This window comes from Coturnix japonica, chromosome 35, assembly GCF_054131305.1.
Source record: "Coturnix japonica strain WE chromosome 35, WE-NBRP24, whole genome shotgun sequence".
NCBI classification, from domain to species: domain Eukaryota; kingdom Metazoa; phylum Chordata; class Aves; order Galliformes; family Phasianidae; genus Coturnix; species Coturnix japonica.
In genome coordinates, this window is record NC_140697.1 from 3,920,927 (window position 1) to 4,473,790 (window position 552,864).

General features: G+C 41.1%; 16 protein-coding genes and 4 long non-coding RNA genes across 44 annotated transcripts; 11 read left to right on the forward strand and 9 right to left on the reverse strand.

Annotated features, from left to right (window-relative positions):
* Positions 1-9,025: 9,025 nt before the first annotated feature.
* LOC146755227 (myosin-binding protein C, slow-type-like) lies at positions 9,026-10,950 on the forward strand. Its single transcript, XM_085526255.1, has 2 exons — positions 9,026-9,194; positions 9,662-10,950. Exons 1-2 carry the CDS (start codon positions 9,157-9,159, stop codon positions 10,005-10,007), a joined length of 384 nt encoding a protein of 127 aa, XP_085382381.1. The 5' UTR covers positions 9,026-9,156; the 3' UTR covers positions 10,008-10,950.
* Positions 10,951-17,684: 6,734 nt separating this feature from the next.
* Positions 17,685-19,597, forward strand: LOC146755228 (uncharacterized). Its single transcript, XR_014938317.1, has 3 exons — positions 17,685-17,943; positions 18,154-18,408; positions 19,394-19,597. It is a non-coding gene; the product is annotated as an uncharacterized LOC146755228 (long non-coding RNA).
* A 1,617-nt stretch (positions 19,598-21,214) lies between these two features.
* Positions 21,215-359,761, forward strand: LOC146755229 (rho GTPase-activating protein 32-like). 22 transcript variants are annotated; one of them, XM_085526244.1, is made up of 10 exons: positions 21,215-21,482; positions 22,189-22,378; positions 25,187-25,293; positions 102,813-102,860; positions 205,392-205,433; positions 299,509-299,729; positions 352,718-356,190; positions 356,673-356,871; positions 357,558-357,703; positions 357,925-359,761. In XM_085526244.1, the coding sequence occupies exons 2-6, from the start codon at positions 22,261-22,263 to the stop codon at positions 299,548-299,550; spliced, it is 357 nt and encodes a 118-aa protein (XP_085382370.1). In that variant the 5' UTR covers positions 21,215-21,482; positions 22,189-22,260; the 3' UTR covers positions 299,551-299,729; positions 352,718-356,190; positions 356,673-356,871; positions 357,558-357,703; positions 357,925-359,761. The 22 variants fall into 22 exon arrangements, with proteins under 22 accessions (XP_085382370.1, XP_085382365.1, XP_085382369.1 ...); XM_085526239.1 differs by lacking the exon at positions 21,215-21,482 and having other exon boundaries at positions 21,585-22,378; positions 299,509-299,571; positions 299,659-299,729; XM_085526243.1 differs by lacking the exon at positions 21,215-21,482 and adding an exon at positions 21,585-22,062.
* LOC146755230 (uncharacterized) lies at positions 28,830-34,063 on the reverse strand. The gene is made up of 2 exons (XM_085526245.1): positions 29,840-34,063; positions 28,830-29,684 (listed from the first exon to the last, which is right to left on the reverse strand). Exon 2 carries the CDS (start codon positions 29,616-29,618, stop codon positions 28,947-28,949), a length of 672 nt encoding a protein of 223 aa, XP_085382371.1. The 5' UTR covers positions 29,619-29,684; positions 29,840-34,063; the 3' UTR covers positions 28,830-28,946.
* Positions 34,096-39,316, reverse strand: LOC146755231 (uncharacterized). Its single transcript, XM_085526251.1, has 2 exons — positions 35,106-39,316; positions 34,096-34,950 (listed from the first exon to the last, which is right to left on the reverse strand). The coding sequence occupies exon 2, from the start codon at positions 34,882-34,884 to the stop codon at positions 34,213-34,215; it is 672 nt and encodes a 223-aa protein (XP_085382377.1). The 5' UTR covers positions 34,885-34,950; positions 35,106-39,316; the 3' UTR covers positions 34,096-34,212.
* Positions 39,348-44,582, reverse strand: LOC146755232 (uncharacterized). The gene is made up of 2 exons (XM_085526247.1): positions 40,359-44,582; positions 39,348-40,203 (listed from the first exon to the last, which is right to left on the reverse strand). The coding sequence occupies exon 2, from the start codon at positions 40,135-40,137 to the stop codon at positions 39,466-39,468; it is 672 nt and encodes a 223-aa protein (XP_085382373.1). The 5' UTR covers positions 40,138-40,203; positions 40,359-44,582; the 3' UTR covers positions 39,348-39,465.
* Positions 44,606-49,848, reverse strand: LOC146755233 (uncharacterized). The gene is made up of 2 exons (XM_085526250.1): positions 45,625-49,848; positions 44,606-45,469 (listed from the first exon to the last, which is right to left on the reverse strand). Exon 2 carries the CDS (start codon positions 45,401-45,403, stop codon positions 44,732-44,734), a length of 672 nt encoding a protein of 223 aa, XP_085382376.1. The 5' UTR covers positions 45,404-45,469; positions 45,625-49,848; the 3' UTR covers positions 44,606-44,731.
* Positions 49,880-55,114, reverse strand: LOC146755234 (uncharacterized). Its single transcript, XM_085526249.1, has 2 exons — positions 50,891-55,114; positions 49,880-50,735 (listed from the first exon to the last, which is right to left on the reverse strand). The coding sequence occupies exon 2, from the start codon at positions 50,667-50,669 to the stop codon at positions 49,998-50,000; it is 672 nt and encodes a 223-aa protein (XP_085382375.1). The 5' UTR covers positions 50,670-50,735; positions 50,891-55,114; the 3' UTR covers positions 49,880-49,997.
* LOC146755235 (uncharacterized) lies at positions 55,147-60,380 on the reverse strand. The gene is made up of 2 exons (XM_085526246.1): positions 56,157-60,380; positions 55,147-56,001 (listed from the first exon to the last, which is right to left on the reverse strand). The coding sequence occupies exon 2, from the start codon at positions 55,933-55,935 to the stop codon at positions 55,264-55,266; it is 672 nt and encodes a 223-aa protein (XP_085382372.1). The 5' UTR covers positions 55,936-56,001; positions 56,157-60,380; the 3' UTR covers positions 55,147-55,263.
* On the reverse strand, positions 60,412-62,279 carry LOC146755236 (uncharacterized). The gene is made up of 2 exons (XM_085526252.1): positions 61,423-62,279; positions 60,412-61,267 (listed from the first exon to the last, which is right to left on the reverse strand). Exon 2 carries the CDS (start codon positions 61,199-61,201, stop codon positions 60,530-60,532), a length of 672 nt encoding a protein of 223 aa, XP_085382378.1. The 5' UTR covers positions 61,202-61,267; positions 61,423-62,279; the 3' UTR covers positions 60,412-60,529.
* Positions 359,762-382,962: 23,201 nt separating the features above from the next.
* Positions 382,963-392,731, forward strand: LOC107306897 (RFT1 glycolipid translocator homolog). Its single transcript, XM_085526256.1, is given in 14 exon segments — positions 382,963-383,452; positions 383,571-383,656; positions 383,766-383,882; positions 384,270-384,459; positions 385,085-385,160; positions 385,163-385,185; positions 385,630-385,764; positions 386,458-386,536; positions 386,807-386,857; positions 387,595-387,725; positions 388,848-388,992; positions 389,605-389,710; positions 390,785-391,034; positions 391,486-392,731. Coding segments are annotated over 14 exon segments (1,617 nt in total). The 5' UTR covers positions 382,963-383,389; the 3' UTR covers positions 391,651-392,731.
* Positions 392,732-393,477: 746 nt separating this feature from the next.
* On the reverse strand, positions 393,478-400,182 carry LOC146755237 (maestro heat-like repeat-containing protein family member 7). The gene is made up of 20 exons (XM_085526221.1): positions 399,505-400,182; positions 399,280-399,402; positions 398,989-399,068; positions 398,745-398,862; positions 398,543-398,629; positions 398,168-398,272; positions 397,855-398,035; positions 397,672-397,778; positions 397,302-397,451; positions 397,002-397,156; positions 396,752-396,899; positions 396,354-396,532; positions 396,133-396,270; positions 395,857-395,971; positions 395,576-395,713; positions 395,185-395,361; positions 394,724-394,879; positions 394,442-394,543; positions 394,245-394,353; positions 393,478-394,152 (listed from the first exon to the last, which is right to left on the reverse strand). The coding sequence occupies exons 1-20, from the start codon at positions 399,721-399,723 to the stop codon at positions 393,809-393,811; spliced, it is 2,931 nt and encodes a 976-aa protein (XP_085382347.1). The 5' UTR covers positions 399,724-400,182; the 3' UTR covers positions 393,478-393,808.
* A 17,616-nt stretch (positions 400,183-417,798) lies between these two features.
* On the reverse strand, positions 417,799-424,440 carry LOC146755238 (uncharacterized). Its single transcript, XR_014938316.1, has 4 exons — positions 423,972-424,440; positions 421,555-421,626; positions 420,960-421,114; positions 417,799-418,123 (listed from the first exon to the last, which is right to left on the reverse strand). It is a non-coding gene; the product is annotated as an uncharacterized LOC146755238 (long non-coding RNA).
* Positions 424,441-431,472: 7,032 nt separating this feature from the next.
* Positions 431,473-434,598, forward strand: LOC146755239 (uncharacterized). The gene is made up of 3 exons (XR_014938318.1): positions 431,473-431,797; positions 433,653-433,812; positions 434,437-434,598. It is a non-coding gene; the product is annotated as an uncharacterized LOC146755239 (long non-coding RNA).
* Positions 434,599-444,733: 10,135 nt separating this feature from the next.
* On the forward strand, positions 444,734-450,621 carry LOC146755240 (obscurin-like). The gene is made up of 6 exons (XM_085526290.1): positions 444,734-444,823; positions 445,802-446,068; positions 446,712-446,849; positions 447,615-447,881; positions 448,511-448,777; positions 450,534-450,621. Exons 2-6 carry the CDS (start codon positions 445,819-445,821, stop codon positions 450,545-450,547), a joined length of 936 nt encoding a protein of 311 aa, XP_085382416.1. The 5' UTR covers positions 444,734-444,823; positions 445,802-445,818; the 3' UTR covers positions 450,548-450,621.
* On the forward strand, positions 450,553-456,839 carry LOC146755241 (kinesin-like protein KIF20B). Its single transcript, XM_085526282.1, has 5 exons — positions 450,553-450,801; positions 451,297-451,358; positions 452,378-452,573; positions 455,024-456,227; positions 456,668-456,839. The coding sequence occupies exons 1-5, from the start codon at positions 450,609-450,611 to the stop codon at positions 456,837-456,839; spliced, it is 1,827 nt and encodes a 608-aa protein (XP_085382408.1). The 5' UTR covers positions 450,553-450,608.
* A 681-nt stretch (positions 456,840-457,520) lies between these two features.
* Positions 457,521-465,946, forward strand: LOC146755242 (kinesin-like protein KIF20B). Of its 3 annotated transcripts, XM_085526292.1 has the most exons (10): positions 457,525-458,115; positions 458,359-458,484; positions 458,748-458,887; positions 460,082-460,237; positions 461,169-461,345; positions 462,296-462,460; positions 463,095-463,214; positions 464,158-464,238; positions 464,966-465,089; positions 465,614-465,923. In XM_085526292.1, exons 1-9 carry the CDS (start codon positions 458,076-458,078, stop codon positions 464,996-464,998), a joined length of 1,038 nt encoding a protein of 345 aa, XP_085382418.1. In that variant the 5' UTR covers positions 457,525-458,075; the 3' UTR covers positions 464,999-465,089; positions 465,614-465,923. The 3 variants fall into 3 exon arrangements, with proteins under 3 accessions (XP_085382419.1, XP_085382418.1, XP_085382420.1); XM_085526293.1 differs by lacking the exon at positions 458,359-458,484 and having other exon boundaries at positions 457,521-458,115; positions 465,614-465,946; XM_085526294.1 differs by lacking the exon at positions 462,296-462,460 and having other exon boundaries at positions 457,527-458,115; positions 465,614-465,900.
* A 25,849-nt stretch (positions 465,947-491,795) lies between these two features.
* LOC146755243 (uncharacterized) lies at positions 491,796-509,906 on the forward strand. Of its 2 annotated transcripts, none has more exons than XR_014938329.1 (6): positions 491,796-492,661; positions 492,974-493,107; positions 494,098-494,257; positions 504,468-504,619; positions 506,811-506,890; positions 509,755-509,906. It is a non-coding gene; the product is annotated as an uncharacterized LOC146755243 (long non-coding RNA). The 2 variants fall into 2 exon arrangements; XR_014938330.1 differs by lacking the exon at positions 509,755-509,906 and adding an exon at positions 507,936-508,045.
* A 21,903-nt stretch (positions 509,907-531,809) lies between these two features.
* LOC146755244 (uncharacterized) lies at positions 531,810-535,711 on the forward strand. Its single transcript, XM_085526209.1, has 2 exons — positions 531,810-533,032; positions 533,449-535,711. The coding sequence occupies exons 1-2, from the start codon at positions 532,037-532,039 to the stop codon at positions 535,150-535,152; spliced, it is 2,700 nt and encodes an 899-aa protein (XP_085382335.1). The 5' UTR covers positions 531,810-532,036; the 3' UTR covers positions 535,153-535,711.
* Positions 535,712-546,521: 10,810 nt separating this feature from the next.
* Positions 546,522-548,366, forward strand: LOC146755245 (fibrous sheath-interacting protein 2-like). The gene is made up of 3 exons (XM_085526283.1): positions 546,522-547,369; positions 547,630-547,755; positions 548,082-548,366. Exons 1-3 carry the CDS (start codon positions 547,298-547,300, stop codon positions 548,364-548,366), a joined length of 483 nt encoding a protein of 160 aa, XP_085382409.1. The 5' UTR covers positions 546,522-547,297.
* Positions 548,367-552,864: the final 4,498 nt, after the last annotated feature.

The following is a 552,864-nucleotide window of genomic DNA, read 5'->3' on the forward strand; positions in this document are numbered from 1 at the left end:
TCCTCAGACCCAGTCCTGGCTGTGAAATCCCCCCTAACAACTGGTGAAGCTGTACCTGGAGGGGATGCCATGTTTACTATTGACCTTACAACAACGTGTTGCGGCACTTGGTACCTCAATGGTAAAGTCTTACAGGAAAGCGAGACCTGCATCATCAAGAGAACCCAAACTACTCACAGCCTAATGATAAAGAACGTCACCAAGAATGATGGTGGAGCAGAAGTGAAATTTGTTGCCAAAAATGTTGATGTCAGCAGCAAGATGAGAGTGAGAGGTATTTGCTTTGATCCTTCTCCTTTCCTCTTACAGTCAAAGCATAGTTGCTGTGATCTGATGATTAGAACTGGGGCTGCAGGCATTCACTGACTGTACCAAATACCTGAAATTGCATCCCATGGACTGACGTGAGTCCTGGTAATGAACTAAACATGATAGCACTGACTGTAGGGTAAGCCAATCTACCCAGCTGCTTGGTATCTGAACCAGATTGCTTCATGCCAGCTGATGAATGTCTGCAATTCACAGCTACTGGCCAGTGCATTCAGTCAGCAGGTTTACCACTGCATCACCATAGAGCAGTACTTTCAGCTCCAGGTTCAGACAGCCTTTCTGATTGCACTGGAATAGTTTAGAAGTAGGGGAGCAATCATTCCAATAATATCTCTATCAATCAGCTTTGCATGAGAAATAGAACAAATAAAGATTCATTATGGGAGGAGCTGTTTGTCATTGGGTGGAAACCTCTGCAGAAGCATGTTTAGAGCATTATTAATCAGTAGAAGGAGATGTTTGGTTGATTTTTACTTAGTAAATCCGGCAAGAAGACCAAATGAAATATCTTGAATTGCTCAGCACTGACCCAATGATGAGTGCAGGAACAGAAGGTGATACTTTTTCAGAGATCTTGTGGTAAATATTGACCACGTTAGCCTGATATAAATTGAAATAATGAGGCCTTTGCTCCTGACAGGTGCTGCAGTGAGATTTACCAATAAGAGCAAAGATGTAGAAAAGATCTCCGCTCGGCTGCGTGAGGAAGCCAAACTGCAGGCTGAGCTTTCAGACACAGGTGCTACTGTGGAGTGGATGAAGGATGGGAAAGAGCTCAAGGCCAGTGAAAAATAGGAACTGCACATTGTGGGGAAGAAACACACCCTGAAAATTCACAACGACTCAATGGATGATGCTGGAAGTTGTCAGTGCATCTGTGAGGGGGATAAAATGCTCTATCAGCTTTCACTGAAAGGTATGTGACAGTCTGGGCTGTCCTCCTCCTGCCCAGGGCCAGCAGACTGCATTCACCTGACTCCCCGACAGTCTAGCTGTTGTCAGACAGCATCTGGGGTGTTTTCAGTGGCTGTTTTGACTTGAACTGGACAATCTGCTTTGTAGAGCCATTTGATTTCTGTGTTCTGTGCTGTGATTCGTCCCTAAGATATAGAGGAAATCAAGGGAAAGATAGGAAAAAGAGCATCCCAGCCTTCCTGCTCTTCTCTCAGGGTGGCCACGAGAGATGATGTAAAATGCTCTTTTTTTAGCAGTGATCCAAAATGTGGAAGAGACCTGTGAAGAGTCACAGGGATGTTTACTTAGCTGTCATTCCATGGTGGGTTTTTTCTGACACAGATGGAGAGAGAAACTGAACTTTCCCACGCAGGTCTCTGTTTTGCTGCAGGGTGTAGGTCTGATCTCTGAGATCCACACGCTGGGCCTTGATTGCAATAAATGAGAGCCCTTTGTTTGCTCCAGTGGAAGACTTTCTATTTCTGCAGTACCCTCTGCAGATGACACAAATGCAAATGCACCTTCTTCCCAGCAACAATTGCCTTTTTTTTTTTTTACACTGAATATGAATGAGGCTCTTCATCATATTCTGCTGTCTTGTCACCCTTGTTGGTCCATGGAGAAACAACAAAGCCCTAGAGTAGTGTATGCACTTTGGCATTGGAGAGCTTACTTAATTGCTTCTTCTCAAAGAACAAACTCCAGAGAGGCATGGAGACAGCTCCCAACAGAATTGAATAATGGTACTAAATTTATGGAGAAAAGAACTTCCTGCCAAGGCTTGTCAGCTAGTCTTAATTTTGCTTTTCTTCTCTCTCTTTGACATGTTAGCATAATATTTCATACTGGCAGGTCTGCCCCCAGAATTAATTGAATTCGCTGATGGATGTTTCCATGTGCTTTGCACTGTAATGTGACTATCAAATGAGTAATCAATGCTGTTATTTTAATATATGTGTTGGCAAACTTTAAGACAAACAACTGCTGTTGGTAGCTTGGTTACTGCAGAATCAGCTTTCGTGTATCTCATAGATAGGGAAGAGACCCTTAAGAGTCAGCTAGTTGGACTCCCCCCGCAATGAACAGGGGCACCGCAGCTCCATCAGGTGCTCTGAGCCCTGTCCAACCTGACTTTGAACATCTTCAGGCTCACCAATCTTATACCCATGCCACACACTCGCAGTATTTCACCATTCAGCATGGCCACTTGTATCTTCTCTTGTTGTAAATCAGAGCGAGCTGGTAAATCATCTGCTGTGCGGGTCAGCTGTGTCTCTCCCATGGGCATCACGTGGCTGCTGGGAGGCTCTGAAGAGCTGCAGCCAGAGGTGTGTCACCCGCTGGGCCTCGTGCCCAAAGGAGCCCACAGGAAAGTGTTGTTGCAGTTTGTCATGCACTGCACTGCCATGAGACTTGACGTGCCAGACATCCTCTGACACGTGACCTCCTGCATCCAGGCAGGACATCTGAGATGTCTCCTTCAGCCTGACGTGGCTGCAGTTTCACACTGGTTTTACTAAGGAAGGAGAAGGCACGTGGATGAAACTCTTTTCCTGCCCTTCCTGGCATTAGCTCATAGTACAAGTAAAGCACTGTCAGGTCAAGCCTGGAGGAGTAATGCTTGTCACTGACATGTTCCTGTTCAGGGTGGAGCTGGAGGGTAGAATAACACAAGAAATTGTCATTGAAATTCAATATCTGTGAAATTCAGCTGGCTGCATTCACAGAACCTGGCGTTAAGATCTGTTTTCTGGTTTCTATCTTGAGCCTCTTTTCCATAACCCAGTCCTCATTTATGAACTGAAGCTCTACTGAAAGCCTTTCGCTGTGTATGCTCATGCTGCAGCGCAGCGCTTGTGACCTTTAACAGCACATTCACGTTCTTCTGATCACAGGATCCTTAAGGTTGATTAAGACCCTCTAGTCCGACTGCTCACCCATCACCACCATGATGCTCACCATCAGCTAGCTAAAAACTCAGCAGAGATGATAGATCAAGCACAACACTGGATTTGGGATGGCTAGAGATTCCTAAGATATTGAAGGATTGCTTGCAGGTGGTGTTGGCTCAGGTATTCACCCTGCATCCCACCTCCTGTTCTGTTTGGTTGAGAATCATGCATTCTGCAATTTCACTTTGTAATTCAAAGACCCTGGCTTTATCTGTTGAAAAACTGATCTAAAACAAGCCAAGAAGACTCCGTTGGAACTGGTTGATGCAGAAGAAAGGCATCCCCAAAGTACAAGTTGCACTGTTTGATGAACATTATTGGATGAGAGCTAAGCTAAGATTTAAAAAGTTCTGGGGCTGTCTCTGAGCATCAAATACAGAGGAAGCCTGCATGATTCCCTGAGAATGGATACCTCCTACTTTGGTGTAGGGTTAAGGGAACACTGGCAGTAACTCCTATCACAAAATGTCACATGGCTCAGACAAAATGCCATCAAGAGGGCTTAATTAGGAGCACCAAATGGTCACAAGATGGTTTAGGGCAGGGAAGTAATCTATCTATGTGATATTGGTTGGTGCTATTAGTTCTTAACAGCTTGACTCTAGAGGGACTGTTCTTCTTTGGTCACCTAGTTTTAAAAGAATACATGGCTCCTGTCTATTACAATTTTTAACGAATTATTTGTTCACTGATGCCATAAATGTGCCTGGCATAGCAATTGGCCTTGTTATATTCAGTGACTGAAAGCAACAGTTGTTGCTCTAAGAAATGCAATACTAAGCTAGGTCTGCCTGTAGCTGACAGCCATCAGCTTGCTCCTCAGGCAGGTTCTGTGTGGATGGAATGAAGGGCATGAAATACTGATGTGCTCATCAAATGCTGCTTGTTAGCTTAGAGATAAAGTGTTGAATAGGTTTGTTCATGTATTGCAAACACGTTACTTAGCTGCCTTCATTTTAGCTTCAGAAGAACATGTGCAGAATACAGAATTGATTAAAAGAAATAAGAAATGTCTGCATAGAACTTACTCTTTCCTTACACAGGAGAATCAAACAGACGTTTTTATGTGAGTACCCCCAGAGGTGAAACTCGATCACCCAAATGTAATGAGCAGAGACATTACAATCAGTTCTAACTGTATCTTCTTGCTGTGCTGAATAAGCCTGAGTCAGGATGTAAACCACTTTCTCTTTTTTTCTTCAGATGAAGCCATTAATTCTGTCCACAAGCCCAGTACGACTCCAGAAATATCAGTCAGTCCTTCTGAAGGCCTGGAGCTGGTGTGTGACGTATCAGCTGCAAGCGGAGCTGTCGTATGGAAGAAAGATCAAACAGAGGTGAAGCAGGACCAGAGGACAACCATCATCTCCCAGGGGACGCACTGCAAGCTTATGGTCAAAAATGTGACCCTGAAAGACTAAGGGAGCTACAGCTGTGAAACAAAAGATGACAAAGCAACATTCCAAGTGAAAGTCAGAGGTGAGAAAATGCTTGGAAACCCAGAGATAAAGGAATGCTTCATTTGGTGTGTCTTGCATTTGGAGGATCAACTGACAGCCTCTCTGGTGCAAAACACTTTGGCTATAGGACTTTCTTTGTCATCTAGTGTCATAGCTACACTTTTCTACATGTGCTTTTCCATCCAGGAATGAATTACTGCAACAAACCATAGGCAAGGAGGGTAACTTGTGCACCTCTTGTAGTCAGCTGGTGTCTGCAGGGTTACAGTGCAAGCGCACACCGGGCATGCAAGGAGTGAGAAAAGGGGAGGTGTTTGAAGAGATCTGGTTACAAAATTTGAATGACACAATTAGGTGGAAAATGCCAATAATCAGACTCATAAATGGCCTGGGTTGCAAAGGCCCACGGTGCTCATCCAGTTTCAGCCCCCTCCTATGTGCAGGGTTGCCAAGCAGCAGCCCAGGCTGCCCAGAACCACATCCAGCCTGGCCTTGAATGCCTGCAGGGATGGAGCATCCACAGTCTCCTTGGGCAACCTGTTCTAGAGGGCCGTTCCCTTCCGATTTTCTGGAAATGTAGAGAGACATCAGAAGAAAAAAAGATAATGGAGGAGGTTCAGCAGTGCATGCAGGTGTTCTAAATCTCATGTCCAAATCTGCTATCAGACTGCGAAATGTTTAGCTTTCTGATATGATATGATGTGATATGATAGGATATGATATGAAGTGATATGCCTATCATTTCCCAAAGCAAAATAGAGGGGAAAGTATTTTCCTGTCTTAATGAGGCATCACAATGCTCAATGTGAAGGGCAAGTATAGTGAAAACGGGGAGCTGGAGTAAGCTCTGCAGCAGACTACAGCAAAACGGTGTGACTGTTGTGATGTACCTGCAGAGAAAGAAGACGTGTTTACAAACAAGGACAAGGTACAAAAGGAGGTGAAGGCTGTACTGACTCAAAATGCCACGCTGAGCTGCGAGGTGGCCCAGGAGAAGACAGAGGTGAAGTGGTACAAGGAGGGGAAACTGATCACCTGGAGCAAGAAGTTCAAGGCTGAGTCAGAGGGCAAACAGCGTCGGCTGGTGGTGAGACAGGTGGAGAAGAAAGATGCAGGGGAGTACAGCTGCGAGGCTGCTGGCCAGAAACTCACCTTCAAGATTCATGTAACTGGTAGGAAACACATTTTGGTTGATATTCTTTGATTATTCCATAGTCTGGCTGTGGAAACGTCTGTGTGAACGTGTCCTCTTGATTCTGCCATGAAACTGTTTTGGGGAGGATGAAAATAAATGCTTACAAACATGCAGCTAAAATGATTATTTGTTTTTAACATTGTTTCATCCAGCTCTTCCCCTTGGACTACTTTTATAATGAGCTGTCCATAGATGTCCAACTGTGATTTGTACAATGTGCAACACTGCTCTGCCAGTTGATATTTCAACAGTAGTAGTTACAGATCTCTACTGTGGCTGCACTGAGAAGGTTTGGTTGTCGGTGTCCTAAGAACTTTTAGTCAGAGGCATTGCACTTGCCTTTGGTTTGTTGAATCCCACGTTGACGACCATTCGTTCCATGTTCTGTAAATGTAATGATCAGTCGTGAATCCATTGATACCTTTCTAATTGTACATTTCTCATTAGTCTGAGAGTTTAGCACGGAGGCAGATCTCTCAGTCCAACTGCAGTAGAGATTGCTCTGGTGTCAGTATATTTTGCACAAGATCTGGTAAATTTTAACTTAGACTCCAGATAGCCATGGGCACATCAGCTGCATTCTGAGTGACCATTAGTGAGCTGGCTGATGACGAGGGTTTGTCTTCTGTTTTATTTGTAGCTGCACTCTACAGGTTTTTGCTCATAAGTCATCTTGTTCTCTGTTAACTTTACAGTTCTCATCTTGTATTCTGAGCTGATTAGGACAGGGAATCTGTTTTCTCCTCTTCTTTCTTATGGCAGTGAACACATTGGAGCTTAATCCTGGTCAAGGTTTGGCATTTGATCAGCTATGTGGAGGAGCAACTGTACTGGGAGTCTACTGCCTTTCTGCTCACGCAGACCTGGTGTCCTTGCAGGGCATAGCTTGCGTTCTGTTCCCTTGTAAAGGTTGCAGTCTTTGCTCTCTCCGTCTTGGGGCATTCTGCTCCTTCAGTCCCTGGTGTGCAATATATCTCTGCTCCTGTAGTAGACAGTTTTGCTGCTGCCTGTGGTGTAGACTCTAAACTATCAGCTCTTACTTTTCCCACACCACGTGGATGTGATTCTGGGGCCTTTGGATCTGTTCCGTGAGTTGTGTCGCTCATGCTTTTGGCTCAGGAAACTGGCAGTTTCAGCAAAGAGTGGATTACAGAAAGGGTAGATTTGGGAGGTATCTGTCAGAGCAAATGAAACATGAACGTTGACAGAAAGACTATGGCAACAGCTGGAATCAACCAAGTTAATCCTCAGCAGCCAAAGCCAGCCCACATCTTATTGCAGAGGTGTAGGGAGAAAACCCAGAAATGTAGTGCTTTTACACTTGAATTTTGCTAGCTGAGGGCTATTATTAGCTGTTTGCCTCAGAAACCAAAGGTTTTCTGTTCTCTTTCAGACCGGATGAGCTCATGGCTGCACAGGGTAATGTAATACCTCCTCCTCTGCCATACGTGGAGAGTGCTTGCTTAGCTACCGTTTCTCATGTGTACCACCGTAACATGACGTGCAAGTCCAGCCCTCACTGCAAAATGATGTGGTGTGAAAGTCAGGAGGGATTATGAGTACTCTTGGAGTGGTTGGCTCTTTCACTACAGAAATCCTCATCTTACTAGCTTCTCCCAAAGTGCAATGGCTTTCTGAGTCTTAATTTGTCCTCTTACCATTGCACTCAGAAAGCTTTTCAGGGTTCCTCTACCCCAGGGTTCCACTGGTAGCACAGAACAATCCCATTTTAAGGACATGTTGAATGTTAGGTGCTCAGTGTTGAGCGTTACGGGATGCAGATTAGACCTTCTTTCTTAAAAGAAACAAGTGCTGCACACCTTGGAAACCTATAGAAAACTAGAGTAAAAAGGGCTGATTCTGCCATCTCATTATCTCAGTATTTGTGGTGCACGCTGAAATCCTTATTTGAAGTGGGCCAAAGCTCCATTGCATTTGTGAGAAGTTTTGCATCACCTGTTTGGTCTAGGCCATGTTTGTTGTCTTGCTAATAAGCAACCCTTCTGATCTTCATCAAATCATTTCGGTTGGAAAAGACCACAAAGATCCCCACATCCAGCCTCACCCCATCCCACCATGCACACTGCCCACGTCCCTCAGTGCCACATCTCCATGGTTATTGAACACTTTCAGAGATGGTGACAACACCACCTCCCTGCAAAGCTGTGCCACCACATCACCATTCCTCTTCAGAAGAAGTTTTTCTTAACATCCAACTTGAACCTCCCCTGAAAATCATCAGTCAGAACAGGGGCTGTTGAAGATGGGCGGAGAGAATGATGTTTCTACAGTCAATACAAGCAGGGAGATCAAATGTAGAGTGTATCAACTGCATTCTTGCATTGGCTTGCTGCCCTGCCCCCTCGCCTTCAGTGGACTGCAGTGCTGGTGGTAGAGCTGTGGTGTGAATCCTGGGATTGCACGTACTGCAGCGGTCAGCAGCACAGGAACTTGAGCTGAACTTACCATCCTGGGCAGCTGCTGCCACTCAGAATTCAGACAGCATGCAGAGGAGAAAGTCATGAAGGAAGGGAAAGGGATGGCAGCAGAAGGCTTCACAGAGTGACAGCGGGGAGGAAGGAGATAGGGGACAGGTCCTGGAAGGGTTTGCCATGACTGCTGGGGAGCAGGAGCCTTCCCGGTCACCTGAGCTGGGTATGCCTGAATATGCTTGCATGAATGATCTGAATGAGTGGTCTTCCATGTCTCCACTGCAAATAAAAGGCAATGTCAATCCCCCTCACAACTGCTAGTCCTGCATTCATGCTTGGAGCCTCTGTCTTGGTATCAGCATCAGGACCCTGGGATCTTTCCTGGGACCCAAACAAGCATAGGAAGCTTATTCAAAATTGCTCTGCTGTTAGAAGCTGGCTAGCACTAGAGAAGTCCATGATGTAAGTGCGTCAGAAATATTCTGCACTCTACAGCCTTTTGTAGGGCAAACCATGGAATAGAAATGGAAGCCCATTTATTTAGGGTTTATCTGTTCTTCCACACCTCAAATAGGAACTAGCATGAACGCTCTCAGCAACCAGTTGTTGGTAAAAGGAGAATCAGATAAAACAGTCATTAAAGTAATCAATAAGAGATTCTATGTATCAATTGATCCCACTTAGCAAAGTGATTAACTGAATCACCTTAACTGAAGTGTGTATGCCTAACTAATTACACTTGATATCTTTCTGATGCTAACTCCATTTGTTGACACAAAGGGTAAGGTGGGCTTTAAACACTTTCTTCTATATGTGTTAGGTATTAAGAGGAGATGACCTCAGCCAGTTCTCTGAAGAATCAGGGGTTGCTGTGAGTACAAAACCATGATTTATGCATAAAACTGAGCTACAAAATCTAATGTCGGCCAAATATTCACCATATCAAGGGCTATATCATTACCAAAGGGTAGAGTCAAAAGATGGTTTTCTGCTCTTAAATTTCTATGGTTTCCTGATTTTGAGGTCTTCATAACTGAGCTGTACTTGGCTGATATCCAGTGCAGAGTGGAGCAATATCAAAAAGACACACAGATGAAGATCTGTCATTGTCTTCATTAAAAGAAATCTGAAAATTAGGAGTCCTAGCTGATAGTAAAGACTACCCAGAGGGATGGGATGACCATAGGGACTGTGCTGAGGATGCATTATAATGTGTGATAAACACTGTGAAGCAGAGTTGCTCCAGGAAATGGTCCAATACAACATAGAAGCAACTTTTAATGTCTTCCAGTCACAAGTTGCTCATATCTAATGTATATTTTACCCAATGTTTTCCAGTTCAATTCCAGAAGCAGAGGATGCCTTTATCAACAAGCAGAAGGTGCAGAAGGAGGTGAAGGCTGCACCAACAGAAAATGCCACGCTGAGCTGCGAGGTGACCCAGGAGAAGACGGAGGTGAAGTGGTACAAGGAGGGGAAACTGATCACCTCGAGCAAGAAGTTCAGGGTGGAGTCAGAGGGCAAACAGCGTCGGCTGGTGGTGAGCCAGGTGGAGAAGAAAGATGCAGGGGAGTACAGCTGCGAGGCTGCTGGCCAGAAACTCACCTTCAAGATTCATGTCACAGATGAGAGAAATTGTTTCGACTGTATTGAACCCCCCAACAAAGAAGGAGGGGAATGTTAAGTGGTTTGACACATTTAACCCCAGCATTCAGTGATGTAGACGGTGCTTAAATTCTGTTTAATTCATATAGTTTTCTGTTTGCCTTCTGAAGCTATGAACGCAGAGGACTTGGGTAGCCTCAGCTTAAGACAGGCTGGAAATAATTTGGGAATTTCCCTGGGGATCTCAAGTAGATGCAATGATAGCAAAATGAGAAGTCAATAATTACAGGGGAAATTAAAGAATATTAAAGGTATCTTCATGGCACAAGCACACCCCTGCAAATGCTTCTTCCTAAATAGTCTCAGAGACAGCATTTGGTCACAATGCTAGACGGCAGCATTGGTGGTTTCTATTAAATTAAAGAAACCTGCAACTAAAAAGGTTTTCCCGTATTTTCTTTTGTTTTCTTCTCTATAGCAGGTACAAAAGAAATGCTTAAAAATAGAAAGGCTTCAAGCTGGTGCTTTTCTTTCCAGAAATGGAGGAAGACAGGCGTTCATTTATTAGGAGAGTCTGATAAGAAAGTGGAAAAAGGCTTTTTACCAGGGTCTATAGCAACATAACAAAGGGCAATGGTTTCAAAAGTGAAGAGGGTAGACTCAGTTTGGACATGAGAAAAGTTCTTTATGATGAGGGTGGTGATACACTGGAACAGATTGTCCAGTGAAGGTTGTGGGTGACTCATCATTGGAGTGTCCAAGGGCAGGCTGGATGGGGACCCTGGGCAGCCTCATTTAGTGAATGATGTCCCTGACCACGGCAAGAGGTTGGACTGGATGATCTTTAAAGCTTCCTTCTATACCCAAACCATTCTATGATTCCATAGGGGAAACCATTTTATTACTGCCTCTGAAAACTCAGGAGATATTAGAATTGTTTTCAGAAATAAGTAGGTGAGAAAAATACATTTCCTCACTATGACTTAATCACAAACAGAATTTAACCTTGACCCTCACCTGGCTTTTGCTGGCAAAGCAACTTACAGCTGTCAGCTTGTTTGGACAATTTAATGCCTGTCCCCTTGTATGAAACAGACTTTTCAATGACTGCGTATGCTGGTGTGCTGCTGGACAGTGGGGAAAGGGGTGTTTTTTAATTTTTGAAGATTTTGGAACATGATACTGGTGGAAATGAAAACAAGTTTAGGGCTATCTAAACTGTTTTGGTCTGGCAGGGAGGAAGTTCTTCACTGGCAATTGATATAGTTCAGATGTTGGCATTCAGTTCTGTATGGGAGATCACAATGTGAACCACTGATTGATCAGCTGAGGCAAGTGTGGGGTCAGCTGTGGGAGCACAGGTGAAAGTTATGTAGCTGTGCTCCCTGGAGGGGTGGAGTTCAACTCCACCTCCTCTGAGACCTCATTTAAGGGCTGACCCTCACTGAGGCAGCATCTCTTGGAGATCGCTTGCCAGGGAGGATTGTCTCAGCTCTGGTGAGTTCGCTTTTCCTTATATCTTCTGTATTTCTACCATTTTGCTTGTAATTGCTATCCTTGTTAGTACCAGCATAGTTACTGCCAATACAAGTTCATAGCACTGTCAGGAAATGTGAGTGGGAAAGCTGTCCTCAACGGTACAGTCCAAAGACTAATTTGGGCATTTGGGGAAGGCTGTGTAGAAAAGATTCATGTCTTAAATGTGCCCATTTGCCTTCAATTCCAGAAGCAGAAGATGCTTTTTTCAACAAGGAGAAGGTGCAGAAGGAGGTGAAGGCTGCACCAACCGAAAATGCCACACTGAGCTGCGAGGTGGCCCAGGAGAAGACGGAGGTGAAGTGGTACAAGGAGGGGAAACTGATCACCTCGAGCAAGAAGTTCAAGGCTGAGTCAGAGGGCAAACAGTGTTGGCTGGTGGTGAGCCAGGTGGAGAAGAAAGATGCAGGGGAGTACAGCTGTGAGGCTGCTGGCCAGAAACTCACCTTCAAGATTCATGTCACAGGTAAGACAGGTGTTGTCTGAAATACAGCAGAGAACAGTAAAGTAAAATCTAGTTTCTATTATACAGTGATCCAGTTGCAGTAGTCTGTGCTGAGGTTTTTCCCCTATACTTGATTGCCTGGGTTTGTAGCAAGTATTTGGATTTAGTATGGCACAAAGACCTGTTTCAGTCTGTCTGTAGAATAATAATTACTGATATATGTACAGTGGAAGCAATATTCAAGATATTATTCAAATCTCTCCTGTGCCTGAGATCCCAAACTGTAATTCTTGTTCACTGAAACATTTGACTAAGAAAAGTATGTGCAGTGAGGCTGGAGTGCATGTTCTACGTGCAGCCTTTCGTGGCAGGAGAAGCAGGAACTTCTCCTAGTAGTACACTGTCTTTTTACTATGCCTTTATGTTGGAGGCTGCATCTGGATAGGTGAGTCTGCTCCTCACAGTAAGAGACCTGGTAGAGCTGACTATTGCCAGAGCTCAAAGATAGATATCTGCAAATCACACACAAAGAACAAAGGACTGCGTTGGTGAGCATATTTCCTTTGTGCCTTTGACAGTCACAGTTGTGGCAATGGTAGAGGCCATGAGGAGTCTGTTCAGGAAGCCAGGAGTACTGTTCTGGGTCATGAAAAGGCAGCCAGTGGTTTGACTATCACATGTTTATGTGTTTTGATGTTTCACAGTGGGTCTTAAGTAAAAGGAACTCAGGTTTGGTTGCCTGCAGGACAGATGTTCTTTTGGGTTCAATATGTTTGCATAGTGACTTGCAACCATGGGACTGGTGTTCAAGGACCCTCTTGGTTCCTTCAGTTCCTAGGTTCTTTCTTGCCTAGATTTGACACTTAGTTTCAACAGAAGAGCTGATATTCTCTAGTGAAGGCTATTAGTTTGGGCACAAGTGGTAACCTAAACCTGTTCCAACCTGTACATACAAACCTACAAGATGGTCTCATTTCAGTCCTTCTGTTTTTCTTTTCTTCCCTCAGAGCCAAAACCTGTGTTTATAAACCAGGAGAAGGTGCAGAAAGAGGTGAGTGCTGCCCTGGCAGCAAGTGCTTCCCTCAGCTGTGAAGTAGCACAGGATCCAACTGGAGTAAAATGGTACAAGGATGGAAGACTGCTTGCCTCCTCCAGAAAGTTCAGAATGGAATCTGTGGGCAAAACACGGCATCTGGTTGTGGAGCAGCTGGAGAAGAAAGATGCTGGAGAATACATCTGCGAGGCTGCTGGCCAGAAGATGACCTTCGAGCTGGAAACAACTGGTGAGCATTCAGAAATTCTCAGCCAGGATTTTGTAGCCTTGTTTTGAACTGGGTTTTAGGGTGAAATCTCAGTTTTCTTTGCACCTGACAGTGTGAGAATTTGCTCTGGCCCTTTGTGTACCTCCCCGGTGCTCAGCTGTTCCTTCCCTTACTTGGGGATAACATCATTTATTCAAGGTGATGTCCAAACGGGCTTGTTAACAGTCCTCTGCAGTGCTTTAAGCTGTCATATGTCAGCCAGAATTTATGCGTGTTCTATAGCCATTCCTACATGTTGAAAACACTGCACTGTGCTTAAGTGTCAGCATATGTTCCAGTAAGTACAGTTCCATTAATTCTAGGGAATTGGGTGAATTAAGCATAGATCTGAAGGCTGCCTTTGCCCAGTGCAGAGATGGAAGGACTAATGTAGATTTGACTTGATATTTTCCCTTCTAGGATGGGAAGGAGCTCTGTCAAAGTAAAAAAGTGGGCATTACTTCCCAGGGAAATAAGAGAAGTCTCATTATTCACAGGCGGTGAACTCTCATTTTCTCTCTCAGTCTGCAACCAGGCTGGGTTGCTGTTTCAGTACTGGCTGTTTTATGCAGGAACTCTGCTCCTGAGGTTAATCCAAGTTGTATCCAGGCCCTTCAGAAGGAAAGGGAAGTAGCAGCACAGAAATATGGTCTGATTCTGACATAAATAAGTGCAGACCTAGAGAGTTAAAAGGGATTGTGTGATGTTCAAGGGACTTTGAAGCAAAGATGTCCCCTAGGTAAGATTTGTGGCTGACATTCCCCATACATTGTGGGCACACAAGCTAAGGAGAGACTAGTGATGAGCATGCAGAGAAGCCAATGGTTCAGACAGGTTTGTAGTGACACAACACTGTAGAGTTCTGTCTAGTTCTCCTTGGCATAGTTTGGAAAATAAAGATGAGGTGATGGTGGTAACCAATAGGGCTTCCTCAAGGTCAAGCCATGCCTGACAAACTTGGTGGCCTTTCATGATGGAGTAACAGCATCAGTGGATAATGGGAGAGCAACTGACATCATCTACATGGACCTGTGCAGAGCATTTGATCCTGTCCTGCATGACGTCCTGGTCACCGAACTGGAGAAAAATGGTTTTGATGGATGGACCAGTTGCAGGATAGGGAACTGTCTGGATGGTCACACTCAGAGAGCTGCAGTCAATAGCTCAGTGTCCAGATGGAGGGTGGTGTTGGGACCAGTGTTATTTAACATTTTTGTAGGCAACATGGAGAGTGGAATCAAATGAACCCTCAGCAAGTTTGCAGATGACACCAAGCTGAGCGGTGCTGTTGATGTGCTAGAGGGAAGGGATGCTACCCAGAGGGACCTGGACAGGCTGGAGAGGTGGGCCCTTGGCAGCCTCATGAACTTGAGTGTGGCCAAGTACAAGGCCCTGCACCTGGGTCAGGGCAATCCCAAGCACAGGCACAGGCTTAGAGGAGAATGATTTGAGAGAAGCCTCGACCCTGAGGAGAAGAGTTGGTGTGGAGGGAGGTGTCCCTGCCTATAGCAGGGGGACTGGAACTGAATGACCTTAAAGATTCAGTCAGTTCTATTGTTTTTCTACCCTTAATTTTGCTTGAAAGGTTTTAGAATAAATGAGATTCTGGTTTCCATGAAAACTGTTTGCAGGGAGCTCCATTGTAGCTAGTAAGTCTATCTTTAATTTCAAGGGCAATAATGCATTGACTGTGTTGAAGAGAGAAATGACTCAGGAATGGATGATGGTTTAGAATAAAACATAATCCTACTTATTTTCTATGCAAATATGTGTAAGGAAAAGATGCTGCACTCAGTTCTGGAAATACCCTGACAAATATGTCTCTAGTATTTCACAGCTGGAGATATCAAGATTGTTAAACCACTGGAAGATGTGGAAGTGAATGAATATGGGAGTGCATCTTTTGTCTGTGAGATTTCACATGATGAGGTTCAGACCCAGTGGTACAAAGATGACAACAAGCTGAAGGCTGATGACAACATTAGAATGCAGCAAGATGGTAGGGTGTAAGAGGGGGATCTTTCTCCTGAGTGGGGGGTGGGTTGGAGATCAAGCATATAAGACATCTGAAATGAAGTGAAGAGGGTTCAGAAGCGAGTTCCCCTTTTGTTTTGGGACTGAGGTTTAGGTGGAACAAGTGACAGGTGGGAAGCTTAGTGTGGGAAGTGTGATGCTATCCCACCATCCCACACTGCCAGGAGCAGGTAGGAAATGAGTGCAGTTATTTCCGTGGGGGTGAACAGGGCAGTCAGTTCACCTCTCCAAAGAGGTTTTGTCTGACAGTGAGTGTGATCCTTCTGTATCAGGTACTTTGAAGGTGACGACGGCCACATTCGGTCAGTCCTTGTAGAAGCCATGTTTAGATTACACTTTGGTGGGGATGTGGACATGGGGGAATGGGTGGTTTCATTGACATGAGAGAACAGGCAGTGATGCTGTGAAACCAGATGGATGATGCTCAGCCTGGCCATGTGCCTCAGAGCTCTTTGCTCAAGGAAGCCAAGTGTAGTTGTGGGTTTGCTCTCAAGAGCACAGTTTGGTAGGGATGAGTTGGTGGCTGGACTAGATGACCTTAGTGGTCTTTTCCAGCCTTAGTGACTCTGTGGTTCTCTGCTTCAGGAAAGAGCTACTTGCTGACTTACACACGTGTCCAAGTCAAGGATGCAGCAGAAATAAAATCTATAGCAGAAAAGGCAGAATCTCGTGAATCTTGTGCCCATCTTACAGTTAAAGGTAATTATGCTTCTGATGACGATTTTGATTAAATTATCTTGTTATAAACGAGCTAACATCCTTTGATTTAATGTCAAGGAAGTTAAACACCACCAGGGCCTTTCACAGAAATAAAGACTCCTACCTACCTACCTTTCTGCCCACAAAACATCCAGCTTCTCTTTTGGAATTTACTTTTGCAAAGTAAGATGGATTATTTTCTTAGGAGGTTGATTTTCTACGTTTAGACTTCAGATTTGTGTTTGAACGTTGAGGGATAAAAAACATAGCTTGACTTTTTCTTCATTTTCTCTGTTTGTTTGAAAAGAGCTCAGAGTTGTTTTTTTTTTTAATATATACAATGTTAGGGTATATATATGATGTTAAGTGTGGTAAAGAAAAGGGAGACATTTGAGTTAGCACACTACTCAAGAGTTCAGTCCCCAGCTTTGCCACTGTTACAATTATAAGGGCAAGAAAATCCTGGAAAATGAATTTCTCCTAAGTAGAGCCATTACATTTGAGCTACAGAGACCTTTACTAGGAGAAATCTTGTTGTTCAGAGCTAAGTTGCTGTATTTAACCAAAGTAATTATCAATGTCCGTGTTTCAGTGAACCTCTATTCCATTTCGTAATGCGAGGAGTTTGATATCGGGATGGGAAGGTCATGGTTTGATTTGGATGTTGGACTGGGAATCAGAAGATCTGGGCTCTTTTCAGGTTGTCAATCTTATTGTCTGACTTCTTAACAACATTCTTTTCTTTCTATTATTTTTTAATGATGTTTCAAGGCATTCTGAGCTGATAGGTGTAGTGTTCATGTGCAGTAATGCTGACGTGAGTAAGTGGGGTGATAATGTAAGGGTTTTTTACATTCCTTCTACATCTCTGCTTTCTCTTGTTCCATCCTTCTTAAAGAGCAATCCATTAATCTAGTAAAGGAGCTGTGTGATGAGGATGTGACTGAGCCTGAAAAAGCCAAATTTGAATGCGAGATATCCATTCCTTCTGTAAAACCTCCCAAGTGGTATCTACGTGGGGAAGTCTTACAGGCTGGCAGAAACTTGATTATGCAGCAAGAAGGCACCATCCACCAGCTTGCCATAGCGATAACCACCACTGATATGACAAGCACCATTCAGTTCTCAATTGGCAAATCCAAATCCACAGCCAATCTGCTTGTCAGAGGTAACATATCCAGGCTTTGAAAACACTGCACTGTGCAAAGATCTGTTTGAATAGTTGTGATGTGCTTACTATTCAGATCTACAGAGCTGAGGTTTTGTCCTTGGCTATACCAAAGAAGTCAAATCAGGTGAAATTAATTGTATTTCTGAACTAGACAAGGTTAAGTTTGGTAGCACCTAAATTTGATGCAGTTTGTCATTGATTTCATCTGAAAGAAACTTGCAGGCTTTTTATCTGCTGTTGTCCCCAGCATAAGAGTCTCCATTCACACCCTAAAGTACTTGTTATATTTTCAACTCACTCTTATTTGAATAAAAGCCTCAACAATTGGGAGCAATTTAATAAGCACAGAACAAGAGCTGGACCTTGCATTTGGTAGATAATATACAGTATTACTTTATAGAAATGTAGTCAATGGCATTCCCTTTAGACAATCGTTTGTTTTATCTTTAGAGTCGTTCAAAGAACCATTGTGAACATGACATTAATTGGAATGGAATACACGCAAGAGACTTTCCTCTTCTTCCAATTGTCCTCATCCTTTCTTCTCTTCCACCCCTGCTTTGCAGATTACCATATAGAAATCACCAGGAAGTTGGAGGACAAGACAGCTTTGGAACATCATTCTGTCATCCTGTCCTGTGACTTCAGGCCTTCTCCAAAGGTTGTGAAATGGTTCAAAGGCCACACACTCATCAAGCCCTCTGAGAAGTACAAGATCAAGAGGGATAAGCATTCAGCAGAGCTCAAGATTCTGAAGCTGAAGCCCGATGATGCTGGTGTGTACAAGTGCAAGGAATTGCAGAGACTGAGGCCACGCTGACAGCTGAAGGTATGAGCAGGGGGGGTGGTCTCTTACATGTCCTATTTCACCTCAGATTTCTCTTCTTGGGGTTGATTTCTGCCGTTCTCTCCTGCTAACTTTATAAATGTATAATCTTCACTGAGAAGATTACACAAAGATCATCTAGTCCAACCATTCTAACACATCCCAGTATGATTTATAGTAACAGTGGTAACAGTTCACCTTGTTTCCTCACAGCCCGCAATGTAGAAGTAACCTGCAGGATGTAGAAATTGAAGAGAGCTCTGCTGTCTTCTCCTGCGAGCTGTCCCATGATGACGAGGATGTGGAATGGTTCCTGAATGGCAGCCTCCTTTACACCAACAATTACAATGACATCAAGAACGTTGGCAATTGCTGCACACTGACAATGAAGCAGGTTAAGCCTGAGGATGCTGGCACAGTGACAGTGAAGTCAGACAAGGTGTCAGAAAGCGCACCTGAAGGTGAGAGGTGGGTCTGATCACAGCCCTCCTGGATGTAAGAGATGCTAAGGAGCTCCAGTTCATTCTTTTGTGCAGCAGTCCTGCTTCTAAAGCTGACCTCTCTGGGGTGACAAGTCATCAGAGGCTTTCTTCCAGGGGAAGGTTCCATTGCAGCAGATATCAACGAAGGAGGATGGTTTTGGTGTCCTGCCAAAGCATTCCATTGCTTTTTATCATCATTTTATTTAGCACAAGGAGAGTTACAAGAGCAGTTTCTTTTACTGCTTTAGTAACATGCAGTGTCAATGCTGTTGTCTCCAAGGATTTATGACTGCAGGGAGAGATCATTCAGTGTGTGTTTTGCCTCTGGGATGACTAATGACCAGGCTGTGAGCAACCTGATCTAGCTGTGAATGTCCCTTTTTATTGCAGGGGAGCTGGGCTAGATGGCCTTTAAGGGTCTCTTCCAATTCTAAGGGTACTGTGATTCTAATCTGCTCTCCCCAGCAATTAAGTTCTTTTACTCTATGCGCTCAGAGTTTGAAGGATTTCCTCTTTCTCCTTTCTTTTTCATTTGGTGGAAGTTTTTTCCCCAGTATAAACATCTGATGTGTGAAATAGAAGATAGATAAAAGGAGTCAATAAAACAGGAAAATCAAAAGTGTTCAGCATCTTATCCTCTTAATCCTGTGGCCTGCTGTATGAGCTGTGCTCCGTGTGAGGGCAATGCCAGCTCTCCAGCTTTAGAAGAGCTGCATCCCAATTACTTCATATGATATCAGTCCCACCCACCGGCAATGCAGGCTGTCCCTCCTGTTCCCTGTATTCTCCTACTGATTAGTTCAGAATTCCATAAAGTGCATTCAGTCAACAGACATGAAACCGCTTTAGGTTCTATATTGGTGTTGTCAGTACTGGTAAAGATTTATTTATCCCTCTTTAAAAATCTGAAAGCAACTGGAAATGTCTCAACTACTGTATCACATTGTTCTGTTTTGCCCTTTTAATTGCAGAGAAGCCTGCTGTCTTCATGAAGTCCTTGGATGATGTTTTTGGTGAGGAGCGGGGTGTGATTAAATTGGAATGCGAAGTCTCTAAAGAGAAGGTCAAACCAGTGTGGAAGAAGGACGGTGTTCTGCTCACTTCTGGCAACAAGTATGAGCTGGTACAGTCTGGGAAGACCCTATATCCCCTTATCCATGACTTTGAGAAGTCAGATGCAGGTTTCTATACCTGTGATATTGTCCGTGATGTTGCCAAATCAAAGGTCGGCGTTCAGGTTAAGTACTGTGGAAAGTAAAGGAGTGCTGAAAGCACATTCAGTGTGGTCACTATGTCTTACACCTATTCCCCCGTGAGCCTTAATAGTTTCTACAATAGAAGTGTATTACTGCAATTTAGCGCAGTGATGTCTGGAAAATTCCCATTGCTTTTGATGTGAATGTATCTCATTTTGCCATGAAAATCACCAAACACATCAAGAATGTCCTGGAAATATTTCCTTTCTAAACATCCCTAAAATGGAGAAATGGTTTGAACACCAGTAGGGGTAGGATGGTAACAAATTAGCTAATAGAAACATTTAATTTCTTGTCGTAGGCAAAACCCTTTTTCTCACGCAGCATCCTAGAGTTGTCCTCTCTGTTAGGTTGTTCCCTCTGTATCTCATTGAATCTTCATTGTGCTCCATGGACTGAGCTGCTCTAATTGTAGTTCTTCCAGAGCAAAGACAAGAGATTCATGTCTCTTTTTTTTTATAGCTTTCTGGTAATTCTGAGTGGAGAATGTCTTAGAGAATACATCAGTAAGGAATGCAGCCATGTTCTGCAAATCCTAAGTTAAAACACCAGCACTGCTACTCATGTCAGTCACAAATGCCTTTTCTCCATATAAACCTCATACTAACGTATCTCTTACCTTCCAGAGCTGAATAGTGGCATTACCAAACGGCTGAAAACCACTGAAATCCAGGAGGGAGAAGATTGTACTTTTGAATGCATTCTGTCCCATGAAAGCATTGATGAGTTCAACTGGACACTGAATGGAAGCAGAGTGAAAAATGGTGGGCAATTTAAAGCTTCTAACGTGAGTCGGAAATATACTCTCATTATCAAAAGTGTGACTCCTACTGACGCTGGGGAAGTCGTTTTTATTGCCCGTGGTCTAACCTCCAAAGCCTCTCTGTCTGTGAAAGGTAATGAGATGGGAGAGATTCTGGGGTCTGATTCCTTCAACTGTCTTCTGATAAGATTGTCGTGAGAGCTAACTCATAATATGGTTAAAGTGAATAGCAACCTTCTACTTAAACCTCGAAGCACTGAGAATTTCTCTTAAAAATAAGTAAAAGGACAAAACATTTTACACAAATGTGAGAACTACCCAAAGCACTGGGGTAGTGTTGGAAATGGGCATCTCACTACAGCTTGTTCCATTAACAGTAAATCAGGAATGATCTGTTGAGGGAACTGTGGGAGCAAATATCCTCTAAGTATAAGCTGAAGGGATGGCCTTCACATCATCTAGCTGTACAACAAATTCCTATCTAGAGCATGTGCATCTGAGAGCATCATCCGAGGCTCCCAGTGTGATGAGTGGAGAGAAGAGAGAGGCAGTTTTCAGACATGGTTCATCATCCTCAATTGGGTAGATTTAAGAGAGAATAAATGCTGCCTGGAATTCTATTGTCTGTACTTTGCAGATTACTGCTAGCTGTAGGATGGCGTCTGTTGCAAGTGCCTCTCTAACTTATCTCCAGCATGTAGATGCATGTATTTTGAGAGAGGCATCCTACCCTAAGTGTATGTTACTCAAAAAGCAATGTTTTCTTCCAGGAAAACCTACTGAGGTTTCAAAACAGCTGGAGGATAAGACAGCAGCAGCAGGGCAGGACATCAGCCTGAGCTGTGAGCTGTCAAAGCCGGATTTGAACATCAGGTGGTACAAGGATGGCAAAGCAATCAGAAAAAGCCAGAAGTACGACTTGCAGCAGGAGGGAAGGAACTGGGGCCATTCTGATCATCCATGACTCTACTGCCAAGGACAGTGGGGAGTACCCCTGTGAGACAGAGGACTCCATAACAAAGGCCAGGGTCACTGTGCAAGGTGAGTTGAAAAGCACACTGGGGATGGCATGTAGAGAAGTCGAGGTAAATATCTGCAGCCTGTGGGTGATGTTTTTCTCTTCTGTTTCCTTGAGCGGGATCAATTCTTAGTTTTCAGAAAATATGATGGATTAAAATCTTTTCCTTAAAATAATCTGGAAACCGAATGATTCTCCAGTGTGATGTGGATCTGGGCAGCCTGGTCTGGTGGTTGGTGGCCCCTTGACAGGGGGTTTAAAACTAGATACTCTTTGAGGTCCTTTCCTACTCAGGCCACTCTATGATTCTGTGATCATTCTATGGTTCTATGATCTTGGTTGTTAGTGAGCCAAGAAAAGATGGCAATCTGAATTAGTCTATATTGAATATGTGTAATCAAAACTATATGCAGTTTATCAGATGAGATCCTACCAGCGCATGTATAATGGTATTGAACTTTCCAGATATCTACTGGAATTATCAAACCTATGTAAATGGGTGGACTCTGTGGACTTCTTAGACTCTTTGCATCTCTATGTGATGTTCTAGAAGTGAGGGCAAAGGAGATTCAGGACACCTCTGTATGCTTGAGACTTGTTCGGGTAACAAATCCCTTTGTCCCACACCCTCATCCCCCTCTTTTCCTTCCAGAAAAACCTAATTACTTTATCAAGGAACTTTCAGATCTGAAAACTGAAGAAAGTGGAACTACAATTTTTTCATTTCAGTGCGAGAAATGCTCATACACCGTCATATGGAGGAAAGGCATAGCTGAGCTCAGGCCTGGCAGGAAATACGAGATGGCACAGAAAGGACGAGACCTGCAGCTGAGCATAAGAAATCTGGAGAAAAGTGACAGTGACGTGTACACCTGTGACATTGGTGATGCCCAGTCCAGAGCCAAGCTGGTTGTACAAGGTATGTGTGAGAGCCATATGACTGCGCATCCTGTTTCTCCACTCCCAAGACATTATCCTGGTAGAATTTGTACATTTATGGCAGGTCTTTGGGGCTGCAGCTGTCTGGCCTGAATAGCGGTTCACAAGCCATGCACAGAGCGAGCTGCATGGAAAGGGAAAGAACTACCAACTAGAGCAGTGCCATTGAGAACTTTATGTATCATTTAAAAACCAAAAATGCTGATGTACGGTGAGGCTGGTGACCCAGAAATCAGTGTGAACTTTCTATCTCTGACCTTTCTAAGTTAAAAATAGTTCTCTAAAGTTCTAGGCAAAAATTCCCTGATGCAGCATTCTGGGTAGTTGTCACGGTTTAAACAAAAATTTACCTGTGTTCGTGACAGGGGGGCCACAGGCAAGCGAGGTGCTAGAAGGAGCTGAACCTCAGTCCCAGCTACTTCAGAAGCAGCCCGAACCCCCTCATACACGGCTAAGATCTCCTTCTCAGTTTAAGCATAGCGCTCCTCAGACCCTTTATATGCTCGACTCCAAAATCCCAGGGGTCGGCCTTGGGTCTCTCCTGAAGCTCTTTGCCACAAACTCCAAGTGGGACCTTTTTCTCCAGCAGCAGTGTAGATTATGTTTTTCACATCCTGTCCCGTCCGTACTGGCCCCAAGGCCACGGCATGGGCTATCTCTTGTTTTACCTGCTCAAAAGCCTGCTGCTGCTTAGGACCCCATGAGAAATTATTCTTCTTCCACGTTACCTGATAGAGGGGGCTCACTATGTGGCTGTAGTTTGGGACATGCATTCTCCAAAAGCCCACTACTCCCAGGAAAGATTGGGTCTCTGTCTTGTTGGTGGGCGGAGACATAGCAGTGATTTTGTCAGTCACATCTGCTGGGATGTGTCGATGCCCATCTTGCCGTTTTACACCTAAAAACTGGATTTCCTGGGCAGGCCCCTTCACCTTGCTGCGCTTAATGGGAAAACCAGCTTGCAAAAGAATTTGGATTATCTGTTTTCCTTTCTTGAAAACCTCTGCTGCTGTATGGCCCCACACGACAATATCATCAATATACTGCATGTGTTCGGGAGCATTACCCTGTTCCAAGACAGCTTGGATCAACCGATGGAAATGGTTGGGCTGTGCTTCCACCCTTGAGGTAAACAGTTCCAGGTATACTGAACAGCTCTCCAGGTAAAAGCAAACTGTGACCTACATTTTGCAGCCAATGGGATGGAAAAGTAGGCATTAGCAATGTCAATGATGGCAAACCACCTTGCTTCTTTTGACTCCAGTTCATACTGGAGTTCTATCATGTCTGGTACAGCAGCACTCAATGGAGGTGTGAATTCATTCAGGCCACGGTAATCCAGCGTCAGCCTCCATTCTCCATTGGCTTTACGCACTGGCCATATGGGGCTGTTAAAAGGCGAGTGAGTTTTGCTAATCAATCCCTGATTCTCTAATTGGCGAATTAGCTTGTGAATGAGGAGCAATGAGTCCCTATTGGTGCGGAACTGCTGTCTTGTACCACTTTGGTGGCAATTGGTACCACTTGGTCTTTTACCTGGAGCAACCCCACAGCAGAAGGATCATCTGACAGACCAGGTAAAGCTGACAGCTGCTTAACACAGTTTGTGTTAACAGCAGCTATCCCAAAGGCCCATCGATAGCCCTTGGGATCCTTAAAATATCTCATCCTAAGGTCATCAATACCCAAAATACATGGAGCCTCTGGACCAGTCACAGTAGGGTGTTTTTGCCAGTTTTTACCATTGAGGCTTATTTCGGCCTCCAACATAGTCAATTCTTGGGAACCCCCAGTCACTCCATGGATCTATATTGGTTGTGTCCCTTGGTGACTTGAGGGCATTAGGGTGCATTGTGCGCCAGTGTCCACCAAGGCTTTATATTTCTGTGGTTGAGATGTGCCAGGCCACCTAATCCACACAACCCAGTATACTCTATTGTCCCTTTCCCCGCCCAGGCTGTAGTCAGGGCCCCTCTATTGGTTACCTCGATGGCTTGCAGCAACTGGAACTTCCCCCCTTTTGGGGCATGTAGCCCTGTCTTTCATGTCTCATGTCCAGTTCCACATGTTGTTTGAAGCACCATCTTAGAGGCAGCCTTTATTTCTCCAGCCCACCACTCTCTTGTACCACGAGAGCTCTCCTGCTTCTCGCTGTGATGTGAGACCAAATGGAAGGCCCTGCAGAAGTCTGGGTAGGTGATGTCAGTTGCTGTTCCTTTCCCCAACTGGTGCTGGGAAAAGCAGGGAATGGGACTGGGAGACATCCTGGCGGTGGGATCCTGCCTAAGCAGAACTGAATGGCTGTTCTGATCCATGTATTTTAACCTGAGTGAATCTGAAACTAATGAGGGAGGTGAGGGACCTGTGGGAAGAAAATGTATGTGCCGCAGTTTGTGGTGCAAGGTGTTCTAGGAGCTGCTGGTAACACTGCCCAGAAGTCTTCCTTTTTTGACGGGGAGAGGATTAACAAGGTTATTTTAATGAATCTATTTCCTTTCTGTTCATCTTTCATACTACCTCTCAAAAAACTGTCTGTGGATTCTGTCATAGTTTTGTGCTGTTGCTGTCAATATTCTACATCATAACATCATGTGCAGTATGAATCATTAATTGAGGGTATAAATAGTGGAATCATGTACAAAGGAAAAAGGGTTAAAGAGAAAGTAAATTTATGTGTGGATTCTATGCATTCTCAAGTAGTAGTTCTTGCTGAAGAGAATTCATGTGCACTCTGTGCTTTCATCTGCACAAAGGATCTTGTAATCATCTCTGTCTGTGTTTCTTTTAGAGCCAGAGATGGAGCAGAGAGGAACACAGACTTGGGTGGATCTTCATTCAGGAGCAGGGACACGTCATGCTCATCTGAGGTGTCTGGCTGACAGCAAGAGCAGAGAGGTAAGTTTCATAGGGTCGCGTGCCCATTTTATTTTTCATTCATGATGCATAGAGGCGTTCCCCAGACAAAGTGAGCATTTCTCAACTGGACTTTCTAGAAATGAGCTAGGCAGTGAAAATGGGTTTGAAGCATTCCTAAGAGCCCCGCAAGAGAATGCTGAGAGTTAATCTGGCACCCTCCTTTGGAAACGTCTGTTGTCTGTCAGCTCTTCAGCTGTGCCCTAACACCGCCCATTGCGCTGCCACACCAGGATAGAATTCCAAGCCCACACTGAGTCCTGGAATGTTGTGGTGCCGTGTTGGAATCAGATGTGACCACGTGGTCTTGGCTCCCCGCCTTGTGGGGGGTCATGGTGGACCAGGCTGTTGGCCGTTGGTGATGTCATAAGCGTCTGGAATGAGGGGAGGAGCGGTGTGTTCTGTGTTCCCTTGTGGATGAGCTAGTGGTCGGAGTGGTTGCTTGATTTGTTGTTCTTGTGCGTTTAGTGTCGTTAGTGCCATTAGTTAGTGCCATTAGTTAGTGCCATTAGTTAGTGCCGGCAGTTAGTGCCGGCAGTTAGTGCCGGCAGTTAGTGCCGGCAGTTAGTGCCGGCAGTTAGTGCCGGCAGTTAGTGCCGGCAGTTGGTGCCGGCAGTTGGTGCCGGCAGTTGGTGCCGGCAGTTGGTGCCGGCAGTTGGTGCCGGCAGTTGGTGCCGGCAGTTGGTGCCGGCAGTTGGTGCCGGCAGTTGGTGCCGGCAGTTGGTGCCGGCAGTTGGTGCCGGCAGTTGGTGCCGGCAGTTGGTGCCGGCAGTTGGTGCCGGCAGTTGGTGCCGGCAGTTGGTGCCGGCAGTTGGTGCCGGCAGTTGGTGCCGGCAGTTGGTGCCGGCAGTTGGTGCCGGCAGTTGGTGCCGGCAGTTGGTGCCGGCAGTTGGTGCCGGCAGTTGGTGCCGGCAGTTGGTGCCGGCAGTTGGTGCCGGCAGTTGGTGCCGGCAGTTGGTGCCGGCAGTTGGTGCCGGCAGTTGGTGCCGGCAGTTGGTGCCGGCAGTTGGTGCCGGCAGTTGGTGCCGGCAGTTGGTGCCGGCAGTTGGTGCCGGCAGTTGGTGCCGGCAGTTGGTGCCGGCAGTTGGTGCCGGCAGTTGGTGCCGGCAGTTGGTGCCGGCAGTTGGTGCCGGCAGTTGGTGCCGGCAGTTGGTGCCGGCAGTTGGTGCCGGCAGTTGGTGCCGGCAGTTGGTGCCGGCAGTTGGTGCCGGCAGTTGGTGCCGGCAGTTGGTGCCGGCAGTTGGTGCCGGCAGTTGGTGCCGGCAGTTGGTGCCGGCAGTTGGTGCCGGCAGTTGGTGCCGGCAGTTGGTGCCGGCAGTTGGTGCCGGCAGTTGGTGCCGGCAGTTGGTGCCGGCAGTTGGTGCCGGCAGTTGGTGCCGGCAGTTGGTGCCGGCAGTTGGTGCCGGCAGTTGGTGCCGGCAGTTGGTGCCGGCAGTTGGTGCCGGCAGTTGGTGCCGGCAGTTGGTGCCGGCAGTTGGTGCCGGCAGTTGGTGCCGGCAGTTGGTGCCGGCAGTTGGTGCCGGCAGTTGGTGCCGGCAGTTGGTGCCGGCAGTTGGTGCCGGCAGTTGGTGCCGGCAGTTGGTGCCGGCAGTTGGTGCCGGCAGTTGGTGCCGGCAGTTGGTGCCGGCAGTTGGTGCCGGCAGTTGGTGCCGGCAGTTGGTGTTGGCAGTTGGTGTTGGCAGTTGGTGCTGGCAGTTGGTGCCGGCAGTTGGTGTTGGCAGTTGGTGTTGGCAGTTGGTGTTGGCAGTTGGTGTTGGCAGTTGGTGTTGGCAGTTGGTGCCGGCAGCGTGATAAAGCCACCAGGGAGACAAGACTGCTGATAAAAAATACTCATCCCTCATTTCTCAATGCAATCTGCCATTGATCCATCATAATAACGTGGACAGCTTAATTTAAATTCAGACTTGAAAAACATCTCCACGTCTCTACTTCCTTTACGGTACAAATTAACAACACAATAGCGTAAATAAATCCTAAGCCCTACATATTCACTATGCCCAAATGTGACAGTGGAGGCTGAGGGTTCTTTTAAATTATTTTAGAAATTTAACAAATTTTATCAATATTTTAATAAAGCTGGTAACATGGATGGAAAGAAAGTAATAGCGTTACAACTTTGGTATTTCATTTTGGCATTTTAAAAGGAATCATTCCTTTTTTTCCTACTCAGAAATTTCCCTTTTAGTTTCCTGCATGAAGGAGAACTACAAGAATAAATTTGACTTGAGTTAGTATCAGATGTTTTATTTGATCTCTCAACATTACAGGCAGTAGACTATTTTTCTTTGAAGAGATTTTAAAGTTCTATTTTTTTTTGGAGGTAACAGCATTGATGTTTTCTTCTCCGTGTCTGCAGTGAGGAAGACATGAATCTATGGACTTTAATTGCAACAAGAGAAAAAATAGGTATTAGGAAGACTTGCTGTTAGTAAAACTACTTAATATTTAATTAGTTGGACTAGGAAGATTATGGGATTTCTGTCACTGGAAGCTTTTAGGAAAGTTTCAGATGTTTTCTTTACATGTTTTACATGTAAAGACATAATATAGAATTAATTTATCTTATCCCTGTATGTTCCTTTTACTTTAGTAGAAAGTCTCAAAAACTGAAGTTACTTCCCACTCAGCAGACCTATTTCTAGTATGTATTTTTCATGAAGATAGGTTAACCAAAGCTCTGATTCAGTTGTTTGATTATTATGCATAAGTGAGGGAGGGCAATGATTCAGTATTTCAAACATTTTCCCACCAAAAAATAGAATTCTCAATATAGTGGCCTACTACAAATTTCTGGTATGATTTTGGATCTTCTCTTGGGCCTAATTTTAATTTGAGATAGAGTGCAATAGGAGGCATGCATACGACAACCTTTCCCACTGTGTGGACCAAGGGAAGGCTAAGGATGTGGGGTATTTGGGAGGTTTAAACAAAGCTTTTGATATACAGACTGTCCAGCAGACAGCTTATACAAGCATGTGAACAACTGGCTGATGGGTTGAACTCAAAGACCCATCATATACATGGGGTTACCATCAAGCTGGTGGCCGGTCAACAGTGTGGTTCCCTGTGATTGAATTTTAGTGTATTTCAATGGCTGTGGGTTTCAGTGTGGGTGTCCAACCTTTTGGCTTTCCTGGGCTACACTGAGTGAAGAGAGAGGCCTTGAAGGGGTTGAAGGCTGGATGGGGAGCCTGGGCAGCCTGATCTGGTGGCTGGCTAACAGCCCGTGGCAGGGGGTAGGAAATGGGCTGTAAAGGATCTTAAAAAGCACCTAAGCTGCTCTATCATTCTGTGAACTTTGCGAGTCCCTCACAAATCAGGATATTTGGTGTTTTCTCTGTTTATGCTGCTGGCCACAGCAGTTCTCTGCATTGGAACTTGAGAGACACCATTCCAACACCAGTCCTATTGCTTCCTCACATGAGAGATGAGGGACAGGCACTGATCTCTGCTTACAGCAGCAGAACCCGAGGGAACGTTGCTGTAGAGCACTGAATAACTCTCGTGCCCCGAGTCCAGGAACAGCAGCCGCCATTTCGGGCAGCGCCCACGTGCTGCACGTTTTGCTCCGAGTAGAACCGAGGCAGAACAGCCGTGTAGTTCTCAATGTTATTTATTAACAACGATGGATGCTGCTAATGGTGCCGCGGGGGCGGCTTCTTTCGGGGTTGCGAAGTGCTCCAGGAGCTGCGGGCCCTCCTCTTCCTGGGGCGGCCGGACCTGCGGGCCAAGCCGTCCCTGCCCCGCTGGGCAGCGGTGGGGCTGCTGCTGCTGCTGCTGCAGGCCTGGGCTGAAGGTGCCGCTGCTGCCTCCCGTTGGGGGCTGCTGCTGCAGGCCTGGGCTGAAGGTGCCGCTGCTGCCTCCCGTTGGGGGCTGCTGCTGCAGGCCTGGGCTGAAGGTGCCGCTGCTGCCTCCCGTTGGGGCTCGTGCTCCTCCCCGGGGACGGGTGTAAGGCTGGGACCGGCGTCTGCATCCCTTGGAGCCGTGTGGGACGTGCCGGGGAGCTCCTCTTCTCCGTGCTCGGTGGGGCTGCCCGATGGAGCTGGGTGCGGGGCGGCCACGTCCCACAGGGAGGCTGTATCGTGGCTCTCTGCCTCGTACTCGGATGGCAGCGTGATGACACAGGGCAGAGAGCCATCTGCCCGCACTGCGAAGTGGATGGTACTCATGAGCCTCCTGCAGAGCGGGCAGGTGAATTTCCTCAAGGTCCACTGCAGGATGCAGCGGAGACAGAAGTGGTGCTCGCAGGGCACCACGTAGGTGTCAGGTCTTGCGTCTCGGCAGATGGCACAGAACTGCTCCTCCATGGCCACGTTCTGGGCTGGGCAGCAGGAGATGGAAATGTGCTCCCCTTCTGGAGTGAGTCCCAAATGCTGCAAGGAGATGCCATAGTCAGTTTGTGTCCTGGGGTAGGCAGCAGTTGTGGCCTGGTCCATCAGCCACCCCATTCCCTGCTGGCTGTAGATGCAGCCTTAGCAGCTCCCTGAACCCTGTGGCCACCCCAGGGATGTGACCCCCCATCTCTCACCTCCTCTGCCTCGACTGCGCTTTTTGGGACCCGGCTGCCTGATCCAGGCAGTGCCAGGGAAATACAGGGAATGTGGTGGGGTTGGGCACTGAGAACAGCTCCCAAAACCCCGCAGCACAAACCAAGAAAGCCTCGCTGGGTCTCTAGACCTCGCCAACGTGCTCAGCCAGACACCAGGAACAAGCTCGGCTGGGTCAGGCTCTGCTGCGCCCCAGTATGAGCAGTGCAGAGCTGTGAGGTCACAGTCCATTGCCCGGTGATGTCACACTCCATGACTTTATGGTGTCAAGACTCTTGCTTGGTCTTGTTCTGGGGAAGCCTGTTCAGCCTGAAAAGGCTAGAGACGAGTACTTTATCATGAGCAAAGTGATAGGACAAAGAGAATTGTTTTAGGTTGGATATCTGGAAGAACTTCTGAGCCTGGATACAGGCTGTCCAAGGCAGTTGTGGGTGCCCCATCTCTGGCAGTGCTCAAGGCTGGGCTGGGCGGAGCATGGAGTAGCCTGGCCCAATGGGAGGTGTCCCTGCCCATGCTGCCTTGCAACCTTAGATGAGCTGTAGGGTTCTTTCTGGACTGCTTTGTTAATATATGTTTAAGGAGTATTCACGTTTGTCCTGGTTTGCAAATTGAAAGTGAATTTTCTTGGTTTAGTATAGGTGTCATGAGAGTGATAAGCATTGTGAACATCCTCTTTGCTCTCTCTTTAAGCTTGCAGAGCTAGTGGCCAGTTTGCCATAGGATAGAATATGATGTGAGAGAAATCTGGAATCAAGTCTGCGAGGACAATGTTCTACCAACAGCTGTTGAAAATAAATATAACATCTGTCTTAATGTCAGAGAGGAGACAGAAACAAACCAAGTCCTGTAGTGCTCCAGATTCCTTCATGCGCTGACACAATTACCTGATGTGACTAAATTTAATCTTTCTAATGTGATTTTATTACTCAGTGGTAATCAGAAAGACAATAACTAAAATGCTCTTTTCTGCTTAGAAGTGACATCATTTTGAATCAAGCCGTGCTACTACTAAATAAGCTGAGTGAGAACTGAGTTTAGAGTGGGCAATGTCAAATCTGAAGTCAGTATGGGAACACTGCATAGTACACTGTAATACCTGTATTAAAGAAGTAGTTGCCAAGATAGTGATTACTTGCAGACATTTCATACTTCAACAGGTTTATGGAGAATTTAATATTTTCATATGCTTCAGTGTAAAGCCATCTGTCGCGGTGACAGAACAAAGTGCTGAGAACAAGACCAAACGTATGTTTGTGGAAGTGCTCTATGAAATGCTAACAAGAGAGACACGAGATACACTGCAGTATCTTATAACAAATGAGAGAGGGAATGAGAAAACGTAGCAGTCATATTCAATATTTACAATTACGATTCCTTTTCTAATTTCTCATTGTGATGAAGTGTTAAAAATGTCAATACAGATGGTGAAACAGGAAGCCTGAATAAAACACCTCTACCTATTGTAGTATTTTTCATTTCTGCTTTCTTTTCTGATAGTTTAAAGCTTGAATGTGGTGAGGGAAATGTATTTGTTATTCCTTATGTGGTTATTCATAGATCTGCTTCTGGACTTTTTAGAACAAATTAAACAGCCTCCAACACTCACAGGAGCTGAACTTTACAAGAACCTACTTCCCATCCCCCTGTTTGGGACAACTTTTTAGTGACGGCAGTATAAAAGAATGAATCACATTATAGTGTGTGAAGTTGGAAGGTGATATGGTGTGACTTTTAACATACCCCAAATATGGGGCACAGTGGGCTAGTGAGGAATACAAAGGGATTATAGAGTAAAAATGGTCCTGATATATCAAAAAGAAGGCAAGTGTTCAAGAAAAGTTACTTTGAATCTTTTGTCCGTGGTATGGCAACAAGCAAAATCCAGTTCTAAAGAATATATATGGTTGGATTTTTAGTTATAAGGTATAAAGAACATATTTTACAGGAATTCTGTTATCTCAGGTCTCCATTCTCTGTACAGCTCGAGTGACTGGGAGACAGGATTGAATGAGGTTCAGCCCTTGCATCAATCTGAATTTTCTAGGAAGTGCTTTTTATGTTTTAAAATGATAGACCACAAAAAGACACGTGCTGAAGGGTCATGGAGCAGGTTATGGTAGGATTCCCTCCCCCATTTGGGTATGATGCCTCAGCAGCCTTATGGGCCTGTCATGCAGTTTATTTTGTTCAAATTCCACATTGCCATGTGGGCAGACTTTTATCCTTTTTAGAAATATAATGTGCTATAATAATGCATTGATGTTCTTAATGAGGCTTATGAACTTGGAGGAGGTAAGAATACAAAAATAGTCCAGCAATACCTCTTGAGTCAGTAAATAGCAGAAGTATTTTAATATTGACAGTATTATGATGTATTAGTGTTGGCAGTTAGTGTTGGCAGTTAGTGTTGGCAGTTAGTGTTGGCAGTTAGTGTTGGCAGTTAGTGTTGGCAGTTAGTGTTGGCAGTTAGTGTTGGCAGCTAGTGTTGGCAGCTAGTGTTGGCAGTGTGATAAAGCCACCAGGGAGACAAGACTGCTGATAAAAAATACTCATCCCTCATTTCTCAATGCAATCTGCCATTGATCCATCATAATAACGTGGACAGCTTAATTTAAATTCAGACTTGAAAAACATCTCCACGTCTCTACTTCCTTTACGGTACAAATTAACAACACAATAGCCTAAATAAATCCTAAGCCCTACATATTCACTATGCCCAAATGTGACAGTGGAGGCTGAGGGTTCTTTTAAATTATTTTAGAAATTTAACAAATTTTATCAATATTTTAATAAAGCTGGTAACATGGATGGAAAGAAAGTAATAGCGTTACAACTTTGGTGTTTCATTTTGGCATTTTAAAAGGAATCATTCCTTTTTTTTCTACTCAGAAATTTCCCTTTTAGTTTCCTGCATGAAGGAGAACTACAAGAATAAATTTGACTTGAGTTAGTATCAGATGTTTTATTTGATCTCTCAACATTACAGGCAGTAGACTATTTTTCTTTGAAGAGATTTTAAAGTTCTATTTTTTTTTGGAGGTAACAGCATTGATGTTTTCTTCTCCGTGTCTGCAGTGAGGAAGACATGAATCTATGGACTTTAATTGCAACAAGAGAAAAAATAGGTATTAGGAAGACTTGCTGTTAGTAAAACTACTTAATATTTAATTAGTTGGACTAGGAAGATTATGGGATTTCTGTCACTGGAAGCTTTTAGGAAAGTTTCAGATGTTTTCTTTACATGTTTTACATGTAAAGACATAATATAGAATTAATTTATCTTATCCCTGTATGTTCCTTTTACTTTAGTAGAAAGTCTCAAAAACTGAAGTTACTTCCCACTCAGCAGACCTATTTCTAGTATGTATTTTTCATGAAGATAGGTTAACCAAAGCTCTGATTCAGTTGTTTGATTATTATGCATAAGTGAGGGAGGGCAATGATTCAGTATTTCAAACATTTTCCCACCAAAAAATAGAATTCTCAATATAGTGGCCTACTACAAATTTCTGGTATGATTTTGGATCTTCTCTTGGGCCTAATTTTAATTTGAGATAGAGTGCAATAGGAGGCATGCATACGACAACCTTTCCCACTGTGTGGACCAAGGGAAGGCTAAGGATGTGGGGTATTTGGGAGGTTTAAACAAAGCTTTTGATATACAGACTGTCCAGCAGACAGCTTATACAAGCATGTGAACAACTGGCTGATGGGTTGAACTCAAAGACCCATCATATACATGGGGTTACCATCAAGCTGGTGGCCGGTCAACAGTGTGGTTCCCTGTGATTGAATTTTAGTGTATTTCAATGGCTGTGGGTTTCAGTGTGGGTGTCCAACCTTTTGGCTTTCCTGGGCTACACTGAGTGAAGAGAGAGGCCTTGAAGGGGTTGAAGGCTGGATGGGGAGCCTGGGCAGCCTGATCTGGTGGCTGGCTAACAGCCCGTGGCAGGGGGTAGGAAATGGGCTGTAAAGGATCTTAAAAAGCACCTAAGCTGCTCTATCATTCTGTGAACTTTGCGAGTCCCTCACAAATCAGGATATTTGGTGTTTTCTCTGTTTATGCTGCTGGCCACAGCAGTTCTCTGCATTGGAACTTGAGAGACACCATTCCAACACCAGTCCTATTGCTTCCTCACATGAGAGATGAGGGACAGGCACTGATCTCTGCTTACAGCAGCAGAACCCGAGGGAACGTTGCTGTAGAGCACTGAATAACTCTCGTGCCCCGAGTCCAGGAACAGCAGCCGCCATTTCGGGCAGCGCCCACGTGCTGCACGTTTTGCTCCGAGTAGAACCGAGGCAGAACAGCCGTGTAGTTCTCAATGTTATTTATTAACAACGATGGATGCTGCTAATGGTGCCGCGGGGGCGGCTTCTTTCGGGGTTGCGAAGTGCTCCAGGAGCTGCGGGCCCTCCTCTTCCTGGGGCGGCCGGACCTGCGGGCCAAGCCGTCCCTGCCCCGCTGGGCAGCGGTGGGGCTGCTGCTGCTGCTGCTGCAGGCCTGGGCTGAAGGTGCCGCTGCTGCCTCCCGTTGGGGGCTGCTGCTGCAGGCCTGGGCTGAAGGTGCCGCTGCTGCCTCCCGTTGGGGGCTGCTGCTGCAGGCCTGGGCTGAAGGTGCCGCTGCTGCCTCCCGTTGGGGCTCGTGCTCCTCCCCGGGGACGGGTGTAAGGCTGGGACCGGCGTCTGCATCCCTTGGAGCCGTGTGGGACGTGCCGGGGAGCTCCTCTTCTCCGTGCTCGGTGGGGCTGCCCGATGGAGCTGGGTGCGGGGCGGCCACGTCCCACAGGGAGGCTGTATCGTGGCTCTCTGCCTCGTACTCGGATGGCAGCGTGATGACACAGGGCAGAGAGCCATCTGCCCGCACTGCGAAGTGGATGGTACTCATGAGCCTCCTGCAGAGCGGGCAGGTGAATTTCCTCAAGGTCCACTGCAGGATGCAGCGGAGACAGAAGTGGTGCTCGCAGGGCACCACGTAGGTGTCAGGTCTTGCGTCTCGGCAGATGGCACAGAACTGCTCCTCCATGGCCACGTTCTGGGCTGGGCAGCAGGAGATGGAAATGTGCTCCCCTTCTGGAGTGAGTCCCAAATGCTGCAAGGAGATGCCATAGTCAGTTTGTGTCCTGGGGTAGGCAGCAGTTGTGGCCTGGTCCATCAGCCACCCCATTCCCTGCTGGCTGTAGATGCAGCCTTAGCAGCTCCCTGAACCCTGTGGCCACCCCAGGGATGTGACCCCCCATCTCTCACCTCCTCTGCCTCGACTGCGCTTTTTGGGACCCGGCTGCCTGATCCAGGCAGTGCCAGGGAAATACAGGGAATGTGGTGGGGTTGGGCACTGAGAACAGCTCCCAAAACCCCGCAGCACAAACCAAGAAAGCCTCGCTGGGTCTCTAGACCTCGCCAACGTGCTCAGCCAGACACCAGGAACAAGCTCGGCTGGGTCAGGCTCTGCTGCGCCCCAGTATGAGCAGTGCAGAGCTGTGAGGTCACAGTCCATTGCCCGGTGATGTCACACTCCATGACTTTATGGTGTCAAGACTCTTGCTTGGTCTTGTTCTGGGGAAGCCTGTTCAGCCTGAAAAGGCTAGAGACGAGTACTTTATCATGAGCAAAGTGATAGGACAAAGAGAATTGTTTTAGGTTGGATATCTGGAAGAACTTCTGAGCCTGGATACAGGCTGTCCAAGGCAGTTGTGGGTGCCCCATCTCTGGCAGTGCTCAAGGCTGGGCTGGGCGGAGCATGGAGTAGCCTGGCCCAATGGGAGGTGTCCCTGCCCATGCTGCCTTGCAACCTTAGATGAGCTGTAGGGTTCTTTCTGGACTGCTTTGTTAATATATGTTTAAGGAGTATTCACGTTTGTCCTGGTTTGCAAATTGAAAGTGAATTTTCTTGGTTTAGTATAGGTGTCATGAGAGTGATAAGCATTGTGAACATCCTCTTTGCTCTCTCTTTAAGCTTGCAGAGCTAGTGGCCAGTTTGCCATAGGATAGAATATGATGTGAGAGAAATCTGGAATCAAGTCTGCGAGGACAATGTTCTACCAACAGCTGTTGAAAATAAATATAACATCTGTCTTAATGTCAGAGAGGAGACAGAAACAAACCAAGTCCTGTAGTGCTCCAGATTCCTTCATGCGCTGACACAATTACCTGATGTGACTAAATTTAATCTTTCTAATGTGATTTTATTACTCAGTGGTAATCAGAAAGACAATAACTAAAATGCTCTTTTCTGCTTAGAAGTGACATCATTTTGAATCAAGCCGTGCTACTACTAAATAAGCTGAGTGAGAACTGAGTTTAGAGTGGGCAATGTCAAATCTGAAGTCAGTATGGGAACACTGCATAGTACACTGTAATACCTGTATTAAAGAAGTAGTTGCCAAGATAGTGATTACTTGCAGACATTTCATACTTCAACAGGTTTATGGAGAATTTAATATTTTCATATGCTTCAGTGTAAAGCCATCTGTCGCGGTGACAGAACAAAGTGCTGAGAACAAGACCAAACGTATGTTTGTGGAAGTGCTCTATGAAATGCTAACAAGAGAGACACGAGATACACTGCAGTATCTTATAACAAATGAGAGAGGGAATGAGAAAACGTAGCAGTCATATTCAATATTTACAATTACGATTCCTTTTCTAATTTCTCATTGTGATGAAGTGTTAAAAATGTCAATACAGATGGTGAAACAGGAAGCCTGAATAAAACACCTCTACCTATTGTAGTATTTTTCATTTCTGCTTTCTTTTCTGATAGTTTAAAGCTTGAATGTGGTGAGGGAAATGTATTTGTTATTCCTTATGTGGTTATTCATAGATCTGCTTCTGGACTTTTTAGAACAAATTAAACAGCCTCCAACACTCACAGGAGCTGAACTTTACAAGAACCTACTTCCCATCCCCCTGTTTGGGACAACTTTTTAGTGACGGCAGTATAAAAGAATGAATCACATTATAGTGTGTGAAGTTGGAAGGTGATATGGTGTGACTTTTAACATACCCCAAATATGGGGCACAGTGGGCTAGTGAGGAATACAAAGGGATTATAGAGTAAAAATGGTCCTGATATATCAAAAAGAAGGCAAGTGTTCAAGAAAAGTTACTTTGAATCTTTTGTCCGTGGTATGGCAACAAGCAAAATCCAGTTCTAAAGAATATATATGGTTGGATTTTTAGTTATAAGGTATAAAGAACATATTTTACAGGAATTCTGTTATCTCAGGTCTCCATTCTCTGTACAGCTCGAGTGACTGGGAGACAGGATTGAATGAGGTTCAGCCCTTGCATCAATCTGAATTTTCTAGGAAGTGCTTTTTATGTTTTAAAATGATAGACCACAAAAAGACACGTGCTGAAGGGTCATGGAGCAGGTTATGGTAGGATTCCCTCCCCCATTTGGGTATGATGCCTCAGCAGCCTTATGGGCCTGTCATGCAGTTTATTTTGTTCAAATTCCACATTGCCATGTGGGCAGACTTTTATCCTTTTTAGAAATATAATGTGCTATAATAATGCATTGATGTTCTTAATGAGGCTTATGAACTTGGAGGAGGTAAGAATACAAAAATAGTCCAGCAATACCTCTTGAGTCAGTAAATAGCAGAAGTATTTTAATATTGACAGTATTATGATGTATTAGTGTTGGCAGTTAGTGTTGGCAGTTAGTGTTGGCAGTTAGTGTTGGCAGTTAGTGTTGGCAGTTAGTGTTGGCAGTTAGTGTTGGCAGCTAGTGTTGGCAGCTAGTGTTGGCAGTGTGATAAAGCCACCAGGGAGACAAGACTGCTGATAAAAAATACTCATCCCTCATTTCTCAATGCAATCTGCCATTGATCCATCATAATAACGTGGACAGCTTAATTTAAATTCAGACTTGAAAAACATCTCCACGTCTCTACTTCCTTTACGGTACAAATTAACAACACAATAGCCTAAATAAATCCTAAGCCCTACATATTCACTATGCCCAAATGTGACAGTGGAGGCTGAGGGTTCTTTTAAATTATTTTAGAAATTTAACAAATTTTATCAATATTTTAATAAAGCTGGTAACATGGATGGAAAGAAAGTAATAGCGTTACAACTTTGGTGTTTCATTTTGGCATTTTAAAAGGAATCATTCCTTTTTTTCCTACTCAGAAATTTCCCTTTTAGTTTCCTGCATGAAGGAGAACTACAAGAATAAATTTGACTTGAGTTAGTATCAGATGTTTTATTTGATCTCTCAACATTACAGGCAGTAGACTATTTTTCTTTGAAGAGATTTTAAAGTTCTATTTTTTTTTGGAGGTAACAGCATTGATGTTTTCTTCTCCGTGTCTGCAGTGAGGAAGACATGAATCTATGGACTTTAATTGCAACAAGAGAAAAAATAGGTATTAGGAAGACTTGCTGTTAGTAAAACTACTTAATATTTAATTAGTTGGACTAGGAAGATTATGGGATTTCTGTCACTGGAAGCTTTTAGGAAAGTTTCAGATGTTTTCTTTACATGTTTTACATGTAAAGACATAATATAGAATTAATTTATCTTATCCCTGTATGTTCCTTTTACTTTAGTAGAAAGTCTCAAAAACTGAAGTTACTTCCCACTCAGCAGACCTATTTCTAGTATGTATTTTTCATGAAGATAGGTTAACCAAAGCTCTGATTCAGTTGTTTGATTATTATGCATAAGTGAGGGAGGGCAATGATTCAGTATTTCAAACATTTTCCCACCAAAAAATAGAATTCTCAATATAGTGGCCTACTACAAATTTCTGGTATGATTTTGGATCTTCTCTTGGGCCTAATTTTAATTTGAGATAGAGTGCAATAGGAGGCATGCATACGACAACCTTTCCCACTGTGTGGACCAAGGGAAGGCTAAGGATGTGGGGTATTTGGGAGGTTTAAACAAAGCTTTTGATATACAGACTGTCCAGCAGACAGCTTATACAAGCATGTGAACAACTGGCTGATGGGTTGAACTCAAAGACCCATCATATACATGGGGTTACCATCAAGCTGGTGGCCGGTCAACAGTGTGGTTCCCTGTGATTGAATTTTAGTGTATTTCAATGGCTGTGGGTTTCAGTGTGGGTGTCCAACCTTTTGGCTTTCCTGGGCTACACTGAGTGAAGAGAGAGGCCTTGAAGGGGTTGAAGGCTGGATGGGGAGCCTGGGCAGCCTGATCTGGTGGCTGGCTAACAGCCCGTGGCAGGGGGTAGGAAATGGGCTGTAAAGGATCTTAAAAAGCACCTAAGCTGCTCTATCATTCTGTGAACTTTGCGAGTCCCTCACAAATCAGGATATTTGGTGTTTTCTCTGTTTATGCTGCTGGCCACAGCAGTTCTCTGCATTGGAACTTGAGAGACACCATTCCAACACCAGTCCTATTGCTTCCTCACATGAGAGATGAGGGACAGGCACTGATCTCTGCTTACAGCAGCAGAACCCGAGGGAACGTTGCTGTAGAGCACTGAATAACTCTCGTGCCCCGAGTCCAGGAACAGCAGCCGCCATTTCGGGCAGCGCCCACGTGCTGCACGTTTTGCTCCGAGTAGAACCGAGGCAGAACAGCCGTGTAGTTCTCAATGTTATTTATTAACAACGATGGATGCTGCTAATGGTGCCGCGGGGGCGGCTTCTTTCGGGGTTGCGAAGTGCTCCAGGAGCTGCGGGCCCTCCTCTTCCTGGGGCGGCCGGACCTGCGGGCCAAGCCGTCCCTGCCCCGCTGGGCAGCGGTGGGGCTGCTGCTGCTGCTGCTGCAGGCCTGGGCTGAAGGTGCCGCTGCTGCCTCCCGTTGGGGGCTGCTGCTGCAGGCCTGGGCTGAAGGTGCCGCTGCTGCCTCCCGTTGGGGGCTGCTGCTGCAGGCCTGGGCTGAAGGTGCCGCTGCTGCCTCCCGTTGGGGCTCGTGCTCCTCCCCGGGGACGGGTGTAAGGCTGGGACCGGCGTCTGCATCCCTTGGAGCCGTGTGGGACGTGCCGGGGAGCTCCTCTTCTCCGTGCTCGGTGGGGCTGCCCGATGGAGCTGGGTGCGGGGCGGCCACGTCCCACAGGGAGGCTGTATCGTGGCTCTCTGCCTCGTACTCGGATGGCAGCGTGATGACACAGGGCAGAGAGCCATCTGCCCGCACTGCGAAGTGGATGGTACTCATGAGCCTCCTGCAGAGCGGGCAGGTGAATTTCCTCAAGGTCCACTGCAGGATGCAGCGGAGACAGAAGTGGTGCTCGCAGGGCACCACGTAGGTGTCAGGTCTTGCGTCTCGGCAGATGGCACAGAACTGCTCCTCCATGGCCACGTTCTGGGCTGGGCAGCAGGAGATGGAAATGTGCTCCCCTTCTGGAGTGAGTCCCAAATGCTGCAAGGAGATGCCATAGTCAGTTTGTGTCCTGGGGTAGGCAGCAGTTGTGGCCTGGTCCATCAGCCACCCCATTCCCTGCTGGCTGTAGATGCAGCCTTAGCAGCTCCCTGAACCCTGTGGCCACCCCAGGGATGTGACCCCCCATCTCTCACCTCCTCTGCCTCGACTGCGCTTTTTGGGACCCGGCTGCCTGATCCAGGCAGTGCCAGGGAAATACAGGGAATGTGGTGGGGTTGGGCACTGAGAACAGCTCCCAAAACCCCGCAGCACAAACCAAGAAAGCCTCGCTGGGTCTCTAGACCTCGCCAACGTGCTCAGCCAGACACCAGGAACAAGCTCGGCTGGGTCAGGCTCTGCTGCGCCCCAGTATGAGCAGTGCAGAGCTGTGAGGTCACAGTCCATTGCCCGGTGATGTCACACTCCATGACTTTATGGTGTCAAGACTCTTGCTTGGTCTTGTTCTGGGGAAGCCTGTTCAGCCTGAAAAGGCTAGAGACGAGTACTTTATCATGAGCAAAGTGATAGGACAAAGAGAATTGTTTTAGGTTGGATATCTGGAAGAACTTCTGAGCCTGGATACAGGCTGTCCAAGGCAGTTGTGGGTGCCCCATCTCTGGCAGTGCTCAAGGCTGGGCTGGGCGGAGCATGGAGTAGCCTGGCCCAATGGGAGGTGTCCCTGCCCATGCTGCCTTGCAACCTTAGATGAGCTGTAGGGTTCTTTCTGGACTGCTTTGTTAATATATGTTTAAGGAGTATTCACGTTTGTCCTGGTTTGCAAATTGAAAGTGAATTTTCTTGGTTTAGTATAGGTGTCATGAGAGTGATAAGCATTGTGAACATCCTCTTTGCTCTCTCTTTAAGCTTGCAGAGCTAGTGGCCAGTTTGCCATAGGATAGAATATGATGTGAGAGAAATCTGGAATCAAGTCTGCGAGGACAATGTTCTACCAACAGCTGTTGAAAATAAATATAACATCTGTCTTAATGTCAGAGAGGAGACAGAAACAAACCAAGTCCTGTAGTGCTCCAGATTCCTTCATGCGCTGACACAATTACCTGATGTGACTAAATTTAATCTTTCTAATGTGATTTTATTACTCAGTGGTAATCAGAAAGACAATAACTAAAATGCTCTTTTCTGCTTAGAAGTGACATCATTTTGAATCAAGCCGTGCTACTACTAAATAAGCTGAGTGAGAACTGAGTTTAGAGTGGGCAATGTCAAATCTGAAGTCAGTATGGGAACACTGCATAGTACACTGTAATACCTGTATTAAAGAAGTAGTTGCCAAGATAGTGATTACTTGCAGACATTTCATACTTCAACAGGTTTATGGAGAATTTAATATTTTCATATGCTTCAGTGTAAAGCCATCTGTCGCGGTGACAGAACAAAGTGCTGAGAACAAGACCAAACGTATGTTTGTGGAAGTGCTCTATGAAATGCTAACAAGAGAGACACGAGATACACTGCAGTATCTTATAACAAATGAGAGAGGGAATGAGAAAACGTAGCAGTCATATTCAATATTTACAATTACGATTCCTTTTCTAATTTCTCATTGTGATGAAGTGTTAAAAATGTCAATACAGATGGTGAAACAGGAAGCCTGAATAAAACACCTCTACCTATTGTAGTATTTTTCATTTCTGCTTTCTTTTCTGATAGTTTAAAGCTTGAATGTGGTGAGGGAAATGTATTTGTTATTCCTTATGTGGTTATTCATAGATCTGCTTCTGGACTTTTTAGAACAAATTAAACAGCCTCCAACACTCACAGGAGCTGAACTTTACAAGAACCTACTTCCCATCCCCCTGTTTGGGACAACTTTTTAGTGACGGCAGTATAAAAGAATGAATCACATTATAGTGTGTGAAGTTGGAAGGTGATATGGTGTGACTTTTAACATACCCCAAATATGGGGCACAGTGGGCTAGTGAGGAATACAAAGGGATTATAGAGTAAAAATGGTCCTGATATATCAAAAAGAAGGCAAGTGTTCAAGAAAAGTTACTTTGAATCTTTTGTCCGTGGTATGGCAACAAGCAAAATCCAGTTCTAAAGAATATATATGGTTGGATTTTTAGTTATAAGGTATAAAGAACATATTTTACAGGAATTCTGTTATCTCAGGTCTCCATTCTCTGTACAGCTCGAGTGACTGGGAGACAGGATTGAATGAGGTTCAGCCCTTGCATCAATCTGAATTTTCTAGGAAGTGCTTTTTATGTTTTAAAATGATAGACCACAAAAAGACACGTGCTGAAGGGTCATGGAGCAGGTTATGGTAGGATTCCCTCCCCCATTTGGGTATGATGCCTCAGCAGCCTTATGGGCCTGTCATGCAGTTTATTTTGTTCAAATTCCACATTGCCATGTGGGCAGACTTTTATCCTTTTTAGAAATATAATGTGCTATAATAATGCATTGATGTTCTTAATGAGGCTTATGAACTTGGAGGAGGTAAGAATACAAAAATAGTCCAGCAATACCTCTTGAGTCAGTAAATAGCAGAAGTATTTTAATATTGACAGTATTATGATGTATTAGTGTTGGCAGTTAGTGTTGGCAGTTAGTGTTGGCAGTTAGTGTTGGCAGTTAGTGTTGGCAGTTAGTGTTGGCAGTTAGTGTTGGCAGTTAGTGTTGGCAGCTAGTGTTGGCAGCTAGTGTTGGCAGTGTGATAAAGCCACCAGGGAGACAAGACTGCTGATAAAAAATACTCATCCCTCATTTCTCAATGCAATCTGCCATTGATCCATCATAATAACGTGGACAGCTTAATTTAAATTCAGACTTGAAAAACATCTCCACGTCTCTACTTCCTTTACGGTACAAATTAACAACACAATAGCCTAAATAAATCCTAAGCCCTACATATTCACTATGCCCAAATGTGACAGTGGAGGCTGAGGGTTCTTTTAAATTATTTTAGAAATTTAACAAATTTTATCAATATTTTAATAAAGCTGGTAACATGGATGGAAAGAAAGTAATAGCGTTACAACTTTGGTGTTTCATTTTGGCATTTTAAAAGGAATCATTCCTTTTTTTCCTACTCAGAAATTTCCCTTTTAGTTTCCTGCATGAAGGAGAACTACAAGAATAAATTTGACTTGAGTTAGTATCAGATGTTTTATTTGATCTCTCAACATTACAGGCAGTAGACTATTTTTCTTTGAAGAGATTTTAAAGTTCTATTTTTTTTTGGAGGTAACAGCATTGATGTTTTCTTCTCCGTGTCTGCAGTGAGGAAGACATGAATCTATGGACTTTAATTGCAACAAGAGAAAAAATAGGTATTAGGAAGACTTGCTGTTAGTAAAACTACTTAATATTTAATTAGTTGGACTAGGAAGATTATGGGATTTCTGTCACTGGAAGCTTTTAGGAAAGTTTCAGATGTTTTCTTTACATGTTTTACATGTAAAGACATAATATAGAATTAATTTATCTTATCCCTGTATGTTCCTTTTACTTTAGTAGAAAGTCTCAAAAACTGAAGTTACTTCCCACTCAGCAGACCTATTTCTAGTATGTATTTTTCATGAAGATAGGTTAACCAAAGCTCTGATTCAGTTGTTTGATTATTATGCATAAGTGAGGGAGGGCAATGATTCAGTATTTCAAACATTTTCCCACCAAAAAATAGAATTCTCAATATAGTGGCCTACTACAAATTTCTGGTATGATTTTGGATCTTCTCTTGGGCCTAATTTTAATTTGAGATAGAGTGCAATAGGAGGCATGCATACGACAACCTTTCCCACTGTGTGGACCAAGGGAAGGCTAAGGATGTGGGGTATTTGGGAGGTTTAAACAAAGCTTTTGATATACAGACTGTCCAGCAGACAGCTTATACAAGCATGTGAACAACTGGCTGATGGGTTGAACTCAAAGACCCATCATATACATGGGGTTACCATCAAGCTGGTGGCCGGTCAACAGTGTGGTTCCCTGTGATTGAATTTTAGTGTATTTCAATGGCTGTGGGTTTCAGTGTGGGTGTCCAACCTTTTGGCTTTCCTGGGCTACACTGAGTGAAGAGAGAGGCCTTGAAGGGGTTGAAGGCTGGATGGGGAGCCTGGGCAGCCTGATCTGGTGGCTGGCTAACAGCCCGTGGCAGGGGGTAGGAAATGGGCTGTAAAGGATCTTAAAAAGCACCTAAGCTGCTCTATCATTCTGTGAACTTTGCGAGTCCCTCACAAATCAGGATATTTGGTGTTTTCTCTGTTTATGCTGCTGGCCACAGCAGTTCTCTGCATTGGAACTTGAGAGACACCATTCCAACACCAGTCCTATTGCTTCCTCACATGAGAGATGAGGGACAGGCACTGATCTCTGCTTACAGCAGCAGAACCCGAGGGAACGTTGCTGTAGAGCACTGAATAACTCTCGTGCCCCGAGTCCAGGAACAGCAGCCGCCATTTCGGGCAGCGCCCACGTGCTGCACGTTTTGCTCCGAGTAGAACCGAGGCAGAACAGCCGTGTAGTTCTCAATGTTATTTATTAACAACGATGGATGCTGCTAATGGTGCCGCGGGGGCGGCTTCTTTCGGGGTTGCGAAGTGCTCCAGGAGCTGCGGGCCCTCCTCTTCCTGGGGCGGCCGGACCTGCGGGCCAAGCCGTCCCTGCCCCGCTGGGCAGCGGTGGGGCTGCTGCTGCTGCTGCTGCAGGCCTGGGCTGAAGGTGCCGCTGCTGCCTCCCGTTGGGGGCTGCTGCTGCAGGCCTGGGCTGAAGGTGCCGCTGCTGCCTCCCGTTGGGGGCTGCTGCTGCAGGCCTGGGCTGAAGGTGCCGCTGCTGCCTCCCGTTGGGGCTCGTGCTCCTCCCCGGGGACAGGTGTAAGGCTGGGACCGGCGTCTGCATCCCTTGAAGCCGTGTGGGACGTGCCGGGGAGCTCCTCTTCTCCGTGCTCGGTGGGGCTGCCCGATGGAGCTGGGTGCGGGGCGGCCACGTCCCACAGGGAGGCTGTATCGTGGCTCTCTGCCTCGTACTCGGATGGCAGCGTGATGACACAGGGCAGAGAGCCATCTGCCCGCACTGCGAAGTGGATGGTACTCATGAGCCTCCTGCAGAGCGGGCAGGTGAATTTCCTCAAGGTCCACTGCAGGATGCAGCGGAGACAGAAGTGGTGCTCGCAGGGCACCACGTAGGTGTCAGGTCTTGCGTCTCGGCAGATGGCACAGAACTGCTCCTCCATGGCCACGTTCTGGGCTGGGCAGCAGGAGATGGAAATGTGCTCCCCTTCTGGAGTGAGTCCCAAATGCTGCAAGGAGATGCCATAGTCAGTTTGTGTCCTGGGGTAGGCAGCAGTTGTGGCCTGGTCCATCAGCCACCCCATTCCCTGCTGGCTGTAGATGCAGCCTTAGCAGCTCCCTGAACCCTGTGGCCACCCCAGGGATGTGACCCCCCATCTCTCACCTCCTCTGCCTCGACTGCGCTTTTTGGGACCCGGCTGCCTGATCCAGGCAGTGCCAGGGAAATACAGGGAATGTGGTGGGGTTGGGCACTGAGAACAGCTCCCAAAACCCCGCAGCACAAACCAAGAAAGCCTCGCTGGGTCTCTAGACCTCGCCAACGTGCTCAGCCAGACACCAGGAACAAGCTCGGCTGGGTCAGGCTCTGCTGCGCCCCAGTATGAGCAGTGCAGAGCTGTGAGGTCACAGTCCATTGCCCGGTGATGTCACACTCCATGACTTTATGGTGTCAAGACTCTTGCTTGGTCTTGTTCTGGGGAAGCCTGTTCAGCCTGAAAAGGCTAGAGACGAGTACTTTATCATGAGCAAAGTGATAGGACAAAGAGAATTGTTTTAGGTTGGATATCTGGAAGAACTTCTGAGCCTGGATACAGGCTGTCCAAGGCAGTTGTGGGTGCCCCATCTCTGGCAGTGCTCAAGGCTGGGCTGGGCGGAGCATGGAGTAGCCTGGCCCAATGGGAGGTGTCCCTGCCCATGCTGCCTTGCAACCTTAGATGAGCTGTAGGGTTCTTTCTGGACTGCTTTGTTAATATATGTTTAAGGAGTATTCACGTTTGTCCTGGTTTGCAAATTGAAAGTGAATTTTCTTGGTTTAGTATAGGTGTCATGAGAGTGATAAGCATTGTGAACATCCTCTTTGCTCTCTCTTTAAGCTTGCAGAGCTAGTGGCCAGTTTGCCATAGGATAGAATATGATGTGAGAGAAATCTGGAATCAAGTCTGCGAGGACAATGTTCTACCAACAGCTGTTGAAAATAAATATAACATCTGTCTTAATGTCAGAGAGGAGACAGAAACAAACCAAGTCCTGTAGTGCTCCAGATTCCTTCATGCGCTGACACAATTACCTGATGTGACTAAATTTAATCTTTCTAATGTGATTTTATTACTCAGTGGTAATCAGAAAGACAATAACTAAAATGCTCTTTTCTGCTTAGAAGTGACATCATTTTGAATCAAGCCGTGCTACTACTAAATAAGCTGAGTGAGAACTGAGTTTAGAGTGGGCAATGTCAAATCTGAAGTCAGTATGGGAACACTGCATAGTACACTGTAATACCTGTATTAAAGAAGTAGTTGCCAAGATAGTGATTACTTGCAGACATTTCATACTTCAACAGGTTTATGGAGAATTTAATATTTTCATATGCTTCAGTGTAAAGCCATCTGTCGCGGTGACAGAACAAAGTGCTGAGAACAAGACCAAACGTATGTTTGTGGAAGTGCTCTATGAAATGCTAACAAGAGAGACACGAGATACACTGCAGTATCTTATAACAAATGAGAGAGGGAATGAGAAAACGTAGCAGTCATATTCAATATTTACAATTACGATTCCTTTTCTAATTTCTCATTGTGATGAAGTGTTAAAAATGTCAATACAGATGGTGAAACAGGAAGCCTGAATAAAACACCTCTACCTATTGTAGTATTTTTCATTTCTGCTTTCTTTTCTGATAGTTTAAAGCTTGAATGTGGTGAGGGAAATGTATTTGTTATTCCTTATGTGGTTATTCATAGATCTGCTTCTGGACTTTTTAGAACAAATTAAACAGCCTCCAACACTCACAGGAGCTGAACTTTACAAGAACCTACTTCCCATCCCCCTGTTTGGGACAACTTTTTAGTGACGGCAGTATAAAAGAATGAATCACATTATAGTGTGTGAAGTTGGAAGGTGATATGGTGTGACTTTTAACATACCCCAAATATGGGGCACAGTGGGCTAGTGAGGAATACAAAGGGATTATAGAGTAAAAATGGTCCTGATATATCAAAAAGAAGGCAAGTGTTCAAGAAAAGTTACTTTGAATCTTTTGTCCGTGGTATGGCAACAAGCAAAATCCAGTTCTAAAGAATATATATGGTTGGATTTTTAGTTATAAGGTATAAAGAACATATTTTACAGGAATTCTGTTATCTCAGGTCTCCATTCTCTGTACAGCTCGAGTGACTGGGAGACAGGATTGAATGAGGTTCAGCCCTTGCATCAATCTGAATTTTCTAGGAAGTGCTTTTTATGTTTTAAAATGATAGACCACAAAAAGACACGTGCTGAAGGGTCATGGAGCAGGTTATGGTAGGATTCCCTCCCCCATTTGGGTATGATGCCTCAGCAGCCTTATGGGCCTGTCATGCAGTTTATTTTGTTCAAATTCCACATTGCCATGTGGGCAGACTTTTATCCTTTTTAGAAATATAATGTGCTATAATAATGCATTGATGTTCTTAATGAGGCTTATGAACTTGGAGGAGGTAAGAATACAAAAATAGTCCAGCAATACCTCTTGAGTCAGTAAATAGCAGAAGTATTTTAATATTGACAGTATTATGATGTATTAGTGTTGGCAGTTAGTGTTGGCAGTTAGTGTTGGCAGTTAGTGTTGGCAGTTAGTGTTGGCAGTTAGTGTTGGCAGTTAGTGTTGGCAGTTAGTGTTGGCAGCTAGTGTTGGCAGCTAGTGTTGGCAGTGTGATAAAGCCACCAGGGAGACAAGACTGCTGATAAAAAATACTCATCCCTCATTTCTCAATGCAATCTGCCATTGATCCATCATAATAACGTGGACAGCTTAATTTAAATTCAGACTTGAAAAACATCTCCACGTCTCTACTTCCTTTACGGTACAAATTAACAACACAATAGCCTAAATAAATCCTAAGCCCTACATATTCACTATGCCCAAATGTGACAGTGGAGGCTGAGGGTTCTTTTAAATTATTTTAGAAATTTAACAAATTTTATCAATATTTTAATAAAGCTGGTAACATGGATGGAAAGAAAGTAATAGCGTTACAACTTTGGTGTTTCATTTTGGCATTTTAAAAGGAATCATTCCTTTTTTTCCTACTCAGAAATTTCCCTTTTAGTTTCCTGCATGAAGGAGAACTACAAGAATAAATTTGACTTGAGTTAGTATCAGATGTTTTATTTGATCTCTCAACATTACAGGCAGTAGACTATTTTTCTTTGAAGAGATTTTAAAGTTCTATTTTTTTTTGGAGGTAACAGCATTGATGTTTTCTTCTCCGTGTCTGCAGTGAGGAAGACATGAATCTATGGACTTTAATTGCAACAAGAGAAAAAATAGGTATTAGGAAGACTTGCTGTTAGTAAAACTACTTAATATTTAATTAGTTGGACTAGGAAGATTATGGGATTTCTGTCACTGGAAGCTTTTAGGAAAGTTTCAGATGTTTTCTTTACATGTTTTACATGTAAAGACATAATATAGAATTAATTTATCTTATCCCTGTATGTTCCTTTTACTTTAGTAGAAAGTCTCAAAAACTGAAGTTACTTCCCACTCAGCAGACCTATTTCTAGTATGTATTTTTCATGAAGATAGGTTAACCAAAGCTCTGATTCAGTTGTTTGATTATTATGCATAAGTGAGGGAGGGCAATGATTCAGTATTTCAAACATTTTCCCACCAAAAAATAGAATTCTCAATATAGTGGCCTACTACAAATTTCTGGTATGATTTTGGATCTTCTCTTGGGCCTAATTTTAATTTGAGATAGAGTGCAATAGGAGGCATGCATACGACAACCTTTCCCACTGTGTGGACCAAGGGAAGGCTAAGGATGTGGGGTATTTGGGAGGTTTAAACAAAGCTTTTGATATACAGACTGTCCAGCAGACAGCTTATACAAGCATGTGAACAACTGGCTGATGGGTTGAACTCAAAGACCCATCATATACATGGGGTTACCATCAAGCTGGTGGCCGGTCAACAGTGTGGTTCCCTGTGATTGAATTTTAGTGTATTTCAATGGCTGTGGGTTTCAGTGTGGGTGTCCAACCTTTTGGCTTTCCTGGGCTACACTGAGTGAAGAGAGAGGCCTTGAAGGGGTTGAAGGCTGGATGGGGAGCCTGGGCAGCCTGATCTGGTGGCTGGCTAACAGCCCGTGGCAGGGGGTAGGAAATGGGCTGTAAAGGATCTTAAAAAGCACCTAAGCTGCTCTATCATTCTGTGAACTTTGCGAGTCCCTCACAAATCAGGATATTTGGTGTTTTCTCTGTTTATGCTGCTGGCCACAGCAGTTCTCTGCATTGGAACTTGAGAGACACCATTCCAACACCAGTCCTATTGCTTCCTCACATGAGAGATGAGGGACAGGCACTGATCTCTGCTTACAGCAGCAGAACCCGAGGGAACGTTGCTGTAGAGCACTGAATAACTCTCGTGCCCCGAGTCCAGGAACAGCAGCCGCCATTTCGGGCAGCGCCCACGTGCTGCACGTTTTGCTCCGAGTAGAACCGAGGCAGAACAGCCGTGTAGTTCTCAATGTTATTTATTAACAACGATGGATGCTGCTAATGGTGCCGCGGGGGCGGCTTCTTTCGGGGTTGCGAAGTGCTCCAGGAGCTGCGGGCCCTCCTCTTCCTGGGGCGGCCGGACCTGCGGGCCAAGCCGTCCCTGCCCCGCTGGGCAGCGGTGGGGCTGCTGCTGCTGCTGCTGCAGGCCTGGGCTGAAGGTGCCGCTGCTGCCTCCCGTTGGGGGCTGCTGCTGCAGGCCTGGGCTGAAGGTGCCGCTGCTGCCTCCCGTTGGGGGCTGCTGCTGCAGGCCTGGGCTGAAGGTGCCGCTGCTGCCTCCCGTTGGGGCTCGTGCTCCTCCCCGGGGACGGGTGTAAGGCTGGGACCGGCGTCTGCATCCCTTGGAGCCGTGTGGGACGTGCCGGGGAGCTCCTCTTCTCCGTGCTCGGTGGGGCTGCCCGATGGAGCTGGGTGCGGGGCGGCCACGTCCCACAGGGAGGCTGTATCGTGGCTCTCTGCCTCGTACTCGGATGGCAGCGTGATGACACAGGGCAGAGAGCCATCTGCCCGCACTGCGAAGTGGATGGTACTCATGAGCCTCCTGCAGAGCGGGCAGGTGAATTTCCTCAAGGTCCACTGCAGGATGCAGCGGAGACAGAAGTGGTGCTCGCAGGGCACCACGTAGGTGTCAGGTCTTGCGTCTCGGCAGATGGCACAGAACTGCTCCTCCATGGCCACGTTCTGGGCTGGGCAGCAGGAGATGGAAATGTGCTCCCCTTCTGGAGTGAGTCCCAAATGCTGCAAGGAGATGCCATAGTCAGTTTGTGTCCTGGGGTAGGCAGCAGTTGTGGCCTGGTCCATCAGCCACCCCATTCCCTGCTGGCTGTAGATGCAGCCTTAGCAGCTCCCTGAACCCTGTGGCCACCCCAGGGATGTGACCCCCCATCTCTCACCTCCTCTGCCTCGACTGCGCTTTTTGGGACCCGGCTGCCTGATCCAGGCAGTGCCAGGGAAATACAGGGAATGTGGTGGGGTTGGGCACTGAGAACAGCTCCCAAAACCCCGCAGCACAAACCAAGAAAGCCTCGCTGGGTCTCTAGACCTCGCCAACGTGCTCAGCCAGACACCAGGAACAAGCTCGGCTGGGTCAGGCTCTGCTGCGCCCCAGTATGAGCAGTGCAGAGCTGTGAGGTCACAGTCCATTGCCCGGTGATGTCACACTCCATGACTTTATGGTGTCAAGACTCTTGCTTGGTCTTGTTCTGGGGAAGCCTGTTCAGCCTGAAAAGGCTAGAGACGAGTACTTTATCATGAGCAAAGTGATAGGACAAAGAGAATTGTTTTAGGTTGGATATCTGGAAGAACTTCTGAGCCTGGATACAGGCTGTCCAAGGCAGTTGTGGGTGCCCCATCTCTGGCAGTGCTCAAGGCTGGGCTGGGCGGAGCATGGAGTAGCCTGGCCCAATGGGAGGTGTCCCTGCCCATGCTGCCTTGCAACCTTAGATGAGCTGTAGGGTTCTTTCTGGACTGCTTTGTTAATATATGTTTAAGGAGTATTCACGTTTGTCCTGGTTTGCAAATTGAAAGTGAATTTTCTTGGTTTAGTATAGGTGTCATGAGAGTGATAAGCATTGTGAACATCCTCTTTGCTCTCTCTTTAAGCTTGCAGAGCTAGTGGCCAGTTTGCCATAGGATAGAATATGATGTGAGAGAAATCTGGAATCAAGTCTGCGAGGACAATGTTCTACCAACAGCTGTTGAAAATAAATATAACATCTGTCTTAATGTCAGAGAGGAGACAGAAACAAACCAAGTCCTGTAGTGCTCCAGATTCCTTCATGCGCTGACACAATTACCTGATGTGACTAAATTTAATCTTTCTAATGTGATTTTATTACTCAGTGGTAATCAGAAAGACAATAACTAAAATGCTCTTTTCGGCTTAGAAGTGACATCATTTTGAATCAAGCCGTGCTACTACTAAATAAGCTGAGTGAGAACTGAGTTTAGAGTGGGCAATGTCAAATCTGAAGTCAGTATGGGAACACTGCATAGTACACTGTAATACCTGTATTAAAGAAGTAGTTGCCAAGATAGTGATTACTTGCAGACATTTCATACTTCAACAGGTTTATGGAGAATTTAATATTTTCATATGCTTCAGTGTAAAGCCATCTGTCGCGGTGACAGAACAAAGTGCTGAGAACAAGACCAAACGTATGTTTGTGGAAGTGCTCTATGAAATGCTAACAAGAGAGACACGAGATACACTGCAGTATCTTATAACAAATGAGAGAGGGAATGAGAAAACGTAGCAGTCATATTCAATATTTACAATTACGATTCCTTTTCTAATTTCTCATTGTGATGAAGTGTTAAAAATGTCAATACAGATGGTGAAACAGGAAGCCTGAATAAAACACCTCTACCTATTGTAGTATTTTTCATTTCTGCTTTCTTTTCTGATAGTTTAAAGCTTGAATGTGGTGAGGGAAATGTATTTGTTATTCCTTATGTGGTTATTCATAGATCTGCTTCTGGACTTTTTAGAACAAATTAAACAGCCTCCAACACTCACAGGAGCTGAACTTTACAAGAACCTACTTCCCATCCCCCTGTTTGGGACAACTTTTTAGTGACGGCAGTATAAAAGAATGAATCACATTATAGTGTGTGAAGTTGGAAGGTGATATGGTGTGACTTTTAACATACCCCAAATATGGGGCACAGTGGGCTAGTGAGGAATACAAAGGGATTATAGAGTAAAAATGGTCCTGATATATCAAAAAGAAGGCAAGTGTTCAAGAAAAGTTACTTTGAATCTTTTGTCCGTGGTATGGCAACAAGCAAAATCCAGTTCTAAAGAATATATATGGTTGGATTTTTAGTTATAAGGTATAAAGAACATATTTTACAGGAATTCTGTTATCTCAGGTCTCCATTCTCTGTACAGCTCGAGTGACTGGGAGACAGGATTGAATGAGGTTCAGCCCTTGCATCAATCTGAATTTTCTAGGAAGTGCTTTTTATGTTTTAAAATGATAGACCACAAAAAGACACGTGCTGAAGGGTCATGGAGCAGGTTATGGTAGGATTCCCTCCCCCATTTGGGTATGATGCCTCAGCAGCCTTATGGGCCTGTCATGCAGTTTATTTTGTTCAAATTCCACATTGCCATGTGGGCAGACTTTTATCCTTTTTAGAAATATAATGTGCTATAATAATGCATTGATGTTCTTAATGAGGCTTATGAACTTGGAGGAGGTAAGAATACAAAAATAGTCCAGCAATACCTCTTGAGTCAGTAAATAGCAGAAGTATTTTAATATTGACAGTATTATGATGTATTAGTGTTGGCAGTTAGTGTTGGCAGTTAGTGTTGGCAGTTAGTGTTGGCAGTTAGTGTTGGCAGTTAGTGTTGGCAGTTAGTGTTGGCAGTTAGTGTTGGCAGCTAGTGTTGGCAGCTAGTGTTGGCAGTGTGATAAAGCCACCAGGGAGACAAGACTGCTGATAAAAAATACTCATCCCTCATTTCTCAATGCAATCTGCCATTGATCCATCATAATAACGTGGACAGCTTAATTTAAATTCAGACTTGAAAAACATCTCCACGTCTCTACTTCCTTTACGGTACAAATTAACAACACAATAGCCTAAATAAATCCTAAGCCCTACATATTCACTATGCCCAAATGTGACAGTGGAGGCTGAGGGTTCTTTTAAATTATTTTAGAAATTTAACAAATTTTATCAATATTTTAATAAAGCTGGTAACATGGATGGAAAGAAAGTAATAGCGTTACAACTTTGGTGTTTCATTTTGGCATTTTAAAAGGAATCATTCCTTTTTTTCCTACTCAGAAATTTCCCTTTTAGTTTCCTGCATGAAGGAGAACTACAAGAATAAATTTGACTTGAGTTAGTATCAGATGTTTTATTTGATCTCTCAACATTACAGGCAGTAGACTATTTTTCTTTGAAGAGATTTTAAAGTTCTATTTTTTTTTGGAGGTAACAGCATTGATGTTTTCTTCTCCGTGTCTGCAGTGAGGAAGACATGAATCTATGGACTTTAATTGCAACAAGAGAAAAAATAGGTATTAGGAAGACTTGCTGTTAGTAAAACTACTTAATATTTAATTAGTTGGACTAGGAAGATTATGGGATTTCTGTCACTGGAAGCTTTTAGGAAAGTTTCAGATGTTTTCTTTACATGTTTTACATGTAAAGACATAATATAGAATTAATTTATCTTATCCCTGTATGTTCCTTTTACTTTAGTAGAAAGTCTCAAAAACTGAAGTTACTTCCCACTCAGCAGACCTATTTCTAGTATGTATTTTTCATGAAGATAGGTTAACCAAAGCTCTGATTCAGTTGTTTGATTATTATGCATAAGTGAGGGAGGGCAATGATTCAGTATTTCAAACATTTTCCCACCAAAAAATAGAATTCTCAATATAGTGGCCTACTACAAATTTCTGGTATGATTTTGGATCTTCTCTTGGGCCTAATTTTAATTTGAGATAGAGTGCAATAGGAGGCATGCATACGACAACCTTTCCCACTGTGTGGACCAAGGGAAGGCTAAGGATGTGGGGTATTTGGGAGGTTTAAACAAAGCTTTTGATATACAGACTGTCCAGCAGACAGCTTATACAAGCATGTGAACAACTGGCTGATGGGTTGAACTCAAAGACCCATCATATACATGGGGTTACCATCAAGCTGGTGGCCGGTCAACAGTGTGGTTCCCTGTGATTGAATTTTAGTGTATTTCAATGGCTGTGGGTTTCAGTGTGGGTGTCCAACCTTTTGGCTTTCCTGGGCTACACTGAGTGAAGAGAGAGGCCTTGAAGGGGTTGAAGGCTGGATGGGGAGCCTGGGCAGCCTGATCTGGTGGCTGGCTAACAGCCCGTGGCAGGGGGTAGGAAATGGGCTGTAAAGGATCTTAAAAAGCACCTAAGCTGCTCTATCATTCTGTGAACTTTGCGAGTCCCTCACAAATCAGGATATTTGGTGTTTTCTCTGTTTATGCTGCTGGCCACAGCAGTTCTCTGCATTGGAACTTGAGAGACACCATTCCAACACCAGTCCTATTGCTTCCTCACATGAGAGATGAGGGACAGGCACTGATCTCTGCTTACAGCAGCAGAACCCGAGGGAACGTTGCTGTAGAGCACTGAATAACTCTCGTGCCCCGAGTCCAGGAACAGCAGCCGCCATTTCGGGCAGCGCCCACGTGCTGCACGTTTTGCTCCGAGTAGAACCGAGGCAGAACAGCCGTGTAGTTCTCAATGTTATTTATTAACAACGATGGATGCTGCTAATGGTGCCGCGGGGGCGGCTTCTTTCGGGGTTGCGAAGTGCTCCAGGAGCTGCGGGCCCTCCTCTTCCTGGGGCGGCCGGACCTGCGGGCCAAGCCGTCCCTGCCCCGCTGGGCAGCGGTGGGGCTGCTGCTGCTGCTGCTGCAGGCCTGGGCTGAAGGTGCCGCTGCTGCCTCCCGTTGGGGGCTGCTGCTGCAGGCCTGGGCTGAAGGTGCCGCTGCTGCCTCCCGTTGGGGGCTGCTGCTGCAGGCCTGGGCTGAAGGTGCCGCTGCTGCCTCCCGTTGGGGCTCGTGCTCCTCCCCGGGGACGGGTGTAAGGCTGGGACCGGCGTCTGCATCCCTTGGAGCCGTGTGGGACGTGCCGGGGAGCTCCTCTTCTCCGTGCTCGGTGGGGCTGCCCGATGGAGCTGGGTGCGGGGCGGCCACGTCCCACAGGGAGGCTGTATCGTGGCTCTCTGCCTCGTACTCGGATGGCAGCGTGATGACACAGGGCAGAGAGCCATCTGCCCGCACTGCGAAGTGGATGGTACTCATGAGCCTCCTGCAGAGCGGGCAGGTGAATTTCCTCAAGGTCCACTGCAGGATGCAGCGGAGACAGAAGTGGTGCTCGCAGGGCACCACGTAGGTGTCAGGTCTTGCGTCTCGGCAGATGGCACAGAACTGCTCCTCCATGGCCACGTTCTGGGCTGGGCAGCAGGAGATGGAAATGTGCTCCCCTTCTGGAGTGAGTCCCAAATGCTGCAAGGAGATGCCATAGTCAGTTTGTGTCCTGGGGTAGGCAGCAGTTGTGGCCTGGTCCATCAGCCACCCCATTCCCTGCTGGCTGTAGATGCAGCCTTAGCAGCTCCCTGAACCCTGTGGCCACCCCAGGGATGTGACCCCCCATCTCTCACCTCCTCTGCCTCGACTGCGCTTTTTGGGACCCGGCTGCCTGATCCAGGCAGTGCCAGGGAAATACAGGGAATGTGGTGGGGTTGGGCACTGAGAACAGCTCCCAAAACCCCGCAGCACAAACCAAGAAAGCCTCGCTGGGTCTCTAGACCTCGCCAACGTGCTCAGCCAGACACCAGGAACAAGCTCGGCTGGGTCAGGCTCTGCTGCGCCCCAGTATGAGCAGTGCAGAGCTGTGAGGTCACAGTCCATTGCCCGGTGATGTCACACTCCATGACTTTATGGTGTCAAGACTCTTGCTTGGTCTTGTTCTGGGGAAGCCTGTTCAGCCTGAAAAGGCTAGAGACGAGTACTTTATCATGAGCAAAGTGATAGGACAAAGAGAATTGTTTTAGGTTGGATATCTGGAAGAACTTCTGAGCCTGGATACAGGCTGTCCAAGGCAGTTGTGGGTGCCCCATCTCTGGCAGTGCTCAAGGCTGGGCTGGGCGGAGCATGGAGTAGCCTGGCCCAATGGGAGGTGTCCCTGCCCATGCTGCCTTGCAACCTTAGATGAGCTGTAGGGTTCTTTCTGGACTGCTTTGTTAATATATGTTTAAGGAGTATTCACGTTTGTCCTGGTTTGCAAATTGAAAGTGAATTTTCTTGGTTTAGTATAGGTGTCATGAGAGTGATAAGCATTGTGAACATCCTCTTTGCTCTCTCTTTAAGCTTGCAGAGCTAGTGGCCAGTTTGCCATAGGATAGAATATGATGTGAGAGAAATCTGGAATCAAGTCTGCGAGGACAATGTTCTACCAACAGCTGTTGAAAATAAATATAACATCTGTCTTAATGTCAGAGAGGAGACAGAAACAAACCAAGTCCTGTAGTGCTCCAGATTCCTTCATGCGCTGACACAATTACCTGATGTGACTAAATTTAATCTTTCTAATGTGATTTTATTACTCAGTGGTAATCAGAAAGACAATAACTAAAATGCTCTTTTCTGCTTAGAAGTGACATCATTTTGAATCAAGCCGTGCTACTACTAAATAAGCTGAGTGAGAACTGAGTTTAGAGTGGGCAATGTCAAATCTGAAGTCAGTATGGGAACACTGCATAGTACACTGTAATACCTGTATTAAAGAAGTAGTTGCCAAGATAGTGATTACTTGCAGACATTTCATACTTCAACAGGTTTATGGAGAATTTAATATTTTCATATGCTTCAGTGTAAAGCCATCTGTCGCGGTGACAGAACAAAGTGCTGAGAACAAGACCAAACGTATGTTTGTGGAAGTGCTCTATGAAATGCTAACAAGAGAGACACGAGATACACTGCAGTATCTTATAACAAATGAGAGAGGGAATGAGAAAACGTAGCAGTCATATTCAATATTTACAATTACGATTCCTTTTCTAATTTCTCATTGTGATGAAGTGTTAAAAATGTCAATACAGATGGTGAAACAGGAAGCCTGAATAAAACACCTCTACCTATTGTAGTATTTTTCATTTCTGCTTTCTTTTCTGATAGTTTAAAGCTTGAATGTGGTGAGGGAAATGTATTTGTTATTCCTTATGTGGTTATTCATAGATCTGCTTCTGGACTTTTTAGAACAAATTAAACAGCCTCCAACACTCACAGGAGCTGAACTTTACAAGAACCTACTTCCCATCCCCCTGTTTGGGACAACTTTTTAGTGACGGCAGTATAAAAGAATGAATCACATTATAGTGTGTGAAGTTGGAAGGTGATATGGTGTGACTTTTAACATACCCCAAATATGGGGCACAGTGGGCTAGTGAGGAATACAAAGGGATTATAGAGTAAAAATGGTCCTGATATATCAAAAAGAAGGCAAGTGTTCAAGAAAAGTTACTTTGAATCTTTTGTCCGTGGTATGGCAACAAGCAAAATCCAGTTCTAAAGAATATATATGGTTGGATTTTTAGTTATAAGGTATAAAGAACATATTTTACAGGAATTCTGTTATCTCAGGTCTCCATTCTCTGTACAGCTCGAGTGACTGGGAGACAGGATTGAATGAGGTTCAGCCCTTGCATCAATCTGAATTTTCTAGGAAGTGCTTTTTATGTTTTAAAATGATAGACCACAAAAAGACACGTGCTGAAGGGTCATGGAGCAGGTTATGGTAGGATTCCCTCCCCCATTTGGGTATGATGCCTCAGCAGCCTTATGGGCCTGTCATGCAGTTTATTTTGTTCAAATTCCACATTGCCATGTGGGCAGACTTTTATCCTTTTTAGAAATATAATGTGCTATAATAATGCATTGATGTTCTTAATGAGGCTTATGAACTTGGAGGAGGTAAGAATACAAAAATAGTCCAGCAATACCTCTTGAGTCAGTAAATAGCAGAAGTATTTTAATATTGACAGTATTATGATGTATTAGTGTTGGCAGTTAGTGTTGGCAGTTAGTGTTGGCAGTTAGTGTTGGCAGTTAGTGTTGGCAGTTAGTGTTGGCAGTTAGTGTTGGCAGTTAGTGTTGGCAGCTAGTGTTGGCAGCTAGTGTTGGCAGTGTGATAAAGCCACCAGGGAGACAAGACTGCTGATAAAAAATACTCATCCCTCATTTCTCAATGCAATCTGCCATTGATCCATCATAATAACGTGGACAGCTTAATTTAAATTCAGACTTGAAAAACATCTCCACGTCTCTACTTCCTTTACGGTACAAATTAACAACACAATAGCCTAAATAAATCCTAAGCCCTACATATTCACTATGCCCAAATGTGACAGTGGAGGCTGAGGGTTCTTTTAAATTATTTTAGAAATTTAACAAATTTTATCAATATTTTAATAAAGCTGGTAACATGGATGGAAAGAAAGTAATAGCGTTACAACTTTGGTGTTTCATTTTGGCATTTTAAAAGGAATCATTCCTTTTTTTCCTACTCAGAAATTTCCCTTTTAGTTTCCTGCATGAAGGAGAACTACAAGAATAAATTTGACTTGAGTTAGTATCAGATGTTTTATTTGATCTCTCAACATTACAGGCAGTAGACTATTTTTCTTTGAAGAGATTTTAAAGTTCTATTTTTTTTTGGAGGTAACAGCATTGATGTTTTCTTCTCCGTGTCTGCAGTGAGGAAGACATGAATCTATGGACTTTAATTGCAACAAGAGAAAAAATAGGTATTAGGAAGACTTGCTGTTAGTAAAACTACTTAATATTTAATTAGTTGGACTAGGAAGATTATGGGATTTCTGTCACTGGAAGCTTTTAGGAAAGTTTCAGATGTTTTCTTTACATGTTTTACATGTAAAGACATAATATAGAATTAATTTATCTTATCCCTGTATGTTCCTTTTACTTTAGTAGAAAGTCTCAAAAACTGAAGTTACTTCCCACTCAGCAGACCTATTTCTAGTATGTATTTTTCATGAAGATAGGTTAACCAAAGCTCTGATTCAGTTGTTTGATTATTATGCATAAGTGAGGGAGGGCAATGATTCAGTATTTCAAACATTTTCCCACCAAAAAATAGAATTCTCAATATAGTGGCCTACTACAAATTTCTGGTATGATTTTGGATCTTCTCTTGGGCCTAATTTTAATTTGAGATAGAGTGCAATAGGAGGCATGCATACGACAACCTTTCCCACTGTGTGGACCAAGGGAAGGCTAAGGATGTGGGGTATTTGGGAGGTTTAAACAAAGCTTTTGATATACAGACTGTCCAGCAGACAGCTTATACAAGCATGTGAACAACTGGCTGATGGGTTGAACTCAAAGACCCATCATATACATGGGGTTACCATCAAGCTGGTGGCCGGTCAACAGTGTGGTTCCCTGTGATTGAATTTTAGTGTATTTCAATGGCTGTGGGTTTCAGTGTGGGTGTCCAACCTTTTGGCTTTCCTGGGCTACACTGAGTGAAGAGAGAGGCCTTGAAGGGGTTGAAGGCTGGATGGGGAGCCTGGGCAGCCTGATCTGGTGGCTGGCTAACAGCCCGTGGCAGGGGGTAGGAAATGGGCTGTAAAGGATCTTAAAAAGCACCTAAGCTGCTCTATCATTCTGTGAACTTTGCGAGTCCCTCACAAATCAGGATATTTGGTGTTTTCTCTGTTTATGCTGCTGGCCACAGCAGTTCTCTGCATTGGAACTTGAGAGACACCATTCCAACACCAGTCCTATTGCTTCCTCACATGAGAGATGAGGGACAGGCACTGATCTCTGCTTACAGCAGCAGAACCCGAGGGAACGTTGCTGTAGAGCACTGAATAACTCTCGTGCCCCGAGTCCAGGAACAGCAGCCGCCATTTCGGGCAGCGCCCACGTGCTGCACGTTTTGCTCCGAGTAGAACCGAGGCAGAACAGCCGTGTAGTTCTCAATGTTATTTATTAACAACGATGGATGCTGCTAATGGTGCCGCGGGGGCGGCTTCTTTCGGGGTTGCGAAGTGCTCCAGGAGCTGCGGGCCCTCCTCTTCCTGGGGCGGCCGGACCTGCGGGCCAAGCCGTCCCTGCCCCGCTGGGCAGCGGTGGGGCTGCTGCTGCTGCTGCTGCAGGCCTGGGCTGAAGGTGCCGCTGCTGCCTCCCGTTGGGGGCTGCTGCTGCAGGCCTGGGCTGAAGGTGCCGCTGCTGCCTCCCGTTGGGGGCTGCTGCTGCAGGCCTGGGCTGAAGGTGCCGCTGCTGCCTCCCGTTGGGGCTCGTGCTCCTCCCCGGGGACGGGTGTAAGGCTGGGACCGGCGTCTGCATCCCTTGGAGCCGTGTGGGACGTGCCGGGGAGCTCCTCTTCTCCGTGCTCGGTGGGGCTGCCCGATGGAGCTGGGTGCGGGGCGGCCACGTCCCACAGGGAGGCTGTATCGTGGCTCTCTGCCTCGTACTCGGATGGCAGCGTGATGACACAGGGCAGAGAGCCATCTGCCCGCACTGCGAAGTGGATGGTACTCATGAGCCTCCTGCAGAGCGGGCAGGTGAATTTCCTCAAGGTCCACTGCAGGATGCAGCGGAGACAGAAGTGGTGCTCGCAGGGCACCACGTAGGTGTCAGGTCTTGCGTCTCGGCAGATGGCACAGAACTGCTCCTCCATGGCCACGTTCTGGGCTGGGCAGCAGGAGATGGAAATGTGCTCCCCTTCTGGAGTGAGTCCCAAATGCTGCAAGGAGATGCCATAGTCAGTTTGTGTCCTGGGGTAGGCAGCAGTTGTGGCCTGGTCCATCAGCCACCCCATTCCCTGCTGGCTGTAGATGCAGCCTTAGCAGCTCCCTGAACCCTGTGGCCACCCCAGGGATGTGACCCCCCATCTCTCACCTCCTCTGCCTCGACTGCGCTTTTTGGGACCCGGCTGCCTGATCCAGGCAGTGCCAGGGAAATACAGGGAATGTGGTGGGGTTGGGCACTGAGAACAGCTCCCAAAACCCCGCAGCACAAACCAAGAAAGCCTCGCTGGGTCTCTAGACCTCGCCAACGTGCTCAGCCAGACACCAGGAACAAGCTCGGCTGGGTCAGGCTCTGCTGCGCCCCAGTATGAGCAGTGCAGAGCTGTGAGGTCACAGTCCATTGCCCGGTGATGTCACACTCCATGACTTTATGGTGTCAAGACTCTTGCTTGGTCTTGTTCTGGGGAAGCCTGTTCAGCCTGAAAAGGCTAGAGACGAGTACTTTATCATGAGCAAAGTGATAGGACAAAGAGAATTGTTTTAGGTTGGATATCTGGAAGAACTTCTGAGCCTGGATACAGGCTGTCCAAGGCAGTTGTGGGTGCCCCATCTCTGGCAGTGCTCAAGGCTGGGCTGGGCGGAGCATGGAGTAGCCTGGCCCAATGGGAGGTGTCCCTGCCCATGCTGCCTTGCAACCTTAGATGAGCTGTAGGGTTCTTTCTGGACTGCTTTGTTAATATATGTTTAAGGAGTATTCACGTTTGTCCTGGTTTGCAAATTGAAAGTGAATTTTCTTGGTTTAGTATAGGTGTCATGAGAGTGATAAGCATTGTGAACATCCTCTTTGCTCTCTCTTTAAGCTTGCAGAGCTAGTGGCCAGTTTGCCATAGGATAGAATATGATGTGAGAGAAATCTGGAATCAAGTCTGCGAGGACAATGTTCTACCAACAGCTGTTGAAAATAAATATAACATCTGTCTTAATGTCAGAGAGGAGACAGAAACAAACCAAGTCCTGTAGTGCTCCAGATTCCTTCATGCGCTGACACAATTACCTGATGTGACTAAATTTAATCTTTCTAATGTGATTTTATTACTCAGTGGTAATCAGAAAGACAATAACTAAAATGCTCTTTTCTGCTTAGAAGTGACATCATTTTGAATCAAGCCGTGCTACTACTAAATAAGCTGAGTGAGAACTGAGTTTATGGTGGGCAATGTCAAATCTGAAGTCAGTATGGGAACACTGCATAGTACACTGTAATACCTGTATTAAAGAAGTAGTTGCCAAGATAGTGATTACTTGCAGACATTTCATACTTCAACAGGTTTATGGAGAATTTAATATTTTCATATGCTTCAGTGTAAAGCCATCTGTCGCGATGACAGAACAAAGTGCTGAGAACAAGACCAAACGTATGTTTGTGGAAGTGCTCTATGAAATGCTAACAAGAGAGACACGAGATACACTGCAGTATCTTATAACAAATGAGAGAGGGAATGAGAAAACGTAGCAGTCATATTCAATATTTACAATTACGATTCCTTTTCTAATTTCTCATTGTGATGAAGTGTTAAAAATGTCAATACAGATGGTGAAACAGGAAGCCTGAATAAAACACCTCTACCTATTGTAGTATTTTTCATTTCTGCTTTCTTTTCTGATAGTTTAAAGCTTGAATGTGGTGAGGGAAATGTATTTGTTATTCCTTATGTGGTTATTCATAGATCTGCTTCTGGACTTTTTAGAACAAATTAAACAGCCTCCAACACTCACAGGAGCTGAACTTTACAAGAACCTACTTCCCATCCCCCTGTTTGGGACAACTTTTTAGTGACGGCAGTATAAAAGAATGAATCACATTATAGTGTGTGAAGTTGGAAGGTGATATGGTGTGACTTTTAACATACCCCAAATATGGGGCACAGTGGGCTAGTGAGGAATACAAAGGGATTATAGAGTAAAAATGGTCCTGATATATCAAAAAGAAGGCAAGTGTTCAAGAAAAGTTACTTTGAATCTTTTGTCCGTGGTATGGCAACAAGCAAAATCCAGTTCTAAAGAATATATATGGTTGGATTTTTAGTTATAAGGTATAAAGAACATATTTTACAGGAATTCTGTTATCTCAGGTCTCCATTCTCTGTACAGCTCGAGTGACTGGGAGACAGGATTGAATGAGGTTCAGCCCTTGCATCAATCTGAATTTTCTAGGAAGTGCTTTTTATGTTTTAAAATGATAGACCACAAAAAGACACGTGCTGAAGGGTCATGGAGCAGGTTATGGTAGGATTCCCTCCCCCATTTGGGTATGATGCCTCAGCAGCCTTATGGGCCTGTCATGCAGTTTATTTTGTTCAAATTCCACATTGCCATGTGGGCAGACTTTTATCCTTTTTAGAAATATAATGTGCTATAATAATGCATTGATGTTCTTAATGAGGCTTATGAACTTGGAGGAGGTAAGAATACAAAAATAGTCCAGCAATACCTCTTGAGTCAGTAAATAGCAGAAGTATTTTAATATTGACAGTATTATGATGTTTTTGCATTAACTGGTTGTGTTCAGATCATATTGTTTGGAGTCAGACAATCTGAAAGATGTCGAATCATCCAGCTAAGTTAATCACTGCTGTGATATCCTTGAAGGAACAAACAAAATGTGAAATTAACAGTACCTCACCATTCTATTTTTTTCAGTTCAGATAAATATGCCATTTTTCAAATTTGAATTTAACAACAGTGACATCTTGTGGTTAACTAAAGAACCCCGTATCTTTTTCAGTATTGCAAAGGAAATGATGGAAACCACACAAATTTATCCAAGAGCTTAAGTCATGTGATGTGAATTATCAACCATTTCTGAAAGCTTTGCCAGAAAAAGACAGAGAACCCCATGTGGAGAAATACAACACCTTAATCAGATTTGAGCTTATTTCTATACCTCTGTTGGTTTTTGCAGGATGGGGCATTGCGTGCCAGGTAATTCAGATGAAGATCTGTGCAGCTGTCCCAGAAGCACATCTAGAACATCCCATAAGTTCTGTCTTGACTCCATGTTGAGGAGATGAGTTTAATTCCTAAGGAAACAAGTTTTTTATATGAAAATATCACAATTCCATTTTGAACAGTCTTTAAATGTCTATGGATACTCAACTTCAATAACACACTGTGACAGTGATTTCTACCATTATATATATATTACCTATTGTGTTTGGAAAAATACTAACAGGTTGCAGAGGGAGCAGTGATGTCCCTCTGCTTTTCTGTTAATTTTCATTGCACGTTCTTTCACGGTAAAGAGAGTTGAACTTTCTAGTGCTCTCAACCATCTGTCGGTATTTATTTTGACTCTCCTTTTCCTTTAAAAAATAAGAAGCCTCAGTGTTATTTCTTTCTCAATAGACTATCCCGTCTACTTTTTTCCCTTCAGTTTTGATGAAAATGGTGAAAGGAGACCTGATATGCTGCCTAGTGTTAAATGATTGTGAAAGTTATTACATTCTTCCAGACAATTAAGTTAGATCAACATTAGCAAAATACACTTAAGGTATTGTTGCAGTTCCCAACTGTTACCAATATTGTTAGGGGAGCAAAAGATGGGAAGTTTTGTTCCAGGGAAGGATTGCTTTTATAGTAGCTTGTCATGTACTGCAGTTCCTGTGTTGTCTGTTGGTAATTAGAATTGCCAGTAGACCCTCCAGTTATTCCACAGGAAGTGCTACTGTTGAAGTATTTTAGTGTTTTTTCCCCTTGTAATAATGATTACTGCTGATGTTGTTATGATGCTCAGTGCAGCTGATGTGTACAATTTGCTATTGGAGAAACAATTTGAGATTTCCACCTCCCTCCCTCCCAAAGAGAAAAATGCCAAGCGCAGAGCTTAAAAACATGTCTTCAAGGAGTCTAAAGAGGAGCTTAGCTCTTTAGGATAGATTTAACTAACTTCTAATTCCTCTCCCTATTAAGTGCATTGAGAGGTGAAGGTTTCTTCTGTTTGCCATGGGCTATTAAATTCCTCATTGAGTTATTCTTTCACTTCCTTATGTTACTAGCCCATTCCTTCTGTTTTTTAAGCTGCTAGAAAGGTACACTTTATTAAGAACACTGTAGTAATGTTTAAAATTTTTTGCTGGCAAGAATAAAGCAAAGCTTCAAATACTGTTTACTACAGACGCACTTTTGATATTTACATGGAACATTCAAGGTTGGAAATGCTTCAGTGTTTATTATTAAGATTGTTGTTTTTTGGTATTGTAGAATAATTTGGTATTAAATGAAACACAAAAGCTATTTGACATGAAAAAGCATTTATCGTGCACTGGTTTATCTATTTCACAGTTTCTGTGGGGTGTCTTAAAGTGTGGCTTTACATCTGCATCTTTTACATACATAATTAATAGAGATATACAAGGAACTAGAAAGGAAAGGATGCTTTAAGTGAGATGGCTAAGCAGTTAAATGCTCATTGAATTGCAAACGGAGACCTTCTGGGGAGAAGGAAGGGTATTCATTTATAATAGGCGCAGGTAAAGAACTATTTTGGTGCAATTGTTTGTATTTTTCATCAGCTTCTCCCATGTGGGTCATGATTCCAGTACACAGTCTTGTAATCTCCTGCAGTGGCAATGATTCAACTTAAAAATCAATAGGGCATGAGGTGTTTCAAGTTCTCATTATTGTAATGTGTCAACATCACTTCAGTGACCCCAGAGCCCTATGTTGGCTGATTTGTTCTCTGATTTATTGTGCAATCTTGTAGGGCAGGCTATAATTTCTCTTGGAACCAGAAACTCTACATTTATGGTTGGTGTCCCGGTCTCCAGTCGTTAGGATGTTCGGAGATAATCAATATCTGTGTTTGCTACTAAGGGTGAATGAAGTTGTCAAGCAGTTAAATTACAGGGATTACAAACAAAAGAATATTGTTACAGCTTAGCAGACCAGGAAATGTTTTTATTTAAATTTTCATTCTCTATCAACACAACAGATGTTTTTTATAGCTTAGCACTGTCATAACTTATACACCCCTCTATGCCTATGATTTTCATATCTTAAATTTTATACTTTGAAGTAATTACCATACCACTTTGGTTTCATATTATCTGTGTTCTTTTATGAATCTTTTCATCTCCTGTGTACCTTCCCAAACCTAATAACTTGATCAACAGGAAAACATTTGAATTGCTGAAACTGAATAAAGTGATTGTGGCTTCAATGCATAACACTTAAAGCAGTGTTGCCGATTTGTTGGTTTTCTTCTTCCTCCCCTCCATCAAAATTTCAATGTTTTTTTACAGCGATCGACGTGTTGCAAGTGGTAATGTTGTATTCTCTATGGATCTATTCTGGGCAATATCATACCTATCAATATGTTTAGTACGTGCCTCAAAACTGAGGTAGCTGAGCACAACTGCAAGCTCTTAAGATTTTCAGTTCATTGACTTTTATGCTTCATGTGTTAATCGGAGCATAATGCAATGCTCTTGAAGTGTAATATATAACATTTCAAGAAGTGATGACCAATTATCTTCAGTTCTTCAGTTTTGATTACGTGGAGCTTTATCTCCTGAAGTTTCTTGAGATGTTTTGGTGGACTCTTATTGCAGTATTTAATAATAGAACTACAAGAAAACCTTCAAACAGTACGTGTTGTAGAACTAGTAATAATTACAGAACAAGAATGTAGAATTCCAGAAAATGAGCTTCATGTTTTTTCTTTCAAGCACATAATTGTGGTCCTTTGACCATTAGGAAGTTCTATGCCAAAGTGCATTTGGCAACAGCTTCCCATGTTTAACTTAGGGAACGTAAAAAGCCTGTAAGACGCATGGATGCACTTGAGCTCAAGCTGAAGTCCAGCTTTTGTGAAGGTAACTTCACATTATATTTTGAAGCAGAGCTTGAGATGATCATTTTTGTGACTCTTTCAAGGGTGCCTCTTCTGTGTTGAGTGCCTGAGCTTCCCTTTTCTGTGGGAGTCATTCATTGCATGGTTCTTCTCTTCCTGTATCCCAGGACAGGAAGACTTTTGACTCCTACTGGAGAAAGGAAAAGAAGGACATCCGATCTACACTTGTGTGTTAATTCTTGTATTTTTGGGAGCGGGTCTTATTTCATGAATCTCACCAACATTTAGTTTCCATAGAACTGTAGTGCTTCAAGGCCCGCAGCAGAAACGCTTGTGTTCTTCCATCTGTCCATTGCTCTTCGGATTCAGGAGGAATGCTAAAGCAGGTTAGCAGATTGTCAATTAAGTGAAAAATACCTGGCATCTGGAAATACACAAAGTAGGTAGAAGCACGCCATCTGTATATTTTATGCCTTTTGGAAAAGTGATGACTGGGAACTCTTTCTCCAGTATGCATATACTCACATTTAATATTTTCTTCTTTCTGTAATACTTACTTCAATAGAGCTTTCTGCTTAGCAGTTCAGAACTTACAGCTTACCTAATAAGAATCCATCAGGCAGCGTATAAATGTATGTGAGTCTTAAATTGAATCAATGTGAAATTAGGCAGTTTCTAAAAGTTATTTGAAACGTTATGAGCCATAACTCAAATCCAAGATCAGCAATTTTCATTGTTTTGTAGCAGCAATTTTGCAGCTAGATAAATAAATGTTATCTTATTGTGTGTGTGTTTTTGTGTTAGAAAGTTAATAATTCTCAAGAGTCTTTGGGTTTTGTCCTCCATTCTCTTACCCAAACCATCACTTTTAATTGTAGTGTCTGGAACTTGTTTCTTTCTAACTCATGCCAGGTAATCTGAAGGCACGCTACAGAAATCCTTAGTGCTTAAAAATCTCACTCGCAAAATTATGAACGTGTAGGTATTATTATTACTCAATAGGTTGTTACTCAGTCTCATTAAGGAGAGGTTGACTTATCAGTGAACATCAATGCATGCACAAATTCACCCTTACTTCTCAAAGACTGATAAATAGGTATGTTTGGTTACTGTAGAAAATTGGGTACACCAGATGCTTCCTGAAAATCAGCGGTTCTACATCACTGCAGAAAGTGGGATTTTTTTTTTTTATATCAAAGTATCTCATGCCATTTACAAAGAGAATCTATTTAAAGACTTTTCTGTGAAATTAAATTAATTGTCATGGGGTTGGTGAAGCTTTAAAAACTTAACATCTGTGGCCTTATACATCACAGAAAGATATGGGTCTTTTCTGCATGAAAATTTGACCTATATACAAGAATAAACTGGAATAATGCGGGGAAGGGAGACGAGGGAGAAGGTTGGCTGTAGCAAACCTTTCAAGCGTTTCACAAGCCATGAAAATCTGTGGAGCTGCTGCAAGGTAGATAACCTGTGCAAATTAATTTGTCTGCTGTGACTCCTATGATGTATAATTTGTTTAACATTGCAAGTGTCCCACATTCTGGAGGCAAGGACTTTTTTTTTTGAAGTATCTCAGCTGAGGGTCTCTTCTATCCCTTGAAATGCTTATGTACAAATTAAATATCATAAATACATGGAAAACTTGTTGGGAAGTTCTCTTCATTATGATTATTTTTTGAAAAATTTAATCCACAGAATAATTTCTAGTGTTTAAAGAAAAAAGCCTTTGTAGTTCATTGCCCAACATTCTTTTCCTTTTGCTGGGTATTTGTTCCACCCTCACCCAGTGACTTCCAGGATCTGCACAGTATCAGAGATTTGGTTATTTTTGTTCCTGAATACTCTCGAAAAGACAAATGTTGCATTGCTGTAGAGATCCCTGTCTGCTATTTTTCCACCTGCATGCCCCAGAGTGCACACCTGGTATGGCTTGCCCTGAGTGGATTCTGTGAGGGATAACCACACTGACTGCTGGAAGTCATGTGTGGAAAGGGCTTTGGCACTACTGAGTGCTGACAGCTGTTGCAGGACTGGTTGAGTACTGGTGCTTTTCGACTAATAATGGAACTGAGAGAATGAATAAGCATGCAGTATCCTTGTAATTGCGTGGCATAAGGAAATGGTTTTTGCCAGAGAATGAATTAGAAACTTTGGAATTATGCAATTACTGTGGTATGTATTCTTAGATAAAAGTGAAAAGCCACTTTATTTCTCCGTGCTTCCATTTTGCTCTGTGAATTGGGGATAATAATTGCCCTTTTTTTTTTAACTGTAAAGGCTACTCTCAGTACTTACTGCTCTGTCACATTCTTTCTGTAGGCTTAGTATGAAGTAAAGCTGCAGAGATAATAAAAAACACTTAAAATATGTTTTATGGCACACACGTAGCAGAGCAATCCTGTTTATCTTCAGGTTGTTTGTACAGTAGTTCAGATGGGTGGCTAAGAGTCTCTGTTTCCATGGTAGGCACAGTAGTTCTTTAATGATTTATGTGTGCCTTCTTGTGTTCTCTCTGAGGTACCTCTGTGCATTGCCTCAAGGCTTATAGTATTGAGCTCAATAACTGATAATTCAGAAGTTAAAGAGGTCTGGTGCCTAATGCTGTAGAATCAACGGGGAGGTTTTTGTTTGTTTTTGTTGTCTAGTTGGCTTTTTTACCTTTTTCAAAACTCGTGTTTTGGATTGACATAAATGAGGAAGATGTCATTAAAATAAGAGTTAAAAATACGTGCTTAGCTTCCACCTGCTTAGAGCTTGAGTCACTATTGCAACTGACCAACAGCTTGATAACACCCACACAAACCTCTTAGAATAATGATGCACTTCCTTGCATTGCCTTTTCATCTTAGGTTATTTAGCAAACTGAACTCCATAAGGAGCATTTTGCCCATATGGAAAGAGAATGGGGAATGATCACAGACTGAAGGAAACGTGGCATGTGAAGCTCCATCGTGTGAATTCGTTTCCATTCCAGGGCTGAAGGGAGCACCAGTGCAGAGGCAAAGGGACAGGATCCAGATTGACAGCTGACCACATTCTGCTTTCTCTCCTTCAGCGTATTTTGTGAGATTATTCCTTTAATTAATTGCAGAATCTCAAGATGGAAAAGCTTTTTTCCTTTTAAATGAGACTCATACAGTTTGAAACATTCCTTCATCCTGGTTTCTGGTATGCAGACAGCTCACAGAAAGTCAGGAGGGAACACAGCATCTACAGCATAGCTCATCCTCCTCCTCCTAAGGTGTAGGGACCTCACTGTTTGTAGGTCTGATTGAAGCAAGTAAAGCATAGCCTTTATTCAGACACTCTACTTGCCTTTAAATTTGCTGGAAAGAAAGCTGAATCTGCAGATAACTAATGGCAATGGAAACAGGAAACCAATTGCGTGAGGTAATTGGGTTACTTCTGTTTCTTTTGATGTCTGACACAGTAGAGCACAGTGGATTGATAGATTGCCAAGTGCACTGGTAACGTAAATGTAAGTGAGATGGCTGAAGACAGGCTTAGGCAGCCCATGCTCCAATTTTATTTTGCTTTTTGTCTGGATAATGTACTTCTGAATTAGAAACGCTACACAGCGGAAAACACAGTGAGAGGAGATGTCTTTTAATCACTACTTATTCAGTCATTTCAGTTCTATGCGCAGTGCCATACAAGTGGCATCATGTTAATTGTTTTTGCTACAAAATAAAGAAGTTTATTTCACGTTTGATTGCAAAGCAGACCATCTGAATCCAAGTATGTTTGATTAAAAGGTACAGTGCAGTTCTCTGAAATTCTGGACAACTTCATTAGTTTAATGGTGATAGTTTTTTATTTGTGAATTGCACTGAGGTGGGGTGAGACTTTGAATTGAAGGTGTTTCCACTAAATTTATGGAAGGCATCTAAATGAAACTGGATCCTGCTGGGATTCTGTCATCAGTTGCTGCAATTAGTTGGGGAAAACAGGGAGCAGTGTGGGATCTGTGAGTACTGATGCTGTTGCTTTTCAGTTGTCCAAGTAAAGGAGTTCCATATCAGAAAAAAAAAAGTCTGTTAAACATCGAGTGGCACAGTACTGTCAGCTGGGTGTGTTGTTTTCCTTGTGCACTGTTAGATGCCTGATGAATCCAGCCCCCATCGGGACCTGCAGCTATGCCTGCATCGTCCTTAAGCACCTTTTGGGGGGGTTGTGAAACTCACCATCTTCAAAGCCCTTTGAAAAGTGTTCTCTTAAAAGGATATTATGTGTGTGTAAAATACTGCTGTTCCTGCTGAAGCCTGGACAAACTGTAAACCTCTGTGGTTGCAGAAAATTACTGAGTGCTGCATAAGCTCTTCAAGTGCTGCTTTACCAAATCAAAGACACTGCGCTCAAGCACTATAAAAAAAAGAGAACTCCCATGGTGAGAGGCAGCTTGCTACAATGGCATTCAATTCAAGGTCATACATAAACGTCAGTCACGGGAGGAAAAAAGCCAAATTAAGTGTTTTTTAGCAGAGAAAATCTATTGAGATATAACATTAAGAATGTGAAGATACGGGTAAGGGAAACAGTAAAATCCATGTATCGGAATAGTTGTGTAAGCAGCATTATAGAAATGGGTATCGACACACTTTCATTTACATTTTGTCTATCACTAAATGCAAACAGCTTCTTTGCAAGATCTTGCTTTTGCATGGCTTTCCAGCACTCACCTTTGTTATTGCAGCTCTTATCCAGGCACTGCCCAGAAAGGGGTGGGTGGGTTGGGGGGTGGAAGTATAAATTAGATTCATGTATTTTCCATAAATTAGGTATAAATTGTGCAATGGACAGGAAGATTGTTGTCACTCTCAGTACTGATTTGGTGATGGGGAGGTGTTTGTTTTTTTTCTTTTCTGGGCATCCAGCATTCAGAATTAGTGACAGTTTGTATGTATGAGGTGTCCTCAGACTCACCAGCCTTTCTACCGTAGTACTCTGTGTGCATACCGATCCCATTCCTCTTGTTTTTCTTTTATTTCAGGACAGTCGATATGTTTTGAAATTGTAAATTTCCTTTTCCAGAATTGAGGTAATTTTGTCATTCCCATTGGATACCGAAGCCTGAGGAAAAGCTTTAAAATTTAATGTCTTTATATGATATTAAATAATAAATATCATTTTGAGATATTTTCAGCGTGGAGTGATGTTGACCAAGGAATATGCATAGCAAAATTGCTTCTTTTGTGATGTAAGATCTTGGTAAATTAATCAGGCATGTGCCAGTAAATAAATGCATGCCACTCTGAGCTCCTGTAGTTAAACAGGCATTAGAAAGTTGTGTGATCGGGATGTGCTGTTAGTCAGCATAGGATGGTTTTGTAGTTTCGAGTATGTTTTCATGTTGATCTTGGCTTCTTTCTGAACAGCCGCTCTTTGTCAGCTCTGTAGCCTGGAGTCAGCCAAGTCACCATGCTGAGCAAGGAGGTGGGAGCTGTGCTCTCTGAGGAGCTGAGCTCATGATTCAAGACCTTGACACGAGCTGACACTTAGGAGAAAATATACTATGTGACTCCTGTCCAGGTTCATCTCCTTTCACTATAAATATGTAACCTGGTGCTGTTCTGAGCCATTTTACTTTGCTGGTTTGTTTTGAAGAGTTTGCAGTTGAACCATGCTATCTTCTCTAGAAGCAGATGGAGATGCATGGATCCAGTGCTGCAGGCTCACACAGGTATGGGTAATGGGTATCCAGAAAGATACATGGGAGAGGATTGATCTCCCAGGTCCTTGGGTACTGCTTGCTGCTTGGGGATTATTCTTCTGCCCTCCCCTGAACACTTAAGTTCCTCTGGTTCATAGACATATGAATCCAATGAGGCAAAATTTAGACGGTTCTGATTATTCTCCTCTTTTGCTCGCGAGTTATCATAAATTATTAAATAATTGTTTGTGAAGATGCTTTCTTTAGTACATGAATCATGCACTATAAAAGTGGAATCTGGATGCATTACAAAGCCTAGCAGGGGGACATATGTCTCAGAGTGGGAATAGAAAATTTCCTTTTTGACAGGTTTTCTTGAAAACTAGCTTCACACTGGCATACAGATTTTTCCCAGCGAAGGGAATGCCAGAACTCTGTAGTCAGGGCTCCTGCTCATTTTGAGTGCTCCATAAATTGGCAGAGAAGGAGAGGTGTGTAGCCTGGGGGTGTGCAACTCCCGCTGGGCAGTGTGCTGCGTGGCAGTGCTGCAGGGTCAGGCTGAGAGTGAAGCTCATGGGCTTCACATCACTGCAATCCCACATTTGCAGTGTAAGCACAAATCTAAACTGGAGGTTCACCTTGGTAATGTTACTGTGGTTTTGCTGTAATATACTCTGTTCTGATCTATCTTACTTGTTGGCCAGGTACCTAAAACAAATGTCCCTGAGATAAGAACAGAGAATTTCATTTCTTGTTTTTTCTTAACTCCTGGCTATGTTTTGTTAGTCAGTTTTAAGCTTTTTAGTTATGTTGTATGTCTTCCATTGAATGAGCTCATAATTAACTTTTGCTGCTCCTGCACATCTTAATTCCCATCACAATAAGCACCTCTTCCTTTCTCTTCCACGCACTGTTCCTATCACCTCCAAGAGATAATAGAATTAAATTTTAATGTTAGCATTCAGTTTGCAATTGTGGAGCCTTGAAACATCACCTGCTCTGTGTGTAGAGAGGTTTGGTGCATCGTCTCACCTCTGTGCCGGGAAACATCATGGAGCAGATCCTTGTGGAAGCTATGCTAAGGCATATGGAAGACAAGGATGTCACACAGGAGAGCCACCGAGGCTTCACCAAGGGCAAGTCCTGCTTTATAAACCTGTGAGTGATGTCCCCCAAGGGTCATTGCTGGGGCTGATTGCCTTTAATATCTTTGTCAGTGACAATGACAGTGGAGTTGGGTGCACCCTCAGCAAGTTTGCTGATGACAACAAGCTGTGGGGTGCGGTCCAGATGGATTTATACAGGCTTGAGCAGTTGGCCCTGGTAAACATCCTGAAGTTCAAAAAATCCAAATGCATGGTCTTGCACCTGAATCAAGGCAGCATCCACCATTAATACAAGCTTGAGGATGGAAGTGCCGCCTTGCTGAAAAAGATGCATGTTTCTCATACATTCATGTTACCAACCAGGTCCTGTCTGAACAGTTACATCTCCCTTTCCAAGACCTCCTCTTAAAAAAACCCCGCACTTTGTTCTCTCAGCCTCTAGAAATGGGAATACATTGCTAATGTGCTCATCTACTGTTCTCCCCTGTTGCTTTTAACTTCCTATTTAATAAGACACAGGTTATCCCTCATAAATTCTGTATCATCAGTGTAATGTTGCTTTGATGATATATTACATGTTAAGTCAGCACGGGCGTGAAAATACAGTGCAAAGCTCAGGAGAAATTTTATTTTCCATTTTTACTTCAAGTGTTCTAAGTTTAATTATATTTAGCAATTGAGAAAGGCAGCTGATAATCTACAAACTTGCCATTCATTCAGGATCTCCAGGGTGCTTGAAAAATTCTTTTTATGTTCATAAATTGACAAGATTATTTGTTAACTCAGACTGATACTGCTCAGAATCATCTGCAAAATCAATAAATTACACTAGAAGTAGGTGTTTATATTGTCTAGTTGTAAATGTTTTTGATGTGGAAGATTAAAGATATAATTCAAATGATTTAATTTAATTGGGTCTCAAAATAATTTAACTGGTTGCCCCGATTTTCCACTCGTGTCCAGACAGGATCTCACCGCTGCCTTTATATGCTTGTTAAGAGTGTGGAACAATAAGGCTGACTTCCCACCCAGCCTGTAGCTGCTTTCTGATACCTTCCCTGTCTGTTTAAGGCATGGTTTAGCTGGACCAGTGATGCTTCACATCTGCACAGGGAGCCATTAACAGTTCCCTTGGTTGAGATGTTCTGGTTTTTGCCTCATTTCCCTCTCTGCCACTTTTTCAGAGAGTAGAAACTTCCTATCTGCTGCTGTTTGTCATCATGTTTGTATAGCTCTGAATCAGACGTAATGAGTAACTTACTTACACTTTGTGGTTTGGGTGACTCCTATGCATACTAGACACAGTGAGAATGGATCTTCTCATGTGAATTTCAACGGAAACAGAGTATTTGATCAAAAGACCATTAGTGTCCCAAAGGAGACAAACATCAGTTCTTCTGTTGTAGCCATCCTTGAACCACAAGCCAGGTTGGAACAAGAGCTGACCTGGGTGCCGTATGACCCAGCTCTGCACCTCTTTGTAAGGTCTCTGTAGAGGCCCTCATCTGATGGCCTGAATCTGATGACCATGAAATGTGCTTTCCTTTGGCCATAGGGATCCTGCAGCATGTGATTTCTCCTGCTCCCAAAGGTTAAGCTCTTGGTGCCCTCCTTGCAGTTAAGAGCCAGTTACTTTGGCAACTCTATCCTCAGATTTGCTTCTCTGGGGAGAGCCAGGAATGAATCTCTGAGGGAAATAGAAGATTCACTTCTGTGAGACTGCGTGTAGTAATGAGGACTTGTAATGCTATTGGTGTGATGCTGAAACACTAAAACTTAACCATATAGACTGGAAGGTCCTAGTAGGTATAATGACTTTGAAGCTCATTTCAAACCTGTGAAAATATTTAAGTAAACTTCATTTTCCTGAACGTTTTTCTGTATACGCTATCATTCTGGTGGCTGTCTACCTGCAGAGCAATCTAAATTGATGCTGTTATTGCTTTCCCTTACATGGAATAATGAGGGTTTCAACAGCAATAATAGCCCTGGGAGCAAAATGCTATGTGGCCACCTCCGGCCTCCTTTTTGAGACTGAATACCATAACTTCATATAGAATGTAGAATCAGAGAATGTCTTGGGCTTGCAGGGACCCTAAAGCCTGTCCAGTCAAACCAGACCAGGCTACCTGGTGCCCCATCCAGTGTGGCCCTGGGCAGGTAGAAAGCAGCTCATGTTGCAGCGCCCTCATAGTGTAGAATTTCTTCCCTATATCTAATCTAAATCTCTACTCTTCTAGTTCAAAGCCCATGCAAGAAGTCCCTCTCCAGCTTATTATTATATATAATCTGTAATCCTTTCTAAACATCTATTATCTTCTGCTTTATATATACTTAAATATGTATTTTTATATATGTATCTTCCTAAAGCTTTCTCACCTTTCTATTGTTCGTTTCTATAGTAACTCTTGCTGTCTCTTGCCTATCTTGATATTTCTACACTTTTTATCTCTTTTCTTGGTAGTCTGTATTTATTTCCATACTCCTTCCACACAAGTGAATTCCATCTCTTTCTTCCTTTCTTGTATTTTAGTTCTTTCTTCAGGTTGCTGTCTTTTTTGCAGTGTAGTACAGAAGAATCAAACCACCAGACTTTGTACTTTTTGAAGCAGAGGAGTTTGAACATGTAAAAACCCACAAAAGAAAGGCAGATCAGTAGTTCTGGTATTCTTCAAAATTGCTCTTTCATTTGACAGGAATAGAGAAACTCTGGGTGGGCAAACTGAATGCTGTAGTGTCTATGTAAGAATAATGAGGCCGTGAATGGAGGCAAGAAGTGTATCTCTAATGAATAGATGTGGCTAAGGCAGATATGTCCACTTAAAGGAATAAATGTGCTGTAAGTGAAGTCTGATGTCTGATAGTCACGCTGAAATTCTCATGCATCCAGGGGATCCTCAAAAGCCTGAGGTCTGGGCACCTGCTTTCTAGATGTGAAGTTCTAGTAGGAACTGGGTGAGCTGTGCTGAACCTGAGTATGCCAGCTGAAGTTTGGTATGTAGGCTTTTGTCTTAGAACCCATTTACTGCTCCTGTTCGGTTCTCCTGACCAGACTTTTAAGTGCTCCTATTGTTTTCACTAGAGGTGAGCAGATAGAGTGGCAGTATCTGGATGACATCCCTGAAAGAGTTGTCAGGACATGGTAAACTGAGGTGCATGCATGGAGTGCTGGCTCTACAGAGCGGTAAAATGGGCTTTACTGAAGGCTCACAAAAGATGTATTTGGCTAATATTAATCAATTAGGTATTGTAAATTTTGCTTAAATCTTGTTTTTCCTCCAGGCATTACACTGTCTATGTATTTCAGAGTCTTATGAAAACTCCCATGTACCTACTAGTGTAAATGTAATGGGTTTCATTCTTCACACTAATTGGTGAAGTTAGGGCAGGTAATTGTTTCTAACACAATGCATTACCAAGGCAGCAAGCCAGATGTGCATGGCTGGGGTGCCCTTCTTCAGGAATCTTAGCATTACATGGCTTCTATAGGTAGAAAAAATGAATAAGAATGGCATAGTCTGGCTCACTGTTCTGCATTCATTCCACCAATCCAGTGTTGTAAATATTGAAGTATTTAATTAGCAATAATGTAAGCTTCTGAGTTTGCTATTTTGTAAGAAATGTTAAACTGTTTGTGATCATTATTTAAGCGGAATGTCTGGAATTAATTTATTTAAACAGCTGAGCAACTCACATTAAAAAATAACAATAGATACAAAACAAATGTGTTTATTGCAAAATCTCATCGTTCATAATGAGATGACATGTTGGTTAGAATTGAAATGCCTTGTTAAGGAGATGATCTCCCAGATCTCTTATTTCACTGAATTCAGAGCACATTGTTGTATATAACACAGGACTACCAATGTGTGGTACTTTCCTTGAATCATTTAGGACAGTTACTTGCTTTATCTGCAGTACTGCACTGTTTTGTATCATCATCTCTTCAGATAGTTATTGCAACTCCTGCATGCACACACATAAAAAGATCTTTCTCCTTCCAAGCAAAAATTGTTAAATAAGGACTTTTTGTTGTTAAAGTGTATCTTTTCAGAGCAAGCAGATGTTGTTTGAATTACTTGGTCTGCCTGGGTCTGTGCTGGTGATGGTAAAGAGGTGAAAAGTGTTGAATGGAAATAACATAGTTCTCAATCTAAGCGAATGTGTGAAAATGAAAACACACTGTACCAGACATGTTATTTGTTAATAAAAAGTCAAAAAAAAAAAAGAAAAGTTGAAAGCAGTTGTGCTGTAAGAGGGAAATATATCAGCCTTCACTGCAGGTTGTATTTTCAGGCTGACTCATCCTTTATCATATCTTCTTTTAGATTTTAGTTGACAGAGTGCACTTAAATGCTTCTGTTGTGTGGTAGAAATTATTATATGAATACTGCAGTTTGCTCTTTCATTGACAAAAGATAAACATGAGAGGATCTTTTTTTTTCTCTCTTTTTTTTTTTTTTTAACAGATGATAATTATAAACTGTGCTTAATTTCTGATTCTCATGGACTGCTTTGTCGTTAATATGCTATGCAACTTTCAGTCGGATGGTAGAGATGTGCCGATGGTTGCAGATTGTTGTCAGTCAGTGCTGGAGATTGCACCCTGGCAGCCTTTATTGCTATGCATTGCCAGATATGGCAGCTCTGACATCTGGCTCGCTGGAAATTTTTTTATTGTAATGTCTGGTCTTAATTTCCAGCCTGTGTTCGGTTCTGAGTGTTGATAAAGCATTGATTCATCATCACTTAATGCATCTGCAAAGGCAGAATGCACTTTGAAAGCTCCACGTGCATTCATAACTGTCCTTTAATCTTTTGCTGTGTTGCAACCCGTGATGTGGACTCAATGTAGTTATGTGTGCCTTGCAGTCTGGTCACAAAACCCCATGGCTGGTGCAAGACACGGCCATATCCAGCTGAGCTCTTATTCTGTGGCAGCTTCCCTTCCTTTTCAGAACAGCTCTGATCACTGGTGATCACTGTGAGCACTAATTCTGAACTGGCCAGGGTGTCATCAAAAAAGAGACACATCAGAACAGTGACTTTTTCTTTCTTTTTTTTTTTTTTTTTAAACCAAGCAACAAAACACTACCTTTAATTTTTGTGAACTATAATAGATTTCAGTGTAGGTGGCTCTGTTACATTCCATACATGCTGTGTTTAAATATGATAGCTGGAAGATGGGGGGATGAAAATTTCCTGTGATGGTGATGAGATAAACAAAGGTCTGTGCTTGAATTAATGTTTCAATAAGATGCCTAAGCAACATATGTCTCAACCTGGCTACAGTCCTAAAGTGAGAGTAAAAGACTTTAATTACATGATTGATGGGTACTTCAGGAGAGAGCTGGAATCCACAACGACTGCAAGGTCGTGTGGGCTGCCTGGCAGAGGGGGAGGAAGCCAGGGTAGCAGAGAAATAAGTTCTGATCTTATACATGAAACTGTATGATAAACGTTGCAGTCCTTTTGTGGCTGTCGCTACATAAGCGTGGTAATGCACTCCTGAGAGCCCTTCCTTGATATTGCTCTCACATTCAGTTCTTTTCCTGCATTAGTCTTCACTTAGCCATGCAAAGAAGAAGATACAACACTTTCCAAAGTATTTTTTGTTTGCATCTTATGGCAGGTTATCAAATATTTGCTGTTAGGAAAAGAATTACACGACTGAGGTGAAATTACAGAAACTGGGTTAACTAATGACTACTTGTCCCAGTTCAAATTGTGTCCCAGATTTGAACGTGGCATTATGTAGTCAAACCAGATAAATTAATGAGCAGACTGCTTCATAGCTGGCTTTTAATCTCCCGTGAGATGATACCTTATGGAATGAATTTGATCTTCTGCAGTTTCATGTACTTCTTTGCTCTTAGAATTATTTTCTGTTTGCATTGGAGAAGGGCAGGACCAGGTAGGACTGTTTTTTTCCTTAGGGAATGTATTGTTTTTCCAAATAAATTTGGGCAATTCCAAATATTTTTTTATACTCATTGCAGTGTAATTTAGCTCAGTAAGTAGGACTGGAACTGTTGATTTCTGGGTCACCGTTTCAAAAATGCCTACATGCAAAAGTGACTTGTATTTTCTGCACATTGTCATTGCTGTCATTCTCAAATAAAGGCCAGGATAAAAATGGGCCAAGGAGCCAAGCTGCCCTCTCCCCCTTCAGCCTAATTCACTAAACTCAGGTGTGGGAGGCACTGTCAGTGTAGTGTTTATCTATTTTTCAATATCAGTCTCCATGGCATTTTACTTAAACAGTGTGTTTCTGATCTCAGGTAACAACTGCATAGCCCTGTGTCTGCAGAAGAGGTGCAGCGATCAATGCAATACAAAGTAATATACTTGGCATACTGTAAATGGAATAGGAAAAAGGAATTTGAGTGCAGTGAACAGAAGGGTGGCTTTTTCAACAGCTTTATGCTGCTCTTCGTGTTTGCTGTAGTTAAGAAAAAAAACGGTGTAGGAAATCACAACAGTAGTTTTGGGGAAAATGCTTAATTTGAAGATGAAATTTTATGCCAAGTATAACTGACATACAAACGTGATATCACGATGACTCACAGAAAAACCTCACTATGTTTGCTGAGGTTTATTGCTTGTAAAACATGGCTTTCTATTATCTCATTTACCACCGAAAGTGCTATTTGAGGTTCATTTTACTGCTGACAGACTAGTATGAGTTAATCTGCACTGCGAGCAGTGCGAATCATTCCACTATGTAGTAATTAAATAAAAGACAAGATGGTAGAATCAAAGGAAGGCACTGAGGCGACAGTGACCTACTTTACTGAATCAGAGGAACAGACAGAGGAAAAACTGCTCTAAGATCCAGGAACTAACCTTTTAAGTGCTGAAAATAGCAGATCTTGTGTAGGACCCTGAATCTCAAGCTTGTGACATTAGTACAGTAGACATGAAAGGCAGCGGATCACTATTAAAACAAGCTTAGAAATGATTTGATTTTGATGTATCTAAAAATGAGATGTCTTCAGAAATTTGCATCTGGAAAGCAATGGTGCTGTGTGTTGTGTTGGGGAAATTTTATTGTATGACTTCAGGCAAATTAAATACATGTTTGTACTTAGATATAGAAAGTCTTATTGAACAATGCATTGGACAGAATGCTACTGCCAGAAGCAGTTGTACAAGGTCTTACTGGCTCTTGCTCTCAGCAGCTCTGGCATCTGGCATGCCTTGCTTGTCAGTGTTAGAGCAGTTGTAGTCCTCTCTCTGTTTTCTTAAGCTCTTGAGTTTCATCCGTGAGCTCCTATTTATTATATATTTGAAAGTGAAATTCATTACATCACCATTATCATTTGTATCGGCAAGCTGTACGGTGCAGTTTACAACATGCTCCATGGAGATATTCTCCAGAATCATAATGACAGATGCCCAGTTCTGGAGGCTGTGCTTCTCGGAAACAGAAACTGACACAGTTTCTTTTGAAATACTCTTCCAGGGATGCTTCAAGGGAAGATCCAGCAGTTAACTCAGATATTCTCAGGCTGCCAGGTGCCTGCTGATGCTCTGGGGATTTATTGAGGGCTGTTCCAGCATGGCACACTGTAGTCTAAATGTTTATACCATTTTGATTTTCTCTTTATCAATAGCTGATATTGATGAGCTGATAAAGAGAACTGTTTTTCTTAAGAGGAAAGTAGGTATGATCTACATTGTGCTGGAGAGAAGTTGGTATCCCGAAGAGGTTTTCATTTCCTCTGGTGTTTTGGTATTTGAAAATAATGCCCAGTACACAGGACTAGGAAATGAACAGTGCTGAGAAATTCAAGAAGAAATGAAGTTTAGATACTGACTTGAAATGTTTCTTTTCCTCATTGCATTATTTACATTTGGTGGATTAATTCGAGGCAGTGTGATTTCCCATTATTTTAGACCCATAGGTGTCACAAGCAGCAAAAGATGTTATGTCTCTGATTTACTTCTGCCCACGTGGGTGTTTACCTTGCTTTGAGCAGTAGTGTGGACCGGAGACCTCAGTTGGTCTCTTCCCACTTCAGTTAATCTGTGGTTCGAGCATTTCTTTCTTGGGGCAGTTGCACAGCTGAAGGTGTTGCAGCATCCATTGTGTCCAGCTGTACAGACCGTAACACACCTTGCAACAAACACTGTCCTTCCTGTTAATTCAATCCAGAGAAGCGAGTCTTTTTTTAAGGAAACTTGCTTACCACGTTTTCTTCACCCTCTCAGCTGCTCCAATCTATTTAAGGAAAATTAAATCTCTTCAATCAATTTTAATTCCATAAGGTATTTAGAATAAGTACTAGAAAATTCAATTGTCTTCAATAACAATATTTATTTTGTTAGATCTTCAAGTAATTTGGCTTTTTTTTTTTTTTAAGGCAGCTTTAAGAAACATTTGTTTCATGTTATTCAGAGGACGACCTTCAGTACCAATAGCATTTTGTTCCAGCGCACTTCTCTTTTTTTGTGCCCTGATTAAATAATGAGTTGTAAATCAACAGAGTTAAATGGGATATGACTGCAAAAATTTCTGTTTAAATTGGAAATCTTTGCCGTGTTTTCTACAAGGACAACCTTTACTGATTGTGGATATTTTCTTGTTCCAAAAAGCCTTTTCAAAGATATTCCAAATATCTTTCTTGCCAGAGCAATAATCTATGCAAACAAACAGGCCTTGTGCAAACAAAGCTAAAAGTACATTTTATGATTTAACTGCTAAAGCGCTTCTTCCAAAAGACTTAGGGGAGTAAAATGAATAGAGGATTCCAGGCAGCACAACGTATGTTTTGCTTCATTGTGTTTGTAGCATAATAGGTTTTATAAAATTTAGAATTAATACTAAATAGCACTTTGGATATTCGATAGGACTGCAAGTACTATTTTTCTTCAGATGTATTGGAACATTTTTTCTTACTATTTAGATTTGCTAAAATTATCATATGCAGATGATTATGCAATGCCTGCCCATGTCCTACCCTAAGACAGTCGTAGCAGATGGTCACATGTGGCATTTCTGTAAATGTAACTATATCTGGTTTTTCCTGTAATTATTAACACTGTTTCATGTCTGAAGACTCAATTTGCATGTAATTAACTACTTGTAGACTCTTTCTGCACAGTTTCTGTATCGAAGAGGCAGTATTTCAACCTTCTGTTTTATTTGCAAGACAAATACCTTGCTAGTACAGTCTGAGTTATATGTCAGCACACTGCAAATTTACTCTGAAATGACAGATAACTTACCTTGTGCTAAATATAATGCTGTGTGAAGAAAATGGGTTCTATTTACTTAGTTGTGTGACTCTCTTCAAGTGTCACATTAGAAGCAAAAGGAGAGTATAGATACTAATCTGACTTTGTGCATTGAATCGGTAGTATGAGATGCATATGAAAAATGCAAAGGAAGTCAATTAGTTCATTAAATACTTGGATACATAGGTGGATAGATGGGTGCAGCCAGACTGAAATACAAATGACTTTAGTCTTTGGGGTAGTTTTGGAAGTTTTAGTAATTATTCTGTACACATGTACAGTGGAGGATTATGTTATCCTCCCTAATCCTTTGCTCTTTAAATTCTTGTTCTGTGTTGTTTCCGTAGCGTACTTCATTTAGAAGATTCTTGGATTCAAGCTGTTTTAACTTCTGCTGCTCTTCCATAAATATAGTGGTAAATTAGTAGGTGATGTATACTGTATTCAAACCAATTTGCAGCATTAGTGAACTCAACACAAAGATTAAATTTATTGTCATAGATAGTAAAGTCAGCAATGGGGTGTCTTTGTCTTTTTTGGTTTATTCTGTCTTCTGTCTTTGTTGGTTTATTGCTGAGATCTGTGCTGCAGTTTTGTCTGGTTATCGTAGTTGGTGATTTCTTATATTTTATTAGGCATAAAAATAAAAGTATGGCAGTGTTATTAGCTACAGAATAAAGCACTGTTATCACTCACTATTTTAAATTCAAGTACTGCATTGATTTTGCAGTGGGAAGGCACATAGGTGCAAAACAGAGGACACAATGAACAATCAACAGCAAAACACTGGATCAAGATTCTGTTGTTAAAGAGTTCCAGTAAGAAAAAGGAAATCAGAGTAGATGGTAAAACCAGAAAGCAAGAATTAATTAAAATAATATTGAGGTACATTCAGGTAGTGCACTCACCATTTGCTATGGGGCATTGCCCTATTCATCTCAGTACTTGTTTTACTTTTTATAAATTTAAGCCTAAAGCATGCACAGTAACATTGCAGTCCTTGACTCTTTGGCTGCCCTGAGCTCTAATTAAATTTATTCAGAAACTTGCACAAGTTTCATACTGATGTAGATTTTTATAATTCCATGTGTTTGCAGCATCTACTATCTGTGCATCCAGAAACACCAAGGGAGCTCTGCTCAAAGTAAATACCTAGTAGGAACCGGCAGTTCTCTGATGAATCTGCATGGTACTATTCTTCTGTCCTTCCAGATGAGAGAGAAAGTGTGGCACTGCATTCTGCTTCCCCACCTTGTCCTTCCTGTGTGCTTAAGGGTAAGGCTCAACTCAGAGTCGGGCTTTGCTGATAGACTGTGGTCCACGAAGATGCTGTTACTTGTAATGCTGCTGATTTGAATTCTTGTTCTTTTGGGTGCTCTCACTGCTTTAGGGCTTATTGCTGACTGAAGTTCTTTCCTCATGGTTTTGTATTTTCCCCCTTTTTTCTTCTTAGCTTCCATTAAATTAACATGGTGTTGCAGATGCCTTTTATCCTCATGTCAGAGTGTTTCAACCAGCAACAAAGATCACGTGCATCAAAATGATTTGATACACAAAAATCTCAGCCAAAATCTCTAAAGTTCTTATGAAGGGCTCAGATGTGAGTTCCTTCACAGAGGAGAGGCAGAAGTGGGAAAGCGGTGGGAGGTGCTGCAAGAGTCTCTGTTAATTTTCATCCAGGTTTAAACTGATCTTTTTCATAGAATCAAAGAATGGCTTGGGCTGGAAGGGTTGCCAAGGATCATGAAGTTCCAACCCCCCAGCCACAGGCAGGGCCACCAACCTCCAGACCTGGTAATAGAGCAGGCTGCCCAGGGCCCCATCCAACCTGGCCTTGAATACTTCCAGGGCAAAACTTAACTTCCAGTGGATTTGTTTGAAGTAAAAGTAATGTATGCTCTCTATTGAACAAGTAAGCAGGCAGTCATGCTAGCATCTCTAGGTTCACTTCCCTCTTCTGTCCTGCACTTAAACTTCTGATTAAGGTCATGTAGGGCACGTTGCCATCATGGGACCCTACACAGTGTGACCTGTGTGTGATGCTGAAAAATTTGCTAAGTTGTATTTAAGAATAACCTTCTGAGCAAAACATATCTAAACAGATATTGGGTAAAATAACTTCACCTGCGAAAAAGAACTGTAAATCTTTTCATGACCCTGTTCACTAAGGGAATTTGTTTATGGCATTACATTAAAAAAGGAACAGCAGAGAAAGCTATATAGATATTCAGTAGTAATTGAAGAGGGAGAATTGCATGGCTTGTGGGACTACAGAATACAGAATTTTGTACTTCCTTGTCATTCCTTTGAATTCAAATGCACTCATGGTTACCAGATGACCGCTCTTCAGTTGCAGGTATAAAATGAGTTGAGGTTTTCTCTCCAGCTGGTAATAGGCAGATGGCTACTAAGGGAAAAAAAAAAAGGAGTATCACAGCTGACAATACTGGGTACTTTCATTGACATTCTTAATGGAGTGGTCAGCAGTTAAATAGGTAATTGCTGTCCCCTTTTTGACCTTAGTTCAGTTATTTCTAAATAATTCAATGGTATGCTTTGTGCAGATAATAAAAAAATAGGAGAAAATATATTTTTTTCCCTTATTATTATTGAACATTACTTCAATGAGTGTAAAAATTAAGGGTATTTTTAAAATGATTGCTAAGTAGCCTAAATAACTTAATAGAAATTATATGTTGCTCCTTATTTTGTATGGCACCAAACAGCCCATCAGCAAGGGAAGCATTGGTAAGAAAGTATATTTAGTAAGTATTTTGGCAGAGGCTAGCATTAATTTTTCTCAGTTTTTCTCACGGGCTTTCTCTTGTTGACACTATTGAATAAGAAAGCTAATTTATTCTGAATGTGTAGGTGTTACTGAACATAACTGCTTTTGAAGAGAAGATGCAATGCATTTAAGATGTCTGGTTTTAAAGACTGTCATTCTTTGCTGTTTGTAGAAGTAAAAATGCTATGGCAAGTCTCTGTGAATAGTGCATGACTCGTTAAGTGGGAAGTTCTTCACTCGTGAAACTAAATCATCTCTCTTGTGCTTTCTCAGAGGTTTGTTTTGCTCATGTTCTGAGGGAAATTTATGGGAAGCTCTTGCTATCACATAATAAATGCAAAGGGAAAAGCAAACTGCATGATGATTCCTGAGACAGGGAGGCTGCCATTAAAATCTGAATAAATATGTATTCAGGTAGCTAGTGCTACTGAAGTAGCACAGCTATCGTGAAATAGAAAGACGGATTCTACAGTAGATATATATATAAATAAATGTGCACACACACATACATTTTCACTCCTAATTCCCAAAGTAAAGGATGTAGAAGTAGTTTATAATGGTGATGGGGGTGCGGGAGAGGCTCTGCATCACTATAGGTTCCACACTGATCTGCAAAACAGCGTTATGTCCTGCAACTGTCAAGTTTACTCTTGACCTTCTTGAAGGTGGACACCAATCATTTTCATGTAGATCACCATCAGGCAAAGAGAGAGCAGATATGTATTTTGAGCCAAATAGTTTGGCTGTTGGAAAGGATTCAGATTACTGTTTATAAAATACTTTGACTAATTGTACTGCAAATAGTGGTTGCCTTTGGCTGGAGGCATTATCAGCATAGTTAGATGGATACTGGAAGTTATGGAGCGGGGGGGAAAAAAAGTCTGTTGTTGAAATAGCTACAATTATTTAAGGATTAAAAAGAGAAATGAGATTTCTTTTTTATTTTTGCTATTGTGATCTTGCTCTGAAATTAAAATTCATTATGCTTTTTTTTTGCCTCTGACCTTAAACACCCTTCAGAGAAGCCACTCTGTGCATCTGTCACTCATCGTATAACCTCTATCAGTATTTCTGAATTATATGCAGCATTGGTAACAAATGTATTCATTTGTACATAATTATGAAAATCAATTTATAAACTCAACATAGAATATTAATTACCCTTAAGGTTAGCTACAAATTTCAGCACTAGGTGTTTTTGTTATTTTTATTTGGAATTTTTGATGAGAGACTTCAAATAAAAATGCTGATCGATATAATTATTGTTATTATTCCATCATAGTAACTAATGGAACCTAATAAAATAAATCTTGGCATGAAATAGCAATCTTAATGCTGATGAACGTGGCAAGCTTGCCCTCTCTCCACCTGGGCACAGCTAACACATGGCAGAACTGATTCTACCATGTGCTATATGTCTTATTAATTGCCATGCCTATTAATATGAACTGTAAAGCGTGCTTCTTTGTTCTGCTATTCCGGACAATAGTTAGTCTTGCGTATATAATGTATCAGGATTCAATATTTATTTCATTTATTTCTCTCCCCTTTTTTCACCCCACATCTTCCACTCAGCTCCTTTCTAGAAAGAAATCTCCTCTATTTGTGGAGTAGTGCTTCTCCCTTACTAAACTAAAATTTTAAATCCACTCTTGTGTGTAGGTCTTATTCTTGTGGAAAAAAATCATATCTATTTCAGAGGGTGCTTTAGCATCCAAACAGACAATAATTGAAATGATATTTTAAAAACAAGTATAGTGCTGTAGCAGAAATGCTGAGTCTTGGCTTGAAATAGTGATTGAGCACCTGGTGGGAAGGCAGGGCCAACCTAAGGGTGCATGCAGTGCATCTGATTGACTAGAAGGGCTGGAGCCAGGAGCCACCCCTTCCCAGACCTCATTTAAGTGTTGGCAGTGGAAGTGAGGGGATTTTGCTGGAGATCCCTGCCTGCCTGAGGTCATCTAAAGGTAAGCAGCTTCTTTCCTTATTTATGTGCCTAGGGCTGTTGTGTTTGTGCAAATCTTTACTTTTTGTAGCCTAGGACCTTGCTCGTTGCTGCTGTTGTGTTTTTGTTTGTGTTACAAGTGCATGTTTCTGAAATTTCCATCAGATCTTGGAAGAATTAGGTTTGAAATTCATGTTCCAAACTCATTCTGGTTTGAAGTGGTGTGTTCTGTCTCACTTCTGTGTTTGAATAAAAACAAACGCACAAATCTGAACTTTTTAAGCAACACAGCATGGTTTGTTGTGTCCAGTGGTGGCCTAAAGGCATGTTTTGTATCTCCAACAAAGAGCGTAATCTGATTTAAAGAAAATTATTTGAGAAATGTAGTAGTGCTACATTGATTTCTTCCTTGATTTATTTACGGTTTTAGCAATTCATGTTTAATAGCAGAAGAATGTATTTGCATGCCTTTGTACATCTTGAGTTGAAGCACCTCTCTAAATTGGAATGCCAGTATATTCCATGTTAGCCTGACGGAACAGAGTGTAAAGGATGTCTGAAAAACACATACTCTTGGAGAGAGAGCTTTCTAGACCACTATTTCATTTAGAACGGACCTTGATATTACTATGGTAACACATTTTTGTCATCTTACGTTGAAGAAATGATGGCAAAAAGTGACCTAGGATGTTGCTCTCGTAAGCCTATTCTTTTATGAGCACGTTGTGATAAATATTGAGCTTAGTTGTAGCCTGTAGATACGGTTAATTATTAAAATGTCTTAATGGTAGCTTGTTTAGATGTGTAAGCATCGCATTTATTGGTATGTGCACAAGTACACCAGTCCTGCTTCTTCACATAACTCCTGAGATGCCATCTTTTTCTTCATAGGGTGTGCTGGGCTGTCAGCTTTGTTACAAGATTGGTAGTACTAAAATAAATTGTAGTAAGGATGTGTTCAGTAAAAGTTGAGAATGAACTCCATCTCTGCAGCCTAGCTGAGATTTCAATAGATAAACTGCCCCGGGTAGTGCATAGAACAAAACAACTCCAACCTCTCAATTGTTTCTCTTAGCAGGGAGTGCCCCATGTTGGGCACAGCTGACTCTGTGCTGTAGAGCGGGCCATGCTGGAGTGCGTTGTGATCATGTTCTGCCCATGGCAGACCCTGTGCTGGAGCAGTTCACAAGGTGCTGCTGCTGGTGGGAAGGACCCAGGCTGGAGCAGGTAGCTCTGCTGTCTGCACATAACTGCGACCTTGCCTTAATCTGCATTGATTTTTGAAATGTTCTTTTCTGTAGTTTTGACGTTATTCACACCAGCGGGTTTGCATGGTTTCAAAATGCAGACAAAGAAAGTCTATCAGTAATTCATGAGGTGTAAGTCTTAATTACTGCAGTGAGCACTTAACTGACCTTTTCAGCTGTCCTTGTCTTTCTGCTTATCCATTGAGCTCTACGTTAAACTCCCTGACTTGAAAGTAAAACAGTTCTGTGACTTTTAAAAGAGCAGAGATCCTGAAGCAGGTCATGGCAGTGGCTGTTCTGGCACGTTCCTGAAAGTGATACTGAGGATGTGCTCGCAGTGTACGAAACCCAAACGTGAAGAAAATCACCTCACAAGAGAGCATCCGATGTAGGATTTCCTTCAGGGTGCTTTTTGAGTTTATCCTTTCAGTTCCCAAATAATTCTTCACGTTGTTTCAAATGACTGTAGGATTATCCGTATGTATTTCATCTTAGATTGTTCTTCTTCCTAGCATGGAATGGCTAGGTTGGAAATTAATATGAATATAAGTCATGATGGTCCAATTGGAAGTAAAACAGAGCCACAGCATTACAATATTGTTCATAATTATTTCTGTGTAGTGAGAATGGTCAGCATGGAAATATGGGAAGTTTTCAAAGGACTTTTTTGTATGAGTTAGTCCAATCATTGCTTTAGTCACGAATGATTTCCCCTTCCTTTTTGGAAGAATTTCCAAATAAGAACATATGGGAGGACATATGTTTATTATACAAAATATCAGATGCTATTTAAATTAAATTTGGTATGAGAGAGATTGATGTACTAAAAGGATGTGAGCAGGGGACCAACAAGATGCTTTGAAACTTGGAGCACAGTATTCTTTATGGGTATTAGAAAAACGTGTGCACAAAGAGGTTGCACAAACACTGGGCCCAGAGAGGCTGTGGAACTACTGTTCTTGGATATATTGGAGGGCTTGCATTGTTTTAAAGATAAGCAGATGGATGTTTGTCTCGACAGTAGGTTGTTTGTAACTTATTTGGAGGAAGAACGCCTTTATGGGAAACAGGTTATTTATTTCCATCTTTTTTTTTGAAGCTGATATGACTACAGAGAGATGCAGGATGCTGAGCTGAGTGGCTCAGTATTTTAAAGAACACATTTTGCTCAGACAGCTAATGAGCTGAACACAAGTCTGTGTTTTATGCTGAGTATTTTGTTTTAGTGCTGAATGTTAGGCTTCCTGTTTGTCATACAACTTTCTGAGTTTTCATCTTGAGTAACATTAGAAATCTATCTATATATTAGTGGATTCACTATCTAATGCTGTAAAGGGTCCCCACTCTTTCTCTCTTCTTCCTCTTGTGTTTTTTTTTCTTTCCTGGTACTGTTATGTAAATAAAGATTTATAAAGTGTAAGCTTAATAGCACTAAACACTTGTTATTTAATTGGTAGAGATTTGGGAGAAAGCCCAGACTAATTAACACCAATTCCTACTCTGCTGCCAGTTTTTAATGGATCTTATGACCAAATCTTTTGGAACTGAAGTTATATTGAAGGCATGTTGAAAATAGAAAGTAAAGTTGGATGTGGCTGCCTTGAGAAACCATCTGTTCCCAGTATAATGCTTGGTTTTTGTAAGTATCAAGAGATATATACAGTATAAACAGTTATTTCCTTTTTGAAGCATTAATAATAACTACAGAAACTCACTTGGAACTCTCTTTGCTTGTATCGATACACCTTTCATTTCAGCCTCCTTCCCTTTAAGTATGATTTTGATTGTTAGAGAAATGCATTTTTTGTGTTTTTATTTACCTGAAGACTTGAAAACGGAGGGGAACAACCAATTAGTGCATGAAACACAGTGGGCCATCCAGATACGGGGTGGGGGAAAGAAAATGTAGAATGTATTGTTTGTCATCAAGGTGCACGATGTGTGACTGGCCTTCTAATGGCTTTCAGGAATGTGCTTCACATAATTTGAGGCAAGCTTTCTTATCAGTATGTGTTGCAATTAATTTAATCTTGTTTCTGTTATTTCCACAGTATTTTTCAATTCAGTGAACCTCATTACATTTGCAAGTGCATTAAATTAGAGTCTGGATAGAAGAAGAGAGATGATTATCAGTTAATTTAATTATGTTTCTACACTTGCCTATTTAATGATATGTCTGCCATTGTTGTTGCAAGCTCTTACTGCAGTGGCACTATGCAGAACTTCCAATTCCACATGAAGTTTGTTAGCTGATAACTCCTGGTGAAGGCACGTGTTCAATAGTTTGGAAGCATCAGGAAGCATTTTAAGTTGAATGGCTACAGCACCAAATGGATTTACTATATTTGCTGTAATTTACAGCATTACAGTGTTTTCTGACCATGTATGTGTGGTAGTGTTTTTACAGTTTTACATCATTAATTTAATTACAAAATAGAACTTTTCATTCTTATTGTGACTGAAGAAACAAGCATGCCATTGCGTGTCTGCGTACACTTAAATGGTTTAGCCAAGCAGTGGTCTGTCAAAGGAAGATGGAGGGAGAAGAGAGAAGCAAAACCTTGCCACTTACTGTTTCTTTGTGTAAACTCTTCTGTTATGAATAAAATTGTAAGGTCATTTAGGGAGGCAAAAAACTGAATTCTGATCCTTTGCTTATGCTTGTCAGTGCTATTGCTTTAGGCTGAAACAACGTTTTCTTGAGGTATTTTTTGAGTCTACGCTTTCTTTCCTGAAGTTTTAATTCATATGTTTGATATTCCCAGATGTGTGGGATTTAGTCTGGCGTCTGGGAATCCTAAGGATAGCTACTGAGAGACCCCAGGCAATTCTGTGTCACATGTGGAGATATGTAACCAGACCAGCATCACGGATACGTATCAGTTGTATAGCTTGCTATGGGCAGGCCTTTGGTTGAGAATGCAGCATAAAAATACAAAATTTACTAAACTTATAGAACTGCTACTCCCCTGATTATTGGTATGTTGTAAGTGATATGGCTGGAAAACAGCCTAACCTCCATCTGCATACACATGCAGATTTATGATAGACCTGCAAATAATTGCTGTATTTCTGTTATGGTAAGAATTGGCCGTGTTGTTTATAAGTTATTATTGTACTACTTCTCATAACACGTAAAATTGTGTTGCCATTTAAGAAAAGTATGGCACATTTAGGGTATATTTGAAACTGACAGCTGTGTGTGTGCTTGGATTGGAGAATAAAACTGTGTAAACTCAAGGAAAGCAATTTACTTAATAAGCCCAGCCTGATGTTTCTAAAAATGTGAGTTTAAGTGATTGTTTTATTGGGTGCCCCAGGGGATTATTGCCATTACTTACTGTTGTTGTAGAACTTACCATCTGAATATTAATTTGAATATTGCTCACAGTAGCAAGAGTTGAATGTTACTTCACTTGGTTTTAGTAACTTTTTAATGGCCTCTAACTGGAGTGAGTTTAGCTGTCTAGCTCCATTTGTGAGGAAGTGTTTTGAGTATCTGCCATTGCCTGGGAGCCCCCTGAGCAGAGTCATTGCAATGATTCCCTTAGGCTAAACCATAATGGTAGGTGCCCTTATTCTGGCAAAATCATCAGTTAGAGACTGCAGGCAGGGATAAATCAAACCTTTTGTCCAAACACACGCACAAAGCAGGGGCTAATTAGCTAGTTTTGACTGTAATAAATGGCATCAGTTGCAGAGTCTAGTAATCAGGTGCTAAGGAGGAAGAACATATTCTCTGTAGCTATGAACAGCAACTCGGGGAATTAAATGGATGTAATAGATTGGTGAAATTTTTGATTCTCTATGGGATGTACTGGAGAATAAAATCTCTTATTAAATGAGGATAGACCTATTTGGTTTATCTGCATACTCCATTACAGTTATTCTGCATTTTCTGCATTTCCATAATTTCTTCCATTTCATTTTTCTTTGTGTTGTTTTGAACTAATCAAGACTTAGTAATTGGCTATTACTTATTTAGTATGCTTGGTGTACAGTGAGTGATTTCTACTCTCCTGCTTCTTTTCAATTGACTTCTCTGATTGTTGCTCCAAAATGATATTTTTGGAGGGAATGAAATTGAAAGATTAAATCCCTTAATATTCTGTGCTTGAAAAACACTGTGTTTGTCTTTTTGTCAGGTAGAACGCTTTCAAATCCCTCCTTGGTTGAAGCTGATGTGCTTGACATCTCATTATTTGACTCAGCTGTTTCAGTTTCACCTTCACCCAGCTAATTAAGTAACTCATTGAATGTATTATTCAGTATTTGATTCCCCTATCTGAGTCGGTGAGAGATGGAACCTAAAAAAAAAAATATCCCCTTGATAGGATTAGAGGGAGGATTGTTGCTCTGACATGGTGGACTAAAATGAGAATGAGCTAATGAAGTTGGCAATATATGAATCGCTTTCTGTCATTTTAGCAAGTGTTTGGCTGCTGGTGTAAGTATGGGGATTAGAGGTGCTTTAAACCGATCATTCCATAACTAACCAAGTAGTGACTTGTTAATTGTTTCAGGACATCTGCAGCGTGAAATAGGTTCTTCAGCTTTATTTATGATTTTGTTTCCTTCTTCAGCTGATGTCCTGTAGGGTGTTATATCTTCATGTGTCACATCTAGATATGGGCTTTAGCTATTTAGGGAACTTGGCTTTGTTCATCATTTTGGCTCTGTTAGCAATGTGCATTTTTTTCCAGTGCTTTTGGCAAATTGTGAATAATTTCTTTTTTCCTTGGATTCTAAACTTTAACAGAAGCGATTTGCAAATGAGCAAAAGCCAGTGTTGAGCTATAGGTTGTCTAATTGCATTCCTATTTACTAAGTTTGATTGCATTTATGGCTATTCCTTAAGATTAAAAGGGGCGTGTTATTAAATTAATCTGTGTTACTGTTGAGAATTTTCTTTTGCATTGTAGTATTATGCTAATATTTGAGTGTTTACGGTAAACCTGAATTAAACTGAACACTAAAGTCCTATCCACTTAAAATCTACATATTCCCCTTCATCAGTGTGATAAAAATACTTATTTACATTCATCATGTCACCAGGGAAGTCAAACCTAAGAACATGATCCGTTCTTTTGCTTTTGAATAATGTTCTCCAGTGTATGGTTTGAGTAGGGAAAGGATCTGAGTCTTTCTGTAACTTTCCATAGAAGTGGTAAAATTAATTTGCTGGCAATTATTCAAGTGTCTCACTCTTCTCCTCCCAGCACTGGGTTATCTTTTCAGCTTTGGTCAGAAATTCTTTATGTCTCTGAGAAGCCAATCCCAGCAATAATTCACTCTCAAATAATTCACAGCCTAAATGATGTTTTGAGTGAAAACTGTTGTTCTCCACCAAAAACTCAATGGAAGAGTCTGGCTTAATTGTTGTATAGAACATGCTATACTGTGTTTCAGAAAATCCCAGTTAAAAAACAATCACTAGAAAATTGTTTTCTGAATGGTGAATATTCTTCCTGTTGAAAAAATAAGTGATAGAATTTTGTTGCGAGTGCGCAGTACGTTCTCAGCAGTTTCATGACTAAAGAAAATGTAAACTTGCTAATGAATGTTGTTTGTGTATTTCATTTTAAGTTAAGGGATAGGTCTGAAAGCTAAATTCTGAATGTTACTGAGTGTGCACATGCTTTAAACCAGGGGTAGAAAACACTGGAGCTCAATGTCTTTGTTAAATGCATATTTGATTATTTTTTTAATATAAAATTCCGAAGCAAGTGTACGTTTTATCTGTTTACCTTCATCTGTTTTCTCTTGTAAGAGATACACTCTCCTGGATCTTGGTATGCCAAGGGAAAATAGTTGACCTTTAGTAAGAAGTGATAGCCTTGGAACAGATTTGACCTGCTTGCCTTGCTTTTGCAGTTAGAGTTTTGTTAGTCTTGGAGGTTATCGCTATCTGCAAAGAAAAATAATTGGAATGGGACGTCTTTAGATTGCAGTTCTGACAGGGTCCCTCTTTTATTACACTTCTTCTTGCTAATGAGAAGGTGTGTAAATATTTTATTAAGCAACTAAAAGATTGGAAATGTTGTCCTTAATGAGATATGAAGTAGAGTAACTTTGACTGTCAGTTTTTCAGTTATTTGAAACAGAGGAAAAATTTAAGTGTCTCATACTGACAAGAATTAATAATATTTATAATAGTGTCAGCAAGCTGAGCTTCTGTTCAACTATTTACTTGTACGAGAGGTCTTTTAAAGCTCTGCTTTTTACTTTCCAGGAAATAAGCTCAAATCTTACTGGTAGCAAAGCTTTTTTTTCTATTTTATTTTCATGAGAAAAATAATAGCTATAAGAGTTTAACCAAGTTCTGGTAAATTACATGCAAAAAGCTTAGCTAGGCTTCTGATGACTAACTTAGTATTGGATTTAATCAGATTTTTTTTATCAAAATAGTTTGTCTTAGTGCTAATGATTTATTTATTTATTAATATTTCCACAGTATATGAAGAATTGCTGAACTATGCTCTGTTTGTATGCAGAGATATTGTTGCTTTTAATTTGGATCAAATTACATTAAGGAAATCATGCTTTTATTTCACTTTGTCCTAATTTAAATAAGATCAATATAAAAAAGCATAGACAATATATAATAAAAATGTCATCTAACAGTATTGTAAGACAGAAGGTACTAATTGCACTAAATGGGCAGATAAATCACCTTAAGCTTATCAAATTGTTTTTTAGCTTTGTTCTGAACTGTGACCATTGACCTGAACATTCTGCCAAAACTGTGCTTTGTGGAAATCCTTATTTTAACTTCTTTTCAGTAACTTAACTGCTAGTTTTAGAACCTCAACATAATTTTCACCTAGCACTAAGTATGAGGTGATTATTTATATTAAATGCTCCTGAATATGAGTTATATTTTGAGAGCTTAGCATCCTGCAGGTAGTAAGAGCGGTGCGAGTCACACCAGTCTGTTTGCTAACACCAACTAACTTTCTTTTGTGACTTCTGTGCTGCTTTTTATATCCAAGTAACTTCCAAGAAGTGTTTGTTCTGTTTGTGTTCCGCACAACTGTGTTGAAAGCCGGAAATTATGCCCAAGGTGAATGTACTAATCTGAGTCTTCAAGGCCTCATCCTCTTTTCCAGTCTCATAGACAACTGGTAGGATGCGCTCACGCCTGGACCACATCACATTGCTAGCGGCTCTGAACGTACAGAAACCCCTTGTATGCAGCCTTGACGTGCTGATTGCTTTGGCTAGTGAGTTTCACATCAACAAATCACTTCTCTCCAAGGGGTAGTTATAAAAATATCACAGCACTTATCCAAGGCCTCACCACATTCTCCTGATTGCTGACATTTCCATGGAGGATGTGAACGTGGCGTTTTCTGAAGTAGATACAAAAAGTGCACCTTGAAACACTGAAATGTCAGTCAGAACTTCAATGTTCTAAATATGTATAGTCAGTAATAAGTGCACAACTTAAACTGCGTGATTGCTATAGGAAAGAAATGTGGCTTGGGACTTCTGGTTATTGGGATTTCTTGTTTTTTATTATTATTTTTAAGTTTCGGTACAAGGACTTGTTATTCAGTCTTTAAGGAAAAGCTGACAGCTCTTTTTGGGGCATAATGTAAAACTGAAGATTTTTAGAAGAAGAAATAGTGCTTCACAGAATGCTGTAGTTGAGAGCGTGGGAAAACTGACAGCTGGAATATCATGTTGAGAATGGGTACGGAAATTCTCAATGAATGTCTATGGGAAAGGAGTTTTGGAGGTGAATAAGATCTTATTTGAAACATTGGTTTTAGATATTATTTATGTTAGGGTAACTTTGATATGGTTACTGGGTTGTGCTTAAGAAACCCAGGATACTTTCCTAGTCAGATTTAGAGTAAAAAGTTTATTTTTTCTGTTTATATGGTCTTCCATACAAAGAAACTAAGCTGCTGGTCGGGAGCTCTCCCTGTACTGTTCCAGAGGAGTTCCCTTGGCATTCCAGATTGTTTTAAAAGCAGCAGTCAGTTGCTGATAAAGTAGTAGCTGTGAGTGACAACTGAGAACAGCTATTCTTGTGTTTGAGGATGCCAGATGGGAGTTATGTAGAGCGTGGTTAGTTGCAGCCTTCAGAGGAACAGGCACGTTTTGAAGCTGTGCCCCCAGGATTGCAGGTGTGAGGGCAGGATGGGATGATGGGTGCTTTGCCTGTTTGCTTGTGGTCTTCTGGAGTCTTTGTTAATTTTGACACTGGCTAAATTGCTCCTTTGAAGCTTTGTTTATAAATGACATTCTAAACGTTAGTGTTTTGATGTGACCATTACAGGCAGTATTTCCTTCAGTAGCTGTGTTACTGAATCTCAGTGCACGTACTGCATGCTGGATCTGCTTTTCTGAAGGTTATTTCAAGCTCCTGAGTATCAACCAGATGTTGGCTTTACTCTGTATCATTACACCATGACTAGAAGTGGATTTTTCCTGCCTGGTGTGGTTAACAAACTGCTAAAAATCATAAACTGTATGGAATAATTTAATAAATGATTTCATTTGATGATCATTATGTAGCCTTGCAGATTGTATCTTTTTCCTTGGATTAATAATCGTTGAGATCAGTAAGAGCACTGTAAATGGTGATCATTATCTCCTGCATTTTATTGCAAAATTGGCCACTGTTTTAGATTTGTTGCTTGATTATATTAAAAACAGTGCTGAAATCACACATTTAATTAGCTTCAGCAGTCAAAAATTCTCACGAGGTGAAAAAGAGGTTCGTATTTAGTGGGAATGGAAAGCCACAGAACCACAGCAGAAAGCTGATAGCAAAGCTTAGATTATTTCACTTTGAAGTTCTTCATTATCAATTCCTTTAATTAAATGTCTCTCCACTCATGACAGTAAAGCACTGTGAATTCCAAAGGGAAGCAACAGGATTTATTCCTGCTATTAACGTTGGTCATCCTGACAACCTTCTGCTCTGTTGTAGTAGAAATATTATTTTTACTGGGGGGTCTGATATACTTCTTTAATGAGTCAATAGGTTGTTCAAGAGGGATTTTCGAAGTGAAGCAGTGTTTTTAAAGGTAACCTTTGTATCTGTGAACTGTCACAAATCTTAAGAGAAAAGGCAACAGGAAGCAACAACCCAAAAACGTGTCTCCCTGTCTAATGTTATACTTGTGCACTAGTCTTAAAGACCACCAGCTATGCTTCAGTAGAAGGTACTGCCATACTTGGGTGATGTCCTGTCATTGCTGATCATGGCAGTGTTTTTCCTTGTGTTTCAGAAGCATTTATATAAGCATTTTAATCCAAAGGATGGTTAGGTGTTCTAATAGTCTTCCTCTGTTTGAAAACACCAAGCATGCCTACAGATGAAACCTCAGGAGCTTACTGCTGATCTTACTGAATGTGTTTTTAAGATACCACTCTGTGTTGGGTAACGATGGGTTAAAACATGGCTGTTTTAGAAAATGCTGCTCTTCATATCTGACAAAGGAACTTAACCATTTGATTTTTATTCTGCCAAAGAATCTGGGATGTGTTCTGTGCACGTTAATGCTGTGTGCTTTGTGTTGAAGTGTTGTAGTACTTTGCATTGATCACTGTAACAAAGTTAAAACTGCTCAGCAGTATCATAGGATCTCTCCTTTCTCGCTTGAATATAGTGGTGATATGATTTGATTTGGAACTATTATTAAAATTACAATTAACGATGCAGCACTGAAATTTTCCAATAGCTTTCAAAGCAAGGAGAGCTGCAAGCTTAATTAGTGTGTGGCTTTTATGAGAGATTGTTTGGAATTGATACCTTTGTATAAGTAAAAGCAGGAGCTGGTTAATTGGCCGGGAACCAACTAAGGAAACGCTAAGGAAAAACTCTGATTCTGTTCAGTATCAGTTTTGTTCGTTTATTTAGGCAGCATGATTTGTTGAGAGAAAAGCTTTTGCCTATTTAAGCTGCAAAATACAACAATCGCCAGTGACAGCTACCCCCAGTAAGATTCTTGTTTTGATAAAGAAAACAATATCTCATGGGTGTTTAGATTGCCGATCTGATGTACCGTATAAAGTACTGTTAGTTTAGGCACAGACTTTTTAAATTGATTTTACTTTTCCCACTTTGTAAAGAGCATTGGATTTCACAATTCAGTGAGTACCTGATCTCCACTGTTCATGTGTTTTATTGTAGTTATCTCTAATGGGTATCTGAACAGCAAAATAGGAAGCATGTATCACTTGTCTGTCTGTTTTATACTCCCATTTTGGTTTAAAGAAGAGCGGGACAGAGAGGAGTAGTTGCTAAAACTAAAGCTCTGTAGGGATGGTGTGGATTTATTTTTCCTCTGTGCTTCAGAATTCACTTTTGTTTTTTAAAAGAAAAATACAACCTCTCAGAATATTGGGATCATAAATTTTAAATAGATTTTGTGAGAAGTAATTCAAAAACATTAACAGATCAAATAAAAGTGTATTAAGCTAGTATATAAAGAAAGGGGGAGAAATGCATTTTTCTCCTATAATATGATTTTTCCCAGCTCTTTACTGTAAGGGAAGTGCCTGCAGTTACACTTACTTTGGGTTGAAAGTAATTCATCAAGGATGCTTTCTGAATTCAGGAACTATGCCATTTGTGCTCCATCAGAATTGGTTTTGATACATACAATTTGTTAGCACTTGAAGCTGCTGCACTGACTCTGTTTGACTTTGTTTTAGATGGTGCAGCTTGGATGCTATTCAGTATTTATGCACAGGAATCTTGATTAAACTGGATAAAAAAAAAAAGTATTTTCTTTAATGTTTGGGTTACCTGTGTATATATGCTTGTGTTGTTTGAAGGAACCACTTCTACTGTGTAAAACGTCACCTCTGTTATAACTAATTTCCATCTCTACAGCATTTTAGTGAATTGGAAAATAGTGTTAGGAAGCAAAGCCTGGATTTAATTTAGCTCTTGTTGGAAAGTGAAAGGTGTGTATAAATAAAAGCTGACCAATAAAGTAATAGCTGAGCAACCTGCTCAGTGCGGTAGATGTATTTTTCATGGAGTTGAGCACCATTTAAGAGGTTATTTGCTTCCACCTACTGACCGTTTGTGATATTACATACAGAAAACAGCGTAGTGCTTCGAATTCCCCCGTTCTTCATCTTTCATTCTGATGCAGGCCAGTGGAGCAGTGTGTGTATGCAGGAATTGTCTGCTGTCTGCATTCCATTCGTTTCAAATGGACAAGCAGTACACTAGCAATTGAAGTAACTCTTGAAGTTTCTTAGCTTGTGTAACTTGTTTCTGTTTTGTTTTGGTTATTGTGTGTTATACTGCTAAGAAAGTAGTGGAAAGAGGTAAGGATAGCAGGGAGACACCAAACTAAAAGAAAGAAGTATAATACAAACTATTCACAGCTATTGTTTGGGTTAGTATGGCTGGTGGTTGCTTGAGTGCATCCAGCTTTTTGCTGTTCAGAAAGTAAAACTATACATTTTACATGTGTAAAATAATTGTGTGATTGCCAGAGTAATGCAGATAATCTGTGCTGTCTAGGGCTTTTCTTTCACTTCTCTTCAGTAACACCTCTATTATGCGAACACAGGTTGAAGGTGCTGGATGTGATTTCCTAGGGCCTAACGTATTAAAGTTCAGCATCTGTGGAACATTAAAAATATAGTATCAGGGTGAAGGAAGGGAGCCTTCTCAGGAATGAAATAGATGTCACATCTGATGTATTTTGTACTGTGGCCTTCCAGTAGATTTTGCTGTTGACTTACATAAATCATTAGTTTACCTGCAAACTAGCACTGGAAGAAAAAACTCCTTCTCTGGGAAGCTGTAATACTCAGTACAAGCATATGTTTCATGTCTGTTAATTAGGAAGTATTCTAAAACTGATAAAGGTTGGAAAGAACTTTTTAAGGTTACCTTTCAGAGCTCCATACCAACAAAAAAGGCTGAGTGTAACTGCAGTTCTGCTGTTAAACATACGTGGCCCTTACGGTACTTTGACTCTTATGAGTCGTATTTCCCCTTAATAACTCTTGATATGCTGCATAAAGCCTTGGTTTGCTTCCTTCCTGCTACTCAAAGTAACAGACAAGATAATTAATTACCTTTTGTTGTGATGAATCAGTGCTCAATACCCAAGCTCTCAGAGTATTTATAATATTATAATTTAACTGGCAGTTATGCAGTGGCACCTAGTAAAATGTGAAGAATTTTGAGTACTACTTTCCACAAGTGCTACCTGAATCTTGGCTTATATTTTGAATGTAAAGAGTGTTTGAGATACTTGTTTGTAAATGAGGTGTAAAACTAACTAAAATAAGAGATTGCTTCTCTGGAGATAGTCTGGAGAAGTGACAGAGAATTGGATATGCCTCATGAAAATGTCTTTAATGTATCTTGCTGAGAATGAAAACAATTTTTCATGGAACCTTTATTCATTTTATTTCATTAAATGATTCCTTTTTAAATATTTTATGAATAAATGGCTAAGGTAAGAAGTCTTTGATATTGAAATAGCGTCAGTATATTTAAGATGAATAGACGTGGTGCTGAGGAAACACAGCTTCTTTATTTAATTTGCTTGCATTTTTAATGGGAGCTGCTATTGGCTGTCAGCCTTAAATCTGTAGTTTGAGATTTATGTAACAGGTGACTTCAAAATTTGATGAGAATGGTTCTAGGTTCGCTTTAAGGCTGGGGAAGCAACAAAAAGGGCCTTATCAACAGAAGTCTCTGAATTTGTAATATGTGAGAAAAATGAGCTTCAGGGTGTGCCACCATGGAAAAAGCAAAGTTAAATACAGTGAAAAAATATAATAGGTCACTAACCTTGTGTACAGTCTAATGATGTGGAATATATTCAGTTTATTCTGTTTTCAGGAGTGACTTGTACAAAGGGAAAAGATGAAGACATAAGTGCCTTTCAGGCAATCAACTGTGATAACAATTGTCTCTGTATATTTCCACAGATAAAAAGGACGTATTCTCTAGCAGGTTATATGTTCTCTACTGTTCAAAGCTCTGAGAGTTCAGTGAGAATCAAAATTCCAAAGGAATAAGAGTAAAATGTTTTGGATGTCATTAGATTCGATACTGCTCGATTCCTGAAGTAAACATAAGTACAAAATGTGTGCACATACATAAATATAAACATGTAGATGTACATATAAAACAGGTGCTTGAGTATTCTTGCATATTGCAGCGAGATTCAGACATAAGTGTCTTCAACACATCCAGTAGTCCATGGTTATAAATGTGGACTCGTAACACATTGTAGACTTCAGAATCCTCACCAGCACTTCTGACAACAGATAGAAGATAGCACATTTCCTCTTAAGCTGATAGTTACCTTTTAACTTATTTCCTTTTTAATACTGATGGTAAAGGAGAGAGTAAATGACTGTTTTATCAAGATGCATGTAGAAAAAGCTTGTAGTACAAAGATGATTTAATTTTATCTTGTGCACTGGCTATGGCATATAGAAATCAGTTTGTTTTTTTCTAGTGCATCAGTCCTACCTTTACGTTTACAACACAAATGTTTGCAATGAAGTTCATTAAATTTTCAAAATGCCATAGTACTGAATATATTATCCTTTAGGGTACTGGTTATTAATAGTTAATATACAGTAAAATATAATAGTCTGAGTTACCTGCTCATTGAACATGGATGCCTTTTCTTGAATCCTGAGTTCTTCCCATCATTGTGAATGTGTGTTGTAACAGTGTCTTCTCTCTTTGTCTTTTCAGGATACTAGAGCGGAGTGCAATTCCTCTGTAGAAACTGAGGACAGAAAAGTAAGTGGCTTGTTTTAATGTCATTTATGTTTGGCAGCTCCAGTAAGTTACTGTTTCATTGTTTTAACTGTGCCACAATGTGTAATATTCAAGTTCTGTGGTTCAACTTCCCAAAGTTATTCTCTTTCAATGGACTTCTTTTGGCTACTGCACCTTTCTATGAATATTCAGCAGCTCCTCTTAATTGCAACCCAATTATTCTTGCAGGAAATGAAAGAGACTTGATAAACCAATGTAATCTCATATGCACTTGAGTTGTCCATGGAAATTCAGATTGTATTAAATACTGTTGTACAATCTCATATAGTATGTTGTTGAAGTTATTGCAGGAGAGCACAAACTGTTTTTGTTATGTGATGAAGGTTCTGCAGAATTTCAATGATTTACAGCATTTTCAGGAACAAAGAGGAAATTATTGAGTTAGACAAAAACATCCTAAGAATTCAATTAAGATACTGAAATGTGAGTGTAATTAGCTTGCAAACGCAAGAACTTGCATAAAGAGTTGTCTGGTTGTCCTCCTCACTTCCTTAATTCGTTGGAGCGTATTGAAAGAACATAGATGTTGTAATTAACAATCCTTGTGTGGCGTGTCTCAGGTTTGGTCTCAAAACTGAAGCCTCTGTTGAGTTGAAATGGCAGCTTTTCGGTCCAGGGATATGGGTTACTAACGGCCTGTTCTGAGATAATCAAAGAAAAACATATCAGTTTTATTAAATAATAATGTGTTTTTATTGCTTACTGTATTGCACGTGTCTGTTGGTACTGTAAATAAGGGGCTTAGTGTAATTTGTAGAACCTGGAACATTGTAAATAATTATTTTTATCTATGTTGAAATCAAGACAAACTACTGCAATTAAGACATGCGTAATTAGCATCTCATAATTTGCACTTCCATAATGAAATATATTCCTAATGAACTGTATCATTAGTAATTAATGGGTAATTAGTAATTAATAAAGGGGGAGGGAGGGTAGGGGAACCGAGAGGAAAAAAGCAGTATTTCTCCCTGTCCTACCCTGCCTTTAAGGTCTGAACAGAACACGAGGGAATACTTTGTTTTGCTCTGCAATTGTTGCCTTGTCATCAAAGAAATTCACTCCAGTGCTGTGAAACCAGCATTCTCCTATGGGGTTATTTTCCTCGTACTGTCCTACCCTCCCTTTTTATTTTATTCTGAGATGGAGAACTGTTTGAGACACTGAAATCTGACTGGAAAGTTAACTTGCAATGGCTGTTCTGTGCTGGGTAATTTCGTTGCATCTGGATTTCACTGTGCTTGGGATGTTTTGTTCTTCATATTCGGTTTCTTCATTTTTGCTTGATTTCAGTGTACTCTTTTTAGTAATAGACTCATATTTGCTGTAATGTGCAATGACAGTCTCTTCAGTATTCCTTTCAGGAAAGTAAATGCTGACCATTAACTAGCAGCTATGTTATTAGCTTGGGTAACTGAAGGTCACCCAGGATATCTTGCTTCATTTTCTGTTCTTGAAGTAGCTCATGGAGAGAATGTTTTTGAGATGCATCTTGACTTAAAAATTTACCGGGTTTGAGCTCAGAGTGCAGAGGCTTTATGAGAGCAATAGACTTAATGGGTGTGCATTAGGTCAATAACATGATAGGTCAGTAAGTCAGAAAATTTCCCTGTAGCGACATAACGTTTCATCACTCTCTTGTTACTTTCTGTGGGATATGGTAGAGGCAGCACTGCCTTTCCTTATGTATTTTGAAGGAAAAAAAAAAAAAAAATTATTTTGGTTTTAGTACCATCTGTCAGAGGATTTTCAGGCACTTCACAAATTAAAAACACTTTTAAGGAAAGTACTTACATTTATATGGCTCAAGTTAAATATATGGAGATAGAATGATGAAGGGAAGACAGAGGGATGGCTGCAAAGTTGGTCTTACTAGTTGGAAAAGAACTACTTTAACATTGTTCTTTAAGTTAATGTGAGTGGAAATTAATAATGGTATCAAATAGAGCTTATGAGTTAGTCTGTCCATGATACTTAACTGCATACATTTAAGATATCACTATAATGCTGTTTCCTTTTGTTGTGAACCCTTCTTCTGTTTAGGACTTGTGGATCTACTTATTTTTTTTTACCTTTTGAGGACATTATGCAATCTGTATCATTTTGGAATGTTTGGGGTATATTTTTTCCCACCTTAAATGGAATTTTTTGTTGAGTATGGCTTGCAGACTCAAATGTATTGTATCAAGGTGTTCTATACAAGTGCCTTTATTATGTTAGGTGACTGTTCTATGAATTGTGCTTGGGTATAGATTCAGTCGAATCTTATGCAATGCTAATGGACCTCCTGGTGTCTGCTGGAGTGAACGAATAATTCCTATTTCTTCTGCCTCTTTAGCTGTGGGACAAATAAGAGTATTATTGAAGCATCATATGACAGGATAGAATGTAGAGGAAACAAGTGGGAATGATGCACGAGATAGAATAACGAGCTGTTCGGATAATGTCTACCTGTCACCGTATGCCAAAAGTTCCCACTGAGATCTCAGCTCTTAAGTTGGATTTGAATGACATTCCTGGAGTTGTTTTCATCACAGAGGTGGAATTTTTCAGAAAGGTGAAATAATCTCAGACTTATTTTCTTTTGCAGAAAAGCTGCTCGAAATCTGTGGCTCCCTTGGTAATATTTTTAATTCTAGATTTTGTGCTCTCCATATAACTACAAAATCAGACAGTGAGTTGAATCAGACCTGTATTCTGAATTCCATAGGTATAATTTTATGTTATTTTTATGTAAGAATGTATAATTCTTTATGTAACTCTTAATATATTTTTAGTGGTATCTTTAAAATCTAAGGATCCTCCATTTCCTTGTCTTAGTTTATGTTCTTTGCAAATAGAAACGTTAGTTATAGAAATATGGACAGCCGAAGCTTGCCTTAGAACCTAATGTGCAGTGTTGGTTGGCTTAATAAGTATAGGAAACACTGAAGAAAGGAAATAGTCAGAAATCCAGTCAATTTCCTGGCATGTAGATTGTCACAGTGCAAAGCCTTGTTGGAAGGTTCCACAGCATTTGAATGATCATAATGGCAGTCCTATTACTGCTCTCTTGTTCTTTCTGTCACTGACATGCAATTATGGAATTTCACAACTGAAGTGATGACAATTGCTTGTGTGTGTCTGTCTTTCCTTTTCATCCAACTGTATCGAGCAATCCGTAATTTGATAAAGTGGAATTGAAATGACAGACTTGATACAAGTGCCAAAACAATAATTTGACCTCCCACTGAAGTGTTAATGTGTTCAGCTTTATGACTTTTACTCATGCAGAATACACATAAGGAATGTGTATGGTATGTTTATTATGTTAGAATACCAGCTAAGGCAGATTGCTACTCAGCTGGCTGAAGCTGAGCCAACGGATGTTTCTATTTGAAAGGATATCTAAGAAAGGGCAAAAACTGTTGTATGGCAGCTGAGAGAGAGAGGAGTGAGAGAATATAAGAGAAACAACCCTGCACAGAGGTCAGTGAAAGAGCATCTTTCACTTGGGGGGAGGGAGGGAAGAGATACTTCAGCAGCTGGAGCAGTGATTTTGCCGTTGTGGTGAAAGCAGACTCTTGCAGCAGTGCACAGGGTGGTGTGTAATCCAGAGAGCTGTGGTCCTCCAGCCTGCCAGAACCGTTCCGTGGCTGCTGGTCACACCACATAGGGTGCCCTGCACCCTTAGCAAACCTGCTGTGTGCTCCCCAGGTTGGAGGGATGTGCTGTGTACTGTGTTGTACACTTTGAAACAAGTGTGGCTGGTTCATTAAGCGAGGTGGAATCTAGTTGTGATGACAGGAATGAAATAGGTCAGCATTTGATGGGTTACGGAACCAAAATAGGTTGCAGAGCAACTCCTAAGAGGACTTCAGATAATGAGGCCGCTGTGGGAAGCCACTTAGAGTGTTAGTGTTCACAGAGAATCAGTGAATCGATCCAATAGGGTATTTATTCTTGCATAACATCCCCAGATGGTAACGTTTTGAAAATATAGATAATACTTTTCTTCTGTTACGCATCAGGCTTGTTGATGTGCTTTTTTTATTAGACAAGTAATCTCGCAGATGTTGTTTCATTAAACTGAGGTACAGAGATACATTCCATTAATTTTCTATTCCCAAGTTCTAGGCAATGCGTTTTAATTTTCTTTCCTTAAAAATTGCAGGACAGCATTTCATGTATGAAGTGATACACAGATTGCACATTAACTGATTAAACTTAGCAGAACACCGCTAATGGAACACTTGCTAACTTGTCTTTTCAAGTTCTTTAAAAGATAAAATTAATAAATACGCAGCTTTTATTGTTAATTCAAAATATCAGGAAATGGTGCTTCTTAGAGAAAACAGAGGAGCCATAAAATAAGTTATTTTTCCTTATATCTGTATGCCTACATAGTCAGCCTGGGGTTTGTATTCTGAAATACGTGGGACTCAGAAATGTTAGTTTTCCATATTCAAACCTCAGTTTTTGGAAGTAAATGCACTTTAAAAGAAAGTATATTTTTAAAAGTATTAAACTTTTCCTTTTTTCCTGGCTGAAAACATATGGCTGGCCATCTGTGCTTAGCCATATAAGTGTTTCTACACTGCACTTTAATTTTCCTTGCGGTGAGAAGTAAGCCTCTGTTGACTACAGAAGTGTTAGGAAGGCATTACATTTTCATGACGTTTCCTCAGAGAGGCTTATGGGTGAGGTGGGAGTCTGGAGGTTAGATTTTTCTGCAGGTAAAATTTGGGGAACGGAGTTCTTTCGTAATTTAAGCCCTTGTAACAGAGGTCCTGTTGTAATAAGCACACAAACAGTGCTATTCAGGAGATTACAGTTGCTTTCTAATAATTTAATGGTGTACCTGATATGCTGTCAAACTGCTTCATTTCTAGTGGAAAACAAGAAATGTAGGGGAACTGGAATGAGTGAGACTAGTGAGAAAGCTATGCTTCCAAATGTGTACCTGCCAGTAATCTTTTGTTTGTGTGTACAGACAGAAAGAAATGCTGCATGTCTTGTGGAAAGGAGTCCATGACTCCTTCAACTTCTAATGTTTCAGCACTTTCTTGAGAAGCAGAGGGTGATTTTACAGAATATAAACGAAGAGGGAAAACTCAATTTCATTTGTTGAGTTTGGTCTTTTCCCGCTGTTTAGGTGTAAATTGTTTAGATGGCTTTCCAGGTGTACATGTGTGGCTAGATTATCAGTGGCAGATTGCTTTCATCATATTTGAGGGGGACAGAATGGGTCAGACTATTGTTTGCTAAATTAATATCTGGGAAGTAATCCAACCTGATTAATGGGATTGCTATGATTGAATGATAAAAGGAGAGATGGATGTAGAAGTCTTTTTTTATATCTGCTGTCTCTATTACCTTCCCAGTACCTGGAACGCATGCAATAATACACTTCTATTCAGTAATCCAATTCATTTCCCATTGATGCTAGTTAGTCATGTTTGTTGTTTTGTTTTTATAATATTGGATCTCATCCCAGGTAAATTATTTTGCTGTAGCAGTACATTGCTTTCTACAGCTGCCTAGACTTCTGGTGTTGGTTGGTTTATAGTTCAGTTACCTTAGAACTGACTTGTTCAATAATCGCAGCACAGTCTACTTTTCTCTGAACTCTGCGATTATGAGGCTTAGGTTTAAATGTACATCTCTGTTTGGAAATTAGGTTCTATGCACTTATATCATCTCTAAAATCTCGTTGATGAATTTTAGGGGGGAAAAGTAAACTTAATCCTTTTTTTCCTCATTTTTCTTAAACAGGTATGTTTTAGTGTCTGTATGTGATATATGATTGATAGACTTTATGGTTTATATCTAAACCATACCCTGTCCAGAAATGACTTATGTAATCATAGCAGTTTTGCACAATTCAGCTGAAAATTTCTTGCTGTTGATTGAGGTCAGAAAAATCCTGGGGTTCTGCAATTTATCCTAGGTGCTCGAATACTGAAATAGGACACCCAAGGCAGTACTGAAATAGCTGCTGTGGGAGAGGTGGTGATGGAATGCATGCCATATAACAGCTTCTGAAAGCATTCAGGGGTTATGTCTTAAAATACAGTCTAAGTATTGAAAGAAGAATTCTGATTTTCAAAGTATGAAAGCTCTGTTTTCTGCAAGCAGACTAACATACAGAAGTGCTTGTTTATATTTTTCTGGATAATGATGATATGAATCCTATTCAAGTTTCAACTCTCAAATTTAGATAAGTTGCTCAAAAGTATCGAGAACTGATAGAACATGGCAATTTATTACTATTATTAATATATATTTTGATGGATTGCCCGAAATCTAGTAAGGAACACTTGCATTTTCATGAAAATCTATTTCATCAAAGATTGTTTTGCCTGACTTCTGGGTGTCTGCAGGGATGGGGTACGCCCCCACCTCTGGGCAGCCTGTGCCAGTGCTTCCTTACCCTCCTCATTAATGAATAAATAAAAACACTGCTTTGAGATCAGTCTTGCCATGGAGTCTGAGAATTTGTTTCTGATATTCCACGTGATTTATTGTAAGTAAATAAAATCATGCCCTTAACAAGTCAGTTTTAAGGCTTACTCCTGATTACGCAGATAGTCTAGAGAACTGTAATTTCTTATATGATAGAGGTATCAGTCTGGGAAAAACTGGATTGATTTACTCTGTATAACTCACAAGGATACTGGAAATACTAAGGATTTTCATGTGCCTTCACATACGTGCAGTACTTGCTATGCCCATTGAAATAATTAAGATCAATTGAGTAAGGCTTCTCTACTTAAATTACTGCCTTGGGAATAGCTATGAGTCCTGTGGGACTTCATCTTATAGCACGGAATGAAAAGCATTCAATTTCATCTTAGGAAAGCAAGGCAGACAGAGGCCTGTGTTGGTTTATAGCCTCAGCTGAACCCAATGCAAATATTGGTTATTGCTACTATGTCTGAAGGTTATTGGGTCCAAAACTTTTAATATAGTTAATATAGGTAAAAATTGTATTTGAAATAAAGTGCCTTTTAGAAGATCTGCTTCTTCATAAGAATGTAAATACAAAGGCTCTCAAGGGATGTCAGCTTTTATTTTGGGGCTCTCCCTCTTGAAATGTGGCTTGCTTACCTTCTTCATTGGAAGCAAAGAGCAGTATATGCGGTGTATTACAGTCAAGCACAGATAATAAATATCCAGTCAGATCAGAACTAGGGGCAAGTTATTCTGTATGCTAATAGACTTAGTAACACCTATCAAAATACTCCCCTCTTTCACATCCAATTCTTGCCTTTTCAAAACTGGTTTGGAAAGCCTGGTGACACAATATTTGCTTTGTAAGAAGGTGTTCTTGTAAATATTAGTGTTCTTAACCTACCTTTTATTTTCATCTGTGTTTAAAACCTACTCAAATTTGATTATGTTTCAGAAGATCTCACTCATTAAGTTTGATCTTTCCTTTAAAAGAGTAGTTCTTGTATAAGGACTACAAATCTCTTCATATAATCTATTAAGAGTTGTGCATACTGCTAAGACTTGGTCAGTTTTAGCCTTAAAGATGACCAGTAGAATTTTGGCAGGTTCTGGATGAAATAGCTTACATAACCAGAAGGTGGCAGTGTAAGCTTAAAAAATAAGAATTAAGGCATTTACTTAGTAAATCAATTTTTAAAGGAGGGTTTTGTTTTGGTTTCTTGTTTTCCTCCACAGCAACCCAATTTCATAACAACTTCTAAATCATTATAAGCCTTGTTCATCCTTGACATAAGCCTGTATTTTTATTTTGTCCTGTTTTAGATCTGATGGAACTCCCCAGTAACTTTTGCTCCTGATTCCATGTATCGTATCCTGATTTGGTGCACTGTCACTTAATTTTTTTTTGTTAGCACTTTGCATAACAAAATTGCTAGCATTTTTTAAGTTACTTATCTCAAGCCAGTCTTTCACTTCATTTTAATGTGTCATATGTATAGTATCCGTATCATGCTGTCAACTGATGTTACTGTAATGTATTTACACTTGCAAAGGTGTTAGCCCTGCAGATGCTGAAAAGAAATGCCAGGACTGATGTAAGAAAGGATGAGTGTTTTCCTTTTCTGAGTGTGTTTATATAACATGAAACATAGAGGAAGTTGCTTCCTAATGGTTTCCTAAATAAACCAAAAAATCCTAAAAATTGCTACTGATTATAATACTGTACTAAATAAAAAATTACCAAAATTATAAACGTTAATGAAACCAGCTCAGTCGCTTTAAATGATGGTTTGGCAAATGAAAGATCCTTTATTCTTTCCCCTCTTGTTTTTCCTTGAGGTAATGGAAAATGAAAAATGTTCTGTAAATGTCAAAAACACGATAAAGAATGAATCCTTTGGGTGAGTTAATGAAACCTTTTTGCCTGGTGGCAAGTGGCAGACCCTCATCTCTACAATGACTGGCGCTAGGATTCTCTGAGCAGTAATATCTGAAGAGCTGTGCAGCAATTCCATCACTAATTTCTAGTTTACTTAAAGTCTCCTTGGCACCTCTCTTAAACAGAAAGGAAAAACAGTGGAATTGCTATAACATCTTCCCTGCAACTACTGCTATAGTTTTTTGTTGCTTCTTTCATGGAGATCTGCCATCTACTGTACACGTATCAAAAACAATAACATTGCATGGGTTGTGGAATCCATGTGTTCTCCATCACAATTTAATTACTAACTAAACTGTATGAACAACATACAATACTACGTATTTAATATTAGGTATTATAATACATAATTATAAGATAATATTGTATGTTGTTTGTGCAATTGAGTTACTAATTAAATTAGATATCTGAGATGCATAAAAAGGATTTTTTGTTTGCCTCTATGATTTCAGACTCTCAATCTGTGTTGATGCAGTTGCAGCGGTATGTAGCATATGTTAATGGTATAAATAACAAGAAATTGAATTGAAAAGTGAAAATGAAGTATGGAATATCCCTCAAAAGGAAAGTTAATAGATCATGCACATTACTCTTTTTCATTGTAAAACTGAAAATACTTACATTGAGAAGTATGTCTGCAGTGATGAAATGATTTTATTTTTTCCCTGAAATACTGGAGTACTTCAACAATATGTATGTGCATTCTACTGTTTTACATAGCAGATAATGGATTCAGGCCTTCTAACCAATGAAGAATGCTGAAGAAACAGCTGTTCCTTACAGTATTCTTTTGGTTATAAATACATTTGTCTTAGAGGCTTTCTGCAAAGTTTGCACAAAACAATGCTAGTTAATATGAGTAGAGATTATATGTTAATAGTGTGTGGTAAATGGTTCCAATGTAAGACCTATTAAAATCTGTTGAGATTTTGCAAACAGAAGTGGAATTAATCATACGTGTTTACAACAATTATCTGAATATCCTTACTTTCACTACAGCTTCCTGTGAATAGAATTCTTTATCTCAAAAAGCACCTCTAAGGTTAGTATTTGTTTATTTTAAATCTTGGCAGAGCACGTAGCGGGTTTTCTTGATAATTTACTTATATCTCTTTTAAGTAAAGTTTGGTTTGGACCTGGTTGTTTTTAAATTTGTTTCCTTCACGGCCTTATCATGAGATAGATGGCTTGGAGCTCATGAGTGGTCTTTTTAGTTATATATTTAGTGTGGTTGAAAGGGTGATGTTTGTTGAAGTGGCAAAATGTGAAACTGTCAGGAGAACAAAAAAATGATAAATGGAAGTTCAAAGAACACATTTTTAAATAAGTCAATTTGGTAATTAGAAGTTGGAATACCAGTAGGTTTTCACAGTAGGGAGGACAGCAGGGAAGGCAAAGAGTGCTAATTTTATTTTAATTAAGCTGTTCAGTTAATCAGAATCAGAGGATTCTGCTACTAAGTGGGAAAGGAGGAGCAGTATGATGTTACAGACTTGCTCTGTGTTTGACTCTGTCAAGTGGCATCCATTTTATTGTGGTTGCAGTTTGAAGTGTTTTCAAGTATTATTGAAGGAGATACTCAAATTGAGAGCATGTGTACAAGTAATAAAGTAGCTCACTTGATCTCTCTCCGGGCCTGTGGCTTTTGTCAGTCTCAGGGAGCTCTTAGGGCTAAGCTCTTTCTCATCTTAATGAGAAAGAGCAGTAGGTAGAACAACGGTCCTGCTTGTTGAGAGTAAATGTACGAAACATAGTTTTTAATTTTTATCATTACAACTCTGTGCTTAAACTAGAAACATGTGGCTTACATTATGACATGGTTCATATGGGACAACAGTCATCATGATTTGCTATCAGGATCTTCAAAGAGCAGCAGTTAGGTCCTCTTAAGTCACGGCTGTGAATAGTAATTACAGAGAGCTATTTGCTTTCTATGAATAAAGTGTTTCACCCATATAGAGATTACTTCAAAACCAAAATCTAGCTTAGTGTAGAAAGTAGCTTGTTTATGTAACTGTGGTTTAGCTATCACGCATAACGTGCTTTAACTCAAGCAGAAATGTTCAAGCAGGATAGTGTCCCCAGTGATATGCCCTTTCAGAACTTCTACCAGTATCCCGTACATAAAAAACCCTCTATCTTCCAGCACAGAACAAAATTACTGGCCCTGATTTTACCTTGGGTTTGCAGTGTGCCTCTGGTCTCCTGATCTGTGCCCTGACAAGCTTGCTTAAACTGCTCAGTTTAATAGTAAAGTCTATGTGTAGGTTTTTTTTATTGAACTTCTTAAGAAATATTATGTTCCCAACTGGGAGCTTACTGTTCTCTTCTAAAATTTTCTTAACGGCCTTGCCGAATAATGGGAATGATAAGAATAGTAAACCTATTGTCTGATAATTACCAACTGTAGTCTGACTACTCATTTGCATGTTCTGATTCCAGAGTTGCATTATATAACGTTAGCCTTTTCATAACGTCTCTGTTATAAAGAGATTTTACTTGATTCCATTAGCTAAGTTATCAAGAAGCTACTCCATGACAGATTTTGGATCCAGATGTTAATGATAGGTCGGGATATGCCAGGACACAACAAGGTTTCACATACCAAGCTGAGCTTGCAATTCTAGCATTCAAAGTTGTGTTAAATTGGGGTTGACTTCTTCTTCATCGTGCGTTCACTGATCACAAATGTCAGAACCCTGTTTTTGTGGATTCTGAATTATTCATTGAGAAATGAACAAGACAATAGTAAACATTCTTTACTAAGTTACTCTAAAATAACACGCATTTGAAGCATAAAATCTTGAACTTGTGTTTGTTAACAGTTGATGATTCGTTTCTGTGGGAGCCTTTTCCTGATGTTTCTGGACTTAGAGCTTTTTCCTCTGTGTTACTTCTCACAGTCACAAGGACCACTTATTCCTTTGCTTTCCTTAGCAATATGAGGTAGATGGGACATTAATATGTTTATGATTTCACTCCTTGTGAGAATGGTTTGTTCAGTTTTTTGTTTATGTGCAAGTGTACCTTTGCATCAGATAATTCTACATAGGTAATTCATTTCTATGATTTAAGATGTTGTTAATTGCCTTTCTGAAGGGAGTTTGAGCACTTTTTAACCAAACATCTGAACAATTAGCTATGACAATTCTGCCACTGTGCATTCACTTAATTTCCAATTAATCAAACATTCAATAAATCATTAGTATAATTACACCTGCTCAAATATTCCTACCCCAGCACATTAGCTACGCTCGGGCAGACTTCTTTGCCAGCTGTGCGAATGGGTTCATTTGTCTGACCCAGTTGGTTGCACGTCCTTGCTCCTTGTGAGCCTTGAGAAATGATAGGGCAGAAATTTTAATTATTTATAATACCACAAATTCTTTTGATTCTCTGTTCATACTTCTCACTCGGGTGCTCCTATAACAACTTAAACCAAGCATCAGTGGAGTGGTAAGACTGGTTAATTTCTGAAGCTTTTTAATTCATTTTTATGTCCCTTCAGTGTCACTTTTCTAATTATGTTGTCTCCCCAGGTAAGCAATAATTCCCTCATCACCATATATCTCAAGCACAAATTATTAAAATAGTATCATTTATGTCATATAAATGCATCTGAAACTATCCTAAAGGTACTTTATTGGTAGCTAGTAAAGTGATTCAGGAGACTAACATTTTAGGACTTTGTTTTGAAAGGCTGCACAAGTACTAAGCTACTGGCGTAGCTTCACAATATCAGTGCATTTATTTTTAGCATCTGAGTAAGACGTTCAAAATCCAACTCTGAGTATTAACTTAAATTTGAAATGTGTGTGAAACGTGTTTGTTATCTACTCCTTCCATATAAATGAGGCACCTGAAAAGTGGTGAATTGCCTCAGGATCTATCCCGAAAGTGGGTCTACTCAGTATTTATATCTTCTTGGTCTCTTCTTGTAAGCTTTATATTGTTCTTAATGTACAACTGAGTTGTTAGACTCAAAGGAAGCAGACTGGGCCGTGTAATCTTAGTCTCTGTAGTAACTTACATATACTAATTAGGCATTATTTTAATGCCTTAAACCTGTCAACTTTTATCATCTTTAGTAGTTGCTGGTAGACTGTATTAGCTCATGGGTTATCAAACCCTCTCAATCTCTTAGAGTAGTGAGTAGATTTGTGGATTAGTACTTCTTCATTCTGCATGGTGTGAGGTCTTAATACTGTTGCATGATATTATAAGTGCTGTTTACGTTTTCAGCTGTTGGTGAGTGTGTTACGTTCTACACCGTATAATGTACTATCAGAACAGGAATTTTCTATGCAGTGCTTAGAAGACCTCTTTATTTTGCATTAACAGTTGATTAAACTTAATAATACAGTGAGTATCACAATGAAGCAGGATAATTGCAAAGTACTTTGTCTTTTGAAGCCTGAAGCAGTTTCTGTGGTGATAACTTTGGAGGCTTATGAATGTTTTTATGTATTTTTCTCAGATTAATAAAATGTTTATTATTTTTCTGCCACATTTGAATAGTCTACGATTACATGACTTTTATGAGCAATCTAAATTAAAGACCCTAGTCATCAATACAGAGTGAATTACTTGACCAGGGTTTCATTTGTGCATTGTTTTTGTATGTCCAGATGGGCGTTTTGGTTTACCATATTCATCAGCAAGGAATCTCAGAGCATTGCAACATCTGTGTGAAGCTTGAGCACACATGCTCAATTATTTCCAAACTGCTATGAGCAGCTTAGTTTTATCTCTCTGAAATATATGATTATCTTTTTGTACTTTATTTGTAGAGGAAGAGGCAGTTTCACTTAGCACAAAATCTGTTGATTGCATGGCAGAATGTGGGAGGCGATGTTTACGCTGATGGTCTGGTTCTTATGACTTAAAATCATCTGTCATTTCAGCTGGATTTAAAAAAGCAGGAATGTTACAGGGCCGGCACTTCGAGAACTTCTCCAACAGTTGCACTAGTCATCGAGAACGTTATGACCAGAATGTAATAGATTCTTAAGCAAGGGCGTGAGCTGCATCACTTTGTGATGCACAAGGAAGAACATAAAGAAACTCAAGAAGAAAGCAGGATGTACTTTGCACTGGCAATAAATCAGTGGTGTTGGATATCACACAGAGTGGGGAAAGCAGGCTGATGCCATGTTGATATGTTAAGTAATCTAGAAAATTAATGGAAGCAGATTGGGTTGTAAGATTCAGCCCTGCTGTTGGACTGGCTTAGGTTTAGGTTTAACAGCTCCTGTTATTAGATGATTCTTTGTTGCACTTGGTTTCCCAATACCCTGATTTCTCAGCTTGCCCATTTATACATTCCTATACAGTGTTTTGTTGAATTGTTTTTATTATTATGATTTCAGTCCTTAGTCTGCTCTTTGCCAGCAAATATGGATTCTTATGCTACCTTTGTCTAACAGAAGATTGTAAATATAATCCCTATTTAAAGTGAGAAGCCTTGTATTGGTATTCTACAAAGCTCTTGTAACCTGTTTCCTTCCAATGTAAGCTTTGATGCTTTTTTTCCCCAAGTTAAATTTAGCATGGAATCATTTTATTTTATTTTTTAATGAAATCGTATATAGCTTCTGTAAGGAGCTATTGGCTTTTTTATTTGTAAGTTTGCGACTGTTCTGTGTCTTATAGTAGGTAAAGTATATTTCTAGTAAGGAATCGAATTAATTTTGAGTTTGTGCTCTCAAATTGTATGCTTGCATTCCTTAGTTTATTAGTCACTACTCAGAACTCATCTAGGAGTTCTGTAAAGCTCTGGCTACGGTGTTTGGTAATACCTATGCAGTTGAAATGTTCTATTTAGTACTATCATAATGTGTGATTTGTGTCTTTATTGAGAATGTGCCTATTGGTTTTACGTGCCTCGGGAACACAAAACAGCCCTACATCTGGCATAGAAACTGTCCCACAGAAGTAATTGCTGTTTAGTAGGTGGATGAGTTGTGAAATGCTTCCCAGAAGAACTTTTTTTCTTTAAAGCCATACAATTTCGTCATTTAAAATGTGTGCAGTTGCTGGTTCGTGATCCATGATGCACCACAAACAGTAATGGCTTATCTCTACTCAAGTACAAATTGCTGTTGGAAAATGCCTAACATGCTGTTTATATTTCAGTGCTGTAATTTATTGTTTTGCCTCCTCCTACTGATGTTAGTATGCTCTATAATGATTATTTTGTGGAAAAAGAAGTCACGGTTATATCTTCTTAATGCTATTGTTTGAGTTAGAGTGTGTTGATGGGGAAAATGTATTTCATATGGGCAGGTCTCTGAAATGAATTTTAGCCTAGGAATTTGGAATAGTAGGCTGTAAGACTGCGGGAGAAACTTAGCTATGTGGTATGGATTTTAAATAAGTAACAACTATATTGAGTAATACAATAGTTATGTGAAGTGCTAAATTGCTCAAGCCGAAGTTATTGAACTCAGGTACCTAAAGGTGTGTATTTGATTTTAATTTATTTGATATCCAGAGTTTGAGGTGACCATAATTGATAATGGAAATCAGTGATGACAGTTTATATGTAACAGCTGTTAAAAGTTAAAGTGCTTATGGATATTTTAGCATTTGCAAATAAATTAGAGCCGTCTGGTCTGGTGTGTGATGGGTTGTATTTAATTGCATTCACTGATGAAAAGTCAGAGCTTGATTCATAGTGTGACCGTTTCAGTGATACTCATCCCCTTGCCTCCTCTTCCCCCTCCTTCCATTTTCTCTATTTCCTGTCTTCTGAAGGTTATTTATTTAGGTTTTTCTCAGTGGAGCACAATTCCACGTTCCCACCTGTTGAAGTGTGTAGGTTGTCTCTTCCAAGGATATGCCAGTAAGCACATCTGAAAATGCATCTGATGAACCTCTCAAAAATCCATGCCTGATGTTGCAATCATTCTTGTCCACTGTTTTGGATGGTATATCAATTAGATTAAATATCTTGATTATTCAAAGAAGTTTACCTTAATGACCTGCAATTACTTTAATGGCCTTGAAATTCAAAAGGTAGGAAGGCACTATGTTTCTTTAAATGAACATTAAATATAAAATGTCTCTGACTGTTGTGAAAAGCCAATTTTATTGCTGTTTAAATTATTCAAAATCAATATTTTACTATTAGCTATAGTTAAGAAGTTTATGAAGACAGAAGCATCTAAAAGCTACCTTTTAAAACATTGAGTAATTGCATGTTGTTGTTAAAATAACAGGTTATTTACCATGTATCACTGCTTCAGAAAGTAACCTCTTTATTTCTTATAGAGTTGGTGTTGCAGCACACTGTATCTGTGTCTATTTCTCTCTAAATATACTGTACAAGTCACTGTCTTTGTAACCAGAGGATGTCTTGGATCAGCCTACACCATTGCAGCAGTGTTTCGTAATTGGGGGTTATTCCAAAATGGAAATTACTGCTAATACTCAAGTACACACTGCTTTAAATAAGTCCAAATTTTCATAACAATGGAGTATAATATAATTAAAAGGGAGGGTGTAAAACAGCATTATTATTTTTATCCTTCTTCACAGGAATTGCACTGTACTTTAAAGTATAAAATCTCCACAGAAATGAAAGAAAAATACCAACACTTTTTCTTACCAATGTAAAAAACAGGTGAATGTTTTAAGCTCTGTGTTAATCAGGCTTGTATGTGTTCCCTGAAGTTCAAGGCAATCATGCTTGCTGGCAGATTTTCAGTGAAGATGATATTGATTAGTTTTGACCATTCAGAAACCAAACCAAAGACATCCATTTTCCATTCTGCTCTGTAACAAATGAAATAATTTTAAGTTTTTGTAAGTTTACAATAAAAAAATGCAAGTCTTGAGCTTCAGTTCACACTGGGAAGTTCTTGAGATTTGAGGCATGAGATTTTCTGTGGATTTATGGTTTTTTTTTGTTTTGTTTGTTTTTGTTTTTTTTCCTTTGGCTGATTCAAGATAAATATACCTGATTTTGTTTACCCTCTGATTAGGTGAATGTGTAAGGTAACTTCAGTGAAATCAATAGGAGTTAGTTTTCATCTTACGCAAGATTAACACCACTGATTTTAATGGACTTGACTATTTTTAGGTCATGTTAAATGAGAACTGAATTGCCTTTATGAAGTTGGGAAATGAATGCAAGTTCATAAGAACTCCTCATTTTGAATTACATTTTGTTTTTAATAAGTATCTGCAAGTACTGTTCTCAACAGTGTTTTGAAGTAGCTGCAATAACTTTAGAATATGAGGTAACCCACTTGCAACTTGTTACTGATTTTGTATTCATAATAAAATATGAACATAAATAACAATTGAAATATTATAATGTACGCTTACTGCTTCAGATATGTCTGAAATATGCGTTGCATTTCAGTATCTCATTTAATTCTGCTCAACTGTCTTCACCATTCAGTAAGACAGAGTATTTTCTTACTATTTTATGTCATTTTTCAATGTTGGTATTCAGTGTTAAATATCAAACTAACTAAAGAAAGAAGCCCAAACTTTCTTCTTCTACAGAGATATTGATTCAGAGAAACTCCTGAGTTTTGTTGAGCCCACCTCTCTTCAGGACAGTGTGCTAGGGCTTTAATTAAGCTAGTTACGTGTAGGAAGGCTGAGGGAAAAAAAAATATATATATATATATATATATGTGTGTGTGTGTATATGTGTGTGTATATATATATGTGTGTATATGTGTGTGTATATATATGTGTATATATGTGTGTGTATATATATATGTATATATATGTGTGTGTGTATATATATGTGTATATATATATATATTTCCCCTGTTTAATTGTTAAAGATTTATTTTTTTAATTACTTTGTTAACTTGTTCAGCTAGTGGTGCATTTGTTGTGTTCTAAAAACAGTGTTGATGCTTAAATGGTGTTGGTATTTAAGCATATACATTCTATTTGAGCCTCTTGAATTCTTTGGAGTTTATTCTACACGTTTTGTCTCGCTCAGAGATAATGAACTTCGTTTCAACTGGAGTTGAGTTGCTGACCAGTTACTTCTTGTTTTAACTTCAAAATGACATTAATTTTTCAAACTCCTTGTGAATTTTCAATGCTTACCATGACCTATTGCTTCAAGTTTCATGAAAATAAAGCATTTCACTGTGTTCAAAATGTAACCTTTTTTATCTGCATATTTCTTGTAGGCTATGCTGGCTTATTTCCACTGCAATACATTAGAATGGGAAAGTATTAAAAAAATATTGATTTCTCATTTATAATTCTGAAGTGACATATTGAAATGAAATTTGGATGCCATCCAGCCCTCAGATAACATTGGCTTTATTGGATGAAGCGAGATGATCTCATTCTAATGAATATGCTAGTTCTACATGAAAAGTGCAGAGAAAATAAACTGGAGATTTGGTAGCTCAATACTGTTGACTGTTAAGGTTTCTAATTGTTTAAATATGCCACTTTATATATTTTACATTCAATGTACAGGAAAATAATCACTTTGGTTTCTCTCCCCTCTGTTTCCTTCTTTAAAAAGAAAAAAAAAAAATAATCAATTAAATATCCTGGTATGAATTTATTTGCAATTACTGTGTTTTAAATGTGTTAAACATGAATACACACATTATACGCACAGAGTTCTGATTTACGTCCCGCATCACTCTTGGTTAAAACAAAGCTTATTTAATCAGATGAAGTTGGAAACAAGGGATTTCAAACCCTTCATCCTAACCTCAAAGTGTTACCCTAAATCCGTGAGCCCCACCTACATCATTTCAGTACTGCACATATTCTATCTTTAGCACTTTCTGTAGCAGGGAACGATCTGAAAATAAAGCTATTTTGATTACTAAGTGTGTCCTGTACATGGAGTGATGGCTATGTTCATTGATTTTAGTCTTTATTAATCTATTTGGCTTTCTTTCCTTTCTACCAATCAATCTAATGGTCACTGAACTAGCAGACATGGTTTCCACATTGGCTTTTTTAAATATGCTGTGCATCTTCTTGTCCATTAGGCTTCTAAAACTACTGTGCTCTTTGTTTTGTTTTGTTTGGTTTTTTGTTGTTGTTGTTTTGTACGTGGAAGTTAATGGAGGAAAGCTGCCTGTCATCAGATTTATGCAGAGTTGAGAGTGAGTGAATGCTGCCATCACCTAAGTTGCTGTTTATTTCACAGTGATTGAGCTTCCTGAGCTTGAGGGATTTTTGCAGGGCTGGATTTTTGTGGTTGATAGGTTTTTGGTGATTTGTCATAAAATCATTCCAACTGAGCTGTTTACTGGTCTGAGTACTTAATTACTACAGTAGCAGAGAATGGCATAAGCTGTAATTTTGACTGAAAATCATGTAAAAATGTGAAGTAGTTGATACTTTTTGTTGAGCAGTGTCTGTGGCTTTCTTCTGCTTTTACCCCATCATGTAAAATGAGATAAAGGAGCATACAAATGCATGTTTCATAGATTAAATTGAACATTTGAGATGTTGGGAGAGGATAATGATGAAAGCCCATAACTTTGCTCCTCTTGCTCAACTGGCTTTTGGAAATATGTGAACCACTCAGAAATGTACAGTTGGAACTGGACACCTTAAGTTACAGTGAGGAACTTTGCTTCCTATTGCAACAGTGCTGACAACTTTTCAATTAGAAGTCTTAGCCACAGGGTTTTCCACAATGTTGAACGTAATTCTTGTGCTTGTCTAATATTCTGAATCACATCATTTACTATTTTGGCACCAGGCATTTAACACTTCATGTATGTATTGCATGGGAAGTGAGATGTAGTAGATATTCGATGGCTGTGTTCATTATCTCATTGTAATTGACAGAAGTTTTGTCAATGTTTGCCATTAACTAAATCTGTTGATCTCTGAAACGCTGGAACTTATTCAGATCTGGAATTCATGTAAGAATAACTTGGGTATTCTGTTTATTAACTCTGATTTGGCTGTACTAGGCTTCCTGACTTTGTAAGCCTTGGAGCTGGGTGAACATGACAAATCCTGCCCCGTATCACAAACGTTTGTAAATAGAATTCATCAAATACATTTTGATGCAGAAAAAACTCAGAGAGTCCCCTTCATAAAACAGATGGTGATAGCAACACCTTTAGATTTGGTCGTTCTGTGTGCAAAACACTGTCGAGATTTAGGATGATCTCCATGATAGATATGCAGAAAATAGCAAGCACTGAGATAGAAACCAAGGAGATTGGTATCTTGGATGCTCAGGCAGAGGCAGTGCACAACGGTTCTGAAGTCTTTGCTAGTTGTCTGGATGTTTTATATCAAGCAATTCATTTCAGTGGAAGGTGTTGAAAGCAGTGCCCCTATCAGGCATTGTGCTAAGTATCCCTAGATGACCAGCAGCTTTAGACAAATGCCTTCATTTCATTTTGTCACTCAGTTGCATGGTAAGCACCTTCGCAGTAGTAGCCAATATAATAAACAGCCATTCACCCACAAAGTTTGTGCGCTGTGTTCATGCATTTGTATACAAAATGGCATCTGGTCTTGTAGTCTTCCTACCAACATCCTTTCCTCTGCTCTGTTTTTGTTCCAGTGAAATTCTGAAGTGTTATAAATGAGGCAAGTTACAGAGAAATATTTCATGTGCAGCTCACCACATTTTAAAACAATCAAGGCATTTAAAGAGAGACAAATTCTAAGAGGTCTAGAGAATAACAAATCATAACATAACTTTGAAGTTGTAATGAGAATAAGTTGTACAGGAAGGTCTCTTTACAATTATTGTCATGAGGATGAAGTAACACAGTGCTAATGTTTCATGTACCCTGTGAAAGATGATAATAAACTGTACTCCTTTGACCTTATTAATGGTCTGTAATTTGACTTGTTTGCTATTTGCATTTTTTTCTTTGCTTACAGAATTTGTAACCTATGAAGATTAGGTGGAAGTGACAGTGAAACTAAACATAGCTGTATGCTAGAAAGGTCAATTACCGAGAATGATAATTCTGATACATCCTTCTCATGACAAAGACTGTAGCACAATGGCACTACATAAATCTCTTGCAGTAACAGAGGCTTTTCCAAAAATGAAAATGATAGTGTTGCTGTTTTAAGAACTGCAAATGAAAGTGCGCTTTTTTTCCTTGCAGTTCCTTGAATACTCAAATCGTGTTTACTTTTTGCTCCTTTAGAAGCAAATACATAGCATGCTCTTTTTATGTTCTTATTTTACCTTAGAAACAACAACTTTCAATATGGAAGGACTCCCTGCTAAGTGTTCAAAGTTGAAGGAGGCTGTATTTTACGCAGCGTAGAACATTTTCCAGTCCTACCTGCCAAGCATTTCCCGTGTAAGACTTTGGCTAAGTAATTAAATACGTTTTCAAGAATACCAAGGAACCAGCATTAAGGATCACAACGTATTGGTGTACTGCCTGATTCAGTGCTAAGTCTGATGAACATCTTAACTGTGTTCTTTGATTTCTACCTACTTGACAGAGCACTGAATCTGGCAGTGCACCAGTACTCTGTGATTCTGAGTACCTTGTGATTATTCATCAGTTTATTCCTGCAAAGTGAATAAAGTTGCCAGTTGCTCATGTTTCTGGTGCTTTATCACCCCTCATTTTGAGGCTTGACAGGATGGGAGGTGTCCTTGTTGCTGCTATTTCACTAGCTCAATGTAGGTGTTGCCACTGGGGACATAGAGCCCAAGAATGACTGGAGATACTTTAGGAAGTCATGTACTGTTGGAGTGCAGAGTGGTTAATGGACTCTTAAAATATTTTTACTAAACAGGCCAGCAATTCACTTTTGCTGAGTTATATGCTTTTCTGGTTACTATGGCATTGTAATTTGCTCTGTATTCCTTATAAATTCTTAATTTGGAATAGTGCAATGAGTTTTCAGTTATCTAAATATGAATTACAGTAATTTTCTAGGATGTCTTGCTTGGCAGCTATTATTATTTTCTACAGCATTCATATGACAAATTATATTGCCACATAAATTATACCATTAGTTTGCTATTAGTTTGTAATTAAAAATGGCTTAATCTGTACATACATTGAAGATCTTACAGATGGAAAAGAAAATAGATTCAGTAAGAGCCTGCTCTTCTCACATATAAATGGCTTTTGAATAAAGCAGAAGAGTAACAGGGTTGATAAATGAATTTAATACAAATGTTTATGGTTGTGATTACTTATTATTTGTAAATGGCCAAGCAACAGATGCAGCTCATAGTGCAGAAACACACTATTTCCAGTGTTCTACAAAGTTATGTTGGAATAGTGTGTGATTTTTATCTTGTATTCTTCAGAGAACACATCTGTAAATCAAAAGGAGTGTTAGGTCTACGTCAGATATTAAACAGTGCTGATTCCAGAAGGAGTTCACATCCCAATTTTAAGGCATTGTCTTTTGCTGCGTTTCAGTATTAGATTGGGCAACTGATAGTTCATCTAACGCATTTATTGTTAAGTCTTCCTTATGTGAGAGCCATACAGGTCCTAAGAAAATATCAAGGTAACGACGAATAGGAAGGAAACTGGAGGGAATGCAGTAGATACCCAAAGCCCACTGACATCCCTAAAACCAGTCCAGAAGGGACATTAACTGCTCGAGTAGAGATGTAAGGAAATTGTCTGTGAAGTTCAAATGTGGGTTTCAATCCAGTGCTTCTTGTTCTGTAAAGTCTGAGCAGTAACTTCTAAGAACAAGGGTAAAATCCAAGAATATTCTTTGTTTTGCATAATTAATATGTTTACCCATTTAATGAGTCCAGGAAATACACTGTCTCTGATTTTCTTTCGGAGAAAGTAGGCGAGCTTCATGCTGAAGTACATCTTAGGAAATGTTCCATTTACTTGACAAAGGGTCTGAGTGGAACCTTAAGGGAAATAGAGTATCTCTAGAGAGACGTGATCTTACAGCAAATCAGAGCCAGAGAAGTTTTCCTTTTGAGCTTTTTCAGTAGCTGATCAGACTTTCAAAGGATACAGTTTAAAATTTTGTTCACCAGATTTATTTGATTATGCACACATTATGGGAACATTTCCAGAGATAAAACGTTAGATGTCTTACTGACTGAATGTCAGAAATGCACGTTGTTTAATAGCTCTTTCTTAGACGGAGCTTTCTGTGAATAATCCATACTCACATACAGGCATGTTTTCCTTGAGCTCAACCATCCTGATCAGCAGAAGCTTTTCGAGTGACCACTCTAGAAATTCCCACTTCTGTAGATGTGCTTTTACCTGTCTGAAACATAAATGTCACCTTTTCCAGAGCAGACTCTCTTTGTTTCAAATTACTCCACTCTAGCGATAAACAAAATGAAGTGCAAATACTGCGTAACATATGTGATGGGAGAGGGACCTTTGTGGAGTGCTGTTCTGCAGTAATCTCTGCCTGCCAATGGGAGTCTGTCCGTCAGCCTGATACTCCATCATAACTCTTTGCCACGTCATGCTGTGCGTTGTTCAGAGTGCAGGATTCCCATAGCACATGCTGTAGTTAGCGGGATGTTCTTTAGAATGTAAGACCGAAAATAAGGTCTGGAAAGATCTCTTCAGACTGTGGTTGAGTTTTTAGTGTTTTTCTGCTTAAACTCGAGCTCTCTTGTAAGTAATGCAATGAAAATGGCAAAATCCACAGTCATTTGTTCATTCCATTTGAAAACCCTTAAATACTTTTTGGAGGCTTTAATTGTACAATGAGAGAGAAAGTTATCACCACCAGAATTTCTGTGGGCATATGTTCACCATATGTAACTGTTATTATAGCACAGAATCTCAGAAGGTTACAGCCTTATGGAAATTTTTGTCAGCTATGTGTTCAGAATTTTTTTGCTGCTCACATACAAATATTATGCTGACATCTGGCAGACAGTTTAGTAGTTATTTTAAATCAGTATACTTAAAGATTTTTTTCATAGGCACACAAAATCTGTGTTTTTAAACAGTATTTGATAGATAGGCAATGTTGTAGAAGTGGTGTCTGTGGATGTTGGATGTGATGGCAATTGGCCATTTAAGGTTTGGGAATGTCTTCTAAGCTACATTACTTTCTTTAGCACTGATTTGGATGATTATTATTTTCAAAAAGTGATTGGAAGCAAGTTTGGGTTGTACTGTGCAATCTAGTCCAGAGCTCCTTTCAGTAACACCGAACATTTGTAACTCTCTGATATCTATGTATATTCAAAAGAAGCTAAGCTTATGTCATGGTTGAAACTGATACTAAAGCTAGATGTATTGTGGTACTATATGTCAATGGGTGCCATATTTTCTGCATGAGGGAATTAGGTGATGCATGTTTGTTTCATCTGTACTTCTATGTCAGATACCATTTTTGTCAGTGTCCCTCTGGTGCTGTTTGCTGCATGGCAACAAAACGTAACAGGATATTGGTGGGAAGGTTCAACCTCTGCTGCCATCCCACCAACATCCACCTTTGATATTGTGGGCCAACATCATGTGATAGAGGAGGCATTAATTTCAGAGAAGTCTTTGTGATATAGATACTTAGTAGATGTACATTATGTGTTGCTTATGTTTCTTTCATACTCTGTTTATAAGTAAATCCTTTTATATTAGAAATTCATCTAACATGTAAATAGTAGGCTGCAGCTGTCTCTGGACGTCACTGAGGACACTGTTTTTCTTGTAATGAGGCTAACATTGGGGTATATGAATTAAAAATGTATTTCAGCTTGAGTCTCATGGAATAAGCCTGCAATCTGGGAAAGAAAAGTAAGCAGCTACAGGATTCTGAAAGCCTGTACAGTTAGTGTAGGGAATAAATAAAAGGAGCAGTACAAATGTTTTCATTGTGTTAGCCTTTGTTTGCTCTTTTGTAATCTGCTTTCTTGTATGGGATTGTAGACCTTGAATCTCTTTTTTGTATTCCTCTCATCTAGAAAGTAGAGTAGCATAATGGAAAATTCACAAGTTGTTCAGGAAAGAGAATTCCAGTTTCTTAAAGCTGTGAGCCTTGATGTTTTAATCTCATGCATTTTGATAGTGTTTGATATTCATAACCGATAGATTTGATACGTTTTTAGCAAGGAAGTTGAAGATGATGAGAAAACACAAGGGGAGCTTCACATTTCTCACCTTGTACTCAAACATTCTGGTTTAATTTTCACTTTTTGCAACAACACTGTTCCTTGCATTAAGGCTGACTGGGTCTTACATTGCCCTTTAGCTTTAATCCATTTCATGTATATACAAAGATTACCACAAAGCAACTACAACATCTGAACTGCCAAGTTAGCTTTCTAAAACTCTAATTTTAGCATTGATAGCAATAGAAGCGCTTGAGATTCAGGAGAGATCCACTTAAAACCAGTGTAAGTAAGTTTGTACTCATAACGTATGGGATAAATCTTGTCATTTCTACGTAAGTAAAATAACAGATTTGTCAAGATAGAAACAGAACTGCAAAATATGCATGTTCTAGTTGCATTGTGGAAGGAAAACCTCATAAGACAGCTTAAAAGAGAAGGCCAATAAAAAATTAAACTGAGACGGCAACTTGGAAACGCAATTCAAATTATTTTAATTTGTAGCATTATAAATATTTTATTTACAGTTCAGAGAACTATATTAATGTGAGATTGGAGTTCACAAGCTGTTTTTCAAGTGAAACTATTAGCTATCTGTTCTATCATAACAGTTTTCTTTCTATTGCACAAACCACTTTTGATTAATATATATATTAACTGCCATACAGGTATCATAGTTAAGATTGTGCTACATATCACTGTATTTACTCAGGTGTGAATGTGGGTTCTGACTCTTTATGAAGTATAAATTAGATCTGGAGATCATAGAATGGTGACATAAGTTAATGGTTTGGGAGGCAGTAGCTCAGATTAGATTTCTTGCATTAATGAGAGGAACAGAGAAATACACAGAATAGCCATCTCTTGTTTAATAATATCTTGCTTGCAGTGTGCATGTGTACAATGTGTATGTGGAGTTCTTAATGCAATGGGTGGTGTTGTTGAATTCAATTCCCTTCTAATAATCAATTGCATTTATACCTTATATACCTTTCCATATCTCATGTATAAAGGGGTGGCTGGCCTGCTGAATTATACTGCTTCCAGGTTACCTGATAGTTAGGAGTATCACTGATACAGTGAATGTTAGTGAAAACTTTTCCATGGTTTCTAAGGCAAGTTTAAATGCTACCATGCAAATCTTAGCATCTTGATTCCCTTTGAAAGACCTTTGCTGAGGAACTCATGATGTTCTGATGTGCTAACGTGTTGAATGTCTTTATAAATACTTGTGGAGACACCTGGTGTGTGGAAATATTATGGTTTAAAAGAGTAAATGCATGCATTTCTAGTTATGTGTGAGCTGCTCAGTACATTGTAGAAAGGATTTCACCACTTTTTAAGCTGTGGTTTCTGTTATTTAGGGGGTCCTGCTGTTTGCAATCTGTGTGTTTGTACATCTTATTGTTTAAAATGTAGCGCTGTTTAATAAGATGTAATTGGAAAGTGGGGCATAAAGAAAATAGATGGCCTTCTTTTAAAATTAATTCCTGTTGTATAAAATCCTGTTCATTAAAATTCCATTCCTACATATCAAATTAAGATGTCAACTAAGGATTAAAAATGTTTCTAAAAAGAAAATGCAAGCTGATTTTTTTTGGTGTGTTCTATTTGCTGCTGTTGTCTGCTAGTTCATATTTTGTCAGTTTAGTAATTCCAGGATATTTTGTGATGCTGAAGTTGTAGTGAAGATTTTGCATTTTAAAGCACAGCTTTCAGGATTGGCTCAGTGACAGACTGAATTGGGCTTTTTGTCCATGGGGTACGAATAAGCACAGGAACGCTGCTGAGGTGAGGAGCTGGCCCCAAACCTTGTGCTCCAGGGCAGTGCAGAGACAGGTAGCTTCTGAAAGAAGGTGGCTGGTGTATTCAGGCTGTCAGAAGAAGAAGATGTAGATACTTGTTAATTTAAAAAAAATAAATAAATTAAAAAGTCAAGTTTTAGTACCCTTCTATTGACAGTACTAATCAAGTGGCAGCCTGTGTTTTGTTTTGTTCAGTATGGCAATATGAATCTTGTGTTGATGGCAAGCTGCTATTGGCTTCATCAGAAGGAAATCTAAATTTCTGGTTTAAAAACTATGATTCTGAAACAAGACACTGTGCTGCTTGCTAGATCTGATCCATTGCTGAGCAGTTTATTTGCTGATGGGAAATGCTATATGTGGTAACATTGAATAGAGCAGGAAATAATTCTACTCAGAACAAAACCATACCAAAAAAGTGACCTGAAAATAATTAAGTATAGGAAAGTAGAATAATTGTTTCATGAGTAATAATGTTCATTTACAAACTATTACATTAAGCAAAATTTAAATTAGATTCTGTGGCTCATTATTAGAATTTGTGGATGGGAGAGGATGGTGTGTAAAAGTGCTGGTATTGGTAATGCTGCAGGGGATAATTTTAAAAGTAGGATACGAAGCATTTTCCTCTCTCCTGAGAAATAGGGTGGTGAAAAAAAAATCACACAGTGAAATAAGAATGGGAAAAGGAGATTGCTAAGAATGTCCTCTGATTTAATAACGTTCTTGAATTGCTTTGTTGACTAGCTAATGAAGCATGGTGCCAAATTTCAGTGCTGACATAAGTCAGTGTATAGCCAACTAACAGTTGCAATAACAGGGTTACAAGTCCAGGAAAGGAGGCCTGTTATGTAGTAAATATATTTCAAAAAAAGAAAGGGATAGATTGAGTTTTACGTTACTGCTGCATGCATTACATTGCTTTTACTGTCTAGGGAGGTCCGATACATTGTTTATTACATATACATGAACATGGGTTTCATCAAAATTAGATTATCAAAAATAACCTTTCTATTGCTGTGACAATACTTTTCTTCACAAACTAATACTCTGCAAAAATGTTTAAAATTGAATTATTCCCATTTTCTTACCTCAAATATTTCTAGTTGAAATTGCAATTTCATTCCTTAGCTTTACTCTCTTATACCCGGATTTCTTTGTGAAGACATCAGCATATCAATTCGATATATTTATCTTAATGGCCACATATGCTCATTTTTATAGTTGCTAATTATTTCAGAAACAACGGGTAAACATGTCACTAGAATTTGGAAAACAGATATACTTTAGATATCAGATATATATATATATATATATATATATATATATATATATATATATATATATACACACACACATGCATGAGATGCTCCAAAATTAGTGCCTCCTGTTTATTTCCACAGAGTTTAAAACGTATAAGGAAAACAATCACACTACTTGATAGAGCAAATTCTCAGCAGAAAGTGGTTGTAAGTCATGAACACAAACAAACTGAAGTTTGGCATATGATCTTGTATATCATAGCCTAACTTTAGAATGGTTTGCTTTTCTCTGTCTGTTTTAGTGTAGGGTTTGTTTTTGTTTTCTAACATTATGTGGATTCTTGATTTTCTTAAAAGAGATGAAAATATTAACAGTGGTTCAGTCTGGCAGCTAATATTGGTCAATATGAAAGCTGGAGGTAACCTCACAAATGGCTCTTGTCTTCCTTGGTGTACTGTCTCCTTTTGTTTGTAGCACTGTGGTTGTTGCAAGGGGTTTCTGATCTGTCTGCTAATGGACACATAAAGGTCAAACGTTTTTTGTTTTTAAAAAAGAGGAACTCTTTCTTGTGATCTGAACAGTTGAGCATTGGAACAGTTTGCCAAAGAGATTCTGTAGTCTCCAGCATTGAAGATGTTCAAGAATTATATGTATAAAACAATACGAGTAACCTGCTCTGATGTTGGGGCTTGACCCTGCTTTATAGAGGTTAGAGATCATCTGAGGTCTCTTCTAACCTGATTTGTCCTGTGGTCTGCGTTTTCTCCAGGCAGATCTTTTCAGCATATTGTATTTCTGTCTGTACCAAATCCCATTTTATCCTTTATCCATTCTTCTCACATAGCCCATTTCCTCCTTATCAGTCCATTCCTGCTGCCTGGAAAGGTTGTGCTCCCTGATCCATACACAGTCATCCTAGCCTAACCTGATCTCCACTACTGTCAACCTAAATACCTATTCTTACCATCTGTCTGAAAACTACTTCCAGTCTAATTCTTTCAATCTGCTTATCTCTTTCCTTGCATTACTGCACAGATCCCTTTGCACTCATTTTTTCCATTCTGACATGAGTTAGGGATCTCTCTGCATTTCAGTTTTCTGAAAGCCTTGTGCTCCTTCATCAAATATTCTGAAAGGAGCACACTTTGGAACGTCAAATGGAACTCCTGTCACAAGATTATCTTTTCTCAAACTTTTAACTTTCTAATCCAGTTTTATAGAGCAGGACACTTCAGTTAATCCCATGAAGTAGGTTAGTAAGAGAAACTTATTTTTATCAAACTTATGTTTTAAATCTTGGAGTTTAGCTTGTTTTCTGAACTTGAAACAAAGTATTGATTACCTGTATAATCAAAGAATGATTTTATCAGTTCCCATGCCTACTTTCACATTCAACTTTGCAAGTAAACAAAGCAAGTATTAGAAAGTAAAATGACTTTCCATGCTAGAATAAGAGTTATATTGATTGATGCTTATCAGAGTTGTCTGGTCTTTGTGTGGGATACAAGCCTTTCCCATGCACTTTTTGCTGCAGAGTAGCAATATGTGAGTAATGACTGTAGAAAGACTGGTGAGGTATTAGCACAGTCTTCTCAGGGAAGTGATGGAGTGACCATCGCTAGAGGTGTCCAGGAAACATGGAGAAGTGTCACTGAGGGATGTAGTTTATTGGGCATGGTGGGGGTGGGTTGATGGTTGTATTGGATGATCTCTGTGGTCTTTTCAAAGCTTAATGATTCTGTGATTCTATGGTTTTCAAATATTTACCATTTACAGATTTTTAAGTCAGCTACTACTTTAGAATGATTTGGTTTGTATTCATTTTCAAGTGTTTAACACAGTCTTAGATGTATTCTTCCCCAACACCTTCTCCACCCTAGGTGTATGTTCTGGATAGACAGAGTGGGGAACAGAAGCCTTGCTACCAGGCTCAGCAAGAGCTAAAACAGGTTTGTTGTCAACACTGTTCTGGTCACAAATCTAAACCATCAATGCACTGGATGCTGTGAAAAAAATTAACTTCAGCCAGACCCACTCACTGAACATGCCTGTGTTTGCTGAGGATGTAAGAACTCATGCAGTTCCCTGTTTCATGATGCTACTTCAAGTGGGAATATGGTTACTCAATGATGTGGCAGTGTTTGTTGGTCTTTGCTTAGGTTGGTAATATGGGAGCAATCATCAAAGCAGATCATTTCCTTAATCAACAAACTCATTTCAGAACTTGCTTTAGGGTTGACAGTCACAAGCAAAACTTGTCTGTGGTTTATTCAGTAATTACTGAGGTTATGATGTCAAGCATTAATGTTGCATTGCCAGCTGTGTTATTTTTCATTGTCTTTACTGAAATTTGTATTTGCGTGAAGGGTCACTTTGTGTTGTGGAAAGAATATAATTGAGCTTTTTCTAATACCAGACTTCCAATCATTATAGCAGCACTATGATTTTTATAGGGTAGAACTCTGCTTTTGTGTCATTGTCTGTGTGACTTAGCTAACGCAGTCAATCCTTTTCATTCATTAACTATTGGTTGTTTTGTAAGGGAGTTTCTGTTCTGTGATATATTTCACTTGAAGGAAATAATGTTTAAGCAGCAAGACGTTTACCTGAATCCACACTATCGGTTATTGCCCCTTTTGTGACAGTACAAAATTGCTTTATGCTTTATGACTTCTCAGCTTCTTGAATAATGCTATTTCTGTTTAATGCATGAACGTCAATCAAAAATGTGGACCATAAAGTACACTTAGGGTTAAACAGAGATTCCTGAGAGAATAGTAAAACATGCACATTTTTACATTTATGGACACTGAATCCAATCCATTTTTTAATGATATGGATTTTTTTTCTTTATTGAAGGATGGAACTGGCCATATATATTCTTGTCGTTAATCAATAATCTCTATTGTTTTTAATTTTATGTTATGAAAGTCTAGAAAGCACAGCTGACCTAGAGAGTACTGACTTGACTCAGGTAGATGGCAGCCAGGGGATGCTGATTTATTATGAAACCTGGGAAAGATCCAAGTGAATCTTCCTGCTCATTTTTATTTTCCCTATTGAGTGGCATCAGATTTTCAAGTAACAAATTCAATGTTTGTGTGTGAAAAGTGCTTGATCAGTTCTTTCCACAACAAAAAACATGAAACCTGAATGGATTATTGTGAAGTTTTGATTCCAATGCAGATTTTATTTGATTCTGCCATTTAAGGCTTTAGGAAATACTAATTGAGTGATGTAATGATTGACAAGATTTAGGAACTTTTACTGTAGAGAGCAGAATTCTTTTAAGATTTTGTCTAGCAAGATTTCTTGGATTGTGTTCCTGATTTTAAAGTTTACTGTTACTACACATTCCAATCTATTTGTCATCTGGGAAGGGAATTGCTGTAGCCTGTAGCTGTGGTTGTTCATTCCAATCACTGCTTAGAAAATGTTTGAAAACCTATTATCAGGAAATAGTAGTGGTTGCAGTACTAACAAAGTTGCAAAAGTTACTATAACTTCTCTGCTTGCAGTATAGCCTCTCTCCTGCTAAATCTGCATTCATGCAATTTGGCTGAGATTTCTGAAGGCCATTAATTTGCTTGCAAATGTTCGGCATTTTTAAATTAACCGGTGAGCTGAGCTGCCCATTAATCATAAGATGAAGAGCCACCACTCATAGTGACAATAAGGCTATGTGTCTTAGTCAAAAATTTTACACCAGTTGTAGCAGCTACAGTAAAATAATTTCAGAAGATAAAACACAGAGGGCTCTAACCTTATTAAAACATGTCAGTAAATAATAGTTGTTTCTTACTGGCTTAATTTCAGAAGTTTCTAAGATGTTTAGTTCCAACACCTGAGTGGACTATTGTAAATTATATATAACTGTTGTTACTTTGCTTAATAAAAATGTTAATAACTGTGCAAAACTGAGCTCATTTCAGTGCCATGATGTCATTTTATCATGGAAAACAGCATAATCGAGCAAGACAAAAAATCTAAGTGTGTTTAATATCAGGTTAAACTGCCTTTGGAATGAGAAGTATTGATCGGGTGCTGCTGCTGTTGTTGGAAATTTATCAATTTACCTTAAAAGGTATTATATCTGTATCTATAAATTATCTATAAATTCAGTTTGGGTCTTTTTGTTTGTTTCTTTTATCCTACAGCAGAATCTGTGACATAACGTTGACGCTAAAAATGAGCATTCAGTTCATTGTATGAATGAAACTGATTGTTTTATTATCCTTTTGGGTCTTGTGGCCAAGCATGTTTTCACATGTAAATGTTAAGAAAAAGCTTTTTGTCTCTCTTCCCATCATTTGCATGAGAATAATTACTTCAGTTTAGCTATGGCAAAAGTTATGTCCTATTCTTTCTTCAAGTTGCACCCTGTGGTCAGCAAATTATGGTCCTGTAAGCTGCATGTCTTTATCTGATGTCCTTTTAATTAACTTCACGATATCACAGTTATGGAAGTGTATCAGACGCTTGGACAAACTGAAGAGTACTTGTTATGTTAACAGTTTTAACTCCTTATGAACTCATCCCACAAGATCTGTATGTTGAAAAACCAAGCATTAACCCAATCTGTAAGAGGTGTGCGTTTTTGCCAGCAATGAACAAGAGCCTGCATGCCATGCTCATCAAAATCTTCACCAGCGGAGGTGGTTGCCTCTGTTCAAACCACCACCACCACCTTACTGTGCTCTCAGCCACTGTTTGGTCTCCATATACTTATTCACAAGTGTCAGTGAATGTCAGTGGATACCATTTGATCTACATGGAGGAATTCAGTAGGAAGTCAGCATGTCTGTAAGGCTGTGAAGGCTTCTTGACAAGCCACTTGCTAAGTAGTCTTTTCATGTAGATTTTATGTGATGGGTAATTTAAAATTTTCACAGAAATTATAAAACTTCCAACAGATTTTGTGTGCATTTCCCCTCAACCACACACAACAGAGCAGATTCTGCAAAGACAGAGACCATGCCATGCAGCCTGCGAGTTATTTTCCTGAGGACAACGTTTAATAACGTTGTGTATTAGAAATTTACTATGCTACAAGAATAGCTTTATGTGAAATCTTATGAATTTGGAATATTAATGTAAGATAAATGACTTTTAAATTGATTTCCAGAATGCAATTGATTGTGTTTGCCTGGGATGAATAAGAAGTTATCCACACTTATCTAAAACTTAGATATGCTGCTTCTGAGCAAGTCAGAGAATTATGTAGTATTTCTGATAAGGTGCAATGTATTACACAGTGCCTTAGATTATTTGACAAAAAGGAAAGCTGTGTTTTGGTAAAGCATGTCTTTAAACCATCCTGTATAGGTGAGGAAAAAGTTGGATTTTCAATTTATTAAAAGCAGAAGTATAACAAACTTTGTGCTTACATCTCTGGAACTGATTTCTCCTTGTGTCTAAAGAAGAAACTCGAGTACCACGAATAGAACTTTCTGAAAGAAGCGACATGGTTGGATCTGATTTGAAAAGAGCAATAGTAGGCATATGTCGTGTATCATTATAGGGGAGAACTGGTGACAGTATTATTCATTATGTGGTTTCAGAGTGTCCTAAATTGGTGTATAAAATTATTGGAAGTGGATGATTTCCCTAGATTACTGCTTAATAGTGACTAAAGGGCCCGCATTACTCATATTTGCAATGAAAACAGTGCCAAAAACAGCAGTAGTTGACTGGAATGAAATGTGGAGCCCTCAGGGTTTTAGCTTGAGATGCAGCTTAATTGTGTGTCTCTTGCTTAATACAAATGTCCCTGAGTCTCTGAGGCTGGTGTATTTTCAACACTTGCAAATTGATCCAGCATTTTCCAAAGTATTTACTGTGTTTTTTCTTGATTGCTTTCTAAACAAATTATTAGAATTACTTTGCAGAATAAAAATAGGTTTCCCTGTTTCTGACTGTTTATCATTATTGAATTCGGTGTTCTTTCAGCTTCCTATCAGCTTTTGTTTGCTTTCTTTATCTGCTTAATCTCCTAAAATGATGTGGTTAGAAGACAGTCTGAATTTTCATGAATGGAATATTCCTTTTGCCCTTCTTGAGAAGGTGTACAAATAATGTGTTTCTTATACTTGTAAATGAAATACAAATGTTGGGAATTACTTTTCAATGAATGTTTTAATGAAATTTTACTGAAGAATTTTAAGGAAGAGTTTAAACTATGGCATTTCTTAGACTTTAGAAGAAAATGTTACTTTTCCTTGAATAGTAACATTATTTTACATTTTACATATTTAACATTACCCTGTTAGTCCTAGGGTATGCACAGAGCATGCCTATAGAAGAACTAAACTAAACCGTATATTAAATGTGATTCAAATGGGACATATTTCTTATTGAGTGATTAGATGCCATTGATCAGTACAGTTGCACATCAGTGTCTCATCCCTGTAACTTTTTTCTACTGCTTTACATAGTCAAAAGATGTAATGCTTTACCCACTCTGCTTTCCATAGGCTTCATGCTGTCAATATCCCTATCTGTTAAACCCTTTGTCCCAAACTGTAAAGAATGCATGGGAATATTAATTGAAATTACTGTATTTATTTCTCTCTGAGGCAATGTATCTGTGTAATATACTACTATGTCTGATGGCTGCAGATCTTGGAATTCACATTCACGATAGCAGATACTTTGTGCTAAAGATAATAGGAGGCTGCTTTGCTAGAAGCATCATCTTTTATGTCTGTTTAGTTGTATGAAGGCAAAGCTTAAGGCATTTATATGACGCATATCAATATTCATAGTGACAAAACTTCTAAAATATTCAGGGAGTGAATGTTCACCTCTTCTGTGTTCATCTGGAAAGAAATGATGACATCTCCCATAACTGTGGGATATAAAACCAGATGGAACGGCATCTCTGCTTTTCTGTGGAAAACATCTTGGAAACTGGAAACAATCAGACAGTCAAGCCAGCAGTGCAGTGTGTGCAGGGAGGTGCTCAAAATAAAAGTCCATTTCTTATTCCTCTTCCCATATTATCTGTAACTCCAAAAGTAGCCGTAAAACTCCATTTTCTGTATTTCTGGAAAGAATACGTACTTTTCTTCTACTTTCCACTAAAACTATAGTTAGTCATTTTTTCAGGTTTGCAGTCTGTTTTGCCTGTGTCAATAATTGGCATGTGTAATCTCTCTGTCCTTACGCTAAATCACAGGATTCTTTTCCAAAGTGAGAGTGGAGTGGTGATGCGTAGCTGCCCACCTGTGTTAAGCCCCCACACTCTTAAGGTATCAAAACTATTTTTGCAGTGAACATTTATGTTGCTTTGCCCCTAAACCTGTAGCAGAATCACAGTAGCCACTGTGTTTATATTCAGCTCTGTCAAAACAACCAGTACAATGCACGGGCTTATTTATAGCAGAAATATTCAGGAGAGAATTGCTGCAAGTGAGGCAGTTCCGGATTCAGCTCCTCTGGCTTGCAGAAAACATTTCTTATATGCTTTTTTTTTTGGAAAGGAATAGTCAGTGGTATGTATGTTTCTAACTGTATTTTTGCCTGACTGTTCTCCAGTATCAAATACTTAAAATTCCGTGGCACTCTAAATCGGTAGCTCTATATTAATTAGTCCTACTTCCAAAGCTGTACTGATACCGTCAGCAATGCCTGCAAGAAATAAAGTGAATGAAGCAAAAAGATGCTCTGGCATCAAGCAAATTTTACTGGAGTTGATAATGTTGACTTAGTAGGAAAAAAATACTCTTGAGTTCTTGAATTACTAGAGAAATTGCGTGGTCTGTAGTACAAGGAAGGTTTACAATAGTATCTCTTACTCTTTGAAGTTCTCATTGAGTTATTTTGTCTTAGCAGGTAGGTTGAGTATAAACTAGTACAGTGTTCCTTCCTCTTCATTCAGTTTAGAACGATAGCTGCCATTTAGAGCAACATATCAATGTGGCATGAGCAAAGAAACCTATATATCATTGTGTAGTCTTAATATGCTTGAATTCCTTCCAAGTTGTACAGAGTGATCAATTGATTTATTTTAAAAATCATTCAAATTTTGGAGCTGTGAGCAAACCTGGTTAAAACACATTTAAATATTCAGATCTAATGAGAACTGGGTATTTTGCTATAGCATAGCAAATGGAACAAGAGGTGCAATCATTACAGCAAATAGAACAAAAGCTGCAATCATTACAGCTCTGAAATATTTTGTGCAAATCTATTGAGCCTTACTTTTTAATTCACTAATTCGATATTAGCATTCTATTTGATGTCATTCCTTGAGCACCTCCTATTTAAATTAACAGTACTGACATTGTAACCTAATAGGCTCATCTTTCACCCACACTTTAATTTCTCAGAAACGATTAAAAAATGAAACATTTATTATTTATCACTACATTATTTTGCATTTTCTCTGATCAGTAAGCAATACTCTATGGCAGTAATAAAATTTGGAAGATGACACTTGAGATTTTCACCGTCAGCACTTCCCAAGACTTAATATTTGCATAAATCTTTGTTTAAAGCTGAAAAAACTTTTAAATTTAATTTTAACTTTATTATTTTGCTTATCATAAGTATTAAATGGCTTCATTTACTTTCTGAACAAGCTATTAGAGGCTGCTGTGTATGAAACATAGGCAGAGTAGCCTAAAAATAGGAAATAAACTGTGACACAGTTGGAATTTCTTCATTGCCGTATGCAGTGTCTTATGTGACCTGTTTCCTATTCACTTGAATGGGACTGGGGTTTGGCCACATTATACCATAGGAATACATACAGAGTAGGTCTGCAGTATAGGGTGGGAGCGAGAGACAGACATCATGAATTTGTGCTAACACTTTTCCTGATATTTTCATTGCTTAGAGAATTAGGAGATACTGATGCAGTGAGATATCAGATTCAGAAATAAGCTTATTTTAAAGAATATATACTTAAAACTGTATGTATAAACTGTATATTTGTCTCTTCAGCCTTTACTTAAACCAACATATAATGTCGTTATTTTAGAATATATTATAAAACAAGAATTGTAATAATTATGGCTGCCATGATGACTGTAGGCTATACTCTTCAGCCCACGGATGTACTCAGTGCAAGGAATAATTATTTTCCAGTGGCTTTTTTTTAAGGGAGAGAAACTTTCAAAATGCCAAGCTCCTGTAGGTACCAGAACTTGTCTTGCCCCAAAGCACTTCTGACTACAGTCTCTTTAGAAGAGGGAGATGAAATTCTCTGTTGCCAGATCCACACTCTGTGTTGTTACATCAAGTGCTCCATTATTTCTTAAGCCCCGTCAGTGATTTCATAGTGTCCCTGTGCAAGCCTTTTTAATTTCTAGTGTAGAAGGATTTGCTGATTACTGGCAGTTCTTTGATCACTTCTTCAAACAACTGATTGTAATAATTATAATGTTCTTATTTAATGAGGCAGCACCCCTATAAGGGCTAAGCAAATATTATTTATGGCTCAAGTAATTCAGGTAGAGAAAAGTTTAAATCATCGTGAAGGACTGAAGGAAGAGCTCCAGTATTTCTGTCTCAGATTTCTTAGAAAGAAATATGAGTGTTTACATCCTATAAGATTTGCTCAGCAGATCTGATGCTACACAAAAGCATGGAACTTTTTGTACATAAATATGAGGACAGTGCATAGATCTTTGCTGTCATAATTTCAATTCTTATTTGAAAATGAACCTCCAAGAGTTACTGCATAGTATTTGTTCATATATTTTCAGTTTGTCACTTTTTATACTTTTCTGCCAAAACTTTCCTCCTTTCTGCACTCTCAAAAAAAGCTTATGCAAAGTTTCTGCTTAGAAACAAATGATTTTTCAAGGTCTTATTTGCATCCAGTAACTTGCATTGGACAGGAGTAGGACCTAAGGAAACCAACAACCCTTGCTACAATACAGCCTCTTTAACTGAAATACCTGTGCTGGCATGTAGCCCTAATAGTGACATAGTCATACGGGTAAGGATTGTTTGGCAAAGAACAGGTGACTGTTAAAAAGTAGGATAAGGTACATCAGAAAATGGTGTTTGTTGACATAACTTGTAACTCTGGGAAGACTGTTTGACCAGCGAAGTGCACAGTACTCTTCCTTTGGCAGCTTTCACACACGTCTGAATTAATTTATTGTGTAGTTTTGCAGAATTGCTCTTGCAAGCCTTAGTTCCCATATGTGATTGCCTTTGCAAATGTGGAGTTAAATTCAAGCTAACACTTAAGAGTAGGTTGGAGTATGGAAGAGTGGGCAAAGAAATACTGTAGGCACAATTAACGTTTAGAATGCTGAATAGAAATAAAACCTTCTTAAGATTAGCCAAATGAATATATTTGTTGGCTTTACATTTTATTCACCCCCAAAACTCTTTGAGGTTTCATAATGAGGAGCCTCTGAAACAATGCTGGGAAACTGTCACAAATAGTATCATAATGTTTGATATAAGTATACTCTTGAGGCACTGTATGCCAAGCAGCAAAAAATGAACAAACAAAAAGATAAAGTTTTCAAGCATCTCTTCCAAAAACAAGCAGGCTAATTATGTTAGCAAACTACATAGGGAGGTTGCCTTTTCTTTCCTTGGTCTCTGAAAACATTAGCATCCATGAAATTTTATTTTTTAGTTGTCAGTCCTCAGAGTCTCAGTGGATTCTTTCACAGATGATTCATGAGGGCAAAGGTCTTCAATAATTTCCACATCATACTGAGCGAGTCTCTGACTTATAGTGTGCCACTTCTTCCTTGCATATTACACCATGCAGATTTCCTTTGCACCAGGCAGTTCTCCCATATTACTGTTCTTCATTTCCCTTATATATTATCCTTATTTTCTCTTTCCATATTTTATCAAAACTTGGTACCTGGAGCGGGACGGTGCATTTCTTTCTTATGTCTGTCTGCCTTTAAATCAGAGGAGGATAACCAAATATGATTAGAATTTATACCAGGGACAGATTTTGTTCATTTCAAATCGGAGTGACCTGTGGGTAAGAGGATTTATTGAAAGGTAATGACATTAACTGCTAGTTCAAAACTGAACAGAGATAAAGGGTCAGTCAGTTCAGTGAGAGGGCAAACAATATTAAATGGATGGAGTAGGTTAAGAACATCACACTTGGATACCTGCTTTCCTCTTGAAATAAGGAAAAATACAGTAGCAACACTGGCCATATGTGTAATATATTCAAAACAGTTTGCTTTAAGTTAAAACAAATGGATGTGGGAAATCTTTCAAAAATATTATGGAGTGCTTTATAGCAAACAACTACATATAGAATTCATTTGGTTTTTTATGTGCAACAGAACAATACTGGAGATAATCAGTAAGAGAAGAAACCTGCAGATCTTTTAAGAAACTGTCTTTGAATATGTGCACCATTTTAAAACTAAAACTACAGTTGGCCAGGGGTAGCTGCTGCTTGGGGATTATCTGGGCATCAGTTGGTGAGTGGTGAGACCTCACGTGGCTGGTGGGGTGTCAGATGTTAAGTGGGGATCAGTTGGTGGGTGGCAAGTAATTGTGTTGTGGAGGTAGATAGTTACCATGATATGTTAATATGTTAACCAATAGTTACCATTGCATGTTTGTTTCCAGTCAAACAAACAAACAAAAAAGTAAACCTTTAAGAAAAGCTTCCTTTTTTTTTTTTTCCCCCCAAAATAGGCGATATTTTTTGTTTCACCAAAATTAAACTTTACCTAATAAATCACAATCTTGAAAGCGAACATACAGCCAGTGTTACAATTAGTGAAGCTATGTAAGATAACCCAGTTTTGTAGTGTCCTGTAACTTTCTTGGTGAAAGTGAATGTGGTTGTGCTCTTATTAAATCGGTACCGATGATAATCTTAATAATTTACTACTGTGAGGTGATGATAAGGCTGCATTTTTGAAAAGAAAAAAAATTAATTTTAGCTATACTTAAAATTGCTTGAAATATTTAGAATGCATTTCGTGAATCAGTAATTTGAAGAATCATAAAAATAATTACAATTGGGGAAGTGGTTAAAATAGATGTATTTTGCCTAGTTGTGTTAAGGAAACAGCAGTAATTCCCATTCTAATTATAAAAATATTAAATTTAGGTTGTGGCATACAGAATAGTAATTTAGGTAATCATGTGATGGAACTGAATTTCTTCTTGGTTACCGAAAGGCCTTTCTCTATTCTGTTGCAATTGGTAGTAATACAGACCTAATTTCAATGCTAAAATATGTATTCTGGCTGGACAGTGGTCTCTTTTTCCACTTTTCTTTATTCAGATACCAGTAACGTGAGGTGGTTTTGGACTTCAGAATGGAACCTTGCTTATATGAGTTATCATCAGTGGGACTCTATTTAGCAGTGGCATTGGCAAAGACTTGGAGGAACTGGTAGAGGCCATTGCTCATATCACCTCTACAAAGCTGACCAGAAACAAGGGAAGGTGAGCATTACATTATAAACACAACCTTACTTTCCATTTGATACATCAAGTTGATAATGGCTCGTAGGGGTAGACGTAGTTCAGAAGGGAAGTCATTCTGAGTATAGGGTTTCCAGTAGGATCAGCACATAAAAATCACCCATTTGATTTGCTTGGAACAGTTGTGAGGCGTTTATCTTTACAAGCTTTGTTTGCGTTATTGTCGTTGTCCATAGAATAGAAGAAATTTTTAAAAGCTGTTTTAAAAAAAAGTCTTGGTTTCTCTTTGACTGATGAGTTGTCCAAAGATAATAAGCTGGAGAAAGTAACCATATAGTTTATTGTGGTCTCTTTGTTTCAATAAAAAGGAAGGAAAGAAAAAAGGAAGAAAATGCATTTCCAGAAAGAGTTAAGCCATTTTTCTATTTACACGGTTTATTTCACAAGTGTCTGACTCATTGGGCATAACCAGCACAGTTAAATTACAAAATTACTATTTGGTTCTTTATTATTGACTACAATTCAAAGCTGCTTCAAGCCTTCCAAATTTAATCCCCCCAGTTCTTTGCCAAGAACATTACCTTTTATTTTCAGCATTAAACTGTATAAGATACCCCTTAGGCTACATGTGAGCTCACCCTCCATGATAGGAGCTAACAGAGTGTATCAATTGTTCATGATTTCCTATTCTCCTGTAAATTGGGAGAGGCGGGAGGAGCAGTGGGATGCGAATTCTGTATTGTCAGCAGTTCTGCAGGCTCTGGCTCAGGCAGTGCATGTCGAGGTAATTAATTCTGGAATGTTTTCAGCTCTTCATTCTGAGTTACCGTTTAGCAACCTGTCAAAACTGAACTAATAAGGCCATTGCGTGTATTTTGATATGGTTACTTTAACTGTAGGAATCCTACTTCTCTTTCCCCTTTTGGTTCAAATGATGTTAAGAAACTGCAACGAGACAGTTAACATAGAAGAAAAGGCTTTTTCACCAAGATGCGATACAACCTTTAGTGAAGATTTTGCTCTAGCCAATTAATTTGGTTTAAATACTCCAAGATTTATGAGTATATTTTGTGAGCTTAATCATCCTTGTGCTCCTCCTCCTATTCCAAAATGGAGAGTTTTCTCATGATTTTATTGCATTGCAAATGTAGAATGGTTATTTATATCTATAACTGCTTAATTGTAGTGTCTTTTATTTGTCGAAATTAGCTCTGAACTTAGGTATAAATTTAAACAAATGAAATCTCACATACATTTTGAAGCTCAAATGCATTTTGATAGATTTGGATTATAAATGATAGAGAATTAGCTTTCATAATGCTGAAAAATCTGTTTAATCAGAAGAAAATATTCTGAAGAAAATATTCTGAAATATATTTATTTCTTTTTATTCCTAAACAAACTACAGTCAAGTTCTACCCATAATATTTAGGAAGTAATGCCCGAAGTTGTCTAGAAGACAAGTATGGACTGCTTTTCAGATGTTCTCAGATACTGGCTTTAAGGGGAAGATCAGCATGAGGATACAATTACAGGCACAGCTGCACGTATATCAGTCTTTTCTGCCTTAGACAATGTATATAGTCTGTAGATAGAGTCTGTGTGAGCAGTATCTCACATACACAATACCGCATCTGAAAATTTCCTGGTTGCTCACTGAATGTTGAGGTGATGAAATCTGACCAATTTGCTTATACTTGCGTATAGAGAGGCCTCTGTTGTATGTGCGACATGTCAATCTGGCTTTTAAATGTAGTATAGTACGTAACAGGCATACACTGAGATAACCTATTCCAGCCTACAATTCTAATTCTACATGGATACATATGTATATATCACTAGTACAGTTTAACATGTGACTTCCTGTGTGCTGCGACTGACCACAAATGAAATAGCCTTATAAAAATGTAGATACAGATATAAAGGAAATGTTGATATTGAATACATTGTAAACACAACCCAAAACTTATGTAAAAGATCTTCTGGGGAATGTACTGCAAACATAAACCGTGTTGATCCAAATTTAGAGTCTAGCAGAACCCTTTTCTTAGGGATTTTTTGTTCTCCCTTTTATGAAACAGTCTTTTTCATGAGAAACAGAATGAAGCCATTTCTTTGTTCTCTAAATGACTTTCTGTCCTAGTGCTTAAGCCAGGAAACTTTCTTACACATTTATTTATTTTTTTCTGTAGGCCTTAATCCAGTTTGGTTTATCTAAGCCTTGCAGTGTTCCTCCCTCATCTTTTCTCTTCAGCTTTTCTACTATTTCTCTTCAGTCTATTAAACAAGCCTAAAACTGACTCCATCCCCAGATTCTAAGGCTGTGCTTTCAGGGTAGTTTATCAGCTTTACGATATATTAATTTAATGTGCAGCTATTGTTTGAAGTTGAAATAGCTGAAATAATCTGGCTTCTTTTTGCTAGTCTTATATGTTCCCGAAATCTATACTTATAGAACAGATATTGCAGAAGGGCATTATAATTCTGTTTGGAAAGAGCTAAACTTTTCTAATCTAAAGATTATCTAATCCATCATTTTTCTTTAAAGCTTAGTTCAATCCTTAATTATTCATACTGGTATATTTTTATCTGGTTTACACATTCTTTCTGTGATTTAGTTAATTGCGTGAGAGGAAGGCTATTAAAGGAAATAAACTTTTGAATAGTTATTCGGAGAGTTTAGCTGGAGGAACGAGGTTACACCAGGGATCGAATCCAGCTTAGAAAAAAATCTTTATTACAATCAGTGATGGAGAGAAATAGGAGAAGAATCCAATTTGACTTTCAAATCCCAGGTTGCGATTGAGCTGGAATTTGGAGCGAGCAACTTTTAAGTCGTAAACAAAGAGTGTTTGATAAGGAAATATTTGAGGGAAAATAAATGATACCCCAGGATACCATTTTTACAGAACCATTTCTTCGAGTTGAACCAAGTTGTGATAAAATCTGGTGTGAAATAATTTTATGGGATATGAATAATTTTAAATGCACATTTAGTAAGAGGATTCTTTTACTTCCATCAGTTTTCTGTAATATTTGGAGGTGGCCAGCAGGATTTTGCAATTTTAGATAAGCTTCCCTACTTTAAACGTCTTCTAAGCTAAGCAGAGTAAGCAGCTTGTAGTTCAGAATTTAGAATTATATTTAAGCATTGCTATTCAGAAAATCATACAGCTTTAACTCTGTATTTATATCCCAGTGAGATAAATAAAACTTAAGACTGTGTCAGGTTTTTACTAACAAAAGTACTCTACTCAGTTGGCTTCTTTACCTGGCTGAAGCCCTTCAGGCCTTCAAGTGCTCATTAGCTGCCTATTGATTCTGTTAAGAGACTGCAGTCTTCTGAGCTTATCCAAACAATGACAAAATCACACTGGACAGTTCCCTGCTCTGTCTTATCAGAGCTGGCTGCCTGAGCTATTGACAGAGCTGTTATTTGAAGAGAAATAAAGTAAATGCTAGGCTTGCATTTCTGAGCTGTGGTAGGGTTAAAAGTCACCTTTGTCGCAAGAACAGCTTCATTCAGCTTCATTCATCTAATTGCATTGTGGCTAGGGATCAGAGGTGACAGAGGTTCTCCTACAAACCTTTTGTATGTTGGTGTGTTTGTTGTTTTGAACTGTATCTTGATAATGTTTGAGTAAGATTAATACTTTAAGGACAGTATGCCGATGAGCCTGTGTCTTCTTTCTTTTCTCAGCTCTTCTAATTCTTAAGAGAAGATTAGTTATATTATTTGAAGTGTTTCTGAAATGCAGGTTTTGGAAGATAGTTTTCCATTACAGGGACCAATCATCACTCGAGCATTCTTAGACGTTGAGGGCACTTTTAGGTGGTGACAAAAAAAAAATAATCTAACTTAAATGTTGTTTAAATTCATTCTTTATCTTACTGGAGTAAGAGTGTGTGTGTGTGGGGGGGGGGGGGGAGAGGGAGGGGAACAAATTAAGTTAAGACAGGAATGTGTGAAGATGTCAGTGAACTCTGATCTGCTATTCCATCCCATTCTTGAGTTCTTGGATTAAGATCCTATGTGGCATTAACAATATGCAGGTATGAAATGAGGTTCACCTCAAATGCTTACACTCTGTTGAGTAAAACGCTGTTACACTTTATTCATTTATTTATTTATGTACCATAAGGCATCATTAAAGCATTTCTGGTAAATTAGCAAACAAAATAACGAAAACATTGTTACTTCCCTGACTAGAATCACACTTTGCTTCATCTACTTGAGAACTGTTTTTCTGACCCATGGAAATAATTTATTTATTGTAGTAATTCCATATTTGCTTATTATAGTCATTCTGTATATAAATATCGACTTCTGGCACAGAGGCTTTGAAAACAGTCAAATAATATTCCTGGTAATTCACATTTAGAAATGGTGTTTCAAGCTGTGAGCACAGCACTAACTTCTGTTTTATCAACATGAGAAAACCTCTTATCACATCAAATCAGAGCTTATCTCGTGCTAACAGATGGGGAAATCCTTGCCACACTTCTATGACAGGAATTTGCTACTGTATTATTATGTACTCAAAAAGTTATCTTCAAATATTAGTGGGGAGGATTATTTTTGTTCCTGATTTCACAGGGTGAGAGTTAGTGTTTTGTGTTAGGATAGCTGCTTTCATTATGCTTTTACAGTGAACAAGTGGGTTTGAGCACAGAATCTCAGAGGTTGTCGTTGTGCTTTTTTTCCCAGGAGTGTTAGAGCAAATTTATCATGTTTAATTCTTCCAGTGCTATCTTGTTGTTTGTTTCTTTGAGTAAAAAGAAAGTGCTTTGGGGATAAGAAGATCAGTTCATATGCTTGTTGAAGATACTGAACTTGGTGTTTTATTCTACATAACAATTTGCGTAGTGCTTCGAGTTAGGATGTACGTGTTTCTTCTCCTGTTGTTAGCTTTATGACTCTTCTATTGCATGGAAAGTCCATATTGGCACATCAGACAACTGAGTAGGTCTAACAGCATATAATTTTAAGATGCATGTATTGGGTTCTTAACTTGCGGACTGTGGGGGAGCGACCATGGGTGGAGGCCATTCCCTACCCAGCTGCTCTCTCATTCCTCTCCTCAGCAGGACAGGAAGAGAAAACAAGAGTAAAAAGAATATTTCATCTTGTTGCCTTGATTGCTCATGCTAGGAGTCTCAAATATAGAATGTTAAGGTGAATGTGTGAAAAGAAGTTATGAGAGCACGTATACTGATCTGGCTTAGAAGGGCTACTGCTTATTCATCACTGCACCTCCTAGGATTTATGATCGATGAGCTTCCTTTCAGTAAATTTCTAAATGCTTGTTGGAGAAAGTTAATAGAGTCTGTGGAAAATGGAGGCCTTGATCAAAAATGCGAAATGCTGAAATTAAACTCAGGAAGTTTTATGAATATACACGTAGCTGACACCAACCCCTATTTTTTCCTGATTGTTACCAAGTTCAGAGAGGGGTGAGAACAGGTCCAACTACCTCCTCTCAACTTTACAGCTTAGGTTAATTGCATTGTACTTCTAGAGGGGCTGTAATTGCTAGCTTGGGAAAGCTGCATGAGTTCTTTAAAATGCATATTTGTTAAATGACCTTTTTTTTTTCTTTTTTTTTTATTAATAGTAATTGCATAATCTAATATCTTGTATAATCAAAGAATGTTCATTATAGCCCTCTGTTATTATTGTTGTTCAGTTTTTATTCAGAGTAGTTATCTTATGGAATTTCACTGTGTTTTGGGGCAGGAGAGGGGCAAAATTGTAATATTATGAGGAATTGGTGTGAAATTACTCAAGCAGTACGTGGATTAGAAGTGGACACGCTTGTGATGGTTTAGTAGATGAAAGACATAAAAATAAAAAGCTTGTATAGGGTTTTGTATGCAATTTATGTTTTTAAGCGGTGAACTTAATGGAGCTTTTTCATAGAGTAAGAATCTTTTGCATCATTCTATCTTAGAAGATATTGAAGAGGACAGGCCCCTACTACTATCTTAGAGGCTTATAAGCATTTATATACCTCAACATTATTTTGGGGGGTTTTCCATTTAGATATTTAATTTTCTTGGAAAGTAATCTGTGCATTGTTCAAATCCAACATTTTCCCATAGCGTGGCAACAAGTAGGGAACTACAATGTAAATGAAACCAATACTCATGTTAAGAAATTGCTGCTATTTTCAGTTGTGAGTTTCCTGCATGTGTTTTTCAGCGTGGAACTCCTTCATAGGCAAATCATATTCCTTTTTTTTTGAGAGAGAAAGAGGGAGATAGCATCTTCAAAAGGAGCTAAACCTATTCCAGTCTCATCATTATAGAAACTCAAAGTAAAATAACTGAAAACTGTTTTGGTACCCAAGGCCCTGTGTTTATCATTTTCCTTATCATCCTTGATTACAGCACTTGTTCAAAATTAAATTTGAAACCAAATACCTGATGTTTTATGACATATCCCCTTGTCTGGTTATATGTTTAGAATCTCTGAGATGTATGGCTATGGATGGATTGTGTGGTGAGAAGGAATTGTTCTTGAGTCATGAGCTACACATTTATATAAATTAAAACAATGAGCTTTGTCAGTTCTGACAGTCATATTTTTACCTCCATGTAACAATAACAAGCTCAATAATTTTAAAAAGAAAGAAAAAGAAATGGTGTATTGTTATAGGAGTATTTTAACTGCAAATTTTAATTATTTGGTTCAGTAATGTTCAATAATTATTTCATCATAGAAAGCCCTCACAATTCTGTCCATTCAAAAACTAAATGGTTTAATTACCAGTGACTAATTTACAAGGCAACTTCAACATCTCATGACTCCTTGTCTGTCTGAGATTTACAGTCTCTAATAAAAAGCCCTGGCTAGGAGTTATGAATTAACAGCTCATTAAAATGAGAGCATATATTTAGTATTTTCACTTTCTGTCCTCTGCCTCAGTCCTGGCTCTCAGCCCTGTCTCCTCTCACCTGTTAAGGGAGACAGCGTGGTGATTTCAGAACACTTTTGTCATCTCAAATGAAAATGGTGTGTTGTACAAGTGTGTCAGGGTTTGGATTTGTTTTCTTCTGTAATGTTCTGGAATAGTTCATATTCTAAAACACATTCCATGCTGATAAAATGCACCTCAGCTTGATGCGCCTTGGAGGCTGAGGATGCTCCTTTTCCTGCCTGAATATAAGCCACTTCACTTTTGATCCTAGGAAGATGACTATTTTTTTTTCCCAGAGATCAGTTTTAATGTGTTTTCTTTCTTAAAATCATATGTCTTTTGGAGATGTACAATCTGCTTCTAGCTTCAGTTGTAGCTATTTGTGGAAGTATAAAATAATTTAGAAAGGGTTTAAAGTCAAATTTCTGACTGCTTTAAGATAGATCTTTATTTATTTATTACTTAAATGGTAATAGCAGGTCTGGTATTTGTGCTCTGTTCTGCTTTTAGTCTGATTTCTGTGTATTGATCACTGTCTGAGTGTGCAGGCTCAGGGATGGCAGTGAATGGCAGTAAGTGCAATGGCAGTAAGTAACAATGAAGGGGAGAGAGCTTATTGAAACAAAGTTTGGAAGAGAAAATATCTGTGACTACTAAGGCTTTCTGTTCTGATTTGCCTATTTCACCAACACTTGAAAGATGTTCACATAAACCCTCTCCAGAATGTGTACATCTATGAACACACACACACATTTGTGTGCACATCAGTTTCTGTTTTAAATCAAATGGGATGAAAGCTGCTTATTGATTTAAGTAAACATAATTAACTGACAGTCAGTGACCTATACATTCAAGATCAATATTAATAACACAGCAGATAAACTAGTCACTTACAGAACATTAATAAACACCTACGAGTTTCTAAACACCCTTCTGTAATCAATATCAGAAAATTCTGGCCTCTGCCCATTACAGTGTGTGTTCCTTGTTGCACACAGCAGCTGCTGACCCATGTGTGCTTCTTACATAGAGAAGTTTGAGAAGTTCACATTGACTCCCTTATTTCTCTACAATCTTTAATTATTCCTTTGCTTGCTGTTCATATGGTTGATGATAACCTTTCTTGGCAAAGAGTCTTAGATGCTTCTGTCTGAATTAATCCCATACAATGCGAACACATTCCCACCCAGTCCATGGGCTGTGCCGCAGCCACATAACATGCTCACACGGGCAGCTTGTCTGTACCTTAACTTATAATTATGGCTGAGTAAAGAGCAGCAGCATTAACTCGACCCACCATCTCTTACAGTTAATTTAAGGACGCTTGCACAGTTACACAAATCAACTGAAGAAATACTCGGAGACGTTTTTGTTGTTGTTGCTGTTATTTCTCAAATAGCTCTTTGCTTTTGACATTACCATGGGCAAGTGAGATCAGCGACAGTGCAGTGTTCAGTTTTCTTTGCTTTCAAAAGGAGGATTTGTGAGCCTGCTACCATTCAGTAAATTGCCATATTTATGTGAACATATCTGAAGTATCTGGAACAACAATAACAAAAATGTATTAGCTCTCTGTTCATGCTAATGGAAGATGACTTCTAACTTGCTTGTGTGCACTAAGAAAACATCAAATATCTTCATTCCTTCAAACTGACCAAAAGATGGATTTCAAACCCACAATGGCACTACAGTGCATCAAAAATGAAAATGAGATAAGGATTCATCATAGGTTGGAAAATGAGAAGGCTTTTAAACTATCAAGAACACAGTATGTGCTATTCTAATTTTTTTTTCCCACTTCAAGTTTCTGAAATATTTATTAAGGAATAATCTGTAGAATAATGAATATTGCTTTCCTATAGAAGTACAGAATGCATACTTTATTTCTGCTATAACATCTTATTAAATATGGATGTTGTGAATTTCTAGTACCGTTGGGGCCTACTAATGACTGCTCTGTCTTTTACCAAGTAGTTCAGTTAAGGTAAGAAACAAAACAAAACAAGGCCATTAGTTTAGTGATGGCTTCTGAAAACTGGGGGGAAAAGAAAAGCAAAACAAAAGCAGCTGCAGCTTTGCTGTGTGTTGTTAGTTTAAGAATGTTAGAATGCCTCATCTCTAGTAGGATAGTGAAGCATTTCTCTTCACATTCCACATTGTTTGTTGCTGGATAATACTGCAGTTCCAGTGCTCCATTAGTTGAAAAGAGAATACCAGACCACTTGGTTTTATCTGCAGCTTTGAACTGTTGAGAAAATGTTGAGGTCACTCAGTAACAGAACATAGCATAAATCTTTGTGCTGTTTGTCCTTGTATAATCTGGAGGCAGAGCCTGGCTGGAGAAGATTTGACAGTACAGTAAATGAGAAGTATAAAAAGTAAGCTTATTTGCTTGGCTTTTGTATATGAGAGATCAAACTGGATTATTTAATGGTGTTTTCTGACCTAAGCGATTGTGAACAAGTCCTTAAAATGATATTATAAATGGATTCTACTCTGTAGTGCAGGGACGTTATGCTATGAAGGCATGACCTGGAAATGAACTCAGACTTAATCCTTGTGGCTAATTTTGCTTTGTAACTGACATCAAATACACTGCTGCCCCCAGCTGTACCCCAACACACATATAAGTAGTTGAGTTTATCTTAAACTACAAACCAGGTTACAAGAAACTGTGACTTAGGGAGATTTTAAAATATTTGGTATATCTTCATTTAAAATGCTTAAATATGTGAGAGCTGCTCTGAATGTAATGCTTTCTGTGTTCTGATGTTGGCCCATGCCATCAGACAGATGTATGGGAGTAAGTTTGGAACCTTTCTGACCATGCAGATTTATACAAGCAGGGCATGCAGGTTCTTTTTCACTGCCAGTGACAGTGCATAAGTAATAGTGGTGACTGTGCTGAAAATTAGTGGTCTGTGGCTGAGAATTTGCTCTATCAGTAGTTATTGTGGTCTATGGATCTGCTGTAGTTTCCATGTAAATAAAGAGGAGGCGTTCCTTGGGAAGTGACCTGCAGGGAGGAGAGAGAAAAATAGTCTTTTCTATATTTAAGTTTACTGTGCTTATGGCTGCTGAATGGTTTGTCAGTTGAAGTGTCTCTCACTATTAGATGTTAGATCTTACGCTGAAATGTGCTTGTACGTCACTCTGATCCTTCACATTATTTCTTGTATTCATCTGTGAGAACTCATTGGTGTGAAATGAGGGTTTGCTGCAGCTATTTAAGCTACCCAGACATGATTCTGTTTTTGTTTGTTTCAAGCACTGACAGGATAAAAGCTAGTTTTTAATTTGGCTTTAAGTTGCCATAAAGCCTTAAAATAAAAATTAATGTCACATACATTCCTCTATATGACTCTATATGGCATATCGAACTCCCTGGATCCATCTTGAATCTTATACTGCTCCTTCTGTGTTTGCCTATAGGACAATTCTAAGTGTTTTTTCAAATTGTACCAGCCTGCCTTTTTAATATCCCCTATGAGAGGGACATAAATTAAAACCACAGCATACTCAGCTGTGTAGTGCTGCCAGGTTTTCAGTTATTTGACTAAACAGCATTGAGTTGTTGGTTTCCTCAGTACTGAATTTTATAAGGAATAATTTTTCAAATTATTATATTATATATATATAATATATATATATATTCTATATATTCTCTCTCTCTCTCTCTCTCTCTATATATATATATATATTATGTATATAGGAGAGTTTTTGAAGGAGGTTCCTAAGTTGCTGATAATTTCATTATCGAGAAAGTCACGTTTTACTGAATACAGTTGCTGTAATTTTGAGAAGTATGATTCATTTTCATTATAATGTTGTCAGCTACATTGCAGCACTGCTGTGTGAGGCTTTATGGGAAAGCAGTAACTTGACCAGGACACTATTGGAGAAGCAAAATGTAGTGCCTGTTTATATTATCTGTTTGTCAGAGATAGTTGCTTCTCTGACAGTTCAGGTCCTGCGTTCTGCAGGTTCTTAGTGTAAAATTAGTACTAGGGATGCCATCAGATAGCACAGTGTAATGGCAGCCAGGCTCCAGCAGCCATTTTGTATGGATGGACTTTTGTTCTGACTTGGCTCAGATAACCACCTCAGGCTTTGTGGATAAGTTAATGTGTGCAGATATACCCTAACTGTAGAGAAGTTTTCAGCATTATTTAATTGAGGTAGGCAGAATAGTTCTGGCATGCATTAAACTGGGTAGATATTGTGCTAACTGCGGCTCTGAGGCTGACTGGTTTTCTTGGGTAATCTTGTGTCATGTGATTTAATTAAAAAGGAAGTAAAACATTTTCTTAAGTTTCTTATTCAGATAAATACCACAATGCAGATTTATTTTTCATTGTTTTAAACAGGAATCCTAAGATGAAGTATAGTTGATGACTATTAATGATCTTAAGATCCTGCACTGTTTTATTTTGCCTGCAAACCGCCACACTTTTACCTTTCTTTATAGAAAACACAGGCTGGTAAATTCATCAAATTTGCTTAACAGATGGAATATCTTTAAAAAGTTAAACAAACCTTAAGCCAGACAGCTCGTATCTTTCCATTAGTCAAAATGCACCCTTTAAGTACTGCTGTGAAATGTGGAGTTGAATTCTAAGAGTAGTTACTCTGATTCCATGTTGAATTTGAACACAAACTAATGAGAGTTGTTAATTTTGTGAGGAGTTTCATCTAGATTAGTCTTTACCTTGAACTCCCACTTCCATATTCCCTAAGACAACAGAACGATAATTTGCTGTATAAACAATAACAATAGGGACTGAGTCTCTCTGGATACCCCCATCTGGCAGAGGAAATCTGGCTGTTAGCATATCAAAAGACTTGGCAAATTTCTTCAGTTTATATATAGACTTGACTTAGTAGATCTTTCTAAAACTTTCCATTATTAATAAAATTAAGAACTTTATAACTTTTATTGTATGCGGTATTTTTATATTTATTTTTATCATTGAGAAGAATGCATCTAGCCTCCGTTTATGAACCCCGTTATGAACGGGGTATTCAATTTTATAAGAAAACTTCCATTTCTCCAAATATGAAGTCACTGCTTTCTCCGTGAAGGTAAATGCCCTTCTGAGACTGGATATTGCTTTCTTGCTGTAGTTCTGGGGTCTCTTACGGAGTTTTTTGGTGGTGGTGTTGTTTGCTTTTTCACGTTGTTGTGTGTTGTATGAGTACATTATGAGTAGTAAAAAAATATATATATATAAATAAAAACAGAGAAAACATTATAGGGGAAGCCCTGGTCCATAGCGTTTTATTTTAGAGTAATTATTGAGATGGATGATAGAGGCTTTTCCAACCCAAATGATTCTGTGATTCCGTGAAAAGTCTCCAGTAGCCTTAAGTGCAAATTTCAGAGGTGTTCTGCAGATAATGATCTCAAAAAACTGTGATGACTTTGGGTTGTCCTTCATGAGTTGACCAAAGTTCTCTAAACTCTTAGAAGTGCAGCAAGTGCTGTCATCTTCTTTAGCTGGGATGAGGTAGTACAAATCTCAGTACTTCCTTTTCTTCTCAGTGCCAGTCATTAGTGCTTTCTTGCTGGGACTCTGTAACACAGGTATATTTCTCATGCTGCCTTGCTGGTTAAACAAGAACACGCTGTGGTCCTGAGTTTCCTGGGACCCATTTGGGACACTGTATCATGGTTACGACAGTGACTCACGTAATTTGTACCAGCCTATATTTAGATGTGAAAAATCTCATTGGCTTCAGCACATAACTTGCTTAGCACCTTTGTCAGAGCCTGCCTCTAGTCTGAGCCACAAAGGAGCTGCCTCTTTTGTTCAAGCATTTTTCCTTGTAGGTTTTGAATTTCTCTTCGACTCATTCACTGCAGGCATGTCTTTGTTGGAAATTCATCCCTTTATTTCTTTTGGGACTGTTCTGTTTAACTTTGTAAGCCAAGGAGTTCTAGCTGTGTCATGACAGTTTTGTAAACAGCTATTGCTTGGTATTAACGTGGTTTTCAGGTGGAAGAATGCTATTAACCCCTGCATTTTTCTCCTCGTGCCAAATTTTCCCCCTCTCTCTTTTACTTTTTAATTTCTGAGAAAGTGATGTGCACCTCTCTTTGTGAAATAGGCACCATTAGTAATCAGAACTCGATAGAACACAGCATTTGTCAGAAATCCCATTGCTTCCAAACTGGTGGTGTAAATGGATGCATTTTACATGAATATGATGATTTTAAAAGCTGTATCAGAGAAACTGGAATTATTTCCTCCCAGTAAATTGATCCTTAAATCCTTAAGAACTTCACAATTATTTCACTAATTGTCGTGTTTCTGTTATTAAATTGAAAAATGCCATTGGATTGCCAGGTATGTGTTGCATTGCTGTAACTGGAATACATCAGACTGTTTTGAATCAAAAGCATTTTTGGGAAATAAATCAAAGTATTTTCCTACTTCTGTTAGTTAGCATCATAAAGGAGGCTGAGAAAATGGGAGAATATCTGCACTGCTTATCCTCAGTGCTCCCAAAAGCCAGTATTGATTAAAAAATAATAGTAATAGTTAAAAGATAACAGTGTTTAAAAAGAGATTATAAGCCTTGTCAAAGAAATAAATCCAAGTCAAGCAGACTAAGTTGCATGACCAGCATGCATAACATAAACTATTAGAAAATGAATTTACTGTGGGAACTTTATTTTTCTTCCTTAGGAGATCACAAAAAATCGATGCTTAATTTGACAACTACTTTTTGTAGGACCTGATATTGTTCAACTTTACATTAGTATATGTTGGAAGTTCTATATCAGGGCTTGTGGTGGGGAATTGGTTAGTTGCTTTTTTATTCCTTGCTTTCCTGTCGCTGTTTCTCACACTGAACCCAGTAAAACAGAGAGGTGCTGCTTTGTTTTCCTAATGGTACTGTTTGGAGACACAATTGTCATTTGTGTGGATTACAGAATTTGCAGATTAAGATGTGTTCAAACTATAGTCAGAGGTGCTCAGTGCGTTTTATAGGCTTGTTGATGAACTGAGAGGGAGAAGTATTTATAAATTAAGCTCGTCTGAAATGGCTTGGCATATTCTTTTATATTTACACATTTAATTTATGTTTATGTACTTTCAGTTCCTGATTTATATGTACAGCTTTGGATTTATCTCTCAGGCCACTCTGTTCTGGTTTGGTTTATAAATCTTGGGATACGCTGTATGTTAAACTAAGATGTACCCGGATACTCAATACCCAAATCAGTGATTTGAACTTGGTGCTGATTGCTCCTAAACCAAGTCAGGACTGTTTTGTCTGCAACGTGCATCTCTCCACAATGCCTGAGAAATAAATTGCTCCAAATTCTTCAATACTGGGTATTCTTTCCATAGAAGCAACTTAGTTCACACCAGACTAGTGTTTGAATGAGTGTTTCAGGAAAGAGACTATGTTAAAGGAATTTAATATGACATCTGCAAAGCTTTATTTAGTTGGTTTAACATGTTTAGAAAGTCTCTTATATTTGTATTTTATTATTTTGCACATATAATGGAATGTTATTCCTGACGTGGACTTAAAAGCAGGAAGCATTTCAGCCACCTTTAAGAAGCAGCCATCTCAATTCTCTAATACGTAGAAATGCTACAAAACACTTGAGATAAGAGGTGCTGTTTACAGTTCGTTTTCAAGCAACCTAGTGTTAGAATATTATAATGACTCAGAAGCACACTGTGTGTCACCATACAGATGGATGCTTTACCTTTTGTGACTTTACACCTTCCTCTCATTACTAATTGTTATGTGGAAACTCCAGGGTCTCACTTTGCCCTGGGGAGAAGCTATAGGAGAGGAGGTGTGTATTCTTCAGTTACACAGGATGTATAAGCATCAGTGTAGCATTGGTCTTTTACTCAGCACAGCCATCTTCTGTTTTTTTTACAGATATTGCTGTAGAACCTTCAGTAGCTTTGGATTTAAAGATGACCGTGAGGGGCTTGGAAACTAATTTATGTGTGTGTGGGAGGGAGACGAGTCTATAGATGACTCTATAACAAACAAGACCTTCCTTTTTTACCCAGTGTCTTTCACCAAATGACCAGATTCAGCTGCCATTACAGCATGCAAATAAACCTGTATGTGAACCTGTTGCATGGAAAAAGGAAGCCATCTAGCAGATGGATTCCATCTAGTTCTGTAAAAGAGACAGAAATGGACATTTAGTCCATGACCCTTTTTTTTTTTGTTTTTTCTTTTTCCCATTTTGCTTTTTCCTTTTTTTATTTGAGACTATTTTTCTCAGTAAGTAAACGAATGTTTGAAGCACTCTAACAGATGTTTTCTTATTTTACTCAGGTGGGTTATTTATGATGCATTAGTCTTTTATGTCATTTAATTTTGGCAGCTACATTCTGGACTAATTAGTACACTAGAGGGATCTCTAAATAGGAAGTGTGCGGGCAAGCAGTGGTTAAGTATCTGATGCCATATTGCAGAGTCCATCATGACTGAAGTGTCGGGCTGTGGCACACTTACTGTCACTGCATGTGGCATAATTGTGTTTTTGAAGCACTGCACTGTTACTGCTCTGCAATTTTTCATTGTTTGACTTTATAAAGGAAGCACAAAAGACCTCTTAAGCTGTGGTGAATTACAATTTGGAATAATTTACCCTATCTTGACTGAGTTACTTGCATAATCTATTGTGCTTATGTCTTGCCTGAAATGACTGGAGGTGTGTAAGCAAATGTATGTTCATACACACGTGTGCATGCATTTAATGCACAACTGAGATTCTGACTTCTTCTCTAACAGCTGAAATTACATTTTCCATGATGTAAAAAGTAAGAAGTATAGAAGTAAGGATTGTGCAAAGAAATGTCAAATTCATGCTATTGGGAATGCAGTGAACTTGGGTGACCACCAGCCCATGGTAGGAGGTTGGAAGGAGATGATCTTTAAGGTCCTTTTTCAGCCTGAGCCATTTTGTGACCTGCAGTGTGTGGTCAACATGTGTTAACTGGCTGAGTGCTCACACAGGAGATAACTGGGTATTGTTCATGACAGAACTGGGTGCTACTGCATGAATGAATAGCATGTTTTTCTGTTACTGTGTGACTGTGCATGAACTAGTTTGGCATCCATGCAGAAATCTGTTGGACACTCATGTGTGAATTGGGCTGCGATTGAACACTCATGCATGAACTAATGGGGTCTTCATGAAGGAACTTTTGGGAAACTCAAACATAAACTGCATGGGCATTTGAATATCAGTTAATTAGATTCTCATGCATGATCGGTCTCCTTCATTATTTCTCCCTTTGTTTTATACACCTGCTAAATCATTTCCCACTTTCACAATTAATACTTAATTATCTGACTACTAAAGAGGAGACACTAAGTTACACTAAGTGTGGAAAAAGTCTTCAAACTAGTTCTGCAAATGGCAGGAATAAAGGCAGCTTGTGTGGCTGTTGCCTTGCTGGGAAAACTTGAAGCAATTTATTCCTATATAAACATGCTATGCCACCTATGTGTTTCATTTATGGTGAGTTTTCTTTCATTCATCTTCGAATATATATACATATGCAAAAAGCAAAAGCTATTCCTCAGTTACTTGTAACTATGAAAACTGAAATAAATATTGTGCAAGTCTTTTCTAATGGCAGTATTGTAAGAATGAATAAATAAATCCAATTGTATTCGAAGAGCAATGATAATTTTTCCAGTTACTTTAGCAACTGGAAATGTAGATTTTACCTTATGAAACTGCATACACTTCCCTAAACCTTACTAATGCTTTAGTAAGATTATTTCACAGCTGAGAATCTGTTTTCCCAATGTAAGTGATGTGAGAGGTGCAGCAAATAATGGTTGTAAATAAGACTGAGTTCCTCAAGGAACTCTGGGATGTCAGTTTGGGGGTTTGTCTCTATGTTTTTTGGGGTGTTTTTTTTGAGCACCTGTGTATACATAATAATGGTAGGAGCTGATTTTTACTTTACATGTGGCTGAATCTTAGTGAGAGAGAGAAAATAGGATTGTGAGTGTGCTTCAGCAGGTGGAGGCTTCCTGCTGCTGGGAGCATGGGGCTCTATGGCCGCTGCCAAGGACTGAGCTGACAGCTTCACTGCAGCCCATTGTGGCCTTGTCTCCCCAGGCACCTGAAGTTTCCATGAAGAATAGAAAGAAGTGCACATTTTCAGGCAAATTATTTCTCATACTTGGGGATTTAGTGTGGGTGTGACTGTTTCTCTTTTCCAGTCCTTTTCTGACAATTAACTCACTCATAATTATTTATAGAAGCATATCAAATTACCTTGACAGAGTATGAATAAGTGATACGGGTAAAAATCCGTAACAAAAAATAGTGCTACTTTTGAGAATATAAATTCTTATGTGACATTAAACAAATAATATTTCTCTATTTTGTAAACCAAGTTTCACTTAATTGCAAATGAGGTTTTTTTTCTAGAAGGCTTAAAAATGCAGGTGGGAGGGAGAAATGACTGCAAGGTGTCAGAATAGTTGAGTTTTGCCTTAAAAACCACAGTGCAGTCCACTTAACTCTTGTCACTTTCAGAGAATCTTTTAGCCTAGTTGCATAAGGAGTGCATGAAAAAATGTGGTACCAGTTCTTTTGGAGTATTCATTATTTATGAAATGCGGAGAAAATGGTTAGAAATTATTGTTTCAGGGGATTTCCTGTAGCTATTCTGTTTTGTTGAAAGGGTTTTTTTTTTTTTTTGTACTTGCTTAATTCAAAGATAAAAAGCAGAAGTTCTTTTTGTTCTGACCTACATTTTAAAATAAGTTACTGCAATCCTTTTTATATATAAATGTGTGTATACACACACACACACATCTGTATATGTATAAGAAAAGTTTATTGGTTGAAAATATCTCATGTTTGTTTAATGTTAGCTTAAGATATGTGCTTCAAACTTTTTCTTTGCTTTGGCAGTGTTTTCTTATTTCACCTTTATTGTTGTCACCGTGAACATGAAGTGTGTTGCAGAAGTTAATTCTGTAAATGGGCTGTTTGAGATACAATCTGTATGGTGTTGTAGTTTGGGTTACATTTATAGTTGTCTTTTTTGATCGCTGAAGTGATCGCTGTGACTGTGCCAAACATTTAAGAAGGTATAAATAGAGTCCAGGTTGAAAACAGAAGGCAAGCTTATAAAAAATGTTATTTTATACTAATTTATAGATTCAGTGAAGTATAGAGCAAAGCCTTGCTGGGATCCCTTTCTTTTTTTAAATGGTCTGAGCTATAAATCATAAACTGCAGTATTACAAAATCGTTAGATAATTATTTTAAACGGGGAGAGGAGGAGAGGTGGGAGGTGGTCTTTGTGTTTGTTATGACTCATTTTACTTTCTAAGATTATTTCTGGACTCTTTCCCCTCCTCGTCCCGAACTCCAAGAATTTATATTGAATTTATATTCCTGGCATGGATGACTTGTTGTCTTTTAAGAGTAGATGCTTTTCTTTTTTTGTTCTCCCCCACCCCATTTGAAGATTGAGGTTATTAATATTTCTATGACTGGGAAAAATCAATCTTGAACTTCAGAGATGACAGATGCTTTATGCTGGTGTTTGAACTATTGGAAATGTGTATAATGGTGACAGAGGTGTTCATATCCAGAAGGATGAGAAGAAAAGAGTAATGCTTTTCCTAAGGGAAGAGTTTCACATTGAAGGCCCTGCTCCAGTACTTTGCCCTGCGCTGCATTAACAGTGAACCTTTGCTCTTGCTCTGCGTTTTCCATCCAACTAATTTAAGAAGGAAAAAGAAAAGGAAAGTTTCCTCATCTGTACTAAATGGGATCCTTTCCTTTCTCATTTTAACTAAGAATGAAATAGGTAGAGGATAATCTCAAGAAGGTAAATGCAGTTTTTCCTTCATGGTTCTGAAACCAAAGTTGTGATTTGCAGATAACCATTTTGCTTGGTTTTGTTGGGAACAGCAAAGAAAGTTCCTCACTGTGTTTCCTTCACCAGGATATTAAGAATATTTAGTATTTGAATATTCAGTCTATACAGCAGATTGAAAATGATCCTGCTTGCCTGTGAAATAATCTGTTCCTATACTGTGTGTCCTCAGTGTTGCAAATGGTGACAGGATGATTGGTTTTCTCATTCTACATTATTCTTTTTTTTTTTTTTTTTTTTTTTTTGGCTGTGAATAATATGATCTCAAATGAGATCCTGAGTCAGCTGGATCTTTTAAGTGGATTTAAATAGACCTTCTCCTTAGAGAACTCCCTAAAGAAAGTTAAAAGCCTTTTATGTTTTTCAAATGACAGGTTCTATTAGAACTAAAATTAGAATGCTTTATTTTTTGAACTAAAGACTCGGAGTAAAATAAGTCATAAATAAAAGTATTTTCTTCTGCTCTCCTTAGTGGCAGGTCCTTGCTTTCAGACTTGGTTTCAGTTGGTGGCTTTCTAACACATAGCAAACTGTGTCTTGCTCCCTGTAAAGTTCTGTTTCTCTCCTCCTCACCGCATTTTTCTCTGTCTGAATGGCACCCTGCTGTCCCCTTGTGCCTCCTCATCCTGAGCTTGGGGAACCTTCTCCACAGTGTGTGAAGTGCCCAAAGGAGGGAGCGCTATTTCCACTATTGTAAGGGGTTTCCCCCTAACCCTGTGGCTTTTTCAAATAGCATAAATTGTCGTACCAATCTAACATACAGTGAAATTAAAATATTTATGACATGTTAAATCATTTATCCTTGTTTTATTAGCTCACAGGAGGTTCTGTTGTGTTCTAGATGATGAAGTCGTAATTGGCAAGGTTTCCTATTTTGATGTGGATAGAACTCACTAAATCTTCCCAGCTCTGGTTCACTGCAGTAAAGGATTTTTTCTTTTTGAAGTAACGATTACCTTGGATACATCATTTTCCTCTTCATTTCTATCATCTGCTCAACTTCAACTTTTGTTTAAGAATGCTTTCCTTACTCTGCTTTAAGAATGTGGGATCATTTTTAACTCTTAAACCTTTTCTACAAAATACTCCTGTATTTTCTGTGGCAGATTTATGTATTTTGCCAATGCTGGACTTCTCCATTGGGATGAAAATAGATCCCAAGTTCCCAAGTACAAGAAAAAAGAATTTGCTGTTGGTTTATAAATCTGTTGGAGTTATGATGTATTCTCAGGATTATTCCCTGTGAATTTTTGCTGCAGTTATTCAGCAGAACTCACTGAGATACTGGTACAGTAGGTTGTAAACTTTGAAGGCTTAATCTTGTCTTTTGGAAATGTTTATGATGCAACATAGGAATATTCAGATAAAAGTCTTGTTGTTGGGGCATCCCGGTAAGTTGGCAGAAGAATCCTTTCTGTTGCAAATGGTAACGGCTTAGTGCTGGATCTGATCTGTGACCGTAAAAGTCATGCTCTTAGATCACTGATAGGAAAAACAGATGTTAGACCCTCCCGATCAGTTTGCCATCTGTTGCTGCACAGCAGCGGGGGATGAGGGAGAGAAGTGCGAGCAGCAGCCCTGAGCAGGCAGGGTGCAGCAGGAGCACAGGAGGTGCTGCAGTGCTGAGGTTGTGTGCAGCTGCTGGGGAGGCCATGGGGAGCAGGTAGAAACATCCTGAAGGAAATGGGGCTATGGAGAGCCTGTGCTGGAGCAGAGTTTCTATCTGATGAACTGCAACACGTGGGCAGGACCCATGCTGGAACTGGAGGATGGTGGAAGGAGTAGCGGAGGAGCTGTTGTGGAGTGACCACAGCTCATGTTCTCCATCCCTTCTGCATGGCTTGGTCAGAGGAGTCAGAAGTGAAGGAGTGAATCTGAACCTAGAAAAAGATGAGAGGGAGGTGGAGGTGTTTTAAATTGATTTGCATTTCTTACTTTCTAAGTCTGTTTTAATTTCTCCCCTGGTCTTATTAAGGAGGGAAGTGAGTGACTGGGAAGTGCCGGGCTGCTGGCCAGAGTTAACCCACCACTGTGTGCTATTGAAGTAGTGAAGCCATGAACAGGAGAAGATACAGAAAACTGTAATCAGACTCTGTTGCTCATATATATCTGTCAAGGTATGTCTTTTTCTTTCAGAAGAAAAGAAGTTTTGCTAACCAGTACTTTTGTTTTCTTTTAAGACTTCTCTTTTTAAGTGGTGCAGGTGCTGAATTACTTGGTAAATCTCTAAAGATGTGTACGTTTATAGACACACACACATGCACACATATAGATACGTATGTGTATATACTTGTTTTAGTCCTATCCAATATAAATAAATCAGAAGTTGATCCGAAGTTATCTGTAGACTCTGAATGATCTTGGTTTTCTTCCAGCGGTTCTTTTTTGCTCATTGAGATATTAGTTAACATGACTGCAGGCAACAGGGTATACTTCACCATGGAGGCTTCACAGACTATCATTTGTTTCAGGTAGTTCAGATTCGAAGTATAGCACAAATGATCAATGTTTCAAGCTCTTCTTTATCATTAAAGTCATTTATACTTTAGAAGGAAAGTTTTCGCTCAGTAATTACTAATTTATTGCAAGGAGTCAATGTACTGGACTATTGATAACACATCTACTGCCTCTTGTAGCTCTGGAATTAGCAGAAAAATCTCAATATAAGCTTTTCACAGAAAGCTTGGTATTCTTCTCTCCTTTCCCTCTTCACTCAGTCTTACTTATTGTAGAGTTCATACACAAAGAACCCACACAACTATGTGTGTGTCAATCTTTCCAGTTAGATCAGTTGGACAGATGGCTACCTGGATTTTCTACCTGCAGTGAAGACTCTCTTTGTCTGAAGCTTTGTTTAGCAAATAGAAAAATAAAACAAAAGTAGTAGTACAGTAAAGCAGCAGTTATATGTTCCCAGAAATTGTTATACAACATATAAGCATTCCAGGATTTCTTTATGGAAGGGCATGAGATTTGTTGTAAGACATAAATATTAAGATGATTATTTATTTACTGTCTATTGATGAGTACTATTTTCTAAATACAGTATTTAATCAAAAGTCTTGCTGAAATGAGGCAGTAAAAATTAGATTTGTTGTGATGAAAGTTTACAGAATGTACAGCTTACATAGATTTATGATATAAATGTATAGGCATATAATTATGCCTTATCTTCTAACTCTAGTGATTCTGATTAGAATGTTTTTAATTACAGTTCTTACTAATTATTTATTACCTGACACAAATTATGGGCTCATGTGACTGAGTTATTGTGGGGGGAATTGCACACTGTTGTAGTTAATGCATATTATTATTTGTGTTAATTGTGAAATTAATTTGCAATTATTTTATCCTAAACAGAAATACACTGGAATGGGCAATACTCTGCTTTTATGTTCTAATAGACCACTTTTAGTTTAGGGCCCAACTGAGCTAATGCGTTTCAAACTTGCATTCTGTAGAGCGAGTGAGATAGCAGGGTAAGTATGAAAAATAGCTTTCCAAGAAAGATGTAGAAAATGAGGAATATATTGATACATTGAGCGTATTAGGTCCTAGTAATTTTACTTGATAAATATGCAGTTTAACAATGAAGTTCTATTTACATATATATGTTTGTCTACCTAGTAATGAAAACTTAATCTCAGTGATTCATTCCATGTGCAGAGGTTATAAAAATGATCTTTATTTTTTCATAGTTTCGTGCGGGTTGGACGAAATTATTATATTATTATATAAAATTATAAATTTATATTTTTTATATTTTTATATTTTTATAAAATATTTTTATTTTATTTTATTTATTATATTTTTATAAATTTTTATATTTTTATATTTATATATATATAATTTTATATATTTTATATATAAAATATTATATATTTTATATATAATTATATAAATTATATAAAATACAATTTATTTTTGTACCTTTCATCAAAAATTTTTCTATAGAGGAAGATATTTTTCTGTGTTCTCTATACTATATTTTTCCCTTTCAACCCTGTTGTTAACTCCACTGTTTTAGTGAGTGTTCAAATACTTAAGGTAGTAATTTGCTGTGCAAATGTATCATCTGACTCACATTGAGTTGTTTCCTGGTGTTGGTTCCCTTTGCTTCATGTACGCTTGCAAGTCAGACACAATTCAGCCAGACTGCCCCTCTGCTGCTGCCTGTCACACGGCAACAAAATATGATGGGATATTGGTGGGAAGGTTCAGCCTCTATTGTCATCCCACCAACATCTGCCTCTGATATTGTAGGCCAGCATCATAAAACAGGAGGCTGTTTGGAGCAGCCTTCATATTTTCTGAACTGTAATGAACTAAATCACGCTAAACAAAATAGAGAAATTAAGTGATGTTGAAACTGAACCAGTTTCAAATTGCTGGAGAGCACTGGAAAAGGAGAAGGAATAATAGTATGTATTTTCTGCACAGCTTCAGCATCAGCAGCTACTCTAGTTTGTGAATTAACTTTGTATTCAATATTTTGTCATGTACATTAGGTGTTACAGTGCATGAAATGAATACATAGTCACATACCAGTAGTTGCAGCTCCAAGTAATGATCGACAATAGTGCCTCTAGCTAGCTAACACTTTTTCCTATGAAATATTTTCTGCATGACCACATCACATGGCAGCAGGCAGCAATGGAATTTATGAACTAGCTGGAGCTATCAGGGCTAGTGAGAAAGCAATACGGAAAGATGCATGCTAAAATCTACAAAGAGAAGGGAAAGAGAAAAGGGAGGAAGTAAGCGAAGGAAAAATAGCTATCCTGGAAAAGCTGTCACTATTTCATTTAGTTATTTTTAAACCCAGCAGCCTTACATCAGTTTAAATTGATGCCATTACGTTTTTTAAATGTTCTGCTTTTCCTAAATATAACCTCCAGTTGAGGTTATATTCTTATTTCTTCTTATTTAGCTAAAAAAAAAACAAAAAAAACAAAAACAACAAAAAAAAAAAAAACAAAAAAAAACCCAAAAAAACCACACACTTAAAAACGAAGCAAACAAAGACCTCTTAGAAAAACAATATTCTGGCTTTATGTCAGTTCAGAAGCGAGGTTTGTTTGCAATGCTGGCAGGTAGGAACGTTCAGATACTTTTATCAGGTCAAGTGCTTTGCTCAAGTCAAGTCAAAAAAGATTGACTGAAGAGAATTCAACTTTTTCCTCACGTTTTAGTGACTTGAAATAAGTCTCTGCACAATGTTCTTTTTACCTCAACTGGAATACTGTGTATAGTGTTGTACTCATCAGAAGAATGATGAAATTGACAGCTGGACCAAGATCAACAAAGGGCCCTCAGGTTGGTCAGGGAAGGGCATACGCTGTGGGAAAGCTTTGAGACCCATAAGCAACAATCATAGAATCAATTACACAGATTGGAAAAGACCTCAAACATCATCAAGTCCAACCTCTGCCTAACCGTAGTACCCTAATGTCAGAGAATTCCTACACAATGTAGGGTATTATAACCTAAACTGATCTAAATCCTTTTGATTGGACCCTGTTCACTCCAGAGAAGTATTCACTGGAGTTAAACTTCAGCTCTAATATATCAGGTGAGTTTCTTACTCATCTGTGTATGGCTTGAATGCTTTCTGCCTCAAAAACTATTGATTTTTGCATAGAAAGTGAAAGGCTTTTAACATGGGATTAAACTGATGGTCAGAGCGTGGCTGAGGAGGAAGGAACAGACAATCTACATTGTTTGCATTTTGTTTGCTTTTTTTATTTGAGCTCTACTGCAAAGAATGTACTGGAATATTCAAAGAAAGATGCATAAGAAATAGTGCTAGATCAACATGCGGATGCTGACAATGTTATTTGCCAAAGACAGTCTTATTTGCAAATAATAGCCCTTCTGTAAATGACAGTTTCCCACGCTTGGCCTTTCTCCATTGTTTCCAAAAATTAGTAAAAGAAGCAGAGTTCAATGAAAACACAGATTTGAATAACTGAATCTAAATGCACTCAGAATAGCTAGAGAAGTATTAAAAATAAATCTTGATATATATTCAGGCCCATTATATTAATATGTGTGCCTTAGCCTTGGCTAAGTCAGCCAAGTGTTATAAAAGAAATTTCAAGTGGGTCACAACGTTGCTAGGTTATGTGAATCTGAGCTAACTTTGGCTCGTCTCTTTTTAATATACTTGATCCAAACAGAGATAATTAAAAGAAAAAAAAAGTGAAGCTCCCTAATACCATTTGATATCACATCTATACTTGTCATATAAATACAATGCCTGTCTCATTTTTATTCAAATAGCAATCAATCAAAATTGGCGTTTGACAGGATTTTGACTATTTCTTATAATAACTAATAGTTCTTTTTTAACGTTTCCCAGTGGAGGAAAAAAAAGTAAGTGTGGGGGAGGGGGACGGAGAGAAATAGAAATGCTGAAAATAATTTCCATTTTTACCCTTGAAATGACTAAGGAATTTTAAATATCTGTTAATTTTCATATAAAACCACAACCTGTCAAGGCCCGCTGTGGAGTCATACACATAGGCTCCATAGGAGCTACACATACAATGAGATCTCAGAATTTCGATGTTAAAAAACACAACCAAATCTGTTAATGGAGGATGCTGGGCATAGCAATCTGTTATCACAGTGTATAGCGTTGGTTGGGCACTCCTCAAGGCTGCTCTGGTGACTTGCAGTAAGGAAATGTAATTTTACATTGACCAACAAATTAGTATTGGTGGTAATGCTTTAACAGTAGTCGTAACCTGAAAAGCTTCTGTAATGAAACAGTGCATATTTTTCGTCTCACTAATAATGCCTGTATGCTTGAACAAAACAAAGTATGACACAGTTTTATAGTTAAGAAAGGGGTATTTAGAGTAACAAGAATTATTTTTTCCTAAAATGTTTGAAATAAAGCATGTATCATAATGCAGTTTAGAATTTAAACAGTTTTAAAATGTTAAAATTAATGCCTTCAGTGCTCACTACTGATTTTCTTATTGAGTTACTTGGTGAAGTTTCAATTGGATAATTCTAAGGCAAGATGTAGCTCTTCTGTTTTGTCATCTGTGACCTTTAAATTCTTGCACTCCATTAAATATTGAAGAGGTTAAAAGGTTTTTTAGAAGAGATAAATTCATTTTTGGTCAAAGTTAAGTGAGTCAGATATCATTGGCCCCATGGAACCCATAGCTTTGTTGGAGCCACTGCTGCACCCTCTCATAAGGTGAAGAATGCTGTCATATTTCTTGCATAACCAAAACCTCTCCCCATAATAACAGCACATTGGCATTGACTTAGGCACTTTATTCAAATACATGGTGTATAAGTGCTTCTGCACCTTGTAGGAGCAGAGATGGGGTATGCTGGAGTTCGTGGGACATGTCTGTCCTCTTCTGCTCATATGTAGAAAGAAGCAAAATATTCTTTCCCAGTTCACTTAAGAATCAAAGGCATCAATTCATTTAATAAGCTTACGGGAATATGTGACAATGGTAGCAAAAGAAAAGTTCATCAAACATACGAGCATGGATCGTAAACACGTCTCCTTTGCTGCTACCAAAAGCAGATATTTCACTAGAAGGAGTCTGTGGCATGGAAATGGTTAGAATGTATTTCAGGTTTCTGTAACTATTTTATTACTGGAAAAATCTTCCTTTTGACAACTGAATCACATGATAATCCCTTTTGTAAGCATAGAGATTTTTCTGAAACTTTGTGATGCTGTTTGAGTCTATCAGCATAAACTCTTTATACAGCAATCGTTTAGGTTTTAAGCCAGAATTATTTCTGGTTAATGCGTAAAAGGAGGGGAAAAAGCATTTTTAATGTAACATTTCTAAAATAGCCAAAGGTAGTAAGATAAAACAGTGTGCTATTAATGGTAATCGTGGAAATGTTTTTCACAGTACACTCTGCCAAATGTTTTTTGTTTCATTCAATAATGATGAATCTTTCTCGTATTATGGTATGGACTCTTTCTTTCTTTTGTTATAGATCTGCAAGAAACAAGATAATAAATCTAGTGTTAGCTCAGAAAGGAATACTGCCAGAAGTGGAAGAGTCTCATAATGAAATTGTGTTTGCAAATGATATTTCTCTGTGGTACTCAAAACCTTCTGCTGACTTCTCCTGTTTTGCTCTTATTCTGATCATGTTTATGTAAAGAGGCACCTTTAAAAATAAGAGCAATCATTAATTGCTACTTGTAATAAATCTTTTAGGAATAGACAAAGTTATTGATATACATTGCACTCAAAGGGCTTTTAATATTTTTGTGCACAAGTGATAATGGGTTGGAAAAACCAAGTTGAAAAGACTTATCACTAAACTGGTGATTAATCAAATGGCTCTGGTAATATGTCTTATATACGCTGTCTGTAATGTTCAGTTTATGACATCTTAAGATCTCAGTATCTGATTTATTCTTCCAGTAATCAGTGTTCTGGTCCTTTCATTTCTCTAATGTAGAGAAATGTCATTGTTTTTCCTGAATTACTGGTATTTTAAAATCATGCTTCTGTCAATCAAGGTAATATCAAGGATTTTTATTTTAGATAGTGATATAACTATAGAATTACCAGCGTGCATTGATGTTTGTATGTTACTGAAGTCTGAAGCAGAATGTATTTTGTATGAATTGGTACTTCTTAGGTATTTATAGTAGAAATGACATCAGAAATCATCATACGAGATTGCATCTGAACGTTAATGATTTTGAAGCCCAGAGAAGTTTTAGCGCTGGACTTCGTAGGACTGTGTTTTCATCTGTCATTTGTCAAATTAAAATTAGTGCTAAATCACTGGATTGAGAAACATGAAAATATCCACCAGACAACAACCAAAAGCCCAATCCAAAGCACTTGTACACATTTTCAGAGAAAAGGTGTACAAATGTGTGGATTATGGCTTTCAAATTTTGTTTTATAGTTTTAATCAATCAATAGAGGATCACTTAGTTTTAATTAGCCATTTGTGGAGTAGTAAATTCTGACACTGAGAAGTAGAGCTTGGGCATCCTGTGTGATATTTACAGTCCTTTTCACATGTGAGTGACTGTTGGCCTCTATGAAATCAAAGGTGTGAACTCTGGAAAGCTTGACTGATGGCCCTCAGTGCTCTGTGTGCAGTTGGGAAGTGAATGAAGTGGATGTGTGTGAAGCTGTGGTATGCACTGAATACGATCTGACTCTCATGAATTAACTGTAGTGTGTAAAACCAATTTGTTCTCATGCCACAGCTATACAGAAAGACTGAAGAAAGGTTTTGAGCTGAAATCATGGCACTTGTGTTCTTGGAACTTCATTGATAACAATATTGGTGTTGGATAAAGACAATATTTATCTTAGGAATATTTCTTAGCAAAGAAATTTGTAACATTTTTGTAATCATTACAAATGTGGGGATAAAGACAACTTAAATCTCTAAAATGATATAAATTTCAACAGGTAATTATTTGATTCTAACTTTTACTTGTCTCCATGCTTTTATTTTTTGCTGCACTCTGATATGCTTTTGCCACCGTCTCCCTCTGCTGTCCATACACCCTGGTTAATACACACAGCCCAGTGAAGCAGCATGCAAACTGTGGGTGGTTTGATAAAAGTAGAGATATCTGCGTGCATATCTATGTTCTTCTCAGTGTCTCTTACTTCCATGTGAGGGAGGTACTTGAAGAAATAGGTAAAGACTTAAAGCAAAACTTAAATGTTCTGTTGTTTTGAGGCATGCAGAAAGCATTGATAGGTAGGGTTTTTCTCTGTCAATAAGATTGTTAATGAGACGTTTTTGAGCTACAAATCAGTGCATACTCTAAAATGTAATCAATGCATTGGTTTCATTTCAGTTACTGAGTGGATATTAGACTGCATTGAGAATAGCAAAAAATAGGTGAAATTAGTGTCTTGGCTTACATGAGTGAAATGTGACTGTGATTTCTTAATGTTTCTTGTAGTTTTCTGGTTTGCCTTTTTATGTGTTTGTTTTTGTTTTAATAACTTGGTTTTAATGTAGTCAGAGGGAGGCGGTAGAGGTTTAGTTGGGGGATAATCTTTGGTATTAGTTTACAGAAAAAAATTATGTGAAAAAAAGGAAAAGTTAACTTAAATGTGAAGCTACAAAAGTAGTGCCACAGCATTTTTTCCAGAAAGCTTGGCACTCTTTGCTGAGTTTTGCACTATGCAGCCATTAGCAGGCTGGTCAATGCATTGCTTTATGAGGCAATTATTTCAGCATACTCTATTCAAAATACACATTAGAACTTAACCTTCTGAATCCTGAAGTAGCATTTTTATCACCCAACATTAGGAAAGAGTTGGAGTCAGCAATTTCCCCTTTCTTTTTATGATCTGATATCATTAATAAAGCATTGGGCTGGTAGCTTCTTGCAGCTTTCTGGGATAATTTGTGACACAAAAGGTGCCACTCTGACACTGTTGTCTGTTGACTTACTCAGTACCAAGGAAAACATAGGGATTGTTTAATAATAAAAATGAGTAAGGCCTCTTACAACAAATGTAGGACTCATACACAGTATATTAGGCCCTCTGCTTTTGGATATGCACAAGTAGAAATGGGAAGTTAATATGGAATTTCTAATTAGGGTCACATGCTAATGAACTCCCTCTTCATGTTAGTTTTATGCCGCTTCAGAAATTTTTTATCATATGCTTAAAAATTTATGGCTAGAAACATTAATGAAAATGAGGCGTGAATTGGAAATTGTGCTATTATGGAGATGAGTGTGGCAGTGGCTAGTCTGATTTCTAAGGAGGGATCCTTTTATTGCCTTTTTTTTTTTTTGAGGGATGAGGAATGATACAGGTAAAATTAATGGCTAGACATATTCTTTGCCCTGACTTGGCTGGCATTATTATATTTAAAGTTATAAAAGCTGGATTTAATAAAATTTTGAATTAATTATAAGAGGAATTTTAATCATAATTGGAAGAGTTCTTTAAGAATAAAACCTGTAAATCAGCAGAAGAGCTGAATTAGTATTGCAAAGGGCATATGTTCCTATACACATATACACATACATATATATATATATATATATAAAATTCACAGCTCTGAATTTCAATATTGACACACACACATGCACATACATATAGCGACACTGTTGTTTTATATAGACTTTGTTACTGAAGGCTGTCTCCTTTTCTTGTTATTTGACAGCACAATTGCTCTTAAATTCTGTGGATTAATGTTTAAATATAAATTTTCCAGAACTGGCATTTTTGTTTCAGGTATCTTGTAAAAATCAATTGGGCTTGCTGTTTAAAATGTCAAAACTCAACACGCTATCTGTTGTATCATTTCTTTCGGTCCCACTAAAATTATCATGCAATCTTCTATAAAATATATTGAAAACATCTGGTAGTCTGTCTAGTTGGAATTGCCTTTGGAAATAGTCTAGTAACTTTTGACAGCTTAACTTTACAAGGATATTGATTTCACAGTGGTTTTATCATGGAAAACTGATGAATGGTCAAAAGCTGAATGTGATGTAAAACTAGGTTTATAGTTTTTATATGAAAAGCGTGTAATAAAGTAGGTTTATAAAACATAGTAAGGTATGCCCTTGTGAAAACATTGGAGTTAAAATAGAATTTTGCAGCAGTTCTGTGTTGTGGATTACTTGGCCTGGGGACACTGAAAACATTTTAAGGCTTAGCAGTGATGGCCAAAGAAATGAAGGTACTTATTAAAAGCAATAGCATAGACTGCTTATAATTCTGTGATATTTGTGAAAAGATGAGCTTGAACAGGGCCCTGCTATGTAACTTTTTCCCTTTTGAAATAAGCTAATAATACCATACAGAAGCTAACATGGGGAAAAAACAACAAAAAACCTTATTCCAATAATGAGGAAAAATAGACAGCAGAAACACAAATAACCGAAGAGGCACATAACATGGGAAACAGGAACTGCAATTTGGATGGAGAAATATGTTTTCTATAGAACTGAAGAACTGGGTAGGAGGAATTACAAACAACATTGGCTGTCAGTATTGCACTGACTGCGATAAAAGAAAGTAAGGAAAATATAGGAAATAAAATTGATTTCTTTCTGGAGAACGTAATTACTTTACTGGTCAATTAAATATAAACACAATGGGAATGTGTTGAAGTAGAATCACTTGTGTTGTTCCTACAGAGCAATGCATGGTCTTGTGTGTAAAATCCCCTGGAGGTTTTTGAAGTACGTGTTAGTCTGGAGTCTGGTTAGGTCCTGTTCAATGGGGATAGGATGTAGGTAGGGTTCTTTTTGAATCTTAGTAAGAAAAGCCTGAAAACAAATAGCTTAATTAAATAGCTTTAATAAGATGGAGTAAAAACATACAGATAACTGGATTAATCTTACATCCCCTTCAGATGCTGGGAATCCCGTGTTCATACAGCGAAATATCTATTGTGGTCAAGATTTCTTGATGTGAAGGTAGGACTATCATGTAGAGCATCCAGACTTGAATGTAATGATCAAGGAATGATGTGGACATACTGGAGTCAAAGATCCACAGTGAAGCAGTCCTTGTCTTTTACTTCCTCTATGCCACTACATGATACAATACTACTCCTCTCTCACCTCACTTCCAGGCTGTCTTAAATTTCTCTTTGCTATGTCTTTTATAAGAGGTGCTCTGTACTGTAGTTAGTCTTGCTGCTTCTGTTTTGCATTCTTATTAGATGAGTTAGAGCAAATTGAGTGACTTGTTGAAGACTGTGCAGGAGCTCAAGTCTCCAGAGTTTCTGACTAGTGCTGTAATCATTCTTCTCTAAGAAGGTAACAGAAACCTTAAAATGGTTAAAATATATATTTTTAAAACAATAAAAAGAAAAGAAAGGCAGTTAAATTTTTAACAGATATAATTGTAAATGGAAAAGGAACAAAACATGCATTATCTTGTAATCTATTGTCTTCAGTTGCCATTTTTGTTTCATTGGATCACAGAGTCCCACACTGGATGAGACTGGCAGGGGTTTCTTAGTCCAACTCCTGCCCCAGCAAAGCCACCCAGAGCAGGGCTCAGCCCCATGGGCAGCTCCAAAGGGGAGACCCCTCAGCGTGTGGGCAGCCTGTGCAAGTGCTTGGGCACAGCACAGCAATGTTGCCTGACAGGCAGAAGAAACTGCTGTGATACAGGATGTGCCCAGTGCTGGGACCAGAGGAGCTGCTGAAAGGAAGCTGACTGTGTCCTTTTCATACCCTCCCTTCGGGTATTTATGGATGTTGGTGGAATTTCAGAAAGCCTTCTCTAGGATGAATAGCCTCAGCTCTCAGCCTCTACTCAGAGTAATGGCGCTGCAATCTGTTAATGATCTCTGGCCATACATTAGACTGCTTATAGTATATCTTTGTCTCTCTTGTACTGGGGAGCCTAGAAGCAGACAGAGTACTCCAGTGGTGGGCTCGGTTGAGAAGAGGGGAAAGATCACCTCTCACACTCTGCCTGATGGGGGTCAGGGTACCACTACTGTTCATTCCATGAAGGGCTTGTTACTGTATTGTGTTCAAGTTGGGGTGCACCACGGCCCCTCAGTCCTCTTCTGTCATACAGTTTTTTGGGTGTACAGGGTAAGGATAATGCCAGTTCATTTTCCCAGTCTGTTGTGGTTGTTCTTTATAGCATCCTGACCTACTGATATGTCAGCCTTCATGTAAGTTGGCCAAACTCCTCCCATTAATGGTCTGTGCTGTCTTCAGGCTTGCTGAGGATACACTCTGCCTCCATTTTCAAGACAAATACTTATTTTCAGCATTTTGGACTTATTTGAAACCTTGAATCATGTGATAACTGTAGTGAACGTGATGAAGTACGCTGAGCTGGGGCTTGTAATTGCAGGCAAGAAGCATTCTGTTAACCCTTCTCTGCACTGAGGGACCGTAGAAGAGCTGATCACCATTAAGAAATTTTAATTCACATTAAGTCTTTTGAGTTTCAGGATTCTTATATTCTAATCTAAGAGACAAACTGTAAACTTATTCCACTGCATTATATTAGAAACTCTAGCTCTTCTTTTAATTGCCAAAATATGGGTAGCATTCATTGATTTTTTTTCAGTCTCTTTTTGTAAGTGAACTTGATTTTTTACATTGTTTCTGCCTTTATATTCTCCAGTAGGAAATCACTGCACACCATTTTGACAAAATGCTTTTAAACTTTCAGAATCTGTGACACTTATGAATGCTGTAACATAAAAGCTAAAATAAGTTGGTATGAAAGCATTGCAACACATTGCTTGATGAGGTAACTTAATAGGTTTGCTACTAGCAAGCTTACTCTTAATGCCTCTCGCAAACTATGGCTTATTGTATCAAACTGCTGCCATAAAGAATAAGGAATTAAAAAGAATACATAAGATATTTTTAAAAAGAGAGAAAACTCAGAATACTTAAAAGCCTGTCTGAGGTTTATTTTGTGTGTTTTATTTTAGGTAGTAGCGTAAATAATTGCAAAGTTTTAAATTGTGTGTAAGTTTCTAACATAAAACTATAATAAAAAATTAGAGTATAACTTTAAAACATATTCATCAGCTATAAATGCAGTCATTAGGCAACTCATCTCCCTGCGTAACTGGTTCTATTTGACATTTTGCAGACTGCAGGATTATACTGAAGCAGGTTTCTGGATTTGTTGTTGTCTGCAGCCAAAAAATCAAGTAGGACAGTAGCCAATCCAGATCAGGTTATGTTTTGTGAGGATCAGCAGGAAAGCAAAGTGTGGGTTTGGTGACTGTTCAAAACCACTGCTCTCACTGTTACTTCTAGCTAAGATGAATGGGCTTTGCTCCTCGTTTTATTGCATTTTTCAGAGATGCAGGCATATTGCAGTTTTGATTCTGCAGCATGAGTCAACAGTGACTGATAAAAGTAGAAAACAAACCTCAAAACAGGCTAGTATTTTCTTTTAGTGTAAGTTAATTCTTTCTCATTTATTGTCCTAGCACGTGCTAGATCTGTAAGACATGGAAATTACCTTCTGCAAAGCACATGCTAACCAGGTTGCATCAGCAAGGAGAATGAAGCATTAGTAGTTTCAAGCTAGCATGTATACCATGTGGCACAGCCATGGTCATTGGGTCCATGGTCACTATAGCATAGTTTTGTCCCGAAGTCTTCCAGCTATAAAGTGAAAATATATATATTTAGTGAGTTTACTGCTTTTGAGTTGTTATGGTTTCCATTCGCTAGAAATTATGGATTAAAATGTGTTGGTTTGTGGTATCTGTTTTGCTTGTGTGTGTGGTGGTGGTGATTGTGTGTTTCTTGTTGTTACTGTCATTAAGTAGTTATATGTTTTACTTCATAGCTTTAAGATTGGATATCTGGAAAGTTTTGAAATAACTGAGTTTGAGCTGAATGTATGTGAAATAGAAACCATCTCTGGCCTAAAATTTGCATTTATTTGTTCTCTTCTTGCTGCCAGCACACACATACATGTGTACACAGATCTGAATAGATATAGTACTTATATAAAAATGCAGAGGAAGAAATAGTGAAATAGAACCACTTGTTGGCCAAACACATTATGCTTGACTGAAGCACACAAAGGATATTTTAAGTATATGCTGGGCTAGCCTCGCTACGAGCTTAAGGATTCCATAGACTGTATTGCCAGTTCTTTCCTAATTCAAAATCAAACTACTGTGCTGCACCAATAGATTTTTTTAGGCTCATGTTAAATAATGAATTTTCACAGTACATACCATAAAATGAATTGGCAGATTTTGTGAGTAATTGGACTGTAAATCTGAAATGAGGCGCTCCCTTCGTCACAGTTTCAGTTCTTCCCACCAACTGTTCAAATGCCTCAGGTGCCAGAATGGATTAGAAAACCCTGTGAGAAAGGATGGCAGTTCTGCTGATGATAGTGAAAATGCAACACTATTTTTTCTGCTTTTAACTGAACACTGTGAGCACAGTATGAAGCTTTACATTTTACAGTCCTAGTCTGGGTCATAGGAAGATTCTATTACAATGCATCAGTTACCTTTATGTTTATAATCAGACCTAATGCAATAAAGCTATATCCTGCAGGTTTTAACTCTGTTTTCAAGCATTTCTTTTTGTTATACCTTAAGATATAAAACATAACCGAGTGCTACACAGTGACAGAAAAAGAATTAAAGTGATAGTATGCCTTTAAAATTATATTTTCATGACGAAATGATACTAGCACAATTTTACAATAATGGAGTCATGTTTTAAAAAATCCTCCCTTTGTTAGTCATAAAATGAGTTTATGTTCCCAAAGACATTGTAGGAAACAGCTGTCGTTAAAGCCTAAGCGTGCAGCAGGAGACAATTGACAGTGGCTCTATTAATCATGTAATCCTAGGAATTAATGCTGTTAATATGCTTCAGTTAATAACAGAAGCTACCACTAGCATTGTTAGAGTTCTGACTTGCCCCTGAAGTTTAAGTGTACTGTGTTCTAACACACTTAAGGGTTTTGTTCTGAAGCAGCTCTGAGCAAACCAACTTTTGTCATAAACTTAATGCTAACACCAGGGAGAGGCTCCCCATGCTGGTTTTAATTTTCAAAGGCAGTGAAGAACACCTTTATTGGGAATCAGTGGATTATTCATAGAATAAGGCTGGAAGGGACCTGAACAATCTAGTTTCACTCCCTCCTCCTCCTTGCCATAGGCAAAGACACCTCCTACCAGCCTAGGCATCTCAGGGACTCATGCAGCCTAATCTTAGGCTCCTCCAGGGATGAGGCACCCACTGCTCTCTGGGCAGCCTGTTTCTGTCCCTCACCGCCTGCACAGCAGATTATTTCTTCCTTATGTTCAGTCTTTCCTCTTTCAGTTTAAAAACTGGTGTCTTTCAGGTGAAGGCTCTGATTGGCAGGATTATTTTTTTTTCCATAGATCAGGCAGAAATGATTTTTTTTTGTGGCTGAATTCTGGAATAGACATGTCAGCCAAGAAAAATTGCAGTGGCACAATTCACCTGAATTTTCCCAGAGCTGGTCACTGTTCCGTTTGGTTAGAGAACCCTTTTCCTCAGTAATAAATCTGGTGTGCATTCTGTTTATTCCTTGAGTTTCACGGCTTCTATTCTTTTAAGTGAGGGCAACAGGTAATGTTCGTGTGTGAGGAGATGACTTTGATTTATTGTTAGCACTCTAAATTAGGAAATACTTAGCAGCTCACATAGGAAGCACAGTAACAATAAAAGTGATGTTAAGATATTTCTCTTAAGAGAGTGAAACTAGATGGCATTATGCATTATATGTATTTTTTGCACATACTTTATATATAGATAGAGATGTATATTTGATTATCCACCTGCAGTTGAAAATAAAACTTGATAAAAACTGTTAGAGGGGAATTGTCATGCCAGTGTCATTGGCCCTTTAGGAAGCACATTACTTTTTGAGATGGCCTTCGGTGTCTTTGCTCTCAGCTTCTGCATGTATGTATAGGCAATCTGTTAATTCTCTGTCCCTCTTAAAAAATATGTTAAATGATGGCATTTTAACAGGTAATACCATACCGTGTGTCTCACTCAGTTGTGGAACACTGAAAAATGACTTCATTTTATTTACTGAAATATGTGCCTTTTATAAGCAGATACCACACATTGTTACATCTGTTCTCATTTGTTCTGAAAAATAAGATCTCATTATAAGCCCTTGCGTGTGAGCACACCAGGATTTAAGTATAATTTGAATATTAGTGATCTCTTTCCTTTAGACCATCCTAAAAGAGATGGTTTTACCTTATTTTGTGGGAAGCATTAAAGTTATCCAGTAATGCTGCCAGCCTTTTTACCTAATTTCCAAGGCAAAGCACTGATCAGACTTAAATTCAAACAAATAGATTTTATGTTGTCTAAGGTATATGGATGAAAAGTTAAACCGAATGTCTTTCAAGCAGAGAACTAACAATGATTAAGAGCTATGTTTTGTTGTTGTGTTGGTTTTTCTTTTTTGTTTTGTTTTGTTTTTTTTTCCCTCTTGTAGCTTTCAATTGATTGTGGGGCTTACGTGGTGCGATTGATTAAAATCAATAATTTAGAAACTTGATTTTTGGTTTAGAAACCGATGAAACAATACATTACAAAAAGGATAAGAGTTAGTATGATAACAAAATGATACAAACAACATTTAAAGCTTTTAGAATATGATATCTTTCTACTTTTTTTCCCCATCTTCTCAAAAATTTCTACATTGCAAGCAAATGAATTATCTTTGTGTTGTCACCTGTGGGGAGAACAGCTTAAATCATCTCAGGAGTTTAAGAGGAAAGAGGTAAGTCGGTCTGATGATGTAGAGAGGCAAGATTTAAAAAGATATCTGAAATTACCTCTGGTATTTTAACAATATTATCTCTGCAGCAGCAGTCTAAAGGGTTGTTAGTAGAGGAGAGCAAGGAAGGTGGGAGAAAATTTTGCTTGTATAAATGGTGTGGTGAAGAATGGGGTGGAAATTTAAGGTTTTGAATATGTAATAAAATCTTAAAATATTATACAAAAAAAAATGTTGATGTTTTCATAAGCATTCAAAGTGATAAATTTATGAGGGCCTGGAAGCTGACGGGCAATAGGAAAAAAAACTTGAACTTTGTTCTACTTTGTACTTGAAATAACTGTTAGATATCCATGCAGAGATTTGAGGAAGACAAGTTAAGATTTCATTCAAATTTCTATGGAGATGACCTTATGAGTCATGACAGATGATAAATGACCAAAGATGTGTAGGAAAAAGAGTGGGAAAGCAAGGACGGGCACCTCTTAGAGAACCTGGAAAAAAAGCTGATGGTAGACAAGAAGGAGACACAGATAATGTGAAAGGGTAATTACATGAGGAATTATGATCAGCTGTCTGGCTGATGTTATAGAAAGTGGTTTACTGATTAGATGAGTATGTGCATGAAGTATTAGCTTTTAGCCTTGGCTTGGAAAACATTCATTAGAAGGCATTGCCAACCACATTTTCTTAAACAGATGGATTGCATAGGAGAATAGAACTGGAACAGAAGAGGGGAACTCCAAGATGTGATTGTAAACACTGTATTCAGCAAATTAAAAAAGATTCAGAATATAGAAACACAGCAAGTAGAAAATTCTTGTCTTAGATCCTAGTCTTAAAATGGAAGAAATGTAGAGTGAGTGATTGTAGGCAGATATAAAGAGAGTTAATTTGTGTCAAAAGGTGGAAGGAGGGAATAAACTTACAGGATACAGCAGAGGCTTTAAGTCTCTAGCACAGGGAATATGTTTTATTGGAATAAAAAATAAATAGAGAAACATGGATCATCTTAAGTAGGGCTATTGTCCTAGTTGTCCTAAGCACCAAACCATTATTTTAAAGCCCTGGTGAGTACCTCTGTGAATTTCATTGTACTGCAAAGGCAACCAAGACTACGTAGACCTAGCCTGTGTATTTTGTTCGAGTCGCTACATGGACAGGTGCTGCATTAAACAAGAGTAAGAATTTATAGTTTATCTGTGTGTGGAAGGCCTTACATAAATATATGAAATATATGTGCAGTTTCAGGATGTTAGATAATGAATCTTTCATTAGGTTAAGACTGATCACAGGCTTTCCCAAACGTGAAGTTGATATATTATCTAGATTATATGGTTATTGGGGAAATAATACCACATACGATTGTTTGAGATGATCTCCTAGGTAAGAGAAAAAAGCGGCTTACTCTTTATTATTAGCCAAGATTTCTTATTAGTGTCTAGGAAAAAAAAAAAAAGCTCCTTAATAGTCTTTATAGAAATGGAAATTGTACATTCTCATTTACATAATACTATTAAACAGAATAAATACATATAGTAGCAGAAAATGTGTTGCCTTTAGTAGTTTGAGATGCATCATTCTCAGCTTCATACATAGTCGTTTTTAAGAGCAAAATTATTAATTTTCCTTGTGAAGCATTCTAGAGCAGTGTTGCTTTATATAATGCTAATCTTATTCCCATAGCTCCTTCATTTGCTTCTAATAATACTTACACAGTAATTTAGTCTGCAGGTGTAACCAAATCTGAGCCTTTAGGCTATCCTGATCACAGCTAGTATGTAATTATTATAAAGAGACAACTTTATTGTTATTCCTGATTATAGTTCGAAGAGGAGATAGTTGACTTAAAAGAAAGTGAGTTCACAGAAAACTTATTTCTCAACTTTTGCTGATTTGATCACATTTATGTTCATTCTTTTAAAATAATTTATCATTTCTCTCTAAATGAATGTTAAATTTGCAGACTACTTCTGTGATTTTCAGACAACATTGAATTTTTTCCTTCTATACTAATATAGTGTAGCACAGCGCACATCAATGATTAAAAGATAATAATTAGTGAAATTGCTCTCCATGTTATGACTGTTTTTTCCTTTTCTTTCTACATAGAATTTTAGGGTATATATGGTTGGAGTTTCTTTTGCTTTTGTTTGTTTGCTTATAATGAACAATTTTCATGCTAGTAGCATATTAAAATAAAAAGGTGTTGATATCATTAGTTGACCTGGATTTCAAAGACCACTCGATGAATGTTGTCATGAAAGACTACTGAAGAAACTATTCAGCTTTAGGTTAAAGTAGAAAGTCCTTGCACAGTCAAAATAATGCTGGAATAGGAAGGCTTGAGAATTTAATGGGAGAGAAATCTATCGCAGAATATTAAATGTGAAAATATGCATAGAAGTTTTAAGATCACAGACTACATTCAGGAAATAGCTATTCCTCCTTCCCCTAAAGGAAAATCAGAAAATCTAAAACTAGGAACAATTCAAAGGGATAATATGCTAAAGCTGAATTTGTCTTTAAGTGGAAGGTTTCTCTACTCAATTAATTATGAAATTACTACATGGAGAGAGGAGGAGAAAAAAAAAAAATAGGCAGATGGAATGAAGCTGTTGTCCTAATATTAAAAAAACCCAGACTAATTATTTTTGATCTGAAGCTATCTGCCTTAGTCATTTACCTAACCAGCCTGCAGTAACAGCCAAATGAATTAGTAGTAGCCTAATTATAGTCATTAAGCAGGTGTATCCAGTGGGGATTTTTTGTTGATTTTTTCTTTCTTCTCCTACTTGTGAAGCTTTATGGCATCCAGAAGTAAAATGAAAAAAAAAAAAAAAAAAAAAAAAAAGTAGGCAACAATTAGGTATATTGAGATAAGTACTACAAAAATGCATTTGGTCTAATTATCTGTTTCTACTGCCAAGTCAGCAGTTTCTGCAAACTTTTAAATAAACAGGAAAGCTTACTTCAACTTCAGGAAAATATGTAAGCAATTCCAAATTGTACTCTCACTCTAGGGAGAGTTTGAAAATATTCTGAGTAGTATTTGCTGGAGGATAACACTTTTATATTAATTTTCTAATTTCTGCGATGCTTAATTGTAGATCTTAGGGGCATGAGGTTAATGCAGCATGTTTCCATGGTGAAGATATGCGCTGTATTCCCTTTCTTTCGTGTTTTTGTTCTTGATTTGGGGTTAGTGTTGTTTTATTCATGGTTGTTTGATGTGTGGGATTTTTGTAGGTGAGAATTCTTTTTCCCCTTTCCTCCACATTCCTGGGTTGTTTATATATTAATGTAGTGTGTGCAAGTTGTATTCATGTCAGCTACAAAGGTTATTCTTTGAGAAAGTTCAGGTACAAGGCAAGTCAAGAAGGTGGTGTACCGTGCAACTTCATGAAGTTGTACAGTTTGTAGATAAATATCGTATGGTTATCAGTTCCCATAGAGGAAATGGTAATGAAGTCCACAATGCATTTCCTGGAAATAGCTTTAAATTAGTGAAATAGTCACTGCTGTAAATAGCAATGCTTCAGGCTTCCTTCTCCAATTAGAAAGGTGAGAGTCCATTTGAGTTAACCTTGTGAACTTGAAGGATTATTGGTTACAAAATGAATGGATATGTTTTCTCCAGTTTTTGTGCTGAAACTGTAATTGATGTTCTCAATTTAAAGTAGAAAGGAGCTTTAGTCAGAGTGAAGCACTGTTTTAAAGGAATGCGAATCACTTAAAATAATTGAAATTTGTTTTTTAGGAGTTCACTTGGCATCATTGCATCCAAAAATTATGAGCTGCTGCTACTTTTATTTTACTTCTTTATTTTTTCCAGTTTGAAAACATAGTGTGGTGTGCTATAAAAATTACCTGCCATAGTGTTTCTTCGCTTATCTGTAGTGCTGTCTGCTGAACGTCAGGTACACAAGCGAAAGCTGCCCTGGTGCTCATAGTGGGTGTTGACACAAGGTTGGGAACTTGCCCATTACATAGAAGATAAAGAATTTGCATAAAAGATCTCAAAATTCTGTGCTGTAACTTTAAAAGGCAGCTTGTAATTATTTTATATATGTTATAGTTGATCCTGCTACCCTAGAATAACATGCATTTATGTAATAAATTAACTTAATGAGATAATTTTGTGGAGTTCTCCACAAAGTTATGTTTCCACAATGTATCATATTGATGAAGTTGAGGAAGAATCTCTCAAATCCAACAAGGGTGGTTGACCCTTTGAGCTGCCAGGGCAACCACATTGTGACTTACATAAGGAGGTGCCAAATTCTACTATTGTACCCACCACAGTAGGAAAAGCAAGAAGTGCTTTTAGTGCTGTGGAAACGATGGAAAATGAGAAACAGTTGGAAAGAATGTAACCCCATGAATGATATTCAGATCGATAAGGCCTCACAGAGTGTCCAGGTGCCAAACTCTGCATTTATCCTATCTGTTTTAGCGTTTATGTCTGAAAGCAGTTACATACTCTGATGTATTTTGAAACAGATGATTGTAGGATCAGTAGGAATTGCAGGTGTGTATCTGAATGATTAGCTTTGTCTCAGTAAAAGTATGAGTGTTTGTTTTATTTAAAAAATATTCCTTTTTTGATACTTTGTATATACAAAGACTTATTTTTGGACTGTTTCCATTGAGAAAGTGTGATGCATTCCTCTTTGAGTATGTTAGTAATAAACAAAAGGGCAAAGAGAAGGAGTAGGAACCGCACCGTGAAGTTTTGGTCATGCTTCCAAAAGAAATGAGCTTAAATAGATGGTAAAGCATAATCTGAATTAAAACTTGTCACTGAGAAAAATGCTTGTCTTAAAAGTGAAGCAAAAGGCTTCCTGATTAGGTTTCTTATTTAAAAATTAAATACATATAATTGCATGCAGAATTTTCTTTGATTGATAGATTGTGATTTTGCAGTTCCAGCAAAATAACCTAATTAAGTGTTGGATGTTGTATTTTTTCTTATTTTCCTAGTCGACCTCATTAGTAATCTATTTTATGTGTGTATGTGCAGATTTTGGTTGTCATTACTGTTACAAATACAATTTTGATTAGTGACATATTGTGTGGTGTACATATTAATTGTTTCCCAATGCATTGCATCCTATGGATTTAAGAAACATTTAATACTCTTTTATTGGCATTAATGTTTCTTTCCAGTCCTAATTTCACTGTACATAGCAAGGCACAGAGGGTGTTGGAGCATGTGGAATGCTTGAGCTTTTGTTTGACTTTCTCTTTGCCTATTCTGACTCTTTGCAGTGATTTTCACTATTTAGCATTTGTGTGCATTAGGTAATATATTTAGCGTTTCCCAACTCAATCCAATTTATGTATGTTTGGCTGCAGACCAGACCTGTGGGCACACAGTATGGAGTTGTCATAAATCTGCCTATGCTGACTATAAGTGCTATACTGCTGCAGTTGATAGCATGCTTGCATGAACATTTCAGAATGCTTGCGGAGCAATACCGCCTATTCCCAGCAAATCTCCTAGGGACTAAATTAATGTATCTCATATTGTATTGATTGTAGCCAATAAGTGCCTAAATGATTTGATGCAAGGCAGAGAGATTATGAAGAGAAGAGGGAAGAGGCAGCTTGAAAGAAATATGCGGTTTAATTACAGGATGAATTTCACCAATCTACCTCCCCCTAGGAATTTAACAAATAGGCCTAAGTGCACTTAGCTGTTCTTGACATCTGTTGAAATGATATCTGCCCGTGATGAGGGAATCATGGGAGTTGGTCTGAGGGTATTGTCAGGATCAGTGAGCCACAAGGAACTGCATTTCTCTCTGCAAAATTAGAAGAAAAGCCTACATTAGCAGTTTTAGGTTAAGCTGTAATGATTATGGCTTCTGTAGCAGGCTTCCATTTTCTGATTTAATGACACTGGCACTGTGTTTTAGAAAGATGTTAAGTAAATATTAAAAATTACGTTAAAAAATAAGCAATGAAGTATAAGTTCAGGCTGTAATAAAAAAAAGAGATCATGGTGCTACCATTGGTGGAAACAACTGCTTTTGAGAGAAACACCCAGATTTATATGTTGTTTTATTACACTTTATACTATCTTTGGGAGAGACACCCAGGTTTATACCTTTGGTTTTTTTATGGCATTTTATTCTATGTTATGAAACTCAGAAACTCTCAGGTAAACAGTGGAGACTGCATATAAGATGGAACCAAAACTGAAGATTCACCTTAAATTCCATGGGAAAGCAAGGATAGTGAAGATTGATGTTGTGTGTTTGCTTGTCTTGATTACATCTATAATTCAGAAGGAAGTATAGATTACTTAGTGCTTTCTACTGCACTTTATAGTATTTATACTATACCTCTGCAAAGGAGAACTTGGCAATTCCTTTAAAGTCCTAAGAGACATAAGTTCCTCTGTATTATTTGAAAGCTGCATTTTCCAGTGCTTGGAGCCTTTATGTGTATCACCTCATAAATAACATGAGTTGTATCCTTTGAAAAGGTGATAAGCGTATTTTGGGGGTAGGAACAGAAGGTGAAATATGTATCACATTAGCTGAAGCTGCATGTACGCATGTTCTGATAATGCAAAGACATAGGGGGAAAAAAAAGCCCAGATTAGGCCTTTGGGGGTTATTTCTTTTTATATGTAAGGTACATTCTCTTGCCTATGGTATTCCTTTGGCAATTAGAAAGCAAATCTACTGTTCATTTGTTCTACTCTGAAGGACAAAGTAGAAATGATGTCTCTAGGAAAGTTTTTGTTTAGCTGTTCTGTGCAAGTATATGTGAAGAGATCCATACAGTACCAATGTATGTACATATCATATTATTTCTTTAAAGTAAAATTAATTAAGAAAGCTAGGAGGAGCTCTAGCAACTCTAGCCTATGTACTCTCATTGGGTGTTCAGGTAGCAACATCAGCTGCATCACAGCTCAGTGTGTGGCTTTGCTCAGAGTCAACTATGTCATTTGGTGAATATATAGAATAAAGCCATTATTTCACTCCTAAGGGCATGAAGGAAAGAAAGGGTGAGAAAATTGGAGATAGTGCAGTGATGGTAAATGGTACCCATTCTTTTAATAGCGGAGATATTTTCCCCCAGGATTGAACTTTGAATTTACATTACAAATTTCATTTTCAATCTTGCAGTTGTAGAACTGGGGATTGGCTCCCATTTCTTGTGAATCATGTCATGTAAATGAAAACAAAGGAATCTAAGATGAAACGTTCTTCTTTCCAAACACGCCAAAGTCATTGCTTGGCTTTATTTCTCTTTATTATCTTATTATTATCTTACATTTCTCTTTATTGTCTTATTTCCCAGTTTCCTGAAATCAAAAGGTAACATCGATTCCTATGCTTAGTGTAAATCTTTTGGCAATAGGATTAATTAGAATGTCAGTTTGTTTCCCCTTACAGTTATCCGTGCTTCATTCTCTTTAAAACTGTAATAAAAATAAGATTGGAATGTATGATTAATTATGTATTTTTTCACTTCTACCCATATATAAGCTATCTACTGCAACTTAGCATGTCTTAAAGCAACCTCGAAAAAACTGTGGTGCAGTATATGCTCATCTAGGCAAAAAATTTGAATTCATTCAAGTCTTGCACTTGTAATTAGGCATCTAAATATAATGGCCTGATTTTTTCAAAGATGTGAGAACATTCAAACACGGTGTCTTACTAAGTTTTGCTTTCCTCTGCATTTTTGAAAACCAGGCCATATACGTAGGTAGCCTAAATAGAGATTCATGAACTAATTTGAAACTTAAATAGACTAAATTACTGAGCCTGTTTCTCAATTCACATTACTCTTAAAGGAGAAAAACTGTGACTACTAGCAGGGAACTCTGTGTTATTGGTACTGATGTCAAAACACTAACATTTCTGTCTGTTTAAAAAGTATTTTTGGTAGTTGTATAATGGTCCAGTGTTATATTACCCAAGCTTAGAGGACAAGCTCTGTCCTTTACATTCTGAATTATAGAAGAAACAGAACAGAAGTGTTCAGGTAGAACACTTTCAGTGAAACTGGATGATGTTTTGGGTTATCTCAAATGGTTGCTCTCCTTTAAAGCCAGAGTGTTTAAGGAAACACTGCGTGTTGTGAATTAAATACATTGTATATTTAACAGACCATTTACACCTGCCAAGTCAAGTAGTGTGTTTCTTTCTCTTTTTAACAGGTGTATTTTAGTGGCTTAACAGAAACTTGATTCAGGGGTTGTTCTGCTTTCCTAACTGGAAAAAATGTAACTGGTTTGGTTATCAGTTCTTTGTATCTCTATATTTAGATTTCTCAAGGGAAAAAAAAAAAGTACAAAATCTGGTATGACTGTGAGAAAATGGGTGTAATTGTTATTACCAGTACCTTGCAGTTGTCACTCTACTGGCATTGGCAACTGGATGAGACTGAGTGATGAGAAAAAGCAATTATTCTTGGTTTAATGAGGGCATTCTGTGTGTAATGTGCAAATTAGTCCAAGAAGTCCAAACTCTAGTTTGAATGTATAGATAAGAATTCTTTTCCCTTTGACCAAATTTAGTTCATTTACTTTCTTATTTAAATTTGTTATAGTGATGCTGCTCATAATGTGTATTAGGCTAGGTTGCAGATGCTGATGCTACTGTACTGTTGGGTACATTTTCATGCAAAGCCTTTCAATTTCTTCTTCTTTTTTTGTTTTATTTTTCAATATCAAATGGACTATTTTTTGGTAGGCATTAAAAAAATACAGAAGTGTTGATACAGGTATATCTGGTAGCATCCAGAGAAAATGTATACATATATATGTATATATATATATGTGTGTGTGTGTATATATATATATATATATATATATATATATATATATATAAATAAAGAAAAAACCAGAGGCTGTAAAACATTGCATTTTGGCCTGTAGACTGTTTCATTAGAAAATATGGTAACTCAGTATTATTTCTTGTTGGGTTGTGTGTTAGCGAGCATGGTGTGGATTGTTGGTTGAACTAGGTGATCCTGGAGGTCATTTCCAACCTGAGTGATTCTCTGATTCTTTAGAGAAAATTTTCAAGTGAGGATGGTTATAGGTTTTACATAGGGTAACAGCAGGGAGGCATCAGGCAAATATTGCAAATCAGTATTTTTCCCAGCATCCCAACATTAAATTCTCCCTCTCATTTTGGGGAGAGACTTTCCTGCAAATTCTTCTACACTTTGGATGAAGAGTAACTTTTTGAAAATAATGAGTATTGCTGTGTTGGCAAACTCTTAAAAATAAACTTATTAACATGTTTCCATGTCTCGTGAATGTGCTGGCATGCCTGCACAAGAAATAGCTGTGGTCTTGTGAAACCACTATGTTTCTTTGGAAGCAAAGTGCTTTCAAGTGCAGCATTCAGCTGCCAGAGCAGTCAGTGCTGAGGCCATCAACAGTGTCATTTCAAAAAGAATTTGTTCCAATGATGAATTTAGCAACTCTTTTGCTCTCTCATTTTTTCTTGTTAGATGAGTAATTCATAAACACTTTGTGACTTAGGCAGCAGGGTGCGAGGAGAAGTATCTGAGAAACCAGAAAATCTCTAGCCAGAAAGACAAATCCTTAGGCACAGCTATAAAACATACAGATCAGTAGCACAGAGCCATAAGAATGTATTGACTGTGGCCCAAACTCATCAGAAGATTGATCAATCCAGCTGGCTTGCATTAATTGTGAAATAGAAGGAACGATGCAATCAATGATAGGCATGAAAGTGCAGCGGTAATGATGCCACATCTAGCTAATCCAATAATGGAGAACCTGATGTATAGCGTATTGGAATTCCACTGTTCAGGCCCTGTCACAATAAAGTATATCCTGCAATTATGGGGAAAAGTTAAGCAGGCAGAAGTTGAGCCAACCCAATCAGCCAGTGCCACGGTAGTTTTTCTGATTAAACTCTAAGGTTAGTGGCACTCGAACGCTGCAGCTTGTGTTCATTAATAAAATATCAACCTTTAATTAATGTGAAATTTTGTATTTGAATCAAAGGAAACTACGAAAACCTAGAAAATTAGGTATCATGCACATATATTAAATTTGAACATTAAAAAAAATAATAAATGAATTAAACTGATCTCTCAGTTACAAGGAGGAAAGACCCTATGCTGACCTGAAAGCTTCTGGTTTCCCATTCTGGAAATCAATAAGACTTGATGCAGGCTCAAAGACATGGTGGGAAAAATAATATACTTAACAGACCATTAGAGAGCTGAAATTTAGTCACCTTCTGTAGCTGCCTATGGGTACTAATTCTAGTGTGCTCAGTGTATTGTGTTGGCTGGAGGAAGAGTTATGTTTGTAGAAAATAGCAATCATGACCTGCAGCTGAAATTAGGAGTCATTGGTCATCTACCTAAATAAAAACTACCAATCAAACAATATTCTCTCCAAAATATTGCATTTTTCACATTAAGGAGCTTAAAGTTTTTCAGTTATTGTTAAAAGTATTGATTTTTCATAGCATTACTTTAGTAATGAAACCTGAATAATTAATAACTTACCCATTGTCATTTTGATTTAATGTTGGCATTGGCTTTACCTTTTGATCGGTGCGGAAGATGCTGCAAGATGATGCTGAGCAGACAGGAGCACCTGGGAGGTGCATGCTTGGAACACAGGCTGTGCAGTGCTGTTCTCCCATGAGACAGAACCAGCTGCTGAATTGCTACATGGGGTTGCTTTCTCCTGTACATAAAAGGGAAAATTCAGAGGAACAGTGGAGACAGGATTGTGTTGTCTTTCTTTCTTTAGCTCATCCCTTTTCAATAGCATTTCTTGACTTATTTCTTGTTGAAAGGAAATAACGGCTCTCAGAGCAGCTCAACGTTAGAATACAAAGCACTGCTTATGTGTGGTTTTGAGTGGTTCCAGAAAGGGAATTGATTGGCTTCTTAACCACTGTGAAAGCACCTACACATACCTATAGACTCCTCTAATTCCAGTACTGAATATATATATATATATTAATAATACTTATTTGTTGTAAGTATATGAAATTACTGCTTTTCTGATGCAAAAAATCCACGTATAAATTGAAGTTTTGATAGTAATTAGTTCTTGGGGCCTTTTAATATTCACCATTTCTAAATGGAAAAGTAAAAATGTGGAAATTTATTTTCATAAACAGAATAACTTTCCTGTGCTTGCTTTGGTTTTTGTGTGTTTTTTTTTTTTTATTTTTTTATTTTTATTTTTTTTTGTTTTGTTTTTTTGTTTTGTTTTTTACTTGAAAGGAGTTGCTGTCAGAAAGGAGTTTGGGAACCATTGTCTAAGCAAATAACAAATAGACAAAAGGATTTGCATTCATGTATGTTAAATTAAATTGGTTACAATACCTACGACAGATTAGAAGCCCTACATGTCTTGGTTTAGCTTCCTTGATTCAGGAGCAGTCAGGTCCAGAAGAAGAATGGGTAGGAATGATGAGTACTTCCATGCCCTAGTGCAGAAAATCCAGCACTCTAAGTCTTCAGCTTGCATCATCTGTTTTAGATAGCAAGTATTTGTGCAGGGCTTTTATTTTCCTCTCTAAAGTTTACATCTATGGGAGTTAAATGACAAAAGAAACCAAATCATTCCCATGGTTTCAGTGGGAAAGTAGAGAGAAAATTGAGAAGATGGTTTCTTGTAAGACTTCTAAATATTTCAAGATTTTTCAATATAATGTGATTAAGAATGATATTAGAAAGTAAATATTAAGTACACTTACATGAGTATTCAGCCTGCTTAAGTGAGCTAAAAGGAAAGGCTGTTAGAGTCTGTGGTCAGCCAAGCCACGTGCTGCCTGTCACAGCAGGAAATTTAGCCATAAACTGATCTTGAAGACCTTGTCAGTTCTGTGTTTTTGTAAAGGATTTACATGGAGTACTTTAGAATTTGAATGAAGTAATCAGGATACCATCCAGAGAAAGTCTGTCTGCTTGTGAAAACAGAAGAGTCGTAGTAGAAAAGGACCCCAGTGTTTCCCTGCACTGGAAAGTAGCAAGATTCAAGAATGCTTCTTATAAAACCTTTTGTTGAAAAGACTAAATAGCCCCCAAAAACCCGCAGTCCTGAAGCCCTGTATTGTACTTTTATGTATTTTTGTTTCTCTTTAGGAAGAAAATAGAATCAATGTTCTTCATGTTTTTTTACTTAAAAATACTGCAATGTAACAGCAACAACAAGAAAAAGTTGTAATACTTCCATAACTGGATCTTAACAGCAACTGCCTCTGTGAGAAATTAATGGTGCGAGGTATAATTTCTAAACATATTTCTAATTGCATGAACTTGTAACACTTAGCTTTACATCTCCCCATTGCAAAAATGATAACTGAAGGAGTCCAGACTCTGTGGTGGTACATAATTGCTTTGGAACACTCTTGTTTTTCTTGAGTCTTTGGTTTGTTTTTGTTTTTTTTTAGTTTTTTTACCACTAAGGAATTATTTCCATACCGGGAAATTGTATTCAAGTTATATTACAGCAGTAAATGAGATCTACTAAATCTTGTTTCTTTCTGGGATAATTAATTTCAAGCCAGCCTATTTTAAAGAAGTACTGAGCAGTGTGTTTTATAATTGCTGGAAATCTGAACTAGCAATATTAGAATAGAAATATTGGATTTCTTTTCAAGTTTTGAGTAATCCCAGTAGACTTGCAAGCTGCTATGAATAACTCAGTGATGTCTAAGTAGAAGAGTTGAGGTGTTTTTCCCCTCTCTTACAGATTAGAGCTGTTATTTGAGGCAAAAAGTCAACATTAAGGCAAATGAAGATACTTTGTTAGGACTGAAGTAGTAACTGATAGCCTAAAGACATCGACCAATAAGCTGACTGCAGCAATACATTTGTATGTATTTCTTCACTCAAAGAGGTAGCTAGATGCCACCAATCATTTGTGATATTAATATCCAAGTATATTCATAACGGAAGAACTTATGCAAATACTTTGCTTTCCTCATAGCAGTTTAATGTAATTAAGTGGCTGTATATATCTTTGTAGATCATTCCGTAGTATTTGTCTTACTTGCAGTTTAAAGTATAGCTAAAATCTTGTGCATTGCTACTATGATTGGGGTGGATAAAAAGCATGCTCAGAAATGGCTTCTTCCGTGAGAACGTGGCTGTCCATTTGCCTGCTTTATCTAGAAAATACTGTTTCAGCTTTCAGTGTCGGTGTCATTAACTTCTATGATTTCTACTGAATGCTCTTGAAGCATAAGACAGCAGGTAACCCTAAAAGATCTTACAGACTTCGAAGTACTTGAAGAATCCTAAGGTGCTAATGTTTTCCCCGAGAGATAGGGAGGGGTATTGATTAATCTATAATTAGCAGGGGCAAGATCATCCAAATACAGAAATCAGTGAGCTAATCGAAATGTCAGAATGAGGGACTCTACTGAGATTGATTAACGTGATCTAGATTATTAAAGGGAGATCTTTTCCCCTCCCATGATTTACCATGCTTGTCTTAAATTCAGACTCCTGAAAACAAGAAGATAAAGTACTCTTAACATTTTGAGAGCAGTAAAACTTAACAGAATGCAATGTTTCTTTTATAGTCTAGGCAAAGTAGTATATTTATCTGACATTATAAATGGTTGTTGAGTGGTCATTCAGCGTTTTTGCTGTTGAACAGCAGAATCACTCTGCTTTTGAAATTTAGGCTTTGTTTCTTAATCTCGCTGTATTATCTTCCATATTTATGGCTTTTCTGTGTAACTTATTTCTATTATGAGCTGTCTTTAAAATTCAACATAGTGATTTGTGTATCTTTATCCACTGGTATAGTGTGTCTCCATACCATATTACAACATGTGTGTGATTACATTTGTCTGGTGATCACAGTGGCAAGACTTGGGTCTTTGTGAAATTTGTGTGGTAAACACCAGGAAGTCATCTCAAGATCATCAAAGACTTAAAACTTCCCAAGGTTTTTTAATTCATTTTTAACTGAAGGCCTGCAGGTGGCACTGCTTAGATGACCCAGATTTGGTCTTCTGAAGCACATAAATGAATCAGCCTATGAGTTCAGTTCACCAGCACGCATCAGCAGTGATGAGTACTCTAAATTTACAGAGAATGGACGAGTCTGCTTTTAATGTGCAAGCTGAGAGTGCTCATTAAGGGAGAAAAGAGGAAACTTCAAGCACCTAGTGCTAGGCTTAAAATCATTCCAGCGCCATTAGCATGCAGTATTTTATATCCCACATCAAATCAGTTCAGTTTCTGTAAGAAGAGGCGGGATGCCAGCAGTTCTTTCAGGAAACCACACACCAGTTTTAGGAAGGTTTCAACTATTTCATGCAGATCAGAGCTAAAGATTCCTAGCTTGATCACAGCTGACTACCAAGTTGAAGTAAGAATGGGAATTTCTCGCATGTCTGTGTTCCTCCCCTCCCACAAGCAACAGGCTACACCTGTAACTTTTACAACCTGGTTATTAAGCACTGTGAGGAGTAAAATGCATCCAGACATTAGAGAGAGACTCTATATTATAACCTTTATAAGAAGACTGTCTTTTCTGCTGTCTGGGCCTTGGGCTTTGCATGATGATCTTTTCCAAAGATGGAATTATAACATATACAGCAAATATATTTATCTTAAATAATCAGAACTATCAATTAAAAGAGACTCACTGTTTTCCCCAGTCTCTGCAGAAATGTCAATTTTTTTCCTCATGGAAATGGATATTTAGGAAATGATGGCAAAGCTAGTGAAAATACTGAACTCAATCCTTGCCTTATTTCAAGTTCTACTCAATCCCTTTTCCACTATATTGGCTATGAGTTTTTGATGGGCTTTGAGCTAAATGGGATTTCTGTGTTGTGTGTGTGTGTGTGTAGCATTGCTTTATTTTTCGGTTGGTTTAGGTTCTTTTGGTGTTTTAGTTTTCCTTAAGACAGATGGTGGCAATGCTTTTCCCATACATTAAAACAAAACCCCCCAAAACCAGCTAGTAAGGTGATAGGAGAGACCAGACCAGCATTGCATGCCTATTTGCAGTGTTGCAAAATCTCCCTTGTTTTTTAGGAGGAGTTGGCAAATAAACTAACCATGCAGTTCTATCCCCACAAACTGTAAGAGTAAAATAAATAAATAAATAGCAAATAATTCAGATTTATGGCACACTGTAGATTCAGTACCTTTCTGTCCTGGCTTGCATACGTAAATCCAGACATGGCTTAAGAAAAAAAATACTGCGGTCTAAGAACTATAAAATACTAAGAGGAAATAAAATCAATGCTGGCCCAAGTCTTAGAATGCAAAACATAGAGACAAGCACGTGTGCACACACACTCTATAAAATCTTACAGAATTCTGCTTACTCAGAAGATTCAGCTCCAGGAGTCAAATAACTGAAAATGAGTGGAAGAAAAAAACAAGCAGTTTAATGGATGCCTGTGTTTTGTTGTTTTCCTAAAATCAAGGCATTTTTTTCCTTGCAGTAGAAGGCAGCCTCGGTACTACTGGATGCCCAGTGTGGGCAGATGAAAGTTATTTTTATTTCCTCTTTCCAGAGTTCTAAGCCACAAATCTCCTGCCTGCTGAATGCAAACACTTGAATTATGGTGTTTGGGAAATCAAGTGAAAGGCTTTGGGAAAAAAATAATAATACATTTCCATAATGTACTTTTAGTCTGGTTTTATTTACCAAAGAATACTGCATATTAATTTCAACAAATTATTGCAGCTTCCTGGAGTGCAGAGCATATACTGAGGAGAATGTATGCGTCGTCAGTCTGTGTCCCTAACCTGTCCAATTTATGTACAGTTGGGAAGTTTAGATTCTAGGTTTCCTGTTTCTTAGTAGAACAGAAATCTTCACGTATCAGACAGACACTGTGAGTGCAGAGACTGAGGAAATAAAGAAAATGGCAATGGCGTTTCATGGAAGATTCTGTTATTTCAGAATAGATTGTCTTTATTTAGAGCAAAAGCAATGTTTAGAACACTGTAAAAATGGGCAGAGCTTTAGTATATGCCTGCTGTAATGCCACAGGATCTCACTGACTTGAGGTCTGCTCTAACACAGCTTGTTGGGATTGTTGCCTGGCGGCTCCGCGTGCTGGGAGCTTTAGCCAGGGGCCTGCATTGTAGGCACAGAAGGCTTAGCTCCTTGAAAAGCAGTGTGGAAATGTCTCAGTGACTGAAGGAAGGGAGAATTAGATAACAAAAAGCTCGTGGGATTTGTTGGGGTTACCGTGTTGAGCTCTCTCTGCAAAATTGTCCTGTGCTGTTTACTTTGCAATTCTAATGGCCAGACATCTTTTTCAGCACACTCATAGACAGCTCAAGGTGTGTAGCAATGACTGTTTGGTTGCTTACTTGGTGACTTCGCAGCTTTGCTGTCTCTGTGCCTTTGTTGATTTTGACCAAAGTCATCACTGTATGGGAGACTCTCATGCTATGCTTGCAGACACAAGGCAAAGGCTGTATTTTAACTAGCGGTGCTTAGTTCCTGCAAAACTCACTTCTTTGTCACAATGGACATTAAGTACTAGAAGTACTATTATTCAGATTCATTTGTCCATGACTGAAATTACAGTATATGTAAGCCCAAGTTGAAAGAAAATTTTTAAGTATCTTAACCTAATGGAAAATAATTAATGATTGTAATGACATGTGCTTTTTGAGACACATTAGGAATTTTTGTGTAAGTAATAGGAGGCAACTTTGTCTCAGAATATACCTAACAGGGTATAACAAAGGGCCTGAATTCAAGACTCTGTGCAAAATTAGAAATCAAGCAATTGATATGATATACTGGCAAACGAGACAAGTAACCTAATGCAGAGAAGCATTAGCTACCCTTTTAATTGCTGCTTATCCTCTCTCCGTAAGTGAGGTAATTGATGTTTTACTCTCAGAATTGATCTCAGTGTTTCAGGTAGTTAGCAGAACAGAATAGCTTTTACATCATATAACACTAAAAATCGATGAATCACATAAACTAATCCCAGGCTTGAAAATCTGCTAAACTTGAAGACTAGCTGATTGAAAAATAATGAGGTTGTTTGGACCTTGATTTCACTAGACTAGATGGCGTTTAATCTGACGTAACAATGTAGAACAAAGACATTGTTCCTTTCTTTTATATTTCCAGTGCTTATATGTTCATATTATTGTTCCCTCCTGTTTTTGTTTGTTTGTTTGACTTTTTTTACCCTTTTGCATTTCTTTCATTTCTTTTTCTTGCACAGCCTTAGCTTTCACTTATAGTGATGCAGGATTGCAAGGTGTAAAAGAATTGTTTCTAATGTCTTACCATGCTATACTGAGTGCAAAGACTATACCATCGCACTGTGAGCGTTACATGCATGCAAATTGAAATGAAATGGACATTTTGCATTGCACTCTTCAGTTATTATTTTAGCCATGAATACTATAACATGATGTTGAATTTATTTATAGATATAGTAATTTGATTTATCCTGTGCTGCAACTTAAACACCAAATATATGTAGCAAAATGTTTTCCTCCCTTTGTATAGGGCTATAGATAGATATAAGCAAACTTGTAGGTAGAATTCCTTCTCCTTTCAATTTGGATTAAGATATGGCAGGACAGTGAAGAAATGTATTGCTATATGAAGAAGAAAATAGGTTATTTTTTATTGTAAAAAGATACGGTATTGAGATCTTTCATGTATATATAGCAAAAGATGTCTCTATCTCATAAACTCTGACCTGAAACTCTGTCAGCATAGTTCACCTTTGGGCAGCTCATCACAAAGTCTCAAAGAAATGTTGGCAGCAGCTCTTCCATGCATAACATTTGTATGCAGTGTATCATTAAAATTTACCTCAGAATGTATAGATACAATAGAATCTTGAGCTGCAGTTTCAAGCTTGTTATCACGGAGGACATTGAAGAACATGACATATAGTTTGCAAAATGAGCATAGGTGTGCATGCATGCACATGCCTATACATAAGTTTAAATATTTCCTTCTACTTCTCTATTTTTAGGGCAGTATGACCGTTACCTTAGTTTCATTAAAGGGTGAAAAATGTTTAACTTCTCCAGCTGCACCCAATTTTTGCCAATGACTGTTCATTTTCTTAAGAGAAAAGCAAAGAATATTTTAAATGAGACTTACTTGTCCAAGGTAACCTGAGTGAGAAGAATACACTTCCCTAATGGACGCCCTGATATGATAATCTCTAGATGTCCTTCATTACGAAGCGTCAAGGTTTTTTTTGTAGTTTTTTTTTTTTTTTTTTTTTTTTTTTTAGGAAGGCTTTAAAAATTCTTGGGAAAAAAGGTTTTGTTGCAGCAAGTTGTAACGCTGCCACTAGAAATATATTGCTGATTAAATTTTATTGACAGCCCTTGTAATGCATTCTTAGAAGCAGTAAATGCACTGAGTGAGTAATTATTGAATGCTAGACACTGCATCTTCTATACTTAGTTAAGCTGTTTAGGGAAGGAGATTAAGGCAGAATGCCCTTGCCTTCCCTGTGTAACTATTAGGTGTGGATATTGTGCAGAATAAAACACCTTTCTTTAGGATGCCAATACTACAAAGGTTGAAAGAAACTTTGGTTTTGTCCCTCCCTTTTTCACTTGAAAACTGAGGACAAACTGGGAGAAAAGATCAATATTTGTAAGGCCCACAAGATAGATTTCCACATGGAGGAAAATAATCTTGGTTCTTTTAAAAGAAGCCCTCCCAGGGACTATTCCTATGTTGAGCAGTGGTATTCAGAGTTGCCTTGTATGTGAAAATAAATGCAAAATTTCTAAATCAAACCTTAGTTCTCACTTACTGGCCTATTTTGTTCTCAGTACTACTACGTTTGGTGCAGCAATTTGTCATGGCTTTGTTTTCTTTGACATGAATGTTTCAGGGTAATCTACTATTAATTGCTGATAATTAAAGACATTACTTATTGTACTTACATTACTGTTTCTTACTAACATAGTGACAACTCAAATGTTGTTGGAAGTGATTCTGTAATAATCTTTAGGTCCAAGCAGGGGAAGTATTTACACAGTCTTGCCACATCTCTTTTGTACTCTGATCTGAAGTGTATCATCTGGATATCTGTGATCATTAAGTGCCAGGGACTGGAGCTACCTTCAGCTACAAGACTTGCTTTGCATTCTAAAGACATTCTTTACATTTCTAACTCTAAAATAACTCATCTCAGTATTGTTCCTTTGCAATTCTGCTGCTGTAAGTGAAAGAAAGATATTGCCTTTGGTGTGTAAGATTTATAGTACAGAGCAGAAAAAAAGCATTTTTACATTACTAGCATCAGCAGCTTTGAGAAGGGATGGGTTTGTGGCACCAGACATTTTACCTGTTTGTACAGCCTATCATTCTACTGAGCATGTAAGCAGGAAAAAAATATATCATAAAATGTGTTCCTTGTGACGTTTGTTTTACAGCTCTTTAAAATCTGCCTGCAATAGAAATGCTTCCAGGAACTGTTAGTCCTATTGCAGAGCAGAGGTCAAGCACGTGCCAGGAAAGTGAGACCATTTTGAGTTTGGACACACAGGTCTTTTCTTTGTGGGACTCATTCAAAAGATACAAAAGCAAAGCAAAACAGAGAACTTTTGTTCTTGGATATATTTATAAAGCATCAGTGATGCTAGTGTGTGAAGTTCTTTCTCTAAACTTCGTGAAGGCGTAATTCCTCCACGCCTTTGGTACACTTTAGGAAAAGAACATCACCTAAGGGGTCCGCTGTTTGATGAATGAGTGCAGTAAAGGCAGCCTCTGCTTCACAAAAAAGATTTATTACAGAACAAGCTGATAAATGTGACAAAGGGTACAATACTGGTGTTTTGATTTGTGTGGTTTTTGAGTGATCACGGAACCTACCATTGCATTTAATGTAGAAAATAGAAAGAATAATTTAAAATACATTGATGACATTTAGAGGCCTACTTCCTTCTGAAAATCAGTGTGGATTCTAGTGATTAATTTGCATCTTTCATTTGTATCCTTGCAATTCTCTCCCAAGATGTAAAGACAAGTTGTGCAGATATGTTTCATAAATAATGAAGCCATCCGCCAAAAATTCAGGTGGAGTGATGCATGAAAGCTGACTGTCCTAGTGAATTCACTTCATGCTGTTCACATTTTTATTTCTTTTTATTATTCTTTCAATCAGAATTTATTGACAAGAATGTCAATATAAAGTAACTGTAAATAGATAAGCATGGACTATACTTATTAAATCTCAGTTAAAGGAATTGTTGAATGCCAACTGTAGTTAATGTTGAAAATTCGTAGGATTTCCTATTTTATTTGCAGATGAATAAAATAAGTTTTCCTAATAAATCTGTTGAAGACTAATATATTAGGTTAATAGTCCAGAATAGCAATATGTTTTGATAAAAGCTGTGTTTTGGTGGTTTTTTTTTTTGTTATTTGTCAAGCATAAACAGTGGAATGATGGTGACTTGTTATTATCAGCGCACAGGCACAGCAGGTAACCTTCCAGATGTTTACTGATGACACACAGGTGATACCTGCTGAGGCAGTTTGTAGCATAACTGGCTGAACATCCATGACCACGTGCACCGATATCCTTATTTTCAGCCTTCTCTTCCTTTGAAGAATTTTTCCAGGATGTTATATGTATTTGGTATACATAATTGGCACCTGAACAGGCTGGTATTCATTTTTTTCTGATTTAAATATAGAAATTTATTGTATGGAAAAACAGATTTACTTCATTTCATTATGTGTTCTCAGTCATTGTCTCTGTTACTTTTTAAAAAGAATATAAGAAATAGCATATCATAGCATTCATTTCAAAAGCAGTTAGCAATACCTGATACTTAGATATTAATTAATGTGTCTGACTTCATTTTGTATTTACACTACCTTCAGAGTTTATCGCTTAATAGGTATTCATGCCACAAACTGCATTAATTTTTCCACGCAGAGACTTAACATCCATTTCCCCAAAGTTACAAGATTTTACAAGAATAAATTCTGGTATTAACTGTATGCTCGTGATGCAAGAAAATGATTTATGCAGCAGTAAACAGTGTAATACATGTAATGAGCAGGTCTTGGTCTGGTAGTGTTTGCATTCGAAGATAACATACTTTATGCTGATTATTTCTTTAGCATCACAGTATTTTCAATTATGTTCTTTGCAGTGTCCATTTATTCTTTTAATACAGTGTCTTTGCCTTCTGATTATTCCTTATAACACAGACTGTGCTATGCAGGGAAATTAAAGTATACTGTAGCTGCTTTTTGTGTACCAAAGAAGTATTTATTTGAATACTAAATATAGATGAAGTTTCTCATGGGGTTGTTCTTTAACATACATGTGCAGAATTTAATTTTGAGGATTTTTACCACACAAGCTTTTTTTCTAGAATTATACTTGCAAAAATGTTTTTAGAGACTTTTTTTTTTTTGCCGTTTTTTAATGAAACTGTACTGCAGGGAAGTTTCCAATTGAAGGGCAGCAGTGTGTTAGCATTCAAGGGATAGTCACATAGTCATGCTATATAGAAGCGAAGTAGACGTAAACCAGTTTTTCTCCTAGTGGTCCATTTCACAAAAGGCACACCAGAGACTCATGGTTCCCACCCTTCTTAGAAACATCAGGGAAATGGTTTTGCAGTGGGATACAGTGGGGGAACGGCTGCCATGCTGGCTGATGTTGTGCCATGTTGCAGGTTTTGTGCTTTGTGCTGAGACAGGGGTCTCAGAAAATGATGAGCTTTCCAGCTTTGTTGCAGTACTGCAAGTTTTTGTGTATGGAATCGGGAAGCGAAAGGCAAATTCAGTGACCCAGGTCTCTGTGTGACCTGCAGCACCTTTTGGGAGTACAACTGTTAAAAACAGCAAAGCAAACAAACAGAAGCCAAGGTAGATTTCCAGGTATGTGTTGGTCAATTGCTATAGATGATCTTAAAACAACAAACAAACAAAAAAACGTGTCTTAGCCCAAGGCCAAGAAAAGATGAAAATTGGATTTGGGGTAACCTCAACTGTTTAAAAGAGTAAATATGATACAGGGAAATAATTACCTACACACTGATTGAATGCAGCAACAATTTTTAGAGTGTTTCTGATTTATTTTTGGAGATTTTATATTTTTATTTTATTTTCCCTTCAGTACAGTTCTCCTGTTTTGGAATCTTTTGCTAGCTGAGGATAAGAAGAAATAGAAAGGAAGAAGCAAATAAAACCGTAGATTATTTTTTATGGAAAACGAGATTGTTCCCATTTGCATTTACAGCTTTACAAGGATTGTAGCATGATGCTTCTCTTTTTTTTTCTTTTTTTTTTTTCCTTCTTTTCTTTTTTCTTTTCTTTCTTTTTTTGATGGAAATGCTTAATCTGAGCTCAATGGGCCATAATAATTGCCTGTTTCTTCCAGTAGGAAAGAAAACCCTTTTGTATACGATGCTTGAAGCCTTAACTGTGCTTAGTATTACACACAGAACTGTAGACATTTCTTCACCCAGATATATTTATAACAGCAGCATTACTCGATATACAATACGAAACCAAGGGCATTTGAGAATAAATCAGTCCCTCTAGCTACTGCTACAGCACAATAACTGATGGTTGTAATAAAATCCCTTGAAATTAAAATTCCATGCATGCAAAGGCACATACCTTGCCAAGAGAAACCCAAAGATCCCTGTTCTGGAAAAATTTGCATATGCACAGACGTACACACTTTTTACCCATTTGTTATAGAAATTCAATGTGTACAAAAAATCTTCAGGCTCTCAGCACTGCAGCAACTTATTAGCCTCTTCAACAGGGAATATATGGGGGTCTTCAGGAGTGATACACAGGAAAAATGTAAGCTGCTGATGGAAGAGGAAGCTTCCTTGAGTAAGCAAATGGTGATTTTATGTCTGAGATACTGTTAATGTTGTTGTCAGTCACTAAAAAAAGCTCTCCAAACCCCTATTCCACTTTATGTTGTCCTGCATTTATGCATTTTCTGATATTTTTAATAAGTTATTTGCTTAGGCATTACTTCATGGAACTCTGAGGTCTTCAGATAGATGTTTCTTCATTTGTATTTTGGGTTTTCATATGAATGAGCAAGAAGTCATTTTATATAAATACACAGTATTTTTATGTGTTAATGTACAGGTATGTACTCTTTCTGGTCAGAGAGTGGTTCTCCTGCAACTCTGTTTCTTTTGAATTCTTTAGGGAAATAAGGTGATGAAGAGAAAATTATTAACAGAAAGAGTGATAAGTCATTGGAACTAGTTCTATAGTGTCTGGATTTGCATATCCTTGTGAGGAGTAGATGACTTAAAAAAAAAAAACACTTGTAAAAGATCTCAGTTCTCCCATCTGCTCCTGTTACTTGAAGAGAACAAAACATACTTCCCCATCCTATTCATGTTCACAAATTCACAAGAGAATCACACCAGCAGGTTGCAGACAATTTCCGAAAGGTCTATTTTGTTGAAAATGGAAGTACCTCATAGCATGAGTTTTATAAGACAGTGGTCTTATAAAATGGTGTTGAACTATTGTTCAAGTTCTTTAAAAGTTTTTCTTTGATAAAATCCTTTGAAGAGAATCAATATTTTGGGCATTCTTTCTCTAAACTGTGGTACGTGAGAGCTTGACATAATGACATTCAACGTATTGACCAGGCTCTTCACGCAGTTTTGAACTAAATGAAATAAATAGTTCATTGCATATGGTTCAATTCAGAGATTTAATGAATTAAATTTAGGGCTGACAAGCTATCTATTTAAAATTGCAGGATGTACTCAAGATTTATTTCAAAGGTATCTTGATCATTAATTAAATATGTTATGACTTTCCGTTCCTTTGGTTTTTCTGTTCAGGTTTACATACTATAAATGCATTATTTATGTTTCCCCTTAAGTGCTCAGTACTGCCAGGATGCTACTTTTAAACTGGCACACATAGAGTAAATAAATAAATAAATTTTAAAAAAGATGTTTTTTCGTGCATGTTATCTTATTATTTACTTCAATTTCTTTTAGAAAGCTTGGATGTGGTGATAGACTATGAGGCCAAGTATATTTTAAAATACAACCCTCTCACTCGTATAAAGTCTCTTTGTTTTAAAATAAGTGGTTGCTTTTGTTCTCTTTATTTTCTTGCAGTTGCATGTAAGACATGGTCTCTTTCTCCTGACTTGCTCATATTTAATCTCGTTGTCTTTTCTGCCCCATATTGTATACTTACACCTTTCATAAATAATTCATTTCAGTCCTGTATAATACTGTTCTATTCTCTGTGGCTTTGGATATTTGTCAATTTTATGTTTAAAGGTTCCATCATTCAAAACAACAGCAGTAATGACTAATGAGAACAGTTAATTAATGCTTAAATATTCAGTAACTATAACCCTTGTGCCGTTCTACAAATGTTTGATTTTATCTATTTGTTGTAATGCTTCTGGTTTGTATAGAGAAGATTTCCCTTATCATTTGTTTGTTAGAACTTATCCTTCTGTGCTGAAAGGACTGAGAGTTTTATTCTAAGTTACCTGACTTTGGCTGGGAAATTCAGCTTCTTGTCATCACCGTGGAGTGAAAATGTCTCGTTCAAATGGGTATTGTTCCATTTTCTAAGTGAAAAGCAGTGGAAAGCATACTCTGAACACCCAAAAATATCCTTAGAAAAATATAGCATCTCATTTCTTTTTCATGTTTTGTGAATTATGTTTGTCATGTGCCTTAATTACAAAAATGATGATTACACTTTCAAAGTTAATGACACTCAGTAACAACAATTACTGTATTCTGAAATGATTTAATGAAACAAATCAAAACAACCAACCAACCAACCCAAACCTCTCACTAGAGACTGGCGGTTCAATAACATCACACCTTTCTGAGCACAACTTCTGGGGCTTGAGGTGTGCCCATGGCAGGGTTTCTTTAGAAGTTGTAATAATAGAAAGAAAGTTGGAAATGAGCACTGTAGTGCTACTGCTCAGTTTCTTTGAACTCTTTTTCTAGACAAGTTGCTGCTTTCTTTTTGGCAAGGTAATCACCTCACAAATTGTGCTGCCACTTACTTGTATCTAATGGTAATTGGTAGCGAGGTGGTTAATTGTTAATTAGTAGTTGTTCAGCAACTAAATCACATGCAGAAATGTTTCCTGTAGATGTAGCAGTTCCTAAAAGACAGCAGTGTGGAAGTAAAAATGCATTGGAATCCAGTCTTCTTTAAGGTTATTCTTGTACCAGGTCAGAGCTGGAAGTTGTCATTTCATTTATTCTTGAAGTTGTTATATCTTTGTATCTTAAAACTGTGAATATGCCATAGTATCTTAGTAGTGGGATACTCCAAAATATAGCAAAGATCTCTTATAGAAAAAGAAGAAAAGGAAAGCTTTTCTCCAAACTGGACTCTCGCTGAGATCTTTAAATAGTATTCATATAATTGAATTTCAAAAGCACGTTTATAATTCAGTGTGGTAGGCTGTGATGTTATTTATTTTGACCCTCGTAAAATAAAATAATAATTGAAAAAAAAGTGTTTTCCTAAAGGAGTGATTCTGTACAGACCTAGCAGCTTTGTTGTTGCAAGGATGCCATGCTTTCAAAGCTTTTCTCTTTTTTTCCTTCTGCAGAGTTCAAATCAACAGATGAGTTGTGAAAGAGAACAACTAAGGGTAAGTGCAACAACATGCACAATTTCTTTAAAACAGTAAGCAGAATCTAGTTTCTACTATTTTATTAGCATAATGATGGACTGCTTTTTATTTCTATAATTTAAGAATTTAACATATTTAGCTCAGTTTATTTCTTGCTTGTTGTTAAATGTTGTAAATATCTTGGTGTTAAGCAGCTACAGTAGATACAGGGTTATTTCCATAACTTACCTAGAATTGGTAGTAAATACCTCTTTATGGGAACTTGCTTCACACTCAGCATGAAGATTTAGTAGTGATAAAGGTCACCCCATTCCTCAGACTGTCTCAAAAAAGCAAACGCTATCCATTTGGTTGTTTATGATATCTGTGCTTTCAGATACAAATTAATGCTATGAATACGCGGGAACTAGAAAAAAAGGTTTGAGTTTTTTGTGCGTGTATTGGTTGCATAAACAGGGTAGATTTCCTTAACCCAGGTTGTGAGTTTTTATTTTTCTCTTCCCCACCCTTCCCTTTTAAAATGATGGTTTAAACAAGCCTCGTTCCCTGTTCCCATTAAGTTCTACAAATGCTACGTATTTCTGCAGATGTTTTTTTCATCACATGTATTTACTTATGCAGTAATAGTGTTTGTTTGTAAAGACATGAGTTTGTTTTTTTTAACAGAGGCTTTGGAGTGGGAAGCTTTTGTGTCATCTAAAGAGTTATTTAGCGGAGCTACATTTACTAAGACCATTTGATTAGCATTTTGAAATCCTGTGTTCAAGTTGAGAAGAAGTGGTGGGACTGAAGGAAGTGTGCACTCAGTTTTTATAATTGAAAAACCAGTTTTGGAAATAGAAAAAGTAACGTCTCTTGTTTGTAATTTACTTAGCATTGGCAGTGCCTGCACGATCTGCTAGCATAAGGAGTGTACTGTAGTTATAAAGTAAGTTGTACAGTGTTCTTAAACATTTATCCATTCACTACATTCATCAACACACCTAAATTCTTGAACTGATCTTCTCCATGTTCACAGTATGATTGCTGTTAAACATATTATGCAAAAATGATATGTTACAGCCTTGTTCTTGGTTCTTTCTGCTCTGTAACTGCAGTGCTGTTGTGCTGAAGGTGGAGTGGAGAAGCTTTGTTTTATCAGCAGTAATGTCTCAGTAGAGCAGCTGTCAAAGTTAAAGCACTGCTGTAGAATTGGAAGGGCAGTCTTTAAGAGGTGGTGGTGCCACAAGAACAAGGAATGTTTTTATTTGTTTTTATTATGGTTTCTTCTTTAAATGAAGAAGAAAACACACTTTGAAATAGAAGGGAAGAAAGTATTCAACTGTTTGTTTGACTTAATGTGTGACTTTGTAATTTATGAATGAAATGTGTTGTGGTTAGAGGTTAATGTGTCTTTCTATTCCACTGTTACCCATTACATCTACTTGCAGTCAGCTTGGGGCTCATGGTGCCTTTGTGTCGCGTGAAGATGTGCCTCTTCCTGACACATGAGGAACTTAGTAGGTTAGAAATGCGCTTTGTAATTTTCCATAAGATTATGTGTGGACCTTTTCCCCAGTGCTGCTGGATGTCCCTGTTACATGGCAGACATCACTTAGACACAGCTCTTCCCAAGGCTGGGAGCCATGTGAGCAGCGAACTGCCTCATGGTGTCAGAGCCTGCAGCCACTCTACTAGAATAAAGCATTTACTGAAATGAAAATGTTATTCATATTAGAGCCTTTAGATATTAACAATGAATGGCAATTCTGATTATAAAGTATGTGTACTTTAACTTTTTTCAGCTTTGAAGCTAGTCTTTATGCGTTGTACTTGCATATTTTCAGTGGTACTCATCTAACCTGTACACAGGCTGCAATGAGAAGCTATGGGATTTGTCTCTTTAAAACAGCTGGGGTGGTTTAAAGGGGAACCGAACCATTTGTATCACTCTCCAACTCTATCTGCATGCTGCTCTTTGCATTTTCTTTAAAGAAAGTAACAATACCGCTTAGTCCCCCCCTGGTTCTGTTTTCTGCTCTCTGATCCTGGTTATAAATCCCTTTCTATACAGTTACACCCTATCCTCCTCCCTGACTCCTTCTTTCTTATTGTTTTGCAAGTTGCTGTGTGGAGCTTAATGTAATTGTCATTCTGGAGCACTGTATATGACCTCTATAAACTCGGACCTCACAGTATGCTCAGAATACTTTTAAAATACTTTTGTTCTAATCATCTGGGCTAAAAACAGTCTTTAAAACATGAACAAGACAGTCTTAGGGACTTATTCAAGTCTATGCAGGAAAACTAGAATGCTCGACTTAGGTGGAAATAAGCTGCAGTTCACAATGGTGAAAAAAGCATGGTGACAGCCTCAGAAATCTGAACCTTGTTGTTTTGACTTCAGATTATTATTTTTATCATGACAGAATGGCATTGTTTGAACTTGTAAAGTAGCTTAAACTTTGCTGAGTGTTACCCAATCGTCCTTTAAGCATTCATTATTTTGCATGCTCAACTCAACATAATTGTTTAAATTGAACTGTGTATTTGCATGCATGTTTTTCTGTATATATAAATGGATGTGTTTGGTCCTTATGCAGCAGTATTTGAAGAACACTTCTAAGGTGGGCATAGAACAATTTTAAATTCTAATACTAGAAGGCTTTTTAAATGTTCCTGTGAAAATCAATGAAGTCTGATGTAAAATGGTGTTATTAACTCCCATGATCTGAAATTTTAAATGACCCAGTTGTTGCTCTGATTAACAGCTTCTTTCACAGATGCTTATTATCAGGATGCATTATGTGTTGTCGGTGTTCCTTCTCTGGCCTGGGGTGTGTGAAGCTCAGGATCCTACTAACACCTCATAGTTAATATCAGCTTATATTTGAAGTAGTATGCTGATTTTCAGGGAGGTAAACAGAATTTTTGCATTCAATACTGTTTTCTTTGCCTTGCCTTTTGTACCGTACATACAATAAGCTCCAAACCAAAACTGTATGGAAGTCTTGCCTAGGTAGAGAGAAAATGAAAGCAAATCTGCTTATGTCCAGTTTCATTTTTAAGCAACCTCAATCCTTCAGTATTTAGCTTTCTTTTTGTTCAATATATTAATGCATCAGTCCATATTTATGTTGCTGTGATGAGCCTAGCTGTGTAGATTGATTTTGACAGAAACTTTACAGAGAAACTTTTTAAAGCTCACTGTTGTGGTATTAGTATTCTCTGATGATTTTATGTACTATGTTCCTCTGCTGCACTAAGAAAGTAAGCTGTGAGCCAGCTGACAGATGCTCATTTTTTTAATGAGTCTTAGCTGGGGGAAGAAGGAAATAAAAAACAACTGGAGAAGGGAATCAGGTGGAGAGTGGTTTGTGAAGGTGTTATTTTTGAGCACTTGTTGAAGTAATTTCCTATGCTGATAACAAAGCAAAAGTGATGCTGATGATAGCCAAAGAACCCATGTTTTTAGATAGGACAGTGCTGGATTTTGTATGCTGCTAGGTTATACTACCTGCTGGATATCTATCCTTTTGTACTCATATATTGAGTAACTAACTGAGTGAATAGATTGTTGGGGGAACAAGACAAGCATTGAAAATACTATATTAAATGAGGAAAGAATAATTTACATCAATAATCCAAATGATATAGTGTTATGAAGACATATATTCATTGGGCCATATTGACTTCTTGAACCAGTATTGTTTAAAGTAGAGAGAATGAAGGAATATTGATTGTAATATGGCTATTGTGTATTGATGGTAATATTCTTTTTATGTTCTGTGAAGTCCTTACACATCTTACCTGCTTAAACTAGTCACATTTACTTCTCTGACCAAATTAATAATGTTTTTTTAAGCATTTGCCAAATGCAAATGCAAAACTGCATGATTAAGTTAATCCCACAGAAAGAAATGGACATGCATTCAAAATTAAAGTGTGCATATACCTACAGATGTGAACATCTATGTTATGTCTGGAATATAGATTAAGAATGCAATCATACAGACAATGACACGATCACAAGACAGAGTGAATGCATCTCAGTGCCTATACAAAGTGTAGATTCTCAACCACTGATACACCAGCATTTTAAAAGGACTGTATACTTGTTCTTGGCTCCTTGAAATTTTTTTTGAGTTAAGAAAACCTGGACAGTAATTGTGTTCAGTTGTTCTGTTCTGCAGCAAAATCCCAAGTTGCACTGAAAGCCAATTCTTTCTGTGTGTTCAACAGAAATGATTTTCTTAGAACTGAATCCCAAGCATCATTACATCATCTCCAGGAAGCAGGATAGAGAAATAAAAATAAGCTACTCCAAAAGAAAAGGCAAAACAAGCAAGAAATCAATTGTTTTAGCAAGCTGACTCAAGCAGAGCACCATTACTCTTTTTAGAATGCAAGTAAAGAATTTCCAGAATACTTTTATTTCAGATTTACTTGAAGCACAAATATATTCTACAGAAAAGTGAATGATTAATTGTTCTCTTTTTAACATGGGACTTTTTTCCCCTTTATGTGTTCTTTCCATTTAAATGAGATTAAAATAAATTTTTTCCTGAAAGTAAACAGGCATATGCATGTTGAAAACATATTACTGAGTTTTTAGTTTACTTTCATATTCATATTTTTTTCTTTTATCATTTAAGTAAAATTGACCAAAAAACAAACCAACAAACAAAAAAACCCGAACAAACAAAAAACAGAAACAAAAACATTTTCTAATGTAAATAACAGTGAAAATACAGGACAGTATTAAGATCATATTCTATTATCAGAAATAATTCTATTATTTTTAGAGGTGTCTGTGACTTACAAGATACAATTATATAAAGATATGAAAAACATTGTTTTTTGTGTTCACAGAAGTTTGCATATAGTTCTTTTTTAATACTGGGAAATTACTCTGTAGAGCAGAAATGATTTATGTAGATGAAACCAGAGGTGACATGAAAGGTCTGTAGTGTTCACGAATCAGTGAGCAGCAGTCAGTTCAAACATGTGATAAAAATCATTATAAATAAATTGTACTAAAAGGCTCTAGTAATAAATTCCTCATTGCAGTAGTTAGATCTTCTGCTTCTCCCCTTCTACTACTTTGTGTTCTTGAAGGCACTGAACAGTCTCTTCCAGCAGTTCCACGCTTGAAGGAATGGGGAGGGAAAAATGGAATGATGTGGAAATTTTGGGGAGAAGTGTGAAATGAAAAGAACTTCTTTACACATTTTACACCACCTCCATCAGGAGTAATTCTGGGGAGTAAGGAAACAGCTATGATAAGAAGCTCCTTCACCATATCTAAAGGCCTGTGATAGAATCAGTCAAAAGAATTAGCTTTAGTCCTTTTCCAGCAAAACCTCAACAAACCCCTCTTTAATCATATGTTTAAAGGGATGAAATTGTAGAAGGAAAAATGTTTCTTATTAACACTTCTCTAAATACTTACTCCATTTGAACAACCTGATCAACCTGACAGGTATCTGCTGGAGTTAGATGGGCTTTAAAGGTCATTTCGAACCAAAGCATTCTCTGAACTGTATGTTTGAATTCGCAGCTTCCGTAATCATGGAAAAGCTAAATTCAAAACACTGAGTAAATGTGGAGATGCTGTCCAGGCTGGGTCTGAGTTTAATCCTCAGAGTGAAACAACACAGAATATCACCACAGGGTGCATGTATGGGCTTTTGTGCAGTCTGACAGAGCAGCAGCTTGAGTCTCTCTGTCTTTAAAGGGCTTCGCTAATAAACTCTTCTCCTTTAGAATTCCCTTGCTTGACATGCAGGTCATAATGGGAAACAAGCCTTGCTTTCTACTGTTCTTTGCTCTGTACGTAACATATAATTTGGCACACCCCTGTGAGTGTTCTTTGCAGTTTTTCCTTATTGGCGTGTTAACTTTTGTGTGTCAAAAATCAAAGTACTTTTTGAAATGCTGCAATGCTTATTTGTAACGATGAGTCTGCAGAGTTGCTGTGGGTTAGCAGAGTCCTGCTTAGTGAAAAGCAATTAGCGACTCCGATGCCTTGATCAGCATTTTGCAATTTACTTTGTGTGTAAATCCCCACTCTGTGTGTGGATTCCGACTGAGACTAATGTAGTTCTAGAGAAAATAGTGGCACTGTTACCTAAGGCTGTGGTCATGGAGATGCTGCTCTTTTTATTTATGTGCATGGTTTTGTTTGAAGACAAAAAGCAGCAGATGTTTGCTCTGCCTCTTGCTGGTGCTCTCCTTCAGTCCAAGTCAAAGAAAGTTTCAACAACCTTTTGTCATGGGAAGTGCTTCAGAACTGTGGAACGATCTCAAGCTGCACCGAAATGTTTCCACTGTGTTAGTGGCTTGTCTGAGATAATGAGAGGTAGTACTGGAAAGTGAAGAGCAATCACTCCTTGCGATACTGCTGGAGAATTTCCCTCCTGAGGAAAGAAGCTCATCTCAATTTTCACACATACTCAAAAGCAAGTATTTCCAATCTAAACTACCAATTTATTAAAAGAGGAATCTATATCTTGAATTGAGAGTAAGGTTATATTTCCAGAATTTCATTGTCTTTGGAGTAAATTGTAATGTGTTTCATTTCGTTTTGTTCCAGTGCTGATATGTGTGTATTTGCTGCTGGAAATTGTTACCTTTAGGTTTTGTTGCTGGGAAGAAGTATCCAATTGATGTGAACAGTGTGAACCCCTTAGGAAATTAGAAAGTACATCAATTCAGAGCACTTCAGAACACAAATTAAATATTTAGTGTACAGGCTGGATCCCTCCTAATGGAGAGGGTCTGATGTAAGCATGGCATCTATGATGTATAGCCAGTTTAGCAACTGAATCGTAGAATCCTATGTAAATAGACAACAGAGTGAATATTTTGATTTGAGACAAAAGAATAGGACGGTATGATAATTGAACTTTACAACAGTGAGAGTGTGTCCTCAGGGAATGCAATTTCAAATAGCTGAATGGTATTTCTGATGGGATCTGAAGGCTCTAGGTGGGCTGATGTGCAGGTTCGTGTGCTCATTGACTAGTTCATTGGTCTTTCAGGGGCTGTGCAAGTGGGTATAGAATTAGAAGGCCAGTTGTTTTATGATGTGTGATATATAGAGACCAAAGTATTCAAATCCTAAGGTGCTGACCTGATTACTGTCTGCAGTGCAGAATTCTGTTGGCTCAGTGTGTTCCTTGGAGTACTTTGTGTGCAATTATCTGCAGTGTGGTTTTACAGACTGAGCTATAGAGTACTCCAGTAAATATAGGTATTTCTTTGCAGGTAATTGCACATAGCTTTCTTTTAGAAATGCTTAGTCTTCAAAACCAATTCAGTAAAAAAATAATATCTAAATCCAGAGATAATAATTTGTCCTTACAAGAAAGCAGTGTGAACAAGATGGATAACAGAGTGCAGATCCATTCATGTGTATGTTAAAAACTGAGAGGGGACAGGCAGATGTTCCCTCTAGCAGACTGTGGGCTCCCACTCACAATTTGGACTGCTGAGCAGAAATTTGCCTATATATTCAAAATGATCTCAAAAATCCCTTTGAAAGTGTTGCTGAAAAATGGCAGAACAACAGAAGCTTTTGGACACAGGGGTATGTGTACAACATGTCACATGTTTTCGGAAAACACAGATGCAGCCTTAGCTATTGTTTCATTACTGATTTGTCCTAATAAACAAATGGTTCCAGTAAACATCAATGGTTTCTGGAAAAAACACACTCCGAGAACTGTAATTGAATCTCAAGGTAGAAGCCAAGAAAAAGAAAGGGGTATGGAGAAATAGACTGACATAAAGATGATGGAGAGAGTCCTACAAGACACAAAATGAAAGGCAAGCAAAGATGCCCGAAGTGTTTCAATGCTCTGGAAGGCAGCCAAAGAGGCATTGATTTATTAAAGAGTACCATCACAACTTCCTTTTCTCAATAAGGTGCCATTAGCAGCTCCTTGAACAGTCTATGTGAGAGTGGTAGGAATTTCAAACAAAACACCAAAATAAGGCCTTGAAGCCAGTTACTTCCCAGAGCCATTCTGTGACCCACACTGGATTCAGGAACACCGTCCATTGTGCAGCTCTGCAAAAACAAGGGGCAAGTGCCAGCTCTCACTGCACCTTACATAGATGGAGGTGAGAAATAACTACATGAATGGTCTCCTCCGTCTTTCTGACACTGTGAGGAAAACAGTGGAGACCCCGAGCAGCCTAATTCTGTGGCTGGTTCTGGCATTGTTCCCTAGAAGAAACATTTCAGGATGCAGAGAAACAGGGTGGTTTGTTTTTTTTTGTCTATTCTCAGTAGCTGTTGTAACATTGCTGCTAAAATCACAAGTAGCAGTGCTGGCATGCTCTTTGCAGATGGCTCCACAAATGTGCACGCTCCTTTCCAGATCATCACAGTGACATAACACTCAGGTATGAGAGTGCTCTCACCTTGTTAAAAATGGTAAGTATGTCAATGAGATGTAGCATGGATCTGTTTTATCAGATATGTAGTCAGAAATAAGAACAGATAGGATTGCTGTGATAATTTCTGTATGAAGGCGTTGCTGAAAGGTAGTCTGCTGCTTGATTTACTGAACTATTATAAGTGATAAAACTGATCCATTTGTTATCATCCGTGCATAAAGACTTCAAGATTTAAAGAGCCTGGACTAAATAACAAAGCAATTTATAAACTCATAAACTGAAAATTACAGGGAAGTATTACTTAAGCACTCATACTAACTTCTTATCTTATTGCTTATGATTATCATATTCTAAGTCTGACACCCATTTTTAAGTGAAATCTCACCTTTGGAAAGTCAGTTAAAGTAATAACCATAATCCTGTACTAATATATTGCACAAGTAAGACAAGTTTTTGTATTTATGAGCTTTTATTTTTCATATCAAGTCTCTCTATCAACTAATGTGAACTGATTTATACGCCTGCTAGCAGAAGCAAGTTGGCTAATGCCAGCTGAGGACTGCTCTTGGTTCTGTTTGGGAAGAGATCCTTACCCAAAGCAAATCTAAGTGTAATATCTTGAAGAGAGAATATTCCTGTGATTCATCAAACACACTAAAATTAGCAATAGTTGGTTTTAGAATGGCCTGTCTTAAGGAGAATGCAATGATGTGTCCCACTGTGAAGATAGAAATACTCATTTACCAGATTTTAAAAAAGCATTTTTACTATAAGACTGCTAGTGTTCACTGCATTCTCTTGAATCAGCAACTTAAGGGGCAGTGGATTGGAGTTGACTATAGTTGAGCAAACATTTGCAAGGAGTTAATCTGATGACATTAGCTGCTTTTTCTGCTCAGGAATATCAAGAGTTGTTTAATTAATTCATTCCATTTTATTCAACAATTATATTGATAAGTGGAAGTTCTTAATGAATAGATGAATTGAGTGCCATTGGTTAGCAGTGTTCAGTACTTTATATTCAACTTGGAATGTTCAAGCCGGGTTGATTACACTCTGAAACAGTCTTCTTTCTTTTTTGTTACGCATGGAAGCGTAATATCCAAACTGGTAGTGAAGATTTGCAGAGATAAGTGAGAGGTGTCCAGCATAAAGAAAATTAGAGAATGTTTGATTAATGTTGCAGGGAATTTAGTTAAAACACTATTTCTTAATAACCAGTGAATTCTTATACAGTTTTTGCTTGTTATGAGTATTCTGGGAAAGGATTTTGTAAACCTTTGTCTTGCTTTCATGGACATTTTACTAAAGAAAGGTAAGTCCATCAGTATCTCAGAGTGACCCCCATCCCTTATCAGGACTGATGCTGTAACCTAATTAACACAGCTTTTAAACAGAACAGGTTATGGGAGATTTTTGCAAGGGTAATGGGAGGATGGTTGGACGAGATGATCTTGCAGGTTCTTTCCAACCTTGTGATTCTATGTGGCTTTCTGGGTTTTCCTTGTCAGAACTACTGGCTGAATCTGTTCTTGCTAAAAGAAGTAGAGAAGCAGCAAAAGTACAGCACTTGTCACTGAAATTGTGGACAAGTCTAGGAATGGCCGCTAGTAATTGTAATGTGTTGGCTGCCTGAAGTGTCTTGTGGAGATGGAACTTTTGAATGTTGTGGGAAATAATATCATTTATTACAGAAAGAACATAGCGCATGTTAGGCTACTGGGCAAACCCTTCATGTTTTTTCATACCATTTTGCTGTGCAGTAAAATGAAAAAGCAAATTACATATTCTTAAATCTAAGGGAAATGGCGATCCATATAAATCCAATATATGTAACGCAGAGCCTGGAATCAGAGGAAGCTCTCGTTTGTCTCCATCCTGTTTGTCACACCTTGAGCTATGTACAGAATACAGTATGTTGGTCAGCCAAAACTCTAAACAGTTTTTAAAACTGTGGTGATGTTTTATGATCAGGTTGTTGGCTGCTACTCCTCCTGGGACAATATCCTGACTTTGCTATGTAGCAAATACATGCTAAAACCAATTTCTTGCATCAAGAGCTGTGAAAGTGCTGAAGTAATACAAATTAATTGGGGGAAAAAAAAAATAAAAAAAAAATGCAGTGAAAACACAGAACAGAGAGTTTATATACCAATTGAACTATGCATAAAGCTTGTTCTTCTACTGTACTGCTGAAATCCAAACAGTAAAAGCTAAAAAAAAGCAGCAGCTGCTGCTGTTCCCTTAAATTTTCAGTACATTAAGAGTAAATTAAGGTCTTGATTTCTTTTGAGTATAAATGCAAATATTTCTAGGTTTCTTAGTGTTTCAAACTGTTTTCACTACTTGGTATAAAATATATGAGATTTTACTAGTTTCACCTCATACGCAATGTGTCTGGTAGGTATCTTTTTCCTGCAACAGAATCCTAAGTGAAAAACAAAGCAAACAAACAAAAACTGGCATTTCATAATGCCAGTATAATCATAGCCGTCATGTTTTCTCCCTCCTCAATTCCTTTATTAAGCGGTTTTTGTTTTGTGTTATGTACAATTTTAAAAACAATTGAGCAAAACCCTCTGTTTAAAATCCAAAAGTACAGAGACTTTAGTTGAAGATAAGGACTTGCTACAGTCAGTGGAAGTTTTGTCATTGCTATTGGTGGGTCAAATCTCTAATTTCAATATTTTTCTGAGTATTTATGTAGCATTTGGCAAACTAGGAACTACACCATTCAGCACTAATATTTATGTAATAATCTTGCAGTTCCTAGGAGTCTTATCAATCTGCAAGATGAGAAACTTAGTCTTCATTTTCTTATCTTCCAGTGCAGTAAGTATTGATGTTATTTCCAATCTTCTCTGTCATTAATAAATATGCCAAGATATGATCATGAGTTATGTGTCTTTAATACTGTAATGGAACTCATAATATACCCACAGCTTGATTTTTTTTTTATTTTTTTATTTTTAATCTGAGTTGTTAAGGTGCCAGTAAGAATATGCTGATCATATATAACTAATCTTGATTAATTATGGTCACACAAGTATTATTTATTTTTTCAGGTGTGGTGGGTTTTTTTTGTTTGTTTTTGTTGTTTTTGTTTGTTTTTTTTTTTTTACTATCAACTAGTTTTTAAATACCCTTAATAATTAACCATTCCATTCCACAGACAAAATATGTTATACTCCATTTGATGGTAAGAGCTAAATTAAGTTTGAGGCTATGATAGTAGCTAGAACAGAAATTCCATGTGGTGAAACTGAAGCTCCTGCCATTGGCCGTACATCATATATTTTTAATAGCATCATAGGAAATTGCCCATCATTTAACAAAAAAGTAGCATAAAATGAAATTTGGAACAGAGTTTCTGTTTGTCTGTTCTTTTGAAGAACAGCAAGATTCCCACTGATTGTAACAGCCTTTACAGTGCCTTTTTAGGAGGTGTCCTCACCTTTCCTGTTTTTGGATTAGTATTTTCTTGCTCTGGAAGAATTTGGCTAACATGTTCTTTGCTGGAGGAAGCAAAGGAACCTCTGCTGCTTCTTCAAAAGCTTCACTATCCTGTCTAGAATTTTCTTTCTTGATGATTTTTAAAACAGTCTGGAAAACATCTGCTGATGGCTTCTTATTTCTGTTATTTCCAAGTCTGACGTCACTGCCTCTTCCAGATGATCTTGGAGATCTCTTCCAATCCAAGCCATTCTATGATAATGTACCTCAGTTTTCAATCTTCTTTCTATCCAGTTTTTCTACCTGTGCAGAAGCTAGAGATAATCAAATGAACAAAGTGTTTAATAATAACAGTGCTAAAAATAAAGCACATCGAAAGATCACTTTGTGTAGCAGTGTTAGAAATTGTTCCACTTCTTTGAAGGAATAAGATATGAAGAATTGATTGAGTAACCAATTTAATAATGAACAGAATTTAGAATAGAGAAAGATTAGTTGAGAGCCTTGGGACACAGTTCACTAAAATTTTATACGCTGCTTATGCTCAAAAACAGGGAAATTTTGATATAAAAGTGATTTATAGGCAATAGCTGTGCACAGCCTTTTATCATATTAATAAAATCTTTAACCGGTCTTTGAAAATTCGAAAGCCTCATCTGTTCAGTTGAGATGCACAGATCAGAAAGAACTGCTGGCTGGCAGATGTGCAGATGCATTATCAAAAAATGTATTTTCAGCTTAACCAATATAATCTAATTCATTCTAATGTGATATTTCTGGTTTATTACAGTGTAATTGAATGTAGAATAACAAAGTGCTCTACGCAGAAGACAAAATGAGGTGAAGTGCACAGGTTAAAGGTGACTAGGTTAGGCCAGCTTGATGGTTGGATGTTGGGGTTAAATTGGATGATGATTTAAAATTGCAAATCAAATGAGAATGCTGCTCTTTTCCTTTTGAGGACTGCTTATTGTAAAGTGAATGGCTTTACTTTATGAAATTATTCTTCTTTAAGTTTGTATTTTCCTTGCGCATTAGTATAAGTCTTATTACTTTGGTAAATAGTGAATTGAATCTCTCTTCTGCTTCCACTAGAACAGGCAACATCATTCCTCCTTAAACTTAATACATCTCAGTGTATATATGTATCTGCGTATCTGTATCAATTTGTCTACCTGCATATTAGCACAAATTGCTTCCTGAAGTCATTGTTTCGTTTTTCTATCTTAAATCAGCTCTCAAGTGTCAGTGGTATCACAGTTATTTTGTATTCCCTCCAGAGGCTACTTTAAAACTCTCCTGATTACTGTTTGTTTAACAGTATGGATTTTAGTTTTCTTCCCCCAGTCGTCCTCGTTATAGGCTGCTTCAGCAGGTTCCTATCCATTTGCCACCTGCCCTGGTGCAGTGAATGATTATGCAATTTAGTTAATGTATTTTAATTATTCAGGTGATGTTTTACCTTATGTAGTTAGACCAAATATGCAGGAATTGACTGCAGCTTTTAGTTAAAAAAGACACACACACACACACATATATATATATATGTATGTCTTCTAGATATCTAACTTATATATATGTATATATATATATAGTATATGTATATATAGTATTATTTTATCCTGAAGAGTGCACAGTTTGTGACCAACGATAATGAATAAGTAATCAAACATAAAAATAAAAGCTCTGCATAATCTCATTCCCACAACCATTTGTAAACCTTCCTTTTTTTTTTCAATTTATGCATTGAGTTATTCCACGTACACTGTAGCAAGTGATGCACTTAGTAGGTAGTCTGTGTTTGTAGCTTTCTACATTAGTATCCAAAGCACATTATGGTGTCAGTGGGATGTGTTGCCGGTTCACAAGGTCAGCACTGATTTTAAAGATTTCTTGAAATCAAAGACAGTCCAAAAAGTGACCAGGATTTGTCTCATTTACACTGTAAAGTCATCTCTCACCTGAGGATGCTGTTAAACAATTTACTAACTGTGATGTGTATTACAGTGAGATGGGTTAAATGAGTTAAATATACTTTCTTGTTGAAAATAAGAAATGTCTAAGCTGCTTTAAGTAAATAAGCCTCGAGTTTCCTGTACATTCATTTATTTTATGTAATATGCTTAAAAAAACCAACCCCAATACCAGCAAAACCACTTTTTTATATTAACTTTGTTAAATATACAAGTAACAGTTTCCAGTTTTAATTTAAAAATCCACATTATTGCAAAAAACAACCAACCAGCCCACAAACCTACCAAAAATTGAATAAATTAGCACGAGTACTTTTACTGTTATCTGATTTACTGTTTGTGTGTCTCTCTTCCTCGTAGTGGCAGTTATCTCCGAGCAGGTCTAACAGCAGCAGCAATAACACCATGAAGTCAGTAGATGGCTGTAGAAAAGTATGTTGAACGCTCTTGTGTTAGAGTAATAAGATTGGGAAAGGCCTTGACCTGCCTGGATGCGGCTTTTATCTGAAGTACATTTAAAGAGATAAAGGAGAAGCAGGGTGCAGTACATGTTCCTTTCTTTTCTGTTGGAGCTTTGCTTTGAGTTTAAAAATTTCTCAAATGCAGGATTTGTGAACTGGGTCCTTTAGCAAGGAGAGGTAATGGCTTGAGTGCCACTGGAGTCGCTTGCTATTCTCTGATGATTTTTTTTTTCCCCTTAAGATACCTTCGAAATCCTCCTATAAATTCCTGCAGAAATTCCTACAAAGGAGGCACCTTTAGATTCCATAATAACAATTGGGAAGTGATATCTTTGCATTTCTTTATTTATTATTTCTTTTTTTTTTTTTTCTTTTCCCTCCCCCACCCCCCTTTTCTTTTTTTTTTTTTTTTTTCCTATCTCCAGTGTAGTTGGCTGCCTTTAGTGCACAGACCTGCTCATTAAATAGATACACCAAGAATTGTTACCTAAGCAAGCCTGACAGTAAAGAAAGGACAGACTGAGTTAGGAAGCAAAAAGGGAAGAAAAAAGACAGCCTGAAGCAAGTCACTTCACAGGCAGAAAGAGCCACTGAACGAATGCTATTCTCATAAACAAACAAACAAAAAAAGCAACAAAAAAAACCCCACCACCTTGTATAAGAAGAGAACTGTGAGGACTTGACAGAAAAAGGCAAGATTTTCTACCCACTGTTTTCAGTTTTCCTTCCAGACATACTTGGTGAAGTAAGGAGACTTCTGTTTGCTGACAGAGCCCTTGATTTCTTTCAAGATGATGATGTATTTGTGGGTAGGTAGTGTCTCTCTCTGTGTCAATCTTTTATTAGTAAACTGACTTTGAAGCTATAGATTTTAGTCAATAGTTACAGCATGTTTTCTAATATGTAAAGGTGTGGGTACTGCAGGATAGTTAAGCGCAGCTGGAGTACAGTCCATGTGCTTGCGTTTCCAATAGGAGTTTAAGCAATGTGGTTTATTAACGTTAAGCTGCAATTTATTTGGGGGGTTTGCAGGATGTGGCATAGTGCTCTGCTTTCTTTTCATTGCCTTAGAAAATGCTGCAATCGTATCTGTAGGATTCATGGTGTGGTTCAGTCGTAAAATGAACGCTGCATCACTTGTGGCTGTTTGGAATTTGCTTTCTTTGTAAGGGAAGAAACAGTTCTAACGTGACTGAAACTTCTAATTTGTGTTTCTTGACCTGTTTGTGTTCGTATTAGTTGTCAGGATCTTTCTAGGCGTTTGAAGTTCATGGCAATTGACAGCCGCAGAGAAAGAAGGAAAGAAAGAAAATGCACTTGTTCTTGTGATTTTTGTATTCAGCATTGTGCAGATTCCTTGCAGCAAAATCTGCTCACCTTAGGAATTAAAATAATGTCGTGCCGTGACATACATCTTGTGAATCAGTGCAGCTGTTAACCTGTTTATTCATCCAGGGTGAGATGCAGAACATTTTTGTGTGTAAATAGAGAAGTAAATCATGGAATGAATATGCATACTTGAAAGGCATTTTGCTATTCCTCCTCAAAGCCGGTGCCTCTTCTGGGGAAATATTTTAAACTAATCTCATTTGACAATCTGTTTATTTATTTATCTTAAGTGTGTGTAAAAACAGACAGGACTGCAGCTAATCTGACCACTTTCTCAGAACAGGCTACATAGGAGAAACATTCATGTCTAGCAGATATTATCAATAGATCTCTCTCGCTCTGTCAAATTGCTTGTAGTTCATTCTATAAATTCCCCTTTACGGTTCCTTGTAATTTGTGCTGATCTAAAGCACGGTGGTAACTTTTGTTGTCTGCACAAACAGCACTGCATACAGACCTAAGTTCCTTCTGTCAGTTCTTTCAGCTGTGTTATCATGCCAGGAGCTCACCAATCACTGATTTGGGCTTTCCTTTTTTCCTGTGCATGTCACTTTGATTTTCACAAACAGATATCTGTGTGTGTAACTGCAACCCTGATGACTTCTGCCTTGTTAATCCTTATATTGATTTATGGAAGCTGCATTTTTGCTAATGCAGGAACTAATTTCATTCTATTCTTAAGTTTATTTATAAGTTACTTAGCTGTAGTTTTCTTCTAGTTTTCATTCAACACTTCTGTGTTCTGCTGTTGTTAACATCATCCAAAACAGGTTCTGCAGTGCACAGTAAATATTTGAGGGTAAAACCTTTATTTGTTCCCTGAAATGACAGTAAGGTGAGAGAACGTGAATTCTTCTGTATCTTCCTGGCACTGGCACAAGATGTGTAAAAGTTAGGGCTGTTCTCCCCTTCTTCCCACCCCACCGTTCTCTCCCCAATAAGCCTAGGAGTCTTTATTAATCAGGAGACTTAATGAAATACATTTTACTGCAGGTAGTTATGCAGATCTTCGTTATTGCCAGCATGGTGGTGCATTTTATATTACTGATGAATTTTTTGAGCTATTCCTTTCAGCTATATATATGTATTCTAGGCAAAAACACAGCTACATATGTTTTTGATGGTATTCGCAGTTCTGGGTTTCCAAAGTTCCCAGTACTTAAAATTTAACATTTAAAAAAGTGTATTTCTTCAATTTTTATATTCATTTTACATCATATGGTGTCTCTTCCATTCTCAGAATTACACAGGAGATTGTCTTGTGGTGGTGTTTTTCTTTTTAGCCACTGCCACGTGTACACATGCATTCTATTCATTCTTTTTGTTCTATTCCTTTTTAGTTTAGCTTCACTAGTATAAGTGTCTTAAATAAAATCTTAAACCAAGATTAATAGGAGGAAGGAGAGAGCAAGAATTCCTTGCTGCAGCTGAACACTACTTCTTAAATTCTGGAAATAGACATCAGCTGCATTCATAGAAAACTGAAAGTGGAAAACTCTAAAGAGTGATTTTGGAACTGTGTGTATGTTAAGTGTATAGGGGTATGTGTCTGCGTGTGAAAGACACACAATGTAAACACGAAACATTTAACATATTCAAGTGCAATATATAACATATAAAGTCACACCAGCATTTGAAAAGCTCCTTGCTGGCACCACATCAATATTTTATGTTATTATATAAAAGCTCCACAGCAATATTAAAATTTAAACTAGACTATGTGTAAAAGCGTAGTCTTCAATGTTTTGTGTTTTTTTAAGATGCAAAATAAAGATATTTCCTCTAATTGAAAAAGCAGAGATTTTTCCATTCAGTCATTTCCTTACGTGACAGTGCTCACGTGTTGTTTCATTCTGTATACCACGTGGAAATACTTTACCAGGTTTACAAAGAGAACTGCAATAGCTTCCCATTTTAGAATATCTCACCAATAAATATCCTGTAATAGATTCTCTTTTTCTTCTGCTGATGATGTTGAGTTCCTTTTATGGCAAGGAAACTGCGAATACATTCAGCTAAACCAATCAAAACATTTTTGCAGTAATGCAACGTGCAGCAAGAAATTTAGTCTGTTGAATGGAAAAATCTTGATTTGTTCTTTATAAATACATATTTCAAGATTTCGTTAAGTGAGGAAAGATTCTGATACTGTGAATCCTGCCAAAGGAAATTGTTGTCTGAGCATTTAATACTGCTTGAACTACTTTTTGCCCTGTACTTTTGTGTACAGACACCTGTGAGATAGGAATCTGAATTAATCAATACTCGATTTTCTATTTTCAAAAACCTGTGGAATTCAAGTTTTACCAACTGGGGGTGCAGAGGGAAGTTGAAGGGCGTATATTCTGTGTAAGTTTAAATGATACAGACTCCTCTATTCTGATCCTCCTTTAGTCTAATATACCTTTTTTTTTTTTTTTTTTTTTTTTTTTTCCCAACATAAGATTGATGCATTGATGATGCAAGGCTTTAATTGCTGCGAATGACCAGACCCCTTTAATAGTGGAATTCACCTCACATATGTTCTGGTTTTCCTCGAGTGAATGACAGGAAATTCTTTCAGTTAGAGGGCTGAAAAGTTGCTGACCTCAGCATACCTTGAAAGAACTACCAGTGGATGAAATGAGTGCTGGTAGTTGAATGTTAAGACTGCACAGAAACTTTGAATGCTTTTACACTTCTCCAGTGTCATGGTTTTGTAATTTTGTAATTTTGCTATCAGTATTCCACATCATAACATCATGTCAAGTATGGATACTTCTGTTGAATGTGCAGTCCACAAAAGAAGACTACATATCCCAGAGAACAACAGGAGTAACAATAAGTCACGGGACCAGGACTCTATATAATCTCGTTCCCAGGCTGGAGTGCCCTCCTTCTTCTCTCGAACTTCTCGGAGAGTGGGAAGCGTTCCAGCCGTGTCGCCTAGAGTTCACAGTAGGCCTCTCGGTTTTCGGAGACTCTCTCTCTCTGTTCCGTTCGATTTTGTTAGCCTTAATTATATTATATTGTGTTATCTTGTATTTCGATATCATATTTAGTAAAATAAGTTTTTCCTCCTTCGATTGTCACTGTTTTATCCCACTCCCCTTTTCCCCCTCCTTTCCGGGCCCCGGGGGGGCGTGGGGTGGCTTCCCCTGTCACGGGCATAGGTAAATCTAAGTAACCCGTGACAGATTTTTTGGTGGAGAATGCGGAAGAAGACCTGTTCTTCCTGTGCAGTAATCTTCTTATTCTTCACATTCTGGAAAAAAACATAGCTTTTCTACCTGATGGCACAAGCAACTGCTCATTTCCCACACAAATAGTTTCATGATCATTTGTTTACTTTGTGGATTGAACTTCCTTAAGTCCTTCTGGTTAACATAAGAGAAGAGAGCGAAGGGTGCTGCATGCCGTTAAAAGTTAAAATCATGTGGAATTAAATGTTATGAAAAAAAAAAAGAAAATAATTGGTAAACACCTTCTGAAATTGATGGGGAAGTGTTGAAATAAAATAATAAACCGTAATAAGATTTTATAAATGTTATAAACATATAATTAATGTCTGTTCAGTCAAAAACATGTTTCCTTATTGTCAGTATGCTGTCCTTCTTAAAAATAGGGAATGAATTTTCAGAAATCTTGTTTATATTCAGTGAGGATTTTCAGTAGTGACTTCAGAGCAACACTGGATCAAACAAGGCAGAAAGCATGTCATCAATGAAGTAATGGAGTTTGTTTTTGACCAAAACTAGATTGGGCAGATACAGATAAACAAACAGAAAAAATAGGATATGCGGTAAAAACAAAGTAAATTTTTCTAGCGATGGAACATTATTGTGACAACTTTAAAGAAGAAAGATTTTATCAAAAGGGGATGGGGACACTAAAGAGATGAGCAGTTCACTAAGAAGAAATTAAAATCTTAGGACTCTTGCATTTGTTGTGAGGAGATGGACTTTGTGTAATAAATTCCTTTTGGCAGCACTGCATTTACTAAAGGTTTGTTTTAGCATTGATATCATATTAATTAAGTAAGGTATTCTTCTCTTACACCAGGCCTTTCCAACTGCATCACTAAGACAAAACTGTGCTATCCACTGTGTTTACAGAGCTAAAGACAGTTGAGATATATTATGAATTAAACTGAAAGAATAAATGAGTAAACTTGAGTTTAGATTTTGTTGCATAGAATGTATTGAGTGATCAAAATATTTAGATCCTTGAAATTAAGGGAAATCAAACATATTGGCTGAAAAACTGCAGGCAACTTCATAGCCCAAATGATCATCATGCTGCTTTCTACAGGGACCTTGAATAAAACATCTAGCTTCGTACTCTGCAGCTGATTGCCTGCCCATTGAATAAATATGTACCTTTTATTATTAACACAGAAAGATACAAAATGATTTAATAATAGAGAATGCTGATCTGAATATTAAACATCTTCAAGGGTTTCTGACTCAATAAACCTGAATAATAAAGTATTACAATTTATAAATCTACAAACTTGATGGCTGAAATGAAAGGGCCAGCGGAGATGTTGAAAGAACATGGCTTACTAATTAGTAATATTAAGTAATAATAATTACTAATAGTAAGCAGAATCTAGGACAATTCTCAGTAGGCTGTCTTTTTGTATATGTAGGTGTGTACACGTAAGTGGGTTCAAAAATCATATGTAAGTATACATAATAATTTATATTGGAATACCTGAAATTAAAAATCACAGTAAGGTGCAAAGCATAAAAAATATGCAAGTATGGAGCCAGCTTTTCAATGTAAAGAGGAGAAAGATAATTTCAGTTTGGTTTGACAGCAACCTTTGTTCATCAGCTATATTACCTTGAAATTTTCTGTGATCTACTAAAGTATTTTGTAGAAGAACACTTTATTATTATAGAGGATAATAATGTGAAAAAGAGAATAAAGTAATTGTGCTCCATAATATCTGATGTTGCGTAATGATGGCCTAAGACAGCCTGGTAGTTTTGGTTTAAATAGTGATATAAGATGTATAACTTAAGACAGAAACATACATATACATGTGGGTACAGTAAGTATTGTTGTGCATTGATATACTGTGTATTAAGATTATATTAGTTGTGGTTCTCTTTCGGCAGGATGCCTGCATTTTCCATAAAGTTTGGTTATTGACTTATGCTGTTATTTTCTGATGATGCATTATATACTCCAAATAATTTACTTACTGCATATCTTTTCCCCCCAGAGCAGAAATACTGAGTCATGACCTTTAGCAGTGATTGAGCACCCGGTGGGAAGGCAGGGCCCACCCAGGGGAACTCAGGTGCATGCAATACTGGAGGGGCTGGAGTCAGGATCCACCCCTTACCAGACCTCATGTAAGGGCTGGCAGTGGAGGTGAGGGGATCTCTTGATGGAGATCCACGTGAATCTGAGGCTTTCTAAGGGTAAGCAGCTTCTTTCCTTATTTCTGTGCCCGTGGTTGTTGTATTTGAGCATATCTTCACTTTCTGCAGCCTGAGTGTTTGGTACTTTGTTGTCATTGAGGCATTTTCCATTGCATTACAACATTGCACTCCCATACTTTAGCAAGTTTTGTCTGTTTGTCCAATTAATTGTCCAGTTAACCTTGTCTGTCTTAATATCATTGGTTTCTGTTGCAACATCGAATGAGATATGCAGATGTCTCTTCATTGGGCCAGGAATGTTTATGAAAGGAAGAAACCAAACAAAGATTGCATGAAATGTAGTTTGGTGAGCAGGATAGAGTTCTGCTGTTGTTCTGCTATGGTTGTCTGTTTGTGGTAATATTTTCTAAATGCCAGTTCTGTGACTGTGTGCTCAGTTTCTCTGCTACTATATGCAATTGCAAAAGTTTAGCTGCTGTATGAATGGCTTTGGTTTTCAGTACATCAAAATGATAAACAAGCCTTGATGACTCTTTTGGGAATGTAAAAACCTTGTTCATGTTTTGAGAACAGTTTCTCAGTTGGTTACTTTTGGTTGTTTATCTCAGTGAAGTATGTCTATTTGGGAATCTGGACAAGACTTACATGTAGAGCCTCTAAACAAAGACTGTGTACATTGGTCTTTGCTTTTTTTCTTAATGAAAGGGGAAGCTTAGGGGTCTAGGTATCTTTTCATATCTCCAGTTGATTTTGAACTTCTTTTCCTGTCGTCCTGTATTGGTTTCTTATTTTCCTTCCATTCCTAGATTCCTTCACCAAGGAGATGAATCTGTGTTTAGATCCTTCTAATAGCACACTAAGGAAATTCACTTATTTCTCTTGTGATTAGTAAACTTAAGTGTAATACCTTATGTATACAGAACTGACTGTTTCCATGACCAAATATACCATACTAGGTACTCTTTCCAAAAATGTGATTTGTGGTGAATTGGCCCTAGCTTGCAGGCAAACTCCCACTTATCTACTTGTTCACTGCCTGCTTCATCAGGATGGAGAGAAAATAAAGAACAGGAGTGAAAAGGCTTTGGGGTTGACATAAAGGCAGGGAGATTGCTTACCAATTACCATCACAAGTGGAACAGGTTTGCTTTGGGGGGAATTAAATTATTTATTGCCAATTAAAATAGTACTCTTTCTCTGCAGCTTCTGCCTTCCCACTCTTTTCCTATGCTTCAGGGTGGGTCCTCCGGAGAATACCTTTGATGTTTACTTGCTCTAATGTGGGCACCTCCATGGGCTGCATTTCCTTCACAGGTGTTCTTAATTTGCCATTAAGTTTCTTTTTCTTTAACTCTTTAAGTTTCCTCTGCTGTGTCTTTTTGTTCCCTCCTCCTCTGTCCTTCCAGATTTTCTGTCCTGTCTATATATATATTCATAGATATACCACCAAACCTTGGCCGATAATGTGAGCTGTGTATGAAGCTAGCTGTGTCTGGCACAAGGCAGCTCTCAGTCTCCCACAGAGGCTACCCCAAGTGCTCCCAAACTACCAGAAACTTGTCACATGCATCCAATAAAGGAATTAAGTCACCTAAGCATGGCAGACTGACTCTGAATAGGGACGTTCCCAGATTTCCTCAGACTATTCTGTGTTTCCCTTTGTTGGTTGTCTTGGCCGTTTGTTGGCTAAATGGTCATTTTAAAAGTTTAATTTTTGTGGGGCATGCGTATAATAGTGGGGTGTTCCTTATCTAGAGGAAATGCTGGTATATATTCTAGTTTTACTTTTCAGTTAGCTTTTCCTCAAACACAATTACAGGAATTCAAGGAAGAATAAAATGTGACAACATATTTATGAATCACAAGATTTAACACAGACCAAAGCAGATCTTATTATTGATGTGCTTACTGCTTCATTAAATTCCCTTTAAAGTTTTCAGCATGGATATGGATCATTTGCAATAATAATTATGCAGTGATCGATTGATTGTGTCTGACATTGTACTTGTCATCTTGAAATGCAAAATCCATTCATTTTCAACTGTGTGAACATTTTTCTCTAATGTTATGCACCAGCATGCAGTGGTTTATTTTATAGAGAAGTGCATTTTTTAAAGTTTGAGGACTTAACATTAACCTTTAGCTAAGAATGAAGTATCACTTGTCATTTTACAGAAATGAAAACTGCCCAACCAGCAATTCCTTGAGATTAGAAAACAGTCTAATTCTAAAAAGATTCCTCAGATAAGAACGTATGCATTTCATTTGATAAATACATGTGTGTTATGAGCACTGCTTGCCTCATAGCTCTGTGTTTGAAACACAGCATAACGAGTAGTCTTGATAAAACCTCAAGCTTAAGATCTCTGCTTTTAAAGCTGATGTTTATTTACACTCTTTCCCACCTATACTTGCACTCACAGCAATAACAGTTAATTGTAACTTAGTGTGAAATGTAACCTCAGCCATTCTTGGACTTAAATGAAGCGTATTTAGTGTTTTAAATAGTGTAATGTCATGACAGTTTCAACTTTCTTATGTTAAAAATGCTTATAGTGATGAACAGGACATTGTCGTCTTCCTCTTGTTTGTTTGGGTGTTCTGATTTTTCAACACAATATTTCTATGGAAATTCTGGTGCAATGGATCGTTAATGGAGTAAGTGGCTGCAGTTAAAATGACGTGCATCTCTGATTTCCAAGCTAGAACAACAATCAGAAGAAATCTTGTGTGTGTGTGTGCTCTACTTGGAGCTTTTGCATTTAATCTTCTGCTACAAAATAGAAAGCGAAGGCCGGAGGTATGAATGCTGTGATGTGATTTGATCCAGAATCATCATCTCCAAAGGTAAAAGTCAAATTTAGGTTGAAGTTGGTTGAAGAAATTTGTAATAACTTCAAGTGATAGACTTTAAAGGTCTCTTTTTTTGTTCTCTTTTTTGGAGTCTACTTTTTAATCAGTTATTCAAGACAACTGAAATATTTAATCTATAGAACAAGGCTGTTATTGGTTGTGCTCATGCTCTTCACTGGTGTTTGAGCTTGTAAGTCATAAGAAGATATCCTATGTCAGTGTAAAAGGTTCTCCAGAGGAGCTGTGGGTGTTAAAAGTCAGATTGGACTTTGTGCCACCTAAAGTACTGGACGACATCCCTGCTGATGGCAAGGGAGTTTAGAGTCAATGATCTTTAAAGGTTCCTTCCAACCTAAGCCATTCTGCGTATGTTTCTGTGATAAAGTAGGTCAGGAGGCTAAGATGAAGGTGAATATGTGAGAGATCAGAACAGCTAATGCATTTTTGAATTAAACATGAAGAAATCGTGTTCACATGGTGTTGTGAAAGTTCTGCTCCTAAAACAATGTCCAGGGTGAACTTGGCTCTTTTGTTTTGATGTATCTCATAGTTACTTCAGCAGCGTATTAGGACTGTGTGGAACATGTGGTGTGTGAAATATTTGAGTACTTATTCCTTTCTAGAGTAGCTTAATGATGCTAATAGCATCACCCTTTCTTTTCTGTGCTTTGGGTAACACGTGGTGATGTCTAGGCCACCATCCCTTTCAAGCTGTTAATAGGAAATATAAATTCCAGTGCTGAGAGTAGATTTGGAGAAAGGTCTGATTTACTTTGGTGTGATTTTTACCTGAATTCGGGTGGCTTTGCAAGGGATAAATAAAAGTGAGAATATTGTTTTGTTTGTTTTTTCCTCTGTAGAGTATTATTAATATATGTTAATTGGTCTGTATATAGAGTTTGTACTGCGTATGTAAGATGAGTACTTCAGTCTTATTTTAGGTGGGATGACTGTGATTTACACTGGAATCATATCTTGTTAAGGGGACATTAAATATTTGACAGTTTTTAAGGTAGATTAAGAAGGTAGACATTATCAATTCCATTTAACCTTTTAAAACAGCGATTTTCTCAGTATGTATCAATATCCCAGAATCTCATGGATTCTGTATGTGTCTCTGCTTCTCTCTGAGGTGTAATATAGTTCAAATTTAGTGGGAAAGGACCTTGCTAAATTCAGGAAATTCTTACACTGAAAGAATAGAAAAAATAAGGAAGATGAGGTGCATTGCTATTTGGAAAGTACAAAAAGTAGAGAAATTCAAGGCTTGAATTTGGCTTTCCAGCAGGAATTTGGTTTTCCAAGACCGAGGTGCAAGGAGCAATGTTTTTTTTGTTGTTGTTGTTGGGTGTTTTTTTTGTTGTTTTGGTTTTTTTTCCTGCTGTCTAGTAATAATGCCGTTTGTTTCTAAATAGGTTAATGATTGATTTGTGCAGTAGAGTATCTAGCATGGCTGTCTCAATGAAAATACCTACACTAATGAATTATCTAAAGCAAAAGACTGCAGACATTCAGGGCCTGAAAGAATTGGATTAGTTGGTCTATAAATTTATTCTTGAATAAATAACATAGAAGTTTTTTTTTCATTAGTTTCAGCAATCAGTTATTTAGGAATATTAGGTATTAACGAGCGGTATTTTGACTTGTTGGTTGTGTTTTTTGGCATGTGTGTTTGTTGTCCTGGGTTGTGAGGATGTGACATGCATTCAAATATTCACATTTCAATTATAACTATATTTCTTGTGGTATCTGCAAATGATGAAATCCATTGTTTTGGAATATTTTCAATTTGTGGGAAATGAATAATCAGGAAAAGAGGAACACAAAATAAAACTTTATCTGTGAATTGAAACATCTTATTTGAATATACCAAGTATCTGAAATGCTTATTGGTGATTCCAAAGGGTTGAAATGTTTGAGGCCCCAATCTGCATTATAGGAAGAAATTTATTAATTTGCATGTTTTTGCATTCTGTAACAGGCTATTGAGGTGTATTTCTGTGATCTGCAGTGCATAATAGAAGTACGAAATGCATATTCCACAGTGCCTTTGGAATCAACAGTAAAGTCTCATTTTGAAATATTGTGGCTAATCTCAAACTGTGCAGCTGACTAGGAGAAAGAAAACCAGTTCCAAATATGAATAAATGATCTGCTACTTAATATGTCAGTGTATTTGTCAGGTTGGTAACATTAGGTTTGTCTGCATTCAATTCTATACCTTGCAATATTTGAAGTTTGATATCGTGCCTCACTAAATTTAATACATGGATCTCAGTAATAGAGGAAATCACTTTAGCACTTGGCAGTTTGTTATGCTGTATAAAACTGACTGCCCCACGAACACAATAACGATAATAAAAATTGTGGTCAGTAGGGGGATGTAATGTATTTTCTTAGCTTCAGCAAAGGTGCAGATGAGATTTATTGAGATTTTGCTGTTTGGGTGAGGATCAATAGAGCTTTGTTAATAATTTGTGGTAAGGGTTCCCTGCAGGGGTGTGACATTTTCCTCTAAACTTGGTAATTTTGAAAGCTTGCCTGGTGATAGCAGTGTCAAGTCCCTGTGTTTCACGAACATGGATTTTTGCATTCAACTTGTAGGAGTGTTTACTTTCAGAGCAATTACATTTGAAATCATTCAATATATTATGTGGTCTGGTATTGATGACAAGACTTGGTGTGTTTCATGAGAGTTTTACTTTAACTTAATCTTAAGCACATTCTTAAGTCTTCGGTTTTCTCCGTTTAAAGAAATTTCATTTAATAATCAGACTGTAAGGATATTCCTATAGATATATAATTTTTGTGGATTGAATTTAACCGTTTTCCATATAGATAGAAAATGATGATTTGAAAAATTAAATTTAATTCGTTTAAAGAGGATTACAATCTTTCTTCCATGACTGCAGAACTAGGATTTGAAAGGAACTCATGCCAAAGTGTTTCTATCGCTGGTAGGACTCTGTATATAATTATTTGGTTGACTTATGTAGCTGTATTGCTTCTGTATTTTCATAAAACAAAGTCTTGTTCATTTTAGGTGCTAAGAAAGCTTTCCTTTTCTGCCATCCAAATGTTGATGGACTTTACTGATTGTTTGTAAGGAAATAGAAATTTGTCGGCACTTTGAACACTGGGACAAGGTACAGCAGAACAAGTTATTTTCAATGAGCACGCACAAAGTAAGATTTATGACTTCTGCAGCTCAGATGACATTTCTTACACAGTTGCTGAGCTACAGCAAATTAAAGGGATCCGTGAATACTAAGGGGTGCGTTTTTGTAATGAGGGAGAAGAGACAGAAGCAATAAGAAGATAATTAAGGTAACAACTTGTGAAAAATTAAAGTGTTTCTGTCTTTCATTTCTGAATCTCTGAGCATAAACTTTGTAGTTGTTAATTTAATTGCTGATGTTCTCTGTATCCCTGAAGAATATTAAGGATTAATCATCTGGTTCATTCCAACAAGAGATAAGGCCTAAGTGAATTGAAATTTTACCAATTTAACCCTGTCTTCCTCCTAATATGACATGATAAACATTTTTCAATTAACAACACATAATTATTTGGAAGGCCTCACTGCACTTAGGCCATTTTTCAGTTTTAGGTTGCCCTTTACAGGTATTTCAAAACTGAATAAAATGAAAGCTGTGTTTTTATTCTGCATTATCAGTCATGCCAATTCTAAGAGTTGAAATTTTTTATTCATTTTTAGTCTTCTTTTTTTTTTTCCCCTCCAACAATTTGTGTGCAAGCCCTAGGCATTCATTCTGAACACTTTCTTTAGCTGCCTTTTAAGGATAGGCAAGATTTTGTTCTATGCATATCTTCTATATACGTCTAGGTATCAACATTAATGCTGTTTGAATGCCGAGACCAAATGTAGGTGAAAGTAAGGGAAAGCATGAAGTGTAATCCATTTCCTTCGTTCTGTATGGCCATTTAAAGTAAATAAATAAAATTGAAATCCACTTCACTTTCTTAATGCTTGATACCTATACCTCAAGACCCATCCATGCAATCCTGGAGGCCTTCAAGGCCAGGTTGGATGGGGCTCTAAGCAGCCCAATCTAGTGGCTGGCAACTCATGGTAGAAGGTTGGAACTGGATGATCTTTAAGGTCCCTTCCAACCTGTGCTATTCTGTGATTAAGACTATGGAATACTTTAGTCCTAACTGTTATACAGTGACCATGATAGCACTTGAATGGGAGCTATTGGCTTTTAATGAGACAAGCAAACTCAGACTGTCACACTTTTGGAAATTTGGCCAGGAAGTATTAAAGCATTGGAAGTCAGGGCCTACTTTTAAGTCTGATTACAATGTAGTTAATAATATTAAATGCAACAATAAGGACACTGTGAAGTACAATAGTAATCTGGTACAAAATGATAAGATCCACAGGAAGCAAAGTTGTCCTAAGGTGTGAGTATATAAAATAGGGCTTCTCTATGCTGTCTCAGCCATCAAAAAGTTCACCCTGCCTTTTAAAACATGGATGCAGCTGTTGACAAAGTGGCAAAAACTATTGGCCAGTAATGAAATAATTGTTCATTTTGCCTTTAGGTAGAATTAGGAGAACTTAAAACACAGTATTTGTGCATTATATAATTTAGTATAGACACATAAATTATTTCATGGGACACTTATGTCATCCAAGTCAGGTTTTCGCTATCTTTGTGATGAATAATTACTTTTTTGTTCCTTACATCTTATAATACACATTAATTTTCTTCTCCTTAAGTCGAGCTATTGCCTTGAGGTATATGAGTTCCAAGTTCTTAAAAATAAAATAGAAATGCAAATATTTCAGTGTTTGGCTTGCACAAAGGCATTACAGGAATGATTTGCTGTTCATTTGTACGCCAGAGAACATTTATCTTTGTCATTCAGTTTGAGGGAGGACAGGTTAACCAATCACCAAACAACCAAAATTTGTACTGGGTGCGTTTTGAGGCAGTGTTTCAGGGTGCAACATTTGAAACTTGACCATGTGTAGGTTATCTTATTGCTCAGCTTTGTAAAAAGCCAGAAAGTCAGTTGTGTTAGTTTTTGCTGGGATGGAATTTTTTGTTGGTTTGTTTTTGTTGTTTTTCAGTATGTCTGGTATGTTGCTATGTTTTGCTTTTAGGAGAAAAACAATGTTGTTAACACACTTGTGTTTATAGTTGCTGCTAAGCAGTGTTATGCAGAGCCAAGGCTGTTCTCCGTGAAAGGTCTGAGGAGCTGGAAGGGAACAGAATGGGGACAAGGGGGATATTCCATACCATATGACATTGTGTGGAAGGAGTATTGAAGGGGGGAGTTCATTGCTTCCTCTACTGTTGATTGGGGGGCTAGCTGGGCATTGGTTGGGTGATGGTGAGCAATAGCTTGTGTATCAGTTGTGTGTGTGTGTATATATATATACATTTTTCAAAAATATATATAAATATATATATATATGCATTTTTCAAAATGATGATCTTTTTCCTTTTCTTATAGTGAATAGCTTTATCTCAACTCATGAGTTCTATTTTTTTTAATTTTTTTTTTTTTTTTTCCAGTTTTTCTCCTTGTTCCACTGGGAGTGTGGAGGGTGGTGGAAGGAGTGAACAAATGACCATATGGTGCTCAGCCACCTGCTGGGTTAAAGCACAACATCAATCTGCAGCTTCCCCCCTATTGCTAGAAATAACTTTTAAAAGATGTTGTATTTAAGATCATTTTTTTTTAAGATTGCATTTAGTTTTTTAAAGTTTATAAATTCTTTATTATACAGAATAATGTTTAGAAAAGTAGAGGGAGAATTTCCATTTTGTGGTCCAGCTGGAAAATAATTCATCTGCTCTACTTATTAGTTAGCAAAACTGGGAAAAAGAAAGCATTCTTGCATGGGGAACAGCTTAGAATAGGGACATAAATTCATAGCAGATAGTATTCAGTGTTGCTGAAGTTCATGTGCAGGGAGATTACATTACGCTTAACATTTGTGAGGAATTCTGGTTGATAAGTGATTTTGCAGGCCATCACTGTCTCTGGCATTTCCTAAATTACTACCATTTAATTAATTCAAGTGGTTTCACTCATTTATTCTCAGAGTCTGGACTGGTGGCTCTGCCATCTCATTATTGTCGATGAAGCTGGTAGCAGCTATTAGTTAGGTTGCTTGATGCTATTGTCTAGATTTGGCTGCATAAAACACTTCCTGATTAAAATCTTACAGATTTTTATCTTCTGTGAAGTCTCACCTCTCTCTTTTTTTTTTTTCCCCCTTGAAAAAAGCAAAACCTGAAATACTTATAAAACTGAGCAGGGGACAAGTATTGCTTTCTTCCTTGTTGAATTTGTTGTACTCCTTTTATACTGTACTCTAATTTCACATGCCTTGCAATAGTAATCTGCAGTTTAGCAGGAGACTGGCTTTCATCAGATTGCTTTCTTGCATCAGAAGATGTGACTTTGTCAAATGAATGAAGGCTTTTTGAATATTCATTTTCTGCTCACACTTAAAGTTTTGGTGCGTTGCTTTGCCTGAAGTCCCCAAAGGTGTTAGTGAAATGAGTTTGTTGCACCAGCAGTACTCAACTTGCAACTGTAGCTTAAAGTTTGTATAGATTGGCTGTAGATGAGTCACAGATCTCTAAGCTGTCTTGGTTTCCCTAAAAGCCATTATGCCAGCATAGTGAATTCGATGCAAGGAGGTAGACACGTGAATATAAATGGGACTATATATCGTATAAGGCATGTAATGATTTTACGTCCAGCTGAAGGGTATGGAAAGAGTTCACCACTAATACAGTGAGTCTGAAGGAAGGAAGGGCAGTTTTTTTGGAGGAAAGCTGGAAAGAAAAGGTTGGGATAGACTGTGTTATGTAAAATGGAGATTTCATGAGGATAGACAACATGATTTTTTTCTAAATAGAGGTTTTTGCTTCAGGTATTTACTTGTATGTGAATTTACAAATGTCATTTAAAAATAGTAATATTCTTGCCATATCTTAATATTTTAGGTGAATTACTTTTTTTATGCAGTTTCTATGCCTAACTTCTAGGCTTTAATAAAACAACAAACTCCCATGTTTAAACTTAGTAGGTATGTTACATATTTGTTAATCAAATTGGAATACATTTTAGAAATATTACCCTGTGTAGATATGTAATTGGTTTAGGTTGAAGAAGAAAAACAATAAAATTGCTGTAGGAACTAACCTTTGTTTAGTGATTTTTTAAGTTTTATTTTTGTTCTTGCAATTATCTTCTACTTTGCAAACAAATTGGAAAAAGTTAGTGAATCTCAGCCACCTGTTTGCATATTTCAGAATACCACTGTTGGAATTCAGCTATTTCAGCTCACTAGAGAGTACAGCTCTATGAAATGAGCAGTCTAAATCTGACTAGGAGGGCTGGGATATCATCAAGGTACCAATCTAATGAGTGACTAAGAGGAGGATGTATGTGTGTGGACTACATACATAGACGGTTGTATCTGAGAGCTTTTCTGCTCTGTCTGGGAAGAAGTAGTTCTCTTCAAAGCCCTTTTGAACTGATGGTTCCATTTGAACTACTGACTACATGGCCATCTTCTCTCACATTGATAGAGGTATTGCTTTTCTTCTCAGTTTTACAAGCCATTCTCAGATTCTTACCTGCATGTGTTTTAATGCTTTTATTTGTGCCAAGCTTTTAAAAATGACAGGGTAAAGCATTGTGCCCTTCATTTATTCCTTGCACCAAGCAGGCAGATAGTATGTGTATTATGGGAAATAATACACATTATACACATCCAAGGATATGTATTTAGGCATATATGTGTACATATAGATTTATTATCAACTATAGGTGTTTTGTTACTTTTATGTTTTTTTATCTGATATGCTGATAACAGATACCATACTGATCTGTCTATGTCACACAGAATCACAAATTTTTTTCCTATAATGCACAAGAATGCATTGGTGGTGTTAGATTTCTACATTGTTTAAACCAATTATTTGTAAAATTCTCTGGACAAGTCATCTCCTAGGTTTATATTGCAAATTACTACTAACTAGAGCTTTGATATAGTGAGATTAATGAATGTTCAGAGAAAATGCTATGCAGATATAAAGATACAGGAAAGGTTTATTAGAAAAACTTAGAATTTCTAATGTCATATCAGCAGTGATAATATTTTTTTCTGTCTACTATACTCAGTTTGATTTCAGGATCTTGATTGTGTCTACAGTAATGCCCTTTAAAATAAAATAGACCTTTAGTTTTGCCTTTTATAGTGCTTGAAGATAGTGTTTGGAGTAAGTAATTACTTTGAAAGCTTGTAAGATCAAGAACAGTATCCAAAAAGTGCTTCTGTTGCATAATGGACTTAGCACCTGCCAAACATTCTGTTTTGCTTGGTTTTAGTGATGCCACAGAGGAATAAGCATGCTGTGTAACCTAAACAGTAGGGTAAAATTGATCAGCAGAAACTTGAACATTTGACTTACTGCTGGTGAACTTATCTATCTATTTGCAATAGTTATTCAGCTGTTCTGTGCTGTTTAATCCATCACACAGTCTCTGTGTGTGCCGAGTTATTTTCTGGTTTTAAAGCAAAACTAAGAAACTTCCTCATTGGTGAAACACGCACAGACAAAATAAATGAAGAAAATATTATGGTATTTTTCTGGAAATAAAACAACTTCACTGTTGTGTAAAGAAGAGTGCCATGATTGATTTCAGAATAAAACAAGTCAGATCTTTAACTGGTATAATTGGGAGCAATTATTTGGCAGTTCAGAGGTCAAGTGCAGATGAGTTCAGAGCTTAAAATGTTATGCACAGCCCAAAAAACACTGTGCTGCTGAGTTTGTGATGCTTACAAAAGCCTGGTTCCATATGTCTATTTATTAAATGTATCTGAAGAAAACAGGGCTGTCAGCTCTCCTTCAGTTCCATCCTTACCAGTATCATATTCAGAAAGTTATGAAGCAGGTTTAGATCTAAGTCTTCAGATTTATTGTCAGCTTGTCTGGAAAGAAGCAAAGGTTGAGGGAGCATTTAAAATAATCTTTCTCTGGATGACAAGAGAATAAGAAAGAGATTGAATGAGTCAAGAAAGGTGTAGACTGGGGAGAACAGTTATATGGCACTTGGAAAGAGGAGGGGAAAGAATAGACAGCATGGGGAGGAAAGCAGGGAGCAGAAGATGAAGGGCCTGCCAGATTTCAGAATAGAAAATACTGTTGAACCAAAAACTTAAGGGGAAAATATACCAAAATGAGAAGATGGATGAAGGAGTAGAAAATATTCCACTTTCCTTAGATCTTTGCTTTAACAGTGAAAATCTTGCACAGAAAAGTTCTATCTGCTCTAGGTGGATAATGTCCCCAAATTTTATTTCAAGATGGAGTAAGCAGGTGAAGGGAGGTGGAAGTTACTGATGTAGAAATGAAGGGGTGAGAGAGAGAAAAAATCCTTTTTTCTACATCATGTTAATGTGTTAAACTTGGATTTTATTTTTTTTTAGTATTCTCCAAAGAACTTTTTTGGAGTTTTGCTTCTGTGTAATAATTGTTCACTTTAATTCTAGAATTGTAAAGATTGGGAGGATTATAGGAGCAATGCTTACTGTGTAATTACTCTTTAATATGTATTTAAAAAAAGAGTAGTGTCTCAAAGTTTTGATGTAATGCTGCAGAGTTAAGATTTTTCCTCTAACTGATATCTGTCCTTACATTCACCTCTGCAATTTCTGGGAAAAGTAAACAGAAAATGGTTGCCCCCATACTGGATACACTTGTTAAAGGAAATACCTACGCTGTGGCCTGTTTAGTGTTTTTCAGCAAGTTGCTTAACGTTGCTTAGCAGCAAGCAAAGATGCTGGTTACTAACCGCAACGTAAATACGAAAGCATCTAAGATAGTGACAACAATGTGTCTTCTTGTGATGTTTTTACGTGCTATATAACTGGGGCCAGATAATCAAGACCAGCTTCTTGATGTCAGTGCTGTGAATTGTGCAAGAATTTTAAAAGAAAAAAATCAAGAACATAGAACATGGAAAAAGTAAACTCTGTAGATCGCGTGAAATATATTTGTTACTGAGATAGCATTACAAAGCATTCCTAAGTGGTGATGTGACATCTTATGGTTAAAATACCGCTGAGTATTGAAGGTGTTAAGGCAACTCTGAGATGCTTAAATCATTGACAAGGAGAGGAATGGTTTTATATTTGGTAAAGAATTAAAAATATTGCCATTTAAGGAACAGTATTATGCATTTAGTTTATGGCGGATAAAGGATATTTTTTTTTTTTTTTTTTTTGTAAGTGTGAAAGAAAATTAAAATTCCCTAGAAAATTTAAGATCATTTGCTATGGTTAAGGAATTAAATGAAGCAAAATGGTATGCTGGATGTTGAATCAATCAGAATTAAGGTTCATTTAAGTGACAGATTTTCTATGCACGGCAACTTTCCTTTAATACTTCTGGTGAAAATGATGCTTCCTTTTAATCTGCCACGTTACCTGTGTTTAATGAAGTGATTTAGGCATTCTGGGTGGGTTATCTCTGAGTTGAAATTCTAAATATGATCAAAATGGAGTTTTAGAAGTAGGATGTAGTAGGGCTAGCTTCTGAAAGATGAGCTAGGTGGCAGAATTGACTAAGAAAGTGGTGCTTAGCTATTCCATTAGCTCCGAATGTCGGTTTGTTCACTGAGTCATGTAAAATGCTGTGCGCTTTAACTTTATACCTTGCAGAAAGGAATTATCTTTTTATATCAAATAATTTTTGTAATATTTTACGCAGAATATATTAAAGCAAGTGAATGCTAATTTCTAAAAAGCATTCAGTGAAATTAGAAAATGCACCTTGTTTTGCAAATCCAATATGATTATTTAACAACTCTAGTGATAGAATTATTTGTCATGTGTATTGCACAATGTAAGGTTTACGGAAGCATATTTCCCTGAGGTTCTCTGCATTGTTTTGGCCCAAGTTTGCTTCCTTTATAATCTCAATTTTTACTGCAGATTAAGGTGAAGAATGGCTAGGAGAATGGGAATCACATGTGCCAATCATTACCGCTTATTTCTCTTCTGGACAGCTTTTGGATACTACAATGAGTAAGTGTGATGTAAAAACAGTAAGGTGTTCCTTTTTAGACTAAGCATACAAAAGTCGGTGATTCTAAATGCAAGTGTATAGCAAGCAGAGCTTTAGTTACAGTTTTGAGTGTTAGTGGAGAAAGTAATGTTTTTCACAAAACAATTAGATTGTAACAAGTGTTCAATCTATGAAAAGTATCACTTGATAACTTCCTCCAAGTTCATGTATTTCATTTAACCTACACGTGACTCTGGTTTTGTTATCTTGGTGGGCAATGTGTCAAAGAAGACCTGACTCCCATTCTTCCATCTCTTTGCTTTAAGCTCTGTCTGACGTGCACAGCGCAAAAGGGAAATAGCCGAGTGGAGCCAGTATGCATAGCTGGGAATTGGGAACTCCTGGAGTTTTTACTTCTGCTGTTGTTCCATTTTATTGCATTTGTTGAGTCACTCAGGTTCTAATTATTTATTTATTGCAGATGCCCGTAGGTGGTGACAACTGTCATTGTTATTTTACTGGCTCCTTAATATTTTTGTCTCTTTTCTGTACTTAGTAATCTGATGGTTGTTCCAGGAAAGAATTGTGCTTCATACAATGGTCTAACAGGAAAAAATGATTATCCAGCCCACTTTGAGTATAAGCTCTACCGGTTATATGTGCTTTAAAATGTAAATTTGCCATTGCACTGCATTTTGTCCCTACTTTAAAGCTACTGTTCTGCTCAACGAGCTTGTTGAACACAGAATTGGATTCTCTGTGATCAAGACCCAGTTATGTTGAGTTTACTAACTTGGTTAATAAGACTATAAATAATAATTCATAGTCTTCTTTTGTAGTTAGAAGTAGTAGACTATTATAATTTTCCTTGTCAGCACATATGGTGGGTGATAAACTAACTAATAAAAGTGCCACATGGAGCATAGGTCCACTTTTATTTTTTTTATGACTGTTTCTTTCATCCTATACATAATTAATGTGCAAGGCTCAAAATTGTTTTGTCTCCGATTTCAGTTTCTGATGATATATTCTGAGCTGTAAATGTGTGAAAACAATGATTCCCTGACTTAATCAGCTGCATTTGTTCAATAGCAATTTTATAAAAACAACAAATGAAGTTGTCAAAACATATTTTCAGTGTTTTGTTGTTGTTGTTGTTTTTTTTTCCTTTGGATTCACACCTTGAATTCTATTGCTGGGTAGTTTAACTGAGATTAAAAATAGTTGTAAATTTCATTATCAGTCTTCAAGCTGAGCAAGCGCATTAACTTCTCTTAAGAGCGTAACATTGCAACTAGCGTCATTGACTGTCATTTAGTGATCTGATAAAAAAGAAATTACCTCAAATTTGTCACTTCAGGGAAACATTTTCATTGTAGTGTTTAATTTTTAATTTGGAGTTTTTAAGCTTCCAGTAATGTTAAATAAACATATTAAATATTCTCGCTGGGTTGAAGAAATTCAATTTTTCTTTTGTTTTCATGCTTCAGATCTACCTTTTTTTGAATACTGTTGCCCAGAGGAAGGTTCATTAGGAAAATGTCTGTATCAGGAATAGAAGGGAAGAGTAGTTGATGTTGATTTCCTTGATTTTTATCAAGGCCTTTTGTATGTTGTGCACAACTGCTCTTACAGCCATACTAATGAAATATGGAATGGATAAGTGGATGATAAGTAGACAAAAAATAATAATAATAAATTAAAAAAAAAAAACAAAAAACACCTAGCTTTACTACTAGGTTTAAATAGCTGTGATCAGTGTTTCAGAGTTCATTTAGTGTCCCATTGCAGGACATATAGCACAGGGTTTGATACTGAGGGTAATTCTGTTTAATAGCAATCTGGATAATGGAGCAGATGCACTCTCAAGAACTTTGTGGATGATTGCAAACTGAAGGAAGTGGTATATACACCAGAGGTCTCATATTTGGAGAGGATTTTTTAAAGTTAGAGAAATAGGTTCACGCCATCACAGAATCAGAGGATGACAGGTTGGAGGCACCTCAGGTTCCATCTGCCTCAGCATTCCCCCAGCAGAGCCACCCAGACCTTGGCTTGACCCCATGGGCAGGCAGTTTTGGGAGAGCTCCAAGGAGGAGACCCCACTTATCCTGTCCTCACAGGAGAAGTGCTTCGGTCCATTCATAAACTTCATGACTGTTCACTGAGCTCATTCCAATATGTCCATGTCTCTCTCGTACTGTATTAGTAAATATTACCATTGTTTTTCTCTCTGTTATTTGAATTCTTTAGAATAAGCGGATGTTTTACAGTATAGGATTCCTCAGTATGTATTTTCAAATATGTTGAGCTGTAGAACTTTGGGCCAAGTTGTTGTGTTGCATTTTTGGTTCTTTTTTGTGATATATTTCTGTTGCTTATTACTCTTGTGTGGGGTGCAGCTCTGTTCTTTTCTTTGGTGTATAGCCAGGATATTCAAATATTTAATAGTTCATTTATGTGCAAATCACATCAATTTATGTGGTTGTTCTGTCCACTTTGTTGAAAGATACTTAAGAAAAGGATATAAGTTGTAGCTGGACCTGAGTAGTTAGAGCTATATGACAGTAACATTAGTCACTCAAGTTTGTTATGTGTAGCTTTTACGTTGTTAAGTTCAAGAAAAAATAACACTACGAAGTAAAAATAATAATAATAAAAATAGTACTCAGTGTATCTATACTTCAGCAATAGCAATTTCTGTTCCTGAATGGGAAGAAAAGGGGGGGATAAAGGGGGAAGTCTGAGGAAAGGAGAGAGTGAGAGGAAGAGAAAGTGAGCCTGATCTGGGTGTCATTCGTTTTTTTGGTTGTTGTTCTTTACAGATCTTAAAAGTCATTTTTTTTTCCTTTTGATCTTCCTGTTGGTTTTTTAGTTGTTTGTTTATTTTTTTTTCCAAGGTGCAAATATCTGAATATCTGCACTTCATGCAATTATGTCAAATTTTAAATCTTTCAACAAACAAAAATAGTGTTGTTTTTTTCCACAGTGAAGTAGTTGCTTCATAAATTACAGAGTTTCTTATGTTGTTCAAATGTTTGTGGACATGAACTTAACGTATGGAAAAGTAAAATGAAAGCCATTTTTTGTTTTTTTTCTTTTTTTTTTTTTTTAACTATACCCTTGAGCATTTCTAAGTTAGCATTTAATCACAGAATCTTGGCCGTGATGTTTCTGACAGGTAATTTCCTTAATGCGGTTGACAGAGATGGATTACATGGAAGCCTATTGGATCCAATGCTTTTGTGTGCAAGTGATAAGACTAGATTAGGGTTATCTTGCTCTGAGTGCCTGGGAAGATACAGCCACCTAATAATTCCCTTGGTAATATGGATAGTTTTTTGAGAGCAGAAATTCATGGCTGGATGCTGACCTGCAAAAATATTGCCAGGTTTTATTGCACCTTGAGAACATACAGGGCAGTGTGCATTTTTCTGTTACATAATATCAAAATCATATGTCAGAGAAAGACATATGTCTTGAATGTTAGGTTGGAGTAGTGATAAGGCAAGAGGCAGGCACGTATGTTAGGAATAATAATGAAACTTAAAATAATTTTTGTCATAACGATGGATTTTACAGGTGAATAAAATAAATGTTTTCCTCCTTTTTCAGCTGCTCTAAAAGTTTCATGTAAGAAAACTGCTGTTGTCTTGCTGACTTATGAAAAGATCTCAGCCTGAATGGTTTTCAACCCGGGGTTTAATTAGAACTAGCAAGGTCTGAATGTGTGATAGCATTTCAGATGTTGGTAATAGTTTTCTGCAGTCAAGACTTTCTGAACTTGTGAGTAGAAAGCATATACAAAAGCTTGGGTGAACCAATTAAGAGCTATACAAACAGCTCGATCTATAGCTTGTTTTTATTTGTTTGTAACTAGAGTTCACTCGTTACAGGTTTTTGTCAGGAGGCAATTCAGAGTAAGCCTGGTTTAGGTTCTCTGTCATGTCTTCTTCAGCTGGTTGGAGGGTTAAAATGAGAGGCTTAACTTTTATGAATAGATTTAAGATAGAAAACTACAGCTTTGTTCACGGTCGAGTTTTGTTTTACTCTATAAACTGTTGAGAAGCTTTTCAGTGGGGACATGGAAGGGCAGCATACATATACTCTTCTACTTGAATCATAGTTCTTAGTTTCTTTCCAGCCACTGGTGTTTAACTGTTGTTCTGTGTTATATTTGGAAAACATAGTAAGTCAAATTACCGTCCCGTAGATGGCAGTTAAAATAGCAAAAGGGAAGGGAAAAAAACAAACCCCGGACCTACTGTGAGAATATTTGGGGCTGGGGAGGATGTTTCTTATCCTGCAAGATACTTTACATGAAATCTTGTTGCATTATGTTCTTGCTTTTCCTTGTTGTTATTTATAAAGGGAAAAAGAAGCAAAGCAAAACAAACATTTAATGCGGAAACTGTGTCATGAAAAAGGATTGTGTAGGTGCTTAATGTATGCTGTGATGAGTCATTTTGGTTATGGTACATCAGAAAACTACTTCTCCCCATCTTCTTTCTAATAAGAATTTTAATCCATTGATGACAAAACCTCTAAAGTATTTCCTTGCTGCATTGTAATACACTGTGACGAATTATGTCTCAGGAGTTGTAAAATTTTCTCATAGCTTGTAATACCTCATTTAATGAATTGAGCACACTGAAATGTAAAGATGAAGCAGCATTTATTTTGTATGTTATATTGCATATAATTTTTAGATTTGACATTTATAGCCATGGAAGCTGTTATTTTACATATCATTTTTAAACCGTATCAGCCTTAAACACATTTAAATTTAATAAGCAAGTAGATTAGATTTGCTTTTAAGCTAGGCATATCATTATAGTTTGTGTTCCCTTTGGTAGGGCACGTGCTAACCATTAAATAGAGTATTTAGTTGTCTCTTAAAACCTAAAAAATAATAAAAGGAGATGTATTTACAAAAGTAATTGAATGTAGAGATGCTTTTGGGGACAGTGCCTCAGCCGTGAATTCTGTGGGATGTAGGCATAGAAGTACATTTTGCATTTTATTAAAAACTGCCTGATTTAGATTAGAATATTAATACAGGAGCGATGTGTTTCAGTTATGAAATATTGGTTCTGTCATAGTAACATATGGCCTGATTATCATCTCCTGCAGAAAGAAATCCATGGGAGGGGAGAGCTTATTTGGAAGCTGCATGATTTACCAGGCAGATTTTCTGATGCCTCATCTTTCTCATCAGAAAGAGTTTGGTAGGTGCGAAGGACCTTTCCTTGCAGCCTTCTTACTGTTCAAAGCCTTACTGTCCTTTCAAGGAAGTACAGAATTTACTAATCAGAGGCATAACATAGAAAAGGCATCAAAAGAATTTGTTCTTTACCATGGGGTTTCTAAGAATGTTATTCAGAAATGAGGTGCATGGTTTCCATTGGTACAAACACATACAAGTCACCATGGATTTCATCCTGTGCATTTCTCTATGTTATCTGTGAACTTTTGTTGATAACTTCTTTAGCGTAGAAGATTGGCAAAGTATGGTGTCTGCAAAGCAAGTCATGTACTCATTATGCATAACTGAAGAATTCAGTGATTTTTTAGCATGTCTTGCAGACAAGGATAATTAGGTGTTATGGTGTTTACACTGATGGAACTACAGGGGTGTCCTGCTACACAGTTTTATTTTAGTGTGGTAAAGTAATCAGCTGTGTGTGGTTATTTTCCTTCTTGCACTTGTGAGTTTTATATGCTTATTTTTCATTTGAATAAGATACCGTATATCTGAGAGACGTAACGTCTCATGCCTTTTGTTTAAGTACTACTTTTTCTTTTATTCATGTGCTGCACAGTGAATTCGTGAAATTACACTTAATAACATGAAAAGGTAGTTAAAAAAACAACACCACCACCAAAGCCTCATTTCTGGAGGTCTGTAGAAATGCATCTTTAGGTTTACTTCAGCATTGAAGGGGACTTTTAAAAAGATAAGAGCTTAATCCAGACATCAGTGGTGATGATTTCCTTCAATATGATAATAAATATACCAAAGTACCCTTTTATCTTTAATAATTCAGGAATCACTGAGCATTTAAAGGTTCTCTTCTGTCATTTAAGGAGTCTGGTGGTGATTTGTTAAAAATAATATCAGATGTTTCTCGACAGTAGACAATAAAAACATGTGGAATGCATAAGAAATACTATTTCAGAATGGATGTTAGTGCTTTCTACAGCTCTTGCGTAAAGGTTTAACTGTTGTCACCTCACTTGTCTGCCATCTTGCAAACTGTTACTGTTTTCATGACTTCCCAGTATTACAGGTCATCTACAGAAATCAGTAATTTTATAAGAAACTCCTCCACCTTCTTCTTGAGATACGATTTAAAATGTCTACAAAACAATCTTTGTACCGGAATACAAAGCATTGCTGTGCTTTATATTGGGAAAAATAAATCAGTGTAACTGTTACTGATCAAAGGTACTTATAAACCAAGGATTTGGAAGGTGCTTCTAGACTGAGATTTACAATTTGTAGCACTATGATTTACCAAAAAGTATATGTTTGTATTATGCTATTAGAATTTATAGGGAGATCAAGCTAATTCAGCATTTACATGTTGTTATTTCCACTTGCATGTGAAGGACAGGGAATAAATCTTTGTAATTGCAACTTTTTTCCTTTTCCTTTTATTTTTCTTCCCTTTTTTCCCCTGGAAGATAAAATTTTTAAGCTAAGAGTTTTACTTTCCTAAAGTCAAAACATTCTCAAGCCAGTTACTCTGCTACTGACTGTGGTACAGGTCTGAAGTACATTCAGGTGTATTTAGAAGCCTGTATGGATATGAGATATGCAAGGATGCCTGCCTTCACTTCAGCTCCTAAAAGGAGATTTCACGGTTTGAAGATAAAATGTGAAGGTAGCTAAAAGAGAATGAGTGAAATATGCATATACAGTAGTTATGATGTTAAAGCAGGTTAGAGATTACACAGTGGTAAGAAGTCCAAAAATCAAGGACTGAATAGTTGCATCATGTGTTTGCCTGCAAAGCCAAGCAGTTCAGAAGCCATAGGTCAACCAAGGGAGTACAGCAGAACTTTCTGAGATTTCTGAGGTGTTGGGCCCATTTTGAGGGTTTCTGTTAATGAAAATGAATGTTTTGCATGGGATGAGCAGCAAGCTGAGCTATGTGTTGTACAGCCCTAAGTCACTAACCAGTTGTCATGGTAACACTTCAAAATGGTGGTGGCTGTGGCTTGACATCAGAACATTTGCTGTTAAGTGAAGCTTTTTCTGAGATTGTAATGGAGTGTTTTAAGTGGGTGGACCTTTTGGACTCGATAAAATATTCAGTAGATTGTAGTAAATATTAATCTGTCTCCTTCCAGGATAATTCACCATTCTCTGTATTTACAGTTCTGTGCTAACAGAACGGCACTCCTGGAAGAGAGGATTAGTCAAACTTGTTAAAAATGAACTTGCTAATAATGCATTAAACCGCTGAAGTTGTTTCACTTTATCCTTTCAAAATACCATGTGGCAGATAGGTTAAATTTGCTATTGCTTTCTTATGTGAAGAAATTATTTTAATAGTCATTTTATTTAAAGCTGAAGTTAAACATCTTTACATTGGGTCTTTCCCATTTTGAAAGACCAGAAAGAAATAACTTTCATGCTTGGAGGGGCAAATGGTAGAAATGACTTAAGTATAAAGCAGGGAATTGAACATCTCTCTGTCAATCATATGTTAACGTACTTTGTTACTGACCATATTGTGTTTGAGATGAAGCACTGTGAATGCTGTCTTATCCCTCACTTAGATAAGCCTTCAAAAGTGATCTCAAATCATGTCTTCCACAGAACAAGGATTTGCTGAGAGTGACAAGCACATGCCCGCTGCAGTTCCTGCATGCTTTTCAATAAGTGAATTCTAAGGCTTCTGACAGACAGAAAATATCTTAGAAAACACTTAATGGTACACTTCAGAACAGCAGAATACATTGGGTGAAAAGCAAAACTATTTTTGCAAGTCAGTATTTATAAACTTAAATAATAAGCTTATCAGGAGGAAATGGAAATTCATTTTAGGGTGTTTGGAGAAATCATCTCGACGGGTAATAGTAGTTCATTTCTTCTTGCTATTGCTCCACTTCACTGATAGTTCGCACAGTTTTGATGGCCTTTGGGGGCGAATCCAGTACACTGTGTCTCATCCTAATCTCATTCTTTATCCCTGTTTTGAGAGGCTTTGCGGAAATAATGTCCAGATGTGTACATGCTTTTAGGGTAGATGGTAATGTTGTCTAATGTGACCCTGTGAGAGTGACACATTCTGCTTAATCAGTGAGAGTATTGCTATTTAATTTTCTTCCTAACTTCTTTATTACCTTTTCTTTTATGTCTATCATCTATTAACTGAAATATCAAAAATCAAACACTGCTTTTATTTTATTAGACTAGCTATGCTCTACTTGTTCACTCCTAGCCACCTCTGGAGAAGCCAGGTGTTTCTAACTGCATGTGGTTTTGCGTCTTCATGGTCACTCAGCTGTGTTTCTCATAGTCTCTCTTTGCTTATTTAATTTCTTTGTCCCTAATACTTCCCAGTGCAGGGTTAGTACTGGGGTGTTCCTGTAGCCTTATCAAAATGAGAAAAGTAAGATGCTTGGGAAGAAAAGTAATGCAGAAACCTATTTATACTGCACCTTTCAATAACACTGTTCTTAGAGATAGATGGAGGATGTTTAAGAAACAAATATATGACATAAGAAAAAAATATTTCAGTAGCAAGTTTCTGCCTTGCAGTGTCCAACGAGCAAGTACAACATTCCTTCCTGGGAAATACAGCTTAGGTAAATCTATTGCACGTGGGTAAAAGGCATCTTGTTTAAAATAAAATCAAACAAAACAACCAAAAAAAAAAACCTTGCAGAATATCATACCCAAGGAGGAGCTGTAAATAGCTTTCCATCAAGGTGATGAATGTTCTGGGAAAGATTTTGCAAAATGCTATTTTAGGACAACAATTTAGGGCTCTGAAATAATGCTCCTGAAAGAACTGGCATTTGTGAAGTTTCAGCTGCAAGGCAGTATTCTGAGAACACTGCTTCAAGGAAAATGTGACTTGGACAGTAGAAGTACCGAGCAGTGTAGTGCTGAAGCAGAAGAGCTCTGGAAAATACGACCTGGGGGGAAAAGCTGGGAATGAGAAACCTGAATAAGGGCTCCATATTTATGTCTGGACATACATAAAAAGTAGCTGTAAATAAAAAAAAAAAAGAAAATTAACTTTTTCATTGTATTCATGACTCAGTAGTTTGCTTCAGTGTCACTTTAGGGGCAGCAGCGGGAAAATCTCTAATGGAAGGACGGTTGAGAACTTAAGACTGTTGTTCAGAAAGGCATTAAAATCTTCCTTGCTGATCATCCGTAATAAGTTCACAAAGTTGTAGGTATTAGCTTATCTTGTAAGATGGGGTAGAGAGAGGCTTGGAGGAGAGAGAATGATCTGTCTGGATCAGTTTTATTGCTCTATTATTTGCTTATCCAGCTAACTCAGATTGAGGACAGTAATGACAGTTAAGTGCTCTTGAGATGAAAAGTGCTTTTCTCATGCTTGATATCCTTGTTTTATTTTGTCTTCTGGTAAACTCATTTTGAAATAAATAAAAAATAACTTGAAGCAATCTCTTTTTAAATATATTGGCAATTATTTGCTATATTACATCTCTTTCTTTCAATTTTGAAACTAAGAGAAAGGTAGAAAGCTTGTTTAGAGGTCTGGTCATTTAATGGGATGTATTAATTTATAAAAAAAAAAAAACAACAGTTGAAGCAAGATGATGGAAACTGAATCAGAATATTAATTTGGGAGCAGAGGCATTGTCATAGGTGTGAACTGTGCAGTCCCCAGGGCACGTCTGCAGACAGTCTTTATTTGTTTAGCACTTCCTATTGGCTCTTTTCCAAAATCCCGAGCACTTCATTCTCTTTAAATACAAGTTGAAAATAAAAATCTTACCATCACAGCTGAAGAAGGACTATGGCACAGTTCAAAGAGGCACAACTTCTAATGCAAAGAACAGATAAAACTGGGCTCACCAGGAGTTATTTCTTATCTCCCACACAAGAGTTTCATCTCGTATGAAGAATCAGATGTCCTTTTGAGCTGACACAACAGCAACAGTTAGAAAATTTAATCATGGTATTAATTTTTAAGCATAATAAAATTTAAATTTTAACAGGGCTATTAGTCCATTATTGAGTAGAAATGATATCATTTGCAGAAATGTCACAAGTGTCTAATAAATATTTCTGAACTGTGATTGAGTGGAGACAAGGCAGTGTAGCATTTTCTATTCTGGAAAAGAATAAGGAATTTCCTGTGGATCTATAGGACACTCCAAAAGCACAATATATTCATACTATGAATACATAAGTTTAATGTATGTCCTTCCATACTCAAGTAAGTTCTCCTTTTGTACTCAGAAACACACAAAAATCCATTTTGTTTGTATGCACAAAATAATATAACCTAACAGGAAAAGTCGTGTAGTTATACTTATTCTCCGGTTCCCTTTCTTCACTTTTTGACCTCTCCATCTCTCCTCCTGGTAGTGACTCTCTAGTATCACTAACTCTCCACTCTTGATGTCTTCTCACTCAGATTCTCTTAATCTTCTGTTCTTCTTTCCCCTTTCCATCATGTTTTAAATGATTTCTCCCATACTCATAAACTCTTGACCTCAAATTTATTTCTGACTTCAGTTCTTCTTATCTGTCTTCTCAGAATCACCCCCTCATATCACTAGACTTCGAGGCCCATAGTTGGCCTCTTGCTCATTGCTACAGTACTGCTTATATCCCACCTCTTACTTAACAGATGATTCACTGCTGGATGGGTCCAGGTACTCGAGGGAGTCCAAAAACTTTGTCTGTAGTCTGTTCTTCTTTCTGGCTGGTTAATCAGTCCTTCTAATCTTCTCCCTTAGTAGACTGCAAAGATGTTTATAAACACCATGTTTCTTCGCTTGTAGTGCCATTAAACTTACTCTAAAATGTATTCAACTCTTACTATTTCTTGCTTCTTGTCACTTTGCAGAAGCTATGACAACAATGTGTCATGAAAACACTTTCCACATTGTTAGTCAGGATGTAGTTTGGCAAAGAAACAGAAATTAAGCTTGGGGTTTAAGAAGGTAATTGAACACATAAGTGTTCTATAACTGAAAGAAGACTGCGGTGTAAAGGAAATACTCTGGAAAAACTGACACCCTTCTCAAAATGCACTGCTCCTACAGAACTGTGATAGCTGGGCAGCAGCAATGTTATTTTAGGATCAAGTTTTGAAAATGGGTCTTAATTTAGGACACTTGCTGCTATTACTCCCTTAACGTAATTGACTTCGTGTAGCACATATCATTTCATGTTAGCTGTTCCCTTTGAACATTCAGTGCAGTTTTGTGTAGTACTGCTGCAATGGAATAAGAAGGGTTTGGATGAAGAAATAAGACTGTAAAAGTTCTCTGAAATTTCACTATTTTTGTGAATTTGAAATTACCACATAAAAGTTTGATAAGACTTGCATATCCAATAGAAGGATGTGTGAAGAGAAGAAGGGGGAAACCCTCTAAAAATAGATTTATGGTCATATCATCTAGAATTCATCACAACTGAAAGATAATATACCAAAGCAGCTGATGGATACTTTTTTTTCTCTTCCGTATGGATAAATTTTTCTTTGTCACTGAGATAAAATGTTCTTTGTCAGCAGCTACACTTCCCTGTCAGATTTTATACTTCAGTGAAGAATGTTTTATGTTCAGCAGCTGTCACGTAAGTATTCTCACGCAGTTGCTGTATTTCTACCCTTCTCTGTTCTACAGAATTACGCTTCTTGCCCTTATGTTTTATCCCAACTAAATAAAAACAAAAAACAACCTCAAAACAGCACACCAATTCTCACTTAGCCTTTCATGTCTTCATTCAGTAACACAAATACAGTAATTGTCCCACAATCATGTATTCTGGTGCATGTAAGACCAAGACATTCCTTTGAGTAGATTTTTAAAGCAAAATGTAAAGTAGTAGAAGTAGTAGATGATTCTGTTTAGACTAGGTTGTGGTGTTTGGTTTGGTTTTACTGTTCTGGAGTTGGTTTTTGTTTTTAAACCTTCATGTATAGGTACTTGGCAATGTGAACCTTTTTACCACTCATAAGAGGTCTCAGCACCTGTGTCTGTGACTTCAGTCTGCCCCAGCAGGCAGAAGCATCATTTTTCATTTGTTTCTGTTTTCTTCCATTTTAAAGGTAAGCGTCTTTAAATTAGTTCTGCTCAGTGTTAAGTGGTGCTTTTATTAAAATTCAAAGTGGAATGTTTTGACCTCTTCATGTCAAAAAAGGTCTTCAGTTTTATTGGGAAGAGTTGTGTGCCCACTATATGTTGTGAAATTGTAAGCTGTACATATAAACACTCTGGAGGAGGAAAGAACAAAGTTAAAATCACTTAAAATATGCTTTCTTTCAGTAGCATTTTTTTTTTTCCTCCCCAGAAAGGAAACTATATATTTTCTTTGATTATATGTCTTTTCAGCTTGCAGTAGTACAACTCATGCACAGAAAGCATGTAGATAAAGGAGGGACAAAAGCTAGGTGTCACTCTTCTACCAAACTTTGTGGATAGTAAAGAGAAACCCCGCTGAAGGCATCTGGAGTTTCATGTCCTCAGTGACTGTTTGTCGCGCTAGATTAAAGACAAAAACAGTGGTCAGTGGGTTAGCAAGCACTGAGTGATTTCTATGCTGTTGCTGGAATGAGATTGGCAAACTATCTTAGAATGGTCTTAGGTGTAAAACTATGTTGGCTGGACCGGAGGCCCTTCCGTTGTTATTTATGCTCTGTGAAGTTACTGAGATGCCAAGTCTGTTGTCTGAGTGCTCTGTAGATGTTTGTTTAGTTTCAGCAACAAAGTTATCTTGTTTATTTAGGCTAGCACTTGCTTTAGGTGGTATCTAAAAGGGGCAGGGAGGAAAAAAGCTGATCTTTGGAAATAAACGCTGTATTGTGACCATTAGTAGCCTTCGTTATCCACTTTTTGTACACAGAAATTTCCTGGGTTTCTGTCATTCTCATTCCAAAGCTTTGTTAATATACTGCCATGAAAATGAGAGATTCATACACGTTGACATAATTAATGAAGAGGCAGGCAGTATGCTCTACCAATTAACACCACAGGGAAAAGTAAAATTGGCTCCCTTTTTGTGCTTGTGCCGAAGTTAAGAACTGTAACACACAGCAAGTAAATAGAGATCCTTTTAATGAGCTGCGAGATAGAGCTGAATAACTCTGAAAGGATGTTGGATAAACATCACCAACTAAGGGTAGCTGATGAGCTTAGTTAATTTCTTCGAGGGAGGGGCCTTGTCACTGAATGAAAACAGTGCTTGTTAATAATAGTTTTTTCAGTGTAGCTTTTAGACACATTGAAAAAGTTAAAAGCACTTCAGAACAAATATAGAAAAAAAAAAAGATTGTTTGCTTGGTTTGACACCAAGTTTGTCGGAATTCAGCTTCTCCACTGATATTTCTATACATGCTGTTTACTTATAATAAAAACTTGACTCTGACTCAGGTTCTGAATAGCCCAGCCATCTGGCAATAGAAGACATCACTCAGCCCTGATGGTTTTTTTCCCACCTGTCCCGGAAGTCCTAATATTCAAAATAATAGGGAAGAAAAGGGATGAAGTTATTCTGTGATTTATTTGAAGCATTCTGCTCATCTTGAAACGTGTGTAGGAACTTCAGAGCACTTCAGGTCAAAACTCTTTGCAAATAAATAAATAGGACAGTTATCTTTAAAGAAACTGAGAACCTTTTTAGTAAGATGGAAAGTTTTCAAAAACAGTTCAAATTTTAAGTTTCCCCCCTGTTTCTAGGGGGGGGGAAGGGAATGGTGCAGGCTTAAAATTGGTATCCATTAAGCTAGGAAGTCCTCTTATTTCTATATGCCTATATCAAATGATTCTTGTATATGAGACATACTTAGATCTCTAATCTCTAAGATTAGATCTCTAATCTTTCTTGCTTATTCTCCTTGTGTACCTATTACATTGTCTAATCTTTTCCTGTTCCTAGTTTTCATCGTAATCTCCCATCAATTTGTGATCTTTCTATTCTGCCCTATAACTAATTTCTCTCCCTTTAATAATTGTTTATCTACTCATGTCCTTCAGAGCATTTAACGCACTCTGTTCTGTCCTTGCTAATGGGCCAAGTGATTCTGTGGTGGTGTCTGAGACTTGCTGGCTGTTCTCAGCTGATCTGATGGCTGTCAGCCTCCCTCCTCAGCCAGCTGGCTGTAGTTCCATCACAGCTCTGGCTCTTGCTATCACTATCTGACCAGTCTTTCCCTCCCAAGTATCTGAATTATTATTTTTTTTTTTTTTTAAATCGTGTACTTTCTCTCTGCCACTCTATGTATGTGCAGTCGCCCTGCTACCTTAGTCTAGAATAACTTCTAGAAGGTCTACAAAGAATAGTGGTGACGAAACAAGTCCCAGCAAACAAGATGAGTATGGGGTATGAGACTGAGAGGATAAGACAGGAGTTGGCTTCTAGTTAGAGGCAAATACTTTATTTTTGTAAGTTTTATCTATAATTATGTCTCTGACTTCTATTTTAGAAAACCATCTACTCTTTAATGCTTCGTTTTTCTGTCTTTTTAAAGACAGAGTGTTAGTTGAATGACAAGTTTCATTTAACCTGTTGGTCTCCTGATTGTATGAAGTTTCTTTGTTGAAACTCCCCAGGGATAAAATATATTAAATGAGTTAGTATTTATAAATAACAACTCTTCTCACTGTAACTTAAAATACAACGAACATGTTGAAGACTGATCATTTCTGTAATCAGAAACTTGAATGTTGTGGAGATCTTTAATGCTTGAATCCTTGGTGCATGCATATATAGCAAATATATTTCTGGCCACCATATGTCCAGTAGGTAGCTACAGAGAAAATACTGAGACAGAAGGTGACAAGAACAAGAAGAATAAAACAGCTTTGATTGGATGAAAGCTTCAATAGGGTTAAGACTTTGATTTTGACTAATGACTGCTAAGCGAGAAGAGGGATACATACAGTCAGGAATGTTTCTCAGGAGAGGAAGTAAATACTGCATAGAACTTAGTGCCCAAGGATGTTGTCAGTCAAATTAGGAAATTGAAGCACTGTTTTTCACATGGACCATAAACGCATACCTCACAGATTAGTTAGTGCAACATGGAACAAGCTGTGACTGTTGTGTACAGCTGTTTGTGTCCAGCTCAGGGAGGCACAGAAGCCACTGACTGCAGGAAAATAGGAGTGCATTTTGAGGGCAAATGCTGAGCTTCACATTGTGTTACTTACGTTCTGTCCTGATGTGTTTGCTACTGCTCAGAACTCTGGATAAGATGGATGAGCCCTTTGTCTGGGGCCATATGGCAATTCTTGTGTTTTAAAAATGTGTGTAAACTAGATGTGGTAACAAAATAGTCCTGAGCAATAAAGGCTAATTAAACAATTCAGAAAACATTGAAGGAACACCTTCACATAGTTTACATTTCTGTGCCTTGAATTAAATTTCCACAAACAAATATGAGGAGCTTCGAGTGTACCGTTAGAGATTATTAATTACCCAGCTCGGTACATATAAGCAATATATATGCCAGCTCCAATCACCACTAAGTCCATCAGCTTTGAGGGTTTTCCTGTTCATTTCTACTGAACTGTTAGTGTATGTGACTGTTAGTGTATGTGGTTCTGTCAGAACGAATTGTCCCCCTTGAAAAGTTGGCAGCACAGGGAAGTGACAACTTAATGGAAGTTAAAGCACTCTAATGGCAGTGCCTGGTGAAAGCCGGGGAAAGTCATCCATAGCATTTGCCCTGGCTTTTGAAAACGTCTCTTTGCATTTCTGGTTGTGTGCAAGATATTGGAGCTTTACTGGAGTCACATTTACAGGCATTATTCAATGAAATACGATTCACTGAAACATTTGTTTGTTGATAGATGTTGTTCCGCTGAGGTCAGCCAGCGTAACGTTGTGATCATATTGCATAGACTCAGGAGTGCTATCAGAATTGCTCGTTTTAAGGTCCTTAATTTTAGGTGTCATGTAAACCAGTTTCAAATCATCAAAATGAACAGAAATGTAAACATTTTATATGACTGTTCCTATGAATATTGAAGTATTTATATTTGCAAATGAATGCAGTATGTGTTAGATGGAATTGGTGAGAACAGTTCCTTTTATTAAAGCATTCTTTTTTCTGATGAACAATAGATGGATTATTTCTAATGCCTTTTATCAGTACTCTGAATTAAGAACTGTGTTGATCCAGTAGATAAAACTATTGCTCCCATGTAATTTGTCGATTGATCTATTTTTAAATGGCACTTGCATATGCTATCATGTTTATTTGTAACTAAATACAAAGCCATGTTTACATACTTCTGTGAACAGTAATATAAATACCCAATGAGTACAGATAAATATTTTAACTATATCTTAATAGTCTAATAATGTTGAACTGTGTGTATTGCACTTTGGCTGTTGTCTTCTTGAGAGGGCCGTGTGAAATTCTTTGCCTTAATTCTGGTGTCTTTTACCTGACACTGACTATTGGGCAAAACCAGAGTCATGATATGACTCTGACAAATTCACGGAATTTGTATTCTTTGAAACAGCATCAAGTTCACACATAGACAAACACTGGAATATTTACCTGTATGCTGTGATTCAAATAGGAATTGGAGTTTTCACTTCACAGCTGCAATTGTTTCCCCCATACCTATTTCATCCTGACTTCAAGATGATTGCTTCCAGTTTATGCATTATAAATACTTAGCCTCACATAAGGAGTTATATCGGTACATGTAGAAGAGAATATTATTATTATTTTTAATTTAGGCAAACATATAATGTTTCATATCATACATGTTTCTTAACTTGTAAGACTTTTACTGTCTTTAGACTTTGCAGAGTTATTAATTTTAGTGGTACAATAAAGATTTATTTCATTTCTGAGCTACTTTTTAAATGCTGTGAGTGAAATAAAAACACAAGAGAAAATGCAGTTGTACTTAGGCTAAAATATATTTTTCAGAGCTCAATTTAAGGAAGATGAGGGAAATAAGAAATAATTTATGTTTGTTTTTTTTTTTGTTTGTTTGTTTGTTTTCTCTGAAATTAAGAAAGGTAAAGAAAACAAATAAAGCTCTCTGGAATGGTTCAGAAGAATTTTTGTATAAGTTGTGAAGTGGTACCAGCACAGGAGACTGTTTGGATAGGAACATGCCAGCGTCAATAACGCACCTCATTTTGTTTACATGAAACAAATTTGGAATTTACACAGAAAGCTAATGGAGTCTCTGGTGTCTTGCAGATTTCCTTGGCTTTATCTCCTATGTATAATTAATGCGAGCAAGTGAGTGAATGAGCACTTTTCTGTAGGAGCCAATAGGCAAGTATGTTAGGAAAATGAATGAACTGCTGAGATAAATTGCGAAGCTGCCCTCCTGAATATCCAGTTGAGGAACTCAAAAGGAAGTGCCATTGTTTTTATATCCAAAGGATTTATTTATTAAACATTGTTCATAATCTAAATAACAGGTTGGACTGAAAATAATTCTTTATTATCATTGTACTAGTCCTAACAATTGGAAGCTACTAATTACTGTAACAGAATAATTCATGTGAATATTGATCTCAGCCCATTCAGTTAGCTTGTTAGCATTCTGCATAATAATGGCCATTTCCAATAATAAGTAGAAAAATATACAGTGGTTCACTTGGCAGCAGGACGATTTAAATGAAAGTTTCGTATCAACTGGATTTTGAAGGAAATAATCATTAACACAATGCATTAAAATAACTTACTTTGCTTTGAATTTTTCAAGTAATTTTTGAGATTATATCTCATTTGAATCTACTTTTTATTGATATGTGTTTTACCAGAGTGCTTCTTATCAGTACTCTGCTTATGACTAGTTTCCTGAAGGGAAGAAATAACACGTAGATCATATCTATATCTATCTTTTCTTTTTTTTTTCCTGGCCAAGTTTTAGAAATATTTTCAATCTGTTGGACAACTCTGTCTGCAGATCTGCTGTTATTTTGACTACCACTACTGTAACATCTGGCAGCGTTGATGAAAAGTGTGAAGAAAGTCTTATGAATGATAAAATGAACAGGGAAATAAAGGAAGAAACATCCAGAGTACACAAAGGAAAAAATAACTTATCCGCACATTTTATGTTCAGGTTCAAACAGAGGTTTATTCTTTGTCATTTTAGCAAGAAATCAATGGGGAATACATAATTTTATTTTATTTTATTTATTTATTTTTTAGTGTCCTAGAGTTCACAGCAAATGGTCACCAATAGGATTCTCAGCTGCCACACAGTCTGGCTTAGCTCCTTTCTGCTCCATGGCTCCCAGTTGCATTCAGCCTATTGATGATGTGATGCCATTTTTTTGGATCTTTGCCCATCTGTTTCATTAATTACTGTCATGTAAATTGATATTTCTAAACTAGAGACTATGCTGTTGTGCAGTTGCGCGTTCCGTATATCTTTCATGATATATTAGAAGTTTACTGACTTGTTACATTGGAATATGAATGTTTCGTCAGTTTTCACCAATATATATAATATGACAGTATGAACTTTTTTGAATGCTAGAGGAGAGATTATAATAGTGTAACCAAATTTTGGAAATGCTTGTTTTTCGCACTGTCAGTAGAGGTAGTTGCAGTGCTTTAGTGCTTTCTTCAAGGTCACAAAAGAAAAGTATGCCCTTGAATGAAGTATTTGTATTAGTAAGTTTCGGCAGTTGTTTTTCAATTGTAAAATACATGAAGGAGTTGTTTGTGCTATCCAGGTTACCCATAAGCACAAGACTATTGTAAATTACATCATCACGTACATCAGCTTGAGTACAAAGATTTCAGGAGGATTGGGAAGAGCACAGTTCTTTAAGAAATTAAATAGAATCAAAGGTGAGGTAGAATAAACGTGGCATTCAGCAGCGGGCAACATTCTATCACCGAATTAACCCATTAACGAGCCCAGAGGCAACTGCAAAGAAGCCAACACAAATGTCAGTAAAGTATGCCAAAGAGCCAGATGCCATCAGTAGAAATTAACTTCCATGGATTGGCATCCATATCTTTTGCCTGTCATTCAAAGACAAGGAAAAGCTAGACAAGTATAATTAGCTGCGGTGTGTATAGAATGTGTTTTCCCTTTTTGCCTTAGCTTCAAAGCAATTTTCTAGACTAACTTTCATCAGGTGTATTAATAATAAGTTTAGGAAGGATATAAGCTATTTATGTAGACATATATGTATTCCTATGCATGTGTAAATATCTGTTTCAGCATTTGGGTTGGACAGAGCAGGAAGAAGAGGAAACTGTGAAAGGAGGCAGTAAAACATGTGAGCTGCTCCAAAAATAATGCCTCCTATTTTATGATGTTGGCTCACAACATCAGAAGTGGAAGTTAGTGTTTTGGCAGTAGAGGCTGAACCTTCCTAACAGTATTTCCTTAAATTTTCTTGCCATGTGACAGATGGCAGCAGAAGGGTGCTCTGACAAATTGGTGTCTGACATGGAAGTACGTATGGAAAAAAAAGGTGTGGAGTTGAATTTCTCCGTATGGAAAAGGTGGCATTCACTGATGCTGCCATCATCTTGTTGGAGACCAAAGAGTGGATGTGAGCACGGTGAGGTGTTGAGTGGTGTATTTCAGCAGTAGTGACAGTGGATCTTCTCTGTTGGTACAGATTTTTACAAGCACAGCATGCAGGCTTTTGTTCTTCTCTGGTAAAAATGCACACCTAGCAGTAGTGACTGTACTGAAAAATAGATTTTTATAGCTGAGTATTTGCTCTATCAGACATTGATATTGTGCTCTTTTTATCAGTTGTAGTTTCCATGGAAATAAATAGAGGAGGCATTACTTCTGGAGAGACCTGCATACAGAACGTAGTAAAACCAGATCAATGTACAGTAGAATTATGAAAGTAAATGTTTATCTTCCATCCATTCTAGTGTTTTTTGTTGTAGTATTTTCAATCATCTGAATTTAATAACTCTCTCTGAGTCAGATCTCCTCTGTTAATAAAGGAGTTTTTTACGTGCCTTCTGTTTGCAATGATATTCCTTACAACAGATGCATAGAGGTAAGATTTGGTAAATTTAGTTTTTATATCTTAAACTGAATTCATATGTATCCTTATGTCCTTACAACTGCATCCAAATAGTTATTATTTGATATTTTTATTAAAAACAAACAAGATTTTCTGTCTGTGTTGTAAGTAGTCAGATTTTTCTTCCTTTTTGGCAGTTCTACAGTATTAGGAAAACTGTTTGCAATAAGTTGAGTTGCCTCCAGTGATGGTGAGGCCACTGGAAACTGTATTCTGAAACACTGAACTGATAGTCTTTTAGTTAACATGTATGTACAAAAGGTGTGTCATCATTTGGTTGGCTGTGTGTATTAATTAGGTGAGGAGGGTATGCATTGTGACTTTGGATAATTCTCATTTCTTCTGTTTCCATGTCTATCTTCTCTGACATCGTTGCAGAAAATAGAGTTTCTGTGAATAGTCAAAATCTCTTTGAGTTTTTTTTTAAGTGAGATTACAACAGTAATAAATATGACAAGTGCGAACTAATTCACAAAAATGTACAACTTAAAGACATACTGATTAGAAAGAGATAATTTGAGGTGAACTGTAGAGTTAAAATATTATTTTCCAAGACTTAAAACGTCTCCCAGAAGATTGCTTTTATGATTCAGCTTTCAAACATAGTTGCCAAGACCCAGTTTAAGGCAGACAATAAAGGTTTTTGATGAATACTTGGACACTACACTCCCCCATTGATAGAGCATGCCTTCTTTTCGTGTGGCAGTGCAGGATTCTGAAATGAAGCGCAGTAGGTATGAGGAAGTTGAAAAGACTCCAAAAACTGTCATCTATCTGGGAGCTAAAGCATTATTTCCCCTTACTTTAAGTTTCAATATCTTACATCTTTCATGCTTTCAGTATGTACTAAAGCTATTAAAAATTATATCAGTGTCATAGAATCGGGACTGAAAAGTAAGAGCAAAGTTGGAGTTGGCCTGGACAAAGGAGATTACTTCTTTCCTTTGATCTTACTTAAAGCTTTTAGTTCTGTTTTTCAAGCTGCAATAGTAATTGCTAAGGACAAGAACCAACAAAATTAATCAGTACCATTTACATCTTAGCGGCAATGGAGTTCCCAAACTTATAATTGGGAGTCAGTGGGAACACAAGGATTTTGACATGGTAACAGAATTGACACTATGGAATTTAAGGTTACTCTGTCACAAGGTATCCATATGTATAGTTCTTCATAGTTCGTTGGGAGTTAAACCTTTCCTTGCTTTTCCTTGGAAGAAAACTTTTATCTTCTGGATTTGAAATTCCAGGTATGTCATCACTGAAACATTTTAGTTTCATTGCTTGTTCTTTTCATTTTAGAGGATTGAATTCCTTTCCACTTCACTTTTTTTATACTTCAGTGCTTCACAGACTTTGCACATAAACCCGATTCATCTTTTCCTGGTTGTTTGGTTTTTGTGGGTTTTTCTTTGTACTTTTTTTTTTTTTTTTTTTTTCCCCTGAGGCTTTCATATATTTAATGAAGTTTTAAAAAACAATCAGGTGCTGATTCAGGAGAAGCTGTAATTCAGTTTGTAAAGATTGAGAAGCAGTCTGCCACAGATGCTTTTATAATTTGATATTTGTTTAGTAACAGGAAAAAAAAGGGTGATTACACTCAGGAAAAGATTCAGAATTTTACTACTATGGAATCTTAGTTGCAGTTGGAAGGGACCTCTTGAGGCTGTCACTTCAAACCATCTGCCCAAGGCACAGTCAGGTACATGGGGAGCAACCATAGAGCATGTTGGGTATCTCCAACGTCAGAAGTACTGCTGTCCCTTGCTCTTCTTGCTAGCCATTTGCTCTACACTGGACACTCATCTTTGTCACTGAGAAGCTCTGGCCTGAAACCAGTACACCAGATGTTGCCTCACCTGTGTTTAGTGGAGGGTTTCTTCCTAACACAGCCTGGGATGCTAGGTGCTTTCTTTGCTGCAAGGACAAGTTGCTGGCTTACATTCAGCTTGTCCTCCTGGACTCCCATGTCCTTTCTGGAAGGCTGCTTTCCAGCCGGTTGTTCTCCAGCCCGCAGTGTGCACGGGGTATTACTCCCCAGGTGCAGGACTTGGCATTACTTAGTGTGCTGCTTTCATTGTCTTGCTTACTAGGCTTCAGTACTTCACTTGCATTTTTAGTGGGAGCATTAGTTTCTGAATTGCTTTGAGTAATGGACAAGGTCTTATTTTCAGGTTTTCTTGTTCCAGCTCCATGAACTGCATTCTGTGTGCAGTAATTCTCCTGGGTATTTTGCAGTTTGCAGCTCACAGAAGAAATTATTCAAACATCTTATTACTGATGTGTGCTACATCATAAAAATGTTTTTTAAACAGGTCTATTTATAATTACTATTAGTTTTGCTGTTGTTATTTTTTAATGCTGGTTATTTGTAACACATATTTGTCTTTATAAGGTTGTAGTAAGTTCTTATATACCTGAAAACCAAATTTCAAATGCATATTACTTATTTCCTGTTGGTGCATTCTCTTCTTGTATATTTCTGCTGTAGAGCTGCATACTGTAAAAAGTTTTGTATCTGCTGAAGTATTTATGTCCTTCATTAATTTATGTTGTGGCTATGTTGAACTCTTTTAGTATGTATGCTGTTAAGATGTTGTCTTGCCTAATTGTTTTCAAGTATTTCATATTTGAAGAGGTGTGGATGAGATGGATCAGAGCAGTCTTGATTTGCATTTCAGTTGAACAGAACAAATAGATTGAGGATCTCCTTACCAAGGTATATTTCTGGAACAAAAGGACACGACTGAAGACATCTAGTTAGAGCTGCTGGTTCACAGACCATTACCAGATCTCTAAGGTCAAAGTGAGGGCCAGAAAATGCCCTTTAACCATTCTTTTCAGTTTTCAGCTCCAAAGACAGCCTATCAGGAGAGTCACAGACCAGACAAGAGCAGAGATGCTGATATGTTGGACTGTCTGGTTACATCAAACACAGCGCAGGCATGGAAACAACAAACTGTTCCACTTGGAGTTAACTTAGGATAAGTTCAAATCCAGCTATCCTCCGTGACTTCTAGCCTACCTAATGCTGTACAGACTGCTTCTTTAGCTGCAGCCTCTTTATTAGCTACATCAATCCCACCTTCTTTGAAACTTTATATTGCTTATGAACTTTTGAAAGCTTGGTGTGAGCTTCTGTATTATTGTATGTGTTGATGTTTTATGGTATTGCTCCTGAATTCCACCAGTGTCGTTTAAATGTTTTGGGATTTTTTTGTTTTCCATTCTTCTCATCTGAGAGGTTTTACATGTCAAGCTATTTTCATTTCAGGCTACTAGGAAATCCAGATGTAACTCGTGTGGATCAATTTGTGTCAGCTATGTAGCCACATTACAGTTAGAGCTATTGAAGATGAGCTTTTAGAAAACTTCAGATCTCTCAGTGCCTTCAGTTTCAGTGATAATCTGTTCCTAGTTCTTCGAAAACCCCCACACAAACATTTTTCATCCCTACGTTTTAATTATACATGCTAATGAGTTGGAGGAAGGATGAATCCAGAAGAGGCAAAGCTTCTGAGTCACAGAAAAAGTTTAAAAGTACTTGAAACCGGGGGAAAATGTTAGCGGTCCTTTTTTTAGAATGTACAGCACTCTATTTCTGTGGCTGTAGGTTGGAAACAGACTGGATGTCAGACTGATTGTCAGCATTTGTGTTGTTGGTTTTATACGTGGGTGATTTCTCAAGTAAAGAATTTTGCCTTTACTGTAAAAGCCAGTGAGGTAACTTTCCTACAGCTAGCAAGGTATTAAAATATGTGAAGTGTAATTAACGTATAACAAATCTGAAGATGGTTCTTTTTGTTTCAAGGGAAATAGATTCCTGAGATGCAGTTCATTATTAAAAAAAAAAAAAAGAATCAACAAACTGCAGTGTCTGGTGTGTGCTGAAATGATTCAACATCAGAAGTTTTAAGGATCTTCAGACTTTCTGTTTTCATTCTTTTGCTTCTATCACATTGAAGGCTAATTTCTGTATGCCTGAATAAAAGGCTGGTGAATTGATATACAAGCATTTATAGACTTATATGTATAACAGATAGTGATATATTTCATTTGTTATTTATTTAATTGATCCAATCAATTGTTACAATTCGGCATGTCAATCAAAAAACTGAGCTCTGTCTCACTGGAATGTTTTAAGCATTTGTAAAGGTGTATAAAGATACTTCTGTTGAAATAGTGTGAAACGGAGTTTTCATAGCATGTTTCGTGTTTTCGTTTAGTGTGATGATTGTGTGAGGTTACGTTTTCTCAGCTATAAGTACTTCTGTGTGAATTCAGGTTGCTTATCAGTTAATGCATAACAAAACAAATGCACCACAACATAAAGCTAAAATGACAAAAGTAGATTTGAAATTGAGAGTAATATAGAGCCAGGGGAAAATGTGATCTAATAAATCCAGCATGAAAGAATGCAGCTACTTGATTTTGCTTTTGTAAAGCTTTTGTTTTGCCATGAAAGACGTAAAATATATAGTGCTGTTGTATGACTAGAATAGGAATAATTTGATGACAGCATCATTTTCAAGTTCATGAATGTGTTTAAAATGATATAGGGTTCTCCTGTAGCTCCCAGTTTAATCCAGATGCCTCACTCAGTTGCACCAAGAGCACATTACTGAATACTTTATTTATCATTCCCTAAGTCCTAATTGTCTAGCAAATTAGAACTGCACTATATTTGGTTGAGCTGCGTTTCACACTTGTTTGAAAAGAAATGTTCGAGGTATTTTCATGTTTCAATCTAAGAATTCCAAGGATGTTTTTCTTGAAATAGTTTCAACAAAACAGATTAATAGGCTTCTGGCACCAATCTTGCAGCGTTACATGTGGTTCCTTTAACAACTGGATTACTGATAAGAGTATCCACGGCCCCTATTTGTTGATATCAAATAAGGTTTCTTCTCAATTATAATATTTTCAAAATCTGAGAACAAGCACCAAATCTGTAACAAAAATATGGCTGTAATTAGTAGTGAGTCAGTTATTTTGCTTCAGGAAATTTTATGACTCAGAGAGGGAGGAAACAAAGGAACAAGAAATAGATTTATGTCAAAATTCACTTTTGTTGACAACAACATGCCTTAAAAAAAATAATAATAATCAAGATTTACATCTTGGTGTGTGTTCATGCTGGCCTGCATGCTGAATATCACAAGGGAGCTGATCTCATTTCTATCAATGTCAAGTAGTCAACTTGACTAACTCCATGTGCAGCACTGCAGGTGTTTTGAGTTGTGAGCCCAGGACTGTATGTAATGAAAGTTCAGACTTCTAATTTTGGTGAGCTTGTCTCATAACAGAGCATGGGATGCTGCTACAGATTCTTTTCTTGCTTTTGTTTGTAGTCTAGCTGTTGATTTTAGTCTGTCTTGCTTTTGTGTTTTTGCCTTTTTGTTTCATCCGTGAGACATTGAAGCTGCAATATCTGGGGTTACTTGTGATTACTTGCATCCGGTCTTCTTAACTATTCTGTTTTTCAGTGGAGACAGCTCAAGTATTAGGTATTTCTACGTTCCTATTGCTATGTATGATTCTCAGTGCTCAGCAGTGCTCCTTACCAGAACCAAGGAATGCAGCTTTGGTGCCAATAGTGTTGATTTGTAGGAAAAAATGCAAGGCCAAATACTTAAACTGTGTCTCATACAACTGAGTACAGTGCAGCATGTTTTGCATCCTAAGGGCTGAACTTGCCTCAGGCAGGGAAGTGGTGGTGCACACACTAAGGTGTGTGTGCATGGCACCGAGCACTTGTGATTGGTTGTGTGTACATTACCTGGTTTACTTTGACTGAGATCACACACAGCATCTGATGGCAAGTCAGTACCTGTGTGAAATTCACAGCTGGCCATCCTGCAGCAGAGCTGCCCTGCTTGCAAGTGGTGCCTGTGATGCTTGGTGAGGTGACAAAGGGTTTGCATTGTTTTAAGGGAGGCACTTGAAGTACCAGTCCCTGCAGATCAGAACTGACACAAAATACTGCTAGCATCAGAAAAATTTAACTCTATGTTTAGTTGTAAGGAGAATGCAGTATGTGAGAATCTGATGTTAATAATATGACTACTTTAATGCAATTAATCTTTAAGTACCTTTGTCTCCATAATGCAGTACAAGACATATGCAGGATGATATTTTTTTGATGTATGCAAGCAGTGGGTATCATAGTGAAGAAAATAAGAGCTGTAACTTCTGGAGTCTTGGCTTTGTATTGCTTCAAATGACCACTTCAAAATACATCATCAATGCTGTGCTATCCCTTCATTTAAATGCAGTATTAGTTGTTAGTTCAATGTACACTTGTTCTGCCTTGTTCTCCTGTAGTAGAGCGTGTTTTGGAGAAGATCGAAAGTCTGCTGCCTCCCAAACATCTATGGAAACCTGCATGTGCTGTTAGCCCTATTGAGAGGAAGGCACAGTGTTGCCCATGTTAGCTTTAACTTAGCTACCTGTTCTAGTAATAGTAATGTTTCCATGTAGGGGTATCTGATTATAAGTATAGAAAGAATATTGACAGAGGTCTTGAAGAGTTTCAGGTAATAAATCAGGTTATAAGTGATGAGTAGAAACAGATTTTTATGCCAAATGTTGAATGGTCCAATTCCTTGGAAATTAAGGATGATAGATTTGAACTTAATGCAGAAAGAAAAAGAAGTGATCATAGTGACAAGAAGCAGCAGCAGAAGAAAAAAAGAAAAGAATTCAGCGGTATCAGTGTGAGTTTCCCATCAATAAATAAATAAGGTGTAAGAACTGCAGAAGAGGCCACTATAACAAGAGAGGGTTGATTTAGCATTGTCAAAGGAAAATAACTGTTAGGAGAAAAGTGACCGCTTGCTTTGAAACCAGTGGGTAGAATAAACTGGATAAAAGGGGGCAAAATATTGACTCAATATAAAAATGAGTTTCCTTACACAGTACTTGCATTGCTATCTCAAGGGCTCAGCAAGAAGGCTCATACAGAGGGCTTTATATCAGTTTTATATGTAAAGCTGCCTGTGTGGCAAAACATGTCATTGTGCAAGGGTGACACAGAGCCCAAGGTCTTCAGCTCCAAAAAGCTCTGTCCTTCTGGCTTTTGCCATTGGGTTAGTGTTGTGACAGCTCACATCTTTCTGCTGGAATAGTCATTTGGAGAGATGTGTGTCTGGCTACTTTGGACATCCTGGAAAGAGCTCTGCATCAGCTGAAGCTCAAAGCTACAGCAGATTCTATTTCAGTTTTCCTGAGCTGCATCCATCTCCTTTGCATGGAGGTGAGTATTTAACTGGAACTCTTCAGGCTTGGCTATGAGAATATTAAGATCTTTTAATTGAAAGTCAGATTGAAAAGTCACAAAAAGTAATCAGAAGGAAAGTCTAGATTTTGAAGAGCCATTGAACTAAATCTGAAACTGACTTAGTCCATCTTAAGCAGTAGTGTCTAAATGCTGAGGAGCATTTTGAGGCTTGCTGGTAGAGATAACTGAATTCCCCTAAGGAGCTGTGGAGGTGTTAAATTTTGCAGTGGAGGGATCGCATACTTGTGAGCGGTGGGTAGGCTGTAAGTGGTAGCACGTGGTAATCAAGTCTTAAAGACTCAGCTGTAGTTAATGGAGGATTTGTTGGTTTGATACATGAGCATGTTAATATTTAGCTGTTGTACATGAAAATGAGCTCCCGAATTGTGGACTAAGTCTGGTGGATTTAGATTCAGGCAGAATGTATGAGAGGTACCCAGTTGTAGACAGAATAATAAAGAAGTGATTTCATTGTAGAAGGAAACTGCGCTGATGTCCAGTTAATTTAATTCCTAGCAAGAAACGATACCACCTTTACAAAATAGCATAATTAATCCATCATTTATTCTCCTTCTGAGATAAAACATTCAGTTAATGTTTTTAAGAGACTAATAATCTCATGAAGAACTATTAAACAAGATGTGTTTACGTTGCCCTGCTATGTATACTTATAGTCACGTTTGATATTTCTTCCTCTTTTCATTACCACAGTATGAAAACAAGCTCACAATTCACAGGCTTCTGCCACTTATTCCTCGCTCCATGTTAATTTTTTTTCCTGATGTGCAAAAGCAGCAGTTTTAGATGCGATGGTGCTAAAGAAGGAGTAAAAGCAGTGCAATTATGCATATATGAGTATATATACTTTGTGTATATATATGTAAATATGTATTTATATTTATGCACAAATCCATTAAGCAATATTTATTAGAGAATTTGTGTGATGATTTTAGCTTGGTATAAATGTACTCAGTGTGAACAAAATGGAAATCATGGTATGTATATGTCAATATAAAATGAAGGAAACAGAATTTTTATACAGAAACAAATCTGAGTGGCATACAGTATGTCTCTACTGTTCACTTCCCCTTTCCTATGTGATCTTTAACCAAGTCTGCAGTGACAGCAGGCCCAAGTAGGCTTCATAACTCCAGCTCAAGGTGTAGACTTGTTTTTTCCCCTTAGGAAAAATCCTTAGGGCTTAAGATACGTAGCAAGTTCTATTACACTTTCTCTGAATAATAGTACTGAAGTTGGTATATTACATTAAATCTGACTTGAGAAAATTGCTTTATTAATAAGGGTTGCACTGTTAGTATTTTCGTCTGGAATTTTGGAAAGAATATTATATGGCAATGCTACCTATGATTCCGATGTCTCCTTGCTAACATTCAGATAGTGAAAATCATCAACATTACAACTATTCTAGTTGGACACGTGGACCAAAGTGGATCTGTTGTATTACTGTCTTTTAAGGAACCTTACTATATGTCTGTTTGGAAGAGCCTATTTTCTGTTGTGACTGGAGCATATGGTGAGTGAGAGCATCTTGTCCATCTGAATGCAGAATGGTGATGTGTTCCAGCTACCTTTATGCTGGATGAAGTGGGACTCTCAAAATATTTTGCTGCCCTGATTTCTCTTGACCTTCTTGATCCCGTCTGTTTGTCTTTCCCTGCTTTTGGAGTCTGTGCCATGGAGAAAAGTTCAGATAAAGCTTTTTCTTCTCCCCTGACATCGTAATAGCATGATGTCACCTGAAGCCGCCTTAGGCCAGGACTGCTGTGATCCTTGCTCTGCCTACACAGTCCCTCTGTGCAGGTGCTGCTGATACTTTGGGTGCGATGAGGTGCTTCCCAAAAGCTTCTGGCCCTGCAGAACACTGTCAGATTGTCTGGCAATGGAGTGTTTATGCCAGCTGTAGCCCCAAAAGTGCCTATGAACGTTCACAGGGGAGAGAGCAGTGCAACAGCGATCCCAAAGTAACGTGCAGTCCTTCAGAACCTCCCCTGTCCCTTCAGCGCCCAGTTGTGGCTTGGCAGCGACATCTGTTTTTGAGACACAAGCCTCTTAATGATGCAAAAAGTATCAAAACGGTTATTTACTATGCGAACCGCTGGGTGAGTTCGTTTGCAGCACGAGAAGGCGAGCAGAGCTGTCTTAGAGCGAGCAGCAGACCGGGCAGGCTGGTATGAGCGGCATCCCCGCTAGGTGGAGGTGCTGGTATAGCGGAGCGGGGCTGTGCTGCTGACCTGCAGCGTGCGCTGCCATACCCGGCTAAATCCTCTGGACCTACAAGTGCTGCGCTGGTGTAAACTCGCACTAAATTAAGTCAGGTTCAGGTATTAGAGCTGTGTCCTCTCCAGCCTTTTTCCTGTCCTCCTCTTTGCCCCTGTTTTGCTGTCGGCCAGGAGGAGGCTGACGAGGAATGTGTATCTCCTGTTTGGAAGTCTCTAACTCTTTAAGGGCTACATGTTACTGCCTTTGATTTATTTTGTTACTTCATTTCTTTTCCTTCCACACGTGCAGATGTTGGCATTGCTAATGGCTCTTGGCTTTCTGTTGTGAATAATCCATACAGACTGCACTGCATGCTAAAGAAATGAGTATCAGGTGGTGCTGAAAAGGTTAACTGTGCAATAGTCGTTGTAGGTATGGAGTATGAAATACTGGCAAAGTCAGTGGACGTAACACAGCACTTAACAGAAAGAGAAAATTAGTTATTCTTATTTGCCTGAGGTAAATGAGAGCCTCTGCAGTGTCTTGATCCTCGTGCAGACCTGGTTGAGAGTAATGTGAACAAAAACCTTACAATAGAACTGGAGCTTTTTGTGACAAGATAATAACGCTGGAAGTGTGAGCTGTCAGCCATTAATTGAAAAGAAGAGATGGAAATCTCTGATTTAGCCTTTTCGAAAAATAAAAATAGTTGTAATGCCAATGATATTTCCCTATAGTTTCTTAGAAGAAAACCACATAAGGAAGCAGAATAGCGTGTGGAAAAAGGAAGACAAAGCTATTAATGGTTGTTAATAATTTGTCAAAATATATTAATGAAGCGTTTTATTTTTAAGCTCATGTGTTTCCTTTCCTGCTCTCAAGTCGTGGGGGCCATTTTTCATGCGGTGTTAGAAAAGGAGTGTTTAGAGAAAGGACTGCACTATTCTTAGCTTCTGAACTACTTGCCAGAATCATTTTTATACCACATCAGCCATTTTATAAAGCGGAGAATACAAAGATATTCATCACGTGGATAATGCACTGTGCCACTGAGATATTTTCTTTTAAATGCTTGAAGTCTGGAGGCGTATGCTCCTTATAATCCTGTATCCATTCCTATATGCATACACTGGTTAGTATGAGCTACTGCTGAGAGCAGACCAGAGTGCAAATGATGTGTGGTCTCACAGGTGACCTCCTTCAGATCTCTCTGTTGGTAGTGGAGGTTTGGCTGATGAGGCAGTCTGCTCTGGTTTGTCTAATGGTTAAATTTTAGGTTTAATTTTTGTAGTGGAGATACAGAGAAATGGAGGTTGGCTCCCAAATGAGAACAAATGGAGTTGGTGAATGTAAATGGTGCACTTTTTTGGTGCATTTGCTAACGTGTTCCTATTTGTACTCCAGGTGTGTGAGAAATGCTGTTGCTCCTTTTTGCTTTAATACAGTGTTTGTGTTTTCAAGATCGATCAACAGCACCATTAGCTTTTGAGCATTAGCTGGATGCAGGCAGTAGGAACTGTACCTGTGAGCTCTGCTGTTTTCTCTGGGTTCTGATGATTCCAGCAGGCTGATGTGGGTTGTTTCAACTGGTAGCCTCCTTCTACTTGGTAAAAAAGGTTTGTGGTTGTCGTTTATTGATACCTCACCTACCAGTGAGGGCTAAAATACAGTTCAGGTACAGAATTTGGTGTGATTGTAACAGAGCCCCATCAAAGCAACTGGGAGATGTGAGGGGTAGGGAAGACTTGGCAATCATGCCTTTTATAGAATAAGGAAAAAATGACGAATGGATAATGTACAGATGAGATACTGGTGACGCTTGTGCTGCTCTGTAAAGTTATAGGGTAGTGATGGTGATCCTGTCACTGGGCATGGGGCTAAAAATGCAGGTGGTGTAATGCCAGTCATGGTACCTTTGGCGAGCTTGTGGTGGTGCTTAGCGTATATTTGGCTATTAGGTCAAACATGGTTCTGATCCGTGTTGGATTTGTTAGAGGAGCATATACAAACAGGGAAATAACTTAGGGAAGTGACATTTGCTAGATTACTTTGAAGTAAGTGTTCAACACACTGCTTTTAAGAGTTTCATCTGTTTTATGGATGTCCTCTTCACTGTGAGAGTGCAGTAGACAGAAGAAACGTTGCCCCACCATCACACTGTTCCAGAAGTTCACTTTGGGAAATTGGATAGATTTACGTGGTTCCAAACTGGCTGGGAAGCATGTTTCCTTTGATTCTGACATAATGTGGAATGAGTTGGTTATCTGCCTCCTTACATAACGTATTTGTTTTTCATTAAACATTCTGATATGGTCTTATTAAAGTACCATGTATTATTTATGGTGTTTCATATGAAGATGAGCTGAAGGGAAAACTCCATCAGCTAAGGGCATTTGCAGAATAACAGGCTTTCTGTGCTGGGAAAAAAAAAAAAGAAAAAAAAAAAAGAATGAAGGAAAGCATGACATACTCCTGTCAGAACAGGAGACTGCTTAAGGCAGAGAGTAGGAATGAAAAAAGGAGAAAGGGCATAGAGAGAGTTCATTTCTCCTTCTTGCTTTGTCTTCCTCTCTGTGGTGTGCTTTCCTTTTTTTTGTGTGTGTGTGTGTGATAAAGTAATTTGTGCTGTTCTATATCAGGGCTGCTCTGGTAGATCAGTCTGTGATAAACTGCCAAGTATGGATGTTTCTTAAGCTAAAACAGTCCCTGTGTTTTAAGTTAGTGTATCTGTTGTTTCAGTATTAATTGCTGAGTTTTAAGTATATTATTTTTGTTGCACTGACTGCTTTTTGAGAAAGAGAATACCTAATTCTGCTGGAAAAGCTTTGGTTTTGCGTGAAGAAGACTGAGTGGATCTAAATCAGTCTCTGAAGCTTGTGTGGGTGCAGGTATGTGTGCACACATGTAAAATGAACAAATCTGTTTTCTTAATGCAGCGCCTGAGTTTCAGTGCAATGTTTTATGTCTGTTTCCAGTTAAGTGGGGGCTTTCACTTGTTTCTATGGGTCGTTTTCAAATCTGAGCCAGCCGCGCTGTGTTTGAGAAAGGCTGCGATGTTATGTGGATTATTTATTGGATGCTGTTAATTTGAAAGTGTTGGTGTAAGATGTGCTTTGTGGGAGTTAGATCTCCTGTAACAGGTAATTTTAAAAGCTTCTGCGGAGCCTTTTTTAGGAAGAACTCCTTCAAAACTTCAGGTTTTTGCTTAGAGGTTTGACCTTTTTTTTTTTTTTTTCCTACAGAATTAATATTTCATTCATTTGTTACAATTCTAATTAAACATAGTTGTATTTTCTGTTTTACTTGACTTGTATCTAGGAGGGAAAAAAAGAGACTTTGTAATGTGGGACTTCAAGGACAAGTTGTAATATAAATTATTTGATTTGCAGGTCACATCCTACTTTATTACATGAAGACTAACTAGATCTACTAATGAATAATTATTACTCCATAAAATAAAGGTGGGGGGGTGAACAGGGGGGTCATCCTGCAAGAGCAGAATATTAATTTGAGGTATTGCTCTCAAAGTAAAAAGTAAACATTAAATTCTGAAAGTTGCAAATGTAATTTTTCCGTGTAGCCTGATAGGGCAGTCCTTTGTAATAGACTGACTGGCTGTCAAATAAATTTGTAATTGTAGATGAGATGGGGTTTAGACCAGTTTTAAGATACAGTCTTTATCCACGCCTGCTGCCCTCCCCTCCCCCTCGGTGAGAGACAGCGTGCCACAGCATTTTGTTCATTCCCAGTGATTCTGCTGCAGTGGTTACACCGATAGTTTGCCTTCTCTGTAACGCTTCCATAGGTTTCTCTAGGAAACGAGGTGGTAAATGACAAGTAGATATAAAATTAATGGATATTTAAAAAGGAGCTCATTTACTGATTGTCCTGTATATTTGCTGGAATCCTCATGACTAGCCAAGGTTCTCTCCCTTTCCCGTTTTGTGCCTCTCACTTCTGTTCTTGGAAGGGGAAAGCCCTTTTTCTGTCAGGTGTGGGTCCTGGGAGAAAAAATGTGTGCGAGTGTGTTTGTGTGCGCGTGGAATCCTAACAGGCGCCTGGTCCCAGCTGGGCAGTGACATTAATTGCCCAGATCTCATGGCTGCCTGCGATGCAGCGTGTTCACTTTCTCTCCTTCTCTATCCTCTCCGGGGATTTTTAAAATGCAGTATTTGAATTTTGGTGAGTGGTAAAGACCCTGCCCTAGGACCCATTTGACAAATGAGAAGCTGTGCAGCATCAGCACCAGCCGACCGAGCCTCCCCGAGTCAATCTCGCTCTCTACTAGTCAGCAGCTACTGTTGTGAGACAAGCTTCAGCTCTCTGTCATTGAGGAAGTTCCATTTGCTCATCAATAGGCTGCAGGCTGTGTCTTCTTTTTTTGCTCTCTGTTAAAAATCCGTAGTTTAAATCTACCAAGTTGCCTTAGCTGACAAATGAATGTAGGGATCTAGCGCTGGGGAAGAGAAAGGCAGTGAAGAAAGACTGTTTCCTTACTTAAATAATCAGAAGGAAAAAAAACTGTAGTGACAAGATAGGGCAAACGTACTTGCATGCAAGCCCCCTCACTTGTTCTACGTAGACTTCAGAGCAACACCATGCAGCATCCCCTTACGGGTGCAACCTGCGTGGCACTGCCGAACGTGGGCATGTGTCCCCAGCTCTCCTGTGCCTTGACTTTTATGTACTTACAGCAGGTAAGTTTGCTCAACTTTCTTTTCCTATAGTGCCTGCTTTGTCAGCATCGTTCGGGGGATTTGTAATCGTGAAGCTATTTTTTGTGTGGATCGACTGTATAAATGTCTCCCACTGTGTGGAGTGAATGTCGTGCTTGCACTTAGGAATGGGGAAAGGGATCAGAAAATGTTTTAATAGAGACTCAAGCCTCTGCATATCTTTATTATTATTTTTTGCAATGTCCTTATTGATGCTGTTTGTAGGCTTTTAACACGGTACTCCGACTGCATTTCTCGTGGATACTGTAGCAGAGTTTCAGCCATAAAGGACTGCTCTTTTTTTTTTCACTTGCAGGCATAAATTATACTTCTAATGTAAATGTGCCCGATGGCAATTTTGTTTAAGCCTTCTTTGAAGCCAGAAATTTTAAGTCTGCGTTGAAACATGCTGCTGATTGAAATCAAGCTGATTTTAGTTATTAAAATAATATACAGAAAGCTGTGTCTGTGCAGAATTAAAATACTTCTGTCACCAAGTGTACCAGAATGGGTTCAGAAACATGTTTTGAAATCAGAAAAAGGATACCGATTTCTTAAAGATTTATAAGATATTTCTTTTTTAAATTCATTTGATATCAAATTTGGTTTTTGGTTTTGTTTTTTTTAAAGTATTCTCACCCCTCCCCCTCCCCCCAATTGCTTACCAGTTGTTAACAGCTCTCTGTTACCACGCTATTTATTTGATGTCATAATACCACATTATTATTTAAACTAGGAGTTTGGGATCCTCATTGTATGCTGCTTCTCCACAACGGCAGTCTCGGTTAAAGGGAGTCATCTGGTAGGTGTGGAGAGTCAGCACAGATATGTTTTCAAGCAAAAATGATGAATCCTGGTTGTTGTTTGTTTGGGGTGGGTTTTTTTTTTCCTGTTACTTTCTGTTGAAACTTGAGGAAAATAAATATATTTCTCACTGCAAGAAATGCCTGTGAGCCCTTCCAACTTCCATTACAGTAGTTTATATGCATGTTGAGTTCTGTGAGGCAGTCTCTAACTTTATTTCTGTATTTACAAATGCTCTGAAGACTTTTTTTGTTTTGTTCTTTACATGATTTCTTTATGGTATGTCTTTCTTTCCTAAGGATTAATTGAAATTGATGTAAAGCTTTTGTTCTTCTGCCATCTGTGCTTTCTGATACTGCTGATAGAACAGAACTCAAATATTTGGGGGTATGAACCCTTTTTTAGCTTTTTTTTTTTTCTTCAGTAGTGCAGTATAAACCATTTCTGACTTGCTCCTTGGTGTGTATAATAAAAGGTTATTGCATATATCCATATATGTGGGAAAGGGGTATGTTCGCAATTAAAATTTACAGGAGATATATAGAATGTAATGTACTGAATACTTGCATTTTTATTTATTTATTTTAAATCGTATGTTCTGTGTTCTGGATACATTTTGGAAATGACATAGATCAGCTTTAATGGTGCAGCGGGACTCGTGCTTACTGGTTGCATACAGAATGGGCTCCTGTATTTTGCTGGGATTGTTCCTCTGAGTTTGCCAAACAGCATTGTGAATGTTGTTGGAATGTTTGATGTGGCTTTTGAAAGGAAAAACGTGAATGAAGGTGAGAGGTCAACATGGCCACACAAGGAGCTGATATGAGATAACCCAACAATGAGGTTGGGTGCTGTAATAATCTTCCTGTGTGAGCTATTGCAGTATCATTATGCAAACATGTCTCTGGTGTGGTACTGCTTTAAGGTTTAAGAAACTGTGCAACCATAATGATTCCTCTAAAATAGTGAATTCAATTCCATCCATTCCATTTGAGAGAAAGATGAGAAGTGATTGCTAATGCACTTTTACAAAGTGCTCTATCTACACGATAATTTTTAACTCTTTAAGTGGATTAACTGCTACGCTGAAAGTAATTTTTTTATTAAAGTACTGGCTTTCTTGTCTGCATAATCCCATTGTCAATTCAGAAACATTCAACCTGGACTAATCACAATTAGACGTTTTAGAAATTCACCTGAACTCCTGCTGATAATTGTGCCAGGATCAAAATGCTGTGCTTGTTGCTCCTTTTGATAGCTGATGGCATTCACTTCTCCTGGGTTCCTAGAAAGTCACATAATTATCATCTTAACTCAGATGTGATTTATTATTTAATGTATTTCATAGTTATTTTATGTATTTGATGTAGTATTTCATCAGAACTAGAGCTTACTTTACCTGAATGTAAGATCTTACATAGATTTCGCTTTAAAGAGGTAAGGATAAAAAGTGTTCCATATTTTTGTAAAAACATGAAAAAACTTTTACCATGACAATCTATTTTTACCCCCTCCTGCTTGAAACAAAAATATCACTATACATTTTATTTGTATAGTGAACGTGTAACTATTTCAGTGAGTGTTTTTTCTCACTGCTGTGAAGTTATCTATTGATCTTAACTCCTGGTACCCTGAAAGCTTGGTACCCTAGCAACTTCATAATCAGTGATTCCCCTCTACCTGTGGGCTCCATCAGCAGTGCTATACAGACCTTCTGTGAAACCCATTCAGTCAAATTTTTTTATTTTTTTTTCTCCCCAAATTACACTTCAGATACATCTGCTCGCTTGCACCTCAGTTAAAATGAAGTCAGGCATCTTTATTTCAGCAGGGCTCCCTGTTGTTAACCTCTAGTGTCTATTTAGAAAACAGGGTTTCTCATAGATTCAGTTTTTGAGTGGATCTGCAAAATTTGTTAGTGTTCTGGTCTATTGAAGTTTTGTAATAGGAGATGTGTCTTTTGTGCAAGACTGAGGTGTTACATCCTTAAATCAAGATGGGCACACCAGTCCTCACTGTACATACGTCTGTTGCCACAAGGATGGCTGTGTTCTGGGGACATGCATTAATCGTTTGAGAGGGGGGAAACAAACAAATGTGTTGGTATCTATTTAATGTTGACCATTATTTATTTGCAGAACTAACACTACTGTGGCAGTCTCTTTAATATAAACAAATAAACTCTTCTCCACAGTTTACCCACAGAAGTGCTTTATTACTTTGTCTGGTGTTAAAAACTGTGTTTGCCCTGATATCTTCCAGATTACATCTCTGCATAATGTTTTAAGAGATGTCTGAATTGATATTTATTTTTAAGAGCGGTTTGTGCAGTTCACTCAAGACATTCAAAGCTTAACTGTTGATAATGAAGTTGAAAATAAATGAAGTATCGAGGCCTAGTTCACATTCTGAGTTAACTGCCAATAAAATATTCATTTGAAAAAGCCAATAAAACCTGAAGGATGTTTCCGACTTGGTTAAGCTACTTAAAATTGTCTGAAATAACTAAGAAGCATCTTAAAGTCCCAACTTCAGAAACCTTAAGTGTTTCAGTTATTTCAGACTCAAATGACTGTGTCAGTGGCAGCAGTGAACAGGAGGAGAATAGAATTTAGTTGTTTTTCTTGTCATTTTAAAGGCAGGGATGACTGGGGAAAGTATAGGTGCATTTGGCTTAGCATTTTACCCAATGCCAATATTTAAAGGCGCAGTGAAAAGGAGCTCAGATTTGTGGTGTACCCTATAATTTTATAATATTGTACAGCATTAGAAGATGCTAAATTGATCCATTTTATCATCTCCTCCTTAATGAGACACACCAGCGAAAGGAATTCTTGCGCTGATCTCAAGCTTATATCAAATGCCAGCGCAAAGGAATTTTTGCAGCAAAACTTTGCCTGTAAATTGAGATTTAGGGTATATTAATGGAGGTGTAGTTGAGTTAACTTATATTTCTCCATGGCATATGTTTACCAGGGAATAGGATTATTCAGCTGGTAGTTTCAGGATAAAGTACCAATAACGTGTGTTTTTAGAAACATCACATAGTGTTCCATATCAGTGTGCGGTGTGGCTGTCATTATTTTAAAAATGGTAATTTTTTTTTCTGCTTAATGATGATACATGTGGTTTATTTTAAATAGTGAAGCGGTTTGTACAAAGGGTAATTCCTTTTAAATGGAGCAATTGCTCATAGTGGACGTTCATAGATCGAAAACAATTGAACTGAAACTTCAATATCAACCTTTTCTGTCTTTAACAAGAAAGTGGTTCACGGTACAGCTCTCATATCAATGATATAAAAAATCCACCATGAAAACAAAACTAAGCCCAACAAAGTCTCCATCTCTACCCCAGTTATTCCATTAGTGCTTACATGGTAAATTAGTGTAATTTTATTTGGGCCTTAAGCATTACGACTACAGAGAAAAGCTGAATTCCCCACTCAGTTACTCATGTCATGCTTCTGGATCTGATGATTTATAGGAATCTGAAGGACTTCTTATCACATTCTTTCTTCATGGCTTAATTCAATGTTGATTTATTTGATAGCATTTTTCAATTGATGTAGTCAATAGTGTCAATAATGGAAAAAGGATTAGAACAGATTATCTTTGTGCTAAAATTGCAGCAAGAATTAAAATGGATGAACAATCTCTGGATACAGTTTGCCATTTTTACAGACGGGCACATCAGCTGCTGAATGCCACCATTGCAGTTACAGTTCTGTGCGTGCATCTTTGGTGTGCTGTACTTTAGTGAGCCTTTAAAGGACCAGCTACATTCGTTGCATGCAGCAGCGGATGGTTCCTGATGTCACTGTTCGAACGTATAGTGCATATGCTGCTTTTTTTCACCTAGTTCACTTAATATTATTTGCTTACTGGATCTCTCCTGTAAATTCTGTTAATCTGTCTTAAGTATGTGAAAAATTTAAGGCATCTGTTTGCTTCCAAATTGGAGCCATTGCAAGTTTTTTTTTTTTCCTTTCATGTGAGAACATACAACCTCTGCTTATGACTGCATGAGTGAAAAGACGTCCACATTACTAATGCTCACTCACCATCTGTTTTTCCTTACAGCTGGGCCTTGAATAATTGTCCAGTAGCTGATGGGCTGGGGGTAGGCAATCTTTTCAGGGCTTTCTGATTCATTTAACCAGTGTGCTGCCCCAAGAGGAACGTCGTGCTTATTTATTCATATGTATAGGGTAAAAATCTGTACTTTGTCAGATAAATGATTGTCTGTTAAAACAACAGCAACGAAAGGTATTACTGTGCTAGGAACAACCTCACGTGGATGTGTCTGCACCTAAGGGGGCACTGTGGCATTCTTTGGGAATGCCAGCGTTTGAATGAAACAGGCTTCGAAAGGTGGGAGAGGAACAGTGGCATCTCTAAGCACTGTTAATGCAGGAGTCAGATTGTCTTGATGTGCTGTTTGTCTTAATTAGATTAAATAAGATCATTTGGGTTTTACCGGCCAACTTGTAAGCTGGCATGTGTGTGGGGAGGCTCCTCTGATCCAAGAGATCTCAATGTTTTCAGATCTTCAGTCTCACAAGAGCCGTTCCCTTGTTTCACAGAGGCTAATGAGAAGTGTCTGAGAGCAAGTGCTGTGTTCTCATTCTGAACAAAAGCTAGTTTGGGTATTGTCACACAAGGTCACTCTCCTCACTACAGCCAGAGGAAGTGCTTTAGTTAAGTACCCACCTCTTTAAAAACTAGAGGACAAAAGACACCGGCTGAGGAGGTTGCTTGCTGCTTTTGAATACAACTGTAAGAGCAGTTGGGAAGGAGCTCCAACGTGGCAGAGGCAGGTGAATAGTTCTGGTTGTCATCCCTGCTGTGTAGCGGGGCTCCTTGGATCGGGCTGCGGAGCGGTGACTGGGCTGTGTGTTCTGTCAGCTGCTCGTAAGTGGTCTTGTTTGTTGCTATCAGCTGAATGTGTGTCTCGTGATTATTTTCCAAGGTGGGGAAAGAAAGTGCGGCGGTGTTTCATTTTGGGCAAGTGTTGTTGTATTAGTTTTCTAAATGGGGCTTGTCTCATAACAACTGGTAAATGCATAGCTATGCAATACTATGAAGCTTTTTGGTTTCCTTTTCCTATGTTTAAATTTCTGGATCCGGTAAATGAATGCTGCCATCGTGTTAATATTAATTCTGTTCAAAATAGTTTTGATGTCTTCAGTAGGTGGTATAAATGACAGGAAGTGGTAACTTGTGGCACTGGAATTGATGGCCTTGCTTTATAGGGTTACAATAATGCTAGTGGAAAGAAGTCAACACCCTCCAGGAATCCTTCAAGCTTTTCTGCCTTTTAAAAGTGTATGTGTGATTGATTTATCAGTTCTAAAGTGTGATGTGTGGTACAGGGGCTCTCCAGAGGAACTCCTGTCATTCTGCTGGCGTTGCTCCTTTCCCCCTGAGTTGCCCGGTGCAGCACCATTGGCTCATGTTATGTCTTGCCTCCCTTCCTGCTCCATCAGTGCTGCAACCCAGTGAATTTAATTAGAGAAAATAGCATAGCTAATGTCTATAGTGCCCTGCCTAGTTGTAGCTGGGCCTTTGGTCTTTTGCACTATAGCAGGCTCCAGCTGTGGAGAGATCTCGCTGTGTTTTGATCCTGCTCTTTCTTGTTGTGTTGAACACACTCAGAATCAAAATTAGACACTGTAGTAAGAACTAAAGCGTTCAGTGAATTATTTTTTGTTCACTGATTCTCCCTCTGCCTCTTCCCGATATGGAAGGAGACTGTGCTGCTTCACAACAGCATCTGAACATGATAACTGTTTCTCATGAATAAGAATGCAAGCACTTCCATCTTAGGCCATTATTAAATTTAACTTTTGACCTTTTGTATCTAAATATTCTAAAAATTGTTGGTCTTCCCATCTTGTAATGTCCTGAATATTTTTTGCTTTATAATTACATGAATTTAACAGTATCTCATGTGTTTGTATGAGGTGTGTTTATGCTTATAGTTACAATATGCATTTCCTCAACCTGCTTATTGAATTACAGTAACATTTATTACTGCTATGTAGTGTGGAAGGCTGCTGCCTTGGTTTTGCTTCTGATCACCTGTTCTTTTTTCAGTTTTCTCTACAGTGGCAAGTAAGAGTTCTTTAAATTATGTAGTTATAGGAATTAACAATGGGCATGGAAGTTTCTTCCCTTTAAAACAGGGAGTGAGATTAAGTCATAAAATGTTCAATTTTCATAACGATGCTGTCTTTCGTAAGACGGTGTGAATTTAAAATACTCATTTGAAATGTTTCAGTAAGAATTATGGAGCAAGATAATGAAAAAACTGTTAAAGTTTACCAGAGATTATGATGTTGTTAAAGCAGAATCTGGGGAAAAAAATGTTGGGGTGAAAAGAAGTCGGTCAGCCCATATATTCTATGGGTGTCCCATTCTTTCTTAAGCTTTTTTCCTTGTCATGTATTAGTCGTCCTCTCTGGGATGTTACGTGGCTGCATAGCTCAATTAATGCTCTATGGCAGGAGGAGGAAAAAAATGTCTCTCTTGTCAGAAGCTAAGTTAATTACTTTCAAAAGCTGACAGAATAGCACTGCAGGGGCTTCATTTATTTCCGTTCAGAATGTCATTATTGTGTAATGCAGGGGGACTTCTGCATGCATTGCAGGCTTACTCTTGTAATCTTTAGTCTGCTGGATAGCAGCAGAAGTGCAAAATGGCATTCTGGAATGTTTCCCTGTTCTGACTTTAGCACATTTGGATTTGCAAAACTGCGTTCCCAGTGTCTTAAATATTGACCATTTAGATGGCAGTAAACTTGTTTCTCTGTGGTGCTAATGCTTGATATATAGGGAATTGTGCTCTGGCCTAGTCACAGGACTGATTGTATCCGCAGTTACCTTTATAATGTGCCCCATGTCTTTCTGATGGGGAGCATGTGCTGTGAGACTTTTTTCAGCATTGCTCTCTTGGCCATTTTTATCATTTTTCTCTTGGATTTTTCTATGAGTGACCCTACAGGGAATATTTCAGTGCAGAGTGTTGTATACAGACAACTTGCTATTTCATTTCCATCAAATAAAGTTAGAGAAAACATTCAACTTTTTTTGTAATCTCATATGTGCTTTGCAGGCAAGATGAGTAACCGCTCCAAATTCAGTCCTGCAATTACAGTTCCAAGAGCTGGTTGCTTTTTGGTGGAGATGGATTTTGATGTTGTTGGGTTTCTTGCTTTTTTATTTCCTCCTTTTGCTGCCATCTCCTCCATCTCCACTCAGAACACCAGGTTTTTCCCCACATGCACTCAATTACCTGTTGCTTCTTGGAAAGGCTTTTGGTACACCCAAAGTACAAGCGCTGATGTGGTTAACTCTAGTTCCCTGTGCATAGACATCACCCTTCTTTCTGGCTGCTCTAGTGTTCTGCTGGAAAATAACTTCCTTTAGGGAGTTCTTGTGGCCTTTTCAGTGCTAGTTGATTTGTTAAAATTATTTTTTTTAAGGTTAACCACATCTTCAGTTGTTTCCTTCTCAGGAAATTAAACATGTGAAACATTCAGATTTTGTTCATTAGCAGTAGATTTTATTTGAACACATCCTATTTTTAAATGGGCTGGCCTGGTTCTTTCTTTCTTCTCTTCCTTTCTTTGCAGACATGAAATTCAATAAATTTCTATTGCAGTTGCTGGGCTTGGGGGAGAAAAGTGAAAGGAAAAGTAGAAAGCTATTGGGAAGCGTCAAGCGCAAAGAATGATGAAGTACATTTCATAGCAGCCAATTCCAAGCCCAAAATCCCTGTTGTGCAGGAAGGCTTTCCAACTCACACAGGAAACTCAGCCATTGCACAGCATAGTATTAATGATTTATACACACCGCACCACTGCTTTTGTTCACTGGCAGAGCCAGGTTGTGTTAATAAAGGAATTTCAGGGAAAAGGGTCCCGGCATGCTGAGTTGTTTTGCTCAGTGCAGTAGATGCTGCCTTCATAAATCAAAAGAATTTAGAGCTTTACAGTCTTCCAGAGCCGCTGAGGGTTTTTTGTTTGTTTGTTTAATCTGATTCACTCAGGAATATTTTCATTTCTTTTCTATAAAGGATGAATGAATGAGTACTGGATGAGATCTATCTCAGCTGTTTTAGGGTTGATTGGTTTGCTTCACAGTGGCATTATGCTTCCATTTGTTTTCCATTTGGTATTTATGCTTTATGGTGTTGTCTGTGGAGTTTAGCATGGTTTTATTAACGTAAAGAGATGCAGATCACATTATATTGCCTTCTTTCTTAGACACAACTGAGTAAAATGTGAAGACAAATTATGCATTTGTAGTAAACAAAGCAATTTTATACCTGTTATCCAAAGGAAAAAAATGTAATAACACAAAAGCATTTGTTTTATTTTAAATTGGGATAATTTGTCTTATTAGTAAATACATGCTTCCATGTTATTTTGTTGTGAATATGAGTATTAATTTTCAAGTTCTTCTATTGCAAAACTTTGTTTCCTGATAGTTACTGCAGAAATGTGTACTCAGTTTTGTATTTATTCGCATAATGATTATTTTCAAATGGTGGTTCGGTATTGATATTACTAAAGAAGAAATGTCTTAGAGTTGATAGATATATGGATTAAGGGGAATGTTTAAAAACAAATCCAAACAACACCTTCTCAAAATTCTGGTATGGGCTGGTGTTTAAGCAGTGCTGACGGGATGCTATCCTAGAAATTAATCACTTTTATGTTTATGGCAACTGGTCTGTCCAGTATTGTTTGACAAAGAGCATGGGGGGAAAAAAAGTTGGAAATAATTACGGGTATAGTATTTTGCAGTTAAAGGAAAAGTAGCTTTCCAGGGGAATCTTGAGATCTTGTGTTACACAGCAGGCACAGTGTTTTCAGTCTATTTAGATTATTCAGAATCTTTGATTCACGTAGCTTTTGCTTAAAGGGAATGTGACTGCACTGTCTTAGTTTTGCTACAGTAGAAGAAGTGTTTCTTGGCTCCCTGAAAGTCAGCAATGTGGGAATCAGTCTCAAAAAAGTTAGAGCTACCACAGAGGGGAATTCTTTGTAGTTGGTGTGGTCTGAAGAGGGATAAATATTTTCTTTTCCGTTTTCATCGCTGTTTTAAAAGGCAAGGATTAATATAAGGCAGGCACCCAGTAGAGAAGGTTTATGTTCATAGAGTACCATTTTTGTGTTTGTTTGTCCTCTGTTATCCAGGTGCATGAGTGTTTCATTGTGTTTAATTATGTCTGTGAGGCACAAGACAACAGTCAACATCTGCTCTATTGTTTCCTTGGTTTACAGATAGCTTTGGTGGGTTATTAAACAATCTATTTTTCAAACAGAACACAGAGAATCATGCTGCACCCATATTATGTAATTTTGTAAAGGTACATTATGTAATTAGTCGTCTAGTGTTTGCACAATAATCCTTTATTCTCTTAGAGTAAATGCTTTTCCATCATTAATACGCAATGGTTTCAGGCAGTTTTTAACTAATAATAATGTCTAGTTTATAACATATGGGTTAAGCTGATTTCACCATGTGCCTCACTATAAGGTATTTTATATGTAAGCAATGCTACTGAATTGAGAATGGTAAGATAAATATTAGAAATGTATATTAACTGTCATTTTGGTCCCGAAGCAGCCACTGATGAACTCTTACTGATTACATATAAAGTATCTCAAGATTTTGGCTAGGGCTGAGCGATACACTTTCTGCCTCTCATCTATTAACGTGTATCGGTTGTGAAAGATGTAAACATCAGTCGGGGATTTGAGTCTTTCCAGTTTTGACTTGTTCATTCCATAAATATTGGCAAATGAAAACTTAAAAAGGAACCAATATTTTATAATAATAATATTATATTATTATTATTATTACTATTATTTGTTTAAAAGGAGAAATATGAGGTCATACTGCTTGTAATTAACTTGCCAGAAACTTGTGGGGGGGAAGCCGGGGGAGGAAAAACCAACTTTTTCCTGCTTCTCCCCTGTACGGTGTTTATTGCTAGATGGTTCAGTAGGGCATGTCTCTAAGGAGCTTCTCTTTAAAATAAACATATATGTTTGTCTACAGCAAGGAAACCGCGCAGGTGTCTTCAGCTGAGTGCTCAGGGGCTTTGTTCCGATGTGCAATGCTGACATAAATTTTAATGGGAGAGAAAAACAGGGTCAGATCTTCTGCTGGGGTAGATCAGCACAGTCTGTTGACTTTCACTAAAGAAGAGGCCCTCAGCTTGGATGTAAAATTAATGCATGGTATAGGTTATGTGTTTTTTCTCTTGTATTTCTGTATATTTTGCTTGCAAATTGTTTTAAGTATTTATTTGCACTAAAATTATACAAATAGCTTATGCCCACTCACAGTTGCAAATGAGCTTTGATGGAAACTCTAGGGGAAAGTGGTATTCCCTCAGACTCACTGAAGAAGATGGATTACAGCAGGTAGCATTTGAGCTGTGGTAATGGCTGGCATGGCTTGTTTGCATGGCTTCACCAGGAATTAGTCCTGTGGAGGACTGTCTGTATGATTTAAAAGAGTTAATCAGATCTGAACTGAAGAGAATAACAACTGAGGAAGTTACTTTTCTTGTATTACAAGTAGCCAAATAGATCAATAGCCTTCAGCAAAGGTGGTTAACTTCTACTGTATGCAGTGGTACTAGATTACATGAAACGTTTGTTGGGAGCAGAATCTGAAGGAGGCCTAACATTAGATAAACAACAACCACAGTAAATACAAATTAACTTTGAATGTAAGTTCTGTAAGTATTCTCTAGTCCCAGTTGATTCATTAACCATTCTAAAATCTGACCTTATGGAAGCAGCTATGCAGCAGTAGCAGAGAGATGATCTAGTTATAACCTTTGCAATCCAGATGTGCCCAAGATACATCTGTGGGAGCAACACAATCATACAGTAGTGTTATGTTTTTCCATCCTTGTTGTGTCCTGTGGCCAAACACGGGATCAAGCATCTCCTTAAACAGTTGCATTAGGACCTATAAGACTGAATTGTCTTCAGACATAGAGTAGCAATAAATCTGAAGGAGCTTTAACTTTGTGATATCTAGATTTGGAAGCAAACTTATTACCAATTGTGTTGTCGTACTGTTTCAGCCAAATCCTGCTTGCTTCAAATGCTCCTGGATTGTATTTCTTGGCTAAACTTCAGTACTTAAAATCTCTTGTTGGTGTCCTGAATTGAATTGAATTATAGCTTGCATTACATCTAATGCCTTCAAATTTTGTTTAGTTCCAGAAAATATGAAGCTTGCCAGTTCTGAACTGCAGTTCCTTTTGAGATGTGCGGAGTCTTTATTGTTTTGTGATTTCAATAGGTTATTTCTCCAAAATATCTGTCTCACTTTGAAGTTGTATGCTGTGTTTGTTTCTGCGCTAAAACTGTTGGTTTAGGATGGGGCTTAAATGATGTATTTATACAGTCAGGAGACATGATTTAATGCCATCTCATGATTCACCATCCAGTCCTATTAATGTGAACCTTACTCAGGGGAATGAGTAGCTGTTACTTGTCGACAAACCTTCTGTATGTTAAGGGGGTGAAGTTGTATTGAAAGATCCTTATAGTGATATTCTGCTGTTCTCCAGGGAAGCAAATGAAAAGTGTACTTTGATGAATAATGAATGCGATAATTGGGGTCAGTAAGAAGTCATAGCTTCCTTTGGTATAGTAGTTAGAGTGGCCTGACTGCAGCAAAAAAAAAGTGAAGTTCATTTGACCAAATTTGACAGTAAATTTACGTGGCTATCTGCCATGTCCACACAACCTAAACCTAATAGATGACAGTGACAAGCAGGTGGCTCATCTGCACTGTTCTAGAATACATTTCTGATATCCTGTCTTATACCTGTTGATGTCAATAAGAAGACAGCTATGAACTGGTGCTGAGGGAGATTGGTTGTATCCCAAGTATTGGCACAAATCTTCTGTGAAACGGATGCTGATCTATCATGGCATTGTTTCAGTATATCAGTATGATGATCTATCATGGCATTGCTTCAGTATATCAGTAGCGTTCATTAAAAATGGATATTGATTATAAGACAGTCTGTTCTTGATTTGCAAGGAAAAACATTTTTTGTTGCTGGTTTGTATTTGCAAATGAATGTACCCCCGAGGGAGCGATTACATTTCGTGTGGAATTTCCCAAGCTGATAAACTTCATATAAACATAAGACTTCTCTTGCTCACCTTTCAGAAAACTCAGGAGCAACCTCACTGCCATGCAGCTTCCTGAGAAGGGAAAAAGAGAGGGAGGTTTCAGGCTCTACTCCCTGGGAATGGATAATGGGACTCGAGAACAGTGCAAAGTTGCACCTGGGGAGGTTCAAACTGGACATCATGAAAAAGTTATTTACTGTGAGGGTGATGAAACACTGGAATAGACTTCCTAGAGGTGATTGATGCCCCAAGCTTGTCAGGATTCAAGTGACACTTGGATAACACCCTCGGTTGTGTGTTTTAATTTAGCCTTGAAATGGTCAAGCAGTTGAACAATTTGATCTCTAAAGATGCCTTCTAAATGAGTATGCTGTTCTTACTAAGAAATGGTAGAGAAGTTCAAAAGCAAGTAGTGAAGGAAATCTGAAGTAGCCCGATCACGGGAATGATTATTCTCAAAGAAGCCACCAGTGAAAATTCCCATGTAACTCGTGATAGGACCAGAGAAAATGACCTGAAGTTGCACCAGGGGAGATTCAGGTTGGACATCTGTGCTTTGTGCTGCTGTATTGATGATGAGAGCTCCTTATTTTTGTGCAAGAGCCAAAGGGAAGCTCAGCCATTGAGACATTCCTTAATTTTTTTTTTCCCCACTCTCTGCCCTCTTTCTGCCACATATGTGTCATCTATGGAAGTGAATTTTTGTGACTCACTGAATGGTAGGTCACTCCTTATTGGCAGTCAGGTGACAAATATGTCTAGCAGCAGTTGAGTCAAAGTCGGAACTGATGCTTATTAAGGATGAAGAAGAGAGTGAGGACTTCACAGCAAAAACCGTTACCTTCATGCATTCCTGGAAATAACGATGCCATGTGTATTTAGCATGTATTTTATATATCTGGATGTTGTGTTTGTTCTTTAGTGTTATTGTCATAGGTGATAATTTTTTTTGTATTGTTTGTGATTCTGAGCTACAGTAGATGGGTACAAATACACAACTGACTTGTAGACAGTTTAAAAAGAATTCACATAAAGGTCTTACCTGGTACCAGAAAAATCATAGGAGAAAGCACTGATGGCATTTAGTAAAGTACAGTTAGAAGATGAGGAGATAACAGTCTGGGTAATGTAAAGAAGAAACTGATCTGATGGCAGTTCACAGTAGTAGGCAGGGTAGGAATAAGCTGAAGTGAGCCCTTGAAGGTGATGACAAGTACCTTATGGTTGCTGAGGTAGTAAGGCGATGTTGTGGGGCAATGCAAGAAAGGAAAGCAGAAGTGATCTTTGTGGGAACATTCCAAATAGATCACAGAGTAAACATGCTGTTCTTTAGTCAGTGAAGTTCTAAAACAGCAGATGAATCAATGCACCGCTCTGACAGCAAAAGACAAAGTTTGCAGTCAGTCAAACCAGAGTAAGTTCTGACCACACACTCAGAAGCCAACATTTTGCTGTATTTTACTTGAAATAATCTAAGACTGCTTGTCCTGCACTGTGAATGCCATGATTTCTCTAGAACTACAAATTGTTTGCCAAACATGCTTCCTAGGTTTTTGCTTGGGGTCCTTCTGTCTGGAAGCACAAAATCAGCTGCAGTATAATCATTTATTTTGGCTGTCTTTACATTTGCCACCATTAAAACAATGGGCTTTTTCCCAAGTATGCCACTGGATTATATGTTTTAAAAAAAAAAAAAAGTTGAACCTCAGTGCAGCTGAAGAACTGTGGGCTTTCTGGTTGACAGAATCAGGTTCGTTTTCAACCACAGATAGTTTTTAATTTGGTCCCATGAGCTTATGTGATTTTTCTAATAGAAGCTTCAAGTTTGGAAGAAAATAAAATGTTCTACACACTTTTTTTTTTTTTTCTTTAAAAAGAAAGGAAGATCTCTCTGTTTAAACAATTCCTTTGTCATTGCTCTGTATGCTAGTCTAAATGGGGATATGCAATAACTTGGTAGACTAATTGTATCAGCCATACTTGTATCAGATAGTTGAAGGACAGTAGAGATTGTTTTAATTAGGAAATGGATATCATAGCAACTTCTAAGTGTAAAATATTGCATCTTGTGTTTTGGTTTTGCTGTTAAGTATAATAGGAATTGACTGGGGAATTGGTAGTTGGCGTAAACAGCTTGCGTGTGTACTTGGAACTTTGCTTAGAAGAGTAGAATAACATAACCAGCCGATGACAAGTGTCAAGTTTGGATAGTGCATCAAATGCCCTCAGAGAGATGTTGATCTCATATCGTTTTAGCAAAAGGTGGAAGTAGAGCCTTTGGAAGATTAGTGTTGTTATTGGAAAGAAAGCAGCAGTCATGGTTCAGGAGAATAAAAGGGAGAAGGAAAAGAAAAAAGATGTTGCACTTTTTCCTTTCAGCCATTCATTTAATGTCTGAATCTGACTAACTCGAGCCTTGGTAATCACTGGTTGGTAGTGAGTGGCAGTTAACCTCTTTTGGAGCATGCATGGGGATGCTTTTCTGGGGAAGGTCATGGGGCAGATCCTCCTGAAAGCTGTACTAAGGCATGAAGAAAAGGAGGAGGTGATATGAGCCAATCAGCATGACTTCACCAACTGCCTGACTAACCTAGTGGCCTTCTGCGGTGGAGCAATTGCATTAGTGGACATGTTTAATGGATGAGGAATTGTCTGCAAGATTGTATGCAGAGTGGTGGTCTGGATGTAGGTAAGTGATGGGTGGTGTCCCTGAGAGATCAGTACCGGAACCTTTCTTTGATGCTGTTATTGGTGATGCCATCAATGGAGTAAGAAGTTGACATTCAGCTATGTGGTCCAATCAACATGTCCAAGGGGTGGGATTCCATCCAGAGAGGCCTGGACAGTCTCAGACAGTGGGCCAAGGAGAAACTCATGAGGTTCAAAGCCTATTAGCACTAGGGTTGTGGCAGCTTTCACTGTCAATGCAAACTAGGGGATGAAAGAATAGAGTACAGTCCTGCCAAAAAGGACTTGGTTTTACTGATGGATATCAAGCTGTACTTGAGCCAGCAGTGTGCCCTTGCAGCCCAGAAAACTGACCGTATCCTGGGCTGCATCAAAAAAGGCATGGCCAGCATGTTGAGAAAGGCAATCCTGCCCCTCTGCCTTGTGCTGGTGAGACATCACCTGAAGTACTGCATTCAGATGTGGAGTCCTCATTGAGGTAGAGATGTGGAGTTTTTGGGGCATGTTCAGTGGAAAGAAACAAAAATAAATCAGGGGATGGAATACCTCCCCTGTGAGGGCAAACCAAGAGACTTAAGGCTATTCAGCCTGGAGAAGGTTTGGAGAGACCTGATAGCAGCCTTTCAAAATCTAAAGGGTTGCTATTTTAAGGAATTGAATATACCTTTTAGCAAAGTCTGTTGTGATAGGACAAGGGAAAATAGTTTCTAACTGAAAGAGGGGAGATTTTGATTAGATATAAGGAAAAATGATAAGGGTAGAGATGTGCAGGTTGTCCAGATATGTGATGGATGCCTTGTCCCTGGAGACATTCAAGGTCAGGCTGGACTAGGCTGTGAGCAACCTGATCAAACTATAGATGTCCCTGTTTGTTGCAGGGGAGTTGGACTAGATTACCTTTTAATAATGTCTCTTCCAACTCAATCCTATAACAGTACTAATCTGGTAATACTTTTTTAGAGCCAGTATTCTAAAGTTGCTGCAGATGATGGAAAACTGCACAAGAGAGCCGGAAACTATGTTCTTTTCTTCATTCTGGGTTTTCCTATACTGGAAAGCAACTGAGAAAATTTAATGAGAAAATGGAAAACAGGAAAGGTGGCCAGGAAAAAAAAAAAAAAAAAAAAAAAAAAAAAAAAAAAAAAAAAAAAAAAAAAAAGGAGGCTTCAAAAAGAACTAAAAGGTATCAAATATGAAATATTTGCCATAAAGTTATAGCCGTAAAGAGGGTGCCAAAGTGAAACTTGAATTATTTATGGTATGTGAAATGGGAGACTTTGCCTAATGTTGGAAGGGAGTAGGAATTATTTGACATTTTTTGGTATTGTATAGCATTTGGAAGAAACTTTCCTTGTGGTTGGATACGGACATTAAGAAGAATTAATCATTTGGCAGGAATGTGGTCTGAATAGATCAGTTCTGTCAGTATCGGATTAAAGCATACATCATTGATTGGCTAATGACTGCATTGCAGGGATCTGCTTTTTCCAGGCAATGTGGCTCCAGAAAAGTTGTTAAATTATTCTTTATCTTCAACCACAGCATGAATAAGCATCTAATTTTGCCTTGGTGGAATAGCGTGGTTTCATGGGATCACACCATGGAATCCTGGAATCTCCCATGTTGGGAGGGATCCACAAGGATCAACTCCTGGCACCACACAGGACCCAAACTCTATATCTGAGGAGGATGTCCAAATGCTCCTTGAACTTCATGAGCCTGGGACTGTGCACACTGCCCTGAGCAGCCTGTTCCATGCCCACTGCCCTCTGATACAGAGCCTTCCCTTGATTCCTGCCTGATCTTCCCCTGACGCAGCTCCATGCAGTTCCCTCAGGCCCTGCTGCTGTCTCCAGAGAGCGGAGCTCCGTGCTGCTGCTCAGCCTTCTCTGCTCTGGATGAACAAAAACCCATAGATCCCAGCTGCTCCTCATACATCTTACTCTACAGACGCTTTGCTGTCTTTGTAGCCCTCCTTTGGACGCGCTCTAATATCTACAATACATATTACAATATGTAGATGGGGTCAAATTCTTGGTCCTTCTTGCATCTTTTTCATTTTTTATTTTCTTTCTTGTCTGTGCAGCCCAGTTTTCAGGCACTTGTGGCTTTAATTCATTCTGTTCTTATCATATAGTCATTTCCATTTCTTTCCCCTTCGAAACGACTTCACTGCTGACTTAGTAAAAAGTCACTATTAGAGCACTTGTGTCAGTAGCTCTGCGCTAAAACAGCAAGACTACAGATGTTAGGGCATTAGACGGAAAGACCTGAGAAGGGAAGGGGTCTAAAGCAAAACACCTTTTTGCTTTATTCCTCACTTTAGTATTAGCTGACTTTCTTTCAAGAACCTTAGCTTTCTTGGCTTGTTCAGCTCACCTATTCAGATCAGTTTCTTTCTAGGAGGCAAGTTCATAATGGGATTACCTTGTTAGATTTTGGATGTTTGATTTTTTATTTTTTTTTTTCGGTCAATTTGTAGAATAATTAAAGTATTTTATTTAATTCAAATAATATGTTGTATTATTGTGGCAAAAATTGTCTCTGAGTTTAAAAAAAAAAAAAAAAGAAGCATTTAATGAGCTTCTCAGCTATTTCTCAGGTGGTAAAAGCTGGGACTGTTCAGACCAGCGTGATAAAATAGTTATATCGCTCCCATTGTTTTTTTACTATACACTAGCTTCAGAACCTTTGGGATTTATTTTCATGTGTAATACCCATCTCCTGTCTTTTAGCATCATTCTATCTTTTAAAAAAATAAAAGTACTTTCTTTTTATGTATCCTGCATAAAAATAGCGTTCGTCTATTTTCTTTTTCTTTTTCTTGTCTTTCATTTCTGAAATCAATTTTCAGTTTCAGAAAATCCTTACAAACTTTTAATGGAAAAAGAATTGTGGGTTTGGAAGCAGCTGCTAGAACCATGCCCTGAGCACACCGGAAATGGCTTAGCATGTATTTTTTTCTAGCAATGTTATAATTTTCTAGAATGTGTGAAATTGAGAACTGTAGAGTTGTTTAAAATAGGTGATCTGCAAGTTTTTCAGGCAGCGAAAATACTGATGTAGCATAGCCACGGTTACCATCAGTTACGTCGGACAGGCAATTGATGTGCGTAGTGCTGACCATTCTAGTTTTTTGCTAGTAAAAACTTTTAGGCTCATGCTTAACCTTAATCTTGCTGTAGGTTCTGCTAAAGTAAGATAGAATTCTTTGCATAACTAATTCTCTTCTGGCTTGTTCCGAGTTGTCAGCGCTCTTTATAATGGTATTTTACGCATTCCAAGCATTCTTGCAAAGCAAATGTGTCCTTTAATGCTAACAGTGAACTGTAAAACTCAAATTTCCGTTTTGTGTGGTCGGGAGGGAGACTTTATTGTGAAAACAAGTATGTTGGTATATTGGTATATATTGGTGAACGTGATGTAGTTACATTGGCGTAAGCAGAATTTGGCATGGGAAGGAGATGCAAGTAAAGCTGTATGTACTTCTGTGGTTTTGATTCACAGAGGTTTGTGCGAACTTAGGTAGCTGGTGCACACATGGGACATCATCAAAGAGCCCAACCAGAAAGTCAGAGCTTGGATTTGGAGTGCCATACAGCTATACATTTAGAAGCATGTTGTTGTAGTGAGGCAAGCAAAGCACCCTTTCATTAAAACAGGTAACTACGGTTTATTTTCAAAGTTTATTTTTATATATTTCAATCTGAAATGTAGCAAATATAAATGTTATTAAGACGCTTTACATTTTCATTATTCTTGAATGTTTATACTTATTGGGAAGGACTGGAACGGTCCTCTTCTAAGTTGAAGAGTGCTGACTGCTGCTGCCTAATTTCACTAGATTCCTTTGACAAGATACTGGATTGGAAAAGCTGTTCTAGAACCTCACTTATTCAACAACAAAATATGTACCATTGTGGGAATACAAGAAAAGCTGTTCAGAGCAGCAGCTGTGGAGCAAGATAAACAGCATGAGAACCAAGGACACCTCTGCAAGGAGAAGAAGAGTCTCAAAGCTCTGATTGGTTATGTGCCTGCATGGACAGTTGAAAAGTGTTTTGTAGAATGCTTTGTTGACATGTAAGATGTTTGGGAAAGTTGTAAGGGCGGATGGGAAAGTTAGAAAATAACAACTTGTGAAGGTATATAAGGGATGTGAGAACTTGTAATAAACGATTTGGATCGTTCACATCTGAGTCCGTGCCGAGTCGCTGCAAATGGCGCCCACCACGTGGAGCAAATCAACCCGCGGCTGAGCGAGCCCGGTCCGGCAGCGTCGCCCGACTGAACTTCGGAGAGACTGTTTGCGCGCACCCGCACCGTTCTGCAGGACAGAAGGTGAGCAGTCGGGAACTATGGGGAGCTCACTAACGAAGGAGCAGAAAGTAAATCTCGAAGTATTGCGGTCAGTGTTACCGTATCAGGATAAGACTGTGTCTACTAAAGCATTAGCTACTCTTCTTAAATGGATAAGCAAAAATGTCCCTGAATTTCCAAAAACTGAGTTCTCTCTCGATGGAGAACTTTGGGACAAAATCGGCTCAAAACTCTACGAGGCTTCTCTCGCTAAAGACAGAAAGGCTGCTAAGCTGTTGCCCGTTTGGAGCCGGATAATGGAAGGGATTAAGCAATCACGACGGGAAAGAATTTATTCCGACCATTCCCTGCCGCCCTCCGTCCCAACCCCGCCGCTGCCTCTCGCTGCGGGAAGCGGCCCGTGCCCGGATCCGACCGGCGGCTCCGACCCCTCCCCGATTCGGGGAGACGAGGGGCCGCGGCCGCCCCCCTTCGCGCTCCCGCCGTTCGCTCCTCCCCCGACGTTCGCCGCGTTGCCGCCCTCTACGGCGCCCTCGCCCTTCGCTCCGCCTACGACGCTCGTCGCGCCGCTTCTGCCCTCCTCCCCCCCCACGTCATGCGCTGCTGCGTCTGTGCGGCCGGCGTGTAACGTGGTTAAAGACACGGACGGATCGAAACCAGGGGATCGTTGTGACCCCGGTCCAGAAGATCCAGAAAGAGAATCGGACACATTTCCTCCTGATGATACTTTGAAGGAAGCAGGAATGACAAATTTCCCTACAGCGTACTGTGATGTCTTAGAGCAATGCAAAAAAGAAACAATATTAAGAAGTGATGCTGACACGTTGCAGACCTTTCCTAATCAGGTCCCCCGTTTGGAATCTCTGCCTTATGAGGCAGTGAAGGAGCTAAGGGAGTCAGTGAGAACATTCGGAGTTCAGTCAGCCTTTACATACAATCTTTTGGTTGCAAACAGTGACAGTTACGCTATGACCCCTCACGATTGGAAAACTGTGTTAAGAATGATCCTCTCTCCTATGCAATACACCGTGTTTATGACTGAATATCAGCTACATAATTTGAATGATAGCTCTTTGCCTCCGACTCGGACAAATCCATGTGGCACAGCACCTCTTCAACTGTGTCAGACAGATGTCACTCACGTTCCTGAATTTGGCCGTCTAAAATATGCACATGTAACAATAGATACTCATTCTTCTTACGTATTTTTCCACAGCACATACAGGTGAATGCAGTCTCAAGATTTAGAGTTTAAGGCATTAGCTAGGATGTTGTGTGCTTCTTCTATTTTAGTAATAGATCAGATGTGTATTAAACAGGATTTGATCTAATCAATGCTAGAGTCTACAGGAATAGCTCTTTTAATGTTTTAGTACTGTTTGGTTATGATGTTATTAGCCTATTAATTAGCTTTTCTTAATTTGCAAAGACAAAACCTAGAAAGGAATCCCAGGCAAAGAGATGACCCTATATCATAGAACGGATACTTCTTTTACATCCAATTAATTGGGATCTGAAAATATAACCATGCATCATTTTAGACAAAAGTGCACGCTAATAGAACTAAATTTGATGGTTTATTCTGTTTTCCAAGCAGGTGTTCCACTTGGGCTCTATATCACGCACTGGCCATGCGGATGTGGTGTACAACTGGAAGAAATCCTTCAGACCCTGAATGCAGGAGAGAATCTGTGATGGGTGAGAGAGGAAAGGTGCACCTTGAAGCAGGGGACGCCCTGCTGGCACTACCTGTCACATCCACCACCAACATGGCTTGCTGTTTCTCAAGGGTCAATAAGTATTAATGCCCCTAGTGATACTCTAGTACATTTGTCCTCTAAAATTGGTTCTATTTGGCATGATATTCCATTAAATTGTGCGATCATTAATCAATTATTAGCCCAGATAACTCAGTTGGTAGAGCATGGTTATGAACATCTTAAAAGCATTTACTGCACAAATTTTAGTGGTCATTAAAAATCAATATATCAGAGTATATAAAAATTGAAGCCTTTTCCTGATCAGTTACGGATTAACACAATGGGACCCTCATGGATTTATTTTCAGGTTGCAGAAACTTAGGTTGCAGTACAAACATGTTTGTTCTTTTTAGTGGGTTTAACAGTAATGTTGTTATGTTGTATTTGACTTGTCTCTTTTTTCACTTATAGAGTATTGTCAATCGAGGCCTTGATTGAGTTATAATGATTATGTTATTAATATAATTAGTGTTATTATATTATAGTATGGTAGTAGCTTGTCAATAAACAAAAAAGGGGGAATTGTGGGAATACAAGAAAAGCTGTTCAGAGCAGCAGCTGTGGAGCAAGATAAACAGCATGAGAACCAAGGACACCTCTGCAAGGAGAAGAAGAGTCTCAAAGCTCTGATTGGTTATGTGCCTGCATGGACAGTTGAAAAGTGTTTTGTAGAATGCTTTGTTGACATGTAAGATGTTTGGGAAAGTTGTAAGGGCGGATGGGAAAGTTAGAAAATAACAACTTGTGAAGGTATATAAGGGATGTGAGAACTTGTAATAAACGATTTGGATCGTTCACATCTGAGTCCGTGCCGAGTCGCTGCATACCATAATTAGTTTTTTTGCTTTTTTTTTTTTTTCTCCCTAAGTGTTCCAGAATTGCCCTTATCTTAAAAAGTTTCTTCCTCCCATTTCCCCCCCCCCCCCTGTTCTTAGTCTTCTTTATTTCCTATTATGACACAGTTGTTCCATTTACCTGAACAACACGTAAAGGGTTTCCCCTACAGCTGTTATAATTGAGGAGTTTTTCCTGTAGGTGCATATAGATTCCTATCTATGTTCTTTAAATCTTCAGTAACTTTCCAACTTTGTCAGTGGGAAATTTAATCAGCCAAAATAATTAATAAAAATGTTGAGCATTTCCCTGAGTCTGCTTTTCTCCTATATGAATCATCTTGCTCTTTAGGTTTTCTATCATGTTAATTAGAAATGTATTGAAACAAAAACTGGTTTTTACAGAGCAGTTTAGCAGTCTGTGGTTATGTCAGTTGTCCTGTTGGAATCATATATGTAAAGTTTACAAAACCCATTTTATAATCTCTGTTGCAAGGTGAAAGAAACCTTTTCTTTTCAAGTGCAGCTTACTGTTAGGCCAAACAAAAGGTAATAGTTCAAACTGAAGTACATGTTTTAAGAAGTGAAATAATTTAAAATGAGTTGTAATAGCAATACTCTTTCCCACATGTGTCTTTTGCTGATACATTTCTGTATGACGTTCTTCTGTATTTCTGTATATAACTGATATTGTATTTAAATCTTAGAAAATCTTTTGGCAAAAATGTCAGGGTAGTTTACTTAATAATTTAAACAATAGATTTCTCAATAAGAAAAACATAAATAGCAGCTGAGCACAGCGAGGTGAACAGTATTATCCCCAACAGAAACACGAAGCCACTCTATAAAAAGAAAATGGATCTAGGTAAACATCACACCATCACATGACAATCGCTGTGCTCATTGGCAGCCTCTAAGAAGAGCCTCATACAGGGTCACTATTTAACATCTAAAGTTAGAAATGGTGTAAGGCTGTTAGTAACAAGGGTCAGCGTGCACCTGCTAAGTTAGATTTCTAAATCACGCAATACAGCTGCTGTGATACATGAGAATCAATTACTGAAAACCTTTCCTGACGGTCAAAATGTGACATTAAATAATTGAGTATCACATCAAATCTTGTCTGCAATTAGTTATCTGGAAAAGTAATTATGCAACAAAATCAAGTAGCTTAAGTTAGTGATGTGGAGCACCCTGGTTATTCAGAAACTGTAGGAGAGGATGATTTATATATTTTCCTAACTTGTAACGTGAAGTTTTAAACACTTAATTCTTAATTGAATTAAAAGTATCTCGCCCAATTCTTGTCATTAACCATATCTGCAACTGAGGATATACACTGCATACATAACGAGTGTTAATGATTGTTTGTTTTGTCTAAAGTAGAAATGTTTAGCTGTAGAAGAGAATGACTTGCAAATAGTGCATTAAGTAGCAAATCTGTTTTGTTTAGTGAGAAAAAAAAACAGGCTGAATTTCCCCCCCCCTCCCTTATCTCTTACACTGGGTGTGAGTTTAATTGGAGAACAGATGAAATTCTCTAAAGGTCAAATTCGTCTTTTTCAAAAAGCTGTGATAAATGCAACAACATAGATGTTGTGAAAGGTTAGAAAAGCCATTAAAATATAATTTACACTAAGAAGTTGTTAGCTAGCTCAAATATTCAAAATAAGCAAGAAAAATGCAATGAATCAAAACAGTATGTATGAAATGTAACAGGCTTGAGTTTCAGCTCTCACATGAATATTGTTTAACAGTTAATAAATACAAAGAAACAGTAATTTGCACAATCATAATAAAGCTGCTTTTTCTTTTTTTTTTTTTTTTTTTAAAGCTTCTGATAGCAACTGTTGCCATGTGTATGCCAGTCCCTATTGCATTATTAGTTCTAATCCTGTTTGAAATCCAGGTTGGGGAGTTTGAACTGTATGTGTTTATTACTTAAAAATCTGAACTGATAAAGAGTAGTTGGTTAGTCATGTTATTTAAGCTGGTCCCAAAATAGCACCTTCCTTTTTGGGTAGAGTTAGCTTTGCAGCTGTTGTCTCTATCTGTTGTCTCTGAAGAAAAATTTAACATTAAGAGTTGCTGACGTCAATTTTTTTCTTTTTTTTACAGCTGATGTGGGCTTTGCCCCTGACAGAAGTTATTTGGTTCTAGCTCTGAGTTTGGAAGAAGTTGGTATATAGATTTTCCCCTAACTTTCAATTGATGTGTTTAGCTTTAGTGGGAGTAATACTATCACTTAAACCATGTTGTCGTCTCAAGGAGTTTTGCTACATCCATATGGAGTGCCAATGATTCTGCCGGCAGCGCCATACTTCGCTGGACTTGTTCAGGTAATGCAAGGCCGCTTCCAACAAGCAACTTAACTCTAGTGCACTTAGAGTAATAATTGGAATTTTTATGGTTGAGAAAGCAAACACTTTTAATACAAGCAAAAGCTCTCATGTATTCGGTGAGAAGACAGTAGGAAATCAAAAAGATGGATCACCCTAATCTGTGTATTGACATCTCTCATGGCTGAATAAATGGTGTAGTTGAGCTATATTTGCTTCTATTGATTTGTCTGCTATTTAACATTCATGCCTTTGCTTCACGAGGTTGACCACAGGGCAGAGGATTTGCTATCCCTTCTGTGTTTCCGAGGGACTCAGCATTCCCACGGCAGATCATAAGACAAAGTAACTTACTGTGATGTGTTTAGGTTAAGTGTTTTAGCACAGCAAGTATGAATAGTGTTAAATAAGCATTAATTAATATGTTATGCATCTCACTGAATGAAGAGGGATTTGTAGGTTTTTGTGTGTAATATACCGTAGATTACCTGTGGTATCTTTAAGTCATGTGAGTGCAAGATCCTGCTTGTGAGAGTTTTGTATTTTAAAAGTTAACTGGCAATTACTGGATTTACTTACCTTTGCTGTGATGTCTGTATTTATGATGATTTTATCAAGAAGTGGAATTTTCTGTTGTTAGACTTGAGATTTGTATGGATCATGTAAACATTAATAAAGCAAAAGCTATTCCATTATTTTTAGTAGTAAAAAAAAAAAAAAAAAGCTAAAAAAAAAAAAAAAGCTAAAAAAAAAAAAAAAAAAGATGCTAAGAAAGGATTCCTATAAAATTTTCAAGCATTCCCCAAATGAACTCTGTGTCCCCTATAAATGGCAGTTATGGCCGCTACGTATAAAAAGGCTCTAGGGAGAATACTGTGTGGTTCTGCATTTCTGTGTCTTGGTAGCAGTCAGTCAGATTAACTTGGGAGGAGAGGCTTTTGTTTAAAATTGTTGTTGCTCTCTTTTGCTACAATAATAGTTGGTGAGTGTAGAGGTGGAATCAAAACATGAAACAGGTTTGGTGGGTTTTTTTGTGTTTGGTTGTTTTTTTTATATAGGTCCATTTGGCATTCCAAGATCATGAATTTTTCTTCACTTCAGGCTTAATATCAGCCATGTGTCTAAAAAAGAAATATAGCATTGCACAGTGGCTATTATCAGGTATTGAAAAAATGTCTGCAAGCTGATGCTGTTTTTGTGGGGGGCTTTTTTTGTTGTTTTATGTTTTTCTTTTTTAATTTAGTGAGACCCGGTATTACACAGGAACACATCAAGCAGGCCTTAATATCCATTAGAATTTGGGGGTGAAGGTCGGACACCAGAGCTCAGTCAGACCCCGTGCCATCCTGTCCAATAAATAATTACAAGCAAATCGTGCCTTTCACTCTATACTGATTGATGTTGAAATTGCTTTTGAAAGTTCTCATAAGTTCCTGTTATAGATTAAGTGGTGGTGTAGGAAAAATAACTGCACCCAACTGAAATGGGTGAATGTAATCAGGTTTAATGGACTCAAGAGCTTGTTGGGAATTAAATAACTATTGATTTGTTGGAAAGTTGCTGTCATTACAAAATGCCACTCTGGGCGCATTATCCAAGCAGATAGATTGGAAGAAAGGGCCCTTTGAAAATTTGGGATGCCTTATTTCAAATCCTTTTTTTCTTTCCTTGGGAGGTTATATCCAGGTCCACATTACTCTGTTAGCATAGGTCTAAAATAGTAGAACAATAGGAACTATTCTTTAAAGAATTTGTTAATTATAAAGGGTTTGGATGAAAAATATTCATATGGTTTCTTGTGTAGTCTTTTCTCTGTTCTCCCATGCTCTAATCTAATTCCTGAATGCTGAGATTCAGAAAACAAAACAAATGTGTAATCTTAGTGGGTACACTGGGATGCTAAATGGTTTCTCTCAGCGCAAGGTTTTATTTACGTTAGTGTTACATGCATTCAGCTTAAGGTATGTGAATATTTATTGTTTATTTTTTTTTAAGTAAGCAAGTTTCCAAAATCTTAATCCAACTATCCAAAAAGGCATGGTGCAAAGGGCGCTTTGTTGACATACCTTGGTCATCCTCTTCGCAGCAGTGATTGCATAATGTTCAGAACTTGGATGGGATTTTTAAAAATATATTTATAAACTAATTAGACAAATGTTTTCATTGAGTTTAAATGTGTCAAATCATGTTAAATATGATACTTGCAAAGTAGCAAGTAAATAAGTTTCCAAAAAAGGTTATTTATTAGAGGTATTTTTATTAGTAGTATGGAAAATAAAATCTCTTTTCTTTCTTCGTTCCTCCTCTTTGGTAAAGCTGTAGGAGGAGAAATCACATGCAAGTGCAAACAGTAAATAAATAGCATTATGCCTCATGGTTGGAGAGGTGTTTTCTGACTTGGCACAAAAGAAGCACTGGCAGCTTTGCAGGTTTTCAGCAAGGCTGCTGTGAGGAGTGAAGCAGGCACAGCCATCCAGCAACCGCGTGTGCTGCAGGCAGTGAGGCCTACTTCGTATTACAACTATCATACTGTTTCCTTGGCAGGTGACACCAAACACATGCCATAGAACAGTATGTGGCAATCCAGGAAAAGACTTCTTATCCTGCCCTTGGTTCATATCCCGATTTAGCCATTTGATTCCCACAGGGGAACCCTTATGTCCGGATAAACAGTGAAGTCAGTAGGATGTCACGTGAATGAGAAAGATCCATCTGACCACCTGAGTGCAGGATCACTGCCCTGTTGGTAGTAATTTTGGGTACGTGTTGCTGTAGTATCTTCCGTGTTGTCAGAATAAATGTGTGAAATGTAGTTCTGTTTATTGTAAGAATTTCCAGGAGCAAAATCAACTGTTAGCAATCCATAGAAAAAATGTGCTTTGTAGAATAATAGGTTAAATGTCTATGTATTTACTTCCATAACTAGATATTTAAAACATCTGCAATTGCTTTGGATGAATTTTATGCTAGGCCTATGACAAGATATTTTAAAAACACAAGTGTAATACATGAGACTTTAATGTTGAAAGCTGAATTATTTATTGCACGTCTGGCTTAGGTGGCTCTATTTCCTTTTAGTAAGAGAGTTTCCCATAGGTATTACTACTATAAAAATTATTGAAGACAAAATTACTAAGATGTTTCAGTAAATTACTTGAAAATTCTAAGCAGAGAAACGTCCATTTTTTACAAAGCATGCTACTTTAATTTAAAGTTGAAAAGAGTTCTCTGAATATGATAGCTATTTTTAATGTACATTTAAAGCATACTTTAATTTTAGGCTTAGTGAAAAGAAAAGCTAGAATGTTTTCTGAGGGCTGAAGCTTACATTCATTGTCAAAAGACTTCAGTCAACTAAAGCCCTTGTTTTTCTTTCTTTGCTTTTTTATTTGTGTGGTGGTAAAGGGAGGCAGAAGAAATAGGGAATGTACAGTGCTGGATTAACTATTTGGACAAACTGGGAATTACTGTACTTTCATGTACATCATTCATCATTCTAAATTTTCTTTGAGATATTTTGATTCTGTCTGATTTTCCAGAACTGGATTACTGATATGTTGAACTGACAACTGAGAAAGTGGTAATCTAGAGACAGTTCCATTCTATTTTAGGGCCAAGTGAGAGAATTGCTTAGAATATGCTGTGAAAAGTAGTGGTGCAGGCTGCTTCACAGCTCTGTCGTTACCAGCCTGTAAAATTCTTGTCTTTGTGCTGTATGGGTAAGTGTTAGCAGTGAATAAATTCAGCATGTTGGTAGATGCCAGTGTGTTAGGCTACCTATAAAATCTCACCTACTTTTTGCAGCCCAGTTTTGCAAAATATTGTGGATATATTTTCTTGCGGAGATTTCCATTGAAAATACTTGGGTAATTTAGTAGTTTTCACTTGAATAATACTTTACAAAAAGGAACGATTAGGTTTTAGTTCTTCCCATGCTTGAAAGTCTTGTTGGATGTCAGAATGCAATCTAGTGGGATGGAATGAATACCTCCTATTTACACTGACTGTATTGCCTGTTTGAAATGCAGTAAGCAGATAGTTTACCTTTGATGCAGATCTGCTCTGGACTGTTGTGACATACTGTATTTGCAGGTGGTAAGGGTTTCCTGCTGTTTCTGCACTCCCCAGTTCTTCTGTGAGTGAATGACAAACATGTTTTACTACTGCAGCTGTTTTTCATATGATTGTTCATTTGTTTTGTTTGGGAGAGAATGTATGTAAAATTTCTTCTCTCTCCCTACATAAGTTGCAAAGTTTTTCCCCCTTCTGTATCAAAATGACTTTTAATACAGTACCTGAGGGAAGTGATGCAGATGGTGCTACATGGTCTGAATAACTTTATTTACAGTAATTTCTGATCATTTTTACCTTTGGAAATAAACCTTTTTTACCTCGTATCATACATGGATCAAGTGATGTAGCCAAAATATACTCTGTACTCTCTCTCTAAGCCGGGTTGAATACTGGCCTAGGTGCTTATGGTGGGACCTTTTTGTATTTATCTGAAAGAAAGGTTGGAGGTTATAAACCTTCCTGTGCTAAATAGTTCCCTACCCTCTAACGTTGCTATGTATTTGACATCATTTTTGACTACTTTTGAGAAGTCTAGAAAAGCTTATTTTTAATTAAGTTCACACTTGCTTATTTAACTTTACCTTGAAATTCTTCTGAAAAACATAATCACAGTTGAATCACAGCTTTAGAAAGAAATTTACTCTTGGCAATGTTTGAGGTACAGAAAAGAGAAAAGCTCTACAACTGTTTCAACACAATCCTAGAATGGAATTGTTATTACTTCGTAAAAACCAAACAGTTATTTATAGCTGTCAGAATACAGAGTGGTCAAGGATGCTAAGCGTATGCACTGTTGGGATTTTAAGTTTATGGTACTTCAGACTGCCCTATTGCTCTTATTTAAAAAAATAAAAATAAAAAAAATAAAAAATCCCTCATCTTCCTAATTCATCAAGCTGCACGCTAGGGGAAACAAATCCAACCAAACAAGGGGAAGTGTTGTACATAACGTTTCAATGTTTATAGCAATTGCCTGAAACTGCTGATGATCAAAACAATTATGGAGGAAAGGAAATAGATGGATCAGGTCCATTATATCCTTGGTCATTGTGTACTTGGGAAGCCGTCCTGCTGGGCTCCTGTGGTGACTTAGTGTGTATACATATGTTGTCAGATAGAACAGTTTTGATTGTTGCTGATAGAGGAATGAAGATAAATCCATTGCAAGATTCCCAGAGTATCATTTTTAACTGAAATATTTCACTGGATTGAATGGAGTGCATGTTCTTTTTAATGCAGAAATGAATGTTGATTTTTCCTTTTTCTTTCTTTTTATACCTTCCTTCATGAAGAAACAGTTAAAATCGGGCATAGGGAAACGGGAATCGTAACAAATGTTCATACACTTTTCCCATCTGAAAATACCTTCTTCTGGCCAAATTGATTGTTAGGCACAATTAAGCCCAGCATATACATCCTGTGCTATAAGCCAAATCTGTGGGATATGTTCTCAACAGGGGAAGTACAGGTTTAGGCGGAAGGAAATTTGTATGAGCTTTGATCTGCAGTATATTTGTGAGAATCACCACATTAAAAATGTGAGGAGACAGGACCAATAGTTCCAGTTCTGGGCTCCCCAGTACAAAAAAGACAGGGATCTCTTGGAAAGAGTCCAGTGGAGGCCTGGAGCATCTCCCTTATGAAGAAAGGCTAAGTGAACTGGGTTTATTTAGCCTTGAGAAAAGAAGCCTGAGAGGGGACCTGATCCAGGTCTATAAATATCTGAAGTGTGGGGGGGCAAAGTGGTGGGGCCAGGCTCTTTTCAGCAGTGTGTGGAGACCTGAAAAGGGGAAATTTCGAGAAACTGGAGCATAGGAATGCATTGCACACAAGTGAGCGTAAGAACTTCTTTATGGTGAGGGTGGTGGAGCCCAGGGGGGTTGGGCAGTCTCCTTCTCTGGAGATAGTTGAGACCTGCCTGGACACCTACCTGTGCAACCTGATGTAGGGAACTTGCTTTGGCAGGGGGGTTGGACTGAGTGATCTCTGGAGGTCCCTTCCAACCCTTACGGTTCTGTGAGTCTATGTTCTCATGCAGTGCAATGTAAACTGTGTCTTTAAGAGAAACTTTCGGTCCGTGAAAATATTCCTATGCATTTCAGGGATGCTTGCACTTGAAATCTGATCTCTGAGTGACATTTGGTAATGTGTTGCCTGCTCACTTAAAGCTTGTGATATTACGCCTTGTTCTGCTCCACATTCAGGGTAATTGTCACTGCAGTCAGCTTTATGATGGCAACTCCTCGTGATGACCACGGGGCTACTATACTTTCCTTCACGTGTATTATGTCTGCAGCATGAGTTTCTTTTTGATTGTAGATTGTAGATGTATACTTGTTGGGAAGAGAGGAATATCCTTCCTTTCTTTAGACCTTTTTAAATTGTGCGTGACATCTATTTATGCAGAGAGTGGGATTTACCATTTCAAATGATATGATCTCATCCACAGTTGAAAAAGATGCCGAGAACCACTCTTATATTTTGTGATATATATTGTAACTGAATACACTGGCTCTTCGCAAAAAAAGCGTGCTTTTCTGGTATCTCAAAATTTTGTGAAGATTGCCTATTTTTGTTGTATCAGAATATCTTAGACTCTGTGAAAGTGTATTGACCTAAAAATGTCAGTAGGTATCTTATACCTGTCTTAAGATTCTTTTTTGCAGGAAAGAAAAAACACCACACTAGACAAAAATGCAAGACAGGCATTACTTCTTTTGTTGTGTAATTCCTGTCTTTTAATAAGGTAGAAAGCTTTGTACTGGGGCAGTAAAAAGCACCTAATTTGCTTGGCCAGTCAGTAAGTCATTTCTCTGTAGTATACATGGTAGCTTTAAAATCATTCTGTGACTGTACTCCTATTTTTCTTTTTTAATCATAGTAAGATGCAAATGTGCAAATACAGAGTCACAAAATAACTGAAGTTAGGGGTACCTCCTGCCACTTTATCCCTGCCTGCCCCAGCAGGGCCACCCAGAGCAGGGGGCTCAGCCCCACATCCAGGCAGCTCACTGGGTACTACTAGCTCCATTTTCTTTATAGCCTCTCTTTGGGTATTTGTACATGCTGATGAGACTTCTCTGAGCTAAACAGTCCTGGCTATCTTGGCCTTTCCTCATATGCGAGATTATCCAGTTCCTTAAGCATCTTCATGGCCCTTCACTAATCTCTGTCCAGTGTGTCCTTGTCTCTTTTATATTGGGGGAGCCCAGTTTTGGACCCAGTACTCCAGTTTTTGTCACCAGTGCTGAATGGAGAAAAAGGATTGCCTCCCTCAACCCTCTGGCAGTTCTTTGCCTGATGCAGTCCAGGGTATCATTGGCCTTTGTTACTGAAAGAACGCATTGTTGGCTTGTGTTCACATCATTGTCCACCAGGACTCCTGGGACCTTTCCTGCCAACCTGCTTTCTAGGAGGGTACCCCCAGTATGTGTTGGTGCCTGAGTTGTTCCACTCCAGATTCAGGATATCGGACCTACCCTGGCTGACCTTTATCAGGTCCCTGGCTGCCCATTTGTCCTACCTGCCCTGGTCCCTCTGGATGGCAGCATGACTCTCTGACCCATTAGCCACTCCTCCCAGTGTTTGTCATTTGCAAACTTGAGATGCTTCTCCTTCATTAGAATAGCATAAACTTTATTTTTCATTATATCATTTAGAATTATGTTCTGAGTACCACACTTCAGTTCATTTTCAAAAAACATGATACATGCCCCATAGCATAAAAATAGTTTGAGTTGGCAGACAGACACCTTCAGAGACAGATCCAAGATATATTTTTAGGGAACACTGTATACTAGCAGGCACTTAAAGTACTTGTGAAAATGCTTCTTGAGTATGACGCCTGTTAGCTCATGAGGTGATTCTCAAATGTACTGTCTAAATTGCCATCCGTTTTGCTGTTAGCTCCCTAACCTAAGGATTAAAACAAATGTGTTTATTTCTCTGTGGTCATACTGTACAACGATACCACTGCACTGTTAATATTTATTGCATTTTGCACTTTGTTCTGTATGCTTGGATAATTCCCTTTAAGCAGTGTGTTCCTTGGAGGCAAGTATAAAAATGTAGGTAATATTTATTTGTTGCTTTTTTTCCCTTCATTAAGTATCATTTGTGACTCAAGAATTCAGTGAAGTAGTGTTACTTAACCTCCACACATTTTTTGGAGGAAAAAAAGCCCCTTTCACTTCCTTTAATAATTAGCTTTTGGTCACTGTCATTTATTTACTGCCGTGGAAATGGAAAAGTCAAATTAGCGTTACATAATATATATGTTTTTTTCCTGTCTCCGGAGAGAACGTTTAAAAATTGATTCCATAGTCTTTGACAAAAATCTTTTTCTCAAATGTAACAAAACCTTTTTTTGGTCTTTTCATTTTTTATTTTTTATTTCTTTTAAACTTCAGAGTCAGAAAGTGAATGTATACATTTATATAAAAAAGGTTTCTTGCTGTGAAGAGGGATTTCAGATTCACAGACTCAAAGACACTCAACCAGGGAGGATCTTTATGGTAATTCAGCTTGTCCTCTTGAATACACATGCTGCAGGATTTCTGAGACTGGCTGAAAACAGACCTCTTGGAAGATATTTAATCTTGTTTTAAACATGCAAGTAATTTCAAATCCATCAGTTTCACTGATACCCTACTGAACTGTTTGAATGTTTAATTACCCTTGCAGTTAGGATATTGTGAGGCTCTATTTCTCTTTATTTTAGCCACTTGTTCCTGCTGTTTTCTTTGCCTGTGAGACTGGAAATGCAAAATAGCCACATACAAATAGGAAAACCTATGAAGTGCGTGTACCACCTCCAAGGAGAGATGTGTACATCACAGAGATGGAGAGAAATAGGGAAGGAATGCATCTTATGGGATCATGTAATCTACTTCTCTGCCTGAAGGGAAGATGAACTTTGCCTATGTCATTCCTGACAGATGTTTTCTGAGCCTGTTCCGATGATCTTGAACGACTGAGATTCAATCCTCTCCAGGCATGTTACACTTTAACTAGAGGGTTTTTTTTTTTTCCTGGTGACTCACTTGAAGTCTTTCATTTTATAGTTTAACCCTCCGATGTTGTGAATTTGGTGTGGACACACAAGCAAAATATTTCTGTCCCTTTCCTAGTGGCCCATGATCCTTTTGAAGATGAGTATGTGTCTGCCTTCTCTTGTGGTAATGGCATGCTCATTCCTTCAGTCTTTTCTTAAAGAGTTGCCCTTAACCTACAAGACGTTATGGATAAGATCTTTAAGTTCACAGAAGTATTTAAGTACCTAATTTCTTATTTTGAGGAAAGTACAATATAATGCACGGAGCAGGAATTTCCTTTAGATTTCTGCAGTCTAACTAGGAGATGATAATACAGTTTTGGTAGTAGATGACTTACAAATGTTGGATTTTTTTAAACATCCTTTTAATTGAATCTATTTCTGATACAGTACTCAAAGAAATAGCAATCATGCCTTTGTGAAATAATCTAGTTAAATGAACACTACTGAAATTTTACCTGGGGTTTTTGACTGTCAAGTTTTGTACAGGAGGAAGAATGTTCAAAGCACAGGCTAATTCCTTATCTTTGTGTATCTACTTCTTCATCAGCAACTCAACTGGGACTTAATTTTGAGATGCTGCTGTGTGTGTGGCAGTACTATTTTCTGTGCTTTCTTTAGTGAAGCTTATTATCGGCATTGGATTTACATGTTCTTGCAAATATGAAAAGTCCAAATATGATACATGTGCTTTTCAGAGCTACAGTGCTGTAAAGTCACATGGTACAAATTACAGTTAATCCATATTTCCTTTGACAGCCTCCAGTAAAGGAAGGCATTTTGGCATGTGTCTAGATACATTCCTGGCCAAGAAGGCAATGAAATTACAGTAAAACACATGCTGAAATGCATTCCTCAATTGGGTTCATAGCACTCATTTAAGTGTGATCACATTTTCTGTTCTCCCCTACTGTTATATTGACGATGGGGTCTGGAACTCTAAGGCAGAGTCCAACAATAGTCTGAGATCACTGAGAAGTGAAATAAATGAGTCTTTGCAATCTGGAATTTTCCTGGTTTTATTTGTATCACTTTATACAGAGTACTGCACAAACCCTGTGCATACTGCATTTCTGTAACCATTCTTTTTTGGCCTAATTTACTTTTCCTTGGTTCATCACAAGAATATTAATATGCTGAAGTGTGCCCTGCAGAAATCAGGCTGGTTAGAAGATGAGGCCTTAGTGCAGGAAATCCAGTGGAACCCCCATAGTCCCTTCCAGAAGGCCTCCAAGACCTGGCAACAGACACTCTTGGTGTAGAATTTAGCAGGTAATCTCAGTGAAGAAAGAGATATTTCTTTCCTTTTACTGATCAGATCAGTACCCAGACGCAAAGAGGAACATGGTTAAATGTATATTAATATGAATTTGTGTTTCATATCATGGGTGAAAAGAGATGTGGGTGTTACCTTTCCTTATATTTTGTAAGGATAATCAAGATGTTAGACAATTAAAACTATTGTTACTTTCAGTGTAGTTTTTCTACTAGGTTTTAATTTATCGTTCTCCTAGGATTTTCACATCAGATCTTGTGTAAATAGGAGTTGATCAGTGTAATGTGGGCAAATAAGTAGCGTAATGTGGGAAATTTGCATGAAATTCTGGTCAGTTTTAAGTTCTGTAGACATGCAGGGATACAAATAAGGTTGCGTTGGGATCTTGAGTTATGTTGTATGAAATGAGAAATTCTGATATGTAAACATCAATAGGAATCACAGAGAAAAAATAAAACAAAACTCAAAGAGATAAAGTTCTTGTAAAGGTGCTCCATACTCCCTCACTTGCTGTGTTGATTATCACCAGGATGTGCTTAAATTATGCTCTGTACGCAGTGAAGCTTTGCTGAAGAGTGTCAGTCAATACTTACAAAACTGTCAAGTACTCTTCCCCAAGTTGAATTTACTCTGGCACCTCGAGAAGAAATTAATGAAATCTTGTTTTACTGCAGGTGCATGGCCAGTTTTAATAAACTACACATTAGCGATCTGAAGTACTTCCTATGCAATTGCCTTTTGTCTGGATTGCTGAAACAGCCTTTGTGGGATGAAGGGAGCTTTAGTTTGTGTGTATATATGTATATATATATATATTTTTTTTTTTATGGCAGACATTTACTATAGTGATACGTTAATTTACTCAGTTATTTATCATACCAGTGATAGATTATTCTCATTTCTTCTTAAATTTGACAAGCTGCACAGTGCTAAACCTTGTTAAAATGGTGCAAAGACCCAATTATAGAAACTACAAAGGCATGCGTGAGTAAGCAAAGAAAAAAACATATAACAGGATTAAAGATCAAAAATAGAATGAATCCAGAGAAACTGTTGGGAGACATCAGGCAGGAAAACATGAAAGAAGTAGAGTACGAAGAACAAAGTTTTACAGAGCTTCTGAAAGCTGACAAAAACATTTTACCATTATTTTTGACTCCTTTTATTAGAATGAAAACAATTGTGGAAAAGTACATCTATTTCAATGTTGTAATGAATTCAACAGTTGAATTGTGTTCTTTGTTCATCTATTTTATGTAGTTTGAGTCGGCAGAGTAATGGTAACTGGCTTTAACCAAGGCCTTGAAAGCAGATTATACCTTTAATTTTAAGTAAAATGCTATTTAAGATTTAGGAAGATTTTCAGGGTGGATTTACCTAATGCATGCATACCTGTGTTGAGCATGTCAACCCTTTTATCCTCCTGAGGTTTTAAAACCCTGTCATTCCAGTTAATTCTCATTGCCTTGTTTAGTAGACATGGTGTTACACCTTGATCCTCACTCTTCTTCATATGAGTAATTGTGCAGAATCCATTTACTTTACATAGGAAAAACGGAGAATAGGGCAAATGAAAAATAATCCTCTCAGGAATAGTTCGCAGGTATTTTTTTCCATATTCTTTGGTAGAACTACACAAAATACATATATATCTTTATTTACAATATTCCTGAATTTCTCTTTCCTGCTGTTGTAGGAAGGTGGCTCACGCCACACAGCCTTTCACTCACTACCCCCCATCCCAGAGTAGGATGGAGGAGATAGAGTCATAAAATCATATAATAGGAGAATAAAGGTAGAACGACAACAAGAAAACAGCTTATTTAATAAGATGGGAACGAGAAATAACAGTTATCTTGTTTGCACATTTATATAAGACACAAACACACATGTGCATACACAAGTGATGCTCAATATGGTTGCTCACCACCTGCCAGTTTAGGGCAGCTGTCCTGGTTTTGTCCCTCTCTGGTAGGACAGCATTAGAAACTGAAAACCTGAGATGTCCTTGTTTGTGTGCAGTACTGCTGAACAACAACTGGGCCTTCGTGGTGTTATCAACGTTGCTTTTCTCTTAGAGGTGAAGCATAGTATAGCATCAGATGCTATGAAGAAAATCAATCATTTCTGCTGAAAGGAGGACACCTTGATCTGGGACTTCTTTTGAAGTCAGCAGAACCATCTTACTTACTAAGATGGGTCCCAGTCAGAGTAGCTCCTTAACATCCTCTGACATTGGAATAGGCAATTGTTAGAGGACCTTTTTAAGATGAAAGTATAAAAAGTATCATAAGTATAGACTTATGTCTATACTCGTTGGATGTTTTTGGGCAGGGTGGAACCATGTTTCTGTAGCAATCGATTTGAGCTTACTGATCAGGCTTTGCTTTCTGTCTCATGAACCTACTTGGGGTGTCAGTTTGGGAATGGATGAGAAGCACAGATACGTTTGTAGAAGCATTGATTACTGGTTGAGGAGCATTGCAGGCAGTCACTGTCTCTTCTCTGGGGTTGTTCTCCACATAGTTGTTTCAGGATGGTTGAAGCCTGGGAGGGATACAAAGCAAGACAGATGGTTTCCCACAGACTTCCCCTCTAGCTCTTTCATCTTTCATCTAACTATTAATTCATCTGTTTGGATGGATATATTCACGCATGGAACCAAGATGAATAATAATGAGATTTTTAATAACTCCCTACATTTGCATTCCTTGTAACTCTTTACATGGTTCTAGCTGATTAAAATGAATCATTTACATAATTAACATATGGTTATAGTGTTGGCTTTAATATGCTGATTATCTCAGTACTTTTGTCTAGAGTCAATTGGATTCAAACTGTAACAATTGTTTGATGTGAGAATAGTTTATTCCTGTGAGGGTTGATGAGTATTTGCTATGGGGCCTGATTAGAAATAGCACAACTGTCCAAGAAATTCTTTAATGTAAAGCATGCATTTAAGAGGGAAAAAAAAAAAAAAAAGTCTTCTGCTGTGTTTAGGTCAGGCTTTACAAATAGCTTTCTGTGGTTAGAAAGACTTCTGCCATCAGTTGGGTAGCAAAGTACAAATAAAATAACAAGTGTATTATTAAGAATGAATTGAGAAAACCAACACAGGTCTAATTGTGTCTTATTTTGTTAAGGCTTTTTTTTTTTTTTTTAAATCTGGTTTAGAATAATAACAAAATAGAAAAAATAATAAATAAAAAATGCTGTTTTTTATTTGCCCTCTATGTTAGGGTAGAATTATGAAAAAATTGTTTTTTTGGTTTTTTGGTTGGTTTTTTTTTTGCCCAAAATGTATTCAGTACTTTTACATTCTCAGGATTATCTACCTTTAATATTAAAAGGGAAATAGTTTTTATTTTTGTTCTTCTGTTTGTTTCCTGATGGCGTGTCTGTGTACCAGGCATCGCTGAAGCAATCACATTTTGGGAATTGGTGGAATGTTTTCCCTGTCGTGCTGTCGCCCTTGATGGTGTGCACAGCTTCCTAATGCAGAGGCTGCTCAAAAACAGAAAGAATTGTCTGTTGTTGTGGTTAGGTAACTAACACTTGTGTCAATGAATGCTTTTTGAACGTTCATGAATATTTGAAGCAAATTTGTGTTAATTGCACTACTGTTGTCCACAATTAGTCTGTGGTAGACATGATTAATTGTAAAGAGCCCTGACGTTTATGCATAAAAGGCTTGAGGTCAAACAGAAATGGAGAAAAATGGTTGCTGCAGCATTGGCAGATGGAATGCTAATGCGTTTTGATTTGTACTGAGAATAATGATACTTCTACATCAATAGCAAATAATAGTTTTAGAACTGTGGAATGTTCTCTCCTCCTCTTTGCTTTCCTTTCTCTGTTTAACTTTCTTCCTTCCCACCCCAGGATACCACAGATACTAATTATTTTTACAGTGTAACCTTTAATTGGCTTGGATTCTTCTTTGTCAAATGATTTACTGGAAACCTGCATCAAATTGCTAGCTGGGAAAGGGCTATATTGATTTGCTTCTCTGAGGCAAAGTGTAATGGAAACATATTCTGATAATAATTATGCATGCATTTTGAAGGAGGTTTCTTGATTTGGTGTTGGTGTATTTCCTATCAACAAATGAATACTCTGTGTTCCTAGGACACAGGCTGTAACAACATTTTTTAGCATGCTTGGTAAGCACGTTGAATAGTAAATAATTCAACAGGTAAGAATTAAAACACTAAGCTTCAATCTTAATAATGTACAGGCACCATTCACAGTGTCACTACTAGCTTATAAGAACAGTCCATAGCTATTTGGATCCTTCCCAGCAGAATAAATGTAACGTAATGCTGAGGTCAGTATCACTGTAATGCTCTGGCTGGGTAAGGATACAGCAGTCTTCATGGGTTGCTTATCCTAAGCCTCAGAACTTTATAAGAAAGAGGAGACCCTGATGGGTATTCCTTTTCAGAAAGCAACTGTATATTTCTTTTACCATAAATGAATGTAGCACTGCATTAACCTAAGGCTGCCTATGCATATGTGGAATAGAACAAAGTAGACATCTGTGTACTTGGAGCAGAGGGAGACATCTTCTAACTCCTCTTCAATGTTTGGTTTGTAACTGTGTTCCTTTTGTTAAAATTTGCATTAAACTAATTCTGAGGCTTAGGTGGACTCACTTAGTCTGGTGAAATTCTGCTGATTTGTACCCAAAGTGAAGGTAGTGCTTACTATAAAGACTGACCAGATAGATTGAACTTGGCCATAAGCGATCAACATTTGAATAATAATAAAGTCATATTAGAAACAGATTTCTTTGCCTTTTCAGGTTGTCATATATTTACTAATAGAACTTCCGTGGAACTTATGCTGAGCCTTTGCAGTACTCTTTCTAAGGTTTTCTTTGTTCATGTAATGTTTGTTCAGAGAGTGCTTAACACTACTTAGTCCTTATTTGAAGTGCTGTGTAAACGTGTTTTCTGTCTGTTCTCAAAGAAAATAACAGCTATAACATAGCTTAACCGTTTATTATTATTATTATTTTTTTTTTTTTTTTTGCACCTTGCAACTGACAGAGTTTTTGTTTATTTACAATGTGCTACTTGGCTATTTGCAATTACTTTTCAGCAAAATTTAAGCATCTAGAATTTAGAGGAAGTGAAAAGATAGTCTGGAAAGGGAAGATGATATTCACCAAATCTTTGTAGGATATTGGTTTTAAACCAGCTAACTGTGATCCGAAAAGTATTGATGCTACACTGCAGCTTTTTAAACATTGGCAGTGGTAAGCGTTTCACTGGATCACAGTCTTCCTAATGCTTTTAGTGAAGAATCAGGAGATGATTGTGGCAGTGTCTAAGAAATGTTGATGGTTGGTCATTTGCTAAATAGTTTGGGAAATGCTGTTCTGTAAAAAATAAAATAAAATAAAATCCTACATTATCATAAATCATTCAATCATTTGATACTTTAGTCTGCTACTTGCATCAGACCGCAACTGAGTAACAAATATTTGCATGCAACATGGCTTGATGTGTTTCTTGCATCACACTCAGTTCATAGAAGTGTTTTGATAATAAACCAAAAATAACGTCTTTGCGTCATAAAAAGGCAACATGCTACCAGCTTTGTTTTATATCTTATCTACAAAAATAAACTGAGAGAAATCAGCTCTATATGTAAATAGGAGGGTAGGATTATTTAGAAATATAAAATGAAGGGCAATGTTGTGTTCTTTCTTTGAGTACATTTTGAATTGCTCTTTGACATTGGGTTCTGTAGCCTGACTCCAGGATATGGTATTCCTTCAAAGCAGAATATATGGTACTAATCTCCAGTTCTCCTGTAATAAATGCTGGACTGTGGATAGGAGATGGCCAAAAGAGAGTGCCCGGGCAAACCTTAATCTTTAATAAGGTTCAGAACTAGTCTATAACTGTCAAGGAATGACGGAAGAGCAGTGCTTTCAGCTTGCCTGCTCAGAATAGAAAATGGGGTCCTTTGACAGGCCAGAAAGGCTACTTTATTCTTTATTGGGTTTGGGGCTATTATTGTGCCTGTGTTATTTAGTTATTTGACATTTGTGAGTTGTTGGAGCAAAAGGAAGTCCAGTTATTAATGTGAAAGCAAAATTCAAAATGGATTTTTATGCTGAATGTACATAGAAACCTTTTCCTCTTACACTTGGAAACAAAGCCATACCCGATGCTATTTGTAATTCAGAAATATAAAATGTTTTCATGCTAAAACAAAAAGCAGCTCTTGGAGATAAATGAAGAGCAAAATAAGCAGATAGTCAGTCTTTCTCAGGTTTTCCACTGAATGAAAATAAAATAAAATAAAAATCCAAAAGTTGAGTGTTTAAATTCTTTGAATTACAGTCTGCCTTCTAGAAGTCTTGGTAGTAGTATTTCGTGTGTGCTCGGATATACTTTCCAATATTTCAGCTGGAGAAGCGATGCCACTCTGTAGTTGTATAGCTGCCTGTGGTTGAATGCTAATAGTCATTGGTCTGGGAGTGTGCAGAGGGCTCCTGTGTCGTGCTTTGATTGGACTTGTGATGGTTTTTGGTTTCTGCTTCCTATAGACACCTTCCATGTTCAGACCTCTTTGGAACTTGCAGCAGTGCATGCTGCCATTTTGGAACGTATCTGCAGTTCTCTGTAACATCTACAGGAGAAGCTCAGGTGTTGCATTCTTGATGGATTCAGGCAAACTAGCCAATCAAATCTTGAAGAGTTTTGGTCTGCTTTGTAATGCAGTCAGTCATCTAAGTGTTTAGATATAAATACATGGTATTTCCTTTGCAGGAATTTCAGAGGCTGTTCATAAGGTGTTCATTTTGTTTTGACTTCTTAGGTGTATGCTAGTATTTGGTAGGGGTTGGTATTTCTTTTTATTTAAAAGAAAGCTACTTCAAATGTAGCCTGTTTGTCTTTCTAAAGTTATGATTTATATAGGACTATAAGTGCCAGTGGTGGTGATCTGTGGCATCCGGGTGGTGTGATCATGTGTTCCACTCATAAGGCACTTAAAAGACTTGCTCAAATGTTGTTTATCTGCTACTGGGGTGAAGCAATGCAAAATCACTGATTATTTTCGTAGTGACTTGTCAGCCAAATATGAATTCTGTCAGATTTTTCTTCAATTTTCCCTTTATACATACTTTATAAGTATGTGGAGAGAAGCACTGCCCAAAATAAAATTGTCTGAAGCAACGAGCAGTTTTACTTCTGCAGAACATCCTCCTACTTCCTAATTATAACTTCTTTTGAAGTAGTCACACTAGGAATTATCTGGGATATTCTTAAAGCAGTTCTCTAGTAGGAAGATGGTTTCTAGGCTTTGTTTTCATGCAGATGTGTGGATTGTTAGCTTAAGGAGTTTACCAGGAAAGTCCATGCAGGAAAAAACAGCATCTCACAAGCGATCCATATCCAGAGTGTATACATCTGGGCTCTAGTATTGAAGAATGATACGAATCTTGAACATACTTGAGTGCTTTTAGATTCATGGTCGCCCTTGTTGTGCAGGAATGACTGGCGAGGCTGTATGAATTAAGAGCAGTTCTCAGTAATTCTGCTTTGAAGTGAATAATAGGTACTGTTAAGAAATGTTTCTGTCCCTTGTGACGCTGTCTCAAAAGAAGCGGTGATGCTCCGTTGTGCTTTTTACCTACAAATACAGCGCTACAAGAAAAGGGAGGAACTTATCGCAGTTTCAGTTCTGGATTATCTTAAGCTTTAGCTTTGATCATGTAGTTGCAAGTTGCAAATGGCAGCTACAAGTTCTAAAAGAAAAGGCAAAAATACTGACTGCATCTTTCCAAGCCAGAAACTTTTTAGGAAACTTCCAGGTGATTTTGCAAGCTTGTTTTGATATATTTGCTACACTCATGTTGCTGGCTTTTGTCTTGCAGCTTGAACGCATTTGTTTTCTATGAGAAAAGTATGTTGCCAGTGTGGTAAATTTATTCCCTTAGGGGTGATTTTGGACACATTGTTGTGTGTGTAGTTGTCGGTGGACTTTTTATCTAATCTCATCATCATATTATTAAGTTAGGATCATAGCAATTTAAGGATGGCACTGTGCCATTTCAGACAGATGGGCATGGGCAGACAGCCAAGAATGCATGTTAAGGGCAGAAGACTTTTCAGCAGCCTTGTTTGGAAGTGTGAGTTTCTCAGCCCTTGTTTAGTGTGGCTGTACATTTCCAATCCTTTTTTTTCCCTTGCTTGTCTAGTGCTGTAAGGGCAGCATATTGCCTTGAGAGAGACTATGCTAGCCCTTAGAGACGAACTGGGGGTCTTTGCGGAGTTTTCTGTATAGCACCAATAATCCCAAAGAAGCTTCCATTGAACAGTAAAATAGTGGGCCAGCTGTCTTGTTGATTTGCCTGTGAGTTTAGTCAATTCATGCAAAAGGGTCATTTAAATGAGAATAAATAAAATTATAATAATGTTATTAATTATTATTTCACAGAGCACGGATTTATTCTGCATATCGGCCACTGATTTCTTAACCTGATAGAGGCATTAACATTTCTTAATCCAGCCTAAATTAAATTCTGTTTTCCTTACTCTTGTTCAATGATTGCAACAAATTGCTTTAATAAAAACATTCTAATATTTTTCAACGTGGCATAATTTAATAGCATACAAGAGATTTGTGCTTGTGATCAGAACAAATTACCAGTCAGCTAAGTGTGGTTGAGCAGCTCAGCATGGTTTGCATTTTAAATATGTCGCCACTACTCACAGACATTTAAAGTTGGTAACAAATGTTTTACCATTTCATCTTTCTAATGATTATGGCTGTACTTGAATATCAGCCATTGATACCACATTGCATTTGTAAGTAAGAATGATTTAAAGTGGTAAACTGAAGGTGAGACTACACTGTGAGATTTGCCTGGGACCAAAACTGTGCCCACGCTCTAGATGCTACAGCTTTAGCTCTTAGAGCTCTGTATGCTGACTGTAAAATCATAGCAAATGAAATAAGTCTTTTTTAAACGTCCCTGTATTAGTGTGAGTTTGCTTTCTGTAGTGGCACATCCCTAACAGCTGCTTTTTTTCCCCTGGCTTCATGCTCTTGTATGGGAGTCAGGTTCGTTTTCATTTATCTCGACTTGAAGACTGTGGGTAAACAAGAGAGTAGAGTCATGTGATTGATGACCGTGCAGTGGAAAACATGAACTGTGCCTGAAGAAAAGCTTTTAGAGTAATTGTATTACTTCCTCTTATATTCAGAAGTTACATTATCCAGAGAACTTCATGTTTTCTCGAGTCCGTTCTTCTCACTTTGTATCTTTTCTGATGTTTTTTTTTTCCCTTCTGTTTTTTAATGTTGTAGAACTTAAGAGGGAAGAAGGAAATCATATTTAACTTTTCTGTTATTTAAGAGCTTCAGTGATACTATGACATATCTAACATCGTACCAAATTTCATTGTACAGTTTGCAGAAAATTGGATTCTTTGAGCAGTTCTGTTTTAACAGTTACTAAAAGAGCTGAATCAGTTCTTTTCATAATCTTAAAAGAAAGTGTAGGAATACAAAATAAATTCCAGATAAGAGATGTGATTTAAGTATGGCTCAACTTCTTTTTCTATAAAATATATAGGCCAGAAGTCCAGAAGGGGCTATTTTAATCAGGTTTGACCTTCAACTTGTAATATCATTATGGAGTCCATCTGTTTTGCTTCAGCAGCCACACTGTATTATGTGCTGGTCTTTTCTTATCGCTTAAGTGGTGGAAATGAGGTAATGAAGGACTGTGTCAGATACGTTTCTTGGTGTCTGCATTGTATGTGGCTTTATGAACAAAGAATGCACACTTAACATGAGTTTGGTGTGATCGCACTGTTAACATTGCTTTGTTCTAACGAGCATAAAGGTAGAGAGAAATGTTCACAACTGGGAAAAATCATAGAATATATTTTCATTACATATAATACCTCTTATAGCTTGACGAAACTGAAAAAACGGATGGATTTTTTTTACTGTTGTGTCTATATCCACTTCCATTGTTGCCTAACGTGTATATCAGCATTGCTATTGGAGTAGTCACAATAGTGTAACACCAAAACTTCTGTTTCGCTGTATTGAGTGGTGTCCATGCAGGAGTTCTATGCAGTTATATCAGCTCACAAAGTATTTTGTCTGTGATTTGCTGCCAGACTTTGTGAAAATAAATGCACCCTCCCTTCTTCCACCAAGGTGAAGAATAAAAACAAAACCAGAAAACAACTTCTAGCTTATTTGTGTACAATTTAAGTACTGGTTTTTTGTCTGTTGCAGGAGTACTCTAGCTTCACTATCATTATTTTACCTTCTCCTTATAGTTAACGGGCACTAAATTATATTGCATGAGATAATACTGGATTTGTTACTGACCTAAAAGAAGTTTTGTAGGGCATGTTAAGAGACTTTCTTGGTTGCCATAATTAACTGATGTCTCCAATTCCCTCAAAGCGAACCCATTCCTCAGATTGCTAGATTTTGAATTTGATTTTCTTCTCATGCAGACAGTGTTTGTGTTGGCAAGTCAGCTGAGTTAGCTTATGTAGATGATCTGCTTTAAGTAGCAGGACATATTATTCTTGGAATGGAGAAGCATACATGTTCTTCAGCAGGTGGGTGGATAAGCTCAGAGCGTAGGTAGAGGTTGCTAAGCTAGCAAGGATTTTTTCCCCCGGATTGTGAGGTGTGGGTTGTTTCTGTCCTGATTTGATTTTCTGTACATTAGACAGTGTTGAAAGGGACTTTCATATGACTGTTCTACACAGTTGAGCCTCTAGATTTTTTTCTACAAAGATTTGTTGGATTCTGTTTTTATCTGATTCCAGTCTCCTCTGAACTTTTGCTGTAGGAGGAATACTGGCATTGCTTTCCCTTCTATCATAACACAGAAGTTCAGCTCGTTCATAACATATATGAACCCAGCAGGGTCTTGGGTGCAGAGATGTGATAATCTCACTTGCCTGCTGCAGACCTTAAATGAATTGTGAAATCTGCCTCTTAGGTGATGGTCAGCACTCAGAGGGGGGACTGCAGCTCTATTGGAAACTGCAGTGCTAGTACTGTGGTTGCTCTGTACGTGACTTCTACCTGGGTGTATTTTTTCTCTCTTTTAATAAATAGAAACTAAACCTCTCCATGGGTCACCTTTTCTGGGCAACTCTGTCATCGTGTTTTGAGTTATGGATGCTCCTTCTCTACATCTTTTCCCTGTGTGGCTCCATGAGGAAAAGGAGGCATTTCTTTCTTTTTTTTTTTTTTTTTCTCTCCACTCTTAAAGATAACAAGTAGAGCTTCATTGAGTTAGCACTTCTAGCAGCACCTAGGGATTAGTGTTATCTCTAGAATTGTAATATATGGGCTGATATTGTATCATGTCCTCTGTAATGTGTGACTGTAAAGGGAATTCCATCACCCTGTGAATTTTCTGCTGAATTCAGCATTTTTGCTATGTATTTTCCCACTGTATTTTCCTTTGGAGGTGGGAAGGATAGAATGAGGTGATCTGAATGAATGACTTAAGAACACTTCTGTAGAAAATGCCAGTAAGCATTTTAGTCTTCAGATTCATGAAAACCATGTAGAAAATGGTCAATTATAATATTAAAAAGTGAAACATAGCATTTTTTTTTTGTAATTACTGCCCATGCTCAAGATGTTTTTAACTTCATAGCCAGTTCTCACAGTAACTATACTTACTTAATATATTTGACCTAATGCCCAAATGTGGCAAATTTATGAATTATGTATGAGTCTCTTGAATACAAAGCTGTGTGCTTTGGTTTTATTAAATCATCTCTGATTTGATTATCTTCATTATATCATGCAGCAAGTTAATTTCTTCTGAAATTATTGTTCAGACTTTAGAATTAAAAGGTGCAAATTAAATTGTATAGTTCCCCTCTTTTCTTCATTATGATGCAGATGAATAATGTACTGAGTTTTAGAAGTCCGAACACTATTGTAATGTAGCTTGCTTGAAGCTTAACAGTAGAAGATGAACACTTTTACTTTCTGGACCCTGTATTTTCTCTTCAGAGAAAGCATATTTCCAGACCCAACAAAAGCAGCAGCAATAGTTGATGAGGTGTTTTTGTGTATTTCAACAGTCAGTTGGTAATACAGGGATGGTTTCCTAAGGTAGACCACTAATAGGAATGTGACGACTCACTTAAAAAACATGTCACTACATTAACTGTTACTGCTGCCGTATAGAAGCAAATACTCATTTAAACTTTCAAAATCATCTACAGAGCACATGGTTTTTCTGGAGTTTGTGAGATATGTGTGGGAAAAGCTGATGAATACATTGAGAGTGAAGACCTTGCACTGCTTTTGTTCCTTGTGCTCCTCAGAGCTCAGGTTTCTGTCTTACTGTTGACCAAACAATCAACAAACACTCCTAAATGTCAAGTCAGCACAAGTTTGAGATGTATTTCTCATAGTTCCATAATTAATATGATATTCCGGCCGAAGTGTAAGTTGATATGGATGGGAGATACAGTGTGGAAGAGCTTTGTGTGTATGCATGAATGATAGACTTGTTTTATGTCAGTTCCCTAACTGTTTTAAGCTTGTGTATAGAATCATCCAAACATTGCAGTCCACAATTCTAAATTGGCTCCCACATACATAACAGTACTCTTGCAGAAAGGACAGGTTTAAATGATAGATGGCATGTGTTGTTATACTAACGCCTGAGGCTTTTCAATATGGTACAGCAGAGGGTTTCTCCTTCTTGTTTATTTAAAGTAAAATGAAATTTGCTCCATTCATAATGTCTTTGTTGTGGAAAATGAAAAATAGAACTAATTCCTTTACAAGATTTTGCCTTTTCTGTGTTCCTCCTGCCGCCATCTTTGTTACCATTTTTTTGTGTGTATTCAGATGTTATGCAAGAACAATTTCTCAGACCCTTAGATTCTAGTTTAAATGCATTCATATGGTTTGATAGGGATAATACCCCTATTTTTGCTACAGTCTGGTATAGAGGATTAGTATCTCTGTTTTTGCTGGAGTCTGGTGTAAATGTGGTATTCAAATACTCAATGTTTTTTGAAAAGATGGATAAAACATTTTCCTTGTGAAGTGTCCTCCATACAGCTGTCTTCAGAAATGTAAAATTACCATTAAATAGTACTCTGCTAGAGAAACGATGCTTACTCTGCAAAATGATACTTAAGTGACCTTACAATGGATGTGTTTATAATTCAGCAGGAAATGTCTTTGAGGAAGACATTCTCTCTCTTAATTTTCAGTCACTCTGATAGATGCCTTGATTTAGGACTGCAGTACGGGATTCTCTGAGTAGGAAAATAATTGCTGAAGAGAGACAAATTTTGTTGTAAATTTTTTAGTTAGGCAGGGAGAAACTGTGAATGGACTTACACAAATCAAGTAGTTCTAACTTCACTGGAATCAACGTAATTGCATCAATGGGAACTAAATCTGTTTACTCAAGATTACATTCCTAAATACTTATGGTTTTCCTTTTCTTTCTATAATTTATCATAGCTGTACTCTTGGATGACGAAGATAAGTTTTATGTTCCATGTATTCTTTTTTGTTACATGGGCTAAAATATTCTTTCTTCAAAGAAAACAATATATTTGAATGAGAGCTAATTACCTCTTTTTTTATTCCAAGTGACAAAAGCTAATACATCACACTTAGCCACTGAGAACTCCATTTCAGTAAACTAATTAAACTAATCCTATCTCTACTCATTATTCTCAGTCCTGCTAAATATTTTAACAGCGTAGATTTATTTCATTACATAAATTATATCATACTTAAAGAAAACAGTTTGCATAATGGTGTATTTGCGTTCTCAAGGGTTTATTTCGGGTTTTTTAAATTCAGACTTCAAGCTTCAAGTTGAAATAATATTATTTGTGTTATTTAGGGTGGTAATTCTTCTTAATTATTACTAATTATCTAGAATGATGTATAGCTTTAATTAAATGTAAGTGCTTGGCATTCTTGTTAACATATATTAAACACTGACAGTTCTCCTGTCTATAGATAATATAATGTTAGAAAATAGTGATATTTCCTACAGTTTATAGCCTGTGAATTCGTGACACAATGGATGATTAATTTACTAATTATGGGGCGAAAAAAGTTGCTTTTTGATTGTCAGCGATTATAAAATATAAAGTTCACACACTTAGTGACATTTCTTAAACTACATAAATGAAAATGTGTACAAATGATAAAATGGGAATACACTGAATGCAAAGGATTTCCGTGCTGTAACGAAGTGATGCGTAAGTACCACTTCAGAATGAAGTGGTATAGACATGTAATACAATTAAGTCAAGGAGCTGTAAGCCTCCCAAATCTCTTAAGTTTAGTTTAGGTATGTTTAGTTAAGATACCTGCTTTTCACAGTGATAAAACAGAAGCAATATAGGTAATAAATAATTAGTCAAAATGAATTTGCAGTCTGTGATTCACATGAGCTGTATGGAAGATTCATAATTTTATTGATTTTTTTTTAATTTTTTTTAAAAACATTTATACCACAGAAGTAATGGTTTCTAATTTTACTGCCAGGTTTTGTACTGTTATCTGGAATGTATACACTTTGTCACTGTTACTGGGTTTATTGGAGTGCTGATATTCATGAACCGTAAGTTTTAGGAAAGGAATTGGTTGTGGCCTGTTCTAATTGCCTGGTCTCTTAAAGAAGGAAAGACAGGCAGACAGCTTAGGGGCAATTTGCATATTGTTTTATCCTAAGAGCTGTTGTGTAATGTTTTTTACTTTCTTAAATTAATAATGTGCTGCAATGACAAAGGTGATTGATAGGTGGGAAGTTATAGGTTATGGTGCTTTTAACCTTCATCATGCTTCTTCATGCTTCTTGAATGCCATTGATAGCGATATAAAATTGGTAGCATAATCAGTGACCTGCATGCAGTAAGCTTGCTGCTCACATACAAGATCCTCCTGGCTGACTGTCACAGCATCAAGCAATGCTCTGTGGCAAAAGCCATAAAATGTGGAATAGGTTTGGAAACCAAACTGCAGAACTTTTTGTCTGGGTATTCCATTCTGTTCAGACTTAGGAGCTTGCTGATGAAGCAAATGTGATAATACTGCAGCTGTGGGGTTTGGCCAATGCCTGTTATAACTACCTGTAAGAGTCCTCTGGTTTTAAACGCTGACCAGATATTCGGGACCTTACTGTGAGGTTAGTGCTTGTTCTTGCAAACAGCTGAGCAGCCCTATGAGAAGCTGAATTGAGGCTACTGCTGTTGAAACTGGGTTAGAAGGGAAGGTATGCAGGGCAGACTAAAACAGTCTGTAGAAAGTGGGGTGAAAAGAAAAATCTGTAAGAACTTTGTTATATTTATGCATTTACTTAATATGCCAGCAAACATTATTTTGGAAAGCATTTGATCTGAATCAATCACTGTTAGAAAGTGGGATTTTACACTTTTGTCTGTCTGTCAATTGGGTATATTTTATTTATTTGGAGCCTTTCTTATAGCCTTTCACTGTTTAGATTGGCTTGCTTACTTAGAGTACTAACAGTAATCGACCACGAGTTACACTGACTCCTACATATCCTCCTTGAATAATACAGTAAGCCACGTGTGTTTCAAGTCCCATGTGGTTTCATGTTAGTCAGTGAGATGCTTTTGTGAGTGATATTGCTTCTGTAGTAGCTGCTTAATGATTGTTTTCTGATTGATCAAAAGATAGCAGAGAAACATAAGTATTTCATAGAACTGCTTAAAATTAAAAATTATTAAGGTGATGAAAATCACTTTGAATGTTCAGAAATTCCTGTCAGGCCCCAAACGTCATCATGTCAGTTTGGCCTTCCATTCCAGTAGTACAATATTGATAGTATTGATTAGAATTATAATAGCATATTAATTGACAAAGGGCAACATTTTATATGGTCTGAAGAGCAGATCTTTCAATTCTCTGGGTCATCACAGCTGACCTGGAAGATTTGACCTCAAGTAGTAGATATACTTTATTTAAATCCCTTTACAAAATTTTCTGAAAACTGTCTTAAGACTTTTCCTAAGTTACATGCAATAAGGGGGGTGAAGTATTGGTCATATTGTTATAGAAGAGCTTGGCTTGTTTAGTCAAACAACAACAACAATCAAAAAACCATACAAACAAAAAAATCTTGAGAAGAGGAAATATTCTTCCTCAACTACACTGAGTAAAGCAGATTAAAATGTTCACACCAGTTAAAAATGTATGTTGGCAGAGATATGCTGTCCATTGTAATTTGAGGGTAAATAGTAAAGAACCTTTAAATAGCCAAATTAGCGAAGTTCACATCAGCAAGTAACAGGAGTTCAGGTTCAGTGTGGAGTGGGGGAGATAATTACCAAATTTATTAGGGAGTAATAAACTGAAGTTTTTTAGTATGCATTAGTCCATGTGCTGAACTCACTGATTTAGGAATTACCTTCAATTTCTGCTTTCTTTCCAAGAAAAGTCAAAGTCACAGATGCTCTGGCATTTTCTACTGCCAGAATCCCTGCAGTTGATGGGATTAACCTGCTAAATTTGTGCATGAGTAATAGGAAGTGTGTTTTCTCATCCACATTCAGTAATGCACTCCTGTTACTACCTTTCCTTGGTGATAGTGATACTTTTCCTGAACCTTATCTTTTATGCATGGAAAAATCTTACTTTGAAATGTACACCATTTTGGATGAGCAGTGGTTTCAAGTCTTTGAGGACACACCAGTTAGTTTGTGATGCTGACTGTGAGGTCCAGGGTTCTGTGCAAATACAAATAGCCCATGCTATTACGTGATGGAGGAATTAAATTCTGTATCAGTATAAAACAAAATGACAGACTGTGTCGAGTTGCCTTATTTCAGGGGAGGGTTAATTGGAAATGCAGCTGACACAATGTGTGTTGAGGTGGAAAAAAATAACAGAAGTGACCGCAGTCATTGAATGCAGCCCACATGTTTACCATTTTTCGTTTTCTTCAGCATTTAGGTACAATTGAACTGACAGAGTGTGCAGCAAATGGATGTTTTCCACATCTTTCTGTACATGCTGTCGAATTCATATATTTTTTAAATTGCTAATAAGTACAGAGGGAAAAAATGATGTATTCTGAAACTATACTAAATGTCAAATATTGCACTGTATAAAGACCCTTCTGCCGCATGTAGAATCAGCTGCATGTATAAATTTTTCACGTGTAACATCATACTTGTAATTAACTTTTCAAGAACACATTGTGCACAAAATATTAATTTCGGAATTAAAATCTCAGTCAAGAAATGGCTTGATGCCTCCTTTGTCATAGGATTTAAAGCTCTGTATAGCTGTGTGCTTACGTTTTTAATGAGTGCATCAGTGAATTAGTGCTATTTTCAAAAGTACAGCACGGTCCACTGAAAATACAGCAATTCTAGGCCAAACGTAAGACTTACAGTTCTCTGTGTGCAGACATTGTTGTTAGTATAATAAATCATGGAAAAAATCCAACCTGACTTCATTTCACCTTCAGGATTCAATAGAATCACATTTGATAATCATTCACAAAGCCTTTTTGTAGTTTTAAATAAGGTTCCTGTGATAGGGAACCCCAGGACTTAGCCTTGTGTGGATATATTTTCATATTCTTGTATTATTTCCAGTGGTCCTGAGGTTATCCTGCACAACAGATCCTATGCATTGCCCACCTTGCATTTTTTTAAACAATTAGTTGTGTTAAGCAATCAGCTATGTAAGCATTTTAAACTGTCATTCAAGTTACATAGTACAGTGCCAATGCATACCTAGATACTTAATATGAACTGAGAGCACTTTACCATATGTATTTTCATTAGCACATCTAAATACATATTATGATATTTATTTAACTACATCTTCAATATATCTTAATCTCAGAAAGCAAGGAGCATTTGCTTGTGTCATGTGTTGAGATAGTTATATGTGTGAAAGGTTGAAGTATAGTTAGGAAGATGTTCAAGAATTAACACTTGCATCCATTTGTGGCTTCGAACAACTGGTTGTTTCTTCATTTCAGTTGGATTAGTCTCCACTTTCTCTTGGCCATTGTACACAATTTGCCATATGGATTAGTAGCCAAGCAGGAATTAAAAGTTTTCATTATTTACCTTGGTTAAAGTAAAAGTGAATGTTTTGGTAACTTTGTAGTATGTTGTAACAGAGTATATAATAACTTAATTTTTAGATTGATTCTGGACTTTCAGATGTATTTGAAAATTTAGTGTATGCCGTAGGATTAGAAAGAACCACCGGAAAATAATATGCAATTACAGACATGAGAAGTGATGTTAAATCTGTTGCAGTTCCACTACAAAATGAGTGAAGATTCCGTAGGAAGTGAGTATCTAACGAGTGCCAAATGATAGTGCCTCTTTTTCATGCCTAGTTAATTTAGCATTACTGTCTATGGAGAAATCAGATTTGTCATTTCTGAGCATTCTGTTGTCTTTTGAGTGGAAGTGAAGGTTTCCTGTCAAACAAATAAATTACAGTTTGGGAGACACCTACCTTTACTATAATTTTAGCTTTACTGTTTTAATCTAATGCATCTTTCACCTCTATCCACAGTGTCTTTCCATCAGTGTCACCTAAAATCTGTATGTTTTTCCTAATAATGCTAGTACTGAATTAAGACAGTAGCTATTAATTGTTGTACTGTCAAATTGTGGTGTCCGATTAGAGAATTCAAGAATGACACTAGTGTTTTAATAATTAAACAGTTACATATTTATATGATGAAGTGAAGATCAAAACTGCTTTGGGGCAGGACAGACCTTAAAGTATGACTTGGTCAACAGATCTGTTATTAATAGGGGTTTCCATCTATCCATATGCTTGCTGGAACATTACAAGGAGCTGCAGCTCCTTCAAAATGAAGCTTTTTATTGATCAGAACTGTTTTTTTCCCTTGACTCAGTGCCCTATCTGTGAAGTAAAAGTGCTGACTGCCGCACACTGCTGATTGCAGAATTTTTGACAGCAAAGACCTGACTCTTCCTTAATCCATGTAGCTCTATTGTACGAATTACAAAGCTTATGTGACAGACCTGTTCTGTATTCCAAGAACTGCAACATACCTGTCATCAGATAGAAGCAAGAATGCACAAGTCATCACTTTACTTTGGAAGCAGAACAGATGATTGAAATTATTTCTTACTACTAACTAATTCCCCTTTTAGTAGAGATAAGCTGCTTTGTTCAGCTGTAAATGAAACATTAGGGTATTAGCTGTCAAGCCAGAAGTATTGGAGCAGCGAAGATTTTATCAGCGCTAGTAACATTTTGGGCAATAAATTGTTTTGTTGGGCAGAATACTAATCTTCAGAGGTACGGAGAAACAAAGCTCATTAAGGTAAATGCTTAAAGCAAGCAGAAATGAAGGGGAAAAAAAAAACAAAGACAAAGGCTTATTACCTGTGTTTTGGGGATAGAAGAAACATTTGCACTTTCATATCTGTGTAGCATTGAAGAATTATGTGCTGCTGTTATTAAAAAGATGCATTTGTAGTCGTGTAGAATGCTTTCTGAATATATCCAAGGGACAAATGTGTTCTGAAATATCAACGGAGAGCTGTAGTAAGTGATGGGGTTTTGGAAATTGTTTTGTTTTCCTCTGGGTGAAATCAGGTGTCTGCACATTGTCCTGTACCTAGCGTTCATCAGATTAATAGGCTGCCATTATTAAGTGAATGTTGGAAATAGAGAAAAATAAAAGTCTACATTGCACTAAATACTTCTACCCATATATATTTATATAATAAATATATATACGTACTTACATTAAATTTTTAAGGTTTTGTAGTGTAAAGCAGAGATGATGAAGAGTTATGTCCCTTTTTGGGATCACAGCTGAAGAAAAAAAAAAGTATTTGGAATGAGATGAAAGAAATACGGCTCTGTATGTCAAGAATGGAAGTGAACTTGCTATCAGAAACAATGAAATAGGAAGTAAGTAAAATAGGTCAAAGGAGTTTGTGAATTAAAAAGCCAGAGTACAGGCAGGAAGGAGCCAGAGGGAGATACTGGTGTTCATCATTACGTGTTTGAAGCAGCCTTTTAGAAAACTGTGAAATAGAAGTGATTTTAACACATAAGACCAAGAAAGAAAATATGCAGAAAATTCAAATTTGAAAAAAGTTGAAAAATGAAAATTGCAGTAGGAGATTCCACAGTGCATCTGCACAGCCTGTGCCACTGCTCACTCAAAAGCAGTTTGGGAGTTGGTGTTTTTGTTGTTAGTTTGCTTGTTTCTGATGTCCAAAGGTAAACTGTCAGGAGACCAAAATATCGGGGATATTTCACTCACTTTCCCTTCTCTTTGGGGGAAATCTTGTGTTTTCTTAGATGTTTGAACAGTTGGGTGCCATGCCCTGTGTTAAGCACAGAGGCTTGATTTTGGGACATGAACCATGGTGTCATTTGACAAAGTTGATGTTTATTTTATAAACCGTTTTTGTAAGTATCATGTTTTCACAGTTAGATGAGAGATCTTAAAAGAAAAGGTCTACTGTGAAGATTGGTTCAAAAAGCTGTTGTTGAGAAGCAGTAAATCACAAATTACTCCAAGCAGTTTCAATAATCAAGTACTTATGGTTTCAGGTACGGTTTTAGTTTTATATTTTGTTTTAAGAAGGTGATAAATGAATTTATGTGCATACATAACTGTATGATTTGCGTAGTCTTAGGAAAAAGCCATACGGGCTGCCTAGAAGCCTTCGGCTTTAAGAACTAGATGCACGCAGGCTGACAGAAGGCAGTTATGCAGATACCTAGAAAATATTCAGGGATTTCCTCACTGCATATCAGTGAGAAGGAAACTGTTTTCCTGTGAACGTGTGCTATAGAAACCCTGGATTTCAGTGGCTCATGTGGCTGCAGCTGAAGCTATGAAGCTGAATTAATTCTTGACATCACATCAGGGAAGCCACAACTGAATCTGGGCTACATGCCTTGTCCTTTGCTTTCATGTGAACAGGAAAACAGAAATGCCAAGTCTGTACCTCATACACAGATGAGGAAGATTCCTTCCTGGATTAATTGATGTTAAATCTAGAAATGTCTATTTCTAGAATCACAGAATGCTTTTCAAAATGTATTTAAAAGACAGTAACAGAAATTTGACATGCCCTAAATAAAACCCGTGTGTCCCTGACAAGCGTAGTCATTGAACTCAGGATACTTTTGGATGAAGGCATAAATGGTTGGAAGGGGGGTATCTGTAGCATATGAAATAGCTTTCAACCAGGACCGTAAGCGTGTTCCTGATTCTGAAATGTGAGGTAAAAGAGCCTATTCTGAGTTCTCTAATTATTTATTAGTATTCTACAGTAACTGTTTTTTTAGTTGTTTTTTTTTTCCCCCCCACCTTTTTTTTCTTTTTTATTTTTTTTTTTTTCTTTTTGTGTCTTGTGTCAATGTGTAAATTCGGCTTTGAATACTTTCTTCTTTTGGAATCCTGACTGGCAATTACTGAAATATTCAGTCCATGATTGTTTCTCGCATTTGAAAGCGACTTGTTTTTATCTGACATCTGATTGCGTTTGGCGTTTGTTACTGACATGAATTGCCAGAGAGTAAACAAAAAATTTTTCTGTTGAAATACTTTGTTCTTTTCTTTACCTTTGGTGTTCTTGGAGAAGCTTCCAAATAGATGGAGCTCTGAGAAAACAGAATTTGCATTTGTTGTTGAAGTGGAGGAGGAGAGTTTTCTGTGATTATCGAGTTCCAGAATGTGTGAATTTTGACACCAAAGAAATGGTTGAGGATCCGAGGAATCTGGCTTTTAGAATTTTAGTACTGCATCAGGAATACTATTCCAACAGGGGGTCAAGATGCTGACCCAGTCCAAACTGCAGCTGGCTCATTGCCTAACAGTCAGATTTAGCCCAAACCAGGCTGGGCAGTAGCCCTGCAGAGAACTGAACTGAGTTCCTGAACCACAGTTGCTTTGGTAGAGGGTGGTCCAATAAACTACAGGATCAAATGCCAATGATGGTACTCTCTGATATTACTGTAAAGTACCAAAAATGTTGATACTTTCATGAAGTGATACATAGCCTGGGGAAAAAACAAACCACTGTCATCATGCTAACTGTTGGAGTCAGTATTGACTGCATGTGCTTATAGGTAAATAAATATTTTGGACATCTGTGAGATGAGACACAAACTTCACAAGCTTAAATGTACCTTTTATGTTTATTGATGAGAAAGCAGCATATTAAATCTGTGATTTATGGAACTTGGCCAATGATAGAAATTTCGCCATTGTTTAGAATGAGTCAGTTAAAACTAAGGTAAGTACCATTCAGCATTTGGTACTTGAGTATGCTGGAACCAGCTGCAGTACAAGGCTAGAATTTTCTGTTTAGTGCACTCTTCGATGCAGCTCTCTTTTGTTTCAGCAATAAGAAAAAAAGAGTGAAATAACATAAGAAACCTGTCAGCAAACTTTTTGAAGAGACCAAAATGTTTACAGTATCTGTACAAGATAGTCGATGAATACCTTACACCCTTACACTGTATCATAGAAATGGTTTACTGCAGTATTTGCTGATAAAATAGTATATTTTCATTTGTACGTATCTGTTTAATGTCAGCCTTTTGCCTTTACTGCTCGGGTTAGTGTGTCGAGAAGCCATGAAGAGAACAGTAATAGTGTTTTGGTTACTGCTGGGGTATTGCAGATTGTTCTGGGATTTTTCAGAGTTGAAACTCCACAGTGCCAAACTTGAAAGGAATTTTTCAGGTTCCTTATCCATTTGCATCCTTTTCATGATTGTCGTGTTGGTCCTGACCTCCTCATCCTTTCTGTGTCATTACTGTTTTACTTGCACTGTGGTTTGTAGACCTAACTTTGCTAGCCAGAAAAGAGAATAATGGAAAGGTAGTGCTGAAAAACTGTAATGTTGTTCTATTGCTGAAGCTTCTGGATAAATCTGTGAATTGCTGTATTGAAGGTGCTTGAAATTTTACAGTCTTTGCTGACAGGAAAACTAGGAGAATCTATCAGCACAGTACAGCGGATGGACCACATTCCTCAAATAATCCAGTCAATTAAAAATTGATTTTTGTTCTAGGCAGTGTGGTGGTAATGTAGTGGGGAGACAGTGTATGCATTACCAACAGAGCTCTCATCAGTTAAGTGATATTTAGGTGATCTTCTGTCATGGGAGAAAGCAGTGCAGTTGATGATCTTTGCTACTGAAGAAGCTAAATTGAAGTGTCAGATACCAGAATTGCATTTTATTTCTAATATGTTGGCCTGCCAGCCTGGGAGAAGCTATATGAAGTCTGTGAATACAAGGGGACAAAAGTGCTAAATCTAGCAGAAACTGAATGGTTTGGGGAAGATTAAACTATAACATGGCTTTTAGAGCCTTCAAGTAAATGCATTTAAAGAAATTGGATCTTGAACTCCAGTTGCTGGACCTTTTATCTCCTACCTTTCTTCTTTTTCCCTGACTGCAGATCAGTGGTAAAGAAAAAGTTGTGCGTGCTCTAAATTTCACCAGCCTTTTTCATTAAAAGAAAAAGAGGTTATAATGCCAATGAGAAGTTAGAAAAAACATCTTAAGATTGCTGAATCAAGAACACACGCACACACGAAAACGCCTTAAAAATGTTCATTGAAGAACGTATCTGGTTGGCAAGATCCTAATTTATAGAATGTGAGGGAGGTACCTTTCTCAAATATTGGAAGCATGCAGAAATGTACAGTCATGCAGACTGAACTCTGTTCTAAATATGTATTGTAGTGCTCTGCAGGGCGTTCTCTAGAGAAACAGCACCAGCTCAAAGATCTGAAATTAATCTGGTTGTCTCTAGGTTTGAGCATCTTGGGTTAATGTTAGATTTGCAAACTTTTCAGCAGAACAGAAAACACTTGTCTGAGCTTCTTGTTACTGGTGGGAAGCTGATGTTGGGTCTGCTTTTGGTTAGATGTTGCACTCCAATGCTATGACACTGAAAGCGTACTTTACAATTTTGCAGTTGTTTTTTTCCCTTTTCTCTCTTTTCTTTTTTGAACAGGATGAACGTTTTCCCTTTGTTTTTGCTCAAAACAAACTCTAACTATCCTGGTGCACCTGTGCCTCTCCTGACAGGTGGCTGCATTTTAGTGGTGGGTCTGGTCATTCAGATATCTTTTATCAGAGCTGTCAGGTTTGTGAGGTTCAGCTTAATCTCTGCAAAGAGCTTTCTAGTCCTTGGGAGATAGATAGGCATAAGAGGAAGTAGAAGTGGTTCTGCTGTTGAAAGTTTAGAACCTAATTTAAAATGAACGTTTGGTAGAGAACTCTGTATCTCAGTGGTCTTCTTGTATCCCATTGCCATACATCTTTCATCTTGGATTAGATTTCAGCATCCAGCATTAACTGCTTGCAAAATGAGTGCATCAAAGATGGATGGGAAAGGTGAGCGATGGTGCTAAATAAACGTAATTCAGTACCTGTGGTCCTACACTAATCTCATGCTGCATTTTGAACACTGCCTGACTAAAACCTTTGACATCACAAAACCAAATTGAGTAGGGAAAACTGTCTTCATAATCTTAAAAATATTATACTGTTTTCATTGGAAGACACAGGTGAAAAAGTGTGAGTATAGGCTCTTAGTACATTCATTAATTGAAATTTTGTTTTAAGATTGTTTTTAAGAAGTTAAAAGTATTCAGTAAAAGATGATCTTGGCTGTGTCCATAGTTGTATTTCATTAGTTTATGCACAAATTGTTCTTAAAGGCAGTTGTTGGAGTTTCAGTGCTGTGGGATTGAAAAAAAAAAAATGTTTGGACTTCAAAACTCTTCAACACTATTTGAATATGAGTGGCTAACTGTGATAAGTATGTTAGGCTCCCTTCTGTTAATTACAGTATTTCAAATGAGACTAATTTGACAGCTACTGGCTCATAAAATGCTAAGTACTTCCTATACTGCTACTTTGAGGAGTCCTCCCCTTCCCATCCCCCATGTGAATACTTTCTGATAGGACTTCATAATTTACAAGCTCTGCACTGAAAGCAGATAATATCTAATTACCTACTACTTCTCTGATTAGTTTGAATGATGGCTCTTTGCTCATGACAAAATGGAAAAGATTTTACTGGTCCTTGACAGGGAGGTGTGGACAATAAGAGGGCTGGTGCTTTCTCTAGAAATTCATTTTTTGTCACACTGTATTATTTTGCATACAGATATTGGTTGGTTTGTTATTATCTTTTGCTGGTGGTGACAGTTGGATTTATCGTAAGTATCAAATCTTAATTTTCTTCCATGTTTTATTATGGTAGGGATAGTATTTTTTTTGTTTGCTTGTTTGTTTTGTTCTGTTTCTTTTTTTTTTTTTTCTCCTTAATAGTAGGAGAATGAAAAGCTGTTTGAATACTGACCTCAAGACTGAGGCAAGGCACTGTGGTCATGACGTGACGGTGCTACAGAAATATCCACTGATGTTTTGTAAAGTCTAAGAAAAGATCTGTTTTCGTGTTAACTTGGATTTCCTACTTTTTGTGTGTTTTAGAGAAGTGACTTCATCAGAAGGATGTATAGAAAAAGCACTGCAGCTGTAGTAACTTTTCTTCGGTGGTTTTATTGTAGTTTTATCCAAACTCCACCAGGTGCTGCCAAAGAACATGTAGCCAAAGCAAAGTTTACAGCTTAAGTACAAGTTGCTTGGAATGTGTGTGCACACAGTCATGAAAACAGCCATTAAATCCCTTTAGAGAAGTAGGGGCATCTTCCCTGACCTGATTAGGAGCACACTTACATCTTGGTAACTGAGTCCTAGGAAGAAAAAATATGATGGGAAGAGTGATGTCATTTATGGATAGTGTGTTCTTAAAAATGCATTTTCTTATGACACATAGTTATTTCTTTACATACAGTATGGGAATAACAAAAACAAACCTGTGATTACTTGTTAAAGCTGTGCAAATGCTCCACCCTGTTGCTTCCTTATTTTGGGTGGTGGAGTATTTTTTCTTTTCTCACATGTTCAAACTATTGAAGTTTCAATTTAATTTGGATTTATATTTTTATTTTTATTTAACATGACAACAGCAAAAGTTGCTATGAATGCTTTATTTCTATTAACTTCAGTGAAGATGATTCTTTCCTTTGTTTGCTTTTTGTCTTGCTGAGTCGGGAGCTTTGTATATCACAAGTCAGCTCTGTTTCAGGCTTTTCTGGGAAGAGAATTTGCTTCCAAAAGCCAAGGTTTGCTTGAGGTAATAAGAGCCCCAAACTTGTGACTGATCACAACAGTGCAGCACAAAATGCTCAGGCAAACAGCACTCAGAGCAGCAGGAATCAATTCAGAGACTTGGCGCAGAGCAGTTTCTATCCTGCCTCCCTGGTGAGTTCAGCCATTGTGCCTTTGACATGAAAAGCAGTGTGCATTTTAATTGCAATACTTATTTTTGAACTGTTGCTCCAGTATTAGCATGGTTTAAGTCAAAAAGAGCGGATCATGGACTGTGCAGTATCGGTTGCCAGGAAAGGTATAATCAGTGTCTGCTGGTGCTGGGGATGGGGAAAAAAAGAGAGCAAAAAACCCTTGTATTAGCTATTGCGTTGGGCAAGGAACTTCTAGGGATTAGCCTTGTAGGTAGTAATGAGCAATCACTTGTGGTAGCATTAAGTTTCATATATGCTATGTTAGGTTTTTTTGCTTTGTGTAATGAAAGCCTGGAATTTATTGCCGTGCTCAGTTTCTATTAAAATGTTGACTGAATGCAAATAATAATAATAATAATGAAATAAAAAGATTATTTGGGGTTAGTCTGGCATAATCAGGGTGGATTGAAAAGAGATAATTGCTGTGGGAGAAAAGAAAGGGGTAAAAAAATGACAAGTAGCAGTTACTTTATACAGCAATGGATCCAGAAATGTGTCTGCTCAGTCTGCACAAGAAAAGTCATCTCTTGCAAGGAATTCATCGCAGTGAATTCACCTGGTAGGATTTAATTGTGTTTTGAGAATTAAGATTGTCTACCTTTGGGATATGGGCTTCCTCATTCTATTTCCCTTCCTCCACCAAAAAGCCAGCAATCACTTAGCTGAATTTAGAAAATTTTAGCTACTGTAAATACAGATATCAAAAAATGTTAATATATGAGTACTGAGTTCCTTTTTCTAAGTGCACATGTAATAGATTATTCAGTAGTACTGTAGCTTTCCTGCGCTCCCATTTTATTGCCATCCAAAGGGGTTTGACGGAGAGGTAGGAAAAGAGGAAGCATAAATTATCTTACCAGTGTAAGATTAGATCTGCACTGAAGCTAGTAGGTGTAATACAGATGCTATGATCAGGTGCTCAGAGCCAAAATACTCACAGCCCTTGTGCTATTCCAATCAAAGGTACTGAAGATTGAGCAGTTCTCTGATGTGGTCTTATCAGTTTGAGTATAATGTAAATCCTGTTACAGCAGCTTTGTCCGATCTGCCTGTAGCTTTGTTCTGAACCTTTCAGTAACAGTTCACTGAAGCAGAAAGAGCCCTGTGAATTGATATTATAAACCTGCATGGTTGTTTTATTCATTGTTGAAGCAACAGAATATAACAGAAGTATTTATTTCAGTGGATCGAGGATACCTTTTTTATTATTATTTATTCATTCTATCAGTGTGAGCGGGGGGAAAAAAATGCTCTAAATGCAAAAGAGGAAAAGCTAATACTGTAATCATATCCATACCCATTTGGAGCACAATCCCATTGAAAGATAATGCATAGTACTGCATATTTAATTTATTTTACACATTCGGAGAGATTGTTAAAATCCCAAAGTGTTGTGGGGTTTTTTTCCTAGTGATGTAGGAAAAATGCCATGTGACACTGCTATAATCAGGAAATAATTGTTATGTATAATAAAAGCTTCTCATAATGCACCGAGTCTTCCCAGACATCTGTATTTCTCTAAGCACCACCTACCTGCTCTCTTTGGGACTCAGAGGAGCCTGAGAAATTCAAGGTTGGATTGTGTTCAGTTTCTTGCTGGTGGGCATTCCTCACTGAAGTTGAAGAGTGTGAAATTTCTCTTTAGTCTCACTGCTTTGATATGGTATTTGCCTAATAATCAAACAAATTAAAGCATGGAAAAAAAACTGATAAGACTGCAATGTCTTAAAATTAAGGGGCTGAAATATTAAATTGGCTTGATGAGAATAATGCCGTGGATCGTGTTGACCTTTATTCTTGAAAATCAGTTTTTCTCTTGTACATCAGTAAGAAATGTTACAATGCTGAGACACTAAAACGAGAATTGGAGCTGTTGTTGCTCTGTTCTTAACAATTCATGTTCAGTTGTGTGTTTTGTTTTGCTTTGTTTAATCCAGAAAAGTGATTGGAAACTTAGGGCAGTAAATAGCTGATTTATTTGTACATTAAATATTGTAAATGTCTTACGTAAAAACAGGCATGCTGAAGTTGGGAAAAGGGGGGAAAAAAGAGGCTTGTAACCTCTTCATTGAAATTAATAGGTGTAAGTATTACTTTTGTGGAGAAGAAATAATTTAATCAACTTCCATATCTCAGATCTGGCTTTCAATTAATGCTATGTAGCATTCATAGGAAGGGCAGGCATGGTTTCAGTCTTATTTGATAAGTGCCCACAGGTAGCAGTGATGCAGTCCTGCAGTCAGGTTCCCTCTGGAGGAGTCCTGGCTCGGGAATCCCTTTTCTGTCTGAAACACCTGAGCGAGGAAGAGCCTCTGCATGGCTGTGCACAGCCCTGTCTCAGAGCCTGTCAAGATGGAGCAAGGCTGGAAGCTGTGGAAGAGCTAACTGAGAAGCAGCGAAAGATGCCTGCTTGCATTTCAATTGTGAGACAGGTGTGTGTTAGTGAGGAAATTGTGTGTTCTCAGTACTTTGTGTGAAGTGTAATGTGTTTTCACACAGAGGCAGAAATCAGAGAAGGTCCAGGTGGATGCAAAGAAATGACTGAGGAGCCCATGTGTGTGACATAACAACTGCATTACAGATTGAAAATTGAAAGGCTTTTATTTGTTTATTTCATTTTATTTAATTTTACTTTGTTTTTTGGCCAGGTAGAATAATACGAAAGGTAAAACATTTTGGGTTCATTTTGCGTTTTTAAACAATTTCAGAGTGACAGGAACACCACTGATTTCCCTTATGTAGCCATTCCTCTCTTTACATATCAAACAGCTGTATGTGCTTTTATAGGACGAGCATTCTGTTATTAATCCTTGACAAAGGTCCCAGAGGTTTCCAGAGGCTTGAAACAATAGGCAGCATGGATGTAACATGAGTAACAAATACAGTGAACTGTGAATCTCAGAGGGTAATTAATTACTTCATTTTCGGTTTGAATTCTAGCTAAAGGAGTCAGGGATTTGTGAATGCAATAAAATATAAAGAGGAATATGTGGAGTGAATGTTGCAGAATGCCATCTTTCTGGTATGTACCCACACCGCTCCTTGGTCCAGGTGCTTTGTGTGTTGGCTACAAGACATACTCACGTTCGTAGATTATGAAAACATACTTGTTTGTATTAGCAAGATAAATGTTTAACCAATTTAGTAGTCACATCCTTCTGTCTGTGACCAGAGTAAGCATTTTCATTGATTCAAAAGAGAGAAGAGTGAAGCCCATTTGTTTGCACAGTAGGAAAGTGGAATTGTCTCAAGTTGATTTTGTTTTCATTTGTATGTTTTTAATATTGTTTTTGTATGAACTCTATTTTAGGCATTTCTGAAGCAAGCATAGAGAATTAGGGCATATATAGCGTCGTGTTCTTTCACCACAGTGTATGTATGCCTGGAGTTGGTGGAATTTCTTGCGGATCTGTTTTTGTGTTAAATCTCTGTTTGGAAACAATTCCTCCTGTTTTCTACTCTGTAAAGCTGTGATATTTGTCCAAGGATGAGCTGCATTCAACATTTTGTTAACTGAAATGGGAAGTGACAGACTGACTAAAAGAAAATCTCCGTGCCAGAGAAACAGATATTACTTCTTCCTCACAGATTACTGTATGCCTGGACTCTGAAGACTTTGAGATTACGGATATACGGAGGTTTCATAGCGATCCATGTTAGGCTAATGTGATCAGAAGAGAGAGTTCTGTATCGTATTATTCTTCACTCTATTGCTTGATTGAGATGGTCAAAGCTGGAGAATATTGTGTGGGAAAAAGGATAGAAAAGAGAGAGAAAATAAAGAACAAATTTGTTAGATATATTTTGTTTGCATTGATTTTCACTGCGGGTATATATCTTTCCTTGGCAGATGTCTTCAAAATAATAACCTAATAGATAATACCCTGCCACATAATTTTGTATTTTTATTACTTCTTTTTATTGGTATTTGTAGAATAATTTAATCATTGAAGCTAGACTGCACCTGCACACCAAACAAAAATATTTTTCTTTAATGTATTTTGAATGTTTTGTGGCCAAGTACAACAAAGCTCTGCTCACTAATTGTGCAGCTATAGGAAGTCAAAATGTAACTGCAGAGTTGATTAAAAGGAAATAACACAAAGATTCTGAAGAATGAGCACAAGAAACTATAGACGGCATTTTGGTCTTTTTAAAGTACACAAGACAGCCTGTGTTCTCCTTTTTAGTCAGTGTTTATCAGATTGGTGTTTGACAGATGAGAGTTGGGGTGATTTTGGGGAGTCCCTATTCTTGCTTGCTTGTGTGCTGCGGAAAACTGAGGAGGCAGGATTATAATGAGATGGGAATTCACAATTTCAGATGCTCTTTTTACACATTTGCTTTGGAACAACTGGGAACCTTGAGAAATGCAGAGACCTCAGATGTGTGGGGAAATGGGATGTCAGAGTATATATGTCTGATTGCATCGGCTGTATTCAGGTCCTTTGCCCCATCCCATCTGTTAACTGCCATTCCCTGCTATCAACTCTGTTGTGTTTCTACAGGCTTGAATCAAGGAGGTCTCCCCTGCTTTCCCATTCCTTAATGATAGCAGCGAGTGCACACTGTAGGTGAGGAGTCACCACCACAGGGAGAAAGTCTGACAGAGTTGGAAGAAGTTCAGTGGGATTTTTCTTGTTGATCTTTACCTGTGTATTGAAAAAATTGGTGAGCTGCAAATGATGTAATCTAGGAGCTTAATATTGAAAATGGAAAACCTCTGGCTTTCTGTCATTCCCTGGTTATAATTCTTGTTGAACTTAGGGTGGGATATTTTCTGTCAAGTCTAATAGAAAGCAGACCAAAAGCTTCCATTTTGTACCAGCTGTGATACAGTATAGCGAGGTGAACCTTAGTGAGACTGAAATGCAACTGACCAGGCTGTGTCATCAAATTATTTGGAAATTAGTTAAGATATAACTGATTCTACTTTTTTGTTATCCTCATCTTTGTTTGCAAAGGTCATCACACTGTGCGTGAATCAGATTTGGAAAAGAGTATTTGCTTTAGAAGTGGAATGTAAGTAAAGGGCTGTGATATTTGAGAAAGTTGAAATAATATATTCCCGAGCTTTCTTTTAACTCTTATATAAAGTTAACTCAGCACCTTTGTGTGGGCAAATTGTGTTCCTCCTTGTCAGAGTTGCAGTTGCTTTTGTTTTGTTTCACATTTGAATAATACATTTGATTACCATGGCAAATGTTGCAGTGTATGCATGCCTGACTGTGGTGCCTAATTAACTGATGATAACAAGGCAGTATTGCCCTCTTCTCTTTCATAGGCAATCATATACATGACAGTTCTTTTATCTTTCTTCAAAATTGACTTGCTCTCACGACCCTTAAGCAGCTCCTGTTTTGTGTGTTTACCTCTGATGTCTTTGCAAGACTGTTAATTTTCTGTGGCATATCCTATCTGGTTGTAATTAACACATCGAACAGCATAGAAATACTCCTGCTTGCAGATGCCTAATGGAGGAATGCTTTCTTCCAGTAATTATACAGCTTCATTTTAGTGATTTCAGTTGACCTACAAGGATTATTTTTAGAGAACATCTACAACAATATAGTTCTGTTTAGTTAAGGAAAACCAGCTAAAAACTAGGTTAATTTTGCTATCGTTTACCTGCAAGTGTAATGTAAATATAGAAATGGTGATAAATTTGGTAGAAGTATGCTTTCAGCAAATTTAAATTGGAGGTGAATAGTGCTGTCGTGTGTATATTTAATCATGAAGTCAAAGGCCTTTTCTCATAATCAGAAACTTCAAGATGCAATGACCTAATTTAAGAAAGCATTAAAGTCATATGTGTGTGTGTGTGAGTGTATATATATAATATTTTCCACTATTGTGTCTTAAGAAAACTGAACTTACATTTCAGATAAATGAGCCCAGGATTTCTATTTATTGTTTTATACCCAGACTGAGATTAAAGCCATAATGAGTACAAGTTCAAAGAGAGGAAGGTATGAGAGAAAAGGTTGGTAGTTAAAGCAATAAAAACAGGGGCAAAAAGAACAGCTTTTCTGAAGGACTCAGGCTGGAATAATAATGATAGAATTGTCTAAATCGATATATCTCTTGTCAGACTCACGTCTGATGTTTGAATCAGTCAGGTCTTTTCTGCAAGAGCTTTCCTCAGGAATATTGAATTATTTATTATTTGTATCTTTTTTCCTTCCCTTTCTGATGATTTTTTTTCCCCCTTTTTTTTTTTTTCCCCTGACTTAGTAAAATTTGTTTTTTATGCTGCCAGGTTCAATGTTGTCTGCTGTTTGATAAATAGCAGTAATTGGGTGTATAGCAGAAGTCGTGTAAAAATGTATGACTTCAATTACATCCAGAACAATTTTTTCTTTATATTGATCTTTTTTTCCCGTATAAGATCTGCTCTTCATAGCCTCCAGTGCTCAGTTTTTAAATAATTACTCTATGTCCATATGTTGGCATGCACTTTTGAACCCATGCATCTTTTTTTTTCCTCTTAAAAAAAAGAAAAAGAAATTAAAAAAAAAAAAAAAAAGTCTTGAATCAGTTCTGCCTGAGCAGTAAGTGAAAAATTACAGTCATCCAGATAGTGAAATATTCATACTGTATTCCAGTCAGATGAGGGATTGCATTACTTTAAAATTACAATGCCTACTTACAGCCTCTGTTTCTCTTGTCTGAGATAATGAAATGAGGGTATTGGCCAATTAATGAAAACATTTTTCATTAACAATTATAATCCAGATAAAATTAAAATATGCTTTCTGAAAGTGACTTTCACATAGTAAATTTGTGCTTATTTGAATCCACTATTGTATACCGTATTTTTTAACATTGTAAATATCACCAAAGGTTCTAATGTAGTAGAAATATACTGTGCAATCTCCAGTGTTGCTGAAATTCTCATTGTTCCAGCTGTTAGCCCTTGTAACTGTTTCCCTTTATGTCAGTATCAGACAAATAATTTGATCCAAACATTTGATGCTGATTTAAGATAAAGTTACTGCGTTTGCCCTGAAATGTTCCCATGGGTCAGGATGGAAGATGGGCTGTGTTTCCCATTTGGGTTGGGTGTCTGCTTTGCCTGGGGTTGTTAATGGACCGCATGGCAGTTTAGGTGTGAGCGCAGCCTTTCACAGAAGTTCAAAGCTGTCAGTTGGGTTGTGCATAGGATGCTGCTGTAGTTTCAGTTACACACATTGACTTTTGTTGCAGGCATTTTTTTTTTTTTTAAGGGAAATGCACCGGAATATTGCTTTGTCCTTGTTAAGTATAGTTGTTGTTCATTACATAAGTCTTCACATGCTATGCTTTGTGCTTCAAACTCTTTTAAAGTAAGATTCAAAGTAGAAGGTTATATAAACAGTCATATTTATGCCATCCAGCAGCGGATCAAAGGGAATATTCTTCACAATCGCAGTTAATGTATGTCATTTGAAAACGTAATTACTTCCCAATTGCTGCCTGCTTCGTACAGCTCTGAGCTGTGTTTTGGAGCTGCAGTGAGGCGGCGATGCTGCTGGCGGACAGCAGCAGTGTGCAGACTGAGCATAGCGTGAGTGGTGAGGTCCGTTCCAGGGCACGTGCCCCACTGACACTTCAGTGGGGGGAAGAGTGAGAAAAGGACTGGCAGATTTGGCATCAGCAGTTGTAATGTGTCGGTGAACTGGAGGAGTTGCTCTTCTTTCTAATGGAGCGAGTTCTCAGCGTATGTTTCAGGCTGTTGATTTGTGTGTTTTCAGGATTTATGTGTACTGCCAGTGAAATTGTTCCTGTCTGAAGAAGCATTTTGTGTAGGAAACCCTAACTTTGATCCTTTAGAAACGACAGTGTAATTTAATTTATTTGAGGACTGTCAATAAATGCTTGATCGTGCTATAGATTATCGGGTGACACTGAGGTTAAATAGATAAAGAAGAGTTGGGAGCGTTCTGCCCAAAGTCTTGTTTAAGCCTCACTGGTCTCCTGGATTTTTTTTTGTTTCTTTTTTTTTTTTTCCTGTAGCAGTTTGACAAAATTGCCTTTCCTACCAGCAGCCTGTTAGGTGCTGTGCACAGAAACAAAACCCTATTGTTTTAGATTTTCTTTCATATCATGTAGGTGTCTGTGCCATACCACCCACACAGTAAAGCAAGTGAGCTGTGAAATATATTCATTGTTAGAGTACAGGGGAAATGGAGGCAAGCAATCGGCAGTAATAATGTACGACAGCAAGGGGAGGCTGCCAACATTACCTGCATTATTTCGGTTGCCTTTTTCATTATAGGTTCGGGAAATAGGCAGCAATTCGATTATGGCATGATTTGGGATGGAATTGCTTGCCGTTCGCTGACCCTGTCACAAGGGGATCAAATGAGAAGTCAGCTCAAATAAAGTTTATAGTGCATTAACTGGACCAAGCGTTGCCTAGCCTGGGAGCATGATTTTTCATCTTCCAGGGTTTTGTAACTGCTTCTCAGATATATTTGTACCTTAAGGAAAGAGGAGGAAAAAAAAAAGGGGGGGTGGGGGGCGGGATTGGGAGGGAAGGGGGAGAAGGAAGGATTGGCTGAGATGTATAGGAATGAGCTAGTTGGCCAATAGTGTACATTCTCCTCCCCTCCCATGTGCAAATCTCAGCTCTTCTCTGGCTTGTGAGAAGCAGCATGATTAATAACACTGAGGGAACCTGCCTGTTGGATTATTAATTTTCCATCCCTTTTCCCTTCTCTTACGCATACCCCTGACGTTTTGCCTTTTTTTAAAAGCTTTTCTTTTTCTTTTTTTCTTTTTTTTTTTTTCCCCCCTCTCCATGGAGCTCACCACTAGCCACTAACATTCTCGTGGCTATCCAACCCTGCAAGGGCTTACTTCACAGTGGGGTGAGTTTGTATATTAAAATAGGGGATTCAGCAAGGAAGCAGAAAGAATAAAAATAAAGGAGAGAAAGCAAAGATGTCCCTGTGATGCTTGATTACAGTACAGTTGCCTTTAGCTACAGCTGCTAAAACTACAGCTGATGCTGACCTAGAAGGCAATAAATGTGTTGCAGTGTCTGCCTTTTAGTTCTACAGAGTACTGCACTGCATGGACAGATAAACATTGTTTCTTGTTATTTGAACTAATTAAAATTGGCCCTTTAGAAACCTTTGATTGCATAGAGAGGGTGCAAATTGATGGAAAATGGGAGCTAATGATAGTTAATTGGACAAGCTGTGGGGTTTTAGGTTTTTTTTTTGGTGGTGCTCTTTTTTCCTTTTCCTTACACAAGGCTCTTAGAAGACTCATTATGCTGCAAAGATCTTTTATTATTATCACAAATCTGTTGTTTAGTGATTTTTGTGGAATAATCGTGACAAACTACCAGTAATAGATCAGTATTATTCTTAGTGGGGACGTGGTATGCCGACAGAGGACATTTTAGCAGCAATTTGATAGGGTGAGTGCCAATAATGTTTACACGTGCATGTGATTCTGTAAGGTTCTCTCTTTTGATTCGCTGACCAGGTCATGTGTCCAGCCTATATAAAGGAAGTGGGTGTTCCATGTGGATTTCAGATGTCTGGATTTGACTGGTTTAATGAAGTCCAGCCTATATTGTTCAGTAAATATTTTTTTCTTCAGATTAATAAGAGGAATAAGAAATTTGCTGTTGTTAATTCACAGCACACTACAGTGAAATACCCAAGAATTTCCAGCTTTGAAATACATTGCAGCATACACACACACACACACACACACTATATACTTAAAAAAAACAATTAACTTTTATGAATATGTATATATTTGTACCTGTATCTATCCATACAGTTGGTATTTTTCTTTGTGAAAGGGGAAGACAAGGTAACACAGTGAGAAAGCAGCTTTGATGATTATAGTGAAGTTGGGATGGGATGCAGTACTTCTGTGTTTTTTAATCTATGTTATACTTCTCAAGGTATAGGACAGCAAGGAGTTTAGTTCAGCTGTTTTGCATTTATATAACATACATATTCCAATTGGTTTTCATTTTTCTTACCCCTGAATTTCTTTGCATCTTTTGATTTAAAAGCATTTACATGAGAAAGACAAAAGATTTCCTACCTAATATCAACACTGGAATTGTTTGTACAGGCAGTCTGCACTGTATTTCTGACTTTAAGCATTTAAATGAAAGAAAATACTTCCTAAATTTCTTGTTCTCTTCTTCACTTCTGAAAGGACAAATTGCTGTAAACAAGCTAGCATAACGCAGCATCAGAGTTCAATGTGTTTTGGTATTGCATTGATAGTATTCCTTGTGATTTGGGGTTAAGTGACACACACATTGTTATTAATTTTCAATTACTTTTTACTGGGAATTTTTTCCTTCCTGCAGAAGGACCTATTTAGTTTCTGAAAGGTAGTTTAGAATGTTATTACAAAGATACTGCTTCGAGCTCAGTTCTGGGATGCATAGAAAACCTGCAAGCTGTTTGGCTTATTTATTGTTAAGTGTATTAGTACAGTAGTAGAAGAAATTGTCATTGATTGATTACCGAGTCTTAATTGTTGGTTTGTTGTTTTTTTTTTCATTCTTTTTTTGTATATTAATGTTAGTGATACCAAGTTCTGATATACAGGTATAGTGCAAAAAAAAGGCTACTATGGCTTATTCTTAAGATGGTATTGATAATGCGTTTTTTAATGATTTATTTTCTATTTTAAAACATAATTGCTGAAACATACTTAAACCTAAAAATAGCAGGCACTTTGTGAGTCTGGTGGTGGTCTGACCTTTGCGTTTACTGTCATCTTGTCACCTGTTCTTGCTGAGTAATAGCCTGACATGTCTATCAGGTAGTGCCTTACTTTGACTGACTGACTTTTGCAATAGCAGTTTGGAAAAATGCTTTATTCTAAAACAGTCTTTTTGTTTTGTGGCAATTTTTTTTTGTTTGGTTGGTTGGTTTTTTGTTTGTTTTTTTTTCTTAATGGCTGGCTATTAATTTTGTTATTTTTGCCACTTGGAAATTAAGTAAGAAAAATAATGGAAAATAGAATTTTTGATCGAGTGATTGAGCCAATAAAGACTCCAACTACAAAGGAAGAATAAAGCTAATGCCTAAAAGTAAAATAAAATATAAAAATTGATTTATTGGGCATGTTGAATCTTCAAACCAGCACTTAAAGATCTGTTAGGTGCTATGAAATGACTGCTTGTGGTCCTTATTGAATTTTGTAATCCAGTGTAATGTTATGATTCATACAAACTACAAGCCAATGTCAATATCAGTAAGAGTTTTCATTTTCTAAATTAAATAGGTGTTTGCATTTTTCATTTTGTTATTATTTTTCATTATTAAAAAGAAATAACACTTATGAGTGCTGTTAAGATTTCTGTGCTTACAGGAGGAAAGTCAATGTGTAAAAGTAATAGGGAATAAAATAATTGACAGGGAATTAGTCTGTGGCAACTGCCTGGAAATACGTAATCAGTAGAATCTCTCCCACTGCTCTTGTGGAGCAGCATTGCTCCAGTACGGGCATTTTCAACTTATTGTACTACTGACGGATTTGTCTGTAAGTCAGCCTCCAAACCGTGCAAGCCTTAGCTTATCTCGGTTTGAATTCACAGTGTTGACACGCATATATCTAAATCTTAATAATCTCAAGATTGTACCGCATTGGTGAACATGAATTATTTATTTTTTCAGCCTTCAGATGCTTTCTTATTTATGTATTTAACTGTTTTATCTATCTATCTATCTATTGCCACAATCATATCTCTTGCTTTTTTTAAAAAAAAAGCTTCCTGGTTTCTTTAGGTCGGTATTTACGATGCGCCCACAGTTCTAAAGACGACTGTTAGTAATTCCTAAAGCTCTTAGGGAAGTGATTAGGGAGTCATGATTGCTCACAAATTGAGTCTTTTTTCTGCTTGACACTGATCCTGTGATAGTCTCCCCACTTAATCCTCACTAGCAATTTGCCTATAGTTGCAGCTAACAGGAGGTGATTAGAGGGGAGTTGCCTACTGCCTTTTTACTTCTGTTGTAGTAGCATGTTAGACAGGGGCTAGTGAATCAAAGCTCTTTTCCTATTAACTCAACACCTCCTAATGCATTAGAGCCGCTTTTATCTAATAACAGTGTTCGGCTTCTAGCACTATTTTAGTGTTATTTGGTTTTCCTCTAAAAACATTGCAACGAGCATTTTAAAAACAGAAAACAGAATAGTGCAGTGCTCCACGTTGAAAGCAAAATAATGAAACAAACAGGTCTCATCTTTCATCAGCTGTAACCCTGATTAACACAGCTGAGAATTGTCACCCTGTATCAGCCAGCGAGTAGGCCCCACTTTCCCTGTGCATTATTTTAATTGCATTCCTGGTGACAGGTAACTGATATAATTCCTCATAAGTAATAATGCAGTACACTTAAAATTGCAAACAGCGCCAATGAGAAGTGATAATGAAATATGAGCTTGTATGAAGTATCAATTGCAATGATGGGCCTGAGTAAAAATTGGCAAAATGCACACAGATTTTTGACCGCCTGTAAAACATATCAAGGATTAGTTGGCATTTATTTAGTTGTCATTGTATTGTTACATTGCGCAGCCTTAACCTCGAAGTCTAAACTTGAGATCTCCTTTGATGATCTCTTCGGTGATGTCCAATCTCAGTGTCTCACAACAAGTTGACTTGGGTTTGTTTTGTGATGTCACTGAATGTCCATGTGGGAGCAGTCTTGTTTCCTGCCATCTCTGGGGGGAAACCCAGGTGATCAAGGAGAAAAGAAACAAGACCACGCACTGTGTTTCAGGATGAACTTATCCTAGAACATGTCCAGAACCAGACAAATCACGATTGAAGCACAGCTCTATTTATGGCTGCAGGCACTCCAAGTTCCTGAGATATATGGTACTGGCATGCAATTTCTTTTACATGTCTCTTAGTGAGTCATCTGTTAGCACATTGATGGTATGGTTCCTTCAAAGTGCAGTCCCTTGCTTTGCAGTGGCTGCTTAAATAGCATTGGGATGTCCTATTTGTCTTCTCTGTGATTTTCAGATAAAAATGTGGAAATGAGTAAGGAAGGAGAAGAAGCCTACTTTGGTAATTATCTCATGAGAAAATTGAGTTTAGTACTAAGTATAAATTTCTTTACACTTCAGTTTCATTCTAAAGTATCATGATTAAATACAGATAAGGAAAATGAAGCACTGACCTTTGTTGCTTGTGCTTTTTTTTTGTCCCTCAAGGCTTTAGAACATCTTATTGGAGTTGAGTGCCAGATCCCTTTAGAGTCTCATTTCTGATAAAAGGCTTTTAAAAGTGCCAGTGCAATGGCCAATTCTGTCATTGAGGCCCAAGCTCTGTACCTCAGCAAAACCAGGTCTCTGAAATCTGTATTACTGCAGTTTTAGAGGTGGGGAGGGCCAGTAGACTTAATGAATAAAAAAAAAAAATGGTATGACACTGACTAACCAAGGCTGATACCTTGGCATCGTGGAAATGTATAATCAAATTCTAGATAATTCCTGTTCTTTTGAGCAAATAATTAAAAAAAACTGTGCTATAGATGCTTGGGTTTGCTTAAGGCCACCTGAATCTTCTTTTGTGCCTCTCATTCCTCCCTTGCATAGCCACTTTCTTGGGAGAGAGGGAAAACATGAAACCATACCTCATCCATTTCCAAGGGGAAATGAGATAGCACTGCAGGTGGGTAAAGCAGTCTGTACCTGTTGAATAGATGTTCACTGTACCAAATCCTGAGACTTGTTTGGGTGAATGTCTTAATGTTCTATTACTGAATGATTTAACACCAGGTGTGCATGCCAAAGAATAAAGAATGCAGTGCTTCTTATGTGTGCTAGAAATGGATGATGCGATGCCAGTGTACAGATCAGGAAAAAAAAATCTGCCCGGTGTTTATTTTTCTGTTGGGAGAGAAAGTTACAGTACTCCACTCCATTCCAGTGGATTGCAGGAGAGAACTTAAGGCGGGAGAAGTAACACAAAGTAGAACTAATGGGTTGATTGAATTGATAGAATTATTTACTGAGATAAAGGATAATAGTTATGATGAATGCAAAAGCAATTGCTCACCACCTACCAATCAGTGTCCAGTTAGCCTCCTAGTAGTGGAAGAGATTTACATGAAGTTCTACCCCCTTCAAAACTCCTTCCACAATATGTCATATAGTATGGAATATCCTTTGGCCAGTTTAAGTCAGCTGTCCTAGTTCTGTTCCTTCTCACTTCCTTGGGCTCTCAGCTGAGATTGACTGTGGCTCTGTACAACGCTGCCTGGCAGCAACTGTAAGCATCACTGCGCTATCTCCATTGTTTCTCTAGAATGAAAACGTAGTATTAAATCAGACACTGAAGAAAATAATTCAGTTCCAGCTGAAACTCAGAGAATAACTTGTGCTTAGGATTCTTTCCCTACAGGAAATGTTAGATAATTATTGCTATTTGGTACTGTGTTGTGTAGCTGAGCTGGATTTTGTTATCCTTGAAGAAGTATCTTCCTCTGAAAGGGGAGTAAAACATGATGCTCCTAATGAGCGGAGCAGAGACACAGATCTGATCTGAGTGTTGGTTTCCCATTTTTGTGATGCTCTTTGCTGCAGTTTGTATCTAGAGAGAAGCCCTTGTGGTGTCAGTCTGTTGTGTAACCTGCTCTAGTTTTGTGCCTCAAGGAAGAGTGATCCTTTAAACAAATGGTGGCTGTACAGAGGGTATGGGGTGAGATGCATTCCTCTGGCCCCATCCAATGGATTTTCTGTCACTGAAGTCTTGAAGCACAGGTTAGGTACTGGAAGGCTTGAATATTTCCTCACCAATAGGTTAGAGCTTGGCATTTTGTAAGCTGCTGGTATCTCTCAGTAAAGCAAATCATTACAGCATGAGCATTTTCCTAGGCATCTTATGAAATCCCTCTATCTAAGGCTACTGGAAGGCACTCTGAACAAAGATCATTCTCCCCAGCTTCTCTTCTCTGAGTGGGAGCTTCAGCCCCCTGCACAGGCTGGAGGTCATCCCCAGAACTTGCTTCAGGTTGTTATCCTTCCTGGCCAAAAACCAGATACAGTATTGTAGATGTGGTCCAGTGAGTGTTGAAGCAGGAATGACTTGTCGTGGTCTGGTTGTGCTGCTTTTTAATGCAGCTGATGATCTTGTTGTACTTCTTTTCTGTCAGAGCACACTGCTGGCTTGCATTCAGCCTGTGGTCTCTCACCACTTGTCCTCCTAGTTCCATACAGTTCGGTCTGTTCATTAAAATGTTTCAGTAAGTTGGTCTGGTCCTACGAAGTTGTATGACTGCAGTAAGCAGTGTACATGGTGCGCTGTGAGTACTGCACACATTCCTCTTGGCAGCTTGTGGAACAGACATTGTGCATTGTTTGGATTGTGTAAGCATTCCTGTTGGTCTCTTGTGATGCTTACCTTCTTAGAGCACCTTTCCATGTTTGGCTCTACATATTTTGGTACCTTACTTGTTCTGTTTGGCTTAGCAGGGAAGGTCTTCTTCTGAAGCATCCTCAGTCTTGGTCTGGGCAGCATACTTAGAAATGACATGGACGTTACATGAGTGGGTGATCAAAGGGGGAAAGATCTCACCTTTCTGATCTGTTTCCTTTTAGAAGACAGTCCTGGAGAGGATTTGCTTTCCTTGTTTCCTGGAGACTTGGATTCTTAGATGGTTTTGACTGCAGCTATTTCTGATGTTAATTCCTTTTTCTGTACTTTAGTAGCAAAGTGCACGTGGAGTGCTTTGGAATTGTCTGAAGTTGCCAGGTTGCTTGTGATCACATATGTAACGTGGAGTTATGTGTGGTGCCAGTGATAATTCAGTGTGATGAACTTGAAGGCTTTCAGTAGAATTGCAGCCCTAATAGAAACAATGACTTGAACTCTGGAATTCTGTGTAAAATCATTAGCTAGCTTGTGGTCCGGGTCTTCAAACCAAAGGCTATGAGGTGCTGCTCTTGTTGACACAGGCTGTGAAAGATGACTTGAGCTCTAAGAGTAATTTCCCTTCTGCTCTTGATATGAACGTCAAATCCAAAATTACAGTATTAAGAACATAATATAAAAGTTTTTGCTGCTGGCTTGTGGACCTGCATTAGCTCTTAGCCATAGTTTGGAACTTGCAAAGCAATCTTATTTAGATTTTAGTGATGAAATCTTTTGATGAAATCTTTCTTTTAATTCTGCAAAAGAATCTCAATGGCACATTTCTTTTCAGTCTGAAAAGGCTCTGACATAATGAAGATGTGCCAGACTGCAGCCATGTGCCAGATGTGTTTGGATCCATGGAATTTTCTGATGTAGCTTCAGTGTTTGAAGAATCTCCGCTTGATCTAAATACTCAGAGAACAAAGCAGGTGTGTAAAGATGTAGTGCTAGTTTCTTACAGAAAAAATATAGCACTTAATCCAGAAATTTACTTCTCATTGTATATAGTGCTTACTCCATACTTCAGTATCTAGTAAACCTTGACCGAAGTAAGATACAGATTGAGCAAAGTATGTTAAGCATAAATTTTGGTGCCTTCTACCTGTAGGCCATGGTTCATTTTACAAGAACCCTAACTCCAGTGTTTGGTTTGCACAGAAATAGCAAGCAAGGGAACAAGTAAAGGAGTCAGTGAGGATTTTAAAATGCAATGGAAAGTGATAAGGCACAGTTGATAAGATTTTGGAGTTAGGTTGGATGTACACAGAGCTTTAAAGAGGAAGAATCTTCAGGAATAGTCAGCATGGATTGACCAAGGGCAAATTGTACTTGACCCACCATTGCTAGGTGAGCTTCTGCTTTAAAGCATCAAGCTGCATAAAGAAGGCAGTTTTAAAAGCAAGCTTACCAATTCGTTTTTAACCAGTGATTTTTTCAGGAAGGAAAGCTTATAGATGCTGTTTGCTAATGGAAGATGGAGAGAGGAAAAGCAAGAGAAAGGCATGATGTGTGCATAGCCACCACATCCCATCTGCAGCGTTCTCCCCCTCTGCAAAAGAGGAGCAGCTCATCAAGCTTGGCCTGGGCCATGGAAAGGGAGCATGCTAACATCTGGGCCAACCCAAACGAGTTAGTTCTGCAGGTTGGTTGTTTTCTGCTGTTTGTCTCACGTCCTGTTGCTCAGCGGTAGATTTGTTCATGTTCAGTGCCAACAGGAAACACCCAACAGGTGGGGTTTGCGGAGAAAGAGGTCCTGCAGGTCTTGTGTGACACCCATGGAACCGTAGCGAGGCTGCATGTGTGTAAAACACCAGGAATCAACAGAGGTGTGAAGGTGAGCTGTGGGCTGCAGTACCACAGGAAGGGATGTGTGTGCTCTGGGTTTGGATGCTTCTGTGTGTTTTAAGTGACTGAGATACCACTGCTCAGTCTGTTTGAGTGTATAGAAGAAGTGTAACATCCATTCTGATGGAGTATTGTGAACGGAGCCCTGTGGGTTTGAGACCTGCCTTTAAGCTTGTGGGCATCATCCAGGAGTTGGGGATGGGGCAAGGGAAGTTGGGGTGAGGGATGAAGCGTAGGAACAGAAACTTCTTTGGTCCATATTAACTCCTCCCTTTTTTGATTAGGAATCGATGTGGGTTTCTTTTATAAAGAAACAGACTCATTGTGAAGCCTGTGAATGAATTGATTCACGCCTGCTGATTGGTGCTGTTCTCTACAAGGAGCTTCAGTGGAAATGGACACTTCTGGTCCACTGTCTGGCCCCCTCCTATGTGCTCAGATCAGCCAAGTTGTCAAGGCCTGGCTCTTGGTTGGTGAGTTGTGCCAAGGTCAGAGAGTTGGATTTTCTGGGCTTTGAGACACGTCTTCAAGATGCACATTGTGTTATTTCTGATGTGTTGACCTGTTGAGGTCCAGCCCCAAATGAGGATTCAAGCACTACCACCGCAGGAATGGTTTAGATTGGAACTGGAATGCAGAAGGTTGGAGTCAGCAGGAGCAGGGAATCGATCATCCCCCTGTACTTGGCACTGGTGAGTCCTCACCTTGAGTTCTGTGTTCAGTTCTTGGCCCCTCACTGCAAGAAGGACACCGAAATCCTGGGATATGTCCAAAGAAGAACACTGAAGGTGTGAGGTGTCTAGAGCACAAGTCTTTTAGCAAGCACTATCTTAGAGGCAGCCTTGATTTCTCCAGCTCCAAGCTTTGTGCCACAAGAGCTCTCCTGCTTCTAACTGTGATGTGAGACCGTATGGAAGGCTCTGCAGAAGTCCTTCCTTTTCTTGACTGTATTTTGTGTGGCTTTGGACTTGTTTTCATCTTCCTCAAAGCCCTCTGCCCAATTCTGTGTCCTTCTCTGCAGCCATGAATTCAATATGGAGCAGGTTCCTGAGCTCAGCGTCCAAGACATTCACAGCGTGAGCTCCCTGTGTAAGATGTATTTCAGGGAGCTCCTGAACCCTCTGCTGACCGAGCAGCTGTATGCCAGGATCTCTATAAGCTCAGGGCAATGTCTTGGAAATGACACGTACCAGTTCCCTGGCCATCCTGGTTAGTGGTTGTAGCAGTGCCCCAGCTCTGAGGTCTTCTTTCTGTTAGCCCCATGAGTCACGTCTTTGCCACATCCTGCCTCTCACTGATGGCACTTGTGGTGGTGCCAGGAGGTGCTTATTTAAGCTATTCACAATGGTTGTGAGAATTCCTTTTCCTTTGCTGTTCTCCTGCTATTGGTAGAATGGGGTTAATAGCAAAGTGGACTTGGAGACGAATGCCTGCTGCGAGGAGCTGCACTGTGCAATCAGGCTGTAAAGCTGCCCAGTGCTTGCACCGCTTGGCCTTGATGGCACGGGCTGTGTGTATAATCAGGAGGGGTGTTAACTCTTTGAAAGGGCCGATAATATCAGTTCAAGAGGAAATGGTTTTATGTTGAAAGAGGGAAGATTAACGTTGGATGTTAGGGGAAAGTTCTTTACTAGGAGAGTGCTGAGGTCCTGGAACAGGCTGCCCAGGGACGTTGTGGATCCCCCATCCGTAGAGGTGTCCAAGGCCAGGTTAGATGTGGCCCTGGACAGCCTGGTCTAGTAAATGTGGAAGATAGGTGGCCCTGCCAGGCAGGGGGAGTGGAGCTTCATTATCCTTGAGGTCCCTTCCAACCCGGGTCATTCTGTGTTTCTGTGTTCCCCAGATGCCTCTTGGAAGGCATCAAGTCTGCCTCAGTGCTGACCACCAGTGCACTGTCCCCATGGGACTTAATAAGACACTTGATTTCTCTGGCAGGGATCTGCTCGGTGATAAACATGCATGCTAAGAACTTAGCGATAGTGTGGGCTCCAAACCTCTTAAGGTAAACTTCTTCTTCCATTTCAACACGATGCTTAGTTCTGCTGTCCCCCAACCCAGGTGCACAATTTCTAGATGACAGTTTCTACTCACTTGTTTAGCTGGGACTGCTGTGTCTCTGATCATCCAGGAGAATTAGTGGCATCACATCAGTGGCATCGCTGTTTGCCCACTGCGGAAGTCTCCAGAGCCCAGCTTGACAGTTTTTGGCTACAGAAATTCAGACTTGGGGAAGTGACCTCGGGGAAATGACTTGTAAGATCTGCCTTTTCTTCAGATCCCAGCAGAGCCAATCTTCCTGCGCCAGCAAAGCTGCTTGCATGGAGCTGCAGATACAGTCAGCTGTTGTGGAATTACTCATCAGCCACACAGATGTCATCTTCTGCTCCAAATCCACACCAGCCATGGGAGAGGGAGTAGGTGAGCATCTTCCTCCATTAGCTTGATCTTGATCTGACAGCTTCATCCAATCCAGGGCTTCTCCAAGACCTTTGAAAATTCTATTACTGTTGAGGAGACAGCAGGCTTCTGGGCTTAGATTAGAATATGGTGCCCCATTCCTGGATCCTTAGTGTGTCCAAACACAAACCTTACATGGAGAAAACCATCACTGCTGTTAAGATTTTTTGCAAGCAGTTGAAGCTTGATTGAAATGTGGCAGCAAAGCTTTCTGAAATCCCAGACCCCTAGTTTTTCTAGGATTTTTGTTTGCCTGTTTTTGATACAGTGAGCTGCTCTTAATTGTGGCTGTGTCCTTTGCCACGAGCATACCTCTGAGCACACGGTTATTTTGAGCTCCTCTTCTTCCAGTGTCTCGGATAAGCAAGTCTGAGAGAAATGCAGAACTGGGATGGCTGTGCTGCTGCTTCCTCCTCCATCTCACCTGTGGTTTTCCCTTGCAGGGCACAGTTCTCTGCCTGGGCCCAAGTCTGTGTGGGTGTCTCCATCCACAAAGCTGCTCACACTGCAGGAGGCACAGGCTGAGAGGAGAGGCCAGAGCAGCTCTCCTGTTGCAACACGGAGCAGCAAGATACAAGTGGAGGAAGGGCTTGCAGCTGTACTGAGGAACTTCAACGCAATCATTGATTTTCCATCTGAAAGGTAAAGAAAGAGGAATTCCCTTTCCAGCCCCTATCATCATTGTTCAGGTGATTTCTATTGGTTTATTTTTTGTCCATTATATCTCCAAGCACTCAACTAAAAAACAGTTGCACTATGGGCTCAGTTCAGCCACACAAGGTGCCTTTCCTTCCTGGTTGGGCAGGCAGTCACAAGATGCAGAAAGCCACGCTGGTGTCTATCCTGGCCTGTGCTGCCTGTACCTGGAAACACTGGGGTTTTCCAGATTTCAGGGCCACGCACCTGAAACCAATTGCGCTTCTCCTGTAAGCAGAGCTGTTGGTCGGACTTGCTGGCACTAGAAATTAAAGATGGCAGTGAGCTGAGGCCAAGGAGGTGTTAACGTAAGAGTCAGAGATGCTTTTGAGCTTCCCTTATGGCTGCACCATTTTCTCAGAAAGCAGTTACGCCTGCCAGCTCCTGTCCTGCTGCTGAGCCTTTGCTCACATGCTCCGCATCTTGCTTGACACGGTTGAGAGGAATGTAGCCAGCAGGACTTGAGGGCTGAGCTGTAGGAATGGAAGCATCCTCTGCTGTTTGAAACAGAGCGCGTTTCTAAGCTGTGTTTCAGCAGTAAGCAGGCAGTGCCAGGAGTAGGGAACTGCTGGCAAGGGCTCGGTGCAGCTCTTCCCTCACCCTGCACCACGACTGCTCTGTTTTCTCTGCAGACCATGTTCTCCCGGCAAGAGGAAGGAATCACCTGCTGGCAGTTGGTGTTCCTGTTTCTGCCTGCGCAAACGATCCCATATGGCCAAACACCAATTGCAGAGCAGTGCCAGGGAGCCTTCCAAAGCAGAACGCGTGGTCCTGGCAGGTAAGGGTGCAAATCCAGCTTTCAAAGCACTGCTTGTCAGCAACATGGGTAGAATTCATGCTTTCAGTGGGCTTGTACCTCCTTCTGGCGTTCAAGCCCATACCTGACATCTTCAGCTGACCCCTGTTTTCCCAAAGGATGAAAAAGGCTTTCTCTGAAGCCTTTGCCTCCATGGGCAGAGGAAGTTGGATGCTAACCCCTGTGTATCCACTCCTTCCTAGGTGAATCGAGCTCTTGTGAACCCAGAAGAGCCAGGTCAAGTGCTGATTGCTCAGAGAGTGCTTCCATCAACAGAGACCTCATGGGAAGCACAAGTTGCTGCAATTCAAATGAGAGCCTCCCGTGTGCCAGCAGCGACGGAGAGCAGGAGGTCATTGTTCAGGCACTCATTTCTCCCAGCTCTGCTGAAGGGGCTGATCTGAGCCTGCCAGAAAACACAGTCACCAGCCTGGACTGTGGCCTGGTGCCTTTGCAGAGCAGCCCAGACCAAACACAACCCGAGTGCCCCAACAGCGGCACCTCCAAGCAGGACGAAGTCACTGTCACTGAGGAGCAGCCGAGCCTCTTGGAGGGGGACTTGGAGTCAGGCCTCCAGTCCCAGGCACCCGGCAGCAGCACGAGCTCCGAGCCACTCTCTCCTCAACAGCAAAGGATGAGTCCTGTCTTTCCAAGTGACTAAAGGCACGCTCATGCTCAGTCAACGGGATGGGGTGTTGGAAGAAGAAATGCTTAGAAGAGAAAATTTCCAGTGTTCATTTTAAAATATGGCATTTTTAAAAAGAGAAGAAGATAGAATAAGCAGATGTTGACAGATTAAGGGCACCTCATCAAATTTTGGGAAAGTCCATCTTGAGGAAACTTGGATAAGAGCAGAAAATAACTGTTTATGGATATACCCAATCACTAAAAATACCACCCTGAGTGCCAGCTCATGGCCCCAGACCCTTTTCTTCATTTCAAGAGCTGTCATCACAGAGGGCATCTTCCTGAGCTGGAGACCCTGAAGTAAAAGAATCCTTGGTCCTCAGTTAGTCCATGTAACTGATTTGCCTCGGAGCTGTGAACGTCACGGTGCACTGCTGAAAAACTGGCAGAGTTCCCCTGGAAACCCTGATTTGAATTCAGCAAAGTTCATCAAATCCAACAAGATTCAGAGGAAATGTTACAGGAACAACGAGTTGATATTTTCTCTGAAACTTCCTGGTAGGAGCACTAGAAATGTGGTCAGAAGTCTTTGTGGCATATGTAGGCCTCTTTTAAGAGATCAACATCACCTTTTGCAAAACAGAAAGATGTGGTGATTCATTCACATGAATACTGTGTCTGAACTCCACTTGTACCTGCCAAAGATCCTGCTACCTTCTCAGCTCAGTGAAGATTTGGCCTGCTGTCTGCCCTGAATTATGGTATGGTCTTACCAGATTTTCCGAGTGAAATAACACATGACCAAACACTGCTCCTACTTCAGAATATATCCTGAGTTCATCCCACCTAATACAGACAGAATCATCTTATGCTCTGTTATTAGAGTATGAGAGATGGTTTGCATTGTTGACTAAACATACTTTTAGCACCATAGAACCATAGAATATCCCAGTTTGGAAGGAACCCAAAAAGATCATCAAGTACAACTCCTGGATCCACACAGGACTACCCAAAAATCAGACCCTGTGTCTGAGAGCACTGTCCAAAATACTTCCTGAAATCTGGCAAGCTCAGTGCTGTGACTACTTAATCTGGGGAGGCTGTTCCAGGGCCTAATCACCCTAAATCTTACTTCTCTGATTCCTGAGAATTTCTTGGATGACCACGTTCCTATGTCATATGTATCCAGGTTAGATTGCATGAACCAAGCAGATCAATGTGATCTCATCCTCAACAATTTTGCATAAACCTAAAAGCACTGAGTTTTGTAAATGGGAAAGAAACACAAAGCAGACGCAGTTCTTATTCAAACTATAAAATGTCTAGGTGTTTCATGGGAAAAATAAATTTATATTGAACATATTTATATGTAAATTTTATTGTACAATAGAAATAAAAGAACATTAAAAACAATGAGAAACGTGCTGTTGTTTTATTCGTCTTCACAATGATGATGAAGAAAATTAAGTACAGAAGGATTTGGCCCAATATTCACTGACTTGTGTTGTCCCAGATTAGACTTCTCTAAGTGTAAACTCAGAGACCGAAACTACTGTCTTGATGTTCAGATGTCCTTTGCCCAAACCAGTGGGGTTGCTCAGGTGTGTATAGGTCTGTGGGTATGTGTGCAAGGACGAGCATGCACATATATGTGTGTGCACAGGGGTGTGCAGAGTGTTGGAGCTGCACAAGGACATTGTGGTACCGGTGTGTGCGTGCACTTTGGGAGTGAAAGGAAGGGGTTACACATGTGTGTCTAATGTCTGGACTGTGGCAGCAAAGAGGCTGCAGTGTTGTTCTCTGTAGGAAGAGGCCAGTAGTTGCCCCATGTCAGACAGAACCATTTCAAGTGCTGGCCAAAGCTGAGTCAAGGAGTGATGCTGCTGGCACTTCTGTGATAACTTTGTTAAGGAAGGTTCAAACCACTGCATAGCATATGTGAGAGCTATGAGCAAGAATGATGTGAGACAAACAGCCCTGCAGTCACCAAGGTCAGTGAAGAAGGAGGAGAGGAGGCTTAGTGGACATGGTGGTGATGGACTGATGATTGGGCTGGATGATCTAAGTGGTCTTTTCCAGCTCTCATGATTCTATCATTCTGTGACAGGTGATGTTAGTTTTGTTGACAGGTTCAGCAAGGTGAACTGGGACCAGAGGTACATCCCAAAACCTTTGAGTTGCTGGACTGGAGATAATCTTCCCAAAATAACTAATGAAAATAGTAGAACCATAAAAGGAATTTCTTTATCACTACGAGAAAAAGGGAGGGATCCTTTGGCTAATGAAGGCCTGATTTGGCAAAGCCAGAGACAGTTTGCTTTGCACCACATTTATTTGACTTTCCAGAATGGTGTACTTACTTTCCAGGTATTTCTAAACAGTGATTTTTTATTTCCAAACATGGCTAACAGCAGGTTAAAAATTCTTTTCTTTGTTTCCTTTCTGCTAAGAATGAATGAATTTAATGTGGTCTTTTTCGTGCTTCCTTCTTTACGAAGGAGACAGCTGCTGCATCATGGCAAACAAACATTCAGATGGTTTGGAGAACAAGTCCTTACATAGACTACAGTGTACAGCAATAAAGGGCACACACAGCAACATGCAAGACATTCATTCAGCCTCCAAACACTTCTCCCTGTTGACCAATTCAGAACATATTAAACCATTTAAGAAGGGCATTAAGCTTTAGAGTTGATGGGACGTTTTATACCTTGTACTTTTCTCCAACTCCCATAGTAAGCAAGGAAAAACAGAACAATAATAATAAAATCATATACAAAACAAACAAAGAAAGAAACATACAAGCAGAAAACGCTGACAGAAAAAGAATATACCTCGCAAAGTGTCAGGATCCTTTATATCTAATCCTCAAGGCAGAGGATGAAAGCTTTGTCTTTTCTAGGTAACTTGTGGCTAAGACTGGGAGCTGGGAGGACTTTATACTTTCCCTGACCCGGTGGTATGTAAACTAAATATAGAAGGTAGTCAAATAACTATAACATATGTAACATATATATTTATATATATGTATTTTTAAATCCCAGACCTTAAGCCTGAAGTTCCTTGAATGGCTGGAGCTTTTAAATAGTGTTTTGATAGAAATTCTCTCAGCTATCTAAGAGTGCAGCTGGTCAAATCCACAAGCAAGCACGAACGATAAGCTTCATTTATAAGAGCAAACACAGAAGAACAACATGGAGGGAATAGTTGTTAGTTTCTTGAGTGAACTAACCCAGGCACCGTGTAGCCTCTACTATTGCTGTTCCTGAAGGAGAATCTGTTCCTCCCTTTATTTCTGAGCTTCACCCACCTCTACCACCTCTCACAAGAAGTGTGTTTTGGGGGAATATTCATATGGAGTCGAAAGGAGCTGGCTGTTCTATCCAATCAAGAATGGGAAGGCATATGACCTGTAGATTAGAAGATAATCCAAATATTTTACAAGAAATCTCTCCATTTATTTTAACAGCTCACTTGGAAGCTGTGGAAGAATTATCACCTATTTACAAACAAGACAGTGAGAGATAAAATTCCATTGTACAGTGAAATCCATGAGATAACAAAGACAGAAAGTCAGTAAGTCCATCTGCCACAGCAAGCAGCAAGCAAACCCCATCACTTTGGTTTTTGCCAAAAAAAAAAAAAAAAAAAAAAAGAGTAAGGTTTGTATGTGTTGGAACAGAACAGCACTGAATGAACTGCAATGGAACCAAACTTTAAATTGCACACCTTGCTTCTGAAATTTGAGGAACTTGATGTGCAGAAGCAGCTCGTGAATGCTGAGTTTACAACAGCAAACCTGAAACTACTTTGAATGAGAGGGAAGAAGCAGAAGCTAATTGTGGCAGGGTGATTCTCTTCATTTAATGCTTCCATTTTCTGTTTTGCCAGGGTTCACTGGATTTCATTTAACGTGAGGTTCTTAATGACTATTATATGTATCCATTTAGAGTGTCATTTAGCCAAAGTCTTTCTGAAACAGACAGGCCTTCCTGTTCTGGACTGTGAACACCGTGTAAGTTTTGCCTCTTCTGCCTTTGCCTGGTCTCTCAGTGGGTTCAACTTCTTTATTCAGTCCTAACTAAGTTTGGCCTGTAGGAAATGGAGAATATTCTCATCTGCTAGAGAAAGATGGCTTTAGAAACTTGGGATGTTTCACGGCACTGAGAGACCCTCCTGCTGCCTGCTTATCTTCTGTGATTTTGCTTCTCATAGAATCATAGAATCACAAGGTTGGAAAGGACCTACAAGATCATCCAGTCCAACCGCCCTCCCATCGCCGTTGCTGCCACAACCACATCTCATAGCTCCTCATCCAGACACCCAGAGCGTATAGTAAAAAGGAAAGTGAGAAATTAAAATTTCCTCAGCAAAGCTTCAGTCATACCAATAGTGGAGGGTAAGACCAGCTCCCGTGGGGCTTCACAGTCAGATTAGTACAAAACTATTCTCAAAAAGGATGCCATCACCTCTTGTAGGCTGAGCTGCCATATCTGCGGCACCTGCTGTGATTCTGGTGGTGGACAGCTGATTGATTCAGAGATGGCTATTTGTGCCAAAGCATTATTTCCATTTCTATGACATGCAGAACAGAAAACAATCATGGCACTCATTGCCAACTTCTTTTTCATAGAGCAGTGCTTATCAGAGGACTTCACTTGTCTCTCCTTCCTGAGCCTTGTTTCATCTGTTCTGCTTGTGGTGGGGCTATGAAAAACTCATCTGATTGCTGTCCGCTTTTGGACTGATGCCCTATTGAGACAGGAGCTCACCTTCCTTTTCTAAAGTCCTGAAGCTTTAGAGATTCTTTTGGTAGCAATATGAATCAGTTTCTACAGATCGTTTTAGCTTTTGTACTGAGGAAGGATTCCACCACTCTGATAGTCAGCACGCCAGTTACTGTGATGTGCAGCTGAATTGGGCTTTCCTACCTCCTCGTGGTTTGCTGCTGTGCCCGTGCAGAGCTGCAGCTGGGTGGAGTGAGACGCTGTGGTTAGGCTGCTACATGTAGGAGGTGCTAGAATCTCTTTGTTTAAATTTATGATGTTTTGAGAACTTGTAATTGCATAATATTCTGTGCCTGCTATAGATGAAATAAAAGAATGGATTTCTTTTGTTTTTCCTGGAGGATGAGATGTATAAGCCAGGCAACCCATGTCCTGTGGCATGCTGAAAGAGGAAAGCATGCAGATTTCTACATATTTGTGTCTGCAACTTACAGCAGAGTGGTTTTGGTTATCAGATGTTAGTCTTAAAAATTGAGATTAAATCTGAGATATACGTTATGTCCCAACTGCTCTGCAGCTTTACTTATCTGAACAAACTTTTGTATTTGGCTTGATAACAAATGAGGCAAGAAAACGCCTTCCTGGCACTCTGAGATTCCTGCCTAGAGAGCTTTGCTTATGTTTGTTTTTTAAGGCCTGTGTGCTTGAGGTAGATTTAAACTATGTGACAATCTTGGGTGCTTTTTCCCTCTTAAAAAAAAACCTATTTCACACGCTTTTATAGCAAACTTGCAAATGTGACCTACATTTCCCCCAAAATTGGGCTGCAAATGAAAGGAACCAGGGAGTCTCTGAAGACTTTTATCAGTATTCCTCCTGCCTCCTTGTGCTGCGGATAGCAGGCTCATAACTGATTCTTGAACATGTGAGGCTGTCACATAAACCTGTTCTTTCAGAAGTATTTATGTTAAGAATGACTTTGCACACATCCCCTTAACACCCAGGTCCAACACTCTGGCTGTCAGTGTTCATTCTGAACAACCTAAGGAGGTTCTGCTTTCCTTTATGATAGGTTTTCTTTGCAATCATTTTCAGATTAATGCAGACATAAGTTATTAACTAGAATTTCTTCTATTGGTAAAATGTGCGAACCACGAGGGTATTAGTATTATTTGTTCTATTAAATGTGCTTTAACCACTGTCAGACTGTGCAAACAATAACATGAATCAGTCTCACGGTGTGACTGGAACAAGGCTTTGTTTGCAGAAAGAAGAAATGTGCCCTACTGCAGCCTGGTGTGAGGACGTGGGAGCACCCGATTCCTGGTTTCGTTGTCTGCTGGCGTCATTTTGAAGTGTAGTTTGACCACTGTGAACAGACAGCTCACTCTTGGCAGCTGGTGCCTCTAACATTTAATTCTCGTGTATCGGTTCTTGTCTGCTTGGGTATTTTTCCCTGCTATATGGATACTTAACAATGTTGTTCGTAGGTTTTCACGTTCTTCTAGGCTGTACTCCTTCATCCTTCTATTTGCCTTTACTCTGGCAAGTACTAGTTAGACCATAATTGTGTTGTGATAATTGCTTAGTTGGATTTATTTTTATTGGTACAGCAACTGCTGGTATCAAAAGTTGAGCACAGTATCGTTGAAACAAGGTAGAATGTGAGATAACTCCCAGTAAACCTTTAAAATGAAAGTAAATACCCATAATTAAACTATAGCTTGTGTGTGTTTGCACAGGACGGGGGTGGAGTGGCAGACTGGAGTTGCCCTCCCCAGGCACGTCATGGTTACGCTGAAGCACAGAGGGAAAGTTCCATGTCCTGGATGGCTTTACAGTGTCACAACATAGTTGTTGAGTCATGCAGCTTCACAGAGAGATGGCAAAATGCTTCTCCTTCCCAACTGTGTCATGCTGAGAGAGCGTTTGGTGGGAATAGCACTTCTACGTTGATCTTGCCAAATAATAAGTGGACCAAACTCCTGCTTGTGCTCATAGCAGAGTTGTCCCTTAACAAAGTTGCTTGTAGGCAGTTGAGCTGAGGGTCCCCCCTGAGTTGACATCCTGAGGATAATCTGGTAAAGGTGGCATGTGGGAGCCCTGAGCATGGCGTGCTCTCCGGGGGGTGTTTTCACTGACAAGAAAAATTACAGCCTCAGGATAAGCAGAAAGAGATGGAAGATGTTTTCTTGAATTGTCACAGCTGAAATCTGGCTAAAATCTATACTCCCTTTGCAAGGTTTCATTTGTTCTGCTATCTTGACAGGTAAGAGGCTTGGGCATTTTTGCATCTTGTTTTTTGTGATGTGAATTTGTTTTGCATTTTTTTTAGTATCAATAAATTACAGGTTTTCAGTCTGTTTTCTAGAAGACCAGGAGGGAATTGCTCGTCTTAGTCATCGTAGAGTCATACACAAAACAAAGTTTCATCTGGTTGTGAAGCTTAAAGCGTGCTGCTGCACAATTAGAAAGCAATTGCTTTGTACTGGGACTGTAACAGCACTCCCAGTTCTCACTTCATGTCTGCCTGTAAAGTACAAAGTTGTCAGTGCTGTTGGAGGTGCCCTGAGGGATGATGCTGACAGTTGTGTTGATGTTCCCTAGCAGCTCTGAAAAAAAGCATTCAGCGCTCTCTCCTTTATTTTTAATACAGTGATGTCACGTACATGTATCGGTGTTTAAATGCCTTTCATGTTGGGAAGTGGGATGTAGGGATATATTCAGTTTCAGGTTCCTTTTGATGAGTAATTTCATAGGCTTCTTTAGAAAGCAGGGCTTCTTTACTAGCAATTTAGAGCACTTGACCAAGACTTCTCTTTTGACTCATCTGTAGCGGACTGTGTTTCTTTGCACTTTGTAGAGGGACCCAAAAGCAAATGGTGAGAAGACCTCATGGCTGCCATAGGGAGAAAAACCAACCAGCGCCACCCCGACCACACCTGAGCTGTTTGTTACCAAATGTCTGTAATGTCAGTTTCATTGGACTGACTGGGAGCAGCCAGAAAGTCTGAGCAGGGCCACTGCTATGTAGACAAGCACTCTGTATGCAGGACTGCCACAGCTGAAGGTGAGACCATGTGTTTGTGTAGGTGCTGATTTCTGACGTGGATCCTTGATGTGGACAGCTGAGCAGAACTTAACTAATGGGGTGCTTTTGTGAAGTGGAAGGAAGAGCTGCACAAGCAGCACAGTGCTGCACCAGAGCAGGTTCACACTGGATTTGGGGAGAAATTTCTCTCCAGCAGTGTCCAGGAGGCGTTAGGACAGTGTCCTCAACGTGAACTGACTTGTGCTCAGCCCTGAAGCTGTCATGCAGTTAGACCTGATTATCTTTGTAGGCCTCCTCCCCCGATCTGCTATAAACACGATGAATTTTCTTCCTCTTTTCTTCAGATTACATAAGCTCAGTGAAGGGTTTCTGTGCTTGAGAGAGATGCAGGATAAGAGCACAACAGCACAAGGTCTGCCTTTTGGCAGCTGGAGCTGTGATAATTCCAACATGCATGAAATGGCCTGATGTGCAGCGATTTAATTAATTGTGATTGCAGTCACATTTGGAGTTCAAGAGTTGCAGTTTGCATTTTGTCTGTGTCTTTTCTGGACCACGTGCAATTAAGTTTGAAATATTTCAGCATAATGTATGTAAGTGTACGATGAAGGACACTGCAGTTGCTCTTTTGAAGGTAAACATGTCTGTGTGTCCCTGTGTGTAGGTCCTGAAGCTGATCAGACATACTGTCAATAGTAACATCTTACAGATCAAGCTTGCTTGAGTTCTGATTCCAGTGATGTGGAGATGGGAGGAACAAAAGATATCAAAGCGCTGTTGCTATTCAGAAACATTCAGGTCTTGATTTTAGAAGTACTACTTCACCTTCTTTCTCTGTAAGATGAAAATAAAACCAGTTACCTGTTGTTTTAAGTTCACTGCTGTCTCTAGGGGAAATCTTTCCTTACTGTTATATATTACTAGATTAAGTTCATCTGCAGGGCAAGTAGAAAGAACGGCAAAGACAAAGAAACCACACCTGGGTCTGCAGGAGCTGAATTAGTGGAGGTTCCCAGCTGCTGCTGCTCAGGAGGCATCACCCATAGAGCACAGGCTTGCAGGATATGATGCCTAATTGCTTGTTCAGTTTGTTTCAGAATAGCCTGTTATGTTTGAAGGACTTTTGTAGAACATGAAGTAAATTGATATTTTCCTTCTTGTTTGCATAAGTCCTCAAATTCTTGGCTTCCCAGGCTTTGATTGGAGGAGGTGCAAGACAAAGGAGCAGCATCTGAAAGGCACAGCTTTGTGGAAAGGCTCTTACTGTTCTGTCAGGACCTTAATGCAGCACTGCACAACACTGCAGAGCACTGCAGTGAAATGGCTGAGGTACTTGATCAGGCTTTACCTTCAAGGGTCAGTGTTCCTCATAATGAGAAACAGAAGGGTTTTTCGCTGTGGGAAAAACACTATAAAGAGCAATTAGAGCACAGAACCCTGAGCTGCATCTGCTGCAGGCTTCATTCCAAAGTGTTGAAGTCTGGAAGAATTCACTAAGTTACTGTGCGGTGTCAGCTCAGACATATGTAAAGTACAGGTAAGGATCTTCAAATACAAAACCACTCACATTAATAATCCCCAGGGGACATGAAGGAATGCAGGTCTCGGTGAAGGCAAACAGCATCTGTAGGCAGAAGGCCACGCATCAGAGACCTTTTCTTGTTGTTTGCTTGCATTGTAAGTGAAACATCTAAAATGACACTCCCAGAGGAGAATTATACCCAGGCAGTGGTGCACAGGCATGTATTAAAGTGCTCTTAGTACTTGTAAACACAATCAAATCAGATGGAAACATAGTGCAGAGTTCACTTCCAAAGGTCTTGAAGTTTGTTATTTTTCAGGCAAGATCTGATTGCTCAGGGTGTCAGTTTCATCACTATCAGGATGATTTCCCTCCTGAAGCAGAATCTGTTCGTCCCAGTCTCACAGGAAGGCTGAGGCTCACAGTCCTCATTTCCACATAGGGAAAACGGTCTTGTATTTTGTATTTTGCAAGTGTAGCTGCAGGAGAAAGTAGATCAAGTCTGTCTTTGATGCCAGGAATGAAGTACGAGGAACTGTGCTCGTTTCCCAGTTAAGGGCCATCAAGGTAATTAGACATCTTGAAGTACATTATACTTGGTAGATCAGAATATTGCATCTCATTTAAATGTCAGTGGGGTCTTTTGGTGTTTTTTCTGCATCCATATTATTTTGTTTCCTTGTCTTTTGTTCTTTCTAGGGCTCATGTGCTTCTGTTACTGTCTGATTCCTTTCTCTGCTGTTGTTGTTTAAGGTTTTCAGGTATCAGGTGGAATATTTTCCATGAGTGAGTCCACAATAATAGTTTAAATGTCTGTGGGATTTTTTTCCATGGTGCACAGCAGAGGTTAAAGCAGTTCATCTGTCCTTGCACTTGAGGCCTGATTTATGCGTCCTAGCCTTCCACTCGTGACCAGCTGCTGTTCTGTAAGGTGCTTTCCTAAATAGCTCAAGTAAAATCTGAGCTTCATAAATAGGGAGCAAGACGATTGTTTAACAAGGAATGCTACTGTTTTCCGAATCCTATTATGTTCTTTATCAAGTACACTTGTCATGTGAGCCCTTTTACTTTCTCTTGGTGCTTTACTGTAAACAGAAGAAGTAGATTTGAGAGACCAGAGGAGGAAAAACATCAGGATGTTGTGTTCTCACTGGGTGAAACTTTGCAGAAGTGTGGAAGAACACATTGTTCATCATGTGATTCTTCCCTGTTGTGTTTGCTCTCATGCTCACATCGAATGACCGTCAAATTCCAGCTTCAAACCGGCACGGCATCACAGCTGATGGTTTTGCTGTTCAAGTTATTGGAAGTCTTATCTGAACTATGAAAAGTAGGGATTCTTTGCTTTCTGAACATATGGAGTGTGTTTGAGTCACAGCTCGATGCTTTTGTCCCTCAGCTGTGGCAGCTAGAAACTTCTCTTACGTGATAGCTGCCATTCTTCTGCAGGCATCTGAATTTGACACCTCAGTTTTCAGGAGAAAAGTCTTCAGTTATTAATATTGCTTACTATGATTATAGCTGATAAGGAGCCCTTGTCACCAACCCTGCGTGGATTCAGAAAATGAATGATCTGAAAAAAAACAAACATGACAGCCATAAGGGGGAAAGAAGAAGTAGAATGTATGACTGAATAATGTAGGCAGTGGCACAGAGTAGGTGGCTTATTACTGTAATTTCTTAAATGTTGGTTGTGAGCTTATTTTGGGAGAGGCTTACGTAAATCAAAAGGGAAGGATGGTCTTTGATCAATCAACAGGTGAGCAACTGTGGGTGAGGGATGCTGGTGAGGAGTCAAGCTGATTGAAGAGATTGATGAGGGTGTAGGAGATATTTAGCATAAAGAAATCTTTGGACTAGGACAGAAAGTCCAGCCCAAGTTAGAATGATCGCAGTCTGTAAGTTCCTTCCTTAGTGGATTTTGCTGGCTAGAGATTTCAGATGTTTTCTTCCTGGCAATAAAATAGTTTCCTTCTAGGGGAAAAAAAAACCCAAAACATAACTGTAAACCCCACAGGATTATGATATCACAGATGTGAGAACTACTGACAGAGACTGCTGGATCTCCTTCATGGAATGGCTTTTAAACAGAACCAGGCGCAACCTTTTGTTTCTTTACGCTGCCCGTGGTTTGTCCTTTTACTCTGGGCTCCTTAGTACTGAATGTGCAGCTCCAGGGTTCTTCAGGAATGAATCAAGTGAAATGATGGATAATTCTCATGTTCTCTTTAAACGGCGAATAACAGAATTTTCATTTCTCCTAAATATTTCTGAGACAAAATAGTTAAGGACAGTGGAAGTGGTATTTCAAGTTACACTGCCAAAACATATCACAGTACAGTGCTACTGGCCTGGTTTTCCATTCTGGTCACCATTCCAATCACCAACATGCAGATCCTGTCTCCAGTGTCAGTCTTTGTGCAGTGCTGTTTTGCGCACTAAACAGGCAGTGTGCTGCCCTCCACACCACCCACGAAGGAGCTATGTGTGTGCATCAATGTGCTTCTGACACATTCTGTGATGGAAGTCACTATGCCTTAGGCCATTAAATAGATATGGTCTGAATTTGATTTTTTGTACTGATAAAGTTAGTGTTTCTGTCACTCTATGCCAGTAGTCCGGTGACTGGACTTAGAAAGCATGTCAGTTTGCTCCTGTAATTGCACCTAACTTTGAAGAATAATTGATTTTCAATACCATTGTTCCATAGTGCTCCTCAAATATTTCACAAATTAAATTCCATTTGAAATGCTTCAGGCAATCTGAAAGAGGAAACTCCCCTTAAAAATACCTGTTATGCAGAGTTTTCTAACTTCCTTGTTTGTCTGGCAGTGATTCAGCCTGGTTGATGCTGACTCAGTTATAACTCTTGTATGTGACTCTTTATGTTCCTGTTTTCATGCTTTTGTTTTATTGAGGGACTGGTTCTTCTGGTCATGGGTTTACATACTGTGACTCAGGTGCAATGCAGACAACACGGCAGTTACAGGAGAAAGCCTGTTAATATCAGGTATGTTAGTACTTACGTTTTCCTTGTGCCTTTAGCTGAGAAATTCATACAGTCATAGAATGCTTTGGGTTGAAAGGGGCCTTAAATTTCCAACTCCCTCCAACAGCTGGTTGTCTCCCACAAGGACAGGCTGCCCTCATCCAGCCTGGCCTTGGCCATCTCTAGGGTTGGGCACCCACAGCTTCTCCAGACAACAGTGCCAGGGCCTCACTGCCCTCTGAATAAAAAGACACACGAGGGTTGAGCAGGTGATCCAAGACAGCTGGCACAGCTTCACCAAGGGTAGATTGTGCCTGACCAACCTGGTGACCTGGTGACCTATGATGGAGTGTTGGCATCACTGCACAAAGGGACAGCAACTAATGGCATCTACCTGGGATCCTGCAAAGCCTTTGGCACGGCCCCTTATGCTCTGCTCTTGTATGGCCCCAGCTGGGGTAGTGCGTCCAGGTTTGGGGTCTTTAACGCAGGAAAACTGTGAACTTCTAGCGATGGTCCAGAGGAAGCCATGAGGATGCTCGAGGGCTGGAGTGCTGCTGCTATGATGACAGGCTGAGGGAGCTGGGCTTTTCAGTCCGGCTTCAAGGAGACCTCGCTATGGCTTTACAATACTTAAACATAAGTAGGAGGGGAATAACATTTTTACACAAGTGATAGGACAAGGAGGAACTTCCTTTGTATGCCCAGCAGAGGCAACGCTTCGCCCGCCCGGTGCCAGCCCTTGGTGCTCCTTGTGCCCCACTCCGCTCGCTCAGAGCTGCGTGCCGCTGCCGACTTGGAGCGGTGTCAGACGCGCCGCGGATGCTTTGTAATTTTAATGCTAAAATGGAGCTGTGCCCGAGGGCTTGCACGCACGTGCCAGGAGGTGGAAAAACAGCAAGCAAACAAACGCGGCCTTTCCAGCGGTGTCGGGGCTCCCTCAACTCTGCCGCAGGCAGGAGCCGCCTTCTTTGTTTTACTCCGTGTTTGGCTTTTCAGATGTTGGAGCGCTCTGCCTTTCATTAGTCTTGGATATGGTGAGGACAGGCCGTATCTGTTGGCTCCCAAGGGCTAAGAACCAAATGTTTAGCTGCTCTGGATAAACCTGGCATTGAAAGTATGTTTGTACAGCTGTCACCTTTGTCCCTATGGCTATTTATTGTCTCCTGTGGTCAGTGGGTGTTTCTCGTGCATCTTTCGGAGGACAGCCCGGGAAGGGACACACCTTGTGGGAAAGGTTCTTGAAGTCTGTGCCCTTTTGACACTGTCCCGAGTGGAGCAATGTCCTGAAAACCTGCATTTTCCTCAGCCAGCATCTAAAGTTCAAAAGTACAGTTGAAAGTTAAGGACAGAGAAGTCGGGTTTTTTGAATTCCTTCTTATAAATGCATCAGTGTAGGTGTGTGCTGGAAGGGATTCAGAACGAATGCTGTCTTTCTCAGAGCTCTGTGCACAGCACAGATTCAGTGCAGCCGCCTCAGGTACCTTCCAGCATTCTGTCAGTCCTGCTTTCTTTCTGAACAGCAGCTGTTTAACACTGACCTGTTTGCCTTGGGGATTTCTGCAGAGGTGCTTTTCACATCCAGTGAGTTCACTTTTGCTTTGAAGACTGCAAAGCCATGTTTTGCTGTTGACGCTGGGTGAGTGTACAGTAAGAATGAAGTGACACAAAAGGCTCAGCTGACCTCACCTCTGCCTTATAAGAATGTGTTCTGCTCGTTGGGGGTGCCAGTAAAGCAGTTCTGTCAAGTGCATTTGTCAGCAAGAGTTACCAGCCCTCGTTTAGAATCAAGGGTTGCGCAGATTAATTGCGTAGTAGTTTAGCTGTGCTCAGTGCAAGGAGTGCAGGAGTTGAATATCACTGAGTAACCGCAGGGGAACCCCGAGTTAATCAGTGTTCCTGCTGATGGTGAGCAGTACTGCATCACTCAGCAGAGCTGCTGCAGGAGTCCTTTGCAGCCTCCTATTTTTAGACCTCGGAGGAGGGCTGTGTCCATCGTCACACACGGTGACTAACCCTCCTGGAGTGCTCTGTGGGCCTATAAATACTGGGTGTGCTATTTCAGTCTCAGTACCTGTGAGGCAGATCGGTGCGTGAGGGCAGCTCTGTGCTGCTGAGGGCAATGTTCCGTCCCACACCTGCCCTCAGGTTACAGCTGGGCTGTGCTGCTGGGCTGTGCTCACACACAGAACCAACCCAGGCGGCTCTCGTTTCTGAGCCCTTGTAAGACAAATCTTGGCCAGTGAGAGTTTCTAAGGGAGATCTGCCCAGTCTGGAGGCGGAATGCTTCCAGCTGTTCATTGCAAACAGCAGACCTGCACTGAAGGATGTTACTGTTCTTAGCACTGTATATTGTGTGCGGTCTCATTGCTGTAAAATAACATATATGTACATATGTTTTAAGATATTGGAGTATCCCTACTGTTGTGGAAGTGTGTACTTAGGCAAGCATTATAAGTGCGAATGCAGCTATTTAACATGCACATGTAGCACTTCATCACTATTGTGATCCTATAATACAGCTGGCTGGTCTTTTTAATTCAGCTGGAGTACTTATCAGGAAAAGAGCTGAACTGGACTTGTATCTCACTTGCTGCTGTCTTGTAATATTGGCCCTTCTGCTTAAATTTAGCCCATCTGTATTCATATTCTCAACCAGTGACCAGCCTCTTCCTTTTGCTGTGTATGCGGCAGTGCCCAGCTACAGGCAAGGTAAGTGAACTTATAGGGCTGCTCTGTCTTTCTGTTCTTATTAAAGTACAAGCTGGATGAAGATTTCAGGGCTGTTTTGTGAGCTCTGACAACTTAAATGTGCTTAATGTTGCCAGGGAGAGCAAAGGAAAACTGTTCTTTTTATGTAGGTGTTGAGATGAAGATTTGCTGTGATGCTCTCAGCTTTGCGGAGGAACTTCTAAAAGTTCCTAATGTAGATTGCACCAGGTGAGCAACCTGGAAATTAAAAAGCCTTTGTTCCCATCTGCAGCTTTGAACAGATCACGTGCACTGCAGCAACTTACAGATCCTGAAACAGGCAAAGAAATAGAAAAAAAAAAAAAAGTTCAGTCTTTTGCTGTAGTCACTGAGCTGCATTGGATTCCTTCTGGAAATGCTGTATAGCAGCTGCTCTGTCAACTGCAAGACAGCAAAGTTGTGTCTTTTTAAAGATGGGGCTGTGTCTGTATGTCGGGTCTGCACGACGAGGGTTTGATGGCAGCTGCAGCAGTGACCTCTGGTGGTCTCCAGCAGCTGCCCCAGCTCAGCTCAGAGCCAGATCCACCCAGGACTAGAAGGGTGGTGCTGGTGGCCTGAGCTGAGCCTGAGCAGTGCTGTCTATGCTCTGGGGATGTGGGGAAGGTGTTTGCATTTGCTTTAGCTCTCACTGCTCTGATTTGTTACCAGCCGGTAATAAATTACAGCAATCAGTCTATGCTGAGTGTTTTGACGGTGACAGTAACTGGTGATTGACCTCCCTGTCCTTACCTCAACCTGTGAGATTCCTTTTCCTCCATCCTATTTCCCCCCTGTTCTGTTGAGGAGTGGAGCATGGTGCGGTGGAGCTGAGCTACCTGTTGCTGGATCACAACAGTGTGTGTGTGCTGCTGGGAACCTGTGTGAGGATTCCACCATCATTTTAAAAGAAATCTGAGCAGTGGGAGGACGTTTAAGGAGGGAGCTGAGGGGCTGCTGGGAGCGGCATTCTGACCAGCACAGCTGCAAAAACATGAAACTTTTTCCCTGAAGATTTGGAGGAAAATGTTGGTGTTTCCTGTTGCAGCAAGTCCTGGGAATGTGTAAATGGAGCAGAGAAAGAGAAGGGAGCCTTCATCCTGCCCAGCCGTATTTCTGAAGGTGGTTTGCAAAGCCTCTGAGTTATACAGTATTATCACAGAGTCCCCCCTCCTCCTTTTTTTTCCCTCCATTCTGACAGCTTAGATTTGGGTGGGAGAATTTTGCCCTCTTGCTCTCACCCTTCTTAATATTCTGCAGTAACTGGAATAAAAACATATAAAACTCATCATGCTCTTCTAATACAGAACAATGTGGCCTACAGCCTTCTGGAAGGAAAACTTGCATCGGCTTAGAGTATAAATGAAGAAGCTTGAGGCAGAAATTAAGAAGTAACACAAATCATCGGCATTTCTGATGGTACAGAAATGTGAATAGAAGGGCCGTGTTTCACTTGGAGATCATAAGCTCAGTCAGTGTGTCAGCGGGGTGACACGTTAGTGTGCAAGGTGTGCTCAGGACAAACGGGGGCTTCCATGTGCTTTCTTTTGTTGCATCTTTTGAGCGAGCTTTCTGCTTCAGGAGCTCTGTGAGGGGGCTTAATGGCTTTCTGCTGGTTCTCTGTTATATAGTCACGTAGCTCTTCCCTTTCTATCTTTTCCCTTGGCATTAGGGAGCAGCTTCTTGCTGTTTGCAGAGGTAATAACCAGCGGGTTACTTAGCACAGCACTTTCTATATAGTGAGAACATTCCACAGTGGGTAGGTGTTCTGCTTCACCAGGCAGAGTGCATCACAGAGCATCTGTTTAACGTGCGATTAAGAACCTATGAAGCTTGATAGATCAACTGCCCGGGGAAATAAAGTTCACTTTGTTTGGAAGCAAAGACAGAAGTGGAGCACTGTGTTCACAGTAAGGTTTGTACTTCTTTCCCCTTTTTAAGAAGAATAAGAAAAACAACTGAGCACCTGCCTGGCAGAATAGTTGTTCTCAGTCATATGAATGGTAGTAACTACTTTTGGGATGTTGTCTTAGATCTTCAGCACTTCAGTAGTGTTTAGCATCTGATTTAGGCCTTAAAAGGTATGCAAATCAGTATTGGTACTCCCCAGAACCTCTTCTCTAGGCTGAACAAGCCCAGCATCCTCAGCCTGTCTTTACCCGGGAGGTGCTCCAGCCCCCTGAGCATCCCAATGGCCCTGCTCTGGGCCGGCCCCATCAGCTCAGGGTGCAGAAAATGAAATCCTTCTGGGCAAACGTAAGCCGTGGTATTACTGCACTGATTTCATTTGCCCTACATGTTTGCTTTGGATTTTATGCGGGGTCTCATACGGGTTTTATGCTAATCATGCTAATGGTTTTGCAGAAGAAAACGTCTTAGAAGCACAATTTCCTTGTAGTATCTAAATCTCCGTCATGTAGAACAGTCCCAGGTTGTACATTACCTACAGACAAGGCCGCATTTAAATGCAGAATAACTGGGGGAAGAACCTGTCTTTACAGTGGGGTTGGGAGCACGTGATTAATGAGCTGGAAGACTTGCTGGAGCTGAGCCCTGACAGTGACCGTTCTTATTCCTGCTCCAGATAACATTATGCTTGCTCCATTTTATTGGCACACATGAAACACCTAAGCATGGTGCCGTTGCATCCCTCCTACTATACTAGGATAGTTGCCACCACAAATTACTGGGTCATGACTGACCGAGAAGGGCAGGGCTTGGTCTCTTGTACCTTTTTATGGTATTGCAAATAGCTATGCAGTCATCCTGGAGGAACAGTGAAAGAAAACAAATTACAGGCTAAGCCAGTCTGCCGGTGTCTCGGTGCAAGAGTTTGTTTATGTTAGTTTCACTCTGCCAGTTCTTCCAGAAAAAGGAAATACAGGGAATGCTGCCGTATCAACAAGATCTTCAGCAGGTGTAAGGTTACCAGTGAAATAAGCCACCTGGGAGTGCGCCCTGGGTGCTGCACTGGGGTAGAACAGTTAAAGACACTCGATGGTTCCTTCCTTGGATAGGAACGGGGAAGTGGACTAAATGAATGTGAAGTTCAGCTGGGACAAACACGCTTCTCCAGAAAATCATAGAATGACCCAGGTTGGAAAAGACCTTGAAGACCATCAAGTCCAACCGCAGCCTAACCAGTACCCTAACTCTAAAAACCCTCCGCTAAATCATATCCCTGAGCACCACATCCAGACGGCTCTTAAACACATCCAGGTGCAAACAAAGAATCCTCTATAGAAACGCAGTCCAGCAGAGAGAGATTTGAGAGATGCAGTGACTTATAGCCTTACTAAAACAGAACCATGTGAGCTGTGATCCTCAGGAACAGCACAAGTGCTGTCCTGGCCTGCAGCGTCACTGTCCTTTATGTCTCATGGTACCCGTTTTCTCTGTAAAATGTGTGTATTGTCAGCAGTTCTTAGTCTGTTCTTGTTACAGTTAATAAAAGATAGGATAGAATATTTTAGCTAACCATTGCCATGGGGTGTGGTTTATTTTAGCTCTCTGCTGAGTTATTTCTGAGAATGGCCATCCTTCTTTCAAACATGTTTTACGTTTTGTTCCTATTCTCAGATACCGGCTTCTGCTGAAGTCTTTGCAGGGCTATGCAAATGCTAGTTTTAGCTCTAAATAGCTTCTCTATTTATTCAGAACTAAAGATTTGTGGCAAGACAAGCTTTTTTAAGAGCAAGTCTGTATCTTAGAACCAGTGATTTGGCTGCTGTGCAAGAGTTGAACTGACCCTAACCGATGCAGGTGAGGATTGGCCTCTGCACGTCCCACATCTCTGCCTCATCTCTGGAGGCGAATGGTGCCTTCAAGGCCAGGTTGGATAGGCAGCCTGAACTAAGGGGTGGAGACCAACCCAGCCCATGGCAGGAGGTTTGGAGCGAGATGATCTTTAAGGTCCTTTCCAATCCAAGCCTTTCTATGTATCTGGGACAAATAGGCACAAATAAGCAGTTAGATGAATGATTACAGTCAAAACTGTGGTCATTCCTGAACAGGCTGTTTGCTCTGGGAAAAAAAGGGGTGATGAAAAATATATGGTATGAAGTTCCATGACTGCTGACGTTCTCAAGCCCCATAAATAGTCCGTGACTGCAAACACAAATTCAGATTTGTTAATCAGCCCAATCCCTGGAGAGAAATGGGAGAAAACTGTATCGCAGATACTGCATCCATCATTGGTGTCATTACTGTCGCTTCCTATTTGCTCTAATAAAGAGACAGAGACCTAGAAAAGGAGTCTAAGGCTGTGATTGGCAGCACAGGGAGGAACCTTTGCAAAATGGAGCCAGCTTGTTTCCAAGTCACTTCAAAACTAACAAGCTTTCTGCTACTTTTAGACTGCAAAATATGTAATGTCTCCTGTGCTCACCCTGATACACGGGGTGCTTTTATCGTCATTCTCATCACAGTCATGCTTTAAGAAACCTCAGAAATATTGTCTTATCTGTCATAAAATCTAACCTTTTATAATAGCTACCAAAACTCTTAATTCGTGGCTGCTCTGCTTCATAGCAGGATTATGGTTTCAATTTAAGAGGAAAGAAAAAAAAAGCAGTTTGCCCAAGATTAGTGACAAGAGGCAGCAGTTTCAGTAGCAGCTATAGCCATTAAGAGTGCTTTCTTGCTAAGCCCTGTCACCTTTCTTTTAAGACAAGTGTTTCTGCATCTTTTTGATCCTGTAGTCTATAAAACAGTACCATATTTATTTGGCACACTTGTGTTTTTCTTGTTAGTCAGATTTTTCTCCTTTCTAACTTGAAGGCTGTAAACTGTTTCCAGTCAGTCTGATGCTTAAGGGCCAGGAGCCTAATGAGAACAAACGAGAGGCTAAATTTTGCTTTTGCTTACAGTGGGTTTGTGCCAGAAAAACTCAGCTGAAGTTACTGGAGTAGAGTTACCCTTGTGCAAAGCCAGAGTAATAGAGTGACCTGGATTAATTCCACTCCATTAATTACAACTTTCCCTCTAGTCTGATTTTCTCATTTCAGCAGTAATAAAGGCTGGTAGCGAGAGGGACTATCAGAATGAAGACTATGGTTTTTCATTTCCACCTTACAAACGATGCTGACTTTCTGTGTGCTTTAGTGACCCGTTACCTTTCCTGTTCACAGCTGACTGTAACGTTCAGTCACCTTCAAATCACAAAACAGACACTGGACACTCAGCAGTGGAAAGGAATCAGAACAGATGGACATTTACATAGGTTAATAGCTGCTAAAAACAATTCACTGCAGCAGTTCTGGAATTAACTTTCCAGTAATTGTAGAGCTGCTTGAGAACCTGCATAATTTCAGAGTGCCACGTTTGGACCAGCAGCTGAGTGTCCATGTAGTAGAGCTATAGAACAGGGACTTCTCATTGTCAAGATTTAGTTGGACTGTGGATGGATTTGGAAGTCGAAAGCTGCTTGATTTCGGTCATCCTAGCACAGAAAACAGGCAGCTTTCCCAAAGACATCCAACCCAAGAACGTCAGTAAGGAAGAGTACAGAGCACTTTCTGCAGGCGGTGCTGCACAGACTTGGAGTAGTTGCTGGCACTCACTTGGCAGTTCTCTTCTGCAGGGATGAACCTGTCCACTGCCACGGACTGAGCCTGTTTATTAATACTGGGTGTGGGCACAGATTTTAACCATATTAAATCCAAACAACAAAAGCTAACTGTCGTTAACCTTCTTGGCCTGTATCCCTAAAACAGTTCTATCTAAAGCTGGAATACTCACGCCAGTAGGCAAGAGCAGCAAGGCAGGAGCAAGACTGTGGGTGGTGAGAACAGATGCAGCACGCAGAAATATTTTAATGCTGCAGTTTTACTTTAGCATGGAGGCGGGCTGTGTGTGTTTGGGCAATGCTGTGAGCCAGGAGAAGAGCCCCAGGCTGCCACCCACATTTGTCAGTATTCTCACAAGGGGAAAAAAGAGAATATTTTCTGTGGGGGGTGGGCTGAGGCCAAACACCCCATGGTGAGGCTGGGAGGAGTCTTTATAAAGTCTCAAATAGGTTGTGGATTTTTGGAGGGTTTCCTCCCCTGCCCCAAGTTTTTATGTGCATGTTTGTTTCACGGTTTGTGGTGGGTTGGCTTTTGTCAGATCTGCAGCATGGCTATTTCTGTACAAGTTATTAAACAGTAAAAAGGGAGAGAAAAGGAAGGCTGTTTTCAGTCTTGGAGGACTTTGTTACAAAAGCAAACATTAGAGTTTAATAGATTTTCACGGATGTGAAAACAGCTCCAGCAGGGGAGCTGAAGAGAGGATGGTGGATAAGATTCTGAAAGAGTTTTTGACTGCTCAGCCTCTGATCAAACCTGGCTGCTAACAGCATCAGTGGGGCCAAGCAATCACAGGTGTGTGTCTGTACACCACTTCCTTGTCTTCGAAGTACACAGTGCTTTGTGGGTATGTAAAAGGACCATGAATCTCTGAATGCTGCGTGCATCCTGGATGACTTCAATGAACGTTGGGTACTTTCCACTGTGCAGGTGTACGTGTGAGCTCTGATGCTCATCGTTTTATAATGCAACAGGAAAGATCTCAAGAACCCCTCTGTGAGTGAAGATCAGTCAGTCAAGACTGCTGTGATCTTTGTGACCTGACTGTCCTGGCTGCTTTCAAAAAGCACCGTAAGGATACTGGCTGTTAAACCCCTGTGCTGTATGACATGTGTGTGCTCCCTGCTTCTATACACAAGTCACTAAGCAGCGCGTCCCTCATTCCAGTGAGTGGCCATGTGAATTACTAGCAAAACTGCTCGTAGTTGTGGACAGCTCATCCTTGCTGTTTAGCTGAGAAGTTAAAGCAGTAAACTGAAAACATCATTTGTCCTTTCAGCCTCAGCTTTTTCAGTCTGTTTCCCAGAGAGGTGAAAGTAGCTGCGTTGGCTGCCTCAGTACATGTCTTCCCATGCATCTCCTGGGAGCACTGTGCAGAGTTCTACTTGTGCTTACTCTTTGCTTGGAGGAGGGAGCAGCCTTAATGAGTCCTGTGAGAGTCATTCTTAGGTTTTTGCCTTGGAAAACGAGAGGATCAGAGGCATGCTATGAAGGAGCTGGCGTGCTCCTTCAGTGACAGAAAGGGAGACAGATGGTGAGCTTTGGTTCTTGAAACCTCCATCCATTTCTGCAAGGAGAGGACATTCATTCTTTTAGGCTTTCTGCATTATTTCAGTCTCTAAATGCAGTTAACAGTTTCACTTAGTGAAGTGTGCTTTAATTCCTGTCCTGTGCCTTCCAGCTGTAATGCTTGAGCAGTGGAAATGCTGTGTTTTCCCCAGGGGGGGAAGACGGTCTTGTGAAGGACAAAGTGTTTGGGAACCATTGGGATGAAAAGGAAGTTCAGGAACCGCATGGCGTAAGTTTCAAAGAAAATCCCCAGGATGGTTTTTTAATCTTATAAAGGAATGATCTGCTCCACTTCTCCCTTATTTGTGACTTGTGTTTAGTTATGTCGGTGTGTGCTGTAAGGTGTGCTGCTTCAGTTGACGTTACCCAGGCTGAAAACACCAGAGGAGAGCAACAAGGATGAGACAGTATCGTGGAATACAGTGCAGTTTATAGCATGCATGTGCTGTACAAGCATTCTGACTATCAATATGCTTTCCTTGTTGTCCATAAAATTCCTCTCATTCACTTCCAGGAGAAGACTGGGAAGTCCTTCTTTTCCACGTGTTGTCTGTTCACCTTACAGACTGCATTGGAATAGTTAGACTGACATTTCTATTTATGCACAGCTGGGTACAGGATGGGCAGTAACACACGAAGCTGTCTCGGATTTGCCCACCTGGCTCTGGTGATGTCAGCACATTTCGGTCCCTGTAGCAGCTCAGTGCTGCTGGTTTTTGCACTCTGCTGGTCAAACACTTCAGAAATAGTTGCAGAGGAGAGTTCTGTGTTTTTTTGTTTTGAATCCACCTCGGTGTGTGTGGGGGAGGCAGCTCTCGGCCCTACACTGACTGCTTTGGCAGACCCATCCAGTTTCCTCTGTAGTGTTCTCCACATGTGGTTGTGAAATCCAGTGGCTGACCTCTTTTCTAAATACTGAGTCACCATTCTTTTAAAATAAGTGATGCCAGAATTCTCCCTTGTTTTCAGGACCTTTCTTTCTACTTCTGCAAGTATTAAGCATTTCTCCCTTGTCCATTCTGCACAATCACTTTTCAAGTAACTTTATTATTCTTTTTGCTTTACTGTGTTCTGGTGTAAGTAACTGTTTGGTTTGTCTTCCAAGCAAAAGATCTGCTAACAAAGACTGCTTTCCTTCAGCAATGCAGGAGCAGCCACCGAGGAGTGTGCTGTGCCCCACAGTTAGCACAGAGCGTGTTCTTCACGTGGGCACACCTTCTGTGTGTAGAACACGGACAGTAACGATGGTGTTAGCAAAGATGAAGTGTTCTGTTTTCTCAGTTCAGTTCTGAGCAAATAGCTGATATGTCTTCACTGCACTACCCAGCTGGAACCACCTGATGTCCTGCATTATTAACGTGGTTAAATGGTATTGCGTGTAAGTAAATGTCTTAGCTTGGCCTCTTGCTAATGATGCTAGACTTTGGCTCAGAGGTAAAAAGGGACCAAATGTAAGCCTGGGCTGCAAAACAGCCAGCAGACTGAATGAGTTCACTTTTTATTGGTGAGTCATCATGTGCTTCAAGAAAATGACACGCAAAGCTCATAGCAGCCTCACATGGATTTGGTTGAAAAACCCAGTGTTGCACAGTGAAAAGGGCTGCTCACCCTTTTATCTGTATGGTTTAACAAGGCAAGTCTGATTTTGGGCCTCCCCTGTTGCAAATTACACATTCCACTCTCTGTACCGCTGATCTGATCTCATTGTTAAGCACCACAGTTCTCTCTTTTGTTTTAATAATCACACAAAGGTCTGGAAAACTGCCATAATTCAATAAAAAAGCAAGGCTGACTTCATGGTTTCCTGGCTAGCTCTCTCCTAGGCTGCAGTGAACCTGCATATACCCTTCGGAAACGTTACTGACAACATTACGGGGTTTCGTTCTGTACAATGTAATGTTTGTGAGAGGATGAAGTGATTCAAGTCACAGGCCCGGGGTATGGTGTCACTGCAGTAGTCAGAAGTGGCATTTGTGCCTTGCTGCTCCCATAGGGATGCTGTGGGGCTCTGTTTCTGTTGGAAAGATTTCAGGTTCGCCACAGACAGAGAACAGGTTTTTGCTTTCTGTATTGTGCTTTCAGCATAATTGATCGCATCAGGTTTTGTGTGCGGATGGACAGGAGTTTGCTCCACATCAGACATGGAATGTTAGGAGTATGGTGTGCACGGAGGATGTCAGTGCTGGTTTAGCCTCAGACGTGGGGTCAGAGCCTCTTCTTTGAACCTCTCCACATTCCTCAGGATGCGATGGGAGTGTTCTACCGCTTAGAACAGCCTGAGGTGACTCCTGAAGTGTCTCTTACGATGAACCTTCGGTACTATTGGATTCTCAGAAAAGAGTCTTACATTTTAGGTAGGATGATAAGGCACAGATAAAATGAGGTGGTGAAGTTGTATTGTACGGGCTGCTCCAAAAGTAATGCCTGCCGTTTATTTCCATGGGAACTGCACCGGGTGCAAAGAGCACAACAGCACAGTTGTGTGGAGCAGTGTCAGCTACAAAGCGCCGTGTCTCAGCACTGTCACTACCAGCAGCTCCGTGTTTTGGCCAGCAAAGAACAAGAGCCGAATGCGGCGCTGCTAAAAGCTGCATGGCCAGATCTGGGGCTTTTCTTTCCTGTCCGTGCCCCCAGTGCTGCAATGCACCACATCACTGCGCTCACACGCGCTGCTTGTGCTCCATCCACATTCACAAGTGGAGCTGGACGCCTCTGGCTGCCATTTCCCCGCACACTGAGGCCGTACATTGTATCGCTGCACACCCCGCTGTGTCACCCCGCCGCCACCTGCTGACAGGCACCACACGGGTCGGGTTCAGCTCTGCTGCCGTCCGCCCCCTCGTGACGTCATCGCGGCGCGACGCCGTCCTTCCGGCCGGTCGCTCGGTGTCATGGCGGCCGTCGGTGCTCTCCGTCAGACCGCCCGCCTGGCCTCGTCCAGCGCCCTGCTGCAGGTGCGGGCCGACCCGGGACCCCCGGCCCCGCCTCCTCCCGCTCCTCGCCCTCCTGGGCGGCGCCCGCGGGAGCCGGCCCGGCCCCCCGGCAGCGCTTTCCTCCCCCGTTCCCCCGCAGGTGCTGTTCCGGGCGGTCACCTTCGGGCTGAACGCGCTGACGCTGCGCTACCTGTCCAGGGAGCTCCTCGGCGTCGTCAGCATGAGGTGACGCCGCGCTGCCCCGGCAATGGGAGCCGCCGGGAACCGCCTCTGGTGGCCGGGTTTCCTTGGCACGGAGCGGGGCCGACCCCGTGTCCCGTCGTGTCTCCCGCAGGCTGACGCTGCTCTATTCCACCGCGGTGTTCCTGGCCAGGGAGGCGTTCCGCAGGGCCTGCTTGAGCGGCGGCGCGGAGCGGAGCTGGGCCGCGACCATCAACCTGCTGTGGCTGACGTGAGAGCGGCTCCGCTTTGCTTTAGAGCTCACTCCTGGTTCCGGCTGGAGGAGGCGGCGGGTCCTGCAGCGGGACCTGCACGAGGCGGCCCGTGTCTGCAGCCCGTGTCTGCACTGCATGCCGTGCATGTTTTCTTCTGCTGACTCCACTGCCGTTGCCTGGAAGGCTCACTGTAACAGTTACATTGGGGCTATCAGACTCATAGCTGCAAGTAGTAGCTCGCACTGACAGGTTTTACACCAAAACTTGTAGCTACAATAGCAATGAGTTTGTCTGATCTCTTTCGACATACGTAAAGTACAGCAGCGTGGGAAATTTGAATCAGATTTTCTCTTGTTCTTTTTTCTGCTGAAGGAAACCTGACTGTTTTTACATTAACTTTTTAGAGTCCCTCTTGGTGTCTTCTGGTCTGTTTTCCTGGGCTTCGTCTGGCTGCACGTACTTGAAGTTCCGGATCCATCCGTGGTTCCTCACTATCAGGCTGGCGTGGTGGCGTTTGGCCTCTCTGCAGTTGTTGAGCTTCTAGGGGAGCCATTCTGGGTTTTAGCCCAGGCTCACCTGTTTGTAAGGCTTAAGGTTAGTAGGGAAGCTGTGAGCATAGGGCTGTGTGGGACGGAGAAACTTCGTGCTGAAAAAGTGACGTAATGGAAATGAAGACCAGATTCCTGAACTGGATCTGTGCATGTTCAGGGGTGCTTAAAAAACAAATGAAGCTATGGTTTGCTTCGTGCTGTACGATGTAGTCATAATGTATTTGTAACGTTAATTTGCTCCTGTTTAAAAAAGGAAGTTAATTTGTTTAGAAGTTACCTCCCTAATGCTCATTAAATGTATAATCACAAGTGTTGCTCAGAGGGAGGCACAGACGCCTTCCACACTTCTGCTTTTCACTGTCGGTGTGAGGCTGTGAAATGCAGCAGCTGGGGTCACGATTGTGCCAAGCAGGATTTACTCCCATGTGGGTCCCACACAAGGGAGCGGGGCAGTGTGATGGGGGAAAAGTGCCGTATAAGACTTGAGAATGTGCAGAGATGCTGCAGCGTGAGGTGGTCAATGCAGCAGCAGAACTGTGGTAGCCACACTGACTGTGAATGCCTTACAGGTCCTTTGTGGGTTGTGTGTGTGAAACTGGAGTGCTTTGCCTTCCTGTAGGTGGTTAAGCTGGCAAAAATGAGCGTTGTCTATTTTCTCTTTCTTGAAGGTAATTGCTGAAAGCCTTTCGATAGTGTCAAAATGCACTTTGACAGTTATCTTAGTCATCCTTTATCCGCAATGGGGCTTCACATTTTTTCCTTGGCTCAGGTAAGTTTCCTGTATTCTGTATATAAATTCTTGCTCTGAAATGTTCTTTGCTGCTGTCTGTGACATTTAACCTGCTAGATAACACTGAGGAGGTGAGAGAATGTTCCTCCGAGGTGAGGGTTTAAATGTGAAGGATTTTGGTGATAGACGTTACTTGGCGCGTTGAGCCCAGTCAGTTTAATGGGCACCTTTGTTGTGTGCCTAAAGGTACATTTTGTGAATAAGGTTGTTACGTTGTGTGTGCTTTAGCTGTTCTTGAGGGCAGAGGGCTGTGATGCTGATCTGCTGATTAAAATGAATTTAAATCAACAGTACTCTGTGTGTGGGGAGGGGAGTTACAGTAACGCCTTCAGCTAGGTTCAGAGTTGACAGGAGGAAGAACTGCCTTCACTTCTCACTGAGTTCTCACTCATTCTTTGTTTTTTTCCTTCCTTGTCTTTCCAGCTTTTGTACACCAGTGTTCTGGTGCTGTGCTATGTGGTTTGTTTTGCAAAGTTCTTGGGGTCTCCTGAAGCAACAAAGAAGTCATTTCCGATTACAAGAATGAAAGGCCTGTTACCTAACTGGATGGCGGATAAGGTTGGTCACACAGTTCATTCTTAAGTCTTTGACGAGAGCGCTTTGAAAACTGGAGTTGATGGAGTGACTGAGAGATTATTTCTGCTCCTGGACACCATGGCTGGTTAGGAAGCATGGTTGCATAAAATTCCATTCACAGTTGTTGCATTCAAATCCTTGTCAGAAAACCACAGTGAACCTGGAGCTCTTTGTTTCTGGGCCTCGTTGGCTGCCTCATCTGTTGATTGGAGATGGAACATTTACAGTGTTAAAGGGAGTGAGCTGGTATCAGGTAGAAGAGAATCCAGGGTTGTCTTACAGAGCTGGTACTTCAACTTCTCCTCAGACAGAACGTGGTGGTGCACAGCGTCCTGCAGATACTCAGATCTCTGATGTCCTCCAAAAAGGAAATGGGGCAAAGAAAGAAATGAAAAGGCAAAGATGAGGAAGAGACTGAGAGATTGAGGACATGAAGGCAGTTCTGTCTTGTGAGGCTTGCAGGAGTGCTTTGAAGAGCACTGAAAGATGTACAGTACTGTGAGGGGCAGAGTTATATTGGTCTGCTAAACAACTTTTCCCCCTCTCTGGTTACTGTTGAGTGATTTACTCTGTAGAAAACTTATGCAGTTCCTTTGTGTATCTGCAAAGATGGTGATTTTCCACAAGGGAGAAAGTCAGCCAGACCAGGGTGACGCTGCTTCTTTGATTTTGCAGGCTTTCCTTAACTGGAAGGAAGCATGGCTGACTTGGAGCTTCTTCAAACAGTCCTTCCTGAAGCAGATTTTGACAGAGGGTGAGGCTCGATGTGTGGGAATGCTGGGGGAAGAAAAGTGGATGCAGGTCACAAAATGGACAAGGAGCCTGGGAAGGCTGGGAGGGGATGGTGGTCAGAGCGGCACCAGCAGGTGTTGGCAACCCAGGTGCAGTTACGGAAGGTTTGTGGAGGATCAGAACTGTACCGTCCTGCTGGACATGTCTCTGGAATGCGTCCTGTTAGCAGGGCCTGGACACACACGGGGAGAGATGTGGGGGTTTGTCCTTACTTCTGTGTTTTCAACTTCAGGTGAGCGATACGTGATGACTTTTCTGAATGTGATAAACTTTGGCGATCAGGGTGAGTGTGGCGATGCTGTGCAACAATGACATCATTTTCTAGTTGCTCCTTTTTGTCTGCTTCTGAAAATACTGAAAATATTAGAAACCATTTGAAAATAACATGAAAATGTTGGAGGATTTCAGTGGCGCTGGGACGTTGAGGTGCATTTCAGAGAATGATGGGTAAATGGTTATTAAATATAACACACACCAAAAAACAAGAAACAAAACCAGAGCAACTTGTTTGAGGGTCGTGGATTTAAGGAATGCTTCTCCCTTGGATCAAAACTTGGCAGTTGTGCCTCTTCTGCTGTGCGTCTTGTTTCTGTTTTAAAAACTTGGAAGGAGGCAGCATAGTATCTGATACATTGCAGTTCCTTCTCTTCATTTTCTTGGCCCTGTTGTCTTCCTTTGCAGTCTGTTAGCTGTTACAGCAGGAACACTGTTGTTTGTAGCATCACATCTCCAACTGAATGTGCTCCATAAAAGCAGTGTCCTTACAGAGTAATGAATGGCAGCAGCAGTTCAGGTGACAGCACTGGCTGCGCCACAGGCTGATTCTCTTGCATCTGGATCTTTTATCTTCCTCTGTAGTAAGAACTGAAGGGGCTGCCTGGGGGTGTCTGGGGCTATTGCTAGATTTGCTCTAATGCTGCATTAAGTTCCCCTGGTTCTCTCTTTGTTTATCAGAAATGTGGAATAGGAATTTGTGCCAGAAAAAAAGTGACAGCTTGTTGGTGTGTTTTGTTTGTGAAGGTGTGTATGATATCGTGAATAATCTCGGGTCGCTGGTGGCCAGGTTCATCTTTTTGCCTATTGAAGAGAGTTTTTATGTCTTTTTCGCTCAAGTATTGGAAAGAGGGAAGAATGTAAAGGATCAGAAGCAGGTACGTTTGTTAGTATTGGTTCCACATGAAATGCTTACCTTCTGTTGGAGATCAATTGTATCAGGAGTGTGACTGACGTGTGTTTAAATTACTGAGTGTAAAGATATTTGGAAAGAAACTTGAAGTGGAGACCATGCCGAAGGAGTCTGGACAAAAAGCAAATGGATAAAAAGGTAGCGAAGTAGGAGTTACGAGGTGCAATGACATAATGCTGCATTGTCTGGTAATTGAAGTTAAAATCCTCTACTCCAACAGCATGGTGCTTGTGCACCATGTCTGTGCAGCTGTGCTGAGGCAATTACTGTAGGTTCAATCTCTTTCCAGCAAATAAGTGGCACTTGACAATATTTGACTGACTTGAAAATACAACAGGCTGGTAAGCATTGAGCGCTTCAGAGGGTGCCCTTTCCAGAGGAAGACAGCTGTGTTTTGGCTGAGCTTTGGGATTGTTTGCGCAGTAACGATGGTTACATGAAGGAGAGGTTTCTGTATGCTCTAGAAGAAATTCTTGGTCAGATAGGAAGGTCCCAGTCAGCCAAGTGTCGTGTCTCACGTTAATGGTAGGCTGACAGAGGTGTACCTGTGTGTGTGTTTGACGTGGAGTGTTCATGGTGTGTTTGTGTGTGGGCTTATCCCGTGCACCTGGCAGGAGGTTTGACTCCTCATGAGGGGTGTGGGCAGCTGCATCTTACCATGTACAGAACTCACAAGTGGCTCCTTATGCTGTGGCGAAACTTGTAGTCCAGTGTAACAATGAAGACGTGGCCCTTTTGGTGATTCAGGCTGTGGCCCTGGGCAAATGCTGTGCTTTTCTTTGCTATTTACTGGCTGCTGTTTGCCCCTTTCCTTAAGCCCTGAAACAGAGCTGTCAATGGCTGATCTTTGTTGAGAGTTCTGCATATAATACGGAAGAGAATAAGAATACCTGAGCACAGCTGGAAGCCAGGACCAAGTGTGTAGGTGTGTCAATACCAAAAAATAGTCTTGGCTGTGCCTTGCATTGTGCCAGTGGACTTTTTCCCCCTGGAACAGTTTCTCTTGGTGACAGCAGCAGTTGTGCTGGTTCTAGTTCGTGTAATTGACTGCTGGGTTTTGTTGTTTTGTTTCTGTTTTTTTCTCCAGGATGATGTTGCTATGGCTTCGAATGTGTTAGAACTGCTGTTGAAGCTGGTGCTTCTGATTGGCCTTACCATTGCTGTTTTTGGATGTGCCTTTTCTCAGCTGGCTCTGGATATTTATGGAGGTTCAATGCTCAGTTCTGAAACAGGTAAAAAGCTTTAGCTGTGTTTTTTGTTTCTCAGCTCTGTTCTGAGCTCTTGGCTCGGTCAGCTTTCTGTCTGAAAAAAATCAGCTCAGGTTAAAAGGAGCTTCAAGTAGCCTCATTCTGGTAGAATTATTTGATTGCTTTGCCCTCCTGTAGATGCATGCATTTAGAATATTCCAACTGTAGCACCACAGCTCCCAAAGTTACCTGCAGGGATGCTTGCAGAGGCTGGAATGTAGCCCAGCAGTAGTTTTAACAATATTAGGAGGTTTACAAGGAAGGAAGGATAAAGCATTGGCTTTTCCTGACTTGTGTCACGTGTACCAGCTTATGGCCCAATAAATACAACCACCACTTTTGTGGAGGAGATCTTGTCTGTTACATTAATAGCTGCTGCCGCCTTGTACTTTGAGTTTGGGTTCCCCTTGCTTTGTTTATTCTGTTTGTCATCTTGTCAAGATGTCCAGACCAGAAGCTTCTCAAAGGGACACAGAAGTTGCTGTTATCATCGGTGATAATGTTACAGCTTCTGTTGTGGAGTATGAAACTGTGGCTTTATAAAAGAAATAATGATCTCTTTATCCTTGTAATGCTTCTGTCTTTATTTTGTTGTAGGTCCCGATCTTCTCCGGTGCTACTCGTTGTATGTCCTATTTCTTGCTGTCAATGGAGTAACAGAATGTTTCACGTTTGCTTCGATGTGCAAAGAAGAAGTGGACGGGTGAGGAGTACCCCCAGTGCATCTGTGTGTGATTTGCATGGAGTTAAGCATGCAAATGGGGAACAATTGTTCTGCTTGGATATTCGCTTGGAAATGCTTTTCTGTTACTGAGAAGGCAGTTTCTTTTTGCAGTCGTTTTAAGGACTGTGTGCAGAACTCGATGTAAAAGCTTTAGTTTAAACCTTTGGGTAAAAAGGATCCGAACTGACAAGGTTATTAGCTTTAATACACAGCAAACTGGGAAAGTAATTTAATGTGAAGTCTTATTTTCTGTACATGTACGTGAATAGAAGCTTCAGTTTTTAAGGTGGACTGTTATGTTAAACTCCTTAAAGTCTTGCAGCTGTTAAAACTTCTCAGTCACAGTTTCTATAGATCACATTTGGGATGACATGAGTTCAGTGGTTTATCGGCCTTGAGGAGAGCTCTGGACAAGATGACTTCCTGTGATGTTTTGCAGCCTGGATGTTTTCTTGGTTCTCTGTTGTGGTGTGTTGGCACTGCAACCTGATGGCTGCCATCGGACTTGTTTCACTTCTGTGGCTGTTGTCTATTACAGCTCTGTTCCAAATTAATTAGGCCTTTATTTTTTTTAGGTCATTAATTAAAAGAGATCCTCTTTTAGCAGTTTAGCAATTGAGCAATTCTTTTTAGATGTGCAAGGACTGCTTTTGTCCCCCTTTCCAAGTGTGATCTTCTCTTTAAAGCCACTGTTTGGAGCAGGACTAAGTGTCACCCTATTGAGCGTTATTGTTCTTCAGTACCGAATAGAGAAGGAAAAAGTCCTCAGTGTTTGATACTGCTAATTATTGTTAGTAGGTTTTCTGAAGTGAATGCACAGGTGAATAGTAGGATAGAATTTCCTTCACTTAAAGTAGTTGTTGGTTTAGTTTACTCAACGTATTTTTCATTCTTGTGCTGCATTTCTTTTCTCAGCCTTGCCGGCTGTTAGCAGATGACAGGAGTTGTTGCTCCCATGTTTTAGAAAGCGAATGGATTTTTATCTTCTGAAAATGAGTTTAGTAATTAAAAGGTGCAACTGCATATGTTGTTTATATTGTTTCTTCTTCCTAGGTACAATTTTGTTATGCTGGCCTTGTCCTTCGTGTTCCTGTGCATCTCTTATTTCTTGACCCGCTGGCACGGAAGTGTTGGCTTCATCCTTGCCAACTGCTTTAATATGGGTATTCGCATTGCTCACAGCATCCAGTACATCTATGAGTACTTCAAGGAAAGCTCCTACAGACCTTTGACAGGCTTGCTTCCCTCACCATTTTTAATACTCGCTTATGTCATAAGTGGAGGAATTACTGTTTATTCAGAGGTAAGTATCTGCCTCGGGATGTTCCTTTCACTGCGGAGGTTTGTCAGATGGCTTCATTACCAGAAGGAAAGAAATATTATCAACAGGAAAGGCTTACAACCATAGCCTTGGAGATTTCCATTACATCTTGCAAGGCTGCGTATAGATCTATTAAAAATGAAACAAAGACATGCAATTATATTGATCTTCAGATGTGTGCCTGCTTGCCTTCTCCAGGTGGCAGAGAACTGTGTACCTAATGAGTCAGACAGTTCTGCTGGCCATCTGTATATCCACATTCTTAGTTCTTGGTAATTGATGGTGATAGTGCAAAGAAATGGTCACTAAAGATTCGGTTAAAAAAATAAAAACGCAGTGCAGGGGGAATAAAACAACAACATCTATCATGTATGTAGCTGGCCTACCTTGTGCCAACTGGTTTTCCTTCAGTTGCTGGTTCCCTTTGTTTTAGGCATTCTTCTGCTGCGATAAGGGTTGGATGTCAAGGCTGATTCACATCAGCATTGGGGCGCTGTGCTTTGCAGCTACCACCATTACCATGTTCTGCACAGAGACCAAGCTGGTCCACTTTGTCAGAAGCCAGTTCCTCTCCCAGTATATGAAGAAAGGAACATGAAATGCTCGTGGGCAGAATAATTCTTGTTCGTGGCTGCAATTATGGAGGGTTGTATTCTTTGCACGGGTCTGCCTGGATAAAGGTTTCCACATGAGTTTGTTGGAAGTATTGATAGTGACAGTATAAGTGGTTGCTGACTAAACTACTCTGTACAGTGAAAGAGAGCCGAGTAATTTTCTCTTCATGCATCATTCGTTCTTAGCTTTTCTTCCAACAGCCTCGTTGGTGATGAAGGTCTGTAGTGCACCTGCCTGACATGAACTGATGGCCAGAATTAATGTGGGGAGCTCCCATTCTTACTGGTAGGGAGACATATATGAAGGCATTGTATGGCTTACGTCTTAATTAACATGTAATTAAGAATACCCTTATTGAGGATGGTGGGCTGTTGAAAAAGTTAGCAAAGAAATGGTTTGATGTTGAAAAACAAAAACCAGAACCAAAACCTGAAGCAAACACTGGAGCGAGGACCAAGCACGAAACCAGTACCAAAGTGGAACGTAATGCAGCGCAGAAAAACCTGAGTTATCGGTGCCCTGAAGTGAGAAGCATTAAACAGACAGTTCTGGTACTTGCAGGGAAGCTACTGGAATATGCAGCGTGTCCAAGTCCAAGCTGGCTGTGTGAGTTTACTTCTGTCAGCATCATTCATGTAAGGAGAGAATCGATTAGCTTGTCAGAAATGCTCTGAAGCTTTTCTCTAGACAGAAGTGTGGTGGGTTTTTGAGCAGTGCCGAACAACAGCTGTGAATTACAGTCACGTCCAAGTTCCAGAAGGTAGAGTTAAATATCATTGACTTCACTGCTGTTCTGTTCCTACCTGAGGTGATCAGTGCAGTTATGAGCAGATTTGTCTCGCCTTTCTGCAAAGTGGAACGTTGTGTATGTTGAATGAGATTTCCTTCTGGGTTTGTGCGTGTTGGATCTCTTGCTTTTGGATTAAAAAAATGCTGCTTTTTCTTACAACGAGGTTTTTCATCTGGTTGCTCCTTTTTGTGTTTGTTATAAACCTTTGTGTTGATTTAATTTATTGAAAATGTCAATGCTCAGAAGCAATAAAGCATTGAATTTTGTTTCCTAAGGGCGCCATGTCGTATTGCTGGTCTAAGATGTGACTTCAGAGCATACGAGCAGCACGTTGTAACAACCAGCATTCCCTTCACATGGTTTGAGTGGAGCAGGAAATGCCGAGTGTGCTGAGACGTACAGCATGAAGACTTCACTGTCATCACATAGCAAACTCCACAGGTCCTGAGACAGCTCTAGAAGCATCTTCACTTCCAATGGCAGTGAGGAGTTGGTACCAATGGACAGAGCTGACGGGGTGAAATGCTTTCTGGTATCACTGTGGTACCGTTAGAAATGTTTGGTTCTGTTAGAAATGTTTTCTTAACTGTCGCCTCCAAATCCGGCGACAAGTCAAGGCTGCGTGTGAAAGTACCGTGCCTCCGCACATGGGGAACAGATGAGACTCACACACAGTGCGTAATGCCAAAAGAACGAATTTAATGCCTTGCAACAAATAGTATATACCAGTACATGTGACCGCCCCCATCAGGTACTTGTGACCTCCCTGACTCCAGCCCAGGTGCACCCAACAGCTTTGTCTCAAGTGATGCACGGTCATAGTTTACAAATCCTGATGAGCGGGCTGAAAGGAAGTGATCACACTATGATACAGGAACATCCCCTTCACCCGAGATTTCTGTCCAGGTTTTGTCTTCTCCAATTTAGAAAAGGCTCATTGGTAGGCTAACAGCATTGTAACCAGCATTACTAACACATCAAATGCCTATTCCCATAGATTCCAGCATTGGTAACATTAGATCCTATTTGATTCACATCCAATTTATTAATAAAATAGAAGCACACTGGATAATAACCTGGATAATGCCTAATAATTGCAGTTCCTGAGACTGCATTGGAAATGCTAGAAATTCTCCCATTATGTCGCTCCGCTGTTATCTGCAGTATAACAGGTTACAAAGCAGCACACGGGCCCAGTCACTATGAAAACTGGATACTAGGGCCAGTCCTAACGACTCCCATTTACTTTCCAAAAGCACAATTTGTGCGGGCGATGGGGCAAAGGGAAGTGATGTGCCCGAGGAGTGGGGCTGAGCAGCAGGCAGGAGATGCTGGGAGCTTTGCAGGGCGCTCAGCTGTCTGCCCGGGAGGAGCGCCACCTCCTCCATGTGCCACGGAGCCTGGTGGAGAGCTGCCCAATGGCTCCTTGTGGATGTGGCCTCGTTTCCTTCAGGATCTTCAGCGTCTGAAGGGCCAAGGAAGCGACAGCTGGACAGGGGTCATGCTTCATTCCCTGAAGGCCTGCGATAAGAGGAACAGAGAGGCATGATGACCCAGCTCTCCCCTCTGGCAGGAGGGAGCGAGGGACAGGCATGTCACCTGCTGGCTGCCCCAACATCCCACTCCCTGGCTTACTTTGGTAGATGTGCTCTCTGTCAGCCCGCTGCTCATCCCTCATGTGCCGCCCTAAGAGCCCTGCGAACACAAAGCCCCGTCAGCGACCCCCGCTGTTCCGTGGGTGCAGCATGGAGGGCCGGGGATGGGGGAAGCTCAGCCTCGTGGCTCACCGATGAACCTCACGGCCTCCAGTCGCAGGGTTTCCTGCAGGCTCTGCAGGTAGAGCAGGCAGTCGCCCAGGTAGTCCTGCGCTGCACTCTGTCTCCTCCTCTTGGTCAGCTGAAGAGGGAAGAATGTGAGGTCAGTGCAGGCTGGTCCCGACCCTGTCCTGGGGTGTGGGAATGGGCATACTGTTGCGCATACACACCATGCAGTCGCTGATCTGCCAGAACTGCTCTGTCTGCACCAGGTGCTCCAGCTTCCTCCAGCGCAGGAACCGTGCAGCACCAAGGAGGGCTTTCTGGGAGGCCTGCCAAAGAGCTGAGATAGCACCGCAGCCCGAGCAGCCGCAGAGCCCGTGTCCCCAGAGCCCCTCTGCAGGGAGGATGCAGCAGCAGGGGCTGATGCTGCTGTGGGCTGCAGTACTCTTGATGTATGGGGGGCACCACGGGAGCAGCATCACCCTCCCCCAGATGAACCTGATTCCCACCTTGGACACGTTCTCTTCCTCATCGTGCAGGTGTAGATACAGCAGGACCAGGTTCCTGCACACCGTCTTCTGCATCTTCCTCTTTTCTTGGCCCTCCACAAAGCTCAGCGTTTTGAGGAAGAAGTCGATGGAGAGCTGACGCACCGTGCCGGACTCCTGTGGAGGAGGAAGGAAGGACATCTGTGTCAGCAGCTCCAAGTCCATGGCAAGCAGGGACAGCACCACCAGTGAAGTGGGGGCAAAATCTCCGAGCTGAGAGGATGCAGATCTTGAGGATGCCCTCAGAACTGCTCCAAAGTGTGCAAGCTCTGCCCAGCGGAAAGTCTGCCCAGGACCACGCAGTGCCTGAACCTGGTGAGCGGCCAGGAAAGTCCCCTGGTGCACTGTCACAAGGCAGCAGGCATGGGCACGCTGGGCTGGCAGCCACATCCCTCGTGTGCTGGACTCCCTATCATCCTTACATCGTTAAGCAGAGCTGGGAGCTTGCCGGCCAGCTCCAGAGCCATGACGCTGAGCTTAACCTCCTTCAGGAGGTGCAGCAGGTTGCTGAATATTGGTAGGGCCGTGGCACGGATGTCACTATCTGCATCCTGCAGCTGCTCCATGATGCACGGCAGGAAGATGATCATTGTCCTTGCCTGTGGGGAAAAACACCCCATCCTTTAGGTACGGCAGCAAGCGTAATGAGGGCAAGGCTACTCCAGTACCAGCCCTGAATAGCAGGCAGTGATGGGGTGGGCAGAGCGCACCAGCTCCTCACTGCCTGAAGAGTTGCCGAGTTGTACATGGCCCCGCTACAGCCCCATGGCAGGCCCAGCCCAACCTGTGGCATTCCTGGCCACCCATGCTCACCGTGTCCTGCCTCTTGCTGAGCTGCAGGATGCCCCTGAGCACCAGCTGCTGCATGCCCACCCTCTTGCTCTGCAGATAGTGGGCAAAGATTCCTATGATGCGGTGCAGCTCTTTGCTGAGGTCCATGCATTCCAGCATCTGCAACAACACACGTGGCTCTTAGTGCTGGATCTAACAGTCAGCTTGGGGAAAGACAGCAGGCCCCGAGGGAGGCAGCAGGGCTCGTGCTGCCAGTGGCCTTGCAGCCTCCAGTGTTCTCTGCTTCTGCAGCTGTTGCTCACCTCAACGAGGAAGACCATGGCCACCATATCCCAGGAGTAGAAGTTGGTGCTGAGCAGCTCAACCAGCTGCTGGAAGATGGGGTCACGCAGAGCAGCAGGCAGTTCCCTCATCACCCTGCAGGGATAAGAAGGCACCGTGAGCCCTGAACCAGGCAGACGCAGCTCTGGCTGTGCAGCCCTCTTGCCACTGCTGCAGGGGCCACAGGCTCTGGTGCTGTGGCTGCAGTTTGGCTGAGAACTGGGGACCCCCGTGACACCACAAGGAAGGGCTCCCACCTGGCCACCACCTGCACACCCTGGAGGTGGGTCACAGTGCTGAGAAGCGCGTCCCAGCCCCCCTGCTCCTGGATGGCCTCCATCTGCTTCTGGAGGCCCACGCTGCAGAGCAGCACCTTCAAGGACTGCACCGCGGACCTGCAGGTGGAGAAGGGTGCGAGTCACATCAGGAGCCCCAGCACCGGGTCCCTGGGTGCAGCAGGGGGACGGGGATGTGGCACCTGATGGGAGTGAGCTGGTGCTGCTGTTGCCCCTCCCAGAAGATTTCCACCTCCTGCAGCGTCAGCTCCGTGGTGAAGGACACTTGCAGGAGAAGGGCTGGGAAGAGCTGGGGGAAGATGGCTTCAGCCTCCTTGAGGACCAGAGGCAGCTGGAGTATCTCTGGTAGGATCCTTGCTGCCTGCAGAAAGCACCCGGATATGATTCTTGCCCTGTCCCCTGGGTTTCCACCCCGTCTCTAGAAGTGTAGGGATGGAGAAAGGGAGGGGGGGGGAGGGAGACCCCCAGAGCCCCAGGCAGGTCTATGGATGCATCCCAGGGCAGGAAGAAGGCTCGGGGGTGGACAGGGAAGGGGAGTGGGGACTCAGCTGGGGTTCAGCTGGCAGAATGAGGAACTCACGGCCAGGGCAAGGACACGTGGCCTCTCCTTGATGAATGGGGAGGTGTGCTGCAGAGTGTGGTTTATGAGCACTTGGAACACCTCCTGCAGCACCGTCTTCACGGTTGAAGACTCCGAGAGCATTTCCCTCCACATGGTGACAGCAACTCTGCAGGTCCCCAGGGCTGTCAGCGTGGCTGCTCCTGCCTGGCTGATGGCCGTGGGGTGGGGAGGGGGGGGGAGAGGAGCCCTGAGGGCTGTGGCCCCATACCTGGAGCAGGTGAGAGAGCAGACCAGCAGGCTGCTGACCATCTCCTTTGGGAATTTGCTGGCCAGCACAAGCAAGGCCCTGCTCAGGCTTTCAAGAGCTGGCTTGGCTTTGATGGAAGGCAGGCTGCTGTGGATCGCCTTCACAATCTTTTGCACCTGGAGGGGGGGAGCATGGGTGAGAATGGGATGGCACCAGAGCAGGGCCCTGCTGCCATCCCCACTGCTGCCTGCCGGCCAAGCGCAGTGCCAGGGATGGAGCAGAGCCCCCAGGGCTGGAGCGGAGGCAGCAGCAGGTTCCCACCTGCTGTGGAGGGAAGCGAGCCTCTCCTGCGAGCACATCCACCATGTGGGCAGCCAGCTGGGTGCTGTGGAGGCTCGGTGCTTTCATGCTCTCAATGGCTGTGAGTAAAATGTTGACCTTTTCAGGGTACAGGAGGTATTTCAGAAGGACCTGTGGGAGGGAGGAGAGGAGGGATGACTTATCCTCTGCTTGGCTGCTCAGCTGTGCAGGTGTCCCAGGAGAACTGGGAGCAGAGGCTGTGCTGGGTGATGCCAGGGATATGAAGCGTGAGGGCCCCAAAGGCACCAGGGCTGCTCGGGGACAGTGCGTGCACTCTTCCTGACACTGCAGGCCTGGGTTCTCCTGTGGGCTCAGGGTTTGCTCTTTGTACCTCGAAGATATTTCTGGCTCTGTCCTCACGGGAAACCTCCTGGTGGAGCGAAGTTTGGCTGTCCCAGAGCTGTGGTACTGTGCGCTCCTCCGGTTGCCATGGCAGTCCTGGACAGGAGCACACACGGTGTCAGTGAGGGGTCTGGGCATCTGGAGGGACCTAGCCCAACACAACTCCTCTCACTTGGGGCAGCGATGAAGATGAAAAGCTGATGAACAGCATTAATCGCCTCATCTCTGGTCCTGTCATCCGTGGAAGTGCAGGACAGGATGAGGTGTCCGACCAGCTTTCCCAGCACGGGGAAGCGTTGGTTCTCCTGGCACTTGTGCTGGAACACCGCGGTTCCAACGAAGCAGGTGCACAGCTGGGGAGAGAGGCAGCACGGCTGAGTGGGCAGCAGGGCCCAGCCCAGGCTCTGTGCAAGCCTGGACACAGGTGGGCTCTGGCTGGGGAGCCAGGATGTGGTCCCAGAGCTGAGCGCGCCGGGACTCCCTACCTCAGGCAAGACGCAGGTGTTGCTGAAGGCAAGCAGCCTGGCAATGCACACCACAGCCCTCTCCTCCACGGCCGCCAGCTGGCACGTGGTGAAGGGCAGCAGGAGCTGTGGAGAGAAAAGTTGCTGTTGTGCCCACAGCACGGGGCACTCGTCCTTCCCCTTGCTCCCCAGCTGCAGCGGGGTGGGTGGTTGCGTCCCTGTCCTGCTGCAGCCCTGCCATCTTCCCGCTGCTCCCCACCCATCCCTCTAACACCACACGGGCTAGTTTTGGGCCAGCACCCCCTGCCCGCAGCAGGCCCTGGGGGGACCTCGTGTGGATCCCTCCTTTGTGGCCTTGAACCATCCCCGCAAACCCCAGCGTTGCCACATCCAAACCTCCATGATGTTCTGCAGCTCCACGAGGACAAAGCGGCCAGCGCTGCTCACCAGCACCTGCAGCAGGTGGTGCAGGGCTTCCATGGTCTGCAAAGGAGGACAGGGGTCAGGACGGCCTGCCCTGCTGCGTCCTGCTGGCAGCAGAGGGGCATCCCGGGTGCTGGTGCCCAGGAAGCGTCCCCAGGGCTCAGCTGATGCGCACCTCCACGTAGAGTGCCGCATCCAGGTCCGCGTCGTCCTCGTAGCGAGGGAGGTGGAGGACGCTGCCGAGGCAGGCACGCAGGAGACCGTTCTTCTCCTCTGGAAGCAGCCATGCTCCACTGCGAGGGGAGAGAGGGCAGAGGTGTGATGCTCCGCTCAGCACCCTGTGCCCTGCAGCCTGTCCCGCTCAGGGCCCCGGCTGGGACCAATACCTCCACGCTGGCAAAGCCGTGCTGGGGCGGTACCTCATGGCGGCGATGGTGCTCATGGCCTGCTGCCGGAGCTCCGTGTCCAGGTGCTCGGCGGGCTCCTCCTGCAGCAGCGCCTGTGGGCACAGCGGGATGGGATGGGATGGGATGGGATGGGATGGGATGGGATGGGATGGGATGGGATGGGATGGTGCAGTGTGCCCTGCTTGGTGTGCAGAGCCCAAGCACCCCATCCAGGCCCCCAGTCCTGGCCCTCGTTCAGGGCTCCCCAGTGATCCTGCAGTGGAAGGGCTGTGCCCTCAGCCCAGCCCTGCAGTGCTCCATTACCTCAATGCACAGCACCACCTTCAGCACGTAGTCACACAGCTGGCTGTGGACCACGCTGTCCGTGATGGCAGCTGTGCAGGCAGTGCGGACGCAGGCCAGAAAGCGCAGCTTCTGTTCCTGTGTCTGAGACAGGAGGGGAGTTACAGGGGTTGGCATCGGGGGACCCCGGCACCCTCTGGGCACAGCCGGGTAGGGGCAGCCATGGAAGCACAGAGTGCACACTACCTGCGGTCTGCATGCACAGCAGGCGTCGATGTAGCTCAGGGGATCCTCGTCCTGAGGTGACACGACGGAGGCAAAAGGATCCTCAGCTGAGCCCACGGGCCCCTGCTGGGGCTGCACCCCATGCACCTCGCCGGGCCCCTGCGGGGCCGTGGGGGTGCGGGATGCTCCGCGCCTCTCTGGCCAAGCCTCTCGAACTCGGAGTGGGGGTCTCTGCTCCATCTCGCAGCGAGGAACAGCGGCGAATGAGCCTCGTGTTCCAGCTCTGCCTCCTGGTGGTCAAAGCCCCTTGTAACGGGGCTGTGATCTCACCCCGTTCCATCCGCCTCCACATAGAACCCCTCCTCTTGCCCTGGGCTCGCCCCAGAGCCCCACAGCCGTCCCTGTCCTTGGGCAGGTTCGGTCTGGAAGGAGCCCTTGTATTCACTGTGTGTGTTTGCCACAGCTGCAGTGTTGGGATCCGGGAGTCCTTCTTCAGTCCATCCCCGCATCCCCCCCTGTCAAATTAAACCATGTTCTGGTCTCCATTGGGACGGAGTTGATTTTCCCTTCTTGGCATCTGGTGCTCTGTTTCGGCTTTAGGAGAAAAACAGTGTTGGTAACGCAGCAGTGTTTCTAGCTGTTGCTGAGCTAGATGGGATGGGATGGGATGGGATGGGATGGGATGGGATGGGATGGGATGGGATGGGATGGGATGGGATGGGATGGGATGGGATGGGATGGGATGGGATGCGATGGGATGGGATGGGATGCGATGGGATGGGATGGGATGGGATGGGATGGGATGGGATGGGATGGGATGGGATGGGATGGGATGGGATGAGATGGGATGGGATGGGATGGGATGGGATGGTGCAGTGTGCCCTGCTTGGTGTGCAGAGCCCAAGCACCCCATCCAGGCCCCCAGTCCTGGCCCTTGTTCAGGGCTCCCCAGTGACCCTGCAGTGGAAGGGCTGTGCCCTCAGCCCAGCCCTGCAGTGCTCCATCCCTGCAGGCATTCAAAGGCAGGCTGGATGTGGCTCTGGGCAGCCTGGTCTGGTGGTTGGCGACCCTGCACATAGCAGGGGGTTGGAACTGGGTGATCTTTGAGATGCTTTTCAACCCAGGCCATTCTATGACTGTACAGTTCCATACTGGAACAAAGATAAAATGCTAACTAAGTAAAACATGGAGTCAAACCTGTGTGATTTGTCCACACCAGGAGGTGATTAGAAAACAATTTGTAAGCTACAAAGCTGCTTGCATGAAAGGAAAAGAAAATAAAACTACAAGAATAAGGGAAAACCTTTCTTCCTGAAAATAGGAAGAATAATGGACCTGACATGAAATTTGGGTGAAGCTGCCTGATTTTATGAAGCTATTCCCATTATTTTCTTGGTGCTGTGTTTCCCAAATGAGTGGTTTCTGGCTGTGCTGCAGCACCAGTCTGCATGTGAACATCAACTCTATTCACCATCTGGGAAGATTAGGACTTCCCTTCTCCCACCAGCACCACTGAATTACAGTTACTCAGTGGTTAAACAAAGGAATCCTTAAAGAAGGGTTTACAGCTGTCGTGTTATCTGAAGTGCTTGGGGCATTCTGATGCTATTAAGCTCTATGTATTAACAAGTTCAAAAAGAAAAGGTAGGCATCTGATTGTTGTGACAGTTTCTAAGTGATTTGGAAAGCTGTACCACCCAACCACTCCTTCTGTTTGATGGAGGTGACAAAGCTCAGTTTAATTTCTGACTGCTGTTTAAATTCTGAAGCTCGAGCTGGTTCCTGGAGCAGAAAAAGCTCGGAAGCTGTCCCTCCTACAAGCAGGCACCTCTGAGCAAAATATGACATCTTGATTTCTGATGGTAAGGTCAGGAGACCTGATTCCAGCGTCTAGCTTTCGGATTCATGCTATGTTAGTGGGACCTTTGGCATCTAGCACTGACCAACAGCAACTGACAGGCTGGTAACAGTGCACCCCAAAACAGTTACGTTTCTATTTATGTTATGAGGGAAAATTGTATCGCATTGAGATTTCCAGTTTTTACTCTTTGCAGATCTAACTAGCTGCTGGAAGAATCCTGTACGCCATGTTCACACCATTTTCAATGAGCTGGATGAGTCTGTTGTTGGCATTTTAATACCACTGACCAGGCAGGCAATATGTATGGAGTATTTGGCTCTCTCTACAGTCATGAATGTTTGAGTATCTTCAACATGTGGCTCATTGCTTCCATTTCAGGCTGCCCAGAGAAGCTGTGGATGCCTGTCCTTGGTGTTGAAGGCGAGGTTGGATGGGTGATGGGCAGCCTGAGCTGGTTAGTGGGCAGCCAGCCCATGGCAGGGTGTTTAGAACTGGATGATCTTGAAGGTTTCTTCCAACCCAAGCCCTCCCGTGATCCTATGATTCTGTGATTTCATTCAGGTTTATTAAGATGAGATGAGTTCTCCTAAGTGCGCTGTTCTCCATATGATGATAATTGGAGTCTAGATGGATGACTTAAACCAGACACCAAACTTTCTGATGGCCAAAATGAAATGAACTCAATCCTTTACTGTGTCAGTAGTCTGTAACTAGAGCCCATTAGGTAATTCCCAGCCTCCTGCCTGTATCAGTGGCTGCACACGGTGAAAAAGTCTGATGGGATTTTAACCTCTAAAATGTTCAGAATCAGCCAGAGGGTGAATATATTCACTATGCAAATACCTGCAGGAATAAGCTTGTCATGTATGTCCTCAGGTACCACAGTAGTTAATGGTGGGACTCAGTAGGTCATGCTGAAAGTTGAGTCTGCTGATCTTGAAGGTCTTTTCCAGCCTACATGACCTTCTGCTAATATTTCTGTATTTATTTCTGTTCAGCTCCCAGAAAACCTCCCACCCAGCCCCCAGTTGACCCCGTGGTGAAAAATAAAACAGAAACCTCAGTGATGCTGGCATGGACCCCTCCGAAGATGCACTGCCCCATTCCAATCAATGGCTACATGTGGAACCCAATAAACTAACTGGCTTCACCTGGGTGAGGTGCCACGAGTCTCATGTCCCCGTCCCAGAGTTCACGGTGAGCAATCTGTCTGAAGAGGCTGATGATTAGTTCCGAGTGTCTGCAGTCAATGCGCATGGACAGAGCCCGTCTCTGGAATTCCCAGGGAGCGTGCACCTTGGTAAGCACAAAAACCCCAATGGAAATGGGTCAGTGTGAGCTGAGCAGCTGTGTTGGTTCCCTTAATATGTTTCCTTTGACTTTAAGGATAGTAGTGCATTAACACACCAAAGGCTTTCCCTTATTCCTAGTTCTCCTATCTCATATCAACCTCCAGCTACCACTAAAGTGATACAAGTTATGATTCTGTGACAGGGACATGAATATCCTTATCTTTTGATATCTCATATGTGCAAGATCTGTAACAGATCTTAAGCATAGAAGTGCTTCTTCCAGCACTCATGCAAAGGGAGAAGTAGAAATGTCCCTATGATTTAATCTTCCATCTCTAAATGAGATACCAGACTTGCATCTAAAGAGCATTAAGACATCCATGTTGTTCTTCCTCAGAACCAGTCCTGGTTGTGAAATCCCCCCTAACAACTGGTGAAGCTGTACCTGGAGGGGATGCCATGTTTACTATTGACCTTACAACAACGTGTTGCGGCACTTGGTACCTCAATGGTAAAGTCTTACAGGAAAGCGAGACCTGGATCATCAAGAGAACCCAAACTACTCACAGCCTAATCATAAAGAACATCCCCAAGAAGGATGATGGAGCAGAAGTGAAATTTGTTGCCAAAAATGTTGATGTCAGCACCAAGATGAGAGTGAGAGGTATTTGCTTTGATCCTTCTCCTTTCCTCTTACAGTCAAGGCATAGTTGCTGTGATCTGATGATTAGAACTGGGGCTGCAGGCATTCACTGACTGTACCAAATACCTGAAATTGCATCCCATGGACTGACGTGAGTCCTGGTAATGACCTAAACATGATAGCACTGAGTGTAGGGTAAGCCAATCTACCCAGCTGCTTGGTATCTGAACCAGATTGCTCCATGCCAGCTGATGAATGTCTGCAGTTCACAGCTACTGGTCAGTGCCTTCAGTCACCAGGTTTACCACTGCATCACCATAGAGCAGTACTTTCAGCTCCAGGTTCAGACAGCCTTTCTGATTGCACTGGAATAGTTTAGAAGTAGGGGAGCAATCATTCCAATAGTATCTCTATCAATCAGCTTTGCATGACAAAATAAAACAAATAAAGATTCATTATGGGAGGAGCTGTTTGTCATTGGGTGGAAACCTCCGCAGAAGCATGTTTAGAGCATTATTAATCAGTAGAAGGAGATGTTTGGTTGATTTTTACTTAGTAAATCCGGAAAGAAGAACAAATTAAATATCTTGAATTGCTCAGCACTGACCCAGTTATGAGTGCAGGAACAGAAGGTGATACTTTTTCAGAGATCTTGCAGCAAACATTGACCACGTTAGCCTGATATCAATTGAAATAACGAGGCCTTTGCTCCTGACAGGTGCTGCAGTGAGATTTACCAATAAGAGCAAAGATGTAGAAAAGATCTCCGCTCGGCTGCGTGAGGAAGCCAAACTGCAGGCTGAGCTTTCAGACACAGGTGCTACTGTGGAGTGGATGAAGGATGGGAAGGAGCTCAAGGCCAGTGAAAAATAGGAACTGCACATTGTGGGGAAGAAACACACCCTGAAAATTCACAGTGTCTCAATGGATGATGCTGGAAGTTGTCAGTGCATCTGTGAGGGGGATAAAATGCTCTATCAGCTTTCAGTGAAAGGTATGTGACAGTCTGGGCTGTCCTCTTCCTGCCCAGGGCCAGCAGACTGCATTCACCTGACTCCCCGACAGTCCAGCTGTTGTCAGACAGCATCTGGGGTGTTTTCAGTGGCTGTTTTGACTTGAACTGGCCAATCTGCTTTGTAGAGCCATTTGATTTCTGTGTTCTGTCCTGTGATTCGTCCCTAAGATATAGAGGAAATCAAGGGAAAGATAGGAAAAAGAGCATCCCAGCCTTCCTGCTCTTCTATCAGGTTGGCCACGAGAGATGATGTAAACAGCTCTTTTTGTAGCAGTGATCCCAAGTGTAGAAGAGACCTGTGAAGAGTCACAGGGATGTTTCCTTAGCTGTCATTCCATGGTGGGCTTTTTCTTACACAGATGTAGAGAGAAACTGAACTTTCCCACGCAGGTCTCTGTTTTGCTGCAGGGTGTAGGTCTGATCTCTGAGATCCACACGCTGGGCCTTGATTGCAATAAATGAGAGCCCTGTGTTTGCTCCAGTGGAAGACTTTCCATTTCTGCAGTACCCTCTGCAGATGACACAAATGCAAATGCACCTTCTTCCCAGCAACAATTCCTTTTTTTTTTTTTTACACTGAGTATGCATGAGGCTCTTCATCATATTCTGCTGGCTTGTCACCCTTGTTGATCCATGGAGAGACGAGAAAGCCCTAGAGTAGTGTATGCACTTTGGCATTGGAGAGCTTACTTAATTGCTTCTTCTCAAAGAACAAACTCCAGAGAGGCATGGAGACAGCTCCAAAGAGAATTGAATAATGGGTATAAATTTAAGGAGAGCAGAACACCCTGCCAAGGCTTGTCAGCTAGTCTTAATTTTGCTTTTCTTCTCTTTCTTTGTCACGATAGCATAATATTTCATACTGGCAGTTCTGCCCACAGAATTAACTGGCACAGGCTGCCCGGGGAGGTGGTGGGATCCCTGGAGGTGTTCAGGACCAGTTCTTGGGACCAGTGCTTTTTTACATGGTTATCAGTGACACCAATGATGCAATGGAGTGCACCCTCTGCTGTTTGCTGAGTGGTGCGGCTGATGCAGTGGAAGGAAGGGATGCCATTCAGAGGGAGCTCAACTGAGAGGTTGGCCTAGGTGAATCTAATGAGGTGGAACACAGCAAAGTGCAAGTATTGCACTTGGGCTGGAGGAATCCCAGGCATCTGTACAGCCTGGGAGGAGCAGTCCTTAAGAGAAGCCCCGCAGAGAAGGACCTGGGGGTCCTGGTGGATGAAAAACAGAACGTGAGCCATCAGCGTGCTCTTGCAGCTCAGAGAGCAAATGGTCCCCTGGGCTCCATCAGAAGAGGGGATGGCCAGCAGGGACAGGGAGGCGATTGATCTTCATGATCCTTGAGGTCCCTTCCAACCCGGGCCATTCTATGATTCTGTGATTACACTCGCTGTCAGAAATAACGGCAGCTGTACAGAAGCTGGATATATTGTGGGACAGTTCTTGTAACCAGCTGATTTTAAGACCCTGCCAGAGTTGAGAGTCTAAATTGCATGTCAGAAGAAAACTGGGAAAGTGGTTATTGCTCATTCTTTTTCATTTGCTGATTCTTTCTTTAGTGTTTATTTTCCAAAGGAGATTCTGGTGATGGAAGCAGTTGAAGAAAGAACCAAAGCAGCTCTTGCCAAGAGTGCTTGAAGTCCCTGTGGAGAGAAGCAAAGAACTTGGGCTTCCTCTGGGATGCTCCCCACCATGTCTCAGGAAGGAGACAACTGCTGTTCCACTTTCTGCTTTGTGTGTGGAAAGGTACGTCTGGGTTTCTTCTGCTTGTTTTTTCTTTCTTTTTCTGGCTTTGAAGGAGAAGGGGTGGAGCAAGGGGAGACCCACTGGTCATTTGTTACCTCAAGAACAGGATGGATTCTGCATTGACTGTGAAAAACCTGGGCTACTAGCATGGGCATGTTTCAGGCTGGACTCTTCTTTGGCTGCTTGGTTTCCTTTTGGCTACAGGGAGACAGCTGTCTAAAGGTGTGTTTTCAAACCCACTCTCCAAAACCATGTTTCACTGTTGCAGGTGGTTCAGTGTGCTCTTGCAGTGCAGATGCTGTAGTTTGCTGTAGAATCTGAATGGTTTCTGTTCCTAGGGGAGGACTGGGAGGAGGTAGTGAGAAGAGAATTCAATGCCTAAGGGGAGGGGAGATCGGGGATTGGTGGGAGAGGGAGCCAATAGGAGGGAGAGAGAAGTTGGGCGCAGGGTGATGGTAACATCCCTGTGTGACGTCATAATGCTCCTTTGTGACATCATAATGCTCCTTTGTGACGTCATAATGCCCCTTTGTGACATCATAATGCCCCTTTGTGACATCATAACGCCCCTTTGTGGCGTCACAATGCCTCTTTGTGACATCACAATGCCCCTTTGTGACATCATAATGCTTCTTTGTGACATCACAATGCTTCTTTGTGATGTCATAATGCTCCTTTGTGATATCACAATGCCCCTTTGTGATGACATAATGTCTCCCCTTTGTGACGTCACAATGCCCATTTGTGACATCATAATGCTTCTTTGTGATGTCATAATGCCCTTTGTGATTTCATAATGCTCCTTTGTGATATCACAATGCCCCTTTTATGATGTCACAATACCCCTTTGTGATGTCATAATGCCTCTTTGTGACATCATAACGATCCTTTGTGACGTCATAATACCCCTTTGTGACATCATAATGCTTATTTGTGATGTCATAATGCCCCTTTTTGACATCATAATGCCCCTTTGTTACATCATAATGCCCCTTTGTGACATCATAATGCTTATTTGTGACATCATAATGCCCCTTTGTGACATCATATCACCCCTTTGTGATGTCATACTACCCCATATGAAGTCCAGGCAGAGTCAAAACTTATGGACCTGCACGAGGATCACTTTCAAGACAGTGGCTCTGTTGCTTCAAGCTTATTTGCTTCGTCCTCTCTATTACCAAGTATCAACAACCTCTTGCATGATTCAACTTGCAAACGTTTGACACTAACCCTTGTGTTTCTGTGCCTTCCTAGATAATTCGAGCCCTTGTCAACCCCAAAGATCCAAACCAAGTAGTGATGTGCAGTGTGTTTATTGAATAAAGTCACTCTCATGCTCAATCATCGCCTTGGCTGCATTCCGAGTCTTCATTCACAGGGATTGGGATGAATGCAACAAACAGCAAGGCAGCTCAGCTTGCAATGCTATGGCTGTGGGGTTCGTGCAGGCAGAGCTCTGGGTTCCCATTTTGCCTGGCTTTGGGATGTCAGCAGCAAGATCTCTACCATTTTGTATGGCAGCAAATAATCTCTAGCATCCAGGTTGCTGCTCATGATAATCCCAGTCTTCCTGGCTGTCGCTTTGTGATACCTTTCAAAGCCTTTTGATACTCTTTGATGCCTTGGCTGCTCCCTAACACCTCTGTCCTCCTGCCATGTTGACTCATGTCTCCCACTTTGAAGCTGGCTTTGCAGATCATCTCCAGCCCTGTCATCATCACGCTGCAGCAGGAGGTGCTCACCTGGCCCAGTGTCTGGCAGTTCTGCTTGTTCTGCAGATGAGCAGCTGCCTCCTCATCTCTTCAGCTACAGTAGTTTTTCTCAGGGCAGTTAGATGCAGTCACGCTCCTCTGGATTTGGTGTGTTAAATCCATGCTGCATGGCAGCAGTCAGTGCAATACAAAGGTGTTCTGTGTGCCACAGCATTTCTCCAGGGGCTGCCAAAGGTAGAAGCACAACACAGCACCATCCTTCTGACAGTAATGTCTGTGAGTGTTAGACATGTGAGCACTGCATCATCCCCAGCGTGTCAGTGCTTTTCCACACCAACCTGACTCTCACACTCTGCACTGAATGTAACTCTGCTCTTGTGGAGACAAATGCTTTCTGTCACATCCTCCATCCCTGCAACCATTTGCCGGTAGGCAGCTCTTGCAGAAGAATCAAGCAGCAGAACCTTGTGCTCACCCTACAGCATGCAAATGCTATGAAAGCAGAAATAACCTGGCATGCTCTGGGTCTGCAAGGCTGCACAGATGGGAGAGGTAGATTGTGTTTTTGCAGTGGAAGTTTCCAGTATTTTCAGTACATAGTGTAGGCCCTAACTGAATGTATAACCCTCTTGTAAAACAGCTGTATAAGTAGTTTTTCCACCAAGAAAGTTGCTGAACAGAGTTAAGTTCAGACTGGGGGCATTCTGACATGGGTAGAATTAAGACAAGCACAAGATAAATACGCAGGGTGGGTAGAGCCCAGCACAGCACAGAATGAATGTACTGACTGTTGGAAACATTGCCCTTCTCTGTCCGCAGAAAAGTACAAGGCAAACCTAAAAACAAGAGGTTGGTAATTGACCTTCTATGGAAATGAATCCTAGCAACAGTCTGGAGGAGTGTGGGAGCCTGAGATGCTCAACCAATGAGAGCCATGAGAGCATCACCTGCATTGGGTTTAGGGCATAGAACAGAATTAATGTCACTGACTGGTGTGCAATTTCTCCCTTGCCAACAGGGGATGTGCGCGCAGTATTGCAGTAATGAATAAGCACTGCTGCTATCGCTGCCATCTTTGCCTAACTAGAAATCTTTGACTTTGAGAGTTTCTCACACAAGGGGAGAGGGTAAGAAAGTAAAGAGGCACAGAAAACTAAGGGAAACTGCTCTTCTTTATCTTACCTATAAAAATTGATACAATTGATGCTGTCGTGCATTTTTTTTTTAATTATTTTTTTTTTTTTTTTTTGCCAATGTCAGTTAGATTGTTTTAAAATATCCACACACCAAAATCTGACTACCAAGCAAATTTAATGAAAATGAAATGAAGGTGAGTTAGCGGAAAGCACAAGGCCATATTATATTAGGCTCTAGGAAATTTACAGGCAGTCACTGCACGAAGAGGTAGATCTGAGTTGCACATTATATGATTCCCACAAAGATTAATGAAATCTGAAGCTTTCAATATATTTCCCCTATAATCAAAAGAGAACGGATCCCCAGGGTCTGTCCCGCAGACGTTCTTTCCGTGGTCTCTGCTGCCACCTGCTGGCCAATACACGGAACTGCCACTGTTGGGCGTTTGGTGCCGCAGGAAGCACAACGCAGATCTGAGTTCTGACCGGTCTACGCAGCAAATCCGCCAATCTTTATTGTGATAAGCCCTCCACATGGCATTGCACACGCACTCGAACACGCAGCAGGCATAGATTTCTCCTAACTCCTCGAGGAGCAGGCAAGCAGAACAACTGAGCACTGCAGCACTGCCACCCCCATCATAGAGATGTGTGTTAGATCTTTTACCCACCCCTGGCTTTTTTGGCTACAAGGGCACACTGCTGGCTCATGGTCAATCTGTCGTCCACCAGGACACCCAGGTCCCTCTCAGCAGAGCTCCTCTCCAGCAGCTCTTCTTTCTGCTTACACAAGGAAGATAGTCTTGTCAATGCAGAGAAATGAATCACAGAATCACAGAATGACCCGGGTTGGAAGGGACCCCAAGGATCATGAAGCTCCAGCCCCCCTGCCTGGAAGGGCCACCAAACTTCCATGTTTACTAATGAAATAAATGAAATAAATGACAAAATTTCCTTTCAGAGAGTTGCATTCACACCTTGACTTAGGTTTGTACAGCCAGTTGCTGACTTGTTTCTTTTTGTAAATCTGTTGATGCACGCACAAAAAATGGATCAGAGCACGGGGTCTTATCTGGAGATGGGAAAACAATTGGATAAACAGAAAATTGTTATTTGCAAGTTTTGCAGATCTGTAAGTGGCTTTTCAAGAGATTGTACCACTTCTGCACATTGATTGTCTGACAGTTTCCCTATGATTTTACTTAAAAATGAAGAAGCAATGAAAAGCTCTGAACTCTGTGGGTGTGCATGGCTGGCTCTGCCCTTCTCATAGAGGAGAAAATCAACATTTTCACCCCTGGTTCCTACACTTAGATAAAATCCCCTCCACTTACCTGCAATTTTCCTATGTGTGGAAACAGCCTGACCTCAGATGGGGTGAAGCAGCTTCTATTTGTCCTTTCTCATTATTGAGGAAATAATCTGTATTCTTGGTATCACATCATTCACATGAATACTGTGTCTGAACTCCACTTGTACCTGCCAAAGATCCTGCTACCTTCTCAGCTCAGTGAAGATTTGGCCTGCTATCTGCCCTGAATTGTAATGCCAAGTATTGGCTTTTATTTAGTTTTTCCAGCAACGTTTTGTTACATTGAAACCTGCTTTTCTATTTTAACTATCACCACCACTTTGCTGTGATCAGTGGAGATGAAAGTTTATCCTGTGGATATATTATGCCTTGAGGAAACAAATGACTCCCTGACACTCAACCATCTCTCATTTTCAATATCCTTAAACAATTCTCTCACTGACTTCCTGCTGTTCATCTTCATGGCATCTCGCTCAAGCTGAAACCCATCAGAAATTCAAAAAGGTGCCACTTATCCTAAAGACCGGGAGGTGGGAGCTGATTTTACAGTTCAGTGTGAAAGAATATGAATGAGAGGAAGCAAGTCTTGAGAAACAACTTCACCAGCTGGAGTCAAACAGGCACATCTGGAAAGGACTGTCAGATGCAGCTTTTTCACTTATCAATTCAGATCCAAGCATGACATTCAGAAGACAAACGCAAAGTGATGCTGAGGGAAATAGAGAACTGTGGTAGAGGTCATGAAATACTGAGACAAACACAGGGTTTAAAAAGAGATTTTCAATAAAAGAACTACATAATTTCAAGTTGTATATTTTTCTCAGGTTGTATTACATGTCTAATGTCTGGATGTGGCAGCAAAGAGGCTGCAGTGTTGTTCTCTGTAGGAAGAGGCCAGTAGTTGCCCCATGTCAGACAGAACCATTTCAAGTGCTGGCCAAAGCTGAGTCAAGGAGTGATGCTGCTGGCACTTCTGTGATAACTTTGTTAAGGAAGGTTCAAACCACTGCATAGCATATGTGAGAGCTATGAGCAAGAATGATGTGAGACAAACAGCCCTGCAGTCACCAAGGTCAGTGAAGAAGGAGGAGAGGAGGCTTAGTGGACATGGTGGTGATGGACTGATGATTGGGCTGGATGATCTAAGTGGTCTTTTCCAGCTCTCATGATTCTATCATTCTGTGACAGGTGATGTTAGTTTTGTTGACAGGTTCAGCAAGGTGAACTGGGACCAGAGGTACATCCCAAAACCTTTGAGTTGCTGGACTGGAGATAATCTTCCCAAAATAACTAATGAAAATAGTAGAACCATAAAAGGAATTTCTTTATCACTACGAGAAAAAGGGAGGGATCCTTTGGCTAATGAAGGCCTGATTTGGCAAAGCCAGAGACAGTTTGCTTTGCACCACATTTATTTGACTTTCCAGAATGGTGTACTTACTTTCCAGGTATTTCTAAACAGTGATTTTTTATTTACAAACATGGCTAACAGCAGGTTAAAAATTCTTTCTTTTCTTTGTTTCCTTTCTGCTAAGAATGAATGAATTTAATGTAGTCTTTTTCTTGCTTCCTTCTTTACGAAGGAGACAGCTGCTGCATCATGGCAAACAAACATTCAGATGGTTTGGAGAACAAGTCCTTACACAGACTACAGTGTACAGCAATAAAGGGCACACACAGCAACATGCAAGTGTGTAGTCCAACCACTGACTCATCCCCACCACACCCACTAAATCATGTCCCTCAGTGCTATATCAGGGACTGCACCACTTCCCTGGGCAGCCTGTTCCAAAGCATTGCAACCCCATCTGGGAATCATTTTTTCCTAATACTGAACCTCTCCTGGCACAACTTAAGGACATTACCTCTGGTTCTACGACTATCAAAAAGAGAATTCAGTAGATATAAACAGAAACTTATCCACCTGATATCTGATAACAGACACTGGGGTCCTGTTTCCTTTCTGTTAACCTAATCCATGGCAATGAAAATTGGCACTAAAAATCTTCAGCTACAGGACAAGAGGTAATGGCCTCAAGTTGCACTAGGGGAGTTTCAGGTTGGATAGTAGAATAAATTTCTTCTCATCAAGAGTAGCAGTGCACTGGAACAGGTTGCCCAGTGTGATAAAGTGTTTGCTCATTAAGACCAGGATGTGGTCTTAGGAAAATTGATGATCATTATGGTCCTTTTCAACCCAGGCCATTCTGTGATTCTATGATATGCCTTGAATAGCTGAGACAATGCATCCTTTCTTGTTTCCCTCTCTGTGTTACACAGAGACAAGACTGATGGTGAACTGCCAGCACTGCTGAGCAGAGATGCAGCTTTAGTCTTCATTTGTGTGCATGCTTTTCTACAGGCCCACGCACTGCTAACATCACAGAAGATGAAAGTGGTTTTAATCAGAGCAGAAAACGTGGAGAAAAATATCACACTGTAGCCAATAAAGAAAAACTTTCAGTGATACTCAGTTCAGAAGGCATTCATTCTGGCCTCCTTTGTAGTTTGTTTCGTTTAGGCTCTTTTTGTTGTTATTACTGTTGTTCAGTTTTCTGCTAGAAAGAGACTAAATGAATGGAAATTGATTGGTGTATCTAAAGTTATGTACAGGGATAACAATAATAATAATAATTCTATAATCAGTGATTCCCGTCTCACAGTAACCTTGAAGATAGAAATGTCAACATGGATGCATGGATACACCACTGTATAAACGAGCATTGCAGTCATTTCAACTTTTACCTGTTGAAATTCTTTTGTGGAGTAAAATTCAGAAGGCAAAATCAGCCCAGTCAAAGACATGTCCCTGTAAGGTAGTCTCGTAGAGAGAAGCATGCCGTACTTGTTATGAGAGAAGAGTTGACGTCTACACTTGAAATGCCTGCCAATTTAAGCAGGCAAATCGATACTCATGGTATTGTCTTGCTGCTCAGCTTTTTCTGACTCCCTATGTAGACCAGCCCTAGGCAGAGAGGTAGGGTACATTCTTATGTGCATCCCATAGTTTTAGATATAGTCTCAGTACAGCTTTTTGACAGAGCAAAGTAACTCCTCAAACAACTACCTCCCATTCTTTCAGTAGACTGCTGAAATCCCATTGAGCACATTGTCTTTCGCTGGCCCTGCACAAGGGATTCTCTGAGAAATTTCAGGCAAAAATGTTAATTCCCAACAATCTCTAGCTAAATTTAATATAAGGGTAAGACTTGTACGGCATATCTACAGAATCACAGAAGCGTTAAGGTTGGAAAAGAGCACTAAGATCATCTAATCCAACCATCCAACCATCACCACCATGCCTGCTAAATCTTGTCTGTTAGTGTCACAGGGAGCATGAGTTGAGATGGAGAAGACAGAAAGGGAGTAGACGTGTTCAGGGTATTCCTGCCACCCTTTCTAATGACACAGCTGTGCCATTGGCAGTCCCAACTTCATATATGCAAACCAAACAACTTAGCCAGTGTTTTCCTAGCCATACTGAAAAGAAGTCTTCAGTATTCACAGAATTAAAGAATCATTAAGGTTGGAAAAGACCTCAAAAGATCAAGTCCAACCATCAATCATATTGCCAAGGAATACTGTGTTAGTAAGACAGTTCAATACATACCATCTGTCTGTGGATTGCATCACAGGTGTCTGGATACAAAACCTACTGTGCCCTTACCCCATACCTTTCTGTTCCATTGCCTCCAGCAGTGGGTTCCTAAAATTTGCATTAGATATAATGTGAAAGCAGTATGATACTCAGCACGTTGAACTTTGTAAAGCACCACAAGCATTAAAGGCATTCAGTAACCAGTAACTGCTGCTCCTGAGCATGGGCTCAGGTCCATTTTGATACTTAGGCTGGCTTTCGCAAAGGCTGAGGAAATTCTTTCCTTTACAAACAATTAGAGAAATCATGTGTGTATCCATGCACAGCCTGTTCTCCACCAAGGCAAAACGTAAGTCAATTGCTAGTACCACAAATCTTAGAAATGGCAGGCTTCCTCATCCTACAGTTTAATTCTTGGCAGTTTTGATAGATTTCTAAGGCAGAGGTAAATAATCTTGAAGAGTCTTTTAAGGTGATTGTGCCAGCATCAAACCACCCTCATTTAAATATACAAAGAAATCTAAGGTACAGTACTGAATGGGAAAGAAAGGAATTCAGCAATGACATTCAGCACAAGTTTGGAACTCATTCAGTCATGACCCCAGTGGAAGAGTTCAGACTAAATATCTCAATGAATTTCACTGTTTCTTGTTTAAGTAGTGATTACATGAGGGCAATAGGATTCTATGTCCCAACTGTTGGCTGAGTGATGCACTTGACTATTAATCTAGAGTTACAATGCAGGTTAATGCTGTTATCTTTACAGCTCCTGCGAGAGTTGGGGTCTGGGTCAGGTGTTTAAAAATGAAATGAAAAAAGAATTAAAAAAATATATTGAAAGCTTCAGATTTCCTTAATCTTTGTGGGAATCATATAATGTGCAACTCAAATCTACCTCTTTGTGCAGTGACTGCCTGTAAATTTGCTAGAGCCTAATATAATATGGCCTTGTGCTTTCCGCTAACTCACCTTCATTTCATTTTCATTACATTTGCTTGGTAGTCAGATTTTGGTGTGTGGATATTTTAAAACAATCTAACTGACACTGGCAAAAAATTAAGAATAAAAAAAAAAAAAAAAAAAAAAAGGAACGACAGCATCAATTGTATCAATTTTTATAGATAAGATAAAGAAGAGCAGTTTTCCTTAGTTTTCTGTGCCTCTTTACTTTCTTACCCTCTCCCCTTGTGTGAGAAACTCTCAAAGTCAAAGATTTCTAGTTAGGCAAAGATGGCAGCGATAGCAGCAGTGCTTATTCATTACTGCAATACTGCGCGCACATCTCCTGTTGGCAAGGGAGAAATTGCACACCAGTCAGTGACATTAATTCTGTTCTATGCCCTAAACCCAATGCAGGTGATGCTCTCATGGCTCTCATTGGTTGAGCATCTCAGGCTCACAGACTCCTCCAGACTGTTGCTAGGATTCATTTCCCCTGGAGAAATGCTGTGGCACACAGAACACCTTTGAATTGCACTGATTGCTGCCATGCAGCATGGATTTAACACACCAAATCCAGAGGAGCGTGACTGCATCTAACTGCCCTGAGAAAAACTACTGTAGCTGAAGAGATGAGGAGGCAGCTGCTCATCTGCAGAACAAGCTGTACTGCCAGACATTGGGCCAGGTGAGCACCTCCTGCTGCAGCGTGATGATGACAGGGCTGGAGATGATCTGCAAAGCCAGCTTCAAAGTGGGAGACATGAGTCAACATGGCAGGAGGACAGAGGTGTTAGGGAGCAGCCAAGGCATCAAAGAGTATCAAAAGGCTTTGAAAGGTATCACAAAGCGACAGCCAGGAAGACTGGGATTATCATGAGCAGCAACCTGGATGCTAGAGATTATTTGCTCCCATACAAAATGCTGCAGACATCCTAAAGCCAGGCAAAATGGGAACCCAGAGCTCTGCCTGCACGAACCCCACAGCCATAGCATTGCAAGCTGAGCTGCCTTGCTGTTTGTTGCATTCATCCCAATCCCTGTGAATGAAGACTCGGAATGCAGCCAAGGCGATGATTGAGCATGAGAGTGACTTTATTCAATAAAAGACAGGAGGACTTGAGAGGTCAAGGGTGAAGATGGGACTCCTCTTGTCAAGATGAGAGTGGCTCAGAGCTGGTGCTGCTGCCTGGTGCCTGGGACTGGCAGCCTGACTCTAAGTCCCCATCTAAGATGCTCAGCTTCACCTCACTGATGCTGACCTGCTCCTGCATGGTGGTGCTGCTGTTGGGGCACTCGGGCTGTGCTTGGGATGGGCAGCACTGCAAAGGCACTGGGTCACAATCCAGGCAGGTGACTGTGGTGTCTGGCAGGCTCAGGTCAGGAGCTTCAGCAGAGCCAGGAGATATGAGAGCATGAACGTGGATGAGCCCCTTGTGTCCATCACTGTTACCATGTGGAAGGCTGTCATCCGAATTGCAGCGATTTGTGCTTAATAAGAACTCTCCATTGATGGAAACACACTGCACATCACTACTTGGTTTGGATCATTGGGGTTGACAAGGGCTCAAGTCACCTAGGAAGGCATAGAAACACAAGGGTTAGTGTGAAATGTTTGCAAGTTCAATCATGAAAGAGGTTGTTGATATTTGGTAGTAGAGTGGCGGCAGGACGAAGCAAATAAGCTTGAAGCAACAGAGCGACTGTCTTGAAAGTGATCCTCGTGCAGGTCCATAAGTTTTGACTCTGTCTGGACTTCATATGGGGCAGTATGACATCACAAAGGGGTGATATGATGTCACAAAGGGGCATTATGCCGTCACAAATAAGCATTATGACATCACAAAGGGGCATTATGACTTTAAAAAGGGGCATTATGACGTCACAAAGGGGCATTATGATATCAGAAAAGGACATTATGACGTCACAAAGGGGCATTATGATGTAACAAAGAAGCATTATGACATCACAAAGGGGCATTATAACATCACAAAAGAACATTATGATGTCACAAAGGGGCATTATGACATCACAAAGGAGCTTTATGACATCACAAAGGAGCTTTATGATGTCACAAAGAGCATTATGACGTCACAAATGGGTATTATGACATCACAAAGGGGCATTATGATATCAGAAAAGGACATTATGATGTCACAAAGGGGCATTATGATGTCACAAAGGAGCTTTATGATGTCACAAAAGGCATTATGATGTCACAAAGGGGCATTATGATGTCACAAAGGAGCTTTATGACATCACAAAAGAGCTTTATGACGTCACAAAGGGGCTTTACGACGTCACAAAGGAGCTTTATGACATCACAAAGGAGCACTGCGACGTCACAAAGGGGTATTATGACATCACAAAGGGGCATTATGACATCCGAAACTGACATTATGACGTCACAAAGGGGCATTATGATGTCACAAAGGAGCTTCATGATGTCACAAAGGGCATCATGACGTCAAAAGGCGCATTATGACGTCACAGAGGACATTATGACGTCACAAAGGGACATTATGACGTCACGAAGAAGCATTATGACATCACGAAGGAGCTTCATGACATCACAAAAGGACATTATGATGTCACAAAGGGGCATTATGACGTCACAAAGGAGCTTTATGACATCACAAAGGAGCTATATGATGTCACAAAGGGGCATTACGACGTCACAAAGGAGCTTTATGACGTCACAAAGGAGCATTATGACATCACAAAGCGGCATTATGACATCAGAAAAGGACATTATGACGTCACAAAGGGGCATTATGACGTCACAAAGGGACATTATGACGTCACAAAGGCGGCATTATGATGTCACAAAGGGGCATTATGATGTAACAAAGAAGCATTATGACATCACAAAGGGGCATTATGACGTCACAAAGGGGTGTTAACATCACCCTGTGCCCAACTCCTCTCTACCTCCTATTGGCTCCCTCTCCCACAAATCCCCGCTCTCCCCTCCCCTTAGCCCCGCCCCCCGCCCCCGTTAGGCCCCGCCCTGCCCCTCACACCTCACTCCCTACCGCCATCTTGCCCCGCTCCGCTCACCCACCTGCCCGGTGTCGCCCGGCCCGAACCGGGAACGGCTGAAGGGACGGGGAGGGCAGCAGAGATGGGGACGGGGTCTAGGGCGGCCATTCTGAGAGACAGCCCTTCTGAGGGCTGAGCTGCAGGGCAGTGAAGAAACCCACCCGTGACCAGGGTCACATCAAAGCTGCATGAGGCTGTGTTACTAAACACGGTGCCACACGGCCTGCAAAACCATGCGGGGGGGACAAAACATGGCACGTACCTGGCAGTGAGATCACCTCAAGCTATCTGCAGCAGTTCCTTGTCGCTTTGCTCGGATGAAATGAGAGCAAAAGCTGCACCGAGGCAGTGGGTGGAGGGCGAGGAGAGGAGAGAGAAAGAGCAGGTCAGTGAGCAGGGCTAAGACAGTCATGGAATAACACACACAGCACAACCGTCCCATCCACTTGCTGCAAGTCATGCTGAGTCTCAGGCTACGTGATGCCTGTCCGCCCAGCAACTTTACGATGCTTCCACAACTGAGCAAAGAAGAGCTGCACCAAGCCCTTGGATGATGGATTCCCTGCTCCTGCTGGCTTCAGCCTTCTGCATTCCAATTCCAATCTAAACCATTCCTGCGGTGGTAGTACTTGAATCCTCATTTGGGGCTGGACCTCAACAGGTCAACACATCAGAAATAACACAACGTGCATCTGGAAGACGTGTCTCAAAGCCCGGAAAATCCAACTCTCTGACCTTGGCACAATTCACCAACCAAGAGCCAGGCCTTGACAACTTGGCTGATCTGGGCATGCGGGAGGGGGGCAGACAGTGGACCACAAGTGTCCATTTCCACTGCAGCTCCCTGTAGAGAACAGCACCAATCAGCAGGCGTGAATCAATTCATTCACAAGCTGCACAATGACTCTGTTCTTTACATGATAAAAAAACACACAGAGATTCCTGACCAAAAAGTTGGGAGTTAATAACGACCAAAGAGGTTCCTGTTCCTACGCCTCATCCTCTCACCCCAACTCCTGGGTGATGCCCACAGGCTTCAAGTCAGCTCTCAAATCCACTGAACTCCCGTCACGGAACTCCATCAAAAAGGATGTCACACATGTGACACTTACATACATGAGAATGTATGTATCAGAAACACTGATGCCAGCAGGAGCAGAGAGGCGATTGTCCCCCTGTACTCAGCACTGGTGATGCCACAACTCGAATTCTGTTTCCAGTTTGTGGCCCCTCACTGCAAAAAAGACACTGAGGCATTGGAACGTGTTCAAAGAAGGGCAACAAAGCTGGTGAGGGGTCTGGAGCACAATGGAGCCATATGAGAAGAGGCTGCGGGAGCTGGGAATGTCCAGCCTGGAGAAGAGGTGGCTCAGGGGAGACCTCATTGCTCTCTAAAACTTCCTGAAGGGAGGTTGCAGTGAGCTGGGGGTCGGCCTCTTCTCTCATGTCATTACTGATAGAACTAGAGGGAATGGTTTCAAGCTGTGGCAGGAGAGGTTCAGGCTGGACATTAGGAAATATTACTTCTCAGAAAGGGTGGCCAGGCACTGGAATGGACTGCCCAGGGAGGTGGTGGAGCCATCCCACCTGGGGGTGTTCAAGGAATGACTGGATGTTGTGTTGAAGGACGTGGTTTATTGGGAGCTATTGGTAATAAGAGAACGGTTGGACTGTTCTTTTAGGTCTTTCCCAACCCTGGTGATTCTATGATTCTGTGATTCATACACTAAGAAGCAAGGAGAGGCTCTTTTGTTAAATCTTTCAATAGAGAGAAGAGTTGATATCTGCTTCTCCCAACAACAGAAACACGGAAACAACTTTCCAAGCCCACCTGCCATACAGTAGGCAGAAAACGCACATTGTAAAGGAGCACGCACATCCCCTCTGGCATAAGTCGAGCCCAGAACCCACCTTCAGATCTCTGTGCATTTCCCTTGTTTTACACCAATGCAGCCTCGCTGCAGCTCCGTGGGTGTCACACAAGGCCTGCATGTCCTCTTTCTCCGCAAACCCCACCCTCAGGCCTTGCTCTGTGAGGATTGACACCTGAGCAAAAACAAGCACTAAGAACGAGAGTAAAGCACACTGGATTCGCCCTGGCCTGGCCCAAGCCACAGTCCTACCAGACAGACCCTGGAATGAAAACTGCTCCACAAACCACAGATGGACACCAGCACACAAGAAGTTGATCGGATACAATCCCATGCAAGCACCAAGCCTCCTAAGGAAGCTCTTTGCCATCAGCTCCTTCATCGCCTTTCCTTCTCACCTCAATCTTAAAGTGGCTTCAACATCTGCCAGCACGTCTTACCACGCACCTGCTCATCACACAGTGCTTCAACAGCAACAAATTTGCTTCCGGGGCCCTCCTTCAACTCACTGTGCTAACACTCATGATTCAAATTACACAGAAACCCTAGCAGAAGTTCTCAGTGAGAACTGCACCTAACATTCCTCCTTCTACAAGCAACAGCCACAACAAGTGGTCATGAAAATGCTTTCATCAAAAAGAAGCAGAGACGGCACGGCAGGACAGATGTACTCTGTGTGCATGTCTGAAGCCTTTTGAGAACCTAGTCGTTCTTCCTGCAGGACCCCTGTCTTCTGTTAAAAGCTGAACGGTCCCCAGAGCACCTGTTTCCATCAGCTGCCACCATCCAAAGCAGCCAGCCTTCTTACAGTCACCTGGCCCAAACATCCCTTTTGCTCTACACTTGATTCACAGAATCACAGAATTGTAGGGCTTGGAAGTGATGGGAGCTCGGCATGCACACCATCCTTCCAACAGCACATCCCAGCAGCAAGGGATCACAGCGCTGGCACAGCTGAAACAAAAAGGGTGTGCGAGTTTCCTGTTAGCACTCAGTGTAAACAAATCTACCACTGAGCAACACCGTGAGCCCCCACTCACCTCAGCACAGGTCAACCTGTAACCCCAGCCTTCCCCTATCCATGTGCACATGCACACCCGTGTGCCACCCTGCCTGCTTTGCACACCTCCATGCACACACCGCATCGTGTGCCCTCCTTTGTATTCACAGACGTGTGCAAACCACCCCTGGGAACACGTACGTGCCTACACCTTCCACAAACACCCCTTTGTGTGCACCTGTGTGCAACCCAACTCCTCAGCACACGCACACGTTTGTGCCACCCTGTCCACGCACTCACCACGTGCCCTCCAGCATCACTGCTGCCTCCTCTGGTACCAGACCCGCAGATGCTCCAGAGCTCATTAGCATGGACTTCCTTCCTCCCCTCAGCAGCTGCTCCTGCACTCACCTTCATTCCTACTCAGATACCGGCTGCTTCCAGCACCAGCTGACCTGCAAGACACAGAAAGGAAAGGTGGGAGTCATGCAAATCCCCAAGAAGCCCAAGGCTGCATCACCACCACGTATGGCAGCCTCAGGAAGTCAGCTGCAACTACAGACTTTGTCAGAATGGAAACAGGCACCATCAATTAAGTGTGACCTCTGAACTCATTGCCACCATCAGAAACAGGCACTGAAATCGCTCACTTCACTGCAGCTGGTTACCTCCTGATTTTGGGAAAATGCAGACATGGAATTGAAGGACACCAGCAAAGTGACATCTACTTCATTGTAGGTGGTTAAGCTTGGAAGCAGGACTTGAGCAAGAAAAGCTTCTCAGCTCCTTGTAAGGCACTAAGTGATGGGATGATTTCCCATCCCTGCAGAAATCCTGACCTCTGCCACAGGTGGCTGAGTGACACAAAAGCTGTGTCCTTGGTTCCCAGCCTTACCTTCTCATGTCGTTCATCTTGCTCTGCAGCTCCTGCTCTGAATAGTCTTCTTATATTCCCACATGATGTACCCTGAAATACATCATTTAGTGAGTCTGAACAAAACATAAGACATTAATTGGAACTATGAAGAAATGTCTTTTGCACTTTACTTGGAGAATGTTCCATCCTATAACTTCTGCTCTCAATTGTAACACATGATTTTTTATAAAAAGAAAGATAACAAGTCAGCTCTTCAGTGTGCACATTGATGAAACTTGGTGAAATACAACTTTAAGAAAAGGTAATTTGAAAACTTCAATATTCTTATCAGAATCTCTGCTATTAGTTACCGTTCCAATGTTCTGATCTGATGATGTGTCTCTCAGAGCTGTTTTGTCACTCCCCCCCTCAAATGCACTTCAAGTGCTTTAGGAGCATCACTGGAATTTTGAATAAACTCGATATATCTTAGCAAAGCTGCTACAGCTGCACAACTGAAGTACTTTGGAAAAAAAAGAAATCTTTAATGAACGCTGAACAGTGTTATTTAATTATAATCCAGGTAATTAAATTAATTAAACCAAGGAAATCACCTTCCAGTCACTCAGCTCTCACCAGGGAAATCGCTTCCCTGCCAAGCAGATGCAACCAACACAAGCTGCTACATCACTCTAGGGCCCCACTGAGTCTTCCCAAGGGGTCTCCAAAGGCTTCCCTGTTGACTTCTGGGAACCTGGGAACACTCACATGGAAGCCAGTGCCCCCTAATGTGCCCCAGACGTTTCTCAGGGCCCCACAATTAGCTCTACAGACATCCAGACATGCCCCAGAGCAAGTATGTGTGCTGTAGGGAGCCCAAGAGACATTCCAGAGCACCCTAGTACTCCTCAGTGCACTCATGGATGCTTCACCTGTCTCTAAATATGCCCTACTGGACTTTGTTTTCTCTTCTGGAGCTTTCCTTAGTTCTCAGCTTTGCTTTCTCATGCCATTTATCTCGCTCCACAGCTTTTGCTCGCAATATTCTCTCTTGCATTCCCACCTTCCAACAGAATCACAGAATTGTAGGGGTTGGAAGGGACCTCTAGTGATCATTGAGTCCAACCCCCCTGCCATGGCAGGTTCCCTACACCACGTCGCACAGGTAGGTGTTCAGGCGGGTCTTGAATATCTCCAGAGAAGGAGACTCCACCACCTCCCTGGGCAGCCTGTTCCAGTGCTCCGTCAGCCTCATCGTAAAGAGGTTCTTGCACACATTTGTGCGGAACTTCCTATGGAGAAGTTTCAGCCCATCCTCTGTTATCAGAACGCCTTCCTCCCCCCCTTGTTTTTTGTTTATTAGCAAACTATTAATATACTACAAAATAATAGCACTAATTACTAAGTAACATCACCATGCCAGCATCCCGACCACCTGCTTTAGAGATTTCTCCTTCATTTTGTGCAACACTTCAAAAACTGCAAAGGAAAAAAGCAAGTACAGAACCAGGACACCACTTCCCTCAGGATTTTACAGTCTCATTCATGTCTCACAGATGGAGGCCCTGACAACAAGAGCTGTGTCTGTCCATAACAAGGACTCACCTCTGCAGGTGCAGGGGCAGCTCTCAGAGAAGCCTTCTTCATTTCTGCTTTCTTCTCTTTTTGTCTTTTGACTGGGAGGTGGTGTTGATCTGCCTGAGGGAAGGGAGGCCCCTTCAGAGAGATCTAGATAAGCTGGATCAACCTCACTGGGCTGAGGTGAATGGGATGTGGTACACCCAGGCCAAGTGCCAGGTCCTGCACTTTGGCCACAATAACCCCATGCAGCGCTATAGGCCTGGGGCTGAGTGGCTGCAGGACTGTGCAGAGGAAATGGACCTGGGGCTGTTGGTCGATGCTCAGCTGAACATGAGCCAACAGTGTGCCCAGGTGGCCAAGAAGGCCCATGGCATCCTGGCCTGTCTAAGAAATAGTGTGGCCAGCAGGAGCAGAGAGGTAATCATCCCCTTGGACTCAACACTGGGGAGGCTGCGCCTCAAGTCTTATGTTCAGTTTGGGGTTCCTCGCTACAAGAAAGTCATTGAGGCACTGGAACTTGTACATGGAAGTCTGTCCCTCGAGCAGCTCCCATTCATCATCAGCTCCCATTCTGAACCCCACTGTGCAAAACAGCAAAACTTCTACTGCAAATGGCTGCAGTCACCAAAGCTCAGCCCACTATCCAGGTATCAGCCTTCTCCCTTCTGTTTTCCATCTTAGCCCATAGTTTTGCTTCCAGAAATGGAACTCCTCTTTAACAGCCAAAACACAAACTAATACATCACTTTCACTGCTCCTTCCCACACCCCCATAGGAATGGTTACCTGACATCCCCTACAGCACAGCACCTGCTCACAAGTATCATTCAAACTCTATTCTTTCATACTTCTTGAGAGAGGACGGTAAAAACTCACTTATGCATGGCGGTAAGGACAGTCTGTCCCCATCACATCCCTCTGTGTGCTGAAAGCTGCCATTGGATCTCTTGCAGCCTGCTGGCTGCTGCTCACAAACACAGGGAACTGCACCACACTGATTCTAAAGAGAGAAAGGAAGAAACTCTGGTGGGAATGAGCACCCAAGGTTTGCAGAGATGCTCCAGATTGTGACAGAGATGGAATCTCAGAGTGCTGGGACATGATTGATCACTAAGGAAAACACTTGGAAGCACATTCAATCTGCAGAAGCTGTAATTACTGGGCACAGTCAGCTTTCCTATGGCTCATCTGGAGGAGGCGGGTGGTCTCACACATCTGCTCAGGGGCTTCAGCTGAGACACTTGCACAATGCTGGGATCATTCTGATGGAAACTATGTCTTCAGATACCATGGTTAAATCCATCCAAAATGATCAAGCCGAGCCTTAGCTCTTGAGCAGCACTTCTTCCCCACCCTTCACTACTCCAAGCAGCTCCAACAAACTTCTCAGAAGAAATCCGGGCCAGCAAAGACCTGGCAGACCAGAACCAAGTGCCGCTTGTGGGACGGCAGCGCCCACTCCTTGCTTCCACCCTGCTCCAGCAGGTTAAGGAGTCTGAGCCTCACTGGCCTTTGACAGCTCAAGACTTTCAGCACCTCATGCCAACATTTCTCACTAAGATACACCTCAGGCATTGAATTCTCTTCTCACTACCTCCTCCCAGTCCTCTCCTAGGAACAGAAACCATTCAGATTCTACAGCAAACTACAGCATCTGCACTGCAAGAGCACACTGAACCACCTGCAACAATGAAACATGGTTTTGGAGAGTGGGTTTGAAAACACACCTTTAGACAGCTGTCTCCCTGTAGCCAAAAGGAAACCAAGCAGCCAAAGAAGAGTCCAGCCTGAAACATGCCCATGCTACTAGCCCAGGTTTTTCACAGTCAATGCAGAATCCATCCTGTTCTTGAGGTAACAAATGACCAGTGGGTCTCCCTTTGCTCCACCCCTTCTCCTTCAAAGCCAGAAAAAGAAAGAAAAAACAAGCAGAAGAAACCCAGACGTACCTTTCCACACACAGAGCAGAAAGTGGAACAGCAGTTGGTCTCCTTCCTGAGACATGGTGGGGAGCATCCCAGAGGAAGCCCAAGTTCTTTGCTTCTCTTCACAGGGACTTCAAGCACTCTTGGCAAGAGCTGCTTTGGTTCTTTCTTCAACTGCTTCCATCACCAGAATCTCCTTTGGAAAATAAACACTAAAGAAAGAATCAGCAAATGAGAAAGAATGAGCAATAACCACTTTCCCAGCTTTCTTCTGACATGCAATTAAGACTCACGACTTGGGCAAGGTCTTAAAATCAGCTGGTTACAAGAACTGTCCCAAAACATATCCAGCTTCTGTACAGCTGCCGTTATTTCTGTCAGTGAGTGTAATCACAGAATCATAGAATGGCCCGGGTTGGAAGGGACCTCAAGGATCATGAAGATCAATCGCCTCCCTGTCCCTGCTGGCCATCCCCTCTTCTGATGGAGCCCAGGGGACCATTTGCTCTCTGAGCTGCAAGAGCACGCTGATGGCTCACGTTCTGTTTTTCATCCACCAGGACCCCCAGGTCCTTCTCTGCGGGGCTTCTCTTAAGGACTGCTCCTCCCAGGCTGTAGAAATGCCTGGGATTCCTCCAGCCCAAGTGCAAAACCTTGCACTTTGCTGTGTTGAACCTCATTAGATTCACCTAGGCCAACCTCTCGGTTGAGCTCCCTCTGAATGGCATCCCTTCCTTCCACTGCATCAGCCGCACCACTCAGCAAACAGCAGAGCGTGCACTCCATTGCATCATTGGTGTCACTGATAACCATGTTAAAAAGCACTGGTCCCAAGACAGACTCCTGGATGACACCACTTGTTATCAGCCTTCACCTGGACATCGAACCATGAATCACCACCCTCTGTCTGTGGCCTTTCAACCAATCCCTTATCCACCAGGTGGTCCACCTGTCAAATCCACATCCCTCCAGTTTAGAGATAAGGATTTGGTGGAGGGCCATGTCAAAGATCTCGCTCAAGTCCAGGTCAATGAAATCTGTTACCTTCCTTTTGTCCACAAATGCTGTCACTCCATCATAGAAGAGCACCAGATTGGTTAGGCATGGCCCTCCCCTGCTAAAGCCACGCTGGCTGTCTTGGATCACATGCTCATTCCTTATATGATCAAGCATGTCTTTGAGGCAGATCTGTTCTTCAGCATTTTCATCACAGTTCTACATTTGAATCAAATAATTGGTGTTGCTGCCACCAAGAAAACCTCTTTGTCTTCTACTCCTGCTGCAGCTTTCACCAGAAGCAAAGGGAGAGGCCACCTCCTAGATCCAAATTTTAAGAAACCAACACCCAATAGGTGTCATCTGAAGTAAAATAGGAGAGAAATTAAGATGACTCTTCTACATCCAGCTTGGATCACTCCCTCACTCAGGCACACCACCATCAGATCAAGGAGATGCTGCCTTCAGCTTAGAGACTGTATGGGAAATCACAGCTTGAACCTCTGATTCATCAGCTGAGGTAAGTGTTGGGTCAGCTGCGGGAGCACAGGTGAGAGTAATCTAGCTGTGCTCCTGGAAGGGGTGGACCTCGACTCCACCTCCTCTGAGACCTCATTTAAAGGCTGACCACCACTGAGGCAGCATCTCTTGGAGATTGCTCCCCAGTTGAGACTGCCTCAGCTTTCTGGTCAAAACATCGACATTGGTGAGTTTTCCTTTGCTAACAACCTTTGACTATTTACCACCATCTTGGTTAACATCTTTTTATTAGCCACCCTTACAGAGACCATAAGGGTTTGGGCTTCCAAACTCTCAGCAAGCATTTGGATCAGCCAGCTTCCTGCTGGGGAGCCCCCTGCATCACTGCTGCCTCCTTTGGTACCGTACCTGCAGATGCTTCAGAGCTCATTAGCATGGACTTCCTTCCTCCCCTCAGCAGCTGGTCCTGCACTCACCTTCATTCCTGCTCAGATACCGGCCGCTTCCAGCACCAGCTGACCTGCAAGACACAGAAAGGAAAGGTGGGAGTCATGCAAATCCCCAAGAAGCCCAAGGCTGCATCACCACCACATATGGCAGCCTCAGGAAGTCAGCTGCAACTACAGCCTTTGTCAGAATGGAAACAGGAATCGTCAATTAAGTATGACCTCTGAACTCATTGCCACCATCAGAAACAGGCACTGAAATCGCTCACTTCACTGCAGCTGGTTACCTCCAAATTCTTTTACTTTTAGGAAAATGCAGACACGGAATTGAAGGACACTAGAAAAGTGACATCTACTTCCCCATAGGTGGTTAAACTTGGAAGCAGGACTTGAGCAAGAAAAGCTTCTCAGCTCAGAATCACAGAATTATCAAGGTTGGAAAAGACCTAGAAGATCATCTGGTCCAACCATTGCCAATACTTCCCGGATAAATCATATTCCATACATCACATCCAAACGTTTCTTGAACACTCCCATGGTTGGTGACTCCACCACCTCTCTGGGCAGTTCATTCCAGTGCCTGACTACCCTTTCTGAGAAGTAATATTTCCTAATGTCCAGCCTGAATCTTCCCTGGCGCAGCTTAAAACCATTCCCTCTAGTTCTATCACTGATTACTCGAGAGAAGAGGCCAACCCCCAGCTCACTACAACCTCCCTTCAGGACGTTATAGAGAGTTATAAGGTCTCCCCTGAGCCTGCTCTTTTCCAAGCTGAACAATCCTAGTTCCCTCAGCAGCTCCTCGTAAGGTTTGTGCTCCAAATCCCTCACTACCTTCGTAGGTGAAGACATTCCAGAACCGCAAGGTTTTCCTGCATGGAGAGGCTCAAAACTGAATAGGTCAGACCTCCTCCTCTCCATCATTGCTGTCACGTGAAAGGCTGTCCTTGGAACTGCAGTGACTCATGCATCCTAACTGCACTCCATTGATGGAAGCACACCGTGCATCATCGCTACTTGCCGGGGTGTTCCTGCACTGGCAAGGGATGGATTCACCTGGAAAGAGTAGATACACAGCAGTTAGTGTAAACTTTCACTATCCAAGGAGGCAAAGGCTTGGTGCTGCCTGTCAAGCAGGTTTCAAGCAGCTTGCGAGACTCATTTGGGAAAGACAAGTGTCAACCAAAGATGTCAGGCACGGCTCGAACGCAGGAATACAGAAAGAGGTACAAGCCCACTGAAAGCATGAATTCTACCTGTGTTGCTGACAAGCAGTGTTTTGAAAGCTGGATTTGCACCCTTACCTGCCAGGACCAAGACTTCAGCTTCAGAGGGCTCCCTGGCACTGCTCTGCAGTTGGTTCTCGGCCACAGGGGATGGTTTGCCCAGGCAGAAGCAGGAACGCCAACTGCCAGCTGCTGACTCTGCCCTCTTACTGGGAGAACTTGGTCTGGAGAGAGAAAACAGAGCATGCTGTCAGTCGTGGTGCAGGGTGAGGGAAGAGCTGCACTGAGCCCTTGCCAATAGTTGCCTGTTCCCAGCACTACCTGGTTTCTGCTGAAACACAGCTTAGAAAAGCCCTCTGTTTCAAACAGCAGAGGACGCTTCCATTCCTACAGCTCAGCCCTCAAGTCCTGCTGGCTACATTTGCTTTTCTCTGGGGCTGGATTCTATATGAATTTGGTCTTGTCCCACATAACACAGCCAAACAACTTCTCAGCCTGACATTTTATTGAGTCTGGCCCTCCAGAATAATTGGTGCACTAACAAGCTCACAACATGCTTGATTAAAGCACGGAATTAAAAAGAAAGTCAGCCAAACAGAGGGTCACATAGAACAAGAAATGACAAATAAACACTCCTGAAAGGCTACGTACTGCAAACAGAGGGAACGGTGCGGAACAGGCTGGGTAGGGTTTATTCCACATCGAGCACAACAAAATCTGCACTAAAATGGGATGGGGGAATTCCATTCCACCACCAAATACAGGTGTCTCCAAGAGGCAAAAAAAAAAAAAAAGAAAAAGAAAAAAAACAACCCAGAAGTTTGAACTTCAGAAGTTCAGTTCCTTTTCCCATTTCTGTTACTGTGAAGAAAATAATGCCATTTGTGTCCAAACTAAGGGCAAAAGAAATAAGTAACTCACATGACAAATGCACAGGTGTTGAATCTTCAGCATCCATTAAATCCAAGTTCCTTGTTTTTGTGGGTTTTTGTGTGTGTGTTCTGCTTTGTGTTGTGGCATTTATTTATTTATTTATTTGTTATTTTTTAGTCAAAAGTTATTAGCAAAGGAAAACTCACCAATGTCGATGCCTTGACCAGAAAGCTGAGGTAGTCTCAACTGGGAAGCAGTCCCCACATCCCCCTCTGCCCCCCCCCACAACGGCCACTCCCGCGCACTGCAGCTCAGCCAATCGGAGCCGGCGGAGCTGCCGCTGCCCAATGGGAGGCCGGGGGAGGCCGGCGCTGGGACGGGGAGAGGAGAGAAGAGACAGAGGCAGCACTGAGGTGGGATGGGCTGATGGGGAGTGCGGGGAGGACAGGGGGGTGTGGGGCTGTGGGGGGGCAGAGGGGGATGTGGGGCTGCAATGTGTCAGCGTCTGGAGCACAGGTGAAGGCAGCTGAGCTGTGTGAGCAGTTGTGTTTGAGTCTGGCTGCAGCTCTCTTAGACCCCACTGAAGGCCTGAGTGCCACTGGGAAAGGATCTCTGTGTGGAGATTGCTTCTACTAGAGGTAGTTCTATCAGACTGTTCTATAGAGCTGTGCAGGGGCTGTAAAGGGAGCTGAGGGGGACTGTAGGGGGGATATGGGGCTGTGGTGGGCCATAGGAGGACTAGGGGCTCTAGGGGGCTGTGAGGGTGTGTAGGGGTTGTGGGGAGCTATTGGAGGATATGGGCAGGTATGGGGCTTTAAGGGGTGGTGTATGGAGAGATAGAGGGTTGTGGGGGCCTTAGGGTGATATGGGGCTACTGGGGGCTGTCGGGGGCAAATATGGGGAGGAATATGGAGTTGTAACAGATTGTGGGGGTGTAGGTGTGGTATATATATATCTATATATATAGATCTGTCATTGTCTTCATTCGAAGAAATCTGAAAATAAAGAGTCCCAGCTGATAGTAAAGACTACCCAGAGGGATGGGATGACCATATGGACTGTGCTGAGGATGCTTTATAATGTGTGATAAACACTGTGAAGCAGTGTTGCTCCAGGAAATGGCCCAATACGACACAGAAGCAACTTTAAATATCTTCCAGTCACAAGCTGTTCATATCTAATGTCTATTTTACCCAATGTTTTCCAGTTCCAGGAGCAGAGGATGCCTTTATCAACAAGCAGAAGGTGCAGAAGGAGGTGAAGGCTGCACCAACAGAAAATGCCACGCTGAGCTGCGAGGTGGCCCAGGAGAAGACGGAGGTGAAGTGGTACAAGGAGGGGAAACTGATCACCTGGAGCAAGAAGTTCAAGGTGGAGTCAGAGGGCAAACAGCGTCGGCTGGTGGTGAGCCAGGTGGAGAAGAAAGATGCAGGGGAGTACAGCTGCGAGGCTGCTGGCCAGAAACTCACCTTCAAGATTCATGTCACAGGTAAGACAGGTGTTGTCTGAAATACAGCAGAGAACAGTAAAGTAAAATCTAGTTTCTATTATACAGTGATCCAGTTGCAGTAGTCTGTGCTGAGGTTTTTTCCCTAGACTTGATTGCCTGGGTTTGTAGAAAGTATTTGGTTTTAGTATGGCACAAAGACCTGTTTCAGTCTGTCTGTAGAATAATAATTACTGATATATGTACAGTGGAAGCAATATTCAAGATATTATTCAAATCTCTCCTGTGCCTGAGATCCCAAACTGTAATTCCTGTTCACAGAAACATTTGACTAAGATAAGTATGTGCAGTGAGGCTGGAGTGCATGTTGTACGTGCAGCCTTTCCTGGCAGGAGAAGCAGGAACTTCTCCTAGTAGTACACTGCCTTTTTACTATGCCTTTATGTTGGAGGCTGCATCTGGATAGGTGAGTCTGCTACTCACAGTAAGAGACCTGGTAGAGCTGACTATTCCCAGAGCTCAAAGTAAAATAGATATCTGGAAATCACACACAAAGAACAAAGGACTGCGTTGGTGAGCATATTTCCTTTGTGCCTTTGACAGTCACAGTTGTGGCAATGGTAGAGGCCATGAGGAGTCTGTTCAGGAAGCCAGGAGTACTGTTCTGGGTCATGAAAAGGCAGCCAGTGGTTTGACTATCACACATTTATGTGTTTTGATGTTTCACAGTGGGTCTTAAGTAAAAGGAACTCAGGTTTTGGTTGCCTGCAGGACAGATGTTCTTTTGGGTTCAATATGTTTGCATAGTGACATGCAACCATGGGACTGGTGTTCAAGGACCCTCTTGGTTCCTTCAGTTCCTAGGTTCTTTCTTGCCTAGATTTGACACTTTGTTTCAACAGAAGAGCTGATATTCTCTAGTGAAGGCTATTAGTTTGGGCACAAGTGGTAACCTAAACCTGTTCCAACCTGTACATACAAACCTGCAAGATGGTCTCATTTCAGTCCTTCTGTTTTTCTTTTTTTCCCTCAGAGCCAAAACCTGTGTTTATAAACCAGGAGCAGGTGCAGAAAGAGGTGAGTGCTGCCCTGGCAGCAAGTGCCTCCCTCAGCTGTGAAGTAGCACAGGATCCAACCGAAGTAAAATGGTACAAGGATGGAAGACTGCTAGCCTCCTCCAGAAAGTTCAGAATGGAATCTGTGGGCAAAACACGGCGTCTGGTTGTGGAGCAGCTGGAGAAGAAAGATGCTGGAGAATACATCTGTGAGGCTGCTGGCCAGAAGATGACCTTCGAGCTGGAAACAACTGGTGAGCATTCAGAAATTCTCAGCCAGGATTTTGTAGCCTTGTTGTGAACTTGGTTTTAGGGTGAAATCTCAGTTTTCTTTGCACCTGACAGTGTGAGAATTTGCTCTGGCCCTTTGTGTACCTCCCCGGTGCTCAGCTGTTCCTTCCCTTACTTGGGGATAACGTCATTTATTCAAGGTGATGTCCAAACGGGCTTGTTAACAGTCCTCTGCAGTGCTTTAAGCTGTCATAGGTCAGCCAGAATTTATGCATGTTCTATAGCCATTCCTACATGTTGAAAACACTGCACTGTGCTTAAGCTTCAGCATATGTTCCAGTAAGTACAGTTCCATTAATTCTACGGAATTGGGTGAATTAGGCATAGATCTGAAGGCTGCCTTTGCCCAGTGCAGAGATGGAAGGACTAATGTAGATTTGACTTGATATTTTCCCTTCTAGGATGGGAAGGAGCTCCGTCAAAGTAAAAAAGTGGACATTACTTCCCAGGGAAATAAGAGAAGTATCATTATTCACAGGCGGTGAACTCTCATTTTCTCTCTCAGTCTGCAACCAGGTTGGGTTGCTGTTTCAGTACTGGCTGTTTTATGCAGGAACTCTGCTCCTGAGGTTAATCCAAGTTGTATCCAGGCCCTTCAGAAGGAAAGGGAAATAGCAGCACAGAAATATGGTCTGATTCTGACATAAAGAAGTGCAGACCTGGAGAGTTAAAAGGGATTGTGTGATGTTCAAGGGACTTTGAAGCAAAGATGTCCCCTAGGTAAGATTTGTGGCTGACATTCCCCATACATTGTGGGCACACAAGGTAAGGAGAGACTAGTGATGAGCATGCAGAGAAGCCAATGATTCAGACAGGTTTGTAGTGACACGACATTGTAGAGTTCTGTCTAGTTCTCCTTGGCATAGTTTGGAAAATAAAGATGAGGTGATGGTGGTAACCAGTATGGCTTCCTAAAATTCAAGCCATGCCTGACAAACTTGGTGGCCTTTCATGATGGAGTAACAGCATCAGTGGATAATGGGAGAGCAACTGACATCATCTACTTGGACTTGTGCAGAGCATTTGATCCCGTCCTGCATGACATCCTGGTCACCAAACTGGAGAAAAATGGTTTTGATGGATGGACCAGTTGCAGGATAGGGAACTGTCTGGATGGTCACACTCAGAGAGCAGCAGTCAATAGCTCAGTGTCCAGGTGGAGGGTGGTGTTGGGACCAGTGTTATTTAACATTTTTGTAGGCAACATGGACAGTGGAATCAAATGCAGCCTCAGCAAGTTTGCAGATGACACCAAGCTGAGCGGTGCTGTTGATGTGCTAGAGGGAAGGGATGCTACCCAGAGGGACCTGGACAGGCTGGAGAGGTGGGCCCTTGGCAGCCTCATGAACTTGAGTGTGGCCAAGTACAAGGCCCTGCACCTGGGTCAGGGCAATCCCAAGCACAGGCACAGGCTTAGAGGAGAATGATTTGAGAGAAGCCTTGACCCTGAGGAGAAGAGTTGGTGTGGAGGGAGGTGTCCCTGCCTATAGCAGGGGGACTGGAACTAAATGACCTTAAAGATTCAGTCAGTTCTATTGTTTTTCTACCCTTAATTTTGCTTGAAAGGTTTTAGAATAAATGAGATTCTGGTTTCCATGAAAACTGTTTGCAGGGAGCTCCATTGTAGCTAGTAAGTCTATCTTTAAGTTCAAGGGCAATAATGCATTGACTGTGTTGAAGAGAGAAATGACTCAGGAATGGATGATGGTTTAGAATAAAACATAATCCTACTTATTTTCTATGCAAATATGTGTAAGGAAAAGATGCTGCACTCAGTTCTGGAAATATCCTGACAAATATATCTCTACTGTTTCACAGCTGGAGATATCAAGATTGTTAAACCACTGGAAGATGTGGAAGTGAATGAATATGGGAGTGCATCTTTTGTCTGAGATTTCACACGATGAGGTTCAGAGCCAGTGGTACAAAGATGACAACAAGCTGAAGGCTGATGACAACATCAGAATGCGGCAAGATGGTAGGGTGTAAGAGGGGGATCTTTCTCCTGAGTGGGGGGTGGGTTGGAGATCAAGCATATAAGACATCTGAAATGAAGTGAAGAAGGTTCAGAAGGGAGTTCCCCTTTTGTTTTGGGACTGAGGTTAGGGTGGAACAAGTGACATGGTGGGATGCTTAGTGTGGGAAGTGTGATGCTATCCCACCATCCCACACTGCTGGGAGCAGGTAGGAAATGAGTGCAGTTATTTCCAAAGTGGGGGTGAACAGGGCAGTCAGTTCACCTCTCCAAAGAGGTTTTGTCTGACAGTGAGTGTGATCCTTCTGTATCAGGTACTTTGAAGGTGACGACAGCCACATTTGGTCAGTCCTTGTAGAAGCCATGTTTAGATTACACTTTGGTGGGGATGTGGACGTGGGGGAATGGGTGGTTTAATTGACATGAGAGAACAGGCAGTGATGCTGTGAAACCAGATGGATGATGCTCAGCCTGGCCATGTGCCTCAGAGCTCTTTGCTCAAGGAAGCAAAGTGTAGTTGTGGGGTTGCTCTCAAGAGCCCAGTTTGGTAGGGACGAGCTGGAGGTTGGACTAGATGACCTTAGTGGTCTTTTCCAGCCTTAGTGACTCTGTGGTTCTCTGCTTCAGGAAAGAGCTACTCGCTTACTTGCACACGTGTCCAAGTCAAGGATGCAGCAGAAATAAAATCTGTAGCAGAAAAGGCAGAATCTCGTGAATCTTGTGCCCATCTTACAGTTAAAGGTAATTATGCTTCTGATGACGATTTTGATTAAATTATCTTATGTTATAAACGAGCTAACATCCTTTGATTTAATGTCAAGGAAGTTAAACACCACCAGGACCTTTCACAGAAATAAAAACTCCTACCTACCTACCTTTCTGCCCACAAAATATCCAGCTTCTCTTTTGGAATTTACTTTTGCTAAGTAAAACAGATTATTTTCTTAGGAGGTTGATTTTCTACGTTTAGACTTCAGATTTGTGTTTGAACGTTGAGGGATAAAAAACATAGCTTGACTTTTTCTTCATTTTCTCTTGCTGTTTGAAAAGAACACAGGGTTTTGGTTGTTTTTTTAATATATACAATGTTAGGGTATATATATGATGTTAAGTGTGATAAAGAAAAGGGAGACATTTGAGTTAGCACACTACTCAAGAGTTCAGTCCCCAGCTTTGCCACTGTTACAATTATAAGGGCAAGAACTTCCTGGAAAATGAATTTCTCCTAAGTAGAGTCATTACATTTGAGCTACAGAGACCTTTACTAGGTGAAAACTTGTTGTTCAGAGCTAAGTTGCTGTATTTAACCAAAGTAATTATCAATGTCCGTGTTTCATTGAACCTCTTTTCCATTTCGTAATGCGAGGAGTTTGATATTGGGATGGGAAGGTCATGGTTTGATTTGGATGTTGGACTGGGAATCAGAAGATCTGGGCACTTTTCAGATTGTCAATCTTATTGTCTGACTTCTTAACAACATTCTTTTCTTTCTATTATTTTTTAATGATGTTTCAAGGCATTCTGAGCTGATAGGTGTAGTGTTCATGTGCAGTAATGCTGGTGTGAGTAAGTGGGGTGATAATGTAAGGGTTTTTTACATTCCTTCTAAATCTCTGCTTTCTCTTGTTCCATCCTTCTTAAAGAGCAATCCATTAATCTAGTAAAGGAGCTGTGTGATGACTATGTGACTGAGCCTGAAGAAGCCAAATTTGAATGCGAGATATCCATTCCTTCTGTGAAACCTCCCAAGTGGTATTCCTACGTGGGGAAGTCTTACAGGCTGGCAGAAATTTGATTATGCAGCAAGAAGGCACCATCCACCAGCTGACCATACTGAAAACCACCACTGATATGACAGGCACCATTCAGTTCTCAATTGGCAAATCAAAATCCACAGCCAATCTGCTCGTCAGAGGTAACATATCCTGGCTTGGTTTACATCATGAAGATGAAGAATTAATTAACGTACAGTCTTCCTTCACTGGGGTCTTTGAAATATTGTGTGTGTGTCTGGAGGGTCTGCTCCATTTCCATTTAAAAGTCGTTGGACACTAAATGAGACAGCTGCATCTCAGTAAAAGATCTGTTTGAATAGTTTTGATGTGCTTACTATTCAGATCTACAGAGCTGACGTTTTGTCCTTGGCTATAGCAAAGAGGTCAAATCAGGTGAAATTAATTGTATTTCACAACTAGACAAGTTGAAGTTTGGTAGCACATAAGTTTGATGCCATTTCTCATTGATTTCATCTGAAAGAAACTTCCAGGCTTTTTGTCCGCTGTTGTCCCCAGCGTAAGATTATCCATTCACATCCTAAAGTACTTGTTATATTTTTAACTCACTCTTATTTGAATAAAAGCCTCAACATTTGGGAGCAATTTAATAAGCACAGAACAAGAGCTGGTGTCATGGTTTAATAATTTTGTAATTTTTACTATCAGTATTCCACATCAAGGTGCACTCATCCTTTCCCAGCCACCACAGCAGATTTCCTTTTGACTTATACTTCTTTCCATGTGTGCTCTACTCATGCATGGCCAGTGCAGGATATAGAGTCCAGATGGAAAACTTGCTTACAGAATGCCTAATTAAGGTATATAGAGAAAAAGTGTTTCCTTAACATTAATCCACTCTATCTTAAGTCCTATACCTAATTGAACTATTCTGTACCTAATTGAAATATTTTCTGAGACTCTACCTATATATTTACAGGAAAATCATTGGCTGCACTCCCCCAACATCAAATTCCCTTGTGGTACACATTGAACATTCCCATTTTTGTCCATCACCCACCATGTGCACCCAGGTCCCTGGGCAAAGACAGTACCCCGGAGAGGTTTGCCCTTTCCAGACGCTGGAAGGACCCAAACCGTCTTTCCCAACACGCTCTTTATGTGTACTACAGGAACCTTATCTCCCTCCACGGTACGTAGGGAGCTGGATTGGTTAGGACCATTGCGATTACTAGATCCTCGAGTGTTGACCAACCAGGTGGCTTCTGCTAAATGGTTCTCCCAATTTTTATACGTTCCGCCACCCATTGCTTTCAACATAGTTTTCAACAACCCATTGAATCGTTCAATCTTACCAGAAGCTGGTGCATGATAGGGAATATGGTAAATCCACTCAATGCCATGATTTTTGGCCCAAGTGGTTACAAGGGAATTCTTGAAATGAGTCCCATTATCAGATTCAATTCTTTCTGGAGTGCCATGCCGCCACAGGATTTGCTTTTCCAACCCTAATATGGTGTTTCGGGCGGTAGCATGGGGTACTGCGTATGTTTCGAGCCACCCAGTGGTTGCCTCCACCATGGTGAGTACATAACGCTTACCATTGCGAGATCGTGGCAAGGTGATATAATCAACCTGCCATGCCTCTCCATATTTATACTTTTGCCATCGCCCTTCCCCCCAAAGAGGTTTCATCCTCTTGGCTTGTTTAATTATGGCGCATGTTTCACAATCATGAATAACTTGAGCAATAGCGTCCATAGTTAAGTCCACCCCTCGGTCTCTGGCCCACTTATATGTTGCATCCCTTCCTTGATGACCTGAAGTCTCATGGGCCCACCGAGCCAGGAATAATTCACCCTTGTTCTGCCAGTCCAAGTCTATTTGAGCCACCTCAATTTTGGCAGCTCGATCAACCTGATGGTTATTTTTATGTTCTTCAGTAGCCTTACTTTTAGGCACATGAGCATCTACATGGCGCACCTTTACAACAATGTTCCTTATTCGGGCAGCAATGTCTTTCCACAGTTCAGCAGCCCAAACAGGTTTACCCTTTCGTTGCCAATTATCATCCTCCCACTGAGCAACCACCCCCATAAGGCATTTGCCACCATCCATGAATCAGTATAAAGATGAAGCATTGGCCACCTCTCCCGTTCAGCCACATCTAAAGCCAGCTGAACAGCCTTTACCTCTGCAAATTGACTTGATTCTCCTTTACCTTCAGTGGCCTCTGCAACTTGTCGTGTGGGGCTCCATACAGCAGCTTTCCATCTGCGATGCTTCCCTACAATACGACATGATCCGTCTGTGAATAGGGCAAATTTCTTTTCGTTTTCTGGTAGCTCATTGTATGGTGGTGCCTCTTTAGCACGTGATACCTCTTCTGTAGGTGGTGTTTCAATTTTTTTACTCTCAGGCCAGTCCATGATCACTTCTAGAATTCCAGGACGGCTGAGTTTTCCTATTCGAGCTCGCTGAGTAATTAATGAAGTCCACTTACTCCAAGTGGCATCAGTAGCATGATGGGTGGAGGGAACCTGTCCTTTAAACATCCAGTTAATTACTGGCAAGCGAGGTGCTAGAAGAAGCTGAACCTCTGTCCCAACTACTTCAGAAGCAGCCCGAACCCCCTCATACACGGCTAAGATCTCCTTCTCAGTCGGAGTGTAGCGCTCCTCAGACCCTTTATATGCTCGACTCCAAAATCCTAGGGGTCGACCTCGGGTCTCTCCTGAGGCTCTTTGCCACAAACTCCAGGTGGGACCTTTCTCTCCAGCAGCAGTGTAGAGGATGTTCTTCACATCCTGTCCCGTCCGTACTGGCCCCAAGGCCACGGCACGGGCTATTTCTTGTTTTATCTGCTCAAAAGCCTGCTGCTGCTCAGGACCCCATGAGAAATTATTCTTCTTCCGTGTTACCTGATAGAGAGGGCTCACTATGTGGCTGTAGTTTGGGACATGCATTCTCCAAAAGCCCACTACTCCCAGAAAAGATTGGGTCTCTGTTTTATTTGTGGGCGGAGACATAGCAGTGATTTTGTCAATCACATCTGCTGGGATGTGACGACGTCCATCTTGCCATTTTATGCCTAAGAACTGGATTTCCTGGGCAGGCCCCTTCACCTTGCTGCGCTTAATGGCAAAACCAGCTTTCAAAAGAATTTGGATTATCTGTTTCCCTTTCTTGGAAACCTCTGCTGCTGTATGGCCCCACACTACAATGTCATCAATATACTGCAAGTGTTCAGGAGCATTACCCTGTTCCAAAACAGCTTGGATTAATCCATGGCAAATTGTTGGGCTGTGCTTCCACCCCTGGGGTAAACGGTTCCAGGTATACTGAATACCTCTCCAGGTAAAAGCAAACTGTGGCCTACATTTTGCAGCCAATGGGATGGAGAAGAAAGCATTAGCAATATCAATGGTGGCATACCACCTAGCTTCTTTTGACTCCAGTTCATATTGGAGTTCTAACATGTCTGGTACAGCAGCACTTAATGGAGGTGTAACTTCATTCAGGCCACGGTAATCTACCGTCAGCCTCCATTCCCCACTGGTTTTACGCACTGGCCATATGGGGCTGTTAAAAGGCGAGTGCATTTTGCTAATCACTCCCTGATTTTCTAATTGGCGAATTAGCTTGTGAATGGGGAGCAATGAGTCCCTATTGGTGCGGTACTGCCGTCTGTGAACCACTTTGGTGGCAATTGGTACCTCTTGGTCTTTTACCTGGAGCAACCCCACAGCAGAAGGATCATCTGACAGACCAGGTAAAGTTGACAGCTGCTTATCACCATTTGTGTTTACAGCAGCTATCCCAAAGGCCCATCGATACCCCTTGGGATCCTTGAAATATCCCATCCTAAGGTAATCGATTCCCAGTATACATGGAGCCTCTGGACCAGTCACAATAGGGTGCATTCGCCAGTTTTTACCAGTGAGGCTTATTTCGGCCTCCAACATAGTCAATTCTTGGGAACCCCCAGTCACTCCATGGATATAAATTGGTTGTGTCCCTTGGTGACTTGAGGGCATTAGGGTGCATTGTGCACCAGTGTCCACCAAGGCTTTATATTTCTGTGGTTGAGATGTGCCAGGCCACTTAATCCTCACAGTCCAGTATACTCTGTTGTCCCTTTCCCCCCCCTGGCTGGGGGCAGGGCCCCTCTATTGTTTACCTCGTTGACTTGCAGCAACTGGAACTCTCCCCTTCTTGGAAGAGTTCACCTTGGTAGTTGTTTCACCTTGTAATTCTTTCACTCGTGCCTGAAGTGCAGAAGTGGATGAATTACACCACTTCTTCATGTCCTCCCCATGACTACAGAGGAAAAGCAACAAGGCAAGACGTGTAGTCTCATTGTTGATTCGAGGTGACTTATCATCGTCATTTGCTTGAATACGAGGACGTCTCTTTTTAATGGTTGAGATTTTCGATGATACAGGTCGAGAGGAACTCATGTTGTTTAGCTTCCTCAAGAGGCGATTGTGGAAATCCTGGTTTCCATCATCTTGTACCACCGTGGATTCATCTACATCAGGGACATTAGCCAATTTGTCAATAATATCATTTTGTGTTCCCTCCACTTCGTTTAACCTTTCCACAATTTTGACAATGGCTGAAGTATACAGATTAACTTCTGTGGCACTTATAAATAATTCAAGTTCCTGAAGTCTGCCAATTAGTTCATTCACAAAGGGTTTCCTGTCCCCTTTGCCATATACTAATGCAAGTGCACTGGCATGCTTTTCTGGAGCTGCTTTTGTAAAGTCACGCCACATTTGTCGTGGAACGCGGACTGCTTCAGGATCATGTAATTGGTCTGGATCGTTACGATTGAACTCGCGGCTGTATAGCATTTCCACCAGAGCATTTTCTCTCAAAAATTGGATACCTTTCTCAATATCAGTCCATTTCTTTCTCTCAGGCTCCAAGTCCCTTTTAAAGGGGAATCTATCTCTTACCGCTATCAACATCCGCTTCCAGAGGGTGTAGGACCGATTTTGGCATGTGCCAATACCTCTGTCCACACGTGGGTCCCTGGAAATGCTACCCAGTTGGCGAGCTTCATTGCCATCGAGCCATGCACTGTTGGCACCATTGTCCCAGCAGCGAAGTAACCAAGTGACCATATTTTCTTTTGGCTGACGTGTGTAATCCTTTCTTAGATCTCGAATTTCACTCAGTTTAAAAGATCGATCAATAATGGTCGTAATACTTTGCTCACCTTTTGCTCTATCAAGAGTCCCAGGTGTTGATGGTGGCAACTGTGTTGATGAGGCTGCCCCATCTACAAGTTTGGTCTTGAGAAATTCTCGTAAAGAAAAACTAGCTTTTGGCTCCTCTTCTGACTCTGACCCTGACCCTGACGCTTGTGTTATTTCCTCCAGGTAACCCTCCTTCTTTTTCCTCTCTCCTAACTTTCTCTGCTCCTCTAACTTCTTCTGCTCCTCTATCATCTTCTGCTCCTCTATCATCTTTTTATACCCCTCTAACATCCTCTGCTCCTCCAACTTCTTCTGGTCTTCTGACTTCCCCCGCTCTCCCGAGTCCCCTGAGTCTCCTGAGTCCTGCTCTCCTAACTCCCTCCGCTCTTCTAACTCCTTCTGCATTTTCTCTAACTGAGTTGAAACTTGTTTTGTCTTTCGCCCTCTTACAGGGGCAACCAACATTGTATCTGGTGTCCCAGATGGTTGGTCCAATTGGACTACCTGTGCCCCCGGTGGCTGGTCAGATTGGACTACATGTGCCCCCAATGGCTGGCCAAATTGGACTACATGTGCCCCTGGTAGTTGGTTAAATACATTCAACTCACCCTGGAGGGCACATAGCTGGTCTCGGAGAGCGTTCCGCTCAAACTGGACAGCACCAAGCTCAGTCTGGAGGCTGTTGTAGTTGGACTGGAGAGTGTTGTACCCGAACCGGAGGACGTTATGCTCGGCCTGGAGGGCAGTGTGCTCAGTCTGGAGAGTGTTGAGCTTGGTCTGGAGGGCATTGTGCTCGGTCTGAAGAGCGTTATGCTCGGACTGGAGGGCATTATGCTCGGACTGAAGAGTGTTGTGCTCGGTCCGGAGGGCATTGTGCTCAGTCTGAAGAGTATTATGCTCGGACCGGAGGGCATTATGCACAGACTGAAGAGTGTTGTGCTCGGACTGGAGGGTGTCGCAGTTGGATTGGAAGGCATCATGCTTGGCCTGGAGGGTGCCGCACTCAGACTGGACGGCGTCATACTTGGACTGGAGAGTGTTGTGCTCGGTCTGGAGGGCATTGTGCTCGGTCCGGAGGGCATCGCGCTCAATCTGGAGAGTGTTGTACTCGGACCGGAGGGCGCTGTGCTCGGACTGGAGAGTGTCGTGCTCGGACCGGAGGGCGCTGTGCTCGGACTGGAGAGTGTCGTGCTCGGACCGGAGGGCGCTGTGCTCGGACTGGAGAGTGTCGTGCTCGGACCGGAGGGCATCGCGCTCAGTCTGGAGAGTGTCATGCTCGGACCGGAGGGCGCCGTGCTCGGACTGGAGAGTGTCGTGCTCGGACCGGAGGGCGCCGTGCTCGGACTGGAGAGTGTCGTGCTCGGACCGGAGGGCGCCGTGCTCGGACTGGAGAGTGTCGTGCTCGGACCGGAGGGCGCCGTGCTCGGACTGGAGAGTGTTGAGTTGGGATTGCAGGGAGATTTTCTCATCCCAAAGTTTTTCTGCGTCAGCTCTAAGATTCTCTTTCTCGTACCAGATTGAGTCTCGTTGGTACAGGAGATCTTTTCTCTCAGCTTCAAAAGCTTTTTCTCTCTCTACCTTCTCATCCCAAAGTTTTTCTGCGTCAGCTCTAAGACTCTCCTTCTCGTACCAGATTGAGTCTCGTTGGTACAGGAGATCTTTTCTCTCAGCTTCAAAAACTTTTTCTCTCTCTACCTTCTCAGTCCAAAGTTTTTCTGCCTCAGCTCTAAGACTCTCCTTCTCGGCCCTGAGACTCTCTCTCTCAGCTTCAAAAACTTCCCTCTCAGGAATGGTATTGACTAAGGCCCGATAAGCATTAGCTAGGCCCAAAATCATTTGTGCCTCCTGAGATCTGCCTGAGCCACAACATTCCTGCCTCAAATATGCAATCAAACTCTCAGGATTCTTCAAGTGTTCAGGAGTGAAGCTCCATAACACTGAAGATGTCTGTCCTTTGAGAATCTCTTCAATTCCCTGCCACTCAGTATTCTCTGGTTCTAGGGAAGACTTCCTCCGGATGTTATAAATCCAGATACTGAGTGAGATTATTACAATAATCAACAGTAAGATCAGGGAGATTAAGAGTGTGGCCCACTGATCATTCAAGAACTGCATAAAGGATTCATAGAAAGAAAGAGGAGCACGCTTAAAAATCACCATTTCTGTATAATTAGTTGCATTAGTTGCTCCCTCTGGAGCTGTATACAGATACGAAGTGAGCATTGCTAACCATGCTTTCAATCCATTATACAATTGTATAGCTCCATAAGAAAAAGTGGCCAGCTTAAACATGACCCAATATGTTCGGAGCGTCTCAAAAAAGGAACCAATGGCACACAGTCCCTGGTAAAACAAATTTAGTAGAGAAAACATTTTTTTTTTTTTTCCTCCAATAGAGAGAAAAAAGTAAAAGAAAACAAAGCTCAGCAGTGTTTATAAAATATACCGGAGTATTGGCAGTCCGCCTGGACTTTCAAGGTCAAGCTCGCAGGTGCAGAATCGCAAACACGAGATAGCTCCTTAACAGGGAAAAAACTCGTAGCTCTGTTAAAAGCTAAAAGAGCAACAGAAGAAAACACAGAAAAAAAATAGCAACTCAATTCCCCCCCAGCATCTCCACCAAAATCTGTCACGGTTTGAACTAAAAATCCACCTGCGCCCGTGACAGGGGCCGTGGGCCCCGGAGGGGCCCTAGGCCGAAAGGAAAAAAATTAATTAGGAAAAGAAAACAGCGGCAACGATCTAAGGAGGCACACTTATTTACTAAATACTATATCGAAATACAGGATAACACAATATAATACAATATAATTGAAAATTGAGCTAACGAATCAAGCAAAATAGGAGAGAGAATGAGTCCCGTAACCGAGAGGCCTACTGTGAATCTAGGCGAACGGCTGAAGGCTCCCACACACTCCCCTGAACGCCAGAACTCGAAAGACGTCAGTCTGTTCTGCGACAGAGTTAATATAGAGTCCAGGTCCCGTGACCTATCGTGTTGTTCCCTGGGAGATGTAGTCTTCTTCTGTAAGTTGCAGATTCAGTAAAATTATTCATGCTTAATATGATGTTATGATGTGGAATACTGATAGTAAAAATTACAAAATTATTAAACCAGGACAGCTGGACCTTGCATTTGGTAGATAATATACAGTATTACTTTATAGAAATGTAGTCAATGGCATTCCCTATAGACAATCGTTTTTTTTATCTTTAGAGTGGTTCAAAAAACCATTGTGAACATGAGATTAATTGAAATGGAGCAGACGCAAGAGACTTTCCTCTTCTTCCAATTGTCCTCATCCTTTCTTCTCTTCCAGCCCTGCTTTGCAGATTACCATATACAAATCACCAGGAAGCTGGAGGACAAGACAGCTTTGGAACATCATTCTGTCATCCTGTCCTGTGACTTCAGGCCTTCTCCAAAGCTTGTGAAATGGTTCAAGGGCCACACACCCATCGTGCCCTCTGAGAAGTACAAGGTCAAGAGGGATAAGCATTCAGCAGAGCTCAAGATTCTGAAGCTGAAGCCCAATGATGCTGGTGTGTACAAGTGCAAGGCAGGAATTGCAGAGACTGAAACCACGCTGACAGCTGAAGGTAAGAGCAGGGGGGTGGTCTCTTACATGTCCTATTTCACCTCAGATTTCTCTTCTCTTGGTTGATTTCTGCCGTTCTCTCCTGCTAACTTTATAAATGTATAATCTTCACTGAGAATACTACACAAAGATCGTCTAGTCCAACCATTCTACCACATCCCAGTATGATTTATAGTAACAGTGGTAACAGTTAACCTTGTTTCCCCACAGCCCGCAATGTAGAAGTAACGAAGCACTTGCAGGATGTAGAAATTGAAGAAGAGAGCTCTGCTGTCTTCTCCTGCGAGCTGTCCCATGATGACGAGGACGTGGAATGGTTTCTGAATGGCAACCTCCTTTACACCAACAATTACAAGGACATCAAGAACGTTGGCAATTGCTGCAAACTGACAATGAAGCAGGTTAAGCCTGAGGATGCTGGCACAGTGACAGTGAAGTCAGACAAGGTGTCAGAAAGCGCACCTGAAGGTGAGAGGTGGGTCTGATCACACCCCTCCTGGATGTAAGAGATGCTAAGGAGCCCCAGTTCATTCTATTGTGCAGCAGTCCTGCTTCTAATGCTCACCTCTCTGGGGTGACAAGACATCAGGGGCTTTCTTCCAGTGGAAGGTTCCATTGCAGCAGATATCAACGAAGGAGGATGGTTTTGGTGTCCTGCCAAAGCATTCCATTGCTTTTTATCATCATTTTACTTAACACAAGAAGAGTTACAAGAGCAATTTCTTTTACTGCTTCAGTAACATGCAGTGTCAATGCTGTTGTCTCCAAGTATTTATGACTGCAGGGAGAGCTCATTCAGTGTGTGTTTTGCCTCTGGAATGACTAATGACCAGGCTGTGAGTAACCTGATCTAGCTGTGAATGTCCCTGTTTATTGCAGGGGAGCTGGGCTAGATGGCCTTTAAGGGTCTCTTCCAATTCTAAGGATACTGTGATTCTAATCTGATCTCCCCAGCAATTAAGCTCTTTTACTCTATGCACTCCAGAGTTTGAAGGATTTCATTTTTCTCCTTTCTTTTGCATTTGGTGGGTGTTTTTTCCCCATTATAAACATCTGATGTGTGAAATAGAAGATAGATAAAAGGAGTCAATAAAACAGGAAAATCAAAATTGTTCAGCAGCTTATCCTCTTAATCCTGAGGCCTGCTGTATGAGTACGTGAGGGCAATGCCGGCTCTCCAGCTTTAGAAGAGCTGCATCCCAATTACTTCATATGATATCAGTCCCACCCACCGGCAATGCAGGCTGTCCCTCCTGTTCCCTGTATTCTCCTCCTGATTAGTTCAGAATTCCATAAAGCGCATTCAGTCAACGGACATGAAATCGCTTTAGGTTCTATACTGGTGTCGTCAGTACTGGTAAAGATTTATTGATCCCTATTTAAAAATCTGAACACAACTGGAAATGTCTCAACTTCTGTATCACGTTGTTCTGTTTTGCCTGTTTAATTGCAGAGAAGCCTGCTGTCTTCATGAAGTCCTTGGATGATGTTTTTGTTGAGGAGCGGGGTGTGATTAAATTGGAATGCGAAGTCTCTAAAGAGAAGGTCAAACCAGTGAGGAAAAAGGACGGTGTTGTGCTCTCTTCTGGCAACAAGTATGAGCTGGAACAGTCTGGGAAGACCCTATGTCCCCTTATCCATGACCTCGAGAAGTCAGATGCAGGTTTCTATACCTGTGATATTGGCACTGATGTTGCCAAGTCAAATGTCGGCATTCAGGGTAAGTACTGTGGAAAGTGAAGGAGTGCTGAAAGCACATTCAGTGTGGTCACTATGTCTTACACATATTCCCCCACGAGCCTTAATAGTTTCTACAATAGAAGTGTATTACTGCAATTTAGCGCAGTGATGTCTGGAAAATTCCCATTGCTTTTGATGTAAATGTGTCTCATTTTGCCATGAAAATCACCAAACACATCAAGAATGTCCTGGAAATATTTCCTTTCTAAATTTCCCTAAAATGGAGAAATGGTTTGAACACCAGTAGGGTAGGATGGTAACAAATTAGCTAATAGAAACATTTGATTTCTTGTCATAGGCAAAACCCTTTTTCTCACACAGCATCCTAGAGTTGTCCTCTCTGTTAGGTTTTTCCCTCTGTGGCTCATTGAATCTTCATTCTGCTCCATGGGCTGAGCTGCTCTCCTTGTAGTTCTTCCAGAGCAAAGACAAGAGATTCACGTCTCTTTTTTTTAATAGCTTTCTGGTAATTCTGAGTGGAGAATGTCTTAGAGAATACATCAGTGAGGAACGTAGCCATGTTCTGCAAATCCTGAGTTAAAACACCAGTGCTGCTACTCATGTCAGTCACAAATGCCTTTTCTCCATATAAACCTCATACTAACCTATCTCTTTCCTTCTAGAGCTGAATAGTGGCATTACCAAACGGCTGAAAAACACTGAAATCCAGGAGGGAGAAGATTGTACTTTTGAATGCATTCCGTCCCATGAAAGCATTGATGAGTTCAACTGGACACTGAAAGGAAGCAGAGTGGAAAGTGGTGGGTGATTTAAAGCTTCTAACGTGAGTCAGAAATAGGCTCTCCTTATCAAAAGTGTGACTCCTACTGACGCTGGGGAAGTCGTTTTTACTGCCCGTGGTCTAACCTCCAAAGCCTCTCTGTGAAAGGCAATGAGATGGGAGAGATTCTGGGGTCTGATTCCTTCAACTGTCTTCTGATAAGATTGTCGTGAGAGCTAACTCATAATATGGTTAAAGTGAATAGCAACCTTCTACTTGAACCTTGAAGCACTGAGAATTTCTCTTAAAAATAAGTAAAAGGAGGAAACATTTTACACAAATGTGAGAACTACCCAAAGCACTGGGGTAGTGTTGGAAATGGGCATCTCACTACAGCTTGTTCCATTAACAGTAAATCAGGAATGCTCTGTTGAGGGAACTGTGGGAGCAAATATCCTCTAATTATAAGCTGAAGGGATGGCCTTCACACCATCTAGCTGTACAACAAATTCCTATCTAGAGCATGTGCATCTGAGAGCATCATCCGAGGCTCCCAGTGTGATGAGTGGAGAGAAGAAAGAGGCAGTTTTCAGACATGGTTCATCATCCTCAATGGGGTAGATTTAAGAGAGAATAAATGCTGCCTGGAATTCTATTGTCTGTACTGTGCAGATTACTGCTGGCTGTAGGATGGCGTCTGTTGCAAGTGCCTCTCTAACTTATCTCCAGCATGTAGATGCATGTATTTTGAGAGAGGCATCCTACCCTAAGTGTATGTTACTCAAAAAGCAATGTTTTCTTCCAGGAAAACCTACTGAGGTTTCAAAACAGCTGGAGGATAAGACAGCAGCAGCAGGGCAGGACATCAGCCTGAGCTGTGAGCTGTCAAAACCGGATTTGAACATCAGGTGGTACAAGGATGGCAAAGCAATCAGAAAAAGCCAGAAGTATGACTTGCAGCAGGAGCGAAGTGGGGCCATTCTGATCATCCATGACTCTACTGCCAAGGACAGTGGGGAGTACCCCTGTGAGACAGAGGACTCTGAAACAAAAGCCAGGGTCACTGTGCAAGGTGAGTTGAAAAGCACACTGGGGATGGCATGTAGAGAAGTCGAGGTAAATATCTGCAGCCTGTGGGTGATGTTTTTCTCTTCTGTTTCCTTGAGCAGGATCAATTCTTAGTTTTCAGAAAATATGATGGATTAAAGTCTTTTCCTTAAAATAATCTGGAAACTGAATGATTCTCCAGTGTGATGTGGATCTGGGCAGCCTGGTCTGGTGGTTGGTGACCCCTTGGCAGGGGGTTTGAAACTAGATGATCTTTGAGGTCCTTTTCTACTCAGGCCACTCTATGATTCTGTGATCATTCTATGATTCTATGATCTTGGGTGTTAGTGAGCCACGAAAAGATGGCAATCTGAATTAGTCTATATTGAATATGTGTAATCAAAACTATATGCAGTTTATCAGATGAGATCCTACCAGCGCATGTATAATGGTATTGAACTTTGCAGATATCTACTGGAATTATCAAACCTATGTAAATGGGTGGACTCTGTGGTCTTCTTAGACTCTTTGCATCTCTATGTGATATTCTGAAATGAGGGCAAAGGAGATTCAGGACACCTCTGTATGCTTGGGACTTGTTGGGGTAACAAATCCCTTTGTCCTACACCCTCATACTTTTTTTTTTCCTTCCAGAAAAACCTAATTACTTTATCAAGGAACTTTCAGATGTGAAAATTGAAGAAAGTAGAAGTGCACTTTTTACATGTCAGAGCGAGAAAGCCGCATCCTTCGTCATATGGAGGAAAGGCATTGCTGTGCTCAGGCCTGGCAGGAAATACAAGAGGGCACAGAAAGGACGAGACCTGCAGCTGAGCATAAAAAATCTGGAGAAAAGTGACAGTGATGTGTACACCTGTGACATTGGTGATGCCCAGTCCAGAGCCAAGCTGGTTGTACAAGGTATGTGTGAGAGCCATATGACTGCGCATCCTGTTTCTCCACTACCAAGACATTATCCTGGTAGAATTTGTACATTTATGGCAGGTCTTTGGGGCTGCAGCTGTCTGGCCTGAATAGCAGTTCACAAGCCATGCACAGAGCAAGCTGCACGGAAAGGGAAAGAACTACCGACTAGAGCAGTGCCATTGAGAACTTTATGTATCATTTAAAAACCAAAAATGCTGATGTACGGTGAGGCTGGTGACCCAGAAATCAGTGTGAACTTTCTATCTCTGACCTTTCTGAGTTAAAAATAGTCCTCCAGAGTTCTAGGCAAAAATTCCCTGATGCTGCATTCTGGGTAGTTGTCACGGTTTAAACAAAAATCTGTGTCCGTGACAGGGGGGCCACAGGCAAGCGAGGTGCTAGAAGGAGCTGAACCTCTGTCCCAACTACTTCAGAAGCAGCCCAAACCCCCTCGTACACGGCTAAGATTTTCTCAGTTGGAGTGTAGCACTCCTCAGACCCTTTATATGCTCGACTCCAAAGTCCCGGGGGTTGGCCTTGGGTTTCTCCTGAGGCTCTTTGCCACAAACTCCAAGTGGGACCTTTCTCTCCAGCAGCAGTGTAGAGGATGTTCTTTACATCCTGTCCTGTCCGTACTGGCCCCAAGGCCACGGCACGGGCTATTTCTTGTTTTCTCTGCTCAAAAGCCTGCTGCTGCTTAGGACCCCATGAGAAATTATTCTTCTTCCACGTTACCTGATAGAGGGGGCTCACTATGTGGCTGTAGTTTGGGACATGCATTCTCCAAAAGCCCACTACTCCCAGAAAAGATTGGGTCTCTGTCTTGGTGGTGGGAGGAGACATAGCAGTGATTTTTTCAATCACATCTGCTGGGATGTGTCGATGCCCATCTTGCCATTTTACACTTAAGAACTGGATTTCCTGGGCAGACCCCTTCACCTTGCTGCGCTTAATGGCAAAACCAGCTTGCAAAAGAATTTGGATTATCTGTTTTCTTTTCTTGAAAATCTCTGCTGCTGTATGGCCCCACACGACAATATCATCGATATACTGCAAGTGTTCGGGAGCAGTAAAATTATTCATGCCTTATATGATGTTATGATGTGGAATACTGATAGCAAAATTACAAAATTATTAAACCATGACACCCTGGTATTTTTCTTTTTTTTTTTCTTAAATATTTTCCTTTTTTTTTTATTAAATATTTTCCTTTTTACTATTTAAATGTTATGGGCACATCTTATAGAAACACAAGGCTGTTTCCAAAGAAGTGCATGCTGTGTTGCTGTATGATGAGCAAGATACATCTATTCTTCATCTAGCAGGAATAGTTGCTGAGCCTTAAGAACAGTTTCAGAAAGCTTTGGGAATTTGGGCGTTTTCCTTGTTTCTGCAACACAAAATGAAAATTTACGCTGTATACAAAGAAAAGGGGAGTCCGAACTTGTACATTAAATTTGAAGGAGATCAATCTGGGGTAATATTTTAAAAAAAAAAAAAAAAAAAAAAAAGGGAGTGTGGTCATCAAATACTATAAAATATATTAGCTGTTACTAGAATGCCACTTATCTTCCCCCCATACGAATCACTGTCGTGTTGTATGTGAATTTGTGAGGTGGGTTTTGAAGCTGAAATTAAAAACTTCTTGTATGGCTGTCTTCATAGTGGCTATCCAGACTATCTGTAGAAATAACAGCTATTATGAAGTCAGCTATTCACCAGTTTTAACTGATTATAAATTACGTTTCAGCGTGGAGAACATAGCATAGTGCCTGACACCTGTGTTGATCCTGAGGGCATTCTTGATTCTGTGCATTATGATGTCATGGATATTAAAGAGCAAGCTGAGGCAGCACATAGTTCCATTGTATCCCTGGGGGACCCGAAGGAAGATACTGGCTGGTTTGAAAAGCAGCTGGATAAAACTAACTTTGAACTGATGGAGACCAAAGAAGAGCTAACAGAGAAAAACACCAAACTAATTAAAAATGAAGAAGAGCTGATGCAGAAGAACAAAGGTGAGTTATGCGATGTGAAAGGTAGAAGACAGAAATAGTTCATTAATCTAAAAGAGAAATAACCAGTCTGAGTAGGAATTAGAGGAGATGTTCTACCTTTGGAACCATAGCCTGTAGATAAGTGATAGTTTGTTCCTTGTGTATATTCAGGTTCAGCAATTCCACGGGTTTTGGTTATTTCTTTTCTTTTTCCCCCCCTCTCCTTTAAACTGCAACTAGCAGCTTTACGCTTTCGTAAGTATGGGGTTAAATGTCTATATCTTGATTTTTACTTTTATATTGTAATCTCTACTCTTCTTTATGTCTTGTTGATGCAATGTTTTTGTTCCAAGAAATTTAGAAAACTTTTGAATCACTCCCAATAAGTGAAGACCACATGCAAATTAATTAATCTGTTCAAAAGCTACCTAAACATTAGAATATCTGGAAAAATTGTTTACTTAATAAACTATCTATTGGCTACTTATGTAATACAACCTTTTCTGTGTGTTACAGACTTTGAAATGCAGGTGATTAAATTGGATGAGTCTGTTGAGCAACTTAAAGAAGCAACTGAGGTAACTTTATCAAGAAGATGTTGTGTAAAATTGTTTTAATACCAACTTGTGGTAGCTTAAAATGCTATGAATGCTCAGGATATCTCCGCGTTCTATGCAGTCCATAAAACTTTATCCTGACTAATGTACTGCGAGCTACTGAATATGTGAAGACTAGCTTGATTAAGTATGTGTGCATACCACTTCTGGTGGTTTTTGTTCATTTTTTGATGTTTGGTAGCCTGAAGTAGCTCTGAAAACATTTATAGTTAATTCTGTCACTCAGATCTCTAACCTTGTAAGCTTAGCAACTTGACCCTTCTTAGTCTTTGACTGTCTGCATCACTGCAACTTAGTATTTCCATGGTATTAAAGCTGACTGTGATGAGTAGTCATGTCCTCACCTATTACTTCTTCCAAGAACAAGGCTCCAACTCTATCTGTGAGATTGTGTGGCCTGAACACTTCTGAAGCTTTTCTTTTCATAAGTTACTAAAGATGAATAATCAGTCCTTGGCAGTGCCAGCATGGCTTAACAATCGTCATCTTGTAAGTAAGGAAGCTTCACTTGTGGTCAAGGACACAATCTAAAATATGCGTGACAGAGCTGACTAAGCTTTAAGGTTGGATTATATCTGTCACGATGAAAGTGATTTTAGCAGCTTAGCAGAAGTGTGATGTGATGAACTTGTATGAGAGCTGACCATTTGCTCTTTGACCATGTTTGTAATTTTGTTGACTTCTTGGAAACAGGAAATTCTTTGATAAACTGGTAAACTCTTGATTGTGTGCAAGTCTTTTACTTTGTAACCTGCTAGGCTCTTGCTTTCCCTTGTATACTCTACCAAGTATTGCACTTGTCATTATCTGAAGGTGTACTTGTTGTGTCTGCTATTGAAATTTGTAACTGATGTCTATAGAGTCACTGGGTAAATATATTAGCTGTATGGTTTTGTGTAAATATTTGCCTACAGAAAATTACTGAGACTTAAGTGCTCCTTTTGTTAAGCTTCAATGTAACTGATCTTATATCAATACAGGAAAAGACTGCCTACCATTTAACTACCATTAAAGCAGAACCGGCAGAAGAGAACACTAATAAAGGAACTGAAAGCAGCCAATTTTCAGTGCTTTCAGTTAAAGCACTGAAACAAGAGAAAACTGAGTTGGAAGTGGGAAGAAAGCGCAGTACTGATGAAGATAAGCCTACTGTGGAAGAGCCACCTCCAAAGAAAGGTACAGTTTCTTCCATCGTTGAACAGGGTGTCTTCCAAAACAATAAATTGCTTCGTATTCCGGATAGGAAGCAAAAGGCTGTGAAGCGCGTACCTTATGGTATAAGGAGAAAAGCCACTGTGTTAAACTGTAAATAGAAGTAACTGTTATGTAAATATCCCTTTTTCAGAAGGTCCTATGCTGTTCATTTTTGAATGCTTAAGAATAAAAGTTTTTTGCACTATTTTTTTCCTTTTTGCTGCTTTTTCCTCATCTGTTGATGCACTTGCAGATTTGGTAATAGTTTTAAAGCAGTTTCTTTAGGATTGTTTCAACTGCTGTTGCTGATCTTCTGAGTAGCATCAGCTGTTCAAGTGCTTTTTTTTGTTTGTTTGTTTGTTTTGTTTTTCCTGAAGCAACTATCAAAATTGTTGACGACCTGCTAATTGCTCGCTCATGGGCAATATTTGAGCAAAATGGTTTGGATAAGCTCTGATGCATTTAACTTCACTTCTGGGCACAGCTGAGCATCAGTGTTCCTAGAATTACGGAAGGCATATACAATGTAGAAGGGAAAAATCTAAAACTTAGCTGTAGTCCCTTCCTTTCTTGTATTCCTCTTGCAAAATATGTGCAAGGGAGAAAGTCAAGGCCTTCTTTGGATGAGATGCTGTTCTTGGATGATTTGTCCCTGCTGCCTTTATTTGGCATAAATATTGAATCCTAATGTGACCACTGAATGGCATCACATATAAGCATCTTACCAGAGACTGAGGGAGGGATGTGGACTCCTCCATACTCCAAATAGTAGTGGGTTTGTTATAATCATATGACCAAAGCTCTCATTTAAAAATTAATGACAGCAATGCTCCACATAGGAATTAAAATGGGTAGCTGATAGTCACAATGTCAGCATGAAGTTTTCTGTTAAGAAGTACTGAGTATTCAATCATGTTAAAATTTTCTTCTATTTGTGAGTATTAATAGCGTCCAATTTCAAAAACCGCTTAATATATATTCTTTAGCTGTGTTAAATATACACAGTAGAACAGTGAGCACAGGTATGTTGTGCTGGTTCTTTTGTAGAATTAGTTATATAAGTAGCACGAGCAAAAGTGTTTTAGGAGATGCTAGGTTATCTCAGCTTCAAGTTCAGGGTATTTACACCATTCTCTGAGCTTTTAGGTCTTGTTTCCTATGCTCTGTAATAATGCTTTTTCCCTACTTCCTGTGTAAGGAGCTTCTAGACTGAACATTACACATCTTCTCCCTAGTCTTATTTATCTTGCTTTAGTGCTTGCTTGTTGTTTTCAGCATAAAGTGTTTAGATTACTTATAAATCATATTCCCCTCACTAGTGTTGCTGGGAGCAGCAGTCAAAACCCAAAACCTGGTTTGGGGTGGAATACGCCACTGCTGTTTCTTCAGTATGACTTTTAAATCAGTTGAGGGCTGTATATAAAACTCCTTAGATGAGTTAAGAGGCTGTTTCCATGCAGTACATGTGAATCTGTATGTAATGCAGGCTGCACGTGGGCGCTATAAAATTCTGCATTTCTGTAGTTGTAGTAATAAAAGGACTGTACAAGAATCACCATGGAATATATTGTTGTGGTGACACAATCCCTAGTAAGTCTTGACTTATATTTATTTTTTTTAATACTTAAAGTATGCATATTATGGAATGGACATAACTGGATTCTAAAGCAATGATGAAATACAGCAGAAGTCGCTTTTGATAGAAAGAAAATGCATGTGATTTTAGCTAATTGCTCACCAGTTAAAGAAAAAAACAGCCCCAAGCTAATGGAATATTTATGGAAACTTGAATCTGCAAATTTGTACAACTTTATGCGTGAACTTTATATGCAAAAGAGTAAGTGTGGACAGAAGTAGGAATTCTCATATTTTGTTTAGAGATCAACTGAATAAGAGAGACAGATATCAACACTTAAGTGATCAACTTGTCCAGGGTTTTATCTTTCTTTTGAAAGTAAGAGGACTGTGAGTTGGAATGAAATTTCTTAGAGAACTGTTTATCTACCATTTAGATGTAGATGGAGTGATTCCTGGCTGCCTTATAGGGATTGCTGAAGCAGGGAAGATAGAAAGAATATAGCTGTGAATTATCTATCTCGTTCCCATGTTTCTTAGATCTAATAAGATTTTCTACTGGTGTGGAGTGGAAGGTTTGAGTAGTGCCATGGTAAAAGTGTTCTTCCAGACTGAAAACCTTTTGCTCTTAATTCTGTATAGAAATCTGAGGCACCTGATTACGTGTCCAGAGAACTTTAATTCCTTCACTAGTATCAAATACTATGTGATGTGAGGGCATGGCTTGCATATTACGACAGTTTTTCACTTAGAAGTTGCTACTTGGTGTTGTGAACTGCTATGTAATAATGATTTTAATCAATCTGAGCTACATTCCTTTTCCCTTTTTTTTGTTTGTTTGTTTGTTTGTTTTACAGTAGTTGTAAATGAGAGAAAGAAAAAGAACACTGTAGAGCAAAAGACAATTGAACACATGAAACAAAAGTGCTCCGCGTACCGAAAGGAAGTACTAGCACTGAGGGAAAGAACTGAAATCTTGGAACATCATTTAACTGTGCTTGAAGAACAATGCAGAAGAGAAAAAAATAAAAAAGAAGATTTCAGTAAGCAGGTAACAAGCCTGCGTATTGAGCTTTCTTTTTCTGAAGAAACAGCTGATGTCCTCTGTGAACAAATTCTGCAGGGTCAAGTTGACTATCGGGAAATTGCTTCTGAACTGGATGAACAGAAATCTATAAATATGACACTAGAAGACAAAAATGCCCAACTAACTAACAACATAGAAGTTGCCAAAGAATATATAATTGATAAAGTGTCACAAGTAAAAGAAATGCGGACCAAATTAGATGAATTATACAAATGTCACTTAGAGTTTCACGCCATCGGTACTGACTTTGTCAGTGTAAAGGATTCCTCAGACTGTGAAAAAGATGAGCCAGGGACATCTCAAATTAGTTCTGCATGCATTCAGTCACAGACTTCTTCCATCTCAGATCTTGTGCAGGACCTCTCCTTTAACTATAGTCTTGAAAGGATTTGGGAAGTATGCAGAAGTATTGTTGATGTTTCCTCACAAAAAAGTCAGCACATCAAAGCACTGCTTCAAGACAATGAAAACCTAAAGGCGGGACTGAATAATGCTGAAAATCATAATCGTCAACTTGTAATGAAGCTATGTGAGATTACAACTCAGACTAGTCAGGAAGATGATCTTGTGAATCAGTTACATGAGCAAATAGAAAAGAAAACTCAGGACTTTGAAGAAAAGACTGCAGAAGATCAGAGAGTGATTGCACAATTTCAGGAGGAAGTTGCCAACTGTGAGGTAAAAATAAGAGAGCTTGAATATCGCCTGGAGGCTTCCAAGACAATGGAAGACAATGTGTCAAAACTCAATGAATTACTTAAAGAAAAAGAATCTATTATTCTTAATCTGGAGACAGTTACAGCAACTCTGCAGGAGAAGTCTGCAAATGCAGACAAAAATTTTGAAGAGTTAATTAGCAATGAAGCAAATCTGATTCAAGAAGTTATGCAGCTGAAAAACAGCTTGGAGCAGATGAAACATTCTCTTCGGGAAAAGGAAAAGAGTGAAATGGAGAAAGTGCAACGTATAGAATCGTAAGTAACCACTGAGTTAACTTAGAGCCCTTTGAGAATGAACTAGAGTTAAAAATAGTTAATGGGAACATCCCTTTGACTTAATGCATCTGCATGCTTATCAATGGCCAAACTACTACTTTAGGAAGCTTTGGTATGCTACTTGAGTTCCAAGGGAAAACAGGAGTGTGCAAGGAAATAAAGAATAATATGGGGATTTCTGGTGGTTTTGTTGTCCATCCCTCAGAATAGCATCTGAATAATTTATTGCTTCAGCATCTGATTATGAGAAGCAAGCTGAAATTCAAAAGTAATTGTTTAAATCTTGTCACTGGTCTAGATAGATTTAAGAGTCTATTTACAAATAGAAACCAACAGGCAGGGCATGGATTAAGCTGTAATTGCTATTTCCATGAGATGTGTAACAGTAATGTTCTTTGTCTCTTTATTTTTAACATAAGGCTAGAAAATATTCTTTCTGAGAGTTCTGCCCTTGTACTGAATTTGAAAAAAGATTTGCAGAGGAAAGAAGAAGAGTATGCAGATCTAAAAGACAAACATTCTGATGCCGAGAAACAAATTCAGCAACTACAAAGCGAGGTTTGTAGTCAACTGAGCTATTTTTTTCTGTAAGATTATGCTTGGCTTTCTGCTGTTAAAACTTCTCAAACTTTAACTATGAAGCTGGAAATTTCACACTAGTGTGGCTAGCAGCAAATCTTAGGTAAAGTTGCCATTGAAGCTCTAGAGGGGACCAGAAGTTAAAACATGGTTTCACATAGATAATGAACAGAGGAAAGTAAAGTTGGTTAGTAGTCTGGAATAAGGTTTGTGAAGAGAATAGCTAATCTGCCTCTGGAGGGGACTTGTTATTATCTCTAAGTTACTGGTGACTTGCCATTGGTATCCGTGGTAACTCCTAAGCCTAAAACCTAAGTCTTGTGAAAAAACGCTGATAACTGGGAAGAAGAATGCTATTTACTTGAAGAGAAATAGACTAATTTCCAGAGGCTCTTTAATATAAGCATGTATATTTTTTTTCTTCAATTTCAGCTTCAGTGATGTTAATAGTTAAAATTTAATTATTAAACAAGAAGATATCTTAAAACCCATTTTGCAGGATCTTAGTCTGAAAGTTTATTGGGTGTGCTTGGGGTGGAAAATTGAAGCTTAAAAATGAATTCATGTCTTCCTTGGTAACCTTGCACTTGCTGTCATTTTCCTACTCAGCACTTGTTTGTGAATTCCTCTTTATTTAACAAAGAAGTATTTGGCCAGGTTGGATTACAGAACTCTTTTAATGAACCGTGAGCTGTGCTTACATTACAGGTGTCCACGATGCGTTCTGTGGAGGAATCCCTCAGGAACAAGATGGAAGAACTTGAAAGGATTAATAACCAGTTTAAGGATGAGCTGGATTATAAAGACTTCTATATCCAACAAATTAAGCAAATATTTTACTTGCTCTTAATTTTTATTAAATGAATGATGCAGGTTTTCCAAGCAGCAGGAAAAAGGTCAAAAAAAAAAAAAATTGGAGCAAAATGAAAGTGGCCAACTGAAATTAGTGGTAGACCATGAAAGATATTCAAATAATTAGTCACTACAGAGCACTGGCAGATTGTTTTCAATACAATAATCTGCATAGTAAATACATATGTAATACATGCATATAACCTGATCTTGTTGAGTGACATCATGATATGTTAATTGAAATGTCTTACCATAAATTCTTTTTATCAGCTTGAGTCCTTATTTATGCTTTATGAAAAGCTTATTAATTCTAGGCTGTCTTAAAGATTCTGCTTGTTTTTACTGTGTATGCTTTTCTTTCAACATGAAATATAGGAGCTGGTGGAAACTGAGAGGATGGAAGATATCTCCAAAGACTATGACCAACTATGTGACGGTCAGCCATTATTTGTGTGTGTGTGTGTGTGTGTGTGGAATATCCGTGTAAATGTTGTCACATTGCTAATGACTTTGAGTCTTCTGTGTTTCGATTTTAAAACATATCTGCATGTATTTGTATGTAAATATTTCAATGGAGATGCTCTATTTCTTTTAAAAGTGCTTTTGGTCATGGGAGAATCTTGATTTGAGAATAATGGGAGCTAGTAGGGAGTTCATCTGTAAATTTTCAAACCTTCAGATCTGTGTGCAAGGGATAGAACAATTGAAGTTATGCGGATGGCATTAGAAGAACAAGAGGAAGTGCAGCTTGAACAAGAAGAAATGCTTCAAGCTCAGTTAGAAGAGAACCAAAAATTAGCTTCAGGTAATCTTTCCAGGGAAAGGGAGCAGGGATGCAAAAGGGGTTTAGACGTACTGTGATAGCCACTTCCATTTTCATGTGACTGTTACTTAGGCATTAACGTTCCATAGTAAACAACAACTCTCTTGTAGTTAAAGGCTTCTGTTATTTCTTTATGTCTGTAGCAGATAAAACCGAAGCTGCTTTAGTAAAAAGTCATTGGTGTGGTATTTCAAATATATATTTGAAATGATATGCTATCTAACCTCATTTTGTGTATTGAGTAGAACTGATTGCATGGAAACACAAATACAGTGAACTGGAATACCAGAGCAATGGTGACTGGCAGCAAAAGAACAACGAAAGTGATGAGGCAAATTTGAATGAAAACAGTACAGAATTAATAAAGCTGCAAAAAGAGCTGGAGGTAACTTAACTTCAAAGTTGTAACTTGATAAAGTAAACTGTTATATTGATTACAGAAACTTCCTGTAAAAGCTGCAGTGCAACATGCAATAGGGACCAGGTGCAGCTTTTTTGTGGTACGTTAAGAATGGCATCACTGATGCCCCCATAGTATAGGAAGTGTAGCCTTCCCTACATTATGCTGCCATGAGCAGTGCTTCTTTTGCTGGCCTCTGAACAGTTAGTTGTCTTATCCCATCTGATGTTATTTTTTGTTGTTGTTTGTTTGTTTTTTTAAATAAAAGTAGTGGGCTGGCAGTGGGAGTTTTCTAAGTGAGTATACAATAGGTTCCATCCACTCTGTTAGTGGAATGGTTCTGAGCTTCTTTCCTCCTTCACCTTGAGTAAGCTTATTCATGATATATTTTTTTAATGCACAGAGCCAATTCACTTTTTCAAGAAGAGGGGAAAGTTGAACATTCATTGCTTCATTCTATACCACGTCAATGTCCTATAAGCAGAGTATACTTATACAACTGTTGTTTGCAAGAAAGGAATACTAACTCAAAGCAAATTGTAACTTACGGTGTATTTGTCAAAACTGTTTTCTGTTAGTTTCTTGGGCAACTAATATAAGCTATCGAAATCATCATCTAACTTTATCACCAGGAAGCCTTTTTTGTTGGGCTGCGGGTCTACTAATTTTCCTTGGTTAAAAGACTTTTATTTTTTCCAAGCAGTTTCTCAGGTGCTCTGTCCTATATATGAGAATGTCTGCCAGTAGGTTTGATAGGAAAGGAGACTACTCCTACAGTGTAAACTATGTTGCTTTTCTTTGTCTTTCAACCCTAATGGAGCTGCAAGTTTTTCTACAACTGCTGCAAGGCAGCGTAAAGTGTTAGAAGTTTTTAAGTTAAAAGAGTTTTTCTTATACTGACTTTTGGTGTAAGTTCTGTAAAGCTTGTGTGAACATTTATAAAGAAAAAGAGATGTTTTATGGAAGCTCTGCAGTCTGAATAAGAAATACTGGAAATGATTATTTTTTAATGGAAAAGAACTAATGATTATCCAATACCTGCCTTTGGGAATATTCTGTAGTAAAAACTGCTAATGTTTCTGTTATCTTGCAGAAACAAGTCGATTTAATGATGACCTGGCTTTTAAGACTTTTATTCCTTAATGACTCACTATTTCATTTTTGGTTTCTTTGAAATAGGAAAGTGAGACTAAGTATCAAACTGATAGAAAAAAGTGGCTGGAGGAGAAAGAAGAGCTCCTAAATCAGATAAAAGAAGCAGAGAATCTTCGCAACAAAGAAATGAAACAATTTGCTGAGGACCGACAACATTATGGAAAGCAACAAGCAGAAATCGTAAGTTATGAGGTCCTGGCAGAGTTGTCTGGTGCCTGTAGTTTGGAGACAACTACATACCAAGTATTAACAGTAAGGGTGCATAAGAGCAGCTTGTCCAAGTCCCCTTGCTTTCTTATGCGCCAAAGCCCATATGAGAACTGCTTGATTTGGAAAAGGAAGGAATGGGGGGGCCACAAAAAGAAAGATCTTTCATAAGTGCATAATGAAATGTCACGTATGTGGGACATCAATAAGAAAATTACAGTTGAAAAATAGATCACTATTTAATGAGGCTAAGAAAGTACTTTGTACAATAGCTTTTGTTTGTTCTCTTTTCTGCAAAGCAGAAGGCCTTTAAGCCTTTATAAGGAAGAAAAGGCAATTGAGTTTCTAAAGAAACCCCACAAACTTCTCTCCAGATACTGAATAAAAATACTTGGTCAAACGGCCACAGTTTTGCTCCTTTATCACTTTCCAAATAGTGACTGATAAAGTCACTTGAGTTACTTGAGCTGTTTGCTGGGCTCTTGTCATGTAACTTCTTAAACATGTGAATCTGTACATTCTGCAAAGCTTTTTTTACATCTGGAAGTAGTTAGTCCCGACTTTCTGGACCTGCAAGCAGCATAGAAGGATGTGAGGAGCTTAGTATTAGTATCACTTTGTGACTTTATTTTCCTAAAGCTCATTAGTAATCATTAAATGAGCAAATTGAAGTGGAGGTTCTAAAATAATACTAATATTTTTTCACAAGGAGAGTAATGTAGGTTGTCTAATAGAAGCATGGTTTTGCTTCTGTAGGTTTGTAGTGCAACTAGTTCTAGAGCTCCTGTGGATCTTGAAGAGATCATACATTTACTAAGTCTGTAAAACGGTGCTAACTACCAAAGTGTTAGAACAGTTCAGTGTGTAGTAGGTGATGTTCACTGTTCATCTGTTCTTCTTTTAGGAAAGACTTGTTGCCCAGTTGGAGGAAAAGGACCGTAATCTTCAAAAGTGGCGTGAGGAGAGAGATCAGTTAGTAGAAGCTTTGGAAAAACAGCTCAAAACTTTGGCTTCTAATGTCATACAAAAAGAGACAGAAATATCAGAACTGAGACAATCTGCCTTAAAGGATTCAAGCAAGGTCAGCTCTCCTTTCCTCCTACCTGATTAGCTACCCATAAATTCTGTAAAACTCCTGTACCTGCTCTTTGTATTCTGGGTGTGGTTCTGTTCTTGAACACTGTCGTATTGACATCATGTGCAACTAACCAAAAAAAGCACCAGCTTTTATTTTTGTTCTTCAGAAACAGAATTTCTGTTAATTACTAAAATTTCAATTTTTTCAGTAGTTCAGATAAGCAGATGTCAGTTGGATGCTTATGATCCTACAATCAGACTGGACATCTGTAGCTTTTTCTGATAATTCACAGCATTTCCGGATCCCAAGCTAGGCTCAATACTCAGACAGTAGTTCTGTCTCAGGTTTCTTACTTTCTTTGCTTTCTCTGAGGTAGTATCTACAATGGCTTGAAAAGACAGAAGGGGACGTCGAGAGAGATTAAGGGAAGCATCAAAAAGCAGAGGGGGGATGATCTCTGGAAGTTGCATTTCTTATTTCAACATCCAGCTTTTAATCAGGATAGCCAATCTAAGCCGTAGCATAGAATTTCAGAAGCTAAACAGAAGACTAAATGAGTTGTGCTCTTTTGAGAATGTTTGGATTCACTTTCTCTGAGAAGAAAGATGTTCTCATAGCAAAACTTCCCCTACAACTGCCGACTTTTTCACAGTACCGAGGATTTGGGAACAAATAAAAGCTCGGGTTATTATATCTTAAGGGAGATGAAGGCTGAAGCACATAAGTAAAATAGAAGAATCAAAATATATTGTATTACAACTTCCCAGGCAATTCTGTGACTACTGCACTTGTAACAGTGACCGTACAAATCCGTGAAATGTTACTGTTCTTGAATAGTTAAGTGTTCTAGCCTGCAATTCTAAAACTGATGCTACTAAGTAATTGCAATACTGCTTGTGTGTGTTAATTCCCTTTGCCAATCCCACAACTCAGCAGTTTTTACTGTTTATTAGGATAATGCAACTGTGATAGAAGAGTTAAGAAAAGAACTGGCTGACAAAGATGACTTTATAAAGGAATTAAAACAACGCATTAACCACAGTAGCCCTCAGTGTTTGCCAGAAATACCTTTACTTGAAGAAAGACAAAGTAGAAGGAATGACTCTGTAAATGAAAAGGTATGATTATATTTATAGAAAGTCAGTACTTAACATCTTGTTAACCCCTTTTTGTTCTTCTGTTTTCCTAGGAGATACTGGAGCTGGAATCATTTTTCTTAGCATATAGTCCTTTAACTACATATTCAGTGATGAGTACTTGTTGGTTCTTTTTGTCTTCCACTCAAGCATGAGCTCTCATCTTCTCAAAAATATTTTATTTACTAGAACACCATCTCTCTGTGTACATTATGGAACTTTTCCATGCAGTTTTCCATGTATTCGTATGTGGATGCTGAAGATTAGGCAGAGGTTTAGCCTTTGGTGTTCTAACATAGCAGCTGTGAGCGTGCAGAGTATGGGGGGAATGGATGACAAAACGACCAGCGTTACAGATTTTGTCCCTAAATAATGTCTCGCTTTCTCTCTTTTGGAGGCAGAATACTGCCTGAGACTGTTAGTGAGACCCAGTAGGGTGTATCTGAAGATCACACAATGAATAGATGTTACTACCTTCCCACACTTGTGCTGTGTTTCAGCTTACGTGTTCATGTGGCGTCTGAGCTTGAGGTTTTACACTGTAACTTTAGAAAACTCGAGATATTTTGGAGGTCTAATGCATAGCCTAATCTTTACTCCTTTTAAATATTTACAGCCTAGGAAACAACAAAGCAAAACTAAAACTGGAGAAAGTATTCCATTAAGATGCAAGGCTGAAGACAATTATTTGTCACGTCGATGTACTAGGAGCCTCACTTCATTAAATGAATCTGAGGTTAGTATGAAACTTCAGATCTGAAAATGTTGTGATTGTATTGCTTTTGATAAGGAATGAGTAGGAAAAGATCTCATGTTCTCTAAACAATTCCCAAGTTTTAATTTATTTATCCCTTTCAAGGTGATCAGATCACCTGTTTTTATAGCCTTTGATAGGAATAAAAGCTGTTGAAACAATTGTGTGATGAATTTTTGTCAGGTGCTGTTGAAAACTCTCCTCATGTTAATGCTTATGAAGTGGCTCATGATTAGATAAGTTACTTGGAAAAAATTCATGGAGCCACTGAAACGGGCACAGCAAATTGAACTTATTTTCTTCCTCTGCGGGATTTCTGAATATTGTTTTGTTAGCAGATGATGTTAATCATTCCTATATAAGTTTTTAATTGCTAACTTTCATAACATAGCAGTTACATATATTTTAAAAACAAAGTATTTATTAACCAACTTAATTCTTGGAAATACAGTGGGTGGTGATACTCCATTCAGATTCTTAGCAGAGCCTGATAAAGTGGCTCTGACTACTTTTTGACTTTCTACAATAAAAAAAAGCATTAAAAACAAGCATTAAAAAATGCTATTTCTACCTCAGTAAAGTAGTTGAAGAATTTAATCAATGAACTGCTTTAATGAACAAAACTAATAGCCAAGCTCAGTGATAATGGTTTAAGAGAAGGGAATTTCTCTTATCTTCATTGTGTATTTTCTTTGAAACCTGTAGACATAAATCAGCTTTTTAGACATCATGAGATGTCTAATACTGATATCTTCATGTCCTGTTTTTATAATTGAATGCTTATTTATTATTTGATTTACAGTGGAATAGTTACCACTAGCAAATACTTCCCTACTATTAGCAAAAGTGTTTAAAGTGTTCACTTTTGTGACATCAATTGTTCTTTCCAAAAGAATCATGGCTGAAACTTGTCTTATTTTCCCAGGATTTTGTGAAAAGTGAGAACACGAAAAATACAAAATCTGTCATGGCTTTTAATTCACCCTCTGCAAGTGACGAGAAAATGGTTGGTTTTTGTTCTAGTTTTGAAGCTAGCTTGGGACTTCCTGTAATTGTGTGGTCACACGAAAGAAGCAGTGTCTTATCCTTATGTGTATACCTGAATGGGAATCTTACATGCTTATGAGCTCTTCCTATTAAATTCCATAAGCTAACCAAAGGGCAAGTCAGTCTGTCCCCAGAGCGTGTAATGGCTGTACTGTGTAATGATTTGGAGGGAAGGATATTGCACACTGAATAGTTGGGAAGAGAAGCTTTAGTGTATTATCGTGTGCTTTTGTAAGTGAAGCCCTTGTATTAAACTAAGGTTCATATCATTAATATGCATGGCAGTTATTAAAAACAGATGTTCACATGTGATAGCAGTATCCTTGGCATGGTCAGAGTATGAGTAGTAGATTTTCCCATCTGTTGTCTTCTGTTTTGTATGTTTGTTTATTTTATGTAATTAGAACAGCTTATGTAAGAAACAACTCCACAGCTTGGGAGCTACTTTTAAAGAAACTACTGCCTTATTAAGAAACTTTAAGAAACGTATGCCTTGAAATAGCTGAGATTTTGACAACTCCCTAAAGGGTATAAAATTGTCTGCATTACTTGCCGTTGTGGTATCATCAGCATAATGAACAGAGGTGTCAGTAGTAAAGCTCAAAATGTCAACTTAAAATAACGTTGAACTAAAATGAAGTTTAAACAATGCTCTTGTTTCACATGTTCACATCTCTGTTGAACAGAAATCCGGAAAAGACTACTTCCTGAGAAAGTGAGTACATGCTTCAAGACTGACTAAGAAGGATGAAACACTGCAAAAAGTTGGAGATTTTATTCAAAGCTCTCCTTCTATTATACACTCTAAAGGTTGGTGTAGAATAAGTTTTATTCCATGTTTTCTAGACATTGTAGAATGGCTTGTTTCTGCTGTAGGCTATTAATGTATGTGTTCTTAGAGAACTTGTCTGCCATGTTAAGTTGTCCTTTGATTTATGAAGTAAATGCATTTATTCGTCTCTTCAGAGATTCATTATTACATTTGTGAAAACCTACAAGTATACAGAGAAAGTTGGTTCTGTCTTGTGCTTCTGTCAGCACGAAAGTTAGGCCTGTTGTTTAACTCCTGCTGAAGTTTCTGACTTCCAGCGACTTCTGAGCCATGAAGTCTTTAAGCTGCTTTAAGTTGCCATAACTGAAGCTATAAACTGTTTCAGCTATAGAAATAATAATGAACCTTGATGAACAAATACAATTTCTGAGTATTTTCACTTAAATTTTACGTGTCATTTATAAACCAAGTTTGTTACGAAGCTTTTTTTGCATTCAGTGATTTAAAGACTCACAAAACCAGTAAGTTGATTGGTTTATGTATCAAAACAAATTTCTTCTAGCCAAGAAGCTGATGTCAGCAGTAAGTTCTCCTAAATCAAACGAACCTGAAAGTCTCGAAGAAGGAGAGACCAAGCCAAAACGATGCAAAAGGAAGCTGTATTCAACTGTCGTTTCTGGCCCTCTAGATATACCTGCTTCTTCGGTAAGCGATTATACTGTAGTCTTGGCTTAAAATAAACTACTAAGGAGTCCAAACAGACTGGAGGTTTCATCTATTTGCAGGAGAAGGTTGAAAGTACTGAGGTATTTCTTTATTCTACCAAGTCATCCTTGTTGGTCTTCCTGCTGTTCTGTTTTATTTTGTCCTCAAAGATCTCTGTGTTTGGCTGGCTTACAGTTTACTAAGTAGGTGATGTAGCAATCACGGAGATGTCTTATAATTTGGAATCATAGATAATTTCAGTGTGTTGGAGTGGGATTATTCTACTACACGCTTTTCTAGAGCACAACTTAGACAGCTTTTTAGGTATGCTTAAACTATGATCTCCTGTCTAAGCCAACTTGCAAAGGATCTGATGTGCCAGTTTCATGACTCTGTCGGCAGCTATTGTGCTAAGAACATTCTTGCTCTGTTGGAACTGCATCTTTTAATTATATTAGAGTCCTTTTTCTGTTCAGCAAAGTGATCATTTGCCCATACTGTAATATCCCTCTGAATTTTTTGATGATTTGACGAATGATAGGGGCAGAAACCAAAATGTTATATTTTTTTTGTTAGAGGATGAAGAAGATGAGACAGTTTCTTCTCTCACTGTAGTTCTGAGAACATGGAACTGAACCGAGAACTGAAATTCTGGGCAAGTCATAGCTACAGGGACTGAGGCTAAAAATGTTTTCTGAAAGCTTCATGTTTCACAAAACAAGTATTATAATACTCTTTTGAAAACAAGTATTTCAAAATGAAAGCTGCCTTCAGGCTTTCCTCAGATGTGTGTGCTTTTTTAAGATAAACAGGATTTTGTACATTCTCCATATTTGTTCCTTGTGATTAAGCTGCATTAAAATGATCTCGGTATCCCGTAGTTTTCTGAATAAAATATAATAAGCAAATGCCATTCTGAAATCCATTTAGGGGAAGAAATATGTTTGCGTGGGTCAAGAAGAGCTTGTCAGTCTTGTGCGAAAAGATGAGTAACTTTTGAAATGTTTTCTTCAGGAATCTGAGGAACAAAAGAAGGAAAGTGATCATCTGATCATCAAGCGACGGCTGAGATCCAGAACAGCTAAAAAACCTTGAAGAAGCATGTTTGTTCCCCTTTCTCAGGACATACTTTTATCGTATTATTAAAACTGGTTGTTAATAAACAGTAACAGTTACTCCGTTGTGTTCTTAAATTTGTATATAGGTGTACAGTGTCTCTCTGACAGTTTCAAACTGACTCCATTGAGGCTGAAATAAATACAAGCTTTCTTAAGCTGTGTTTGGATTTTATTGTGGTTAAGGGTTTATTTATTTTTGTCTTGCCTCCCCTGTATAGGAACAGTATCTCTAGGTCTGATTGCTATTTACCCATTGTGCAGTAATAACTGTACTTGTTCAGGATGGCCTGGCTTGCTTTTTTCACGTGACTGCTGTACTTAGCAGAACTCTGGCAGAGAGAAGAGCATGAATACACATTAATATTTATGTATACTTAATTTTTGGGCCTTTTTAAAGAATTTTCTTTGGAGAGACGATGGTGCCAATTCCTCAGTGTGGAAGAAAGGTGCTTTCCCTCACTTGTGCAAATTCAGCTTTAAATTAATAAACTTAGAAAAATAAACCCAATACATTTGGGGGGAATTCTAATATCCCAAATACTGTTCTCCCCCTCAGTGAGCTTTGAACCTTTAGATGCTGTTGGATGAATTAGCTGAAAGGTTCTCAGCTGGCAGTATGTCCTTGTGTTGTCTCCAAGTCCAACAGTTCCTATAGATTCAATTGCTCAGGAGGTAAAAACATGGATGAAAGCCGACTTGGGTGAATATTTGAGAGTTTGATGGGAGTGAATTGCCTTAAAAGCAGCTGGTGATAGAACAATATACTGATTGTATTTAAAAAAACCCACAATCGTACTATCTGTTGCTGTGCCGATAAGCTTTCTCCTTGCTTGTAGGCTTGTGAGATCCAGGTTTGCAGAAAACAATCTGTGAAAAATCATGGGAATCATGTGGTTTTATGCTCAGCAATCTCATTAAAAACTTGAACTGACTTTTAGAAGCTTTTCTCCATGGTGTTAGCTGGACAAATCTGCATGTGGATGTCAACATGGAGGCTTTTATTGACCTGGACTAGAAAACAGCATTCGTACCTACCAGGTGAGATGGGCAGCTACTGCACAGGTACACAGAAGAAACTGATGGAAGCATAAGTACTTGAAATCACCCTCCCTCCTATTTATTGACCTATATATGTGAATGCCGTGCATGAATGCCTCATAGCCAGATGTCAAAATGGAACAATGCTGCCTGAAGTGGTTGGTGACAATATGGAAGACGGTTCTGATTAGCTGCAGTTTGCAAATTACTTGCAAATATTTCATATCCAGAAGACTGCAATTTATCAGCCATGCAATATTGGAGGCAAAGTCATTGCAGGGGATGGGAGTGATCTACTTGTTCCAGAAGCTGTTAATAGAGCTCTCATTGCTACTGGGTACATCATGATATACACTTAATTACACTACTTTTCAAATGGTATTTTTATTATGAGAACAGCCTCATTGCTGCCTGCTGCTGCATGGGAAAAGTAGTTGCACACTTGGTATAATTATATGTGGTTCTCTGCTGCAAAACTGACCTTTTACAAAACGTCACATGTGGTGTTTGGCAAGTCTCAGGCTTGCCTAATTTCTGTGCATTTTCGTAAGGCACAGCAAGTGCAGAAAACAGGTCGCTTTGTTTAGGGAAAAGAAAAACCAACCACAAATGTTTAGCTGACTTGCGGAATCAAACTCTATAATCCAGAGATGGGTTGTAAAGCAGGTATGTTTATTCCAGCGTTGCGCAGCTCCAGGTGCAAGGGGGATAGCTCCTCCAAACTTGCACACCGACTTGTAAAGCCGTGATACAGAAAGCAGGCAGAAGAAACATCCTTCAAATCCAGAAGGTAAACTCCACCTATTCATTCCTTAACTGGGTTAATAAAGTGCATGGATTTGCCACCACTGAGTGTATGCATTCAACAATTCTACTACTTGCCTTCAAGTGTTGTACCAAACTACAGCACTTGCTATCAAAAATTTTTGCAAAATTGGAGTCCAAACTCCAGAAAGTCTTCTATCCTTCTACAGTTCTGTATCCTTATAGGGTACCACTTTACCCTGACTGGGCAATCTCTTGCTTTTAACTTCTATTCAGGGCTTCATGTTTGGCCCTGATGCCCACACCCCTAAGTGCATCATGTTTGATATTGCTGTGACTCCTGGGGTACAACATTGTTTTTCCCCATTTGTGCTAATGTCAGACTTACAGTTTTGTCACGGGTTACTTAGATTTACCTATGCCCGTGACAGGGGAAGCCACCCCACGCCCCCCCCCCCGGGGCCTGGAAAGGAGGGGGAAAAGGGGAGTGGGATAAAACAGCGACAATCTAAGGAGGAAAAACTTATTTTACTAAATATGATATCGAAATACAAGATAACACAATATAATATAATTAAGGCTAACAAAATCGAACGAAACAGAGAGAGAGAGAGTCTCCGAAAACCGAGAGGCCTACTGTGAACTCTAGGCGACACGGCTGGAACGCTTCCCACTCTCCGAGAAGTTCGAGAGAAGAAGGAGGGCACTCCAGCCTGGGAACGAGATTATATAGAGTCCTGGTCCCGTGACTTATTGTTACTCCTGTTGTTCTCTGGGATATGTAGTCTTCTTCTGTGGACTGCACATTCAACAGAAGTATCCATACTTGACATGATGTTATGATGTGGAATACTGATAGCAAAATTACAAAATTACAAAACCATGACATTCCACCCCTTATTCTACATTATTACATCATGGTTAATATATACATATATATACATATACATGTATGTAAAATTGTGATAGCTAAATAGTAGAATTGCATGTAACATAACTAAATGTACAACTATAATAACTAAAATACACTACACATGCAAACATATATATATATATATAGATACATAAAATTATTGACTGCACTCCCCCAGCATCAAATTCCCTTGTGGCACACATTGAACATCCCCATCCTTCTGCATTACCCACCAAGTGCACCCAGGTCCCTGGGCAAAGACAGTTCCACGGATAGGTTTGCCCTTTCCAGAAGCTGGAAGGACCCAAACAGCTTTTCCCAACAAGTTCTTTACATGTATAACAGGGACCTTATCTCCTTCTACAGTGTGTAGGGGGCTAGATTGACTAGGACCATCACGATTGACAGATCCTCTAGTATTGACCAGCCAAGTGGCTTCTGCCAGATTCTTCTCCCAGTGCTTAAATGTTCCACCACCCATTGCTTTCAACATAGTTTTCAACAACCCATTATATCGTTCAATTTTACCAGAAGCTGGTGCATGGTAGGGAATATGATAAATCCACTCAATGCCATGATCTTTGGCCCAAGTATTTATAAGAGAATTTTTGAAATGTGTCCCATTATCAGATTCAATTCTTTCTGGGGTGCCATGCCGCCACAGGACTTGTTTCTCAAGACCTAATATGGTGTTTCGAGCAGTTGCATGGGGTACTGCGTATGTTTCAAGCCACCCAGTGGTTGCCTCTACCATAGTGAGTACATAACACTTACCACTGCGAGATCGTGGCAAGGTGATATAATCAACCTGCCACGCCTCCCCATATTTATACTTTTGCCATCGCCCTTCCTCCCAGAGAGGTTTCATCCTTCTGGCTTGTTTAATTATGGCACATGTTTCACAATCATGAATAACCTGCGCAATAGCGTCCATGGTTAAGTCCACCCCTCGGTCTCTGGCCCACTTATATGTTGCGTCTCTTCCTTGATGGCCTGAGGTCTCATGAGCCCATCGAGCTAGAAATAATTCGCCCTTATTCTGCCAATCCAAGTCGATTTGAGCCACCTCAATTCTAGCAGCTTTATCTACCTGATGGTTGTTTTGTTGTTCTTCAGTAGCCCGACTTTTGGGCACATGTGCATCCACATGACGCACCTTTACAACCATATTCTTTGTTCGGGAAGCAATGTCCTTCCATAGTTCAGCGGCCCAAACAGATTTTCCCCTCCGTTGCCAGTTATTTTGTTCCCACCGCTGTAACCACCCCCATAAGGCATTTGCCACCATCCATGAGTCAGTATAAAGATACAGCATTGGCCACCTCTCCCGTTCAGCAACATCTAAGGCCAGCTGGACAGCTTTTACCTCTGCAAACTGACTTGATTCTCCCTTACCTTCAGTGGCCTCTGCAACCTGTCGTGTGGGGCTCCACACAGCAGCTTTCCATTTGCGATGCTTCCCTACAATGCGACATGATCCGTCAGTGAATAGGGCATATTTCTTTTCATTTTCTGGTAATTCGTTGTATGGTGGGGCCTCTTTAGCACGTGATACCTCTTCTGCTGGTGATGTTCCAAACTTTTTATCTTCAGGCCAGTCCATGATTACCTCTAGGATTCCTGGACGATTGAGGTTTCCCATTCGCGCTCGCTGTGTAATCAGCGTAATCCACTTGCTCCAGGTGACATCGGTAGCATGATGGGTGGAGGGAACCTGTCCTTTGAACATCCAGTTCAGCACTGGCAGTCGAGGTGCCAAAAGGAGCTGTGTTTCAGTCCCGACTACTTCGGAAGCAGCCCGAACCCCCTCATACGCGGCTAAGATCTCCTTCTCAGTTGGAGTGTAGCACTCTTCAGACCCCTTATATGATCGACTCCAGAATCCCAGGGGTCGGCCTCGGGTCTCTCCTGAGGCTCTTTGCCACAAACTCCAAGTAGGGCCTTTCTCTCCAGCAGCAGTGTAGAGGATGTTCTTTACATCCTGTCCAGTCCGTACTGGCCCCAGGGCTACAGCACGGGCTATCTCTTGTTTAATCTGTTCAAAAGCCTGCTGCTGCTCAGGGCCCCATGCAAAATCATTCTTCTTCTGCGTTACCTGATAAAGGGGGCTTACAATGAGGCTGTAGTTTGGAATGTGCATCCTCCAAAAGCCTACTGCACCCAGGAAAGATTGTGTCTCTTTCTTGCTAGTTGGTGGAGACATGGCAGTGATTTTGTCGATCACTGTTGGGATGTGATGACATCCATCCTGCCACTTTATACCTAAGAACTGAATTTCCTGGGCAGGTCCTTTTACTTTGCTTCGCTTAATAGCAAAGCCAGCTTGTAGAAGAATCCGGATTATCTGCTCTCCTTTTGTGAAAACTTCTTCTGCTGTATCGCCCCACACAACAATGTCATCAATGTACTGCAGGTGTTCAGGAGCACCACCCTGTTCCAGTACAGTTTGGACCAACCCATGGCAAATGGTTGGGCTGTGTTTCCACCCCTGGGGCAAACGGTTCCAAGTATACTGAATGCCCCTCCAGGTGAAGGCAAACTGTGGCTTGCATTCTGCGGCCAAAGGAATAGAAAAGAAGGCATTGGCAATGTCAATGGTGGCATACCATTTGGCTGCTTTTGACTCCAGCTCGTACTGGAGTTCCAACATGTCCGGCACAGCAGCGCTCAATGGGGGTGTGACCTCATTCAGGCCACGGTAGTCTACTGTCAGCCTCCATTCTCCACTGGCTTTACGCACTGGCCATATGGGACTGTTAAAAGGTGAGTGAGTTTTACTGATCACTCCCTGATTCTCCAACTGGCGAATCAAATCATGAATGGGGAGCAAGGAATCCCTGTTGGTGCGATACTGCCGTCTGTGCACTGTCTTTGTAGCAACCGGTACCTGCTGCTCTTTTACTCGTAGCAGCCCCACAACAGACGGGTCCTCTGACAGGCCAGGCAAAACAGACAGCTGCTTAATGTTGTCCATGTCTACAGCAGCTATCCCAAAGGTCCATCGATACCCCTTAGGATCCTTGAAATGCCCCCTTCTGAGGTAATCAATACCCAGTATACATGGAGCCCCTGGGCCAGTCACAATAGGATGTTTTTGCCAGTCTTTGCCAGTGAGGCTTATTTCAGCCTCCAGCACAGTCAATTCTTGAGAGCCCCCAGTCACTCCAGAAATATGGATTGATTCTGTCCCTTCATGACTAGAGGGCATTAGGGTGCACTGTGCACCGGTATCCACCAGTGCCTTATATTCCTGTGGTTCTGATGTGCCAGGCCATCGAATCCACACAGTCCAATAAACTCTATTATCCCTTTCCCTCCCCTGACTGAGGGCAGGGCCCCTCTATTGGTTACCTGTGATGACTGGAGCAACTCCACTGGTGGTTGGTATGTCTAGCAGTTCTTTCACCCGTGCTCGTAGTGCAGAAGTAGGCTGATCATGCCACTTCCTCATGTCTTCTCCACGGTCACGTAGGTAGCGCCACATGGAAACACACGGTGCAATCGTACTGTTGTTCTTTGCTCGAGCTGGGAAGCGTGTGCGTTTAACAGCTGAGACTTTTGATGATGCAGGTGGGGAGTAGGACTGGACTAGTTTGATCAGATCCTTCATTAGACCTGGTGGCCCGTACGAGGATTGACCTTCATCAGTTGTTTCTGATACTATTACGGGATCATTACAATTAGTTGATGGAAACAATTTCTTGCACATTTCATCTACTCGGTTTTCTAGCCGTGAGATGGCAGAAACTGCGGCATGCAGTTGGGGGAGCTGCTGATCGATGGTTTGAAGCATTATAATCAGCTCAACAACTCGGGGCCATCTGTCCACGAACCCTTTAGATCCTGATACCAATGACTGAGCAATTCTCTCTGGTGCTGTACTTGTGATTTTCTGCCACATGTCAGGATCGGCCCTCACTCTCTCAGGGTCAAGTTCGCTTGGATCAGGGCTGTACAACATTTTCGCCATGGCCAATTCCCTCAGGCGCTGAATACCTTTTTGGACGGTATTCCAACTATCAAATTTAGGCTTCAAAGCATCCTTATAGGGGTACCTTTCTCTCACGGCTTCTAACAGCCGCAACCAGAGAGTGGCAGCTCCATCCGAACATCTGCTAATCCCTCTGTCGATACCTGCATCTTGGGCAATGCTTCCTAGTTGGCGAGCTTCATTACCATCTAGAGACAAGCTGTTGGCCCCGTTGTCCCAGCAGCGAAGCAACCAAGCAAGGATACCTTCATCTTGACGCCGTGTGAACTCCTTTCTTGAGCCTTGGATTTCAGTCAGCTTCAGAGGTCGACAATAGGTGATTTCCTCCTCATCATCAGTCTCTTCTTCATGCCTCTTGGTTTTTGCCTTTGCTTTTTTCGGTACTGCTCCATGCCCGGCACCTGGGTCTTCTGCTGCCCCCCCCTGTGCTTCTCCTTCTTTTCGTTCTAGACGCATGGACACCCGTTTCCATTTCTTGCCTTCCACAGGGGCAACTGATATTGCTACTGATGCCTCCTGTGACTGATCAGAATTAACTTGGGCTTGAATCTCAGATCGGAAACTCTCTCTCTCCAGAATAGTATGATACAAAGCACGGTATGCATAAGCCAAACCCCACATAAGGTTTACCTCCTTAGATCTCTGACCCAAATACTCACTTAATTTCTTAGGGTCCCTTAGGTGTTCAAGAGTGAAATCCCATGAAACTGCGGGTCCCCATGCTTCTAAGACTTTTCCTAAACCTTTCCATATTCCCTGCCAGTCATCATTCTCTGGTTCTGGAGGGGACTTCCGCATAGAACGAATGCATAGGAACATATATGCATGCATTGATAGTGATAACATGAATGCAAGTATGAACCCTATCTCAGTTATTGAAAAGCGTGTGGAAATCTGAGAGTACAACCTAAATAAAAAGGGGTTTTTTAGCCTGTACAATGAATTAAACATGGTGGTGTTTGTAAAATTGCCTGTTCCATCTGGGATGCAAGTATTTGTAAAATTGCCTGTTCCATCTGGGATGCAAGTGTTTGTAAGATTCACAATTCCATCTGAGGTGTAGATGCCAAAATTCTGACCATACCACATCTCGTAAAAGTACCAGGCAGGTGTCTCCATCAGTATCCACCTTATTAGGCTATATATCTGCACAATTCCACAACACCAAATTATGGTGTTAATAGTTGACCAATACTTTAAGAAGATCATAATTGCTTTCAATCCCTTAAACAGAGCAACTGGGATGAAGAGTGGATTCATAGCTGGCAGGCTCTGTAAAAGTCAGAGCTAGCTAGCTTTGCTCTAAGGGAGAAAGAAATCCCTTTGTTTTCTACACAAAAGTTAGATAGCAATGCTGAGAATGTGCAGCAGCCCTTAATGTTGACAATTTGTCTGGTATTTCAAGGTCACGTTCTCTGTGAGCAGCTACGGAAAGATAACACTCCCAACACTCCCATAACGAAGCTCTTTAAGAGCAAAGAGAGAGTTGTTCTAAAAGCTAAAAAGCTCTATGCCCGCATCCTCCACCAAAAAATCTGTCACGGGTTACTTAGATTTACCTATGCCCGTGACAGGGGAAGCCACCCCACGCCCCCCCCCCCGGGGCCTGGAAAGGAGGGGGAAAAGGGGAGTGGGATAAAACAGCGACAATCTAAGGAGGAAAAACTTATTTTACTAAATATGATATCGAAATACAAGATAACACAATATAATATAATTAAGGCTAACAAAATCGAACGAAACAGAGAGAGAGAGAGTCTCCGAAAACCGAGAGGCCTACTGTGAACTCTAGGCGACACGGCTGGAACGCTTCCCACTCTCCGAGAAGTTCGAGAGAAGAAGGAGGGCACTCCAGCCTGGGAACGAGATTATATAGAGTCCTGGTCCCGTGACTTATTGTTACTCCTGTTGTTCTCTGGGATATGTAGTCTTCTTCTGTGGACTGCACATTCAACAGAAGTATCCATACTTGACATGATGTTATGATGTGGAATACTGATAGCAAAATTACAAAATTACAAAACCATGACAAGTTTTTAAACAGTCAATATTGTTGGACCCTTAGCTCCAGTTTTATTAAATTTCTTGCCAGAGCAACCTGGCAGGTACAAGAATTTCTGTATTCCTACTTAGTTTATATTTAATTAATCCAAAAAAAAACGTAAACCTTTTCTTGTTGGGCAGTAGCTTCTATTACTGTTACAAAACCATCTATGAGTAGTAAGAAGCACCCATATCCACCAGAAAATAAATCTCTTTATCCTGCTTCCCTAGATGCAATTTCCCGTTGCAGTTTGCACACTGCTTTCCTTTCAGTGGGGCGGAGCCCTCCCTGGGCACTTCAAGCCCCCACTCCCCCCACCTCTCCCTGAGGGGATCTCTGGGTCCTACGGCCCTATTCTGGCACCACAACAGTAACAGCTGTTATTATCACCAATTCCCTTACTATCTGTTTGTCAATCAGTTTTGTTTTGTTTTCATAACGTTCACCTCTTTTCAGTCCTGACATCCCTGTTATACCTTGCCAGCCCTTACTCCTCCAGCCTGTGTCTGTCCCAAACTCTCTCACTTTCCAAACTCTCATCATTACAAAAACTACTAACATCCTATTTCAGTTTCACCTCCTTCTCTCCAGGTGTCCAGTGCTAACACTGGGATTTCAGTTTTCCTACATCTCTGCACATGAAGGCTATTCTCACTTCCATTGCCCCCTCCTCCCCACCTCCCCCCTTTGCTGCTTACAGCAACAGTCTCCATACCCGGCTCTCTCTCACTCCAAGAGTTCTTGCAAGGGGGGGGGAAACAATACAGGGAGTTGCTCTCATACCAGCACACATAAACTCACTTTCTCTTTAACACTTTTTCCTTTGTACACGATTTCTCTATTTGTACCTTCAGTTACACTTCCACACACCCTCAATTATACTTTCTGTATACCAATAGCAATTACACTTTCTTATACCATCAAAGCAGTTTGTCCCATTCCCTTCAAAACCCACGTATCAAACAGTACAATTTTTCAGTTTCCACAAACTAAAATTCCACAATCTTCCACAAACTAAACAATTACCCTTCAGGTACTGAAAGGCTGCAATGAGGTCACCCCACAACCTTCTCTTCTCCAGGCTGAACAAACCCAACTCCCTCAGCCTGTCCTCATAGGGGAGGTGCTCCAGCCCCATGATCATCTTCCTTTCCCCCCTCTGGACCCTTTCCAAAATCTCCATGTCTTTCTTGTACTGAGGGCTCCACACCTGGACACGGTACAACAGATGGGGCCTCACAAGAGCTGAGTAGAGAGGGACAATCACCTCCCTATCCCTGCTGACCACCCCTCTCCTGATGGAGCCCAGGATCCCATTTGCTTTCCGGGCTTCCAGAGCGCCCTGCTGGCTCATGTTAAGTTTCTCATCTATCGGGACCCCTAGGTCTATCTCTGCCGAGCTGCTCTCAAGGACAACTCCTCCCAGCCTGTACAGGTGCCTGGGGTTCTTCCGGCCCAAGTGCAAAACCTTGCACTTTGCCGTGTTGAACCTCATTAGGTTCACCCGAGCCCAGCTTTCCAGCCTGTCAAGGTCCCTCTGAATGGCATCCGTTCCCTCCACCGTATCGACCACACCACTCAGCTTAGTGTCGTCAGCAAACTTGCTGAGGGTGCACTCAATTCCCTCATCAATGTCATTAATAAAGATGTTAAAGAGCACCGGTCCCAAGACAGACCCTTGAGGGACACCGCTCGTTACTGGCCTCCACCTGGACATAGAGCCATTGACCACCACCCTCTGTCTGCGGCCTTTCAAGCAATTGCTTATCCATCAAGTTGTCCACCCATCAAATCCACTTCCCTCCAATTTGGAGATGAGGATGTGGTGGGAGACCATGTCAAAGGCCTTGCTCAGGTCAGGTAACTGACATCAGTCACCTTCCCTTTGTCCACCAACATTGTCACTCTTTCATAGAAGGCCACAATATTAGGTAAGTATGACCTTCCCCTGCTGAAGCCGTGCTGGCTGTCTCGGATCACATGCTCATTCTTTATGTGATTGAGCATGTTGTCCAGCAGGATCTGTTTCATGATCTTCCCAGGCACAGAGGTGAGACTCACCAGCCTGTAGTTCCTTGGGTCCTCCCTGCTCCCCTTCTTATATATGGGAGTGACGTGACCCATCCAGCTGCAGCTCAGCACAATGCTGCCATGCCATGTGCAGGGTGCCTTCCATCCAGCTGCAGCTCAGCCCAGTGCTGCCATGACTAGTGCAGGGTGCCCTCATTCTGCAGATCAACCCAATGCTGCCTTGCCATTTGCCATGTTCCCACCCTCTACAGCCCAGCCAATGCTGCCATGCCATGTGCAGGGTGCCCCCCATTCAGCTGCATCTAGACCGAATGCAGCCATAACTTGTGCAAGGTGACTTCAGTCTGCAGCTCAGACAAATGCTGCCATACCATATTCATTGTACCATCCAGATGCAGCTGAACCCAATGCTGCCATGACTTGTGCAGGATGCCCTCCATCCATCTGCATCTCAGTCCAATGCTGTCAAACCATGCGTAGGGCACACTCCAGATGCAGCTCAACTCAATGCTGCCATGCCATGTGCAAGGTGCATTGCAGCTGCAGCTCAACAAAAATGTGCCATGTCATGTGAAGGGTACCCTCCAGATACAGGTCAACCCAATGCTGCCATGCCATATGTAGGGTGCACTCCAGCTGCAGCTCAAACCAATGCTGCCATGCCATTGGCATGGTGCCCTCCTTCCAGCTGCAGATCAACCCAATAGTGCCATGTCATGTGCAGGGTGATCTCCATCCAGATGCAGCAAAACCCAATGCTGCCATGCCATATGCCGGGTGCCCTCCAGATGCTGCTCAACCCAATATTGTCATGCCATGGGCATTGTGAACTCCATCCAGATGCAGCTCAAACTAAGGCTGCCATGACATGTGCAAGGTGCCTTCCATCAAACTGCAGGTCAGTCCAATGCTGCCATGCCATTTGCAGGATGCTCTCCAGATGCAGATCGACCCAATGCTGTCTTGCCTTGTTCAGGGTGTCATCCAGATGCAGCTCAACCCAATGCTGCCATGCCATGTTCAGGGTGCCCTCCAGATTCAGGTCAACACAATGCTGCCATAAATAGTGCAGGGTGCCATGCACATGCAGCTCAATCCAATGCTGCCATGCCATGCGCAGGGTGCCCTCCATCCAGCTGCAGCTCGGCGTAATGCTACCATGCTGTGTGCAGGGTTCCCGCCCTTTGCAGCTCAACCCAATGCTGCCGTGCCATATGTATGGTGCCATCAAGCTGCAGCTCAATCCAATGCTGCTATGCCATGTGCAGGGTGCCCTCCGGATGTTGCTCAACCTACTGTTACCATGCCATGGACATTATGAACTCCACCCAGATGCAGCTCAAACCAGGGCTTTTATGCCATGTGCAGGGTGCCTTCCATCAAGCTGCAGGTCAGTCCAATGCTGCCATGCCAAGCGAAGGGTGCCCTCCAGATACAGGTCAACACAATGCTGCCGTGACTAGAGCAGGGTGCCCTCCCTTTGAAGCTCAATCCAATGCTGCCATAGCATGTGCAGGGTGCCCTACCTCTGCAGATTAACCCAATACTGCCATGGCATGTACAGGGTGCCCTCCGTCTGCAGCAAAACCAATGATGCCATGTCATTTGCAGGGTGCCCTCCATCCAGCTGCAGCTCAACCAAACGCTCCCATGCCATGTGCAGGGAGCCCTCCAGTGGCAGAACAACCCAATGCTGCCATGCCATGTGCAGGGTGCCTTCCATCCAGCTGCAGCTCAATCCAATGCTTCCATGCCACGTTCAGGGTACCCTCCCTCCTTCTACAGCTCAACGCAATGCTACCAGGCCATGTGCAGGGTGCCCTCCAGCTGCAGCTCCACCCAATGCTGCTTTGCCATATGCAGGGTGCCACACCCAGGTGCATCTCATCCCAATGCTGCCATGCCATGTGCGGGGTGCCCTCCATCCAGCTTCAGCTCAGCCTAAGGCTGCCATGCCATGTGCACTGTGCCCTCCAGTTGCAGCTCAACCCAATGCTGCCATTTCTTGTGTAGGATTCCCTCCATCAACATGCAGCTCAACCCAATGCTGCCATGCCATGTGCAGGGTGACCTCCAGATGCAGCTCAACCCAATGCTGCCATGCCATGTGCAGGGTGACCTCCCTTTGGAGCTCAGCCCAATGCTACTATGCCATGTGCAGGGTGAACTCCATGCAGCTGCTGCTCAGCCTAATACTGCTATGCCATTTGCAGGGTGCCTTCCAGTTGCAGCTCTGCCCAATGCTACTATGCCATGTGCAGGGTGAACTCCATGCAGCTGCTGCTCAGCCTAATACTGCTATGCCATTTGCAGGGTGCCTTCCAGTTGCAGCTCTGCCCAATGATGCCATGCCATGTGCAGGGTGCCCTACCTCTGCACCTCAACCCAATGCTGCCGTGCCATGTGCAGGGTGCTCTCCAGATGCTGCTCAACCTACTGTTTCCATTCCATGATCATTGTGAACTGCATCCAGATGCAGCTCAAACCAAGGCTATTATGCCATGTGCAAGTTGCCCTCCATCCAGCAGTTCTTCCTAAAGCTGCCGTGCCATGTTCAGGGTGCCATCGATGCAGCTCAAGCTCAACCCAATGCTGCCATGTGATGGGCAGGGTGCCCTCCAGGTGCAGCTCAATCCAATGCTGCTATGCCATGTGCAGGGTGCCCTCCATCCATATGCAGGTCAACCCAATGCTGCCATGCCATGTGCATGGTAACCTCCATCAACATGCAGCTCAACCCAATGCTGCCATGCCATTTTCAGGGTGCCCTCCAGATGCAGGTCAACCCAATGCTGCCATAACTAGTGCAGGATGTCATGCACATGCAGCTCAATCCAATGCTGCCATGCCATTGGTAGGGTGCCATCCTTCGAGTGGCAACTCAGCCTAATACTGCCATGCCATGGGCAGGGTGCCCTCCCATTGCAGCTCAACCCAATGCTGCCATGCCATGTGCAGGGTACCCTCCATCCAGCTGCAGCTCGTCATAATGCTGCCATGCCGTGTGCAGGGTGCCTGCCTTCTGCACCTCAACCCAGTGCTGTCATGCCATGTGCAGGTTGCCGTCCATCAACATGCAGCTCAACCCAAAGCTGCCATGCCATGTGCAGGGTGCCCTCCAGATGCTGCTCAACCTACTGTTGCTATGCCATGGACATCATGAACTTCATCCAGATGCACCTCAAACCAAGGCTTTTATGCCATGTGCAGGGTGCCTTCCATCAAGCTGCAGGTCAGTCTAATGCTGCCATACCATGTGCAGTGTGCCCTCCCTTCTGCAGCTCAACTCAATGTTGCCATGCCATATTCAGGGTGCTTTCCAGCTGCAGCTCAACTCAAAACTGCCATGCTGTGGGTAGGCTGCCCTCCTGAAGCTCAACAAAATGCTGCCATGCCATGTGCAGGGTGCCCTCCATCCAGCTACATCTCAGCCCCATGATGCTGTTACAGTGTGCTTTAAATAGTAGTAGCTATCTAGTACAAAGACTACTTTGGTCTCTTGTGTGTGTGATAAAAGCAGAGATGAGACAAACGTCCCATTTCTTCTGCAAAGGCTCAAGATAGAAAGGGATAAAAAAAAATTTGTATAAAAATATAACTGCAGATTTCCCCTTCTTAGAAGGACCTCCCACTGACTATATCATTGTCCGTCTCATGTAGGATATTGGATTCAGGATCTATAGCAGTGAGCTGTGTTAGTATTGAATCTCATTTGATGTAATAAACCTTCCTTCTCCCTTACCCGCTTGGTCTTTCCAGTCCTTTTCATATGGTTGTAGCCCCCCCATAGTTCTGACCATAGAAGGATGCATAATTCACTGCCCTCTCTGTGGCAACATGGGGACCTACATGTGCTATAGGAAATGCAGATGTTTGTTTTGCAAATACAGCTCCTTCTTCCCCCCCATTATGCACGTATGTCGTATGGCCCATTTTATATGTTTGCTATTTGCTTGCTGTTGTTCTCCATAGGTGGACCCATTTACAGTGAACTTTTTCATCAATAAATATTTCTATTGAGCAGACTTAAGATCTGGAATTATTTCAGGGTTTTTTTTAGTGTACGAAATACAGGTTTGGAAATAAGCTCTCTCAAAATGGGAGAGAAGAAAACGGGGGAAAGGATTTAATCTGTAGTGGAAAAGTGCATCATGAATGGTTGTCAGTGGACATTTTCAAGGCTGTAGGAAAAGAAGGACGTTAAAGCAGAGAGTAGAGTTTCAAATCTTGCAGAATTAACTGTGTAGCAAAATCAGTGCTTCAGGAAGAGGGAGCTTTCAGAACCTGTCTTTAATTTTCACATGGGAGCTTTTCTTGCAGGATGCGATGAGGGCTGGCGTGTCTCTTGGAATGTATACGGATAGCAAACTCGGTGTCTATGGGCTCCAATTTCCCCAAAAGAATTTAAATAAACCTTTCTCAAGCCAATCCGAGCTAACAGTACAGTAAGAAAATGTGCTCTGTGTCTATATGGAGCTTGGAAAAAATGGAATTTTTCTCTGATGTGTCAGGCAAAGCTGGCTTCAGTGAGTGTGCAGATGTGAGATTTTGCTTCAAGAACTGGAAAAGACTGAGGCTTGACTGCAGGCAGTAGGCAAACCAGCAACCCTTTTCAGTTTGTTTTAAGCATATGATGTGTGTAGGTCTGAAGGATATTAAGTTGATAAGAATTTTATGGCAATGGGGTGCCTGGTGAGTTCTGGGTTCTAGCTGCAGAAAGAGCTGTATTGTGAATGCAACTCCCAGTTTTACAGCAGAGGCTCCATGAGATCAAGCCAAAAGGAATGTCCTCACCAGAAGCCAATTAAAGCCTGTTGTAACGAGGAGATCCAAAGATATTATATTAATCTGTAAAGTATGGTAACTAATGGAGCAACTTGAAGATAATATGCCGTGGCCATGGGAATTAGGGTAGCCAAATCCTCTACATCAATGCCATCAATATACACCAAGAGAGGTTCTAAAATTCACCTGCCTCTGCTGTAGGTTACCGACTCAGAGGAAGCAATGAAAACTTGGATCCCAGTAATTTCCAGCACAGTTTTTCAGACCATTGAAGTACTATTATTCCTACTCGAGGAGATTTGTGGACAAAAGCACCAAATCCCATCCCCAAACACAGTAATTGTATTTTGAGTGCCTCCTTCAGTCTCTTATCAATCCCTTTGCCTTCATAAGGGGTGTGCATTTCTTGATCCTGAAAGATGCAGTGTCTCCTAAAGCACTGCCCAGCTGTGCCAGGCAGTGGGAAAGGTGAGAACTGTTGTTTTGAATTGTAAAATCACCCTATTCATAATGCATGAAAGGACCTGTGCCACCGCATAGTGTTTCAGTCCTCCTGCAGCTCTGGAAAATTGGACAACTTCATAGTCTTTTATGAAAATATAATGTATCTTTGCTGCCTTTTGAGTAGTAAATTATGAATTTGAAAGTGACAAATATTAGCAAGCTGCCTTTATTGCTAACAAAACCAAAAGAGAAAAGGAGTCTGCAGAGCCTTAAGCAGAATGTTTAATAACTTTTGTGATTACTGTTTCCCAGAGGTGATGTGTATAATATGTACTTTTCCTCTTTCATTTTATCAAAACACTTATGCTGGAGACCACTGTTGTGTCTCTGCATTCCTGAACTTCTTTGTCAATTAGGGGTTATAGAGGTTTGAGCAAGCACAGTAAAAGCAAAGCTGTGAAGGCTTCAGCATCCTTTAAAAGAGAGTTGCACTACTTCAGCTTGGCCCAAAATTATGTAAATAAGCAGTGAGGTGCTGAAAGTCTGCAGTAGCAGCTGTGACAGAAACATTTTGCAGATGGATGGTGAATAATAGTAGATCATGCCAAAACAGACTCCATCTTCGGGGTATTCAGGTAGAAGAAAATTCATTTTCGCTGATGGCTTTGGTATCTTGACATAGAGACATTCATAGGATTTTATATACAAATTGATTGTTGAATAAAATTTCAAGAGATAGCATTCTTAACTTCAAGTATAAAAGCAATATTTTTGGACTTAGCACACAGAGTGCAGTTGTAGTTGATGTGAAGGAAGAACAGAGGATGGGCAGCAGCATGTGTGCTCCTGGGACAAGCACTCAAGGAGCTCGCCAAGGCTGTGGTTCTCAAGTCAGTGATAACAGGATGAGGTTGCAAGATACATTTAGGATGATATCATGCAAACAAGGAACATTTCTTTTGAATGAAAACACCAGAGCTGGAGCGAAAGCTGAGTTCCCACTGAACTAAGGAATGGGTCCCACAGCTTCTAGACTGAATTACATCTATTTCTTTGCATCTGTTTTTGTAAATGCAGAAAGAACTGCTCAGAATGGTTTAACATCAAGGAACCAATGCTGCAGACTGTTATCCATGCTTGGATGAATGCTGGTCAAGGATGCGGATCAAATCACCAGCAACCATCTACTCTGCAAGGCCAAAGCCAACCATAAAGAACAGCTGCGCTATGGAGAAAAGGAGGAGTTTTCATCCTTTCATCAAGCTATCAGTTACAGAACACAAATGCAATTAAAGTAAGTATTAAAAGAGTGATCCTAACTTTTGGCATTGGTAAATAGCTCAGCTAAAGCAGTGCACATTTGCTGTTATTACGTAGGTTTGCTGCGAGGTGGGTTCTAGGCAGCATCTGGATCCAAAACTGGTTGGTTCCTTGTAACAAAGCTCAAGCTACAGTCAGACAAACGTATTGAAACCTAGTATGAGCTTTGCTGCCTGCAGTTTGGGGTGGGCTGTCTCCAGTTTCACTTCTCTTTAATATATGGAAAAGTATTCAAACTCTGAGTGTTGCTTTGAGGGTAATCTTCACCATTCCTAAAGACATCTCAAGTGCATTGAAGCACCTACACTTCCTGGTCTCCAGCTTGCTCCCTCTTTACTCTCATCCTGGCTTCTCTCCAGTCATGGCTTTGTACTGCACTTCATAGCACCTCCGAGTGAGAAAATGTATTCTAGCTTCCATCCTAAATCTGACTTCATCACCCTTTTTTTCCCCCTAAACTTCAGTTTTTTTCTGTTTTGGTTCTTGGGTTCCCTTAAACATATAGGAAGATAAGTGGAACATGTTGTCAGTCTAAAGGTTTTCTGCTCTTGGGTAAGGTGATACAGTTTTGCCCACTGACAACTTGTCTTATTGGTAACCTCATAGTTTGTGTAATCAGAAAGCATAGTATTAGCTTCACAGACTCAAAGCAGAGAACAGATGCCTGAGAAAGGGAGGTGGAAAGTCACTTGAACTGTTTTTATTACCGGCTGTAGAAAGCCCAGGAAGGTTCCAAATTTGGAGATGGGAAGTAAGACATGATGCTATTTTTATTTGCCTGCTGTCCTGAGAATAGAACAACCAGTGGAATGATGCCCCAAAGTCATTTCTGGTACAGATGTACTTATGTTGTTAAGATCTACTAAAAGCCTGGATTTTCAGTGCTTAAATTCAATTGAAAATATGCCTAGGGACTCAAAACTGCACAGACTTGCTGAGAAGTTTGTTTTGAGGGAACTTCTTCGTGGGATGCTCTCTCATGGAGCAACCCCCAAAATATCTCATAATTTTAGGGCAAGGAATTGCTCTAAGTCATCACAGAAGCTCTTCGGCAGCACAGTTTGGTGCTGGTGATAAAATACACATAGCTTTTTCATCTTGAAATATTTGGTATTTTAAAAAAGAAGACAGTGTTATTTACTTCCCCCTTTGTCCCCCCCAGTGGATGGTGTTGCTTATGTGCTGTTGGCAGATGGGATGTGGATCATTTTAATTAGATTTTATTGGACTGTTATACGGCCCATAATTGTGATCATTACTCATTTTCACTGTGGTTCAGATAGATCCTCTATTTAGACATGATGATATTTTGATGAGACAAGACCCATGTAACTTGTTATGTTCGGGGCCAGTAGCCAAAGCAGTGGAATTGGGTGTTTTCACACCATAAAAATTAGAGTAGATTAATAAAGGACGTAATGGTCAATTTGTGTTTCTAATTGTGCTCAGACTGCGTATGCTATGAGCAGAGTGTCTCATTGGGCTGCTGGGTTCTGCTGCAGGCTTTTGCAGCCAAAGGAAGGGAGATGTGGCAAGGGGACAGGGGTTAGAAGCAAGGTCTGAGCTGCGAATGGATCCATGATCCAACAGATGCTTTTGTGAGGCTGTGTCCTTTTCTCAGATAGGACTGTCTGCTTACCTCCACTCCATGGTCTCCTTATTGCTTGGTGATCAGAATCAGCTTTCGTCTCCTGGCTATCCAGAAGCACAACTGGCATTTTGGATGTAATACTTCTGGAGTATGGAGCTGCCTCTCCTTTTGTGCCCTGAGGAACGCTGGTCATACATTGGCAGGGATCATGGTTCAAGGATGTTGGAAGAAAGATGTAGGTTTTGACATCTTCTGACCTCAACTACACTGTGTTTGCAGATGTTTGTGTTGGAGAGTTGAAAGTATTGGGGACTGTGGGCTTTGGGGTGCAATATTAGCAGCTGCTGATGCACAGATGTTAACTGAACTGCAAATATCTCCATCCCAGTAACAAAATGGTGAATATAGTTCAGTAAAGCAATCAGCCACCTCCCTCCAGCTGCCTGGTTTGTGTGTAGAGCCTTTCTCTACTTTTACTTTATCTGTCTCCTCCTCCTTTTAAACAGGGGATGAAACAAAGCAGAATATTCCAACAAATGGATACAGCTGACTTAAAGATCACTTTATTAGCCATTATGCTCTTGTTTATGGTCAATGATTGTCTTACGCTTGAAAAATAAGTAGTGCTCCAAATAAAATGCTTCCTGTGAAGAGTCAGTTAGAAACTCAGTCGCTTCGTTCTGCCTAGTGGTAAATATTCTAATTTATTAATAAAATGCCTTTTTTTTCCTTCTTGGAATTGGATGAGCTCACCCTAGAACACTGTTTTTCTCTTTCATTTAGTTCTAATAGACTCCAAATCAATGTTACTGTATAGGATGAGAGAACCTTTCCTAACAAGAGAATAATAGTCACTAAATTCTGGTGTGAATTTTCACAGAATGAAAGCGTACTAAAATGGATGAAACATCATGTTTCATTTTCTCATGCTGATTTTTCAAGTGAATAATTGCGAGCCATGATTAATGTCACCCCAGAAATCTGGCATGCTTATTTGTGAACATATTAATGAGTCTAGTTTTATTATTATTCAACCAACTCTAATGCCTCAGTGTGAGCCTTACATTTCCCAGTGTTTCTATCCTTATCCTTACAGAACTTTTTTTCTTCTCATTGGTTTTGCAATCCAGATTTTAAAGGCAGTAACTTTTGGCTTTTCAGGACTTTTAACAGTCCCCTTTGTGCTGATGGTGCTATGGCAGAAACTGCTTTCCTTGTGCCATTTAATCTTAATGTATATATGTGGGATAGGCAAAATAATTACACTAAGAGCGCTGGATGAATCTTTTATTTGGTTCTTAAATGCTCAGATAAAGAACATTACTCATTAAAACTGAATCTGTTGGGTGGAAAATTCATGCACATTTTCGCTGCAAACCAACCAGGAAGCCTTTCCGAGTTGAATGTTTTAGGGGAGTGAAACATGCATTGGTTTTGCCCTTTGGTGTGTATACAGTTTGAATAGACAGTGATGTTTTTGTTCTCTTATCTCAAATACATGTTGGGAATCGGAAGGGTAGAGCAAAGGGGAACAAAGGTGATGTAAAAATGCAAAATAATTAGTCACACTCTATGGAGATGCGAACTTTGGATTCTTCAGCTTGGAAAAGGAATCTCTGCTGTTATAGAAGTGAATAAAAGCCTGAGCTGCCAGGAGGAAACATGTAGGGAGAACCTGATCATTGCGTTTCTCACAAGAGAAAATGAAAGACATCATAATGATTTATCAGGTTGCAAATTTAATATAAACAAAAGATGATACTTTTTTCATATGACATATGGTTATATTAAGGAGCTGTTTGCCATGCAGTAATGGGAGATGGAAGTTTGCCTGGGTTCCGGTATCCTGATACATGGGAATAATGTTACCACTAGATACTGAATATGTTGTTACGTATCTTGCTAAGGCTGCTTGACTTGCTCCTACTTTTTGTTTTTCCCAGGCTGGCTGCTGGTTGGAGGAAGGTCACAGAATCAGATGGGCTTTTAGCTGCCCCATTTCTGTCATTAATTGTAATGATTTCAGGAGGGATGTGAAAAGGATCCCCCAAGGCCTGACATCTCATTGATTTCCCCATCAGTGTACCAAAGGGTCCAAGAAGCAGTTATCTTGGAGGTTAACACCTTCAGGACTGCACTTGCTGCCACCTGGATGAGTTTGTTCCAGCAAAGCCCCGCTGAGGTCTTTGAGAAATACTTGCATGCAAGTCGCTGCAAAATCTGAGTTCATTTCTGCATTGCCAAGGATGAAAAGGGGAGCATGTCTCAGAATGGCAGAGAGGAAGGTAAGGAAGAGGGGACTGTCAGCAGCAAGAAAAGTCCTGCTTTACCTACCGAGAACAAATCGGACTAGGAAATATCTGGCAGAGTTCACAATAATTCAGACATTGTCCCAGACCTTAATTGCTGGCACAGGCAACCGTGTCCCTGGTAGGAGGGAGGTGGATCATGTCTGTGTGCTCCATCTGCTGCCTGCAGAGACGGGAACATTCCAGGCCAGGTGTTGCTGAGCATTGCTCTTGTCTAGCAGCAAGATAAGTTTAATTATAGGGCTAATTATTCCCATTCTGGAACGGACCTATTCGTTGTACTTGCAATTGCTTTCTAACTCTCTTCCTCTGGTGTTCATGAATTATACATTTATCTTCCATTGTCACATTACTGACTTGTTTTGCTTAAGTCTTTGGTGTGTGTGAAAATTGGAAACAAAGGGAATTGGCGAGACTTGAGTTTAGGTGATACTTCATTGTAATGACATTTGTCAGCACAAAAAGGCACTTCATGCTGGCTTTCTAACTTTCTTGTGCAATAGGTATTTTACAGTTGTGGTAACGAAGGGCTCCTATCAGTGGGGAATTGGACCCAGATGTTTGTGTTCTGCTACAACTGTTAAGAGCATCAGGCAAAACTTTTCTTCCAGTTCAACAAGGAGTAACCCACTGATGTCCAAAGAGCTGCTGGATTTACTTCAGGAAGGCAGTCCACTGGAATATGTCTGATTTGAAGTGTTATTCTTTTACATTCATTTTAAAGTCTCTAATGTAACATATGCTTGCTTTCTTTTGCTCCGCGGGTCATGCAGAGCTTTGAATCTTTGCACTACTAGTAGCAGATGATAGTTTTCTCTGCCAAAATGTTACAGACTTGCTCATTAAGATGCTGTGTTCTTGTGGGTTACCTTCCTTTTGACCTTTTTGGACCTTACTCAAAAACAGCCCGTCTGGGTGAAACATTGGTTTAGAGCCATACCTTCCTCCTCACTCTTTGGAAACCTGCTGTCCTTTTGTAGGGTCCACAGAAAGGATGGTCATAGATCACCCTGTTGACAGTGCAGAGCTATTTGTTGGAAACAGGAGTAATTCAAGTCAAATCTATTCTGAAAAATGAGCAGCTTAATTGCATTTTCACTCTTCTCTTTTCTACCATACAGTGAGGACTTTGGTTTCTGCACGTCCTGGAGGACTGGAAAGAGAGAGGGAATCTTCCTGTGCCTAGTTTTGTACCTATGACATCTTACATTAAACATAAATGACTACTTTTATCTAGAGCAGGAATTTTATTTCATGTCTTTTTAGGCCTTTTGTCAGTTAAAGCTTTGAACCAGGTCAAACCTACATGTGAGATTTTTCTCCCTCCACGTAGCCAAACTTCAAAAGACATGTTACTCACCCCATTTTAGTGTTCAAGGCTTGCATTAATTAACCACGAAAGGCATCTTCCATTCCTTTTCCTTTCTTTCTTTTCCCTGGAAGCAGTTTTTATCTTAATCATGGAACCAGGAGAACCATCACTAGGATGGATAAGGATATACACACAGTGTCGGTAACCTGAATATAATCTCTGAATATTCCATGACTCTGTAATGTCTGTCATGCTGGGATTGAGCCCTGGTGCTGATGAACTGCCTAGGGCACTGTGTTGCAAATGCATTCTTTCACAAGATAAAGCAAAGCAGAGAAAACCATATAATGAATTCCAGTCATGTAACATTATGGACTAAGCAGAAGTGCCACTCCTTTACTAGGATAGTTGTAAGAAGACATTTTTGAAACCACATAGCTCAAATGATAGCAGCCACAGCCAAAACCCCAAAATATTTCTGCATATGAAACAGGCGCATGTGGAATACATGGAAAAGCTACGGACTGGTTTATAAACTATATTTGTAGAAAGACCATGAAATTGGAAAGTGATAGCATTGCAAAATATACTGCAAATATAGTTTTGTCAGAAAAACTAGAGGGAGGATTTGGATCTGAGTGTTGATCAGAAGAGCCACAGTGTGGGCAATTCTGCACAGCAATCTCTTCTCATATTTAATGCCATGGAAGGGAACAAGGGACATTCAGTGTCCTTTGTGAACAGACAGGATCTGCTCATTGACTCCGCTGTTAGTCCTTTTTCCCCTTACACAAGAGGAAAACTTGCAAGTACCCAAATTTTTTGCTAACTACTGAGGACAAAAGGGGATAAAAATAATCTGCAATCTCTTGAAACCTATGCAAGCTATCTAGGATATACAGCACTGTGACAGGGCATAACTAAGCTCTGAGATCTCCTATCTAAGTTTTCAATGTAAATACGTCTAACATGCATCCCATAAGTACAATTGAAGGCTGGAGAAAGATAAAACCCCAAACCACAATTAAACATTTTTGCACCACGGGAAGACTGGAAGATGTAAAATGGTGGCAGTGGGGCTCAGACTTGGCAGTATTTATGTGAGGAGACATTGATTTGTTTCTGCTTGTGTTTTGAAAATACGGTGTTTCAGCAGAGGTTTATTGTTGATGCATTTGTTGTGAAACCAAAGAAAACGTACATGAAGTTCTTGTCAAAACCGTCATGGGAAGGAAAAGGGCAGCCAAAAGTGGAGGAATGGGCGTTCAGGGGCTTGTCAGAGAAGTCAGATGTATTTGAATGTATGGGTCCGAGAGAATCCACCCAAAGGTGAATTTCAGACCTGTGGGTTTGAAGGAACAAGGTGAGAATCTGAAAAATCAGCATGGGTTTATGAAGGGCAAATCATGCTTGAGCAGCACAGCTGCCTTTGGTTAAGAAATAACTGTATGGGTATAGCACAGGACAAAGCGGCCCATCTTATTTGTGGAACTAAAACCATAGCCTAGTGCTGGCAACAGTATGGAGCAGCAGGTGGGATCACAGGGCCCTTCCAACCATCATTTCCTAGATTTTGTGGGTTGCTGAGCTGAAGCAAACGAGGAGCTGTGAAAACATTTGTATGACTTGGTATGGTACTCAGCTATTCAGTGCCATGAGGAGCTATTAGCTTTGGGAAGAGTTCTAGTATATACATTTCTGTAAGAAGAGAGGTTTGTTCCTAACATTCATAGGAAAAAACAACCTTCTTTACTTGAATGCGGTCAGAGAAAGTTTATAATCAGGAAAGAAACCTGGCCTGTCATGGGTCAGCAAGGACCAAAAGCTAGGAACCCAGATTATTTATATTACCAGTGTCTTAAAATAATTTAAACTTCAGTCAGTTTTCAAAGCTTCCAAAAACATTAATCCACAACAATGTAGAACTCAGAGATCTCCAGCTTTCATTTCCACAGCCTGTGCCACTCAGGCTGAGCTGGGTGCAGAGAGGCCAGGGTGTGAGCAGGATGGATAAATGCTGCCCTTATCCACGCATCAGATCCTGCATGTAGAAATCCTTTGTATTCGTTATTCATGAATGCAATATGGCATGAGGATCCATGATCTTTATGGACAATGAATTCTGAACTCCCTGGGAGAGGAGAATATTTGCCTGTAGAAACCCGAGTCCAAGAACTGAACGTGCCCAGCTGGGGAAAGCACACACAGAAATAGTCTCTTGTTTCTGGCTGCGGCTCATACAGGCAGATCACTTATTTACCTCATCTAAATATTTGACCTTTATGCTTTTTGGAAATTGTATTTTTTTTTCTTTTTCTTCTTAATTATGTGGAAGGAGCACCTCCTTTCAGTGCTCTGATGGACTTCTCTATAAATAGCCCCTCACATCCCAGAACTTCACAATGAAACCTTCAGCAAAGTCAGCATCCTGAGGACTTTTTAAGCCTGAGATGGGAACCACGTGGAGTTTAATCATTAATCACCAGCCTTTAATTAACAGCTCTGGGCTTTGAACAAAAGGTGCTTGCTGCAAGGCTGCTGAGGGGCCCTGAGCTCTTCTGTGCGCTTTCATTTGAGGGACCCAGTGGCATTCCTAAAGGGGGCTGTTGGAGTAACCTTCTCCTTGTGGGAAGGGGTCACGCTTCCCAAGAAGAGCAGATGTTTGTGGCCCAATCTCCATTTTCACAACTGCCCTGCTGGCAGGCTGGAGGTCTGAGATGGCTCAGTGCAGGGATGCTACCAGTTCCCTAAGCCCTACTTTGCTCTGGAAAGGACTTGAGCATCTCCAGAGCCTTGTTGCCTCCATCAGGTGAGGTGGGCTTTAACCAAAGGAAAGAGGAAAGTTGCTCCAGGCTTGGAAAATTTTATAGGGGAGTGTTCAAAATTGAGCACTTGGGAGAGAAAGAAAACATTGCTATAAAAGTTGACTCAGCCAATATTTTCTACATTCTTGCTGCTGTGATTGAAGATATTTGTTTTTAATATAGGTTTCTCCCATTTGTAGTCTGGCTTTCCTGTAGTAAAAACTAAAGGGCAGATCCTCAGCTGATATAAATTGGCTCCACTGAAGTTAATGGAGCCATGCTGGTTTGTACCAGCTGAGGGATCTGGCTTGTGCTGCAGTGCTCCATACCCCCATTATCCTGCCATGATTACGATACTAATTCAGTAAAATGGCTTCGCAGTGTAATAAAACCAACCCAGAGCATGGAAGATGAAAGGACTCCCTTCTCCATTTGACCTGGTATTTTTCAACAGAATGTTTTCCCTTATTTTCTCTTTTGTTAGGAAATGCTCTAAACTTTTTTCTTGCTTTCTTGCTTTTTGGCTTCAGCACGAAGGCTGTGTGTGTGCAGAAAGCATGTGGCACATGCAGTGGTGTGGTGGGTCAGGGCACAGTGAGCCTCGTGCAAGGGAACGAATTGGTTCTTCAAAGGGCAGGGCTGATCCTGCAGAGCAGCTGAAGCCCTGAGCTAACCTTGACTCCTGAAAAATGGGAGTTATCATACTCCAGGGCAGAGCATTGATCATTTTATTCATTCTCTGCCCTGTGTAGTTTTTCTTGATCTGCCTGTGGTGGAAGACGCAGCCCAAGAAGCTCAATAAAGCTGCATCCACTTCTGTCACAGGGGAAAAAGACATGTTGGTGGCTTTCCTCCTTGTGATCAGCTCTTCAGCCATAGCAGAAAGGTGAGCAGTGGGGAGCAGGACGAGCTGTGCTATCTGGTTGCTTGGAGCTGTTGAAAACCGAAGGGAATAAAGAGACACAGAGATCTGAATAAAGGCAGACAGATGCATGGCTGGATCCCTAGGATGAAATGTTTTGTTTGCCACAGCGCAGCTGAACTGCACAGAGGTTTTGTTCTGAACCAGGAGGGAGTTTCACAGGGATGTTGCTAAATGGAGGCAGTAAATTTAACTTTAAAGGGCCGTGAATGGAGGCTTTTGGCTAAAAGCTGAAATGCTGTTACTTTTTACTGGGCCTGTTTAACTCCACTTGGAACAGGACAGTGTGTTTGACTTATAAGGCTCCTGGAAGGCTTGGCCTGTGGGTCCTGCTCCTGGCAGAGTAGCAACGAGCCATAAAGGTGAGTGTGTGCCAGCCTGGCCCTTCTGTGCTAAAGGAAATACAAACAGATCTCACCTGTGGCTTAGGGAGAGCTGTGGGTGTAAGTGCTGGGAGCAGGGCTGTGCCATGGCAGCACAGTTTTAACTGTCAGAATAGCTAAAGGGTTCAAAGGCAGTCAAAATGTCCAATGTCCAGAATTGGCAGGTTTGCTTGAATCCTGCTCCCAGACCTGTGCTAATCCTCTAATATCATTGTAATAATCCTGATTCAAAGAAGGGTTTTCTTACCAGCTCATCATTTCAAAACAGTCTGAGCCTTCTTGTAGTATTATCCAATTTAAAACTGTTTAAACCTTCTGCTTCTTTTAGGGAAAAACATGTGTTTTGCACCAAAGTCTGCTCAGAAGCAGCAAAACCTCTCATGCTCATATCTACTAGTGTCTCGTTGCAAGCAATTTTAAAACATGCCCTGTGTTTGGATTGTGTTTGAGACTCGGTTATTTGTTGTGGGTTTAGCAGACTGCAATCACCCACTTAAGGTGGAACTTGGCCACCTTCATTCCTTTCCTCCCAATGCTAAGGAAGCATCCAAAATTCTTGTATTTGGCACAGGTTGGCAGTGGATGCTGTCCCAGACTGAGAGGACCATTCCTCATGTTGTGCGGTTGTGGTCTGAGTGTCTTGGCAGTGGGAAGCTCTGTTTACCAAGAAAGATGGACCCAAGCTGCCTGGCTGAGGGGACAGGAGCATGCACACAGGCCTTACCTGTGGGGTAAGTGCCTTTTCTTGCATTAATTGGAGAAAAGAATTAATGATCTGGAAAGCTCTGCAGAACACAGGTGTCTGTGTCCTTAACCAAGCATTGGTGGCCAAGTGATGGCTGTGCAGAGCCCAGGGAGCCTCTGTGCCCCCAGTGATTGAGCACTGTTCCTGAGAAGGGGAGGCAGAGCTGGAGCAGTGGGTGCGGGCAGCCATCACTAGACCTAATCAGGCAAGGAAAAGCTTTGGAGCATATGGACCCCAATGTGTGGTCCAAGTACAACAGCTTGGTGAGTGTCCTGCAGGGAGACTTTTACTAGCGCTGCAACAATAATTCATCACTGCCTGAAGGCTTGATGGGTCTGGTACTCCTTGTCTAAATTGACCTCGGCTGGAGACCTGCGTTTCAGTCCAGCTTAGTCACAAAGGACTTGGTCTGTACCTGGGCCTTAAAGAGGATATTTATCAGAAAAATCATATGATTAATGGAACTGAGTGATGTTCGCTTGAGAGTGGATGGGAATTGAATTAACAGAGTAGGGATTTTGGCAGGTGTGAAGTGCTGAGACCGATGATGTCTGGGGGACAGAGCACCCCAAGCCCCACTGTTGTGCAGCCATAGGCTGGGAGCTCAGGGTGGGGGGCTGAGAGAAACACAGTGCCAGAGTCTGGGCTTGTATGTGGGTAACACATGGTGTGCAGCTTGTTAAGCCCTCACACCACAGTGCCCAAATTGCCATTGCTGCCAGCCCTCTCAGAAAGGGCAAGGATAAAAAGGAAGCTGATACCCCCAAGTAAATGGTGATGGAGGGGGAAGAACAAGTGAAGAAATAATCAGAAAACTCCCAAAGCTTACTTTCTTGCCTGCTTCTTTTTCCCCACTCTTCTTTCTTTTTCCCTCCATGTCAACACCAAACAAGACAGGACTAAAATTAATGGGGAAAGCAGCAATTAGCAAATTAGGTTAGCGGTGTGTTGCAGTGTGCCATGGCTGCCAGGTGTGAGGTGCTCTGGCAGTATATTTATTAATGGCTGTCAGAAAAGTGACACTTTGATGAATGAAGCTGGGTAATCGGCACCCTCCGACAGCGAGCACTGAGAGGCCTCAACATGCTAAACTGCAAAATCAAACCTTTTTTAACCCCCATACAAAAATACAACAACAGAAATCGCTGCAAGAGGAGTGTGTTTTTCCATTAGGGGCTGGAATTCATGTTCTCCCCTAAATACCTCCTTTCTGTAACTTGCTGGGAGGAGTTGTCAGCATGGAAGGTTTTCCCTTTCCTTCAAATATGGGCCTCAAGAGTTTATAAATGCAGGCAGCTTAAAAGTATGTTTTGTTTTGGGTATATATGGCAACCCTATTAAAGGCAAGGGTCCTGTGCTCGTGCTTTTTGGCCTTTGCCCTTTAAACATGATGGTATCAGTAATCTACAGACTGAGATGGTGTGTTAGGTATCGTTTTCTCTTGACTGGTGGTCAGCACTTCTCCTCATTAGTGCCACTGATGTGTGATGTCCAGGAGCCCACGCTGCCTACAGGAAGAGAGAAAATGCAACAATATGTAAGGTTAAATGTGTCTGATGAAACTTCACCTGCAGCACTGTTGCATACTGAAGTTTCCACTCTTGATAATTTCAGCTGTACTGAAGTTTCCACTCTTGATAACCTCAGCTGTGGGCATCTCCCTTCTGATGAATGTGTGTGTGCTGTGGGACATCAGCTGCCATGCTCCCAAGTGAGCATGGCTATATGGTATAATGGCAGGGTGCATTGCTGGTCACTTGGTGAATGGGAATTCAGAATTACTGGCCAACAAGATGTGAGTTTAGAAGTTCTCTTCAGGAAAAAAAGACCACAACAGAACTGTACTGAAGTTGTTGAGGAGATCAGCCCAGCTGCTGGGATAGCATCTGGATTAAAGATTGCTCTGCAAAATGCTGCACTATGTGAAATATTTCTTCCAAGTTTTCAGGCTTTGCATTGCACGCCGGAGGTAAGTTCTGTGCACTGCTTTGATAGCTCAGCACGGGGTTGCTCAAATCCCCCAATTCCATAGAGAAATTGAATACCTTTCTACAAAATCTTGGTTCTGGGTTTGGCCAGCTAAAAGGACTGTGTAAGTTTTGATTAAAAACATGAGAATCAATGTAAGTCATATCCCAGGCATTCATCTGGTCTTCTAGTTTGAAATGAAGCTGAGTGATCTGTGTGGAGTTACTTGCCAGGATCTGTGGGCTTGTTAAGTTTGAATTGGCTCTTGTAGCAGATCTGAAATTATTCTCTTATGCTTTAATAATTGTATTTAGTTTCCTAATTTGGCCGCTGAGTTTATCAGAAGATAATTGAACTTTTAAAAACATAATCTGATCGGGCTGTAGGAAATACTTTAAAATAAACTTCTTCTGAGACTTTGATCTGTTTTCACGCCCTCTCTCACGAAAGCAGCCTGTCTGCAGGGCTCCAACCTGCTGAGGTGCGTGTTCCTAAACCAGGCAGTTCTTGAGCAGAACCGGGTTGCTCCCTGTATGCAAAGGAAGCCAGCAGCTCCCTGCCAAGACAAACTCTGGCTGCATGGACTGCTCCTGGGTGCAGCCACCTGCCTGCATGCTCTGCCTGGGTGCAAAAATCCCCTTGTAAATGATTCCAGGGATCAAGAGAAATGGCTCTCAAGTCACTTCAGTTTTTTGATACAACTAAAATTGTTACTTAAAGGTCAGAGTATTGTTTTCTTGTGCACTGAGAAGGGGATCAGTTGCCTTGCATGGAGCTGTGGGCTCAGTTCTCCTGGGCAGTTTGGGTTCCTTGCGAGCTGTGGTTTCAAGTGATGTGAGCTTTCCTGCCTTCTGCTGTTGGCTTCCGTCGAACAGGCATGTTTTCCCTTTTTGGTGAGACTTAACCCAATTCCTGAAGTTCTTATAAGCAGTTCCTGAGTTTTGGGGGTAATGGAGTGTGGTTCTCCAGTTTCAGTGATAGCATGTAGAAGTTTATGGGCCCACTGCAGGCCTGTAAACTCAGGTTTTCCAGGTCCTACATTAGCACATTAACTACTGGGCTGTTTTTCCTGCTCACCTACCTGACTTCCTTCCTGTTTTAAAAAGGATTTGCTGCTTTTCATGTTCTCCATTTTATGAATTTGCAAAGACTTCTGTCATTGTATAAGCATGCACCAAACAGTTTATTTTCACTTACTTCAGTGCTTATGGTTTATATTTACTTCCCATTGACTTGCTCAGGACTCAGCCCAGGGAAGACCTCTGACTTTCCTCTTGGTCTATGACATGGCTGGGAGGCTCCCAGCCCAGCAAGCAATCACTGCACCAAAGCTCAAGGAGTAAGCAAATATAAATGATTGTCCAGGCTGAGCTTGTCTTGGTTTTTAAAGGGGAAACACTGCTTGAAGTTCCCTCTGTGAGTGCCAGGAGGGTGAAATCACCCACTGTTCACTGTGGCTCTGCTGCACAAATGGTCTCTAGGCACCTGCAGTGCTGCCCCTCACAGCTCTGTCCATCCCCTCCATATAGACACGAAGGTTTGTCCATGACTTGTTCCACCTGCACAAGCTATTTTCTGATTCCTTGTCACTGTCAGCTCAGTAGCACTGTCATTTTCCAGATACGTGGTGTGTAATTAATGAGAATGTCGTTTCCAGATTGTTTCAAAAACTAGATTGAGCATCTGAGAAATTATTTCACTCAGTGCCTTAAGATAGCTCGTTCATTCAGAAAGCTATCTTGGCTGCTTGATTTGAGGGGAGTTGTGGAGGGAAGCAGCTGTGCTTATATTATTAAGGACTGCCAGCCTTGAACTCTTCGTGCAGATGCAAAGCATGGGTTCACGTGCTGCCAACCAGGCAGCTGGGTGACAGGGCAGGGGAGGGATGTGCCCAAATTGCATCAGCCCTGGCCATGACAGCCTCACGTCTGTGTGCTGTGAGGATGGTCTCCTTGTGGTGGTCTCTGGGGGCAGCAGTTGCATGCTGCAGGGCTGGAGGGATAGGAGGACACATTGTAAGTTGGTTTTGTCCACTCGCTACCCCTGGGGGCTCACCAGGCTGGGCAGAGATGTTGGCCGGGATATAAGTATTTTATTAGATCTATTATTTCTTTCATGGGGGCAATAAGTCTGCTTTATGTGAGACCTCGAGTGACTCTGTATTGAGCACAGAGATTGGTTTTAGCCACCTTTGCTCCCCAGGACATTGCTGTCCAAAGCACTGGAAGACTGTGCCCAGGTGCAGGCTCCAGTGATGCATGGCATATAGCCATGGCAAGGGCATCTCCCTTGGGTTCTTACTAAGAGCTGTGTTTGGGGCTCATTTAGGGTTATTCTCTGCCATTTTTCTCCTGAGCAAACATCTCCAACTGTCTCCACTGAGGCTTATATTGCTCTATACTTTAATTTTATTTTGCTGTTTGTAAAATGAGGGGTGAAGGGAAGGACTTTGTCAGCAAATGCTTCTTTGCCTCCTTCCTGCCTCAGTGGGTTAAAGCAGCATTCCCCCAGCTGATAATGCCTTCAGGCATTCCAGCAATGCTTTGCTATGAGCTCTGCAATGCCCCTCATGTCCTACAGGCTGGCCAAGGCTTTGCCTCCGTGTGCTGGGGTGGGTTTGTGTTTCTACGTTTTATATGTTTAATTTTTATATATTTGAAAGTAATTATTGGAAAACAATGAAGTGGTTGCTTTCATCAATTTTCTGTGGTTATTTTATTCCCAATAATCTTCAGGTGCCTCTTGAATGGGTGAGATTTGCACAGAGCTAAGCGTGTGCATGTGTCCGTGTCTTCTGTGATATACGGAGCTCTGGTGCTGCAGCTGCCATTAGTGTTAATGGGCTAAAAACCCCCCACATCAAGCTGAGAATACACTCCTGCTAATTGTGTACCAGCAGTCCCCTGAGACCTCTGTGAGAATGATGCATCCGAGGATAGGCGCTTCCAATGGTAGGTTGCTTTGGGATAAATAAATGAGGGGCTAAAGTTAGACGCTGGGTCAGTGCCAGCATTATAACACAGGGAAATCGGCTAACGGCCATGCCAGCCTTTATCCTCTTGGTCCTGGCCTGGTCCACTGCTGCACGGTACCATCTTCTGAGCCATACATCACTACTCAGCCTCACCTTGATGTATGATGCCCATAGATCCTTATAGCGGGAGTGCACTCTGATGTATTGCGCCAATACATCATGGACAGGGATCGCCCAGGTGATGTATTAGTGCCCTGAGAATGTATTACTCAAACGCTGGTATTGTTCAGGGATAAAGCCAAGCCAAGGAGTGGATTCGATTTAATTACGGCGCAGATGATAGTCCAGAGCCAGCAGCACTTTGATGCTGAGATGCTGGCACCCTGTGGAAATATGAGTTGCGACTCTGGTGCTGTTGAGTCACATCGCAGTGTGCCATGAGAGGAGGTGCCGTATTTTAAGGGAATGGTCATTTTTCAGAGAAATATAGGAGGACCATTTCGAGAACTCCATGGAGAGCAATGTGGCTGCGTGTAAGAACTCCTGAGCAGCAGAGGAGGGACGTGGTGGTGCAGGTGAGACACGGGGACCTTTCTGGAAGGCTCTGAATCCAACCTGCTTGCAAATATTTCTGTTGTTTTTGGCAGAATGACATGATGAGAAATTTGGAGAGATGATTCTGTAGTTTCCTTGGATTGTCTTATATAGATGCCATAAAAAAAAACACCTGGAGAAAAAACACTCAGGCCATTAAAAGCAGCCCTGATTATTAAGGGTGGGAAAACCACCTAATAATGCAGTCAAAAAAAGATGGAGAGCCAGGAGGAGCAAGATGGCAGCAGTATTTGGCTCATGTTCATCGTTCTATATCTATAAATGAGTGCATTTTCTAACAAAGGTAAATATAGTTTTGCAGATGAGACGCTTTCAGCACAAACAGATGAAGTGACTTGTGCAAGGTCACATAGTGAGCTGGTGGCAGGGCCTGGAAGAGAATCCAACTGATCTGACTCAGTTCTCCTCCGACATCCCTAATTTTGGATGCAGAATGGAGAAGGCTTAGTCTGCCGCACAGGAACAGTGGATGCTCCCAAAAAAGTTAGTTCCTTGCAGAGCTCCTCAGTTGTCCTTCCCTGCCATAGCCATACCTGCAGGTAAAGCAGCACAAATAGTTTTCTGTTAGTTGGCTGCTTAAAATACAAGAGAGAGGCAGTATTACTCAGGAATTCATACTCCTTCTTGCAGCTCCTGAGCTTTCTGAATTTGGAGAAGAGCATGTGGTGATTCTGAGTGTGTTCACAGAATCACAGAATGGGCTGGGGTTGAAAAGGCCCAAAATGCTCATCTAGTTTTAACCCCCCTGCTATGTGCAGGGTCGCCAAGCACCAGACCAGGCTGCCCAGAGCCACATCCAGCCTGGCCTTGATTGCCACAACCTCCTTGGGTTCCTTCAGGGCTCATCCTTATTGTGCTCCAGGACACACACCAATGTCCCTATCTATGTGTGACCTAGGAAGCTGTTGAGTCCTTCTCTGTTGTGTGGCCTCCTCCTGTGACTGGTTCATCACCACTTGTCAGCAGAGCCTGTGGTTCACAGTTATCCCTATCGCCCTGTGATAACCATAGTAAACATTTCTATAAATAGAATTTTCTCCTGTCCAAGTCATCTTGCTTACTCAGCTGTTTTATTTTTAATAGAAAGGCATGTTGATGCTAAGCAGATTTTTTTTTTCTTCTTCTTCAAATCCCTATTAAACATAAAAAGATGCTGTGTCTGAATAAAAAGAAAAGGTGCCCCTTAGATATTTTTAAAGCTTCCAAAAATAGTCTCAAGTCTGCGACAAAGATTATTGAGTGGGAATATTGCGGACAGTGGTTCTGCAATGGAGACAGTCATGGCTCCATGCGCTTTTGGCTGGGAGCTACAAGGAGGGAGACTCGTAGGACAAAGACCTCAAAAGGAATGAGTTTACTGAGGGGCTGCTCTTTAGATGGTGAAACCACAGCACTGCACAAGTAGTTCTGCTGGTGATCTCATGTCTCTTTTCCCTTCTGGGTTTGCAACTGCACTTTGAGGCTGGCATCTCATAGCTGGAATTCAGTCTTTGCTGGAGACCTGCAGCCCCACTGCGAGAAGCACCGCTGTGCAGTACAGGGGTGACAAGGGAAGGCAGTGAGTTCTCTGTCTGGAATTTCTGAGTATAAAGGCAGAAGGAAAAGGGACTGCTGATTTTTGCCTTGTAAGCACAAATGATGTTTGACTTGAAAAAAAGTATAACTTGGGTTATTGTTTCTGCCACTGCACCCTCGGGTCAGAGCACTGCCATATAAGCAGTTGGTTCAGAGCAAGAGGGGAGGCAGAAACTTGGAGGGGAAAGAAGCACATGGGAGTGGAGCTGTCCCAGCAGGGTTCCCAATGCTTTCTTTCTCTCCCATCGTGAAGGCTTTTGTTTCCTTACTTGTGGCAAATGCCAAATCTACCGCTTGTGCTTTAATGCCTGGTGAGAGGGGAGAGGTCTCCAGAGAAACCATGAAAATGGGGAAAGATAAACTGGTGATTATTGAAATGACAAAATATTGCATTGGTGAATGCTGAATGGCTTATATGGAGAAGAGAGCGTTGCAGAATGGAGGGAGCTCTTCTATTGTTTGCACTTAGGAAAAAAAAAATAAAGGGATAGTAAATATTCGCCTGCATTGATCACACAGTGAGTAGTTTGCTGTGCCAAAGCAGCCTGCATCAGTGCTCAGGGTTAGTGCTTATTGCAGGTGAACTGCCCATGCAAATGGTGGGTAGTTTGGAGGAGCACAGGTAGTTTTCATCCTGTATGGGCAGACACGAAGGTTGGTTCTGGTGGGCTTTGTTGGCCCTCAAAGCAGAAAAGGAACAAAATGGGACTGAGCAGTGGATAAGGATTTGAGGCTCAGTTCTTATTTCTCCTGTAAATACCCTGTATCCCCTCAATAAAACTGATTTATGGCTTTTAGCCATGGTTCCTCACCTGTAAAATTGGGAAAAATACTTCCTTTGTGCCCCATTTATTTACATGGTCATCTCTCCCTATCTAACACCGCGCTTGGTGCAGCGGGGCCTCGTTCCTTTCTCAGCACTCCATGCGGAATTTATATTGCAGCGATCCTTGTAACTATCAGCAAAAGAAAATTACTGCAGACAGGCCTGAGGTGCCGGTGCTTCAGCTCTGCTCTGATAGTGCTGCTGGCTGTGGTTTGGTGGCTGTCCCCTGCCCGTGGCTCTCAGCGTGTACCCACAGCTGTCAGTGTGAATGACAGATTAACAAATGCACAGTGGCTTTGTTCCTCACTGTGCTGCCCCAGTGCCACGCTGGGTCTGCAGTGCAGAGGGATGCATGGCATTGTCTCACCCACTAACACTCTGTCTGGTAACTGGCAAAAGCAATGCTTTTCACCCATTGCAATGGGTGTGCTGTAGAAAATGAAGACCGTAGGGATGTGAGGGTCTCGTTTAATTTGTTTTATTTCTTAATCCAAGAGTAAGAGAATGCAAAACTTCCAAGCTGAAAGGCTTTGTGCTCTGCTTGCTCCAGGAGATATTAGTGAGGGATCAGCTGGGTTCACCAGACTCCACAAGGTACCTTTGTTTATGGATGAGGCCATGCAGTTGGGGATCAGAGGTTGTGCATAGCTGCTGTAGAGCACGCTGGGCTGCGAAAAGTCGGGCACCAGAGATTAATTTCTTGGTTTCTTAGAGCCAAGGTTTAATAGCAGACCTGGGGAGGACAGTGATTGAGCTCACAACCAGCAGAACCTATAGTTCAGGTCAAGTGAAAGGAAGAAGCTAAGGGACTCAGCATGCTGCTTGCAGGAGGAATTCTAATGGCTTCATGGTATGGGGTCTGCACAAGGCATACAGGAGCTAGTGCCCGGGCTGCACCATGAAGCCTGCACAGCCCCGACCCCCTGCTCACTGCCCTGCTCACAGCTGGGCATGGCAAGAATAAATCTGGAAGGGAACAAGAGAAAACAGAAAACGCTGGCAGTTTTTCAGTAGGGAGAATGGTGTGTTTGAGCTGCAGTGGAGAGGGACAACTTTTGGTTCTAACTTTTTGAGTTGCATACTTCAACAAACAGTGTAAATTTGGCAGGATGAAGGCTGGGTGACCTATTCTGGCTGGATCGAGGACTGATTCTGAAGCTGGGATTTAACTCAGCTCTGACATTTCATGCTGCTATTCCATTCCACTTCAGTTTCAAAGTTTTCAGACTTTTTTTTTTTAAAGATGTGCCCTTTATGTAACTCATTTAATTGTGTCTAACTACACGGTGATTTTTTTCCCCTCCCTACCTTCACAAATGCGATTGGATATACATGTACATCTTAACTTATAGCATATATTACAGTAGGGGCAAGAGAATCTGCCTTGAGCTTTCATATTTATCCTGAATAAGGCTGTACCAACTGGTTCTGCCGTAAATTCTCTACCTCAAAGTCTCCTGGTGTTCTGTTTTCTCAGGAAGGAAACAGGTTGCACTGAACGCAAACTGCGCGGCATGGATTTACTGGTTAGACACAGATGGGATTCCTCTATCAAAGTACTCTTGTGTTGTCTGCATTCATTACACTCACTAGAAAAGCTATTGACATGACAGCATTCTCCTGTTAGGTTTTTTTCTGCTCTTTTAGAAGTGCCTGTTGGGTTGCAGTGGCCTGAAAATGCAGTGACCAAGATTAGAGGTTTGGACCTTGAGAGCCACAGGAGAGGAGCTTTCAATGTCTCCTGTATTTGTTATGATCAATTCATAGTGACTTGAGTCTGCAAATGAAGACGTTCTTATGAAATGTTTTTGATTTTATGCATTTTGATTCTGGTATTAAGTAGTGTGAGAAAAGCAAATCAGTCTTTTTGTTTGGCTGCTGGTTTAACATCCAGTTCACATTAGCGGGATGCAAGGAATCTGGATGCTTGTTTGGAAGCCACTTATGAGATGTTCGATTTCCTTCTATGGAAGGAAATACTGGAGAAGACTTCTAATCTTATGATTCAAAGCATGAATCAGTCCCCAGATTGGATCTGTGCCTGCAGCAGTAAAAGGGGCAGATTGTCACAGGGTTGCTGCTTTGTTCTTCTCTGGAGCACCCTGTACAGCTGCTATCAAAGGCAGAAGAGCAGCATCAATGGAACCTGCTCTGCTCAATGCAAGCTCTGAGTCTGGTGATTTTCAGCAGCATGTCATCTTAAATATATATGTTTTTTCTTTTCTCTTTCTTTATTAGTTTCATGTTCCAGCTGACTTCCTCCAAGAGAGGAACATGCTTTCCCATCAGAACTACGTGAAACACCTGAGTTCATTGGGACTGGAAGAAAACTGTCTCAGAGACAAAGATACACAGCTTCCCTGGATTGCTGGCTACGTGCCTGATCTGAGGTCTGTGGTCATTTACTTTGCAATGGATTTTTCACTTTTCATTTGCCTTGTATAGGTATCACCAAATGGTTTATGCTTTCTGCTTTGCACTGTCTTTTTTGGGGGAAAAATTACACAACAGCTCTGCACACTCCTTGTGCTGATAATCCCTGATGTGGCTGAACTGAAACAACACCCAGCCTGTGCCACTTAGCTGCTGCTGGACAGGACAATGCAGTGATGGTGGTATTTGAGGGAATGATATTCTATCACAAAGGGAATTTGTTACAACCATAATTTTACCAACACAAACGCAGAGAACAGCACTGATCTTGAAAAGCCAGAGCCCTGCCTGTGAGTGAGCACAATCAGCAGATGGAGAGAAGCAACTTTCTGATTTCACTGCTAAACTTCCCCTCCTCAAACCAAAACAGTTTAATCAGTCAGATTCCTGTTTAATGAGTTGCACTGCTGCCTCTAACCAGGAACGTATCTTAGATGATGGAAATAATGGTTTCAGTAAGACTTACTGTGATCTCATTACCCCATAGATGGCCTGTGTACATTCTTCCCCTGCCTCTACCACTCACCTTCACAAGCAGGACCCCAAGTTTGAGACTGAACCCCTCTGGCTGTGTGAGCTGCCACATGAAGGTGCTTTGCTGCACACTGTCCTCTAGTTGCTGCCATCGAGCAGTTGGTAAAGTCTGCAGCTTGCGGACAACTTTTCTTGCCAACCATGCATTACAGAGGGCTAATTGTAAAAGTGGTGCACCTGCTGGCTCCCTTGGTGGCTGGAGCCAACAGGAAAAAAAAAAAAAAAGTAATAGTAATTTATTAATGATCAAGTCACAAATAGTAATGAAAACAATAGGAGCATCTGAAGGAAGCACTGCCGGGGGCAGAGGTGCAGGTGCTCTGTGCCCTGAGCAGGCTTGTCGGCATTTTTATAAAGCCACTTTACAACCCTTATCAATTTCCTACTGCTTTCTGTGTACCCCCTGCCCCTTTGCAAATGTTTTGCCTGCACAACAGGCTCAGCATTTCTTGTTGTAGGTGATAAAATAGTTGTCACCCTGTGGAGGGAGAAAGGAGGCAAATAAAATAAAATCAAATAAAAATGTTAGGTCCAGGGAAACAAAGCAGAGGAAGCAAAGCATTTCGGAGCAAACAAATGAGTTCTAAGGGAGACGCTGAGTCGGCACAGGGAGAGCGATGATGGGAGCTGAGCTGAGGAATGGGGAAAGATTGGGGATAGCAAGAGCTGGAGGGCGAGGGTGGCTCTGCTGAAAGTGAGGCAGGGCTTTGTGCATGGCCCTGGGTTTCAAAGGAGACTGTATGTACAGCCAGCGCCATCCATGAGGAGTTTGGGATCTGAAAATCCCAGCCGTAGTCTGAATAACTGCACTGCATTGGCAAGGTGAGAATTTGTTTAAGTAAGGAGAACAGAAGGCATATGAGCAACACCAGTTCAGGTGACATCCCCATACCAGGTGTCTTAAGTAGACATGGTAGAGATTAAGTAGACATTAAGTAAAGATGGTCGTGCTGTATCTCAAAATACAGTTTCTATATCCATATCAGAATCCATGCTAGAGCTGATAGAAGGCAGATAGAGCAGACACCAACCAGCCCAGTGTTGTTCTTTGAGCCGTAGGTAGGGTCTGCAGTGCTCCTTAGGGGTACATCTGCTAATGTAATATAGCAGTTTAATTCAGCTTGCAACAAAATAAAGCTGAACTAAGTGGAAAACTCTAGAGCTGCGATGGCTTAATTGCTCATACATGAGCCTTTACTATGCAATTTGGAAACTTTAGGCCGTGGGAACTTGCTTCTGTGTTCTTGAGCCCATGAACTGCCTTAGTCTGTGGGTCTAACAACAATCAGCTCATAAAATGCTGTGAGTGCAGATTTCAGAGGTCAGCCTGAGTCCGTACCCAATCCATGTGGCTCCTGTGCCCTGCATTCGGCGCTCCAACGAGGTCAGTGAGCTGTCGAGCACACAGTCAGTGCTCTTTAAGCTACTGTGAATCTACCCCTGCTTTCTCTTTTCCCTTTTCTCATTCTCTCCTTGCTCTCACACACCCCCAAATCACAAACCCTCACACCAATGCCAGAAGCCTCTGAGGCTGTCGTAAGCCTGCAGTTATCTGCATTAGGAACAAAGCTGCCATTTTTAAAGCTTTTATACTTTTTATTCTTAACTCCACAGGACCCAGGAATCTTTTCCTGAAGTTAATGTGAATTCAGGGGGTGCGTGTTTTAAGAACTGAGCTGGGTCCTGTAAAAGAGGTAAGAACCAGCAGTTGGCAATGCTAATTATTGCCCGGTGATTTGAGGGGACCTGCACAACGTGCTAACATGCCTATGATGACACGCAGCATGATACATGGGGAAAGGTGAAGGCAAGGCTCGTATATCCCCATAACACTGAAGGCATATTTCCCTCTCTAATAACTTACAAACAGTCACCATTTGCTGTCTGCAAAATTAAACTCTCATCTCCTCCAGCCTGCTGATCTGGTGCACAGATATAGGATTTTAAGCTTCTCTATTGAAAAATGTCCCTGCAAAGCTGTCCATCAGAACTCCCGCTGCTTTCCAGAGAGTATTATTAATAAGTTCTTCCTATCAGAAATGGGACCCGTTTAGAGCTCAGATAAGGTTTTTTTCCCTGTTAACCAGCTGGGCTGCTTGGCTGTGGACAAATGCCATGATGAATGACGGGTCAAGGATGGAGCAGGCTGATTTCTCTCCGAGCCTGACCTTGTCTCTGGTGTGACATCTGAAATGACAGGTGCATTAAAAAGTTATTTATGTAGGGGAGCTGCGAGGTACCCTTTGCAAGGTAGCACACAGTTTTGCAAGAGTATTAGAATAAAGGCTGCCTCTGTGTCTGTTGCCTCTTGTACTGCTGGCTTTCTGTAAGCAGCTACTGTGAAAGCAAGAGGAGAAGCACGGAGCGTTTTTTAGTGCACAGAGGATGCTCTGGAAACTGAAAGGCAAAAAAGGGAGCAGGGTCTGAGAGCAGCAGCAGCAGACAGCTTCCCAGCAAATCACCTGCGTGTCTGCAGATTACTTGCCTGGAACAGCAGTAATCAGCTCTGGAAATGCACCTGAAGGGTTCTGGGCTGTTGAAGGGCCAATGTTGTGGATAAAATGCAGCACTGAGGATTAAATGATTTCTACTGTTCAGCTCTTTATGGCCTCAGTGCACTTGTAAGACTTTCTCTGTTGAATCTCAGACTCTTTGTGAGTAGTTGTGCTGTGGCTCCCTTCTGTCTTTACTGTTGCTGAAATTAAAGGGACACTTCTGGCTTTGTCCTTCTTTCTGTAGGACACATAAGTGGAACTGTAACCATCCTGTGAACAGTCACTTCATTCTGGGAGATGAATAGTTGCTGAATGGCAAGAGATCGCAGCCTAAATCTCCAGAAAAATGCATGCAAATCCTATCAGGTTTCTATTGTCATCTGCCTGACATTGTGCTCCAAGTAGGAAATAGGAAAGGCAATAGGAAAGCTGCCTGTGTTTTGAAATCCAGAACTTTCTCTGGACAAATCACACACTTGCTGTTGCATGGCCAAATGAGGACACAACATCCTATGGCACAGATTAAGTTGTAGAGCAGGGTTCATGGAAGAGCCCATGTGCAGTGATTTCTGCATCCTTCTGAGTGCTGATCAGATTAATGAGGACCACAAAAACATTGGAAAACTGTCGTAGTGACACATCAGTATCCTGTTAGCTTCAACAGAATTACAGCATTTGATATTAGCTCTTCCTTCCTTGCTGTTTCTCCACCCCTCCAAAACACCCCCTGAAAAACTTGCAGGAGAAATTGTAAAACACATGTAACAGCTTATTTTGTATGATGGGACTGTTAGAAGAGCTGCATGCTGGTGTGCGTCCAACTCACATTAACTTTTTTGGGCTGCAGCCATACTCGAGTGACTTTGCAAGTCTTTTCTGACTGTCCAATTAAAGTTGATGCGTGCAGTAAATCTGCAGTATCCAAACAGTATTTGATATCTCCATTTTGGATCAGTGGTTGGGTCTGGGAAGTGGATGAAGCTTGCCTGAAGGCAGCATCTGCAAGTTATTTTTTTTCATCAGAAAAATGAATGCTCTGGTATAATGAATGATTTTGTATAATATCAAAGAAAGAGAGTATCAGCTGTGCACTTCATACGCAGTATTGATTGCAAGTACGCTCATTAATTTGTGTGGTACAGGAAATTCCAGCCAAGGTTAGGAGAGCTTTGCTCTGTAGTGGAGCTGTGACTCCTATTGCCTTCAAAGAGGTTTGAATCAGGTTGCAAACAACCAAAATTCATACTTCAGTTATTTCGCTATAGAAGTGTGTTGTCACAGACGACTTTGTAGACTTCTGGTAGAACAGCAAGGAAAAATGGAAATGTCCTGTCCCTGTTTGAGCCTGCTTAAGGGTTTGATCTGTACAGTTTGGGTGCTCTGGGCAAATGTAGGATACACGGTGGAACTCTGTTCTCATTGTAGCACAACAAAAGAGAGGAGCTGGGGAGGGGAGGGAGAAGGTATGTTTTCCACCATGGCCTGTTTAAAACATTATGAGCTACCTCTCTTCCATCATGAGTCATGGTTTAAAGCTACTGCCCAGGGGCATAAAAATCAACTCCTAACAACTTCCAGTGGGACCACTATTCCATCAGTGCTCCCATCAAATGTTGACTCCATGATCAATATTCACCCTCTTTCTTCGTTAATCATCAGTCTTCATTCATTTCTTTGTAACTTCTTGCTGACAGGGGCACTGTTCATACAGCAGCTGGTAGGGAAAACAGAACGAGCTGAACTGCTGCACGCAAGCTGTGAAGGGAAAAAGCCACAACAGTGCATTGTGTCAGCTCAAAATGATTCCTATGGATGCAGCTTTTACTTTTCTCCTTGCCCTATATGCTCAGTTTTCAATAGACGTTGTGAGGCAGGACCTTCAAACAATCCGTGGTTACTATCGCACTGCTTTACCTTGAGTGCCATTGGCACTTGGTAATTTAGAGCAGGAACTCTGCTGATGAAGAGTGAACTGTCAGAATTTGGCTTGTCAAATAAAATCTGTGTACAGTCCTAAAATAGACAGTTTTGCAATTAACGCTTGCACTGTGATTTGCCAACAGGAAGCCCACTCCCAGCTTTGCCACAGCCCTCCTGAAGACCTTGTGTGTGAGACCAAACCTCTTCCCCATTGCCCAGCCTATGAGCTGAGAAGAGCTGCTGATTTCTCTATCATTCTGACTCTTTGGGCAGCTAATATTGCCCTTCTGCAGCACAGGGATCCTGTCCAACATGCTCAAGGGGTACAAGCTCTGCACCAAGGCAATACTATTCTGCACAGCCAAGGAAGTTACTTCTTCCTCCCACTAATTTATTCCCCAAAAAGCTGCAGTAGATGCTGCCACGTTTACAAGTACACAGATATTTGCTCTCAGTGCCAGTCAATGAATGCTGCAGCTATGCAGTGTAACTGGAACACCATTGAAGATAATTCCATTTACTTGTGTGAGGGGCCCAATAATTAAATTTGGACATTATTCCTTTAATTACTACAATTTCGGATCACGGTTAGTATTATTTTTGGTCAACAAATAATCGTTGGAGCCTGGAGGGAAATTTTCATTGACTGTCCTCTACTGTTACCCCTGGGATTGCTTTCTGGAGCACGGACAATGTGAGGAGGGAAAGGTCTTCAAAGCACAGTTTTCCTGCTTGCTCAACTCCAAACTGCAGCAGCCAATGCTGAAATAAATCAAACATCAGCCACTGTCAGCCGTGCTGTAGGAAGAGCTGCTATCAGCTGAAGAGGCCATGTAGGCTCTGTTATACACAAGTGGCCGGACCTTGGAGGCTGCCCTTTGTTGGTCCAGTCACAGGCCCCTTCTTAGAAAAGAACCAGCCCTGATCTGGAAGAACAGCACCAGAGTCAATCTGCCTCCAAGCAACAGGTATGTGGGACACATCATGTAGGGCTTCTGACCTCTCAGTTGTGCAGGGTGAATATCTAAGTGATTTCGTTTAATCTCTTGCTTTAATGAGTGATTCGGTGGAGACCAAAATCTTTCCAATGCCTGTGCTTAAATGCCCAATGAAAAGAAATCTGCACTTCAGAGCAAATTTAGGACACAGAAGTGGACTGTGGGGTTCTGTTGCACTCTGTCCATGCAGTGCCATCTCAGAGACTGCTTTGGAAATGGTAGCATGCCCCTTGTCCTGCTAAAGATGGTGGTGGTGCTGCAGGGCACAGCTAGCAACCCAGCCCTGGGTGTTCCCTAGAGGGTCAGACACATGTACTGGGTCACTAAGGAGGAAATGTGTTTAAATCATGATGATAAGTGGCAATGATTTTGGTTGGGTGTTTAGTTTTTGAGTACTAGGCTGTTCCCCACTGTTCCTTTCTTAAGGAAAGGGAAAAAAAAAACATCCCATATGTATTTCCCTATTGCCAAGAACGGTGAATACAGAGAACAGTACATATGTGCTCATCAGCAAGGGCAAGACCTTTATGTCAAGGTTCATTTGTGGAACAAATATGCAGAGGTGCCCTCCCTGGGGCTGTGAATATTCCCATTGAGCTGATGCAGGAAGGACTGCTGCCTGGGAAGCTGGGAAATGTGGGTTAGCATAAATAGAGCCAACCCCTTCCTTCCTCCTTACCAGTCACATTTGTTTAGAAAATCTAAATGTTTCTTGAGCATCCCCACAGCAGAGAAGCAATAGGGCTGGTCACTGGGCTCGTTTCATGGTGCTCCTTTTCTTCAGGTGAGGCAGCAGGAGGAGAGGGCTTGTCACTGCTACAGATGTGCCACAGCCTCACTTTCCACCTATATACTGAAACCAAGGGGTGGGTATCCCACCCATGGAGCTCCCACCCACTCAAGCTCACCATGCTCTGGCAGGGCCTGGGACAAACCCATCTGTACCAGCCATGTGTCTGCTGGCTTCCTGAGGAACGATGTGTCCCATGTTGCTTGCAGTACTATGCAGAATGTGCAGCTTGAAGATGTGGCGGTTCTCCTCCATCTCTCTGTGGGCAGATCGTAAGACTTGATTTTATTTTCCTGCTAAGCTGGTCTACCCCAGGTTGCAGTGGAACTGTGAATCTCTTGCATTTATCAGCATTAAACAGAAGCAATAAGCTCCTAGTGGTGCCATGAAGAGCTTTTCTTTCCTGGGTAGTAAATCTGCAGTAACTCTCTCTTACAGTTTTATTGAGGGTTTTCAAGTGTTTATTCAAAAGGCATTTCCGTGCATTCAACGTTCTTCTAATTGGGCAGTGACTGGTAATGTCCTCCCCAGACAATTATTGCTGTGGTAGAACTCTTTGTGTTTAGGCAATAGATTGTCCATGTTGCTAACTTGCTGGGTGGAGAGGAAGCAGGGCCCTGTCAGCACGTGGTTTCTTCCATGTGGAGTCCAACTATGGAAGAAGAATCTGGGCTCAGCATGGAAACTGTCAATAATGAGAGTGGTTTGGAGTGAAATCCCTTCGTAGGGACATTTGGAAACAAGGAGATGGAAGTAGGGGAGGGGTAAGCTTGGAGGTTGGCTTGGTTTATTAGGGGAAAAGTGTTTTGTTTTGTTTTTCCTCCTGGTTGTCATGATGAAGAAATCAGAAATGAGATGGACACAAAATATGGGATGGAAGAAGAGTCTCCCAAACCTGACACATAACAGGAAATTCTGTTGGACTCAATAAGTACAGGCTCACACTTGGGTGAGGTGTGACCTATGCACAGCCAAGCCTCCAGCAATGTCTATGGGCTCCCACATCATCTGCTATAGGGACCTTCCCCAGGCACAGTGTGGGAGACGAAGGGAGGTACAGCCGTGCTGATCCGTGTGTACCTGCACAGCTGGGACTGCTCATTGTGTCTTCATCCTACAGCTACACATCATGCTCAGGGGATCGCATCCAGCCCTGAACTGCAGAACTGGCACCTTGGGAAGTGCTCAGCTGTGAAAACTGAGTGGCAGGACAGCTTTGCCATGTGGAAAAAAAACATGCTTTGACTTTCTTCTTTTTGAAAAGCGCTGTAAATGGGAGTGGCTGAATCGAGTCGTGGGCACATTCCGCAGGTATGTGCATCTCCTGTGCCCTCTGAGTGCTGCTGGATGCAATGAGGCATCTGGTGCTGTGCTGAGCTTCAGCCTCATGGTGATGTGTGTACGTCTGTGGCAGGAGTGATCCGGGAATTGGAAATGGGGACTCCTAGTTCAGAGCTGCAAATGTTTGGGCTGAGGGTTGGCTGAAGCAGGGTCATACAATGCTGCTGGTTGTGAAATTTGGGTTAGGCTAACAGTGAGAAAAAGGGGTCTAATTCTTGAGCTGTTTGAATGTAGTTCTTTGGAATCTGCATTCACCCAGATGGGAATGCCTTGAGGTGTCCACTGACATCAGCAGGATGATCTGGATGTGAAGCAAAGTCGGACCAAAGAAGAGCTGATGAGTTTTCCTTGGTTTTATTCCCTGTACTTCAGGTAGCACAGGCTTAGCAATTTGCTGGAGGGGAATGGATTGCATAGAAACAATGTGAGGTTTAATTAATGTGCAAAGTGCTTTGAGATCTTTGAGGGAATACATGCAGATAGTTACCTTTCCTCCATAGAGGCTGTATTTCAGTAATAGATGAAGTGACCCCTAAAACATAATATTAATTCTGCAAAGCATTTGGGAGTTCTTAGGAATCAAAGGTGCTATGCAAATGCATTCTCGCTTTGCTTTACTGGCCCCTTTGAGCCAGCCAGTGCGCCATTAGTGGTGATTCTCACTTAATCAGAATTCAGCTTCAAATTTTCTGCAAGTCCATAGATAAATAAAGCAGCAGCTGTAGTTGATCATTTATTTATAAATCTATTTATAATCTATGTTTTGCATATTAATCAAAACCCCTCCATGTGGCAACTCCTGATTAAGAGCCATTTTTTTTTGTGTCTCATCTCTCTTGCCCCCAGATAATATGTGAAGAATTAGATTAGAAATAGTTTTTATAAATAAATCATGATAAACTCCTGCTTTATTTATATACTCAGACAAAGGTGCAGTCTCCCAAACATTGGATTTCTTCCTTCTCCTGGCTGTGCTTCCATCTCTTTGCCATGTGGAAAGCTGTGGCATTCAGACAGGCCCTTTGCATGGACAGCTCTTCATTGTAGGTGGAAAAATGCCATGTTCCACTTTAAGTGGGAGGTCCAAGGCCTGAGCCAAGACTGGCAGTATCAGGAGGAGTTGAGGAGCTCATGCATGCAGAAACTAAAGGGGAAAAGTTGATAAACTGGGAAGACATCTTGCAAGGGTTGGGGCTGTGCAGTGTGAGCTGCCTGGTCCAAGAAGTGTTAGGATAAGATGGAAAAAATGCTTCTGGAAAAACAGGAGTTGTCCAAACCTGCTCCTGTGGGAAAAGGATAAATGCAAACAGTTTGGTTAACGTTGGTTGGATGGAGGTGCAGAAAGCAGGCTCTTGCCAGGTCTTTTAAAGTACATCTATCTGGGAAATAGGGAACTCAAGTACCCTATTGTGAAGTGTAATTAAACACTGATAGAATAACATGTGCTGCATATCTGAATTGGCCTTGGTGGGACCACAACCGTTTTATTTTAATCTAGGGGTCTGAGTTATTGTGCACTTTACCTGTTGTGTGTGCATTTCAGATCGTCAGGGAATACAAAGGCAGCAGTGCAAAACCCATTGGTAAGAAATCACAGGGCAGCATTAACTTCTGGAGTTGTGTATCTGTGGTTGTGGTTCTGGCCTGAAGGGCTGGGCGGAAAAGGTTCAAAATAAAACCTAAATACATTCTGAGTACAGGAAGAAAAAGAAACAAAGGAGAAAAAATCCCCAGATTCCTTAGGTCATGATGAAGGAGATCAGGAATCAGCGTATGACGAGGGCCAGCAGGCTTGGCTTCGTTTCCACTCCTGCCATGTGATTCTGAGCAAGACAATGTTCTTTGTCTGGTAAAGTGGGAAAAATAACCACTTCCTACCTTGTGACGACAGAAGACGTCTCAATATTGCAGTGATTACCTTGGTTAGAGAGGTCAGAAGTGGGGGCAATTCTGTATTTGCCAGTCAGAATTTAACAGATCTCCAATGCAGAGTGACAAACACAGAAAGAAAGCCATTCTCCAAGCAGTAGAGTTCCTAAGTTGTCTTTTTGCTTGGCAGACAGGATCCTTTTATTACTTTTATTTTTGTTAGGTATTACCAGATTCCTCAAGCAGCCCCATCCATGGGGAGAACGTCGTGATTATTGAACCACAAATAAGCTGTACGAAATAAGACAAAAGAACAAATTCAAAGGTGATCCTTCTTTCACCACCCAAAACTCACTCATAGAAGGCCGCCCCATGGATGCAGGAAGGAGGAAACTCACCCAAAGGCTATTATAGATATGGTTTTACATTATTATTTTCTTTATCTGCAAAGGTTCTTGGAGTAGCAGTGGAAAAGAAAAGCAAGTGAACAAGCTGTCTGCTGCTTACTGCCAACAGCTCCTGATTACTTCAGCTAATTTCAGGGCCTGGAAACACTGTTAACAACCTGATTTCTGAAACATAGGAAGTGTTATTTGGTCCTGCAATCTGCACCACGTCTGTGTCAGGAGTTTCACTACTGTCACTCGCAGCAGCTTTCACTGTTCTATCGCCATCTCCCAGAACTAATTACCTTAAACTGATGAAAGTAGATTTTTAAAAGTGAAATGCTTTCCTAAATTTGCTTTTCAGGTGCTTTATGAAGTTGTTTTAGCATGCTCCGTTGAGCTCTACGCTTACCTACATCAGAGAGAGGAACAGAGCGGTAGTAAGATGTTTTGGAGGCTGGCACCAACAGAGGGAAGAATTAAATAAGCAGCAAAATGTGCTGCCCACATTGCCCCCACCTTGCTCTGCTTCATGCAGCTCTCTGCTGCTTTTGCATCTCCCTTCCATCTGTTCCCCATGGCCTGCTGAGAGCCACATCTCCTCTGCTGGCTGCTGCTGCTGTCACTGCACCCCTTTCTGGCCCCCATTTCCAATAGATGTATGTATCATGTGTGTATGTATGTACATATGGTTTTACCCATCAGTCTGCTTTAATGCTTGTCTATCACATCTAAACAGGAAAGTTCTGAGCATTCCTGTTCTTAAGGCAAACTTTAGAAAGTGAACTCTGGTTTTGCTTTTGCATCTCCTTGTGCTGCCTTCTGCTGCCTAAACAGTGCTGTAGTTCATCAGCCTGGGTGCAGGACTGGGAATGGGGAGGATGTCTGTGTTAACACACTGAACAAAACCTTTGGATTTTAAAGCATTCAGTGCTGTACACTGAAGTTTGGAGAGGGTGGGAGGGAAAATGCTCACAGAGTGTAATCATTTGGTAAAATTATAATTAAGGACATCTGCTATTTTACACAGTTACTTGGTATGTGCTTCTTCCTGGGGCAATGCTTGCATCAACTTGATAGTATTGCTCCCTAAGGCAAGTTATACAGCACCCAGACCTTCCCTGCTGCATAATATGTGTGTCTGGATTTCCTGTGTCTCACCTTCTGAAGCAGAGTTATACAATATAAAGTGAAGGAGGTGAATCTACCCAGTAGGTTAAACAGCAGCTGTTGCCCACTCTTATTGGATGTTAAGCCTGAATGCTGCTTATAGCTGACTTTGCCCCATGATCAAGTTTGTTCTAGTGATTTTTAGAATGATTCAGAAAGCTCGGAGCTCTTCACTTTCATTTGGATATCAGTGAAAAGCATCCTTTCTTGCTCCTCACCTTGCTGAAAATACTGTTTTGTATTAACAATCTTAAAACTACCTTAAGACTGAGATATTTCAAATCACTAATGACATCTTTATGAAAGAGGAAGCTAAATCTTAAATGGGTTTAGTGTGTGTTTATTGCTTTCTCAGTTGCTCAGAGATAATTCTAATTAAAGGGAAAACTAATTTCACTTGTATGAGACTTTTTACTAAGCAGCCACTGATGAGCTTCTGCTGTTTACTGCTCATTCAGAACTGCTGCCTAAACAGTGGCTGCATCACCTCTGTCTGTCTGGCACCAATCAATAATTGCCTTCTCTCCTGAGCTTCCCTGCCTTCCTCCATATCCTCAGTGCAACTTTTTGCCCTATCTTCACCTTTCTCTCATCAGCTCCTTGCACTCTGACACCTCAGATATGCATATACTCAGCGTGTGCTTTAAAGGCCATCCTTGGTATCCAAACAAACCTGACATGTGCAGAACAGACCTCTGTGTTATCTTATGAAAGGAATCCGCTGCCTTTTATCTTCTTCTTCTTTTTACCTAATGGATCACTTGGAAAAATAAGTGGCACTTTTAGTGTCCATTAACTCTCACTTAACTGATGCTAGACTGCACTTGAGCACCTATGGATGCACTTGCGAGAGCCATGTTAATACCAGGTGAATTAATTAGAAGTTGGACTGCCACTTCCAATGTAAAATGAATTCATAATAATGGGAAATCTAAAATAAAGGCTCACCTAAAAATACTTGGTACCACGTTAAGTATCCATTAATGCAATGGAATGACACTCAGGCTTCTGCAAAGAGAAACAAAGTCCCATGAAGGAGGGTGCCACCACGAACCTCTGAGCAGAACATCTGTAATATGAACATGGGAGTTCAGCCCCTACCTGTGGTCACGTGTTGGGGCAGAAATTAATATGACACTTCCCTGCTTACAGGTGTTGATAAATATAAATCACACCAAAAGTTTCCTTTGAATTTTCAGATTTTCTCCTTTAAGAAAAAAAGGCTCATTTCTGTTTCTTCTTTTTTCCAGATAACGCTGTTGCAAAGGATGGAAAAGGCTCAGAGGTGATGCAGTGGCTTCAGAGGTCCCAGCGGTGCTGACCTATCCTTGCCCCACGTGGAGCTGCCGAGCATCGTGCAGCTCTTGGTGCTGCTGCTGTGTGCACACAGGTGCCATCTGTGCCAAACCTTCTGCTGTCCCTTCATCATACCACACGTCCCCTCATTAAAAAACAACAGTGCAGCAAAACACAACAAGCAGTGTTAAAAATGCGTTGCAGATGTGGTAGTGACTCCCTGTTGCAATAGGCAGATGACTATTTTTTCCTTGTTTCTATCCTATTATTGGGTCCAGCTGAGACCACGGTTTTACATGTAACTACAGTGTCCAAGCCCTGCAGGTCAGAAACTGGTGAAACTTCAGAAATCTGAAGAGACGAAGAAACTTGTTCAGCAGCACGTGGTGCAAGCAGCGCCCTTCCCATCTCCCAGACACCCCAACACATGGAGGCTGAACCATCCTGCTGTAGTTCTGTGCCACAGAGATCATTTTGCTCTCAAACCCCGAACCACTTTTGTTCTTCAAGAGCTCTTTTATTTCTCTCTCTCTCTTCTGGTGTTGCTCGTATTTTCCCCTCTCATTAATTATGCAGATGTGCTAGGGGCCATGTGCTTTGCCACATCACAAAGGAAACCACAGGCCTTCAGATCAGAGGAGCTGCCAGATGTCCTCGCCTGGCAGAGCACTGTATGAGGGTCATGGCTAACAGAGCAGGCTTTCCTGCATCCATGGGGCATGGTGGGGACAGCACCCAGCAAAGGGGCCACAGAGGAAACAAGCTTAGTGCAAGCACGGAGTAATACCTGTGGATTGCCCGAGTTCACTGCTGGGATCTTTTTTCCCCCTTTAATTGAGGCACTAACACCCAGAATTTCTTAAGACCAGAGCTGCCCATCTGTGCTTTGGTTGAACATCACCTTATTTCCTGACAAGCCCTTTGCCCCTTGGTGCAGTTTGCAATTTCAAGTCCAGAACTCAGACCTTCAGGACTGTTCCTGCTTGGGAAAATGTTCTGTTAGTGTGTGGTTCACTTTGTTCTTATGTAGTCCATTCTTTGGAGTGTCAGTAAGAGTTATTAATGGCAACGGCTTTGAAGTCATCGTTTCCTTCAGGTACCCACTCAAGACCAGGCTGCATGTTGTCTCCTTTGGCAATGTCTCCAGCAGTTCTGTTAGGGAGGCTTTTTCTTTTGAACTTGTAGAAATGGCAGAGAGAAATGGTTGGTTTCATGTTTGGGACTGTGCTTATTTATCTTTTCTGCCTTCAGAAGGGTGACTTAAGATTTATTTTTTGCTGGAGGAAGCAGGTCCCAGCAAGGCCTCTGCAAGAATGGCTTGAGAGTACAGGTCCCACATGTGGAGGGGCAGGGAGAGGGAAGAAAGCAACGATGCTATTTCTCTCTCTCAAAAGAAACACCAAGAGGAAGGCCAGCCACTACATATCCAGCTGTTATCTCTGATCTTGCTGCTATTCTTTAACTGTTTTCTTTCATGTTGTTGAGATTTGTGATCAGCAGACACATGATTAACATAGGAGCACAAAGTTTCCTTTCTGTCGCTGGTCTCTGGATCCAGATTTCTACTCTGGTAAAAGCAGAAATCATCATCAAAATAACAATTGGGGTTCTGCCCGTGTGCTTCTGGCTCTGCTTATCCTTGGCTTAGCTGGATAATTGTATTCAAGCATCAGCAACAGATACCCAATGGGTAGTCTTTGATACGGGAGTAAAGGATCCATAGCAGTTCAGGCACCCTTGGAAACTGTGCTCTCCCTCCTCTAAATCCTGATAACTTTGTCCTTAGTTACATTTATCCAAGGTTTACATTAAACAGATTATAATTCCAAATTCTTAATTTTCAAGGCAAAGGTGAATGGCTCATAGCAAACGTATTTGCAAACCCACCCAATGCATGTAAATGCAGGATACCAATTTCAATTATTTGATACATTCATTCTGCCCAAAACAAGCTGAAACCAATGCAATGCTTCAGTAGTCAAAAAAGCAAGGATCAAAAATACATGACTAATATTATAATTGTCTACAAGCATTCCACAGTTTCTAAAGAAGTGAAAAACTGCTCTCTAGGTTAGTTTCTACTGCTCCTGGATATTCCATTGGTGTCTTTTGCTGCTGAACGTGGGATAAATAAAGATCAATCCCCTATCACCCCTCACAGTCATGTAATCTGTGATCTACAGAACTCTAAAGCAAAGGGAAGTAAGAGAGAATCCTCTGCAAGAGGCAAATAGTGCAAATGATTTCCTTTTCTTGCTGAAAATGGTGCCATGGGAGTTCTATGGATTGTGCTTAATGGTGCTGCTGATCTCCGTGTAACTTCACTTGGGCCTTTGAACCAACGAGGCCTTTTCTCTCTCACTCAGAACCTGTAACTTTGTGTAGCTTTAAGGAGCAAAAACCTCTTCATTTTCACGTGTCAGCCTTAAAGAACACCGCAGTCTCGTTGGGAAGCTTTCTCCTCCCTTATACCTCAACAGCACACCTAGGAAATCAATGATTTGACAGCAAATCATTAAAACTTCCAAACCATCACAAGTCGAGGAGGACAGAACCCTCCCCCTTGCTCCCCGGTCCCGTGGCCCATTGCTCTGCCGGGGCGATGGGCCCTGCCACCTGCTTTGCAACAGGGCAACCAGCAGCAGCTGCAGCCGCTTTGTAAAGGAGCACGTGCTGGGTAAGGCAGGTCTGTTCTGAGCTATAAGCAGAGTGCTGTTGGGTTTGAGAAGGTTTTCTCTCAAGTTTGTTGTTCTGTGGTAAGTACATAACATTGTTTTTGTTGCTAATGAGGAAAAGAGATGTGTTTTTTTTAATAGGTAGATGTTGCAAAATGCTGTAAGCTCTGCTTTGGTTCAGCGTTCTGCTTTGGCCTTCCCAGCTATGCAGTGGTAGGGCAGGTTGCTGTGTGCCAACACCAGCGAGCCTGGGAGGAGTTCTCAGTTGCTTTGCACAGCTTTGTCTTTTGATGTTGTTGGTGCAGAGGTGTTGGAATAAAATATCATGATGGTCACATCAAGCTGCTATTCCAGCCTATTTCTCTAGGGCAAGTGAGCTGGAAAACCAAGAAAGGATCCATCTTGTTGTAGACTTTTTTTTCCTTCCCTCTGTGTGAGACTACTGGGAAGCGCTGCTGCAGTTCTGTGTTGGTGTGGGCTTGGACCTGATGATGAGAGATGAGTGTGAGCTGAATGTAACTTGTATCAGCTATTTCAGCTTTAGTTGCTCCTGGCTAAGTTTCGGTTATTTATCAGGGTAGTTTGTCTGCCGAAGGGACATCTGTTTGTCACCTTAGCTTCTCCCCTTAGTTTCTCCTGTGCTAGGAGAAGAGGCTGAGGTTGTCACCCACCTAAAGGCTTTCAGCATGCAACAGATTGAATTCACTCAGTTAAGCGTTTCTCGAGTTTTCCAGTGCAGGCTAAAAACTGTAAATGATGGAGGAACTGAGACAGTGGGTGTGAGTGAAGAGGGAGGAACAAAACTGTGATGTCTCCCAGATGTTAAAGAAATTTCTGTGCAGCTGAACAAAGGTGCTGTCTGTCCAATATCATTTCTATTCAAAACCTTCAATATTGCAGCTGACGGCAGAAAATGTGCAGTAAAACATGGGGAGGCCACTGGGTAATATCCACTGTAAAGTGTTAATTGCCTATTGAGGCTGTAAACTATGTCAATATGCCTGGATCTGAGTTATTGACAGACTCCTATTTATTCCAGCCTCACAAAGCTGGGCTCTTTAGAACTGGGCTCTAATCAGTCATGCTTTACTGGTCCCACCAAGAAGCACCAGTCAATAAACGCGCTTGCTGCCTTAACCCTTTGAAGTTTGTAAAATTACAAGTGGGATTGATAACATTGATTTGGGGAGAACAACTGACAGTGGAAACCCTTTGGAAATAAAAGCTGCCTGTGGTAAATGACACCTCCTCTGGAGCAATGGTTGTTCTGGGTCTGTGGGCTGAATCTCAGCTCTGTTGTCCTGCCAGCACCTGAGGCCTGAGCTGGAGGAAGGAGGAACTGCATATCCATGAACTGAAACCCCCAAAGCATTCTGCCTTTCCAGGATCAATGGGTTTCTGAGTCTGAGCTTCCGCATCTCGCGTTATTGCTGCTGAGTGTTGATGTGAAGGAGCTGTGGTGGCATTTGAGGTGGGAAAGAAGCATCAAGCAAAGGGCCAAGTGCTGTTCAGTCTGGGCTGGGGGAGGAGGAGGAGAAGGTGATGCTGTGGCTTGACATAGTCTGTAACCAGAAGAGATCCTAGAATCATAGTAGAGAATTAGAAATGAGGCAGAAAACCCTTCCTGTTGCATTTTCGTATTAAATATGTTTGTCCTATAAATGAATCTTGTTTAACTGTTTCCTCCTCAGTCGTTTTTCTTTGATTCTGCTCTTCTTCTAAACTGATGTGATTTCATGCTAAATGTAGGATGCAAGTCTGTCCTTGCTCAGACCCCTCAGCATTCTGGAGTAAGATCCTGCACTGTTGGTTTTTGCAGACCTACAATATGACGTAGCTCCTGGTGCAGGAAAAAAGCATTGGATGGTTCAAGCCTTGTGATACTTCACTGACAAGCTGTGCTGTTTTTTTAAGCCCTGTGCTATGCTTGTTCTTCATGCTAAATGGTGTTTTGATCATTTGTATTATAATAATTCATACTAATTAATTTGTAATTCCTAAATTAAGTGCACATGGGTTTCAAGCAGAGAGGTTACACTCAGGTTAACTATTGATTTTGGTCTTTGCTGTGAAGAAATTTAGATCTCGTGTCTTTCAGATTTAAGACAGCCATCTTGACATCTATTAAGAGAGAGATACAGTTAAGAATCAGATTTTGTGCCTGAAAATATGCTTGCCTGGTGACTTTTGGGATCTGTTCTGCACACAGTACTGCATTCCTTAAGGCACCAACTGCTATACGTGCTGCAATGCCACTCAGCAGTGAATTGGTGCTCTTGCAGATGCTGATATTATTAATGTCTTCTCAAAGAAACTGTGATTTTAAGAAAATCCAAGTTGAGTAGAGTCTCTGTGAAATAAACAGTTGTTTTAAATACATATGATGCTTTTGCACCCTGCGGAGTAATGCTTTAAACAACCACTCCCAAACTGCAAAGGAAAATAAGGTGTTTGATTTGTTTTCGCTTCTTTCCAGCCCATTTTCTTTCAATGAATAGATAGAGATTTTAACAACTTAATCATTCTGGTGGACTTGGAAGGAATTTGGCTGGATGCTACTGGCAAACTCCTCAAACCTGAGGCTGGAGGTGCCATAGTCCGTGTGTTCTGGATCGAAGGGACAGAAGGCAGCTGCTCATGGTTATGGATAGCTGGACGTATAGAGTGCTCTGAGCATCAGAAACAGTTTCCAACCATGTAGAAAGAAGAGTTTCCTTGAACATGGTCACAATCTCATGTTGCTCTTGTGCCTATAGGAGTATGAATTCTGGAGTGGGGGGAAAGATAAGACTTTGCAGTAAATGTTCCCATTTGCAATAAGCACGATAGATTTTGCTTATTTCCTTTTCCCTCTATTCGATGGAGAGGAGTTCGATTACTTTTGGATACGTTTTCTTTTGCATAACCTTTTCATGCACTGTGTTTTGAGCGATGTGACCACTAGAGAGCAGACTTAGCCTAGTAACAGGAGTTAATTAGTTCTTGGCCTCTTCATTTCCTCCTGTCCCCTTTCCCCTCCCCCTGAATACACAGGCAGAGGGGGTTTGGGTGGCTCTGAGCTTGCCTCCAATGCTGTGCAATCTTAGGCCTAATTAAAACGCCGCAGACGGCCTGAACCCCGCATTAAAATTTGATGAGGAATTGATCAGCCAAGCAAACAGGAAATTTAGCTGTGTGAGTGAAGGTAATGTTTGCTCAAATGTGTAATGAGGTCCATGGGGAATATTTATGGGGACCTCAGTGACAGTTTCAGCAGTTCCTTCTCCTTGAAGTCATCTTCCCTACCTGCCCTCTCTGTTATGAGGCTGTAGGCAGAAGGGAATCCAACACCACGTCAGCTGGGCGGTGGAAAATGGTCTGTGTGTGGCTGCGATGGTGCCATGGAAAGGTCTGCAAGAGGAGCTGTGAAACTGCAACCTGACTTCTTTAAAAGCATCAGTGGCTCCATAATGTAAGGAGTTGTGTAGCACAATTGCTGGTGGAACTCCTTGCAGCGTGTTAGAAAGCAAACCTGCCCCCTAAAAGGGTCAGGTGTTGTGTTACAGCAGATGCTACCTTTATCTCCATGGACTGCAGGATAAGCTATACATGCTGTCAGCACAGGTATTTGGAGGCAAGGCGGTACGTTCACAGGGTAGGGAGCAATGCCCTCCTCAGCACATCTTATCTATTTCTAATAATCAGTAAAAGTGTAAATGCCTTCTACTTGCAGCAAACAGATAAATTTACATGCTTCTTATTTATCACTACTCTGTCAAACGTAAATCAGCATGAGAGAGTCTTAACCTAAGCTGTTACTGACGGGTAAGATCACCCTCACACCTGTATCTGCAAGTCACTGCTGTTGCCCTCAGCTCCTGGCAGAGGCTTTGCAAAGACGTAGGGCTCTGCATTCAGGGCTCACACAGGCCCCGAGCTGCAGATGTGCTCGTCCCAGCCGTAGGACTTCTTGTGGTTCCTTCTTGTACCACTCTTGGCTACTTTTGACTGGTTGCAATTAAAGTTGAAGATGACTCTGTAAGGACTTGGAGCGAAAAGCAGAAGGATGGGCAGCCAACAATCTGTGCCCAGTGGAACAAAGTAGGAAGGAGAGATGATGGGTGTCTTGGTGTGAACATGGTGGTTGCAAGCCAGTGCTTTGCTTTCTAATGCAACCGAGCTGTTCAACCTTGTGGCTTATCTGGTCTGCACTGTGTGAAGATGAATTGTCTTGGGCCACATTGAAGAGCAGAAAGGACCCCATAATAAATGAAAAGGGAGCACTTTGCTACTGAAAGGGAAAGGGGGCCTCATAGAAACCAAAGCAAAGGGTAGTTACAGGTAGTTTATGTTGAGGGGGAACACATCAACATGTACAACATTATATATGGTTTATATAAGTAATATAATTTATTTAGTATATATTTAAAGAAAAGAAAAAAAAAAAAAAAACAATTGGGAAAGATACAAGGCCATAAAACTGTTGGGATACCAGACCTTGTTTTTCTGAAACAAATGCATCTGTCTGGTTTGGTGACAGTGGCTGCCATTCTCAGTAAGGCCATGTTTGGTTGTTGTGAGTGACGGGTGTGCACTGGGGCCAAACTGAGATTCACTGCCATGATGGCAGGGGATGGCTGCAGGATGGGGTGGGTTGTTTGTTTGCGGGTTGGGATAGGAAAGGGAAGCTGCTTACAGTGACGGTGGGAATGACTGTCACTGAATGCAGCATGAGAAGTTGGCAGAGCTGTAGGATTTCTTGTTGCCAATAAAATCCAGGAAGATTTGCTCAGTCCATAGCATGTGTAGGGTGGCACTTGCTATATACATCTTCCAGGTGTTGCATCAACAGCAGGGATGGGATTAATGCAAGAGATGGCGATTTTTTTTTTTAGATTCTGGTGGCAAAAATTGAGGGGAGCTTTATGTCCCATTTCAGGTGCACTCTAATTTCTTGACAGTGTCCCGCTCCCCGTGCACCCTGTGTGTGGCAGGAGGGCCATCCCAGCCCTATGGTCGTGGTGATGATGTTCTGTTCTTCCAGCTCTCAGCTGCAGCTCTGAGCTCTGGGTGTTGCTGTTCCTGGCTGAGGTTGGGCCGCCCGCTCACACCTGGGGCCCGTCGTGGCGCCGCGCGTGGTCTCCGGCGGCCATCCGCCGCTCCTGGGCCACCCGCCTCAGCCATTCGCCGTCCTCTTCTTCGCAGGGTGGCTCCTCGAAGCGGCTGCGCTGGTTGGGGTCCCCGTGCCAGGAGTTGCTGCGCACCAGCGGGCAGGGGGGCCTGGAGGGGCTGCGCTGCGTGCGCCGTGCTGGGACGCTGTGGGAGCGATGGGCAGATCTTGATCTCGTCTGCCGCCGCTCCCTGGTGCGCTGCAGCCTTCCCCGGGGCCGGCGGGTCGGGGGGTGACCCGAGGGGCGCCAGCTGAGGCGCAGCATGCCGGTGATTAACCCCCGGCACAGAGGGCAGTTGGGCGTGTTGGCCGTCCAGTGCTGGATGCACTCCCTGCAGAAGATGTGCCTGCAGGGCAGAGCGCGGACAGCGTCCTCCATGGGGCCCAGGCAGATGGGGCACGGCTCCTCGTGGGCCTCCGCCGGCCACGTCCATGTCTCCCTCCTCCTCCGGTTGGAAGCCGCCTCCCGGCTCATGGCTGCGGCTGCCCTGGCGCTGTGTGGCTCCAAGGATGGATTTGGGTGAAGCTGCCTCTTGCAGAGCAGTCGGCAGCCTCTGGGCCTCAGCGCCTGTCAGGCGTCCTACCTGTGGCAGACAGCTCGTGTGCCACCGGCAGGAGCTCTGAGCTCTGGGGATCCTCCGATGGGATCCTCAGTGACTCGCAGTCCTCTCGCAGGACTCTGATGTCTCTCGCACTGGCAAGGTCTCAGTGTCTCGTGCTCCCACAGGAGACGTTCACACCTCGAGAGTCGCCAGCAAGACTCAATGCGGGCTGGGCCCGCTGGCTATGGGTAGGCACCCGGCCCACTGTGAGGTCATGGGGCGACTGTGACCCTGCGCTGCCATCACAGACTGCACAGATAGGTGGAGGTTTGCTGTCCGGTGGTTGTGGCGTTGATATTTGTGGCATTTTCCAGCCAGAGTTCACCCTAGGGCTTTAACTGGGACAGTTTCACTAACAGTGAGAATAAATGATCTATTGAAGCTAGAAATGTAACAGATTTGTGGATGTTGTTGCTCAGTGCTGTAGCTGTGATCGTGCTGGTATTTGGTAGCAGTGCTAGCAAAGCAAATGCTATCCTGGGTGTTTTTCACCAGGAAGTGAAGGGGCAGTGCTTACCAAGAAGGGATCCCTGTCTTGGTTAGGAAAGCGCAGCCCAGCTTCTTGGTTTCTCTTGTCTCCTTAATCTCTCATCCCGCCCCTCCTCTGCACCCTCCTGTACTATCCCTCACATCCCAGCCTTCTCTCTTCCCTTTTTGGGTGATGTTTAACATGACTTGGATGGAGAGTTGTGAACATCAGCCTCATGTTTATAGCATGTTCTTATGGATTGTGTGATCCTACTCAGGGCTTTGCTCTTTAATATTACACTTCTGCCTCCTGCATGTCATTTGTTAGCCATCAGTCCCCCTGTCTTGTTTGTTGGTGGGATGTGGGTTGAATATTTTCTGTCCTCTCCCTTTTCTGGCCAATGTACTTTGGTAGCCTCTGTTTGTCTCCGTGTCCCTTGCCAACGTTGCTTCCTCGGGGCTTTTCTACAGGGTTGCTTTCCAGCTGGTCACTCCCCACATTCCCTGGTGCCTCATTTAGGTCCTCCCCAAGGGAGGAACTTTGCCCTTTCCCTTGGTGCAATCTTGAGATTTCCCTCAAGCTGTTTCTGGCTGCACGGCCTTCTGCTGCATCAGCCGCTGCTCCCAATTTGGGATCCTGCGTTGCCCTGTGAGGGTACGCTGTGTTCCATCACCCGGAGCATCCTTGGGGCTCTTCTATGGGTCTGGACCCACTTTTGTCCCCTGCAATGATCCTGCAGGGTGGCTGCAATTCTCCCACATTCAGGCAGAGCAGCAGAGGTGTAGAGTTATGAGGAGAAACAGGTGCCTCTGCTTTTCATTGTCTGCATGTTGCCCTGAGTCATTTTCCAGGTGCAGGTGAAGTTGTTTCATGGCACAGTTACAATTGTCACCCTAACGCCTGCACTTGCTGATGGCACTGCTAGCATGTAAACATCCCATACTGCCATCTGAGTGTGGTCGCTCAGCTTGCAGCCCTGTCTCTGAGCTTCGTTTCCCTTGGTCAGGATCCGGCCTCATGTCACAAACTCATGTTTCACTCCCATGGCCTGATCTTGTGAATTGCTACGTATTAACTGCTTGAGGCTTTAATATTTCCAATCCCAACAGACTTTCCTGGTAACAATTCTAAGCACAACTGCATCTCTCTGTATTCTTGGGCTCATGTCATGGCTTAGGTTGGAAAGGACCTTAAAGCCCACTCACTTCCAGCCCTTTGCCATGGCCAGGGTTTCCGTGCAGCTGCTCAGGCATCACGAGCTCCATCCAACTTGGCCTTGGAATCCTTTGGGGTTGGGGCACCCACACTTCTCTGGGCAGCAGTGCCAGGGCCTCACCGCCCTCTGAGTAAAGAAATTTCCCTTTGTGTGGAACCTGATTGTCCCTTGTTTTGCTTAAAACTCTTTCCACTTGTCCTGACAGTGGTAAATGTTGCTCTCCCTCCTGTTAGGCTCCTTTTAAGTGCTGGTTGATTTAGAATCCAGAACCAAGAGGTGTGAGATTTGCTTGTAAGCATATGGGCAGGTGAGCCTTACAGGCAGTAATGAGCCGCTTGTTGGGGCAGAGTCACTGCCATGATGGCAGGGGATGGCTGCAGGATGGGCTGGGCTGTGTGGCTGTGGGTTGCAATGCAAAAGGGAAGCTGTTTACAGCAATGGTGGGAATTACTGTCACTGAATTTTCCGTGTGCTGCTGCACAAAACCATGTGCACACCAAACCCGCTCTGTCTTCAGCATGGTGCTACACTGTGCCATTTCAGTGTGCGTATTTAATTCAAGAGCAGCTGTATTTACTTCCTGTCTGCAGCCGATTAGAAAAGTTGAGGCCTGGCAAACCAATCACACTGCAGCCTGCCTCTGGTGGGAGCTCCGGCCACCCGGCCTCGTTTGGTTGCACAGGGGAAGTGTTGTAGAAACCAAAAAGTGTGCTTGAAGTTGAATCTGATCATTTGTGTTGTATCTGGGTGTCACCTGTTGTCATCCAGCTTAATGTCCATTACCAAATGTGCTGCTTCCATCCTCGCTGACGCTTTGGCTTATGAGATGTGGCATTGAACAAAACACTGGAATTGCTGGGAGCTGCCGACTGACTTGGGTTGGAAGGGACCCTGGGATGCCTGTTGTCTGTGGTGCCCCGTAGACTCGTGCACGTTCAGTCTTATCGGGCTCCTGTGGCAGCCTGTGCTCTGGCCGTACCAAGTCCACCTCCCTGGCAGCCCCACACTGCCCTGCTTGCAGCAGCAGCCCCGACAGGGCAACAGCAGGCAGAGAGCTGGCACCCAACACGGGGGCTCTGGGCATAGGGGAGAGATGGGCACCAGGGAAGGGTTCCTACTGGAGGAGTTGAGTCTGATGGTCTGATGGTGTTGAGATTAACCAACTCTAAGCAGGCCATTTTACATAGAGTGCTGGCACCCAGTTCGGTGCTATCCATCTGAGGGTTTGGAGTCTCAGTGTTCTGGGAGTAAAGTGCTGAAAAGCTGTGGCACCTGGGTGTCTGAATCATTTTCTTTTTGTCAGTCTTAGGCTGTTCTGTTCCTAGCCGTCAAAGTCACGGTGGTGGATCTAACTGGATGGAGTTGCATCACAAAGCAGGGGTCAGCCTAAGCAGCATGAGAGATCTTTTCAGTATGTTTGTTTATCATTTGCAATTAAATGTCGTTGTACCTCACAGCAGTGGCAAGTCGTCAAAGTAGGGAGGAGAGATGATGGGTGTCTTGGTGTAAGCCCTGCAGATGGGTGAACAGGGTGGTTGCAAGCCAGTGCTTTGCTTTCTAGTGCAACAGAGCTGTTCAACCTTATGGCATATCTGGTTTGCACTGTGTGAAGATGAATTGTCATGGGCCACAATGAAGAGCCGAAAGGACCCCATAATAAATGTAAAGGGAGCACTTTGCTACTGAAAGGGAAAGAGAAACCAAAGCAAAGGGTAGTTACAGGTAGTTTATGTTGATGGGGCAGAGGGGGAACAAATCATCATATACAACATTATATATGGTTTATATGAGTAATACAATTTATTTAGTTGTTTTTTTAAATAAAAACTGGGAAAGATACAAGATCATAAAACTGTTAGGATACCAGACCTTGTATTTCTGAAAGAAATGCATTGGTCTGGTTTGGTGACAGTGGTTGCCATTCCCAGTAAGGCCATTTTTGGTTGTTGTGAGTGACGGGTGTGCACTGGGGCCAAACTGAGATTCACTGCCATGATGGCAGGGGATGGCTGCAAATTTCACTCCTGCTCCATCATCGTTCTTAGTGACGTTCTTTATGATTAGGCTATGAGTAGTTTGGGTTCTCTTGATGCTGCAGGTCTCGCTTTCCTGTAAGACTTTACTATTGAGTAGTATTGGGTTTAATACTGGGTGATAAGGAGGTTATCAGGAGTACCCAGCATGGGTTCACCAAGGGTAGGTCGTGCTCGACCAACCTGGTGGCCTTTTATGAAGATGTCACTAGCTGAGTGGACGGGGGGAGAGCAGTAGATGTAGTCTCCCTTGATTTCAGTAAGGCTTTTGATACTGTCCCCCATGACATCCTTATAACAAAGCTGAGGAAATATGGGATAGATGAGCGGAAAGTGAAGTGGGTCGAGAATTGGCTGTCTGGCAGAGCGCAGAGAGTTGTCCTTGGTGGTAGGGTGTCTGGCTGGAGGCCTGTAACTAGCGGCATCCCCGAGTGGTTTGTACTGGCTCCAGTCTTGTTCAACGGCTTCATCAATGACCTTGATGAGGGGATAGTGACCACCCTCAGCAAGTTTGCTGATGACGTAAAGTTGGGAGGATTGGCTGACACGCCTGAAGGCTGTGCTGCCATTCAGCGGGACCTGGACAGGCTGGAGAGCTGGGCAGTAAGAAACCGGATGAGGGTCAACAAAAGCAAGTGTAGAGTCTTGCACCTAGGGAGAAATAATTGCATGCACCGGTGCAGGCTGGGGGAAGAGATGCTGGAGAGGAGCTCTGCTGAGAGGGACCTGGGCGTCCTGGTGGACGACAGATTGACCATGAGCCAGCAGTGTGCCCTTGTAGCCAAAAAAGCCAATGGCATACTGGGGTGCATTAAAAAGAGCGTGTCCAGCAGGTCGAAGGAGGTGATCCTCCCCCTCTACTCTGCCCTGGTGAGGCCTCATCTGGAATATTGTGTCCAGTTCATGGCTCCCAAGTACAAAAAAGACAGGGATCTCTTGGAAAGAGTCCAGCAGAGGGTCACAAAGATGGTGAAGGGCCTGGAGCATCTCCCCTATGAGGAGAGACTAAGTGAACTGGGTCTGTTTAGCCTTGAAAAAAGAAGGCTGAGAGGGGACTTGATCCAGGTTTATAAATACCTGAAGTGTGGGAGCCATAGTGGTGAGTCTGGTCTCTTTTCAGTAGTGCGTGGGGACAGGACTAGGGGTAATGGGCTGAAACTTCAGCATAGGAAGTTCCGCATTAATGTGTGCAAGAACTTCTTTACGGTGAGGGTGACGGAGCACTGGAACAGGCTGCCCAGGGAGGTGGTGGAGTCTCCTTCTCTGGAGCTATTCAAGACCCGCCTGGACGCCGAGCTGTGCAACATGGTGTAGGGAGCCTGCTTTGGCAGGGGGGTTGGACTCGATGATCTCTAGAGGTCCCTTCCAACCCCTACAATTCTGTGATTCTGTGATGAAGCTGCAGGTCCAGTTCTCTTCCTTTCAAGTTCTTTCTCCCATTTTTGTCCAATTCTTTGTCCTTTTAAGTTTCTTATTCCAATTTTTTGTCCAATTCTTTTCCTTTTTACTTTCTTAATACAATTATTTTCTCTATTTTTTGTCTAATCCTTTGTCCGATTTGTGTACATTTTGTGTCCATTTTTTGTCTTTTTGTCCCTGCACTGCATAATTACCTCATCTGGTGCCTATGCCAATTTTACTGTGGTCAGAATGCCCTAGTCTCAAGTTTCCTCTGTTCAGAAGCTTTCTTTGTGAAAGGCAACTTTTCCTATGCTACATACAGAAATACTGACAATTTATGCTGCAAAAACACAACCTACCTCTCACACCTGGAATCTATTACTCAGGGACGCTGTAGGGGACGCTGCACAGGTTGGCAGTATTGTGTGGAGCTTGGGGGCAGACGCTTCCTTCTGTTCTGAGCAGATACGAGGGCCCAGCCCCCTTCCTCTCGTGGGCTGTCTAGGTCTCTGACCTGCAGCTGAGCAGCTGGATTGGCTCCTCCCACTCGCGGGGACTTAGGATGAGGCTGTTTGTCTGCAGTGGAAGTAGGCTCACACCTCCCCCTACCTGTCTCCCTCGGAGATTCCCAAGAGCTCCTCAGGCTGCTGATTTCTTGCAGCAGCCTGGCCATCTGCTCGAGCAGCTCCTTGAGCAGGGTACACCGGCAACCAGGTTCTTTTAACTTAACTAGCTCGTAGGTATGGTGAGATGTTTCCTTTATTGCCATCTAAATGGAAATCACAATGAGACGGATGGCCTGCTGCTGTTCTTCTCCAGTGCCAGAGAAGTCCACGTAGCCCAGCACTGTGGGAGGCGGTTCCTCCCAACACCGCTTCAATCCACTTTGCCCAGCCTCCATTTTGTGCTGGGGCCAGAAGGCCGCACTGCCCCACAGCGCAGAAGGCCACTGCCCCACCCTCCATGATGTGCAGGGGGCACAGGGTCTCACTGCCCCATAGCGTTCAAGGCCACTGCCCCGCCCTCCATTATGAGCTGGGCCAGAAGGCCCCACTGTCCAATAGCACTGAAGGTCACTGCCCCGCCCTCCATTATGAGCTGGGCCAGCACACAGCACAGAAGGTGCTGGCGCAGCACCCCCAAGGCATTCACTGTCTGCACACCCTTGCGACAGGGACGAGAGGCAGTGCGCGCTACGGGGTCAGGGGCATCTGTCCTTGCAGATCCCACGAGTGAGAGTGATTGTTGGTGGCCTTTGGCTACAGCTTTTGGAAGCCGAAGTTCTATTCAGATTCCCATGGCTGTGCTGCGAGGCATTGCGGGACGGGGACAAGCCAAGTGCAGCCGGCCCTCTCCCCGCCGGGGCCCGGCACAGCCCCCAGCCTGCGCTGTGCAGCAGGAGGAGAACAGCTGGGAGCTGGAGGTGCTGCAGGCCCAGCTGGAGGGCGAGCGGCTCCACTGCCAGGAGCTGCAGCGCCGCTGGGCTGCCGAGAGATGTGAACTGCAGAAGGCGGCAGAGCGGGAGCGGCAGCTGCTGACCGACCAACTGCGCTGTGCCTGGGAGAAGCAGCAGGCCCAGGAAGAGCAGCAGCTGAAGGAGTGGGTGCAGCGGCAGCGGGCGATGGGGACCCGGCAGCTGCTGCTCTGGAAGGAGGCCGAGCTGCGCGCGACAAAGGAGCAGCTGCAGCGTGATTGCGATGCAGCCCTGCGCCAGGCTCGGGAGCTGCAGCAGCAGCTGGCCAAGGTGCTGAGGAACCCCCCCAGCAGCGAGGCGGCCCATGCCCAGCTGCAGGACGTCCTCAGCAAGCTGCGATGGGAGACGGATGGTGAGCAGCCCGCCTGCATCCGCCACCTCCAGCGTCAGCTGGAGCTGGAGAGGAGGCTCTTCACCTTTTACATCGTGGGGAGCTGGGCAGACTTGCTCCGTAACGCAATGTCCTGCTCCCAGGAAAAACAGGGAGCTCTGCACCGCCACCGTGCAGAGCAGGGCTCCAGTCAACCGGCCATGAAGGACGCTCACGTCCAGGTAAGATGACACACTGAGAGAGTGGGGATTGTTCAGCCTGTGGAGGGGAGGCTCTGGAGAAACCACTGAGCGGCCATCCAGTGCCTGAAGGAGAACTGGGGAAAGCTAGAGATGTACTGGTTGTAAGGGAGGGTAGTGATACAACAAAGGACAACGCCCTGAAAGTAGAAGAGGGGAGATCTAGATGAGGTATACGAAGACGGGACACCATGAGGGGGCAGAGGTGCTGGCACAGGCTGCCTAGAGAGGCTGTGGTTGCCACACGCCTGGCAGTGCCCCAGGCCAGGCTGGACACACCTTTGGGCAACCTGACCTAGTGGAAGTTGTCCCTGCCCTTGGCATGGGCTTGGAACAGGAGAGTCTTGAAGGCCCCTTCCTACACAAACCATTGTTATTCTATGATTTTCTGGTTCTAGGTGCCAGAGACAGCCAAGGAAGACCTGGGGCTCCCGGGCAGCCGGCCCTCTCCCCGCCGGGGCCCGGCACAGCCCCCCACCTGCCCTGCGCAGCGGGAGGAGAAGAGGCAGGAGCTGAAGGCACTGCAGGCCCAGCTGGAGGGCGAGCGGCTCCGCTCCCAGGAGCTGCAGCGCCGCTGTGCTGCTGAGAGACGTGAGCGGCAGGAGGCGGCAGAGCGGGAGCGGCAGCTGCTGGCGGACAAACTGCGCTCCAAGTGGGAGTGGGTGCGGGTGTCAAAGCTGCAGCGCCTGCGGGAGCAGAGCCTGAGGCAGTGGCAAGCAGAGATCTGCCAACTGCTGCAGGAGAAGGAGGCCCAGCTGCGCCAGATGCAGGAGCTGCTGCAGAAGCAGCGCAACGACACCATCCGCCAGGCATGGCATCTGCAGCGGCAGCTGGTGGAGGCGCTGCTGAGGAGCGACAGCAGCAGAGCGGAACGCAGAATGCAGCAGGAAGTCCAGCGGCAGCTCTGCTGGAAGTCCCGTGCAGAGCAGGCCGTGGAGAGCAAGCGCCTCCAGTGTGAGCTGCAGGAGCAGAGAAGACGCTTCCTGCAGTACGTCCTGGAGCACGTGGAGGGGCAGCCACGCGTCTTCTTCAACAGGGCCAGGGCCTGCCATCGGGCTGTAGCAGAGGTGGGTGTTCAGGCTACAGAGCAACAAGAGGCCTGCCCACCTGAGCGCAGGGAGCAGCAGGAGCAGAACACCCATCTGCTGAGTAAGCTGAAGGAGCTGCAGAGACGGTGCAGCCTCCTTGAAGAGAAGAGCAGAAGCTCTCAGCAGATGTGGGAGGAGGTGGAGTGGCTCAAGGACAAGATGCGTACGCTCTGCCTCCGTACCCAGCAGCTGCTGGAAATAGTCTGGCAGCTCAAGGAGGCCTCTTCCACATCCAAAGAGGCCACAGAGAAGGCAGAGGACGTCAACCAGCTGCAGGGACAGCATGTGGAAAAGGAGGCTGCAGAGCAACAAGAGGCCTGCCCACCTGAGCACAGAGAGCAGCAGGAGCAGAACACCCACCTGCTGAGGAAGCTGAAGGAGCTGCATAGACAGTGCAGCCTCCTTGGAGAGAAGTGCTGCCTGCTGAGGAGCAGAAGCTCTCAGCAGATGTGGGAGGAGGTGGAGCGGCTCAAGGACAAGACGCGTACGCTCTGCCTCCGTACCCAGCAGCTGCTGGAAATAGTCCAGCAGCTCAAAAAGGCCTCTTCTGCATCCAAAGAGGCCACAGAGAAGGCAGAGGACGTCAACCAGCTGCAGGGACAGCATCTGGAAAAGGAGAATGAGATGGCCAAGGAAGACCCGGGGTTCCCAGACAGCACAAGCAGCAAGCTGCTGGAGCAGTGCAGCTACCTCCAACAAGCCCTGAGGAACCTGGAGAAGCAGTGCCAGGCCCTGAAGGCCCAGAACCACCTGCTGAGAGAGGGACGCTCTCCAGAAGCGTGCCAGAAGCTGCAGAGTCTCCAGCAGGCCGACGTCAAGCTTGGAGCGCTCAGCAAGCGTCTGGAGGAAAAATGCACACAGCTCCAGGAGATGGGGAAAAAGCTGAGGCCACACAGAAATCCCAAACAGGAATGCCCCAATCCCCAGGAAAAGCCGGGGGAGTCAAAAGTGTGGCCAGTGGCAGTCTGCATCTACATTTTCGCAGACCATCACCACCAAAATGAAGATTCTTAGCTCGTCACAGCTACAAAATCCTTATGAGGGCCCTAATGAGGACCCAGAAAACGAGCTTCCACTGACAGCTGGACAATACATTTACATCTGTGGAGACATGGATGAGGATGGCTGGTTTCTGGGAGAGCTGACGGACGGCACAAGAGGACTGGTCCCTTCCAATCTGGTGGAAGAAGTTTCAGATGATGACCTGGATACCACCGTGCCTCCAGGGCTTCGTGATCTCCTGCTGGATACCGATGACGAAGAGAGACCAGGCAGCAGGAGCAGGGGCAGAAAGTGGTCACCATCCAGAAATCTGTGTCCGTGTGTTGGCTCAGCCTGGGGGACGCCGAGATTCCTCTCCATAAGACAGCAACATCCCATCAAGATTCCACCTTTCTGGATGAAGGCTACCTCATGCTCCACTTGATGTTCAAGTGGAGTGTGATCCATCAGCAGGAAGGCCTTAAAAATTCATCCCTTGTAAGACTGAGAATTTATTACACTGGACTGGACTAAAACAACAAAAAACAACAAAAACCACCAAAAACACCAAAAACACCAAAACAACTTTAAAAAAAATTTATATTATATATTATTTATATATTATATATATTATAATATATGATTACACAATATATATTATAATATACATAATATACATTATATACATAATATATATAATATAATAAATACAATAATAAATAATATTATATTATATATATTATAATATTTTTTAAAAACTAATAAAAATAACCAAACCCAAAATGTGTGTCCAGTCTTCTTGTTTTTAGACAGTCTGCTTTTGTAAAGGTACAAGGAAAGGTAGAGGCTGAGGAAAGCCTCCAAAGTCTTTCTCAAGTGCTCTACCTACAAGTATTAGAATCAAGAGAGAAAGGAATCATCACTGCTTGCCTCTGTTCTTTGGGACACCTGAAGTACCTTGGAAGGCCGCACTTCCTGAGCCCTACAGACAGTCTGTCCCAAAGCAGCTGTTTGATCATTTCCATTGGGTGACAATGCATAGTGCTTGCATCGTCTGCGGGCACGGACTCAGATGCAAATCCACATCCTTAACTGTAGGTCTGTACATCCTTTATATACATGCTCCACCTCCTGCTTGAAATTTTCTGTCTCTCCCTATATATCAGCAGGGCAATTAGCAAGTCTCCTTCACGTCTAGACACCAACTGCCCATACAAGTGCGTGTGATAATGCACACGGCTGCGGCCAGCACTCTGTGTAAGGAGAAACTGTCAGAGAGCTGCACATCAGGGAGGGGTTTCTTGGTCTCGGCCTCTGCTTGCTTTTCTGGCTGGCTGTGAGGGACGCTCACAACCAGGTGAGACAGTGGAGATCTCTGGGAGACAGGAGAGTTACATTCCTTGGAGCCAGATGTGAGTTCTTCATTCTTGAGAGTTGAATTCTCTTCTGGTGACACAGCCGGTGAGACACAGACAGAGGGACGCCAGTGGACTGTGTGTTCTTGCCCACTTGTGTGTATGCACATGGCTGTGAGCAAGGCTGTGCACATCTTCATGCACAAATGAGCATGCACGGAGCTGTGGACAGTGCTGGGGTTGCACACATGTGGGTGTGCATGGGTGAGTCCATTAGTGCACGCATGTGGGAGGGTGTGCAAGGATGAGGTGGTACATGTGTGTGTGTGTGTGTGCAAGGATGGGGTGGTACGTGTGTGTGTGTGTGTGTATGTGTGTGCAGGGATGGGGTGGTGGCCATTTGCACGAGCACAGAGGTGTGCAAAGCGGTGGGCAATTGCTCCGTTGAAGCAAGAAGCAAGCGTGAGAGTGCTCCAGTTGTAAGGAAGTGCATTGCTGGAACAGGGCAGAGCTGAGCCTGCAACTGCAGCCTCCTTTGCACAGCCCAGCTCTCAGAGGGTGAGACAGTTGTGCTTCCTGAGCAGCTCAGGGACGTTGTGGACAGAAGCAGCCGAGTCCAAAGTTCCTGGTGTGAAGTGCTCCGAACATCGGGCTCTCTGGGCGAGCTCCCGGCTGACAGCACTGCTCCCCTCTGCCCTTGCCCGGGCCTGCTGGGAGCTGCAGGGCCTGCTGGGAGCTGCAGGCCCCGCAGGAACTACCACTCCCAGGATGCTGTGCGGCAGCACCGGGCGCCGCCATGACAGTGCTGTGTGCAGTGCTGTGCAGGGCTGGGCCTGTGGGCTCAGAGCACCGGGTGCTCCTTCCCTGAGCCTGCCAGGAGGTAAGGCACCGTGAGGGTGGTTTGGGGGAGACCAAAAGACGTAGAGAGGACGTAGGTGGGACATGGAGGTGAGATAGATGGGGCATGAACTGGATCTAGAGAGAGGGGTGGGAAGGCAAGGTGGATATCCGACAGGTGGGGACAGGGGCCTGTACAGGTCAAGGGCCAAGTCCAGCTCTGCAAGCACAGCAACATGTCGGGGACGCCGGGCTGCGGCTGGGGATGGAGCAGAGCAAGATGGAGAAAGGGGGGAACATTCAGGGAGCGAAGAAATCTCCAAGTGGGGCTTTCTCCATAGCTCAGCCTGCAGCGCAGCCACACGACCTAGGCAGGCCTCAGACTGGGATCCTGCTGCTGGGTGCTGCCGGGTGCAGCCTGGCTCAGTCCTCTCTGCACCTGGGGACTGATGGCTGTGTCTGGGATGGCAGTGAGCCTCCTCCACTCCAGGCTGAGCCACTCAGCTCTCCCAGAATTCCCGTCCATCCCCCTTTCTCATCCCTCCATTCCCACGCAGAACTGACTGAGGAGGGGAGGGATGGGTCCAATGGTGGTGGCAGATCTGGGACACTGCCCTTTCTGCTGCCCTTTCACATTGCCCTGAAGGTGGGCCCGGGGGCCTGGGGAGGTGGGCTTTGTAACTGAAGGAACGGCCGCAGGCAGGCAGAAATATGGCAAAGACATGTAATCATTGAACGTAGCAAACAGTCAAGAAATGACAGTATTCCCAACCATTTCCCATCCTAACAATCCTTTCTGATCCCACCCCCTCAAACTCCCACCCCCAATCAACTTCCCTCCCTCTGCCAAAAACCTCCCAGCCCCCTGTTGTAATCCAAGAAGAATGGCAGCAGCCATGGATCAAGAGAAGGACTTAGAGCAGCAGCTGTAGAGCAGGATAAAGAGCAAACCGTGTTGGTGGTGGATGCGGCAGGCAGTGCCAGCAGGGCGTCCCCTGCTTCAAAGTGCACCTTTCCTCTCTCACCCACCACACATTCTCTCCTGCATTCAGGGTCTGAGGGATTTCTTCCAGTTGTACTCCATATCCGCATGGCCAGTGCGTGATACAGAGCCCAAGTGGAACACCTGCTTGGAAAATGAAATCAACTCCCCCATTCAGTTCTATGAGCGTGCGCCTTCCTCTCAAGTGATGCGTGGTCATATTTGAAAAATCCAAATTAGTTGGATATAAGAGAGGTAATAGCATCATAACCGAGCATTACTAATACGTTCAATGATTATTGCCGCAGATTCCAGCACCATTTGTAACATCAGACCCCATTGGATTCACATCCAACCTATTAACATAGTAGAAGCACAAGATAACCTGGATAATGCCTAATAACTCTGGTTCCTGAGACAGTAGTTGGCGAACCTGAAGGCAAAAGGTCAGCCCGCTAGGACAAACAGCCAGACAGCAGTATGGTTAAATATGGCTGCGTCCATCGACTGCCCGAAAAGCCATGCTTTTATAGCAGACAGACGAGGGCATTTAAAAACCACACACACTAATTGAAGGAAAGCTATTGCAATAACAACCCTAAAACCCCCGTTGAAAGCCCCGAGCTACTCATTCTTTTCCTAGAGGTGTCCTTGGTTCTCATGCTGTTTCTCCCTCCACAGCTGCTGCTCTGTGAAGCCCTTCTCTTGATGCATGGCTGCTGCTCTGTAAAATTCTTCTGGTATTACGACGGCCCCCCAGATTCCCACCCCAATAATTCCTTCCTCCAAATTGCAACACTGAATTTCAGAGTGTAACATTATCAGAGTACAATTTCTCCCCCAGAATTGCCACCGCACCAAGTTCCCTCCTCATCTCCCTTTCTGCTCTTCTCGTCTGCGCGTCTTCCTTACTTTCACCCTGTCCTTTTTCTTCTGGTGATGGAGATCTTCAGGCTGGAGGAGCTCTTGTCTTGCTGCAGCCACCCCAGCATCCCTTGCCAGCTGTGCTGTGCCCAAACTCATCCTCGCTGATCCATGCCAGCCGATCATCGATGTCAGCCATGTCCTCCGGGCTGCCTGCGCTTGTTGTCACTGCTGGAACAGCAGTCTGGAAAAGGCAATCTGGAAAAGTAAGTTCTTTGTACTTGAAAACTTCTCAGTTCCTTCTGATCTCGATATACAAAGTAGTTCCAAGTCCCTGTAGCTTTTGTGTTTTCTTTTGCAGAAGGATTCTGTGATTCTGTGTGATTCTGTGATCTTTGAGATCCTTTTCAACCCAGGCCATTCTATGACTGTACAGTTCCATACTGGAACAAATATAAAATGCTAACTATGTAAAACATGGAGTCAAACCTGTGTGATTTGTCCACACCAGGAGGTGATTAGAAAACAATTTGTAAGCTACAAAGCTGCTTGCTGGAAAGGAAGAGAAAATAAAACTACAAGAAACAGGGAAAACATTTCTTCCTGAAAATAGGAAGAATAATGGACCTGTCATGAAATTTGGGTGAAGCTGCCTGAAATTCTGAAGCTCGAGCTGGTTCCTGGAGCAGAAAAAGCTCGGAAGCTGTCCCTCCTACAAGCAGGCACCTCTGAGAAAAATATGACATCTCGATTTCTGATGGTAAGGTCAGGAGATCTGATTCCAGCGTCTAGCTTTCGGCTTCATGCTGTGTTAGTGGGACCTTTGGCATCTAGCACTTAATGATCTTGAAGGTTTCTTCCAACCCAAGCCCTCCCATGATCCTATGATTCTGTGATTTCACTCAGGTTTATTAAGATGAGATGAGTTCTCCTAAATGCACTGTTCTCCATATGATTATATTTGGAGTCTTAAATTATAATTGGGTGACTTAAACCAGACACCAAACTTTCTGATGGCCAAAATTAAATGAAATCAATCCTTTACTGTGTCAGTAGTCTGTAACTAGAGCCCATCAGGTAATTCCCAGCCTCCTGCCTGTATCAGTGGCTGCACACAGTGAAAAAGTCTGATGGGATTTTAACCTCTAAAATGTTCCAAAGCAACCAGAGGGTGAATATATTCACTATGCAAATACCTGCAGGAATAAGCTTGTCATGTATGTCCTCAGGTACCACAGTAGTTAATGGTGGGACTCAGTAGGTCATGCTGAAAGTTGAGTCTGCTGATCTTGAAGGTCTTTTCCAGCCTACATGACCTTCTGCTAATATTTCTGTATTTATTTCTGTTCAGCTCCCAGAAAACCTCCCACCCAGCCCCCAGTTGACCCCGTGGTGAAAAATAAAACAGAAACCTCAGTGATGCTGGCATGGACCCCTCCGAAGATGCACTGCCCCATTCCAATCAATGGCTACATGTGGAACCCAATAAACTAACTGGCTTCACCTGGGTGAGGTGCCACGAGTCTCATGTCCCCGTCCCAGAGTTCACGGTGAGCAATCTGTCTGAAGAGGCTGATGATCAGTTCCGAGTGTCTGCAGTCAATGCGCATGGACAGAGCCCGTCTCTGGAATTCCCAGGGAGCGTGCACCTTGGTAAGCACAAAAACCCCAATGGAAATGGGTCAGTGTGAGCTGAGCAGCTGTGTTGGTTCCCTAAAGATGCTTCCTTTGACTTTAAGGATAGTAGTGCATTAACACACCAAAGGCTTTCCCTTATTCCTAGTTCTCCTATCTCATATCAACCTCCAGCTACCACTAAAGTGATACAAGTTATGTTTCTGTGACAGGGACATGAATATCCTTATCTTTTGATATCTCATATGTGCAAGATCTGTAACAGATCTTAAGCATAGAAGTGCTTCTTCCAGCACTCATGCAAAGGGAGAAGTAGAAATGTCCCTATGATTTAATCTTCCATCTCTAAATGAGATACCAGACTTGCATCTAAAGAGCATTAAGACATCCATGTTGTTCTTCCTCAGAACCAGTCCTGGTTGTGAAATCCCCCCTAACAACTGGTGAAGCTGTACCTGGAGGGGATGCCATGTTTACTATTGACCTTACAACAACGTGTTGCGGCACTTGGTACCTCAATGGTAAAGTCTTACAGGAAAGCGAGACCTGGATCATCAAGAGAACCCAAACTACTCACAGCCTAATCATAAAGAACGTCCCCAAGAAGGATGATGGAGCAGAAGTGAAATTTGTTGCCAAAAATGTTGGTTTCAGCAGCAAGATGAGAGTGAGAGGTATTTGCTTTGATCCTTCTCCTTTCCTCTTACAGTCAAGGCATAGTTGCTGTGATCTGATGATTAGAACTGGGGCTGCAGGCATTCACTGACTGTACCAAATACCTGAAATTGCATCCCATGGACTGACGTGAGTCCTGGTAATGACCTAAACATGATAGCACTGAGTGTAGGGTAAGCCAATCTACCCAGCTGCTTGGTATCTGAACCAGATTGCTCCATGCCAGCTGATGAATGTCTGCAGTTCACAGCTACTGGTCAGTGCCTTCAGTCACCAGGTTTACCACTGCATCACCATAGAGCAGTACTTTCAGCTCCAGGTTCAGACAGCCTTTCTGATTGCACTGGAATAGTTTAGAAGTACGGGAGCAATCATTCCAATAATATCTCTATCAATCAGCTTTGCATGACAAAATAGAACAAATAAACATTCATGATGGGAGGAGCTGTTTGTCATTGGGTGGAAACCTCCGCAGAAGCATGTTTAGAGCATTATTAATCAGTAGAAGGAGATGTTTGGTTGATTTTTACTTAGTAAATCCGGCAAGAAGAACAAATTAAATATCTTGAATTGCTCAGCACTGACCCAGTTATGAGTGCAGGAACAGAAGGTGATACTTTTTCAGAGATCTTGCAGCAAACATTGACCACGTTAGCCTGATATCAATTGAAATAACGAGGCCTTTGCTCCTGACAGGTGCTGCAGTGAGATTTACCAAGAAGAGCAAAGATGTAGAAAAGATCTCTGCTTTGCTGCGTGAGGAAGCCAAACTGCAGGCTGAGCTTTCAGACACAGGTGCTACTGTGGAGTGGATGAAGGATGGGAAGGAGCTCAAGGCCAGTGAAAAATAGGAACTGCACACTGTGGGGAAGAAACACACCCTGAAAATTCACAGCGTCTCCATGGATGATGCTGCAAGTTATCAGTGCATCTGTGAGGGGGATAAAATGCTCTATCAGCTTTCAGTGAAAGGTATGTGACAGTCTGGGCTGTCCTCTTCCTGCCCAGGGCCAGCAGACTGCATTCACCTGACTCCCCGACAGTCCAGCTGTTGTCAGACAGCATCTGGGGTGTTTTCAGTGGCTGTTTTGACTTGAACTGGCCAATCTGCTTTGTAGAGCCATTTGATTTCTGTGTTCTGTCCTGTGATTCGTCCCTAAGATATAGAGGAAATCAAGGGAAAGATAGGAAAAAGAGCATCCCAGTCTTCCTGTTCTTCTCCCAGGGTGGCCACGAGAGATGATGTAAACAGCTCTTTTTGTAGCAGTGATCCCAAATGTAGAAGAGACCTGTGAAGAGTCACAGGGATGTTTACTTAGCTGTCATTCCATGGTGGGCTTTTTCTTGCACAGATGTAGAGAGAAACTTAACTTTCCCACGCAGGTCTCTGTTTTGCTGCAGGGTGTAGGTCTGATCTCTGAGATCCACACGCTGGGCCTTGATTGCAATAAATGAGAGCCGTTTGTTTTCTCCAGTGGAAGACTTTCCATTTCTGCAGTACCCTCTGCAGATGACACAAATGCAAATGCACCTTCTTCCCAGCAAAAATTGGCTTTTTTTTTTCACACTGAGTATGCATGAGGCTCTTCATCATATTCTGCTGGCTTGTCACCCTTGTTGATCCATGGAGAAACAACAAAGCCCTAGTGTATGCACTTTGGCATTGGAGAGCTTACTTAATTGCTTCTTCTCAAAGAACAAACTCCAGAGAGACATGGAGAAAGCTCCAAACAGAACTGAATAATGGGACTAAATTGATGGAGAGCAGAACTTCCTGCCAAGGCTTGTCAGCTAGTCTTAATTTTGCTTTTCTTCTCTCAGTCATGTTAGCATAATATTTCATACTGGCAGGTCTGCCCCCAGAATTAACTGAATTAGCTGATGGACGTTTCCATGTGCTTTGCACTGTAATGTGACTATCAAATGAGTAATCAATGCTGTTATTTTAAAACCTGTGTTGGCAAGCTGTAAGACAAACAACTGCTGTTGGTAGCTTGGTTACTGCAGAATCAGCTTTCGTGTATCTCATAGATAGGGAAGAGACCCTTAAGGGTCAGCTAGTTGGACTGCCTGGCAATGAACAGGGGCACCGCAGCTCCATCAGGTGCTCTGAGCCCTGTCCAGCCTGACTTTGAACATCCTCAGGCTCACCAATCTTATACCCATGCCACACACTCGCAGTATTTCACCATTCAGCATCGCCACTTGTATCTTCTCTTGCTGTAAACCAGAGCTAGCTGGTAAATCATCTGCTGTGCGGGTCAGCTGTGTCTCTCCCATGGGCATCACGTGGCTGCTGGGAGGCTCTGAAGAGCTGCAGCCAGAGGTGTGTCACCCGCTGGGCCTCGTGCCCAAAGGAGCCCACAGGAAAGTGTTGTTGCAGTTTGTCATGCACTGCACTGCCATGAGACTTGACGTGCCAGACATCCTCTGACACGTGACCTCCTGCATCCAGGCAGGACATCTGAGACGTCTCCTTCAGCCTGACGTGGCTGCAGTTTCACACTGGTTTTACTAAGGAAGGAGAAGGCACGTGGATGAAACTCTTTTCCTGCTCTTCCTGGCATTAGCTCATAGTACAAGTAAAGCACTGTCAGGTCAAGCCTGGAGGAGTAATGCTTGTCACTGACATGTTCATGTTCAGGGTGGAGCTGGAGGGTAAAATAACACAAGAAATTGTCATTGAAATTCAAGATCTGTGAAATTCAGCTGGCTGCATTCACAGAACCTGGCGTTAAGATCTGTTTTCTGGTTTATTTCTTGAGCCTATTTTCCATAACCCAGTCCTCATTTATGAACTGAAGCTCTACTGAAAGCCTTTCGCTGTGTATGCTCATGCTGCAGCGCAGCGCTTGTGACCTTTAACAGCACATTCACATTCCTCTGATCACAGGATCCTTAAGGTTGATTAAGACCCTCTAGTCCGACTGCTCACCCATCACCACCATGATGCTCACCATCAGCTAGCTAAAAACTCAGCAGAGATGATAGATCAAGCACAACACTGGATTTGGGATGGCTAGAGATTCCTAAGATATTGAAGGATTGCTTGCAGGTGGTGTTGGCTCAGGTATTCACCCTGCATCCCACCTCCCGTTCTGTTTGGTTGAGAATCATGCATTCTGCAATTTCACTTTGTAATTCAAAGACCCTGGCTTTATCTGTTGACAAACTGATCTAAAACAAGCCAAGAAGACTCCGTTGGAACTGGTTGATGCAGAACAAAGGCATCCCCAAAGGACAAGTTGCACTGTTTGATGAACATTATTGGATGAGAGCTAAGCTAAGATTTAAAAAGTTCTGGGGCTGTCTCTGAGCATCAGATACAGAGGAAGCCTGCATGATTCCCTGAGAATGGATACCTCCTACTTTGGTGTAGGGTTAAGGGAACACTAGCAGTAACTCCTATCACAAAATGTCACATGGCTCAGACAAAATGCCATCAAGAGGGCTTAATTAGGAGCACCAAATGGTCACAAGATGGTCTTAGGGCAGGGAAGTAATCTATCTATGTGATATTGATTGATGCTGTTAGTTCTTAACAGCTTGACTCTAGAGGGACTGTTCTTCTTTGGTCACCTAGTTTTAAAAGAATAGATGGCTCCTGTCTATTACAATTTTTAAGGCATTATTTGTTCACTGATGCCATAAATGTGCCTGGCATAGCAATTGGCCTTGGTATATTCAGCTCGGCGTCCAGTCGGATCTTGAATATCTCCACAGAAGGAGACTCCACCACCTCCCTGGGCAGCCTGTTCCAGTGCTACGTCACCCTCACCGTAAAGAAGTTCTTCCGCATCTTCGTGCAGAACTTCCAATGCTGAAGTTTCATCCCATTACCCCTAGTCCTGTCCCTACACATTACTGAAAAGAGACCAGCCACGCCACTATGGCACCCACACCTCAGGTATTTATAAACCTGGATCAAATCCCCTCTCAGCCTTCCCTTCTCAAGGCTAAACAGACCCAGCTCGCTAAATCTCTCCTCATAGGGGAAATGCTCCAGGCCCTTCACCATCTTAGTGGCCCTCCGCTGGACTCTTTCCAAGAGATCCCTGTCTTTTTTGTACTGGGGAGCGCAGAACTGGACACAGTACTCCAGAGGAGGCCTCACCAGGGCAGAGTAGAGGAGGAGGATCACCTCCCTCGACCCGCTGGCCATGCTCTTTTTAATACACCCCAGGATGCCATTGGCCTTTTTGGCCACTAGGGCACACTGCTGGCTCATGGTCAATCTGTCGTCCACCAGGACGCCCAGGTCCCACTCAGCAGAGCTCCTGTCCAGCAGCTCTTCCCCCAGCCTGTACTGGTGCATGCAATTATTTCTCCCTAGGTGCAAGACTCTACACTTGCTTTTGTTAAACCTCATCTGGTTTCTTACTGCTCAGCTCTCCAGCCTGTCCAGGTCTCTCTGAATGGCAGCACAGCCTTCAGGCGTGTCAGCCAATCCTCCCAACTTCGTGGCATCAGCAAACTTGCTGAGGGTGGTCACTATCCCCTCATCAAGGTCGCTGATGAAGATGTTGAACAAGACCGGACCCAGCACAGACCCCTGGGGAACGCCGCTAGTTACAGGCCTCCAGCCAGATTCCGCACCACCAACGACAACCCTCTGCACTCGGCCAGTCAGCCAATTCTCGACCCACTTCACCGTCCACTCATCTATCCCATACTTCCTCAGCTTTGTTATAAGGATGTCAAGGGAGACAGCATCAAAAGCCTTACAGAAATCAAGGTAGACTACATCTACCGCTCTCCCCCTGTCCACCCAGCTAGTGACATCTTCATAAAAGGCCACCAGGTTGGTCGAGCACGACCTCCCCTTGGTGAACCCATGCTGAGTACTCCTGATAACCTCCTTTTCTCCCAGTTGTCTGGAGATGGCATCCAGCACAAGCTGTTCCATCACCTTCCCTGGGACAGAGGTGAGGCTGACTGGCCTATAATTACCCGGGTCCTCCTTCTTGCCATTTTGAAGACAGGAGTGACACTGGCCGTCCTCCAGTCTTCAGGCACCTCCCCAGTTCTCCAAGACCTCTGATAGATTACAGAGAGCGGCTCAGCAATGACCTCCAGCAGCTCCCTCAGCACCTGTGGATGCACCCCATCAGGTCCCAAGGATTTATGGACCTTAATGTTTCCTAGGCACTCACAGACCACCTCTTCCCTGACTAAAGGGAAATCTCCCATTCCCCACACTCTCTCATTAACCTCCAGGGCCTGGGATTCCGGAGGGAGAGCCCTTTCACTAAAGACAGAAGCAAAAAAGGCGTTCACTATTTCCACCTCCTCAGCATCCCTCCTCTCCCTGGAAGCACTCAAGGCCAGGCTGGATGTGTTGTGAGCAACCTGGTCTACAGCGAGGTGTCCCTGTCTATAGCAGGTTGGAACGAGGTGATCTTAAGGGTCCCTTCCAACACAAACCATTCTAAGATTCTAGGACAGAAAAACAGGCCAGCTCTCCCACATTGTTTCAGTGTCATTTACTTATAAAACAAGCTCTGGGACAACCCGAGAAGGTATTTGTTCCACGTGCAGCATCACCTGTGATAGAAACCAAGGAAGCCTACAGCAGGCCTCAGGACTCAGCAAGCCTTTTTGGCTCAAAGCAGGGCCAGCTGGAGCAGCTTACCACGAGTGCACCCAGAAGGGCCTCCATGCAGCTGCAGGCTTGCCGCATGTCATTGCATGTCATTGTGATGCAACAGTGGGTGAGCGTGACATAAAGCTGCAGGCTGGAACTCCGGCTGGGGTGGCCTCAGTTCGCTGCTGCTGGAGCGAGAGGTGGTAGCGGAGGGTTGCAGCTCTCAGAGAGTTCCTATCAGGAGCCATGGAGTGCTGTTGCAGTGCTGGATTCCGAAATCCAGATGAATTTCTGAGCAGAGCGGGGAAGAGCGGAAAGGTGAGCGCTGCTACATCAAGAGAGGGCTGAGTGCAGTAGCCTGGGGTATGCAGGGCTGCTCTGGGGCTGTAGATGCTCTCCAGAGGCTGAGGGACACTTCTCCTCATGCTGGTGCTGGAGAAGGCTTGCAGGGAATCGCACCTCTCTGCACATCCCAGCATCGGTTACAGAAGTGGGGAGGGAGCTGCCAAAGGGAGCGGAGGTGGGCTGGAGAGGGGAATGGAGTGTCTGAGTGTCCAAGCGTGTCTTTGTCTTTCTAGCTCCGACCCAGAGGACAGGAAGTTGGAGCAGGAGGTAGCTGGCTGTTGGACCTTCCACTCGGGGTTAAAATCCCTGTGCAGCCCGGCACCAAGCTCCTTTTCGCCAGGAGAAAGCTGGGGGAAAAGGTGAGAGGAGTAAGGAAGCGTCAAAAAGGGCTCTTGTTTCCTGGGGTTGCCGCCATGCCAAGGAGGCCTTGTGTTGGGATGCCAATCCCATGTGTTGGGATGCTGGGGCCAGGCACCCATCAGGCACAGAAATGTGGAGACCGGGTCGTTCCTGGAGGAGGGTGCAACCCTCTGCTCTCCCTCTTGGAGGACTTAGGAAAACCCAGACATGACTGTTTGGGAAAGAGGCAAGAGGCCAGCCTGTGGGTGTGAGCAGCTTGTAAGTGTCTCTGTTTCTTTGCTGCTCTCTCCTTCCCCATTCACACTCTACAACACATCTCTTCCAGCTCCACCAGCCTTCTCCTCAGTTTGACCTGAGAGATCCGTACAGTTGCAATCTGTGCACAGAGTACAACAGCCTGCATGACCCGCATCTGCGGGAGTTCCACAACCGCAAAAACAACCTGCGGAACCTGAAGAAACGGGGCTTGGTCACCGAGGATGGCGACGTAAGTTTGGCTGTTGGGCTGACCAACACGGGTCTCCTCAGGAGGGCTTTCCAGTCTGCCAGGCAGGGGCCTGACACTACAGCCATCTGTCATTGTCTCTTCTGTAGGTTGTCTGCACTCTGAAGGAGTTCAACGAGTACAGGCAGTACCTGACCAGGCTGAAGCTGGAGAAAAAGCAAGCAAAGAGGCGAGAAGAGGTAGGCAAAGCCCAGTATTGGTAGGCACGTGTCAGCAGCATGGCACTGAGGGCACGGGCTTTACTTGATGGATCTGAGGGAGATGGGGAAAGCAGAAAAGGTGAGGGGCGGGCTGGTGGTCTAGGCATTGAGGCATGGAAAGGACAGCTCAGCTCAGAGCTGAGCTAGCACAGCGTGCTGGTGTGAAGGCAGCCTGGAAAGTTGCTTGCTTACAAGCAGAGCACTGTGGCAGCCGTTCTCTTCTGCCCTCATTGCAAGGCTGAAGCAGTGTGCTTGCCCTCTTCTGCGTAAAGCAGCAGTACTTAGGGTGGGAAGCACTCTCTAAGACAAGACCAAGCATAAACCCTCTGTTCCCTTCCAGGATGAGCTTCTTCGGGAGATTTCCAATTTGAAGAAATCGATCCACAGACTACAGATGGCCAGGGACAAGTTCCAGCCCGGTCCCGTGGATTACATTGCGGGTTCGAAAATCAGACCCACAATGCTTCATAAACCAGCTGGCCCCTCTCCTTCATGCTATAATCTTCTGTCTGGACAATGCAGAAGGAATGTGGCTTTGATGGAGCGTGGCCTTCAGGGAGACTCATGGAGCACAGGGCGTGCAATGAAGCTGCCTGAGAAGTCACCCAAACCTGCGTTGGGCAGGGAAGGCTCCAAACTCCCCAGAATCATCCAGACTACTTCTGCGTCAACAACAAACTCCAAACTCCCCAGAAGCATTCGTACTGCTTCTGACCCAACAGCAAACTCCAGAGTCCCCAGAATCATCCAGACTACTTCTGCGTCAACAACAAACTCCAAACTCCCCAGAAGCATTCGTACTGCTTCTGACCCAAAAACAAACTCCAGAGTCCCTAGAAGCATCCAGGCCCCAGTGAAGGGAAAAGGAAAAAAAGGGGAAAACAAGTAGAGAGATTGGCCAAAAACCAAAACAGTGGCAACAAATTAGTTTTAATTGGCTTAATTAATTTTAATTTGTTTAATTTGTTTTAATTTGTTTAATTAATTGACCAAAGATGATACCAGAATGCAAGATAACACACTACAGTACAATATATCATAATTAGTATCAGAATTAGAATTAAAACCAATAAAAAAAATTAAAAAAATAACATTACAAAGTGTGTCCGAAAACTGAAGTCCTTATTCTAAAGCCGAGGTGAGACAACCCAGGGAGTTCTCGTGCTGCTGGGATCAAAAAGGAAAGGGGAGATCAAGTGATATACGGATGGCTTTTATCTTTTGCACTGAACATAAAGGGTGACAGAGCAGCAAGCAATCCTCTGGGGGATGTAGTTGTTCTCTGCTGGGGGTACATGCAGTGTTACAGGCTTGGGACAGAATGGCTGGATGACTGTGAAGAGGAAAGGGACCTGGGGCTGTTGGTCGATGCTCTGCTCAACATGAGCCCACAGTGTGCCCAGGTGGCCAAGAAGGCCAAGGGCATCCTGGCCTGTATAAGAAACAGTGTGGCCAGCAGGAGCAGAGAGGTGATCATCCCTCTGTACTCAGCTCTGGTGAGGCCGCATCTCAAGTACTGTGTTCAGTTTTGGGCTCCTCACTACAAGAAGGACATGGAGGATGAGGTCCTCACAGGGGACTTCAACCACCCTGATATCTGTGGGAGGGACAACACAGCATTGCACCAGAAATCAAAGAGGTTTCTGGAATGTGCTGATGATAACTTCCTCTTCCAAGTAGTATGGGAACCTCAAAGATCAGGTTAGGAAAGCTAAAACCCAGGCAGAACTAAATCTAGCTGGGGACAGAAAGGGGAACAGGTATATCAGTGATTAAAAAGAAGGTAAGCGAAGATGTGGGCCCTCTCTGGAAGGCAACTAGAGGCCTGGTCATGAGGAATACAGAGAGAGCTGAGGTGCTCAATGACTTCTTTGCTTCAGGCCTCACTGGCAAGTGCTCTAGGCCCAGAGCCCAAACTGCAGAAAGCAACAGTAAAACTTGGAGAAGGTGGATCTGTAAGTGCTGTAAGTGAAGATGAGGTTCTAGACCATCGAAAGAATCTGAAGCTGCACAAGTCCAAGGGATCCATCCGCAGGTTCTGAGGGAACTGGTGGATGAACTTGCCAAGCTGCTGTGCATCGTATTTGAAAGGTCATGGCAGTCTGGCGAAGTTCCCACTGATCAGAAAAGGGGAAACATAACCCCCCTATTCCGGATCGGGAAAAAAGAAGATCCAGGGAACTACAGGCCAGTCAGTCTCACCTCTGTGCTTGGTAAGATCGCGGGGTAGATCCAACTGAAGGCCCTACTGCACCACACGGAAAAATAAAGACAAGGTGGCTGGTGGTAATCAAAATGGTTTCACCATGGGCAAGTCAGACGTGACAAACTTGGTGGCCCATGTCAACTTCATGAAGTTCAACAAGGACAAGTGCCCTGAGTTGGGGAAATCTCAAGCACAGATAAAGGTTGGGTGGAGAATGGCTTGAGAGCAGCACCGAGGAGAAGGATTTGGGGGTCTCAGATGATTCAGCACGAGGTGGCAGTGTACGCTTGCGGCCTGGAAGGCCAAATATATCCCAGGTTTCATCAAGAGAAGTGTGACCAGCGAGTCGAGGAGGCGGCTCTGCCCCTCCGCGCTTCTCCCGTAAGACCCCACATGGAGTACTGCGTCCAGCTCAGGGGACCCCAACACAAGGACACTGTGCTGTTGGAGCAGGTCCAGATGAGGGAAATGGAGATGATCAGAGGGCTGGAGCACCTCCCCTAGAAGGACAGGCTGAGAGAGCTGGGGCTCTTCAGCCTGGAGAAGAGAAGGCTCCAGGGGGACCTTATAGCAACCTCCCAGTATCTGAAGGGAGTGCATAGGAAAGCTTGGGAGGGACTTTTTATAAATGCATGTAGTGACAGGATGAAGGGAAATGGTTTTAAACTGGAAGAGGGTAGATTTAGAATACATACCAGGAAGAACTTTACTGTGAGGGTGGTGAAACACTGGAACAGTCTTCCCAGTGAGGCTGTGGTTGCCTCACAGAATCACAGAATTGCAGGGGTTGGAAGGGACCTCTAGAGATCATCGAGTCCAACCCTCCTGGAAAGCAGGCTCCCTACACCACGTCGCACAGCTCGGCGTCCAGTCGGATCTTGAATATCTCCACAGAAGGAGACTCCACCACCTCCCTGGGCAGCCCGTTCCAGTGCTACGTCACCCTCACCGTAAAGAAGTTCTTCCGCATCTTCGTGCAGAACTTCCAATGCTGAAGTTTCATCCCATTACCCCTAGTCCTGTCCCTACACATTACTGAAAAGAGACCAGCCACGCCACTATGGCACCCACACCTCAGGTATTTATAAACCTGGATCAAATCCCCTCTCAGCCTTCCCTTCTCAAGGCTAAACAGACCCAGTTTGCTAAATCTCTCCTCATAGGGGAAATGCTCCAGGCCCTCCACCATCTTAGTGGCCCTCCGCTGGACTCTTTCCAAGAGATCCCTGTCTTTTTTGTACTGGGGAGCGCAGAACTGGACACAGCACTCCAGAGGAGGCCCCACCGGGGTAGAGTAGAGGAGGAGGATCACCTCCCTCGACCCGCTGGCCATGCTCTTTTTAATACACCCCAGGATGCCATTGGCCTTCTTGGCCACAAGGGCACACTGCTGGCTCATGGTCAATCTGTCGTCCACCAGGACGCCCAGGTCCCACTCAGCAGAGCCCCTCTCCAGCAGCTCTTCCCCCAGCCTGTACTGGTGCATGCAATTATTTCTCCCTAGGTGCAAGACTCTACACTTGCTTTTGTTAAACCTCATCTGGTTTCTTACTGCTCAGCTCTCCAGCCTGTCCAGGTCTCTCTGAATGGCAGCACAGCCTTCAGGCGTGTCAGCCAATCCTCCCAACTTCGTGGCATCAGCAAACTTGCTGAGGGTGGTCACTATCCCCTCATCAAGGTCGCTGATGAAGATGTTGAACAAGACCGGACCCAGCACAGACCCCTGGGGGACGCCGCTAGTTACAGGCCTCCAGCCAGATTCCGCACCACCAACGACAACCCTCTGCACTCGGCCAGTCAGCCAATTCTCGACCTACTTCACCGTCCACTCATCTATCCCATACTTCCTCAGCTTTGTTATAAGGATGTCAAGGGAGACAGCATCAAAAGCCTTACAGAAATCAAGGTAGACTACATCTACCGCTCTCCCCCTGTCCACCCAGCTAGTGACATCTTCATAAAAGGCCTACAGGTTGGTCGAGCATGACCTCCCCTTGGTGAACCCATGCTGAATACTCCTGATAACCTCCTTTTCTCCCCGTTGTCTGGAGATGGCATCCAGCACAAGCTGTTCCATCACCTTCCCTGGGACAGAGGTGAGGCTGACCGGCCTATAATTACCCGGGTCTTCCTTCTTGCCATTTTGAAGACAGGAGTGACACTGGCCGTCCTCCAGTCTTCAGGCACCTCCCCAGTT

Excerpts from the sequence above, each read along its gene's own strand:
- LOC146755227 (XM_085526255.1), top strand. The coding sequence starts at position 9,157 with ATGACCTCAGCCAGTTCTCTGAAGAATCAGGGGTTGCT. Across the intron at positions 9,195-9,661 it reads CTGAAGAATCAGGGGTTGCT|TTCAATTCCAGAAGCAGAGG; the intron begins GTGAGTACAAAA and ends AATGTTTTCCAG.
- LOC146755230 (XM_085526245.1), bottom strand. The coding sequence starts at position 29,618 with ATGGAGGAGCAGTTCTGTGCCATCTGCCGAGACGCAAGACCTGACACC.
- LOC146755231 (XM_085526251.1), bottom strand. The coding sequence starts at position 34,884 with ATGGAGGAGCAGTTCTGTGCCATCTGCCGAGACGCAAGACCTGACACC.
- LOC146755232 (XM_085526247.1), bottom strand. The coding sequence starts at position 40,137 with ATGGAGGAGCAGTTCTGTGCCATCTGCCGAGACGCAAGACCTGACACC.
- LOC146755233 (XM_085526250.1), bottom strand. The coding sequence starts at position 45,403 with ATGGAGGAGCAGTTCTGTGCCATCTGCCGAGACGCAAGACCTGACACC.
- LOC146755234 (XM_085526249.1), bottom strand. The coding sequence starts at position 50,669 with ATGGAGGAGCAGTTCTGTGCCATCTGCCGAGACGCAAGACCTGACACC.
- LOC146755235 (XM_085526246.1), bottom strand. The coding sequence starts at position 55,935 with ATGGAGGAGCAGTTCTGTGCCATCTGCCGAGACGCAAGACCTGACACC.
- LOC146755236 (XM_085526252.1), bottom strand. The coding sequence starts at position 61,201 with ATGGAGGAGCAGTTCTGTGCCATCTGCCGAGACGCAAGACCTGACACC.
- LOC146755229 (XM_085526227.1), top strand. The coding sequence starts at position 356,019 with ATGACTTGTAAGATCTGCCTTTTCTTCAGATCCCAGCAGAGCCAATCT. Across the intron at positions 356,191-356,672 it reads AGCCATGGGAGAGGGAGTAG|GGCACAGTTCTCTGCCTGGG; the intron begins GTGAGCATCTTC and ends TTTCCCTTGCAG. Across the intron at positions 357,704-357,924 it reads AGAACGCGTGGTCCTGGCAG|GTGAATCGAGCTCTTGTGAA; the intron begins GTAAGGGTGCAA and ends ACTCCTTCCTAG.
- LOC146755237 (XM_085526221.1), bottom strand. The coding sequence starts at position 399,723 with ATGGAGCAGAGACCCCCACTCCGAGTTCGAGAGGCTTGGCCAGAGAGG. Across the intron at positions 394,880-395,184 it reads TCCCAGCTCTGCTTAACGAT|GAGTCCGGCACGGTGCGTCA; the intron begins GTAAGGATGATA and ends CCTCCTCCACAG. Across the intron at positions 394,544-394,723 it reads AGGAAGAGAACGTGTCCAAG|GCCTCCCAGAAAGCCCTCCT; the intron begins GTGGGAATCAGG and ends GCTCTTTGGCAG.
- LOC146755240 (XM_085526290.1), top strand. The coding sequence starts at position 445,819 with ATGAAGTCCTTGGATGATGTTTTTGTTGAGGAGCGGGGTGTGATTAAA. Across the intron at positions 446,069-446,711 it reads GTCAAATGTCGGCATTCAGG|AGCTGAATAGTGGCATTACC; the intron begins GTAAGTACTGTG and ends CTTTCCTTCTAG. Across the intron at positions 446,850-447,614 it reads AGGAAGCAGAGTGGAAAGTG|GAAAACCTACTGAGGTTTCA; the intron begins GTGGGTGATTTA and ends GTTTTCTTCCAG.
- LOC146755241 (XM_085526282.1), top strand. The coding sequence starts at position 450,609 with ATGGATATTAAAGAGCAAGCTGAGGCAGCACATAGTTCCATTGTATCC. Across the intron at positions 451,359-452,377 it reads AACTTAAAGAAGCAACTGAG|GAAAAGACTGCCTACCATTT; the intron begins GTAACTTTATCA and ends ATATCAATACAG. Across the intron at positions 456,228-456,667 it reads AAAGTGCAACGTATAGAATC|GCTAGAAAATATTCTTTCTG; the intron begins GTAAGTAACCAC and ends TTTTAACATAAG.
- LOC146755242 (XM_085526292.1), top strand. The coding sequence starts at position 458,076 with ATGGAAGATATCTCCAAAGACTATGACCAACTATGTGACG. Across the intron at positions 458,485-458,747 it reads GAACCAAAAATTAGCTTCAG|AACTGATTGCATGGAAACAC; the intron begins GTAATCTTTCCA and ends TGTATTGAGTAG. Across the intron at positions 461,346-462,295 it reads CCTTAAAGGATTCAAGCAAG|GATAATGCAACTGTGATAGA; the intron begins GTCAGCTCTCCT and ends ACTGTTTATTAG.
- LOC146755244 (XM_085526209.1), top strand. The coding sequence starts at position 532,037 with ATGAGCTGGGCCAGAAGGCCCCACTGTCCAATAGCACTGAAGGTCACT. Across the intron at positions 533,033-533,448 it reads TGAAGGACGCTCACGTCCAG|GTGCCAGAGACAGCCAAGGA; the intron begins GTAAGATGACAC and ends TTCTGGTTCTAG.
- LOC146755245 (XM_085526283.1), top strand. The coding sequence starts at position 547,298 with ATGGAGTGCTGTTGCAGTGCTGGATTCCGAAATCCAGATGAATTTCTG. Across the intron at positions 547,370-547,629 it reads GAGCGGGGAAGAGCGGAAAG|CTCCGACCCAGAGGACAGGA; the intron begins GTGAGCGCTGCT and ends TTGTCTTTCTAG. Across the intron at positions 547,756-548,081 it reads GGAGAAAGCTGGGGGAAAAG|CTCCACCAGCCTTCTCCTCA; the intron begins GTGAGAGGAGTA and ends CATCTCTTCCAG.